Source organism: Melospiza georgiana, chromosome Z (genome assembly GCF_028018845.1).
Source record: "Melospiza georgiana isolate bMelGeo1 chromosome Z, bMelGeo1.pri, whole genome shotgun sequence".
NCBI classification, from domain to species: domain Eukaryota; kingdom Metazoa; phylum Chordata; class Aves; order Passeriformes; family Passerellidae; genus Melospiza; species Melospiza georgiana.
The window spans coordinates 45278317-45815908 of NC_080465.1; the positions used below are offsets into that span (position 1 = coordinate 45278317).

The following is a 537592-nucleotide window of genomic DNA, read 5'->3' on the forward strand; positions in this document are numbered from 1 at the left end:
CTGTGGAAAGAAATCCTTCTCAGCAAGTGTTATCAAGAACCTCTTTGAAAAACATGAAAATGGAAAGTGAATATGAGCTCCAGCGATTGTCCTGAATTGTCAAACTCTCCAAAGCTCCATGGCAACAGCTGAGGTAAAAGCAGGTTTGAGGCAGCCCACGAGGTTTCTGTAAGCTCTGCCTGCCCTCGTCCCAGGCCTCGCAGTTCCTAAATAGAGCAGCCACAGTGTTTGAGGAAAAGCTGTGATTTTCTCTGAGAAATGAGCTATTGTGTGGGAACACTAAAAATGGTGCCACAGTACTTAAATGGTATTGTTTGTGCAGACATTCTTATTCAGCGAATGAGCAAAAATAAGTTCTTGCTGTACATGTAAATAGGCTTAATATTCAGTTTTACTTTTTTCTCATCTCACTCCCAATAAAGTAGAACCATCTCCCAAACTCAAAATGTCATGACTCTTAAGCTAGGTAGACATCACATGCTTAACAAGATGGACACAATTTTTAGCATAAATACCTTGTGTAAAGTAAAATATTCCAAAGGCAATTTTTACATGCTCTGTCTACCACAATTAGGAAAAAAAGGGCTGTGGAGTTTCTTTTCAAAGTATTGCTTTGCCTTTTTTTTTTTTTAACTTGCAAGATTTTAATAGCAAAAATTACCTCTTTTGCAGCCTACCTTCTATTTTTGAAGTAAAATAATATGGCACTGGAATTCATCCTTTATTCTCTTATTCATACTTGGTCATTGACTAAATTTGTGTCCCACCATGTATCAAAACTGAGTACTGTGTTTCTGTGTGGAGTTGTAAGAGGGAAGAAGTTCACTGTTTTAACAACCATCACTGTGATGAAAGATTCACATGAGTGGAAGGCCTGCTAAAGGTGACTGAATTCTCTGTTTACTTTGCCTCTACAAGAAGCTTGCTCCTGTAAAGAGAGATGCATAGTCTTCAGATCTTGCATACTTTTGCTTAGGCTGTATGTATGGCATGAGATAAGGCATAGTACAAACTCAGTAAGTAGATTCTGCATCAAAATTTGGCCTTTACTTGATAGATCAGTTATACCAACAGTACCATTCTATGTCCATTGGCATACTTCGCTAAAATATTACCTCAACTATAGGTTTTTCAATTTTTAATCTATGTTGTATTTGTTTGATTGGTAATTTCATCCTAGTACAGCTAGGTCTAAAAATAAATACTTTACAGTAGTGTTTTGGGAGCTGAAGTTGACAAATCCATATTCTTAGATTAATTTACTGCCAAAATTTAAGTGCTGTTTATGCCAGTAACTGCCAGTTTAAAATTAAAACTCCACTGACAGGGATGTAGGAAACTCTCAACTTATCCAAAGCTTGCATGCTTAAAATTCCAACATTTCTTATGTTCCAGATTAGAAGTAGGGATCAACACTTAAAAAAGTAAATGCTTCAAGCCAGATTCCTAAATATGTACAAAGGATGCTTAAAAGCCACTTAAAAATCTGAAATGAGGTTAATTTTATGTAGGAAGCTAATTTGAAGAAGCTAGCTGTGAAAATAATAGACATTGTTGCTCAGCTGGCCTTGGCTTCCTCTCCAAGGGGATTCTTCTAGATTCTGCAAACCCACACAGACTGCCATATGTGTTAAGGGAAGTTTTCTCCTAGGAAAAAATGAGTAAGTCCTTCAAAATGTGGAAAAAAATGATGATGATGATTGATGATGATGGTGATGACAGTAATAATGATAATAAATATATTTTGAAAATTATAAGGTCTATTAAGGTAAGCCAAGATTTTTATGTATTAATGCAATTTCCACAGTTGATTTAATAATTCAGTAGTTTTGGTGTCAACAACACTGATCAAATTTGCACTTTCTCAATGTTATTCTCTGTGTTCAAAGCAACATTCTCTAAATATTTGGGTTTGTGTTAAAAAAATCTTTGTATATGCAACATTTCATTTTTCTAACCTGTATATGGTAATAATGTAATAAACTTGAAGTTCTTCAGCAAACTTGTCTTCATTTACTAAGTGCTGAAAGATTATGCTTCTCCAGTGACACTTTCCTCCTTTGTAACTAGTAAGTGTAATAGCAGAAAGACTGATTCACAGACTGCAAAGACATGATGAAAGTATTCAGATGAAAAAATCTAGTCATGTGCAGAAAAGCTTCCTGTCTGATTCCCTGTCCTGGCCTAAGCTTTGCCAACAAAAACATTTAAGAAATGTATCAAAATTAGGGATATGTATTGTGATGCACTTTTAGTAGTGGTCTTGCCCAATACCTTCATTATCACAAGAGTCTGCCTGGGCTGCTTACAACTTTGCAAAATCGCGCTCATTCAGACTAAAGATTTTATAATGAGAGTTTAGCTGAGGTTGTGATCAATCATCTGTGTGGGATTTTTGTTGCCATTGATTTTTGTTGCCAGGATATTTTATTTTGGGGGTGGGTATGTTTGCATTTAGTGAATTTTCAACCAAAACAATTCAGCCATTTCAAAAAATACATCAAATGAAATGCACTGTGTAATCACACTTAAAATTCTTACAGTGACTCAAAACAAAGCACCTGTCTTTTTATGCTTCAGAGTAAGAGACAGCATTTGGTGGGAGGAACACCTTTCTGTCAGGAATGTGATTTTACCATCCTTATGAGAATGCAGTCTAATTTCATCACAGATCTACCTTAGTTCATAGAGTAAAAACATTTTTGTGTATAACCAAAAAAAATCATATACAGTTTGTCTGAAATGAGCCTGGTATTCAACCAAGTATAAAAGAATCACAAAACTTGAGAGAGGCTTTTAAAGACACTGGTGAAAATTTTTAAATGCTGAAAATGTTGTAGGTTGTCTTTCCTGTGGTTTTATTGCCGTTGCTACTGAAAACATGTAGTATAGAGTGTGAAGATTCAAACTGAAGGGAAGTCAAAAAAGCAGGATTACAGGAAGAATGGAATATAAACACCAGAGACTTGAAGAGCTGAGGATGGTTTGGAGCAAGGATGTGGAAATGTAACAAGTGCAATGAGTATGTGCAGAAAATGTTGAACAGAGAAGAGTAGGATCTCAGCGGGGAGAGAGCCAGGACTGCTGCAGGCCATAGGAAACAGGGATTTGTGACCCCTTGGCCATAACCAGCCCAGGCACCTGCAGGTGACTCAAGTCTCTGTTCATGTTTCTGTCAAACAACTGCACTGAAACCCTACAGCAGGGTTGAGACCCAGCAGCTGTGGGGGTCAAACACTTTATGTAAGGAGTGGTGCGTCTGTTCCCTGTTGTTGGGTCACTCACATTAGCAGGTTCTTGTTTATGTGTGTTGGCCCTGTCTGGCTGCCCACCAGCCCTGTCTCACCGCCAGCCCCTGGCCACTCCCTCCCTACAGCAGGACGTGGGCAAAAATTGCAGGAACATGAGTGAGGAAGCTTGTGGGTGTAGATACAGGCAGGGAGATGGTTTGCCAATTGCTGTCACAGGCAAAAGAGACCCAACTTTGGGTAATTTAACAATTTATTGCCAATTAATGTTTTAAATTCCTGATTTGGGAACGTTGAAGCAGAGAAGGAAGAAGCAAGTGTTAGAAAAAATTTCCCCCTCCATCTGCCCTTTCTCACTCTTTTTCTCCCCATGCGCTCCTGCCCAGATGGTGTTCTCTCCCCTTCTGCTCCTTGAGGAGATGGGGATGGTGCCCTGGATCCAGCAGGGTAGAGCAATGTAGCTGCACAGGAAACCATCCCAGACTTCAGCAATACCCAGGCTGAGGTCTCCCTGGCAGCCTCAGTGTGCCCCTGGTTTGAGGCGACGCTCTTGCCCTGACTGGCCTGAGGAGGGAAGAGGGGATGGTGCAGGTGCCTCTTCAAATTGTGGAAGAAGCAGGAAGAGGTGCTGTGAAACACGGTGCTGGAGGAGCAGTGGGGGTTGAGCCTGGCCACAGCTGTGGTAGGATGGGGGGAACAGGACAGCATCCTCCTGCAGCAGCTAGAATACAAACACGCTCTGCTTTGTGTTCCTTTACTGCTTTGTGTTGCTTAATAAAAACCTGGCCTTTGCTTTATCACTCTGCTGTACTACATAAAGGTATCATAGAATCATTGCATCATAGAATGTATGGATTGGAAGGAACTTAAACTATCATCTAGTCCCAACCACCCCTGCCATAGGCAAGGACACCTCCTTGTGAGACCATGTTGCTCAAAGTTCCATCCAACCTGGCCTTGAACACTGCCAGTAATAGGATATTCACAAGGTCAGTGGGCATCCTGTTCCAGTATGTTACCACCCTCACAGTAAAAGACTTTTTCATAATATCTAGCCTAAATTTCCCCTATTTCAGTTTGTATTCAGGTATTTCAAAACCATTTAAGTACAAGTTTATAAAGATGTTTGGAAACAAAATAATTTCTAAATCAAAGGCCTGGAGATATGTAAATATATTTTCCTTTGCATTTCTTTCCCAGAGACCAAACTAAAATTTCAATCAATACTCTTTCAAGGAAATTCAGTCATAAAAATACACTGGCAACTTTTATATAGCTCTTCACCCTTTGGGAAACTGGTCTGTTGCATCTTCAGCCAAGCTCACCCACTCAGTGTGTCTCTAGCAGAAGAGAAACTTCTGTTTACCCTGAATAAAGATAAAATCTGCTGCAGTCATAGAACTGTTGCCATAAGAAAATAATTAATATACAAAAGACTCTTGTATTACAGTAAAAAGTCACAGAAACGAGCAGGCAAAAATTAATAATTCTATGTTCATCATAAGGAATAAGGTTATGAGTTATGTCAGCTCGGAAGTTACCCATGAAGCAAGGGAATTACAGAAATATTACCTCAAGGAGCACTGGACATGTAACTTATAACACAATACTGCTTTTTAGTGCAATAAGGCATCTGATTGTATACTGTTACCCAGGAAGCCTTGATTATGGCCCACTCAATAAAGTTTTTCCAATATTGCAGGTATACAACACAAAAAAGTCTGAAGTAAACTGGAGATGCTCAGGTGAGTAGTCATCCCTTAAAATTAAACAAAAACCCAATTATTTTCAATAATGGAATCAACAATTGAGCAAAAAGAGATTCAGTGACTTTAAAGGTTCCTTCAACAGCCGCACTTTGTTCATTCAAAAGGAATGTTTTCAAGTTTTCAAAACCATTTATAGCCATTTTGATATGTTACATTTTTTACTGTCATTGAAATGCATTTACTGTGATAATTAGAACTGATGGCAAATATAGAGGAACTTTATAAGGATATTCAATCACTCTAACACAGCTCTAGGTCCTGATGGATTTAGTAATGACTTTTAAAATGAAATTACAGACAAATCAAATGATTAAATACTTCATCCAGTAAAAAAAAAAAAATTAAAAATTTGTCAGTGACATAAAAGCTAAAGAAGTCTTAGAAAAGATAATATGTACATATATTTCCACCCTAGATCATGTTTATTTGTTGAATGAAAAATTTATCCAAAGCACATAAGCTATTTTTCAGTTCATCTCTTATGGTAGGATTTAGGGAGTTAAAGATAATAAGGTCTCTTATCCCTGCAGCATTTTATTCTGACTCCAAGAGGGTTGAAGTCATCATTCTTTTCCATGGGGAAATTATCCTGCTATTAACCCACCATTATATTTTACATAGCAGAGTTAATGCAAACACACTATAGTTGTGTATAACTAAAGCATAATTCATTAAATGAGTTCAAATTTTATGGTAAAACAAGCAATGTAAAGTAATCCTTGAACGTTTCTACAATGTAGAAAACAGAGGTTGGAAAGTTTATTGGAGACCAGAGGGCTGGGAGGAGTGGTGAGTGTTTGCCCTTTGCTGACTGTGTGATTTCACGAGGATCTCAGGCTGGCCAGCTGTGCTTGTGCGCCTCTGCCCCTCTGAGAAGTCTCCGTGCAATAATGAGGAAGTGAGTTACACGTGTAGGTGTGCCTGCTGTGACAGACCTTGTCACTCATGTAACATCACCTACTGAAGGCTCATAGAAATATTTGTGCATGTCTATAAAAAAAAGAAAACCACTCTTGATGCAACTTTGTGCATAATCAGTCTTTTTATATATAAAAGAATTGCTTTGAGTGTTAATTAATTTCTAAGATGTTAAGATGTTACATAATGTGGAGACTATTTTGCAAATGAATGAATTCCTTATTGCAACAGTTCTGTTGAACAAATTTTTTTTTAGTTTACCAATGTTCTTTTCACAGTCACAGTATTTATCCAGATCTGTAGTTCGATAGATATACTAAAATATGCACAATGACTACTTGTCCAACTTGAAATAATTGGTTTTTTGGTTTTGAAATAATTTTGATTTGCCAAACTGTTTTTGCCATGTGAATGAGCTAGTGTGTTATTTAAAACATGTAAATAGAATCAAGATATCTAAGCTTATAGATTGTCCTTTCTTTCTGTTTCATGGAGAATATGTACATTTGAATAGTAACAGGCATTTTGGGATAACATTCAGTTCTGAATACTGTAAAATGCATATAGTAGACCAGAGATTTTTATGTAATGTCATACCATATTAATATATAGGATGATTTGAAAACTCAAATCTCAAACAAATTATTACTTAGTCTTCCACAAAAGTTTCTTATTTTAAGATAATTATGTGGGGTTAAAACTCAAAAAACTTAACACCCCCTTAGGTTTAACAGCTTCATTTTCACCAGTAAGGAGAGACAACTGCAAGAAGATATAAGTGAAAAGAGTTTGCTAATAAGGAAAACAGCAACAACCGAAATAACAGGAATAACCACTAGATGCAAAGGAATCTTGAGGACTCCTCTGGAACAAAGGAAACACGGTGGTAGAGAAGCCCCTCCCTCCAAGATGGTGGCCAGTGTAGCAGCCTGCCTGGCTGGAATAAAAAGACAAGGTGGTGGCAAAGTGCCCTTCTCCAGACCATGCAGCAGAAAGAAAGAACACAGGAAAAGAAACAAAACAGCAACCAAACCTCCATGGCTCCAGGACTCCCTCACTTCAGTGAGGGATAGGGACAGAAGAACATCTGTAAAAACTATTTTTGTCCATAAGGCACCGATGCTGCCAAAAACACTGGAAGAAACTTCCCAGCAAGTTGCAGGTCCAATCCTTCCTCAGCACAGCCTTCTCTCTGGAACAAAAAAAGGAGCTTATGAAGCAATTCTGGTGGCGCATGGGGATGCTGGCGTGCCTGGGAAGCTCCAGGCCGGCGATGTCAGCCTCCCTGCTTGCTTTGGGCTGAATGGACACGGTTAGTGTCACTGCAGTTCCGAGCCACTGCTGCAGTGCAGGGGACAAGAGCTGCTCCTGCTGAGTGCCAAAAGGAAGCAGGCTCAGTCTGGCAGTTCAGAGTGGCAAAAAAGGTCTGGAACAGCTTTGGACAGCAAAATGCAGCTTCTCAGGTTGCACCCAGAGACCTGCCAGAGGCGATCCTCTCAGTAGCCCAGAGGGAACAAAAGAGAGCTCATACAAGTCTTTTTCCTATTTTTAAAGGGATCTCACCTTCCTGCCGTCTGTGAACCTGGTGTAAAACACCTAAGTGCTGTTTCCCAGGTTGCTAAGTCTTAAAATGACCTTAAAAACAGACTGCACAGTTTAGCATAGAGGAAATACAGAAGACACAGTTTTGGAGTCACTTGAGGCAAAGCCCCAAGTTGACAAAGGAGTTTTTTAAAAAGAAACAGAATTAAAAATGAAAAGTTAAAGTGTCCCTGAGCTTTAGGATAGCAAGCTTCCAGATCCTCAAGGAGATAGTCAACAGAATCCTTGTGAGATTGTCTCCAGAGGCAAGGGAGTGGAACACAGCTGGCAGGTCTTTAAGGAAGTCTTCCATTGAGTGCAAGAGCTTGTGATTCCCAGAGCAAGAAATTGAGCAAGGAAGGCAAGAGACTGGCATGGCTGAGTAGGAAACTGATGGTCAAACCAGGGGAAAAGAAGCAAATGTACGGTGTAGACTAGGATGGATAACCTGCCAAGGGTACAGAGAAGTTTGGTTGTGTAGGGTTAGGGTTAGGAAGGCTGTGCGAAGACTGGAACTGAACTTGGCAAGGGTCACAAAGGATGGAAGGGCTTCTACAGGTACATTAACTGACCAGAAAAGGAAGTCCAAAGAAGGCCTCTGACAAACAAAACTGTTAAATTGGTAACCATGCAGGAGAGGGTTGATGTAACTATTAATATTTTTGCTTCAGTCTTCAATGGTAAACTCTCCTCTCACACCTTCAAGTGGACAGACAGCCAGATGGGGGGGACTGGGAGAGCAAAGTCCCACCCACTGTAAGAAAAGATCTAGTGTCTGACAACCTGAGGAACCTGAACATATATAAACTTATGGGACCTGACAAGATGCATCCCAGAGTCCTGACAGAGGACTCTTGGCTGATGCAGTTCCCAAGCCACTCTCAATGACATTTGAAAAGTTACGACATTCAGGGCAAGTCCAGGTGACTGGAAAAGGGGAAATGTGATGCCCATCTTTAAATAGGCAAGAAATTAGGACCCTAGAAACCAATAACCAGTCAGCCTCACCTCTGGGCTCAGGAAGATTATTACATTTCTATTACATTTCACCAGATTTATTGTCATAAATGGGGCTTTTATTGTACTGTTACATAGCATCCTGTACAATGCAATGCTTCTAGGAGGCTTAGGGGAGAGCTTATGACTCCATACACCTACCTGAAAGGAGGCTGTAGCCAGGTGAGGGTTGGTATCTTCTCCCCAGCCACCAGTACAGGACAAGAGGAGCCAGTCTTAAGCTGTACCAGGGGAGGTTTAGGTTAGACATCAGAGAGTAGTTCTTCATAGAAAGAGAGACTGGGCATTGAATGGGCTTCCCAGGGAGTTGGTGGTGTCACCATCCCCGGAGGTGTTTAGAAAAAGACTGGATGTGGCACTTCAGTGCCATAGTCGAGTTGACAAGGTGGTGTTAGGTCATAGATTGGACTTTGTGATCTCAACATTCTTCTCCAACCTAGGTAATTCTGTGATACTGTGATACCACAGGAAATAAAATTCTTCTTTCATAAGGACCATTTAAGCTGTAAAAGATATGAAACAACAGTCAAAATTTTAAGTTATTAAGTCTCCTCAAAAAGATAAGCACAAAAAAATTTATAGAAACCACAGTCACTGGAATACCTACTGACTTTTGAGACATATTTAATCGTTTGTAGTTAACACCAAAGAAGTATAATAAACACAGATTTTTTTTGGCTTCTGTCATAATTTGACACTTATGCCAAACCATAACCAGAGCAAGCTGGTTCAATATTTCCAGAAAAAGGTGCTGAATTTTGCTCTATTTGAGACTGTAGTAATGCAAAGGTGGGTAAGCACTTTCCTACTGTAGCTGCCTGAGATGGAGAGATGGATGTAGCCCTGTGTTTTCCAGGTACGTTAGCTCTTCATGCAGTGCTTCATTTCTTCTGAAGTCAAAGCCCAGCTAGACAAAGTAATACACTGTGCAAAATGAAGTATTACCCACGAGATGCACATCTATAATACAAGCATACTTCTGTAATCAGAATTTGGGCCAGAAGCATTGATAGGTGGTGTTTATCTTGAAATATGCACTTAATGTTTTCTTGTTGAATCACAGAGCACTGGAAGTGCTGGTATACAGCTTTTAGTAAAAATAAAACATTGATGTATAGTTGTTACACTGTCTACTTGAATTCTTAAATTGTGATCATTAATTACTCACCTTGCTTGCTTTATGCATGGCAGGGTGAATTATACCTGCACTGGGTAGTACCTATTGTTCAAACTTACAAATTATCCGTGTTCCATAGCAGGTAAGAACAATCTTAGCTTTTGGCAAGACAAAATAACACATAGCAACTACTGACAATGAATTACAGTTTTTTAGAATTTGTTGCTTGAGTGAATTGCAGGCAGCTTTTGAATAGCAACTTTTAAGTTGGGGTGGGGTAGGGAGGGAGGAACTTTACACTAAGCTGTGTAGGGCAGTACATAAAGAACTTAGGTTAACAAAGCATCTTGCATTTTGGATGTACTCTTTCTACCCCAGCTGGTTCCTTCAACACTCTCAAATGAACCCTACTGGAATTTACAGCTTAGCTTATGTGTCCTGTAAAGCTGAATTTTATAGATGTTTTTTCTGTTTATTTAATGTGTAGGTAGCCCCAGGCTCCCATAGAATACAGTTATTTCAGATTGCTTTCCAAATGCAGCACCAGTACCTTTCCTCTCCCCTGATTCTTTGATAAAACAGCTGTAAGGCTAAAACATTCATTTAGGAATCAAGAAAGGAAGATTACCACCTCAATCAGATGGGAGAAAAATGCTCATGTCCCACCAGTGTATCCCCCTGCCTGCTGTCAATAGGGCACTATTCCCCTCCCTGGCTGAAGCTGTTCTGTTAACCAAGCCAAGAGTACAGTAAGGAAGAGTAGGAAACAGCCTACTTCCACAGCCATGTGGAAGCAGGTATTTAGAGCACCCTACCAACACAAAGCACAATTTTCAGACACTCCAATAGCTATTTTGCTTTAAATGTTCTTCATGCACAGACCAAAAGTTAACATACAATATTTTTTCTTCCATGGGGTGTCAGCTACACATTAGCTTTATTTTATAGAGACAGACTTTCAAGACGCTTCTCCAAAATGACAGAAGCTGATATGCTTCAGGAAAAACACGTTAGAAAGAGACAAGTCAGTCTTAGTTTCTTACGGACAGCTTTGGACTGTCGTTCTCAAATGGCAACAGTTTCCTGTTTATTACCTCAACAGCTGCAGAAGAGACAGGGTGAAAATATGACTGACTGTCTAGCAGTCGCTGGCTACTTTTACTGAGTTTCCTTTGCACCTAGGATGTGTTTGTGGGAGGTGCTATGCTTTACTATGCACCCTATGGGGAAGCTACACATCTAAATCAGCAGAGCACAGGTAAGTGCAGTTGGTGCACCACAGATTGCATGCGCTATTTCAGTGTGTATTTGCCTTTCACCCCCAGACTGGCCAGTGCTTTTTCATCCTCTCATTTTCAAATTACTGTGATACAGTGGAGAGTTTAATAAGACAAAGATTCAGGGCACTGTAACACCTAGCTCTCAAATGTTGACATCTTTGGTGCTAAACCAGGGTAAATATGCGATTCTTATCATTTGACAATATTTTTAAATATTGATTTAATGTTTTCTAGCTGCATTAGATTGACTCTGTCTAAAAAAGTACATAGCTATTATCCACATAGCCCAAGTGCAAGCTGATGGATGAAAGTTATTTAATTCTAACCTCCCAAAGTGTCATTTCCTTTCAGGTGTCTATTTCACTTCTGGAATAACAAACAGAAGTGCTGGTTCTGATTGATAGCTTTGGCCACAAAGAACTAACTGAGATCATGATTTTGTTTAACATAGACTTTACAATATACCTCTGTTATGATCTCAAATGCTGAAATAAAGAACACATGGCCCCCTCTTGTATTCAGAAGTTATCTCAGCACTCCTGCCTGGTCTGACATCACTCATCATAAAGTTGGACTGAAAGCTTCCTAGGTCATGTTATATTTACACAGTCCTTTGAAAAAACAGGCTGAAATCAGCAGATTGGCTCTATACATTTGTACATATGCACACATACACACACACCTGTTGTTGCTGTAAGGTGCCTCTAGCTTAACTACCAGCTTTGACCTATTCTAAGGGCACTTTGAGATCACCAGCAATTCCAGTCTACCTTTATGGCAAGGAAGTTCAGGAGCCACATGGCAAGAACTGGTTGAAATCTGTGATAGCACGTGCATGTATATTACTGCTCTGGTACATGCTAAGGTATAGTTGGGGTCTAAATTTTCTCCATGGCCTTCTCTGAAAGTCACCTCAAGAGGAAAATGAAAGGAAGGAACCTTTGGAAGCAGAATGAGATTAATGTAAGGCATCATCCTTGAACTTACAAAGCAGTTGATATGCTAAGGTTGTATGTCATGTTTAACACAAAAGGGGTATTTGCTTTTGTTGATACTTGAACCTAATATGTAATTGGTAATAAATCACTGTTCCCTGATACCAGTTCTTTTCTGGTAATGGGTAAGTAATGGTTTAGGAAAATGTTGATGCCAGAATCTTTAATTCTGTATAAAATATTTTGAATTATTTACATTTTTTTTCTCAGATATGAGGCAAACTGAATTTAGCCACATAAACAGCCACAACCACAATACCAGTTATATACATTCTTTCATATATAAATGTAATCCATACAACTCAGACTAGCTGGCATGACTGCAGTCATTATTTCTACACAGGTGGGGAACCCCTAAACAAGCCTTGCATAAGTTACCAGTTAGAGAGCAGTGTCACTACAGATACATGTTAAACACATCTGGGGGTCAAAAAGGAACAGACAAAGTAAAAGCAACGCCTCAAAAAGTTGTACTTCCTCCAAATTTGCAGTTTCTGTCATCTTCAGTATCGTGCTGAATAATTTTAAAAAAGAATTCAGCACAGCTGACTCTGCTCCATGTACACAAACAACCAGTGATACCCACTAATGACCCAACAATGTAGTAAAGTTGGTTCCAGCCCCTCACTGTGATTTCTTTTTCTGTGGGAATCAATTAAATGCATGCAGCAAAATTAACCATATCCTGTGCATTCCCTCTGGCAATATGTCTTGGGAAGTGACTGCATGTCTCCATAGAGGAGAGAGAGTTACCTGATCTGTAATAATTTATAACAATCAAATAATAGATACTCTTTCTTTCTCTTTACTAAGACTGTTTACTGTGACATTCAAATTAATACAGATGCTTATTCAACAAGAAATGAAGACAGAAAGGAACAATTCCAGAAGTGCAGCAAACATTCAGGACTATTGACTTTGATCTGCTATACGTTGATTCTGCTTAACTACCGGAACTGGTTTTACCCAGATTCAGAAACCACAACAGAGCAAGATTTCAGTGCCTTTAATAGATGGTGGCAAAAGATCAACTGAATAGACACGTAAAACAAATAAAATGCAAGACACACAGAGTTTACAGCTTGAGTTACATATCAATAGTGATTGAAAATAAGATAAAAAATTGTTAAATTAACTTACTGTAATAATTTAATTCCAACTCCATCAGTAGAATGCAGAGAGAACTGGAAGGATAGGAAAGCAAAAGAGGCACAAGCAAGCAAAGTAAAACAAGAAGTGTATTCTCTGCTTCCCATGCACAGGCAGGTGTTCACCATCTCCAGGAAAGTGGGGCCTCATCCCTCAGAGGAACATGAGGAAGATGAATCTCATCACTCTGAATACCTCCCCTTCCTTCTTCTTCCCCCCACTTTGTACACTGAGTGTGACATCACATGGTCTGGAACATCCCTTTGGTCTATTGGGGTCACCTGTCCTGAATGGCTGCTCCCAGCCTCCCACGCACCCTCAGTCTCCTCACCAGTGTGTAGGTACAAAAAGCAGAAAAAGCCTTGGCCAAAAATATCTCTGTATTATCAACCCTATGTTCAGCACAAATCTGAAACACAGCCCCATACCAGGCACTGTAAACAAAGTTAACCCTACTGCAGTCAAAATCAGCACATTCATCAAACCCATTTGCTTTAAGCCTCTTTTCTTATTATTATAACTATTTAGAACATAGAAAGTTGTGAGTTAAACAAGACTCTGAAAGAAATGCAAGTACTGGGATGAACTAGATCTGCTGGAGCATGTGTGGTTGATCCCCAGTGTTCTGAAACCTGGAGCAATCCAGAAGATTAGAAGAGGTTGCAAAAGATGGTGAGGGTGCAGGCCGCCTTACCCTGCAACAGAGCGCACCTACTTTCAGTTCACATTCAGGGGTACACCCTTGTAAGCACGAAATTTCAACAAGAGCTACACCAGACAGAGTTTCTTACACGCCACTCTATTGTAGTCTGGTCTTTTGAGAATTTTAGAAGGTATCTTCTGGCAACGCATTGACACCATGCTGTATTATTTTTGTTTAATGAGAATCAAACAACAAAATAACAGCTCTTCATCTGTACTAGCATGCTTTTAGTTACAAACAGCTTAACAGAAATTCCTCCTCATATTTGCTCCCCCGCTGCTGTGCCACATTTTTCCTCAAACAACTTTGTGAATAATATGCCACAAGTATTGACATATAATTTAATGGAAATTACTTGGGAAAACAAAAATATCAGAGTTTTTAAAAAATTAATGTTTTCAGTAGTATTCTTAGCCTATATTATTTAGTAAACTTGAATTTTTATTTTTTGATAATTTACTCTTTATTCCAAATTATAATATTTGCATTATGACACCACAGTTGATTGCTGAAGAAAAGTCCACTATGTCCAAGCATAATATTTTATGATTCCAGAGTAATGAGAATGGAAGCAAAAGAAGTTTAACGTCAACAATATTAATAGTAAAGATAAAAGCAGAAACTAGCAAGGGTAACAATAATTGTTGAAAGGAATTCCACTTATGAAATATTTAGGCTAGATATTTAGATATCAGTTGCAGGTAATGTCTTCAGTTGTGCAAGATTGTTTGCCTCAACATTTACTTCAGCTAAAAACAAGTGATGGAGGGAACTATATTGAATGACTGTTTTCTATTTTCTTTTCAGATTTTTATGCATACAATTAACTTGATAGTGGCAACTGAGGTCAGGAAATTCTAATCTATGTCACATAATTAGTGGGATTTTAGAAGCCTAATGTTTAGAATAGAACAAGCTTTCATCATAAAAACATCATTTCTTTCCCTTGCAAGTTAAATGAGAAAAATGAAACCTTGTGTAGAACTCTTAGACTAATATTCTTTGAATGAATTCTGGATTTCAACTCCTTGGCTAAGACTACAAAATCTGTTGTGAAACAAAGATTCTTGTTTATTTGCTGTCAGAAGATCCTCCACATTTTGAAGTATAATCAGCAGACTGATCAATTATTAACTGTAGTTTTGTCTTGTCAATCTCTTTTGCCTTTTATCTTAACTAATATTTATTTTTTAGTCTGACATCTATATTTAATTTTGGCTCAGTGATTGTCTTCAGCCTCTCTAGGCTCTTGTCTTCTTGCTAAGTGGGACATTTTTCTGGCTACTGGTGCAAAAGTATTGAAAATAATTTATATTTACATTTACTTTAATTTCCATGTATCCCCATCCCATATTTTATGAGTGTTCTGAGACAAATCTCTTTAACATTTTAAGAACACCAGCTATTCAATATCTTCTTTCCAGCTTGCTTAGCAATATAACCTTTATTTTCCTTTAACTGGAGTCCTGACAAAGACTTAATTTACAAAGGAAGACTCAGCTACAGCTGCCGTTCAATCCCACATTTTCCAGGGACATCTTCTTGTTATCAATGTGTTTAAAATAGTTACAGAATGATCATAGCAAAGCATTTGCTTTTGCTAGTTGCTGATTTCTACCCAAAAGCTTTTCTGGGAAACCTAGTAGCACAGGGTCTCATTTTTCTCTAGCACACTATAATGGATAACGTTCTAATGCATTTCTTCCCACTGCTTTTCCCTGCTGTATTATATTTTGCCTTTGTTGCATAGGCACAGCTGAGCCTGAGTTACTATTGGTTTAGCTTCAGCCTGCTTTGAGATTATTCTCACGTGGTTTAGTTTAATTATTTTCTGATTTTCCTTTTATGTATTTAAACCACAAACTGAATTTATCTAATTTTCCTGTGTGTTTTTACCTGAAAATCAGATAAAATAGCTTAAAGTTTTAGAAACTGTATATGGAAATATACATTTATATAATAAAAAAACCCTAGTCCTTCTGATAACTAAACAAAAACAGACAAACCAGGAAATAAAAAAAAAAGTTCCTTAAACACTTAAACAGAATTGTTCTTTCTCATATTCTTTTTATTGTTTGAAATGTACTATTTCATTGCTGGGGTTTTTTAATATTTTGGGGGGGGGTCCTAATTTAATTTTTTTAAATGGATTTTAAGCTTTCCTGCTCTATATAGAAATCTTTCTTTGTGTGTCATCTCGTTCAGTATCACATTACTTTGTTTACTTCATCTGTAAGTATGACCCTGTGTAACTTTCCTGTTAAGTAATTTTTTGTATTTCATCTCTGGCACTTCTTGAAGGATATCAGATGATTTCATTTTAAGAAATAGTCTACTAAGTGATAACATGGTCTAGCGTATTTTACCTGGCTAGAAATCAAGTTTTCTTTTCCTGATTCCTGCAGTGATTTATCACAGTCAGTAAGACTATATCTTTTATTTTCTTTTTTCTTTACCCTTTAAGTTAAAATTTTTTGAAGGAAAATTATTTACTTGTGTAATGTGACTTAGATCCTGGGTAGCCTCTAAAAACACACATATTATTCAAGATAATTTAGCAGGAGGAATAAGACGCATTCCAGTTGCTGGTCATAAATTTTCACATACAAACCATTTGATTTTCTGTTTCCTAAGAGAATGAGGAGGGCAAAGCAAAGAAAGGAAGCCATCTTACCTCCTCCTCCTCTTAAAAAGGACAGGAGACTAATGTTGATCCTTAAAACCCAGTTAAATAATCAACCACAAGAACGTTCCCATTTTTAGAAATAAGTTGCTATGATCTTTGCTTGTTCCTTAACTTCAAACCACCCATGCAAGTCTTAGAAGAAAAGCTTTTAGGATGGAGAACTTTGCCTAACTATATTACATTAATATAATGCTATACAATAGTAATGAAAAAATAAAAATAAAAAAACCTCCTTGAAACCTAACACAAATCACCATATCTTGCCAGAAACAGGATGAACCAGTCACAGTGTCTCATCCCCAGGATGCAGGATCTCCACCCCTGCTTTAAAGCCTTCGTTACAACATGCTCTTGTCCTGGTGACGAGCAATAGTATTTCAAAGGAGGCCTCTTGTCTGCCAGAGCATTCAAAGGCATAAAGAAGCCATGAAGCATAAACACATATCTGGACTGAATCTGAACGAGAGTCCATCAAACAAAACAAATAGATATGCTTAAAAATGGCACCTCATGCAGGGCTGCAAACAAAGCCATAACTTGTGAAAGCAGCAGGTAGGAAAACAGAGGTAACAGCAGGGAGGTGGGAGGAACCTTCTGGAGGTACCATGAAAAATCACCTGTCTATGAAAATTACAGTGAAACAGCATGCTTCTGAATGTCAGCAAGATTTTTATGCAGGTGGGGATTTACTTTTTCCGCACCTGCTGTCAGTATGCATTAGACCGTAAACATCAGCAAACATTGATTAAGCATGTTCCCCAAATGAAACATTAGGCAAAGAAGGAAGGAAAGTGTTGCAGAAACTTCAAATTATCAAAGGCAAATGACTCATCCTACAGCAATTTAGGGCAGGGCCATTGCTGCTTATCAGACTTGATTGTGTTGAAAGTTTTGTAGATTTTTTTTTTTCTAAAGTAACTATAACCTGACTATTTTATTTACCAAATCCACAGATCAGTAGTCATCAACCCCAACAAAACTATGGAAATCAGATTACTGGTCAGCTGCTGGAAGAGGTGGTTCTTACGCTGTATGTCTTTGGAGAAAACACAAAAAATACAGCAAAGAGCAGCAGAAGCCTCTTTTCACCCTGGAATCAACAGGGCAAAATGTGACTCCTCTGCTTCTTATCCAAATATTTGCTTCTTGGAACTGTTTTGGAACAACACAAACATCAAGAATCACACTCTGCCTTACGCTCTTGCCTCATTACAGAGCCTAAGCAGCCAGAATCTGGTCAGTAATATTTCTGGCAGCGTTGCAGTGAGAAAGGCATGAAAAGATTGGGAATGCAAAAGATTGGGAGGCTCTTTCTTCTGCTAGAACAAACTTACCCCAAACTGTAGTATTTAGTGACCATTTTCTCACCAGTATCACAAATGGTTCACAAATAATTGCATGGATAATTTTTGGCATGATTTAATCCACATCCCAGCTGTTATTTTCAACAGCATGAAACGCTATAGGTAAAGGTTGCCTCTAACATATTGGAAGGCTTATTTCTAATTGTTAGCAGCATATTGCAAGAGGGTTTGTATTACGGAGACATGCCTAGTTACAGATGAGCTTCACTAAATAATAGAAATGTTAACATATTGCTACAATAAATAAAATATGTGTCATATGGGGCTTGATTACTAAATGTCTGTGTGTCTCCAGACAATCTGGAATTTAAAGGCATTTGTAAGGATCAGACTTGCTCTTTTTCCCAAGGATGTAGGTTCTGTTGTCCCTGCGGTGATGCCCACCTTAGCTGTGTGTCAGAGCCAGGCAGTTTAGCTGAATTCACTCTTCTGTGCTAGGACTGGTGCTCCACGTGTCAAACCATAACTTGTTAACTCTCCACAAACATTGTGAGATTTAGTGATGCTGGGCAAATGAACTAGCCATCTACAGCTGTGTATCCCTGACTTAGCAGTGGTCACTGACTTCTCCTCAGGCCAAGATTTAGCCATCACCATGAGGAATTCTGACATAGTTTTCATCTGTCTCAACTGAGTCGTAACAAAGCAACAGCAAGCCTGAAAATTCTTTAAACTTCACAAAGAAGGTTCCTTCTAGCTCACATATAAATGTGGGAAAAATATTTAACCTTAAAGAAAATCAACTTGAAATTTTAGGAAGGAAAACTGTCCATGTAGGGAGTTCATAGTAAAATGGGAAGAAAGAAAGAATTTATATTTTGACTTTTAAACCGTATTATGTACTGATGACTTGTGTAACTTTTAAATCAAGTTTGTAATTGCCTGCAAAGCTGACTAATGTACTATGGTTCTTTGTAATGTGAAAGACAGAGTGTTAGGTAAGCATTTCAATTTGCAATATTTTAATGTCTTTTCACGTTACATACTGAACATGAAACCTACCTATCACCAATTTTTCAGCTCTGTCTTCTCCTATGCAGGCATCTTTTACACACCAATCATTTTGAACCAAGCTCTGTTTGCAGAGACCAGGAAGAATGGTAATATTTAGCATAGTAATTACCCTTTTAGCCAGGCTGTTTTTCTCCTGAAAGTAGGATCTTGAGCACCTGCTGCAATTTGGTTACTAGAGTATGTCACAGTCAAGCACATGGCCCTCCCTAGGCTTATTCAGGCTAAAAGTCATTGGATAAGCCTTTGGAAGGAAATTGATTATACAAATTAATGCACTGAAATTGATTTTATTTTAATTCACCCAAGTCATCACTAAGAATATATTCTGCTTTTCTTTTTGCATCATGAAAGCTTTTAGAGGAAATATTGCAAGGTTGCAGTAACTAGATATTATTAGGGAGATTACCTCTGTATTGAAATGAGAGACATTAATTTCAGTTTTCACAATAATATTAAGTGGTTTAATGGTTAAGAATTTGACCATCAATTTAGTTAGAAACAGAATAAATGCAGTTCCTTTTGTTTGCATTTTTTCAGTTCTGTTTTTCTGTTAACAGTGTATTGGTAGTTCTCCAAAGCAGGAATGATATAAATATTGAAATGCCATTACCCAGATGCAAAGAGATACAGTCCAGCTAAGTGTAACTTTTTTTAAACTGTATTTTGAAGTATAAAAATATGAAGAGTTTATAAGATCTATTGATCTTCTCCTTAAATAGCCAGAGGGAGGTTTGAGGGTATACACTAGGACACCAGCTATTCCAAGCAAAAAGATCCAATACTGAGGAACCTTACCAGCCCTGCAAGACCCTGCTAGTTTTGACCGTAGTTGTAAACTCATCGCTGCTCAAGATAGCTGATCAATTCTCATAGCAAGAGGCTTTTTAGATAAAGTCAGAACAGATTTTTCTAAGCACTGTTGCACACCCAGTTTTAAACAATAATAGCCCTTGTGACAAGTGTCATAACTTCTGTGTTCTGGAGATGACTGAGGATGCCTTAGGGCACAGCAGGGGGGGAATATATGGAGTCCTCAGGTCCAAGCACCTTACTGAGCATGCAGGGTACTCTCAGCACAGGTTCACACTGCCTTTATCCTCTGGTAGGAATCTACTCCTTCTGCTCATTAATGAGTAAACTTGTCAAATTCCTGCTGAGAAGCTGAGAAGGAGAAGCACAAGAAGATTGTAAAGCACCTTTGTCTCGCAGGTAGCCCTACATTTCACACATTCACAGTGCAATGCTCCCTGCTTCTCACTCTTGCTGCAAGATCCATGACCAGCAGCAAGGAAGGAAAGGTCTATCCTTCGAGGAGAGCTGGGAACCCCTTGTGCCTTCCTGCTCCCTAGCACTTGAAGAATGTAATGGAGGGAGCAATGATCTGGACAAATCATTTTGCAGCCTGTGCTGGTTTTCACTGAGGTAGAGTGAATTTTCTCCATAGTTGCATGAACTATGTTTTGAATTTTTACTGGAAGGTGTGTTGATAACACAGGGATGCTTTACCTATTGCTGAGCAGCATCAGGGCCTCTTCAGCTCTTACCCCACACACAAGTAAAGAGGCTGGGGGTGCACAAGAGATTTGAAGAGGACATAAGCTCATATTTCACTCTAATAACACATGAAAAGTAGAAGAGAAGAATTAACTGAAAGATGCAGTGTAAGAAGACTCAAAAGAAGATAATGGGAAAGGAAGAGAAATTTGATCTGCTTACAGACATTTTTACTTTTTAAATCCAGCTCTAGAAACTGGGAAGGGAAAGGAGGTTTAAATCCAAGTGAGATATCCAGAGAGATATAAATCCAAGTGAGTAGAGGAAGGAAGGTTTAATGAGGAGAGATAAGAGCAAGGAGGCAAACCTCATCAGCCATAAAAGGAGCCATGGCCAACAAAAGGACAGAGGAGAGGTATTCTGAAGTGAGGTCAGCCCTAAAAGCTGAGGACTAAGCTGATAGTTTCCTAAATGAAGTCACTTATGCATCTAGGAAGAATTTTGTTACCTGTACCTGTCTTTAAATGCATTTCTTTTGCACCTCAAATTTTTGCAAATCCAGACAAGACAATACAATACAGGCCTCAGTGCATCAAACTGTAATCCCAAGGAAGATTAAGGGCTCTCTGGCACTGTGTGCCAGATGGACTGTATTGTATTGGTTAAGTCACATTGTCAGTATCCCTTAGAGTTGCTACACATGACCATGAGTATACAATTATGATGTTTTATTCCTGGCCTAAGATTGCCCAGATTCATCCCTCTGATATACCCTGTCCCTGCTGTGGACTGGGACAGAGAGAGTGAAAATGCTGGGACCTGAGATTCTTCCTGATCTACCAAAACAGCAAAACCCAGCTTCCCCAAGGAACTCACTGCTGATTTCCTCACATGCTGAGGATGGTGAAATCATCATGGCAAGGTGCTGATCTCTGTTCTTCAGTCCTGAAAGTCCTTGGAAAACAGAAGGAATACAGCCAATTGGGTGTAACCACTGTGGCATAATATAATGCATTGCATGCAGAGAAAACAGACAGATGTTGTTATGTAAACAGATATTCTCTTAAATTTAGACTCATTTTCCTCACCACCACATTCCTCTGAGGTCTCATCTGCCTCAAATGAATCTAGAGAGACTCCCTGTATTGAGAGGTGCAAGACACATGCAAGAATGTCCAGCCATAGCTCCTTCCTGCACAGCAGCAGATCCAGTGGGTTGGGGAGGCTTTTGATGTTTCATGTGCAAAAACAGGCTAGTGCCATTCAAAAGCCAAACATTTCTATGTAGTTACAAGAGCAAGACTGATGCAAGCAGCAGCTGTGTACTTCTTTCTGCTGGACCAATAGCAAAATACATCCCTAGCCATGTATTCAATGCTCTAGAGTTCCTCCATTTTATGATGTTTGCTCAGTATTTGCAAATTTGTACATCCTAATTTGTACATTTGTGCATTTGTACTACTAGGAAAGAGATTTTTGTTGCCATTGAAGAAGTGATTTGGAGACATTTCCCATGACGTCAAGCATTTTATAAACCCTTGCTTGCTGTACTCTACATTAAAAATCCTGTACAGACACAAGAGCTTAAATAAAAAATCACCCATACAGGCAAACCATGACCTCTCCCTTGCAGCCCCTGCCCTCTGACAGGGGAAGGCTCTAGCACTGAGGTAGCTAAGGCCGTGCGCACGCACACATGTCACAGTGCATTTGGAGAGTTTGGAGCAGTGCTCCAAATGAGACTGGCTCCTTTACAAAGAGTTTTGTTTTGCACACCACTTGTCCTAAGGTGTGTACAGTCACTGACAGACCTTCCACAGCAGCTTTACATCCACTGCTCCACGTAACATCAATGAAAGCTTGTGAGGCTCATAGGGCAGCATGGCATAGCCCAGCAGGCTGTGCTGCCCTGCCCCCCAAATCATGACAAGCAACTTAAGGGGTTGTGCTGAGTATATCTCTAAATCAAGCATCTCACTTCACAGAAACCAGACGGCTTTCTCCACTAAGGCCTGCCATTTCCAAAGAATCAGAAAGAGCTGGCTGAAAAGCATAGTACGCAGTATTTGTATACAATATCAACACAGCTTACCCAGGAAACACATACTGTGCTTTCACCCAGCAGCTCCTTCAGTGCCACCTTTAAAATTTCAGTGAAAACCATGCTGAAAGTATGTGCTTCCCCTAATTGTAAAGTGTATTTATTGTTTTATGTCGGAAATAGATAAAAAATGGGTGCACGTCTGCTACTTCTCCAAAAATAAACTGGCATGAATTCTTCCTTTCCTGGAGAGACCAGAGAAAGCACGAAATCTCTCTTTTCCTTGCAGTGTAGATTACCCTAACATGACCCTCTGAGACCTCTTCTAAACATCCAGGGGCCAAACATGGTCCTTTACTTCAAGTAATCTTCTAAATAGTCGAAAATATGGGGATAAAACATTATCAAATCTGAATAACAGCATTTTACATACGCTTCACCTAGATGTAGTTAATTGCAGAAAGGACGAGTTGACTAATACAATTCTCAGTAATCCTAATCAGATGATATTACAGAGGCATTAACATGAATCAGCACTCTATGCCAATAACTTATTTGTTAGAGGCCAAATGTTTCTGCCTCTGCATAATATCTATTATAAGACATTTTAGCATTCTTTTTAAAATCTTTTGGGGCTCTTAGCAACCTGATGTGTGGCATCCCTGCTACACAGGGATGTTGGAGCTAAATGATCTTTAAGGCCCGTTCCAACCCAATCCACTCTTAGTGATTCTATGATCCTATGATTTTCACTTTCAGGAGGCTATAGGAGAGCTCTGCTTATAAGCTTAATTTTTTTCTTTCAACTAAGTTCATAACTGATAAAAGTTGGAACAAGTAATCCAAAGTCCTCTGATATAATTTTGGAAGTAGCAAAAGTGCAAAACAATCCTCTTGTTGAAGCTGTACATTTGCAGAAATTCTTGCAAAAGGTGGGACTGCAGGCTTTACTGCAAAAAGATTATAATAAAAGCCACCTATCTGCACAAACACCATTTGAGTTTAATTAAACTGAGAGTAAATACACAAGTAGAAAATTTTCTAGTCTGCAGGAGCTACTGATACCAACTGCTTTTTTAAACTAAAGTGATGCATGCACACATACAACTTCAGGTACTGAAGTGTCTCTGCTTGTGCCTCAACACATAAATTTATATGTAGACTCATTGTAGACTGAGTTCTGGGGTACTCAGAGATTCCCATTCAAACAAAAAATAAGCTAAAAATTTGATTTACTTATTTTGCATATTAGCCCTTTTTTTTACTTAGCAACTCAGAAATCAGAGACTTACACTTTTGATTCACACCTAGAAGACTGTGCAAAAACTTGGTTAAAACTCTCAGTGGTAATAAATTTCACCAGATTTTTCTTCTCATTGGCTGTTTGCATAAAGTAGTGGTGCCAGACATCCTCTCCATCTCACCTTCTTACTATTTAGCAAAAATATCATTCCCTTGATTCCTTTTCATCCAAAATCATGCCTTGCTCTTGTTCTTTGTACTCTTCTCTGATAATTTAACTAATCCTGTCAATTAAGGACATCTTGATAATCCATCCTACCCTTCTGTATTTTTATTTCTCCTTATTCTCTCATTTTGGACTGCAAACTCAGAGAGACACTGGTTGTTTTAAAAATACACTTGTATCTCTTTTTTTGCCCCTCAGAGGGATAAGTGTATTTTTAAAAATACACTTGTATTTTCACAGAAACCATCATTTTATCATTTGCTCCTACAAATGCCACAGACAACAATCTGGTTTTGCTGACACTAAGATCAAAGTTAGGCACTGTCTTCCTTAGATCTTGACTAGCAAAACACTTAAACATGCAGGAAGCCATTTAGGGTAGAATAGCACTCAGAGCAATTTAAGTACCTTAGACCTGACTATCCATGCCTAATTACCAGGATGGGATTTAAAGTGTGCAGATGTAAATCGAGTGTACAAAAACCCATCTGGAGTACACTGTTCACTGGTTTGAATAAATGCAACATTAAAAATCAAATAAATCCCTAAGTACAATAAATCAAAAGTGTCATGCCTAATGTGACAGATAAAAGGACTACAGCACTCTTTCCAGTATTTTTGTAAGATATATATATTTATAGTAGAAATCAAATTTTAGACTGTTTGGAGACATGTTTTTAAGGTTTTAGACTTTGTTCTTTGAAAAATTTTTGTCTGTTCCTCTACCCAGACTAATGTTGCTATGGACCAGGGAGGGATTCTTTCTAGGAAATTCAGTTTAACTTTAAGCACAGTAACTAATACCATAAACTCAAAGTATATAAGTAGTATCTGGTACTGACAACTGAGTACTTACTTCAGCTCAGCATTATCGCATATGGGAAGCAAAGCTAATATTTGAAATGTGCTAAGAAGAGAGCGGAATTGTAGGCTGAAGTTTGACTTTTGAGGAGTAAGTACTTTGCATCAGAAAACTCCACCACTCTTGCAGAAAAAGAAGAAATGAAGCCATGGTTGGCGACAGCAACTAGGTTCAAAGGCAGAGGCACAGGGAGGGCGCAGTTTGGGTGAACAACAGGGGACAGTAACCCTGCCACAGGTATTAAGATGTGCTTTTCTGAATTCTCTACTACTGCCTTCAGTCAAATTTGACATTAAATTTTATTTAAAGGCACGATCTGACTGATAAAAATATTTTTTATTAGGTCTTTTCATCATGATTTCAAAAGGCATTTGATGTATCTGTCATACATATGAACTAAATTGCGTGTTCTGTGCAGCACATTTACCACTAAAATAAGCATTCTAGGCCCAGTCAATCATCCTCAAGATAAAATGGTACATTTTGAGGAATTGCTGACAAAACCACAAAAAAACAAGTAAATATGGTTTAACGCAGACGTTATCTAGCAGGAAACCAAGGAAATTCCATCTTTATGATTGTTTGCCCAAAATTATTTTGTCCTGAGGCATATATTCTTTTTAATTATCCAATCACATACTATGTTTCCAGTAGAAATCTTAATTCTGTTTTTTTGATCTTTTGAGTATGGGTTGTCAACAGCAATAAGAGCCTATTAATAAGTTCGTGATGTAAATGTATAAAACACAGAAACAGGTTACGCAACATGAAAGAATGCAGGTACTGTCTGTTTATGTTTAAAGTCCCATGGGTGGGGAGCTTGAAAGTATTTATAGAGCTGGTTTATGCCTTTTCACCACTGTCCTTAGTCAAATAACTCCAGCTGCAGTATTGCTGAGGTAAATAATGAATGTAAATAACTATATAAACAGAAAAGGTCTTTCTTGATTTCCATTCTTTCTGTTTAAAAAAAAAACAGAAAAAAAATTGGTGCTATTAATCATTTAATCTGGTTACCCAAAATGAGGTTTCAGCCTTTTTAAAGCTTTGCTACCAGAAAAGATCCCTAAATACATGAAGAACAGTCTGATAGCCCTAAAATGTCAACATGTCTTTAGCTTCAAAGAACAGCTGGAATTTTTAGCTATTTTCTACTGAAATCTACTATCTAAAAATGCAAGCTTTCATATCATTATTTAATAAGAAATTCTTACGAAACCAAACATACTCTCTTCCACACTTATGCACACATCAGATGCTTGATCCCAAAAATATTTAATTTGGTTAACAGAAGTAGTCCCCTCACTTCATGAGGTGTCTTGCTCAGATGAATTACTATATTCATCGTACTTAATTTGCACTGTTTTTGGGATCAGTCCCAATATTTTACATTTCATCCATGGTTACTATAGCTCTGTTGTAAACCATGGAGTCATATCTCATTTTCCCACAATTTTCACAAGAATTTACCCTATCTCCATATCCTGAGGTTCAAAAATACCTCAAGGGGTATCAGTCAGAAGAAATATTGTTGTAGGCTTGACGTGTTCACCTTTTTTTCATTGCCATCACATGGGGAAACAAACACATTCCATGCTGAAATTAATCAAATTCAGCAATCTTTTGACAGTAGTGCTCTAGCATCTTCTTTCACTGCTTCATCAATCACAAATAAATCATGATAGCCGGTGAGGCACTAGAAGATTGACATGGCAGTGTGTCAATAGCTGTAACTGAAGTATTGTTGTTGCCTGGTAAATTATTAGCAGTGGGGATTGTTGACTGAGCATCAATTCCCCAGAAGTTTCTAGCCATTAGAGCACATCTTTCAAAACTTATTGGCCTCAGAAGACTAGAGCCACAGTTTAACTTCAGCAAGGGTCTAACATTTGGACTGGGCTATCCATATCTATGTCCAGATCCAGGCCACATTCGTTGATGGGCTGTCTCTCAGTGTGCAGCTGGGGAACCATCACCGAATAGACAAGTTACTAATGCAGTTCCCCAAGGAACCTATGGCCCTAGGACAGGTCACATTTTTTAATCAATGACTTGGAAAAAACCAAAGTCATTACAGATAGCATTTCCAATAGTCACAAAGACTGATGGAAGGCCAAATAAGAGAATATGTCCTTAACCCCATGTAATTTTAATGCCCGGAAGCTAGGCACAGACAGCACATTTAATAAAGCTAAATGTAAAATCACACAGTGTCCGAGTGATGATTGATGACTGATCTCCTCTGTTCCCATTAGCACCCCTATGTGATTACTCGCTGTCATTTGTGGCTTGCAAACAACAGCCAGTATTGAGCCATATGCACTCATGGAGTCATGCAAGGTATGACTGACAGAAGATAGGTTTTCTGAGTCCTGTAGATTCATCGAGTGAAAAGGCTTTATGCAGAACTGAAATACAAGGCTACTCAGCTAGAAAGAGTTCAAGGAGAGATTTATTTGGAGCTAGTCATTAGCAAGTCACATTAAGGTCATGCTGAAGCCATCAGTGCCGGGATGGTCAATTAAGATGTGAAATGATCAGTTACTCAAAGCAAGGCTGGTTATGTATAATTACCCCATAGTAGTTTCCTTAAACTGTTGGGAGTTTGCAAAATGGAAGAGCCTTGTCATGCAGCCAGGTCACACTGATTGCCAGAAATCAAGTAGAAGGGAAAAAAATTGGCCTTAGAATAAACAGGGATGTACAGCTGTTTTATTTCTGTAACTTAACGGTCTGCCAAGGATTTCACAGATAAATTCTTGAATTTTCTATCACCTTAGCATGGCTGAAGCAAAGGATATTTCCATGGTATGTGCTGAATAACCACTGGACACCCAGACATGCAGTTTTTTGGACTGTGACAATACACACTTTGCAGTACCTAACACCACAAAACATGGCTTCTGCATTTCCATCTGGGATTATGCAATAGTTAGGAATGCAAGCAAGTGCATTTTCACATTTTAGAAGGGATCTGTATGAGAATAAAAATCTTCTGGTGACATTCACCAGTTAATTGAGCCTTTACTTGCAGAGTAGTATTAGAAAACATTCCTGATTCTTGTCAGAAACATGTAGTAATACATCTAAGCCCAAAGAACATAGGTGTGCAATATCTAGAGAAATGCAGTTTGGGTAGCAATAACTGGGCAAGAGTTCAATACAACAACCAAAGAGAAGCATTAAATATTGAAAAACTTGGCCTGTTTTTATAGACTGCGATGGATCAACCCATTTTAACTAAGCACAGAGAAGGCTCACGGGCAACTTGATTGCGCTGTGTAACTACTCACATGCACCACAGCAACAGAATCATAGGGAGTCTATCAGCCCATCAGACGAATATATCACTAGATAAAATAGCTGGAAGCTGAAGGGAGGCATTACAAATCAATAATAAAATGTTATCTTTGCTTTAAATGAGGAATTATTAATTTAGGAATTATTGCAAGGATTGGGTTTTGATATGACCTATCTCTGATGACTTTAAATTAAAATTTTGGTTTTAATGGGAGAGGTACTGTAGTTAAACAACAGTTTGTTTATTTAGTAATGCAGCCTATGCTGTGGATCTCAAGCATACCTACAGATTTTTCCATTCTAAGCTTGAAAATTAAGCTTTTATATAGTCACCTTTTTGTTTTGTTTTGGTGGTTTTTTTGGTTTTTTGTTTTCAATAAACAGGAAAAAAGTGGGCCTTTTTCTGTGTGGGAAGCACAATTTCCAAATAATTTCTTAACACATCGCTAAAAAGTGATTGTATTTCTGCTGCTGAATCTTGACATATGTTGAGGAGTTTGATCCTCAAATGCTTTGAATTTACAGAGGAGTTTGTTTTTTTGTTTGTTTGTTTCCTTTTCCTGAGTGAAAATGTTTCTGTTTCTGCGAAGTAACTCAGGCTTCACTAAGAAAACTGTCATTTCTTCTTATCAGAAAACACAAGTCCATGTGGACAACCCGCTCTGTGTCCATTCCATCAGGCTTTGTTTCTCTGCTCCACTACCTTGATTTTAATGAAACCTGTCCTTGTGCTCCTGCTTGCTTTGAATTAGCTATTCTTCACCCAGTCAGATTGATTGACTTTTTTATCTCATGACTGCCCAAGTATGGAACAAGCTTCTCTCACAGCCATCTATACCACTTACAAATTGTTTTCTGGTTTATTTCCATTTATTCTTGTTAACACCAAAGCACAAGAGACTAAAGTCTTCAAACTTTACTGTTCTACTTTATTATTTTACTTAAGAAAACTCTGCTAATTTCCATGATTATTCCCTCAAAGTAAAGACCTCTCTTTTTCATTTTACTGCTTCAGCTGCTTATGCAAAGCGGGATCTTCTTTGAACTACGTTGATATTGAGGGATAAACTACATTGGTTTTTTTCACTGCATATTATTATTGGGGAAAAATAGACTGTAATCAGTCTATCACATAAAGTGTACTAGTAATTTTTGCTTAATTTAATCAAATTCACAATATGTGTTGTTTACAAATCTGTTAAAATATTGCTATATTTAAATATAGTATATTTAAATACTTGGCAACAAATGGCAGGACTTTGATTTCTAGTAATGTTATAACTGAAGGAGATTTTATGGTATTAAATACCATAAATGCCTTCACATTTTATATTTCATCTTATGAGAGGATCAGCTGGGATCCCTCAGAATTAATCAGCATTTAAGAAGACCAGTATTTTTAGTATTTTTAGTATTAATTTATCTCACACAATTACTACACTTGATTTTCTAGTTCTTGTGTCTTTGTAAACTTCCATTGCTATATCAGAACTGTAGCATTTTCCACACCGCCCCATTGTGATGTATTTTACATCCAATAATTCTCTGGAGACACAAGACTGAAGGGAAACCTTGAGATGTCATTAAGTCTATTATTGCCTTGCTCCAGAAAGAACAATTATACCAGTGTCATTTCTGACAGGTGTTCCACTGGTTGGTTCTTAAGGACTTTAAAAGATGGAGATTCCACCAATTCTCTTGGCAATTTATTGCAGCGCTGCACTTTCCTACCAATTAAGCTGTAGTTTATACCCATTACTTCCAGGCACAGAACATGGAAGAATGGATTATTCTCTCTCTTTGCCAACACCTTTTATGTATTTGAAGGTTGTTTGGTTGCAACCATCCTTTCCTTTCCAGGTTAAATAGCCCAATTTGTACGATCATTTTTCATAGGTCACATTTTTAGACTACTGAACCTTCTCATTTTTCTCTACTGAATTCTCTCCAGCTGGTCCACCTATAATTGGAAAATTGCTCTGAGTGAAGCCTTTAAATGCTGAATCAATAGGAAAAATTTCTTCATGTCTTGCAGGCTACACTTGAGATAATAAATTCCATTTGATCCCAAGGAGCTCTGGACCATTTTTCATCAGTGTGACATTCGTGAATCATGTTGAGCGTATCTACAGTTATGGCCAGTATTAACCCCTGTGTCCTTTCCTGTAGAACTGCTCTTTAAATTACTTTTATCCACCCTCTCTACAAAATAGACAATGACTGCTTAATGTGTGTGCACCCATTGAGTAGCATCTGATTATTTTCAGGTTATGCCTCCAATTTGTCAAGATCCATTTAAATTGTTGTACCATTCTCAGTATAATTATGGCTAGCTTGGATCCGTCTGCAAATTAGATAACCATACTCTGCACTTCATCATCCCATTTATTAACAAAATCATTGAACAGCAAATGGGTTAGCAATAAGTACTACTCTATGAATCCTTCTATTCTGACAGTGACCAATTGATAAACACTCTTTCAGTATTCTTTTCAAATTCAGTTTCTAGTTCTAGATCTAGATTCCTCTAGATAAAAAGACATTATGTTTCTTTAGCTAGTATAGGACATACTGACATGGAGAATCCCAGAAGTCTTTCCAAAATCAAAGTGCAGTGTGTCTGCCCTTGGTCCATATACTATTTTCCTGCCACTGAAGGAAACTCAGTAAATAGTTTATTGTAAATATCACATATAATTGGTGCAAAACAGAATGCAAAGCCTGACTTAGTGAAATTCTTTCAATGGATTGTGATCCCATACTGTGTTTTTCTTCCCACAGAGGAATTGCCTACTCCCAAAATTGATTGTTTTTTTCTGTAGTGCAGTGCAAAATGTCTTGGGAATCTGAAGCACTTTGCATGCCTTTATTAATAGTAGAGATGTTTGTGCTGCATTGACTTTAACTTCTCTAAAATGAAAATAAAAATATCACTAATTTGGAAAGAAAATAGGTAGCAAAGAGTACATAGCAGATGGTTTTAAAAAAACTGATAAGGGGAGCTAAAGGTGACAGAAGGCTTTTTGGATGGCAGGACTGAGACCAATAAAAAATCATGTCTGAAGTCCATTTTGAAAGACATTAAAGAAATTAAAATTGTATGAATGGCACAGGCTCATTGGTGAACAGAGATGGTAGATTTATTCACAATAGTACCAGAGCAGAAGTGTTTATGAAATAATTCCCTGCTGTATAGTGAGATCATAAAAGGATGATTCTTATATGATAAAATACTTTTTAGCCTATTTGTGACCAAAGACATTAAACAGCTACTGCATTTAATAATTTTTAAAATATCAGGCTGGGAAAATTTGCTTCTAATTCCTAAAATCACCATTTGAGGAACTCTCTGGCTCACTTATCTTAACACTTACTGAATTCTGGACTTTCTATGAAATTCCAGAAGACTGAAAAAATGACAAAGTCTTTCCAGTAGTTCAAAAGGGCAGGACAAATGAAGGACAGGAAGATCTACTAAAGAAGCAACATATGGTTTAAATAGATAAAGTTTTGCAGTGTAACACATTTCCAACATTTCCATTTATCAAAATTACTTAAAAAATATAGAGGTATCTGAATTTTTGCCCAGTTAAAACAGATGGCAGGCACTGCAGTGTTTCCAATCTCCAGCTTCAAGTTTTGAAGGAGGCTCAAAATGAGTTAAAACAAAAAAGTAATCGAGCTGTCTGACATATTCTCTTGTAAACAATTATTCATACCAAGCAACTTGTCACAGCTCCATCAGTTGTATGAGGTGTAAACCAGGATTAGTCAGTATGTATTTGGCAGCAGTTACTTTAGCAAATTGGAGACAATGCATATCCTCCTGCTGATCTATATTTGGTTATGTATTGCATTCTCATGTTTATACTTTTGCGAACATTACCATTCATCAGCTGCTTTCAAGATAATGTGTTCCACATAAGCAATCATTTTGTATTATCATCAGGTTTTGTGCTCCTACCTATACAGAGATATGTGAATTTAAATTTTCTCTACTCTTGTCAGAAAAGCCTTATTATATCATGGTTTTCCATGACAAAGCTGATGGACAAGGCCCTTGTCCTCAAGAAGTCAATTGAAATGCTTCAAACCAAGACCAGAGACATCAAAAATGACCATTCCTGAAACTTTGGTAGTCGACTTTGATAGATAGTCCTAAGATGCTCAGCTACCTAACCTTTGAGTTCAGCTGGAAATAGGGCAGGACAAGACATCAGGAGTTAAAGCAAAGTCCAACCCAAAATACTTTCAAAACCAAACATTAACAACTCATAAACTCAAATCCAACTATTGAACATTCAGCTCAAAGGTCTTAGATGAGAGATTTTGTGTGTTTAGTGTGTGGCAGATAGCTTTACTTGCCATCAATTTTAAATTTTTTTTAAATCCATACATTATGTCTTTTGTAACTAGCTGTTTCATCCCTCAAAGGCTGTGTCACAAGCATCTAGCTTCATATATCTTGACAAAAACACATCCTTGGAGGACTGGGCAAGAATACTGAGACTTCAATTCATCTCACCCCAGAGGCATTTCCACAGCATGATTCATCTAGTCTCAAATCTAAACTAGGTCTGATTAATCAAGCCTTAAACCCCCTATTTCTTTCCCTTTCCACTAAAAAATGGGCAGCCCACCAGATGTCAGAGTTCTCATTTTGGATATCCATAGGGAGGAGAGAAAATTCTAAAACCTATGCTTCATGAAGTAGAAATAGGCTGTGTGGTTCTGTTTTATCATCATCTCCTCATCTCTAACAATCTTAATATGTATGAGCAAAGCATTAGTTTTCTAGATCTGTTTGCCAGAACTTTCCTCGCAGTCACTTATTTTAAAGGTCAGAAATTTGGTTCAGTGTACTAGTGTGCATGTACCTTCCCCAAATCCTAAAGCTTTAAGCAGTTGTTTACTAACCACAAGAATCTATAGACACCTGCATAAATAGGTCTATTAATTGCAAAGATTGCAATTTTAAGTCAAAATGGATCAACTTTTATGCATTTTACAGGTTTCTCTACAAGATAAAATCTCATTTCTCTACATTGGCATCTAAACCATTTTAAACTCCATTCTGTACTCCCTTTTAAGTCTCACTGTCCTCATAGTCATAAATGAAGGACATAATACTTTGTTTCACTTGTAAATGTCAAGCAGTGTAGTGTTATCATCTATGTTACCAGTAACACTAATAACACTGCAGACTAGACTGCTCTGTCTTCATCAAAGGCTATGCATCAGTTGAGACACTGTGCTGATGATAACCTGAGTCAGCTATCAGGGAAAAGGGCTCTGTAATACGTAGGTCACTACCAGGGTTCATTTCAGCAAACACCTGCAAATTGCACTTCACCAGAAAAAAAAAATTCACATCGGCAAAAACAAAAGCAAAGTGCAGAGAAGATATTTGAATGTATTTATTTCCTCATGCCCTACCCATGCACACAAGAAGCTCTTGATGGCTTTTTGAATATCTGTATAATCCCTGTCTTCACACAATTTTAGATTATTTTTGCATTGATTTTTTTCAGATGGCTTCCAAGCCACATTTTCACTCTGCCTATTAAAACAGTATAAACATGTTGATGTCTATACTGTTTTACTGTCTATACTGTTGATGTCTATACTGCCAGCAATGAAGGACACTGCAAAACAAGTCCTGGAGTTGAGCTCCAAACATAGGTATACCGAAAAGAAATCCCTGAATATCAGCAGAGTAAAAAACTCTTCTATTGATTCTCATTTAACATCTGTCCTGCACACAGAGGTGGAGAGACAAGTCCTGTAAGTGACCAGTTAGATTCACTAGCCCTTCAAACAAAGGCTTACCTCATTGTCTGTGCAGTAATAAATTAATATAAAATATTCTGCTTTTTAAAAAATTTAAATTAACTTCAAGCCTAATTGCAATTATTTGGGGGTTTTTTCCCTCACTGTAGTTAGTGGAATGGGAAGTTCATGAAAAAGAGAAGTGTTGCTTAACACTGAAATCTAATTAGCTCACTGTGCAACACATACAACTAGTATGTTTAAATAATGCATCCCACTTCTGATTGTCTGCCTTGGCTGCTGCCTAGGTATTTTCCTTATCTATTGTTCTTATTCAAAGAGAATTAATTCAGGGCATCCACTTGTTTATACATACTGATATTACACACTTTAATATAAATTAATGCCTATTAAATTATTTTTTGCATATTAATTGAATTTTCCCCACTGGAATCCCCTTGCTCTATTTTTTTCATAAGCAGATAAATAAAAGAAATATCTTGAGCTACCATGCACCATCTGGATAAATGTCAGCGATATCCCTACCTAGAGGGTTTGGCGTTTATTTCTCAAGAGGGCAGGTGTTGGTTTAGCTTTCCTTGCCTACAGTTTGCACAGCTGAATAATTTAAAAAGGACTCAGTGCTGAAAGATAAAATGAAGATGGAGTATATTGTTTCTGGCTACAATCCCTGGTGCTGTAGGTGGCATTTTCTGCTAATACAGCTTGGAGTAGAATTACTAGCAAAACCAGAGATTTGGATCACCATAATTAAGGCTGTGTCAAATGGGATTTTTCTTTAAAAAAGAATACATACATAAATAATACTAAGTGCATAAGCCACCAGAATATATTTAATCTGTGTATCAGTTACATCCCTAAATGAATGGTCATTCAGTGAGTTCACTAAAATTCCTGCATCCTAAATATCAGCCCAAAGCAGCAACTGTAGAGAAATGTTCTATGAAAAATATTCTGTGTAAACATTTATTGCCTTTGAAAAATACTATATTTCCCCATAATTAGTATGCTGGCAAAAGGTGTAAAACTCCAAATTCTCTTCCATCATTACAATCAGAGTCATACATAGTTGATCTGACATTGTTGAGATTCCATTAAAATGGATGCAGTGTAAGCATATAATACAGGGCTTTGTTGAAATCAAAGGGTTTGCAGCATAAATAAGGGAAGCAGAAGTTTGGAAAGGTCAAAGTGAAGATAGAATTTGCCCAGGGCCACACATAATTAAGTGTTAAAGCTCCAAATTGATTCAGGATGCCTGGGCTAACTGAATGATGTGCTGCCTTCATGTTTGACAGTGTAGGGGAAGGTGTGTCTTTTGAAGAAATACCATGATTCTGCACCAGGTGCTAACCTCTGAATTTGTCTAACAGGGGTTTGGTCTCAATTTTGTGTGCAACTCAACCCTGGTTTTTTTTCTGTGCAAAATTCAATCTTGGGCTAAATAGGCTGCATGTGTGCAGCTGCACACTGCTGTTCTTCAGCCTGTGTCTTCCCAAAGTGTATGTAGTGCTTTATTAACAATGACAGTAGTTGGTAATTGAATATTCAGATAAATTCTGCATGAGGTCAAAATGGTTTATCTACAATCAATCTCCAATTGATTTGCCTGTACAGCCAAAGTATTTGCATATCTCCTCAAACCCTGAGCTGAGAACACACTGAACAGCATGGTGAAGCATCCCTCCAGAGCCAGTAGCCACAGGGAGGTCAAGGTGAGGGTCAATACAATACCCACTACAGCATCAGAGAAGTCATCAGTTTGAATTTATTCTCATCCGAGGGACAACTTCATTTGCTCTTGTATATTGAGGGAGGGGAGAAAAAGGGAAGAAGGAAGGAATAGGTGGAAATGATGAAAATGTCAAGGAAAATAGAGAAAGAGAGAAGATACAGAAGAAACTCCAACAGTAAGTAAAGCAGGAAAGAAATCCCTCCAAAAGCAATATAATGTTCAGCAATGTTAAGTACAAGCAGCCTAGTTGCCCTTCTCTCTGAGCACTTTTCCTGCTTTCATCTCCAAAATGCACAGCTCATGATGCAGCTTGAAGAGGCCTCATGACACAGTCCAAATACCTCTCTACCTGAACAAGTATCAGCTCTTTCTGTGTCTGTGACATTCCTAACAGGTATTTATCTAACCTGTCCTTAATGATGTCCCCAAATAGAGGCTGAACATCACGGTCTGACTTAGGACTTAACAAACAGTTTCCAATGTCTAACTCAGTGGTTTAAAATCTTTTTGTTGCAAAATGCCTTTAGACATTTTCTGTTGCAGCTGCAGGTCAAGTCAAATGAAACCACACATTACTTTTCTTAATTACCCATCACAAATTATTTTGAAACATCCACACAGCACTTTTTGCAATATCTGAACACTAAGCCCAGCTTATTTAACCAATTTATTCCTAAGTAATGTATTCTAGACCAGCCAGCATTTGAATCCTTTTGAATCATCTGAAGTCTCACTTCTGACATTTTACTAGACTGAGACAATACTCCAGTGGGATAGAGCAGTCCAGCTGTGTCATAGCTGGTCTCAAGGAAAGAAGAAGTATAATTTTGCACATCCTCACAACCTGGAGTTTACTTTATTCACTCCAGAATATCTGGGTTTGGGTTTCTTTGGCAGTCAGGGAAAGTATTGTTGACTGTCACTCATTTTGTAATCCATAAAGATGATATAAAGATCTGCTACTGAAATAGTTGTTCTCCTCTTATTTGTGCAACTGATTATTCCTGCCTAAATGCAGTTCCTTATATCTATCCCCAGTGAATAGCATCCTATTTATTTCAGACCATACCTTCAATTTGTCAAGATCACTTTAAATTCCAATCCTGTCTTCCAACATACTCACAGTCCCTCACAGATTAGTGTCATTAGCAAATCTAATAAGCATGTTCTCATTCCTTTCATTTTTGGCAATCCCCTGAGATTACAGCACAGTTATGACCTTGTTAAATTGTAGGGATAAGATACATACTTTTCTGCAACACTTTAAAGCAGCAACCATCAATCAAACAGACTTTGAGGATATTTGTTCTCAAGAATTCTGTACAGGTCTCCAGGAAGACAGGGTAAGTCTACACTGCCTTTGAAGGAAATCCCAAGGCCAAAGTCAAAGTGTTTTGTTTGGCTCCATTATTGAGCCTCCCTCACAGCCCCAAACATGCCCAGACACTGGTACTTTATTCTCATACCAGTGAAGTCCCATCATCATCATGTGAATGAGTATGTCCAGGGCTCATCCACTTCCGAATACACATCAGCTGCCTTTGAAGGGTTTTGCAAAGGCTTCCTTAGCAATGGGGAAGGTGCAACAATTGAGATGTGTCGGGGAGACAAATCTCTAACAGAGTAAAAGAATTTTCCCCACACCACAAAAAGTGATTGTGTGCTGGCTGTAGAAGTGACCAAAGACGCCAGAGGTGACCTGCTCGAGTCCCCATTTGGGCTAGTACTGGGAGAGGACTTGTCTACCTGCCAGGCAAACACAGAGCCTGAAGTTCAGGGAAGAACTTCTGCTTCAGCTCTGCTGAGGTTGAACCTCAAATCCTGTGTTTGGTTTTGGACTCCTCATTGCAAGAAAGATACTGAGATGCTGTAGTATGTCCGGAGAAGAGCAATGGAGCTGGTGGAAGGTCTAGAGAGTGACTCATATGGGGAGAAGCTGAGGGAGATTGGGCTGTTTAGCCTGGAGAGAAGGAGGCACATCAGGGGTGAACCTTATTGGTCTTCACAACTACCTGAAAGGAGGTTGTAGCCAGATGGGGATCAGTTCTTTTCTCCCAAGTAACAAGCAATAAGGTGAGAAGAAATGCGTCAAGTTATGCAGGGGGAGGGTTAGATTACACGTCAGGAAAAATTCCTCCACAGAAGAGCTGTCCAGCATTGGAACAGGCTGCCCAAGGAAATAGTTTAGTCCCAGTCCCTGGAAGTTTTTAAAAGATGTGCAGACTTGGCACCTGGAGAAATGGTCTAGTGGTGGGCTTGGCAGAACTGCATTAGTGGCTGGACGTGATTATCTTCAAGGTCTTTTCCAACCTAAATGACTCAATGATTCTACAATTAGGATTTAATCCAACTCTGACTCCAGCAGCAAGCTGGGTGTTGTCTGCCACCAGCTCTGACAGAATATTACTGGAACATGCCTGGCCAGTGGGCCCTTCTCCACTCCTCATAAGAGCAATGAAGAATCAGGGATATTTCAACAAAGAAATATCTGAAGATGGCATCTCTACACAGGAATGTCAGATTTTTAGGTAGTTAAAGGCTGATTAATATAAGTGCTCAGCGCTACAGGCAGTCTAGGTTTTGCTAAAATATTGCTCCCTCTATTTCTGTACATGAAAATATTTCACTTTTCCAAAAATCTAATCCCCAGTAATTTTTCTTCAGCTGCTAGAATTCCTAGATTTAGATAAATGTCATCACAGATGGACTTTAATTCATTGAAGCAAAGGAACACAGACATTTATTTACAAATTGCAAACTTAAAACACTGCCAAACACCTCCAGTTACTTCATCTACTTCTGTTTAACAAAAGGTCTGAGAAAAAGGAAAATAATGGAGGGGAATCAGCCCACAAAAAACTAAAGAGGTATTTATTTGTGAGATTTCTATAACTCTCAATGCCATAGTGGGAACCATGAAAATGCTGAAATATACTGGTAACATGAGGAAAAACTTCACAGAACAAGTGAATGGTGTAGTAAGTTGCTCATCACGTTCAAATAAACATCCTTGGGAACATCTGGTATAAGCTGAATGTGCTGCAAATAGACTTGCTCTAAATTGCTGAGGTTAAGCTAATTAGACATTTAGTTGTCCATCCCCTGCTTTTGTTTTGCAGTTAATCAACTGAGAAATGTCAAGGGTCAGAAAAACTCACTCGTACATATTCTGATGGGGGGAACAGACGGTTCTTGTTAGGCTCCTGATAGAGGAAATTAGCAGATGACTTTTTGATAGAAAGAGCTGGATTTCCTTTGCTGGAAATAGAATGAAAACTTCTCATGGAAAGACCCATCATAATTAGTGATCATCATTTATCATCATCAGAATTTCACCAACAGATCCTAATCACTCTTTTCCTCAATTACTCACAGAAACACAGATGTATGTTACAAGTGTTGAATGCAGGAGACTATTTATGCCTGGTAGAAGATATAGAGTGCCTGTGGCATATTTAGACAAATAATTTTACTTTTTGTCATATTTATAATAAGAAAAAAATTTTGCCTATTTTGCTTTTTAAATCATGACAGTGTAAAGGCATAGTTTTTGAAAGAAATTGAAGAACTACTCTTAAGGGTGCAGAAACTCTGGGAGAAAATTTCTTATATATTCCCTTAATTTGTGTTTTTCTTCTCTTCCTCCACATCTCCCATATTCCAAAATCTTTTCTGACACAGGATATATTTCTCATCATATATTTATTATGTGAGATTATCTGCTCTCTCCTCAATCTATTTCAGCTCTATCCAGCTGGCAAGAGATGTTGAAGAGGTGCAGATGAGAGGTACACAACTCCCAGGCCTGGGACGCTTCTGTACCAGCATCATCTGAGCTAAATCAGAGTTGGCACACCAGACAGGACACCCAGTAATGCCAGTTTCTCTTTCTGTTATCTCACTTTCTGAGACTCTAACACAATGATATGCCTCACTGCTAAGGAAAGCCAGACTCCCTGAACTGCTGGAGTTGAAGGGAACCTCTGGGTCATCTTGTCCAAAGTCTTAGACTAGATCCCAACTTCTCGATGCTTTAATCAAACAACCAGGAGAGTGAAAGAGATAATAAAAAAAAACTTATTGGGATGATAGATCTGTTTGTTACACATTCTTTAAAATTATGAAAGAGGAGATATTTATCCATCCCTCCTATCTGATGTAACTTTATTCTTTATCCTCTGTACAGTGGAGACAGCTGTGTGCAAAAGTCAGCTGGGTAAAGAAAACAAGGTCAGCTCCATAGATTATTCCTATTACCTGTTAAATCCTCACTTATCCCTTCAGTCACAAAGACACACTGGATGCAATAAAATAAGTAAGAAGGGTACAAAGTTCATAGATAGGTTTATACATGTTTTTATGGCCAATAAGAACTTCCTCATTAATGAGCTAGTTAATGATTATATTATCTTTAGATTAGGGTGCCTAACTGCCCACTAGACTAAACAGTGAGTTCTAAAAGGAGTTTATAATGTACTAAATGTGTCTATTATGAAAATCAGTAAGTAAAACCTTTTTTAAATTAAGAGACATGGGTGTCAGCAATTCGCAGGAGGCTTAGTTACCTCAGGTACTTTGACCTCCAACTCTTTTACTAAGGATTTTATACCAGATGGTTAGATAATGTGCTTTACATGCCCTGCCTCATGTATTCCTGTTCATTGTAGCAGCTTATTATGAGCTTGTAGTTCTTTTATTCCTAGTATTCTTTTTATGCATATACTGTCTTGGATTATCAATTTATGCCATTCAGTGCCAGTACTTTTATTTTCAACAAAATTGTTTTGATCCTTCACAGAAATGTGTACACAGAGATTTCCTGCTACATAGCACAGGCTAGGAAAAGCAAATGGACATACTTTATTTCAAAAAGTAATAAAGAACAGCATAATTCAGAGATCATTGCCTGACTATCTTTACATTTTCATGTGCTTGAATCTTGTCTGATTAGCAAAAACAAGATTAAACATGCTTCAAAATTGAAACAGGATGGAAGTCTGTATGTATGGTGTCACCACCTCATCTTACTCTATAGAGGAAAATTGTGTCAGAAATTATTTGGATGCAGTAACATTGAATACCCATGTGCTTGTTCTAATGAATTCATTATTTCCTTTGCTCTCAGTTTTAGCAGTGATATTGTGTTAGAGCACAAAGTCTGTATTTTCATTTAATTTCCTGCAGGCTTTTTTGTTTGGCTCATTTATCTTTTCTTATCCCTTGAAACCATCTATAGTAATTCAGTTCACTGCAGCTAGACCTTTTGACAGAGCCAGAAATAATCAGTTCCAGGCACTGCTGATTCCAAAGTCAGCTAACAACTAACTCATGATTCTTACCATTTTATGCTTTTTAGCTTAATGGAGACTTTGGGACAGCATTTCTTTCTCCTTTGTCTTGTCAAGGAGTTCATCCATTCTCTTTCCTTTCTACTGAATCACAGTTTGAATAGTGGTACAAAATCAAATCATGCAGAGATATAACAAAATAAAATTTTGGGTTGTTATTCCCAGTCCTAGTTAATGTCTCTCAAAATATTTCCCTCCATAATACAGTAGTGTCACTGAATATGTCAATATGGAAAATTTGTTATTTAAAATCTTTTAAATATAAGAAAAACTCATGTAAATACATTATCCTCAAGCTTATGCAAATGGGCAAATGGTTCTTAGAAGTTATTCTGTTGTTTACAGTTAAGTTAGGATACTTAATGTGATTTGAGTAATTAATTCTTTTCTACTGAAGACAATGTTCATTAAGATTTCCTAACTGACAGGGGACAACCATTTCTTGACATGGAAGGCAACCTCTCTGCCCCTCCTGCCTTCTGACCAGCCTGCCGCCATTGATAGCCACACTCCTGTCATCAGACTCATCCCACCAACTTTCAGTAATGGTAACTGTCTTCAAGGTGTACTTCCAAATTAAAATAGCATATTTTCAAACATTAAGTGCAAACAAAATGCTTTTTTCTGATTTTGACCATTCAAAATTTCTATGAAATCCATAGTATATTTTTGGCCTGATAATTGCTACCGATTATCAAGCAAAGAATGAAAGAAAGCCACAAGACCTCTTTTGTCTTTGGTCTGATAGTTGTGGACATCATTCTCTGCTCTGCATTTTTCCAATACTTCCTCTGTGCTTTAACAAGGATAAATTACTTGTCCTCATGTTCAAGAGCCCTCTTGGACAATCACAATCCTATTTCCATTCTGTGTTGAAAAGCTAACTTCTGTCACCAAAGGGCCGTATTGTCCTGCAAGTCATTAAATGTTTTATTCCTTCCTTTTTATTTCCTTGTACTTGATAGGAATTCACTAAATATGCTGCAGAAACGTCACTGCCATACTGATTCCTTCTTCCAACTTTAGCCTCTTCACCTGACTCTATCCACGCAGACCTGTGTTTATCTGCAGGCCACCTGGGATAGTCCTGTCTTTCTTTCTTTGCTTGGGCAATACAGAAGAGAATAAAGTGCAAATCCCTGTAGCGGACCCCATGTACAATTTGTAAAGTCAAAATGAAAGGAACTATAACTGTATACCAGCAGCCTGCACTTACTTTGTGGAGTATTTGAAGTCTCAGATATACTGCTTAATTACTCTGGTATGTCTATTAATTTTCTCTGGATTTCTAAAGGATTTTCCCTGATGCATTAGAAAGAAATGTGCTTGGATTGACAACAACTAACTGTTCATAATAATTTTTTTTATTCTTTATTTTTGCCTGGTGGACATTGTAAACAATTTGTATCATGAAGGTTAAAATTTTGTAACTAAACAATTTGAAAGAGATACCTGCTTAACTATGAGATTTTGCAGCCAGGGAAACAAATTATATTCTAGTCCACATCCTCTTGTAAAATAGATGTCATTTAGGAGAAGCCCTTAAAAAGAGATTTCTTAATTGGAAAAACATCATTTTCAGTCACAAGTGGCTGATCTGAAGTGTGTCCTCAGAATATCAATATGAGCTGAAGCTATTAAAATGACATGGTTAACCTTTTTTTAAAAACCTAATTTAATTAGAAAAATAACAATTAGAGTATTCTTGACAGTTAGAAACACCTGCCACAAATGAGCAACATGTAAACTCTCAATTTCAATGGCAACACTCTACTGGAAAAGCAGCACATGAACAATGAGATTGAGTTAGAAAATTCTGTGATTAACTTAGTGGTTTTGCTATTGGGAGGATTTGCTGGTCTGTGCTGGAGGGCAGACACAATTTATTTCCTCATCACACCTAGTAAATGTTATTGCACATGTCAGCAGCTCTTATGCATAATACAAAAAAAAAAAAAAAAACCAAAAAAACAGACTAATCAATGTTCCTACACAGTGTAAGTTTCCTTGCTTTTTCTCAAATCATGAGAGCAGAGACCCCACAAACTGAGGGAAAGCAGCAGCATGGCACCCTACAGGGTATTTTTTCATTAAACCTGCATGAGTTAGAGCCTCTACCTAGTATTTTGCAGGTACACTTTCACTCAGACAAAAATAATTATATCTCATGTCAGACGTGGAGACAAGTTTCCTTTCAGTGCAGGGGCTGCTGGAATAAAAGCAGTCCTATTAAATGGAACTGGATTAGCTGAGACAAACTGTGGCCCTAGGATAAAACTATGCAGGCATCCTAACATGAGAGATATGTGGAGGTCAGGGGATGAAATATCTTGGAAAGCTTGTTTGATGGCTTGTACTTGGAAATTAATATCCAAAATAATCTCCCACCAGATGTGGGACTGTAGAAGCACTGTTCTTCAGACAACAGAGGAGTCTTGCAGCAGAATCCTTAGGACCAACAATTTTAGGAAGACACTTTAATACTTTGGAAAACAATTCTGTTTACAGGCCAGTGGGATCGCCAAATTCAGTGTGCATGGGATGGTGCAGGCTACAGTAGCAGTTAATTTACTTGAAAAGTGTCCTTTGACATCATTCATGTTCTTTTAATTGGATTGATGTTACGTTTTGGAGTTCTCCTGGCTGGATGTCATACATCTGGTCATGGGGCCCTCTACAGTAATGACTTTTTGGCGCCCCGTATTCCTGACAGAAGACCAGGCCTTTGTTGTGTTCTTCATACTCAAGGGAAAATAAATCTCAACCCTTTTTCTCCACAATTACCATTTTCCAGTTCAAATGTTTAATGGGATTTAACCAGGAGGGGAATCACTGGAAGAACCAGCAAATTTACATGGAAGAGATTTGGATCCTTGTCTAAACCCTATGAAAACATCCACCCCAGCTCTGCTTGGGGGACAGTGTCACTCATTCAATTATAAAACAAGGAGGGGCATAGGCTGGGTTGGACTAATCTAGGTATAGCAGAGCTAAGAGTTTTTCTCAACCTCTGTGTCACTGACTTGCCTTCATACAACTCAGCTGGTGCAGGAATTTCTTCACTGTATTTCTGTGTACTGTAAAATCTCATAGGCATTGCCTGTTGCCTGTTCTTGTTGACCACCTCCTTCCTATTCTTTTTCACTTCAGCAGGCTCCAAACAATTACAAAATGCTGGCACCAGGTGAGTTAAAAAAATAAAATATAATGAGATTTTTATATCTCTGCACAGAGATATGTACTGTGCATTTTGTCTTCAGGTAGAGAAGGACTAATAAAAAGGACTAATAGAAAAGATATGCTAACCTACAGCTTTTAGAGTGCACTCAGCCTTCCCTGAAGTTGAGATTTCAAGGAATAAATTTGACTCAAATCAGGCTATGGACACATGTCGGGAAATCATAGGTCTTTCAAGGCATGATTGCATACTCACTTCTGTAACAATTGCTACAGATTGTGACTAATTTTTCAGCTATCTTTATACTGATTTATAAGTGTTATATGAAAGAAATTGGAGTAAAAGAGGCTTTTAATTCTAGCCTCCTGTTACATAGCAAAACAATATACTCAGGACTGCCAGCATTTCCTTCAATTCCAAGGCCTCTTTGGAAAAGCTTGAATAGCAGTGCAGCCGATTTCCCTGGTTCACACTGTGACTTTTTGAACAGGTCACTTTTGCAGGTCAGTGGCCATTTACAACCTGTCCAGGTGTGCAGGCACTACCCTGGCGTCTTCTGCTCTCTGCTGGCCTCCCAGCAGTGCCAGCAGGGCTCCCTCACCCAGCCAGCTTGTGGGAACGGTTGTTCCTCATTGGATCAAACTGGATGGAGCCAAGGGTTGACTAGTGAACCTGACTGGCACTTGTTTATGTTGTTGCACATCTGAAGTAGCCTACAGTAACTATAAGCTGCTCTGTGCTGTTAATTGCTCCATATTGTTCATAAAATCGTGGAATGGCTTGGGTTGGAAGGAAAATTGAAGATCATCTAGTTCCAAGGCCACCACCAACATCAGGAATGTCACCCACCAGACCATGTTGCTCTGTCCTGAAATTCATTTTATAGTGGCATTTTTAATATCCTGACTTTTAAAGCAGATTCTGATCACACTTACATATATCTTTAGTGTTTCATAATCTTAATTCTGTTGCCTTGACAGCCGTTGCTATATCTAGCCCTAGTCCAGGCTGGATCTCATCACTGAGTTGTATGAAATGGTTGTGTAAAACACAAGCACATTAGAATCTTCCGAAATCAGCCACCACTCAACAGTAAAAAGAAAATGCAATTTCAAAATACAGCCTTTGCTAGGGGACATCTGTGCTAGGGATGACTGAAGGCAAGGAGCAAGTTTGAAAAGGAGCAGAGAAGAGTGGAGCTGAAAGGTGGGGAGAGAACACGTGGAGGTGCAGCACACTTCTATCAGAATAACCCATGTAGCTGATCTTGCAGCCAAAAAATCGTGAGCAGCACTTGACTGCTCTAGGGCATCACATGTTCCCAAGGAGTAGCTGCAGCTAGAGAAGCGGAGCTCTCATATCAGTGATAATTGCCGTAGCTCAGTGAAGATTTTTAGAAGGATTTCCTCTGTCTTCTCTCAGCTGACCTGCCGTTTCCAGTTATCACGCTCCTCCTGCTGGTTGTGTGCTGGGATGTGTGGTCAGACTGCTAAATAGTTCTCTCAAACAAGGGCAAAGCATGACATTATTAACCATAAACTGGCATAGCAGAGTGATATGAACTACACATCAATTCAAGACAAATGAAGTGTGGCTCCTGGAGCAGATAAATGCGTCAATGCCTTCTCAGAATACAAACACAGCCTGAGAGGAGGAACAATTTCTCAGGTGCATCTGTTTAAAGGGATTCTCTAAGCAACACTATTTTGAATAACTCTACAGTTACTACCACATTGCTAGTTATATCTGAATCAGTTTTATATCAGGTAATTCAGGTTCTATAGCAGAGAGCTCAACGAAGGATTTAAAACCTATCCATGAAATCAGAGTACTTGTATGATTAACAATATTGCTAGCATTTCCCAAAGCCATTAATTTAAAGCTGTTTTGGTTATGTCTGTGTTGTATACAGTCACAGAAGCAATGATAGAACTTTCATCTGAATATTCAATGTCTGGTCCTGGTCTTGTGCAGATATGTAGTGGTTAAATCCTGCATCCTGTCCTTGCTACATTACAAACACTGAGGTTGTATTCCCTGAAACACCTGTGCAATTTTACACGTTTATGCCTCTGCTTAAGAAAAGAGAATTCTGTACAATATTGTTTAATGCGCTGCTTTAACTTACTGGGACAAAACAAGGCTTCCAAATTTAGGACCTGCGTCTGCCCTGCTCAATACTTGACAGCTGGGCACTAATTTAATAAATTTTCCCCATTGTCCTAGCACTTGACAATAACAGCCCTCAAAAGGTTTCTAGTTCTGTGGGAAATGCAATCCCAAAAACTTCATAACATTCAATGCTGAAATGGGGAGGTAGCAACTTGCTCTTCTGTCTATGGCCCTCTGCCTTGAGAATACGAAGGTCTTCTACCAAATTTATCTATGAAAACTTATTTTTCTTCCTTTGCATTCTGAAATTCACCTTCTCTCTGTATGCCTCTTTGGGCAAGTTGCAAAATGCAGCTGTGGAAAACAGAGTTCTTAGCTCTTCCTAAGTTTTTTCTGAGATTGTGGTACTACCATAATATTTCCATATTTCCAGACACCATGGACTCTCTGGGGATTGCAATACTTTAAAGTCTGTCTACATATTTTATTCAGTAAACAGGATAAAAGATATTCACTGTTGACTCAGTTATCAGTCTCAGAATCTCTTAGTCACCTCCAGATCTGGGTGCAGACGTTCCATGATATTAATGTTGCAGAAGACAGATTTAGTAGAAAATGTACTAAGCCCTCCCCACGCAATTAATTTCAGCAATAGCAGTTCTTGTTGTCCCAGTTATGCATATGCTTAAACTCCTTTGTTCACCTGATGCCTCTGTGCAGCAGATCCCTCTCCATCTGATGTTGCTTCCCTAATCCTCTCAAGACTATACTTTCATCTTTCTTTATTGCAAAGTGCAAGGCTTCAAAAGCCCTGTAGATCCCTTGAATACCTTGTGTCACTGACTGCATATGGATAAAGGATACTGACAAATTACCAGAGTAAGAAATGTAGTTGTGAGACTATGGTACACAGCCTAAAGCAAGATGCAACGTGGCATTGTTCATAAAGGAAAGATCTATTTTACTTGGAGATAATGTCTCTTGTGCTTCTGCCCTGGAGATAGCTTGCATTACTTGGCCAACATTTGCTTTGTTTAGTGGAGTTTACATTCCTTACTCCTGGGATTATGAAAATCTGTACATTGAAATCTGCTCTGAACAAAATGCTGCTCATAGAAGTTGTGATGCACAAACACAGTTCATGAGCACTTCATGCAGTTATTTACACTGTACACTGATTCAGATAGAGAACAGGTTTTTGAACAGGAATATCCTGAAACAGGATCTATTTTTTTTCTTAGAAGAGTGTTAGATAGAGTGTTAGATAGCTAATTGCCAGGTGAGCAATTTCTTTTCAATCAGATGGGGAGAACGCAGGTATCTTGTTATCCTTGCCTAGTCATGGAAATGTGGCTGTAGCAAGTCTTGGCAAGAGCACAAAGCTCCATTCCTTGGAAAGGAAATATAGAATTGGAGTCAGTGGATTTGAAGAAGCAGCATAGACCTACAAAACTCCTACAACTGCTGCTTTGGGGTCACATTGGAAATTACTAAAATGGCAGCAGCACAGTGGAGCCCAAGAAGAGGACTAGACCCTACCATCAGGAGGACCATGGAAATAGTGAACAAAAGCAGCTACTACTTTATTTCCACCCTTGTGAAAAGTAAAGATCACAGTAAAAACAGGGAATGCTGTGCAGAGAAATAACTTTTGCAGTGATAGGGTGTTTTTAAAATAGATCTGAGAGGCATGTGGATTCCTTTATTAAAAAGAACTAAATCCAAACAATTTTTTTTAATGTTTCGTTGAAAATATATGAACACCTGCTTGTTACAATGGGTTGGGTTTTTCCAAATTGTGAGTCATATACAAGATATTTTTTCTCCTTGTTACGTGATTTCCTACTTCAATCTACTTTTTAAATTAGCTAATATAACAAGCTGCAGGATAAGTACTTGAACACAAGGGGTTTTTTTTGCAGCTGAAGATTAATTCATAATAATACATATAGAATCTGCACCAGTTCACACTGCAGGGCCCTGGAAAATAGCATCTTCCAGAAATGTTAGCATAGTGCTGCTCTCAATATCTAGTAAATTTCATTGTGATTTTAAGTGGGAAATTCCCCATAGCTTTCTGAAAGAATATATATAATGAATACAACACATTATTTACATAAAAATTTATTCTGCTCCTAGACAACATGGGTTTCAAAATTAGATTTACCTATATAACTCCTTTCCTTCATTGATAATCAGAGAGTATCACAACCATTCCCTTCAATTTATTTAGCACAATGGTGGAGGAGGAAAGTTCTACTATGGAGTAATCTCTGCTCCACAGGATCAGTTAGGGAAATTCATTCAAAGGAAAGAAAGAAAGAAAAAGGGATTATGCCATATGCACATAAATTAGAGATAAGACAAATACTACTTACACTTGAGAATTTGCTAAACAGAATATGGAGCCTGCTGATTTTTTTTTTTTTTTTTTTTGAGATGTAAGCTAGGCATGACACTGAAAGAACCTTCTTTGTTCATTAAGTACAAGTACCCAAGAATTATAAAATATAATTTTATTTACTGCATTATTCATCTTGGGACCCATACAGTTTAATACCTTCATCAATGACATAATGCATCAAAAGAAACATGACCAGCAGGTAAAAGGGGGTGATTCTGTCCCCCTTTTCTTTTGTTCCCCTCTGCTCTGGTGAGACCACTCCTGGAGTTCTGAATCCAGCTCCGGGACTCCAGAACAGGAAACATGCGGAGCTGTTGTAGCAGGTCTGCTGAAGGGCCACAGAAATGATCAGAGGCCTGAAGCATCTTTCCTTTGACGAGAGGCTGAGAGAGCTGGGCTTGTTCAGCCAGACAAAGAAAAGACTCTGGCAACACCTTCTGTGGCCTTCTATATTTAGCAGGGTGCTTACAAGAAAAACGGGGACAGGTTTTTTAGTACAGCCTGTTGCAATAGGTCAAGGGGTAATGGTTTTAAATTTAAAGAGTACAGATTCAGACTAGATGTAAGAAAAAACATTTTTATGATGAGGACAATGAAACACTGGACCAGGTTGTCAGTAAGATGGTGGATGCTCCATTCCTGGAAACATCCTAGGTCACATTGGACACGGCTGTGAGCAATCTGACCTAGTTGAAGATACACCAGCTCCCTTCCAACCCAGCCCATTCTATGATTCTTTGGTTATGAATCTGGTTTTTTGCAGTCAAAGATGAGATTTTACTTCAGGTACCAAAAAGCAAAGATTTTGCTTCAGGTACTAAAATCAGCTGACCTGCGGTTCCATGGAGCTCAGCTGTAGTGTCATATGGAACATTAGCTGAGTCATCCCAATCCAAGTTATGCGGTCAAGGGTACCTCAGCTTCCACTTATGTAAATAATCTGCTTGCAGAAGCTCTTTTCAATAATTCAGTAATGAACTTCTATGTTCAGAACCAATTCCATGCCTCTTGTACAAAGCACTTTGGCATCATTGGTTCTCTACTAACTTCTGAAGGACCTGGGCACATGTGTTTATGTCTCCTGAGCTGTGTCCAGCCTTTCTGCTTTGATCACATGAAGTCACGAGAATGTGACTCAGGGTTGTTAGCAGTGTGAAACCTCCGAAGGCAGAGTATGGCACAACAATGATGGCAAGCCCAGCCAGTGTGGCCTGTTTCTCTGAGCAAGTCTCAGTTGTGAGGTACTGCAGTGAGGTCTGAGCCCACCAGACTATCAGTCCCTGGAGGAGTGCTCAGCAAGATAAATCTTTTCTAAGGTGGCAAGTGTGGTATGCTTCACTCTTCCTATAATAGGCAGTACACAGGAAGGATTTCAAATTATCAGCATTTCTGGTGCGCTCATTTGGTCATGCAACATATGTAATCAAAATTCATGTTTTAAAACTAGACTGCAGGTTTACTGAAATTTTACAGAAAATTGATTTCCCCCCCCCGCCCCAGGTAGCAATTAGGAATTACTGACTGAAGCCTACCTGTTACATACTTTATGATGTTTTTCTAGTGTGTGTCTCTGAACTAATATTGCAGTGGTTTCTTATTACAAATTTATTTACTCTCTCGCCAAGTATCCTATGAAAGGTACATGAATCAGCTACAGCAGATCAAAAATACATTTTTAAATTTCCAGAGCAGGTGTAGAAGTTTAACAGAGCAATGTATTGTATAGTAGACATGGGGGTTTTTTTAAAAGCAAAACCCTAATATTTTTTATCTATTTAGGTGGCACTGAAAATTTCGTTTAAGTTACATCAAAAGTGATGGAGAGAAAAGTGACCCTCTATGGATGTTTGCACTAAAAAATAATTATGATCTTCACAGAATGTAGAGCAAGTCATTCATCAGAGTCATCTGATTAATCTGATTCAAATTAAGACTGCTCTGGCTGGAGGAAAGTCAGGCAAAAATCTATGACCTCAGAGAATTAAGATGAAGACACTTGTTCATCTTCCACAAAAGAAGTCAAATTGTTCTGTACCGTGAGATTTGCATTAGCTTAAGCATCACTCAGGTAACCATCACTGCATGCACACAAGGGACTTACTCATTCCCTGTCTCAGCTATTATTTCTGAGCAAGCTGTTGATTTAATACTACATGAAGAAGGCAAGACTAATATTCAGTAACTGTGATGTAAATTAGCTGAATCTTTCTGAAAGTCTAATGATTGCAGAATCTCTTTTGTTTTATTCAAGCAATTGAGGATAACCTGGCTGCATCACAAAGCTTTGTTTTCAGTGCATTTGTGTGTGTTAGCTGGATGAGGCTGCAGGAACAAGCAGAACTGCAAATAATTGTGTCAGGGTGCTTCCTTGACAGTGTTTTTCTGAATTAGTAACTAAGTACACTGAATAAAACTGTATCAATAGCAGTAATACATGAAGTAATACATGAAGGCTCCTTTACTTGTTTGCATTACCTTGTTTTCAGCTGTATTTGTTAAGGTTCATGTGCCTCCTGGCATGCAAATATGCAAAATCTTACAGAAGACACTGGCCACATCCACAGCAGTAATCCACAGGCAGCAATATGCCTACACATGTTAAATATTCCCTCTATTTTGTACGAGTGAAAGAGTCATTGAGCACAGAAATGTGCATAGGCTTAGCGCTTTTTTGAGATCACATCACTCTGAGCTGTGTCCTTCTCTGTGCTGCTCTGCTGATGGCCTTTGAACTGCCACCCTCCTGAAGCAGGTCAGGATGCACAGCTGCAAATGTTGTTTAGGAAAAAAGCCCAAAGCACACACATTCTCATACAGTTAGCTGTTTTCAACTGTCTGCTGGTAAACAATAGGAAAAACCAATTCTCAAATTCTGTCAGTACCTCACCAAGATGCTTGCAATTAAAATAATGAAATCATTATGTTTGCAATTAAAATAACAAAATCATGATGTTCTTGCAAATAGCATCCTTCCACTTCCCTTTTTTTTGCCGTTACTTAACTCTTGCTTCTTTTTCTTCTACCAAATGCAACACAAGATAGTCTGTGAGGGCTGGGGTATTTACACAGAAAACATCTCCTTTTAGCACAACAAATCAAGGGCAGACATTCCACTCTTTCACTGGTACACAGAAATCACCCTGTCAGTCCTGCAATATGCTGTGTTGCTCAGGAAGGTAGGATGTGGGTAGCATGTATGCAGGAGAAAGAGGACAAACAGCATCTGAGGCATAAAGAGGTAGAGGGACTTAAAGCAGAAAGAACACAATAATTTGCATTTCTTAGAATAAATTAATATCTTGACACATATCTTACCTCGCCTTGGAATTTGCACGGTTCAGGCATACAGAAGTTTGATGGGCCAGGTCCTTTGTGCAGATGTGTCACCTGTCAGGAATGGAGTGCCACAGCAAAGACATCTTTGTTGAACAGCAGGAAGGTACCGTGTGATTCCCAAAAGGCATCAATACTGATGTTGGACTATTCCTCTGGATAAAGAAGGGATAAATCACACACAGAAGCAAAAACACGTGTCAGTCTGAGACAACTCCTCTGGTCACTGGGATGTGCTAACATCAATGGGAGAAGTTTCTCAGATGTTCTAACTGTGAAGCAGAAGGTCATATTTTGCTCTGAGGGCAACTTCAAAAGGAACAAAAATGCTGGTCTTTTTTTGTTCTTTCAGTAAAAGAAATGGGTTTAAACAGAAAAAAAAATGAGTTTTTCACTGGAGAAATAACAGTGACAGGCAAATGAATCTTAGAAAGACAAAGAATTCTCTTGGACCCCTGTGTTTCTCTGGGTTTACAAAATACAACTCTGTATGTGGGTCTGCAAGCAGGAGCAGAGGCTGCTCCCTTCAAACTAAGTGGGGCAGGTAGTGGTAGACAGAGGGGAGTTACTCCTTCTGAAATAAATTCCACAGCTAGCAACTCAGTTCAAGCTCTTTCTGTGACTGATTTTAGATTTAGCTTCAAAGTGTAAAACCAATTTTTAGCATAATCCAACAGACGTATGCATCATTTAAGTAAAACAAACAGGCAATTATTTTTTTCAGTATCACACCGTTCTGGCCCCTTGCAACCTGTAAGACAGGATTAATCAAGCTGTAATTGATGGATTGGCATAGCCTACAAAGCATCACAAAGTTTTTAAATGAAAAGCAAAAAACAAAGAAGAAACACATGTATTCCCATGTAGCAGGTATGTCTACATGCCTACTGCAAGTATAGTCAATGTTCAGCTCTCTCCCAGAATCTGAGGATTTCATTGTGGTTCACTCACCACTAAGTATTCAAAAGCAGTCTTCAATTTTCCCACCAAAATTTACAATTGACGCACAAAGGTATTTTCAAAGTTAATAATCTACAAAGCAAAAATATTGAGGACAACTAAAAGCTCACTTATCTTGCCTGAAAGGAAGGTGACATTTCAAGAGACCTATACAGTAACACAACAATCCTATTGGCTTGCACTTTTCACTGTAACACAGTTTGGTACCAACATGTGTGGACACATTACATTATATTTATGTTTGTTCTCTTACTCTCTCCGCAGACCACCTAGCCTTTGTTGCAAACCACAGAAGAATAAATAGCATTTTACTCAAATAAATGCAAGTAAATACTCAAATCCTTTTGTAACCAAATAGCAAAGATAATAAACCAATCATCTTGATTTACATAATGTTTCCCCTATTTTTTCATTCACAAGTATAAATGTAAAATTATTTTAAGTAACATAATTTAAAAATTCTCTTTTGTGTCTTTATCTTAGGTTCTGGGGAAAATATAAAATTGTGAATCTGTTTATTTCATATATTTTTATATATGAGAGATAAAAATTAGAATATATATTTGGATAAGGATAAAAATCTTCACAAACATATTTGCCAATTTCACCACAGTAGGTAAGGATGAGCTTCATATTAAAGATTTGCCTTTCATCTGAAAGTCATCATTTTGGTGAGGCTGACCTTGTTATTCTTTTCTTTGTGACATTTTGCTTCTTAAAACAATAGCTTTCCTTCTGAGATGATTGTGTATTATTACCCTGGTAATCTTGCTTTGAGATTTCACACTATGCATTTGAATACTAATTCCAATCCACCTTTTGATTTTCTTCTTTTCCACTATTCAAACAAGGTTTTGATTGCCCCAGCTCAACACTGAGGGGACTAATGCTGAAGAGAAAACCAGCTGATCTCCCACCATGTCATGCAGCAAACCACATACTCCTCTCTACCAGCAGCAGCTTCTACTGGGAAGGTTAGGAAATGGTCATAACACCTCGTTGTTAAAATCTTCTAGCCATTATCTACGTACTATTTTTAATCTGAACTTTGTGTCAAAGCACAGTTTTCACAGTCTTTAGAAAGGGAAGCTGCAAATCTGTTCCGATCTCAGCGCCCTGTGAACAAATACTGTTTGGAAACAGAAGATAACGCCTTTTGTTTCCCTATTTGTAGCTTCTGGTTGCTGCCTTTATAATGCAAAATGTTCTTCTCCAAGCATGATTAGTTTTTTTCTATTTTAACAGCTGATTATATATTTCATTTCTGTGTCTTTGATTTCACGAATTCTTTGTGATTTGGCTTAATAGGAGGTACTGTAGTTTCACAATAAACCTGTTGGAATGCTGCTCAAAAATGTATTTTCTATTTTGCTTCTTGCCTATTGTCAAAAACTTTGTTGATAACAACACATGCTCAGGAGCTCCTTTGTAGTTTTTAAGGAAATTTTGTTCTCTTTATAGAAGTGCTGCATACTGGGAACATGATATGCTTACTGTTTACTCCTTAAACCGTAGAAAGGGAAGAGGTAGAAAGTAATCTAGCAGAGATTTAAGCAGTATCAGCTTCCTTGTGCTGTTCTTTTGTTCCGGTTAGGATTCAGTCTCAGCAGGAGCTTATATACAAAGAGATGATGCACTTGACACAAAAAATTTCTGTACTAGTATTGCTGTGTAGGGGTGAACAGCTCCTTCACTCTCTCCTGTCCCACTGTAACTCCCTCTGCCATTAGAAATTCCTTCACAGACTTTCAACAGCATGTGAAAAGTCACTCACAATAAAAACAAGGAGGAAATTAATCTGCTTTCCACATTTCTTGATTACTTTCCCTTGCCAAAGGAGTGTCACGGCGAGAGCTTACTTTAGGCTGCACTATGCACAGGTTCTTGCTTCACACCTGTGAGCAGCTCTGCCACACAGCAGGATGGGCTGGCGTGGGCACGGCTGCTCACCACAACATCAAGTCCTCACCTTCTGTGCTGGAGGACATCGCGGACATGTTGCAGCAATCTGTCCGTAGCAGCCATTTATGACACCCCAACATGTTATTTGGGGTGTCCTTGTTTAAGTTAGCCTTCCCGAAAAAGAAAAATTGTTAGGCATCAGAACAAAGAGAAGAACCTGTTACAGAGCACTTGGTAATGAACCTGGTTGTAATGTAAGCTATTTATGGGGTTAGAATTTGCTTGTCTCTTTTTCTTTATGTAAAATGTTAAAATAATTTTCTTCCCCTTTTTAAAGATGCATTAAGGCACTACTTCTAGTCCATAGTGTAGGGCTCAAATCTGCAAGTGTTCCTTACCATAGAAGCCCATTCCAGGTGCAGGGGATCTCATTCTATCAGTCCTTATGTGCAGGACAGGCCCACAAAGCTAAAAACCACAGCATGTAACAAAAGTTAGGCAAAGGCAGTCAATCCAAAGAGCTATTTTGCTTTTGGCATATCTGCTGAGAAAATTCCACATCAATCCTTATACAGATATTTGATTTGTAGCATCAAATCAGCACCTCAACCCTCATCAGCAAAGGAATGTGAAGGGGGAAAAAAAGCCAACAGAAACAAGAAAAAGAAAAATAAACATGAACATCCACAGAAATATAGAGGATGTTTATATCCTTTACATGTAGGACCCAAGGAAGAAGAATTTCAGCACTTCCTTTCTATTACAGACTTTTGATTTAGAACACATTCCTGTGAATTTATCATTCAGAGTTGCTATGGAAAATCTTTGATGCTTATCCAGGGTAAGGAGCAGATGAAAATGAGAGTGTCACAACTCAAGTAATTTGATAGGAAGTTCACTGGGCCAGTGCTTTTTTCCCCCTGTCTACCTGAAGACTATCTGTAATGCTTATGAGCACTGTGCAAATATTAACAAATCAGCTGAGGATTTCTGAGCTGGCTGGAAAATGACGAACAATGCAAATAAGCAGCAGGAGAGGTGGAAAATGCATGCAAATCAACCTGTACTTTCTGGTCTATAGGTCCCAAGCCTCATTACCTTTGAAACTTCTGCTTGCACATAAGCAGCACTTTAGCTTCTTTCTCAAATATGGGAGCAGAATCTGCCACCCACAGTTTAATGAGCCTCAAGGAGATCAAAAGAATCCAGTGAGAGAGATTTCAATTGTCATCTTAAAATAATTTATTTCTGTATTTGTTTATTTATAAAGCTTTATCTTATAATTATTTTTCTTCCTCTCATATACATATATTTTTATGGATGTCTAGGAAGGAATAGAACTGCTGTTTATTTGGGGGATGAGGAAAAGCACTAATGCACCTCTTATAGTCAAAGTAGAATGTACTACTGCTTAAAATATCCTGCTATTCGTCTTCTGGACACTCTTCAAAACATGTGTGTATTAAACCTTAAAATATTAAGTACATGAGATAAAGTCATTTTCCTTTTCTATGTGGAAAAAACTGTGGAAAGAATTTTACTGCTCTGTGTAAGAGAAGGCTACATTGAAGTTCAAAATTAATATGTCCGAGTGGGGATACGAAGCACAGTCAAACTAAATGATCAGAGCAATGAGAGGCTTACTCTCATTACTCCCTGTCAGAGAAAACTGTAATTATAAAATATGGGATTCTAGAGGGAGACTTTCTTCCTAAGAGGAGAAGAGGGGGAACTATGGAATATATATTTTTTTTTAATTACTCTTGGCAAAAGAAAAACTCCAAAAATATTTCTATCATGTGACAAAGAACAAAAAAATGAGCAGGTAATCTCAGTACAATTTCCTAGAATGCATTAAGGATCAGTCATTACCAGTAGACACAAACACTACTTTTTCTTCTGCAGAGCTTTTGTTCCTTCAGTAGAAGGAATGGTTATTCACTTTTCATTTTTTTATTTCCTTTTCCAGCACACACTTTCATCCTGCCTTTGGCACCAAATATTTGATTGAAGAAACACAAAAAACCTCAGAGTTTTCCCAGGAGATCAGCAGCACTGCCAGTTTAAGGAAGCTCTGCCTTACAGAGCTCTGCCCTGGGCCATGTGTCAGAACTCAGCATCAGCAGCTCCAGCAGAGATCCCTGTTACTGAGACACTTCACAGATGCTAAAGGCAGAAGTAGTTACATACTGTGTGCTGGTTAATCCTCTTTTTGGTTGCTCACAATTACGTCCTGACTCCACATCCTTCCTTCCTGAAGGAAGACCAGACAATCACTGAGGTAGGGAGCTGAGCAGAGTTGGCAGTAGGATGTTGCTGGAAGACCTCTGGTACACCTCTCAAAATCAGTTAGGCCACTGTACTCAAAATCTGCTTTCTCTGTGTCCTCCCACACTGCTTAAGGAAATCACAACTCAATCTGAGAGGAAACTAGACTTTAAAAAATGTTGATTTCCCCCCTCATGTTTGCTGGTAAATTCACAGGATGGTAGGACAAAGCTGTGCTTGCAGCTTCATTGGCAGCCTTAGCTCTAACACTTCTGTATGTGTTGTATGTGCACATACAAAAGTATTCTAAAAGCAAATACTGCTGGGTTGGCTTTTCCTTTGACTGTGAGATGTTGATGAGAATTCCACTGAGTACAACTTCTCTGAGTACAGATGGCAGGAAAACCAGATAAAACACCATCATTATTTCAATCCTGAGGCTAAAGTAGCTCCTCTCAAGTGTAAACATGTAGAATTTAAAAGCTTATACAGACCAAGATTATTTCACCCATGCTGTACATAAAATAAAGTATATCCAATTAAAATTGGAAAATTGAAGGATTATTTGTTCAATTTGGAAGAGAGGTATTTCCCAAAACAAATGCAAATCTTGCTAAAAGCTAAAATGACCTCACACTTTGGTCGTTGCAAAAAGGCGTAGTAATAAAGCAGTGTATATATGAAATATGCACAGTGTTTTCCCTTTGATCTGAGTCTTGGGACCAGTACTGACAATCCCTGGCATTCAGTGACACCTAGTGGTGTTTTCTTGAGTGGGAGAAAGCCATTCATTCTTTATTTGTTTAGTGTTACACAGCTACAGAAAAATAGCTTCTCTGAATGCCCAGTGGCCGATTTCCTCCCTACCTTCCTTTTGCTTTCGGAATCTCTCGGGAAGCTGAGAGAGTACAGAAAGACTTCCAAGTGAGGATTATGCCTTTTATAAATGAAAGAACAATTTCCTAAAATATGGGAATGGGAAAAAAAAAGATGTTCCATACATTTATTAAACTCCACGACATGGAAGAGGGCTTCAGCATCCTCAGAAATCATTGTGCAAAGAAGCAGCACATTCCTCTGAAGTCTGCACTGGGAGTCAAATGGTGCAGGACCTTGGGTGAAAACTTCGGGTGGTCAGTTAGCACCTGTCTTCAGGAAATTGCAACAGGCTTCTTTAAAGATTCCAGTGTTCTCAGGAAGTTTTTTCACTTGTGCTAGTCTTTTCTGTGATCTTTGCCTCACATAATGTCCTGTTCCTGGCACCCAGGGAATGTTTAACTCACAGCAAAAATAAATCTTTCTTGCCTGAATGAAGCTCCTTTTCCAGCAGGTGTCACTGTGAGGTAATAAACACAAAATCCAGGCCTCTCACGGAGATGTGGGGAGCCGGATGGGACACAGGACACCCCTACCCGGGCTGGGTGGAGAATCCATGGCTCAGTGCCCTCAGAGCAAGGAACACTGGCACACAGTCCACAGTGTTTGAAGATGCAGCCACGGGCCTTTTCCAGTGCCTGGCTGGGGGATGCTTGTTGGATTTGCCACATCTGGGCCCTGCCCTCGGCCCCCAGCAGCTCCATGAGCATCGTGGGTGGAGGGGGCTACTCAAAACACATGGTTTCTTTTGGCATCGTTGTATATACCTGGAGTTGTACGCAGGACGAATCCTTGCAGGCTTCAGTAGCCAAGCCTAATTTTTCAATCTTGGGCTTTTGCTGTGTCATGAAATCCTTAATTTGACAGCTGTGGGACTGATTTTTCAGAGCCATAAAGACACTCAAGCCATGACTGTGTAGCTGTCCCTCTAAGGACTGTGTGCCAGGCATCAGGAAGCCAGATTTGAAAATGTCAGCATAATTTAATGTTTTGTTGCAGCCAAATTGAAAAATTCCATTGGCTGCACAATTCCAGTTCAGGTTTGATAGCTTTATTAATCTCCATAGTGGTTTTATGTTTTTATTGTTGAAGAAATTCAGTATATATATGTCTGAGAAATTCAGTCATAAAAGCCTTTTTGAGCAATTCAATTATGTAAATTATTACATTATTGTTATACAATACAAACCACAAGTAGACTTAGAGATAGAGACAGATGAGGAATTTTTGACAGCGCTCTTTCTCTGAATAATGCTAACACATAAGAACATTTTGTAGAAGTGTACCAGCCTTGCCTAACCTTCCTTAAAAGGGACATGAAGGAGGACAGGAGCACAAAAAACTAACAGTATCCAAAAGCTGAAGAGGAAGGCACCCTGCTGGCTCTCTATCACCTGCCCTCTACTTTGACTCTTGGCTGTCACTTTTCAGAGTGCCAGGACTGTCAGACTCCTCTGAGCTGGAGTGCTCTTTCATTTTAAGTTTTTCATAAGAACTTTCAAATATATCTCTTTTTTTTCTGTATTGGTTTTGAAAAAACAGAGGACATTTCTGTTGATATAAATAATATTCTATTTGTGTCTACTTAGAGAATGAATATAGTTTTATCTAAGGAAATATGTAGTAGAAAAGTACAGGAGTTTGTATTTTTCTACTTAAAAAAATTGTTTTCTAGTAGATGTTATGGGAGGAGAAGTTAATGAAATAGTTTTTCATCAAAAAAGGAACTACTGTCAAGCTCTTCAACCCATAGTATATGGACACAGGGTTACATCAAATAGGCTGCTGCAGATAAGAAATTTCAGGTCAGCCCAAAGTATTTAAACTATAATATGACTATAATATTCAAAACACTGCTGTTTCCTATAATTATAAGATAAGGAATCATAGCCTGCTACATGCAAACATAGTCAAGTGCATTTATTTACCAGCAGCTATTGGAATTCTACAGCTTCATTGTGCAGTGGTGTCTGAAAAGCCATTCTCAAACAAAAAAAGTTATGGCACTTGTAAGTAACTTAGAAATGTCTCATTATATTTTTCCCTTTTGAAATGGGTTAATAACAATCAGGAAAATGTTGTTGATTTGCACATTTGAACCTACAGCAAATATCAAATCTTCCGTCTTATACCTCTACTTTCACAAAGAAAACAATCCATCAAACTCCCTAGAGCCTCTGAAAGGATATTTCAACAAGAGTATGAGAATCTCCTTCAACTTTGAGATTTGCTCTTTAAAGCTTTGAAGGTGATGTGAGAGAAAATATTTCTGAGTCTTTCGATCTCTGAAGATAAACTTCCTTGAGGTAAACAGACTAACTAGTACAGGAGGCACATTAATTGCTTCTGGGCTTCACTAAAATTTTCATTTTTTAAATTACTTAAATTGAAAAACCCCTCTCCTTTAAACAAATTGTAAGAAAGCAATGTGAAGAAATGTGACCTTTCTTGGATTTTTTCCCTCTATTAACTGCTTCTTTTTTTGTGATAAGCTTATCCAGTACCATAAGTAAGAACTTGATGTACAAAGATCTACAAAGCCTACTCAACACTACTCAGAAGCTTATCAGAGTTTCAGATCTGTGATGTGTGTGTTATTTTTTTCTTACTCTTCATGATTCAGAAACTCAGTTAAGCAAAAAGGCATTGCTGGATTTGTGTCATCATGAGGCACAGCCAAGTTTAAGCAGCCTTCACAGAACTCAGGTTTTGAATGGAAAAATCAGTTAAGGGGAAGACAGAGGGACAAGATCTACTTTCCACCCAAAGCAGTATCACTAGAGAAGGGCTGATAACTGTAGAATTGCATGAACTTGGGCAACAACTGCCCCAGCTTCGCTGCTAACTGGTGTGCAGTGCCAGGACCGTGGCATTTTAGACCAAGCTGACAACACTCCCTTCCATTCACTGTGTCTTACCTGGGCCTTCAACATGGACAGAGTCAGTTTACATTGGGCACTAGGGAGAAACTCTTCACTGTGGGGATGGTGAGGCACTTGAATAGGTTGCCCAGAGAAGGTGTGGATGCTCCATCGCAGGAAGGATTTAAGGCTTTGAGAACCTGGACTAGTGGAAGGTGCCCATGGTAGAGGGGTTGGAACCAGATGGTCTTCAAGGTGCATTCGAATCCAAACCTCTCTATGATTCTATGACCATATGATTCTGATTCTATGACTATGGACATTGCTTAAGTCATGTTTGCTGTCAATACTGATGATTTCCTACTCAAGGAAAAATTCTAGATACCTCAATAACCACAGAATGGAAGGCACTGAGGAAAACAGTGGCAGAGAGCCATCAAGAGCTGTTACAAAACATTGGACATATGTTGGATTTTGCATTTCACTACCTATCCATGCTTATTAAAAGATAGCATTAAAGGCCATTACACCCAGCAAAAATCATTGAGTTGTGCTTAGCACTTCTTGTGCTAAGCACTTGTGATGTCACTTGTCATGCAGTATAATAAAAATAAGGAAATCCAAATTTTCTTTACTGAGCTGTGTGATGGAATGATTGCCTGAAAGGATGCTTCAAATTCTTTTTGTCATCTAGAGGGTCTGCTGTGTTTTAAGAGAACATTGCTGATCTCTGAACTGTCATTAAACATAGAGCAAGGGCCATTGCCACAATGACTCCAAAGACAAGAGATTAAACATAAAGATGTCTTGCAAAATTGTATCCCACTGTAATGAAAGGAACTTCCTTTTCTACTAGATAAAAAGAGCAAAAATTCCTTTGTGGGTATTCCTTTGAAATGCTGCCTCCAAATTATTACAAAATACAGACCAAACTAGACTCTCCAATACTTTCTCACAAATGGCTATCAGAGATGCACAGTTATGGAAAAAATATTTCCCTCAGGAGTACTGCCAATCAAAACCAGTACATTTTAAGTTGGAGCCTAACCAGTTTACAAACAGGCTGACTGCAAATCCCTTCAGCAGTTCTGGAACTGGCAACTCAGAATCTCTCTTCCTTCATTTAAGAGCCTGAGGCAGAAGGGGTAAATGAAATAAAATTGTTCTCTGTTTATTGCAATATTGTTTCTTCCTGTATGAAAAATTCCTTCACTTTGTTTCACTTCTAGAAAACTGAATTTACACCTAACAATGGAATTAATTCTCCTATTTCTTTTACCACCAAGGTGATGCTCACAGTAAATTGGGTCAAATAAAGCAGCTTTTCTCTTCTGCACAGCTTCTGCAAAACAAAGTCTTGTCAAAACAAGCCATCTCTATCTTTCCTCCATTCAGAGTCGGTGTGTCTCCTTCCCACGGCAGAGCAAGCTCCTGTGGTAGGTGGGGCATGACACCACAAGGCTGTTTACATGACACAACACTTACAGACCGCCAGCTGCAGCTTTTCCCAGATGTCAGGAGCACTCCCCTGTTCAAGGCCCTGCTTTGGTGAAAGACAGGGTGGGAGGTAGAGAGTGCAAACTGCATTCTCATTCCTCTAATAATCCCAAAGCCAAAGCAAACCTCTCAAATAAATGTATCTCGAATATGAATGGCCCTTGTCCTGAATCACTGCAAAGCATATGACCCAAGAGGCAGCATTTGCTTTGCCTTGCCTGTGTGTACAGCCATGTGTGAAGAGAATAAGATCCTTTAGGACTTGCATTATTTTACTGGGAAAAGGTGCCTCTTTTCTGTGCTTACTTTATGTTTTATATCAGTCTACCTCTAAGCATTCAGAGAGAATGAAAAGGTCAGACATGACATGCACAGACAGCCCAGCTCACTGCTTGCTCCTGCTTTACCAATAGCCCAAGTCTGAGAGTTCAAAACTACAATTAAATTTTTTCTCTTGACTGCAGTAGCGCACCATCTTGCAGCAATCCTTTCTGTAACCTGGAAGGTCTTTACATATTCTGTCCTTTACATATTCTGTCCTTTACATATTCTGTCCTTTACATATTTCTCAGATCCTCCTCAGCTGAGTGCTGAAGTCAACATAATTGATCAGCGACTGTTTCATTGCCAAGGGCCAGTGCCTGAGGAGGAAACTGAGCTCTAAGCCATTGATCTCTATTCATTTTGTAAATGAGGAAAAGACCACAAAGATTAGATACAAACTTCCCAAATTTCAGGGTTGCTTATATCCTCCTCAGTTCAGTGTATTCTTTGGCATGTCATTTCATTCTAAATGTGATTCCTGTTTTTCTGTCATGCTCCCTCCACAAACTTTCTCTGTCTTCATGAAAGAAGGGAACTTACATTATGGTAATTATGCAGACTTTTGCTTTCGTGCAGCCACTTTTACCATGTCCTCTACCACATTGTTTTAATTCTGTCATGTTGAGAACCCATTAAGTAAATCTGTCACCATTTGACAGATTTAAGTTCATTTCTTTTCCTCAGAAAACAGAAGAAAATGTTTTAATTAAACATTCTTAACTGGAGAGACCTAAGTAAGTTTCGCATTTTTCAAACCATGAGAGGAAAATTTGCAGAGATCATTTTGGCATTAGAGCATCATAAGGAATCGTCAGTAGCTTTGCTTGAAATGTTTCCTTTTTCTGTCAAAGACATCCCTTAGGATCTTTATATTTTTTAAATCACAACTCGTAGTGGTTAAACAGCAGGGCCAGGCCTGCACCTCCTTTTTAGGGTTCTGCATCTGCACCACAGAGATGCATCGTGCTGCTGCATGCTACAGAATCCCCCACGCCAGCCCTCCTTCCTCTCCGAGTCTCTGTGGCACACCAGCAAATTTAGAATTCTCAGTGCCTCTCTACTCCTCAGCATCCAATTCAGCCTCTATGACAGGAAGTCCTAAAACTGTTAAAATTGAAAACATCTGCCATTTTGGACTCAGGCTTTCACATTCCATGGCTAACCACTGAAACACACTTCAACAACTCAGAAATAAAAGCATGACTATTTGTGGTCAGTGGGAGGGCTTCACCTTGGCAGCACCCTTGGCCGAAGAGACACAAAATAGGGGCAACAGGAGCAACAGCCTAAGCAGGTGTTTCTCTTTCCATTAGCAGCAAAATCTCAGAGAATCAAACTGTACAGAGAAAGACTAATGAGATAAGAGGGGAAATGGAACCTTTCTTGTGTAGTAATAGACTGGAAAATAATGATTTGTTTAAATCTAGCAAAATGCAGGCTGATAATCACTATGGGAGATGAAAGAAAATACTTTAGAGTAAAGAAGGAACTCTCAATAGTGATTGCTAAATTCAAGAGCAGTCTCTTGTATAAGATATGAGGTTAAAAAAAACTACTCTTAAGATGGAACGTGTTCAGTTCACATAAGAAATTGCAAGAAGAATGCTAGCAGAGAAGAAACTTCAGGCAACCATTAAATTCCTGGCATTTCTGTGTTCCTAGCAGCAAACTTCAGCTGGGAGCTAAGAGTCAATGGGGATATTCACACTATATTATGAATAAACTAGGAAATCTACAAGTTGACAGAGTTTATGGAGAGACGGGCCACAGTTAAAAAAATCCATAATCACAGTTGTGCAAGTAATCCACAGGCAGGCAAATGAAAATTTGCAGCTGCAAAGATGTTTAGCTCAGATCTTATGCAGGCAAACCATCAATCAGAATTTCTCAGCTGTTGAAAGTGTGCCTTCACTACTAGGATAGTTACATGTTTTGCATAGGAGCACTCTTTGGAGGCTCTTGCTGTGATGTGATACTTCAGATTAATAGTTAAAAAAGCTTAAACGAGATGTGGCTCACCAGATACAAATCCTCATTCAAGGGACTTTTGTATATCAATTGTTGTTGATATAAAGCAAGAATAATCTTAATGGGGGGTTCAAAACAAGCCATGCCAGGATGTCCTAAAGAACAGTGGTCAGTCTCATGAGCAAGGTCCCCCTTGTCAAACCAAGGTCCTCCTAGTCAAACCAAGTTTAAGGCATCCCACATTCTGAGGAATCATTGGAATCACAGAACTCTAGGAGATACAGGGGTTAATGAGAATCATGACACTGTTATTTCAGCTTGGCAAATCTAGCCCCTCCCTGCCTTTCTATTCTACACATAAACAACTAATAGCTATTTGTGAATTATTTTAAGATGACTGAAACAATTTTTGATAGATAATGGAATGATGCCTCAAAAAAATTTTCCCCGGGGTTATCTAGTGCATAATAATAGCTGAAGAAAAAAATAAAATGGTCAAGAGCAGTAAAGTCACAAGTGGGTATACATGCAGACTCTCAGAACTCAGTTAACCATAATTACTATTTATAAATCACTTTTTTCTAAGCCAGGAAATATGCTTGAAAACATTTAAAATAAGACAAGCTAATGACTTGGCAGAACAGTTATGCTGGATAGAATTCTGAGACAAAATTTATAATGCAGAAAATCTGAAACTAGCAGTGCAAATACATTCATTGTTACTAAGGTGGAAAAGGTAAGATAAAATACCATGAACACAGAACACTACCCTTAAAAAAATCACATTTTGCCTTGTGCTAGGTGAGCTTCTCCATACTGCTTTCCTGGACTTTCTTCAAACATGCTTTTGACAATAGTTGTGTTTCACTGCCAAACATTCCTTTGTCCAGGAGTAATCCCAGGGGAAAAATGAAAAAGAAAGATAACAAAGATATATATCTCCTTGCCTCAGAGATTAAAACACAGGCATCTAAAAAAAAAAAAAAGCCAAACAAAACACATAAAAACAAACAATCCAGCCTTCCCTGTAGACTTCAAAAAGATAAAGACTGCTCCCAAAACTGTGTATAGGAAGAGCACAGAGAAGCTTTTATGAAATTCCCTTTGGTTCCACATCACATATACCAAAGTAACTCCCTGTAGCAGTTGCAAGCCCACTAGGTAAACCAAACAGGATAGTAGGAAAGACTAGGAAAGATATTCTTTGTCATCCACTTGTGCACTTAAAGTACTTATAAAGCATTTAATAAAGTCATAAATGTGATGGAGACAGTAAAGGATGATCCTTGTTTCTCCTCTTGGCTGCCCAGGAAGAGATAATGAATGTAAATTGAAGCAGACTCCCACACTGTATTCTCACAGCAGTCAGAGACTGACTAAAACTGATGAATAACATGTGCTCCAAGGTGGGCTAGCAGAAGCAAAGATCTTCCTTGCAAGTCAAACCCTTATACTTATGACTCTGGTTCCGCTCACAGCTCAGCCACCATGCAAGAGAACTCTGTTTTCAAAGCACTAGTCTGAGCTACCACAGTGATAGTTTTGTCCATCCCACAAGCAAGCCTGTAGCACTGACTGTGATGCTGTAGTAAGGAGAAGTTGCCAGTCTCATCCCAACACACCACCCTGACTCTCATAAATACTCTAGCTGATGCACTGGGCAAAACCCTGCACCACATCACTGTCAATGATGTGGTATTGGTGAGACTCCAGACCTAGTCTAGTACAAGCAGAATTTAGCTTACATTTGTCTTAATTATTTTTTTGTTTCTTCAAAGGAATCCTCACTCCAGTATATAATATATAATATCCCAAAGGAATCTTCACCCCAATATATATCTCTGTGATCTTTTTGCATTCTATGTTGGGTGTCTAGTCTATTCAGGCTATTTATGCTTCATCTGTAATTGGAAGTTTTGAAATTTCCAAGGCAGATCTCTCATTGGCACTTTTTTATGGCCTCTGCCTAGCTGATGTGTTAGGGTAAAAAAAATGTGGTTTTCATTAAGATAATACATAATTGTTTGAAAGGTAAACTGTTTCATACTGTAACTTGAACTCAGACAAGATGAAAATGTTCATGGTGGAGACTCTCCCTAATACAACAAATTTCCCCCAGGAGCTATAGCTGAGGGCTGAGTGGAATTTTTCTTTCCCCGAAGATATATGAGATTTGCTCACTGAATTCAGATATTTATGTATTTCTCTGGAAAACAAAGCTAATCTGTAAAAATCTGTCAGATATTTAGAGACATGAAGGTCTGCCTATTGGATGCAGGTATATGAGAAGTAACTTGTTAAAATTGTGTGACTCTAGATCCATTAAAGAAAGATACACAATCTCAGCATGTACTATTAAGCAGCAAAAACTGCATTTGAAATTGCTACAATATTGAATTTGCTACAACATGCCTGAAAGAGATCATCTCTAATCAATTGGAGCTGCTTATCGAAGAAACAGCAAGCTACCAAAACCACATTCTGATTCAACCAGGAGACCTCACCAGTTTGTACTTCAGGCAAGGTGAGAGTTCAAGTAGAAATGCAGTATGTCTTTCCTGGTGTGGTATCTCTGCAGTCTGCATTCTGCTTCGGCTGCCAGCCAGGACCTGAATGCACTTCAACGAGGTTGCGGCCTACACATAGCACAAACTGTCTTGGGACACGCTTAAAACTCCCAACAAACAAGATTTCAGACTCTTTCTGGTTCATTAGCATCCCTGGGCACATGGCTGACCTGCAAAACATGCACTCAGAAGTTCATGGCTTGACCAGTCCTGCCATGGTGTGCTACAGGAGCTGTAACTCCACGGGAGCAGAGCAGGAGGAAGGGGCCCGTGGCATTTTCCTGGCTGAGCCTACCTGTCTTCATAGATTGTTTTCCCTTTGAAGAGCAAGAGTTAACAGATCATGTTGAGGAAGGGAACAGAGAAGGACGTGGAGTTTGGATTAACTAACATGGTCTACTCCAGTCTAGATGGAAAGGTTCATTGATTTCAAGTCTAAATTCTGGGGAGAACAAGAGCCTGCCCTGTCTTCTACTGCAGAACTTATATAAGGAAATGACAAGGGAAGTGCTCATGGAGAACCTCATCTAGAATGATGCACACACCTAGGTCTGAAAAAACAGCGAGGTGAAAGTGATGTAAAGCTGGAAGTATCCTACAGTCATTCTGCACTTCAAAACATATCACAGACGATGGCGTAATTTATCCTCATCTGAATTAACAGGAAAACTTCAGGCATTTACCATTCTGACAGAATTTCATAGTAGCGAAAAAGCTGATATATTAAACATTTCTAAAAGTGGTTCTATGCAAATTTTACCTCAAATAATATAATTTATCTTTTGCTATTATTTAGACATATAGTAACTCAATAGCTAAGCTACAGCAAAAAATTTGGCCTCACCCAAATGTGAAATTCCAGTTTTCAAGATTATATCTCCTCTGCTATTTGGACTAATAATGTAATTTCTGTGCTTGTCAGAATTAACTTTTTTTCTTCAAATGAGAGTGGCATTTATACTGAGACCTATACCTCCAGCAAAGATGATATGGATTTGTTTCATTTGGTTTATTTCTCTCCAATATGCTCTGTCCTAATTCCACTCTTGCATTGAGCTACTTACATGGTTTTCGTTTAGGATAGGTTGTTTTGAATGTGATTATGCTGAGAACATCAAACCAATACAGATATCTGTTAAAGTTTTCTCAATCTCTTTACTTTTACACTATTCTGAGTCTCTAGATCTTCAATCCCACTGTCAAAATCTGTCACATATAACTTGCATTTTTACTTTATCAGTTTCTCCTTATGATCATCAATTGACGCTCAAATGATGATCACCAGTAGGAAGTACTGCTAAGGCCAATTTTTGGATCTCTCAGATAACAGGGGCTGTGATCCTGCAGACATACATTGTATCTGCTACCCCTCAGCATTTTGGAACTTACGCTCAAGACCAATGAATTCGTGACAGGAAGCCCCCTGTAGCACTCAGAATTCCTTGATCACTTGCCTCTCATGACTGTGCCCTTCATAAAATCTGATAAGACATGGTTGTTGCATTAGTCACCTGCTCCTACTGCAGACCATGCTGAGAAGCATGCCCCTCTCTTAGGAAAGTGATTAATTTTAAACTGCTATTTTTTTCTATTCAATACTCAACCTGAAATTTACCATGGTTGCCAAGATAAGTTAATAATTTGCCTATCTCCAGGTAAGTCTGGATCCAATCTCTGATAGCAGCTGTCTAAGCCCAGAAGGGAAATTTTCCACAGTAGAAAAATTTTCTGAGAATTTCCCTTTGCTGCTGTAAGAGTAACAGCTGTTGTGTCTCTGCTGGCTTCAGTGTTCTCAACATTCTCTGAATTAATGGTGTGGAGCAAACATCTGATTTACAGCTATGGTGACTTTTGTCTGTATTAGGGCCCTGGTGTAGGTACCAGCAATGTAGATACAGCATCTTTGAGGTAGGGAAATTACATTAAAAGATAAGAGAAGTCAGAAAGTGAAGACAAGCTGAGGTCTTCTGCTGCTATTATTTCTACAGTATGTAAGAATTCATATTCGACTCAGTCAAACACCTTGACTTCCTTTTTACTGATAGGAATATCTCTAATTTGCAGACAGTTGGTGTTTTCAAAGAGTTAGAAGTACCTAAGCTTAATTCAGTTTGCTTTGCTGATACTGCAGACACCATCAAGAATCTCGCTGTGAGTGCTTACAAAAACCAGGGTGGAGAGTTCCTGTCTCCCAGAAGGATTTTTAGGCTCTTGTAAGTATAATTAATAACACAGTACTCAAGTGTTCTTCCCATTGTCATCGATAAACTTGCTACTTGTATTTTGCCTGTAGCAGGATAGGTGTTAGAATGAATAGGAAGTTTGAAAAGGAAGTGTGAAAATAGACTAAAGACAGCGTAATGTTGATAGTAATCATTATGCTTCTTTACAGAGAAGATGAAGAACTCTCTGCTGGCAGCTATCTTTTTACTTGTTAGAGGTGAGTTTTCATATACCATACAGCTTACTGCCACTTATGAACCGTAAAAATCCTTAATGCTACTCAAGGATGAGGATATACGAACAAAATCATGACCAAATTAAATTCTGTGAGTGGGAGAAGCAACCACCTCCAACATTTTTCCTATTTCTTTTGCGGTTGTCTTGACCAACTGTTTTTTTTTTTTCTTTTTCTTTTTCTTTTTCTTTTTCTTTTTCTTTTTTCATTCTTCCCCCCGCCACCTGCTCCTTGCGCTCCCAGGCTCCTGCCGCTGCTCCGCCCGGGACTCTCCGTTCTGCCGGCAGCTGCCAGGTGGGTGGAACGCCGCGGGCGCTCGGGAGCGGCGCCGCTGGGAGCATTCCCGCCCGTGCCAGGGAAAGCCCGGGCGCAGCAGCGCGGGCAGACGCGTCTGTGAGCGCAGGGCCAGCCCGCAGGCTGTGGGCGAAAGCCCAGCCCGAGCATCGCAGATAGCCGCCGTTCCGAAGTACCACGGGTCCTCTAATGTTTGTGTGTGATGGATATCTCTGCTTTCCATTTAACTGGGGAATTACTGATGATGGCGGGAAGGAACAGTACAGCACATTTTGACAGAGAGTATTGCGGAGCAGTGGGTGGTCATCTGATGTACTTTGTGCTGGATTTATTGTGGGCAGGAACATCCTACTTGCTAACAGACCCAGCAGAGATGACAGGTTCCTGAGTACACAGTGACACTGGGCAAGACATCTGCAGGAGGACTATGTTCTTCTGAAATTAGCCTTGGATAATTTTCCAGTCCTTGCAATTAACTTGCCAGATTAAGCTGTACTAAATCATTAGGGAGAAAACCAGATGCTCAGGAAGAAAAAACAGAAAGTTCTAGAGTGAAAAAAATTAAAGGTAGGTGGTTTGGCATTTGTTTGTTGGTTTGAGGTTTTTTTAAGTGGAGAAACTAAACTGCATTTTCTTTAGAGCAAAGAAATTTTTTTCTTTCTTTGCATAGCTCTTGGAGCACAGTCATGATACATCTCTGGTACTATGCTGGATCTGGGAAGAATTAATAATATACCTATTAAGGTGGAGCATTACAGTGGAACAAAGAAAGCACTAGAATAAAAATTAATGTGCATGTGCATAATATTCACAAACAGGAAAAGTGAAAATAAAAGTGTACATTCATTATATCATCTGGACAAAGCAATGTAGAACTTCTGTATATTGGTAGTAGGAGGATGCTTTGGAGTGTTAGCCAAGCTAATACACTGTTTCCACACACGAAATCTACTGTTTTTCCTTTGTCTGCTTTAGTACCATAATCTCGTGGAGAAAGACATGGGCGATTTTGCAAAACTTAGAGCATGAGGAACAACCACTGCTCCTGCGTAAGCAGAGACAGGTCTGCAATGTGGTAGACACCATGATGTGGATCTGAGTTAATAGAACTCTTATTTCAAATAGCGTCAGGAGCAGAATGTTACCAATGTATTGACATGAAGTATTACAGCAATTCCAAAAAGATTTTGTTTTAGGAGTTTCTTCAAAACAACAATAAACGCCAAGTAATTTTAAGGTTTAATTCAGAGTACAACGGGAGAAGAATGTGAGAGCTGTTGCTGTTTCCCCTGCTGTTGACAGACACTATGTTCATGGGTGAGGAGGCCAAGATGTGCTTTGGTGGCCAGACTAGAAAAGCAAAGAATTCTGTAATGTTTCACATTGCTATGAAAATAAGGAAGATGTGATCTCCACCTTCCTGAAAGGCACCTCTAACACACCTGAGCTGATGCAGCAAAGTTTATTAGAAGAGCATTATTCATTTAGTATGAGAAGTGTCATAAGGTGAGGGTATTAAAGTCAGCACTATACTCATTTGACTCACTTCTTTTTCCAAAACACCTTTTAACTTCAATATGCATTTGTCATCTCAATGATTAAAAGAATGCCAAGAATACTTTGTAACTCAGGTTGCAGGAAGAAATGAGGAAAAGAGAACTGACCTTTTAACTCACAACCTAGGTTGTGAGATACCGTAACTATGCTACAACACCAGCTCCAGACATATTCATATTTACTTATCACATAGCAAAACAATTTTTATTCAAGATTGATAGGCCTATTGGCAACTTGTTAGACCTAACAGGTAGGAAGGACATGTGGCTCTACTCATCAGGAAAAAATTACCTTAAACATCCCATTCCTGTTGAGGTTACTTTTCTCAACAACAACAACAACAACAAAATCTGAGTCCTTTTCCAAGGACTTTGAGACACCATGACTGATTCTGCTGAATTAATAGTTCAGACAGTAAGACACAGAGCAAAAGAAGAACAGCAGTCATATTTTGTCATTAGCATTTTTGTTAAGAGATTTTTGAAATACTGACATAAATTTAATTGCTAAAGACAAAAATTTAGTTCCTTTAATAATGCCATCAGTGCTTATTTTCACATCAACTGAAAAAGGGGTATGTTCAGTTGCAAAAAAAATCCCCATATAAAAAATTTATAACAGGCAATTTTATACATAAACTTTTGCTCCTTCTGTTTTACAATGCTGGCAAGTAATATTGTTTTTATCCAGCAACAGTGTGTAGTTCTGAATGTCAGATAGAGATTGATGGTTTTGAAGCAATTCTGGGGTCTAGTCAACTAACTCTAGCCTGGTTTGTATTTGGTTTCATTACTCATAGTTCCTTTGAGTCAGTTAATGGTTGCCTGTGATGGATCTTTTCCAGTGCACATGTTTTCATCTTTCAGATTGGGACAATGAATTGGTGTGTTACAAAGAGTTAAGTGAGGATCTAACCTGCACCTGGCTGCCAGTACCTAGTGCTGCAAATACAGTTAATTATACTGTATACCTAAAATGGTAAGTCTGAAAAGTTATCTCAGAAAACCAAAAGCTCTTATTGTTGTTAGATGTGGTTCCCATTTGCCAGAGATTTGTTCCAGTGTATTTCATCACTTTAGAGGTTGTTACACAAGGCTAGTCAATACCATTCATCATTACTCATCAATACCTATTGATTTGTAAGGGCTTCGTAAAAGAGTGGTAGGTAGATTCTGGCTAGACCTCACAAAAACTGTTCTATTCCTCCCCTCCTCAGCCCAACAGGGCAGAGAAAATATGATAAAGGATCATGGGCTGAGATAAGAACAGGAAGAGATCTCAGCAATTACTGTCATGGGCAAAACAGACCTGACCTGGGAAAATGAATTAAATTTATTAACATTCAAATCAAAGTAGAGTAATGAGAAATATAGCTTATAGCTAGAACTTGGAACACCCTCCCCTTCTCTGCTTCCCCCCCCCCCCCCCCCCCCCACATTCTTTTCTTCTTACTGGACTTAATTGAATTTTCTGCCTCCTCCACTCCAGCATTGTGGGGGGATGGGAAATGGGACTGTGGACAGTCCATCACACGTTGTGTCCGTCACTTCTTTTCTCTTCTGACTCTTCCTCTGGAGCAGCATGGGAATCCTCCCTCAGGAGACATGAACTCCCACAGTCCATCATTAACTCCTCCAACACGAGTGCTTCCCATGGGGCTGCATTTCTGCATTAACTGCTCCAGTGAAGGTTCCTTCCATGGGGTGCCAGCCCTTCAAGAGCAGCCTGCTCCAAAGCAGCTCCCTCCCTCATGGGTTCACAAGCCCTGCAAACCTGCTGCAGTGTGGGCTGCTCTCTGCTGCTCCCACTTGCCCTCATTCCTCTCTGCCAGCTGCTGTTGTGCAGCTGTTTTTTCCCTCTTTTAAATGCGTTATCCCAGAGGCACTACCACCATGGATGATGGGCTCAGTCTTGGCCAGCAGCAGCTCTGTCCTGAAGTCAGCTAGAACTGGCTTAATTATTCATGGGAAAGGCTTATTGCAGCTACTCATGGAGGCCACCTCTGTAGCAATCTGCTCCCCTGCTCCCAAAACCTTGTCATGCAAACCCAATACAAAGTCATTATACATCTTACCATGCCTCCAACACACTCTTTAAATCATTATTGCCAAAGATCAGCTTACTTAATTACCTTTATTTGCAGCTATTGACTTTTACTGACTGTTCAACATAGTGGTATTTCAGGTAAAAAAAAATAAAACAAAATATTTAAACATAAACACACACTAAACTTTTATTTTATGTATTACATATTTTGATATACCATGTACCCAAGGAGATATCAGATGTAGCATACTTTCTGGTGATTCTGAATTATCAAGTAGTTGTTTAACAGATGGAATGAACTTGTAGGGTTAATTTTGAACTGATTATCTCAAATACAGTATCTTCAGTTGCAGCTGCATTACAAAACTGAATTTCCTCATTTTATATCTAGTTATTTGGAATCTCCCATGAGATTAGGGGCATGTTCAGAAGTAGAAATGTGAGATCAGAAGACATGATCTTTGCCATGAGACCATATCATGGGGTACATGGAGTACAACACTGTATGCCATAGGCAAATTCTGATATTCATTGCTGATTGTTTGGCCACATAACCACCCCTTGTCATTCAAAATGAGCTGTGGTTAGAAACATCTCCTAAAGCTAAGAAAATGTCACCACACTGGGAAATTCCCCAGAATGATCATCTTCACATTGCACAGGAGCAAAGCAGTCACCTCAAGGCTGAGATTACTCCCCCCATCACCTTCGATATTTTCTCACTGGAGGTAGCTGCAGGCACCAATTTGCAATAAGCCCCTAATTCTACTGCATGGCTGTCTTGCCTCTTGTAACTTCAAGGAATACCGAATGTTTGGAAGGACAGAAACATTTATGAAAAGCTCTTTTTCTGAAGAGATGTTATCAGTTGAAATATTTTTACGCTACTTGCTCTCAAAGTCATAAGCCAAAACCAGACTGTGCTGTTCCCAGACTGCAGGGTTGATGTCATGAACAGACAAGGCAGATAAAATAATGAAAGAATATGTCAGTGGGCGAAGAGGGAGACAATTCCCTGGCAGAGGTGGTGATGTTTCCAAGTCAGAGTCAGGACTTTAACCTCAGTCTCCTAAGTTTCCACCCGGTGGTATTGAAGACAAACTTACTATCTCCTCCTCTATTGGTTTAAAAGGAAAGAAAAAAACCCCACATGTAAAAGGCTTTTACTTTGCCCAGAAGAGGGTATCACCTCTTCCTGCATGTAACATCAGTTTGACGCTGCAATAGTTCCTTGTCCTTACTCCTTGTGATTAAGTTGTCAGGAAGAAAAAGATTAAAGATAAACACTCCCACAGAAAAGTTCCAACCAAGAATTCAAAATCATGCTTTGAAATTTTAATGGCTGATTCACAGCTAGCTTGAAGCAGAAGACAGGAAAACCTTCAAGTAGTTTTTCTCAGGTACTAAATATTGAATCATGATGTGTGTAATTTAATACTTGAAATGCATAGCTAGGCAATTAGTATGCTAGTCCCTCTCTTTAAGAACACTGAACTTGCACAATTTCAACCTTGGAAAAATCTTCCCTGTGTGTGGCAGAGACTAAATGAGAGAGACAAGAAAAATGTAGGCAGCAAAATTGTATGCAAGGCATTAAAACTCTTGGACTTCCTGTGCTGTGTATGTTAGGTGTACCAGGAGGAATCTACAGGGCTGAGGACTCAGCGGACATTTAGATACCTCCATCAAACTCTGACAATTTGCAGGAACAGAAGTCAGAAGACAGGCACATAACTCATAAGAAGCTTTTCATAACTTTATGGCAATTTATATTCATGTAACTGGGAAATTTTGCTGTTCAAAAGGAATTTGAGTTTCCCTTTTATGAGGTGAGGCTTTACGAAGTCATTTCTAACCTAATTTTATACCTTCAAAATGCTCTCTATAACCCACTGTAAGTACAAAAGAAGGTCATACAGATCTGGTTGTATCATGCTATGCCTTAAAAGATTAAGGAATTCAACGGTTCTCCACCACACAAGGATTTGCACATTTGAATTCGCTAGGGTTACTGAGGTGCATGAATTAATCTTGCTGTTTCAAGCTGCTCAATGTGAACCTTTGAGATTTCCAGATACATAGAAGTATCTGGAAAGCTATCAATCACTATAATTTTGCTTTCTTGGGCATGGAGGAAAAAATAACTGTAATCCAATAAAATGTTTTTCATTGTGCTTCCTTTTCTCTGAAGGAACAAAATACGAAAACTTTTTCAGCGAAACACATCATCACCTTCCATCACAATAGAACGAAAGAATCTCTACATTGAGAGATTTGCAACCATTTGGATAGCAGTGAATTATGACAATGACACCTGTGCCAAAGGAAAGAACATCTCAGTTTTACCAAGCAAAGCAGGTACAGTGTCTTCACAAGTTGTGTTACTGCAGTGCCCAGCTAAAGCTGTATTCTGTAAAGATTATTTCCAAAATTTCAGCTCCCAAAACACTCCTGTTATTTTTACTGACTCAGAGAGCTAAGATGCAGTTTGACTTCCTTGAATTAAGTTAGTAACAGAAGCCTATGATGTTTTAATGGAGAAGGGTTTTACTTTAAATATTTTGCTGGAATATTTAATATCCATATACAGAAAAATATATAGTAGTATTTGTGTACTATACTTAACCAACTTTCTATGTTCTCCTTGATGGTTTTCTGGATTTCTTTGTATTGGTTTACAAAGAGCAGATTGACTCAACACTGTGTACCTAAGGAATCCTTGATATAGGGCATTAGAATTTTGAGAAACCTTTTCAAAATTCAACTCTTTTCTAAGGCCTCTTATCTATTACACAATGTTAAAAGAAAGATATGATAAAAACCAGCCCTATTTATTAGGCCCTTTAAATGTTTATTTAAAGATTCCCTACCTATCTGGTCACTGAACTGATGTTAAGAGCTTCTCAAAACTTCGCATGCTCAGACTAATCATGGTCCAAGAAAAACCAGTGCTTCTCTGCTGGGAGTTACTACCAGTACAACCCAAATTATCAATAGTGTAACCTTTACTGAAGACTTTTGGACACATTGTGTTTATTTGCGCTTACTGAAATTTGAAGATATTCTGGATATTTTTTATACAACTCATGATTACAGGTACTCTTGACATTTTGATTTTGCCTTTCAGCCTCACTCAGAATAGTTACTCCTTAGAAAAAGAGTGTTCTTGAAATCAGTAGAAGCATTCACAAAAGAAAGGCAAGAGGAACAATTGCATTTTGTTGATGTCATAGAGATTTAGTAATTCATTTCCATGGTGTTTTGAAGTCTCACAGCATTCACTATTGTGTGCCAAGTCTTTTAACTTTTATAGACCACACTCAACAGATGTAATTACCAAAGCTTTCCTGCTTCTCTTGTGTTTTAAACAACTGTATCTCCCCCATTTTAGGAAAGTGCTTGTCACCATCTAACATAAATGCTTATCAGATCACAAACCAATTGATAATGAAGTGGGACCTGCCCACAGCTCATACACCATATGAGCTGAGATACAGAGAGGCACTCACAGAATCTGCTCCATGGACAGTGGTGAGTACTTCCAGATGACAATCTCATGAGAATGTAAGGTGCTCCAATATCAGGTCAGCTGCACATATTATATGCAGCACAAGGATTGCAAGGTGGCATAGCAAGGAGTCATTTTGTAGGCAGACCCCACTAAGGCACCTTCGTTTGATTCTAACAAATCATGAAATGTTTGGGAAAGAAGGAATAGTAGCTTTAACCAAAGTAAAATAGTATAGCATGTTATCTGGTTCATTAATCTACCAGTGAGACACTACAACTTCCAGTGATGCAAAAGCTGAATATCAGAAATGCCATGTAAACACAGACCCAAATCACACTTTCAGTGATTTACAATATTGCTCTTTTAGCTGGTATCATTACCTTTTCAAACAGATTAGAGATCAGGTTGCTTTGTTTTTTAAGGTAATAATTCATACTTTACATACTTTTAGTTAGTTTAAATATTCCAGATTTTCTTCTTTGAAAAGAAGTGAAATAATTTCCCTGTAATACGGCCATAGAATGGTTTGGGTTGGGAGGTTCCAACCAGCCCTGCCATGTGCACGGCCACACTCTAGTAGACCAGGATGCCCCTTGCAAACTGGCCTTGAACACTTCCAGAGACGGAACACCCACAACTTCCCTGTTCCAGTGCCTCACCACCCTCACAGTGAAGAACTTCGTCCTAATACCTAATCGAGACCTACTCTCTTTCTGTCTACACCCATTGCCCCTTGTCTTGTCACTACATGCTTTTGTGAATAGTCTTGTCCCATCTTTCCTGGAAGTTCTCTTGAGGTACTGGAAGGCAACAATAACATTGCCACAAAGTCTTCTCTTTTCTAGACTGAACAATCCCAATTCTCTCAGCCTTTCCTCACAGGAGAGGTACTCCATCCCACTGATTTGGTGGCCCTCCCCTGAATTCATTCCAACAGGTCCATGTCCTGCCTGTGCTGGGGACCCTGTCCCTGAAAATTGGGAAATAAACTCTCCATCATATCTGTTAGACTTGGAAGCCAACATTATTTCATTAGCAGTGCTGAATGCATGGCTAATTCTCTTCAAAGCATACATGCCCAGTAACCTCAGAGACCAGGTTATATTCCTAAAACTATTGTATTTTCATGTTTCCTGAAAACATGCATTTATGCTGATTATTTCCATTTGTTTGGATGTGGTTCCAGATCTTCTGACGCATCTTTTCTCCTTGGGATTATCTCAAATATGCCATCAGGTCATAATGTACTTCTCTTATGATTCTTTGCTCTGATAAACAATTCTTGTTATCAAAACTGAGATATTAGTTAGTACATATTAAATCACTGATAGAAGTAAACAAGAAAGAATTAACTGGAACAAGTTTATTAGTCACAGATGTAGGGAGCTAGCACAAGGCCACATTAATCTCTGGTATTTGTACTAAGCACTGTCTGTACAAAATTAAGCACTAACAATAAATATAGAGGTCATGCTCTATTGTGCTAAATTTAAAAGAATTTCCAGCACCGTCCTCCACTGCTGCATAGATGTCATCTTACAGGGCTGTTCAGTAACAGCCCCAGAGCTGATGCAGCCCTGCAGGTGGGGTCTCAGCAGAGCAGAGCAGAGGGGCAGAATCCCCTCCCTGCCCTGCTGCCCACCCTGCTCTGGATGCAGCCCAGGACACGTGTGGCTCTCTGGGCTGGCAGTGCCCGTGGCTGGGGCATGTCCAGCCTCTCAGCCACCAGCACCCCCAATTCCTTCTGGGCAGGGCTGCTGGGATCTGCCCATCCCCATGCTGACCCTGGGTTGCTCTGACCCTGGTTCAGAGGTTCAGGTTGAGGTTCCTGTGGTCCACCGCTGGAGCCTGTCCAGGTCTTTCAGCATGGCATTCCACCCTGCAGGCACTGCTCAGCCTGGGGTCATCTGCAAATTCACAGAGGATGCGCTTGACACCTCTAAGTCATTACTGAAGATGCTAAATAACATTGATCACACCCACTATGGACCCCTGATGGACACTTCTTGTCACTGATGTCCACTGGAGTTCTGAACCGCTGTCCACTACCCTCTGGATGCAACCATGCAACCACTTCCCAGTCCACATCATGGTTTACCCACCAAATCCATCACTATCCTATTTGGAGAAAAGGATGTTGTGGGATACAAGATCAATTGCAGTTGCATTTTAGGACATGCACTATGGTACACTAACAGGCAGAACAAAACGAAAGGGAATACGCAGGAGGTGGAAAATGAGTCATAATTTCAATAATGTCTGCGTGCAGCAGCAATGGCTGCTTATCCTGCCCCTTCCCATCAGACAGGCATGTATGCATGATATGTATCACTAAGTCCCTGAAATGGTCTGTTTTACAAGCTCTGTTACTTTTATATGTGTTAATCAGGTTATAAATATGCATTTATCAAGGAAAATAAGAAAACTGTTTAAATAGCAACAGTCTCCACTTCTTGGGAAATTCTGCTCACCCAGGAGCCTCTTTGCTTCCTTTTCACTACAAAAATCTCCCTTGTTCTTCCTTTTGTCTCAGAAGACCGCTCCCATTTCTCTTGTAGCTGACTGCTGGTTCATTTAGCCACTTCAGAAGAGGTACTTTGAGAGGCCCATGAAAGAAATGTTTCATCTCAGTACAAAGAACATTCAGGTCTTGGAAAGGTCCCCTCGTTCATTTGTGTACAAGTCCTAGACCATCCTAGGGCAGCCAGTTACCCATGCAGAGCCCACCCAGCAGCACAATAGGCAGACAACCAGGTGCAGACAGTCTGGCACATGGCACATGGAAGAGCAGAAGGTTCAGAGCAGTACAAATGCATGTCCTGCATTTTTGGAGACAGGGAAGATGGAAGATTCACAGGAGTACTGTGGGGGACTAGTACAGACATGCACACTGGGTGACACAAATGAGTCAAGACTACAGGTCATGAACACTCATGATGTCCCAGGTTCCAGCTGATGCTATGGATTTAGGCTGTAATCTCTTCCTAATAATATAAACATAGGCTAAGCTCGAAGATTAGTAAATGAGTATGACCGCATACTGTATTTACAGGGAATGCCCCAACTAAGGCAGGAATAATGCATCTGACTCCACGTTCTCAGAAGGCTAAGTTATTACTTTACAATACTATGTTATATTAAAGAGACTACACTAAACTATACTAAAGAATATAGAGACAACACTTACTGAATGCTAAAAAGATAATAATGAAAAACTCTAGACTCTTTCCAGAGTTCCAACACAGCTTGGCACCAATTGGCCGAAGAGCCAAAACAACTCACCCCAGAATCAAATGAAACAATCACCTGTGGGTAAACAAACTCCAAACACATTCCACCCAGGAGAAGCAAATGAGATAATTATTGTTTTTCTTTCCTCTGAGGCTTCTCAGCTTCCCAGGAGAAAAATCCTGGGCAAAGGGATTTTTTCAGAGAATGTGAATGTCACAGCCATGCATGCATAGAGGATGTAAAAAGCTAGTGCTTATCAACAGTAGGATAAATGTACATGTAATGTAATTTAACATTTGGGTTTTAAATCCATTCCTCTTCCCTCTTGTTTGGAGTCTTTCTGTAATATTGTGGGTAGTGGGATTCTTTTGCAATTAGCAAAAAATTATATCAAGTTGTCATGGATAACATCATTTAAAAGTAATATCCTTCACTCATAAGAAAGTAGTTATGTTTATTGACATAAAACAGAAATCTAGCAAAGTTTGATAATAAATGTGAAAGGGGTTTAACAGAAGTAGACGGCAATGAGCACTTGATTACTTCACAGAGAACAGAGTCAGACAGAACTGTGAGGAAGACATTTTAATTGGGTCATGATAGTTTAAAAAGTTGCATTCTAAAATTATTCTCAGAGCCCCTGCAAGTCTAATTGCTTCTGGATTCAGACTTAGTCCCAGACCTGGTCAACAGTTTTTATCTAAAGGATTGTATGTGCACAATCAATCCTTTGTATCATTTAATTGAGATTTAAAATTTTCAGTGAATAATTTCCAATTCACTTATCAAGTATCTGGTGAGATGAATACTCTCTCATCCTTGAGGAGTAATCTTCAGAAGTTAAGATTACTGTCCTTACTCGAGAGATTCCATTGAATAGCCCATTGCTGTGCAGGAGAGCTCAACAGGCTGTGGGCTATCCACTATTTAAAGGGAAAGATGTGACACTTAAAGACATAAATGCATGCTCTCTTCAAATATTAGCTTCAACCAATGTTGACTTGAGTTGAATCTTAACCAGCACTATGAGTAGGTAGATGAACTGTTAAAATCAGTCTTTCATATTATCTTGTGTTTCATGTTGTTATCTGTCTGCTCTGAATCGACCTTGAGTCAGATGCTGGTCAAGACACATCTAATATGACTGCTGATAGTGGTTATCACTTAATCAGGATTACAAGAAGTAAAGGTCAGGATGGAGGGGAAGTGGAGGAGAGGGAGGTGAGCACACTCCCACAGAAGTTAATTAATTAACTTATTAAAATATACAGTACTGCAGAAATTCAAAGAGAAGAGCTGCTCACCTTACAGCGGGGCTCTGTTGGTTTTGGGGAGCTTTAAGGAAGAGTTTAAGTGATAATAACAGTTTCCTATCATGTTTTCCCTTATTTTCTCTGTATTTTTCAGCTCAGGGTTTTCCTTAGACAGGGATGGTGTCTTTGTTTCAAGAAAAACTCAATTCCCTGAACAGTTACTGGGGCTCCAGTGCCATCATCAGTTGCAGAGGCAAATATTTTCTGCAGCACCAAGGCATACAGGCAGCCACACATTCACTCCAGTCATGCTGTTTAAGACAACAGCCATGTGGATCTATTCAGACACAATGACACTTTTAAAAATAAGGGCTTTTTTTTATTGTTTAGTTTTCCCTTGACTTCTTGTTCTTGAGGATGCTAACAAGGCTCGGAGTTAAATAAATTTTTATTTTTCAGTATATGTAATGTCTAATTGATTTTAAAAGTAATGTTTAGACCAGGTTACTTAGTGTCTTGAGTGAGCAGGAGAAGCTCATGAAAAAGAGGGTGTTGCCTTGAAAGAATGAAAATAGCTTGACTAAAATGTGCAATAATTCCTATTTGATGACAGGAACCTCTACTTTCAGTTGAATCAGAAGGCTGGTCTTAGGCTGAGAAGACAATTAATATAAGATAATGTTTTATTGTTGTTACATAAATGTTTTTTTTTTTTTAGGTACCTGTAGGAAGTAATGTTTCCAATGTCACCATTTCAAATTTAAATGCTATGTCTTCATACATAGTTCAGCTCAGATGCATAATCAAGGATGATCTCAACTGTGTTTGCATTTGGGGCAAGGAGATTTTGGTCCCTCACAGTAAGTGAAATATAGTTTCATCCTACTGGTTGTAAGTATGAATGTAAAGGCTTTTCCAAATTTCGTGTCATATGGAATAGGATATTCAGATACTCTTGAAAATATGAACATCAGAATTATTCATTTGAGTGCATATCTCCATCTTTTTCCATGTTTACCAGAACTCATGAACAAGCCAAGAATATCATATAATGTAACTACACAAGTCTCTCCAGGAAGAAGAAGTGTTCTCTTGAAGTGGGAGGTAAGATTCACTTCCAGTCTGAGTACTTTCTGTTATGTATATGCTATTCTTGCATTGCAGGGAAAAACAGACTTTCTCATTGTATCGAGTCTACACTTGATAGGCAAAAGGCATTGGATATTGTATACTTGCTGCAGAATCATTGCATCTGTATGCTGATGATTTACGAGCTAGAAACTAACAGGGAAAAATTATATCAATTTATATTCTTGAAAAATTACTAAAACTTCCCTTCTTTTCCAGGGAAAAAACCATGCTTTTATTTTAAGAGCTTCCATCTTCATCTGAAATTCCTCACAAGATACGTGTACCTGCCTTTTAAAATAGTAAATGTCTTCCTGTCTATCTTACTCCAAAAGTATCCAGTTATTTCATTCAGATAACCCAGCCTCACAGCTTCATGGTATCTACACACTATTAATTTTGTGCCAGAAATAACAAAATATTCACAGGCTTTCATGTATTAAGTTTCTGTCTATATTGCAGTAATTTCCATTTCTGTGCACACATTTTCCAGTCTCTTATTAAGATTTGTACAGTAAAATAATGAGTGAACCACCACCAAGAATTGCTACCAATGGATATTTAACACATTCCAAATTGGCAGCATAATTGCTAGCATTTGTCTTTAAAGATACTACATACCTAATCAAGCCCTAGAAGATGAGGATATTCAGAGGCATAAATCTAAATTAAACACCTCTCATTAACTTTCAAGTTCCTGAAAATGAGGGATATGTTCCACTGAAATGTAGAGAATGTTACAGCTGCTTCACTGCTGTTATTACTAATTGCATACACATAACTAGGGTCTCAATTAAGGAAAATTCTTAATCATGTACTTAACCCCTCTCAATTTAAGCATGCTCTTAATTTTAAGGAAAAGCTTTGCTTTATTGATTCCTAATGACTTAATTAAAACAGTATGATTTTATCCCCATCATTCAAGGCTACATTTTGTTTATAAAATTAAATTCCGCTTGATTTTCTGCACAGGACATAGCAGCATTTATAGAATAATAATGTTTTTCCTCTTGCTAGGTAGCACAAAGTGAGAATATCCTTGGATATTTTGTTAATGTGGAAAGAATACCCAACAGTTGCAGCCAACCACCAAATCACATCTCTCTCAAAGACAGAAAAATTCTTGTTAATGTCTCCATGGCTTACTACAGACTTAATATTTCTGCCTATAATGAAGCAGGAGAATCTCCACGAGCTATCTACATTGTCCCAGAATTCCCTGTAACAGGTATTTACGTTATTCACCATAGTGGTGGGGAAGTTTTATGACCAATCTCTAAGGATACGTTTTCAAGGACTTTGGGATAGGTGAAACTGTTCTCTTGAATATATATTAAGCTAATATTTTTACATACTAGGAGTCAGAATTGTTTCTTAAGATACTTCAGTAGAAGTTAACAGACTAGCAATTTAATATTCAATTTAGCACTTTTTTGTTGGTCAAGCTAGAGAAAATACCATGTGTTGGATCTACTTAGGAAAATGGTGGATTTTACTTGGAAAAATATATTATGGATTGTCCTCACTATCAAGTAGGTGCCAGTGGTTTAAAAAAGTTCACAGAACTATGTGCAAGTCTAAGTTCTTTAGCTAAATAACTATTAAGAGACCTGCTACTGTCCTTTATTTCAGTATTACTCTAACTGGCACATAGGAAAAGAATAGATAGAATGTACATGTCACATTGGGACGTACATGTCACATTCTAATGAAGATGTAAGCTTTTATGAGGCCTTAATAGACAGTCTTTTCATTTAAAGAATAAAACTTACTGTATAATGTCTTCCTTATAATATAAACTAATTTCATGTGTTACAGTCTTGAGGTGTATTTATTGCAGTATAAGAACCTCTCTTACAAAGTAAGATTTTTTTAAATTCAGCTATAGCATTCACAATAAAGAAGTGTGCAAGTACCCTTATTGATCTTCTGATAGCTGCAAATGATTGCTTATCCAGAATTTTCTAACACTCTCCTCATGCTGTTCTCCTTTTCCTTGCAAAGAGGTAACAACTTGATTTTGCCCTTACATTTCAGTCCCTTAGCTCTCTTCTGATAAAATATATCCTACCAGTTTGAGCCTGACAATTAGTTGTCTAGTGAACCTCTGAGCCTGTATTTCATGGCACTCTCCAGATGCCTGTTCTGTTTGCATGTTAGTGCAGCTTCTCTGTATCTATCACTAATTCCTGAGAGGATACTTGCATTAAGTGCATTCTTAAGACAAATTCCTTCTCAGCATACACAACTTTTTGTCAGCTAGTACAGTAACTTTCTTTACAGAATGACAGAATCAACTATTTTGGAAAAGACCTCTGAAATCACTGAGTCCAACTTGTAACATTACCCTGTTGACTCTGCTATGGCACTAAAGTGACACATCATCCACTCTTTCCTTAAACATCTCCAGGGACAGTGACTCTACCACGACCCTGCACAGCCCATTCCAGTGCCCAAACTCTCTTTCTGTGAAGAAATTCCTTCTAATGTTGAGCCTATACCTCCCCCGGCACAGCTTAAGACTATGTCTCTTGTCCCATGGCTCATTGCTTGGGAGAAGAGATTGACCCTGCTGGATCCTCCTTTCAGACAGTTGTAGAGAGTCATAAGGTCGCCCCTGAGCCCCCTTTTCTCCAAGATAGACAATCCCAGCCATCTCAGACAGCCCTATCTCCGTCAGACAACCACAGCTCCCTCACAATTAATGAATTTCGCCTTTCTTGTATTCGTTTCCAGACAGGAGACAGAATGGAGAATGTTTATGTCTCTCACAAGGCCCACTTCTTACCTCAAAATGGCAGGTTGCCCTTTTCCCTCCTTAGTGTCAGTCAGAAGGTCCTTCCTGGTTTCGTAGCCTGTCTTTAAAAATGTCAACATCTTCAAGACCCTTTCAGAAAATTCAAAACATATGAAATATGAAATCATTTAGCTATGATCTATCATTAGCCCCTTCTCCTCCACCCCTGCTAAGGCAAGCCCTATCTCTGAGTTACTCCATGTGTAGCAGCTGCTAGTGGCTCACCGGAGGTTATTTAGCAGCACCTGACATCTTTCTCCTGAGCCTTGGAACAACCACTTAATTTCAAGCAATCAGAAATCAGGAAAACTCTTGTACAGCAATCCACACTGTAATTCCCAGCTACCACTGTAAAGTAGTAAATGCTAAGTTTCTTCTGTTGAAATACTATTGTAAACCTTACTGTGATAAGTGAGTAATTTGCTATGTTGCTATATTTGCTTTGTGAATAATCTTTAAAAAACAGAAAAAAAGGGAGAAAGAAAAAACAATAGGGGAGAAAACTGCTTTCCTGTTTATTGACCTTTAATTGTGTATTTGTTCACAGACTTGCCTGGTCAAATCCATGTCAAAAGCCAGGGAACAAATGCAGTTGTCACATGGACTCCAGAATACAAACCAAAATGTTTTGTGGTTGACTGGGGCACTAGTAAAGAGAATATGCATATGAAAATAATAACTACGGCTACTGGAAATTTCACATTAGGTAACAGCAACCACCACATCTCCTATGGAAGCACCCTTTCATTTCTTGGTTATTTTTGGTTGGGCAGAGTAGAATTTTTGTTCTGTTTTTAAGGGCAAACTGAAGATTCATCCAGATAAGTACTGCTCTTAATAATTGTCCAGTACTAAGTCATCAGTTAATGCCTAGCAACATTAAGGCAGATAAAAAGAAGTATTAATTAGTGTTCTTCTGGATACTGTTAGGCAAGAAATGCAGCTAAGCTACTGGTACAATGTCTCTCCTTGCCCACATTCCAGACAGACCTATACATTACTGGCTTTAAAAAAACCTTTCATCTTGTACCTAGGTAAGCTTATCTTTCAATATAAACTGCTCTGTTACAGACTCCCTAAGGTTAATTTCTGGTTTTATACCAGTGTCTATACTTGTCAAAGCCTAAATTCTCAACTCCAGTATTCTGCTTACCATGCTACACACGATGGGCGTCAGTCAGGGATTTCTATATGGAACAAACATTGAAAATGTTGATTGAAATCACGTAGGTAACTCTTGCAAAGGCTATTCAGCACTGTTTTTATGTGCAATGGAGAACATTTAGCTTTAGAGTTCTACAAAGTCTTCTAGAGAGCACTGTTTACCTTTGTCCTTCTGCAATATCAGTAGTGCCACATTACATCTGGGTTTTTTCTTTGGGTTTATGTATTCTAGCTGAGTGGGAAATACGTATCCCTGAAATAAGATAACTACAGCCATTTTAGTTCCTAATCTCTCCTTCAGCAGCTAAAGTCTCCTGTAGGGAGTCTATAAACACAGCTGTGATCTTCTAAAAGAAAACCCAAGTTTTGTCTGTTCTGGCTTTGAAATAGTTTACATAAAGCATCTAGAGGCACTGAAGAAGGATGTACATATTTTGTACTCAGTGGAAAGCGCTATACTCTTATGCTATGCTATGAGTCTCAGAAAGCAAGAAATATACAGAAAATCTATGAAGCTGTTGATTTTCTTCTTATTCTTTGTAATTTATAACTTTTCAGTAGACCTTGACATATCTTTATTTGTTTTCCAGACAATTTTCAGCCATATAAGTTGTACAAAATAATGGTACATGCATCTGATGCGTGTCAGTGTGAAAGTTTCATAAAACATGAAAAGACTTTTGGAGTGACTCACTTTTACTTCATTGAAGGAGGTATTCTTCCCCTTTGTGTAACCCACCCCTCCATATTTCTTCTTGTTTCCTATTTGTAGCAGTAAAAAAAGGACTACACAAGATTTCTTTTCCAGATGACTGAACAACTTTCTCCAGATAGCATTGCCTTTATTCTTAGCAGTCATGTCCTAGCAGTGAGCAACCTGAATGCTATTCCTTACTGACACATCCACAGAAATATTTTTATTATATGTGACATTATCAAAAATAACAGAAAGATGGTCTCAGACCCATGTGGCTCAAATACAATTTCAATCAGATTTTCCAATCCCAATTTCATAGTGTCTCATATTGCAAGTTGAAATGAAAGTTGTTGCTATTGGAGTAAAATATTCATAATGAGAGAGTCACAATTTCTACCTACTTTGGTATTGTTTAAGGTGAGAGGTTTTTACTATCTGGCACTTTGCCTTTCTCGTGCACCCTTTACATTGCATTTATAGCATCTAGAATTTGACAAGAACTCTCTTGGAAACAGCTGGGATTCAGTCTTCTATGTCCATTGCACAGGTATTGATGCAGAACTCAAATATCTGTTTTTTTCAAGTTCCTAGGACTGGTCCTGCTAATGTGACAATTCTGAATATCACAAAGCATTCTGCACTTGTGAAGTGGACTGAAATACCTGCAGAAGACCGTCTGGGCTTTCTCCAGGGATACAGGATCAGTTACACAGATTCCTCAAGGAAGAAGTCTCCAGGTAAGTCACCACTGCCAGAACAAAGCAGCAGCTCAGGGTCATGAAAGAAGAGCTTCATTCAGACCATGTATTCTACTGAGTTATTTATGATTTCTGCGCAAATTGAGTGCTCTGCTCTCAAAGGTCAGCTCATGGTTAGACTCTTAATGCTCTAGATGCTCCCATGAACACTTAGAATTTTCTAATTTTTATCTCAAATTAAATATTGCTATTTCCATGAAAATTAAATTTCTGAGACTACAACAGAATTCTCTAGGAGCACTTAAAGAAAGACACACATTTTCACTATTACAATTTAAGTCACAAACGAATATTATGTTATGTAAGCAAATTACTTATGTTTCACAGCACCTCATCCAAGCTTGATTCAGAGCCTTTCTATGAGATGCAAGACATTCCGTATTTCATTTTTTAACTCACTTAGCAGTTTGCATTTCTTATGTTTCTAAATACACCATTATAAATTTAATTTTGGAAACATTTTATTAAATTGGTAGTTTTTATTACTAAGTTTGGATAACCTTAGAGATCTTTTCCAACCTTAACAAACTACAAATGACGAAACTTATACAAATAGGTATAAATTAATAGCTGTGAATTCAGACCACTTGAGTTTTCAATTTTAAAAAATCCCCATATTTTTTTGATAAACATTTTCTTTCTGGTCTAGAGTGGAAAGTCTCTTTGCCATAAGTAATTATACATTAACTTTGTACGTACTGGCTTTCAAATAAAATTGAAGACATTCTAGGGAAGACAAATATCAAGTAAGACCTGACAAAGGGAGATAATAAAAGTTCTCTAATGCATGTTGACCTATGCCTTTAGAGAATCATAAAAGGTCTTCTGGAGATTCTATTTCGCTTCAAATACCTATCTGAATTCACAAGAGCAGGCAGAATGGGAACATCCAGGGCTGAACTTAATTTTTTTTTCTCTATCTTAACCAGTTAAGACAGCAGTGACATGGCATCCAAGAGCCATTTTTTCCAGGCAGGAAGTATAATTTTACTGGAGAATCTGGGGGAAGGAAGTCCATAGGCTGCAGCATCACATCCTCTTCTGTGAAGATTTTAAATCCACAGTGGCAAACTTGAGGAGTAATTTCTGTCCCAAAGGCATCCTTACAACATGGCAGTTTGTACATTATTCTGGCCAAGGGAAAAGTCACTGCACTATCAGAAAAGGCAGGTTTAGCTGAAAGCCCCACAAAGCAGGTAAAGCAGAAAGCACAGCCCTGTTTCTGTACTGAATGATGAGTAATAGCACTGGCATAAATCAAGCTAAACCACTACTAACAACTGGATTGAGAGTAAAGTATGTGAAGAGGGCTAGTCCTAATGTTAACTCCTACATTCAGCATAAGAACAACTGTTCAGCATGTTAGATGTATTTTCCTCTCATGAAGTATAAGCAGCCTTCTGTGTTCATCACCGGTGATGGTTTGACCCTGGCTGGATGCCAGAGCCACTGGAAGCCAGAGCCACTCTGGCTCTGCAGGTGGACAGGAGAGAGAAAATGTAACAAAACATTCACGGGTTGAGATAATGACTAGGAGAGATCACACATTACCACATGAGCAAAACAAACTTGACTTGGGGAAATTGATGGAATTTATTGCTGACGAAATTCAGAGTAGGATAACAATAAGTAAAACAAATCTTTAAAACACCTTTCTCCACCACTCCCTCCTTCCCATCTCCAGCTCTTCCCCACCAGGGAGACACAGAGAGAGTTACAGTCAGTTCATCACAGATTGTTTCTGCCATTGCTCAGGGAGAAGAGCCCTTCTCCTGCTCTGGCATGGATTGCCTCCCATGGTAGACAGCTCTCCCATTAACTTCTCCAGCATGAGTACAGCCCATTGGTTACCATTCTTCACTAACTGCTCCAGCATCCACGCTATTTACTTCCTACAGGATTAAGTCCTTCAGGCACACTCTGCTCCAGTGTGGGTCCCCCACAAGATCACGAGTCCTACCAGGAAACCTGTTCCAGCATGGGCTCCTCTCTCCATGGGTCTGGAGGTCCCTGTCAGGACCCTGCTGCAGCCCAGGCCTCCCACAGGGTCACAGCCTTGTCTCAGACATCCACCTGCTCTGGCCTGGGTCCCCTCCAGGGGCTGCACATGGATCTCTGCATCCCCTGGGGCCTCCGTGGCTGCAGGGCCACAGCTGCCTCACCACGGTCCCACCACGGCTGCAGGGGAACCTCAGCTCTGGTGCCTGGAGCACCCCCTGCCCCTCCTTCACCAGCCTTGGTGTCTGCAGGGCTGTGCCTCTCACATATTGTCACTCTGCTCTTCTCTGGCTGCAATTACATTTGCAGAGTAACTTTTTTTTCCTTCTTAGATCTGTTATCCCAGAGCCATTTCTAATGGGCTCAGCCAGGGGCACCTCCATCCTGGGCCAGCTGGGATTGGCTCTGCTGGACATGGGAAGCTTCTGGCAACTTCTCACAGAAGCCACTCCTGCAGCACCCCTGCCACCAAAACTTGGCCATACAAACCCAATACAGCCTTGGAGTGTCAAAAGCTCATGCTTTTAACCGCTGGATTTAAAATGTACATAAATATTTTGGGGAAAAATGTATCCATCCAAAGAGCATCTGTACAGTCTGGTTTGCTCCAGATGAGGATCAGGGTACTGAAATTTTGCTGTTTGCCCAGTCAGCCGCACTGATACCTGCTCAGCCATGGGAGCTCATCTAATCATCTCCTCCTAAAACCTTTTGTGTTGCAGCTGTTACTCTCGACACTTCTATCACAAGTTACCATCTCACCGGACTGAAGGAAAAGACCACCTATCGTGTGCAGATTTCAGGATTCACTAGTGCTGGAGAAGGACCTCAGACTCTTTCACAGCCTTTCAGCACTCCAAAATATGGTACTGTGGAACCCCTATGCATCTTTATTATCCAGCATGAATCTTTGCTTTATGTCCTCTCAATAATAAACCTCACAAGGTTTTTATTAGTCAATCCTCAGTTACTGAGAACAAACACAAAAAATTGGTCCTCTGCAAGATGTAAACTTTGTATCACAGAACAAAGTATTTAATTATCTGTATATTACCTGTATTTTATTACCTAATATACAGGGAACTTAGCTAGGGTTCTTCATCTCTGAAACTTTTTCTGACCTTTTTGTCCTAACTATGTGCAATATATTTATTTATTGACAATTACTCTTTAGATTTCACCAGATGAAATTTCTGCCTGTGACTAGTAATGTTCAATCATCTGCTTTTGGCAAAATCCTGAGCAGTCATGTAAAATTGGCTTCCTGAGGCATTAACTGCAAAAATAAAAGATTAAGTACCTTTCAATTGCTCCTAGTGTGGGTGAACACTAACTAAAATACCTTTTGCTTTCTGATAATTTAAGTACATTCTAAGTAACAAGTCCTTTAGGTCACTGACAAAAGTTTACTTTTCTCAGAAGTGCCTGGATAGGCTAAGACCAATACAGTAACATTTAAAAAGTCTAAAAATCTTCAAATCATATAAGGTTGGCTAAACTTAGTCTTTCAAACATTTTTAACACCTTCTCAGTTAAACTAAAACTAATGCTGCAACAGACTTTTTTTGTTTGACCACAGCTTCCCTTAATGGAGATTTCTAAATAGAAAAATAAAAGAACATGCTAAGATGGTATCAGGAACCTGTGATATTCAGAAACAGAAGTATGCAAATGGTTTCTCCCCAGAGTAGACTTTTGTGTTAAGTGAAAGAGATATAAAACCATACAAATAAATAGTCAAAAATGTAAAGAGATAAAAAGAAAGAAATTTAAAATCTTCCTTGAAATCAACAGGATTTGCACCCCTCCTCCCCCACTGAAAACTTCCTCCTGTCAACACAAAACATTAAAGCCTCTCCCTAGAGCTTTCTTCAAGACTCTATTTCATTCATCCTACCAAGTATGTATTTGAAAAGTATTCAATTTTTCAGTGAAGTAACAAAAATGCAGAGTGAAATTAACACATTTTTTAAAAAATCAAGTAATTACACTGAATTTAAATATTACATTTACTATTTTTGCTCTTCCCAAACATTTCACAGGTTTAATCCATTAGAAGTATCTAAGGTTTCTTTGCTATAGAGAACAAATTTCAGCAACAGAGCAATTTGCAGTTTTCCAAATTAGTTTTGAATGTTAGGTAGCTGTTTGGTAAAAAAAAAACTACTATTGTTGGGGGATGGGTAGGAAAAGAAAGAGCAAGGGTTTTTTTTTTTTTTTGCAAGTATGGTTTGTCAATATCAGTAACACAATCATGAACTGGCCACACTATACAAGCACTATTTTTAAACTTTTGATGTCTCCTATAACGAAGGAGACATCAAAAATCTATGAGAAAGACATCTACACTGACTTCCTCTTAACATCACAGTCAGCTTTGGTTCTTGTGTTAGCCTGAGCATTTTATCAACATTCATTAACCTCTCAAACACTTTCTCCTCTGTAGGTAGGTGGGATCTTGATAGAAAATATCTCAAGCAAGTATTAAGAGGCAATAAGAGACATAGGTTTGCTTCAAGGCTTGACAAATGACTGATTACAGATAAAGTGGCCTTAATGATCTTAAAAGTTAAAGCACGGACACTATCTAAATACACAAGCTGTGTTATTGCTATCAGGACCAGGCATGATCTCTCAAAACAACCCTAAAACAAAATAAAGCCCAATCAAATAAAAAACCCACAAACAAACAAACAAACAAGCAAAATCCCCAGAAAACAAAAACGAAAACCAACCAACCAAAAAAAACCCCAAACTTTTTCGATTTCAGGATTTACTACCAGTAAATCCTGAAATCGATAAAAAGCTACTTTCATTTAAATAGTTTCTTATAATGTCAGATGTGCATGAGGGTCCTGACCTATTAAACAAGTTAGAGCTCACATAACAGCTTGGGGAGGAAATAAACCACTTGGCAGGATGGAGATGGACAAAGAACCATCTGAAATTCAGCAAGGGCAAGTGCAGGGTCCTGCAGCTGGGGAGGAACAACCCCAGCACAGCACAGGCTGGGGCTGCCCTGCTGGGGAGCAGCTCTGTGGAGAAGGACCTGGGGGTCCTGGTGGACAAGAAGCTCTCCATGAGCCAGCAGTGTGTCCTGGTGGCCAAGAAGGCCAATGGCATCCTGGGGGCATTGGGAAGAGCATTGCCAGCAGGTGGAGGGAGGTGATCCTGCCCCTCTACTCAGCCCTGCTGAGGCCTCATCTGGAGTGCTGTGTCCAGTTCTGGGCTCCTCAGGACAACAGAGACATGGAGCTCCTGGAGTGGGTCCAGTGGAGAGCTGCAAAGCTGTTTAGGGAGCTGGAGCACCTTACCAGCGAGGAAAGGCAGGGAGAGCTGGGCCTTTTTACCATGGAGAAGAGGCAACAGAGAAGGGATCTCAACAATATATACAAATACCCTAAGGTGAGTGTCAGGAAAATGGGGCCAGACCCTTTTCTGGGGTGCCCAATGACAGAAAAAGAGGCAATGAGCATAAACTGAGACACAGGAATTTCCACCTGAACATGATGAACTTCTTTACTGTGAGGGTGATATTGACCAGAGAGGCTGCAGACTCTTCTTCCATACAGATACTCAAAACCTGCCTGGATGCAATCCTGTCTCACCTGCTTTAGGTGAACCTGCTAGTAGGGGATTAGAATAGATGAGCTTCAGAGATCCCTTCCAATCCCAACCATTCTGTGATTCTATGATACCTATATAGCTTAAAAATACAAACCTGAAAAGCCCACACTCCCCTGAGAACACCAGCTTTAGTTTTAACTAAATTTTACTTAAATTCCAGAACAATGTGTAAAGTTGGCTTTGACTTCTCTTTGAAATATTTCTCTCATGAAGTTAATAAGGTCTTTCTGTACTTAACGCCATAAATCTGATTCAAGCTTTCTGTTTCCCATCAGATAAAGGAGAACTTGAAGGTTTTGTGATTGGTCTTTGTTTCAGCATGGTACTCATTCTGGTTTTTGCACCTCTCACTTGTTCTCTTGTGATTAAAAGGTAAGAACAGAATGTTGGCTGGAGTTGCTAGCAGCACTCTTGTTTTGCTTAGCTCTGAGTTTCATGACACCAGGCCTTTCTTGTCATTAAAGGCAACATAACTCAAAAAACGCACAACACCAAAAGCACCACAGTAATCTCACAGTGAGAGCAATAACAAGCCACTATAAGCTAATTTAAATGGTAAAACAAATTTGTAAAAAATCTGTACTCTTTAGATTTTGGTTCCTTTATGTGACTACCTCCTGTCACAAACACTCTCAGAAAGAGACGGGACCATTTCTCACACTGGGACATATGCTACATATATATAGATAAAGCATGCATTTGATAAATTTTATCTAAGATGTTTCTTGTAAACACATTTGGATATTAAATTTATAAAGTATGCATATAAGCACATAATGACAAGGAGCAATAAATGAGTAGGAACAAGAGAGAATAATAAGGGTGACTGTATGTTCTGGCAATGGTCCTTTTATTTTATGAAAAATTGGTTTCTGCAATAATAAAGTATTCACCCCCACATAATAATCTGAAGTACAATATCCGGAGCATACACTATGACTAGAAAGTTTGCATAGTAATGGGTTCCAATAATAATTTTCTGACAAACCTAATTGCATACAACCACTTATGTTACTATTTGGTGTCCTAGAACACTACCTTCCCTTTTACTCTTCTTCACAAAGCACCAGCCTCAGCAGCTGAAAGCACAACTGCTGAAGGACAGTTGGCACAACCTGTGGCTTGTGAGCCACACAGCATGACATAGCCTGCTTTAGCTTTTAACACTTGTCCTTGCCACTGGGAAACAGACTCTGCCTTTTCAGATTGTATTCTAAGTTGCACTGTGTCTGATACAAGAGTTTTGGCAGGAACTTCTGAGACTTACCTAGTTTTGACCTAGAATAAACTTTATTGTGTTCAGTATAAGACTACACCTCTTTGTCTGGACTCAATAGGAAAGAAGAAAGGGGGAAAAAAGTAAAACAAAACACAAAACAACCAGGCAGCACCCAGAAGCCCAGTGTAGCCATACAAAATAGTGCTTAAATTTGTACATTTCTAGTAATATTGAACATTTGAACTGAGATAAAGGGTCCCAGTGATACCCTCGTCTCAATTGCCTTCTTGATTTTTAAGAAAAGGGTCACCAGCCAGCCAAACACCCATCTTTACAGGATCAGCAGGAGATTCAGTAACTTTACAGCCACAGTTTTCACCTCCAACCACAGCCTAAGCAGAGGCAAAGTACCCTAAAGCTAATGAAGTCTAGCTTTACTTTCAAAACAGGAAAATACTGAAACCAACACTAAGGCAGAGTGTTGGACTACTTAAAGTCTCAGCCTCTCTTACAGCTTTGTTGAGGCTTTTTTTATGGAGGTGAGATACTGTATGTGATAGCTCCCAGAAAGAGCCAAACTCAAAACAATCAGGAAAGAGCAGGAGTTGTTTGTCTCCTTAGAGCTTCTTCCAGACTACCGGTGCCATTGCACAGGGGCTGAATGCAGAAGCATTTGTTTTCAGGGGAAAGGAAACTTTTAAATCAAAGCCCAGGAGCAAATACTTACTAAAACAAGCTTTGTTTTTTATATCCCAAAGACCTCAAGGAAGATGGAGGATTTGTGGAAATGACAACAAATTAGATGTATAGAAATATTAGATATATAGATTAAAAGTACAGAAAGAGACAACATTGCCAGTACTTTCACAGCTCCTTTGTCATTAAATAAGAATGTTAATCATCACTAACTCAGTATTTCAGTATAGACAACCAAGTTTGTTCTTCAGCTTTTAATTAGCATTATGCTTAAATGTCTCTGTAGAACACCTTTTTTATAGTTAAAAAAATGTCAATATGTTATGTATGAACAATAATTAATTTAGATGCATAGGAAATGTCAGTCATCTAACCTGATGTTAAATGTAAAGTACTTCTTTACAGGCTGAAAATATCATATTGGCACAGTGTGCCCACCCCAGGAAACAGCACTGCACTCCAGGATATGGTGAGTACTCTTCTGACAGCATGAAAAAAATACACAGGGAAGATCTTTGATTAAGCTATAGTGCTAGTTATCTGTCCTTTGACACTTTACTCAAGAGAATGTCTAACATCAACTGCTTGGAAGCCAGAGTAATATTCAAAATATAGGATGGGGATAGTTTCTATTTAGGCATAGGCTGTATACACTGTAAAATTTAATAAAGGTCTCAGACTGTTTTTGAGTACATTGTAAAGCATTTTTAAAGACATGATCCTTAAAAGAACAAATCAAAGCTGAATGGAGGTAGATGGAGTCTAAAGAGAGAAATTCAGAGGTTTTTTGTCCATCTGGACCAAATTTCATGGGACAAGCCAATTAAACCTGAAGCATCTTCATTATTTTCCTTACCATAAAATGAAGTGCCATGAAGTCTAACCATTAACCAGTCAGTTTTCACCAACTCAAACTGATTATTAAGTACAAGTTGTTCAAAATACAAAGTAGTGGATTGTGGCCTAATTCCAGAGAAGTCTAATGAGAGAGGCCATGTAACATGGTGTTTTCTGAAGTCTGCTTCTCAGCTTGCCTCCAAAGCAATCCAGGGGCTCTGTCTGGCAGCTGGTGGCTGTCTGAGGAGCACCTACCTACCTATAGGCCCCAAGGTTCAGCAGCATGCTCACATCTTGCCCACAGCTTTCCCCTTTATTTTGCTAAGTATACCAGAATTTCAGTACTAAATAAGCAGGAAAATCAGCTGCTAGGAAAAAATACAGCTATTAGAATCAACTGCTGGAGACCACATTATCCACTTTTGCCTATTAGTGGACTTATTTGTATCTTCACCTCCTTGCCTTCCCACTTTTAGCAAGATTTCTGCTGCAGTTTTTGTGACATCTGATACTAAAAGTCCTCCTTTTAGAACACATAAGTTCATCTCGTAAGTCTCAGACCACCTGTGATTGTGGTTTTGTATCAGGAATTCCTACTGCTTTCCTTTATAAATCTCTTTTTCTGGAAGACTTGAACTTAAGTTGGCCCTTGACAATCTAGCAGTTCCTCTCACAAGCTTTAACAAGCAGACTTCTATCTCATCAAATTTTGGGCATTGGCTAGGTAGGTATCTAGTGTCCAGAACTGGGATACAGAGTGAACTAATCAGAAACAGTATTTCAGAAGACCCTGATAGTCTGCTGATAATCAGAAGTTTTGCTGAACATCAACATTGCTTCCTGCAACAGAGCAAGTAGGAATTTTCATATTCCACATCAGGACTTTCTCACTTGCTTTCTTCCACCTAAATGCAGCTAAAGAAGTGATGAGTTCAGAGCTAGTCATCAGATAGCCATTTTGCAATGAAGAAATGCAAGTGAAACAAGCTGAGACTGCATGCTACAGAAAGGATAAGTAGGTTTTACGAACCACAGTGCCATTTTGACATAAAATGCATAAAAGCAAAATATATGAATTAAAAATGCCTTTAACTTTTCTTGCAGAAGCAAAGAAACTGTCAAAGAAAATGAAGTTTGTATTAACCATGCCTGGTAGATAATATTGCAATGTTCATAACATGTTAGACACAGAAATACCAGACACCAGATAATCGTTTGGAAGAAAGCAGAAAAAGCACTATGTCAGGAGACAGTACAGTAAACAGTTTAGCAGATACATTGTCTAGAATTAATTTGGTAATCTGAACAATTAATGAACTGTGGAGAAAGGTATTCCCCAAATAGGTAAGGCAAAACAGCGGCAGGGAGCAAATCTTGCTATATTCTGTACATTCATTTGATTTCTAGTTGTTCCAAGACTGAACCACATCAGTTTAGTTGAGCAACTTAGCAACTCATGACAAAAAATACAAAAATAATCCAAAAAAGACAGCAAGACGACTTGTTGTCCAGTAATCCAGGGGATTACTTAACAAAATATAAATCATACATCCCATGGTACAGAGCAGCAGGAGGAACTGAAGATATTCTCATTACAGAGATGAGGAAAATGAACTGTGGGCAACTAAAATGTCAGTCAGTCACCCAAACCAGTCTCCGGGTCTTCATATATAGCCAAAATTCTTCAAAGATGCTTCTTCTTCTTTGCCTATTGCCTCTTTCAGACAGAATCCTAGCATTGCTATGTTGTTTAGAAAAGACCTCCATGATCATCAAGTCTAATCATTAACCAGTGCACCAATGATCCATGTCTCCAACTGACACAGGAAGACCTTTTCCAAACACTTTCAGGGATGGTGAATCCACCACATCCCTGGACAGCCTGACCACCCTTTTTGAGAAGAAATTCTTCCTAATATCCAATCTAAACCTTTCCTAGTACAACCTGAGGCCATTTCCTCTCATCCTGTCACTTGTTACCTAGGCAAAGAGGCCAACCCCACCTGGCTACATCCTCCTTTCAGGCAATTGCAGGGAGTGATAAGGTCCCTTTTTTCCAGGCTGAACACCTCCAGCTCCCCATTAGACTTGTGCTCCAGACCCTTCCACCGCTCTGTTGCCCTTCTCTGGACACACTCTAGCACCTCAAAGTCCTTCCTAAACTGAGAGCTCAGCACTGGACAGGATTCCAGGTGTGGCCTCACCAGTGCCCAGCACAGGGGGACAATCCCTGCCCTGGCCCTGCTGGCCACAGCATTGCTGATCCAGGCCAGGATGCCATTGGCCTTCTTGGCCCCCTGGGCACAGCCTGGCTCATGTCCAGCTGCTGTCACCAGCACCCCCAGCTCCTTTCCAGCCACTCTGCCCCAGCCTGTGGAGCTGCCTGGGGTTGTTGTGACCCAAGGGCAGGACCCAGCACTGGGCCTTGTTGAACCTCTCACCATTGGCCTCAGCCATGATCCAGCCTGCCCAGATCCCTCTGCAGAGCCTCCCTGCCCTCCAGCAGATCAGCACTCCCACCCAGCTTGGTGTCACCTGTGAACTGACTGAGGGTGCCCTCCATGAGATCACTGGTGAAGATGTTAAACAGGACTGGCCCCAGTACTGAGCCCTGGGGAACAGCACTGGTGGCTGAACACCAGCTGGATGTAACTCCACTCACCACCCCTCTCTGGGCCTGGCCATCCAGGCAGTTTTTTACCCAGTGAACAGTGCACCTGCCCAAGCCAGGAGCAGCCCATTTATCCAGGAGAACTCCGTGGGAAATGGTACCATGTGCTTTACTAAAATCCAGGTAGACATAAAACCTATTTCAGATTTGGTAGCTTTGGAATTTGGACTGCTCTGCATAAAAAAAATACGATAATGAACATACATATCATACAGATCTTTATTAAAAAAAGGCAGAAGTTAACCATGTAGTGATGTCTACTTATCCCATTACAAGTGAAAAAGAGAGAGAAAAAAGAATTATTTGGTATTCCTGAGACTTTGAAGAACAACATTCTCATTTCTCAGTCAGATCACGACTTGTAAGAAGAAAGAAAATAAAAAACAATGCACACTTGCAAAAAAGCCCATTGTAAACAAGTTTAGAGCAGGTGGAGACAGGGAGGTAGGGGGGGAAGGAAAGAAGAATGTCTAATAGCTATACCAGCCTGCTCATAATTTAAAAACCATTATGGCAAACACAGAAAAATCTAGAAGGAAAATAAGGAAGCTTGGTTTTACCAACAGTTCTCCATTTAACCATCCAGAATTTGCAAAAAATTTATTATCCCAGGTATACCCAGATCACAGCATGGCATGAAGTTTAATAACAAATTGTTCATAGCAGCTGACAGCTTAATGTTTTCTGGCTGCTGTTCAAATTTCTGCCTTTTCACAGTTATATATTTGCTAAATTTTTTGAAAGCTGTGTTCTCAGAACAGCACATCATGAGGCTTACATTTTATCATCACTAATTTTGGTGTAAAGTAAACATAAAAGCAAGAAAAACTGATTAAATACTATGGGACCAGAGATGATGGTCCTTTAAATTAGGTACTTTCAGTTATATTTCTAAAACCAAAGATGTGCTAAAATGGATTAATTAGCATGTTATTCTTTTTTCTTGCTTTCTCCCACAGACTAATTGGAAACGCATTTCAGGATCACTGCTTCAGGCCCTGTCAGACAATGATACCACCAGCCTTTTTGTCATAGAGCATGAATCAAAGGTTCCTCTGACCCTAGATCTCTCCATAGATGGTGGAGAAGACAACAAGCATGACACCTGCCAGTCAGAAAAACCTAGCAATAGCATAGACATGAGTCCAAGGCATGAAGAAATCCCTGCAGAAGCAGTGACAAGTGAAGAAGACACCATTTCCACGGAAGTACCACTCTTGAGTGACTATGCCAGCATGGAGTTTAGTCAGAAAGCCCTGATGGGTCTGGCAATGGGCACACCTGAAAGAACTGCTCATCCTCGTCTGAAAATGGAACTAAGCAGTAAGCCAGCACAAACTGTGCAGAAGGTTTTGTTTGCTTCCCAGGACTACCTCAAACAAAGCCAGGTGGTACTTCTGCCATCTGGACCAAATTTCATGGGACAAGCCAATTAAACCTGAAGCATCTTCATTATTTTCCTTACCATAAAATGAAGTTCCAAATCTTGTTGTACTTCAGTGGAGCCACTAGGACCATATGGGACAGTGAGCTTGTGACAATAGCTATCTCCACTATAGTAACTTTCCTTGGTGAAATAGATTGATTGTATTATAAGATTAGCTATTTCAACACAGTCATCCAGTGGAAAAGTTCATCTTCACACAGCCAAAACCTTTAGGGACTTACATGAAAAATCTTTCAGTAAAGTACCTCTTGCTTGATATTTTGTTCCAGGGCATTCAGGAGCCATTCAAGGTTTCCACTCTAAGCACAATGTCATTGTAGACATCAGAAAAATTCTCTACTCACTTTGACCAGCTTCAGATCTGATTTCCAGATCCAGTAAGTTCTTCACCAAAAAAAAATTACAGCAAAAGTGTCCACCGCTTCAAAGAAGATCTCCAGTTGGTCAAAGCCGGTCACAGAAATTAGTGCAAATCTTTCAAATTAGGAATCTAAAGCTTGCTTATTGATCCATGAAAAACCCCATTAGTGCTTTACATTCCAGAACTTTACACCTTTAGTCATTGTAGATAAATAGTGCTGTGTAAGTGAAGATGATAATAAGTTTCATTAACAGTATTGGAGTTGTTACTTGTATGAAATTAAGGCTATTTCCTCCTACAATTGCCCACACATTCAGAAAAACCCATCCAAAATTTGTGATGAGGTGTAACTGCAGATATATTTTCACACTGCAATGACAATAACTGTTAAACAGACTTCAGGAGCTGAAACATGTATTTCAAGTACCCATACCTCCCAAGATTGCCTGGAAGAGGAGCCACTAGAATACAGGGGATAAAAGGGTCTTCCTCAATATGCTGTCTATGTAACTCCATCATGTATCTCCACAATGCAAGGAGTCTCGACCATTTTCAGGCTTACAAGAGTTTCTCAGTCATGAACTCTCCAAGCATTAACGGTCTGCACTTATTGTAGAAGACCCAGTTTATTGTTGTTGTCTCAAGTTTAAGGAGTATTTTATTAAAATTGCTTTGTGGAGAAAGAAATTGATCAACTGTATCATAAGCACCAGAGAATCCATAGATAGATATTTTAAAAAAATTTCTCATTAAAAGTGAAGGATGATTGGCATTCACACAAATATTTCCACTCATACCAGGCAGCATGAATGATAGAATTATAGAATAGCCATGGTCACAAAAACTCAGAGAAATTCCATATCCCCACTTCATTGATTCAGTGAGAATCCAAAACAAAACCTAGTTTATTCATTTTCCTTATTTATATTCACTGTCTCTTTACCTATATCTCTCTATGTCTGTTAAGACCGCCAGGAACAAACCTGTATTTCACTGTGGGTTATGCACTGTATTTTTTCTTAGCACTTAAAATTCCTTCTTGTCCCACAAAGCAATGTGCACTCATAGCTGTTAAATCTTGCAATTGAAACAAGGGGTAAGAGAAGCACACCCTAGAGACTGCACAACTTTGGACAGTCTTTTAAATATCTTTCTTCTTTTTCTGAACTTTCTGGTGACTTTGCCTAATTGAATTTAAGAGAATGCAAATGATCCTGCTGTTAGTGGAGCTATTTTTACCGATAATATCAAGTAGTGTTATTGAAATGCTGTTACAGACAATGAGGTCCTGATATATAATCTTTATCAAGTAGTCATTATTTGCCCTTTTCCAGAATAAAATAATTATCCATGCTCATTACTTACAGTATTTATTTCATTTCTGGCCAAAGAAACTTATTTTTCTGGTGCATACCTTCAATAGTTTTACTCATCCCTGTAAACACCAAATTCTTCTTTTTGTACTCTGAACCTAACAAACCAATACGTATTATTCTGTTATGGATAAAATATGTATAAAGTAAGCAAGTAGAACCAAACCAAAGCCTTGTAAGCAGTTCCAGTACATGAAACATGAAACTCAAGAGACAGATTGGGCTTTTAACCTGGTGATTATCAACTCCACTCTACTAGCCATTGTCTGACATCTTATTATAGACAATTCATATAGCAGAACAGGAGAGTTCCAGCCATGGACATTAAATAGAAGGCATAGATGCATTCTACTTTCAGTTATAAAGTTCAAAATATATGTAATTCTTAATTGATCTCATTAGAGCAATATTTGCACAATGGCCATAAATATTACATTTGGGAGAGTAAGAGATACATATAAAATCCTGGTGTGGAGATTGGAAACAAATTCAAACCCCATCCCATTATGATGTATACTTTGGGAGCAAAGAAAGAACCTTTTATGTGGAGAGAAATAGAAAAGCACATTTACTAAATAGTTTCATGGAGCCAAAAAAGGAGGTTTAGTTGGAATAATGTACCTACTCTGTGATACAAGAGACATACCATGTTCAGGTCTTCAGGTCAGGGAAATATAGATGTCTGTGGTATGTGTTTTTGGTTGGCTCTCCTGTGGAGATTTTTATTTCAGTTAGAATGGTCTACAACAATTATCTAGCTGTACTCTCTGACCTCTTCAAGCAGTTTAAAAAACAGTGACTGCAGAAGCCTTCTTACACAAATAAACATGTAAGATACTTGATTCCATGTGTTATAGTACTGTTCAAGTGGTTAGTGTAGTGTTCTTAGCATCAATATTCTTAGCTTCAATATAGGTTATGTGGAGTGAAATTGCAGATGTGAAAGCTCAGGACCACAAAAGACAAGGTATTTTATAATTAAATTTTTGCTGCTTTTCCACTGTCAGCATAGCTCTGGATGATCACTGTCAGCATTAGTGAGAATTTAGACATGGTGAAAGCTTAGACAACTGTAGACCTGGAAGCACGTCATCATCATGATTTATAGCATGGGATATTATACTGCAAGGTTACAGTACTTTATCATTCTATATTTACATAAAAAGGAAAGTAATACTCAGTCTCTAATATAGCACAAAGCTAGGTTAGTATACATGTATTTTTCTGGTATCCAGAGTAGATGTTTCTTCTTGCATGAGGAGTTTTTATTATTTTTAATTTTTCATATTTTTAATTTAGTGCTTAAAGTCAGACTACACTGCAGTAGTTAGCTCTGAAAATTAATACTGTATCAGACACAAAATAAACAAGGACTCACCCTGGAACAGGAGATTGCAGCAACAACAATACTGTAGAGGCTTATTCTGCATAAGTGAATAATAATGTCTACCAAATATCTACAAATTCCCCCAAAATCTAAGCCTTTAAGCTCAGAGCCTTAACCCTTTTAGCCACTTTTATGGCACAATAGTATCTGCATTTAAGCAGAGCTGTCTGGAAAGCAGAGAACACAGGGGCATCCTGTCAACTCAAGTCAACTACAGTTATTGCTACAAAGATTGTCAAATAATGAAGCCCTTCATGAAAGACCTCTGGTTACAGAAGATACTCTTGGCCGAATGCCACAGGTTCTTGGCTTGCCTGTTTCTCTCACTCAGTGGCACTATGTGTCTGCCGCCTGAATGAGGTTAAATGTGTTCTGGTACAATGTTGATGGAATTTGTATGAACCTGGAAAATGAAAATAGTGACACCTTACACCACTCACTTTGAGCACTGTTTGTAGAAGACTGCTAAGACAAATCACTCCATGCCAGTGGTGTTGGGATGGGAATAATCTTATCCTCATATCTATTTCAATTCTACAGCAGAAGCACCAGCTTGATAATAAAACTAAAAACAACCTGCTGTGCTAGAAATGGTCATTTCCATCACCCATCCTCAGAGACCCCTCCAGTGCTTCACAGAATCACAGATCAATGAGGTTGGAAACCTTTAGGATTGAGACCAACTGCAAACTTAATATGGCCAAGCCCACCGCCAAACCACATCCTTAAGTGCCTCCTGGGATGGTGGCTTAACCAGTTCCCTGGGTAGTGTGTTCCAAGGCTTGACCACCCTTCCTGTGAAGAAATGTTTCCAGATATTCAATCTAAACCTCCCTTGGTGCAACTTGGGGCCAATCCTCTCATCCTGTCACTTTTTACCTTGTTACCTGTGAGAATACGTAGCATCCCATGAACTCTCTCTCTTTAGTGAATCCCCAAGCCCTCAACCCTGGAAACATTAACTACTTACCATAGTCATCCCTCCCAAAGGGAAAAACAGACTCCCCCATGGTCTTGGCGTCACAACTTCCTCTGGTTTCTCATTCCCCTGCCACTGCCTGGGTACCCCTGGAGGCCAGGCCCCTCTGCCCAGCCCTCTGCTCTGCCCCCCACCCCTTCCCCTTTATAAAGTGACTGCTCCACGGGGTTCATCCTCTTTCCCTGCATTTGCCTTCAGATACTGTGTTATTCTGCTGGAATAAAACCTTGCAAAAGAGCCTTTCTTGCTTCTGTTGCTGAGCCAGCTGCAGTGAGTGTTGAGTGGAGGTTAGACTGCATTGCCTGAATGTTAACTCAGCTTGTCTTTTGACAGGAGAGGCTTGCTGGGGACAAGAGATAGGCAGCAGCGCCTACCACTTTAACACCCAAATTTTAAAGAATATACTGACCCTCATCTCACTGCAACATCCTCTCAGACAGCTGTAGAGAGTGACAAGATCCCTTCTCTGAGCCTCCTTCTCTCCAGCTAAACATCCTCAGCTCCCTAAGCCACCTCTTGTAAGATCTATGCTCTAACTTCCTTCCACAAAGCTTTCCCCAAGCAAATTGGTGGGCTTATTATTTTACCAGAATAAGCCCACTAAGGAACTACTCTGGACTTGTTGAAGCGCCAGACACAGGAAGGACAAAGAAAACTTCTGAAGAATGACGGGCAAAGCTACAACCATCACTGTCAGGAAAACAGATTAAATGGGTCCAGGTCCTTACTGGAGACACTGGAGTCTAGGTAAGCTGGAGAGTAGTAAATATGCTATTTTACCTGAAAATTTACAGGCTGCAGACAGTTTTTCATAGATTTATAGTTTTTCATAGATTGCTAGCACAGAAGTGGATAAGAGAACAATAAAAAAAAAAAAAAAAAAACAGAACAATATGTATTCTCTGGCCTTTCCCAAATAGCAATTTGGGGATGGGCCCAGAGAGTGGTGGCAAATGGTGCTGCATCCAGCTGGGAATCAGTCACCAGCGGTGTCCTCCAGGGATCTGTGTTGGGCTCAGTCTTGTTTACTTTCTTTTCTGATGATTCAAATGAGGGGATTGAGTCTACCACAGCAAATTAGCAAATGACACCAAGCTGGGTGTGAGTATTGATCTGTTGGAGGGTAGGAGGGCTCTGCAGGGAGACCTGGACAGGCTGGATAGATGGGCTGAGCCCAACAATCTGAGGTTTAACAAGACCAAGTGCCAGGTCCTGCACTTTGTCCACAGCAATTCCCTGCAGAGTTACAGGCTGGGAACAGAGTGACTGGACAGGGGCCAGGTAGAAAGGGACCTGGGGGTGCTGGTCACAGTGCCTGAACATGAGCCAGGCTGTGCCCAGGTGGCCAAGAAGGCCAATGGCATCCTGGCCTGGATCAGCAATGGTGTGGCCAGCAGGGCCAGGGCAGGGATTGTCCCCCTGTGCTGGGCACTGCTGAGGCCACACCTGGAATCCTGTGTCCAGTTCTGGGACCCTCAGTTTAGAGAGGATGTTGAGATACTCAGACATGTCCAGAGAAGGGCAACAGAGCTGTGGAAGGGTGTGGAGCACAAGTCTGAGGAGGAGCTGGGGGTGTTTGGCCTGGAAAAAAAGGAGGCTTAGGGGAGACCTCAGTGCTCCCAACAACTGCCTGCAACGAGGGTGCCGTCAGGTGGGGGTTGGTATCTTTCCCAGACAACCACAGCCAGGACACGGCCTCAAGCTCTGCCAGAGGAGTTTAGGCTAGACACTAGAAAAAATTTCTTCACAGAGTGATTGGGCCATGGAAATAGGCTGCTGAGGGAGGTGGTGGAGTCACTGTCCCTCAAGATGTTTAAAAAAAGGCTGGATGTGGCACTCAGTGCCATGGTTATTTCATAAGATGATGTTAGGTCATAGGTTGATCTCCAAGGTCCTCTTCAACTTCCTTGATTCTGTAATTGCTACCATTAAACTTTGCTGGTAGTGAGTGGTTCAAGCCAAGGTACTCAGCAATCAGCAATCATTGGCTTTCTTCCAAGTCCTAATTAAATAACCATTCTGGCATTCATTTCACAAGTGTGGCTACTGGGTACCATCAGAATTAGAATACATAGGATGCCTTTTGGCATTACAGCTGTGGTTGCATGTTTAGTATCCGGTGGTTTAGTGGGTTACAGAAGTCTTGAAATGAACTTGGCCACTGTGACTTCTGTGTATTATTTTCAAGTGCTACCTACTCACTTTTAGAACAGAAGCTACATGTGTTTCTGCAACTTTTAATTATCACAGCTGTGTCAAAGAAGGTATAATTTCCAATGCCCACACATACTAGGCAAAGACTGCATTGTAGCTTTTCAATACAACAAGGGTGAGAACCTCATTGTTTAAAAAGAAATAGCATTTAGTCACATTGACATTCTAACTACTTGTGCTGGGTCATATGAATGTTCTTCCAATGCTGCAAAGCATTTATTAAAAAATTAAAATGAAATTTACATTGAATGCACTGGCTCAATGAAAACTAACATTACTATTAAGGATCCCACTATGAAAAAGAATATAAATATTTCCACTAATAACTAAGAGATTTTGTGAATGTTGAGGAAGTCTCTAGCTCCAAAACCAGTGAAAATAATCCAGTAGCACGTGATTCTTAATAATCCAGTAGCATGTGAAAATTGTTTCAATGTTCATTCAACCTTTATCAGAAGATCCTCTGGATTTCACAAAACTAAGTAAGAAAAGCAAAGGTGTGATAGTACACTCAAATTCACCATATATAGGCTGTATCTCCATTGGAATGCTTGAGGAGTCTGCAGTTCCAAAAAAGGTTGTGTGTGTACTCATAAATCCATGATACAATTGCTTTGAAGCCATTTGCTCTAAGAATGTTTCTTACTCTAATATTTTTTAAGCATCAGGGTTTCTCCTCTCTGTTTCCATATTTGTCTATTTGCAGCTGCAGGGTTGCAGTGAACTTTTTAAAGTCCTCAATCCACCAAATCTTTTACTGACAAATAGTCAATGTGTTTTGTTTGTAATACTGTATGTGACTAATTTCCTATTCTCCAGTATGCTGATCCTAGGACACAGAGAAATAACATTGGAGACCCAGTCACAAACATAAAAGAATATATTTTCAACTTCTAAGGACAGTTGTTTTGGGTTTGTTTGTTGTTTGTTTTTTTGGGTGGGTTGTTTAGTTTGGTATTTTTTAAATAGTATTGGTTGGCTATTTGAAAGTTTCAAGGAGCAAAAAGCATGGATGCAGAGAACAAGAGATGAAAGACACACAGGTTGTATTTCTCCTTACACCCCTCCACTTGCATTGTCTTTCCTTCCAGCACCCAATGTGTCTTGAAAAGGCAACCAGCTGTGCTACCCAGGTGGCCCAGTTTTGCACACTGGCATGATGGTACTCTGCCAAATGCCAGGTTACAGAATCTAACCTTACAGGTCCCATTCCCTTTCTTTGCTGGCAAAACTCTCATTGCAGTCATAAACTGCATTGCAGCAAGGACTACAGAGTTCTGATTTACTTAATTTTCTCCTTGGATTAAATAAAAGCACCTTCCTGCTGTCAGGCATTCTAATTTACTTTCCCACCTCCAAAAGAAATAGTTGAAACAACACATTTTATCAATTAATTGTTAAAGGTAAACCTCCAACATGCATCAGCCTTAGTCCTCAAGTGTCGGTTCAAGGCACCAGGTAATGAACTGGACATAAAATCAAAGACAAAATAAACCTCTTTCAGATATGACTAAAAAGGCCCAGCTACTTGTACATGGAATATCTCTTATTAATGTGTAACTAGGTACATCACTTTCCAGTGCATTTTGGCAGATTACTATTGCATTAGACTACAAAGTTAGCAGTGGTAGAGCACTAAAAATAGTGGTGCTTTGCAGTAGACTGGCTGTAACAAAGCCTGTAGCACACTCAGTGTCCAAATATCCAGTGTTTCAAACACTACCTGAAATCTTACTGTGATAGCTCAGGAGGGGGTGTTCCAGCACTGAGTTTTACACTGCAGTGAAGTACAGCCCAACTCCCAGAAGATGCTCTTCCCACATCAGCTGTCACACTTGTACTTTCTGAAATTCCAGGACTAATTCTGGCTTAAATATTTTTGTTTCTACACTGTAATCCCCTCAACAATCCTTCAGGGGCTTGAAGCTTTCTTGGAGGTTTCTCTCTTGGGTCACACAACTAGCCTGTGTTCTCAGCAATAAAGATAATGCTTTCAAAATAATGTACTGCTACGGCAAACCCAAGACTGATCTGGCAATTCTTGGTAAATGATACACAGAACCATGTTTAAAAAGGAGGATTTCTGGCTTGACTCAAAATATTGTGCTGGAAAGGGTGTCTTTTAACAGCAGCAGAGTGATTCAAAAGCAAGAACACCATGAGCTTTCTGAAAAGCTTGTGTTAAAGATTACAAATTCAGAGTAGTAAAGCTAAGTTTCTGTACAAGCACTAAATCAGAATCCTGCCCAAGCACCCATCCAACAGCAGGGCCTCACTGGACATTACCTTCATTCCTCTAACATTGCAACCACTACAGTCATTAATTCTTCATGATTTACATATCTGGTCTTCTAATCTGTCTCTATGATACCTCAATTAATAGTTCATGGTATACAAATTCACACCCTTGTAATACATAAGGGAATGTGGAAACTGAACTGTAAAGAGTATTCATCCTGTGCCCAAACCCAAAACTCCTCCTCCTCCCAAACATTGTCACAGCTTCCAAGTAGCTAAGCACCAAGCAGCAGTAAGTTTACATGGTATAAATAGTGATCATATGTTTGATCACTAATGTCAGGCATTTTATATCTCTAAGGTCTGCCTACAAGTCAGAAGATGAATCAACAATGGTACCAGCAGGCTTGGACAGTTACTCCTCACCTCTTTATAACAGGAGACAGATCAGGAATGAGGCTTGACTGCTTTTATGTAGCTCTTGAAAATTATGATCTGGAAGGCTGACACAGCTTCTAATAATTCTTGCCTTTATGATCTTCATAGATCTCTAGTTGTCTTTCTTGATTACACTCTCCATTTGAAGTTATAAGCTGCTGTTGGAATAGTTACAGATCTGACAGAAGAAAACTATTTTAAAAAGTAGTAGGATTTATATGTTTTATTATCACCTACTGAATTACAACAGTTCTTACAACTATAAATAATTTCCCATGGTAAAAATGATCAAAGGAATCTGATTTACTAGAATGAATTAACTTACCCAATATTGGCTACATTTTTCATTCAGCCATAAAAGCACCACAAATGCCCATTTCTAACACACTCACTGCAATGCAATGACCCAGGTCTAACACTTTCCTCATCAAAAGATTCTGAAGTCCACTTCCAGCTAATTAATTCAGTATTGACACACTGACTGAACAGAGTAGAGTACTCCAAGTTCTGACATAAAATTAGTAAAGTGAATCTTAGGCATTGAGAAGTAAATTTTAGCAGGAAATCATCCAATAAACTGATAGGTAGTTAGTGTCAGAAGCTCTGCTTGAACTCCTGATTCCCACTTTGATATAGTCTTCTATAGATTTACATTTACTAACTTACTGTTTGCAAGTGAAACACTCTCTGGTGAAACTAGTAGTTTCTTGTTCAAAGAAAATCTCCTTTTTAAGAGACGGGATTCAGAAGGCTCTTCTGTAACTAAAGAGTGATGATATATTCAGTTATTTAACCCCTAATCACCTTTCCTGTAACACTCTTGTCAGTATCAGTACAACAGACTTAGTTTCAAAGCACTTGACTCTGGAGCAGATAAAGCCTATTACAGAAAAGAAAAAAAAATAGAGAAAAATTGTCCAGCCATGTGTTGTATCTCATCTAAATTTAGTGGAAGTGAGTTTATGACACCATTAGAACTTTGATTTATGAAAAGTACAATGTATTAGCATTTCACATTTCTTTATGTATACCACTTTCACAGTTGCTTCATTAATGCAAAAATATACTCTACCAACATAGCACAAGTTTGGTTACCTATCAATTAAACTTAGAATACCTACATTATTAACAGAAATATCAAGCTTCGAGAAGTGAAATAGTACCTTTTGCTGCTGCGGTGCTTAGGTTCCTCAGGTATACCTGAATCCAGATGGTGACGGGTGTGATACGTGTAACAAATTAGACACAGCTGCCGTGTCAGTCCGGAAAATACCAGAAAGGACCCACGGATAGGCTACATAAACTGTGAATGTTAAATTCCTCCCTTGGTCTTTCTGGGCCAAATCAATCATTCCTTTGATTGTTATGTAAATGACGGCTTTTCAAAGTAGCAATTTCTAAATGGCCCATGATTTACTCATCAGTGCAGCAGCGGTTCTAAATCGTTACACTAAGGAAAAAGAACAGAGTAATGATTTCCAAGAAAGCCCAGTTAACTGGAAGCCTCATTAAGGCTATCAAGAACTCCATGAAAGGGAGATGAAATTATTCTTTTACCATTGCTGACAAACGCTTCAGGCCAAAAAAGACATTTATAGCCTTTTCAATGGAAAAAGAATAATTCCATTAGCAACTACTACAGAATACACTTCATACACCAAAAATTTCTGATCTCACATCAAATTTGGCACTAGATGAACATAAAAAATGTAACAAAAATTTTAAAAAAGTTGTAAGCTAAAACTCTCCAGAATAGTACAAATAGCTAAAATCTAATTTTTGCTGTCCATGTTCTCCGGTATTAAGCCCGACAATCTTAAAATTGACTTGTCATAACAAAAAAAAAATTGCCCTCTTGGATAGTAAGAGTTCACATGTTCAGAAAACAAGCTTAAGGAGGGACATAGCTTCTCAACTGTAGTGTTTGAACAATACAGAATTGAAGTGTTAACAGCGGCATATCCTCAAACTAGAGGGAAAGTATCAGCCTCCACATATTGAGCAGTTTATTAACCTGCATTACACTGAAGACAATACAAAAGAAACCCTTGTGCTAACATGCTCATACCTTGCAATAGGACTTACCTACAAATGAGGCAGTCTTGAATTAAAAAGTTTGGTTCTCTTACATTAAAAAAAAATCCTTTTGTACAGTGCTTTTAGTTTTCAATATAATTTTAATTACACTTTTCAACATATAAAAATAAAGCTAAACTACAAGCAGAAAACTTGTTTATGTATTAGCAAACAAAATTAAATTTCAGATTCTCTTTAGGCTCTAGCACTTAATGATATCTACATATATTCAATTCTCCACACTCCAGTCTCTGGTGAGAAAACTACATCTCTCTGAACTGTCTACTGATTGACATGATTTTAGCCATTTATAAATTTCAGCATTTGACACTAAGTCCAATTTTCACTTTCAAAATTATGGTAACATCAAAAGTGACATTTGATTGCTATAAAATGGAAATTACCAAGCAGCATATGTCCCAGATAATGATTCAGATTTCACATCTTTAAGACTATTTTACCACTGCAATGCCATTATCACACTGACATTTACAAAATCCAAAATTATTGTGTCTGGATTTTTTTATCCCTCTAACAATACATGAACTCTGATCTTCTTTCACTAAAAGTGATTCAGAGATGCTTCAGACCTAGAAGTAGGCAATATACATACCATTATAGCATTACTGTTTGCAAGGGTCACACTCATCAATGAAAAATAAGAACTGGCAATACATATACAATAATTTATAACACACATAGCAGGATTTATTATCTTTTCCTTGGAACAACAACAAAACTTACTTACTTCCCTAAATTAATAACTATTACAAGATAGCAGTACAAGCTAAGAGCAAAAGAGAGAAGCTACTACGTAACACATCTGAAGAGTTTCAACATAATTTCAGGTTATTGCTTTAAACACTAGTACGCAATGCAAAGCATGCTACAGACTATGAATTTAACTTCCTCTAGGAGCAAACAGCACTGAAGTGTCCACAGCTCATTTCAGAATCCAAGCTGGACATAGGCTGCTGTCAGCCAGATAACATAAGGCTAGTTCAGATGTATCTATCTGAAACTCCCATAAAAAATTAGCAGGTGATAACCTATTAGTCAAAACCCACATCTCACGTATTTCCCAAGTATTCTTCAGATACTTCTAGTTTCTAACCGAGTGCTTTTATAATCCCTTATCCCCAATTTCCACATATGAAAACTAAAAATCCTTTACATACCATACTACTATTGGAGTTTGTAAACAAAATTCTATGCCTCATACCTCTAAATCCATTGACTTTGATGAAATCATCTAAACCACAAACCACCTCTATTTGGAGCTTGACATCCTGTTTGATCCACCAAATTCTCTTCTGCTACCTTCTTTTTTCAGAATGCAATCCAGAACCCTCTTGGAAAATAGCTATGGACACTAATGAATATTTATGCTTATGTGCTTTATGTGATCTTAGCAAAATGGCAATATATAATTACTCATTCTTCTGAGCAATTCACATTTTCAAGTAAGTGCTGATTCAGATTAAACTACATGTAAAACAATATAGCTACCATAAACCACACTTCTCAAAACCTCTACCCAAGTTAATCCCATTTACAAAGTGCAAAACAGATGATCTGACACAGCAGCTGAGCACACAAACTTCTTAAAATAATGAATGCAATGGACTTCCCATGGAAGATGAACACATTCAGTGGATGATGCACTCAGTCCTGCAGGAGCAAGCTGAAACTTTATTACTGTGCTATGTTACCAGTTTGTAAGTGAGCTACCCTCCACAGAGATAAGCATTATATAGACTAATAGTTCTCCAGGGGTGGCTTTTTAGGAACACCTGGTAAGATGGACAGATCATGGATAGATGAACTACCTCACAGATCTGCAGAGTATTTACAAAACAAAACCAGAAAATAAAAAGTATCTTGCAAAGTATTTGCAAAAAAAATATGACTTGAGGAGGGGAAGAAATGTGTGTTTGGTGGCTGGTTGCTTTGGTTATTTTTTTTCCTCAACAAAAAAACAAATCAACAAAACCAGGTGAACAAAAACCTTAAAAATCCCAAGATACCTTTTGTAAGGGAACCATAATTAATATACAAATAACAATGTGCTGCATACAGCCTCACACAGGTGATAAGCTACTAAGTAAGTTAAGGCTGCCATCCATAACTATTAACTTCCAAAGGCATGTTTCTTAGCTAAGCGTACACAATCCTTTAAATATTTTATAACTGATACATCATAGAATTATGCTATTTCAGGATTAAAAAACTCAAGAAACCAAACTAATACCAGCTAAAACATGATACACTTAAAGAATTCTAGTTCTTCCCAACAGAGAAATTTAGCTTTTCAAAGAAAACATAAATAATAAATATGTTTTCACTAATATCCACATTTAAAATGAAAGAAGCTCTATGAGTAAATCCAGATGGTCTAAAAATAATCCTTTAATAAATATGTACCAGCAGAAACATCCCTCTAAAATACTTACTTTATTAGTGAAATGGTACCAAAGATAACAAGTATACAAACAATCTCTTTGCTCTATGCTACTTACACATCATAAATAAGACAGCTGTTGTTGCAAGACACAATCTTTCACAGTCTTCCTGTAAGCATACGATTTTTTATTCTTTTATCAGAATTAGCTGTTTACCAGCCAACAGCATGTGGCTTAAACATCACAAAAATGGCTGTTCCATACTTTACATGGTAAAGCATTTTCTGTTGTCTTAAATGTACACAGTGGCAAGAACATTAAATCTTATAGAAAATGAGTGATTAAGCAGCTTCACAATCAAAATGGATTTCATTACCTTAGGAGTTGGGCAAAGTTTTCCTTCCTATAATACGCTTCCCTTCCACTGCAAAAACTAACTATGCGGAGCAAAAGTAAAACAAGTAGAAAGCAAATAGCCAATACACTTAGTTTTTTATTTTAACTGAATGAAATAACACTTCCTATGAGGTAAGGCAATTAATAATTTGATTGCATTAAGTTGTAGTAAAAATAATCTATGCAATTTTAGCTATAATTACATCTTTAAAGTGTAACTTATCAGAAATCTCATATAACCAATTAAATTACTTCAAAGAACAAAAGCTATGTTTTGCCAAGACAAAACCACTTCTTTTGTGATTTTCTTGCATGCTTTCTCCACAAAAAATGATAAAAGAATATCTACTATGTAAGCCCTGTGAAATTAGAACCTTCTTCCTCAAAGTATTTATCCCCCATTTCTTAGCAAGACATTCCTTTTACATTGCCCAACAGGTATCAGCGAAAATAACAGAGAGGTAACAATTAAGGCCATCCAAATGTATGTTATATGTCTTAAGAGCTTTCTTTGATGCAGGTGATCAGAGCACACTTTGTATTCAGCTACTACTTTTGTACAGTGGTGGTCCCCAAATTACATCTTTTCTCTTATTTATAAATCTCTTCTAAGAATAAAAAATAAAAGTAAAATGGAGCTTCACTATTTTAACAAGTGAATCAAACAACCATTCTGGCAAGTCACTTGCATTTTTGTCTACAGTATGGTGGTGGCAAAGTAGCAAGAGAGATCATATAAGATTTAACTAAAAATGTGTAACAGCACATATACATTTCTAGAAAATACCACATTTTAAGAAGGCACTAAAGCTTCTGCTTGTGCTCCCATATTTTTTCAACAAAAAGGAAAAATTTATTTTCTTAATGGCACCTGTACTATTTTCAGCTGAACAGACACACTGCAGTACATTGCAAAACAAAGCTATAAGTTCTGGTATAATCATAGAGATGTGCTCACTTCTCTACGGACAAAGAAAACAAGAAAACAACCCCAAAATAACCCTGTAAGCTAACCTAATATCTATAACATGGCAATGTTCCTTCTAGGAACAGAAAAAGCACATGCATTGCTCAAATACTTTAAAGAAATATTAATTTCAGGGATATTAGTAAGAAATTATTTCAAATAATAAACCCTAAGAATCTCAAGCAGTGAGCAAATGAAAAACATACTAATCTGTGAGTATTTAACATAAGAACAGTAAAACCATGTTTATGCTTAAACCCCCTTTCCCTACAGTTGTCATTTACAAGGAAAGGAAGTGCGTATATTTATGCACCATTTTCAAGCACATCAAACAGCACACATTGAAGTTTTTGTGGATTTTTTAACCTACAGGGCAAAACAATACAAAAGTCATCAACAAGCAGTATTTTAAACAACCTTCAATGCATATCTTCAGCTTTTTTTGGGAAGTACAGGTTTACACCTTTCAGTTTCTAGTTATTTGTAACAGCTTATAGCAAAACTTAACATAAATCATTTTACAAGTACAGCCATCATGGAAATGCATGGATTTTCAGAGATGAATAGTTCTGATGGCATCTGCCTTTTCATGGTATTAACTACTGGTCAGTGCCCTGTTGCTTTACAGCAAGAAGACAACAAAGCTATCACATGAACTGGAGGAGCTACTAGTACTATCAACACGTTCAGGTTGATTGCTTTGACATTTTCTTCCTCGTTCTGGGAAATAAAATGCTTTGGATTTCATTCCTTAGTTGAATTAGAAGTCCATTCTTTGCTTTAAACCTTTTCCATTTTAATTGAGAGATTTTCTTCGTTTGGTTGACAATTTCCGTTCTGTTGTAGCTTGACTTCATCTGTCCTTTGTGTATCTCTGTTGTCTACTTCCTTGTCAGTTTCTGAATTCTGATCTTCGTTACTGTTATCTTTGTCCTACCAAAGATAAAATTATTTGACAACAAAATAATATTCTTAGCATTACAGGCTAGGACTTCAAACCAACTCTCATTAATTTTATTGTTTAAATTTTTGCATGTGTATCTTGTGTCTGCAAATTTTAAAATAGAGGTGTGAGCTTCTTTGCCCCACCACCTTTTTTTAAAATACACTTTTTCATACGGCTGAAGTTCGGCACTTGTAACAACCCATCACCCAAGAAACTATGCCACAGAATGATCTGTCTTTCTTAACTAAAATTAACTCATATATAAAGTTACAGAACAAGCAGCATCATGGAAAGTATGAGAAGCAGTTCCAGAAATTTCACTAACATTTTTTCAGTAGAAAGGGACTGCATTTTTTCTTTCTCATTTTTTGTCAGGTGTCTGATGCATTTTTAGAGTTCTTGGGTAAGATACTTCCTCAAGCATTTGAACAGTCACCTAAACCAGCTGTGTTGTAATAGCTGAGTAATTCTGAGCACAACTAACTACTCTTTAAAGGTGTGCTGCTATTTAAATACTAAGAGTAAACAATCTGAAGATATTTCTATTTCTTTTCTTAATTGCAGTACTTTCTATTTTGTAGGGGAAATCCTATACCACTCTCTCAAAACTCTTCAAATTTACTGCTATAGAATCCAATGCACAGACCAGGACCAATTCAATGAGTTTATTTTAGAAGTAATCTTTTCAGTTTCACAGTCAAGCCACCCCTGAATACTGCCTGTTAGTCAATAATCTGCCTGCTCCTCAAAGTAGGAAGCCAAGCAAGTCCTAACATAGGGCACACAACACAAAAGAGAAACAAGGTGTTTCTGTAACCCAAGCAGATGAACTCCTACAGGTCAACTGAAGATCAGATATGTACACTTAAACTGGCCTATTAACGCCAACTAGCTAATACTGAACTCAAGCAGCACTAATTTGGTAAGGAACAGAAGAAATAGAAGAAATCAGTAAAATGAGAAAAAGCAGAGAGAGTATTTCAGTAATGGCTTCACTGCAGTACATTGCAATACCACTTCATTCTGTTGATCACTTGGTCACACAAACTTACCTTCAAAGTAGTGGTACTTTTGTCAGATTTCTCCTTTCCATCTTTTTCTTTACTACTTTTTTTCTTAGAAGTAGAGCGTTCTCTTTCTCTTCTTTCATTATTTGTATCTCTTTCTCTTTTTTTTTCTTTCTTGTTTCTGTTTCAGAAATTTTTTATTCAAATTAGGATTTGATCCAAGAAAAAGCATTTGACTGCAAACTAAACACCCAGCACGGACTTTCAAAAAACCTCCCAAAATTTAACCAAAAATCCCTTTGCAAAGAATACGGCATTTTTTTTGGCTGAAGAGAGTTAAACATTTGATATGACCACCACACACTGTATCTGCAAAGCAAAAAGCAATTTAATCTGTACCAGCTGAAAGAAATTTTATTGATTTGAAGAAATCTGCAATGCTGATTGATTTGAAATTATGCCACTGAAAGAACACAAGAGCTCAAATTGGTTAAAATTTTGACTTAGTTTTAAATTAAAACTGAATCATACTGACCAACTGAAATAATCTGAAATCATTACTGCAGAGGCAGTAAAACAGTGAAATTGCTACTAATTCTTCCATCTTTACTAATCATTAACTTCTGCGTTTACATCAAACTGACCTTCTTGGAGAAGGAGTTCGTGAAGACTTTCTTTTTGCTGTTTTTGATGTTTTAGGAGATTTGGAGGGACTTCTGCTCTTCCTCTTACGCCTTTCTCTATGGGACCAAGAAATTCAGTATCATCAAAACACAAAGATAATAAATTCAAAGGAGAAAAAAAGAGAAAGTTCTTACAATGATCTAAACATATCTACTGAATTTGTCAGTCTATATTACCAACAAAATATTAACTGTACAAACAAAAAAAAAAATTTTGTATGCTTCAGTTTAGTGGTAAAGGCAAGGCCAATGTAAGAAAAAAAGATTCACCCTTTAAATTTTTTTTTTTAAATTCTTATATGCTTGATAACAATGAAAACACAGTGAAGTCAGTAACACTGTATCAGTTAAGAGTTTCTTCAGTCAGGAAAGTAACTCAATTAAATGAGGAGCCTTATTAAGACAAAACGTATAACTTGAGCAATATGAAATTCAGAAGGTAACATTACAATCTGAAGATCATTGCAACTTCAGTAACTGTATAAGCTAGAATTAGTTGGTTTGGAAGAAAACAGTGCAAAGTGAAGCCCAAGCTGTTGTCAAAGTCAGAATAAATAAAATCTATTGTTTCTCTAGTGGTCCTTGCTTAGCAAACAGAATGTCATCATTCTGTAACACAGGGAAGAGCTTGAAGTGTTTTACAAAGCAACTGTTATACATAGATAAATGGAGTTTCTCAAGTTGCCATTATGGAGTCTGATCTTGAATACAGCAAACCATTAAATAACTGGCCATTTATACTGAGGGACATGTTAAATTAAAGCAAAAAACTGAATCAGTACAACTTCATTTAACATAAACACAGAGGCCATCTGTCAAAATAAGACTACTTTTTTCCTGTCAACTCTTTGTAAAGCGGGAAAAGCAGACTGGAAGAACAACTGAAGAAAAAAAGTAAAGTTTAAAACTTCTAGATACAGCACATTTATTTTTAAACAAAATAGCTTTTGCAATTTGTGAATATTTAAATCTTCAATATCTAGAAAAGGCAAGAAATCAACACTTATTAGATAAGTAACAAAAGGACACTTAAATTACAGTCAGTATCACAATATGGACTGATACTCTGACCTATCACAGTACCAATCCATACAGTGATACTCCATATAGCATCTACTGTGACTGTCCTGATTTCAGCCAGGATAACTTTCCTTCTAGTAACTGGAACAGTGCTGTGTTTTGGATTCAATATGAGAATTATGTTGATAATACACTGATGTTTTAGTTGCTACTTATCCTAAAATAAAGGACATTGTTTCCCATGCTCTGCGAGCAAATAGGTACGCAAGACACTGTGAGGAAGCATGGCCAGGAGAGCTAACCCCATGGCCAAAGGTCAGTGAGGGGTGAGTGGTTGTGTAGTGCATCACTTGCTTCTCTTGGACTTTCTCCCTCTCTGTCCTCTCCATTATAATTATTAGTTAGTATAATTATTTTATTTTTTTGCAATTACTAACATGTTCTTTCCTAAACTCTCAAAACAGAGCCTGGCAGAGCACGACAAAGTTGAACAAGGAAGAGACTGCTGAGGAAGCAAAAGAAGTCAAAAAAGAATTGTCATGGTTTAACCCCAGATGACAACTAAATCCTGAGTGGCATTTGCTCATTCTCTGCCTTCTTTTGCCCCCTTTGCCCATCAACCTCCTTAGCTCCACCCCACCAGGGGAGGAGAATAAGCAGGAGAAAAAGGAAAACTCCAGCACTGTACCAGCTGCTAGAAGAAATTTAACTCTCTTTTAATCAAAACCAATAGAGTGACCTCCTGAAGCTGCAGAGGACAAGATTTCCAAAGTATTTTGTTCAGCAAGCTTTTAATTTATCTTTAATAAACTAAAAATATAAAATAGCCTCAAATTAATGTAGTCAATCTCAGTCACTAATCAGCTGTTCACTAGTTAACATGCATTTTGAACATCTCCACATTGATCATCACCTTTATTTAATTGAGGACACGGAAAATTGATTATTCTCTCAGTGCTGTTACTTCAGCTATACTGAATACATTCTCACTTAATTTTGCTTTCTAGCATACATACCTGCAAATCAAGTTACTTCAGCAATTGTGTCAGAAGTAGAAACTGCTTATTCAATTAGTTTTATTTGCAGTTTCTGCTCTTCTTATTTCAAGCTGAAGAATCATAACCGTCTCTCACTGCATCTGATCCCATCTCTATTACATTTGCACATTAAAAGATTTTTGTGCACCCATTTAATTAAATGCCTTACACAATACCAACAGCAAAATTTAAGAAAACCAAGTTCTGAATACTTTTATAGTGATCCTGTGTCTCTTAATTATAAATGGAAATAAAATTCTGCATGTCATCTGGTGCTACTGGCTCTGCTAGCCTGTAAGACAGCTCCTTTTCCAATTGATTTCACTTCCCCGGGTCTGTTTCTTTTTTCAGCCAGGAATCACAAATAACCATCTTATTTCCAGTACCTGTGACCAAAGCAAGTCAGCAAAGCAAGGTCAGCTGCCATCTAGTTGTTGGAAGGTCCTGTAAGTCCTATTCCACCTTCACCTCTTCTCCAAAAAGTTGACTATTTGCCCAATATTTTATGTTTACACTTATATTTCACATTTTGCATGATCAGCAGTCAACTGCTGTACTGAAATTCAGGCAACTGAAATACCTATCTGTTAAATGATCTTCACTGGAAAGGTCTGCAATCATTTCAACTATGCAATGTCCACCACCAAAGACCCCTCATGTAACCCAACCTACTCAGAATTGCTTGTCAGAGAGCAATGACATTACTGAGGTTGGAAGAAGCATCTGAAGATCACTAAGTCCAAATGATCCCTTCCCCACCTTACAAGAGGGTCAATCAGAGTACATTATTCAGGGCCATATCCAGTCAGATTTTTGGTTGGAATAGACAATCCCTTAAGGTAACTGGTTCCAGTCTGCCAAGCAAAACCATAATTTCAACACTAGAAAAAAAAACCCCCTTTATTTCCCATAGCTCAATATGTGCCTGTCACCTCTTAATTGTCACAGGCCTCTGCTGGCTGTCTTTGTGCTCTTATCAGATATTCATATATATTGGTGAGATGCTCCTCAGCTTTCTCTTTTCCAGGCTAAATAATCCCAGATTGCTCAGTATTCCCCTGTATGAAGGAAGCTCCAAGTCCTTTATCAGCTTCATGGCCCTTCACGGGACTCACTCCAGTACATCAGAACGTGTCTTGTAATGGGAAGCCCAGAAAAAGATTCTAACTGTGTCCTTACCAGGAGAGGGAAAGAATTACCTCTCTTGACCTACTCACAACATTGCTGGTTTCCTTGACTGCAAGGACCTGGTAGCCAGCAAGTCCCCATGCCATATTCGTGCAACGGCATTATTCCTGCCTGGGTGTAGGACTTGTCCTTTCTCTTTGTTCAAGTCCATGAGATGACTATTAGTCCATTTCTCCCATCTGCTAAAGTTTCTCTAATGGCAGATCAGCCTCCCCCCACAGCTCGTTCTTTGTTGTTTGCAAAGCTACAGAGGATGCACTCTGTCCCACTGTCTAAGCTCCTGAGAACAACATTCACCAGTATTGGCCTCTGCACTGATGCTCCAAGGATAGTTATATCTGAAAAAAAAATTGTAAATCCATAATAAAAAGTGTCCAGCTTCAAAAGAACACTACCCTTGTTTAATATCCGTATTATATCAAAGAAAAGTTTTGTACTTTGACTGCACTAGAAGAAATGCATTAATTTTCTTAAGAATTCCTTACTCAAGTACATGACATTGGAGCCTTCCCACAGCACTTTCTTAACTAGTAAGATTCCTAAGGGGGAGCAAAATTATTGCAAACTAAAACATGAGGTTTTGGTAACACCCATCTAACTACACCTACTATTTGGCAGTGGAGCCTGGTTTTCCACCAAGGCTCCTATATAACATACATATTGTGAAACTCTTACATATTTTTATGCATTTATCCAATTCAAAACTCTGAGGCCTATGGATTGAAACAAATGGTTTCAAAGCTGACAGAAGTATCTCTATGTGGGTCTTCCACTCATTTAAATAGGAAGCTGCATATGCTTAATGAAGAAACAATATTTTGCCATAAACCTCATGACACAAACACAATGTTCAGAAACCATTACACCCTTTTTTTGCCTTCCATGAACCCTGAACTAATGAATTTCGAGGACTAGAGGAGCTCTGCTTTTGTCTAGTGAAACTATTACAATAGGTAGAACTTGTCCAATTTGTTCAGCATTTCATTATCTCAAGGCTACAGATATAGTTTGCTGTTTAAATCTGGTACAATACTACTGAACTCCCTAATTTCTGATGTAATACTGAGGACTTTATCCACCAATGCTTCTAAACTTAACTTAGCTGCTTTTAGAATATGCCTGAGCTTGCTTACAGAGATTGTTTATAATCTCACAGCCTTCTTCTGCTGTAACAAATTTATCCAGACTTCCCGCTAGTTAAGCTCCCCTCAGAGCCAAAACCAACAGCCACATCAACTTTGTTTTCCTGCTTATTGTCAGCAGTGTAAAGGAATGTTACTTTTAACTTACACCTGGCCATCAGATAAACAATGTATCTGTCTCTCCCAAGGCTAGCCAGCCAACCTACACGCTTGCTTCCTGCAGTTCAGCCATCCAGTCAGAGCGGCAGTATTAGAAAACAACTGTTTGCAAGATCTACAGACCAAAATGCTGCAGTAAGTAAGTAATGAAAGAACTATGTAACAGCGACTCAAACTTTCATCAGGGCAAAGATAATGCATGTGATGCTGGTCAGAACTATTGGCTGTCTGTAACATAAATATACATACAAAAATAATCTCATTACTGTCCACAAAGTTTATACAATATGGTTATGCAAAAGTCAAGAACCAGCAGCCCAACAAGAAACTCTGTTATATCAGGCATCATATAGAGCTTCTTATAACAGATGTTACTTGAAAGGAAAATCTACAAAACAGAAATAATACAAATTTATTTAGTAAGAGCTATGGTGACATCAATACATAAAAGTTAGGATGGTGTCTCACTGATCTGAAAAGTCAAAAAAAAAAAAAGTATGAAAAATTCTAAACAAACCTGCTGGAGCTACGAGATCTTCTTGAAGAGCTATAGCTTCTCGGGGGTGTTCTGGATCTCTTATCTTTCTTCTTTTTATCATCTCTCTCTTTTTCTCGCTCCTTCTCCTTATCCCCATCTTTCTCTTTGTCTCTGTCCTTTTCTTTGTCCCCTCCTTTGTCCTTATCTCCCTCCTTGTCCTTAATCTTCTCTCTGTCCTTCTCTCCTTCTTTCTCAGTATCTTCTTTTTCTTTGTTAGGATCTACCTCTTCCTTGTCTTTTTCCTTATCTTTATCTTTTTCCTTTTCCTTGTCCCTATCTTTATCCTTGTCCCTGTCTTTGTCTCGGGCTCTCTCTCTGTCTTTGCTTCGCTCTTTATCTCTCTCCTTGTCCTTCTCCCTATTTCTCTCTTTATCTCGCTCTCTTTCCCTATCTTTGTCTCGATCCCTATCCTTCTCCTTGTCTCGGTCTCTGTCTTTCTCTTTTTCTTTGGCCTTTTCTTTTTCTTTGATCTTTTCTTTGTCTCTTTTCTTGTCCCTGTGAAAAGCCAAACACAAACCCATTAATTCATCTTTGAACTTTCCAATTAAAATTATAACTAACTTTTAAATATACATCAAGATAAAGTGCACATCTCTGCTAAAAAATAGTAATTCTTCAATGTTTTAATTTTTCACCCCTGTTCACAATAAGAGAAAGCTATATATAGCTAGGAAATAAACAGCTATATACAGCTAGGAAAAATTTGGAAACCGAACTGGAGGAGGGGAAGCCACAACCAAACCAAACTACTATCTTCCAAGTGATGCTACTATCATCACTCTGGAGAGAATGTGTCCGTTCACCTCAGTTATGTAATTACACATACATATATTTTCTGTATTTTGTCAGGAGTGAGACAAACTCTACAATCTGTAAATCCACTCTTTACTAAAAATGTATCCACATAAAACGGCCTTCAGATTAATCATTGCCAAATGAATAATGACAGCTAACTGACAGAAGTCTTCATATTCTACAGTTTTCTCTCACACAGATATCCTTTAACTGCTTGGCAATTCCAACACCACTTAATACATAGGAATAAAAAGAAAACATGGACAAAATGTCACCAGATTACCTTACAAGGCAAATGTAAGATCAAAAATTAATCAAGACAATTCAACCATCTGTAATGTCACTAGGAATCTGAGAATTACTAAAAACCGCTAATACAGTAAAAACAGAAGAAAGGAAAATAGCTTCTTTGGGACAGGAAGTACGACAGATGTTCATTAAAAGGACAGTGAGGAAAATTCCATCTGATGTTCAAGTTATCAAGTCAAACAAAAACTAATTAGCTAACAACTTTGGTTGGTTAATAACAACATTTTAGTACAGGACTTTGAAAATGCAAGACTCCCTCTTTTCCCTCTAGTACAGAGACACATAATGAAAGAACAATTGTTCGGAGAGAGAAACAGGAGAAAGAGGTAGAGGAAAAATTGATTAGCATGCCTTATTGTGTCAAGAAGAACCAGACTGACAGAAGTTACCTGATATTGGTATCTATTCTAGATTTTTACAGATTCTAAAAGAGACTCCTTCACACATGAAAGATCCAAAGCACTCAAACTTTCCTCCAACTGAAGTGATGTTTTGCTGTATCTCCTCCTCAACTGCAAATTAACAGCAGATTGTTGTATGCTCTACAGACTGACAACTTTGATTCCCATCAGGTTCTGTCAAGTACTTCATTAGAAGTCTCAGAGATGGAATGTAACATCACAAAGATGAAACAGCACAGAGTCCTGATAATACCAGCATTACAGCCTCCCAAGAAATGTCTTCTAGCTAATTTATAAGAGATTTCACTGAACTTCACCCTTCCAGTGAGCAGACTCAAGAAGCTCCAGAAAGCAGAAACAGAGAATAAAAAGGATCCATAATAAAACTCAGTCAGCTATGCAATCTAGTTTTGTTTCCACACAGGTCCACACATTTGCAGCTCTCTTGCCCACAAAACTTACCTCCTACAACAAGAGGCAGCTGCACAACCTAAGTACAAATCTCCCTTTGAATAAATCAGGGGAATTACAGAAATGAAACCAAGAATGCACCAAGACTTCTATTCATGAAGCTATTTACACAGGCACTTTTGGTTTGAGCTTAATTCACTACTTCATCCCTAAAAAAATTACACTATGATCTTGTTTAAATGTCACAGTCTAATAATTAGATTATGAGACATAAAAACTAATAAACTAGATAAATATACACACATCCTGAAACATATATGTCATACAATCGACATATGCATTTGTTCCTGCTGTTAATATGAGAAAAGTCAAAGATGAAAATAAAAGGTTATGCACAAGAACTTTTTACACGTTCTCACAATACAGGATCAAGGTCAGACTGAATTCAACCTTCTCAACAGATACATATCAAACAAGCACTATCAATTTTTTAGTGGGTTCACAAGCTACACAGGATATTCCTTAATTATTGGTTGTAGTCTGACAAAATTTTCTTTTCAGTCAAATGTAGATGAGACTATCGAAGTTCAGGTGCCTCAGCGTGATCATTTAACCCCTGGAGGCCCCCTACAGGCTACAAGAAAGATAGTTAACTATCATAGTCAAGACCACTATACTCAGTATTAAAATTTACTTTCTGTCTTTTTGTCTCACAGATGAAATTCCACCCTTTATGGTAACCTAAAAGGTTTGTTAATTTTTATTTTTTTTCAAAAACTGTATTTTGAGCTGACAATACCATGCTGTGGAACAGAACTCACCGAGAACGAGAGCGGCTTCTTGATTTCCTTCTTTCTGTAGATCTAGACCGTTTTTTCAGAGGACTTCGGGATCTGCGCCTGTCCTTGTGTCTTGAGAGAGATCTATTGCCAGATCTACTTCTAAATGAAGAATACCAGAAGAAAAATAATTTAATATGAAAACTTCAAACAAATTAAGTCAACCAACAACACGACGGTATACATTTGTTGTGTCACCACAAATTCTTATCTGGCACCTTCAAGAATGACACCGTAATAACATACTGTCAGCAAATGTTTTTGTAAACATGGATACTTTATGCTTCATCATATGTAACATGCTGCGCTTTGAAGCCATTTAAGTTATACCAGTGTTTCGTAATAATCTCCATGAATCCAGAAAATAGAAGTTACTACAATTTACAACAGCTGTCTTTACAAAATGACACTGTATAAAATCTGATTGGCAATTTGCAGCAGATTGTAATAATAAATTACATTTAATTTCCTTTCCAGGCCCAGGCACTTTCTGAAGTCTGAGTCATCAAAGAAAGAGGACTTTGGCTGCAACAATCTCTTCTTGCTCTGTTATCCATCCTTGTAATTTAAATTCATAAAGTCAAGTTACCCTTCCACATAAAAGGATCTGTTAGCATGGATTTCAGTTGTAATTAAAGTGTAGATACTGTGATTTTTAAAAAAAGTCTTATGCAGATTTGATGAACAGCACTTGAAATTGTTTTTCCAAAATACTCCCTAATTTCTGGAAGACCCTTTTCCCCAGGGAAACAAAAATAAAAAGCTGTATTTGCATGTTAAGTTTCAGAAAACCACATCACTGGATACTTCGCTTCACAAGGCACCACAAAGTTTAAATTACCAGAGAGAGAAGGAGCACATATATTACTGAATAAAACCTGAAGAACTGTGAAGTACAAAAAGTAACAACCGCACCTACCTTCCACAGCTCAAGACACAGAGTTGAATGATGCCTCAGGATTTTAGCTGTTATATTTTTCACACATTTGTAATCCTGCAATTCCTTAGTTAAATAACTCCATATAGAGTGTTAGCTACTGTTCTCCCATTTTGATCAGACAAAGCAACTCCCCTCCAGGCCTGGGAGTCAAGGACACCTTACTTTCTCAGGCCCCGAGAAATGTAAACAAGAGTGAGTTAGGGGGAAAGCAAACTTGGGGTAAATTACTTCATTATTTGAAGCTGTAATTGAAAGATTAATCCCCAATATGCAAATAAACCAAACTTATAAAAGTGTGAAAACCAATGACCTGCTTTGGGTCCACTTTGGGTGTAGCCCCTGGGGAGGGCTTTGTCTGCCCTAAGTGTATGTCGAGGTCCTTCAATAAATGTAACTGCTTTTTATTCCCTTAAGTTTGTCTGGCCTCTGTTTTTAGGTAGTTCCAAATGGCATCAGTAAAATATACCAAGAAGAGAGAATGCCATTTTTTAGCTACAGCTTTGTTCTCCTTATCAGCAGAGAAATACAAATCAACTGCAAGTGCAATTTATTGCACTGCAAATTATGTGAATCAAAGCATAACCTTCAATAAATTTTATGTCACAGAGATGAAAATGATGTCATATAAAACAGTGAAACAGGGAAGCAGTAAGGATAGATTATTTTTATGGATAAAGCTGCTTCAACAAGTCAGATTGGCTTTTTTTCAGCATGTTCTCAAAAGTGGCAGTGGCAATATTACACAATTTAACATAACATAGTAAAATATAATAATTATCATTTGTTTAAGGAACAGGTTTTCCACATTTAAAGCAAGAAAAGCTTATCTTCTAGAATTTCACTTGGTTTGTGCCAATACAAGATAATACTGAAATGACTGCACTGTTGAACAAAAACCAGTTTGTTTTTCAGTTATGCCTTCAGTTATGGACATAGCAGTAAGCAATAAGGAAGTGACCAAAGGGTCCTTCCTGCATTAAAAAGGCACCTGACATTTTGAAGTCACTAGAGAACACTTGCTGTGGTTCCCTGCTGTTGCAAAATTGAAGACTGCACTTGTATCACATTTACTTGATAGTATAATTGATGATAACTCCCTCTCACCAGATTTTCTGAATTTAAAAGTATCCTAGCAGTCTTGTTTGAAGACATGAATGAAAGGATGTCTCAGAGGTGCTGCTGCAATATGGACAACATCCACCTTTTAAAAGTGTAAGCAATCACATAACAATCCAAATTTTGGTATTTTTTTTCATCCTCAACATAGCCAAATACCTTTAAATTATTTACCTAGGTTCTCAGAATATACTCCTGACATTGAAAGAATCTGGACCATTTTGGGAAGCCTTTATAATTCTCACAGAACAAGCCTGTTTCATTCACAGAAAAAAACCCTAATCTTCAAGAATTATCTGATAATTTTCTTTTTCAGAACTGAATAAATTTAGCAAAGCAAACAAAACTTGAAAAATGAGAAACTGCCCCTGAAGCCTTTGCCATATGCTTTTTAAAAACATTTAGAGGACGAAATTAACTCAATGCTTAGAAGTTGAGAACAATACCAAAACCAGTCAAAAAACCAGCCAACCCATCTGCTCAGGTGTTACCAGTAAGTTATATGCTTCATACACAAAATGCAGGTTTCTCTCTAAAATACAGGTCACAAAATGTTATTTGGCTACACAGTCTAATGCACAAAAACATAAAATGTACAAAAATCCACAGAACTCATTTTACATGACACAGGAAGTACCTTCTAGAATGTTTAAACTGAAAGTAATCCTATAAACATTCAGGGTTTAGAGGAAAACAGTATCTATTCAGAGAAAATTTCTGGTTATGCTGATCTTCTGGGTGCAAGTTAATTATCTTTACAGCAACACTTGTCTATAACTAAAAAATATCAGTAACCAGCACCTTGCAAAAAATCCCAATATGATCTTCCAAAAAATCCCAATATGTCTGAAACAAAAAGCATACCTACCTGTGTTTTGAGTGTGATCTTTTCCTTCTAGATCGGGATTTTGAGCTAGACCTGGATTCTGAACGAGAATGGGAACGAGATCGACCGCCTTTTCTTTCACTGCTCTTTCCAGACTCTGAGAGGAAAAAACCACTTTGCAGTGTAAGCTCAGAACATTTAAAGATCCCAGTTAACAATCTGGCACAAGTGGAATGTACCACATATATTGCAAGGGGCCTACTCTCTGCACATCTTCCTCCTTTGCAAATATCCTTCAGAAACATCCAAGAAAGTCATTGCATATACTCGTTGAGTGCAGCCATCCTGCAGCAGTACACATAAACCAGATAATTATAAACAGCTAGCTCTACTATGAGTGGGATTTATGTTGCTGCCACAATGCACAAGATCATAACACGTCCTCCTTTTGCTCTATTTATTTAATATAATTACCTTCTTATTTTTTTAATAACTTGAGAAGAATAGAGTAAATTTAGAGGGCATAATTTTGAAAACAAGCACAGAATATACGTATTACTGTCTGTATTTTTAGATATTCCAAACACTGTAACAATACTGATGTTTTATTCCACATTGTTTCATAGGAGGAAAGGAAGAACAGAACAGGCTGAAAAGTCTGACTGAAGGCCAGAAAGTCAATAGAAACCTTAACAGTGATATCACCACAGTTAAGAGCCTAATTGCTATTCTGTTGCTTTACAGTGATAAAGTGCTGGAGTTTTTATTTTTAAACAAAAAACGCAATAGAAAATATTCTCCCCCAAACAACCCTCAAGACTCCACACTATCATACCAACACAAGACAATATCTGGGTTTGTTAATAAGAATGGCAAAAAGTTGCTGATGGGAAGAAGCAGAAAGTTTACAAAGTTGAGATTTTTTTTATGCTGTGGTTTTGCAATCAGTTTAAGCCAACATAAATCACCACTGCAATGTCTGACCTCTCAACACAACACCACATTCCTCCCTGAATTGACATGTCAGTGTTAACAGGGAAACAATCCCCATGAAAAGAAATCCTTTACAATATGTTAATATTTATCCCAGATTTATTCTCTGATCTCATTTGCTTTAAGGATGCATACAGCCTTTAGGAATCATGAAAAAGAAACCAAATTCACTTGCTGCTTATAGATGAGGAAACCATAACATTACAGCTTTCAGAACCAAGCTAGCTCATGCTCATCATAAAACTATGGCACTAGTGACTGCTAAAAAGACAACAAAAAATAGAAAGCATATTCTTTTAAATGTTTTCAAGTGCTCTTAACTTAAAAAGTGCCATCATTAAGTATGGATTTAGTACTAAATTTGCAATGTTTGAAAACATTGACATAAAAAGCTTCCTGCCACTGCTTAGATGCATGAACAGAATTTTGATTATTTTGGTTTTTTCCCCAACATGTACTGACTGAATAGCTTTTGATCTCTTGTGTCTGAAAATGCTCTTGAAATGTGTACCAAGGTAAACACAGAATGCACCTGTTCAAGTAATTATTAATTAACACAATATACCTACCTGGCTCAATAGCAGCAGATATAAAAGACTGAGCTTCCCTTACTCTCTTCATCACTTCTTCTAGCTCCTTGGCAGCAGCTTGTGGTGTCATTTCAGGTGGCTTCACTATTGCATTATTGGAGTGATTTATCCTAAATTAAAGAAAAATAACAACCTTTCATTCTTAAATGTTTGAACAGGGCAAATGAAAAACAAGTAAGGAAACAACTTTGTATAAAATTAAAAACTTAAAAGTTTAGCAAAACACCCATTTGTTCCAAGTATCCAAAGCATCTTTTATTACTTTGAAATCTTACCACTTTTAAAGAAAGGCAGCAGAGCATTCTTATGTTACAATATTTTTAGAAGTCCAGGAAGTCTCTATTTCAGATCAAATCTTCACATTAATACCTACTAAGTACATACACATCATACTGACAACTTAATTAGTACTATGGACTTTAAAGATCTTTTTCACTATTATAGCTTACACTACCTCAAGATTAATATAAATGTGTTTTACTCAATGCTATACATATTCTATTGAGAGAAATTTATGCCAAACCGTGAAACTGGAATTGATAAAAATGTTTTGGTTTGTTAACAACAGGTTCATATACTGAAAAAAAATTAGCATTTTGCTACACATAATTTATAAATGTGTGTATAATGATAAAAAGAAATGTCTCATTCAACAGTAATATGGGTAATTAATTTCTTACTTCAGTGGCCGATCCCCAAACATAACTCCATTAAAGGCAAGAGCTCGAGGTACAGAATTTTGGTCTGCAAATTCCACGAAAGCAAATCGTGTTGGTTGTGTCTCATCACCTGCCATTCGCACAAATTTGACTTCTCCAACTTGCTTAAAGAATTCAAGCAGCTGATCTGCTGTCGTAGTCTGGGAAAGAGTTGAAGAGCTCAGCTGAAGTAAACTATACAATGAAAATTATGCAATATATTGGGTAGTCTAAGAGCCACAGAATTTTGGAATGATATCTCAGCATCATTACAAAGCATCATTGGGAATGTTACATTTTAAGTCTTAAAGAAGTGTATACTTTCTTCCATTAATCGAAAGAATATTCTACACTTTTAAATAGTAGAGTCACAAGCCCTTAGTCCTTCATCTAGGTGAAAAAAAAGAAAAGAAATTTACATGGGATTTTCCACTTTTTAGGTAACTAATCTGAAGTAACTGGTAAGAAATTTCCTTATACCCGTTTCAAAGGTACTAATTGTGACTTTTGATCAACTAAAGCAAAAAAATCCACACAATATTGAAGGATTTAGATTTTACTTTCTTCTAGCTACCAGTCTGTTTTATTTCATCACAATCAACAGTATTTTTACACTCAGTAGCTGTTTCAGAAGCCAAAAACTACGAAATGTAATGCTTAATAATTAATGTGACCATCGTTCAAAAAACCAAGCTTCTGATTGAAAGACATTTATGCTAATTGTGCAGCTTCCAGCAGGACACATCATTCCATCTTACTGTACTTAAGCAACTACACAGTGCTGTGGAGGACAGCTACCATCATCTCATGACTTCTGAGGACTGCACATCTAACACAAGCAAACTGTACATTTAATCAGCACGCAATTAGAAGTAGGTTTCTTTAAATGATCTACAGTGGATTCTCTGGTATTCTGACAACACCTGGTCTAATCTGACTGGCACATGAACCTTCAAAATTCAAAACATCATGAATAAAAAAATTTAGGGGGTTTTGTTTTAATTCATGTTGCCATTAACTAACAGAAACTCTTTTAATATGTAAGATTAGAATTCACAGATAACATTTTCACACCTTCTGTTAGTATTTCCACAACATAGAAACAATAAAAAGCTACCTGAGAATTCAAGTTTCCAACATAGACTGTTCTCCTGATTTCATCAATTTTGGATGGATCCACATTTCCCATAATTGGTGGTTGTGGTATTTCTCCCAGTGCCGTAATGTTAGGATCCAATGCTGCTGCTGGTATAGCCCCTAAAGTACCAAGTGAAACACCAAGCTGGAAAATACAAGCACAGAATACAGTTTGCAGCCAAGCACTGGTGAAAGATATTCCATTTCTTAATACTTGGCAAAAGATATTCCATTTATTAATACTTGTTTAATACTTCTACAAAAACAGATCTAATGAGTACAAGCAATAATTTAAAGACCACAGTGTAACAGGTTTTTTTAAAGAAAAACCTACCCAAAAAGAAGCTTCCATAGTTAAGATATTCTGTGGGTTATCAGTTAACATCTTACGAAAGAGATCTGGACAGGGATTCATATTAATCACAGAACATACAGGCTCTAATGCTTAGAGTCAAATAAATTGAGTAAGACTCAGACACTGCTAGTATACTTATTTTTTGGAAACCATTATTTGGACTAGATAAGGAATGGCTGAGATCTTGCTCAGCAAGGAAAGAAGGGAACTTCCAGTGCTCAGGATCAAAGGACACATAACCGTATTCTGGACAAATGAATCACCAAGACAAAATTAATTACAGTTGAAATGCAAAGAATGTTTTAAGCTCTTCCACTCATACTTAGAGGATGTGAAAAGTATACAGCTCTCATGTTTGTAACTGGAAGTGGAAAACTCTCCTGTGAAATGTTATAAAAAGTCACTTAAAAATCACTACAAAATCGGTCCATTGAGTTCCTGGCTTGAATTTTCTCTACCCAGAAAGCAACTGCCTTTTCAAGAAATTAATTTCTAAGAAGTGTGGGGAATTCTTAATAAGCCATCAGTACCTTCTTTTATGTAACAAAGGAAAATACTACTCTATTTTAACCTTAAATTTTCCTTCAATAAACCAGAGCAACTTGCTGATGTCAAGAAAGGCTTACAGAGGCAAAAGGAAATGGAGGAAACATAGCATAACCAACCTCCTCTACTTTTCATAGCGAAACCATTGTTAAGACAGTCTCACAGTCAAAAATCTTGCCACAGAGATATCAAGGAAAAGTCTCTACTGCAGCTTTTAATATTCTGAAGAACTGGTGTCAATGTGACTTAGGTTTTAATAATTTTTTTGTCAGTGGTAACTACCACTGAACCAAATTAATGACCCTACAGGGTAGGACAGCAATTAAAAATGAACAAAAATCAAAACCAGTATTTACCCACTATTTTGGAAAACAGTTATCTGAAAGAAAAACCCTGGGAAGGTAGTACATGGATATCTTCTGATCAATCCTCAGGAGAGTCAACACAGCTAAACCCTCAGTGCAACATCCACTGACTAGATAGTCCTCATTCCCTGTCCACAGAAAAGGCTACCAAGAACAAAGGAAACTGGAAAATATACAGACACTGAACTTCACTTACTGTAGTCAAGGGAGTTGGTGTAGGTATAGGAAGCAACCCTGCACCGGGCATCAGACTTGTCATAGTAGGAGCAGGCGCCAATAGAGACAGGGCTTTGGCTTCATCTGGGATTTTACCTGAAGAAGCAAATGAAAGCATTACACAGAGTTGGAACACTAGCCAGATGTTACTCTTTCTATGATTTTACAATTACCCTTGCATTTAAAAATGTAATAAATAACAATGAATCTATCTACCAGATCCTTACAAAGAAACAAATAACTTAAGTTTTTCCTTTTACCCTGCTCTACTAGGAAAAACAAAAGTGAGCAAAACTTCAAAGACTAGCAATCTCATTAATGGATTATTATTTTAAAAACTGAATAATGTATATAATTATTTAACACTTTGAGCTATGGGTCACCTGTACTGGAAACTTAACGTTCATGAACCAAACGATATCAAGCATGGACGCTTTCCCAGGGCGGTGTTTTCGCGGTGATCGAAAGTTGTTTTACACATGACAACCGTTCGTGTTGGCTGCATCACTAATAGCACACAGAACATCAGATACAGAAAAGAAGAACATTTTTTAAAGTTTAATCCCCAGAAATGGCAAATAACCAAATCAGCAAAAGAAAGAAAACAAAAAAAAAAGAAAAAAAAAGAAAAAAAAAAAAAGGAAAAAAGAAAAAATCAAAGTATGTGCTGACTGAAATTTGTGCTTTTCTTTATTCCTTTGGTGTTACCTGCTTAGAATGTCAAAATAAATAAAACATAAAATAATAAACTACTGAACTACTGTGACTGCACAGAATACACACCACAAGTGAAGTTGAAGGTGGAGGAAGGAAGAGTAGAAAAAATTTAAGATTTGTACTGTCATATTCTAGTCACCTCAGTTTATCTGAAACTGGTAAGTTAACTCTAAATTTACTGAGAATGAAGAAAACCATAATTTTAGCTTGACCAGGCTAAGCTAGCTCTCTTTTCCCAACCTAAGTACTTCCTGCTATTTTGACCTGATTATAGTCCTCCTGTAATACCAGAAGTAAGTAATAACGAATCTGAATTAAATGTCTCCCCTAAAATATCTCCAAAACAAAAAACATTAAATGTTAAACAATTGTGATTACAATTAAATGTACATTTTAAATTTGAAACGCAAAGGGACTAAAACTGGCACAAACATTAAACACAAAGCTAAAAAACTTGTGAAGGAAGTTCTAACTACACTGGTATTTACGATCTGTTCAAAATTAATGGCATAACTGTACATATGCTAACCAACTGAGTCCTCTGGTACTTCCCCATGGATCTTAATATAAGTAAATGCTCTTATTTCAACATTGTTTTAATAGTAAAGTAATACAGAAAAAGTGTGCCAGCGGTTTCCTGCCTTGATTAAAACTGCATGTTTTAACAAATATGTCAGATGGATGTTTCCTTTACAAAACATCTAAATCCAAGATTTGAAGATTAATATTCTTATTGAAAAGGAAAATTCAAGGTAGGTTTCAAAACACCATGCAGGTTTAGCAATATGAGTTCCAACTGACACCACAGAAAACATACTAATTTAAAAAATTAAAAGAAACAAGTGCTGCAAACCTGCTCTACAGATCTGTGGGAAAGTTTGGGTTACAGCTGGATATGACTGAATGACAAAACAAATCTAAAGGAAACTTAATTTTTATGTAGCATGAGTGGAACAGAACAGATAAAATAACAGTAGCCTTTTTTTTCATGCTTCCTATTTACATTTATTTTATTTATGTTAAATTTTGAGACACTTTGCAACTCAACAGGTAAGAAACCACTTAATTTTGCTAACTAAGAGAGAAAAACAGGAAAATTATTAGCACTTAGCAGTTAACTGTGCAATAATGACTTCCAGGACTTTTTTAAAAAACATGCATGAATCTAAGCCACCACATCACAATGTTCAGCACTCTTAATAGATCTCATTTTGAAGTCAGGCATGCAATGAGAGGTGTACCTGATTTGCCTGATTGCTCAAAAGTATCAGGTACTCTGTGTACCCTGCCTAATATGTAGGCCTACTAACAGGCTTTTGAATATAGAGTTATAGCAGATGTGCATGCAAATTAGGCACAGAATTATGTACCAGTTCTGAAAATCAAAGTATTAAAGTTTTTTCAAATGAGTAATGAACCAGAACTTATCCTTAACAGTTCACATCTTGCAATTAAACAGCTACCTACCCATGCATGCTTCATGTTCCATGTTTCTATGGATCAAGAGACATGGCACAATTAAATCCAAAGGTAGAAATGGTTCTGATAGTGGTGTGTCTGCATGCTAACGGAGATCCTTGGTCAGTACTGTACATAAGTATATGCCTAATTTAAGTATGCACTTACATACAGCCAATTCAATACACACTTAACCAAGTAAACTTAGGCATTTAGCCCTTTTAAACAGGAGCTCAGTTAGGCACATATAACTAAGACTGACAATGACTCAAGTTCAAAAAGTGACTTCAGTAGAAGCATAAACTTTAAGTATATGGATCATAGCACTGAAATGATTGAAATAATTAACTTGCTGAAACATTGTTCCACAAATCCACTAAACATTTCATTTAAGTTCACCACTCTAGCAGCTCCCAGAATGAACAGCATGCATATGTAAATTGTAAAGTTTGCAGCATTATTTCCAGAATACTTTGGTCTTTCAACAATGTGAAGTTCTATTTTAAATACAAAAATCAAATTGGTCGGTTCCACATCACAAAGAAAGATTCATTTGTTTTGTTTTCAAGAATGAGAAAGGGTCTATTTCTACAGACAGAACCCTGAAAATTTGCCTGTATATTCAACGACACTGTCTCTTCAGAAAAACTTTTCCAGTTTTTAAGTCCATGCCAAGTTTTAAAAGAATTCTAGAGAACACTATTGTGGAGGAACAAAAATAAATCTCCAGTATCTTGAGTATCTACCTCCATATTCTTTAAATAGTTTTGAAAAACAAATTAACATGCAAGTCCAAATAACTTCATGAGTTAAAAGCTTTAAACTTTGCAGTTTTACCTCTGTGGTTGTATTTGTAAAGGAAATACAAGCCCACTGAATACATCAAAACATGTAGGTTATGACACAACAGTTTAGGACAATTTAGTTTAAAAATAATACTTTCATTTTTAGAACATAGTATTTAAAATCTGAGTAAGAATGAGGTGAAGATATTTATTTTCTAATGAGGGAGCAGTCAAAATAATTATGCCACATCTATACCACATCCTTAGACAGATTTCTTAGAAGCTCTTCTGCTTAGTAAACTGCAGGTTCTATATCATTTATTGATTCTCCCCTTTGCAAAAGAATCTGGAAGCAAATGTACATTGTCCTGGCATGGCTTAAAGGCACGGTTGTGACTGCTACTTCTGTGTACCATTAGTCTAAAGAGCCCTAGACAACCTAGTCCATACTAGAACCCATTTTGTTGGAGGCTAAACAAAATCATCTGTATCCAACAAGTACTAGTGACAGTATTTTTATTCCTCAAGCACTCAAACGAAATTAATTTCCAATTCTTTGTAGTGTACCTACAGTTAACTCTCATATCCAAAAGTGCTCCTACAATGAGTTTGCTTGTTTTAAAAACAGTGAAGAGTTCATAGTCTACTTTCAACATTAAAAAGGTCATTATTTTCCTTCCATTTTACATCAATAGAACATGTATGATTAGAAATAAAATAATTTCTATTAGATCCAACTCATGAATCTTAGTGGATTTAGCAGAAGGGAATAAAGAGATTAGAGCTACTGGCAATTACAACTGTCACAGCCAAATCCAACAAAGATCACAAATCAAAGCTCTTCCCAGCTGCAGTGAAGAGTCGGGTGAAAGGAGTGAAACCAAGAGATCCCAGTGCAGCTGGCTGGCAAGAGCAGTGTCTGAGGACTAGACACACCACTTTATCCACCAAGACTTCTGTTTCACAAGAAGAACATCCTTTAGTGATTAGTCACTCCAGTATGAACTGCCAGGGCTTCTGGGACTCTGGGATGACTGCAAAAACCTTTTTTTTTTTTTCTGAATTTAATGTTTTTTTAAAAACATCTTCCTGAAATAATCACCACTAGAGCATGTCAAAAGTGCAACACACACACACACACACACACACACAAAGATAACTGATTCAATCTTCCCACAAGTAACAGTGTTAAAAGACAAGATGTCTCACATTACACACTCCAACCAAAACTTCAGGCTGCATTTGTACTTATGAGTGGTAAATAGTTTTTTCTGAGAGCTACAGAAAGAAAAAATTATGAAATCTTACTACCAACTGACCTCACTGGAGAAAGGTTTCATTAGAAGTAAACGAATATTTCATGACAGTCAATATTCATAAAAGTTCAATTTCAGAAATAATTATTTTAAACTCATCATGTTAGACATAAATAGTAAACCTTCTTTTAAATAGCTGGTGCAACATAAAATAGAACATTCTGCTGAGGGAAAGTAGCAGAAAAATATTATAACTTTACTTTCTAAAGTCGCTTTCTCCAGAAGTAAGAGTTTTATCTGTCCTTTTCCAAGATAAACTCATAAAGCACAACATATGGAAGACTGCATCTCAAAACACTATTCCTGTCTTCTGACACAATGTACTCATCTACACAATTTAGATACTTAAATTCCAAATCAAATTTATCCTTAATTCAGAGCACTAAAAACGAATCATATTCTAAATTCTCCGTATACCATCCACCATTCATAAGCAGCTTCAAGTCAACTTCAAAATCAAACACTGTGAATCCTTTACAAACATCATTTTACAGAACTGAAGTACCAGTTCACAAGTACAAGGGAAAGAGATTTAACAGAACAAAACAAAAAAGGGACAAAATAAAATAAAAATAAAAGAAACAAAGGAAAGAAAGCAAAATAAAACAAAAACAGAGACAGGGCGTCCATCTTCAGCAGGTCAGACTTCGATCTCATTTCCCCCATGAAGGTTTCACTTGGCGGCAGGTTTAGTGGCATGGCAAACAATGCCTAACTCAGGCAAGTGTAACAGGTCTGCCTTGGCCAGTCTAGTCATCTAATAATGCACAAATATCACACAGAGAAAACATACAAAACCAAATTAATAGTCAAAATCCATCTACCAGATAATGTGGACATAAAATTTAGATAGATTAGGGTGGCATCTTTGTTTAGCTTTCATCTTTGCATTTTCAAAGCATATTTAAAGAAAAACCTACCTATACACACACACAAAAAGTTGTATTTTCACAGCTTAATGGTCTTCATTTACAATAACATTTTTGTTAATTTGTTCATCAAATGTCACATACTTTACATTGAGTTCATTCTGTAGTGATTTCCTCCTTGATTTACCACTCTTTAAATACACTCCAAATGTCAGGTTTTTTTCTATTTTTTTGAATCATGTTTTTAGATTTCCATTTTACCTCTCCCCTATTTTTAACTTCACACATTACATGTTTATTACTGAGAATGTTGGTCAATGGTATAATTTTACCTCCTGGTAGGATAAAAAACCATCTTTTAAAACCCATGATCCAGTTCACTGACTCCATTAACAGTGCATCGTATGATACATAGTGAAAGAACCTTTATGCCATGGTCTCCAAAGCCATACTTATTCCACACAATAATAAATTCATCAGAAAGTTAAATTTTTATAAATTCACATCTTTTTATAAATGAGTGATTCTGATACAAAGTTACAGAGAACAGCATTCTGACATCAAAAAAGCAATCTCAAAACCTTGTTCACCTAATTATGCATACATTTTTGTGGAGTCCAGAATGATTCTGAACAGTGATCACATCTTCTCAGAAATGCCTGATCAGCCAGTTATCAATAGAGCTGGAACAAGATTTGTCAGAATTTTGACTTATTCTCCTTTCATTCACTGTCTACCACAAAAGACACAGGAAAATATAGCTTTACCTGCCTGTTGCCATATCATGTCAGGCAGTGAGCTCATCACAAGAAAAACACCAGGAAGTGTTGTTCCCTCATTAGGCAGCCATCTTCCCTCTCTGGTAATACTGAACCAGTGTTAAGATCTTACTGATGAAATATAAAACTAAGATTCAGAATAATCTTTAGCCTATTTATTATGGGGCAATTCTTCAATTGGAGACTCTGGTGTGCTTAGCCTCTACACACTTTCCAGTGCATACAGCAATATTCTCTTTGTGGTTTAAGAACAAGTTAAAAATATGGAAACAAAGAGTCCCCAAAACAAGACACAAAAGGAACTAAAAACCTAGGCTTTACAAAGATAAACGTATGTGCTGTATGACCTGCCTAAGAAAGCTACAAGAATAGGCAGTACACTTTAGGTCAATATAGCCTCTAGTGAAAGTACTTTTATAGTTTGTGAAATTTTTGAGACCTATCAGCTTGTTAAGAACGTCCCAAATGAGTATTATAGCAGCACTCATCTCACACTATCTAGATCATGATGCAGCAAACACGCCAAAACATGGTACTCTGGGACCATTGTTAACAAACTGCAAGAAGTCAATAGTATTTTTTTTTGAACCAAAACCTGATTCTTGCAGCTAGAGATGTTATTAAGAGGTATTTCTTGATCTGTTGCAATTTACAGTTCAATCACTCTACATATTGTTGTTCATGGCAAAACAGCAACTAAGTTGAAAGTAAAGTCAGGTTCACTCCAGTTGAAAGTAAAGTCAGGTTCACTCCATCAGCTGGAATGATTCCATTCCAAGGAGGCAAAAGGTCCAGCTATCAGTCAGAGGCTAAATTCCACAGTGATCCCAGTGAAGTCAATGGGGCTCTGCCTAAATCCATTGATATGCCTGCCACAGGACCCTGCTTCATGTAACTGTACTCAAATCTCGGATGCTTCTACTAAGAACACAAATCGTCGTGTACTCAACACATCTATAAAAGCATGGCCTCAGAGCTAGGGGAAGGAACATCTGTCAATGTATTGATCAAGTATTTTATCTCATGAAGACTTTTAATGTAATTACATTACATCAGTAATGTTCTTAAGAACATTTAATGATGGGAGCATTCTGGACAAATCACTGCATATTTAAAGAGATACCCAAAACAAAAAGGAGTACCAGTACCAGGAAATTGTTTTATGGCACATGAAGTAACATTTTCAACAGTAACAAGAAAGAAAAAAGTTTAAAAATTAAACTAGCAGATAAACATTTATATTCAAACAGTATTTTGAGTGCTAAGTATCTTGGATTAGATGACTCTAAAATGGCCAAATGAGTATACCATGTCTGCAAGACAAAACTGGGATTCACTCTAAAACTGCAGAAATAATCAGTATCTTTAAAAAAGCATAAATCTGCAAAAAAGTCTCTACAGCAAAGGCGATACATTAAGATTCAAACTGCAATGTTAAGTGTCAGGGAATTGCCTGATCTTCCCAGAGCTCCATTGACTTCAGTGAGAACTCTGTGTGCAAATACACCTGCCTACACAAACCATAGTAGAAGGAATTATTCTTCTCTCTTTTCCTTCAAAATACGCAATAACTACAGAAACCTGAGTGGTAACTTAAACCAACTGTCTTTTTGCCAATGCTGAATTTCAATTAAACATGTATAACTGGAGCTTTTTTCATTCAGTTTTCAATTTTGTTTCAAGGCCTTTTTTTTCCAAAAAGCAATCAAATAAAGTAAAACAACAACAGAGCATCACCTTACATAGAAAGCTTAAAACAATTAACAAATACAACAAAGACCAACATTACAGAAGAATTTCTAAAATACTAACCTTCTGCGCAGGGCACAACTATCAAAGCTCTGTCAATAAAAACCGTGTTAGTTAGATGCTGGGCCACACCAACACTTGATGCTTCACGAAACTTAATATAACATACTTTGGAGGAAAAAGCAAGAGGTGCGTTGCTGTAAGATAAAAGGAAAAAATAACAATTAGTCATAACTGTATGGATATATTTTTAACTATTACTCCTTAGGGATAAAAAGATATAAAAAGATTTTTTTCATAGAAAAGGAAGCCTAAAGTATAGAAATCTACTCACTTGCCACTTGCTGTATCAGTGAAAAAAGACAGAGCACCTTTTTAAAGAAAACTTACGTACGCCAAAATCACTAATTAACAAGACTAATTTTCTTATATTATCTGGCTACACAACACTGAATAGTACATTTCAAATTACTATTTGAAGGAGCATACTTACTTGACAATTACAATTGCCAGTAAATATTTTATAGTTTATCTTTTTTTCCTGAAAATATATATTTTTTTAGGAAAGACAACAAGCCACCACAGATATTAGTCTGTAATAATCAATATTCTCTCTCTGGCTTTCACCAAAGTAGTTTTATTAATTCTTACAAAGAAAAATAATTCTTGAGAGGGCTTTCAAATACTGGGTCTTAGCTGACTAAGGTAACAAAAACCATTTGCCCAAGTTCGGCACAATGTAGCATGGAGAAACATTGGAGGAAGAAGGAGCACCACACCATTTGGCTACAAAAGTGAAGAAAATCTGTAATTCACTTTTCCATTACACTGTATCCCAAAAGAAAACACGGAAACATTGCAATCTTGATCAAAACAACCTAAGTTTGCATTAAAAATGGATTCCCTAGTCAAGGTTTGTAACCTTTATATTAGCAGCTTACTTCTTCGCATGAAGGAAGTACAGGTAAATACTCAAAGAGAGAATACTGTATTCCTGGAATATCAGCAAGTTTCATTTGAAATCATGGAAAAAACGTTGCACAGACTGTTTCACCCTGGTCCTGTCTCAACCAAAATGGAAACATTTGCCAAATTTCTGGAATCACCAGCAGCAGTTCAAGTTTAACACAACCCAACCTGGAGTCCCCTCAAATTCCAAGGACGTCGTTTCCTCAGTTATTCTATGAAATTCTATTAGATTTCAGGATTTAAATACAAATCAGAAGTTTTAGACACATGATCTCATCATATTGATTATAAGAATAAACCAAAAATGTAAGTCTCAAGCAGGCAGAGTAGTATGTTTCTGGCTACCAGGACAGTAGCACAAATGTATAATATCTAGAGATGGCCAAATTCAGAATGGCATTCAGAAACATCTATGATGGAAAATTGTTTAAGAAAAGACAACATAGGGGAAGAAAAACTAAACAGAGAATGGGAGACAGAAACGTCATACAATATAGAGAAACATTTTAAGACTGACTGCACTTCTGCTCACTTTTACTTATTTGTGGTGGATAATGCTTTTACCATTTCAAGTTTCCACATTCAGGAAGGAACTAACTGAACAGAACAGCTTCGGAGCTAGCTGTAAGATCTCTGTTGAGACCAGTTTCTAGCATCAGAGGTGACAGCCAGCTGTGACTTCTTCAGTACTCTAGAGATACTTTGAGCACCACAAAATATTTTTTTTATTTGCTTTGGTTTGGTGGGGGAGAGGACTCTAAGGGAAGGGAGGAACTCGTGTCTTGGAGTTTCTTGTCATCACTGTATGGTGTTTGCTTGTCTCTTTTTAGATATATCCCTCAGTATTATAACCCAAATGGCTGAAGTCACCACTGAAGGTTCTATGATCCACACTGCTGAAGACTTCTAGTATCTCCTGACTTTTTTTTCCTTTTTTGCTTTCATTGCCAACTCAAAAATATAATTCTGCTCCACACAGTTTCAGATCTCCCCAGTAATCCCTATAAATTTTAACATCTATAGAGCCTGCACTATCAAGTGTGTTTTTGTAAGATTTACTCTCCTGTATTCCTTGATTTAGAACACAAAAGCTATGTGGACAATATGTCAAAAAATATAAGCTGTCTGAACACTGGTGCAAATGAGGCCATACAAAGACTTCTTGATACCAAGCGCTTTCCAGAGGTCAGAAAGGAGAAATTCTCTACAAGGTGCCGCTCTCTACTAAAAACACATAAAAGTTGCCTCAAGCGAAACCATTAAGATCTAAGAGATCTAAAATTTTAGAAGGTTGAACAGTGATTGAGTTCTCTCTTTTTATAAAGGGGGCCTCAAAAGTCTTCCCATCACCCTTTTTAAGAGGACTTTTTGCTAAAACATTCAAGTCCTATTCTAATTCCTTTTGTCACCTTTATTTTGCTAGCTTTTACTGAGGCTGAATTGAGGGAGACTCGTGATCTTTCTCCTAGGTAACACAGCCTTGACATCAAAAAGCAACACTTATATCTCTGATTCAAAAGTTACTAAAATTCAGTTAGTCTCTTTAGAAAAAAAAATAAAGAGGAAATAAATATCTAAATAGTATTGGGACATTTCTACCATTTTTGTTTCACTTTGTAGAAAGACAGCAACATTCATCTCCTAACAGAATAAAAATCAACCAAAGTATTTCCTAAGAAGGACTTTTTCAGAAATCTACGGTAATAAGAAAAAAAAGGCTGTCCAAATTTTGTCAAGTGGGGCAAGGAGGTGGGGTGGTGGGGCAGGGAGGTGGAGTGTGTGAGGTGTGGAAGACATGACAGAAATTAATAACTTAGTAAAATAGAATATTATGGATTAATTGTGCAGATCAGTTTAAATAAGGCTCTGTATGTTTTGCCTCAAAAGTCTCACCTACATTGCTGTCACTGCAGGATATAACAATTCTTTTTATTGGACTATACAGATGACAACCCTTTTTCTCAGAGGACATGTCCCTTAAGTGAAGGTGGCCCATCCACCTGTGTCAAAATGGATAAGGGATACAAGTGAGATTGACTTGGGTGGCAGCCCTCAATCCTAAACTAGGCTTTGTCCAAATACTCTGGTTCATGAAGAGAACACTTTTAGGCTCCAAACCAGAGGAGGCCCCAAACCCCACTGCTAAGGTCTGGTATGGCATGTGTCTCCATCTCTCAAGGCCTGCTGGGTTGCAACCAGAGCAGAACTTCCTGGCTGCAGAACACGGAGGCCAATCCAGTCTCGCCCTTGACTAGGGAAAGGTTATGACAAACCAGTCCATCACCCAACTTTTTATTAAATCAAAAGTTTTTTCTCCAACAGAGTTCTAGCTTTCAAGACCACTCCAGACTATTCAGTAGCAAGCAGTATTACAGAGCAGGTCTTTCCACACCTAATAGAGACAGTTTGCGATTCCCAGCTTTCAAACAACTCATTCTGCCAAAACCCAATTGTTGCTCAATAAGTTTTTCAACATTTAACTGTTCAAAAATCTTCCTAAGGTCACATTTGAATGCTCACTGCTACACATCTAATTTTGAGGCCTACTGTGAAAGGCAAACTTGAACTGCGTTACAAGTGTATGGGACTGTCTGTGCATGTCTGGGACTAAGAATCCAATTACAGGTGTCACTGGTCGCCTGCTAAACTGAAAACACCACTAGGCTGGGGCAGTGGCTAGCATACTGGAGTACACATCAAGGCAAAAAGACCTGTCACGTCCTGCAAACCAGCTTCAGTTTTTAACTGTATTGCAAACTGATAGTGATCTATGTTTTGTTTGGGATACCTTCGCTTCCCAGCTGCTTGTCAATCAAATACTATTTTATGAATTTATCACAATGTTATTTAAATACATTTTCAGAAAGTCAACAGGAGGCACTTTTTTTTTTGGTTCTAAGGAAAGGCATTAGAGGTTTTAGGCATACTTAGTTTTCTCCCAAGGTAGCAATTTGGATGTCAGTTCAAATGTCCAGAAGTATGCGGCAAGAGAAGTGCCTCACTTCTAACATATATGCATACATAACAGTAAATAAAAACAAGAGTAAAGCAGGTAATCACAATCCTGCATCCTATCTCTGAAAACTGAATTAATCAGCATCATGACCTTGACATTCCCAAGTTATTCCCTATTATGGTACTGGATTTTAGTATTTTATGTGTATAAATACCCTGGCAAAATTGTATATTGGCACAGACATTATCTGTATATGAATGTCAAGAACGTCCCCATTTCCCTTAAAACCTGTTATATAACCTAGTGAAAGACAAGAACAACAGCTGTAACAAAAAACCAGATTCAGTCACGAGAAAACTAAAAATATAAAGAACCAACTGTGGAACAAGTCCAGGACAAAGCCCTAGAAAACAGTATAAAAATCCACCATATAGATATCAGTAAGGCATATCTCATTTTAACCATATCTTTACACATTAAGTGGTTATTTTTTCTGAATGGTTGGTATTCAAATATAATCAGATGTTATGTAGCTATATAAAAACTAATAAACACCAACTTTTTTGGCTCTTCCCTTTTGCAAAACGAAGTTTTATTAGCCTGAGCATTTTTGTATCAGAGCTCACGTACTGGGATGCTAATAATGCCCTCTCCTTTCCACTAGTCCGATTCAATTTTTAAAGCGCATTTATTATTCGCTTCCCAGGACAACTGCTGCCTCGAGAGAAAAAAAAAAATTCATCTCCTGCCCTTTACTGCTGATCATCACCTTCTCGAGAGAGGCAACCTCTCGAGGTTGCCACTTGAGCGCACCCCTCGCACGCCGCTGACACCACGAACCGCTATAACTTAGCGAGCGATGTGACGCCCTGGGACTAATTTACTGCACAAGCCTTACTGGGGGCAACTCCGAGGCAGGGCAGGTTCCCTCCTCTGCCCGCTACAAAACCTCAGCCACTCTGGCTTCTGTTCGAACAGCCCCTTCTCGGAGCACAGCGCCCTTCCAACACAAGGGGAAAAAAGAAAAAGAATAAAGGCAGTCGGGCGAAGGCGGGCGTGGAACTCCCCGGTCTAGCTCGCCTGCAACCAGCGTGGGCGAGGAGACAGACAAGCTACAGAAAGCGGGTTTTAGGAAAGAGAGAAAAGGGCCGGCGCCGCCATCTTAAGTGCGGGCGCAGCTCCTTCTCCGCAGCTCCGACCATACAAAGGGGGGGAGCCACGTGACGCCCCCCTGGTGCCCGCACTCAAAATGGCGCCCCTGGCCTCCTGCCCCTGCCCTTCCCGCTACCCTCCGGCCCCTCCGCGCCTCTCCCTCATCCCTAGGCTCCGTCGCTGCGGAGAGCGGCAGGGGCCCCACTTACTCCGGGGGATAGAGACGCAGCTCCTCGATATCTCCCAGGAAGCCGAAGAGCGTCCGCATCTGCTCGCTGGTCACGGCCGAGGAGAGGTTGGTGACCTGGATGACGGACGTAGGGCCCAGGGGGAAGCCCAACGGGACCCCGATACCGCCGCTGTTCATCATGGCGGCGCCTGCCCAGCCTTACCGCGCGCACCCGAGGGCGCGGGCCCGCCCACCAAGAGGTCGATCGCTCCCAGAAGAGTTCTCGGAGGGACTGGCGGCCCCTGCCGGCGAGGCCTCCGGCCGCCCGCGGCGTGGAGATCGCTCGCTTCCCGGGGAGCCGCTTCCCCAGGAGCCGCCTCATATGGAGCCGGCTGGGCCGCCGTACGTAGGGCAGGACCGGCGCGGAGCCCGGGCCCCGCCCAGGAAGAGGCGTGGCCCGTGAGGGGCCGCCCCTGCCGCGCTCATTGCGCGCGCACGGCGGCCGCTGCTGACGCGCGCGCCGTGTGCGCGCCGGGGCAGGGGCTGCCGCGGCGACCCCGTGGGCAGCTCGGGCCCCTGAGGGGCGAGGCCCCGGAGGAAAGTGAGACTTGCCTTTTAATTGGGCGCTTGGTGGCCACGTTTAGTAAGAGACAGTTTAATCACCCTAGGGAATAAACCTCTGAATACACCCTCTGTCTAAACAGGAAGGGCCCGTAATAGAACAGATTGTAAATAGTTCTGTTATAAATTGACTGCTACGCTATCCCAATTAAATTTATCTTGCCTGCAGTTGTAATTCAAGTTCTCCTTAAAGACTACATTGGCTGGAGAAAATGAGGCTGAGCACTTCATGTGTGGGCTATCACTACTAAGGATCAAACTGCACTCTTTCCTAGTGGTACGGAGCTGTGCATCTTGGCACTTGAAAGGTTTAAGGCTTCCGGCAGTTTCTAAGACTTTCTATTCCCCGGCTGAGAAGAGATTGAAGTATGTTTGAAGCTGGGTTGAAAAATACTGCAAATTTGTGACAGTTCCCTGAACAAGTAGGTCAGTTTTTACAGAATCTCCATAGATAAGTCTGGGTAGTGCTTTCTTTATTGATGCTCATTACATTACAGAAATGTAATTCTAAGCAATTGTCAGAGATGCATTTCGTATAAGTACGTTTATGCATATGTTTCAGATAGGGTTTATTTCAAAATCATTATCAGTGCACTCATATTCTCTTTCTAAATGGAATCCATATTCCAAAAATACAAAAATGCTTTTTAAATCCCTTTTTTTCAGCCATTCTGGTAGCTTCTAGTTGAGAGAAGTTTAACTGGAACTTCCAGACATTTTTTTATATGTTGTGGAAAATGAAACAGATACTATTATTCTATGAATAGGAACCTTACATAGAATTTTGTTATGCTTTCACTAGTACATCTTATCCAAAGATGGTTAGCAGAGATGTATAAGGTATTTCTGCTATGAATATTCTGATCCAGTCTCCTTGCAACTCTCAGCGGAGGGTCCAAAATAAAAATGAACAAATTTAAAATTCACAAAGAAGAGCCTTCTCATGTCAGAACTGACTGCGGTACCCTCCTTCAGATAAAGCCTATAACACTACATAAAAAATTCTGAGCTACTGATCTGCTCTCTGAAAACAAAGCAAGAAAAACAGTGTTTAAATTTTGTAATTATCTGTCCCTGCCACAGTACAAAATTAGCTTGGAAAAATAAATGAATTTGTATTTCAAGAAGAATGGCAAAAAAAAAATCACACCAATCCCAGACCCCCAAAAATCTAATGCTGAAAGCATGCTTGGATCACACATGCTGCCACTAAAAGGTTGGGAGCAAATAATGACTATTTTAGTAAAACCATTCAAAATTTAAAAGTGTTAAGGAGCCACTCCCTCTCCTGTAATAAAAACCCTCCGAGCTGCTGAGAAAGAAATGTTAAATAAAAAGAAAAGACATGCAGAAAGGGAATCATTGTATAAGCAGTGCCCAAACATCATCTCTCTACTCAATGGCTAACAGACCTGGATCTTACAAGTTGCTGTAGGCCTAGAGAAAACTAGCTGTAATCAAAGCGAATTAATATGTGTACAAGTTACTATTCAATTTTGCTCAGCTGTTTTTACTTGTTCTTAACTGCTTTTGTGCATGTAAATAAAGCTTCGGTAAATAAATTCCTTCACTGCCACCTTGATTGTCAGGTTAATTAGCAAAACATGAGGCATTACACAGGCTCGCAGGCTCTTTGGAGGTAAACTTAAATTTCAGGTTGTAAAATGTAAAATGGTGAAGCCGTTAAACAAGAGTGACTATTAACCATTTGTCTGACTGTGTTTTGTGATCTTCCAATAAGGATTAAAAAGCATTTACTGGGTAATGTTAATTGCAAGTACCAGTAGAAAAATACTGGTAATTCAGAGGGAAGTTACAGTAAAAGCTGTTTTAGAGGATCAGGAGAAAAGTCTTTTCATTACAAGAAGTCACCTTTTAAGCAGACAGTAGTTGGTCTGATAGAGGTGGACATCTCTGGCATTTGCTGCGCTTTGCAGGGGGAGGGAATCAAAATCACATGAGGTAAAAGAAGGAAGCATTAGAAGGTTTCATCAGCTTCCCTTAAATGGAACCTTAAAGACTTCAAAAATAACGTTAGCCACAGAGCTAACAATTATTTGATAAAAACAAAATAGTTCTAAGTTTTAAGCCATTTATGAGAAGTGAAATTTAACTTCAGATTCAACAACTCCTGCAGCACTGGTAAAACTTGCCTCTGGAAATCTAAAGCCCTGGAAACTAATGAGAAAGCTTGAGCAAAGAAGATGTACCCATAGCTGAGGAGAACAGGTTCAAGGAATTGTTCACACGCAAGGTCACAGGACATGATGGGATGTTTCTGTGAGCATTGAGGAATCTAGCCAGTGAACTGTGTGGCCACTTCTAATTATCTTTCAAAGTCAAGTGTTTGGGGAGGAGAATGTCACCCCTAGATTGCAGATGGGCAGGAAAGAGCTTTGGTAAAATTAGAGGGATATCAGCCCCACCTCAGTCCCTGAGAAAGTCATGGAGCAAATTCCCCTGACAGCCGTTTTCAAGCTTGCTGATGACAAGAAGAAGACTGGGAGTTGTGAATATGGACTTATAAAGAGAAAACTGTGTCTGACCACCTGGTAGCCTCCTGCTGCTGTGAAATGACTGGCTCGTGAGTATGGGGAAAGCAGCAAATACTGTTTATCTTGACTTTTTTCAAGGCTTTTATAACTTTGTTCAATAATATCCCTTAAAGTATTTTCTTTGACTGCTCTTTGGAAAGCAGTACGAGAATGCCACTAATAGCCAATATATTTGTATAGCCTGTGCTACCTAAATTTGTTCTCATACACAGTAACTTTCCTTATTGTATAACCAAGATATCAGTGTTTTGTGTAGATTAGTGATACAGAACACAGGAAACCAATTTCTCTTCTACAGCATGAATGTTCCTTCTCTTGCAAATTAATCAAGAGGCATAATCTTCAAATGACAACTCCTACTACTCATGGTAGACTGCAGGTACAAACTACTGGTGATGATACTCCTATTTTCTGTTTGTGTTCAGACACATGTGTCAGTTTCACTGACATGTTTACATGTCAGATTAACTTGAACTAACTTTCAAATACAGACAAATCAGAAAATGTTAACTTCAGAACATTTCAAAGACAACAGACCTTATTCTAAACTCCAGCAGATCCACAGTGCTTCCCAAGTACAAGTGGCTTTTATCCCCTTTCCATTGTTATACCTTTAAGGTTTATCAGGTAACTGCTCTCATTTTTATGCATGCCTCAGTATAATTTATGTAGTTTTTTTAAAAAGACTCATGTAGAACAGAAAAACGTCTTACAGAAAACAAACTCTTGGTTCTGTGTAGTAATCTCCAATCCACCACAATCTAATCCCAAAAGTTGTATAAAATCATTTAAAGCGAAAGTATAAGACCAATTTATGGACCTACCCAGAAAAATTATGAAAATATTTTTCCCAGATAAAATTTCTAGTGTAGTAATTGTTTTCCCCAGGTTCAAGTTTACACATCTAGAAATCTTAGAATCCTGCCTATGATGAGACTAACAGATGAATGCTACATGGTCAGTGTAAGTCGCTGAAACCACTTTAAACTTGCTGCCTCTGGATGGCAGTCAGCTGTACAAGTTAACACTGGTAAACTGAAACAGCTGCGAGATTTCTGCATCTGCTTTTTATGTTTTACAGCAAACACATGAAAAAATTTAGGGTTGCTGTACTGAGCACAGCAGTTTCAATTAGAAGAGTCACGTTAGCAGCTCTAGAAATGTGTTTTACAATTACATTCTTCTCCCCATAAAATTGCTTGTATCAAAAATGGAGTAGCTCATCTTGACTTACAATTATTTTTAAACTTCCTTCAAAATATGATGAGGGGGTTAGCTGACAACCTGAGATAATGTTGCTGACTCTGAATCTCCAAACACATATTAACAAAGGAGGAGTATCTGCACCACTGAGAAACTGAGGGAAAATGCACAAAAGTTAAGATTTGAGAATCTTAATCTGAAAATAGAATCTCTATCCAGTTACCTTTCAGGGCAGCATTTCTACTTATGAAATTTAGTATCTGTTCTACAGAGAACACTTCTTGGATTACAGAATAATTTTTTCTTCAAAAGGGAATTTCAAGAAATCCTTTTTAAAAGCTATATAAAAGTCTAAATGTCAGTAGATAAATTAATAGTTTTATGATATACTTTTAATACCCATATGTGTGACTATGTTTGTGTCTAGGAAAATGTAAAAACTCATTTCCTTTTCTTTTTTTTTTTTTAATTTAATTAAACTGGGTGTCTGCTAGGAGATTTGCTACTTGCTGTTTTTGTGGCAGTACATGCAATTGGAACTGTTTGGGTAGGTGCCCAGTGGAGTGAAAAAAAGCATCTTTCTTCTTTGCTGTGAGGTTATCCTGCTGGGAATCACAGCATGTAATTCTACATAAGGGGATAATGTTTTTAAACCTCAAAAAACCATGTCTGAACAAGGTAATTCAAAGGTGTTAGATAGAAAATTCTGAATTCACTTGGATGAATTTCTTCTCCTTTTCAGTCACATTTTTTAGGAGTAGGGCAAGAAGTTTTCTTTGTGGCATAAGAATATAATAGAATCGTTATAAATGTGAAGTTTGAAAACTGGAGTTTAATTTTAAACTGGAATTTAAATTTTAAACAAAAGTTTAAAATTTGGTGCAGGTAAACATTAATGTTTTACTTCCATCTTTTTTTTTTTGAAAGTGGCATAAAATAGGCAGTATTACAAAACAAAGTGAGTTTGGTAAGTAGTAACTCTAATAAAAATTTTTTGTGTGTGTATTATTGTGTGTCTTCAAATGTCTTAAAATATAAGCACATAATGATTCAATCTATAATACATTAACTACATTTGCAATTAAATAACACCATACATTGTATACTGCAGAGTCAGGAAATCATCCAGTGTGTTTTCATAAAATTAAAATGCAGCAGAAAAAAAATTGGTTTAGATGTTTTATCTGTTTGGAGGTTTTCAGCATGATTTCTAACCCTTGCATGCATCAAGTCCCACCTCATCATTCATTGCTCATGCCAGATAGCAAATGAGACAATTTTACATAATTCTTTCATTTTTCCAGGACTTAGTATTATGTCAGCTAACCAGCTGTTACTATCTGTTTCAATATTTATTAGTAAACCTCAGTTTCTCTGTAGTGAAGCCATAGCTTTCAGCTGAAGTAGTTTTTGGCAGGAACATTCTCAGCAAAAAATACCTTCTCCATATTCAAAACCAGTTGTTGATTATTCTGTTGTAAGTGGAAGTTTTTGCAGATGAAAATAAATAAAATATGCTAAAACACTGATGTTAAGAGCCATAGCACAATACTTACAAATCCTGTATTTTGCCAGTGCATACTTAAAATTCAGTAGAAAGCTTTTACCCATTTTTTGCTTGTTTTCTTTTTTTTAATGTTGTTTTTTCTCCAAAGTTTCCTTCATAAATTACCAACATTAGCAGTTAAATGAGAATTCCTCTGTAGAGCATCTGATTCATCTGCTACCACTTTCTCTATTAAAAGACAGTCCATGAAAGGTTTGTCCCAGTCAATATTTCCACATGTGGCAAACAAAAGTGAATATTTTGCCAGGTTTTTTTTTTTCATTACTTTGAACAATACTTAAGTATAAACATTTCAGCCATTTGCAGCATCCAGCCATGCCTCATGAAATGGATGCAGTTCAGAGCCACACTGCCCCTTGTGTTACGCAGCTGCAAAAATAGATGTTGCAGACTACTGTTATAAGAAATTTAATTCCTGATGATCTAATGATTGGGCCATGCAGAATACTTTGTTACTTCAGCAACATGACTTTTCATGAGGAACTCTTCTTGGCCATCTCAGGAACCTTTACCAGCCTTGCCATATGTTTTCTTGCACATTCCAAGTGCACCTCTAAAGCTTTTAATCAGGTATTGATCTAAATATGAGGGGCTGAAGTGTCCTGACTCAAGTATTGCAAGCTATATGTTAACTGAATCTTTCACAGCTCAGTAATGCTTATCCACCCTTGCAAATTACTTTCCATAGGCACAACGTCCTGAGCACAGTATTTCTGATGCAGTTTAAAACACTAGATTTAGTGCTCATTTCATGTTTTCCTTTAAGCCAAACAGCTGCTACTTTTTCCATACCTAATGCTTATCCCTAATACAAAGCAATAGTTCAAATAGTTAGATTGCAGAACTGAAATACAAGTCACATTCTCACAGACAATATTCAGGTACAGAAAACAAAAGGGAGCAAAGAGCTGGAAATGAGGGAGTTCCCATAGAGAAGAGGGCCTGAACTGCAAGGAAGGGTGATGCTGTTAGTACTTGAAATGAGGCTTTCAGACAGCAGTAGAAGAGACCAGATGCTCATAGGAACCCTCTGAGAAACTTGAGGGAAAATGAGGGACCTGCTGCTGCCAGGTACAAGGCAAGGGAGCGACTGGGGCCTGGGACACTGGTGGCTTGTAGCAAGTGTGGTCAGTAGCCCTTGGTGCAGCATGCCTTGGTGCAGCATGCAGCCTTCATTGCAGCTGCCCTTGGTTGGAGAGGGTGATCCTCTCACCCTTCAGCTGGCGCTAGGAGGAGGCTTGTTGGATCAAAGGGAGCACCTAGGGCCCACCTGTGACCTTTCCTGCAAGACCTGTGCTGCTAAGCAGAGGAATTTTGGAACTCGGCAACCTGGGAGGCCCTGGGCAGGGGAGAAAGGACCTCTTCAGACCCAATAGCTTCAAGAGCCTTGGGCCCCACAGTGCAGACCTGGGCAGTCTGTCACTAGCAGAATTACAGGTGGAATAGCAGTGGAAGGTAATAGCTGGAAACTGGTGGCTTCCAGCACTGCATGTAAGGCTCCTACTTGTAGTGCAGTTTTAATGGTGTAGCAGAGCTCCAGTTTCAAGGCAATCTCATAGATATTGCAATAGAATCTTCCGTACACATTCCAAAATTGAATATAATGCATGGCAGTAGTGACAGCATACCAAAAAATACATTTTCTCTCTGAAAAAGTACCTTCAGGCAGAAAAACAGAAGTTTGACCTAGTATTCTCAGATGCTTGATGAAAAAATAAACTGTTATGAAATCATGTCCAAATAGAGAGCAGATATAGAAAACCTAAATAACAAGGGGCCCAACACTCCAGCGTCATCAGAGCCATAACCTGTTAATAGTGAGAATCAGTTTTCTGTAAGAGGAAGTAGAACACAGTGTTACTGGTATATCAGAGGACAAAAAGATGAAACAATTTGTGTTACCACATTGTTTTGTGATTTTCAAGAAAACTGAATGTAAAGCCAAATTTAGCTCTCCTGTGAAATGCTGTGCCTACCTCTTTAGTTTCTCTATCACATTACCCTTGTACACCTCTTCAGAGTGCTTTCTGCATACTCTTAATTTTAACCCTACTCACTGACCTAGGCATTTCTCTCTGCCTATCAAAAGTAGTAAACTTGCAACTAAAGTCCTCTCTTTGTGACAGTAGCCACTCACTGCCCTAATATGATTTTATTGCAAGACTGGGATGCATTGGGTCCAGCTGAGATGAAGTAAATTTTCCCTACAGGAGCCCTCACAGAGCTGTGCTTTGCACTGGTAGCTACAGTATTGCTGTACAGTACTGGCACAGCACCACCACAGTGTTCCTTACATTCATCAGTAGGCTGGGGGTGAGCAAGATCTTGGAAGGGGACACAAAGCTAACCCAAACACACCAAAGGTGGTCTGTTTCATGCCACATCATATCAGCTCAGATAAAAAAGCTAAGAAGAGGAGGATGAAGGTGTGGCATTTTTTTTTTTACAGTGTTTGCGTTCCGGAGCAACCTCTGCCTGTGTTGATGCTTTCCTAGAAGTGCTGGACATCACTTGCTGGTAAGAAGTAGAAAATAAAATTATTTATTTTCTCTTTGCTTGTATGTGAGTAAACTTTCTCTTTTGCTTTAGTAAACTGCCTCATTTAAAAATGCAAGCTGTTTTCCATCTTATTTTCTCTCCTGGGCAGCTAGGGAAGGGGGAGTGATAGAGCAGTTTGGTAAGCACCTGGCATCAAGGCAAGGTTTACCCACCACATGGGGTTATTCACAAAAACATTTCTTTGTTGTGAAGAATCCAGTCTTGCAAGGAAATCACTTAGAACAGACCTGTGGGCACTGAGATGTACAGAGGCACGAACACAAATAAGACTTTGCTAATGCACATTGAGTACTGAGGTCTACAAAAACTGTAGATAATTAAATAATGTTATGGAGAATTTTTCCTAAAATTTAAATAAGTCAATTTCACACAGCTTTAAAGAGCATTAGTTTATTATCTATTCTCCATGTGTTACCTCAGAAACAGTCTTCTTATATACAAAAATTTGGAATGTTGAATAAATGCTGATCAATAGAAATATTACATAGCTGTTGACAAGGGAATATTTCTAAATAAAACCAAAATAATAATGAATGTTTCATTCTGTGTGTTGCTTATTGCTATGTCTGTGTTCATAGAATGATTTCAAGTATTTACACTTTTTCTTAATTCATTAAAAAAAGAAACTAAAAAAGTATTTACATAATAAATACGTGGGAGACTTCATCTTTTCATTACATCAGTTGAACTGATTCTTTAATGAACTATTAAGAATAGAAAGAATTAACACAGTTTGCATCAATTCACTGCCATGCTGAGTAACTCAGGTTGCTGATGGATTTTATTCTATTCAAAATGTAGTTTACAATGCATTCAAACTGAAAAGTGCTGATATTGTCTCTGCTCCTTTGAATTCTGGCTGCACTAGTTAAGGAGTCCTCTTTCTCCCACTCCCCACAAAATCATTTAGTCTGACATGTTTACCTTCACATACTGACACTGACAAAACAAACACATTTCAATTCACTGAAAACTCAAACATTTAGTGAGTAAAATCAGCATAATCCATGTTTTATTAGACAATTAATTTGCTAACTGACGGAAGACAAGCTTTGGCCAAGTATTTCCACAAGAAGTACTAAACTTCTTGCTATAAATCTCTACTTATATAGTTCTACCAGCCGAACAGTTTTTGGTAGAATTTTTCTGTGATACATAAATCTGAAAATTAAGTGACACAGCAACATTTAAAACTTCTGTTACCATTAAAGCAAAATACAATACAGTATAATTTCTCAGTGATATATTTAAATGTACTGCAAAATGTATACAAAGTCAGTCCAAGATCAGTAAAGAATCAGTTCTGCTTTTTGGACTTTTCCCTTCTCAAAGATACAGGTTTTATAGAAGACCAAGGTAATTTAGGACTTGTCTGTATGTATCCCCATTAAAAGGCAGTGTGTGATAAAAATAACATGATTAAAAGTAATGAACACGTGATGTGAACATTTTGCATTTTCAATAAAAAAATAGAAACTAAATAACAACTAAACACTGAAGCCTGCCATTATATAGCTATGTTTCTCATTCTTTAAGATTAACAGCACACAGAAAATAAGTGAATTTTATCAAAATACAGCACATTTCTGCTAATATATCAAAAAAATCATTTTCTATGCAAATATTACTGAAAATCAACTAAAAAGAATTAAAATATACAAAGAGTTGTTAAAGGGTTTCAATTAAAATTATTAGAACTATACACAGTACAATAAGCAATAGTTAACATCTTTGAAAGAAGTGCAATAATATTGGAGTTCACTTATTAAAAAAGTACTGCCTGTTTATTACTGCTAGCTATGTATAATTCCTTTCTCTTCCAGCTCATTCTTCCAAAACTAAAGGAAGCTGGTGTTTTTGCTAGCTTTATTAAAAGCATTTACTTTTTGGGTTGAAAAAAAGCGCTTATACTTGTCCCAAACTACCAACTTGTACATAATTAAAAATGAACTGCAATAATTGAATATTGCTCCAATGACAGGCTAATTATTAGCCTTGATTAAAAACAGTTATCGGTCTTCTATGGCACTTTTCCCTGGTCCATAACAACCGTGTATGAATTATCACTGCAGACTATGCAGTCTCTATTCAATTACAAAGGAGAAATATAATGTTTCTGGTAAACAAAATTAATAGAAGCATAATTGAACCTTTTATACAGTAATAAGGAACAAAGGCAGCCTGTGGTAAATCACTATTACATCAATGTAATCAGAAACCCTTTAATGACTCTGAAGTGTCTAGTTCACATTTAATGTTACCTGTAGGAACAGCCCTTTAAGAAACCTCATTACGAACTGGTGGGTTTTAAGTACACCCTCCCTTTACTCTCCATCTCACCATAGCAATTCTCCATCACTGCTCAAAGTTTCACAAACTTGCTTTGGTTACCTAGCTCCATGTGTATGGTTTCCTTTTTGATTAACAAGGCAATGCAGAGGCCAAAAAAATTGAGATGTCTTTCATAACCTTTCCTGCATCATTTGTGTATGTTTAAATTTATATTACAGGCAACAATCTTAAAAACTGGCCATTTCAGTTTCATTTTTAATATCTGTCAGCTTTAAATGGAGTATTTTTTATAAAGATAAAATTATCACCATTTCCACAAAATTGGGGATTTCCATAGCAGAGAAAAATCTCTGGGCACAATTCCACAGTACAGCTGAAAAAATTATGTATGCAAGAAAACAACTAAACATGAATGACATGTGGCAAATGAATATTCAATGACTACATTAAGAACAAATCCTGTATAATATCACAAATTTATAGTTACAGTCTTCCTAAAAAAACACCGTAAGCTTTTATTGCATTTTCTATTGGTAGACGTACACTCCAGAACTAAACACTTTTTCTTCTCTCCTGATTCCAGATTTAGATAGCAGATAATTGTTTCACCTGACCTTTATTCTGTCCAACCAGCACCACCTTCCATCTACCCATTCATCTATACAATGTGCACATAGCAAAGCCAACACTTCATATCCCCGTTCGTATCTACAGAAGTGGTTCAGCGTAACACATTAATATCTGGTGAATAAAAATAAAGGCAATAAACAGCTACAGGACAGACAGCCCTGCCATCTGTCCATTGGCTACAACTGAGGCTTCACAAAGCCTTGCACAAAGTTTAGTAATGTGTATGAATTATCCAAAAATAAACCTACCATCTGTACAAAAAAACAACACAGGTTTGTTCTTGGAGGAGTGATCCTTAAATTGCTATAATGCTTAAAAAGAAGTTGATTCACCATACACATTTCCAAAATTATTTCCTGTATGTTCTCTACAGTGGTTTTTCCCCGTTTAACCACAAGTTCAGTATTTCCTGTACAAATTTTGATCATAATTCTGAGTTCTTTTAATGTATAAAAATATGCAAAATATTCAGTTTCCCCATAGTCCTTCAATGAATTCTGTTGGTTTATCCCCACAATCCACGGTACTTATGAAGAAACTTCTCGCACAATGATGAGTTCCACTGCATTCTGAAAAGTCTTTAGCAATGACACTGCTTGTCCATGATCAATGTTGATGAAGCTGTATCCATTAGCCTAAAAAGAAATATTTAAAATTGAAAATGACAGTCTTTATTCCATGTTAGTAAAAGATATTTCATTACTTCGTGTACGTTTATTTAAGCCTTAAGGTTTCTATATGAATGGAGACAATAAAACACTGCAGATTACTTGAATTTGTACCTGCATGCTACAAAAAAACTAAATTACCATATCAGCCTTGGAAGAATATTGCAAATAACCAAAAGAAAACTGCATATTAAGCTATTAACATCAGACATCTAATTCATCAGCTGTAATACAGCCACATGAAAAAATCCTAAATGGGCAACAAATGACACAAACCTATTTTAAGTATCAGAATATTAGAGATGGCATCTGTGATAAATTAAAACTATTGAGTCCTGTGACAAAAACATTAATGGCACTGGGAGCCACTTTTTGGTGTTAGACTCTGAGATAATCTCCAACTTGTATTTGTGTATGACTCTAAACAATATTGTCATTCTTGGACAAGTTTGTCTTGGCAAACACAGACAGGCCCAAGTGGCCTACAACAGACAGGGAAAACAAGGCTACAGCTCAACTTCTCTGAGCATACCAGAGCAAGATCATGCTCAACCTGGTCAGCAAAATGTTGCAAAAGGACAAATTTGTCCCTTTAAACTGTTACAGCTTCCAACTGTGCATCCCATCTTTTTCCCTGAGCTGCTTGTGTGGTGACAGGGAACAGAGAACTGGATGTGCTCTCTGTGCCTTAGCAGTGACATTTTGAATGTTACAGTTCTTATCCCATCACTGTTTTACCAGCTGAATCCTTGGTTAGAAAACCAGGGGTTTTCACATCTTTCTAGATTTGCAGAGGAAGATTTATGTAGACTGCTCAGAGAGCAAAAGTGGCAACAATCCTTTCAAATCATAATTTGTACAGAATGTCCTAGTCTAGTCTTAAGTCTTACTTTCATTTATCCAGTCATTCATCATATAGTGTACTTTTATTAAAAATATGTATTAGACATGCATTGTAATATGCATGCCTACTGAATGTTTTACAGAGAACATTGCAAAATCAAGCATAGCAAAGGCATTTTGGAAGAGATGGTATTCATTAAAAAAATGAAGTCTGAGTGGCTCAAGACTGAGTGGGACTGTCATTACATCATCACTAGGACTATCACAGCTAAAAAGAATGTGCTGTTACATTAAAAAATACTCTTTGTTATTAGAAATAAAGCGGCTTCTGATTGTCTAAGCATGGAAGTGCAACTTGTTCTTGAGCTCTTTTTCAAATTGAATCCCTTATTAAACAATAAGCAAAACCCAAGCAGTGGCAACATAAAAAAATCTTCATTAAGTAATTTGATTTGTCTGCATGGCATTTACAAAGACAGGAATAAACCACAAAACAGAAATTACCTTTCAGGTATGTTCCACTTTACAAATACATAACAAATGTGCTAATAGTTTTTTCAAAGTTTTAACATGCTTTCTGTTCATTTATGTGTTGGTAACTCTGGGTGTTAGGTTATCACCATCCCTGTATCAGTAAGAGAACTAGGACCTCTCTAATCCAGTGAGGAGAGACAAGCAGAAATTATTTATTGTGCTTAAGAACAATCCATCTTTTAGCTGGAATAACTTAGTCTCAGTTCAGGTTTCCTGTGTGCCTTTTGGCTTTATCTTTCATTTGAAGAACTAGGCTGAGTTTTCAATTTGGCTTTGTTTTAGAATATGGTTCACAGGATGTTGTGGCTTAATCGAGACACTAGTAGGGGTTGGGGTGTTTGGTTTTGGGCTTTTTGTTTGTTCTGTTTTTAGAAAATTGAAATGCAGCACAGTTGATTCCATCAACATTTTCATGGTACGATAAATAACTATTTTTAACAAGTTTTGGAATTTAAAGGTAGTTAGAACAATTTTCAAATGTCCCACTAGCTCATTTTGGTTAAGAAAGTAAGGCACTACAAACGTATTGTAATTTCTCTGACCCCTCCCCTAATAGCTTACGAGCTCATTTATAAAAGACAACTTCAAACAAATCTAATACAGAAAAGGTCTGATAGGTACAGACTTCCTAGAGAAGCAAGAACACAGCTTGCAGTCCAGAAGCCATGGCTCCTGAAATGCGTGACGTGGCTGGCCAGCAGCAGATGGGCAGCCAGGAGGTGCGTGCTGTGACCAGCCAGACCCCAGGCAGCAAAGGGGCAGCTCTGGCCAGGGCTCGTGCACGTCCGGCCTGCCAGTGGGGAAGAGCAGCAAAGGCTGGCAGGAGCTGCAGCACGGAGAGGGATGTAACAGGAGAGTGCAACTGTGGGGAGCAGCTGTCAGGGGCAGCTGTTGGTGTTCAGACAACCATTGTTCTCAACACTATGTGAACGAACACAAATGCAACAACTGAATGATAGTACAGCCTAATGAAATGTCTCAAATGACATCTTTTGTCACTTTTTTTTGTCTTCAGATGTGTGAAAAATGCTCAGACTTTGAAAAAATTATTCACTGTGCTTTAGTCTGAGTCACTTATTGGTGTGTTAGGTGGCAGAAAATGAAGTTTCATCCCAGAATGTATCAGGAATAGATACCAAAGAAAAAATCAAAATAGTTGCCAAAGAAAAAAGTAAACATTCTGCTCTTAGGTGTGAACTGAAACCAAACCAGTATATTACATAGGCTAGTTAATTAAGTCATTACTCTCATTAATTACATTAAGTACATTACCTGAATTATTTTATCCCCTGGCTGTAACAGCTTAGATGCTGGTCCATCTGGCTGCACTCTGGTTACAAATATGCCCTTGAAAAACAGATGTGGGAATGTTTTTGACAGCTTATTTATGAATAACAGGATAGCATCAAACAGATGTAATTCAAAATATTTTTTCAAATTTCCATCCTAAGTAGAAGAGAACGCAATGCTATTCTACAGGTCTCTGACTTTTACAACTGCCTCCCTTTCCTGATGTTAAAAATACAGAATTATCTTTAAAGATAATTGTGACCCACCTTGGTTTAAATTGGCAGATGTATATATCAACATGAATTATCTACTACTAGAAATAGAGCTGTAGGCTAAGTCACCATCTCTTTTATAAGAGGATTCCTAATTGTACACTCCACAATTCACTATCTCAAATCTGCTAACAGATAACTAGAACTGTTAACCACTGTAAAAACTACTCATCTGGAATAATCATATGTACTGTCATTCAACTGTGACCACCTACAACCTTGATTTTCCACATAATTTTCCAATTTTCTCCCTTCCAGTCCTGGAGTGTAGTGGTTTGAGAAATATATATACTTTCTTTTCTCCCATTGCTGAACACGACAAACATCACAGATCAGAAGGCTTTCAAGAAGCATTAGTATAGAATACTTACATCATCTTCTGGTCTGAATGGATTTCCTCTCCCTCCAACTCCTCCTGATATACTAAATCCAAGTTCTGGATCCTTGTCAACTCTCACTCGAATCTAAGTAATTACAATCAAAATAAGATTGATTGGCTGAAAAATCTATATTCAAAGCTACTGTAATGAAATTATTAGGAATTCAGGTGAATAAAACCTTTGAAATTAAAAAAAATTAAAAAGCAGGTCAGAGATTATTATACCTCATAATATTAATGCAGAACAAGATTGCAATATAGCATGATGCAGATTGTACCTAAGTTTTATTCCAATAACACTATTATTATAATAATAAGTCACATGAGCTTTAAATTCAGAAATATTTCAATATTAAGTGGGTTACTTTCATGCCCCCAGCAAATATACATGCTTATGTGAAAGAATCTCTTCCTCCTATTTCTTTGCTACCTCTAGGTAAATTTTGAAAATCAAGCCTCATTCCTTCTTTGACTGCAAGCGGTACATAGCCAAGACTGTCCTCTTTCTCTTGCTAGAAGAGATGAATAAAAAACTTATTTTACACAGGAAGTGGACATTCTCATTCTAGCACAGAATGAAAATGAAGTTATCAGGATTTAAAAAGAAAAAACTCAAACAATATAGAAAGAGGGCTGTCACAAGGAAAGGGTCATTAAATGGTATAAGAATTTCTTATATACATATCTATCATAAACAAAACATAATTATCAGGTATGCATCAGATTGCTCCAACATTTTAATGGATTTTTGCTTAGGGATACACATTTCTGCACTTGCAGGTTTAACCATTCCAGATGCAAAGTACTCTAAGTTGTACTGTGACTTTGTGTTTTCTTCAGTTACTAGCTAAATACTGAAGCAGAGATAAATAAATTTAGTTGAGAAATTAATTTTTAGCTCAGTAAAAAGATGCAAGGTAAAGTTCCTGTTGCATTCAGTTAAAATTCCACCACATTTCTCTCAAAACTGGAAGGAACGTGTGATCTGAGGGATAGAATTTATCTGAGATCTTTTGCTGGAGGTAAATCCCTATATTGCTTCTGTCACCATCTACAGAGAAATGATAATAAATGAAAAGAATGTAACAATGTCTCTGACTGACAGATGTTGTATCTGTCAGATAGATTTTATTCTTACCTCTTGCTTTGCCAGCTCATGGCTTTGTCTGGGAGAGCACTGGGACTGGGTATAGGGAGGCTGGTGGGCAACTTTCAACATCAGATAATCAATTAATTGCTCTCTAGATGGATGTCTTGCGACTGATGACTGAGGAGGGAGATGATGGACTTGGCTGTAGTTTGCTGGAAGCCTCTGAGGCTGGCACATTTGTCCATTTGTTAAAGGCATCTGAAAAAAAAATTATCAAGGTCATGCGTTTTATAAGCAGCAATCCTCAATTCTTGTTTCATTAATTCAATTCTTCTCATATGTCACTGCTCTTAATTTTCAGCAACATTATTAAAACTACTCTTCTGGGTCATGTACAATTACATCCATTTTGTTTACAGCTATCAGCTCTGACCTACTGAACAATTTGAAAAAACAAAATCTTTATTTGAGTGCTAATTTATCAGCACAAAATATACAGCCTTTGCTTTTAGCACTTGTCTTTTCACTGAGTTTCCCCAAATATTATTTTCCAGCAGTGCAATTGATGGTATTGACACTTGATTCATGCCATTATAGTCTGTGCTTTTCTTACAAAAAATTCAGAGATTTTGTAACAATTTCCAACAGATCATAGAAAAATAAAAATTCCCACTCCCTATCCCAGGCGTGGCAGACTACATGCTCACCAAGTATATTATGGTGATCACTTCACAAGAAAACTCCTTGAGCAAGTTCCCATCCAAGCTCAAGATCTTAATATCAAAATTGTAGTATTTCCAAAAAATGTTACTCTTTTCTTAATGGATATGTAACTGATTGATAGGAATAATGATGACAAGCAGCTGTGAGGTACACAGCTATCAAGACATACAGAACATTCCAATCATGTCACCAGGAATGATGCTGGAGCTGGCAATGTTTCCTCACTGAAGCTGTGTTGAGATGCGCTGCCTTTTTACCCCCTTGCCATTACATCTCGTGCTGTTATCCACCTTAATTAGTCACTGATTCATCTGTATAATTCCAAAATTGCTATACACTTGAGTAACAGATTGGCCTGCCACCCATATCATATTAGTTATGGGATACAAGGATGTTAAAATACTCACTCAGTATTACAAGTAACAAGTGTGCAAATTTCAACCTGTAACCTATGCTATGTGAATGGACACATATCAGAATCTGCTCTGTTGAGTTTATGTCAGACTATTCTGAGAAATGATAATGTGTGTCTATAATACATTTTCAGATTATTTACAGATCATATACATTTAATATACCTGCCTTTTCTGAAAACTTGAAGTATAACAGGAAAACTTTTTTGTTGCCAGAGGTAGAGTTTATATGGGTAAAATGTATCCACAGCTGTGCAAGTTCCCAATACCCATTGTCTGTAGAAATGCAACTGAAATTACTGAAGGTGTAAGAATAAAATCAGCTTCTGCTGATTAATTTACAAAAATCCATTTAGTTTCATGGTAGTAAGACCCACTTCCAGACATGGTGCTTAGAGATGAATACAAAGTGTTTCCTACTAATTCTGGTTTATCATCACAATTTCATCACAACACATTTCAAGTTTGTTCTTTAGAAGGTTTAATCAGCTTCGTATTACTTTTCAGAAATCATCTGCTATATTTCAATTTTCACTTGCAAGTACTTCTTTGGCTGCAGATTTCTTCTTCCAAATTACCTACTGAAGAAAAGTAAGAACTATCTTCCTTCATAGAGTTAACCATTTCATTGAGGATGCTGTTTCATTTTTGTCAGTTTTTGAAGCTTGTGTATTACATTTTAAAGAAGCCCTAGCTCCAACTGCTATCCCAACGTAAGTTTCTACTGCTAATAAAATACACAGACTTAAGAATAAAAGCAAATAATGTCCTATCCATGTTGTCATGCAGACAACTACCTGCACAGCTGGTTTTTTGATGCTGTCTGGAGGAACATCTTTGAGACTAAGCGTGGCAGATGAGTAATTCTGCTGTCCCGAAATGAATACTTCATCCTGGCATTGGTCTCCTGGAGCAGAAGCCTGGGGATGCTTTAAACAGAATGAAGTGGTAAAGACAAAGTCTTTATATAATAAAAACTAAAAATTCTCAATAGAAACACAGGATAAAATATTTTAAGGGCTTTATCTTTCTTTATCTTTTTTGATTAACTAGGACATTATTTGTGCAGAAAATCTCACTAACCAAGACATACACCCAATAAAATACTGATGGACATTTAAAAATCCCACAGCTGCAGAGGTGTCTTTTATAAGCAGTAAATTAATTAACAAATCCCAGCGATTAACTAGTCAAAGATTCAAGGAAGTCTCCTGATGACTTTATCCAGCTCACTAGGGATGCCATACACACCACTCAGAGCGCTTATTTAAAAGCTCATTTCCTCATATTTTCTGAATACACATTTTCTTGAATGCCTACAGTATCTTACAGTACAGTTTATATCATCAGAATTTCTTTTGGGGGAGGAAGAAGAATAGTCAGATTTTGTTAAAACCTTATTGGGCTAGGGTAAATTCAGAATGGTAATCTTTTGATCACAAATGTACAATGAAATCAGACAGTTCTACACATATTCAACCATCTACAAAGCCAGTTAGACTACTCAACTTCGTGACATTAAACTGAAAAGCCCTGCAATAAGTTTATAGCATATGAAGCGAAGGTAAAATATTTCATGCCTAAAAAATAATTTCACCATATAAATTATATTATTTTAATAAAGCATTGTGCATATGTAAAAGGATAACTGTATCAATTTAAGGACCCCCTTACAATTTATTCTTTCCCCCGCTATATATTGCAATAGCCTCCTGTAGGTACTCACTCGAACAATGTGCACACCAGAACCTCTTCCGTCTGCAACACTCAAGGCAACACTACCCTGGCTGCCATGCAGATCCCTAGAGCTGCCATAGTGAAAGCTGCTAACTGCAGCATAATTGGAATTAAAGGACCGAGACAGCATGCTCTGAATAAAGAGGGGACAGATTTAACACAGAGATTAGTGCAGCATGCATAAACCACAAGACATGTTATACATGTAATACAAACATATTCCATTGTCATGCAAGATAAAACCATGCAAGAACAGTACCACTGTGATGTATAAACACAACTCAGTGACCCTATTTACCTTTATTTACTGTAAATCAGCATGCAACCAGTTCACATGCAGAATTACATGTAAATAAAGTAATTGAAATATTCACGTGTCTGAAAAAACAACAAAGGCGCTTATCAAAATTTTCACGTTTTCATTATATTTGCAACATAACAAGTATGTTATAGGAAGATAAGCTGGCAGTCAAGTAAAATACCTGTGGAAATCTATCTAATTATTTTGTCTACTATTTTGCCTTATCCCCCCACACCACTACTAGTAAAGTACAAATAAAAATTTACACAGAGATTTGACTGACTGAATTTTCTTGCTATAACCACACTGATAATATCCAGTGCATTACAGTAATACTTCACTCAAGAATGTAAACAAGCCTCATTTAAAGGAAGAGGCATGAACGAAACTGAGACTACCCCTGTGCTACTGTAGGCAATCAGAGGTAACGTGACCGCAAGGACAGATGCGACAGTGGTTTTGGTTTGAGCTTCATTCGCTTACAAACCTGACCCCTGCAGTATTAGCAAGGATAACAAAATGAAAGCAAGAGACATTACCATCTTGCCACCATGGTCTTTTGTAGCTGTAATAACAAAACAAAATAAAAAGACAGTGCAAAGGAAGAAACAGAAAACCTTCCACGGGCTACCTGATAAATAAAACAAAGCTATCTTGAACATGTGACAATCCCATGAAAAAAATACTATTGTAGAAAAAAGATACATCACAAAGTATTAATAGCCAGCAAATTCAAAGCTGCTTTGTGTAAAGCTTTTAATTTTTCTGAGTTAAAGAAAGGAATTTTCAAAATAGTTATAATTTACTAAGATCCTGTAACAATTCCTACATGAATAAACACATTTTGGCATTTGCCTGTTGACTATGTATACTAATATGATTCTGAAAATAGTCACTAGTCTTTAGGCAAACATCTGGTCTTTTGTCCTAGCTTCATCTTGTGAAACTAAAACTAGTTTAATAATCAAAGCCATATGCTTCTACATACTCATATTCCCCAGATGATGCTCTGGTAGCACAGTCATTGGAAACTCCCTTGAAAAACAGTATTTACTGACAATACTGGTTTTATCTTGGCCGAAGTTCTTGGATAACCTCTGTCTCAGTGACATAGTAAGCATTCTTCATGTTTCTCTTTTACACCTTCCCTGTTCTCTAGCCAATGGATTTTTCAAGCTTCCAAAGAAGTCTGCAGATGTTTTCCTTTTCTTGGGAGAGGAAGATTGTTCTTAGCATTTAAATTTACATTCACTAAACATTAAATCTGAGCTTACTGCTCTTCTAAGCTTTAGGCTAAACACCCAGGCAAAAATGTTAAAACCAATTTTCCTCAGCTTCTTAGTGCCTCAAACCATCTTATTACTCTTTTCATAACAGTGTCTGTAATTAACAAGGTGATCTTCTTGCCCCACCACTAAAGGCAATTCCTTGAAGTATCCTCACAGAAAGCTCTCAAGAGGCTTCTATATCTCTCCATCCTCTGTAAGTGGCAAAAAGACTGATAAAAATAGAAGGAATGCATGGTGGGACTAAAAAATTCTCTCTTCAAGGTGTCTATAGCAGACTGCCGTACTCTAAAGTCCCCTAGATCCACTGGGTTCACCCTCAGACAGAGCCAAACAGATGGCAAATAAATAGCAATGATCTATGTGACAAAAGAGATATGTAACAATGCAAAATTTGATTTAAAATCTAAGATAGATGTGCAACAGAGGGGGAGAACTTTCCTAAAATTTACAGAGGTATGAACTCGTATATCAGAAATTGAGATTTCAGTTAAGTGACTTTCAAGGTAACTACTTAATATGAGAACTATGAACTCTCAAGGGTTTATAATATTTTTTTCTTGAAAGAGACTTCTTCCACAAGTACAAGAAATGATTGTGCAGTTGATGTAGGGAAGAGTTGAGAACACTGCAAACACTGTTACTCTCCTGTTCTACGTGAGCACAGCGCCTCAACACTAAGTTAGAAGAAACTCAGAAGCTGTACTAACAGTACAAAACAAATACTATTTAAAATGGTCATGTAAGAAAGTTTAAGTTTTACACAATAAGAGATTCCTAGGAACAAAACAAGAGTATTTGTCCTCCACCTATTTCTAGCTGGGAAGAGAGAAATTGATGCATTTGGAGTGTGAACAGCATTCCTGTTAATTTTGTTTCTCAATGTGAGAATGATGAAGGTGTACATTTCTGAGAAAAATTCCTGAAGACTGCTGCACCAGAGAATACACCTTCTGAAATCTAAATATCAAATGTCATTAACCACCCTGATTTTCACTATGAATTATTAAAAATTGAATATGGAATAAATACATGATCTAAACTTCACACTAAGTATGACTGTTAATTCTAAGTACCAGCTCCATTAGTCCTGGTTTGCTACCATGTCTTAAGGCATAATGGCCTGCAAAATAATAATTCAAATATTTGAGGCCTGAGAAGAATTACTTCAGTTACTCTGAACTGATACACACTAAGAAATATACATGTCATCTTTCAGTATATTTTTACTGTACATTTAATGATATATATTAGATATATATAATTTAATAGATTTAAATTACATTTATATTCATATTTCATTTAATATATTTTTATTAGAAATCAGTTATTTAGCCATCAATAGTCTATACTGGGAACTACAATACATCAAGAAAAAATGGCTATGTACAAAGTAAAAATCAGTGCGTTTATCATAATAATTCCAAATTGTAGTCAAATTTGTCTCCAATGGAATCAGTTTAGATGCAGGCAAGTAGCTAGTAGCACAATTCTGGGGTTTACTTGTAATTTTTTAGATGATACAAACTGGAATGTGTTCTGTCTTTTGCAGCTTACAAAAGAATTAACATTTCAGACTCCAAAAGGGTGTGATTTGGGAACTGAAATGCCTTAATGCATTTACTTAGGTGCAAGAAAATAAGTAGTGGAATTTATAGGAGAATAATATTGTAATTTTTGTAGGAGAATAATATTGTAATATTGTAATTATTAGGAGAATAATATTGTAATGTTTAGACTGTTTGGAGTCTGAAATGGCAAGCCATGAAATTTGGGCATAAAAGAGGAACTAATAATTTCAATATCTGCAGGGAACAGGACTCTACATTCTACTTATCTTGAAACAGCCTAAACTGGTAACTTAACTGCTAAGCCTAAGTATTAGTCTTTTTTATTTATTGATTTATTTAACATTACCTAGAATCAGCTGCAGGGTAAAGGTGGACATAAGTAATCCCTCGAGACAATATTGAGTGTCTAGAAATCCCTTCGGCTTTCATTCCCACTATCCACATAACAGACTCTTCCTATTGAACAGTTACATATGGAAAAACTACATATAATTTAAATTCCACTGACAGAAAATGTTTGCAGATTGAGAACTTTTGCTGTTTACATAACAAATGCACAAGAATTTTATTCCTTTTAAAGTATGTTGGTTTGACTTCTGAACTCCACAAATATATTATAATATTATATGGTTCAGATGTCCATTCAAAAAAGAAAAAAATAAATATAACTAAAATCAAAATGTAAAAATAACAAGTACTAAAGAGATAATACTTCTGGTAATTTATCAGGATATGAAACTATGTAAAAATATTCTTCAGGTTGCGAACTTGTGAACACTTAAGTGTTTTATTTTATGTACGCACAGAACGACTGAAGTCACTGTCCTTGACACACTGAAGCAAGTTTAACTAGGGAGAAGATCTGAGGTAATATAAACTAAAACATTTTTGCATATTAAGTATGTGGCATAGAAAAATGTGTTGAAGAAAAAGTTTCAAACTTTAATTAAAGCTGCAATTCCATATTGGTACTGAAACTATTAGACATTTTTCTTTTAATAAGGCACTGTAGACTGACAACTCTAAGAAAAAAAAAAGTAGGTATTAAACTATTATCATCTCCTCTGAATGCATTTTAGACAATCTGTATATTAGATAAGTAGTAGATAAAGTAGATAAAAAACAGAGGACTTAATTTCAGATTAAATTAGAATTGAAAGCAAACACACATCTAATGAACTCCCACGTGTTTTGCAACAGAAAAAGGAAAATATACTTATGCAAGGGAAGGACAATCAGACTCAGTAACTAATTTTGTATGCTCAGCAAAGTCATGTAACACATATTAGCAGGTAACTGTTGCAGATACTTCTTACTGCAATTTATGGATAAGAAATTTCTCCATCATAAATGTGTGACCCTAGTCTTTTTACACAGGTGGAATTTTAGTTTCAATTCCTAAATAAAAGCCAACAGAGTACTATAAGAGTCTAGTGTAACATACTAAGTAGTAAAATGGGTATGTCACACTCAAAAAGGAAAATATGCTGAAAAATATTACTGTTTCTAAAACTCTGCACTAAGTTTATGAAGTTGGAGGTAAAGCCAAATTGACTGCATGCTTTCCAACATCTTACGTATGCAACCACTAGAGAGCAGTTTGACATTTAAATAAGCTCCTGTCTCCCCCAATAAAATATGCTTTGCATCAGTTAAGCAAATTGTTTCTTCTAATATATGCAGAATTTCTATTTACAAATGGTCTCATGAACTATTTTCACCTTCATTCACTCTAATAATTTTAGTTATTCTCTACATTTCACAGGGACACACAATATTCTGAGTTTGAAGGGACCCATCATGATCATCAAGTCCAACTCCTAAATGAATGGCCCATACCATGACTCTTACAGCTTATTAAAGGTATTACAAATGCTAGGTATTTGGCTGGAACCCATTGTTAATCACTTTTGCTAGACTTAAAACTAGTTTGTATCTTTGCTTAAGCAAATTAAACTCCTAAAAGTTTTTCCCACAAATTTCAGGTAAAAAGAGCTAATAAATAAGGAACTAGTTTCTCCAATTTGTCCAATAAGCAGACACTGTTGGATAAATTTAAGTGGGTTCACTTCTCCCTCTCTTTTCAGATACTAAATGTTATAAAAACACAATTAACAAGTTTTTCAGGAGCTTAGGAAAAGAAAACAACCAAACAAAACAACAACCAACAAAACCAACCCCCAAAAGCCCACCACCACACCCTCCTTTCTAATAAGCATTTCTATCTGTAAGGACACAAATTATAAACATGATTAAAATCAATAACAGTAGAGTCACAGCATAAGTAATACTATTAATCCATACTGGTCAAGAAAAGAGGTATGAAATATTCATCACAATGCTTAATTTTGTATTTGTAATTTTTTTGTGTTGCATCTTATGTTTTAAAAAAAAAGTGCCATTTTAAATCCATGAAAGCTTTGTCAAAGTAGTTTCCAATAAACGTTCTTTAAACAAGCTCTGTAACTGAGCTTGTTCCTTAGATGAGTTAAAACTGGATTGTTAATTACTGGATTTTTTTTTCAGATTTCAAAACATTTCAGAAATCTGCTTTATAGATAAAGCACCCTCACCACTCGGCTAATTTTTAATTACAAACAGAAATACCAAAGCTGCTATTTAAAAAGAACTAAGAAATATTCAGTTGATTGCTAGAATTTCCACATTATCATATCTGCCAGCTGCCATACAGGATCATATCTACATTTTCCACAATTCAGATTTTTCTTTTTAAGTTGGTTATATCCTCAAGAATATAAAATAGACAATTCAATATATACATTTACTTTAAACCCATAAAAAAGTCTCAGATTGTTAAGACTGCTTTAAAAAACTTCAAGGCCAAAACAAAAGAACATAAAAAACAGACTTAAAAGTTCTGTTAAATTAAATGCACAGCTAAAATCTTAATAGCAGTTATTCCACATCAGTCTAGTAGAAAAAATTAAAGTTTACAAATAAAGCACAATGAAAAGTATTGTCAGAAATGAAGGGAATCAAGTCAGGCAGTCAATGGCATTTAAGTAAAGGTGATACACTGCTGCAGACCCAAACAGATATCATTGCTGCATTAAACGCTCTTCCTAACATGCCAATGAACAAGCTATAAACAACTGCAGTAGCAGGGCACTGAAGCTCTGCTTCCCTTTGTACTCAAAGATTGCTGGTATTTTTGTTTCTCTTGTCACTTCATGTAAGATTTGATACATCCATCCAGGAGAATGGAAAATGAGGGAATGCACATTTTATTAGAGTTGGAACATGGTGAGATTAGTGACCCTCGTGTGGGACAAGGGGTCCTCACATGACAGCACAGTACTACCCTAAGACACTTCCTGTTGTGGGTGACCAGCTGGATCAGAAGAATACGTACAGATTTTGTGCAGGTGTCTATAAAAAATGAAACCCATCCCCTTCTGTCACCAGAATTTATCCAATTTGAAACAAAAAATCCAACAAAAAAAAACCCCCAAAACACACAAAGCAAACCCTTCCCCCCAAATACTAGGATTTCTGAAGAAAAATCATAGTTAAAAGTAATTTCTCCAACCATCTCCAATTAAATTTCTCTAGCCATCACAGATATTCAAGTAGTTACCATAATAATTACAAAGCAAACTATGTTCCTAGAAAAGAAACTAAAAACAAAATCCATCTAACTGGCACAATCAAAATGCCATTTGGATACTTAATTCCCTTCCAAAGAAACATGATCTGGCTAAATGACATTCAAGCCATTTTTAGTGATGGTATTTTCAACTGGGTTAGCAGGACAGATTACACTCTTCCAGGCTCTACTCAAATTCTTTGAAGATACATAATTGTTCAGTTCTACTTATCAGCTCAAATTCTTGATGGCATTTACAGTACATAAAGAATCCTGTTCATCATCTCTACTTATATCAAAACCTACTGTGATTTTTCTGAAATGAACAAGATTTTTAAGTGTTCTCATCTCACAGCAAGCAATAAACATTCATTCAACAATCTGTCAGATACCCAACTTCAAAAGATAACTGGCTTGGAGGCAAATACATGATAATTATGGCTTTTGAATTCCTCAGCAACTAAAGCTGCAGACCTATACTTCTAAATAGATTTTACTGATTTTCTTTTTCCATGTTCTTAAAGAGAAGAAATAGGGTGAAAAAAAGGTGGAACAGAAAGATCAAGAAGTGTAAGGGAATATTTTAGTAAATTGTGAATATAAAGCTACAATAAAATTTACCTTAATTACCTTTTTTGAGCTGGCCTTGCAGTCCAGCAGGTCTGTATGACATTATTTAATGTATTCAAAAGTAGTCTGGCTAAGCTGGCAAGTATGATGTCAAAAAAAACAGCAACTTTATTTCTTTGGGGAAAAAGATCTTTTTTTCCTTTGGGGGTAAAGTTCATTTAGTTCAGTCTACCATCTGAGTGTGTTTCTCATATATTCATTACAAACACATTTATCCTTTTTAAAGCAGGATCAAAATTAGATTTTCACTAGTAATTAAAAGCTGTTCAAAAGAGAGTGTTTACCTTATTCCACATCTAGGTAACAGAAAAGTAGAAAAAAAATATAGAATGATTGTTTTTACCTTTTCTAGCTTTTTAGCCTCAATATGTCGCAGCACCTGCTCCCTCCAGTCATGAGGGACTTTAGTTTTTCCTGCAGGGTCTAATAGGGAGTGCTCGGAGTTAACCCTTGGGTTTGATCTCTTGGAGGGGCTAGTCCGCGAGTAGTTGAAGTCACTGACTGACATAGTTCTTTCTGGGATCTCGCTGACCGAGGGCCGTGCACTCTGCGGCCGGGCCGCGCTGGGACCATCGATGCTGTACGTGCGGGCAGAGAGAGGCCTCTGCTGCCCCGACATCACCGCTGCAGCTCTGCCCATCGAATGCAAATCTCTGTATGTTAAGTAGTCCCCTTCAGGAACCTGGGCTCGTCTTGAAGGTCCACTATCCCCAATATTTATGGAAGCTGTAGAAGATACACTGCTCTGCCTCTGAAGCGTGTGCCTGGTTGCTCCTGGGAGCAGTCTGTCACCGGGAGGAACAGCCCAGAGATCTGCGTGTCTCCCAGCCATCCGCTGGTGAGTGTTGTACACAGCGCTGGCCCGGACATTGTTATGATTGGAAAAATTCATGTTGCCAGAATGCTTTACATAACTGGGAGTTTCTGTACTATCAGACCTAAGCAGACGTGAAGGAGGTAAAGTGCCCTGTTCTACTTGGGTGTTTTGTTTCTGGGGCCATAAGGCATCTTTTGCTGCTGCACTGCTGCTGTACTGAATATTATACTGGGGAGCACAGAGCATCTGTGCACCGCCTGTCACTGATCCCCTCACTACATTAGCACCTTCAGGATTGTGATTCGAGTCAAACTTGAACACCGTTTTTGTAGAAGATACTAAATCAGATGATGATGATGACCCAGGAAAAACCTGTAAAGGCTGATCATAGAGAAGAGTAGCAGATTTACTTCGGACTATGTTTTTTCCATCTGCAGTATCTGATCCTGATTTTACTGCTGAGTTTGGTTGTTGAGATCCATTCTCATTTACAGTATCATAGATTTTCAGCCCACCACTGTCCATACTTGTGATGCTGTGAGATTTCATCACAGGACCGCTTCTCTGTGGGGACAAATCTTCAGTGCTTCTAGAAACAGATAGCTCAGCAGAATCCCCATCAACTGTAGTGCTTTTTGCTAGTTTTTCTTTACTAGGAGAATGTACTGTTTCCTCAGCAAGTCCGTTTACTTTATTTACACAGTATTTATTTCCATTTTCCAAGTGCTCACTTTCCTCTTTTGCATTGTTATTCAAAAAGCCCATTACTGAAACCATTTTCTGTGTTTCTAACTTTTCTACTGGAACTGGCACTGCCTCTTCACTAACAAGTTTATTGATATTCATGTTTATTTGGTCTAATTTCTGTGACTCCTCCATAGGAGTACTTAGATCAACACCTTTTCCTAGGAGGCCTAATCTTTCTTCAATGCTCAATTCATATTCAGACAAATTTGTAACCTTCTCTTGCACATTTAGTTTTTCTTCAACTGTAATACTCAATTCTCCTCCATTTTGCAAGAGATTGTTCAAATTTTCATCTTCTCGCCTGGAAGAAATAAAGATGGTTCTTAAAGAAATTCTCCTAAGAATGAATGTATTTCTTTAAGTATCATTTTAGAAAAAAATTACTATTAATATGTAACCATGCTGTGCATACAAAACAGGACAAAGAAACAGATTTATGATATGCTATCTTCTACTGAAGAAATGTGTTATATAAAGAGCTCATTTGGGCAATGTTTTTACGTCCCGTGGTTTCAGAAGTTTGTTTAAAGTCAACAAGAATAATTAAAAACAGTTCAAAAGTGTCAAGAAGTACAAAGTGATAATAACTTACTTTTTTATTAATTTATTTTAGTTTCCATTTTGGACAATTTTCCTGTTTGTATTAGCAGTTTTTATGAAAAATGGCACTTTTAAACTAAAACTCCTAGAAGAGTAACAGCCTGTAATTCCAATCTTTATAAGTTTTTAAGAACCTTTAATGGTCATGTTAGCAATCAAATTGATTTTCAAAATTAAGCAAATAAAAACATAGAGCTTTTAAAATGGGATACTGATGTATTTTGTAGGGATAAAAACTTCAAAAAGATAAAATTATTATACCCTATTATTAAGAGAAATGAGAACCCTGTATTGTATACTAAAGCTAGTCTCTGAAAGACTTCCTTTTTTTTTTTTTTTTTGAGAACTTTATTAACGTTAAGAGAATATTATTAACCCTATTATAAAACACTGAAATTTTAAATATTTAATTAATGATAAATGAATGAATTAAAGGAAGGAACACCATATAAAATATTAAGTAACATTTTTCTAATGTATCTTCTTATTGGTCTACAGTATCTTACAAACCTGATTTTGGACAGAACAGCACCATGTGTTTCTTTGTCAGGAGAACAGAGAGAAATATCTTGGCTACTGTCAGTATTTAAGGAAACAGAATCTGACATTCGAGAAGGAGAGGAACAGTTGCTGTTATTCTGATTACTATTGTGGGTAGCTTCATCTGATAAGGAATCAGTATCTTTTGAATCATCTGAAATAAAAATTTGCCAATTTAATTAGACACACAGATCTTATTAATAGCCATTTCATATGTGTATGTAAAGTATTTAGAAACTGTCTGTTGTTCTTCAGTAATCCTTACTACCAGAAACTAAAATGTAAGCTAACACCCTTGTAAAATTCATTTAAACTTACAAAATACTGTTGGAAATAGTTCCTATATTTTAAAATATTTTGCCGAATGTAAACAGCCCTTATCTGCTAATTAAAACTAAATTTTTGCTTCATTCCCATTTCCCTTGTCATACACAAGTGCTATATTACTGAATACTTCCTTAAAATATCTGTCAAATCATACTTCTGTTACTATAAGGATTTCAGTATTGCCCATTATATGAGTCTATGGGCCTCTAAGAAAATGAAGCACACTGCTTCACGTGCAGTATTTTGAAAGGGTACGCTGTTTCTGGTTTTGAATATTCTATCATTATTAAAGCTATTAACTAAACCAAGTACTCTGGAACTATCTAGATCACTGGATAAGCTCTATATAGCTTTCTAGTAAAGTAAAAAATTAGCAATGAAAAATGCTCTCCTGCAGATTTTGAATTCAATGCATCCCCATGCTTTGCAGATCCCTTAGGACAGCATTTTCAGAGTAATTTACCCTTGTGCACATTGATTCTTGCATAGTGTATGCATACTTACATACTACATCCGTATAAAAATAATTTCTCTGGGGGAATTCAAGGCAGCCGTGATTCTGACATGAGTGTAGAAACAAATACATTTAAATTTTTGCTTCAAGCCAGTTACATATGCCAAACGCATACATTTTGTGGAACTAATGTCTGTCTTCAGAGACAAGAAAGAAGTTTTGACCTAGTACTTTAGTCAGACAAGAAAGTACAAGGACAGCATTGCTAAACATCCACCTGTTCATCTGTATGTGATCCTCAGCAGACTTCCTGCTTCCACCATGGGGTTCTCCTCACCAAATCTCACCTTTTTACATCTAATGTCCAGAAAAGCTTTTTGTCCTTGAAGTACTGGACTTGGATATCATATGAAGCAAAATATTATTCGCTATCTTCTTTCTATATCATGTGTTCCCTAAATCCTAGGCCATTTCTTAGTCTTAAGGAAATGATTACTCAGAAGAAATTTATATTTCAGAGCATATAAAACTTAATTAATAAAAAAACAGATGCAGAATTTTGATGCTAGAGGAGCAAAGAAAAATAAGAGTAAAATATCTCTGGAGAAAGAGTTTTCACAAGAAAGGATTATTCTTAAACCTTAGGAAGAGAGCACAGCTTCTGTAGAGAAATTTTAAAAAGTGATATGCTGCCTATAGCAGCAGTTATAGCAGCTGCCTATCACAGCAAGAATTCAGAAAATCTGGGTGAAGGGGGAGTTACAGACAATTTCTAAAATAAATACCACTCTCTGCAATCCTTTTCTTAAGCGCATCAAGAGTGTGTTCAAGCTCCAAATGCCCCAAAACATATGCCACTTCTCTTCCTGTCTGATTTAAACTGACAAAAATCAAGAAAACTAAGATATTAACACAAATTTCTCTAGCATGGACTCCAGTATATGCAGTTTTTTCCCCACTTTCATTGCTTAACTAGGAAAATCTTTCTTTTAAAACTTACAAAACATACTTTTACTTAATTTAATTTGAAAAACTAGTCACTTTGAGTCAAGAAATTATCGAAATCACAAAACACTTCCAATGCTTTTTATGGTATCTTACCTTTTTTGCTGTTGCTTAGGGCTACCACTTTTGGTTGGTTTATGGAGGTTTCTATCAGCGGTGGTCTCATTTCTGCCATTTTCATCTCTTCATCAGAGGAGATTTCTTCTGACTCCTGCTAAAGGGAAAACAGCTTTATCCTGTCCATTTTGAAGAGGAGTTCAAATGTAAGTAAATGCTGTGTAAACTATCACCCACTAAACAATAAAGGGGTAAAAAGATAAATGAGCCACATGACATAGGCAAAGCAAAACAACTTTGTAGTGCATCTGCAGTGCAAGTCAAATGAATTATCTTTAAGAAGCATCACTTGCAGACTTGCATTGTCACTGCTGAACTCTGTGGGATGACACTCAGACAGGTAACTTTAAATGCAAAAACTTATTGGAGCAAGCAGATGAAGCCTTCATTCTACCACTGGAGAGAGCATCCAGTGGAGTCCAAGTCACAAAGTGATCACTGAAGCAGCAAGCAGCACAGTGTGACCAGCTGGGTACTGGTTTTGAAGAAAACAGCTCAAACTGAAACAGTTATAAAGTAGCCATGACCAAGACAATCCTAGGAATGGAGAGGTATGCTGTGAGAAAAAATGGAAGGAGCTTGGCCTGCCTAGTCTATCTAACAGAAACAGAGTAAAGGTGGCTTGCTAGGGGTAAATTCCAAAAGGAAGAGAAGCCATTTAACTTCAAGAGCAATGGCAGAGAAAAAGCAATACTGAATACATTTAAGCTAGTAATCACTAGTTCTGAACCAAAAGATGGAAGTCAATGCACTTATGACAGAGATTAATAGACAAAGCTGCTGCAAGAGCAGCCATGCAACTGATTCTGTTCCTACTGTAGCTCTCTTTCTGAAGATAAATATTCATTTATCTTCAAAACTCAATTGTTTTCAGTAATATTTTGACGAAACAAATCCACACCAAACCTTTCCTCAAAGCAGAAATTTTTTTCTAGTAAACATTTTCCTGCTACAAAATCCATGTTGCAAATTGCAAACAAAGCCTGCCAATATTCACTTTTTCTTATTGTTTTAAAATATTTAACACATGGAACCTATTGGAGCACCACCTTCCCATGATGCCAATTACCTGGCCAGTTGTTAGGTCTGCAGAAAGGACATACTTGACTGAGACGTAACAAACAAGCTATGACAGTCCTAATTAAAAATAAAAAGTAAGAATCCATCGGCTTTTCTCTACAATCCAAACAACCAACTTGTTCACTTCATCTACCACATGCCCTTCCTCTTGGATGTGACATATAAGTGTAATCGATGCTGAAATGAAAAGCTTACACACAGGCAAAGTTTAGCTATCTGGATTCTGCAACATTGTTACCGGTAGGAAATAAGGAAATACACTGAAACAAGGATGTCACTGTACCTGACTTGTGTACTTACTACAGCTACAAAGAATTATTGTCATGATCATTAGAAAACTATCATGATCTTCCAAAATCACATTTTTAAATTAAAAAAGTCAATACCAGTATTTTCAAAAAGAATATAGAAGCAGGAACATACTAGTGGGGAAGTAGCCAGTGACAGCCAAAACTGCTTGTCACTCAAGTCTTTTCACTGTATGATACAGGCACATTCCACAGCTTACACAATACAGGCAAAAAAAATGCACTGCTGAAATTATGAAAAAAGTATTTTACAGGCTGTAACTGGGAACTGATTGAATGTCAGCTTCCATTTGACAGCTTTCAATTTGTCATAAATCTCAAGCTTTCTAAATAAATAAATACATGGTGCTTGACAGAGAGATGCACAGTTCAGAAGTTTAAAATCCTTCACTGGAAGAGGTAAGTATATTCCAGGTAATATTCCCGACAGCTTACTAGTAAATACAGAGGAATAAATATTTTTTAAATCACTTTTCACTTGAAATGCATTTGTATAATCACTTGGATATAGAAACATTTTATTGCTACTACTGATCTGATATTTTCTCATTTCAGCAACAATTAAAAGTGATTATTTAATGAAGTAACGACAGTCAAACACCTGGAGAATTCCACAGAAGTATGTGTCTTTTCACAGGGTATATCAATCTTTAACTGAGTTCACATTATTTTTCTTTAAATGCCTGCATCTTTTATTATGAACTTTATTATCTGTTTCAACTTTTACTTAACAAAATCTGAAGCAAAAACTGTACTGTATTGAAAACCATCTGAATTTACAACAGTTATGGAGGGCAATTTTCTTCTATTGTCAACAGAAATTTTCATCTCTCAGAAGAACAAATTTAATACAACACCAGCACAATTTCTGACTGCTATAATGCTCATTGCAATGCCATACCTCAAGCATGTCCTCATGGTTGACAGTTGTTTTCGTGTTCTGCAAGGTTTTAACAAGTGCAGTCATCTGTGAATTTGCAGTGCTGTGCTCAGCTTCTGGTTCACTAGGCTTCTGCACAGAGCTTCCTGCTGAATATTGCTTTCTCTCATCGGCTTTGTTCTTTATTGAACCAATTTCTGAGGTCTACAAAATGAAGAGTATTAGCAGAGAAAGCATCCTGAAATGTTTTTAACGACATATAGATCCAGCATTATATATTCTGCATGGAATGGAAACATGGAATGGAAAAATCTGAGCTCTGAAATTATAAAGCACAGAATGCACCATGTACGAAATGCTAAGAAAACTAGATAACTAAGCTACAGTCTCTACCCTACGTCAATCAGTCTGACTTTCATCATTACTGGTGTCAATATGTACCATTATATTTCCAATCATATGAAAAAAAATCAAACAGGCCAGTACCTGCAATGATTCTATGTGAGCACCAAAAATTATTCCTATCTTCTATCACACTGCATCAAGCTCATAGAGACTTGGGACACTTTTGCCAGTCTGCTATTACTGCTTGTTACCACACAAAGCTTTCAGTCAGGAGCAGTAAAAACCTTTGAGATGATCCAAATTTCATTGTGAAGATTGGCAGATAAAAGAGGATCAGAGGATGACAAAGATGCCATCCTCCAGGAACCAAAGAAGGCAGCTCCTTAACACATCCACCGTTTGTATGTGCCTAAGAATTAGGTCACTTTTCTTGTTCCTAGTGCAGGAGGAAGACTGCTACTGCAAACCAGATATTTGTTACAGACCTCCTTAAGTGGGGAAGAGGTAAACTGGTTCTGTAATCTAACAATTTTTCTTGCTAAAGACTCAGTGGGGAGGGAAAAGAGAATCAAAAGGAATCAATGAGAAGTTAGTCTTTGGAATTTCTTGCAAAACCAGAAGATAATGTTATCTCTAACCTTTACCCCCACATCTTTTACAGAAACTGTCTGGACTTCTCGTTTTGACTCCTTGGCATTATCTTCAGTTGATTCTTCGTCCTTTAGTCTATGTACAATTGTCTGGACTGTTTTGACCATATTCTTCAGTTCATCAGGATATGGAGTTGGGTATCTCTTCAGATTGCCCTCCTGTGTAACAAAAGGCAGTAAGGTTCTACACTTATTTAAATGTCAGAACTAAAACATAAGCTTTAAAACAAATAATTAATTAGGCCACACCACTGAATACTCTAGAATCTCCACCTTAATACTCAAATCTGCTGGCAGTGAGGCAGACATAAGCTTATACAACCAGGCAAGATTACAAATCACTTTCACTCCTTTTCCCCCAACATGTCCAATGATTCCAAGCAAGGATTAAGCCAAGTGTAATTCACTCAAAATAAAATCAGGATTTATCATACTTTCCCTGCTTGTTATCCATTGGTGAGGTAGCATCCTAGGTAGGCCCTACACTGCCAAGTATAAGCCTGAGCTCTTCCCTTGCGCCATACTGAAAATGACTTGGCCAAATAACGCCCAAACTAAAAGGAAACACAACAAAAATATCCAAACCATAGTGCTAAATACTCTAAGCTGATGACTTGATTTATTCAGCAGAGTGAAACCCATTACCAAAGTAGGGAAAAGGCTGAGATTAAGGGTGAAAGTAAGAGGGAAGGAAGCACCATGTATGCAAAAATAAATTCAATACCAACCCGAGGTGGTGCCTCTCTCTCATCTTTGTCTTCATCACATTCAAATGCCACCTGAGCACGCTGTTTCCTCTGTTCTTCCCACAGAGATGGATTGAAACTTTCATTATCAGATATGAACATAACTGGAAAAAAACCCCAAAGAACCTTGTGTAAGAATGGGCTACACTACGTAAAACAAAATACACACTTTTTCTTTCTCTTGAGTGGGACTGATGTGCTTTTGTATTCGTTCTTTTTAAAAGATGAAAGACTAACAGTATCATTAATTGAAGATTAGATGCAATGCCACTGCTTTATGAATTTGGCTGTACTTTTATATTAGAAGAATCCCTATCTTTAAAAAGAAAATCATATGCTCAGTTGTACACTAGTCCTAACATTCACATTCAAAAATTTTCAGCAGATCTCTGCTGAATGGTTTTATTCTATACATAAATATGAAATAATGTATTTGTCTGTGTGTATATATATAAATAAAGACGAATTATACTTGCATAGATTTATATAGCCTATTATCAGTGCTTATCATCATTAAGCACAGGTAAGAACATTCATCTGATTTAATTTAATGCAAATTTAAAAATTAAAACTAAGAATGACTTAGTGAGAAAAACCTGCATTCTTACTAATCCTAAAGCAATGTAAGCATCTAAAACTGGAGGTTAAGTTAATCTGCATGACTTTGCAGCACTTATGCAGTTGACAGAGGCTTTAGATACAAGTATTTCTTGCTTAATTTTACAGAGATTAAAAAAATCTTGCAGGTACCCGATGTCTCTTATTTTAGCATGTCTTGGTGTTACATCAGCAGGCTCCACTTTTAACTTGACAAATAGTCTAATAAATTTGCCACTACCACCCAGAAAGTGTATATCCTTCACTAGCAATATGAAGACTGTTCATATTAACCACTTTTATACCTGACATAGAAAAATATTTAATTTTAGGGCTTAGTAAGTGCAATGAAATATTTGTTACTCTGCATTTAACAGATGAACTTAAAATTTTAACACATCTGAAGATATTACAATAAACTTCACTATCATTATGAGTTCCTGACCAAAAGCCAGGAACCTGACCTTTTATAAAACCAGTTCAAACTACATGTGAACAATATGCTTTTCCTGGACTGATTTTTTTTTTTAATTTCAAAATATACCAGAGAATACTATGTACTTTTCAAAAAATACATAATTGGTAATGAAGGAAATATTTTGCTAAAATAGTCAGTTTGAAGCTAATGCTTGCTTCAGAGAATTTCACCCCAAACCATTAGGCTCTTTTGGAAGGAATGAGGGTGTCCTGCTGGGAGTGGCAACCACCACAGAACATGCTCCTATCAGTCCATTTCTCGCCTTACTCACTGAAATAGTTTCATCTAAAATTTACCAACATCTAAATCTCATTAAGTTAGCGTTCTCATTCATCAGACTCAACTTATCCTCTCCTGCAAGCATACTCCAAACTTTAAGCATTTAGATATTTAAGCATTATTTAGTGAAAATCATAATTAGTGGGAAGCCTTCCCATTATTATTTTCAACAGTGACCACTGTGACAGGTAATTTCAGAAATTCCTTACCCTCCTCAGTCCTTGGTTGCTGAGGGAACATGTAATTAGTAAGTACTGTTTTCTGTGTGTCAGGGTCAGCTTCTTTTTGAAGAGGGATAAGTGGTTTAGACTAGAAAGTAAATGAAAGAAGGCTATGTTATGAGAATATATATATATATATATATATAAAGAGTAAATATGACCTACATATCACAGAGCATGCCTGTGCCATGACTTTGAAGACTACTTTCCCTTGAATTAAACCATTTCTCCTCTGAGTAATTTTCATCAAATGACGAAATTAATATGTCTGTACTTGATTGATGACAGTCTTTTTGACTGAGGACAAACTCAGCAAACTCATCACATAGAAATAGTGATTTCTATTTTGTGAATAGAAATCACTAGATAGTAAAAAAGTAACTCAGTTTCTTTTTAGTACTTACTACTATCCCAAAGCACACTGATCAGAAATGCATGGATATATTTAGCTATTTAAAACTGCAGACAATCATATAAAGAGAAAAACTCAGCGTCCTTGTTTTTTCATTCTGAGACTAGATTGAACATCCTCCACCCCTTATAGGGAAAGGCAGAAAATTCTTGAAATTACTGTTTCACTAAAAGTTTACATCTGAGGCTACTAGATTTCTGACAGCCCTGCACACTTTAATGCCCTTCAGAAAATCAGCATAACATCAAGGAATTTAATAAAAAGGAAAAGGAGTTATTGCTTAACAGCTTCAAATAGTTCAAAGGTGTGGCAAAAACGTAACTGAAAACCAGGCATGCTGAGTTTCCCCGCTGGTATAGCTGTGAAAACAACAGCGGGCTACATGTTCAAGTTCAAGCTTATCAAGCACTAAACTCACCTGAGTAAAATAGCCTGAACAAACCAAAACAGCAACAAAACCCCAAAAACTACAAAACCCACCAAAAACAAAACACCCCCCCCCCAAAATAACAATCAAAACCAAACAAAGAAAAAACAAAAAAGAAAAACAAAACCCCCAAACAAACAGACAAAACAAACAAACAAAACCTAAAAAAACCCCAACCAAACCCACAGAAAACACAACAAAACGAAAAAACTTCCCATTATCTGTTAAACTGCATTTCCTCACAGCACAGAATTTCTCCAGGATTATGAGCCTCCAGAGACAGGTAAACTCAGTATTGGTTACTTAAGGAGAACTGACATAGTAATGTCCAGAAAGTATTGATTTGCAGAGTACTAGGTCTCTTTATTTAACAGATGGCTCTGTTCTTGTCAACCTCATTAGGAATCAAGTCCACAAAAATTTATTTTCAATATTAAAAAATCTCACCTGATTGTCTGATAGCCACATAGCAGTGAGTTGTTGCAGTTTTGTAAAAGTAAATGGTAAATTCTTCAGTCTGTAAATTACAAGAATTTATATAAGTACATTTAGCCATACTGTTAAGACTTTACACAATCCTGTATTAGTCTGTAAAATATTTTAAAAGGATATTTTCATATGAAGTTCCCTTAATAAATAGTGAGAGCTGAAAGGCTACAACATGTAATTTAAATTCAATTAAAAAAAAAACAACCAAACAAGAAAAACTTGTCTGCCCAGTATAGCAAGTAGCTTAAAATAAAGAGGTGACATTGTGACCTGAATTTAACTCAACTGGAAACTGGGTGACTTGAATACAAAGACAATTAAGGTTAATTAATAAATCTGAATCCTCACCATTTTATCTGTCAATATACATGCCAATTAAGGGAAAATGTACTACACCTGAAAATCATTTTTTTTCTAAAATATACAGGTATGGGGAATACGCTGTCATGGATAATGGATGCTCTGGCACTAAGGGATAAATCAAGCTACAGACAGAGTACAGAGAAGCTGGATTGACAGAATAGGAGGGAGAGCTCTGCTAGTTCTCTCTCCCAGTACTTCAATTCTATAAACTAGTAATTCCCCAAAGATAAACATTTTGTCTATTTTTAATGACCATCTCTAATAAAAGGCAAATTTTTCCCCCTTGCACAGAACACCAAGGTCTTTTACACTATCCTATGATGCTGTTGGGCACTCCATATGCAATTCAAGAATATGTTAATTTTAACTAAGAATCAAAAAGCTTTATGGAAATAACCAAAGTAATTCCCTAGAAAAACAGATGGTAACAATCACAAATGTAGTGAAGCTGCACTTCAATGCACGTGCCAGGTCATTAAAAAAAAAGACAGCTTAATATAATGAAGCTGCAATATCCAGAATATGACAATAATACATTAAATACATCTCAGTCACCTTCTGAGCTATGTGTGAGATAAAGAAAGCCATAATGTACTTACAACAATCCCTCTACTTTATTGTTGCATTTTATACAACTTCTACTTGATTAAAAGCATTCACAAACCTATTGTCACTCAGATTGATGACTTTTAATTTCTGCATATCACCCATTTCTTCAGGGAGAAATTCAAGCTTATTAGAATGCAGAAACAACACTGTTACATGCTTCCAGTTTCCAATCTAAAAAAAAAATAACACACAAAGAATTCATCTTCACAACATAAATATGAAGGTTTTTAAAACAATTAGTACTGAGGCTATTTTGCCTTGAAAGTTTATTCTTACATATTAAACCTTTTACTTTCAATTCACATCAACGAATTCCTACTCGTTGCTTAAAAAAAAAAATCAAATTTTGTTACTTATCAACTTGTATATTTGTATGCATCCTCCTTTAAAAACATATACAAAGAAAATCCTCTCAAAAAATAGTAACTTGTTATTCACAAGTTGTAAAGACTATATAAACACATTAAAATACTCATTTTACAGACTTGGAATTAAATACATACCTCTGATGGCAGCTGATTTAAAAAGTTATGATCTGCAGCAAATGTTCTTATATTTGAGAGCTGCCCAACAGATGAAGGCAATGTTTCAATTTCATTGAAACTACAGTCCAGTTCTTCCACTGATATTAACCTGCAAAAAAATTATTACCTCCATACAGATTAATTAATCCAACATTAATTGGATACTTGCAGTTTTAATGAAGTTAACATTACTATTAATTATTAATCACAAATGTAGTTCAAAATAAACCCTAAGGAATTAAAATCCAAGAAGAATCCTTTACTGATGGCCTAAAATGTGTCTTAGGGTGGGTGTTTTTTCCTCTTACTTGATTGCAGGGTTTTTGATTCTGTTTAGAGCTTGCTTAATTTTTTAAAATCTCCATTACACTGTCCTCACAAAGAAAAAAAGTGAGGCCGGCAACATCGAATGCTTGTGTACTACATTACAACATGCCAGTGTAAGGCATTAAAAACATTCAGAATGACATAGATCACAGTCAAATTAGAGCTGAATGCAGCTTCTGAACAAGCAAAGAATTTCAGGAGTTACAGACCATGAACCTAAGAATCTGGCAGTGAAGAAGTACTTTGGAAACTCTGACAACAAAAGATAAGCTATAATAATTAAAACATATGAAATTAAATTGGAAATCATTGTACATTTGTACAGTGCATAACTGTGAGCAAATTATTTTTGCTATTATTTGCAAGTTTTAAATTAAATTGCTGAACACCAAAATATATGTTAAAAACTTGCTGATGGACAGCTGAAAGTTCTCCATATATATATATAAAAAAGATAAATACATGTTCATATTTACTTTTTACAATATTTTTGAGATTGGGCAATCATTTGCAATATTTACCACAGCAATGTTACTGTCAAAAAAATACAGTTTTAGAAAGCTAACTGACTCTATAAGTATCTTGTTTTCTGTCACACTCAATTTTTGTTTTATAGATTGGTGGTTGCATTAAGTGAGGAACATATGTCCTTTGGTATTAAGTGATAGGAACCTACATGCTGCAAAGCAGAACTAAGATGAAAACTCTTGCTTTAAATTGTATTAGAGCATTAAGATGTAGAAAAAATTACATCAAGTAGTTATAAAAAAACTCAGAGAGAGGAGCCACTGTTACAGAAGAGTGTTCAGAAAAGAAATTCAACTCCTTATTTTGGTGAAATACTTACCCTCCTATGGAGTCTGGCAAATAAATTAACTGGTTTTCATCAATTTTAAGTGTTGTCACCTTTTTCAGAGAACCTATAACAATAGGGACAAGTAAATCAAAAGGGACATTTGAGTTAATTAAGCTGAGTTTTAACTTCAAATTAAGAGGGGAAAACCCCCAACATTATGGGCCAGCCACCACATCTTCTCTATTAACTGGTGTGCCTATAGTGCTGTATTGCTAAGGAAACAAGGAGATGAGCTTACAGAATTTGTTTGCCAGTTTACAACGTAAACTGCGAGTAGGGCCAGGGAGAAAAAGAAATTGGTTTTGTTTTCTGATAGAGACAGCAGTTTGTCATACATTTACAAACTACTGTATAAAGTAAAAGTGCTCCAAACTAATTTTAAGTTATTATTCAGCCATGCATTACAGCTTTATCAAGAACTGGCACTTCTACTGAATTGAAACAGATCTAGAATATAATTTTTGTACTTTCAAGTTCTCTGTGTCTGAACTACAGGCTTCTAACAACATGAATTAACTTAAAATACAAACCAATAGACTCTGGCAGTTGCTGAAGTGAATTACTGGATAACAGTAGGTCTTGCAGGCTTTCACAACCTGAAATGCCTTCTTCGACTACTTCAATGTTGTTTTTAGAAACATCCAAGTAAGTCAGTTGTTTCAAAGTGCCTATGAACTAAAAGCAAGAGAAAATAATGCATTCTAGAAAAGTGCAAGTTCAAAACAAAAAATCCAGCAGATTTGACCTCTCAAGTGTAATGCCAGAGGAAAAGACTTGGAGTACTGAAACACAATTTTATGCAAAATATACAAACTTTCAAATTATGTATTTTGTGCAGATAAGGAAAGCTGGTATTTTTACACAAAGAGACACCCCACAGCAATTCTGCATGTCCCTAATGTCAGTCTTCTGCATTCAATGGTTTGATTAGTTACCATGAATCAAGTAATTGAAACTTTAGAACAGACTTCAGAAAGAGACACAATATGAGGACATCATTATGCTCCAGTAGACTTTTAATGCTCATTTTTGCCTTTTGTGTAAAACTGCATCCTCAAAAACAAAACTTAATCCCTAATTGTACTAAACTGAAAGAAACAAGCCAAAATATAAGCTTGCATTACCATTCCACATGAACCAAGCATAAGCCTGAAAATTTATGCACATTAGTCTACTGAAATCTTTACTCTCAGAAATACAGTTTTATTTTGCTGCAAAACACTGTTCAGCTCATATTTTACAATCCAAACACTCAACTGTCTTATAGTTAGCTGATGGAAAGACAGTAGAAAAGACTACTGATCAGACAGGAAGGCCACATTTCACATGACCGCTAGTGATTTTAAGGTTGAAAACAAGCCAGATGCTTCCCAAATTTCAAATACTCATCTATTAGTTTGCTAAAACTTAAGCACAGACTCTCAAGTACTCTAATAATAGGTCAACCTGGACCACATGTAATGAAAGATGTCAGGAACCCATACAAAGTAAACAGACTGTTTTCTCAGGAACTGTCTATGCTCCCTGTTTACACAGCACTGGAACTGGCGCTTCTCTTTCACAACTGTAACCAATAAAAAGCCACACAACATACTTATCCTACGTATTTCTGCTTGCTATCTAACATAGAATAATCCCTTTTTGGAAGGGCTATTCGAACCTAAATTTGATTTAAGACTTTTACTCATTTTCCTGAATTGCAACATAATTTTTAGATGAGAAATATATAACTTTCAATGAAAAAAAAGCACCAAAAAGCTATGAATGCAACTCTTGTGATCAGTCATAATTTCTAAGTGGGCTAGTTAAGCACTCATCTGCCATTTATCCTTTTGGCTTTAAGTAACACTAAAATTAGAACTTCAATGTACATGATCACTGACAAAGCAAGTGCCTGTGTAATTTAAAATACTGTATGTTTAATACAACAAAAGAACTTACCCCAGGAATAAGTGTTAGTCTATTACCATCCATCCAAAATTCCTTTAATCCACTCAGTTGTTCAAGTACTTCAGGCTGTAATAGGAAGCCATTTAAAAAAAATCTTATGAAACATCCCCAGTGAATGGCAAAACCAACTCCAGTGATTTGTCTACTGCAACTTTAGTAATATGTCACTGTAGCTGTTTTACCCACTTTTTTCACTGGGTCATCAAAGAAAACCCAGATAACTCACTTTTGAAATGAAAATATATTACCAGATATATAAAGACTTTGAAGAACTTGACCACAGCACTAAATAATTTTTAAAGAAAGACTTTCTGTCGGTTTGGTGTCTTTTACAGAAAGTATTCTTTTTCAACAGGCACACACTCTAAGTACATGTTACATGTACAGTTTTAAAGGAGGACATCTAAAAACCTTTAAATTTCATCAACTCAGAGGACTTGTTTTTCAAAAACCGCAGTGATTGTTTTGTTTGGGGGAAAATCAAAACAAACTTCATTTTTTCTATCAACAAAGGGTGCATCTCCATGATACAAGCTAACCACTCCATCCATAAAATGAAGTGCAGGATTATGTTTTCAATATAACTTCTTGTAAAAATTGTCTTGTTTATCAGGGAAAGACCTCTTCTTCGTAAACATTCATGTCACATATGCTTTCCCTATTTAAACTTCCCTCCAGAGAAAGCAATACAAAAGCTGCACCTTAATAAGTACAGCCAAGTTCAGTTAAATGCTAAGTAAATTTTGTTATACAGTGGACAGGATTTCCGCTGAAGTTGCGGTCCTGACTCCCAATACCTTTCTTTCCCAGTAACTAACTCACTTTCCAAGAAGATGTAATTTAAACATTAGCTTAAGGCTCCCACACAAATATATACCCTGTGATGAGAATATGGCAGTCCTAGATGTTTAACCATAATAATGAAAAATTCCTTAAACACACTCCCCCTATTTTCCAAACCATATCACTAAGCAAGTGTTCAGCTTTGCATGTTCTACTAGCGGCACACAAATGCTTGACTCTATTGTGTTGCAGGTCAGCAAGTTTCATTATACTTCTATTTAAATTCCTTTACCCCGGAAAGTATTTGTAAAAGCAGAGAAATGTTATGTGACCCTTAAATACAAAATATATTTGCCTGTGAGAATACAAACAGGAAACAAGTCAATGCATCCTGAAGGAAAAATCAGAGCACTTCAACTGTAAATACTGGTTTGAACAACATTCAAATTTAATATATTTTCCCTTGGATCTAATAGTGCACAATAATAAAAGCAGGTTAAGCAAAAAACTGTAATATTCAATACATGATAATCAATAAATGTTTAGAATTTATTCTAAGCCTAACAATTATGTTTATAATTCAAACATGTATTACTCTTAATTATTTACCAGTACAGTAACCACACTATATAACAGAGTGTTATTTTAAAATGGAGTAAAAACATACTCTCATTCGTAAGATCACACACATGATTTTTATAACAGGCTCCATAAAGTAGTGTAGGGTATAAATAATGCTTGGAAGCAGAACTCCTAAGATGATGTTCATGTTTTCAGATTTGTTAAAAACAGATCAAAGGATAAAAATATTTATAAAAGATGCTGAGCTCTTTAACTAAGGCTAAACTCACCACTTCTGTGAATTCATTACTTCCTAAGTCCAGTCTCTCCAGCTGAGTCAGTCTGGACATAGTTCTGCACAGGAAGGAGATTAATAAAAAATTAGGTCTAAGAAAATACTAGCAACATCAAATCTTCCAGATTTACAAAAATCTAGTAATCAGTATTAAGCAGGGATGCTATTCTATAACTGGAATGATATCTAATTAAGGATAAAGTATTCACACACTGATCAACCAGGTAGATATTACTGATCCTGCAGACTGCTGAGCATCATACACTGCAACACACTTGAGGCTGCACGATGGGTATGCAAAAACTAAAGACCAGTAAAGAAATCTTCATGATAACGAGTAATGCAGTGGTGCATCTCCTCTTTTGAGTGGTTCAGCTTTTCATCTCCAGTCACAATATGTCCCTTCAGCAGTCAAAGGCTGGTTAACTACATGTTTTCTTCTCAAAGGAAGACTAGTGACCAGGAGAAGAGCACTGTTGAATCATAGTATGCAACACCACCTTTGTAACTCTCCAGGCTGCTACGCTGCTTCCATGTGATCTGGTTTGGAACTCTATTTCTCTAGTCACACATTAAATGAGATTACTAAATTGGACTCTGTGACACATAAATACTCTTTAACCTAACTTATGGCAAATACTAAATCAATGTCTGAAATAAAAGTAAAATCCTTTACTTCAAGCTGTGTTTTGGAAAAATTTTTCCTCTATTTAAGTGCACTTTGGGGACTCCATAGAGATTATCTACCACTGCACATGTGGTCACAATGGGTACTTCACAGTCAACAGCAGTTCTACCTGGAAGTACTTTTTAAGAGAGTGTGAATCCCTCATATGAAAACATTCATATATTTATTTAATAAGAGATTTTCACAGAACAATTAGTAGTATATAAAAATCACAATTAGTAGTATATAAAAATGTCATATATAAACTGCAACTATGTTCATACTATAAAATTCTGGAAAAATTAAATGTAAGAGCTTCGAAATGGCAGAGTCTTGTATATTGTCAGAATATCACACACACACAATTTCTTCAAGAAACAATTCCATGAGCATAAGATGCTCTATGCAGCTATTCAAAGCTTCAGTTTTCCCTCAAGTACAGTACAATCTATGGTTGCTCTGAACATACGGTTCAAAAATAATATGCTGGAAAATGTCATACTTACTGAAAGTAATTTAATGTGATTATTAATATTATTCATGGAATAATCTCCAAGGAGGAGACTTAACATCTGTTTAGAAATTTGGTTTTCATGACATTGGAGTAATTAAGCTAGGGACAAACAAGGAATTTAGCATAAGCAGGTAAAGACAAAAGCAGCAGAAGCCTTTTTTGCACTCTACAAATAGTATACACAGGCTTTGAAGGAAAGCCTCTAGCTAACTGTGCTAGAGAAGGAAAAAAAACCCAATAAACCATGAAAATACTATTTTCAGAAGACGCTAAGAAACAAACTCCTTCATTTCTTGAAGGTAATTGGAATTGGATTACTATCAGAAAGCTAATATTATTTTTCAATTTCTGACAAAACTTATATGAGTCCCTCTGAAATCCTGCAGAAGATTGAGCTCTCAAAGCTTTGTGAGATTATGCCAATATCAATTTTAGTGCTGCATGTTCCTAATAAATTTGCCCCAAAGAGTCTCCCAGGAGCACTGCTGAAGAACTCCTTTCAAAGAATCTAACATAGTATTCTGTAGCTTTTGCAACTCCATAGACCACACTATGCAAACCAATGTTATGTAACAATGACAGGATGACAAGTTAACTTTATTGACTTGGGGCCCTTTTTTCCCTTGCCCAAATGACTCTGATCTAGCAATCAGATCTGCTCAATGACAAAACACACATAAATGTGTTTGCAAGATGAGGGTGTCCAAAATATTCCCTCCTTTCCCTGCTGTTTACATAATAGCACTATCATATATTCTAGGATTAGTATCTTCTTGCTTTTCTGTCAGACCAAATGCAAGCAAGCTTTCCAATAATGTTACTGTTAGCAAGAAAATTCAATGCCAAATGATGTTGAAACAAACATTAACTAGATCAGAGAGTAACACCTATTTTCATCTTTGACAAGGTGCTGCATAATCCCTCCCATAAACTGAAGGCCTCTTTCATAATTCATAATATTGAACTTGGCATCAATTCAACTCAATTGTAAGGGATCAGATAGCCTAAATTATGTCTCAAATTCTGTTGTTGTATACAGACGGCTTCACTAACGTTAACAGTAGAGCTTATATCAAGCGGCATACAATTCAAAGGCATGATGGCAAGATTGGGCCCTGCATCACTGTAATTATACTCTCAAATAACCTGCTTCTTTCTAAAATGCTAACTTTCTTTATTAAAAATTAGGCCACAGAAGCTTAAAAAAAAAAAAAACAAAAGAAGTACCATATTTTTACTGGACCATATTTCCAATTTACCCATCAGAAAAATGCCTCTAAAATAGTCCCTGTGTTTTTGCTTTCCTTTCAGTGGAAACAGTTTCATCCAGCTGTTTTGCATTATAATGCTGTCACTTGCAGTCTCTGTCTGTGGATAAGCTCCAAAAAAAGTGATACATATTTGGCATAAAGTTTGGCATAAAGTAAGGTTGATGTAGTGTGTTGGCATTGATTACTCATTTTGATTAACATTCTTTCAAGCACTTCATACTTCAGTGTCGAAAATTATGTACATGTTTTACTCAGAAAGAGGGCTAGTTTGATGCTGCACAATTTATCCAAATATATTTCCTATTACAAATAGGAATTTGCTGTAAGAACATCAGAAAGATGAGAATCACAGGAAAACCAGAAATATATTGGCATTCTATAGCAAAAATATTAGGACCTACTGCTGTATCTTATTAACTGCTTTGAATTTCCTACACTTTTTAAACCTGTATTACATCTTCTATAAGAGTATCAGAATAGAATAATAAAGTTGGCAGCTCAGCATGTACCATAGATTATTATGGGACAGAGGAGCTCTTCATGACAGTCACTGTTTAGTTTTCAATCAAGAACAGAACTCTGAAAACACTGAAGTCAACAAAAAGTTTGCCAGCACCTCCGACAGAGTTTGACTTAAACACATGAAAGCATATATTACTGTCTAATCACTGAAGAACAAACTACATTTTTAGAAATATTTCATGTAATTTATGCTCTTAGTGTTAATTATGGCAGGTAAGGTCAAATTGATCTTATAAACAAAATATCTATTAGCTATAAGTTTTAATTATAGCTACTGTTACTCAGTTGGGAGGAACTTAATTTAGAGAGAGCTACCACTCTAAATTATATGTCCTGTAATTTTTTCTGCTAAAAACTAATGATAGCAGAGAGAGCTGAATAGAATTGAGAGTATTTATACCACAGAATGCTTCACATTTTGAAGATGTAAATTCACACTTTCTGATGCTGTACATGTCATTCTAGATAGGAGTTCTGGCTTGTTTATACTGCAGACTCCACAGTACAGTATCTAGGCACTTACAAAGGGAATCCCAATAGAACATAACCCTTGATCATGTCTTACGCATATAATTAGCTACAGTCACTAAAAAACTGGCTGTTGTATTTGAAGAGCTGGCAGTTTCCACTTCAGCCTACAGCATTCAAGTGCTTCCTAGCATGAATTAGACAGAGCGACTACTCAGTTGTTAGCGCCTCCTGTTCTCCACCAAAACTAGTTACATCCACCAAAAACAGCAACTCTACCAATTTCTGTTGCCAGAGAAAGATCACTTTTACAGTACACCACAATGTATTCATGATTCTGTGGGTGGCTATTCACATCCCATCTTTGGGATCTGTTTCTTTCTTCATTGACCTCTTGTATATTTGTTAAGCTGCTTGGAGCTCCAGAGTCCTAGCTGGAAAATACTGAGCATTGCTCTTGCTCATAGAAACAGCAGGAACTGCATCACCATCAGCCTAGGCTTGTTTGATGAAGTAAGTGAGAATTGCAAGGCAGGGACTAGAAAAATGCTAGATTTTAGGAGAGAGGTAGAATGGATTAATGTTAAAACAAATGCTGTAGGAATTCCTAGAACTATATAATACTTACTTTGGCAATATTTTTAACTGGTTTTCTCTAAGTTCCAATATCTGGAGTTTAGTTAATCTGTAACAGAAAGACATAACAAATTACTACAATATTCTGTATTTAGTGACAAAAGCAATCTCTGACCTTACTTATATTATAGAATTAAAAGAAAAAAAATCTGTAAGTTTGAATTTTTTTTCCCTGTAACATTGAGGTGAAATTTTGTGCAAAATTTGCAGGTTATTTTAAATTCATTGGCTGGAGCTTGATTTTGACAAAGCAACAAACAAAATAGATTTTGTCTGCTTTTCTGCACCAGTTTGGACACAATTTTTTCCTTCATCCCAAAAATTTTGAAACACTACATTGGATTAATTATGGGTACATGTTACCATTATAATGAAAAGTACACAGGAAGTAAGAGAAAGGATCATTTTGCACAACTAAAGATGTTCAATTTCTACTACTGGCAAGGTATCAAAGAGTTTAATACAAAAAGTCTTATCAAAGGAATACCTGGAGTCTTCCACCTGATAGCTTTAAATTAATCTTGGATTTCCTTTCATATTCTCTTTCTAGTCAGCTTCTGAATCCATTTTGACATTTCTGTCAAAAAGGTCAAGGTAGTTTGACCTTTTTTTCAGTAAATCCTTGGTTGCAAGACAACCTCTAAATCCCAACTCAACTGCTTAGCCAAGTTAAGTTCCAAGCAGTCTTGACATACATGACTGTCATTCCCAGTAAAATTTTTTGTATTGGGACAGAAGTGACAAAGCTCTATTTGTTAAAAAAAATTAAGAAACTGATTTAGTTTAAATACAGATAGGATTGTAATGACAAGAGTTCTACATGTGACCCACTGACAGCCCTCACACAACACAGATTCAGGTCCCTGAATCAGAAAGGAGCTTGGTGAGTAGACCAGTCTTTTCTGAAGGTGCTTAACTTAGTGCATTGTAAGAACAGAGACAAAAACCTTAATTCTAATTAAGTGGTAAGAACTATATTTTGTGTAGAAAGCAGAAAACAGTATTTATTTTTCCTCTAGATATTCACTCATTTTGGATTGCTCACTTTGAAAGCAGCGATCTCCGTGCCCACAAATAACCTAAGAATGTAAGAGTCACCTTGAAAGAGAAGAGAGGTCAGTGCAGCCCAGCACTGCAAGCAGCCCTCACCATCTGGTAGCAACTGCTGGAGGGGAACCTCCTCCCTCCAGCTTTAAAAAAAAAACACAAAAACCCACTACCCTAACAGTGGTGAAAGAATACCCTAATAAAAACCCCATTCATGGTAATAGCCCTGCTGTTCACCTAGAACATAAGTGGGAAAGACCTCCTAAGCCTACCATACCAGCACCCTAAGATACCAATCTAGTGCAAAACAGAACTTTAAGAACCCTCAGACATGAATGAACAGTTTGGGCTTTGATTTCTAAACCAAGCACTGCACCAAGCTTCAGCTGGTGTTTTGCTTTGATGACAGGGAAGATAGCTACACATTTTGTAGTTTTTTCTTCACAGCTCATGTATGCAGTCAAATTTCCACGGAATGCAATGGCAGCAAATCTCCCTTCATATGCTAAACTATAAATATGTACACCCACACTTCACTGACTTTAGCCAGAATTGACTGTGTGACGCTTGCAATAAGCTAACTCTGTGAACTTAAAGACTGACTTTGGTGACAGAAATGTTTATAGCTTTGTCACCTTGTTCCTGTTCTAATCTTTCTTCAGCTATTCCTAAGAGACCAAAGATATAAATATGGAATTTCTTATGCATAGAGCTTCACAGAAGCTACTAGGAAAACATTCTCAACCCTTCCTAGGTGGGAGATACAGGCTGTGTCTAAACATGTAATTTTCTTCCAGTAATTGATGAGAAATACTTGACTGAAGCAGTTGTCACCTCTTCCACTATTGAATCTTGAAAAGCTAATTGGAGATTAAAATAATAACGAACATCAAATACTAGGTCTAGCTGTTTTTTCAGTTGCTGGTGCTAAGCATCCAGCATCCATCCAGGCTGAGCATCAAGAATTGCAATAAGGCACCTGAAGAAGTGGCATTTAATTTGGAAAAGCAATAAAGAACTAATTCACCTATACTAAAGGAAAAATGGAATTCATAGTAGCAGACAGTCTATTATCTGGGCCATTCTGAGGAAAAGATCTGTTCTACTTCTACAGAAATATTGAATTTTTGAACTTGAAAAACCCATCAACACAGACCTATCTGCACATCACCAATGCACAAAGCTGTAACAGGTATTATTCAACTGGAGTACTCATTCTAAGTATAATAGCCTAAAAATTGGGGTTTTTTTCAGTAACGTTCTTTAATCACAACCATCTTAGCCTGCATTTTAAATGCAACAAAACTTTTCAATAAAATAAAATCTCTACATGAACAATTTCCCAAGAGAAGATCAATATCCTTCTTAAATCTAATTTCATAAACTATACTACCTGTAAAAAATGTAAAAGAAACATACAGCAGGTACACTTGACACTTGCTGTGTGACAGGCAGTAATTCCTTGGAAATATAAATATATTGCATTGAGAGATGTTCCTTACTTTACACCTCCTCTGCAGTTTTCCTAAAGCAGAATCTTTTTATTTTAAATTGTTACTAAAATGCAAAGGAAACTATGCAGAATAAAAACTATGCATGTTAAAGGCTGCATTTATGAAAGTTTCTGCAAAACACATATATACATATGTATATATGTAACTAAATACACACACATATATATACATACATGTAACTAAATTTTATTATCACTGTACATTTACATAAAAAATATCCCGCAGTAGATACTACTAAAACTATCTACTACTACAGATACTACTGGCAAATTGTTGAGAAAGTAGAAATAAAGTAAATTAATTGCAACATCCAGTAAAGAAGCTCTGGAAACAATATCCCATAATAGACAATATCCCATTAATGCCAGATTTTTAGAATTACACTGAAGATAAATCCTTGTTTATCTTACACACCCATTAGTAAAAAATGTTTTAAAAAAATGTTTAAAACCCTGTCTCAAAATGAGCAATAAGTGAGTTTCAAGCATTTTCTGCTTATATATTTGCATATTTAAATGTAAATATACATTATGTATTCAGATACAACATTTACGATTTTCTTAGGCAAGGATAATAGTTCTCAAATATTTGTGCACTGGCATGAAGGCTAATGTCACGCTCTGTGCCAATATGAATGCATTCAAATTTCCATTTGGGAATGGAGGAAAAGGCCCCACTTCGTCACCTGAGAATTCCAAAGGAACGGGCACATCATATGAAAAGTCTGGTGACTTATTAAACCTAACAGGTTGGACAAAAATAACATCATTGAAAGACAGCCAATATACAATTCTTAAAAAAAAAAAGGGGAAAAGATGGCATAATCTTGACCTCACAATTATGAAAATCTTTAGCAAAAATTCTGAAGATGAGAATAAAGCACGGAGATGAATCCAACAAAATACTGCATGGATATACTAAAAGTGCTTCCATTATAAAAATTTTTTTCCTAACCAGGCTGAGTGTTACGTTAGTAGTAATAGAAGTGCTCAAAGACCTTTTCTAGGACTATCCTGTTCAATATTTTTTAATAGAAATCTTCTAAGATCAGAAAAATATTTAACTTGGCTTATGTCACAGACAATACAGTGATTTAGTAAGACACTGTAGGGGGGAAAAACCTGTACAGCCTTAAGGACTAAAAAAAATTTAAAAAAGGACATGATACCATTGCACCAAGCCAAGTACTTAGGATTTCCTTGTAGGCATCAGCCATTTCTAACTGAACTGTCCAACACATCATTTAATCATGTAGGAAATTACACTAGGCAGCTGCAAAAAGGATAATTGGAACACTGAAGCACAACCACAGACATTTCCAAGAGAAACAAGAAGATAATCATGACACTGTACAAGCCATGAAGAAACCTCAATTCAAATTCTAAATATAGCTATAGATGTCATGATCCTCTGTCAAAAAGAAGATGAATTAAAACTGAAACCTGTTCCAAGATATATTAATATACTCAGACACAAAGGAAAACCTACCACACCAGAAGAAAGCAGAATTTTATTTAGTCTAATAGACTGAGGGATGTGAGAACACTACAAATACAGCAGGTGAGAGAATGGGAGACAACATTTGTGAGAAATGGCAGCAATTAAACTGTAGAAATTATGAACACTCAGAGAGAAAGAGATATAAGAAACCAGGTTTCTAACTTGACACACAGAGCATAAAAACCTTGTTAGCTGTAATATGTGTTGGCTTAGCTTTTAGGAGACAATATTATTAACAATAGTTGCCAGTAACAGCAGGCAACAGAACTCAGTTACTTCACCTATTCCTAAACAATTAAAAGTACTAGCTATATGGTTGTATACAAAAAAATTAATGCACCAAACTGGAAGAAACTGAAGGCTTGTCATTTATGAGATTAAACATTTCAACAGCTTCTAGGAGAGTTTTTTTTTTTGTTTATAAAAGAAGTATTTCCATATTCTGAAACAGAAGTTAAAAGACTTTGCACTAGAATGTATTTTTACCTAGATGGAAAATAGTGGGATGGCAGAGCAGTCTTATTACTTATGGAAATAGTCAATGTCAGAGGGGTCTAAACCTTACTTTGAAATGGTATTTTAATGTTTCATTGCTTTCCATTTTATTTGATCCAAACATTGTCTTCCTGTAGAACGCTATGTTTTCTATGCAACACTATTTCAGCAGGTAAACTTACATATCATGAATACTTCAAAATCATTCTCCTAGGTGTACAAAAGGATGCTGCAAATCACTACATTTTGACAAACAAGGCAGAATTCTTCATAACTATGAAGAGAAACACTACAATGAAGAAATGGCTTTGAAGTTGTCTTCAGTAACTGACTTATTCTTATGATATTAGTAATTAATGACTTTACCATTTCACTAAACATTAAGCATTATAGAAGCTGACAGTGACAAAAAAATATGACAATTTTTGATGCATATTATGTGTAAGTTTTACTACTTAAACGATCAGCCGTGTCAACCTCAACCCTTCAAGTTTATCTGTAGTGCATGTTTTAATTATGAAAATCTTGCCATTTGGTCAGACTATTAAAAACAGAAGAGAAAAAAGCATACACAATCATTAGAATTCCAACAAGATTATGCATATTCCAGATATTCTTCAACCTTAATGAAGTCTTCTGAAAAGCAAACTGTGTGCTTCAGAAAAAAAAAGCATGACAGTAATGCATCTGCATCATAAGCAGATGTTTTGATAGCTGAATATGTAGCAGATCTGGTGCTCTTAGACATTCATTAACTAGTAACAGAGAAGAGCAAGCCAACAGCTCTGATCACAGATGACTAATAAATTAATGGTCACTAGTGGAGAGCACCTGTGCCTATGTTCCATTGCTCATCTCCTCATCTGCCCAACTGCTGCAGCACTATCTGGGGGCTGTGCTAATCTCTTGCAAACTGTGCTGGCACAAATAAAAGTATATGGCCTAAGGCAATTCTTTCACTCAGCAACACAATTGCTTAACTAATTGCTGGATTTTCTGAAAGAGATTCTTGCTGGACATGGGATGGGTCAGGAAAGTAATAATCTAGGAGAAAAGGGTATAAAATATAAATGGAGAGGGGAAAACCGCAGAGATGGCTAAAGTGGTGTGATAAGGACAGCTTAACCTATGCTCATCTAGAAGTTTTCCTTTTATGAGTATTACCCTTTCACTTTTGCTTGCAAGATTTAATCTATTTTACAGAGGTATTTATCTTGTACTAAAACTGTGACATGTAACAGTTTTGCATAGTCAGAATGCACCATAAATACGCCAGGTTTTTCAGAAATATTCCTAACAAAAAAGGACTTGAGAGTTATAGTTGTGCATGAAGTAATTTGTGCAGCCAGGACAGGCAGGACAAGTGGAATTACAGTAGTCGTTATTTGCTTCACTCCAATTACTACATGACAAGCAACATAAATTTCAAAAAGAATTCCTTACTTACCATACCAGTGTTGGAAAAGAAACAAGAATGTAAATGAGTTTTACACCCTTCATAAGCATTCTGTCTGTCCTTCAGAATTCAAAATTAAAAGCTGCTGATACAGATTCAAGGCTTTTTTTCCCTGTAACTATTGCAAATTCCTAATGTACACTTCCCTTTCTTCGGTACCCACTTTGCTTCAGAACCAGAAGAAACTGCTCTGCAGAAACTTAAAACTAATGTAGATATGAAGTTTCACGTTCAACTTACCTTCCAAAATTGGCTGGCAAAAACTCAAGAAAAGCATCATTCAGGTACAGCTGTGTTAGGTTTAACAGTTGAGAAAATCCATCTGGCAGCCTATATAGAAGTAAAATAACATGGTACCTTAGTTTCAAATATTTTCAGGGCATTAAGTCATATTTTCTTAAGCAGCAGTATAGTACTGACATCCTACATGATAAAATTAAAATTGAGGGGGTGATTTCTTTAAAGTCACACTAGACAGTTGCTCTCTATGAGTTTCAAAATTATTTTAAGTATTGAGAACAATATCTACAGGCAATAAGAACTACGAATAGACGCAGTCATGCAACAAACTGGTGACCTCCTGACATGTAATGAGAAGAAGGCATTAATTAGAAACAACAGGATAAATTTAAAAATACACAATCTCCTTTTCCCCCAGAAGAGATAAGTTTTATCTCTGGCAGTAGAGATTTCTGGTAAATTAATTTTGTCACTATAGCAGAAATGCATATTAAACCAGAATTCATTTTTGTTATTAAGAAAACTCTTCACACACTTCTCTACAGTCACAGAGAAGTGATGGATTTTAACAAGCTGGAAAGCTACATGGTATAATGAAGGATAGGTCCCACAGCCTATTAACTTTGGCAAAGTACTTTAATGAGATAGCTATACCGGATTGCTGTGCAACAAGGTTAATGAAGGTATTTCTCAGGGAACTTGCTCTCACCTCCAAGGGCTGGCACACATCTTGGGGCAAATTCAAGACTCAGTAGTATTTGCACAAAATATAAAACATCAAAATATGTACAAACTTACTTTGAAATTGGATTTACGCTTGCCTCAACAATTGTCAAGACTTTACAGTTTTTTATATTTTCTGGAAACTCCTGTATGCCTGCAAGATGCAGAAAGGGGTAGAAAAACAGCCTTTAATTACTAGATTCCAAGACATCCATAAAAATTATGCACATGAAACCACCAGCTGTAAAAACTTTGATTCATTTAGCAACTAGTGAACTGTTTTTCTGATGTCTCATTTTACATACAGTTTTCATTAAAGAAATACTCCTACACAATATAATTTTTTTACTATACTATTCCTAAAGCTTTTCATGTTTCAGGTTTGCAGGAAGCTCACAAACTACAAACACACAGTACACTAAATTCCCATTGCTTATTGTCAAATATTGAAGTATTTGTGCTTTAGAATGTACTTAAGAACCTCTGTCCCAATATAATTTATTTTTAAAAAGGCAATCACTTGTTAGCATGGATTTTCCAATGGAATCTGCTTATCAAATCAATGGCTTGTATAACATCCAGGTGAAATGGTAAGGATTCAAATCTTTAAGTATTCTTACAGCTTCACAGTTCTGAACAGATATCCATCCCAAAATGTGATGTATGCTTGCTGTTAACTTCTAGATCATTTGAGAGGAGGACAAAAAATGCTCCAGGCACACTTATGTTTGAAAATTAAAACAATAAGCAACCTCCTTTTTTTCCAAGATTGTCTGTGAAAATGCCAGAGTGGAGCAGCATTCCACATATCTGACACATCTCTATTTGTCAGAAAATAATAAAGCAGGCCTTGAATATGACGTGTATCCATCACATTCTACCAAACCATTCTACCATGCAAAACCTTCACCTCTATCTTTACTATATATGCCATTTAAAAAAAATTAAAGTAAACCCACTGCTATCACAACTGCAGTTGCTTTTGCAACATGTTCTTATACCCTGGGACAGGTGTCTTTATTTTAAATATATTTGTCCTAAATACAATAACCATTCATACTGGTATCATTCTACCTGGATTAAGTACACTGTTGTTTGCAGCAAAAAAAAACAAAAAAAAAAAAACAAAAAAAAACCCCAAAAACATATGCTAATAAATAAAGCTTGTTTAAAAATTACTTTTTTGTTCCCCCAGATACCAAACCATAGCTCTTTGTCTTTGAGTTAACACATGTAACCGTATTTGTGAATGCTTTATCAGGCATGTGGAAAGTGCAAACCAGGGAACAAGACTAAGAAGGAACTATACTCTGTGAATGCTTCTTTGTAGATTAGCAAAAGCATGAAATTTTGTGCTGCTTGACAAAACATTAACAGTCCAGCTGCAGAGAGAAAGAAAAGCGCAGCATCACTTCTCATTCAGGCTGGTAGGTGAAACTTCATGTATCTGTTCTGAGAACATGTGGTGAAGCATTAGCTGCTAAGTAGTATTTTTACTTACATAAGAAACGGCAGAATACTTGATGTTAGCTTAAAGCTTGATTCTATGTTTCTGCAGTAACAAGACTGACTTGGTACATCAGTGTTCTAGTGTGTTTTTATGTTTTATAATGGTTTTGTCTTTGTATCCCCTTATTTTTCCCAAATGGTTTACCCCAGATTGTACCCCCTCCCTCTACCTGTGTAATCTCTTTCCTTTGCTGAGATCACCCTCAGATCACCACCCCGGCTTTCTGTCAGTCACTCAGCATCCCATCCCCTCCACCTAGAACTTTCGGTCCAGGATGTCAAGTGACTAGCCAGAGGCTAGGAGACAACCCCCCAAGTGTTACCCCATACGGTCTCCTAAATGTCCATTTCCCAGTATCCATACCTTAATTTTTCTTATTGGTTAGTAAAATGTTATCTATTTTAGGTTTCCACCTCCCTTCAAATGTAACGTTGGAACGTCTCACGGGGCTCTCAGCAGGAGACCCCTGAGGTTGTAGTGGCTCCCCAGAGCTCCTGAAATAAACCTTGGATTAACCTCTGCTAAGAGTTGACCCCTTCATCTTCCACCCTTGTTCCAGTGTCTCCTCTGCTGCAGGTGGTCAGCCTAGCTGCCTTCCATACACCCGGGGCACGGGAGAGTGCCCCCCCCGCTGTTCACCGTCTCAGTGGCACTCAGAGATCAGAACACAGATTGGCGCCCAACGTGAGGCCTCCAGATTAGTCTGAGACCTCTTCTCCTGGAAAGGTCTGCACTAGACCACCCTGAGAATTTTCTTACCCCAGTGAGCTGAGTTTAAAATTTTGGCTCCTCCTTGTACTCTGGGATGTTGGGAAGAGACTGGGCTAAGATGGAGACAACACTCACTCATGCACAACAAGAAGTTTACCTCTACCTTAAAAAGTCTTTTCTTTAAGAAAATTATTGCTTTTCAGAGGAGGAGTTGAAGTATTTTGTACAGTGATTATTTAAGCATTTTCCTTATATTTCACAGAACTTAGTCCTAACCGATGAATTCTTGGGAAAGGCTAAAAACGAAGACAGAATTCCGTCCTTTATTTAATATGATGATGAAACGCGTTCTGAATCTTGAGGATGAAAACCAGCTGAAAATCTCTCCTCCGTGTTCCCCTCTTTGTGCCCCTGCACCCCCTCCCCTGTCACAAAGAAAGACCCCCACGTTCTCGCCTCTGTACTCCTGCTGCCCAAGATGGCGGAGACCGGAGGGCAGGGGCCATGGGGTCTCCCCTTCTGCCCTCTGCTCCCCACGCCTCCTCCAGCAGATGTGTTTACCTCTGTTGCCATAGTACAGCAAGATGTGGCAAGGGTGGCAAGAGCCGTATCCCTTGGCACAGGGCTGCCGGCGTGCTGGCGCTCCGTGCCCCGCAGCGGCTCTCCCCCCTGTGGAAAGCCCACGGCCACCCCGCTGGCGCTCAGCAAGGCCAGGGTGAGCCGGCCGATACTCGCTGTCCAGGCCGCACCACAGCAGCCTGCTGCACGGGGGCCAAGGGCGGGTGAGTGAGACCAGCAGAGCTGGGGCGCCGCTGTGGCGGGGCAGGCGGACAGCCCCGCTGGGGGATGGCTCAGAGCCGCAGTCCTGGCTGCAAAACCAGCGCCGCCTGCCCCCCGCCGCTGCTCTGAGAGCCCCGCACTGGCAGTGCCCGCAGACAGCAGCTGAGACAGACCCCTGGGAAGGGGCCAGGCCTCAGCATGGCCGCCAGCGCCAGGAGCGCAAAGCACTTTGCACGGCAGCGCACCAGAACCGTGTCCAAAAACACCAACACAAACCCACGGGCAAAGGTAAAAAAGTCCTTGCCATGAACATTTTGGGGACAGTGAAATGGTTCAATGTAAAAAACAAATACGGTTTCATAACCCGGAATGATAACACAGAACATATGTTTGTTCATCAGACTGCTATAAAAATGAATAATCCCCAGAAATACCTCCACAGTCTAGGAGATGGAGAAATTGTGGAATTTAATGTAATACAAGGAAGAAAAGGCCCCCAAGCAGCTGATGTGACAGGACGTGGTGGAGTTCCAGTGCAAGGTAGTAAACATGCACCAAACTGCAAACATGCAAAATATTATCCACATCACAGAAGTCCTCTGCACACCTACCAAGGACATAGAACACAAAACAAACAGCCACCAAGGCCCAGCAATAGCCTAAAAGCAAGAAGAGCACAGAACACTCGCAAGCTGCATCCAAAAGCCCATGTCAATAATGAAAGAACCTTCCAGTCCAGTAAGTTCCACTTCTTCTCATACCCCAATTCCTGTGGCCTTCCTGCCTCCCTCCCACTTTCCTCTTTTCCTTTCCATTGTCCTATTACCCCGTTTTTATGTTCCCACAAATTCCTACCACTCTTTCCCCTCTTCCATGGTCTCTCTCCACTAATCCGTTTCCCCAGAGTTCCTTCATAATACCACAGCAAGCGTGATTAGGAGGGAAAGAAAGGAAAGTTTCCCTAAAGTAACCATCTTTTTCTTAAAGTAATGATTTCTATTTGGAGTTTCTAACAGGCACACCATCAACTACACTATCTTGCACAGAGTCTATCACATCCAACCACTTTACCACAGGAGACAGAGAAACAGCCCCTGCTGAAGAAATCTTCTGACTCTGTTTCTTGATAAATTGTCCTGAGAAAACCCCGCATTCCTCCTGCCAGCTCTAAGACATTCCAGAAAATCTGTTTGAACATTGAGGACTCAGAATTGTTTGCATTTTGAAATTTGTCTTATGGGTGCTTTTGATTGTTTTGGTCATTTTGTGTTGATTCAGTTGATCCTTCAGAAAAGCTTTCTTAATAACGTAAAAAATGGGGAATTGTGGAGGCCCGGGGGGGGGGGGGGCATCTCCTAAGTTACACTCCATTGGCTCTTGATCCTGTTCCTATGTCTGAACATAGGTGCTTCTGAGCCACTCCCTCACTTTTCCCGGATTGGGCCTCACCTTTGCACTGCCTGAGACCAAGGTCAGCCCCGAGGGCCCCTGGGGGGAGAAAGCGGGACCCTCAGGGGGGTGTGTCTGTCTGGAACCTGAACATCTCACTGCAGGGCTGAATTAATCATCTATGGATATTATACAAAGGCCCTTTTCGCTTCTTTACCTGGGACTTTACTAGCGGCAATTCAGGCTGCAACACATCAGGACTTAAGAGATGGCAAAAGACAAGTAAAGCAGTGACAAAACACAAACTTTAACCAATTGGTGATAATGAGTGGCAAAGCTACTGTGCTGACTTCTCCATAAATTCAACTAAAGCAGTGACACCATTTCTTTAAAAATAGACTTTTAGGTCTTTATTGACAGGAATCTGTTTGTCATACTACCATTGAAATTATTACTTTTATTATTGTTATAATAAGTAATAATATTACTTATTATTACTATATTGTAATAATTATTATTATTATTACAAAGCAGAGCATTGTACTCTGTTACTCAAAGGTGAAAGGCAAGAAAAAACCCATGACATTCAGTTAATCCAGGAGTTCAAATACACCTAAGTATCACGGACACTTTTGGGAAATAACTTGCTAAACTCAGAAGCAGAAGAGACCAGGAAGAACAGAACCATCAGTGGTAAAACAGGCCAACATTTCTGACGTTTCCTGAGTAGCATGCATGTTTATGCACAGGTGTAAATAAAAATACAGCTTTATATATACACACACCTATACATACACATGTGTGAGTGCATGTCCATGTGTGTGAGTTCAGCCATGTGAAGTTTACTGGGTCTGAGGAGTCAAAGCAGAAGATGGCAATGGGATACTAATTTAATTAATTTCCATTAGTCAGTACAAAATCAGAATTAAAAAGGTAATATTTATGATGTTATAAAGTTCTGTTTCTGTAAAGCAATAGTGTTATTTTTGAGTCCAAGAAAGATCAGGAAATTACCATAGACAAAAGAGAACCATATCTTATTTACTGCTGTCATATACTCTTTAATAAAAAGAGAAACACACTTCCAAGAAACTTAAATATACATGATCTTAATTCCAGTTGTAGCAATAAATCTCATTCAGCAAAAGAAATATCCATATATGGAAAGCATCTAACATGACAATACCCTGCACCTGTAGAAATGAAGTTACAGATGATTTGTACGAAGTGGCCTTCTGGTGTCTGAAAAATAAATCAAAACCTCTTTATTGCTGAGGATACAAATTTACCTTCTTAAAATAAGCATTTACAGTAATCAAAGTAAACCACTGCTCAGCTCTTCCTTGGAGGCCAAGCTGTGTCTCAGACTCACTCTGTGCCCTTAGTTTTGCTGTTTGAATCATGCTGAGAGATTCTCTAAGCTTAGTTTTTCTGAGAGATGGTCTCACTACTGGCCTTGGCTTGGTCCTTGGATAAAAAATTGCTCTTGTCCAACACATTAAACCTTGTGTTTATAATATTAGTTTCCACTGTCTGTGTCATGAACTCATGGAAGCACAGAAAGCTTAAATTTGCGGTAACTACCTAAAAACCAAAACACATACCACATCTACTAGAGGGGAGAATGTCAATTTAAGCTTACTCTCAAAACAACAGCCAAATAAATTATTAGCTATCCAAATACAGACATGTTAAATCAGCATGCTTTTATACATAATCAGAGGACACTACAGTAGTCCCCTATTTTGACTATGCCTTGGGCAAGAGACAGCAACAGTTTTAACAACAAATTAATAACAGAAATTCAGCTGATATGAGAAACCTAACAATGAGGGAGCCTGGGAACTTAATTTTGCATTTTCTTCAAGCCAGAATCATCATGGTACATACTATCTGAAGCAACCTCACTGAGTACTTCAGTACAGATAAATGGCCATCATTCAATATTGAGAATGACAGCATGAAATATACCTAATATTTGTAATATACATTCAGAAACTAGGGGAAAAAAATCCAGAGACTGCTACTCTCTACAATGTGATAGGAAGTTGCATTTACTGACTGGCTATGCAACAATGTTCTGACCACTCCCTTTTCCTCAGCTATACTCCTCCTGCATGCTACAAACATGCAGTTATTGTTGGATTAGTATTGTTTCATTTCTCCCACCAAGAAAAATTCAAAAACCAAGTAGAAAGCAGAATAAATAAGAAGACAGAGAGACATGAGAAAAAGATATGAGGAAAATGGGGTTGTAAAGAGTGCTATTGTAAGAGGAATTGTTGCTTGCTTTTCTGCTTTACATCTGTCCTCAATATTCTGAATCTTTTTCCCCATTAAGGAAGCTCAGCAAATCTCAAGGGATTCTGTGACCACATACACCTTCACTCATTTTTAACATTGTGCTAATTAATCCACTTGATAGATAACTCAATCCTTCCATAAGCCTCTCATTAGTTGAGTACTGCAAATTGAGATCCACATTCCTTCTAAATCCTGTTTTTCTTTTGGGGTTTTTACTGCTTTCTCTGTACACTGATACCCAAGGATTACAGAAGACAGTGCAACAGTTCACCTGGTCAGTTGCAGCCTTATTCTACTTCCACTGAAAAGCATTATATGGACAGGTTCTTCAACATATCATTAATTTTGTATTTTACATGGTAACAATCACTATGCCCAACACATTTCAGTGCTCAATTTGTTTATAGATCACGCTCACTGTTTTTCAAAAAAATACAAACCATTGTGCCTGTAGACATGAACATTTGCAGAGCACAGTATACAACCAACAATTTGCTGATCATCTTTAACGACCAGATCCAAACTGATTTGGGAGCAAAGTTCTTTTTGTAGTGTAGTTTACCACAGAAGTTAGATTTATGTAATAGCTTTTAGCATTCACTTGACTGTTCTTTCCTCCCTGTTTTCCCAGATTTCAAGCCCTTTTAAACTCGCTGCCAGTTTTTATCAAAAACAACATTATGCCCCCTCAACAACAACACCCCACCCCTCCAAAACAATAAAAAAAAATCAACAAGGAAAAAACAAAGAAACAAAAAACCCCCCACCCACCCCCCAAAAAACCACACAACCCCCCCAGAAAATCCCAAAACAAAACACAAAAACAAACCCCAAAGCAACAAACAAAAAGACCAAACAAAAGTTTAAACAAACAAACAAATACAACAAACAAACCAAACCAAACAAAAAAAAAAATCTCTGAAAGAATGTTTAAGAACATTTGGCAATAAGGTAAGAAGGAGGAATTTAAAATTCTTGTCTGAATTAAGCCAAAAGCAGAAAGCATTCATCATTCAGAACTCTACTTGGCAAAACCTCACTATCTAACCTTGTGGTATTCAATTACGATCCAAGACCAGCTGTGGCACATGCCCAAAGGACATACCAAAAAGGTCATACAGGGATTTTGGGTCAACAAACACAAATCTGGAGGCAATCAACCTCAGTTCTTGATCACATAACATGACTGAAATACAGAATTTCACCTCATTCCTAACTCCTTGGAGAGCAATGATTTTTATTTTTTTTCCATAGCCTGTCACAGCAAGTGTGCACAAATGTCCTTCCTCTTGGATTAAGGACGGTAACTATAACAGGGGTCCCCCTCACCATCTGGAGTTACACTCATCTCCTCCCCTACATAGCACAATCTTCTCCTATCACTAGGATCAGTGTAACTTGCAGAGCAAGAGAAAAAACTGAGACAATTTTTTTCTCTCCATCAGGAAAGATTTTTTTCACTCAAATACTGGCAATTCCATCTCTATAGAAAACTGGGCAAGTCAGATCCACTGTTAGCAGAATCCTTTACTGCAATGGATCAGTACTGATAATCCTGTATGCTCCTGCTTCAGCCCTAATGCAGATGGGGGCTTCCTCTGCAGCTCATACTGTGGTCATACCTTAATTCAGAAACAAATGCTAAAGTTAGGCATGTCCATTATAGAAACTACCACGGCTATACAGAAGTGGCAGTATCTACTGATTTGTAGTATTCAGAGAGTTACACCTCTTAAACAGAAAAATTTAAAATAAGCTTAAATTGGACCAAGAAAAAAATTTTGGTTCAATACATAAAATGCACAGAGCAAGAAAATCACTAACACATGTAAGACCTCTAGAAGCTGTACAGGTGATGTTCCCAAAGGAGTCTGCAGTAGATCTCTCAGTTTGTAGAAAATGTGAGGGGAAAAATCTCTCTCCAAAAAACAGGGACACGAAAAAGCTCTCTTGGAGCAAAATACATTAAACCACAGCCTGCTGTGCACTTTCTCCACTCTGCATCTTTCCAAGTATAGAGAACACACAGGCAAACATATAGTTTCAGTTTGCATGAATACAAATTACCTACTTTCTTCCCTCACCTAGTCTGTTTATCCTGGTCTAACTTCTGGGCAAGCAGCTCCACCACAAAATGAGAAGCTATTGTTTTGTTCTTCCCCTCAGGCCCCTGCTACAACTGTCTTTCAAGCCCATATGGATGTAACACAGTAAAATATTTTTAAAAATATATGCCACAAATATCCCAAAGAATATGAAAGATCTGTTTGCAAAACCTGAAATTTTGAACTGAAAACTTAAAGTATAAGTCACAGCCTATATTCTTAGATAATTACGCATTTACATATTTATGTATTTTACTTTAATGCTGTATACCTTCTGAATGCAAATGAGTGCTTTTCATTATTTGAAGTAAGTAGTGTATTAGAACCCAAACAATTCAATGCACAGTACTGACCCACCTACGCTTACTTTTTGAACATTCATTCCCCTTTTCATACTCTTTCCTTGCTGCAGCTGGTTTCAGACCCAGCAGCATCTCAGGCTTACATGAGATGCAAGTCTCATCTGTAGGACAGCAGTAACACCTTTCCATTACAGTTTTGGGGTTTGTGGATTTGGATTTTTATTGCTTTTATACACACATCCTAGCACAGCTAAGACAGTGCAGCAAACATTTAAGGGTCTTCCAAGCATTCCTCCTCAAACCATTTGTAAGATCTTCAGTTTTTAGAGTAAGGTCTCTCTAGGCCTTTTCAAGCCGTGTCTCTTACATAATGTAAATGAGAAGGAATATGAGTAGCAAGACAGGTTTCTCAATACCTGCTCTGTGGAAAAAAAGAATAGCCAGTAATTCTTGAGTAATTCAGCCAGGCTTCTTAAGACATGCCTGACACACTAATTTACCTAAACTAAAACATGCCAGGGCAGGGTAAAATTGCAATATGTGGAACACTAGCAGAGCTGTTGACAATAGTTGTGGTGATAATGCTGGTTTGGACAATTTCCAAGGTTACATGGTTTTCAATCATGTTTAATTCATGGACGGAATGATGTCAAGTACCCAGAGAAGCACAAAACGTAACCATAGGAAGCTGTTTTGCTTTTCCCTGCCCTATCCTCTATTACCCTAGACTGCAAAATCAGTGCTGCATATCCAGTCACTTTTTGCTGTTACATGACAACTGTCACTCAAAGCATACCCTGTTACAAAAATAAAGATACAAGTTTCTCCTTTGCTGAACTGGCAAGGTGCATAGTGACAGTGGTGACACCACCAGTGGCTCCAGTAAATTCTGGGTGACTAAACACTAGGTTTGAGCTGGACAGGAGGTTCCTGGGGTCAGGGAAAACTGAGTAACAGCTGAGACACCTTTCAGGATTGCCAGGAAACAGCCAAGTCCCAGCAGTTCTTGCAAATGAGAGAGAGCAGTTCTGGAGTGGAGAAAGGAGTAGCTAGGGGCAAACAATCATGAGAGACTTAAATGGGTCCAGTGAGTGTGAGGAACAGGACATGTGGCTTTAGAAGGAAGTGGCACAGGGGTCTCCATAGCAGTCCACGACGAATTGCACAGAGGAGGAGCCACCTCATCCTATGGAGTCATCAACACGCACCTTTTTTGGCAACAAAATTGGTGTCTACCCATTGCAACTGCTGTACTGAGCATGAAACCCAAACAGAGACGCCACAGCTTCCACACTTGAACAGACCTCCTGAAGTCTCAGAGAGCCATCCAAGCCCTCAGCTGCAGGGAATGCCAGAATGTGGAAGCCCTGCTAGAACCCAAAGGCAGAGTTGAGTGCCATGGGTGCAAGTGCGCCCAGACAGACAAGCTTCACTGCATAAAGCGCTCACTAGCCAGGGTACCATCTGGGAATCTGAGCAGGCCATTGATGCTAGCAAGGTGATGACCCTCCCTTAAATCCTTGGAAGCTGAAGGTAAGTTAACATCCAACCCAAGCAACTAGGATCAGCTAATTCACAAGGCAAGGGAGAAGAGACTCTTGTCTCAACTCAGAGCAGGAGAAAGAATGTTTCCTGTGCTACCTATCCACCCCTAGAAACAGATATGATGTTCTGGAGTTAGAAGAAAAATCTAGGACAGGTCGTTAAGATCCAGAAGAAGATAATAAATTTTTATGGTCATGTTCAGGGCGACCTAATTACAGCATTCCAGTCCCTGAAGGGCTGTACAAGAAAGGTGGAGAGGATCTTTTACAAGAGCAAGTAGTGACAGGACATGGGATGGATGGGACTACGTTTAGATTTGATGATAGGAAGAAAGTCTTTACTGTGAGGTTGGAGAAAAATGGCTGCCCAGAAAAGCTGTGGATGCTTCCTCCCCGGAAGTATTCATGGTTGGGTTGGATGGGACTCTGAGCAACCTGGTCTAGCGAAAAATGTCCCTGCCTCTTTCAAGGGAGTTGAAATGAGACGATCCCCTAAGTCCCTTCCAACACAAATCACTCTAGTCTACAATGCTATTCTATGCTGTCTTTACATGTAAATCCATATCTACAAACCCTATAATTATTTTTACAATACCTTTTCTTGTTTTACAAACATTTCTTTTGAGTCCAAGAAGACATTTTAATGAACTTATTTCAGAATTTCAGATACATACACTCAAATTTCACATTCAAAACCTTATCTGCATTGAAATTTCATTCAATTCACATCCTCTCTTACACAGAGAAATAATTTTACTGTGAATAGACAGATTCTTTTCAGTACCTTCAATATGACAATATATTTAAGAAAGTACTACAAACACTTGAAAAAAGACTTTAAATAGAAGGACTGCCTACATTTAGTGCACATTTATAGGATCTACACAGTGATAACTATCACAGAGCTACAGACTCAGAACTCTGCAGGAAATCAATGATCTTCTATTTCACTACCATGAATGATTTAAAAAACCTGGTCCTGTCCTCCTCTCTGTCAGTATAAGCAGAGAAATAGCAAATTTACAGCAAGTTATTTTGTATTCAGGATCTTCCTGTCTTACTTCTTCTGCAGAAAATGAAACTTGGATCTATCTCCCTCTATTACTATGAACAATTCTCAATCCCTTGGAAAAGCCAAATTCTTAAAGGTACCAGATGGGCAACACAAAACTGGGTAATTTCTTGATTTCTCATTCTCCAATTCCAAAACTTCTGGCACAGAGTATATCAAAGACAGTTTGCCAAATCAACAGATTACTTTAGAACATTGAAGAAAACATATTTGATCTAAATTTGTAGCTGTTAAAATAATTCTTTAAAATTACTGGAATAACTTGATAGGCAGATATGCCTGGAGGCAGGGGGAGTGAGGGGAGGGGAGTGTTTTCTTAGGTTTAGGTTGTCTATTTTTCCATGAAGATTCCTTGTAATACAGATTAACAAATTGACATGAGTAAATTTGTTGTAACATCACTGTGAAAGAAATATCTAAGAGACTACTGAAGGGACAATTATTTCCAAAGCCCCAGGTTACTCTTGGTCTTGCTAGTAATTTTCTCATCTTGCTGTTTAATCCTTCAAAGGCCTGAATGATATGGAATTTAAGAAATCAATCTTTTTCTTTCACCATCTGCATGTAGGGAAAAGTAGATCATCTCACTATTTCCCTGTAGACTAACCCACAGACACAGGCAATTTCAAGTGCATTTCCCAAGCTTCCAGGAAAGCCTGATTTTCCTGGCAGTCACCTCATCCTATGCTTCAGCCTTTCAAACCACTTGATTTGAGTAACCTGTAAAGCTGATTCTTCTGTATGTACATTTAGATATGCCATCAGACGTTGCATATAAATTCCTTCCCCTTCTTCAAAGAAGAGCAAAAAATATTTTCTTGACAGCCTTCCACATTGCCCTAGATGCATGCTAAGGCTGGCATGCCAGAGTCACAAGGAAAGTATTGTTCCCTAAAGTTTAACGCCAAAAGACACCAATTTTGGGGGTGAAGAGTGGAGTTGTGGAGTTTTTTGGAAGTTGGAGTTCTTTTTTCTGTATAGCTGTCAATACATAAATAAATTTGCCATACAGGATTAAAAATGTTTTGATTTCCTTTAGCCTCATAAATAAAACATTAAAATTAATTTTTCTACACTGGCCTCACATTCTGTATGCTGCAACTTCTCTTTAAGATGTAACCTGTCAGGTGGGGTGGGAAAAAAGGCATCTCTCAATGCTTTGTATCGTGCAGGATGTAATTTCTGGTATAGAAATGCAGTTTATTTATTGAACCATTTATTCAAGTATGATTTCGTCCTTGTGACTAGGCCATCACAAGGCTTCAGGTTGAAATTTCAAAGCTGAGGTGTATCTGGAAAGAAGCAACAAAATACTTCTGATATTAAGGGTTCACAGTAGCCTTGGGAATCAAGTTAAAATGCCACAAAAGAACAGCAGACATCCTCATTACCAAAGACTACAGAATTTATTGACTACTACCAATAATTAAAGCAGAGTTAAGACTAACTCTAGTCTATGGTTGCTGCACATATAGCAGCAATTTGGTCTTTCTGGGCAACACTTGTGCCACAACCACTTCAGCAGCCAAGGATAATACATTCTTGTACAAAGACCACACTCTTGTACAAAGACTTCTCTATGCTCTTCGACTCACAACCCTTAAAGGCTTGCATTCTAACTCAGCACATCTCAAAACATACATCACTTCCAACAGTAGATAAACTGACAGAAGAGAAGTAGTCAAATGAAAATCTGTAAATCAAAAAAACACCCTGTCTGCCTCAAGGAGACCCAATAAGAGAAGGAGCTGCATGCTGAGAGCATACAGGGAAATATGCATGTCTCCTGGCTTCCTGTATTTTACTAAATTTTCCCTGTGCTTCTACTTTTGGTCACTGCTGGAGGATGCTAGCTTAGATGAATCCTTGTTCTGATAAAATGTTATTAAATATTCTTAAGTATCAGCATTTGCACATCTGCTGTGTCTCTGCTACAGAGTTTTATATATTGCGCCCATGAAACCAAACACATTTAAGCCAGAAATGGAAAGAGTAAGAGTTTTCCCATGCTATTGAAGCATTGCTATCTTGGACTAAAACCTTTCATGTAATGAATCTGCTAACTTGAAAAATTTCTGTGATTTTGACCCTTCATCTAAACATCAAATATTAAGCACACACATATATATGCATATAATTCTACTTGGACAACTGGATGGTCTCCCATATGACTGGTCTCACTCTAAGCCAGACTGCAATTCATTAAGTAACTTGGAAATATTTTAAATTTGAAGCTTAGGTTTCATTTTCCTATCAGCTCTTTAGAAAATTAAATACTCTGGTAAATCCATTTGATTATGTCTATGCCAGAAACAGCTCAAATATTTTATGTGAAAGTCCTATCATATGTCATGTATATTGGGTATTTGAGAACTAAAGTCTAACTATCCTTCTAAAAATACAACCTTTAAAAATAAATGCATATTTGATGTCAAGGCATCTGCACTTCATGATTTAGCCCAATCCATCTCAGAGGGAAACAATAGTACATCAATAATTCAAGAAAAATAGAGGAACTATCACCATTCACTTGCCACAACCACATGAATCTGAAAACCACTGAATTATTTTAGAATTAGGCATCTCTCATGATCCTGCACTTTTTGGGCCTATTCCAGTAGTTTTTTTCATAAACTAAAGGAAAGCAATTATTTCCACAGAAGTCCACTGCTTCCACATTCTATTATTTTGAGATATAACAGAAAAAGGAAGAATTGCTGATTTTGATAAATTTTGCTCTTCTTAGAAAAGTAATAAATTACCTCCTCCTATTTGGCTCTATTATAGACACCCATCAGAACAATGAGAAAGTGAGCAGTAAATTCTTACAAAAAGAAAAAACAGGGGAGGACAGTAGGCTTGCAGTTGTCAAGAGAAAAATTTTCCATGGTTGAAACAGTGGAGAGCTGAAGAGAAAGGGAACAGCACTTATGCCAACAAACGAGGTCTCAAATAATACCAAATTTATTACAGAATAAAGACCACTATTTCTTACTTCACCCAGCAGGAACAAACAGGGACTCTAATTTGGTTCTTTTAATTTTATAGAGGTTTTAGAACTATGGAAGACAAGATGATGCCAGCAAACAAGTTTGTGACCTCAAAACTATTTTTTATGTGCAACACTAGTCAGAGAAGCTATCCAAATTGTGATAAGTCTGACACCAGGCACATGATAATAGTTTAAATAAGCTTGTACTCCCATTGTACAATGTACTGCCATTTCTCTGAAGGATGTTAAAAAAAGCTCCAACCTCTAGAAAACAGAGATTGATAGTTTACTGGGACAGTGTATCTCATGCCTTAGAGGAACAAGTGTTCTTTCAGTACTGAACTCTGTAGGCTTAGTTCAGGGCCATGACATTTTAGACAGACAAGTAGGTCCCTGGCTTCAGCTGCCTATTTATGTACATGAGCTATGGAATTTGCCAACAGCAGCACTCAAATTCCCTTTTGCTCTTTTAAGTCTTCTGCATTGAGAACTTGTGTTGCAAACAGTTAATACTTTCAACTGTTCAGTGCAGGACAAAAAGATTATTCTTTCTCTTTTCTGTGCTACTGTGACAGTTTTAAGGCTAGCATTCTTTAAGAAAGACTATCAATCCACTTGTACCAGGAACAGATCAGTAACAACCAGGTCAATTTATTGCACTAAATGCTGTGTTCATTAAGCAGAGATAATAGAGTAAGAGTTTAAGTACAGAGTGGGCTAAAACAAATGACTGAGGAAAATACCAACACCTCAACAACTGGAATGCTTTCTTAATAAAGCAGAACTTCGTGGAGTCATAATTACTTAGCAGCCCACATAAAACAATAAAGTGAATGACAAAATCTTTGGAATATTTATGTAATTCTTATATTCAAGTATTATTTCAATGAGGTATCCTCTTACTTAACTTTAAATTAGTAAGACAAAACTATTCTATTCTGCTCAGTTAGCATGACTTAACTTCTCTCTCAAGTAAGTCACACAACTAAGTTTGATGACAATATTATTTCAATTTCCTCACAGTTGCACACATCTGCCAACTTATCAAAGCACCATCATCAGTAAAACCCCATAATACAATATTTGGCTGACAAAATTTCATAACTTATAGAAGTCTGACTCTCACAGAATGATAGATTTTTAACAAGTCAGGCAAGTGAATGAAGTCATGTCTATGGACATGTAAGTACACTCCTCCATGCAACAGAAGTTACCATCCCCAAAGCAGGACAGCAAAGCCAAGTCCTACTATACTACAAAATTCCAAGAGCTTATTAAAATAAACCAAAACAAATTTTCATATTAAATAAATAATACTAATAAAATCCAGCAAAATTTACAAACTCTCTTCAGTATAGTGACAGATGACAAAAGTTACTAAAACTAACATTTGAGCTCATGTATTTTGAGAGAATATAAAATGCCAGATAGTGTTGTCTACAAACCCATCAATGTAAGACATACAATAAAATATCACAACCAGATCATAAAAGAGCATCTTTTTATCGTAAGCAGGGATTTAGAGTAGTAATTTTAAAATTATTAGCTGTGCAGCTTCTAGAAATTATATTTTCGCCATTGTCTTTGTACAGTCAATGGTGATTTGCCTTTTAGTTACCTCAATACAATAAGCAAAGTGACTTACCATTCTTGCTGACATCCAGTTCCCTGAGATTAATGAGATTTGCAATGGATGCTGGCAATGTGGTTAGATCATTGTCTGGCAAACTCAGCTTGTGTAGGGACTGACAGTTAAAAAGTTGCTATTGAAACAAAGGAAAAAGTGAATGTGATTTTCTCTCAGTTTTCTCTATACAGCTTTTGTTTTTAACCCCTTGAAACTTCTGGCCTCATGGCCTGAAGCCCAAGCTATTTAGAGTTTTTGTCTATCAAAAATTTTTAAATAGTTTCATTGAAAATTTACTCATTACAACACATCAGAAAGCAAAAAACTGTAGATAGGTACAAGGCAGCAGTTATGCTTAATCCTTCCTACAAATGCCTTCCAGGATCTCAAAAACTGTAACCTGTAGTTACATATAGACCTGCAAAACATTGCAAAACATTTTCTATAATAGACTTGCCATGTGACAACCCAGAGGTAAATAGAGTTTATTCAAGAAGAAAAAAATTGACAGACGTCTTTTGAAGTAAAATCATTCTGAAACCCAGAATTTCAGTAGGTATTCACCTCCTCTAAAAGTATAAATTTCATTTTGTTTTGTCTCCCAATATTTTTCCTGTTCATGCTTCCTACCTTAAGTACAAAAAAAAAAAATCAAAAAAAAGTTTAAAAAAACCCTGAAAACTAGTGAAAAATATTGAACCAGTGAAAAAATTGAAACTAGTTAAAGTTCAAGCTAGGAGTACAGAAAACTGTCTAATCCCTTCTGTACACATGCATTACCATCTTTAACAAATAGCTCAGAGCCAGATCTCTTCTTAAATGCAGGGTACCTAGAGATTCTTCCTCAAAAGTTTAACAAATTGACAAAGCAGGGAAAATAATCTTTAGAAGAAGAAAAAAGAAAAAAACTCAGAAGATATGCAGAAAACTTACACATAACATAAAATAAATATCTCTGAGTAAGCAATTGAGAAGTTTAATCTGAAAAATTTATGATGAGTATTTCTTTCATTACAGCTTTGGATAAGATCATTCATTGACTTAGTGAATTTCTCTTTTGGAATTCTGAGAAAATATAATAAAATACCAGGAAGGGTTCATTGACTAAAAAAATTTATCCCAATCACTATCATACCACAAGCTCAGTTTGACCAAAATTTTTGTGTCTCTCTCAACTACAAGGCCACTATTTGAACCAGAGACTGAAAGTGCCCCATTCCTGTAAAATTTGTAAAATACTGCCCCAGAACAAAAGCAGACATGAATTAGCACAATGGACAGTTAAAGGAATGAGCTTTAAGCTGTCTACGGCTGTTTCCAACTCTCCAGAAATATGCCTGTTAGAAATTATTTATCATTCATTAAGGCTTTGAAGAGTTTCAAGTCACTTAGGATATGCTGATGAGCTCAGGTGTTTTGGAGCCATTCCCTTATTTCAAGAATATATACTTAGACTCTTTCCCTGGAAAGCAATAATCTAAACTCTTGGAATTATTAGAAATTTCTGTGATAACTCAGGTCAAGGCATACGCAGCAGGAATTGCAAGATCCCCTAAAGGAAAATGGAAGGGGAAGGGAGGATGATGTTGACTTTGCAGTTACTCCTTTTGTTGCTCTTTTTCAGTGTTTACATATTCATAATTACTAGTAGTAAATGCAGGAAGCCACATAATTAAAGGCTATTTTACTAAAGAATTCTTATTTCTTCCAAACATCAGAGTGAGAGAAAAGTAAAACTGTTACAGTTTGAGCTTTTCAGATCAAATGCACACTGTAGCTCCTGGAGTAAAAAAGCATACTTTTTCAGATGTGATTTAGCATATAGGATGAAGGAGGGTGAAACAATTTCAAGTGTTAAGTCAATTTTGAAGCTAAGACTACGTACCAATATTTCATGTAAAGTCAATTCCTTCCCTACCACAACCTTTCTCCTCTCCAGGTTGCTCATACTGTTGCTCATACTGTGTTGCTCATAATTTGCTCATACAGCTAAATTAAGGAGCTACACTGTAAGAACTGACTTTTGAAATAAGCTGGAATTCTGAAAAGATTCAAAGCAATTAAAAAAATCCAGCAGCCACACTGATGGGTCATAAGGTTGACAAGCAGCCTCAAAACAGTTGTGTTGTGGCATACAAAAGTGAGAGCACAAAACAGTACTGGGGCAAGGAGAAAAGGCAAGAGTGGGAATGTCTTAACAGAGTTTCTGAAAACTAGAGAGGGCGTGATAAGTATCACACCCTTCATATTTGAAATGTCTTAATAAAAAGCCTTTTACAGAGTTGGATAATAAAAAATAAAAAAATAAAATGGAAAAGGAACACACAGCTTGAAACTCTGGGTCATATTGGCTAGGATAATTTCAAATATTACAGGCTTTCCCCCTATAGTTCTGCTTGGAAGTTTAATTATAAAAATTTTGGTCAAATGAATAAAAATCACTTTGGCTACATCTTCACCACCTCTAATCTCTCTGCTTGTGTCCTTTGCCATATTTGAATTTATATGTGGGGGTGTTTTCTTCTGAAAATTGAAAGGGTAGCAAAAACTAATGAACAAAATTACTTAAAAGCTGGAAAAAAATCTTTAGTTTCTCAGAAATATGCCTTTAAGTATGACTTATCCGAACATAAAAACACATTAACTTGAAGAAAGTGTAGGCTATTACATGTCCCTGCAGTTAAGAAAATAAAACCAAAACCCAGAAAGGAACAAAAGACAAATGTGCAAGCAATCTTTCTACTCACAATCTTTCACATTAAACTGTAGACTAGACCAAGGCAAGTGGTAGCCTACCTACTTCACAATGCACAGAAACAGATTTATTAGCCAGTCTTTTCTGCTTTGTAACTCTCTTGAGCCAGATCTGTTGCTTGAGCAATTTCATTCCAATTCATGCAATAAAGTACTCCAGCTGGAATGCATAAACTTCCAGTCTACCAAGGCTGCTTCATGGCAAGCTATGGCCCAAAAGCTGAAGCTGGACACTATTAGCTTCTGCAATGCTGGTAAAGTAAAGACATAAGTGTACCTAAAAGCAAAATCATCCAACATACCTTTGGAAGCTCTTCAATCTGATTAGCATCTAAATATAGTTCTTCCAAGGTCTTTTCAAAAGTAAAAATCTCCTTAGGCACCTGTTCCAGGCTGCAGTGAGAATAATCAAGTGTAGTCACAGTTTCCTCCTCTCCACGCAGACAGCGGCATGGCACCAGCCGCAAAAACAAATTCCGCTTCGTTGTCATTTTCAGGCACTGTAAAAGGGAAATTGGTCAATTTAAAAACCAAGACAACCTCAGAAATACTCATGTGCAGTTTCTCAAACTTCCACTGACCACTAAATACTGAAAAGAAGTAGCATATATATGTTCCTGCATATTTATTTCTATACACGAGACACAGTGAGAAGCACGGACTTATTTTCTTTTAAATACAACAGAACTCTAATGACATTAAATGGGGTTAACACACCTGCAGATTCCAGATGATTAAGCCAAAGTTTAGCCTATGACTTGTCACCAACTAACACAATCCTACACTGCAGAGAATCAGAGAACTTTGAAATGGGCATTTCTGAACTGTCAATTGTGCCTTTATAATACAGCTTATCCCACCTCTGCAAAGATTAGTGGGATATTTTTGTTTAGCACAATAAAATTCACCCTCTGCAGAGAATTAAAGTGTAGCTACAGGAAATCTAATCAGGTTTTTTTTCTTCGGTACATGTAAATTCACATACCTTAATTTCAAATCCCTCATTTAATGACAGAATACAATAAAAACCCCCAGCTTCTACCAACTGTTCTATCTGCAGTTTAAATGGACATATTTTCAAGATAACAACACGACCTCTTCTTGCAGCTTCACTCCCTTTGGAAAACTTCAACACATCTTGCTGTGCACACTGGAACAAGGAAACTTCATGGGAATGTACCTTTCTTCTTTTGGGAACGTACCTTTCTTCCTTTAAACTCGCTGCTACAACAGTTTCCTCTATTCTCCATGACTACATTATTCTGCATTATCCCTATTCATCCTGAGAAGGCAAACCTAAATGGTGCTGATTCGCTAATCACTTACAGCATACACCAGCAAATGTTCCTGCCTCTTTTCTCCTCAGCAACAGCACACGTTTAGGTCTCTTGCTCTAATAAGCAATGGATTCTCACAAAATCTTCAGAATGTCACCTCAGGTTTTAAGTTTGGCTGAAATTAGATGACAGACTTAATTTTTCAAGAAGGACCAACATATGCAGACGAACAACATGATCATGTCAGCTTCATTTCCTCAGGAAATTAGCCTAAAAATACACACTTCTCCAAAACAGCACTGAGTATTTATTTTCTCAATCAAACTGCCAACACTTCAAATGAAAATATGCCTTTTTTATCTCCTTTTTTTTTGAACTGCTGAAATTATATTTCAACTTCTGGACTAGTGACAGGAAAGTTTCTCCTCCAAATGCCAAAAAAGTCTTTCAGACACATTTAGCAGACTGCAGTTCAGCTTTCAGACAGTATGTTAGTAATCCAGGGAGAACATAAAATACCATGCCCATGGCACTATGTAAAGTCACAAGCAAGACCCCTTTTCTAACTAAGACACAGAAACAAGTAATGCACTTGGATTTTCCTCTATGTGCAGCTTAGCTTTCCAAATACTTCACAGTATGTATAATTCATATGGCAACAGATCAAGGGACTGCTATATTTTAGTGTTTTCATTAACCAGTAGTAGAATTTATCACACAGGCTGTGAACAGTTAGATTCTACATACATCCATTTAAAAAATGGAAGAAAACTTTTCATTAGAATAATGGAATGTCAAAACCTCTTTTTTAAACAATGGTTCCACGTTGTTAGAATTTTGTTACAACGTTGATTATCAGAACACAGCATTTCATATAAAACTGCAGTCACATTTAAACAAAAATTGATCTAATAATTTTTTAAAAAATATTTAACTGTATTGCAATACAAAGACATTGGAGATTGCAGATTTCACACTGGGGATCATCACAAAATGGAAAAGTCAGCAAAAAAAAAAAAAAGATAGCATAACCTCCTCCTGCCTCTTTCACAGGAACAGACTCAAGAATGACATCCTCTAGACACCCACAGACAGATGCCAAGGATGCTATGGAAGCTGATGTGCTCACTAAATCAAAGTTACCCATGCCTGCTCCAAGCCTCTGATGCTGCACATGAAAGCACAAGTTGAATTCCCTGGCCAACATCTAAAAACAAAAAGCCTTTGACAAAAAAGAAATTTTGTCTCATTTTGCTAGTAGTTCAGAGAACGGCAAAGCTGTGGAAAAACACAATACTTCCAAAAGAAGCATCAACAGCAGTCTCTTTAACAGGAGTATAAACAGAAGAACATATGTCACGGAAACAAGCATTGGAAGCAGAGATTGTACATGTGAATTGATTACCAGAAGTCTGGCAGGGAAAGGCACACCTATATCCCACCAGCTGCAGCCGTCAATAAGTTCACTTTGTCCAGCCATTTCAACTTCTGAGAACTATATTTTGAAAGCAGAATATTAAGAAGTTTACTACATGCTTCATATGATGAACAAAAAAAGATACTACTCGCCATTCAAATCCCTTAGAAATACATTCATTACACTGCCCCCTCTTCTTCAGTGACTGCTCTCTTCACATGGAATCCTACTTGTCTCTACCAAAACTCATAAAGCCTAGCAATGCAAAACCCACACGCAACTAGTTTTCCTTACTAATTCCTTTATTTTGTAAGAGAGATTTTGAGCTTTTGGAAGGCATGGGGGAAGAAAGATCTGGTAAAAAATCACATGCATCCACAGCACCATAAACAGATTAGTAAACAAATGCCTGGACAATATCTCCTTCAGTTACCATGTCTTTTTAAGTATCTAAACTCACAGCACGTCTTAAGCCAAAACAGTCAAAACTCCTATATGAAATACCAAACAAACAACCAAAGCACTGGTTTGACCAACCTGGGTATATATTTAATATATATATTAACTGGTAACTCTTCAAAACCTAGAATGAACCAAGAAAGCTTCATTTAAATGAAGGCAGGAAACTACAATGTGATTTATTTCAAAATTATTTTATGTTTGTTCAAATTTTACTTATCTACACATACAGGAAGAACTGTTTAACACTCATGTTCTACAACAGAGATGGCTGCCAATACTAGGAAATGGGTGTGTCAGGATAGTGGCAGGAAGCATTCCCCACTGTCACTTCTCTACAATATATGTTTTATAAACCAATAGTCAGACATACACACTTCTTATCTGTCTCTGTCTACTCATCTTGTGGTCAGTTGCCCAAGCAGAAAAGTTGTAATGAATGAAAGGAATGAGAAAATACAGAAGAGAATCCACTGTTAGAACTATCAAAGACAGGGAAATGTAATTTCACACACATGTGCTTTTCTAATGTTGCTCAGATAGGAACTTCTCCATGTTTAGTTTGAGTAAATACAGAGAATGTAAAAAGGGACACAAAGGACAGTGATTTTTTCCTGCCCATAAAACAGGCAAGTTTAGCAGGCAGAAAAATCTTGATTTCCTAATATACCACAATATCAGACTACATAAAGCACCAAATCCAACAATGTAAAATTGTCTTGCAGACCTACAAGATTGTGATGGCTTATTTTACTCCACCACTTAACAACTCCAGTTCTTTATGAAGCACCTCGAAGGGAAAAAAAAAGGAAAAACACGAAACACAAATAAAACCCTCTTGTTCCCTAAATCATTAGAGGTTAGGTTAAACACAAGTTTACCTGAGGTTCAGTGTTCACAGCCAACAGGAAAGTTATGACCCTTATATAGTTCTTGGGTTGCTTTGCATTTTTTTTTTCACTTCTTGAAGGAAAAGGAAGGGAAAAACCACTCTGCAAAGGCTGCAGGTGATCTGCTCCACCTTGGACAATGGTCTGCAGGGGAATCTCTGTTCTAGTGCCTGAAGCACCTTTGTCCCATCCTTCACTGGCTCTGGTGTCTACAGGGTTATCTCACATATTCCCACTTTTCTTGCCTGGCTATTGTACAGTTGTTTTTAATGCTTCCTTAAACATGTTATCACAGAGGTGCTACCAAGATTGCTGACTGACTTAACTCTGGCCAGTAGTGGGTCCATCTTGGAAACAGCTGGAATTAGTTCCACCCAGCATGGGGGCAGCTTCTGCATGTGGTGAAGTCACACCTGCAGACGCTCTGTAGGATCCCACAAGATAAGGGGCTAAATGTGTTTGTCTCAGACACCAACAGCAGGGTGGCTGTGGTGCAAACCAAGGACTTCAGGTAACAACAGCCAAGGACTGCTGGCAATAACATGCTGTGAGAAAGAACAAGATGTGACTGGACAAGGGGCCACAGGGAGGTAGGACAGCACTCCTCTGGGACAAAGGTCTTTGGTCTATCTCCTGGAGATAAGCACAGCTCAGCACAGCACAAACAGAGAAATGGGGTGGAGAAGCAGGCACAGACTCTATGGGGAGAACAAGACCACCAAAGACCCAAAGCCCTCTGACTCATTTCCACAAGGACCTGGAAAAACAGACAGCACATGATAACTAATTAACATTCAAAATCCAAAACTTTTCTCTGGGTCAGGGAAAGCTTACCAATTAAAAAGGCATCCAAAACCAAGCCCAAGTGCATGGGTGTCCCCTGAACATCCTATTGGCTGGATCAATACTGGAGCCAGTACTGTCTGTCTCTCACTCCCTCTCTATCCATCTTTAATTTGTCTCTGTCTCCTTCTTTTCACCCTACCCCTTTATCCAAAATCTACTTCTATGTATTTACATTAGGAGGCATAGGACTAACATACCAGCTTGCACGCCATATTTAACTAACTAACAAAACTTCATAAGCTTTTGTGGATTCTCTAATTTTAGTTATTCTTTTTGAAAAGCATCTACAAATCTTGGGTTTTCCCTTCCCCTTTTAGGTGGGACATCATACACCAACTACTACATACTGCCACCTACACCCAATACAAACTATAAATAGTAAAACAGAATAGAATTCAATCATGTAAATTACTGTAAAATGAAGCTGAAAAGAAAAGCATTGGTTTGAAGACAATGGAAGAAAACAAGATAAACAGCAAGCTTGAGTATACACTAAATTCTAATTCAGAAGAAACTAGCATCACTCAGTGAACCATCACTCTTCCCTTTAACTCTGATGATTCCCTGCATACCGCCCTCATCTAAGTACCTGGCAGTCCAACAGTATATGGAGACCTGCCAGAATCCCATGGGACATTTGCAATTTAACCTCAAGTAGAGCTTAGGATCACAGTAATTTTGTCCTCAGTCTATGTTAATTTATTTTGAAATTAGTCCCTTAGATCTCCTATCTGATGCTAACAGGATGGGATCACTCATGGTCAAGAAAGCACTGCTTCCCCCTCCCAGGCCTTGTAAAAAGATGTTATATCAGCAGCAATTGAAAATGAAACCAGGTTTCAGATGTCTATACAGAAAGGCAAGTTAAACTAGGCACCCAAAATACACAGTGAAGTACTTTTTAGTCCACCTCACTGTCTACAAACTAGTGCAGAATTATGGAGGTGACCACATGTCAACACAGAAAAGGGCAAGATTGTGTTGGGGAGCACGTAACCTAACATGCTGCCTGACAGACACAGAGAGGTTTAACTGACCAACTGACAGAAGTCCCAACATTTTCATGTCAAAACAAAGAATTATGAAAAAGCTCACAAGGGTTTTCCTCTGCCTAAAGCAGCAACAAGCACCACAGAAGACATCAAAACACAGACTTTGCGGCTTCTCAATGAGAGCTGCTATACTGTGAAAAGTAACAGCACAATTTAATTAATGTCTTCCAGTTAAAAACAGCACTAATTCTCACGAATTTGGGGAAACTATAAACAACATAGCTGTTTCTAGAATGAAACAAAAACCATCCTACATTTTCACAGTAAACAGAGCACAGAATTATTCACTCTTTAAACCCTTGGCACCTCTTACTCATCAGGAAATCATGGGGATGGGAGGGGAAAAGTGTGTAGGGGTGGCATTAAGGCTTGGTACAGACTTCCCCTAAGATCAATCCAGTCCTCTTGGGCAGGAAAGGTGAAGCCTTAAAATAACAAACTGCAACCATTATTTTGCACACCCAAGCTTCAAAGTGTGTTTCTCTTCAATCCTTTTGCGTGTCATCTTCGGGAAACAAAAGGATAGCTCAGACCTGATGGCCACTGAAAAGGACCTGAAACATGCAAAGGCAGCGTGCATTGTGAAGAACCTTTCCCTTTTTAAGGATCACTGGCATTCTCTGGTTCAGGGGTGAAGCCTTGTTTGGTGACAATGCCAGCTTCAGGTATTTTCACTCCTTCATCCCTTTTCATCCCACCTATTTCTTTGTCTCTTCTAGAAAAAAAAAAAAGAATCCCCAAACTGCTCTGGTTATGTCATACATTTCACTGAATGAGACTGGCAAACATACCAGTACAAACAAATGAACCAAAGTACTGCACTCTGGAGAAAGAACAAGTGGGTGGAAATAAAATGGACACCATTTTAATATGAAGCTATAATCTGAGGCTGCCCGGTTCTGGCATAAAATCAACGCTCAACTGCATCCATGGCTGTGTGTTCTCATGCAGGCAAGGAACATCAAAAAACACACTGTGCTTGCTCATAGACAGCATTCAGAGAAAAAGAAATAAAAGCCACTACCCTTGAAACAACAATAGTGAATGGTAACAACAGGAGGAAGAACATGTTAGTAAATACAGTGAATGGCCAATTGTTAAAAACATATTAAGGACGCTTGTTAAATTTTTTTGAGAAAACTAAGGGAACAGAGAACACAGAAATCAGTTTTCTTTTTGATGATCCAGCATACCAGAATGCAACCAAACCCAGCCATTCTCCACTCCTAACTTAATAAATACCAAGTTGAAAATTTTTCTTGGGGTTAACTACTTTGCAAGTTCTCAGTGCCTCTATACATTAAAATAACCAAAACAAACCACCCAAAACCATTCACCCATCTCCAAGGGCCAGGGCAGCAAGACAATATTAGTTAATTGGCAAGAAAAGCAATGTCAGATATGAATTCTGGAGAAATTTGCTTAAATTATCTCTTTTTTCCATTCTATAAATAAATTCTAAACAAATTTCAATTTGCCATTTCTATTTTGCTTTGATTTAAAATAGTCAGAAATCCTTTACACAATTAGAATGTGAAGCTTCTCATCAAAACATAGTATAAAATCTTGTTACAGTTACAATGCTGTTACCTGTATCAGTAACATTTTCTTTATGCAACAATAGCATTTTCCTGTTTTACTGGAATAAAGAATATCTAAGTAAGTATGTGTTCTAGCAGATAGATACTTGTGACGGTGTTCACAGGGGTTTTCAGGTGAGGGAAGAGACAAGAATGTTGACTCCATGTTTCAGAAGGCATGATTTATTATTTTATGATATATATATATATTATATTGTAACTATACTCAAAAGAATAGAAGGAAAAGTTTCATCTCAGAAGGCTAGCTAAGCTAAGAATAGAATGGAATGAATAACAAGGGTCTGTGTCTCAGACAGAGTCCAAGCTAACTGGGCTGTGATTGGCCATTAATTGTAAACATCCAAGATGGGCCAATCACAGATGCACCTGTTGCATTCCACAGCAGCAGATAACCATTGTTTATAATTTGTTCCTGAAGCCTCTCAGCTTCTCAGGAAGAAAAATCTTAAGAAAGATTTTTAAAGAAAAGATGTCTGCGACAGATACTTTTTAGCTGAAAAGTTAATCTGAACTGCTTACACTAAAACAAACCTCATGAGTTAATTTTGACAAGTAAAATCCACCCTAAGCACATCAAAAGAACTCTTCAGAATAATTAGTTATATTTATTTTCTGCAATAAAGCAGTACTTAACAGCCTTATCATGGCAAAAGCTTAACAATGACAAAACCAGAATGACTCTGTCAAAATAGAACAAAAGTATTATTTTTAAACTGAGAAGAAGAAAATCTCTGGCAAATAACCTATGTAATAAAATATTCTATTTCAAGTGCAGCCTCTAACTGAAATGCAGTAATACTCAATATCCTTATGAGCCCAGACCAAGACATCAGTAAATCAGATGTATATGGGAGTACAGATCTGTAATTCAATAACCCTAGTATTTTTGGGGGAGAGACAACATGACTCAGCACACATGCAAGAAGTTCCTGCAGGTCATTGATGGTAACTTTTTGACCTAAGTCAAAAGAGAGCCAACAAGGAAAGGTGTGTTGTTGGACCTTGTAAAACAAACCAAGAAGGACTGAGAACGTGAAAGTTGGGGGCCGCCTTCTTGTAGCAACCATGAGATGGTGGAACGCAAGATCCTGTGTACAGGAGGTAAAACAGCAATCAGGACCAGAACCCTGAACATTCAGAAAGGTAACTTCAGCCTCTTCAAAGACCTGCTTAGCAGAATCTCATGGGTTAGGGCTCTAGAGAAGAAGGAGGTCCAAGAAAGCTGGTCAGTATTCAAGCATCATTTATTTCCTCCATGCTCAAGACCAGTGCATTCCCATGAACCAGAAATTAAGCAAAGGGGGCAGGAACCTCTTATGGATGAGCAGGGAGTTTCTGACAAATCTTGAATAGAAGAATGAAAGTTATGAAATGTGGAAAAAGGGACAGGCCACATGTTAGGATGACGGAATTGTCACAGAATGCAAGGAGGTGACAAGGAAGGCCAAAACCCACTTCCAGTTGAGTCTGTAAAAGAATATCCAGGACAACAAGCAAGGCTTCTACAAGTAGATCATCAGCAAAAGGAATACTAGGGAAACTGCTGAATCAGACAGTTGTCTCAGTGAGGGAAGACAGAGAGAAGGCAGAATTACTGAATGCCTTCTTTCCTTCAGTGTTAACTGCTGAGGCCAGCCCTCAGGAATCCCAGACCTTGGGGGAAGGAGAGGAAGGCTGGAGAAAGGAGGACCTACCCCTGGTAATTGAGGCTTTAACTAGATAAGCTTAACATTCATAAATCCATGGGCCTTGATGGGATGTACACACAGGTTCTGAGGGAACAAGTAGATGATGTTGCTAAGTCACTCTCCATCATCTTTGAGGTGCCCAATGATTAGACAAAGGACAAAGTTAGTCTCGTCTTCAGAAATAGCATGAAGGACCCTGGAAACTACTGGCCAGTCAGCCTCACCTCCAGCCCTGGAAAGGTGACGGAACAGAACATTCTGGAGGTCAGCACCAAGCGTGCAGCAGAAAAGAAGGTCATCAGGAGCAGTCAGCAGCAATTTCTAGGGCAAAATCATGCTTGACCAGTCTGACAGCCTCCTGTGATGGCAGGGCAGGATGGCTAGGTGAGGGGAGAGCAGTGGTAGTTGTCTGCCTCCACTTCAGCAAGGCTTTGGACACCATCTCCCATAACATCCTCATAGGTAAGCACAGGAATCATGGCTTAGATAAATGGCAGTGGGGTGGACCAAGGACTGGCTGAATGGCAGAGCTCACAGGGTCAGGATCAGGGCAGCAGAATCCAGCTGGAGGCCTGTAGTCAGTGGTGTTCCCCAGGCATCAATACTGGGCCCAGTCTCACTCAGCTTGTTTATCACGGGCCTGGATGAAGGGATCCAAGGTACTCTCAGCAGGTTTGCTGCTGATCCAAACTGGGGATGGCTGATACACCTGAAGGCTCTGCTGCCTTTGGGCTGGGCCTGGCTGGGCTGGAGAGTTGGACAGGGAGAACCTAACGAGGTTCAACAAGGGCAAGTGCAGGGTCCTGCAGCTGGGGAGGAATAACCCCAAGGAGCAGCACAGGCTGGGGCTGCCCCATTGAAGAGCAGCTCTGCAGAGAAGGACCTGGGAGTCTTGGTGGACCACAAGGTGACAATGAGCCAGCAGTGTGTCCCTGTGGCCAGGAGGCCCAGTGGGATCCTGGGCTGCACTGGGAAGAGCGTGGCCAGCAGGTCAAGGGAGCTGATCCTCCCCCTCTACTGGGCCCTGGTGAGGCCACATCTGGAGTGCTGTGTCCAGCTCTGGGCTCCTCAGTACCAGAGAGACAAGGAGCTCCTGGAGAGGGTCCATTGAAGGGGCACAAAGATGATGAGGGGTCTGGAGCACCTCTCTTAACGAGGAGAGACTGAGAGAGCTGGGCCTGTTTAGTCTAGAGAGGAGAAGACTGAGAGGGGATCTCATCAATGCATATAAATATCTCAGAGGTGAGTGCCAAGAGGATGGTGCCAGCCTTCTCAGTGGTGCCCAGATACTGGACAAGAAGTAATGGCAATAAACTAAAACATAATAAATTTCCGCTCAAGATGAGGAAGAAATTCTTTATGTTGAGGGTGGCAGAGCACTAGAACAGGCTGCCCAAGGAGGTCATGGAGTCTCCCTCTGTGAAGACATTCAAAACCCAGACAGACCTGGTCCTTTTTAAACTACTCTAGGTGACCCTGCCTTGGATGAGATGATCTCCAGGGGTTTCTTGTAACTGTAACCCTTCTGCAATTCTGTGAATTTAAGGCAAGATCTTTCATAGCTATATCCTCACAAAAAAAGGAGAGAGAAAAACTACAGATTAATTAAACTGGAAAAAATTAAATTTTAAAATGTTCAGATAACCAAGCAGCTGTACTTGTTACTTTTTTAAAAAAGTATTTATATTGACTTTTCATAATAACACTACTTAACAATACACAGCAATACACACACTGTCATAACACAATTGCAGCACAGTAGCTGCAAGTATGTTCTCACACATTTTCTTTTGCTATTTTTCTGAGACAGCCCTAGAAAATAACTTCCATCTGGACAGTAAATCTATCCAAATAAGTGCCAATGTAACACTTCCTCTAAAGAATGATTTCTAATTGGATACCATTAACAACACTGCTGAGATTAGCATTAGATCTGAGCTTCATTTCTGATGTTTCACTTGATTGCATATTCTTTGGGTGTGTATTTGTCGTGTTACTAAGAAAACCTTAAGAGGGAGGAATAAATTGATTTTTAAAACTTCTGCATTTGAATCTCATCCACTTCTCTTCCTTAGATAAAAAAAAAAAAAAAACCACCATATAAAAGCAGTGATTTTTACAACAGCAAACTGAAGTCTGAAGGAAACTGCAGCAGTTCCACAAATCTTCACGGAATATGCAACAAGCCAAGCTTCTTTAAAAGCATGACACTGATGTTTTCAGATGGCTAGAAAATTCCTTTATATTATTGAACTGACACAGTTTGGATTTAATTTCTCTCATTTTTAAGTTAATATATAGCCAGAAATATGAAATATTTATCCCAACAGGATATTGAAGTGCACTCCATCCCCCACCAGCCACGTCTTTTTTAAAAATATGCAGTTGAAATAATCATAGCTACCATGTAGCTAGTAATCACAGCTATTTGGTACAGCTAACTGGAACTAAGCTACTTCAGAACTGCTTTGCTTTCCGAACCCACTAATTTCTACATCAAATAACCTCATTTTCTTTCACTGCTATTATGAAAAAGATCCATGGAAACAAATTCCTGACTTTCTATACAAAGAAAACAATGAAAATTAAATAAACAAAGCAACCAGACTAAAGGATGGGAAGCTTCTGGCACAGCTAAAAAACCATAATAAACAGCTTATGCTTCAGGTTTAGTTTTTTGAGGGATTACTACTGTATGAGAAAATATTTTTTCGCATACAGGCAACATCTATTCCAGCAGAAAGGAAGAGATACTGTCTTAATTCCTCTAGTTATACCACCACAGTCAAAAGAGACAAACGAGCACAGTGGAAGTGAAGGCAGGAGGCAGTGCTAGTCATTTGCCCATAAGAAGCAGCAAACCTTAGGGTGCCGCAAGCACAGCTGAGGCACTGCAGCAACAGCACGGATTATTAGCTCAGCCGAGAATGCCAAAGCACACAAAGCTTACAGCATTGTAGGCTACACAAAAGGTTAGAAAACACAAGCATGTGCACATGCTTCTCTCTACTAAAGCATATGCTGTTTATAGAAATGCCAGATAAAATATGCAGAAGATTTTCTATCCTTTGAACCAGTATTTTATAGCCTCAAAACTAAAGTAATTGGGGAATCAATATTTATTAGCATTTCCACAATCTGAGCAATGCTATTAATAAAATCAGAGCAGATGGAAGCTGCTGTCATATGTTGTTGGGGTTTTTTTTCTGGGGCAGAAGGGGGACTAGTCAGTAACAGTTCCTCTACAGAAATTCATACAGACCTTCTGACAAATAAATACTCTACTGGGCACTCTTTTTATTCATAGAAAATACTTGCCTCTACAAACCCTTACACTATGAGGCAAAAGCAAGTTAGTGCCATCTGCACTGGCATCATTTAATAAAGAAAAAAGCTGATTCTGAACATGTGTTGCTTTTCCATAGAGCTTTGAAAGCAAATCAAACTTTGCCTTGTTAACACTTCTCCCATTTTTATATATGCTCTCTAGCTAAAAAATGTCAACACACCAGTAAGAGACAAAGTGTATGATGTGATGTATGTCTAGGCTTTAGAGCAGCAAACCAAAAATGATGGTAGGAGGCACAACAAAAATTTCTAGCATTTTTTCAAGTACCTTTTGTCCAAGTTTTCCAAATAAATATACTTATCATTTCTAAGAACTGAAAAAGAAAATTACAAAACTCAGTATTCTAAAGTTCTCAAGCCAAAGGCTTGTGTCCACTTAATGGACACTAAGCTTTAAAACAGAATTATTTTCCTTTTTCATATATTTCCCTTTCATGTAAATAAATATAATTTACTTGGGTCTTCAACAGATATTCAGAGTTTAAAAACCAGCTTTCAAAGTAACATGAGACATGATGCAGAATAAAACTCAAGTGCTTTGAAGGCATTTATAACAAAATATGAATAAATACGAGGATTTCTATTTTAACACATTAGGCAGTTGGTCCAGAGAAAAGAAAAATAATGTACTTACCACTGTGTTACTTTCTTCTCCCTGCTGCTTCTTCCCTGAGCTTCCAAAGTCAACATTCTGTTTAAGAGAAAAGGACAAATTTTAGTAAACCCTATCACTACTAGATAAGAACAAACTAGTATTTTATTGTATTGTATTAGATATATTTTTGGCTTTCAGAGTTTTGGTTTTGTTATAAGAAAAGCTTTACATGTATATGAACAACAGCTTGAATATTTCAGAGTACTTGAAAGACTTCCAAGACAGGAAAACTGCATGTATTCTTTTAAAGGGGATCATTCTTGTGTGTACAAAACATTGGTTTTTACCCTGTTTTTATTTTAACGCACTCGGTCTACAAAGTCGTTTCATTTTTACTCCTTTTATAGTTACTGTATTAAAATATTATGTTTCATACAGATTTCTCTTGCACACAGTTCTGAAGAATTCCATTAAAAAATACATCAAAAATTAAACAAAGATTAAGAGTACATTTTCGCATGTTAACTTCAGGAATTTTTTAGAAAGTTGCAACATAAGGCATAACAGATCTGAGGCTAACTTCACTGGCATAGAACAATTAAAAACAAATGAAAGCATGGAGTGTTTTTGACTGAACACACACAAAATTAGTTGGCTGGAGTGATGGGAAGGATTAATTTTGCTTCCAACAAAGGCAGAAGTGTAGAACGTATCTTCAGAGACATTAAATGTCAACTCTGGTCAGACAGATCATCTAACCAAACACAAAATCATGTAGAGCAGATAAGAAGCTAAGTCAAGCAGAGTATAATCTGTCAAATTCTCAGTATCTAGAAAAGAATTTAAGTTGTGAGGATCGCAGTTAGTAGCTTCAAATTCAAAGGATTTGCCTATAAATGGAACTATATTTTGTTTCTTTCCAGTAAAAGCAGAATAAGGCCACCATGAAATAAATAGATCCTGAAAGAGATTTAAAATTAACTTTTTCCAGGAGAAAAGCAAGTTCCTTGTTTTGGGGTAAGAAACAGATCAATGAACTCCCACAGAAGTCAGGACTTCCACAAAAAGACTGTACTACAGTCAAATTTTGCATATCACATGTCCTATTCCTCCTTTGGGAGTCACTGGTGTCAGCTTCTGCATTCATACCAAACGAACTCCAATACACTACACTGCACACATCTATACATTTATTTTCAATAGAAGGGCATCCAAGACATGCAAACAGCAAAGGATAAAAGTAATATTAAAGCCACAAGCCTTTCAAGCCTCCTACTGAAAAAAAATTTCTATTAATTTAACCAGTTTCAGAAATGCAAAGCAGAACCACACAAGACAATTAAAAAGATCAAGAAAGACGTCAATGATCAAACCAGATTCTGAAATTTGGGCTCTTAGAAGAGTCAGTTAAACTGCCATGGCTGCATGCTTCTTTCCTTTCCCACACCACTTTGCTCCTACTGTGATCTTTACAAAAGCTATTTCAGAGGCACTGTACACAAATTCCCGACCAGAAGAAATGCAGGTCTGCAATAGTTGTGCTAGAATAAGCAGAATTCATCCAGAGAACACAACAGTGCAGAGCTGGATCTGACAAAGAGACAGTCAGCTGATTACGCCTCTGACAGATAAAGACTTAAGGTCAAGAGTCTGCAGGCAAAGTATTCACAGTAGAATAATTATCAAAGAAATAGCAAGACCTATAATCATCACAAAAACAATAAACAAAAAGAGATTACTCTTGCATCATATCCTGACACCTGTTTGGCTGCATCTATTGAAATGTCTAAAAGAATAAAATCCAGTGGTAGGCAGTCATTACCATTTAAACTGTTTGCAGGCTTCCAACCCAAGCAGAAGGAACTCATCTGATCTCAAACATCCAGAGGCAATAATAGAGCAAGTGTGTGTGCGTGAGGGGAAGAATACATGAGGCTACCTGGATATTTCATGTCATGCTGCTTTGTAATGATTTAGAAGCTGCACAAGTTTCTGAACAAGAGACATCAGTAACAAAATCAAACAAAAGCAGTGAACTCAGTGCAAACGTAATGTCACTTGAAACTGTGACACTGAGTCACATAACCTTAAGCCTCAATCAAAAGATGACAGCTCAGGATGTGCTGTAGCTACAGCTGTAAGCATCAATGAGTTTCCAATAGCAGAAACGCTCCTATCACCACACAGTTTGCACTAAACAACTTCTCTAAGAAAATAAAGTGGGATATTAGGAGGAGCTCAAAGTAACCATGCACCAGAACCACAGAAATCTAGAGACAAGGGGCTATTGTGTTTGTCACAAACACCAATAGCAGAGTGGCGGTGGCACCAGCCAAGGACTGCTGGCAATAACATGCTGTGAGAAAGAACAAGATGTGACTGGACATGGAGGTAGGACAGCACTCCTCTGGGACAAAGGTCTCTGATCTACCTCCTGGAGATAAGCACAGCTCAGCACAGCACAAACAGAGAAATGGGGTGGAGAAGCAGGCATGAACTCTATGGGGGGAACAAGACCATCTCTGACCCAAAGCCCTCTGACCCATTTCCACAAGGATATGGAAGAATGGACTGTGAGTCGTAAGTAATTTGCATAGAAAGTGTGACATATCCCCAGGGCAGGGAAAGCTTATCTACTAATAGGTACTCTGATCTAAACCGAGGAAGTGGCCCTCATCAGCTGAATTGATGCTGCAGGCAGGACTGGTAATCTCTTTCCTTCTTTCCTTCCTTTCTCCCCCTCTTAAATTCATCTCTCTCTCTTCCCTTACACCCTACCCCTTTATCCAAAATCCAGGGTCATGTGTTTATATTAGAGGCCAGTGTACTAAAATACCAATTTCCAAGCCAAGTGTGTAATTTACTAATAAAACTTTATAAGCTTTTGTGGATCATCTGACTTCTCATTCCTTTCAACCAATGAGTATCTACAAATCTTGGGTGCTCCCTTCCCCCTAAGGGTGCAACATCACAAAGACCTCAGCTAGTTCAGTTCATCACTTTTTTAGTTGTTTTGCAGAAGTGGTAACAGGTGCTTCAGATGACTAGCAGTTACTTACTCTCAAGGTAAAAATATCTAATGAAATCTTATTTAACCATATTCCAGGAAACTATATCAATCACATCAGACTGAGTCTCAATACGTTTCCCTAACCAAAAAACTCTAGCACTCTGTTTTATGAAGAGAGTACTTGGGGGAACTATTTTATGTATATGCCCTGTTTGTACTCTTCCTTGATTAAAACCCAAATGCTACTAGAAATGCTTGCCAGCTGGACTGCTGGTCTGACCCAGAGCAGCCATTCCAATCACTGCACTCCAGGGGTTGCTCACAACTAAGTGGACAAGTATTTCATTTCCAACTTACCACTGGCTTTAGCCTACATAGGGTGTGAACAAGGCCAGATAGCCAAAATAAAATAGTGAAAGACTGTCTGAGCAGTCAGGGATCAGGTTAGGAAAACTAAAGCACTGGTAAAATTAAATCTCACCAGGGGCATCAAGGGCAACTAGAAAAGCTTCCACAAGATATCTTCTTTGCCATACAGAAGGAATCATACAAACTTCAGAGGCAGATCCATGAGAACCTCCAAGTTCAACAAGCCAAATGCAAGCTGCTGCACTTGGGTAGGGGCAATCCCAGACATAAACACAGACTGCGAGGCAAATTCAGTGAGAGCAGCCCTGTCAAGAAGGACTTTAGGGTTCTCCTGGATAAAAATCTGGACAACAGTGTGTGCTCACAGCCCAGAAAGCCAACTGTATCCTGGTCTGTATCAAAACAGCAGCGGAAGGAGGTGATTCCACCCCTATCCTCTGCCCTTGTAACACCCCACAGAAGTACTGTGTCCAGTACAAGAAATTCTTTACCATGAGGGTGAGGAAGCACTAGAATAGACTGCACAGAGAAGTTGTGGATGCCCCATACTTGGAAGTGTCCAGAGAAGGAGGGTGTGAACTCAATGATCTTTACAGTTCCTTCCTTAGAGAAGAAAGGTGATTTCTATTATTTCTATAGGCATGCTAGGATTTCTATTAATTTTATTTTTTCCTTCTATGGGTGATAGAAGGAAGACTATGAAAATGTGGCTCCCCTCCAAAGGAAATGGGAGAACTGGTTACCAATGACATGGAGAAGGCCAAAGCACTCAATTACTTTTTTTGTTTGTCTCAGCCTTCACCAGCAAGTTCTCCAGGCACTTCACCAGAGCTGCAGATAACAAAGGCAGGGACTGGAAGAATGAAGAACTAGCTATCTGCTATAGAAGAAGATCTGGTTTTTGACCATCTAAGTGAACATGACGGTTCACAAGTCCATGGGACCTGATGAGGTGCATCCACAGTTCCTGAAGGAATTGACAAAGGAAGTAGGTAAGCCACTAGCTATCCTACTTGAGAAGCTGTGGAAGTTCTAATGACTGGGAAAAGGACATAAAAACACAAGTTTTTAAAGGAAAATAAAACTCACTAGAATTTACAAGTCAGTCAGGTCTCACCTCACTGCTCATAAAGATCATTGAGCAGACCCTCCTGAAAACTCTGTTAAGGCACACTGAAAACAAAGAGGTGATTTGTGACATCCACCATGTCTTCACTAAGGGGAAGTCATGTCTGACAAATGTGGCTGCCTTCTACAATGGGGCTACAGTTCACTTCAGACCCTCAATTCTTTCAATTGGTTTTGGAGGTCGACTTGGAAAGAATACTGATGTACCCAGAACATGTAGCAAACTTTCATACAATAGATGAGGATATAGAGTTATACTTCAGTGCAATGAATGAGGCCCAAGCAGTTTTTACTTTCCCCAAACTGTTTAAGGAAACAAAAATAAAAACCAAACCAACAAACAAACGCCCAAAATAAAAACCAAACAACAACAATAACAACAAAAGAAAAAAAAAAGAAAAAAAAAAGAAACAAAAAAGAAAAAAAAGAAAAAAAAGAAAAAAAAGGAAAAAAGAAAAAAAGAAAAAAAAGAAAAAAAGAAAAAAGAAAAAAAAGAAAAAAGAAAAAAAGAAAAAAAGAAAAAAAGAAAAAAAGAAAAAAGAAAAAAAGAAAAAAAAGAAAAAAATAAAAATAAGAAAAAAAAGAAAAAAAAAGAAAAAAAGAAAAAAAGGAAAAAAGAAAAAAAAGAAAAAAGAAAAAAGAAAAAAGAAAAAAAGAAAAAAGAAAAAAAGAAAAAAAGAAAAAAGAAAAAAGAAAAAAGAAAAAAGAAAAAAAGGAAAAAAAGAAAAAAGAAAAAAAGAAAAAAGAAAAAAAAGAAAAAAAGAAGAAAAAATTTAAAAAAAGAAAAAAAAAAGAAAAAAAAAGAAAAAAGAGAGAGAGCGCAAGAGACAGAGAGAGTGGATAAACCACAACACCCTCCTCATTTCAGCAAGGATTGGAAATAAGTGTGCCAGCGAAGGCTTCCTGAAGATAAGGAAAGCCTCGTATCTCTCTCAAGGAAAGTACCAAGGCTATCACCATGACAACGTGAAGAAAGAGAGAAAGTCGAAAGATATGGACTTCAGTTGGCTCACAGAGTGACATGGCTCCTTTTCACCTATTGAGAGAGTTTTGTTTCTTTTTCATGACCAATGGGCAGTGTATGTGTTTGTTAAGCAAATGTAATTATCTTGTAAAATTATAAAGGCAGTATGTTGCTTTAATAAATAGATCTATACAGCCTTCTGATGGAGTCCTGGTGCTTTGCGTCATGTGACAAATAAGTATCTTAAAAACTGCTTGCTTCAGAGGCATTTCAGGCAGCCTTTACCCCTTAATAACCATCCTCTATTTTAAATACTGAAAACAGTAAAACCAGCAAAATATTTCTTTAAATAATTCCAGGAGAGTATTGCAGAATCCAGATTATCTGTGCTTGTCCTTAACCATCCATTCATATTCAGCAGGAAAGTATTTAGCTAAAGAGACTTTAGACTGATCAAAATCATCCATACTAGAGACTCATATTAAGCAGAAAGAGATCCCACAGTGATCCACTAAAATCAGTCTAGTAAACCAAGAACAATTTTAGGACAAAGAGATCAGTTGGTTTTTTGCTCTTTGAAATGGGGATGAGGAAGATGAAGCATTCCAAAGACTGAGAAAGAGCAACTGTATTCACCATTGGTATCACTGAAGACACCAAGATACCAGGTACAAGAAGACTTTGCCTGCCAAAGGATACCCATAACCAGATTTTTTTTTTAAGTGTCAGGGGAGTACATGAAGATGAGTATAATCATTTCATATGCAATGATAATAAATAAGTTTTACTGTCAGTGTTTACTCGCAAGATTCTAATTCACAACCTGCACATTGGAGGGAAATGTGTGCCTTACAGTGAGCTAGCTTGAACAAACAAAACAACATATGATTTTGATTGAGGAAACAAAAGATAAACACAGCTGAGAAAATATTGGTCTCTAGACAGTATATCTTTTGAAATTAAACATATTTTGCACAAAGTAGAAAGGCCTGTAGACCACAGACAGTGTAGTCCATCTCAGATTCCCAGACAGGGGAACAAGGATGGATAAGAGAGAAGGACCAAGGAGACACAAAGGACCCAGAGAACACTCTCAAAAAACAAATTCATCTTGCTTTTCCTGGAAGCAGATGCTGTCATCCTATCCCACTGTTTCTTGTTGTTTCAGTATCTGAAACAAAGACAGAGTGAAGCAAAGAAACATGGAACTGTCTCATTGACAGAGATCTAGCAAGCTTCAGGGAACAGAACTATCTATTGATTTGGGGTGGTCAAGTCTAAGACTTTAATAACAAAATATTACCTCAAGCAGCATGAGACTGACCTGCTTGAGGATTTGTTACCTCCTAGTACTAATGCTGTCAGAGCTGCTGACAACCAGAATCCTTTAATGCAGGAAGAGGACAGCTGGTAGCACATTCTAAGCAGGCACACAAAGGTTCACATTTGCTTCCAGAATGCCCCAAAATAACCTGCTGGTGTACTGCAGGGGACATGCAGTTCAAAAGTGTTCTGCCAAGGGCTAAGGGTATGCTTATCAACATATGGATAGCAAAAGCATAACAGGTTCCTGGACTGGCTAACTTGCTGTATTACTTATATCTTAATTTAAAGAGTTTCACTGATCTGCCAGATCATCTGCAGTTCTAATAGAGGTCTTTTTAATTATCTTAAAACTTAATGGACTGCCTAGAGTGCAATAAAGTGAAATTCTGTTATTTTCCATATCACAATGGCACTTTTGCACAAGACAGTTAAGGAAACACATTCATATCTGTGCACACACAAATAAATCAGAGCTGATAGATTTTGTGGTTGACTACTTTTCCTTGAGAAAGCTAGTCAAAAGAGAGTGTCCAAGTCATAAATGAAGACTACACCTGTGGCCTCAATTTTTTTAAAGGCAGCATTTCCACCTCTGTGGATATAGCTACAAAAACCTTGTCTAAGTATTCTGAGTGCAAATTGTGTTTTTGCAATAAAACGAACATACCTAGACCTGCGAAAATTGTCTGGTGTTCAAAACTCCCTTTTATAGCAGCGCAGATAGTGCAGAAATGACCAATATGTCAGCATTTGATCTCATCACTGGAAAAATGCTATAACGCATATGCACCAGATTGGAGGAGTTTTGGATCTCATCATACTGAAAGAAATCATTTATTAATCAAGACACCTGTTTCCCAAAGCATAAGCCTCAGCTCATATGCTCTGAAAAGTTATTCAATAATGTAAAGAACAAAATACCATGTTGTTATTAAACAGAAACAGTTAGATCTACAACACCCTTAGGAGGCATAGCTGTTACAGGTAAGAATTATATTGTGACTTGTAATTGCCTTTAAACCCCATTATTCTCCAGAGAAGCAGTAAGATATAGCACTATTTTACTTTGTTTCCCAAGCACTGAGGATTGCAGAATGATGGAGGTTCTTAGGCACCTCTCCAGATCACGTGGTCCAACCTACCACCCAGTCTACCACATCAGAGCAAGCCAACATTAGATGCTACAAAGTCAAACTACTTTTGAGTTAAGGTCAATATCAGTTTGTAAAAAAGGGAGCAGATCAGCTGGATTATTTGCAAGCATTTCCAAGGGAGAAAGCTGAGACTTAGTGGCTTTTGTTAACTGTGATGGTACATGTGTCTACGCCTCAACTCCAGCAAAATTGTCTAGTCAACGTAATTACTATCTTAGGTAGTCATTTTCCAAGTCTTATAAAAGCAACGGAATAATCACATAATGATTCAATCATATATGAATGCATAATATAAAATGTTCCAGCCTGCATTAAAAAAGATATGAAGTAAATCTCCTTCCAGAACCAATACAGCTAATACCAATATATTCTGCTTTACAGGAAAGTAGGGTTGGTTTTCAGACTTGCAATTTATTAAAATCTATAATGAAGGTTGCTTTCCAGAATGGTAAATGTGAGGGGGATTAAACTGTTACTGTATCCTGTTCCTAATCATTCTGCTTAAGGCATTACTAATGTCTACTGTTTCTGTTACTTGATGCCATCACATTAGCTCAAGTAACAAGAAACCAAGACAGAAATGAAAACACAGAAACAACACTGGTTTTCTACTCCCAATCTAATGCTAAAAAGTAAGAATTTTACGAAGGCTTTAAAACATTACTATTCACAGTGTCCTTAAACACTATACTCATTTAACATAGACCTGTCTTAACACAAAATAAACAAGTATAGTGATCTCTTCATAACAACTTGATTCTTCTCTTTGAAGTATACAATATAGCAGTAGCCGACCTTAATAAAAAACTAAGAAAAAAAAACCCCACGCACAACAGAAAACTACCAGAGATGGTTTTGTAGATCACTTATCTTGTCCTCACAGATTATTCTTAGGGACAAAACCAACATATTTCAGAATAGCAACAACCTGTACCCTGTGCAGCATCACAGTTCTTTACCAAACCATTTTTCTGACAGTGACAGTTGTGCTAGCTCAGTGACTAAAAGTGAGCAGGTGTGCCAAGCTACAGACTGAGGTCCAGTTAACCCTGAAGAAGCTTTGTTGTTAGTGGTAACAAAGAATCAAACTGGTTTAATATAGGAACTAAAAAGAAAAAACAATTTTTTTTTCAAGCTACAACTTTCACACAAGCTTCAGCCGTTTCAAAAATTTCCACTGCTACTATAGAATTGACAATAATTTTTGAGAGAACTGAACATATCTCTGTGACATCAGAAAGTCAATTAGCACCACAATGTGACACAAGCACTCAGTATAACAAGACAGACTGCAAATCCAAGAGGAAACTACTTAGATCTGGTGCCCTCACCCTATGTTCCTATGTGGCCCTGTTCCTTTTCACCCTGCACCCCTTCATTCTTTAGTTTTCCATCAGCACATGGATCCCAGATAGCAAGCACTCCAAAAGGTCAAAGTTTTTTCAGTCCTATTGTTGCTAACCACAGCAAATGTGGACAAAACTCAGCCTTTTTTCACTGTAGAACAAGAGAGACTGATGAGGGGAAAGATGTGGAATGTGGAAAATTTGTAAAACAAGTGACTAAGAGAATAAGAATACATAAAACAGAATATCCCAATTGAAACAGTAGTAATATTTATAACTAAAACCACAAAACTCAGTCATATACACACACTAAACAACACCCGAATGTATACCACTGTTTCTATAAAGACACACTTGATCAAAATTAAGTAGGTGGTTCACTTGTATTATGCTATTATCATGATCCTAATTTCTTTTTGCCTACTGCCATTCATAAGATAAACCCTTTTTCCTCCACTTCATCACACCCATATCTTTTATTAGATATTGAAATACTTTAGGAAGAGACATAGCTAATTTTATTGTGCAGTACTTCAGAAGGATGGCACCAAGTCTTATAGAGACCATGGGCATGTACAAAATGCTGGTGGCAGCCAACACCCACACGTCTGTGTGCAAACAGCACTTGTCTAAATATTGCCGCAAGTAGATGGCTCACTAACAGATAACACATTTGCTACTTAATACGAGGAAAAAAGAAGTGATCTAGATACTAAAGCAACTGTGTGCAAGCATGAGAGAAAGGGCAGGGAATAAAAACCTGTATAAACAATTCTCCAAAAACATGTCAAACTTAATCAAACAAATCCTAGGATAAGTCCTCCATCTGAATGAACCCAAGATTGTCCCAGACAGTGTATTCTTGTCCTGAACGACAATCAACCTAAGGTTCAAGTCCTCTTGGACAACACTTTGAGTACAGATTTCAGCCCTGCAGATGAACCACTACTGCTTATACCCCAAGAGTAAGACCAATGAAGATGGTATATTTCTCTCCATCTAAGACCTAGGCAGTCAGATAGACATTTGATACACAGGCAGATACTCCGCCAGTTATGACAACTTATGCACAAATAAGTGCTATCCCTAGAGCTGTTTCAAGCCAATAAAATATAGATGGTCATGACAGAATTCAGACTACAAATTTTACCAATTCTAAGAATGTTTGTGGCATCAAGTGTTTGAATTTATCTTGTGCCTGTAGCCTTTCATGGCTACTGGCTGGTCCAGGAGATAGTACAACACAGTTTAAATCATTAAACAGCTGAGGCTTTATACTAGAAATTATCAAATTGTGCATAAAATACTGAATTCTTAGAAGTAATAAAACCTAATTTGTCCTAATAGTTATGAAATTGATATTAGGAATTGGATGAATCTTTTACATTTCACATCCTTCAGAAACATAATTTTATATCATAATGGAGATTTCATATTTAAATTGTCTCAAAAAGAGAAGAAACTAACAGCAAACAGTTGCTGTTGTATATAAGTATATACTTAATTATAGATCTCACACTACCAGGCAAGTCATTATCAGGGTATGTTAATTCCTGAGTTCTCTTTCCTTTCAGGGCAGAGGTGAGCATGAGCAGGCTAGTCAAGCAATACTTAAAGCTATTTTTAGATGTCATTTCCCCCCACATGTGTAGAGGCATAACTTTCCAATTAACAATTGCTATTATGAACCTTTTACTTCCTTCTGTATTTATTTTGTTCCTCACTGCTTTACAAAATTGAATTAGGTGACATCACTGGCCAGTTGGATTACAAATACAATTAGCAATCCGACAATATGCTTGCAAAGCTGCTAAATATTCATAGCCACGAAGGAAATTAACTTCAGCTGTGCTCTTAACATGTGAAGTGAAACAAAAATATTTTTGTGTTATTGCTTGTCTGAGTGGGTTTAAATAGAAAAAAACCATCAGATACTTATTACAGCTTCAACTGTCAATTATTGCACATGCCAACTTGAAAGTCGGTGTTGTCTATAAACAATAACAAAGATACGAGGAGGAATAATACATTTCCATATTGAATACAACAATAAATAGTTGAGCAGCAACAATGAAGAATCAGAGATGAATTTTTAAAAACACACTGATCTGAAGTAGGGATATACCCTGAAGGCAAATGTCCAGTATCAAAACTTTTTTGTAAGCTCTGGACAATTGAACAGGTGTCTTCCGGGAAGCTGGTGTTTCCTGTTTGAATTGATTTTAAATTTTTAAGTAACTACAACAGCTACTGACTATGACTAAATATATAAAACATCAAATCAGTAAGTATTTTTACCCTACTACACTTCACATAGGCATGCATCATCTGTCACCGAGGTATGATCTGTAACTCTGTGACATTATCATATTACTCTCTAAAAGACTAATGCTACTGCCTAATCTCATGGTTTGAGCCAATTTCTAAACACTAAGCCCTGGCGTGCTGTCAGATCTCACTACCTGCCCGAGAACCAATGATGGTGCACAATTGTAACTTTTTATCATATAATTTAAAGCTGCCCAACCCCTTTGTTGCATCTAATTTATATTCTGAAATACTGTTACAGATGATTTGTTTCACAGATGAAAAGAAGCTACAGAATCCCCCTGGATTTTTGCTACGTAACAGGATAACAATCCTCCTCTAACACACAAAAAATCCAGGCCCATAAGCTACCTGAACTAAAAGGCAAACAGCTTATTAAGGTAATGAAAAAATTCTGTTATTTGAAATTGCAGAGCTGCAAGGTAATTAATCTCCAGCTCACAATATAATTTAAGGAAATTAATATGCTGAATTTAATTGATTGGAAAATAGTCCTAGTTGTTCCTGTCTAAAAAAAAAAAAAACAAACCATGAGGACTGAACTTGAAGTAACCAATGCAGACATAGCTTCTCAATCTGAAACAACAAATCCATAATTTTTACTTAAAAAAAAAAATCATGTGTGGATGGCAGTCTCTGGAAAGGAGCAGGATATGAGTTTGTTATATTTCCTCCAATAATAAGATTGCAGTGAGGATTATTTTGTCACAGTTCTTAGCCTTTTTTATTAAGTTTAATTTAAACCAACACAGCATCACAAACAGAAATGGCTGTTTGTGTTCAGTCTTCAGTATCATATACTGATAGAAGCACTAACAAAATGCATGCCCTAAAATGCATTTGAAGATTATATCCATACATCTTCCAAAATCCTTTTTGCTGTAGTTGCCCATTCCAGTTCAAAAGGTCTTCCAGTAATAAGTGAAATGCTTATTAGATCTGATAGCCAAACAATGGAGGTTCTTGGGGGTTTCTGGCTTCTAGATACCAGTCCATTCTCAGTGCTGAGTAAAGACAAAAACAATCAGATATGAGCTTTCAAAACAACCTAACATCTGTTTCATCTAAAATTAATATTTTTCTGGATCTGCCAGATCTTCGATGAGCTAGTACAAGATCTGGGCAAATGAATTAAGTCTGTATTTAAAGATTTCCTAGCAATAAAGCAAGTCACCTGTTTATGTACAGATTATTGGATTCTAATTTGTAGGAGAAAAACTGTATTAGATTACACCTCTATGCAATATTCTGTCTAGCAATAAGACACAGTAACTAAAAAAGAGAATAAAATCAACCCTTTCCAACAGGTTGATTCCTAACATGCCAGTCAGCTCCGTTAAAAGTTGAAAAAGCACTAGAATATTCTCTAGTACGGAAAAAAATCTCAGTACTGAGGATCAACAGTGAGATTAATGGACTTATTTCAATTTAGATACCAGCTTTCCTTTTAATACCATTAAGAGTTTACAACTTAGACTTAAAATGATGGACAAAATTACTCAACAGTTTTAATGTATATGCTCTATGACCATGCATATAGTCCAGCTTTCCCATAAAATCACAGAAATCCAAAAAATAATGCACATGAAATTTATCTTTTCTGGTGTTAACAATAGTAAGAGACTGGGCAGAGAATAAATATTAACAATATGGCACATAAAAACAGAGACCAGAATGAGCATCAGCAGTTAGATAGCAGTAGTGTTTTTAGCACCTAATTTAAAAAGAAACAAACACTTTCAACAGCTTTGATTAGACTAGCAGGCCAGCATCTAAGTCTGGAATAGGAAATACTGAGAGACAGAGCTTAACCAATTTATCTAACACCTACTCACTAGTTCAAGACTAATGAGCCTTAAACTTAAATCTTGCTGGATGTAAAAATGCCTGGGTCATCGCACCCTACAGATACCAAATCTTTATCTCCTATGGTTACTGTTTGCTTTCAATGCATGTGAAGAAAACTACAGTTCACATGCTTGAAAATAAGGAGCCTAAGTCAAAATTTGACTGTTTCAGAGGTATGGGAATAAAAAGGAAAATAAGGAAAAGAGAAATATCAAAATATAAAAAAGGGAAAAGAAAAGCTGGGTTGGATTGCTAATATCTATCAGTCCAAGACTTCTCAGAGACCTAGTACAGGTCTACAGGTGACCCTTCCAGTGACAAAGTCCTCAATAATGGTGAGAGCCCCTAAAGAGTCACCTCTCTTGCTTCCTTATCTTTCCATTGTGGTTACTTCTGCTGTAGGTCAGCACATTCCTCTCCACTCTTCTGCTGTTTCTTCTGTTTCAGTATCCTTTTTTTCATACCCCAAGTTGCTTCCCCTGCCTTTCTAATACTAGTGTCCCTGACATGATTCCATCTTAAAGAATTTTCCAGATGATAAGCACAGCTGGGGATTGTCTACTTACATTCAATGCATATAAAACCAAACATAAACTCAACCAACAGCAACAATGTTTTTATCACGTCCTTTGCTTACTTCTGGAAATCACCAGTACCATGTCCATTACTCTGACCCACAACTCTCCTTGCTTCTTCATCCTTTGAATCTCTGTAGTCACATCTGTCCCCAGCCCCAAACACCCACAACAAAACCTTAATCTCCCAAAAACTGTACTTACTACAAAAATAATTTCTAGGACACTGCTTAACTATATTTTGGTTTAAGTACTCCTACTTTGCCACTTTTCCTTTGAAGATATAAGCAGCTTATTTCTCTTATTTTTCAAAATATTTTCTCATTCAAAATCAAAAGGGAAACTCCTCAATCAATAAAATTAGCTTCTACTACCATCTATCTAGTCTCCTGTGTTGTAAAGTATGGTCTGAGGGTATTCTATTTCCCATCTGTTAGAGGTTGGGCAGTGATCCTCTGTTAATTTGGCACGGTTTTTTATCTCTCCCACAGCCAATCCTCCTTCTGGGGAGATACCTTCTGTTAATGAGCCCTTGAGTGTCACTGCATGACTGATAAAATTACATCATCCCATTGTGAGATGCTCCGCCCAGGGGAGGAGTCAGGCATTCCTACCTGGATACAATCTGAGATTTGGAACACCACAGTTAGCCTTTTCCCACTGGATTCCCAGAGGAGCAGCTTTCTTCTCCACTGCATTCCCAGAGGAAGACCAAACCCACCTACACCACCACAGCACCTTCAAAGGAAAATTCCACCCTTCTACAGGATCGCTGCTCCAACAGAACCGCACGTGGCACTGCAGGAGGACTGCAGCCACCATTGAATGGGAGTGCTACCAACACCCTGATCCACAGGGTGTCAGGCCATACTCTAGCTCTGTCAGTAGTTTTTTTTTTTTTGTTTGTACTATTACATTTGTATTTTTTAGTTTTCCTCATAAAGAACTGTTATTTCTATTCCCATATCTTTGTCTGAGAGCCCCTTAATTTCAAAATTATAATAATTTGGAGGGAGGGGGTTCACATTTTCCACTTCAAAGAAGACTCCTGCCTTCCTTAGCAGACACCTGTCTTTTCAAACAAGACACCTAGCTTCACCAATTTTTCAAAGCAACTCTTGACAACATTCCCACATAGATATATAAAATGTATTCACCGTGTATTCCTTCGTATTTTCATTTCTTGCCTTCACAACAATGCTTATAAATAAAATCCCAACACCTACCAGACTGCTGTTGTGCAAATACTACTGCTCATCAAATTAAATAGTGTTTACCATCACCATCCCCCATATCATGTGCTCCTCTATCAAGCTAAGTCACCCTAACCTGTTCTGAAGGACAACAACCTGTTGTCTATCCTACACTTGTGTTGAATCATGAGAGGCAATTCCAGTTTGTTTACTGAAACTCCTTTAGATTACATAAAGGGTAATCACAGTGCTTTGGGAAATAATTGATTTTACCCATTGTGAATGAAAATGCACTACATATGTTACACCTATAAAAATACATGCATAAAAACCAAATAGTACAGCTATGCTGGTACAAACATCTAGGCTTTCCAAAATGAAAATTTAAAGCAGACATATCTACCTGGTCTGTTTCTTTCCTGTTCCATAGTAAGCAAAAAAAACCAAATAAAATTTAATAAAAACATAAAATCAAGAAAAGAAACACTTTGAGTCCTGATTGTTTTATTCAGGGAGAAGAATAAGTCCACAATTCTACCATGAGAGGCAAGAGTCAACCGATTTTCTTGATATCTGCAAGAAGGTAGGTTTTTTCCCCTTGTGCTCCAGTTAAGTCAGCTACACAGTCATAGGACGGCTGGTGCTGGAAGGGACCTTAAAGATCATCAGTTCCAACCATTTTGCTACAGGAAAAGGCAATTTCCACTAGATCAGGTTGCTCAAAGCCTGATCTAGTCTGGGATGGGTCCTTCCCAGCTCCTCTGGGCAACCTGTTTCAGTGCCTCACAATCCTCACAGGAAAGAATTTCTTTCTAATATCCAATTTAAACCTACCCTCTTTCAGTTTAAAGCCACTCCCCCTTGTCCTATCACCACGCACTCTTGCAAAAAGTCCCTTTCCATCTTTCTTGTAGGCACCCTCCAGAACCTTACAGTCCTGTAAGGTTTCTCTGGAGCTTTCTCTTTTCCAGGATGAAGAACCCCAGCTCTCTCAGCCTGTCTTCACAGAAGAGGTACCTTAGCCCTCCCAACATTTTCATGGCCCTACATGAAACAGACCTACTACAAAAGGTCCAAACTTTCAGAAAGTTTTACCTCTGGATTCGAGGGGAGGTATTACTCCAAAATAAGTTACAATATTTGTAATTGTGAATAGAGATTCAGAATAACACTGGAATATTTTTTGCTTTTCAGCATAAAAAGTGAGGAAGGATTGAAGCAAAAGCCATATAAACATGTAAACTGAACAAGAACATTCTCTTGGTTGAATTTTACATGGCTTGGTATTAGCAAAAAAAGACCAGAGGAGCTTCTCCACCTAGCCTCAGAGAGTCAAATCAGGCAGATTTTTATCCTCAAACAGCAGCAGTTAAATGCAAAAGATAAGAAGTGCTCCTTTCTTACTTAGACAACTAGTTCAAGGGGTAGAGAAAGGGAAATACAAGAGTAAACAAGAGTTTGACATGATACTCTAGGGAAATAATAATCCTCTACCATAAAACCAGAATTAACCTACCTTATTACAGGATTACAGTCAAACTATTTCAAGGTGATCAAAAAATTTATAATGTGAACCATTTGTCTGTTGATCATCAAGTTCCTCTCAACTTTCATAATTACAGAAGTCTCCTACTCTGCCAAGCAAGTTAAACATACCTGTTAAATTTATTAAAAATAAGTATATTTTGGTATATTTTATCTTATTCTCATTCACTTTAGTGGTCCTAATATTAGCCTCCTAGACATCTTAGGTAGACCCCCTTCATCCTTTGCTTTCTGAAGCTTCTGACCATTCACTGGTATGGCTTTTTTCCCCCCTCCATTTAATTAACAGATGCACACTTCTCACTACCATATTAGCCTGTTTTAGATTCAATGTTTTCTAAGCATCTAGTAAAACATCCTTTAACTGATTTCCCTTCAAAACTGAGTAGAAAAGGAATTTCTATACAGATGATTTCACTGAATGGCTTCCAAGTGATCATTATAAAAAGGAACAAATAAATGCTGCTGATTAAACTTCATATTTATTATGTACAATCAAAGTCAATTCACAGTCATTTATACTTGATCAAAAACAAGGTTTTAAATACACTACTGGTTATTTGGCTCCTTTCAATAATAGGTGTGACTCCAAATCCTTTTATAATTACTTCTAAAAACACTGCATCCATCATCTTTTAAATGAATATTTAGTATTAGTAGTAGAAGACCACCTGCGCATAAAATTAAGCTTCCTGTACTTAGGGAGTTAGTCATCCTGTATGTGACTGCAATATTATAGTCCATAGCAAGCTATTTCTGCTATGGCCACGGAGAAAACCAATTGATAAATGTTATTTTTTTTTCAGTTCTCATCAAAATAGAATTGTCCTTTTTCTTCACTTTGCCCTTCCTAAATTGCCAGCAGCTATTTTAACTATCAAACACATCACTTTTTCTACCATGGGTCAGTGACACTATGCAGATCAACCATTAAGCATTTTCTTCTCTCCTTCAAACTGAGTACCAAACAACTTTTTTCTTAATAAATGTTCTTAGAATTATTCATCAGTCTTTCATGAGCAATATTTCCAGTCTCTTGCGTTTGTATTGGGTATTTTTACTTCTGCACATGCTTTAATAGATATTCTACTTGCCTCTTCTCTGTAACTGATGTTTACTTCAAGTCATTTTTATTTGAGAAAAATCTCTCATCTCTTTTCACCGTAAAATGAAGCTGCTGATTCATAACAGGAAAACCCACTCCTTTACATCACTTACCTAGTCAGCTAGCTCACTCTTATCATCTTTGTCCTCATTTACTTATCAACAGAAGTGTCAGAAGACCACATAGACCTGCAGAAACACTATGCTATTTATACAAAAATGACTGTCTGCCTGTCTTGGATGACTAGAAGTCTTCACAGATAGGTAATCTGTAGTATAATATCGTCATGGCAGTATAGCATTCCAAAACACATAGCATGTCCCATGCTACTCCTTCCCTATAATTTAAAGAAACTCATTCTTTTTGCTTTCTGTTACAAGGCTTCTTTGGACTCAACTTGATGCAGACTGGCTAGCTTCAAATTTACATGGTCTTATTTAGTGACATCCAGTATTTCTCATCCTGATGTGGAATTCTGTAAAACATCAATCTGTACAGCTCTCCACACCATTGTTGTATGATCCCTCTGACATAGCAATGATACAAGAAGAAAATTGTAATTTTTATATAAGCTTGTGCAATTAAATTTGTAAACTCATACCATTCTTCATATTAAGATAATTATTTTGGCAGAAAAACAAACTATGGCAGATCCATTACAAATACCCACAGCTGCTTATGACATCACTGAAACTAAGCTATTCTATCAGGCATTTCTGTTTCACCATCACTTCTTCCCACTAGGAGAACAATATACTTCCATATTATAATGTATTCAACTGGACCATTAAGAAAAAACATCCTGGGGTTAGTGGGGAAAAGAAGAAACAAAAGGAAAGGAGGAAATTGTCAGAGAGGTCTGTGAATGACACAAAAGCAACATCTTTTGAAGAAATAGGCACTGGGACTCAAAGCCAACTGTTGAAAGCAAGTTAACTTGCCTACATTAGCTAGCACTTGATTCTGTCTCCATGGAATAATGCAGATGGAAAAGCAGAAGAGAGAAGGAAAACAAAGTCAGATATGCTATTTAAATACTTCAGAAGAATTCTCCACACACTTGCCCTCTGATACCACCACACACTTATGACACTGTTTAAGAAGTTTTTTATTTGCTAGCTACTAAATGACAAACAAGATTCAAGAACTGCTTAGGTAATGCAGGCATTAGTACCCCAACATCTAGCCTTTGCATAGAATCAAACAAAGTTGCCTCTATGGAGACAGGATGTTTTCCTTACAATACCCAATTCTGACCATGTGACAGCCAGCAAGCTTGTTCACACACGTCAACCCAATGATAACCTAATCTTGTTTAGACTCTCTTAGCAGTGCACACATTTTAAGGGACAAACTAACTACTACTCTTTCGGTGTCCTAAATGAAAAAAACATTCAACAAAGCAGGCCAGAATATGTTAATAGAAGTGCCTATGGGTCTGAAAATCATTTCAGTTATTGAGACAGCTTGTCCATAACCTCACCTACACTACAGGGAACGCCAGGCTCACAGAACAATGAGTTCCCCTAGTGCATTGCCAAGATAAAATATATCTCATGCTGACTAGTTTAACCTTCACAGCTGGAACACCTGAGATATGTTTGAGCAGGCATTTCACGCCAGAACTTGTCAAATATAACTAGGAAGGGGGAGAATTAAGGCAGCATTTATTGCTACAAGGAGAAATGAATCAGCAAGTCAAGAGGACTCACAGATTAAATATGCAAACCAGAGCTTATGTAAGAATCTTGGAACACATCCAAAATAAAGAAGTCACAAGAATACTGAAGGGATAGGATACAGAGAATCCTTTTTAGTCAACGCGGCTTTCTTTATTCAGGTGGAAGTCTTGATAGCAAGACAATGAAATAGGAATTTCCTTAACTAACTGTAATTACATCGCTTCAAAATTGCATCCTTAAATGAAGCATTGTCAGAAAACAAAATACACTCCAAATACATCAATAAACAAGCTGCAATACACTGTAAGAGTGAAGATTTCAGAGCGTTGTCAAATTCACCTATCAGACAATTACAAATAGTTAAAAAGTAAAAAAACTCTGACAACTTTTAGGCTTATGTTTCTTTCATGTACTTTGACTATTCTCAAGTAAAAACCTGTCTATGGTTTCTATTTCCATCTCAAATTTCAGTACCTGTAAATACATGTTGATACATTATGTTCACATTTGACCTAAGCATTTAATATTGTGCTATGAATTCAGCAGCTTGACAAATACAGCAACTTTTCCAGAAACCTACTTGATACAAAAAGCTTTTGAGAAGCTGGAGAACACCTACCAAATTGGCATTAAGAGGCCTCTAGCCAAGATGATCACAAAACATGAAGAACACTTACTAGATCTTTTGTAATGCCTACAGCAAATTTTTCATTACAACATGCTTTACAATTCTATTAAAGATATGTATGCAGCCACAAGCTTATCAAAAAGCATTTGCTTCACAATCCTGTTCTTTTTAGCAGGTAGATATTCTCTTACCCCAGTAAAGACTCATTAATCAAAGCTGCTAATGAATCAACTGTTAGGAGTGAAAAGGGGACTAAACTTAAGAGCAAACTATTGCAAAGCAAGAAACAAACTTTACATTTAAGCATACCATTTGAATTACCCCAGTAATACTGAAGTGTTTCCAAGTTAAAACAAGCAGATTCACAATGAAACTAGGATTATAAAACAATGTTCTAATTTAACATAAAATTATTAGCAACATTTAAATATGTGTATTTGCCTATTATCTTACACATATTCAAAGTTACTGAACAATATTAGTAGCATAAAAAAAGGAAGAACCTCCTCTAAATCCAAGCTGTGCACTGCTGCCTGAACTCTTCCACTTTGGGGTTAGCTTGGCAGTAGCAGCTTATTAGAAGTCCCAGCCTATCCAAATGATGAAATTGTTTCTCTTTTGTGACAATTTTTTCCACAATATCATTCTCTAGTCAGAGAATTATGAAACAAATCTCCCAAGTTTAACAGAGAAAAATTGCACTTCTTAAAATTCTGTAAACAAGGATGTACAGAAACAATTTTGAAGCCATCACACAGAACATCATTATATATATATATATATATATATATATATATATATATATATATGGTTTTCCTCTCAAAAACAGAATATGCTCCTCAAAATCTAACTTTTTTTCATTAAAACCCACTCTATCCTCATGAACTCATTTTCAAGTAAAAAGTTCCTACACCTGGTAATGTCTTTTCACAATTTTACCTAATTAAAGTATCGTGACTTCTCTACTTTCAAGCACATAATTTCAGCAATTATTAAGCATTTAAAACATTATTTTTGCCATAAAAATATTTCCTCTCTCAAAAGTCAAACATTTTGTGCGGCTAGTTACACATATTTGTGGTGTGTTCTAACTATATTCTTGAATCAGAGCAAAAGATGGTGGGAGCAGAATAAAAAAAATGCATTTGCTCAATGCTCCTTATGAGGACTAAGACAGTATATTATCCTATTCCAGTACATACTGTAATCTATCAAAGACTTTTGTGGCACTTCAATTAGGGACAAAAATTGGAAAATAAAAAAAAAAACCATATCATTCTAGGCAGTTTTTCCCTATTGTGCTATGACCCCTTTCTGAGCATCTATATGCATCTGTTATTAAATAATGCAATGAAAATTAAGTTTAAAAAAAAATCCTTTCAGTCTTAGCCCATCCTAAACATACCGCAAACAAGTATATAGAACCAGAACAGTATATGCATGCAAATGAAAAAAAAAATAGCTGACTCCCCCAAAACAACACAAAAACCAAAACCAAAACAAAAAACCCCAAACAAACAAACAAAAAAACAACAAAAAAGCCAAGCCAACCCAAATCACTCTAACCTTTCTCTAGACAGAACAACAGCATCTCGTTAGCTTATGCAGGGCAGAAATACTTCTTTAAAATAATTTTATTTTTTGCACAAAGCTACCTGAATACATTACCATAAAATGGGTTATGAATTCAAAGTAAGCAAAAAATACAGAAAAATAGAGCAGATGCAATGGAAGTCAGTCTACAGAAGTGCTCACACAGAGCTGTACCGACTTTAAAGTACAGACCATGCTCTGTGACCCAAGTGCAAGAGACAGTACCAATACAGCGAATACCTCCAGCACCCCTTGAGAGAAAACAAACAATTCACATTTCTTATGCATCATTCCTACAAGCTACTGTAATACAAATTTAGAAGTTAAAAATTTGTCATTCTTACACGTGAGGGGGAGAAGATATTAATAAAACATTTAAGAGTGTAACTGAAACAAAAACTGTGTCAAAACATTCAGCTCCCCTTATCTCCTTTAAAGTACGTGGACAGTCACCTACCCAAATCACTCCACCACTGCCAATTTACACCCCAGGAGCCTGAATCAGCTTCTCAGCTAGGACCACAGATTCACCAGGACGCCGAACAGTTTATTAAACCATCCACATGGATCTGTGAAAGAGAATTAAGAAGTGTTTTCAAAATGATGGGTGTAAGTGGCCTTGCACAAAACTACGGCAGTAAATCCACACATTTACTTTGTTCTACACCAGAATCAAACATTGACAACACAGAAGCAGAAATATATAGCTTACCACAACAACCACCATTCTATCAACATTAATTTTTGTTCTTTGTCAAATCTGAACATAATGAAATCAGAAAAAGCAGTGCGTCAAAACACAGACAACGTAAAACTGATTATGGTCTCCTCCTTCTACGGCAGCCAAAACTGAAACATATACACTACTAGCAAGCTAGACTTCATAACAGCTCCCTGTTATTTGTATGAATGGAGTCAATTATCAGATTAATAAAATGTAACCAAAACCAACAAGCACTTATGTGCAGGACCTTGGCTGAATGACTTCCTCTTTAAGTTCTGGTGAATCTCCATCATGTTCTCTGAAAGAGAATCTATACCACCCACACAGACACAAAAGCTTCCACAGCCCTCATGGGGAAATAAAATTCACTGCAACAAATGAGTCTTTTAAAAAGCTTCAATTATTTTAACTGGACCTGCCAGCTGCCTTTCTTTTAGCTTAATGTCATGTTTTACTGAAGGTCTGCAGCCACAGCTATTGGCAAGAGTGGAGACAGTTGCTTACTAGTAGTTGGGTCTCTTTCTCAGAAGCTTACTCTGCCTGGTGAGCTTGTGTGGAATATTGCCATACACTCTGAATGTTGAGAATACCAAGTTTTAATATGTGGTCCTGGCTAGTAAGCCAGAATAAAGCAGTAAATCTAAGATGCACGTGTAACACACTCATGGTGTGTTACACATGCATCTTGGTCACATTTGTTGAAGATAGTTCAAATACAGCATCAAAATAGAGAAGAATGGTTTTTCATCTGTTTTATGAACAGCTAACACATCTCATCCAAAAGAAAAACTTCTAATAAATCTAGGTTTCTATGTTGATAAATGAAATCTTTCCCAAAAGAAGTTATTCTTCAGGAGATCAGATCCTGATTAGTTCTTAATACACAGTCACAAAACCGAGTTTTATGATTCCTCGAGTTTTGTGATTCCTAAAGCTTTTACGACAAACAGCAGCAACACAATTGCCAAGAAAATAAGAGTTTCTGCCACTGCCAGAACACTGTGAGATTTAACAAACATGAAGCATCCATAGAAATACAGCTGTTCAACATATCTTAGCTACCTTTTCCAAAACATAGGTTTTATCAGCTCCCCAGGACACCCCAACTAGAAATTGAAAAATGCCACGGTTCATGACTGCACTGCTACTTTCCCGGCCTTCTCAGGAATAAAAAAATTGGGCTGCTGTCCCTTAAAGCAGTGGCTCTGAATTTTCCTTCTAATTTTTTCCTACTGCATTCCTATCTATAATCTATAAAATTCTTGCATGGCTGAAAATACAAGCATAAGTATCACATTATATCAAGTTCATATCTAGCCACCAACTCCCTTCATACACACCCTGTTTAGGAACTGATGGTCTGTGATGTAAAGCCTGGAACAGCTTTCTTAGCTTCTAACTAAGGAGAGCTGACTAACTTCCCTCTGTCTTGTCTTGTGATCTTCCAGAGAAGATTCAGTTCAATTTGAGATGTAAATGGCACCTTTATAGATACAGAATGGATTGTTGAATATGCCATCTCTTCCAGTTTACCTATTCAAGCTTATGACTACCTGCAATCCATGATACAAGCGCTTGGTACTGATGTGGACTCCAAAAGTTAGTAGCTGAGGAGGAGTAAGAATTTCACATATCATTAGAAGAAAGACCTTTGACACTTCTCCTAATGCCAGTATTCCACACAACAGGGTAACTTAGAAAGTAGAACTAAGGCTACAGTCTACTTCTGGCTTTTTCATTACCAGAGACTTGTAATTTTTAATTAAAACACACTACCTAATTAGTATCAATTAGTATCAACAAGCCAATTCAACTCAATGCAGACAATATGTTGGAGTTTTTGTGGCTGCAAAGACAATTAGGAGAAGAATCAACTTGGATTTTATTCCACTATCACACTTGTGAAAAACATGCTGCATTTCAAAAAAAAAACACTTAATAAACAGAATAATTTTTTCCCGTTTTACTGTACCTAGTCGCCTGTTACTGTTATTCTATTTTTTTTCAATATATGACATGAATGATCAGGGTCTGCTTATCTACATGAAATTTCATTGCAGTCCTGTGAAAATGTAGATGTGGTTAGTACTGCTATCAAGTATGTCAGAGTTTGCAAGAACATATCCTAGAGTCTATGCTAAAATAACTGGTAATATTACATTATAAACCAAGGCTATCTATCACTTTGGCTAAGCTTATTGGAAAAAAGTTCCAGATGGAACACCACAATGGACACTACTTTCATTTTCAGACAGAGCAAAGAAGCATCATCACACCACTATATCTGGAATATAAGAGAAACTAATGATAGCAGTGAGCAATGGAAAAGATAGCTTAAAGCAGCCAAATTAATTTAGAAATATTCTACTAATAGATCTTTAATACTGTAAAAAAGATTAGTTGAGATATTTATTAAGTCACTTCTACTGCAGATCAGTAGATCTATGCATAAAATCTAACATTTTGATTTCACAATGATCAGGAAAAAAAAACATTTAGTATCACAAGATTCTTCCCCTACATCTTCTTCATCTACCATGACAAACTGAAAAATGATATTCAGATTTTTTTTCAAACTGAAAATAAGTTTAGCTGAATCCAAAGTGCCAAATAAGAAAAATAGGAACTTATGAATATATGGGCATAATTACTAGCAGTGCACATATAAAATCAATACTTTAGCAATTACATTAATGCAGTTGGTCATGAACTGAAAAAAAAGTCTCCTCAGTTGCCTTCTGAAAGGAAGCAAATAATTTGTATTTTTTTTTCCATTAAGTTGAACAAACAGAGGATGCATATAATTACAGGTAACATAAAAATTAGCCTATATTAGAAGAGTTGTTTTGAAAAAGTTGTAAGTAATAATTTGCTGTAAAAGAAATTGTTTTGATATGTATTTATTCTACTTTTAAAAAAACAGAAGTGCTTAAACACACTTGACTACTATTGTTAAAAGTGCTAAAAGATAATCTGGTTATTAGAAGTCGGGTGATTAGCAGGAGAGGGCATCAACTAACAGATACTTTGTGAGCTGAAGTACTTGATGTTGAGTAGCTGACTGATTTGTATGCAACCTTAACACTTAAATTCCACATTGGATCCTAAGGTCTTCTCTAGATCAATGACTCAAGGAGAAGTGTAGGAAGAAACCCATTCCAGCAGTACATAATAACCTCACTAAGCTCAGCTTCACTACTGGCTATTATTCCAGCATGCAAGGCTCACAGTTCAATATTCAAGTGTCAGGACTGATATCAGAAAACAGAGGATCACAGAGAGAGAATGAGTAATTTTTATGGATCTTTAAATATTCTCCCCCACAACCCTGTCTTATTCCAAGATAAAGAGATATAAATACAGGCACATACACCCAAAAAGCAGTGTTCAACTTGCTTTCTAACCACACAGCAGAACAAATGTAAAAATACATAGTTATCTTTCACAGACCTTTTCTGCCCAGCATTTTATCATATGCCAGATGCACTGAAACTAAATGCTGGTCCCTCAAAATCTGGTTCTCCCCCAAAAGCCCAAAACTGCAGCATCAAAAAAAGGAAAAAAAAGTCTCTGTGTTTCAAGTGGAAAAAATGCAGGAGAAAGGTAACTCTAAAACCAGTAAAAGTGAATGCAGTTGATAATATTTCAGTCACGCATTGACTTAGAGGGGGAGGGATTAATGCAAACATGAAACTGTACAAAAAAAAGAATTTACTTGCCTTCACATTCAATTTCAATTTACCACACTCTAGATTCTTATTGCAGATAGAGTCTCAAAAAGTAAACACGTGAAGGAAACACAAAAACAGGTGCAACTTTTTTCCATTTTAATTTGCAAGGTCAACAGACACTTCAGTATCTTAATAACTAACTAAACTATGAAAGCATTTAAAAAAAATCCTAGTACATTTTCAATCTGGGGGTGTGGGAAGGAAATTAAACTACCAACCTCTGCATCACATTTTCAAAATTCCAGTCCCAAAGAAATTAATATCATTATACTAGCAACTCTCAAGTATGCAGAAGATTATCATTCAGAAACTACCTTCAGGAAGAATTCAGTATCTCCAAATCCTGCACAGCTTAATCTTGTACTACATAATTTGAAAGAAAAAGCCTAATACATAAGTTATCTTCCCAATTATAAGGTTCAAGAAAATTTGGGACTTAATATAGTCTGAGCTTTTTTTCCACCTTTGAACCCCAGAAAAATAAATTATCTTATAGCAAACACTATTTCCCCTGAAATGCTACATCAAATACTTATCAATCAACCAGAAGATAAGGTGCTGTTTTACAGATTAAAGAGCAGGACAAACAAATAGACAAGTGCTGTCATGAGAAATAGCTTGACTGCTTAAGGATGTGTTGAGAACTATCCGTTGATGTTTGATGCCTTAGGATTCCAGTAAGCAGGCAGGGTACAGCCAAGATATCAGAAGTAATTGCTACGAACACTGGTGGGCCTGGAGAAGGAAAAAGTCCTCACAATTCAGTTTAAACATTTTTCATGTGATGACTCTAAGAAGTGCATTACTAAGGGAGCAATTTAAACTCAGATAACAAGAAATAAGTTTTAAACTCACTAGTGCTTTAACAAACCACTGCACTCTAGTCTCTCCAGAGAAGCAGACATAAGCAGAGTATCAGTCTTAAAAAGTGGGTAACAGCACAAATACCAGCTCTTTCTGTTCACTTCATGCCCATGAGTGCCACCTCCTCTCTAATATAGGGGCTTGGCCCTTCTAGAAACAGGAGGGAAGACAGAAGTCACCTGCATTTCATGAGTGCAGTACAGTCAAGTAAGGCCACTATACATCTATACATGGCTGCTCATTACAGACACGCAGCACCTCCACACCCAGCTAGCAATCTTCCTGGAAGATTTGAGAACGATGAAGCTAAATGTCCTCTCTTCTTCCATCCTCTGCCCTCTAAATTATCTTGCACTTTCAATTTTTCAATAAAGGTGTTTCTATCCTGCCCATCTGAAATTGAAAGAGTAAAACATCATAAAGGCATTACATACTCTAAGTGACAGACATTTCTAAGGCCATCATTTTGTCATAATATATAACATATGAACTTGTTTACTAATCATACCAACTGCCCATCACCTGTCCATTCTCCACTCACACTAGCCTTGAGGTCTAATCTGAAGGAATAGCATGCCACATTCAAATATAGTTGACCTATAAATTTCTATCAAGAGATTCCTCTAGATAATGAAAAACACAGTGCCACAGAAATCCCAACTAACTACAGAGGCGAGATACACAAGTCTCAAAAGCAAGTGCTCTGAAACATAGCTTTCAGGAGGAAAGGTCTTCACTATTTCTTCTCCTTTTCCATGGACCATTCCTGCAGCAATTAAAAACCATTTTACAGAGAAACATTTAATTTTCAGCCTACTGTCTCAAGTCTAGAAGTCAATCTGCCTATGGCAAGAAAAAGATGGGAGGTGGTAGACTATAAATCTGCTGAAAAGGTGTAACTGGGTGAGTATCTCAAGTTTTTAACTGCACTTTCGACTTTCATGTATTATCAAGGATCAAATCACTGATGATGAATAGCAACATTTATATTTATTGTGGGTAAGTGGAAAACGATTCCAAATTAGCAACTGGAACTCAAAAGGCAAGTCAATTTCATAATGCAAAATTCAAACTACAACCTGCTGAAGAGTAATCCCTGCTTTTCCCTCACACCTGCCTTTTATTAAAGCTAGGGTTTTCTCAATCATGCTGAAAGTCTAATCAGTAACTGATCCAAAAAGCCTAAATCTGCAAGACACTGAGAAGATTTTTTTTTCATTTAGATCAATTTGCTCAACAACTCACTGAACTTCGGTACTATGTCTCCACCTTCAATACCTTGTCTTCCTTCTGATGCAAAGAACTACACTGGAAACAAAGAGGAAGTGTGCAAAGCAGATGCAGCAGAATGCAAGACTAGACATTTAGCCACAGGCTTTTTAAATTAAAACTCCTTTAAAGTAAAGGTAATAACTTCATTATTACTGGTAATTTTTTTTAGTACAAAAAAGATGTACCAAAAATATATGCAAGCATATTTTAATGCTCACAATAGCATATGTTGATGGCAAAATTCATTCATGTGTGTGACATTTATAATTTAGTCCACCTTGGATTTATACTTTTAGTGGAGGGGGCAGGAGGGAAGAATTTAAAAAAAAAATTAACCATTATAAATATCTACAGGCAACCAAGAAGCACGGATACTCAGAGAATCCAGTGAACAGTTTGGTCCAGACACTGACTGTACCAGTACTTTTTTACTCTACAAAACTGAAAGAAATATTCACAGGATGTGGTCGGAACTTCAAGACACTTGCTCAGCAAGTGCTGTGCATGTTTTTGCAACAAAAAGTCAAATACTTGCCCACAAAGCAATGCTTTAAATTTAAAAGAGACTTGAGGGAATGAGAGTAAAGCACACAAAAGTATTTAGACCATCATCCCCAACATGGTAAGATCAAAATTTACATACACTTACTTTCTTTTAACCAAAACAAAAACTATTTATAAATTCCAAAGTGACCAGTACAAGGAGGTGTTTTGCAAAGAAGCACTATTGAGAGAAAGTATTGGTTGTTCACTTTGGCTGAATATTAAGGTTTAAAAAACATTTAGAAAAATCTTCAATTAATATCAACCTGCAACTCAAACAATAAATAGATACACTGAATAGATTTACAAAAATTGATATTTATATACACAACAGTGCCACTGATCTAGATGTATCTTTTATGTGTCTTACTGTTCTTAAAATGTAGTGAAGATACATAAAATGCAGTTCAAGCTTCCTAGAGCATCAGAAAGCTGCCATTTTCTAGCGGCATGATGGCATGGCCATGATGACCATCACTTAGAGCAGAATGAAACCTATTTCCAATCTTGGCGGTAAAGGTGATTTGTCCTAAATCATGTCCACAAAATAAGACATTTTCTAATAGCTTTCAGATGCTTGGATGTAAAGCAAGGCTAGTAATTGCTATGAATAAAACCAGTCTCTACACTGCGCCCAAGTTTCTCATTTAAATTCCTCTTCTACAGCCCCTCCTACCAACTGATTAACTCAGAGCCACCCATACCACCCACCTCAAAAACAGACTTAACAGTAAATCTTGATGAGAAGAAACAAACAAGTTTTTGTCATTAAACAGAATTCTTCCATGGTGCTGTCTACTGGCTTGCTCGCAAATCGACATTAACAAGGTCTTAGAGAGCCTCAGGAGAATGGACATATTCAGGAAGAAACCACAAGAAAGAATGAAACAAAAGTGTAACAGTCAATATGCTTTTAAAAGTTACAACAGTCATAAGTACCGGTTAATTAAATCACAGACTAAAATTAAGTTACAAAGTACCTCAAAAAGAAACAAAACAACCAAAGATAAAATAATTGTTTACCGGAGAGGTATAAACCAGGTATTTACAATGAACAGCGCAGGAAAATCTTGGAAAAAAATTGGAATAAATGCCAAGGAGGGGGAAAAAACCCTGTAGATTCCATAGCATTATTCATCAATTAAAACCAGAAATGGCAAGTGCTTTGATGACAGTTACAGTTGGTTAAAAAATATGAGAAAACACTATGATAGTAGCAAGTCCAACTTGAACCCAAGTCTGTGAATTAATTTCCAGGTCTGTTTGAAAATCAATTCCTGCTACTTGCACTCTAGTAAGATTCAGCTTGGTAGTTCACACTGAAAATGTCAGCAAACCAGGTCAGACTTAATAGAATTAACACATAGTTCTAAGGTGCAGGGCACGAGGAACACCCATAGATACTCACGATAAACCTGAAGTACATTTCAGATGCACTAAAGAACAAAAGGAAAACATACATGGGAAAACATTTCTTTGTGCTACTACTTCTGGTACTTCCTACACTTCAATAGCTAGACTACTCCTGTAGCCACTGATAGCTGGGAGACAAGCAGCAACACTGGAATTAACTGTGCTTGAACAGGTATGGCCTCTCTGTCGCTAACAGGACCACTACTCCTTCACGAAACACAAAATTTGGTGACTAGAATGAAGATAAGCACCAAACTTCAAAGAAGAACAAAGGCTGAGGAGGAGGAAAGCCCATGTGTGCCTGAAAACACATCTATAAACTTTCTCATACCTATCCCAAAGAAGGCTGAGACCAATCAGACTAACACACATCACAATCAGGGAAGGCAGCTAGACTGCCAGAATAAATGCAAAAGCAAACAATAACCCAGCTGGCTTGAACCAAGCAATAAACCCAGCTGGCTTGAACCAAGATACAAACAGGCAACTCCAGAATTTGTCTCATCTCTCAGTATACAAGCAAATCTTTAAATAGTGGCACCACTACCACTGGACAGCTAAAAATCTCAGAGACTAGAATTTAAACCAGAAAACAAACACAGCAGCACCTCCTTTTTCAACTCAAGAGACATGAATGTATCATGCTTCCAGCCCAACAGCAGTTATGGCCTCTGCTACAAACACTGCTTCATATTAAGCTACTTTATTATTAAATGCTTGTTTCAAATAAATCTGTGCCTTCCACAGCTATGGAAGTAAAATATTTGCCCTCTCTTCTCTTTCAAGGACCTCTCATTTCTTACACAAGACTGAACAGCAATTAGGATGTTATGTAAGTTAATTTACTGAAGTTAATTTTTAACTCCATTTCTAATCATAGGGATTGAACAAAAAACAGGGGGAAAATGACATTCAGAAAGAACAAGCAACATTACTTTAAAAATATACATACTTCATTCCTCTGACCTAAAGAGGCTTTTAAATTATTTCAGATCTGTAAAAATTGTGCAATGTACTAGCTAGAAACCAATCACATGAAATTACACCTTTTTGATATACATGTATTTTTCTGTCTATGCACTTTTTAATACTTTTGCCTTCTAACTAGGAGAAATAAAAATGAAATCCCACCTACTTTGCCAACACAGAATAAAAAGCAACAAAATGCTTGGCCTTGGGCTTGTGTCTTTATAATAATAAAACCCTGCAATATTTGGAGCTATTAGTTGTAAATGTTCTTACTCCTTGTCTTGAGAACTTGTTAGAATTAAGACACTGAACAGCAGCAAAATCCTTCACTGGTTATTTTTATCAACCATGGTTTTCTGCCTGCATTATCAAGCAATTACATACTTCTCTCAGTGCTGTAAAGAACACATACACCACTAGCCTTAGAAAAACCAACTAACCAAACAAACAAAAACCCCCAAAAAATAAAACCAAAACCTCAAATGAACCCAAAAAACAAATCACCCACCAAAAACCTGCATACAGTGCACAGACCTAGATATACAGGAGGAAAATATAATTATTGTTTTCCTATTCCTTCACTCTTATTGATAGACTCCTGGTTTCAAATTCCAGCTATGGCATATGCAAAACACAGAAAAAAAGGGGGATGGGGAAAACAAACAGTAGTGAAAATGCTAACAGTGTAAGTCAGCAATTGGTAGTTAATACCATCCCCGATACAAAAAGCTCTTTTTAAGCTCTTAACTCATGATATAAAATAGGTTTGAAAAACCTAATTACCACATTCTGTTTCACATGACTATGGTATTTTTATTCGTTTGACATATGCTGCTTCCTGAATGGATTTAATGTATTTTGGCATTCCAGAACAAAACTGCTCTCAATGTTTGGCACTTCATGTACAATGCAGCCAGGAAGCCACTCCTTAAGACTATGCAGCCATCTGCAGCAGACACCAAAGGTTTTTGACAAGCAAGCTGCACTGCTGTAAATATGCAGTATTTCAATATAAAAGAAAAGTTCTCATCTATTAATCAGACTCCGCACATAATTGCCTGCAGATACATTCAGGTGATCTGCAACATAAAACATGTCAGCACAGAAACCAAAAAGGGAAAAATAAATTTTAAAAAGATACTATTTCTTATCAGAAGGTTACTGATTATTTAAATGCTTACTAAATTGTAGAGTCTACACATAAAAAAAAATCCAGTCCCTGATGCCCTGCTTTACATGCACTCTCCCTCAAAAATGTAATTCCCAGAATTCCTACCAAAAGCTAGGAAGGATCAAACAACAGAGGTCAGAATAGCACAGCAGGCGCAGAACACTTGAGATACAAAGTAAGCAGATGTTGGGTACACAGGAGGGGAAGGAAGAACCACACTCAAAACCCTCTAGCTAGTAACTGCTCAGAAAAACAAATCCCGACATGTTACATAATTCAATCTATGGTAAAGGGAAGATAGATGGAAACACATTCATAGATCAGAGTTCAAAGGAAGTACATGGGAGTACGTATATTCATTTCCCATTTTTAATTTGGCAGATTTAAAAAAAAAAATCATACCAAAAACTACAAATAAAAATGCAACCCAACATCTATAAGACTATACAGTGCACTAATGCAAGTTACTATTTGAAGAGAAATTGTATATAGAACTGGACTTCGATTTTACTTTATAATTCCTCCTCCTTTAAAGAACACTTCTGTCTGTCTTCTAAGTGTTATCCACTTCATCAAGCCAGTTTGGTTTTTGTTCTTACATGTTTAGTATAAAATGGTAGTAAAAGCAGAAGTCTTTATTCATAATGCAGCTTTAAAAACAGTTTTACTTTATCACACCTTTTTCACTAAAATAAGGAGTGGCTAGAATAAGAAGTAGCCACTATTTTAAAAAAAGCAAAGGTTCAAAAACCAAAACAGAAAAAAGTTGTATTTTCCAGACTCTAAGCATCTTGTCCCTCTAGTTTATACAATAATTATGCTACATATTATGTCAATATTACACTCGGCAGTTTTACAACTTACTGTCCTGGACATACAAGGGAACCCCTGAAGGTACTTACCTCTGTCTGCTGTTTTTCTTTACATTAATTTTAACTGATACATAGATCCCAACACAGGCCACTCTGTTGTCACTGTCTTCTGCAGTGATGCAGAAGAACTACTCCTGTCTGCATTGGCTGGAGTTCTTTCTAACTACAACACTCTTCACATCTTCCATGTGGGTAAGCACCATTACTCTTGTCCTCTATTTACTCAGCTTTTCTCTCACAGTGCATGTTTGATTTTTGCCAATTCATAATCTTGCTTCACTCCCAACACAGTGATGAAACATTTAAGTCAGCATTTTTGTACTATTTTTTTTTCTTTAGTTAGTGTTGTGTTCCTCCAGGTGAATGGATGATGATTAAAGAAAAGAGAGCTGTTATGTTATTTTTATTTTACTCTATCAGACATTTTGCAGATCACATAAGCAACTGAAACAAAAAAAAAAGTAGCAGGCTATTCTTGAACAGCCTTCAAAGTATTTTGGCCTCTTTAGATAGAGAAGAACAAGAGTGCCTACAATAAAACTTTTACTAATAACTTAGAATTTAGACAATTAATATATAAAAGTACACTTTTTCTTAAAAGTGTTGTTTTCAATATGGATAATAAATTCACTATTGGAAGTCAAAAACAAGCCTTTCACCTCACAAGAGATTTAAGATATATAAAAAGAGCCTCCTTTCTCATCAAAATGCTAATTATAGCCTCAAAACTGAATTCAAAGTTGATTTAATAATAACCCAACTTACAGTGTTACTTAACTTCTGACACCCAGGGCTTTTTTCACCCAGGGAAAAAGTGACTAAAGAGTACAATGCAGAAATTTCAGAGAATTTCATAGCTGTGACTTCAATTAATTTGAACTGTCCAATGCGTCCTTCAGACTTCTCAAAGATTAAAACCAAATGAATACAAAACTGACGAAAATGAGTAACATTCTGATTTTGAGGGAAAGTTAGTCCTCAGCAAATATCTCATGCTCTGAAGCTGAAATTTAAAATCTGGAAATTTAACATCTGTGGAAGGATGTGTGAGCTACAAATCTAAACTGAGCAAACACATATTTAAATTCAGTGGAAATAGGCAGGGATTCGCTCCACAGACAAGAGAGTTTTTGTAAAAGGGTAAGGAACAATCTGTTGGTTCTTCACTGGTTAGTTTATGTAACAGGAGAAGCAAAGTAAGAAAAATAATGATTAACAACACATTTCTCTCCCACTCTGTAACACTTTGCTCTAACCTGCTCCATTGACAATGCCATAATCTTTCCCTTGACACACCACCACCCGCTGCTGCAAAACCAATTCAGTAACTGATATCATGAAAGACTACAGGATATTTGATATGTTGACAATACATCTCCAACAGATCCCACAACTTCCCACAGAAAAATCCCACAGAAATTTTTGCCTGCTTCACTGTCTTCTCGTAAGAACAGCACTGCAAAACCACAGAATAATGCCAGGATCCTCAGCATTTTTTCTGCTTTGCTTCAGTAAGGGAAAACAAAATAAATGCTCCCTGAAAAATTGATAAACTCACTAGATAAATAAAAAGGAAGAGTAAATTAACCTCAAGTCTATTAAAATCAATTTTAAGTATTTCTTGCTTTTCTAGTACTTTTATTACTTAAATTTTCATTTAGTTAGATGAAATACCTGGTACCAGACCAAAAGCCTTAACATATAAATCAACAGTAAATCACTGGAAGAACAGGATTGTCTAATAGCCACAGAAATCCCATGCTCAGGAAAACAAAACTCTCCTAAAAAACACAAGTAAGATGCACTATAGAGAAATAATATTATACTAAAATAGTAAAGCTCTGAAGATTTTTTTTCCCCTCATATCAATGTTTCCCATCTTATCCATCAGGATCAGAGACAGATGGATTGAGAAATTCTGAATTCCAACCGATTCTCCCTCCTTGTCACATTCTGAGAAGATGGTTAAAGAGTAATTTAATTACATCCTTTTTTGTCTCTTCTAACTTAGTGTCCTTAATATTTGTTACTTTGTTTTTAACAGTTTCCCAACACCCATATGTGAACCAACAACAGTGATCTGACAGAAGTCCTAAGTAAAATTGTAGGCTTGTTCCAAACACTGTTTTCTACAGCATTGCACACTCAATTCCCTTGGCCTATAACTCCTCCAAGATGTTTAAAGAACTCATTAATTACTCAGAATAAATCACCCTGTATGAGCTTACTACAGCAAAGCAGACATAGTAAAAAGACTGAATAGGTATGAACCAGGAAGAAGTGAACTTTTGAATTTTCCCCCTCAGTGATGAATTTTACTACCAATCCCCTAAAAATATAGAGCAGTTCAGAAATTAAATAACCAACAAAGCTCCAGGGTTAGCGCCACATATGATTTTGTGACCAGAAGTAGCCCAAAATGAGTATGTTCTCCTAAAAGGAGCTAACTACCAACCTCACATTCCAGGCCACCACAGACTAACATGCCACAGCAAGCTAACATACCAGCAACAGGAGACCAGTGAACATTATCTGCTGTCTGCACGTTCACTGATCCTCCTTCAAGTAGACCATCTCAAAGGCCAAAGTGGAACCTAAGTAAATTAAACATCTATCATACTCAGTAGCAAAAGCAGGGAAAGCAAGCATTTACAAAACATTTAAGTCACTAATGATTTAGACTGCTATGCTGACACACTTTTTCAGTCTAATTTTACTGAAAATACAGGCCTCAGTCTTGTAAATACCACTGCAGCCAAGCTTTTTTTTTGTTGTTTCATTGCACCATGAGAGCACATAAGCACATGCAGATTTTTTAGCAACATCTTCCCACAGACAAAAAAACCCTATAATTCCCAATAATAAATGTTCTCGGATACCCAGTTTCAAATACAAAAATTCATGTTATCTTCAGGGTTACCTGCAAGACAAAAGACCTGCAGAAACTTGATGTAATTGACAAATCGATTGATCTTCTAAATTATTACTTCTCCCCTCTGATAGAGTAATGGCGGGAAGACAACAGCCACATGGGGAAAAAGCAGCAGCTCTCAAACCTTAGCAGTCTATCAGAAGTCTTCTAGACAAGCCTGGAAACAGTTTCCACCATTCAAACACTTACAATGATTTCTGCAGTCATTCTAGATAACGAAGCCTGTGAATGACATTCAATCATCTGGCACTGTATTTCAGATGTTTCTGTAGGTGCACTGATATAGCTCAAAGCACCTATGCCCTCTCCTCTGCTTCTTAAAACTTGGAAGTTTTAGAAGGTATGTAGTGAAAAACGACAAGGAGGGCAAAGAATGCAGAAGAAATAATTTCTGCAAATGTACTAATCACATACCCCATATCACGGGACAAAGGAAGAACATGAAACTTCTCTTCCATAATTGTCTAAGGAGATGGAACCCCTTGTGCAGTTGCTACAGGAACTACTCATGCCAAGTGAAAGCTGAAAACTGGTGAGAAGACTCTAAATACAGCAGTAAAACTCAAAGCACATTACTTCAAACAAACAATACTGTCCTTCTGCATCTATCTTTAATGCAACACCAGAACTGCAAATATTTTCAATTTATTTATTTATTGGGATTGGAGCAAGGAGAATAGAACCCTGGCCACTTTGCAGGAAAATATCACCCACTCCAAATTAATACCTAAATTATAAATGTTTCACTTCAAGTATTTGTGACTTTTACTAATACTTCAAACCATCTCTGAGCTTTTTTTCATTTCTAAAGCTGGCTGCAGAAAACTGACACAAGAAGTAGCCCTTGAGCATTACAAGTTCACAGCAAGACAATTGCATTCCAACCTATACAAACCATCTTATCTAATAAAATTCAGCTTATGAGGCTCAGTTACCTTATAACATTATTACAACTGCCAGGATCTCCACAGCAGCCAAGATTGTTCAGATTGCCCTCAGACTGTGCTTAATCATCACTGTTTGTTCCTACGTGATCACTTAGTGTCAAGTATCTACAAATTCCTTCCAAGAACAGGAAAAAAAGGTAATCTACTTTTTAACTTAAACTTGCACTTTTAAACTTTTAACTTTAACTTTTTACCCTAGGCAGGACAGCAGCAATGCTGGTGTTCTCCAATATAAGTACACTTCAGTTTGATTTCATTTAGACCAAAGAAGAGGTTTGTTCAGTTTTATTTCTCAATTATGAGAAGTTACAATGTATTTTTGAAGGTGGAATTGCAGCCCAGTGTTGAAATATCATGCTTCTGAATCCCCTATACAGAAAGTACAAAGAGTAATAACTCAAACACTTGTACTGAAATTCAAGCATCAGAGAAACAAGTATCTTAAAAAAAGCTGACTTTGATGATGATGATGTTCCTTTGTATCCACTGAAATTCAAGACTAGGTTCCATCTGGGTCATCAAAACTATTACCAAAAATCAGTAAAAATAAGGAACTCCTTACCACCAAGGCAGTATTAAGAAGCAGGCATTCTTTATGTGGCTGGATGCACAAGAGGATATCTCCTCCAAAATACCATGCATGCTGAGAAAAACCTCCTGCTTATATACTATATTTTACATACATATTCATTGATTTCCTGGAATAAACATACATATGATAACCATTTCCCCAAAATCATTAACATATTTTCTCTCCCCTTTCCACATGTGTCTTTCTGTCCTGGGAGTCTCTTTGGTGGTCCCTGGTGGTCAGCAATGCCAAAGTCATAGCTGACTGCTTGAGAATTGGTAAAAGTTGGCACAACTGGGTTGGTTGCTTTCCAGTTCTTCCTAAAAAATATGTGTTGTGCAGTTCCATAGGCCAGTGGTTTTTGAAGAATAAGCATTGCATTAGCCCACCAGGTGCAAACAATTTTTCATCTGGCAACAATGAAGGCAAGCCTGCAGAAAAAGCCTAATTATCCTGAGATTACTATAAAAGAAAAAATCTATTGATTCCAGCATAACAATTCTTTCCATTTTAATTAGATAGGAGATACAATAAATCTCTCCTAATCAGCATCCTTATTTTGAAACCTTACATTTCTAAGATTTAACTCAACATCCAAACACTGTATTTTTAGTTTAATGTGAAAGCTGTATTTCAGTGAAGTAACCTTTCCACAGCTAAAAAAATCGTTTAAAAAGTCCCACTACCAATGGTTAAATACAGACTATTTACTACTCAAACTATCTTCAAATGTTTTCATTCTGATACGAAAAGTGTCTTTTGACAAATTGTTGAACTTACTCAAAAACTGACAAGGTAAAAGAGCAATGTTTAGAAATCTTCATTTTCTAGATAATCTTCTTAACTATTCTATTTCAAATGTCACCACAAACATTTGCATGCTCACATAGGAATACTGTCTACTATTCTGATGTCCGTATGAGTAACTCTTCCGCCAACTTCACTAGTAACTCATTTGGAAAAGGTTAGACTTCTAATTCCTCTACGTGGATTAAATGTCAGGCACTTCTTCAGTAGATCAGGTTATTCTATAGGGAGAATCTGCGGAAGGTATGACATACCAACTATTTGATCTTTACATAACATTTTCCCAAAAGGGTTTTCCTTTTTGCTTAGGAGCAGGAAGGACAAAAAGAAAACAAGAACGCAGAGCAGACAGACAGTGATTCATTACAGCCCTACCGGAAAGCCCAGCTGACGAATCTACTCCCATCCCCTTCTATTTCTAGGACCTACTGCTAACATGTGAGGTATAATGCATGTTACACATGTGCAAGCCTTTCCTTAGCTTTGATCTTCCAAGCATGGCTCTTAATGACTGGGACTAAAGACTCTCAACAAATTCCACCGAGAACAAATCATAACAGTTTTCTGAGACCACCAACTCAATACACTAAGAAACTATCCTTAGTATTTTCTCCACAGAGACCCTTTATCCATTCTATATGAACATGACGGGCAAATTGATACCCTACAGAGCTTTGTGTTTACACTAAGCATTGTCTACTATGCAGCTTATGCATAAGACAGATATATTCATATTTTACTAATATAATAATCATCTTAATGATAATCACATTCCATAGTATGCTATATACTGCAACTTCTCCCTCTTTGATTGCAAGCATACCTTCTTAAAATTAGCGATGTTTACTCAAGCTTAATTTAATTCATGAATAAGAACCAGTCAGGTAAAAAGAACGTTTCCCCAAGCCATCAACACACAGCTATAAAAGTGCTGTTTCAAGCACGTGAGCTACCATGTGTAATGTTAAATAATTTTGTTCATAATAAAAATACCTATGTCAGACTGATTTTTAGTTGTGACTGTTGATCTGAAGAAAAAACACATCCCTTCATGTTACTCCCAAACTATGTTAATGACATAATGGCATTCAATGATATAACCATGAGCTGTAAGCAGTACTGAATTACACTTTCATCATTAAAAAAGGGCCCTATCCATAGCTACCATGGTGACAAAACACTAGCGTAAAAAGTTGTGCCTCCACTACAAGGAACTATTCTTCTACATGGCATTGAAAAATATCAAGTGCATCATGAGAGACACAAAAGGCCTGAAAAGAAACAAAATTGCCTTGATTATGAACATACTGGTTTACAACTAAATTTGTCATGCACGGCTACAACTCCTCACCCTCCCCTCAAGAATCTCAAGTCATTATTGGGACTGAAACACTGCTCTGGAAAGGGATGGTTCTTTGTATAAGGATTACTCTATTCAGACTTTCTGCCAAGCATCAGCCACATAAGGAAAGCAAAGTTCACTGCCATTTATTTTGTCCAGATCTTTCTGATGCCTAAGAATAACCCTTACTGCTGCCTGGAAAGGTAAGTCTATGAATTGCAATTTATTTGTTATCAGCCACTGAACCTGCTTTAGGCATTTATATGTTAACATTTTTCCTTACAGTATATCAAACAGATCGAGTTGGATTATTTTGTCTTAAATCACTAAATTACTCCACGATGTTAAAGATCTACCTACGTAGGAGTGTTAAACATTTTGCACAGAAATTACTTTGTCCAAGACTCCCAAATACCTATACATGTCACACATTGGCAAGACTGAAGCATACACATCCTATACGACCAACATGTTGCTTGTGAGTTTCACAAACAGGAACAAACATTCCAGAGCTATGGTTTCTACCTCGTTCTAAACATTCACAACATGAGAAACTCCTTGCCTTCACAAAAGAACTAACCTATAATTGTCTCTTTGATGCATGAGAAGTAAACTTCCATCTAGTTAGTTGGTGTAACAAGCGCTAGAGGTACAAAATCCTACGCTAAAACTTCGCATTTAATTTGCCCTTCAGCAGCTTCGAAAAGGAGTTCTTCCAAAAATTAGAAAGGGGAAAGAGGTCACCAAAACCAAACAAGGCTACATTAACAGCTTCAATTGCATGCACTTTAAAAAGTCAAATAACTACCTATCTGCTTTGGTTTTGCTCTGTATTTTGTTTTAAATGAAGGTTCTTAAGATGAACTTTGCCAGGATCAAAATGCAGGACAGACTTCTGCTATACAAGCTGAAAAACAAGCAGTCCACTTCGTCGCTTTGAGAACAGAGAGGGTAAAGGGGAAGAAGACGGGTGACTGCAGCAATCGAAGGTGGAAAAACTGCGACATTTACAGATGACCAGGAGGACTTATTTTTATAAAGAAACTTAAGAGCAATCCTGAAGAAGTCCGGCCAGACACTAACTGATATTCCAGAAAACAAGGCAGACATAAGCACGAAGCCTCAAGAACTTGCGATTAAATAAAATATATTACCTCCTTTATGATATATTACCTCCTTTATGACTTTCTAATTTCTCGATAAGTTAATTGTACTTGCAGGGTTACCAAACGTTTTGGAAGGGAGGGAGCTGAAGAAGCAGTTACGCAGTCGAGCAGCTTCAGCTCAGTGCCTTCTCGGACCGAACAAAGAAACTTCTGTGTCCGATGAGATTAAAAACTTTCGGTCTCACAGACTCTTTCCCTGCCTCCATGAAACCAGCGCCTCGGTTCACAGGGGAGACGGGGAGAAATACAATGAGCAGTTAAACTGTGCAGGCCAAGGCGGAAAACAGAGACAAAATATAAAGGCCAAAAACAGGATATAAAACGAAGCCTGAACTCCTTGCTTTTTCTCCACCCCCTTCCCAGAGGAAGGATTTTTCTGTTGTTTTTGCTGCTGCTGATCCCAAGCCTTCCCTATTTACCTTAGCTGTCGGGGCGTCTAAACCAGATCCAGCAGGCAGGAGTTTCTTCCGACCCCAAGTTAAATCCAATCGAGTTTTCTTCTTCAGGGAGGGAGAGGCCAGAGAACGGGGAGAGGAGGAGAAGGAATGTTAGCAGCTTCAGCCGAGGACGAGGGAGTTCGTGTGCACGGGGAGAGGGCACCAGAGCAGCCGGGCTCCTCCCGGCCCCCGCCGAGCTCTGCCCCGCGGCCGGCCCCACGTCGCGCCGGCCCCGCCCGGCGGCAGCACCGCAGCGCCCCCCGACACCCAGCGCGGCCCGGCCTGGCCTGGGCCCGCCCGCCGCCGCCCCTCGCCCGCCTGCCCGCCCCCCCGGCGCGATGGGCACCGCCGATGCCCCCCGGCTGCGCAACCGGGGTCGCGCCGCCCGAGCGCGGCCGCCACCGCCGAGGGCTGAAGGGAAGCGGGATGGCCGCCTGCCTCACCTGCCCGCCGCCGCCGCCGCCCTCGCTCCCCGCCTCCTCTCGCACACTTCCCCCTTCTCCCGCGGCTTCAGCCTCCCGCCCCCCTCCCCGGCCTCGGCAGCGGGGGGCCGGGGGAGGCGGCGGAGCTGTGGGAAGGGGGAATGAACGTCGCGGGCAAACACGCGGCGGGGGGAAGGGGAGGTGGCCGCGGGCGAAGCCGCCGCGCCCCTGCTGCTGCTGGCGCCGCGCACCGCTGGCCAGACGGGGGAGGCACTGCAGCGGCACGGGGGGCGGAGCGGGAGCAGAGCCCGGGCCGAGACCTCGCGGAGGCGGAGGCAGGCGGGCGGGAGCGGGAGCAGCAGCGGCAGGAGCAGGCAGGCGCGGCGGGCGCGCCCACACTGGCTGTGCCGGGTGGGAGGAGGGACGGGCGGACAGCGCCGGGCGGGGGGCCGAGCTGGGGGAAAGCCGTGAGGGACGGGCGAGGCGGCCAATGGGGCCCGGCAGGGGCGGGCTGTGCAGGGGCAGGGCGAGGCGGGGCGGGGGGCGCCAGCGCGGGGCTGTGGCGGGCGCGGGCCGGCGGGAGGCGGGAGCGGCGCCGGGCGGGGGCTGTGTCTCGCCGCCACGGAATGGCTCCTCCCGCTGCTGCCCGGCGTGGGGCCTGTCCTAGTTTGTCTTCTGCAGGCAAGGTACGGGCAAATTCAGTCCTGAATGACAGAAGTTAACAGCTCAGCTTCGTTATTTAATGGTTGCGCACCCTCTGTGGAAAGCGCCGAGGCGCCGGCTCACGCCGTCAGGCGCTGCCTTTGCGCCTTCGTGGCCATCCCACCCCTGCTCCCGCACCTTGTGCTGCCTGACTCGGAGCTACCAAGGGTCTGAGGGAACGAGCACACCCAAGGGAAAAACTGACAGCCTCCACCCACGCTTTGGTGTTTGGGTGTGCTACGTTAAACTTGGATGCAAACAACAACCATTAAAATACTGCCGCACATATTGTCACAATGTTTCACGTAAACCCTGGAACACTGCTGTACTTTCCCTTCCAAGTATTTCAACACTGTCAGTACAATACAATGGTACTGAAAATGCGTGTTGACTGACAGAGTCATGTACAAATACATGCTTGAAAAACCGGCAGTGCATAGGTCACACGGCTTTGGTATCAGTTGGGTTTGGATTGCAGTAGTACAGTTGTGATCCAAACAGAAACAGTGGATTTCTGTTTAATTTCCTGGATTGTTTGAAATGGGTATTTGATAACCTGTTGTGTACGCAATATGCCATTTTAACAGTCCTGGAGCCTGGAGTTCTGCTCAGCCATAACACAGCACATGAAGCTGACAGCAGGGTGGAATTGTACATGCTGCTCACCTTATGCTCCTTAATTGTGCTCAGCAGAGACCATATCTAAGGACAGAGGTAGTTTTGCTTTCATGCTAATTTAATCCCTGGCTACTTTACTGGGACTGCCACCAACTAAGATGGAACAGTGTTTTATGATGATAATCTGTTTACTGAGAAATTGGCAAAATGCTAAGAAGTGCCATTGAACAGTAAGGTAAAATGGTGTCATGTTACTATTGACCTGTCCCTGATTTTAATGTACAACTAGATGGAAAAAGTCCTTGAAACCCCTACCAGTCCTTGACAGTAACTCACATTGATACTTCCTATTGAGGATCATTACTTGCTTTATCTATTTTCTTATAGGGTTTTGCATGAAGGGTTTAATCTTTCTCAACAAAACATAGAGATGATCAAATTTTTATAAAAGTCCACTGTGTTTAACAATAGTGTTATTAATTTTAAACCCCTTGCCTGTATATGGGAATTGTATGTTCAAATATCCAGCTTGTATCCAGATACAAAAAAGAAGCATGTGTTTCTACTAAGATAATAACATTCACTTACTGTTTCTTTACTTACTTTTCTCTGTCTTCGCAGAGCATTCAGCCCTACTTTGGGGACTACATCTCTGCCTAATTTTTAAATAATTAAACGACATCAAATGTAGCCATCAGAGTTTATAAAAAAGAGAATTGTATGTGTATATATAGATATTGCCCAAAACATTAAAACGCTTCTATTTCTTCTTGTTCAGAAAAGCCATTTTCTTCAAGTGAGTCAGCTTTGGACTAAGGCCAAGCAAGAGAACTTTACCCCCACTGACAACAGCTTTAGAATTTCTCACAAGAGTGCCCTGCATCGTTGCCCTACACTGTGTCTATAATAAAATTACTAATTTTTTTTTTAATCTCTTGCAAATGATTGATCATTCGTGTCATAAACCACATAACATATCATAATTAATGTGATTAGCTCTCTACAACTGATGCCCTCCATCATCAAATCTTCATGGCACTTTCCTATGTGAATTATCACAACTTTTTAATGTGAAAATATTTTTTGGAAATGTATACTGCAAATTTCCCAATGCATTTATTAATGCAGCAAAGTAATAGATGGGTGTGAGAAGTAGTATATAGTATATATATTATAGCAACTGTTGCTCAGATGGTGAATCTCCCATAGTTGTTAACATTAGTTGCAATGTAAGATGCTGTTTCAGTTACAATTTTAGCTATCACAGTAAAAGCCTATCCAAAGTCTGCTGAAACTACAGCTAGTTGGAGCATAATTACTGAAGACATTGTGCACAGACAAGATATAACTATCTGTACAAATTAAGAAAATACGAGGAGTTATCCTAGGGATCTAAATGTGCTATAAATATCAAGACAGTATTTAGATTACAGCTCCAACAGAGTCCCCAGCAATATTAATTCCCAGAGATGGTATCCCAGTTACCAAATAATTACAGATTAGGTGCACAAAGGACAAAATACAGAGTTACATAATGAGTCTTTCAAGTAAGACTATGCATCTGATCCCACTGAACATTTAAACAAATCCTTTATACACATTTTAATGCTGGACATCAAGCCAAAACTCCTCTCATTTTAATTTCTATTTTCATATTTGAACAGGAACACTAGTAAATACTGCAACAATATGCACCTAAATCAAAAGAACATTTGGTGAAACAGTCACCTGTGTGTTTGTCTTTCAGGAGTTAAGTGGTCTGGACAATTACTACATAGTTTATTCTGAGTGACAGGGTTTAATTGCTGCTTTTCCCTATTCTTACTGCTCTTGTTCATTATGATTGCATGTTTCCACTTTTCCAGGAAATAGATTGAAAGGCCTCTGGGGTAAGCACTTCTGTTTATTAAATGCTCAGGTAGAGACTTGAATGGTGGATTTCAAATTGATTTAAAGTGGAACTGCTGGGCGTGATTGCAATACAAATATTAAATAATAATTAGTGGAAGTAATAACCACCTGAAAGACACAAAGAGGCAATAATTAATTTTTTCTCTAACAAGTACATATTGAAGTTTATTTTAAGTATCCCATAATTTAAATTTGCCAAAATATCTTACTGTAGCATTTTCTGAATTTATGTGGTTGACATCTGGATGAATTTATACTGGTGAAATTAACACAAAACTGTCATAATTCAGTGGCAATTAAGTTTTAGAAGTGTGTTGCTATAACTTCTAAATGCATCATAAGTATCTACCATATTTGAAGATAAACTCAGTAAACAACTTCTATTCAGTACAATCCCAAATATACACTGGCTAAATACACCATACAAATAAATTTTCTCTGCATTTGGTTTCTTTGTTTCTCAAACAGTAAAATGAAAGTGATGAATTATTATGCAAGTACCAAGAGAAAACCTTGGTAACACCAGAACCTATTTTTTATATTCTGTGTTCTAGACATGGTTAGGAATGTTTTAGAGTTATTTTTAACCATTTTAACCAGTTATTTTTAACCATTATATTGTAACTTTTTGCTTGTGTTTATCTTCTTTGGTTATCATGGGAGAGCTGGTGAATTCTGAAGAACACTTGGGACATGGAGGAACATTTCATATGAAGGAGGAAAGACAAAAAGGTGGTGTCAAGGTTCTTTTACCCTTTCCTGATCTGGACTGCTTTGCTCCTGGACAGTCTCCTTAACACTGATTTTAAGCTATACTGCAGCGTCTTAGCCTAAGGGTCTGTTTTGACAGCTGATACCACCACATAAATCTTGTTCTGGTGAAAACAAAGAGAAAGGAATGAAAATGAAGCCAGACTATGTGAGGACACTGACATCTGTAGATCATAACCAAAAATCCTTTGCTGACTAGTTTAAGACAAAGAGTTACACACGAAGTTGGCAGAAAAAGCCAACTGCAAAGTTGCCTAAAATAAGCCATGTGCTCAGTACATTGCCTATGCCCCAATGGTAGTTTTGGACTGCCTTTGCCAAGTTCTTGTATCCTAGAAGGGTAGCAATTTATGCTGTTAAGATTGTTTGTGTCCAAATAGAAATCCTAAAAGAATGTTGTACCAACGTCTAATCAGATCTGGGAATACTCTTATATGGAAAATCAATTATGCTAGTTCTGTAGGACCCATCATCGCACAAACGTTAAATAAAACCAGATTTCTCTATTTGTAGGATGAATTGCATTCATTTTACATTTTATGGCTTACCTCTATTTTGACAATTAATTTTTCTTAGAAGGTGCTAATGCTGACAATACAAATCTCTTAGTCTTTAGCACAATGTTGTGTGTATGCACACATAAATTTTTTACGTTTCCCATGTGTTTTTCTGTGAATAGTGTCAGTAATGTAAAGGTAAATGCTAACAATGTGTGAATTCTTGGCTTCAGTGTTGGTTCAATGATATTTCAAACTGAATTTCTTATGGACTACCATATTTGGAATCACAAGGTAAATCCTTTTGAAAGAAGGACATGCAAACATTCCAGTGAGATGAACTATTCTATCTCTAAACTGACAGACTGTACTTTAGGAAAAGAGTTTTTGATTTCTAGAAAAGCCACCATGGACCATTTTTAGGAGAGTTTAAAAAATCCTTTTGTCTTCCATCTGCAAAATATGGTCCATGACAAAATATTTTTTACTTTGGGGAAAAGAATTACTTTTTTCAGAATCTGTTAGAGCAAATGCAGATTTCTTTCATTACATATGAAATTCAATTTTAAGTTCAATTAAAAAAGAATAATTTTGTCTTCCCCATTTTTCTTCTTTATGAAGTCTTCAGATCCCCTTTTCTACATTTGTTTTGCCTTTTTCCTCCTCACACAATCAATAGAAATTATATAGTTCTAAGTGCTAAAATGTTCTCCTTTTACAAATATTATATCCCTTTCCCTTTGAACAAACAAAATATTAAAAATTGCACTTTAATATCACTAGTATCACTGAAAACCTTATAGAAACCTTATAGATATTTTTTAATTTTCCTTTGACAAAAATGGTTTCAGAGTATTTTTTAAAATCTCAAATAGGTATTTTTTTCAGTTATATCTGTCCTATGTTCTAAGACTGGGTAGACGTAAACAATAAATTTTTTATGTTTTAACTCAGAGGTTTCATCTACTGTTTTCCTCCATCAAAGGATATTTTTATACATTTTTACATGGCAGGTATATTCTAGAGCATTATTCCCCATCAGTAAGGAAATAGTCACTTTCCAGGCCGCAAAATTGAAAACATTCTCTATTAACTCATTTCCATTCCTACAAGCAAGCAAATGTGCTCAACAGAGAGCTTGGCTTTACCAAGTACTTTGAGAAATGCACTTTAGTCTAGAGGTGTAATTATTTCTATTTTTAGAAAAAATATTTAAAATATTTTACTTTCTTAAACTAAAGTGAAAATGCATAGCTTCTGATTAACTATGCTATCAGCAATATGGCAGAATATACATCTGAGTATCATGACAGCATCGACTCAACCCATTTCCAAGAGCATATCTCCAACTGCAGTGATAAAACAGCACACATTCAGATTAAACCCACACTCAGCTCAGGTGAGACAGACCTTCAATGAATTTTGACACTGTGGGATCTAAATTTAGACAAAGTTTGTAGAAAAGGTGATACCTTTAATTAGATCAACTGTTAGGAATGGAGAAAAATGTTTTGACTTGAGTGACATTATTAATGAGAACTAAGAAGGAGAAAAACCCAAACTAAATACAAGTGGGATGAATTGGTTTTAGGATATAAAATTATTTTAATCAATTAAACCACTGGGGAGAAAACAGCTGCTAACACTAATGTACAGAGGATGAATCAGCAAGAACTGTCAGCTTTAAAAATAAGGTTGCTACTGTCTCCATGAAGAATGTAGTTCCCAGGATTATTTTTTAAACATGACTTGGAGGTCCCTTGTTGGTACCTGATCTGTGCAAGAGATGGATTATTTTTTTAATGAAATAATTATTCTTCTACCCTTTGCTGTGTTTTATCTGTGCCAGTTCAGTGTTATTCAGTGAATAACAATTGATGAGTTCTATGCATGTAATTCTCATGAGAATGTGTCATACTTGGTGTAATATATCCCATTTTAAAGAGTACGAAGAAAGCCCAAAAAAATTAATTTCCATTAATTCTTTTGATCACTGATATCAATCATGTTAAATTTGTCAGTATTCATGAAATTTATTTAGGCTGTGTCAGCAAGGTTTCATTCTAATGAGTGTTTGTTAGTACAGGGGAGGTCTGCTTTGGATTGTAAGTTTAACTCTGGACCTGTTGTTTAAAAACAGATATGGGAAAAAGTCTTCAAGGAAGTGTTAATGCTGTAATTATCTAAAGGATTTTTGTACATATATATCAGCATTGAGTATTATGCAATAGACAGGAGTATTTTATCAATGAGGTCTTCCATTTTGCATTATTAGATTGATAGGTGTTATTTGGGAGGTTAATTCAAATGCAAGGCCTACTCCTTGCAAGGCAGTTCTGAGACTTTTTTCCTAGTGCATCTCGTATAGTGGCTAATTTTCTGAAGTTTGTTGACTGCAAGGTACTTTATATTGTCACTTTTTGCCAGCCATTTAATATAGAAAGGTGATGGTCATTTCTACTACACAAAAGGCAATGAATTCTTAATTTAGCAATGAAAACCTGTGGAGAAGTTTAGGTAAGGTTTAGTGGCACAGTCTTTTAAAATACTTTCTCATGAGTAGTTAATGACATGATGCCATTACCTGTATGAGGGATACATTTTAAAATATTTCCAAGCTTTCGTTGCTCTCTCCTATGATTTCCACAGTTCTTTATGAGTAGTAGGCACCTTCATCTGAAAACCACCCATTTAGGTGTGTCAAAATTGTATTAAATGAGAAAAACAATTGTTCCGGTTTCAAGTTCTTTCTTTATCTTTGACAGAAACCATCTTGAATTAAGCCCCTGCACAACCAAGAGACCTTTGGGAGAGAAATCCTCTAAGATGTGAATATTCATAAACTGCTTTTTATGACATTCAAATGTTAATGGCACTGTTCTTGTCGGGCTGTACAGCATTTTAGAACTATGCAGATATCTTCTTGTCATACTTTGAAGAAATGGGAAATTGCCAGGGTATGGTTGTGTTCTTTTCCATCACATATCTATTTCTACTATATAAACTACTTTGCCTCTAGTTCAGCCATGTCTTTATGTGTTAATACAATCATTAAACAAGTAAGAGTTTTGTGTATACCCATACATACACACACACACAATTGACCCAGGAAAGCCTAAATCTGAAATATTATATGAGACATATATGTATATAAATCAATGTCTCATGTACATATATACACATATGTATATGCATACGTATGTGCACAAATATCAAAGTGCAATCATTCATCCTTACAGTGTGAAATGCTTATGACATAGATTTAATTCCTCTTTCATTTTAAGGTGATAAATGTCAATGAAAATATATAGACACAAAAGCTATGTGAATCACACATATGTCCAAGAAAAGTAAGTAATGTGCCAGAAAGTCAGGTAATTTAACATACATGCTACTGTCACAGAGATTTTAAATATAAGGATCTGCTTTTTCAAATGCAGAGATATTTTCATAGAAACAAGCTTATTGCCTTCACTAATATTGCTAATCGAAATAAGATCCTACATCTGTCTCCAGATCCATTACCTAAGGGCTTGTTTACACTGAATCAGAAAAGTACACTAACGCTGTGTACATTGAAACACCTTAATTCCATGTGATACAGTTTTAGTATGTACTCACTGTTGAGATAAGGTAAAGTCTACCTACCCATCCGGAGCTTATTAAATGAGGCATGCATAATGTTTTCCTGAGCTACTGCCTTCCTGCCTTTCCTAAGCTGAGAATATGCTGGAATGATTAGGAAACTTAAGAAAGGCCCTACTTGCCCCCGAACTTCACTCCCTCATTATGACCTTACAGGCTCATAATACAGCACAGCAAGCCATTTTCATCTCCTTGTTCAGCAGAAATCACATCAAGAGTTTCATAGGGCACTTACAGACCCTCACAATGAACAGCCTCCTCATACAGTGGAAGGACCTTAGACCTTGAAGACCACAATGTCTGGCTGCCATAGGCAGCTCACAGCACTTGCCCTGCTCTTCTATTGCCATGCCAAATAAAATCATAATCTACTTCCAAGAACAAAAATAGATTACCAGCAATCCTTCATTTAGCTGCATACATTAGGAGAAGCCTGGCTGGTTTTGTCATGGAAAGACGTACCAAAGTCAGTTTGCTGTAGGCAGTGCAGATGCCAGTGTACACAGTGAGGACTCCAAGGGTGATACGTGATGTGACATGTCAGATAAAATCCAGGACCATTTTGTCTGAGTGCCTAAATGTCTTGGCTGGATACATGCAAAGAGCAACAGAGCAAGTGTTCAATTTGCCCATTTTATGGACTACTTGTGCTGGCAATACTGAGAAGGGAACATCAGCCAGTAAATCTCCTTGTTTTGCCTGGTTAATATGCCATTAATGTGAAAAGCTACGGAAGAGGCAGCAGCTGAGGGAGTATGACTTGCAGGGTTACTTGTAGGCATTTAAAACTCCTCTGCTCCTAACAACCAGCTGCAGTCTGCAGATCTCCCAGCTGCAGTCTGCAGATCTCCTTTCCCTAACTGCTCAGTTTCCTTCATTTGTGCATTCCAAACAGTGACCATCCTAGAAGTTTCAAGAACTAGTTAAAAATAATGATGTCTCAGCAAATGCAATAGTTGCTCTCAGATGTTCAGTGGAAAACACTCCTTTCTTTCCCTTGCTCTCCTCCCCCACAATACACATTTTGTCCTTCCACCCCTCTTTCTCAACTGCTTGATTTTAGAAGGGAAAAGTCCTGAAAATCTCAGTAGTGCAGCAAACATCTCAGAGATCTCCGCCATCATTCCTCACCAATGAAAGAAGAGGCATGAGCCTCTTCTTCACTGTTAGCTACTGAAATCATAAATAACCAAGCTTCACTGCAAAAAGAGCATTTCTTAGGGGAATAAAAACTGAATTTAAGATGCCAAAATTATTATTGTATAGCTGTCTTGTCCCTTATTCCAACATTAAAAGCAGTGACTGTGCTTCTAGAGATTAGACTGCTTCTGTTCAACTACATATAGAAAATGTCCTATGAATCCTTTCTTTCCACAATGATTGCATGAAGAGGGAAATCACCCAGAGCCAGTGCTGCATCAGTGCTGCATTCTCTTTCCTATTTAGGGGACTGCAGTAAAAAGGAGATTGATTAGCTGCTAATGAATACTGAAGACCTTCCTGGAGCTGAATGAAGTAGTTTAGCTGTCATTCAGGGAACGACCAGCCTTTGAACGGTGAAAAGCAGAGTGATAAACAGAGGTGTTGTGGTCTCCCGTGAAGAAGAGTGCTATCTTGGGAACAGATCACTCAGTCCCAGCAGACCGCTGTGGAATGAGTGGAGAAGAGGCCAGTTTTACCACATCCAAATATCATGCAGGTGTCCCAATAGTTGTTTTATTTTCTTGTGTGTGAAGCAGATTAAAGTCCTGGCAAATTTCAGTTATGCTGCCTGTGCATATAGGCTTCTAGAGATGTAGATGTTAGGGGTTGTAATGGAAGAATCAGCACTCTGAAAACTGAGGGAGTGGTCCTTTAGGAAAGAAATGTAAGTACGGATTCTACCAAGAAGGCTACAGTGTAGGGAGAAGCTGCTGACATTGAGAAACATGAGGAATAATACTTAAAAAGTAATACCTGTTGGTCACTACAGAGGAAATGGATTTGAGCAGTTAGTATGTACTCTCAAGTAAATGTACAACTGTGAAGAAATGAAGGATATAAATGAAAATAAATATTATCAAGTAGAACAGAAGGATATTCAGTGCTCTTAGTCTTGGGAAAACAGGTAAGCTGAAAAAGGAAATGAAACAACATGAACTAATTTTCAAAACTAGTATAGTCATATAAAAGCATGGGCATTCTCATTCTGCAGAATAAGCAGGGATATGCAGTTGGGATGAACACCATGTTAAGCATAAGGCTGCCATGTCCATGCTTTCTCACCACAGTGCAATAGTCACACCACCCCTTCTGCAGCTGTTTCATCATCTGTCTCTCTCTTCAGGGTGACTTGCTTTTTTCTCCTAGGACTTTATTGAAGAGCAGAAATTATAGTCTGATGGAAAATGAGGTAAGGACAACCAAAGGAGTGGGAAAAGTTATTATGTCTGTGGTGAAGGTGACTATGAAGAAGAGGGAGACCAGTAAATGGAAGGACAAAGAGGAGGGAAGGATAAGGAGAGGACAGAAGAGGTAGGTAATAAAATAACCACTTTTGGCCCAGCACACCATTCCAAAAAGAAAACTGCAGACCTACAGAGATATCATACTCCACTTAATGAAATCAATAAATACATAACATCAGGTCTCTGGAACTTCTGGCAAAGGACTTCAATTTTATTTCAGTACTTTTCTGTTTTCGGCCTTACAATGCTCTTCTAGAGCATTGTGGTTGTTTACTGCCACTTGAGGATTAAAGGCTGAAATGAATTACAGACTTTTGAACAAAAAGCTAGAACCTAGAGCCAGTAAATGTATTTTGGCATTTAATTCCATTTATTTTAGGGGAAGTAAGATTCCTAAATGCTTCCTCTGGCATGAGCTGGATGTGTTACAGAAAGTACAGTTACTAAGGAGGCCCTAAGACTCTGCTAATTTATGCCACGTGACAATTCTCATCACAGAGGTAGGAAAAATCCACTGTGTCAGTACAACAGGACAGTAAATGCGGTTCATCTAAATAAAGGATATTTTGCTTGTACTTAATGAGATATACTCAGATATACTATTCACCCAATGGTCAGGTTAAAAAATTAAACTGGGTTATATTTTAGTTGTTTTCTAATGCTTGAAATTAATTAGTCAGGTGTTAAATATGTTGAGGCAGCCAGATGAATCATATTGCACACAAATTTTTTTCCATGTAATTGGCAGCCTTTTATATAACTGAAGTATTAGACATTTTGTAAGTATAATGTATATGTTTGTAGTTTTGAATGTTTTGTACAATTCTTTCATTTTCCTTTACTGACTTCTGAATCATAAAAGATTGAGTTTCAGTTCATGTGATCTTTGCTGACTAAATCACATAAATTTTAACAGAGAAAGTGTTTTATATATAGAGAGAGATCTATTCACTAGATGTTTTAAGAAAAAATACTGTGCAAATACAGTATTTTGTTGGGTTTTGTTTGTTTGTGGTTTCTTTTGTCTGTTTTGTTTTTAGGAAATGTTTTCATATATATTGAACCTGACAATTTTTAAAGAACAATATCTTTTTGAAGAAGGCTGCTATATAGAAAACATCACTGCAAAATCCATCTTCTATGAATTCTCTGCTTCAACATTCACCACTACTTGTTAAACTTTGCTGATAAAAATATTAAAAGAGTGGACAAGTCACATTGCAGTTAAAAATTACATGGAACAGTTTACAGTTGTCTTCTAAGCTTCCCATTTCCATTGATGGCAATTTATATAACAGAAACCTAGGTTAAAATTAATTCCTCATGCTGTTTGGGGAGTAATAACTCACAGAAATTCTTTGCTGTTTCTCTCTTCCACACCCAGATATTTTTGTGTAGATTTCAGTAACATAATATAACATAACATAAAATAACATAACATAACATAACATAGCATAGCATAGCATAACATAACATAACATAGCATAGCATAGCATAGCATAACAAAACATAACATAACAAAACATAACATAACATAACATAACATAACATAACATAACATAACATAACATAACATAACATAACATAACATAACATAACATAACCACAGCAGTGATAAAATGAGCTTGATTTAACCCCACTTAAAAATAACCTGTCCTCATCCTTTTATTTTCTGCAATACATACCATTATTTTCCAGATGGGATATCCCATAGCGAAGAACACAAGACACAAAAGATACTGATACAGAATGAAAACTAGTTTGAGTACAAATACAGCATTTCTAAAGACACTGTTTTGTGACGTCAATGCTTTGTTCATCTACAGTACAAGATGTTGCTTTACAAAAAGGGAAAGACAGTTTTACACATGTCAAGTGATCATAGAAAATTGTGAGTGCTCTGCAGCAGTTTGACAGTGCAGGGGAAGAGAGGCAAAGGCAGAAGTTTAAAAGCTACCAGTGCAGCAAATACAACAGAACAAAGATTGAAGGCAGACTTTAAATGTAAGTCTAGATTTCTTTCTCTTTAAAATGTTCTTGAAAGAAGTTCTAAAAATAGCAGATTCATTAAGAAATAACTAACTCTCTAATGTAGATAGCTTCATATGGGAAAAGTGATAGAGTAGCCCATTCTCTTGCCAATGTAAAATCATTAGAGGATGCTCATATTTTCCAAAATCTCAGTCAAAAATGTTTTCAGTTGCCAAATAAAAGCCCTGGTATGAACATCACATTAGTCTTCAACCAGAAATCTCAAAATCAACATGCCTTAAAATAACATTAACTTAAATTTTATACATGCACCGTGAAATTTAAATTATTTTATCTTGTATTTTCCAGAATAAAGATTTTTTTTTCAGAACAGGTATGTTGGGTTTTCTCATTTAAACAGTGCTTCTGAGGATCCTGGGACTCTGAGCAGCACCTGTTAGTGCTGGGAATTTTCTGCTGACTTGTACCTCAAACTAAGTTAAGAATTACTGTAATAGGTGTCTATGCAATAAAGAATAAGAATCTCTAAATTCTATTACCAGTTGAAAAAAGAGTCTTGCTTAGATCTCTTATTGAAAATTGATCAGATCACAAGACACTGCTATAGATCACAAGGCACTGATTTTGTTTAGACTGCAACAGTGAAGGAATGGGCTTTTTCAGTGTATTAAAGCTAAGCACAATATGGTGAAAGTATAATTACATTTGCTAAGAGATCTTCTGTGCCATGCATTTTGACTGTAAAATACAGGCTAATCATTCAGATGTTAGGGCCACTAATTGATACACAAAAGAAGTAGAGGGAATTAATTAATTGTGTTGATTTGGCATAGCCTCATTTTTTTTGGTAGTGACAAAGTGGGGCTACAGGGGTGGCTTCTGTGAGAAGCTGCCAGAACGTCCCACCATGTCCAGCGGAGCCAGTCTCTGATGGCTTTGAAGATAAATGTGCTATGGGCCCAGTTAGAGAGGCTGATAACACCTCTGTGATGACATTTAAGAAGAAAATCAAAGCAGCGCAGGTGCAGCTTTTGTCCAGCTGTGGCGAGGCGCCTCTGGTGGGGACCATCCCCAGTGCAGCACATGGCAATGCACTGCTGCAGCTGCTGCCATCTTGGTGCAGCCCATGGCTTCCCCTTGCTGGCCCCTGCCCCTGGCCAGCCGTGCTGCGGGCAGAGAGGGCAGGGGCAGCAGCAGCTTCCCCTTCCAGCACCCGCAGCAGGTGAGGCGTCAAACACCGCCTGCGGCAGCCACTGCTGCTCACGTGCTGCTGGCCCGGCCACACGGCTGAGGGCGCAAACACGGGGAACGGCACCCAACCTGGATGAGATCAACTTCCCAGCACTGGGGGATCCTGTGGGAATCTGAATTTGTGGAACTTGTTGGCAATGGTACCTATGAGCAGCAGTTTTTCTTCTAGACAGAGAAGAGGAGGTGAGAACATGTGAGGGAAAAGAACATGGCAGCACCAAGGTCAGTGGAGAAGGAGGGGGAGGAGGTGCTCCAGGTGCTGGAGCCAAGATTCCTCTGCAAGTGAGGACCATGGTGAAACAGGCTGTTGCCCTGTAATGCATGAAGTGCATGAGGGAAAAGTAGGACGAGTGCTCATGCTGAAGCAGGTGAATGCCGGAGGGGCGATGTGATCCAGTTGGAGACCTGAATGGAGGAAGAGGGCCCCTGCTTCCAGAGGTAGAGACAGAGAGCCCTTGCTTCCAAAGCAGAGCAGCCTATCCTTAGAGGACTGCACCACACCAGTGTGGGTCACCAGAGTGACCCACACCACGCCAGTTTTTGGGAAAACTGTTTGCCCATGGGAGGGATCCCACGGCATGGCAGAGGAAAGACTCCTCATCCTGAGTGAACAGAAGGTGATCTCCCGTGATGAACTAACCAAATCCCCATGTCCTGCCTCCCTCCACTGTCGTTGGGAAGAAGGGAGAGGCTGGGGGGAAAAGGGTGTTTTAAAGGCTTGCTTTACTTCTCATTATACTCCTCTTTCTCTGTTAATAATAAATATACTTTATACCTTTAAATTTGAACCTGTTTTGCCCTCAGAGTGTTTTTCTCCCAATCCTTATCTCAACTCATGAGCCGTTTTTTTATTTTTATTTCCCTATCCTCTGCCCAACTGTAGCCAGAGAAAGTAAACTAATAACTCTCATGGATGCCTGGTGTTTGGCCAGTGTCAAACCATGACATTACTTAATTCCCTTCAGTTTGTTTTTAAATTTTACCCAAGATCCAGTACTATTTTGTTCAGTAAAATATTTTTCTGAATGTATCTACCATTTAAGCAATATTTTACTTAAGAAATTCAAAGATAATTCTTTCACATTGGCTAAAATACAGTTCTACACCATCTATGCTAATACAGCTTAGGTAATATAGGAACAATAATTCATTTTTTGGTCAGCTGAAGAAAGCAAGCAGAACAAGTAAGGAGTTTTTTGTTTAGTTGGGACTTAGGGTTTTTGTTTGGTTGGGGTTTTTTTTTGTAACTATAAGTAACCTGATATCTTGGCTGATTTAAAAAAAACAACTTTAGAACACAGGAAAGCAGGTTTTATGATTACAATAAACAGCCTCAATTCTGTTCCAAATCTGATGCCTGTACAGTATTCATTCATGCACCACTTTTAGAAAATGCCTTAAGAAATAGCACTCTTATGCAGTGGCATTATTGCAGATTTAAAAAAGATACAATAGTGGTTTTGGTCCTTCAGCTTCATTAAAAAAGTGAAAGCTCACGATTTCATTAGAAATAATTTCTAATATTTATTTGCTGGAAAAATATGTATCAATGGTTTATTACTTCTCCTAGCTTCAGTTCAAGAAGGACTGCAGCACTAAGGTAGACAGATCACCATTACTTTCATTGCTCCGTCTTTCAACACTGATAAATGTTTTTCTTTCTAAACCATTCTTCTCCTTGATCAACAGCTAAATGGGATTAAATTGTTTCCACCACTGCCTCCACCAATGATACTACACTGAGCCGTGCAGAAAGAAATTGCAGAGGCCACAGAGATCCAGAAAAGGACAATGATGAACACTCAGGATCACCTACTGTAACCATATTACACATGTCACTAATGTATTTTGTAACTTTAGAGGAGAAAAAGACCTTATGGAAGGAATGCACAAAAAATTATCATTCAATAAGCAAACAGCAAATCAAATAAACAGAGCAGTTCAAATATTCAGTTAAAATGGTATGAAGTGGCTGTAAGATTCTTTGTTGAGTTCACGGAACTCTGAGCTCCACTGAAGTTCTGTTCTAAAATACACAGGAGGATGCAAGTCTTGCAAAATTAAGATGGTAAATATATGTTTTTAGGGTTCTCCTTATTTGTAATAATCCTACCCTGTTGCTTGTTAACTTCAGTTGCTAAACAATCTTTGTTGGAAAAACTGCTGGTATATCCATGTGCTAGTAGTTTCAAAAATGTATATTAACTAATTTCAATTTGATAGTTAAAAATAGTATCTTATTGAATTCTTGATGAAATTTGGTCCTGGCATAAGTGTTCAGCTCTAAAAATCTTCCACTTCAAATAACTTTTATTTTTTAAATAACTGAGGTGTTTCTCCCCAGTGTTCATGTGGCATTTTCCAGGCAAAAGAATTTAACAAGTGAAATGATAGTAAAAGAAGAAAGTGACATTAAGGCATGTTTAGGCCAAAACACAATACAGAATTGTCACAAGAGTATGTAGGGTAATTAAAGATTCAGTGTCAACTCCATATAGAACAGTAGTTTGTTAAAGAAAGAAAGAAATTTCATGACAACAGTTTATCCACTCATGCAGAATCAAAGCCTCCCCGTGCAAATAATTCTTTAATGAGCAAAATAAAGTGAGACTTTGAAGGTGTATATGCTATATCATAAAATTTGGCATGAAGACTTGGCTCCGGTAGCAGAATCTGTGTTCTCTTTTCTCTGCAGATTTAGTTTTCAAAACAAAAACACCCTGTAGGGAAAAAAAGAGAAGCTTTTCCAATCCTCAAGTGCAGACACACCTCAGACCCAGAGCACTGTGATGGCAAGAGGAGCCTCTTGACCCCGGATCTGGAGGAAGACAGCTGTGACAGGGCACCCTGTGCAAACACTGTGGTGCAGCAGTGGGAGCAGGGTCCCAGCAGGGCTGACCAGTGCCGCCGCAGTCAGGCCTCCCGCCTTGCAGGGCAGGGAAAGCAGCAGGAATATGCTGCCTGCTCTTGAGCCAGGCTGTAAGGCTTGCACTTTGGCCCTGACGAAGGCGTGGGCTGCAGCACAGCACCCAAGTGACATTTACCCTCCTTGCTGGCCAACAGGCAGTGGCAGAGGCATGAAACAGCTCGAGGGGAAGGCTGATGTCCCGCACCTGCTCTGCTGCAGCCAGACCATGCAATTTCTAAATTGCTGATTTCTAAATCTATAAAATCCGTTCCTGGAGCATGGACGTTCCTAACACGGTCTAGATACTGCATATTTCCGATTTATGGTGGATTTTGTACAAATCATAAACCTCAGAAAAAAATAATGGAATAATGCAATAAAAATGCATATTTAAACAACTAAAAATGGATTTCAGTGGAAAAGTGGAAATTCCTTGCCTTGGGAATATGGTAATACGGGAGTTGGCCTTTTGCCATTGGTACAGCTCTTCTTTCCCCCATTATCATGGCCTGCCTTAGTTTTGCTGGAAATGCAGATAATACTAATAAACTAAATGACAAAGCAATAAAGTCTCATAGAGTTGGGCTAAGATGTATTATTGTTATTTTTGCTGGTTTTGCTGTTGTTGTTGTTGTTATACTGGATAGTACAGATAGTATTTCTCATTGTGATAAATACAGATGGGAGAACAGATCCAGTTCTGCAAGCATGTTAATGGCAGTTTCTCCACTGCTCATATTCCTAACATACAAGCAAACACATCTTTTCTCCTCTCTCTCCTCAAGGCCATGCTAGGCAGTCCCACTAGCTCCTGGGCACAGCCCTCATTGTACTCAAAAATTGGTGTTTGGAGTTGAAATAAAGCACTCTGACACCAGCTTGGGACATTGGAGCCTTTTAAGGGGAACAGTGAAGGGAGACAGGGATAAAGCTCCTTCCATGGTATGTACTAAGTATAAAGCTGACATGGTGAAACTTCGCAACTCCCATCAAATGTTGAGTGCACATCCACCCATGTGACATGGCTGGACATAGCTTTTGTCTCCATATAGGGTACATAAGTAGTCTCTTGATGGGTATATACATCCCCCACACGCACAGCAGGCAACCAGGAGGGCACGATGCTGTGTGATGCTAACAGTGACTATCCACCACGTTCTGCCATGAGGAGAGGAGCAGTCTGGATGTCCTGACACATCTGTCATTGCACTGAAGTGCTGCCATGGTTTGACCAAAGTGTGTGGGAAGGAGGCCCATGGAGGCCAGGCCCTAATATAGTATGATCAAATGGCTTGTGTAGGGAAGGATCTTAAAGATTATCTACCTCCAACTCCCCTGCTGTGGGTAGAGATGCCACCCACTGGATCAGGTTGCTCAAGGCCCCATTCAGCCTGGCCTGTGGGCATCCTCATACCACTCACAGACATGCACAGGATTTATCTGCTTCAATGTTTTTACACCTGCAAGAAAATGGTCACAGAGGGGCACTCTGTTTCTTCATCCTCAGCAGACCTCAAAACACAGAGAGGCTGCAGGTAGCAATATTGTAAAGAGCAAAATTGGTCTATTGGAAAATATGTGAAGAGAGTGGAAGAGAAGAGGTCCACTTCTGCTGCAAGAGAAGCTAGGGAAAGTGTGAGAGATCAGCTGAAGGCACCTTTGGATTTAGAGATTTCTGTGCCAAAGGTATACTTTAAATTTAAGATTTGCCTGTGACTTTTTCCTTCCCTTAGACAATCCATTGCTTTGGTCAGGCTACAGCTATATTGCTTGGGCGTAACACAATTCTTCAAATAAACATATCATAAATGTCATAAAAGAATTTGTAGTAGAAAGGTGGAGAGAAGCCTAAGTACCCAATACCGGAAGTTGCTCTGCAGAACTGTATACACCCAGCACTTAGTACAAACCTAGCCCATAAAAACTCTTTCTTATGGGAGATCCACCTCTTCTGGCTCTCTGTGGCATCTAGAATGTTAGCAGAACTGTTGATCAGGACAAACTGCTGCTTCTAATGCCATTAAGCAGAAGACTTTGGCATGGCAGCAGCAAGTATTTAAGTACAAGGACAACTGCTCTTTCATGGAACAAGTTATTTTTGTTATGAAGGCATTCATAATAGGTCACAGGACCTATTAAAAATCAAAGACATGTCAGTAGCATAACTTTCAAACAGCTTTGTAACTGTATCTGTGTGATCAAGGTGGGACTTTTACACTCTACTAACAGAGTTGCGGGTAGGTTGGTTTTTTCCTTAAGCATAAAATCAAAATGTTTTACAGTTCCAGGAAATTTAATGTAAATAGTTTTGGGTGTTACCAAAATCTCTCTCTCAATCTTGTTTTCAGAGTGAAAGGATAATCTTGTTAATTCGCTAATCTAGGATTTAGAATCTCTGAATTCTATCCCGGTCTGCCATGGACCACGGGTAGCAGGAGTGCAGCAATCCCTCTAGCCTTGGATGGTACACTGCCTAGGAGAGGGAACCTCCCTTATTTAGAATTTGCAGCACTTGGTATGCCATTTTAATACAAATCATAGGTGCTGCAGTGTGGGAGGAACCCGTCACGGTCACTGAGCTGTTGTTGGCGTGTCAATATCTGCTAAGCTGCCGCAGGAAATGTGGCTGGCAGACGCCGCTGGGTCACCCAGCACAGGGCTGCAGCGGTGCTCGGTCTGCAGGGCTCTGGTGGCAGTGACCAGCGGAGCATGACTGGCAGCACAGGGACCAAAACAGCTGAACCTTCTGCTTCAGACATCTGAGCAGCGAGTCCTCCACACTACTGGCCAGCAGCAGAGCTGCCATGCTGCTCCTCTCCTCTCCTTGCTGCTGAAGGCCCCAGGCAAACCACAAACTGCTTAGACCTGGCAGGGGATCAAGAAGAGATAAATCAATTTAAAAGGTAGTTCAGCTTGATAAACCAGATAAGTTTCTACTCTTGCAGACTCGTGACATCTGAGCACTATGGTAACAGCTTACCTGAAGAACAGCATGCGTGTTTTCTTTAGGCATTCAAAACGCCCAGGGTCGGCACAGCTGCTGCGTGGACTTTGGCATGCCACCTGCCTCACAAAAGCTTCCGATGCTGCGCTTCATTGCTCAGGGGTGGTGAAGGGCAGAATATGCTTTATGTTCGGTTGTTTTCTTCCCTGTAAGTCAGCCTCAGGCCTTTGAGAAACATTTTGCCAATTTAGTCTGCCAATAAGAACAGGTGGTTACACAGCTTCCTCCAAAAAGTGCAAAAAGCCACATAGCCAAGGACAGGTGAAGGGAATAAATAAAAGTATATGGGGACAAACTCAAGGTCAGGAGCAGCCCGGGTGAATGGCTTTGTTGTCAGCACAGCACAGCCCAAGGCCTCATTACTGAAGGTACAAATGAAAACAAATCCAAACATGGAAAGCACGATTCAATGGGAAACAGCCTGCAGCATGACTGGAGCGTGATTCTCTCTAATAGAGAGAATTTATAATTTTGTTTCTGCAATGTGGACTTAAACATGAGTGCCAACACATAGAAATGATTCTCCAAAGTACCAGTCTAAGCCATTTGCAAATGGCACAGGTTTACCTTCTCCCACCCTCTCCAGGTTTTTCTCTCCAGTAAAGCACATCCGTATTTGCTGTTCACACAATCCTCTCTGTTCTCCCTCCTTTTTCCCTTCTGTCTCTTCTAGTTATGCTTCACGTGAGTTTTACTGTCAAAGACAAATAGCACTCGGAATGAAGTGGTCCTTATTAGATATTCTGCATGTAAATTTTAAGTATCCAAAAAACCAGATGAACTGTCCTTTTCTTTGACCCAGCCATCTGCGGACTTGCTGTGTTAGATTCTCCATCCTCTGATGCCAGTTGGTACCCTGCTCTGCAGAACACAATTGAAAATGAGCAGAGTATGCTATGGGACATTCAGAACAGCTTTTCTTTCAGTTTTGCAGTATCAGATTGGTTACTTCTGTGTAAACCAATTAGAGTAAACATGCTTTATTCTGCTATTTCATTTGTACACATTTATGGGTATTCTATCCCCAGTTCACCTACTAAATTTCTCTTCAAGGAAAATCAGGATGATAGCCATCTCTCTGCTAGGATGCAAAACAACGTCATATGATCTCATTTAGCCTGCTTGTTTTACAGCTGCAGAGGACTCTTGAGTTTTTTGGGACATGGGACATCAGGCTCCACAGCTGTCTGTTCAGAGGCAGAGGAGATTAGAAAGAATCTGTTTTCCCAGGTTTCTCTTCCTAGAAATTGTCTTTAAAGCACGATGATAGAGAGAAGTGAATGAGATACCTCTTCTGCTTTATTTCAACTCCTATGGAGCTGGAATATTTGTCAGACAGACACATTGCAAATGACAAGGCAATTTGTAGCTAATGTGCAACCACACAGAAAACACAAGAGAAACTTCATGGGCCTTTAACCCCAGGTATAAGGACATCTAAAATAATCATAAGCCAAATGAGGACAAGAGGATGGCACAAGATGTCTCACACTGTTGCCTTTGTGTAAACACTCTATCAGACTCTGATACTCAATAACATGGTTTGTTTGTGTAAGTAGAAGGATTGAAGGAAAACACAGAAACACTAAGGTTCATAGAGTCCAACTGTGAACCCAGCCTCACCATGTCTACCACCCCAATACAGGGACTCATTGTGATTTACTAACCATGACACTTTTCAGTAAAATAACAGCAGCACTATGAATGTCATTGTCAACAATTCTTTTTCCTCCCCCCACTCTCAAGTTTGCTAGCTATGAAAAACCTTTTTTCTAAAAAGCAGCTTTTCCTTTCCTTTTCTTTTCTCTTCCCTTTCCCTTCTTCAGGGAGACCCATTACTTGGAATTTTTTCTTTTGCTAGCACATTAAGGCCCTTGCCAAGTACAGAACAGTATAACTTACAAGTATATATGTCTATGAACTTAAATTAGTCTTTCCTTGCTTGAAATCAGGGAAGATAAAACATGCCCAAATATTAACTCTCATTTACTTCAGGTATGTAAAATTAGAAAACTGATCCTGTGTCATAAAAGCTATGTCAAGGATAAAAGGAAGTAACTAAAACAAATGCAAATATTTAAGGTACTATATTTGGACAAAAATAAATTAAGTGCCCTGATCTTCAAAATGTATGATCAGCCAGTTCCTCCTTAGATATTAAGGCACCATATATTAGTATCTCTGATGTCCCTATTGTTGTTATTTAAGTAAACAGAATAGGTATAATCTCTCTGTAAACAGCAGATTTGCTCAAAAGTGAAATTTAGTATGAATTAAAGAATTAAATAAACTTTATTTAGCTAAAATAAAAAGAAATTTATTAGGTGACATTTTATTTTAAAATTTACCAATACTATTACCAAGAAAAAAGATCTGGCTGTTAATACTTCCAGGATCACTGAAAAGGAATTTGTAGTTCAGAATCTTTAAGTTTCTTATTGAATTATGATGTAATTTAAAACACCTTGTGGAGGAACCTGTCTGTAAAACCAAACACTCTCTCTTGAAGTGAGTTGTTGAAGTGCACTGTTGAAGGTCTTTTGTTGGAGCTGATTTTGAGTTCTGAAGCTCACTGAGGCAAAAATTAAAACACCTTATGATTTTCTCTTGCTCACCGCTCCACTCAGATCAGTTCAGAACTTTCACTCCAGGGCACAGAAATGTCATGCTTGGCTTTGCTGAGCACAGTGAATTGCCAACTACCACAGCCTGGAATCTGTGCTACTTCATAAAGAAAATTTTAATAATTTGCATTTACAACATTCAGAGAAACATCACAATTACACAGTAAAAGCTTAAGTATCTAGGAAGTTCCTGTAGGTCATGGCAGCCTAAGTAAGTTTAATATTGAATGTTAAGTCAGTGATATAAACCATTCTAAATACAGTCCATTTACAATTTCAGACACGCTCAAAGCACTGGTGGGAATGTCGTTCTCAAAATTTGCCTAGTAGACAAGACCCAAGAGTCAGGAAGTGGCAAAGCTGTTGTTCTCAGCCCAGGAGGCTGCATGAAAAAAGACAATTGCTGAGCCAGACAGAATTTCCCCTGAGGACTCTGGCTGCAGACCAGCCTCTGGAAGACCTGCCAGCTCACCTAAGGGTAAAAGCAAAGATTTTAAAAAGCCAATATAGCTCATAAAGAGAGAAACTAAATTTTGGCATAGCTTTTTTTGGTATTTTAAGGTAGGTCTATGGCAAGGAAATATATGGAATCTTAGAACATCTGTATGCACAGTTTGTATAGTCTTTCCAGCCTCAGCCACTGGAGACATAGCCAAGAGCTCTGAGTGCTGCTCAGCTGAATGCTGCTGTACCTGCTACTGTTACCATGGGAATGGACACTGGCAAAAGTAGGATTAGAGCTTTAAAGTAATTACCAATATAATTAGCACTTTCACCTTTTTGGAGATTGCATCCCCAAAAGCTCCCAAATACTGAAATCATCCAATTCAGGCTCATCAATATAACAATTAGTGTCTAAAGAGGCGTCAGTTAACATGATCAGTGTGGGAACGACACACAAAAGGAAGGCATTCTTGGAGCCTGGAAGCAGTGGGTTCCTGTGGCCTTCTTTGCTTATTACTAATAAGGAACTCTGCTTCTTCGCTATGAGTCACTGTTCCAGTTTCATCCTTAATTAATTCAGTGTCAAAAGAAAGGGTACTAAAGTGAAGAGAAACTCCCAGAGATGGGTCAATGAAATTTGCAGAAGAGGGGGAGGGACAGAAATCATTATAGAAACAAAATTTGAGATCATAGGAAGAAAACTTGTGGAGAAATCTAAGCACACTGTTTCTTATTACACTGCAACTGCCTGAATGAAATACCTAGACAAAATAAAGCTCGTCAGAGCAGTGCTACCCAGTCCCTATGTATGAATCTTTTATCCAGACAGTGAGTGCATCAGTTAGTACACTGTGATCTGCAATGATTTCTACAAAATGGCAAAAGCCTTCAAAGGTCTCTCAGTGTTTCCAGAAACATTTTTAACTATGGAGGGTCAGAAGGGAATTTTGGAATTTGGTACAATTTTAGGCTTCTTCACTTCTTCCACAATAGCCTGCTTGTATTCAGGTTGAATACAGAACTCACCTTCAGTGACCAGTGAAGTGACTCCTTGCATAATTATCACTGCTTCTAAAAACATTAACATTTGGCTGGGTACAGCCTGAAAAGTTTTGGCTGTGGTTATTTAGCAGAAAAAGACACACTTTCAGAAGGAACTGATGAACACCCTGAAGAAAGCTAGGGAAAGATAGTAAGAACAATTATGTAGATTTACTGACTTACTAGTGCATATTGAAAATCTCAAAACACATATTTGTTATTTAAAAAAAAAAAAAGAAAAAAGTACTAATTACCTCTGTTCATCCCATACTGTTCTTCCAGGCTGCCTTTGGGTAGGGCTAGGCAGCAGAGCCAAGCTCCAGGCAGAACCTGTGAAATGAAGCTGTGTCCCTGGGGAGGTCTTTTGTGCAAGTCCTACTTGTTAGTGCGTTCATACCCCCCAGTCTGTTCCCTTTGAGTGTCTTGTTACTCAGACATTATCACACAGTCTGGTCACTACACAGCAGAGCAAATAAAGTGTCTTTGTCCCTCCTTTCCCCCATCAGTGATGTAAGGTAGCACAGTGAACTTTCACTTTGTTAATATAGGGGAGTACAGGGTGGCGGGGGGAGTGTGTTGCTTTAAGCTGTGCGTTGTACAGCTGTTTCTCAGGCATCTGGATTTTCAGGACCTTTTAACATGTCAAGTAATTTTCTTCTACTTATTCAGGGCAGGAATTTTTTGTAAAGACACTGAGATCCAAAGTTGCTGTTATTCTTCAACAAAATGCCACTGAGACAAAAGATTCTACCATCCAGATGCATTTGTCATAGTCCATCTCCCTGCCTACTGCTGTTAAATGCTTTCAAATGAGTGTGAAGTTGAGCCAAGTTCTTCCACTAAGGGCAAAACATTGCTGTGGGTGGAACCCTTCTCTGCTTTCCCCATAACTACATAGACCTAACTGGCTGGACAGCTTCCTTACAATAGAGCACCCTTGAGACATTTGTGCATGTGAAAGACACACATTTTATCATGGCTCATTTCAGAGAAGACTGAGGCTTTTTCCCAGAAAGAGAGGTAGGTAGAGGCAAGAGTGGTGAAGATCACCTATGTGGAGGGAACTGTCATGCCATGTGACTGTGTGTCAGGAGGTGCTGTGGCTTCTAGGCACTGAGTTTTGCTCCAACACACAGTTTGGAGATTTTCCAAAATCATGTTGTCTGCTCCAGACACTCCAAGATGCTTCCAAAATTCCTAGGCTCCCCAGCTGCTACCCAGAGCCCTCCCAAATAGCTCTCATTCCCCAGAAAAACAAAGCAGCCAAAGCCCTCAGTAACAGCTTTACTTTCTTCACAGTCTACTGCCAGATTTCTTCACTAACTAGCTTTAAAAAGTTAAATAGATAGAGAAAACCCACTGATACTTGCATTAGTCAAGTAACTGTCTTTAGCTGTAAGAGGGTCACAGCTGATACAACCATAGTGCATTTTGTCGGCCAGCACAGTTACACCAGACCGAGTTTCAAGGCAAATATGCAAAGTGAGGAGGTGCTATAATTAAGGTACATAAGGTTAGGAGGTGCATAATTATGTTCAACCATAATTACACCATTGGTGACTGTTCTTTATGATACAGTCTTCAATTACATGACCACCTCCTTTCTTTTCCCTATTGGATTTGTGCCTGTGTCAGGACTGTCAACATGGCACAGTGCTGCAGGACTGCCCAAACTGCTATTAAACATTCCATTTAACACACTGGGAAGTGCAGTAGTATTTGCATTGCATTCTGTTCAGGACACACTACCTTCTTTTGTGATAGAGATGTTTGAGGCATAGGAAGTCTGAGCTCACAGATTAAAATGTTCTCATCTGGATTTGAAAAAAATCCAGATTTGCATGTCTGTTGCATATTATTAAAGCCTGTATTTATACATAACTTCTGATATGCAGCATCTTTATGAGCTGTTTTCTTAACTATAGGATAAGAAGCTACTTAACAGGACTGAATTTTTTCACACAAAAGGCATTATCCAGCCTCAGTTTCTGTAGTAAAATTATTACTGACTAAAATGGGTGTGGGGTCATGCCTCTGGCACCTGCCTCACTCCGAACAAAGCATTCAGCCAAACCAACAGGAAAAACTGCAAGGGTAATTTCTCAAATCACAGCACCAATACATGCACATAGTGTGACAGACTGAAAGGGTATTACTATTGCTTACACTGAAAGAGTGAGCTGGCTCTTCAGATATATCTGGGACATCTTTGTGCATTCACTCTGAAAAGCAGAGCACAGCACTCATCTTTTACAGGCACTCACATGTCAGTATCATGAAGAAATATTTATACCGTGAACAGCTAACAGCAATCTTTCATAATTGCTTATTAGCATTTCCATATTTCTGAAGCATGGTAGAATCATAGTTTCAGTGATACTTTGTAATGCAATGGCAAAACAGAAGTATAACTATTCATAATTTTAGCATCTCTGTCTGAAATAAATTATCTATATAGCAACTATATTGGTGGTACTAAAACACAGTCCCAAGTGACAGGCTAACCATAGGTCTCCTTATAACATAAAACTAGACAACTAAGTCATGGAGCTTGCTCTAGAATAAAAGTGTGCTTGAAATTTAATGATTACATGCATCAAGTAAAGCATACAAAGACTTATTTTGCTTTAATTAACAGTGTAACTATCTATCCTATGAAATAGGAAGAACTCAGAAGGAATTAAAAATATGCATCTATCAAATAAATATGTAAAAGAGGAACAAACTTACTAAGGGAGTCCAAAAAAGAAAAAAAACCCCCATATTTCAGAATTATTTTATTTCTATTTGCTGTGATCAACCTGGAAAACCATTCTACAAAACAACTCAAGTGAGGCTACTTGCTTTCCTCCAGCTGAGCACTTGGCATGGCATTCTTGGCACCACAAATTCCATCAATAAATCTCAGTAAGATTTTTGGCAGCAGGAACAGAACTATTTCTACCTTTCTTTTATCACACTGGACAACCCAGAGCTGTTATAGCTCAGTGTCCCTGGAAAAACTGGAGAAGGTTTTTTGATGTATTACATTACACTAGGTTAAATAAGATTAAAGATCTTATTATATTATCTGGAAACAAAACAAGTGTTTCAATCAAGTTGTATTCCCTTCCCCCATCATCGCAGAGCAATAAATATTTTAAATTTCAATCTGTTCGTTACATCCTGTTTATAAACACACAGTTCTCTTACCAATATCTCATTTACTCTAGTTTATTCTCTTGGTGATATTTTTTCATGTTTCCCCTTTCAAAAGTTAAAATATCATGATGCCAGATTTCATTATCAAGGAAGAATTAATGCTGAAGTTGAAGATTACAGTCACCTTATTTACACCTACAATTACTACCCACACAAGTGTCATCTTGCTTTTAGTTTCAACACATCTTCCAATGAAGCATACACACGCTGTCATTTGGCAAGTTACTCTCCTGCCCTTTGCTCCTTTCTTAGTCAGTGACATCTACATTTGCATGTCAGCCTGACATCCTTTTATCCACATCTCCAAGTGTTAGGCACAGAGAAGCAGCCACATGGATATCTAGCCCATTCCACTTGCATCAGCAGCCTTGTCAGTAGTTCTCACCAGTAACTGACAATTCTGGCTTTGATGCCAATCTTTGAATACGCCATTGTTTAAATAACCACCTTGCTTTTCTCTTACAACTCTTCCCACAGTATGAGATTTCAGGTCTAAATGAGAACACAGAGTGGGCACAACACATATTGATTAAATAATAGGATGGCTGAAATAAATATATCCCTTATATGTGGATATTTTCTCTTTTTAAAGTTATACAAGAAGTTACTGTAGGAGACATTTAAATATTTGGTGAATGTCAGAGTTCACTTATTCTGTTAATGCAAGCTGACCAGACACTTAACAAAGCTCCACTGGCCTTTAACAGACCTGTATCAGCGGATCCCTGCTAAAAATTAATTTCCATCTAAAAGCCATCTGAAAACACATCTTAGGCATGATAGAGTAAAACTGAACTCTAAATCTGACAATTCTGTAAGAAAATACGTTCCTTTTATGTAAAGGAATATGTTTGTAAGAATATCAATTAAAAAAAATTCTACATTAATATTTCAGTCAAGTCTTAAGGAGAGACTGCAATGAAATTACATAGACATCTGATGAAATAAATGTTGAAGGAAAAAAACCCATGCTATTGAAGTCCAAAGCTCTAATTAAAAATATTAAAACATTTTAACACACATCAAGTTTTGATAAATGGTTCCAAGAACCTCTTATCTACTTTTATGAACTCTCATATTTAAAAGTTACTTTCTACATACAAACTATAGTTTCTGCAATTTAGGTTGTCCAAAAATTCCTATCATAATAACCTGTTGCAATTTCTTTTAAATTTGCCAAACTGTAACAGTTTAAGCTGAAGCTCTCCATGCTGTATATATTCCCCAAGCTGATTTTGGTGTGGAAAATTTCAGCTGAATTATTTTGCTTGGCTCTGAAAACAAAGCAAAGTATTATCAATATTATTTAAATTAATAAAGAATTCTGATATGCATGCATTAGAGTAAGACTGAAACACAGATGAGAAAAATTTTGTTTTGAAATGTCCTTTTAGCTGTTCTCATAAAGATTTATTTACCCTGATCATGGAGCTCTAAGAACATGCAGTTTGATGAAAAACTTGCTGCAGGTATATAGCTGAAAATCTCTGAAATCCCCCTGAAATGCTTGAACCTCCCACAGCTTAGGGTAGGCTCAATTGCAAAAAAGCATTTTATCCTAAGCAAGAGTTCCCTTCAGGCCACAACCACAGACCTGAAGTTGGGCAGCCTATAATAACAGTGGCTAACCTGCTCAGGCTACAGTAAAATAAACCAGAACTGTGGAAGTGCAGCTTGTCCCTCTTGTGCCTTCAGTGGTGAATTTCCTGGCAGCAATAATGAGGGAGCTCTCTGTAATTACTGCAGAAGGAACAATCTGCAAGGGAACCAACAGAATGATTCTTCTAGATCTTAAACCTAAACCACAAACTATAGATTGTGAGATACAGCAAGCTGATGCACATAAATCTATGCTGCAGAAAAGATTATCTAGATAAGATCCCATTATTTCCTTTAGTGGAAATAAAGTCCCAGTGGACTGTGCATATATAATTAAAACCAAAACGTACTTTGCACTCTTTGTTTCCTAGTGTAGGTTAATAATTGAGTCCTTTTGAAATATATTTAAAACAGATAATATTTCTCTCAGTGTCAGGGACTTCTTTCCTTTTTCCCCCAAGACTAGAGAGACAATCTAGTCCCTCACTGGCAACTACAACAGCACCAGCACCTAAGATCAGTGAAACTAATGGCATTACTGACTGAAATGCTCAGCACAGAGGGCCACAACTGTCTTCACCCAAATTCATCACCTCCTTTGTTATAAGAGAATTCAGTGCCAAAAGCAATGAATTAGAAAAGAATTATAATTTGTTTTCATTTTATCTTTAATCATCAGAGCATTTGCTCAAGCAGAGATGGACTTGAACACATTGGTGTGTGTGTTGAGAAAGCATGCAAAATAATTATTTTCACCGTAATTCCTTTTGTGCATTTTGTCATCGAAATTACACGGGTCAGCAAAAACCCCCTTGAATATTGTTGCTTTTTGCCATATGAAAATTGCTCTGGTATTTTATATGCCTCTTTGTATGACAGATATGAGATACTGACCCTTAATTTTACACTTTTGTACATATAAAAAAATGTATTCATATTAGTGGTTTTTGGTGAAGAGTTATAGCTATAAAGTTCTTCCAGGGAACAGAAATTTTATCATCATCTTACTGATCTCTCCCTATTCATATTCAAATCTTTTGTAATCATTTCAAGAATCTTCTGTTTCTCTGGCTGAACATTATTCCTTTTTCCCCCCCAAAATGAAATTATTTATGACACATAAATATTGGTTTCTAAACCAAGGGGAGATGATATAATCTGCAGTAACTCCAGCACAGGGAAATAGGAATCTATGTTTACATTTTCAATCTAAGACTGCTTAATAGTTGCCAAAATACTCACCTTCTCTAGGTCTCACTTTTTTATATGTAGAGGGAGATATTCTTATCCTTGTTAACCTGAAATTTTATATCTGTTATTCTGTAAAATGCTTTAAACAAAAAATGATCAGTGAGAGGAGGACAAAAATTTTTAGCTGTTAGGCAGGTTACCACAGTACCATAGAGTTTTCAGCTCGTTCAACAATGGCTCTCATTGAGCTCAATAGTTCCTGAAAAACTAACTTAAATAACTAAAGAATTAAAAATAACTAACCCTGAGCTCTGTATTTTAATATGTAAAGTTATAGCTATAAAATGCTCTTAATAAACACAGATTACACATATAGGAGTTATACTTCGTGCTTGGGGAAAAATCAAGTGGTTGTTTGGATTCACTCCTTCCTTTTCTGTCAGCGGAATAAAAGAAGCATTTACAAACATAAAACATTTCAAGGTGAAAGTAGCTGCAAGAAAGCACAGAGGGTTCACATAGTTGAAATTGCACAAGGCATAACCAGGACACAAGAGAAGAGGGGAGGGACTTGTAACCTTCATGCTGAACCCATATTTGCAATATAGGGTGGCTAAGTCTCTCTAATGACAATCTGATTAAAAGTGAGCAGAGAAATGTTATAATGCATTGAAGATATATCCAAAAGTAGGTATTATTCCAAGATGTGCTGCTGTTTATACAGAGTTACTGGTTTTTAAGTGACCTAAAGAAAGTTTTCAAACACTTTCAGACCTGCTTCAGAAATCACTAGCCTGAACTCACGTTATCATCCAATTATTGAATAAACTGTGTAACAGCCAAATCTAATTAAATATCAAAAAGAAAATTATATTCTCTTGTACTTTCTTTAAAACTAAGGTCATTCTTCTTCATTAAGTATGTGAAAGAAAATTAAGTATCTTATTTTCTAAGATAATGTTTTGTTTTTTAATTTTATGACATACAGCAATATTGCATAAATAATTTTTTGTTTTATAAAACAAATGGAATTACTTCCTTAGCCAAAATCTCTCCTCTGAGGACAGCTAGCACATATCAGAAGACAAAAAGCCAATATAAAATGCCTCAAAATTAGGTAACATCATACAAGTTAGCTGCTAAGCTATGGGATAAAATTCTTAGTGAGATTCAGCGGTGGGAATGATAGAGAGATTTATTCTCTTGCATCTGAAGTTTTGCTTCTGAAATTTCCAATGCTGCTGATGCCTGAATTAATCTTTTATTTTTATGTTGAATTCTATGTTCCTAATATAGTGCTTCTGCACAAACTAAAAGTTCTTTTTAATGAAGTCAGCAGTATTTTTATACTTCCGATGCCACTTTCTATTTTAACTAAAGTTGCACAGGGAAATCATATCAGCAACTGAAACAACTTTCTTATCCTGAGTAAGTAATCTAGAGAAGCATCATTTTTGTTACAGTTGTAACAACTGTACTAGCAACACTAGTATAGCAACAGTAATATAAATTTTTCAATAATAATTTTATTATTGCAGGAATTTTGTTGATAACTAAACACATCCTACTCTAACATACATATTGGGGATTTATTTGGAAAAGCATTCTACACTGGTCTAAGGAATCACACCTGTGCAACTTCCTAAGCAATGTGCTGAGTTTGAGAACGGAGCTCAAATAAATGAAATACATGAATCAGGCAAGCAGAATTTCTACTCTCTGAGGTTTCTCCAGCCCAGAAAGCAGTCAAAGCAGCTTGATTTGTCTCTTTTCTTCTTTTTGTTTTGAGACAGTTGCAGTCTCTGCTTCAGGTTTGGAATGTCAAAAGCAAAAAAACCTGAAAACACAAATCTACCCTGTCACCTACTCCAAATCAAGAAGAAATGGCACCTCTTCTGCTACAGAAACAATCCATGTCTTGGATCCTTATCAGTTATTTCAAGATATTCAAGAATCATAGAATACCAGACTGGAAGGGGGACACCGAGGATCACCTGGTCCAACATTTTTTTGCAAAAACGTGATCTAGACAAGACGACTCAGCACTGTGGCCAGCTGGATCTTAAAAGCATGCAAAGTTGCAGAATCCACACTTCCCTGAGGAGATATTCCAACTGCCAATTGTTATAATTGACAAAAATTTTCCTGTTTTGTCCAATTGGAATGTCTCCAGGAGTAACTTCTACCCATTCCCCCTCCTCCTTCCCATGTGATTCCTTATAAACCTCCATCTTCTCTGTAGCCACTGTTTAAACACTGGAATGTAGGATCCCTCAAGGCCCTCAAGGCTAAACAAACCCAGTTCCCTCAGCCATTCCTCACGTGCCAGGCTCCCCAGCCCTGTCATTGCTTTTGTGGGGCCTCTCCAACCTATCCACATCCACCAAGAGCCAATACTGGGCACAGAATTGCAGGTGTGGCCTGACAAGCACTGTGTGGGGTGGGATAAGGACTTCATCTCTGCTGGTGAGGCCCTTGTTGGAGCCACCCAGGATCTGCTCCCTTTCTGTGCTGCAGGAACACACCGGGCACTCAGATGGAGCTGAGGCCACCAGGAGCGCCAGGCTCCTTCCCACAGAGCTGCTCCCAAGCTGGGGAGATCCCTGTCTGTGCTGCACTCCTGGACTAAGGTTTTGCTTTTCCAGGTGCAAAACTTGTCCTCACTGGGCTTCACAATGTTCTCATCAGCCCACTCACTGTTCCAGCTAATCCAGGTCCTTCTGCAGATCTCTTCACAAGCATCTGCTTCCTCAACCAGTATATTATTACTGGAAAACTGCACCAGTGCACCATCACTACACTTGATCCCATCTTCTCGATCACTCTGAAAAATAAACAGTGCTGGGCCCTGTATCAATCCCTGGGAACACCCCTTGAGCCAGGCTGTCAGTTTGGAGAGAAGTGATTGACCACTGCCCTGGGTCAGCCAGGTCCCCACCCACCCTAGGGACCCCTTGTCCAGGCCATAACACAACAGCTTCTGCAGAAGGAGGCTGTGGGAAGCACTACTGAGAGCCTTGGAGAAATCCAGACAAGCAGTGTCCACCACTCACCCAACAGCAAATAAAGTTACTGTGTCATAGAAGGCAACCGGGGTTTTTAAGCACAATTTGCCTTTGGGGAATCCGTGCTGGCTCCCCCCAGTCATGTTCTTCACCTGACATGTGATAGACCCCAGAAGGATTCATTCCTTAACCTTCCCAGGGGCTGAAGTAAAAGGGATGTCTCCATATTTTCCTGGATCCTCCTTTAAGCTCTTCTTGCAGGTGGGGATGACATGAGCCTTCTCCCAGTCTCCTGCAACATTCCTTGATCTACACGACTTCCCAGAGATTATGGATAGTGGCCTCACAATGACATGATCCAGCTGCCTTGACCCCTTGTGGGGATATCATCACAGCCCCTCGAGTCATATGGGTCAAGCTCCAGCAACAGCTCACACAGCAACTCTGCCTTCACTGACAGCAGATCTGTGTTTGCATCAGCCTGGGTTTTTGTTCCCGACACCTGGGGCCCAGCAGTGCTGGTAAGCACAGAAGCAAAGAAACTGTTGAGAACCTCTACCTTTTCCGAGCTGTTAGTGACTGACTGGTCTTTTCTGTTAAATAGCAGACCAGTATTTTTTTCTGTTTCTGCTTGCTGTTTATGTTTTTTCTGTTTCTTCCTTGCTTAACTGAAGAAGGCTTGCTTCTGCCATTTAAACCAAACCACTGCACACCCTGACAATGCCCTTGTAGTTCTCAGTTCTCAGTTCTCTTAATTTACCCATTAAGAAGATAATATATGATTAGCAAACATAACTTCTACCATTCCAGCCAGGGCACTTGTTACAATTTGAGAATTTACAATGCTCAGGCTTTAGACATGCTTTTAAAAGAACTCAGGTAGGATCTTCCACTTGAAACTGAATTTTCTGCCTTGAAATCTATAATGGCTTCATAGGATATTTCCTTCTGTCCAGGAGAAAGTCCTTGAGAGACAGTTATGTGATTGAACTAACTGGGTTTTTCCCTGCAATGAAAACCTCTTTTCCTGCAAACCTAGATAAGCCTTGAAATGCATTAGCCAGTTCTCTGTATTTTCTCAGTGATGACCATTAGTTTTCTGTAAAAACTTAAGGTGGGGTTTGGTTGTTTTTTATCTTTTTTTCTTTACACATCATACCTCTCATAAGGGGTCCTGAATTTCCTTTTCACACATCTTTGGGGGAACAACCACTTTTCTAACATATAATTTTTTTACCACATCAAGCTTACCCTTGTACACTAAATTTATGTTACCTTAAATTTTCTCCGAAAAGACCTGATTAACTGCATTCCAACCCAGATATCATGTTATCTTTCTATTCAGACTAAACTGAATCTATCTATTTCTATCTAACTTCTCTTATCTTCAAGGCATACAGGTTTCTGGGTACAGCTCTACTGAGAGCTCACCACACTGGATCCCTGATGGCATGAGAGAAGGGCTAACTTGTGATGTAAGCAATTTGTATAAGAAGCAAACCCAATGTGATTCCTAAGGAATAAGAGAGAAAGGAAAAGCCAGCCATGTCAAACTTAATCCACGCTTTTACCAACGACTGAAGTGGTTAAGTTCTAAAAAGCCATTCTGGGCCAAAAGGTCCGTCTTCAGGTTAAGGGGTACTGCTGCATGTCTCCAGCAGAGCAAAGTGCATGGAGAAAACAAAAAGAAAAAAGATGCTGATTTGCCAGTAAGTGTGATTATCTTCAGAGGTGGCTTTTTTCTGTGCCAATTCACACCTCTTGAATCTTTCCCTTGTGCATTAAGTTCCATTAGAAATGGTGAACAGGCCTATGGTTGGGCTTATGCAGGTTTTATCATCCTTGTTGTAGAAACAGATAAGACATAAACATACTTTGGCAAAAACACATTCATAATGTGAACATGTATACAGACAGCTTACCTATAACATCCCTCAACTTCTGATGTTTTTTCTTATCTGTAGAGAATGTGAACATTTTTGTATAAAAATAAAATTTAAATATAAGAGAAAAATGCTATTAATGCTATTAAGTTTAATCACACTATATTAATTCATATTTTACACATAGCTGATTTAAGCCCTGTTGTCTCTATGGGTCTTAATACTGAATTTTCAATAGGATGAAAGTCTTACTTCTTGACTAAGCTTAAAATACAAACCCACACTTTAAAAAATTTACCAAGGAATACAAATGTATTCCTCTCAGTGCATGCTCTTAAAACACAGTATGTGCTTTGAGACATTTCTCATTAATGCTTTAGGCCAAATCTCTTTCATGTTTATTTAATAAAGTAGTTGCAAAAAACTTTTGTGACTAACAATACTTGTAACATGTTATACATTATGTGGCTGTAAAATCTGACTAGATTTCTAATCTTTGGTCAGATTTTGGTAATAATTTATCTTGAATATTGGACCATGAGTGGTTTTTAACAAATAAAGACTTTAATAAAGGGAGAAACAGAAATTGCTCTGTTATTTGTATTTCTTTGTATTTTTAAGTGCTTCTCCCAAACTTAAAGTATACATCTCAGATAATGTGTTGACTAAATTCCCAAGGACAGCGACACTTCAGTGGAGAGGTAAGAGAGAGGATATGTTTTGGGCCTGACAGCTGGAGCAATCAGAAGATATCAGCTCTGCAAAAAAGAAGTCATCTTAAAAGTCAGCCTAACTGAAATCTGGAAGTTCAAGGGGGACAACACAATGAAGAAATCTAACTTTGGCTACCCAAAAATCCTACTTGTAACAACAACTTTGGAGCACAACTCAGTTTCTGCCTTCTACAGAGAAAAATATGGCCTTCTTCAACATGAAATCAAAGGATGAGTTTATCTTCTGTCATGCAGAAAAGCATCTGTCTGCTAATTTTTCTTGTAAAAGTCTGGATAGCCCACAATCATGCAGCTAAAGAAAGCTATTTCAGGTTAAAATGTTTGCTTAATTTAAAAGTACTTTTTCCACTTGCTTTTACTTTCCACTAGTGGTTTGGAAGGCAGTTAAGTCTGACATTGAATTACCTTGGGTAGTTTTACACTTCTTCCCTGCAAAAGCATGCAACAATTGTTTTTGCTAATATATGGTTTATGGAATTGTAACATTTTAAAAGGAAAAATGAAATCAATCTGATATGTATATTACAAGCCATTCTGCTTCACCCAGTTATAGTGAATCTAAATCATTGTGTTTGGTGAACGTGTACCTCCTAGAAGAGGTTTGACTTGTCTTGATTTGACGACATTAAGAACGGACTAACTATCGGGACAAACTACTCACAAAGTTGGGACTTGTCTTCACTGTTAAAAACGTGGTTGTTTTCCCTTTGAAATGACTGGCCTCAGTTTCTGGTTGACATTCTCCTACTAAGGACTCTTTAGTATGTTATGATGACACCTAGATACTAAAAGTCACCTTTTGCTCCTTCTCCAGCCTTATTACTAGACCAAGCAGCAGGCTGCTTTGAAACAGTATCCTATCTCCAGCAGCAGCTAAAAGCAGATACCTAAAAGAAATGTGAATAGGGCTGCAATACATGTTAAAATCTTGGATATTCTTCTTGTTTCCACCCCCTACTTTGCAAGGTCTTTCCTAAGATGAAAAAGGTTTTATTTTTTTAAAGACCCTCCACTGCCTTTCTCTTCTAAGACTGGATTGTGTTGACTTTTATTTTGAACTCATTTTGAACCTCTACAACACCCTTGGCAAGGAGTTCCACAGCTTAACTTTATTCTACATCTAGAACCATCTGTGTTTATTTGGAATAACAAGGCATACTAGCCCCAGCTAAAAAGCAGGCCACCAAAATTTTGTGTAAATGCCGTGTCCATTTTACTGCTATGGTATACAGAAGTAACTTCCTTCTACACAGTATTTTCATGCTCATCCATCATGAGGTTGTCTAACCATTTCTTGCTAAAGTCTCCTAACAATTCTGATTGAACTGGCTACTAGATACTTTCAGAAGTAAAGAATTTACGGAATAGAGTCCCCCAAGCTTTAGTTTTAACCTACATTTCAGTTGCTACAGGCATGCTACACCTTCCTTTGCCCATGGTAGATAAGAATGCCAGAAGTTTTCAAATAATCTAAACAATTCATTGTGACTGCTTTTTTTGGTCAATTCCTTACAAATTCTATCACCGGTGATTTTATGTTATTGTTTTATATTTTTATAACTCTGTGTGACGCCTGAAGCACTTAGACCACTGTACTCTGTTCAGTGGTAATTCTATGCCAACAAGTACTCCCAACAGTTAGCTGTTCCTAATCCATTTTATAAATCCTCTATTCATATCATATTGTGTTATTTTAAATGAAAATATAAAGAACTTAATCAAATACATAAATCTCTACTATCGCCCTCAACAGGCTTGTAATGGTCATGAATGATTACATCAGGCTTGTCTGAAAAATTTTGTTTTCCATAAAATCATTTGCACTCTATAAGTTATATTCACTGTTAGCTCTTCAATGACAGGACAATATTTATGCTTCCTGCTGTTTCACTGAAGTTGGATTTCAAGCTATGTGATCAATAGTCACCAATTTGGTTTTTAAGACTAGAACTCATTAGCAGTGTTTTACGACAATGATATATGCCAAATTATCCCAAAATTCACAGCACTGGGAAAAATGTCCTCACCATTAATTCTTATTTGTTTGTAGGGGACAAATTATCCAACTCTACTCATGCCACAATGATTATTCTTAGCAGGTATTGCTTAATATGCTCTTCACTTAATAGACTGGAAAGTACCCTATTGTTCTCACATGACATGATTACATCACTCACTTCTTTGTAAATGCAGAAGAGGAACTGAATTTAAAACTGTCTTGGTTATCATTTGCCACATTAGCATTTCCATCCATTGAAGGGTCTGTAACACAACTGGTATTTATTTATTCTTAACACATTGAGTTATATATATTTTTGCTATAATGCTTTCATCCATTTTTCTTTGCCTTGACAGTCTTAGCTGTCTTTATAATTTTTAACACTTGACAATTCCTCATTTTATAACTATTTCCTACTTCTGACCACACACTTCTGTTTTGTTTATTTTCAAATGCTCTTTTTACTGGTGAGCAGATTGGTTCTTAGAATTTTTCACAAAGATTTTTAAGTTGTGAAATTGTGGGATTTTGGCCAATTGAATCTCAAAGACATACAACTTTTCATTCACTTTTTTTCCCCCAATAATTTTACTCCTTGGTTCTCTTAACTCTGAGATTTTAAACCTTTTCAATTCACCAGTAGAATAAAGCAAGCAAGTATTGGTTGAGTCCATTCTCTGTTAATCAATACCGAACAAAATTAGGTCATGATTCTTGGTTTCTAGGCAACCACTTACTTCCAATTCATTTACTTAATTTGTCTCTATCTATTCTAATGAGGTCTAAAATAGATCGACTGCTGTTTGGGACTGCATCTTTAGTATCATATAAACTTTTTACACAGGCCAGTGATGATTAGCTATACAGGATTTCTGGCACATGCCCCACAAATTGAACTTCCCCAAAAACTTCTTTCCTTCCACCATGAGAATCTAATATTTAAAATATATTAATGAAGAAAATAGTGGTGAAAAAAAAAATTAATCTCCAGATGTCAGGAAGAAGTCAAGTTCTCAAGTAACAAGCCAGTGCATAGTCTCATATTCTTTGGCTTGCAAGTAAGAACAGAAATTTATTCCTAGAAAAGCATGTCTTGTTTCTAATTCATAAAACAATGAAAAACATTTAAACAGCCTTTTACAAATCACTATACAACAAGTTAGTCTTCTTCTTGTTATCTGCCTCTTACATCCACTTCAACCCTTCTATGACTATTGTCAAAACATCATTCTCCAATCTCATCCTTCCATCTAACTGCTTTCCTTCCTTTTTCACTGACTTGGGTACTACATAACCAGCTGATATTTAGCCTCTCTAACCCCTATCAGTAGATCACTTATCATGCAAACAGCTCTTATGCTTCCAGAAAACTGCTCCAGGAATCTCCATTTAACTCAACTACCTTGTACTACCTCCAAAGGTATTTGGATATAATTTCATTTTTTCAGAGAGAAGTATAATAACTAATAGCCACCACATCTCACAGAGCAAAGTTTAAACCTCTTACTCAGACTGTTTTTGTAATTTATGTAAAAATTACCATGTGACTTGCAGGCAATCCAGAATGCTGGACCTCTGTCAGACAAGTAGGCAGTAGCAGCTGCTGAGGCCATCACTTAGCCATCTTGTAACCCAGCCACATGCTCAAACCATTCTTCTACAATGAAGCAACAGAAACTGAAAGCCATTGCCTGTTATCCACTTGCTCAGTGGGTAATAGGCACTTTCTCCTGAGTCTCTGATACTACCCTTTCCTGAGAAGCCTTTGTTGCGAAGCCAAAGTCCAATCTGAATTTCTAATACAAGTAAATAATAATCCTTAACACAGTGAAATTTTAAGAAGATACGATACTAACTTTAAAAGCCATCTGTTTGTTACAGACAAAAACTACAAATTACTTCCTCATTTATTATAGTGAATACTTAGAGTTGGGTTGGAATAAACTTGGACTTTCATGGTTTTGAAATTTAATTCAGGGGAAGCCTAGGAAGCTCTAGAATAGGCTAGGCTTTGTCAGATACCTATGACATGATTTGGCATGATTTCATATTTGTGATTGTTTCTGGCAATGTCAAGGTCATCAACTCATGTTTGCAAAGCAGAAGCATTCCCTGTTTTATTGGGGTTCCCCATTTCACAGTCTTAGAATAGTGTCAGAGAAAGTTTTTCCTATACAAAGTTTTCTACCTGCTATAGACAGGTGCAGAAACAGAAACCAGGTTACTTTTCCATTCCAACATCAGGTATTTAGAATAAAAACGTGAACATCAATTTTATAGAATCATAGAGCAAGTTTTAGTTGGAAGAAAAAAAGGCATTTAATCCAACCCCAATTTAATTCAGAGGGCTCCAGGAAGCCAATGTAAAACTTAGCAGACAAGTTTGATATGTTACCACATTAAGATTTTCATAAGCATATCAGAACATAGCCATTAGTCTTCTGTGTTGAGTGTAGTGTTAGCCATAGGTTGATCTGACTTAATTACTGCCTGATGAAGGAACTGGCTTCTACAAAAACAAATTACAGTAAATCTTACTCTTTGGGAACAGATATAGAACATAACACTTTCATTTGTGGTTACAATATGGTTTAGTTTTTTCCTCCCTACACACATGGATATCCATTTGCTGCTAACATAACTGTACAATCATGCAGGCATTTCCACACACGAGTAATAGCAGACATTCTCCTGCACTTCAGTATCTTGGCTATTCAACACTGTACAACACACAAGCACACATACTAAAGAGTAAGAAAATTAAAAAGTCAATTAAATTGTCATAATTACCATCAGTACTGTTCTAAATCTAACTTTCAAATCACATGACTTTTTATCACCATGTATTTTTGGCTGTAATTACTGTTACAATTATCTACCTTGATCCAAGACTGCTGATTTATGCAGAGAAAGGTCTCCCTCATGTGGAAATCTGCCTACCAACTGTAAAATGAAAACAGTGTCTTTTTCGTAATAAAGGTTCTATTGCTTAGATTTGCAGATTCATTTGGAGAAAGTATCACTTAGTATGTTTTTTACAATGTTTTCATTCTTTGGAGCTATCATTACAGAGTGAAAGAAAAAAAATATATTAATAAGACAGGATCACCAGAATTTTAAACATGTATAAAAAGATGGCAAAATACTGTAAGCAAAAGAATGTAAGCGAAATCAACCTAGGCAAAATTGATAAGTTTTGGGATAATCTTGTATCCACCAGTTTTCTCAGCTTTCCATTCTGGCCGTACTGATCACTGTTCAAGATGTTCTCATACATGTGATGGATGCATTGGCTTTTCATGGGCCAGCAGGACTGTGGCCTAAAATTGTAACTGACTATAACAGTTAGATTTGACTTAATTGTGTGGTCTGGTCAGACTATAGAGTTAATCTGTTTTGGCTAAAAATAGTTATGATTCCTCACATCTAACTGGTGCAGTTCGAAGGCAAGTCCATTCAGATTTTCTATTCCAGAAGCTAATTAAACTGATTTTTAACTCCCTAGTTTCAATGCTTTAAAAGAAAAAAGGGCAAAAATTAAAGTTTCTCACTTTGAGAAACACTCACAAATTCTGAGAACAATCCCAATTTTAGTTTTTTCCTCCTAAAACAAATTGACAGCTTTGACCCAAAGTGAATTACATGCTTTCTTTTGCTGAAACAAGTCTTTTGAGTTGACCAGGCACATCTTCTTGTCTCATTGTTGAACAATAACTATAGACTCCTACCATGTTTACAACTGTGGTTTAAATGTGTAAAATGTATTAGCTAGGAAATAAAAATTAGAAGCTGTTTATGTCATGCCGTAATAGTAAAACCACAGTAAGATATGATACCTAAGACAAGAAAAGTGCACTTGGATTAGCTGCTTTATTTGGAAGGTGTAGAGTTGGCTTGTAAGACTACTTTTTCCTGATTTTGCAGAAAAACTGCAGAATAATTCCTTGATTACTTTCACACTCTCCCAGCTGAAATAATGAAATCTATTGCACTTTTTTGTAGCATCTCTTGCATGCCACACTGGAAAGGAACAGGAAAACTTTGAATTGGCTTTTATCATTCCCATCAAGGATATCTTATTTCCTTCCTTCCTATTTGTATCTCAAAATACTTAAGAAGCCAACTGAAGCCATTATAATTGCTCAAGTACAATATTTCAATGCCTATGTTGATATAATTTGGAAAATAAAGACCTGATTTGTGGTTATCAACAGAAAGAGTGTTGGAATAACTGAAAAAGTCACTGATTTTGGCTGATTTTTTCCTTTTTAGTTATACTTTTAAGTATATAAATGGTACAAAAATTTAACCTGCATCAGAATTAGGTCAAAAAGTACCACACAAACATCTCTGCTGTAAAGGTATCTGGGGCAGGTTGTCAGTCTTGAAACTTGTCAGGCAGTTGGACTGAATCCAAACAATGACAAAATCAAATACACATCCTATCCATCAGAGACACTGGTGAACCATCAATACAAAAGAGAATAGAGAATAAGAATGAATCTGCTTCCTTTATTGCTGGTTATATTCTTTTTATCCCCTTCAGTTTTAAAATTAATTCACAAGGCATAATTTAAATGTGTCTCTTAAAAGAAAAACATAGCATTAACTCCTCATATTGATCAGTATTAATTAATATTATTTCATAAAAAAATTTAAAAATTACCATCCAATTTCCTCAGATTTTGCACATCTCAGATCTTCTTTCCCTGATGTTGAATTTTGTAGTCCCATGAAGTTTTGTTTTAAAAGTCACATTTTTATTTATACAATTTCAAAAATCATCAAAAAATGACTTAGTTTCCCTAGAGTGATACATAATTAAAATGTGAAATACACTGACATTTCCAGCTGATTCCATACTTTATGCCATTACCAAAGAATCATAGCTTCACTGAACACGTAATCCCTTACACAATAGGAAAGCTCTCTGGCTTGGTTTACGCTCCAAGAAATTTTGTAGCATATCCATTCCATCCAAAGATCCTCCAGGTTTCAAAATAAGGTTTCTGTATTTCATCCCGGCCTGACAGAAAGCAAAGCAGAATGTTAGTACTTCTTATCTTGCCCACTGCCCCCTTTTCTGTATTTGCTACATATTTAAAAATCTATTCATGATAAAACAACTTTCCTCCTTCCAGATTTTCCTAATACCAAATTAGGATATACCAGGACATGTCACAAGTATAATTTAGATCTAGTGGAAGAACTCAAGAGAGCAGAAATTTGACCAGTTCTAATGAAATTGTTTTTCTTGTGGCTTTACACTGGTTTTGAAGCTATAATCACAACTTGTCTGAAGACATTCTATAAAGCATAACAAAAACACAACATCCTTAAAATCTTCAGTGAAGGATTACCCCGTGACTGATAGGCAGGAAAAGGGAACCCAACATCCTTTCTCTAACTGATGATTTCTCTTTCTTTAATCTTTGTTTGGGTAACACAGAAGATACTTCAAAGATAAGACAACCCGTAGCATTGTGGAATGGCATGGCACTCACATTCTTGTAATATACACAGTTGTACACTAGTGCTGGCAGCTGAATCAAGAACACAGTTAAGAAGATCAGGAAACCCAAAATGACAGAACTCACCTATCTCATCTGCAGCACCTCCACTGAAGTCTAATACTATAATCTCTGAAAAACATTGCTAGAATTGGCAGGGCTACTAACCACATCACTAATTATCCTTTTCTCTGCCGGAGGCAGAAGAGGCTGGAGAATTACTCTAGGGAAAAAAGACCCAGTAAATCTAGAACCTGCAAATGATTTGGACTTCAAAATGGACCTGGGATTTAAAGTGAAGATGAAACAACTTTCACATTACTCTGTATTGTGACAGAGGAAGCTCGAAGCTCAAAATAAATTCAGTTTTCTAAATAGTAACCACATAAAAGGACCATATAGTTCAGGTACACAGAATGTAATGGAAATTTAAAAGAATCAGAGCACCACTATAATACAGGTTTCACAGCAGATGAATATGCATCTGCTCTTGCAATGGAGGAATGTTTTTTCATTCAGAGGAAGGCATTAGACAATATCTCAAAAGTATTACAGTATTAAATATATGGTGATGTAAGAATTGCATTAAAATTCAAGTTCTCTTGGAAATTTTAAGATGGTTTTCTTAGTTACTTTTACACATTTTTTTGTTCTTGATCTGAACTCAACAGGTACAGTATAGTACTTGAGACATTATACTTAGGGGTCGTGATGGCAATAAATGTGGTTTCAGAGACAAAGTGCAACAGAAGAGTTTATAAAAAAGTATTCACCACCTACTTTTGGATTCATTATTCCTTCTTGCTTAAAGCAGCTATGAAAGATATCCATAGAAAAAACTTCACTCCACAGGTATCCGTAGTATTGACCATCATAACCACCTGCCAAATGTCCAAAAGTAGCCGGCATGTTTGTTCCTTGAAAAGCAGATTAACATCAAGTTATTGAAATAAAATTCAGTTATTTCTCTGATGCATACAGTACTTCAACAATAAATTAATAAGGAATTTATGTCAACTACTTTGAAACTTTTAGCATAAAGGGTCTGAGTATGCCTCAAATTATTGAACACAGTCTGTTGATAACAAAGGAAACTCAATTTCCCCTTTTAGGCTACTTGTACATCCAATGGAGATGTGACAGAACCTCTAAAGTGGAATTCACGTCATGTCGCTCTAAAATACATCCTGCAAAAGGTTAAGTTACATATTTAACTTCAGAATCTTCCTTTAGAAGAGGTCATTAAGATCATCCTAAATTTAAAAATAATTTTTTCAGCTTTATAAAGTAGATTATTCCATGAACAGCCCTGTATTTTTTATTCTGAGCATTACTGAGAAAGAAAGGCATGTTAAATTGAACCATTTGGGCATGCTGCATAAAAGCTTCATACTTACATACCTGGGGTGGCAGGAATTCCTAGAGTCTCCATACAATATTTAGCATATTCATCTGCTGGGTCAACAGACAGCTTTGTATGCAGTGCCTGGTCAACTTTGCTCAAAACAATCTGACGGAGGGTTAGAAGGCCTAATCGGGTAAAAACATTTAATTAACCAGCATCAAAATAGACGGAGTTTGATTTTCATCTTTCCTTCAAAGATCTCAACATGCATACTAAATTATTAGAAATTTTGAGTTATATAATTTCCATCTGAATCACTCCCCTTACAAAGAGTTGGGAAGCATAGTTTTAATAAAGGATTATCATGCTAAGCCCCCTCTTTTGATTATTACTTTCCTCATAGATCTAAACTAAAATAAAGCAGATATTTTAAAAGCAAATTTTAATTTAAGCTGTTTTTAAGAAGCTACAAGATATGAACCTTTACTCAGACAAAATCCTTATGGAGCTAGAGTCTGTGCAAGCCACAAGGACAAAGACTTCTTGTTCGGGATAGGAAAGCAGTACGAAATAAACAGGAGTAGCTTAAGGACGAACTGGCAACATAAATGGGAAGATCTGATTACAAGAATAAAGAGGTGAGAGTGACAGAATAATAATGATGTGATAGGTAATGACGTGTGATTACAGTCTCAGTCTGGAGAGATGTATAAGGTCTACAACAATGCTGTCTGGGATATGTTATGTCTGTTCAGTAAATTTGCAAGTAACTTTCATATCTGTTAAGTGTTGCATGCAAATCAAATGTAGACAATACATGTAGCTATACTGTGTCTTGCACAGTGCCTGTTCTGGACCACATTTAAGATTAAAAAAACATAAAAGCCACACCTGACTACATGAGACTACCTGACTACACCAGACTACTCTCCTCCACCTACTACACACACCACCAGTTTTAAATAAAAAAACTTATAGGTTAAAATTTACATGGATAGGAAGGATATTTTAGTTCTGGAGGTGGACTGGAAAATCACAGCTGCTGTTGTCCTGTAAAGAATTCTACCTGTAATCATCATGGCCTTTTTTAGTGGGGTTCCCACACAAATAAACACAAAAAGACAGTGGTAAGTGTACACACAGAAGAAATTTAATAGGCTTCTCATGTTTGTCAGCTTTTTAAATTACATACTTTTATACATGTACTTTGGGGAGAAAACACAGATATACCTGTATTAGCAAGTCTAGAAGCAGCAAGTTTCTCCAGGAGAGTGTCTCCAACATGGGTTGCATCTTTATAATGTCTTGACATCTGTTGTAGTGGCTCTTTTTCCCACACCCAGTTTTCAAACATTTGTGAAGGTACCTCCACAAAGTCTGTTTCCACATTAGTTCCACTAAACCTTGCAAAATCAGTCTAGGAAAAACAAAAATGCATTTAATTAAATTAAAATAGAAGCCAAGATTTTTAGCAGAATATAATATTTCAGATGTCAAAATTTCAGTTTAAATCACAGGAAAAGGAATTATTTTAACACAACAACAACAACAACAACAACAATAATAATAATACTACAATTTAAAGAAAGGAGGTAAAAAAATCAGACATAAGACTATTATCAAGGGGTAAAGTACTCAGCAGTTATATAGTGAATTATCTACTAGTACAGAACAGTACTCCAATTTGTATTATTGATTTTTACCTTTAAGGTTGTGACAGCAATACAAATGTTTTCATGCTGTCCTGTGACAATGATATAATTTGTAAATTATCATAGATTTTTGTTGTATTACTCCAAAGTAAAATAATAAACTCCAACTATGCACTTTAAAACGTTTATTGTATTGTAGTCTACCCCACTGACTCACAGACTTTACTTAACTTATTCTATTAAGCTTTGCCCTATTTGTCATCATTTGCAATATATGTGGTTAACATACAGAACAACCTTTTTAGCCAGTAATTGATAGACTGACATAAATAAATCCTAGCAACCTTATCCATGAAATGTTTTCAAATCTGACACTTTGATAAAAGAATCTTTCTTCTGAAAGCAAAACAGACCAGAACTTTTTTTAATTTTAGTATCAGCAATAACTTCATGTTTAAGAAGCTCCTCCAATACCAATTTTGAAGAAAAGTTTGTACAGTTAAGAATCTTCACTAAAATCCAAATATTTCTAAGAAGACAGTTGTTCAAGTACACAGAAATTATTTAATTTCATAGAATCATAGCATCATAAAGGTTGGAAAATACTTCTAAGATTATCAAGTACAACCACCAAACCAGCATCACCACCCTGTTCAACATTAAGCTGTTAACCTATGTCCTCAGGTACCATATTCACACATTTTTTGAATCAATCCACCATTTCCCTGGGCAAACCATTTCAAAGATTTACAAGTCTTTCAGAGAAAAAAAAATTTACTAATATCCAATCTAAACCTTTCCAGGTGCAACTTCAGCCATTTCCTCTTGTCCTGTCCTTGATTGCCTGGGTGAAGAAGCTGGCCCCCACCTGGCTACAGACTCTTTTCAGGCAGCTGTAAAAAGCAATAAGGTCCCCGAGTCTCCTTTTCTCCAGGATAAACATGCAGAGCTACCTCAGCCACTCCTGACAAGACTTGTGCTCCAGACCCTTCCCCAGCTCTGTTGCCCTTCTCTGGACTCACTCCAGGACCTCAGTGTCCTTCCTTACCTGCAGGCCCAGAGCCTGGCACGGGATTTGGGGTGTGGCCTCAGCAGTGCCCAGCACAGGGGGACAATCCCTGCCCTGGCCCTGCTGGCCACAGCATTGCTGATCCAGGCCAGGATGCCATTGGCCTTCTTGGCCCCCTGGGCACAGCCTGGCTCATGTCCAGCTGCTGTCACCAGCACCCCCAGCTCCTTTCCAGCCACTCTGCCCCAGCCTGTGGAGCTGCCTGGGGCTGTTGTGACCCAAGGGCAGGACCCAGCACTGGGCCTTGTTGAACCTCTCACCATTGGCCTCAGCCATGATCCAGCCTGCCCAGATCCCTCTGCAGAGCCTTCCTATCATCACTCCACCCTTGTCTTGTAATAAGTCTATCTTCTCTTGCCAGCCCAATTCTATTTTCGTTCTCATCAACGTACTAACAAAACATTTTAAGCGCTAAAAGAAAAAGAATTCTCTGTTGTCCTCTCTAAGAGCGGTTGATATTCTTACAGTCCATCCTCTGCTGGGAAATAGATCCTGACAGGATTACGGGCTTTTAAACTTAGTTTCTCGCAGCATTACCAAAAAAAATATGTATAATACAGGACATAACCTTGAACTGACTTCTGTGTCACATGCATGCATCTTCCTCTTATGTCTTCAGAAGAACAATACAAAAGGAGTAAAACTTCCCTCTACTCTTGCAGGCAGCACAAATCCATAGTTGGAGGATGGCCCTTTTTACTGTCCTTGCTGAATAGCAGCTCTGAAGAAAAGCTAGGAAGCACCAGCTTCAGGGAAGAAATAATGATAGAAGTGGCTAGAGCAAAAAGCAAGTGGCCTTCAGATATCTTCATTTACCCATACCCAAGTGCACTACACTACCAAAACCATCAAGGCATTTGGTACAAGTTACTTCAAGAGCACTCCCTGAACACCAGCAAATTCCATCCCTGCCCTGATCTCACTCTCCAACAGTATAACTCAGTTTTCCAGTATATTACATAATCAGACCTTTACCAGTAGCTCACAATCCTTCCCAGTCTCCTCCTTGCGTAGCATTTAACTGCAAAATCCTAACATGCTTAAATAAATCATCATATGAAAGAAGACAGTGCTTTGTACACACGAATTCCAGAGGACAGGATGTTTTTCTGCAGGACTAGCAAGTTTGCACACATGCAAATAGCTATTCACATACAATACAAGAGAAGTGAGCATGGCAGCTGGGCACACAGAAGACACCAGAGCAGTGTGAGAGACAAATGGAAAGCAGGCCTCTGATCTGTGTGCAATTCCAGAGCAACTCAAGTACATATGCATTGGAATTGTTGGCTTTGGCTGTTGTGAAAGAGCTCCAAAACACTGAGGCACATCCTCAGTGGCAGTCAAAATGTTGTCAGTTTTTACTGTTTTATACCAATGCCAAATGTGTTACACTTCTATATTGCCTAGGTTTTATTACTCAGTTTTTGATATCAGAAACACCTATCAAAGGGTTGATAAAATAATAATTATATTTCTACCTTTAAGATGATTAAAAAATATCTAAGCAATTATTAACTCTGGATTTCTGTGATGACGTTATTCTTTATTCTGCAGTCCCAGTCTCTAGGATCATGATCAAGAATTAAAATCTAATATAGGTAAATTTTCCTTGACTTTATTATTTTGTATTTGTTTATACAGAAGATGAAGGAAATGCAACAGAAAATCTGATTTTGTAATTAACTATGTGAATTTTTTGGTGTGTGAATACTGATTCTCATATCTTTCTGAAATACAGAATTTTCATTAGGTGAATAATAAATGTATCATCTGGCAGTATCAATTTTCATTGTAAGTAAAATTGAAAACAGAAATTTTAAAACTTTATTGGTACCTTGATGGAAAATCTGAAACTACCTTCAGTTCTTTCTTGTCACTGCAATAAACCTAACCTGTCAGGTAGCAAAAAATAAAATAGCTTAGGTGAGACCTGTTTTATGCTTGTGATGTCAAGAGAGATAGGTCTCAACAGTACTAGATGCCAAAATGCTGCAGGTCAACTAGCTTCAGAAATTATTTTCATTCCTAGGTATAGCAGCATTGTTTTGTTTCTAATACCTGGTTTCTAATGTCATACATCTCACAAGACTAGAAGTAATAAAAAGACGTCTGAACAAAGCCATGACTGAACATCTTCATTGTACCTGTACCTGTGATGAATCGACTCCTGCATAATGCAAATGCAAAAGTACATGTTCCTACCAAAACGTTTTTCATAAAAAGGTGTATTTATTGCTTCAGTTTTAAATAAATATTAAAATTAAAACCAACCTGACCCTTCAAAAAAATAACCAGAACTCTACATAGGTGCTTTACTAAAACTAGAAACCATCAAAACAGAACTATACCTTGCTTTGAGGCAGTTGAGAAAGAAGTCTTACACTGGAGTAGAAACATCACTAACCTGTGCACATATCTGATGCATTACGTGACCAAATTCATGGAAGTAAGTCTTTACTTCATCGTGTCGCAGCAACGATGGTCGATCTGACACTGGCTTTGTGAAGTTGGTGACCAGAGCAGCTACAGACATCAATCTGCTGCCGTCAGAGAGAAGACAGCCGGGTTGTAGACCAAAGCAGGCTGCATGCCCATACTTTCCCTCTCTGCGTAAGAAAATACATCAGATACTATCTTCAAACCACAAGCCTGCTCACCAGAATGGTGAAGCCTGTTCAAGAACAGGGACAATCAGTCAGTTTCTCTACACAAAGTTTTACACAAAAATGTACATATTTTCATGACTTCTAAGACTCAACAACTTAAGAGCATAAGGGGAAAAAAGCCCCTTCTACTCTCACACTGAAATCACAACATTTCAAGATTTCCAGCAGCATTTAAAAGAACCTGTTTTTAACTGAAAAGCTGAAAGTATATATACTTCAGATGCCAGTTGTGTTTTAAACTGCTACTGCAACAGGAAGAACTAGGTTCTGTTCACTGATGCAATTTTTTTTATTACAGGAGGTAAAAGAATACAGTAAACAGCATTTTCACTGTGATGCAAGAGTTTAAAGAAAAATGATTTTGAAAATTTTGCCCTAAACTATTCAGTTAACTACTCAGATTAAGTCGGAGGAGTCTTATTGACACATTCCCTCAGCAATTCCCATGATATACATAAAGGTGGAAGCAGGTAAACAGGTGAAGGAGATAGGTATGTTACCCTAAAAAGAAAAATTTATTTACTACTATATGTATTGAGTAGCCTAATTTTCTTAGGCCAGAAAACATTAAATCAACTTACATTAAAAAGGACGTCAGCAAATTTATCACATGATAAATACTAATCTAAAAAACCCTACACCAAAGCAAAAAAAAAAAAGTAGTGACAGGTAGCCAAAAAGGACTAGTCCAGAATAAATCCTGTCAAACCAGTTGAGTCTCCTAATCTTTGACAAAACACAGATGATACTGTAAATAGCTACAAAGACAGCTGGAGAGCTACAGAGATCAACCTGGAAGTAAATCTGAATGTGTGCTCAACACCAACCTATTATCTATTTGATTCAGCAGTCTGGACAACAGGGTAGAAAATACACATAAAGTTTAAAGGGGAACTAGGAGAAACTAGGAACCTTAGCAGACAGAAATATAATTGATCTGAGCAACAAACTGCTGTGACACTTAAAAAGAAATTTTACCTCCAGTTTAGAAAACTAAAACCCAGTAGTAAGCTAGGAAGGAGAAAAGTTCATAAATGCAAAAAATTATGGACAACTGACTAGAGAGCAATACTACCAAAAATATGAATGAAGTAACAATGCTTCATAAAAATGAATTTAAGGAAGAAATATGGAAGTACTTTAAAAAAAAAGTGTAAAAAATCTGAATACAGTCCAGAGGACAACTTAATGAACACAATATTAGTCTTGTCAGTGGAACAAATATTTACTTCCAAATGCATTAAATTTTAATTAAACAAGCAGCAACCCATTAAGATATATTCCATTTTAAACACGCAAGCAAAACACTAAGTCATTACCTGGGGTAAAGATCCAAATAGAACTGCCCTAGCATTTCTCCTGTTGATTTATCCTTTACTGTATAAAGAGTAACAGTGTCGTGCCAAACGTGCGCACTTTCTATTTGCTCAAATTCAAGTCCCAGCAGCTTCTGGTAAATATTCAGTAAGCCTTCTGTAACAGCTTCAATTGGGAAGTATTCCTTCAGTTTCTCCTGATCTATGGAGTACTTCAGCTCTTCAGTTTTGCTCATATAATAATGAAGATCCCATGCATTGATTCTTCCATCATAATCAAAGTTTCTTTCTTTACACTCCTCCTTCTTCAGTTCTAGAATGAATTGTCTTTCTTCCTCAGCCAAAGGCTTTAGCTTTTTACTCAAATCATCTGAAAGAAATATTGGCTTAGAGTCAATTTCCATGTTCCATATTCCTATAAAATGCACTCGACACTTCAAGCACATACTTCAGAAGTGGGTGTTTCCCATTCATTCACCAACAACAAGCAACATCTGCATTCTTGTCCTAAATGCTATAAATGATACAGTAGATTCCATGTAGGCCAAAGAGTGGTGTGAAGGGTTTAGTTGAATTTAGACTTTTTTCAAGTCATCATAAATGAAAAGTAACACTAAATACTTATGTTTGAACACTTTGATTTTATGTCATGTAATCTCAGTATTCCTCATACATTTCTTCAGCAACAGCCAAAGACTAGAACTATTGATAGTTACTGGAAGGAAGTGCAACACAAAATGCAATACTTCTAGCTAAAATTCAATAAAAGATCCAAGAGACCCAAGAATTCTTGCCTATATGATGTCTGGATTCTACACTAGCAAAGTTTCTATTGATAGAAGTTTCTATAGATATTGAAGTCTATGGTTCAAATTATTTCCAATACACTTTCTTTTTTTTGGCAGCAAACATACTGAATATAAAATACTTAAGCTTACTGACACTTCCATACAGTACATTCTGAACTTATTCTCTTGTAAATATTTCTCGTTTATCAGAAAATTTTTCTTCATTAAGAATTCACAGTAATGTTAATTGTTGGTATCTACAGTGTAAAATTTGGGAATTGCCACTTCTGTCTCTAGGAAGGCTGTAACACACTAAATGCATTTGCATGATTGAAATATTGTTTGCAGCTTGTACTGTGCTAAATTCAGAATATGTCATAGGAGAGAATGCTCTTCTTCCTAGATGTAAGATCAGCTTATGAACATTTGATTTAAAACATGATTAGATAGGAACAAAGTAGAGCAAAACACAATATCATGCTGGTAGCTGAGGATATATCAAAAGAACCAAATAAAAAGTGACAATTAATTTGATGCATGTTCTCTCTCTGTGAGAATTACCATGACACATGGTATGCTAACTTATGTGTGTCAGCTTCAAAATAAATGAAAAAACACAGTATTACAATAATATAATGGACAAAGAAAGTCTAAAATACTTCAACTACACTTAAAACCCCTAACATGTAATAATAAATCAAAACAAAGTATTTGTTAATTGTCAAGTATACTGAAAACTGGTATTGCCAAATATGGATCTGATCTGATGGATGAGCATTTCAGGAGAAATGCAACAGAATTATGGGTTTAGAAAGAGGAGCATTAGAACCTCTTTACTGAAGCATAAACACCCCGATACCAGCAAACATACCTCATTTTTGTGCTAATTTCTTTGGGGGGGGGTTACTTGTATGATACATCAATATAAAGGAACACATATTCAATGGAGCTACCAGAGAGCAGAGGTTAACTCTACATCCAAGAGTCCACTGACAATGACAGGAGGACTCTGAGTTCATTCATAAACCACTGTGTTTAAAATTTTCAAGATACCTCTATTTTCAGATAAAATTCCATTACAGGGCTTTTGAATTCCAGATTTAATCCTTCACTCCAGATATAATTTTTAAATTCAGCTCATGGAAGTTGCAACATGTCATACAGTAAAGTTTTATACTTAATGCAGCTGTACCAGAAACAGACACCAAGGCTACTGATTCGCAAAAAATTGGGAATGAAAAGAAGCAGTTCTGATGCAGCCTCTTGAACTGATAAAATTGCTTAAGCTGCACATTTTACTCTGGTTCTAAATTAGGGTAACTGCATTTTGGGGCAGAGAAAGGTTTAATCACTTGTTTACACTGGCTGTCACAAAAAACTTGTGACAATCAATATAAGCAAGTGATTAAACCTTAATATTCTCACAATTTGCCTTGTGCTTCCTGATTTGGAACAACTTCATTTGTATAGCTATAATCTAAAAAATGCATATGCCAGAACAGAGGCAGCAGAGCTCCTTTTCTGGCTAAATGTCATGGGTGCTGTGACCCAATTATGTATTTAAATTCATCTTGGCTGAGGGGACATATTATTTTGAAATCAAAACTTACTACATTACTACATTAAATATATTACATTACTACATTAAATATGCAAGTACTACATTACTACATTAAATATACAAGTATTGCTTATAAATGTGAACAAACCTAAGAAGGTTGCTACGTTATCTGTGCTCTTGGCAGTGTTTACCTCCAGGACAAAGTTGGCATGTGTGTTATAACCAAGAAGCTCTGCTACTTTTGCCCTTAGTGGAAGTAACTGCTGCAGAATTTTTGTGTTCTCCTAAAAGAAAAAGTAGGCACATTTGTAAAATGAAATCAGAAAACACATGTTAACAAACAATTATCTCAATAATATCTGTAATCCTAAGAAATAGAAAATATTTCAAATTAAACACTTTCAGATTAAAATATAATATAACCTAAGATTCTTGGAATACTTCTTCTTGATGTTTGCAGGTAGCTGGTTTTCCTAGTCGACCTGATTCATTACTCTCCTTATTATTACAACTTATCTTTTTTATTTGATCAAAATATACACCATTTTCTTTCAGGTTGTGAAGAGCTTATTTCCTTTATCAACCATTTACATATGAAAGACAATAAGGAAATTGCTGGCAGCAGACTTAATTGCTTGTTAGTGATGAAGACAGATCGCTAATTATTGTGCCAACATCCAAAGCTGGTTTGCAAATTTTCCTCTTTTGCCACTCTAACAACAGTAGTCAGAGAAAGATCTGAAACAGAAAACCCCAGAACTTGACTTAAATGTCTTAAAGAATTCTCAAGAACCTGAAAACATAACTACGTAAACCTCCAGCTCTGGAAAAGTGAGATTTGTTGGGGGAAAAAAAATTAAACACCAGATTCAAAGACTGCCACATAGTTTTATCAAGAAATCTCTTTATGTGTGTTGACTTGCAAAGTGTTTAGTTCCTGATGCCATTTTATCTTGTACTCATCACATTTCCAAGCATTTCAAGCATAAAATCTCAACTCTGTTATTGCTCTCTAATGCATGGTTGGTACAATTGTCTGAATGACATATCCTCTATCTTTCAATGCTTTTAAAATTTTGTACCTGTCTAGTTGTGCACATATGCAATCTGTTGATTTCACATTTGATCATCTGTATTTATAACTAAAATCTGTGCTTAAATAACTCCTCTCTATTCTGAAAAATCTCAAAGGACTACAGAAGTCACAATCAGACATCCTTTACTGTGAGGATAGTGTCCATAGGCATCTACAGAACACTGCAGGGAAATTTCACAGAAGATCCCACTTCTTTTAACAGAACCACTTGAACATTAAGATATGCACACAGAGACAGGCTTCTAAGGTCGCAGAAGGATATCAGAATAAATTGGAGCAAGGCACTGGTAAAGAACATACTGGTAAGTTTTGATTTCAAAATACTCCACAATGTGCAAAGCTCAAACCTAACATTTGAATGTCTAGCTCAATTTTTCAACTCTGTCACTGCACTGTAGAACAGCCAGTACACAACATACCTCTTTGCATCTTGAGTTAAAGGCAGATTCCATTTTTCTCCTGGTTTCTGAAACACAGCACTTCTTCATAACAGGAAAATAGTGGGGATACTTTAAGGTAACTTTATATTTGTCTTTCTCAGGCTTCTCTAAACTGTTAATAAAGTCATCAGGAAGGCCATCTATAGAACACAATTAAATAAACAATATTTACCAAAATTATCTACTCCCCCATTTTTGTGAGACTGTTGCCATTTGTTTTGCTGCAATCCACCTTGAGATCAGAAATTTCCACAGAAATATGCCCCCTTTTCTACAATTTACTAAAACTTTTTCACATTCCACCACGCAAAGCAAAATTTGGAAACACTTGAGAGCAAACGAGAAAAACATGTAAGGCCACTAGATAAAAAATGAATACCATTAAAAAAAAAAATCTCTGTTATTAGAGCACATTTTATGTGATGCCTTTAGATAATGAATCCCCAAATTCTCTGTCACATGAAATCTCTAGCTTTGTTTAAATTACTGAATTAGTTAAACTTTATTACAGGACTAAAAAAGCTTTTCCAATAATTACACAAGTGATTGTTTGATGATAACTGAGAAAAGGAACAGAGTACAGTCATGCTAAATGAAATAGGACCTTGATGCAAGGCAAAGACCTCAGGAAGCACAAATGTATGAAGACACCAGGAACACCTGTAAAAGATAACTCTGAATTGATTCTGGAGAAAGACTAAAAAGGAAACAGAAAAGACTGAGAAACAGTCAGAATTTCACTTGATCTAACCATCATGCATGGGGCAAAAATCAATTACTCCAGTAAAACTGGAAGGTTGAAAAAACAGAAAAAGCAAACTCTACTCACCAAGTTCTTCCTTAGAAAATACAAGAAATGTGTTTTCCTCATTCAGGTTTTTGTTAAAGTCTATACATAGCTCATTCATTTTTTTCTTCATTGTCTTTATTTCCTGTATTGGGTATAAACTGAACTTAGTGGAAAAACAAAAATCAAAGCTGGCAATTTTTATCTTCCACACGAATAATATTTCATTTTTTTCAGATAGGCTCTCTACTAATCAACAGTAAATACCAGGACTGAGCAAATAACACATTGCAGGTAGCATCACACTTCACACTCTGTCAGTGTTCCCTTTATGTTTCTTTCAGTCCTGAGCAATATTGTGACCAAGGGCTATCCCTTCAACATTTTAAACTCAGCTTAGAGAGGACTAAAGAGATTAAACAGATTCACTAAACAGTTTCATGTGCCAAAATTAAATTTTTTTTTTATTTGAACAGCTAAATTACAATTTTATGTGTAAAAATATCCACTGAGATCAATGAGAATGAAGGGAGTTAAAAAGCATGCAACCTACTCAAAAACACTGTTTTGGAATTGTACAGGTATGGTATGACAGAAAGCATACTGCTCTCACAAGAAAAAGCCATTCTAAAACCTGTTGTAAAACCCTGATAGTCCTACTTCTGAAACATTTTCTAATATATCTCACAGCAAGTTTCTACATGTTATTGTCAAGTTCAAATAAACATAGTAGTTACAAGTAAGAGAATGCACACCAAATAAAAATCTAAATGTATTTCAACTATTGTTCCCTGAGGAATTTCAAAACACCTTTAGAGGCATCAGTTATATGAAAATACACATCAAACTACTCTCATTAGAAGAAGGATGTGGATGAAGATTGATTATTTTCTACAAAGGGTTAAGTCTATTCAACAGTCAGAAATAAAGGTCACAATATAGTCAGAAATATCACTCAGAATTTGAAGAGCACTATGCTGGCATCTGTAGAATCCCACAAGATAAGAGCTGGTGTGTTTGTCTCAGACACCAACAGCAGGGTGGCTGTGGTGCAAACCAAGGACTTCAGGTAACAACAGCCAAGGACTGCTGGCAATAACATGCTGTGAGAAAGAACAAGATGTGACTGGACAAGGGGCCACAGGGAGGTAGGACAGCACTCCTCTGGGACAAAGGTCTTTGGTCTATCTCCTGGAGATAAGCACAGCTCAGCACAGCACAAACAGAGAAATGGGGTGGAGAAGCAGGCACAGACTCTATGGGGAGAACAAGACCACCAAAGACCCAAAGCCCTCTGACTCATTTCCAGCACAGTGTAAAGAACAGACTGTGCATGACAACTAATTTACATAGAAAGTGCAAAACTTTTCTCCAGGGCAAGAAAAGCTTGTCTATAAAACAGCACCCCCATCCAGGCCCAGTCAGTGCCCCTAGGACTCTGGACACCTAGGCAGCTCTATTGATGCTGGAGGCATGAATCTCACTCCCTTTTTTCTTTCTCTCTTCCCCTCTTCAATTAATTTATATCACTGTCTTTTCCCCTTCACTCTATCCCTTTTATCCAAAACCCACTCCTATGTGCTTATGCTAGGTCAGGGACTAACATGCCAATTTCCATACCATGTATATAATTTACAAATCAAAGTTTGTAAGCTTTTGCAGACCCTTTGATTTTGTTGTTCCTTTCAACCACAAGCACCTGTATGAATGAAGTGCTCCCTTGCCATTAAGGGTGGGATGCCACAGCATTTCAGATACTGACAATTTTACTTCCTGATTGTCTGACAATTGCTTTCTAAGCCAGTTCTCCCTTAATGAAGAAAAATTCACAGAGCAGGTTGTTTTCTCCTCTAAGCTACTTTGATTTTTTTTCAGGTCTAAAATCTTAGACACATTTTACAATATCAGTTAACTGAAACTAGTGTAGCTGTGTGTTTGCAACAGTTATACATACTTTTGAATAGAAGCGCAGACTCACTAGTAGCCTTTTTGAGAGTTATCTTCCCTAGGAATCTATTCCTACAATCATAATATATAATACAATTTTTTCAGCTAGGCTTCATTTAGTCTCAAGACTATGAAGTCATGCAGACCACCTCTGTCTACTGTATATCATGGATGTTTATCAAATTAGTTTAAAAACCTTCAAGTGATTGAAATTTAAAGGATGCAAGTATCTGGAAGTAAGAAGAGTTAAGATTAGAGCAGTAATTCAGCAGATCCAAAAGCATGACCTTCAAATATATGCTTAGTACACCTAACTAACCATAAACTTATCCTTGCAACAGTTGGTAATGTTTGCTTTATAAAAAAATAGTCCATATTTACTTTCTGCACTTCTTTAGGAAGATGGAGTCCGTTTCTTCTCCCCATTTGCACAGATTTCTCTAGATATCGCTTTGTTTCAGGCTTTACATTTTCAAGATCACAGGTTTGCTGAAATGACAGTATAGGATAATTGAATTTATAATATTCAAGCATTAGAGGGGTTTCAACAGAGTTGTACTTGAGAACACAGTCATATTAAAAAAGGGAACATCCTGGATTTTAATGGGAAGAACTTCACCAAAACACAATAATATTCTTATATTAATATAGAATGTTTTAAAAATAATAGTCTTTCCAAGTGTCTCAGAACATTTCCATGCTGTCATAATCACAAGCCCTTTCAGTTTACAGTACAGTGCACTTAAGCTTCTCCTGTAGAGATAGCTTTCATTTACATAGTCGAGGAAAATCAGTGCTATAACACTGTACCCTAAAAGTCTGAGGGATTGAAAAAAAACCCCAAAAGATTAGACGTGTCACTTTGGGACATCAGAAGGCATAAAATTTGAGCACATTTGTTTTCTCCAAAACCAGGCTTCAGTGACAAAAATAAAACAGTGTCACAGAAAATTCTGAGTTGGAAGGGACCAACAAGGACCATCATCTTGTAAGTACTACACACATGAAATTTTGGAACTCTCAGAACTTTTAGAATTGTCATGGTTGAGGATTTTATATACCATTTCATAGATGTTTTGGAGAACCTTGCTAATTTATTCCAGGAAGAAACCTTCAGACAGAGCAAGAAACAAAACCTACTTAAAATTCCACAAACAAAACCTGAAGCAGCTCTTTACATCAGGCTCTCCTGAAGGCATGTGGGTGGAGCAGACTGGCAACATTCTTAAGCATGCCTCTACTAGTCAGCATGAGCACATGTTAGGCGTTACAAAATTTCAAATTATAGTTTCACTACCAAATTCACCTTCATTCCAAGTTTCAAAACTCAAATTACAAGTTTTTCAAAGAATAAAATACGGAGCATATTCAAAACCCTAATTTTATGAAGAAATTTTCCCCTCTAATGTGTGGGGGAAATAAAGTGACTATATTATTTTAACATTTTCTTGAATTAAATGTAAAAACCTCAATCATTTTCCTCCACCAACAGCTCTTAAATTAAGCATAATTTAGAAGGAGTACTGTTGTTAATTTAGAAAACTTTAGTTCCCATTAAGGGGAGCTAAAGCATTCTGCAAGTCACTGAGGTCAAGCAGATTTGCTCATCTCTTAGTATGCTGTGTTATAAATAACACAGGAGTGTGAGGGCCCTCATTCTCCTCACCCCAATATAATCTGGCCCCCTGAAAGATCATGAAAATAAATTAATCTACCTGAATTATTAAATCACCAGTGAGGCCATGAAAAGTCTGATTTAATCCAATTGTTTACTGCTTTTTTGAATTGGTGAAATAATTTCAGCCGAAATCTGAATTCTGTTTGTGGAAGTTCTTTATTCATGTTCTTGGAGCCTGACTTTTAAACAGAGAGTTTCTAACAGGAGAAGGTGTTAGAAATTTAGCAAAAATGTACAATAATTTTATGATTTGGAAATACAAATATTTGACTAGTCTGGCACTACTGGAAATTTCATGTTTACTTGAGAGCAAAACTCTTATTAGTTTAACAGTTATTAGAAGTGGATATATACTCAGAAGTTGCCTCTCTGGCAAACTAATGCTAAAACATGCTTGCATGCTGCAGTTAAGAAAAAATTCTAAAAAACTTAAACAGAGACTTAGGCAAAACTTCTAACTGTTACAAAGGTCAAAGACTGCTGCAAGGGAAAATGAAATAAGAAAACACCAAATGAGGAAAAAAAAATAAGAGAGTAATAGTAGTGAGTAACAGAAATCAGTTTTCACTACCTACTGTCAGATAGTCCTGTAAATTAAAAATAGATACATACACAGACATGTTAAGGTTAGTCCTCAGAGTATCTGTGCATTCTCTAGTGGAGGGTGGGGAAAATCACTGTAGACACCACATAAAAACCAAGCCATTTAATTACTAGCAACAGAGCAGGGGAAGAAGAAAAAACCAACATAAAATACAGAAGGGAAAAAATCAACACGAGGCACCATCTGCCAACACACAACAGAACATACTCAGAATGGGGTTATTATATACTTCCACGAATATGTAACAAGAATATCCAGCTTGAGGAGAACACTTGAAAGTTTCCCTGGAAAACACAGCAAAAGAAGGCAATGGTAATGGAAGGCAATTTAGTATGGTTCTGCAAGTATTATTCTAATTCCCACTCAAGCCTGAAAAAACCAAAATGGTGACTCCAAGAAACAGGGCTCCAGTATTTTATAAGCGTTAGAGGAAGATTAAAAATCAGTGGGGTTGAGAGGAAAAAATAACATATAAAACATAGCAAAACATATATTTTTTTGTTATCACATTAGATAGCTTCCTTGCATTATCCATTACACTTATAAGAAAATTATTACAAAACATCACCAGACATATTGGAACAAAATCAAGTATTCTTTCTGATATAACCAAATATTCTTTCTTTGAGCTACAAAATAAGCAGTACAAACGAACAATATGAGATACCTATAGGTGATCAATTAAAAGAGAAGCTAAATAGAAACACAAAAAGGACAGAAGCTGGTTCAACACTAAATGCATTTTTTAACATAGTTTTATTTTGAGGCTGAAGAAACAGATGAAGAAGAGGATAGAATGTAATTGTCTATAACTAGCTGATCAAAAGAGGTAATTTAAGAGGTCAATACCATTTATATATTCTCACTAACCTACATAACTTAAAACAACTTTTAAATTTAAAATTCTCAACTTTTTTAATAAAGCAGAATTTTGGACACAAATTCAAGAGCAATATAAGATAATGTAAGCGCTGTACTCCCTCTTTTCTTCCCTCCCTCTTGGAACAAGCTCAGCCAGTAGAAAACAAAAAAGTTTTTTCCTAACAGGTTTCCCTCTTTTAGTTTAGATTCCTTGTATCAGTTCTTTGGAAGATTAGACAAAAGTCAAAGCTTTGCACTGGAGAGCAAGCATTGTAACGGAGAGAGAAGGATACACAGATCTAGATATGAGAGGCAAAGAGCAGGAACAGCACAATACAGTGTTTTCTGATGTACAGCCATGTCCCACTGGAAAGATTTGAGTGGCACAGACACAGAGGAAACACAAAGTTATTTTGAAAAGCATTGTGTATGCCAAATAATTTTAGATAAATTTAGATACATGTCACAACTTATGCAGACATACTGTTATTTACCTGTAAATAAACAATCTTCTGAAACACGTCTTCTCTCATGCTCATCTCCACATCAAAATTTGACAGTTTTTTGTCAGCTTCTGTACTTGCTAAGCGTATCTCTTTGTCAGGGGAGACATGCTGGGGAAAATCCAACATGCTTCTTTCCACTGTTTAGATAAGAGGCAATGAACACAGAAGGATAGACATGCTTTAAGGATAAGGAGCTTTCCCTCTTCTGTCAATTATAAAAAACATAAGAAAAAAGTATCCAAAGCAACCTGACACATATAGCAAATAAAGTGATTACATGTAATATAAAACTGAACAGGTGGAAGGACAAAACCACACACCGTTGTAACACATAAATATTTTACAGAAGATTTATAAACCCCAAGCCTAATTATCTCATAATCTTCTACAAAATCAGCTGAATGGTATATAAATACATTAAAAATGCTTCATCTTCCAAAAGTCATGTAAGTGAAGACTGACGTTTCATAGCTGGCACAGATGCTTCCATGTTAGCATTTAAAGTCAGAAGCTCCAAATCTTTCAAATATGCCCATCTGTCCTGAAGTTATTTTTACATTGTTATGAGCACAGGGTAAAATCCCCATGTACTGCACTCTTCTGTGTTTAAGAAGAAACAACATGGCAAATAGGGAAGATGCTGTCTGTGCATTCTGAACTTCTAGATATTGGAAACTGAGTATTACCACTTTTTTAGAATATACTTTTAAGATTAAGTAAATCCTTGCTATTAAAGGAATATAACATCTTATAATGACATTGAATAGAAATCCTAAAATACAAATTAATCTGCTTAATTAAAAATCAAATTACAATGTTTCTACCATCTACCTTTCCAAAAGTAAATTTTAGAGTAACAACATATTAGGTTGATTTAAAGCTTGGTAATTTTATGTGATATGCAGTCATTTTATCAATCTCCGAGACAGAGTCAAAAATGCAACCATGGGCATGTGATTCTTCTTGACGTTCATAGGAAACTTGCCCCTTCGCCTCCTGCCCTTATGCAAAGATGTTTCAAAACTATAAACTGAGTTTTGGCAGCTTCCAAGTGTAATTTAAAGTTTACTGTCATCTCTGTCTTTTTGGATAACGAGCTGCAGTTACTGGGGTAGGTCTTTATGTGAAAGGGACACACAGACCTTAAATTCCAAGTTTCTTATGGAAGTCTTGCTGTGGTAATACATCCCTCTCAGATGCCATGGGCTGTTTCACAGCAGGTCATGATAATTTCACATACAGCTTTGAAGATTAGCATTAAAAGCTGAAATGTGACCCACTACTGCAATAGTACGTAGTGAAAAACTTTCATCTTCCATCAAGTCTTGGTGGCTGTGCTGAAAAGTTGATGACCAATGTTTTCTGAGTCAAACATAGATTTTCCTTCTGTAAATCTTTGCAGTAAAAAGATTTACAATAAGTACACCAAATTGGTATTTTGGTATAACTAACACTGAAGCTGGCAGCAGGCTTTTTTTTTTTTTGAAATTACTGTCTTTCTGAGTATGCCAGAATAAAATTCCAGCCAATTCACTGTATGTGCAACTTAAAGTAATGTGAAATCCAGACTAATATTACAGTATAATCATTTGAGATGCCAACTGTGCTTTTTTGCTAGTGAAAGATTTTGCTCCCAGCCAAGGTGGCTGTTTCTAGCACCTGTGTGGCTACTGTAGATTTTTTTAGAGTATTAAAAGAATTTGACATCTATTACACTCACTGTTTTATAAATAATGCAGCCAACACCTGAAAGGTCTTTCTCAAGATATGCAATATGCAGTTTGTGTTGTACTTGTTCCTCTGACAATTATTAACAAATTAACAGAATGACCTGTGTTTGACCATTAAAACCCATCCACATATTGGTATGGCTTGATAATTCATTCAGAATGATCTAGATGTGACTGCATGACCAATATCTTCCTGGATTCTTCAAGACCTCAGAGGCCACAATTTAAATGTGAGCAAGTAAAGAAGCCTTCTTTCAATAGCACACTCAAAATTCCCTCACCATCACATTTTCTCCCCTAGCAGTTTATCAACATTTCCATTACTCCATTCCGCAGTGTCTGAAAAAAGCACTGCTTACCACGTGCAAGGCACTACACATATCACAGACACTGCAGCCCACACTGCTGCAGTGTCCCCTGGCAGCTGCACAGGGCTGAAAATGTAACTGGGTGGAGCTTCACATGCAAAACCAAAACAGGTGACTAATGCAGGCCTCTGGGAGGTCCTGAAAGATTATGGACTCTTGAGAGGCCTCTACACATTCCACACAAGAACAGCAGGGATCAAAATTGGAAGCAACAACTATTTTTTCTCAGTGCTTCCTTATGTGCAGATGGAATGCCTTATGCAAAGAAATATAGAAAACACATGCTAACCTGCATATTCCACTTCTATATCTGCCAAAGCCCGTATGGTATTTTCATGTGTTACTTCTTCAATTTCAAGCATCCCAATGCTGTCATATACATGTTTTGTCTTCCTGATAAGTTCTTCTGTTCTTGTTCTAATTTCCTCTGGCGACAGGTCCCATCTCAAAAGGTTTCGTCCTGCTGCTATGTATGAAGAAGCCTTGAGCTGGCTAGTAATTTCTGCTCCTAATGTCATTCTCAACACAAGCCGTGGCCCAATGGACCTGAAAGTATAAAAATTATCTTTACATAGCAAGATTCCAGTTCAAGAGACAATTCACAGTAAACATTAAAAAACCAGCATCAGAATATTTTTAGAAGGAGGAACAAAGTCCTTTGTAGAGCTGTTATCTTTATCAATTAAGTCTAATTTTAAAATAAATCTGTCTTCTATCTTTTTCATTTAGAGTGTGACTAAGTGCAAACAGGGACGAAAAATTTGGTATTGACAAAACCATACAGATTAAACTATGACTCAACCTTCTAAGGAAAACAGCACTGCAGTTACTGGAACTCTGCAGAAATAGACAATACTAACATTTTTGAAATAAAGAATAAAACCCACATAGTAATTTGTAGATGACAAAGGATAACTGCAAAGTTGCACAAAATAAGACATAAAAAACATCACTTGATTGTATTCATAATAGCAAATAATTTTATATTTATACAGGATTTCTGTGAAATAATCAATATGGGAGGAAACCTAGTTGCTACTCATTTGCAAATCTATTCCTTCAATTGTGTTGGATTTTAAATAGGCTTTTTCACTCTTTTACCAGAAGAGTACAATCCTTTACTATGATTTATGTATTAATAATCTATCAACTATAGTTCTAATCAACTGTATTTCAGCTTCTTTAAAATTAAGCTTGCATTCAAGTAGTCAAACTTGCTACATTTTTTACTATCATACTACCAGTCTCTCGTAAGTCTCTGACAGTCAGAGACTTACTATCTGTCTTCCTATTTCAGCTACATAATTAAAAAAAACTAAATCACATGTTGTTATGGTAATAATGACAACTTAAAATTTTCAACAATAACTAAAAAAACACACAGAGATCTTGCTAATAAAGGGATGTTTTCTTCACACTGTTTTACATTAAGTAACCTTTTCTCTTAACACTAGCCATTGTACCTGTATTGATTTTATTGTAAAATCTGTGCAAAAGTGCACAGAGAGGTTTTGGCATACAATGCAGGGAACATGCCTAAAAGACAGTCAATTTTGGCCTGAAGGCATAGCAAAGCAGAAGAATGAAATGCCAACAAACTGAGAAGGGCTGCATACATGTCTTCTGTTTGAAGGAAGGCAAAACTTTTTTGTCAAAATCTAACAATTCTATAACAGAATTTCTCCAGAAATAGCCTAACTGAAATTATTTGATGCAAGACAAAAACAAAAGACAACATTTCTACCCATGCTTTATGCTGTAACTTTATTTTCCTTATTACTACAGATTGTTCATATCTTTCCATTCCAATGTAGGTAAGTTGTTTATTTTTCCCTTTAGTGGCATACAGGAAGATCTGTGTCCAGATTATTGACAATTTCACTTTGAAAATGATGTGTGAATAAAGAACATTTGTTCCACCTCTGTTCTTTTTCTCTGATACCAACTGAGTTCTGGCACTAGGGCATTAGTACCGTCTCCACTGGAGTACTGAAACTTTTACTTTCAGATAAAAGTTTAGGATAAATGAAGCTGCTGTCATGAAAGCAAAAGCTTAAGTAGTAAGATTCTCAGAATGCGTTCCTTTCCCATCCCCAAAATCTACTGAAATCTACCCTGAATCTACAAATCCATTAAAGAACAGTACTTCATTAAGTCACAAACAGATTCTCAGTGGACTGCCCTGTATCTAGTTTTTCACACATTGCTACAAAGGTCTGGTAAAACCTCTTGGGAGGTAAAGGGAAGCTCCTCAGAAAAAGGCTCATGGCTCTGAACTCTACCCCACACCACCCACACCCAAGAACATGAGGAAGACTACACCATGTTTCACACTGAAGTCAAAATAAAAGTAAGGTGGAGTCAAAGGAAAACAACAGCCTGAGCAACAAAAAGTATGCTAAAGTGAAGGATACTAAGCAGATATTTTTAAAGAGAACCTATTGCTTTCAGTCATTCAGTATCTTCACCTAGAAATTCAGACAATACAGCCCTGCCTCTGACCAACTGCGTATCTGCAAACACTAAAACAGTCACAGCACCAACATATTACATCAATTTCAGTGTGTGCAATAAGATTTTTTAATAATTAAAGTTGGACTGAACTGAAGTTCATGAACTGGAATACAGGTCTCAGATTACCAGAGAACAATATTTTTAAATACTAAAAAAAGATGCAAGGCGATTTTCTTAGTATATTGGCTAGCTTAATTAAGACATATAGCTATAAATTTGAGAGCTTTAAAAATTATTGGCATAAGTGCCAGCAAGGTGTTGACTACATGTTAGAAACAGGAAAACACAGAACTGCCCAGTTTTGAAATGGTGATATCTTGTTTGTTCTGTTGATAGGAAGATGCAGGCATTTATGTAGATCAAAAAATGAAATTGTATCACTGAGGAAACCTTTAACTTCCCAGATATATAACTGGAATATAAGTTCTATTAATAATTCTAAGAACCAGATGCAACAGCGAAGAGTTTTCTTCAAACACTGAACCAAGCAGGTACAAATATTATTTTAGACTTGCTTTAGGTAAACAGCACCAACATTACAGAACGCCCAACTACTGCTTGCACTGAGCAATCAGGAGTTGATTCAGTTTAATTAGATGGAAGGATGTTGCCTTGCATAGGCTGTTGCTAATGCCTGAACTGTTTGGTTCAAACTGCTTCAGCTATCACACTCAGTTTTCTCTGGTGTAGAGCAGAACACTAGAGGCATCTGAACAAGCCTGGGTTAAGGCTCATGTTCAGCAACAGCACTGCCTTAAGACATTTCTGTCAGTGTTCCTTCCTCTGATGCTCATTTCTGCCTCTGTACTTCACTCCATCAATGGCATCAGCACAACTGTTACTACAGTGATACTTAGAAAATATTCAGGACAGCATATAGGAAAAATGAAGTGGACCAAAAACATTCAGGGGTGACAGCTTTTTGCCAGGTAATTGCCCTTTTGATGAGTGACTTCAAAACAGCTGTGTTGGCCTAAACAAAATGTCAGTAAAGTAAAAAGTGTCAGCAGCAACCTAAATTTTCACTACTGCCAGAACTACATATGAAATCATGAATTTAGTCTAGCAAAGAGAGTCTCAAGATGATTGCTGTCATTAAGCATACCACTTAAATGTCCTAAAGTAAAAAGAACTATTGATGCAAACAGGCAATATAGGCATAAGAACAAATTAGAATAAATTGCTCAGGAATACATGAAAGCTGGAATTGCAACAGAGATATATAAGCATCAGAGCAGTGAGACTCTGAAAGAGACGTCCAGTAAGTCCCAGCAAGTCTATTTATAACATGGTGCTTGACTGGCTTATAAAATATATTAGGTTACTTGGTTACCTAAGGTGGCATGGGACTAGATTTGATCACCCCAAATGGCCTTCCAGTTCCTGCATTTCAGGTCCTTCAAAATTAACACAACTTTATTTATATTGCATTTTTATAGTAAATATCTAACTGGTCTCTATTGACAACTTGCACCGGCTTTTTTCTGGGGTGAGCCCCATGGCATCTAATAATGCTAATGGAATGACATACAAGGCTGACTGAAATATTTTATGCATTTGTGCAGTGCTTCATCCATTTAGGAGAACATCAAAACAAAGACTTCATTTGGACTTTCAGTTATAACACAGATTATTACAGACACAGCTGTTTTCACAAATTATGGTGAAAACATAATTTGTGAAACCAGCTAATCTGCCAATCCCAAAAGCAGTAAGAATGGTATTTTCTACCAAAAGCAGAGTAAGTTGAATAACACTTAAAACCTTAGTAGCTACTTCTAAAAAAGATTTTTAAAGAAGAAAGCAAAGCTTCTAAATTGCAGGCTGCAATAATTGCAGAATGCCAGGTAATTTCTTTCACCAAAAAATCTACAATTTGATTACTTGCTGCTTCTGGACAATAGAAATTTGATTTGATTTTACAAAGGAGAACCTTTATAATACTCCATTACAACAATACAGTGGCCACCATAACTGCTGCAAAGACAAACAATGCAATTGAATTTACAGACTTGATTTTTAACTTGCGCAATATCTTAAACATTTATGTAAGTCTGGTTTTGCTTAGAAACATTTTCTGTGATTGAAATGTGTGTCAAGCAGCCTTTTGTTGGCATGTTCCATTAACACTATTAAAATAAAACAAGAAAGCCACAATCTGTGAAGAAGCAGCAGGGAGGCATTGCACCAGCTTTAGAAAATACAGACAAAAGCCAAGATGCTCCTACTACTGAGAATCATTATATAATACAGTCAAAACTTAAGCCTGCTATCTCATTTAAGTCTGATTACAAAATGATAATTCTAATTCCATCAAAGACTTTTTAATGGCACTTTCAGTTTTCAAATTAATCTTCACCTGAACAGTATTAGTTAAAATGACAAGTATATTTTTACAGAGGGAAGTAAATGAGCTAATGTATTTCTGGGAAAAATACATACAGACCAATTTATTGTACTTGCAAATACATTTGGCAGTTCCATGTAGCCACACAAAAGTCAGGGTATATTGGATTCATACAGGATGGAAAACTGTTTTCTCTCCTGACAAAGGAGAATAACAGCTTCAGAAAGTGAAGTGAGAGCCAAGATTTCAAAAAGCGAGAAAGACAGAGGGCTCTGTGTGTGTGTGTGAGAGAGAGAGAACAAATTCAGATAATTTAGTCATCAAGTTCTTAAATATTCTAATACAAATAAACACAATTAAGTCTTTCTTGCTGGACCTTCAGAGGACATTCCTATGGATATGAGATCCATAGGAATCCGAGTAAGATCGGATTTGCAAATCACAACTAGTGCCATAAACAACTATTTCAATCAGTAACATTCAGTATGAAAAATGCTGGAGTTCAAATTCAAGAGAAACATTTTGGTCTTTCTACTTTTTGAAACAGCATATCTTAGCTAAACAACACTTGCTGGTCTTCCAGGCTGCGGGAGAAGCAGCGCTGCATGCTGGAAAGCAGCACGGTGTATCTGAAGACTGTACCCACTAGATACCTGCAAATCAACATCCACAGGGGCTCAAGGTTCTGACTCCACCTAGCGGCCTCACCAAAATGAAAAACAAAACAAAAAACTAGACACACCCTACTAAGGCAATAAAAAACCTGACAGCTTGCCTCAGGACAAGCTATTTGGTACTTGAGTACCATGCCATATATCAGTATTTCCCTGGAAGTCAGAGTCAAGTAGTACAAATATATAGAAATTACAGCAGACAGGCTGGTTTAAGTAAAGTTTTTAACAGTCAAGCCTCACATGCAATGGAATTTTAAAAAAATTAAATGAAATTAAAAAGGATTTCAAAACCAAATCTCAATTCAACAGCATCTAATAAAACGTACAGTACCATTGGTCTGTTTCACAGGATATGCTTTATAAAAAATTTAACGGGCTAAAATATTCATATTTTTTAGAGATCCTTAGTTTTTGCTTGAATTTAAAATATACTTTTATATTACTTTCAGTTTTGATGCACAACTTTAGACAAGAACTGACAGTGATGACTGCGTATCTAATAGAAAAGCAATGCCAAATCAACCAAAATAAGATAACTGGGTAGTACAGGGTAAAACAAGAACAGAAAAAAAAATCCAAGACAGAACCAGCAGAGTTAAATGGTTCAAAGTTAATCACAGGGCAACATTATTTCAGCTAAGCCAAAGGAATGAAAATAAAACCCTTCAATATATGGCTTCTTCCTGCCAGACAAACACATATGAAGTCCTTTTTCCATTTCACTTCTCAGTCCTCTCATCTATCTGACTCTTAACAGTATATGGAACAGTGAATACATGCCTTGAATTCCTGGGCCATTTTCCTTGGAAAAGTATTTGGCTCTGTTTCATAACTGTGTTTGGCATAGACATATCTTACTGTAGCAAAATATAGCATGTTTAGTACTTCCTAATTTAAAGTCCCATAATGGCCATTAGAAACTGATTTTTAAAGCTTCATTTGAAGAAACAGAAAACCTAGCAGCTTTTGACACTAAACCCTAATTTTGTCACTCCTTTCAGAAAAAAGAAATTCTCTGCACCTGAGTTCACTGTACAGTCAACATTAACTATACTTTTAGCCCTTCCAGTCTAAATGAGCAAGTCAAAAAAACCTACAAGTCATACAAACATTTAAAATCCTTCATTGATACATTCATTACCCTCAGTGCTCATGACTTTACTATCTGACAAATGTTTACTGGTTTTCCAACAGAATTAACATGAGAAAACTAACTGAAAAGGTGCTCTATGGCAGCTAACAAAAAGCCCAGACCTTCAGTAGGAACTAAACCAGTGTACTCTAACATGACACAACTTACTTATTTCTTCTCCCCTTTTCCTCCAACAGTCTTTAAACAAAATGAACTTGGAAACTGGTCTGATTGGCTTTCATATAAGGAGGTGATTTCCACACAGTAGTCTGCAGTAGAACACACAGAAATGCTAGGGTATGGTTTCTGCAGTGCCTGATCTCTAACATTATGGTACACAAGGTTTTAGGGAAAAAAACAGAACAAAACCCAACAACCAATGAACCAAATTAAAAAAAACCAACATACCCTAAAACCCAAACCACAAATTACTAGTACTACTAATTTAGGTTACACAGCATTCTGTGAACTGTATCCATTGCGTGTCACAGCAAACCTCCACCAAAATAACTCGCTTGCAGGATCTCAGGAATGAATATTCTTACCAACGCTTGCACACAGTAATTGTACTATACTGAGTCTGAGGCACAAGGCATTCACTGAGGTTGTCTTATTGTTTGGTTCTACTGTCAGGTCAACTGTGGAAACACAGTGGGAAAAACATTGTTTTTAAGGTCCTACAGCTCTCTTAGATGCTGCTGCATAAGCATGTATATTTCCATCATGAGAGCCATAAACAGCAAGTGCAGGCTGTTTATGCAAACAACACACTCCCACGATAGCTCAGTAGTGGAATGCAACCAGATAATGCATGAGAAACAGCTTGTTGACTCTATCTGAAAAAGAGCTGGTATGCAGGACAGAGAAAAATACTGGGAGTTTGTAAACGCTTTCTCTGATTGATAGCCAGTGCTAATTTGGCTTCTCACTAATCTTGTCTCATACAGTCAAAGCAATGAGAAATGTTCCCTTGCCATCACTAGTAAGACGAAAAACTCTGTGTCTTCCCAGCAGATAATGACCTACTCTGCCTTACTTGTTTACCACCTTAATTCAGTCTTCCTATCTCCTTGAGCAGGCTCCCAAGCAGCCTGCTCAACACCACAAATTAAGAAAGGAAATGAAGCCTGCTTTCTTTTCTGGCTTTTGAGTGAGAAGTGATTTAGTAACACTGTGCTTCGCAGGCTGGTTACAGGCCATGTGAAATATTGTTTCACCACAATCAATATGGCAAAGAACTTCGCTTATTTAACTTTCCACTGAAGAAATAAAAAGTGTCTGTTAGAGATGGTATGAAAAACACAAATGCCCAGTAATATTTTGCTCAGAAACAAGTAAAATCACCACCATCCCTACCTCACCTTCTCTAAACATAGACATTTACCAAAAAAGAGTCTCTGCTTCAGAGAAAAATTCAGACTCAAAAATCTATAGTTCAGTTAATATAATCTATTTTACTTCTACAAATTATTGACCAAAAGGTCCTAAAGAAACTATGTTGTTGTGGGATGAGAAGGTAGGTCCTCTTGCAGGTAAATGGTTATAAAAATTAGGCTGGTAAAAATGGCTGCTTATTTTTCTGAATGGAACTGTGTGACTTGCAGAAGCCTGGAAGGTTCCATGCAGGGTTCTGTATTCTTTCATGTCTTTATACATCATCTACAAAAAGCTGGGATTAATAAAGTCACAAAATTTACCAATGATTATTTACCCACGACAATGCAGTGTACTAAAGGCAGCCACAAAGAGATGAAAAAGAATGTCACAACACAAAAAAGTTTAAAACCACTAACACAAGGTGAATTTTAATCTTAATAAATGTCACACACTTCTGACTTTACATACACAGGAGGAGTTGTGAGACAACTAATCATTCTGGAGAAAAAACAGTTCAACAGAAACAACAACAAAGCAGCAGCTGCAAAGAAAGAAATGCTAGGATTTAGTAGAGATGGAGTAGAACAAAGCACAGAATTACATGCTACGTGCATAATACATGCATTTCTGATCATCTGAACAGTTAAACTCTCTCATCTTCTGTTCGCCGACTTGCCAAAACCTTTTTCTGTTCTACCAAGTCATGATGACTTAGAAATAATGAAGGCTTAGAAACAATCAGCTGCATTGAGCAATGGACTCCACTCAAAGTACAAATACTAACTAGAGTGGGATTCTTTGGAGTGGGAAAAAAAATCACAGAATAAAGCACAACTGAAGAAATACTCCAAAGATCTAAATGATCATAAAGAGGATGGATAGAAAGAACAAGGATCAATTTTTAACCTGTAAGTTTCAACATAACCAGCAAGAGTTTTAGGAGGCAGTTTCAATATAAAAAGGTATTCCTGGACATATTTTTATACAAGATCATATGAAAAAAACAGGTTTTTTGCTAGAAGTCCCTAATTCCTAGACTGTTCTGAAAAGATAATACTAGATGTACATATCATTTTACATGTTTTCTAAGGTACCTTATCCTGACTCCTGCTGAACAATGGTGACACTTTCAAACTATTCTAAAGAAATCTTTCCAAGCCAGGCATTTGTTGCTTTATAGTGAGAATGACAGAACAGGTATGTCCTCAAAATACATTAACAACATTTTTTAGCATGGACTAACTGGTGCTCCATGGGTCAAATAAAGTTCACAAATGCTTGCCAGCTCAACAGCTTTGTCTCACCCAGTCCAGGAAATAATTTTGTTCTGTAAATTCCATCTAATAGACAAACTGCTCCTCAGAAGCCTGCTGTGGTTAGAAAGGTGGCAGCTGTTGCTTTTGACCACAGGAAAAATTGCTGCTGCAATACACAGAAGAGTTTATGCAGCCCACAGATCACAGGGAAAGGCAAAAAATGTCCCAAATATCTTGTCTGGCCTTTGCCATTTCTGAGGTGTTGGACCTGATACTTCAATGAAAGAAACAGATATATTATTGTTGTAAGTATGAAATAAGAAAATTACAATGGAAGTTCTTCCCATTTCTTTGTCTTCTAGTGTCATTCCCCCTTTTGTCTTTTCCCAGCCTTAGTTTCTTGCTGGTTTTCTTCCTCAGTAAGAGAAAGGACAGTGTTCACAGTATCTTTCCACTTTCTTTCATTATATTGTGTATATAGTGCAGTGTGTTGGTACCTGTCTCACTCATGTACATGGATTTTCATACTCAAAACCTAATTTTGAAGATTTTCAAAGAAACACCCCAGAACTCATGAATTCAAGAATTTTTTTAGAACAATAAAATTACTTAAATCAGTGTGTTTTCTTTTATTTTTTTCATATAGAGGAGTATCCTCATAAACTAATCTGACTTCTATGCTTAATTATCTAGCCAGGTTTTTCCCCATGTATTTTATCACACTAAATGTACATCTTTAAATCTTTTGAATCTGAATGGGAAAAAAATTAATTGGAAAAGGCCTCCTTCTGCAAAGCTGCCTATTTTAACGAAAAGAATCAAACCCTAACATCATTTTATTTAATGTAAGGCACAGTACTTGACACTTGCTAAGAATGGTCATTTTTATCTCATGTTAAGATGCCCTCAGGAAAAATAGAAGTTGGGACAGAACCTATTCAAGATTTCTGTGATCAGCTCCTTAACTTTTGAAAGTTGGGAGGTCACTATGACACAGTCAAGAATACTGTCTTTCATGAAACAATTATTTGGGCACACTGAAATGATGACTTGAGAAAAAAAAAATCACAATTAATGAAGTGCAGCAACCATTCCCCATTTTACTGATTTTTACTTAAGAAGGAGGTATCCTCATTGTCCAAATGTAAAGTGCAACCAAAGATAAACCTTTTGTATAAAAAAAAATTAAAAAAACCTTATTGTATTCTTTTTGATGGAAAAATCTGTTAGACAAATATGGTCAAGGAGAGGAGTGAAAATGACTGTACAAAAAAAGGAATGTAAATGTAAATTAGGAAAAGAAAATAGAAGTGCACTTTATTTAGCACCAGAAAATAAATCACTTGATTTTCAACAGCAGCAGGAGCAGAAAAGAAAATATTCTGATTCTTATTTTCTATCTGCTAATACCCCTCAATCCTAATTTGAAATGAACAAAGGCTGCGAAATAGGACAAAAACTGTACAGTTTGTGCAGTAAGCACATGACTATAATTTCTCAAAAGACCATGTGAGGCAACCATCTTTTCCATTTCATGCTGAAATTCAGCTCCATTCTCCTTACCACAATGTACTCTCCTACTATTTCAGTGCTTCGTATTAAATGCAGTCCTTTAGAAAATCTGAGAGGCCAAAATAAAAGCAATTATGTTAATTTGTCTAGTCTGCCTAGAATTGACTACAAGCCTTCTTTCACACCGGTTTTCTGGGATTTAGAGCTAGTGTTCATTATAAAGAAAATAAGTAATCTCCTATTTTAAAGCCTTTTGACGGTACATCGCTACCTGATTCACCTGTCCTACAATGTGTAGTAGTGACACACCTTTTTATAAAGCTACTATGAGCACACTGTGAGCCGGTCTTGCTTCACGTACACCTTGCTGCAGAGCCCCGCTGCTACAGCAGTATCCCTCAATCCATTGTGCTCTGTCCAATTTCTCTTGCATTGATTCTTTCTGACTCTGTGCAAAGAGTACCAAGAGGAGAACTCGCCGCGCCCACCCTGCCCACCTGGGCATAACGGAGCCCACGGCAGGGAGGGCAGGCTGCGGGAATGGCTCCAGGAGCTGAGGCAATAAGCCCCACAGGCAATCAGGTTTCCTGCCCCACTGTCTGCCTGGCCCCTCGGAGCGCGCCCCGCACGCCCGCGGCAGCTCCGCCTCGGCCCGGGGCTCAGGCCTGGCTCCTCCAGCGAGGAGCGAGAACCTCCTGCGGGCGGCTCCGGGCTGACCGGGCTTCCAGCCGGGCCGGGCGGCCCCTGCTGCCGCCCCCCCGCCCTCCCCCACACCGCGGGCCCTCCCCCACCCACCCCGCACCCACCCCCGCGCCGGACACGGCCCCCGCCACCTGCCCTGCGCGCCTACCTGCGAGCCGCGCCCGCGCACAGCGACAGCATGGGGGGCGGCGCGGGGGGCGGCGGCGGAGCGGGAGGAGGAGAAAAGGAGGAGAAAAAACCGGAGGAGGAAGGACGGGCTGCAGAGAAGAGGAGGAGGCAGGACAGGAGGAAGAAGAAGCGGCTTTGCTCCCGCGCCCGCTGCCGCGCCGCCCTCTCACCGCCCTCCCGCCGCCCGCGGGCGCAGTGCTCAGCGCCGCTCCGCCGCGGTCCTGCGCATCCGCTTCCGCCGCCTCCTCACGCCCCCGCGTCCCTGGTGTCTCGCAGCCGGAGGCAGCGCGGACTCGCCTCATCTCGCACGGTAAGGGCGATGCCCGTCCCTTCGGCGAGCGCAGCTCCTCGGGGGTGGGAAGGCTGGGCGCCGGTTCCGCGCAGCCCCCGGTCCGTGGAGCTCGGGGCCGGTGGGGCGGGTCGGGCCCCGGGCGGTGCGGCCGCGGTCCGTGCGGTGTCGGGAGGGGCCCGCGCCGCGGGGGGTGCAGAGTTGTCCTTGGGGCCCGAGAGAGCGGACCCGAGCCTGGGAGGGACCGAGAGGTGGCCGTGGGGAGGGAGCGCGGCCCGGCCCGTGGGTCCTGCGCTGTCCCTCATGGGGGCGGATAGCGGACCCCAGCGCTCCCGTGTGTGCATTCCCGGCCGGTGGTCTTCCCGGCTTCCCCCGTCTCCACGACGGGATTTGCCTGGTGTGGGTTTGACCGCACACCGATTTGGTCGCGGGCTGTAGAAAAAATAAGGTAGGAAGAGCAGGTGCTGATCTTGCCATTCTTTTAATGCTGTATTTTAAACCCGCTTTGCTTGGACAACTGGATAAGATTGTGTCCTTTTAAATCAAAATGGTTTAAGGAAAAATAACTTGAAAAGTTGTGACTAAAAATTGTCCTCCTAGTTATATAACTCCCAAATGATGCTGAATGGAAATCAGACTGAGCCAGTAGTGTCACTAATCACAAGTATGCACTGAGGTCACCGTGTTCCATTTCTTTGTCCAAAGTGACAATAAACTGCTCAGAGCACCATGTCACACCAGAGAACACCTTTTATGAAAGGATAACACCATGTCACACCAGAGAACACCTTTTATGAAAGAATAATAGCGTGTCACACCATAGAACACCTTTTATGAAAGGATAATACCATGCCACACCATAGAACACCTTTTATTAAAGGATAATAGTGTGTCACACCGGAGAACACCTTTTATGAAAGGATAGCACCATGTCACATCATAGAACACCTTTTATTAAAGGATAATAGCACATCACACCAGAGAACACTTTTTATGAAAGGATAACACTGTTATAACACTGTCACACCATAGAACATCTTACATTGAAGGATAACACTGTGCATGTCACACTGCAGAACATCTTTTATCAAAGGGTAACACCAAGTCATATCATAAAACAACTTCTACTGGAGTGTGTTTCTTTATGTCATTACATTTATCACGGTGACTTTTTATTGGTTTTGACTTTAGCATGTGGTCCTACTTGCAAGTATATATGTAAATACAGTGCAAACCATTAAAAGAAACCTATAAATGAATAAATAAGTTGCTAAGTTATTTTAGCCTTGGTGAACTTTTCTTCCAGGAATGAACTGGAGGAAATATGTGCTGTTCTGCTGATAGCTAGACTACATGATTGTAGCAGTTTTTCCTAATCCATGCAAATTCACCACTTTTTTCAACACGTTGTGTTATTGGGCTTTCTGGTGAAGGATTAGGTTTTATGTATTGTGTGTACTTCTTACTGAGGTTACTAGGAGGTAGGGATTAATTTTCTAAAATAAGAGATTCTGTTGTTTTTAAGACATAACAGAAAGCAATTCCAACATGTCATCAGTCAAGCGCTTGGTTTATGCAGTCATCCATTTCTTGAGAGAACAGAGTCAGATGGATACTTTCACTCCAGATGAACAAGAAAGCTTGGAAGGTAAGCAACAAATGTACTTTCATTTGTTTTTTTATTTATATATGTGTGTTTTTATTTATATATGTGTGTATGTATATAATGCCTACACAGATGTTAAATTCCTTTATGTATAATAACAAAAAAAAATTGTTTTGTATGTATAAAAACCAAATATTATATGCAAATAAGATTGTGATCCTAATGTTTCTGAGATTATTAATTGTAAGACATCTCTCATTTATAAAGTATTATAAAGCTACAAATGTGTAGTGCCTTAATTTGGGCAACAGGTACTTTACAGTTGCAGAGGTCTTTCCTAATCTGAATAATTCTATGATTCTAGGTTAAGCAGTGCTATAATGCAGACTATGCTAATGACTTGTGTATGTGTACCACAAATTTCTGCTGCTTCTTTCTCTCTTTTATGTTTGCTTTCTTTCTTCATTTCATTTCTGTTAGTAGCTCTGCTGGTTGCAGAGGAAGTAAAACAATTACTATATTGGTTTTGGTTTATGAGAAGAACTGTTTCCTACTTTCAAGGATTCTATGTTATTTGTGAGGAAAAAGACATCCTAAGAAAATAAGATAAATGCTCTGCTTTTCTTTTTCACTTGAGTACTGGCTCCAAAGAGTATGTGGTAGTGGATATTTTCAGTATGATGTAGCTTCTACTCTACCCCCAAGTTCATTTATCTGTAGACATATTCTCTCTTTATTTCCATATTGACAGATGCTCATTAGGTCTTTGTAACCTTATAGTATTTGATGTTTTCCTTCACACTGCTCTTACTCCTTTTCCCTAATTACTGGAGACATCTTGTCAGGTGCTATCAGAATATGGAATTGAGAGAAGATTTAAGTCTTAATACTGCAGTAAGTTTTTCATAGCATCTTTTAAAAAGATCTCTCTACTGTTTCAAGAAGTTTTGGTTGTGTCTGTCAGCTAGAGGAGGAATTTGGAGAGAGAAGTCTACGAACAGCAGTGCAGTTGATCATTGATTTCTGTGAAATCCTAGGCATGGAGAGACTTTGCTGAGATGCAAAGCAAATCCTGCTTCTCAGAGGTGTAAATGAAAAGATAAACCTGGAGTGTGCTTCTTTCTATTATCCATTGGTTGTCCAGTGTAGTTGTTCACCAAAGTAAACAAGAAAGAAAGCTTTGTGTCATTGTATTCAAAGGATAGTCCCAAAGGAATAAAAGCCAAAAGATTTGGTTATATCAGAATCTGGAGCATTTTGTACATTTGAAAAGCAGAAGCCATCAAAAAATTTGACCTGTGTCAGATAATGATCATGTTCATTTGATAAAAGAAAAAAATGTTTCTGGAAGTCATATATAATAGAAATGAGGAGATATACTTTTGCTTTTATAATGAAACTGGTAAAAATTGGGTTATGGTTGAAAATTTACCTGATAACATGTCTTATAGCAGCCTTAGCCAATGTGTTTATGAAAGAATCAATTTTAAGATTCACTTTTCTAAATAAAAGATATTACAAAACCTCAGTTGTGCTTAAAAGCCAAGGCAAAAGTTACCATTTTAATATAGATGTGAAATCCTATTTTTAGATTTGTGCTCTGCCACAAGCATGGTACCATATGCTATGTGTTAGAGGATAAGAGGCAGGCATTTTGAAAAATAGACTCATTTTAGTTGTGCAAAATATCTTTAGTGCATGTACAGTAGCAATAGCCAAGTCTTACTCACTGAAGCATTTAATGTTATGTGGAGACATAAGGGATGAAAAGAATTGACTGATAATTTTTGTTGGTACCTTATGTACCTACTTGGTGTCTGTGAAAAGACAAAACACTATGATTAAGTGACTGTGCCAAGAAGTAATTCAAACAGCTCCCACTTTCCATAAAACAACAACAACAAAAAAAGAGAACATCACAAAAAAACCCTGAGCCTTTATAAAATACAAGTTTAGGATGTATTCATACTCAGTGATAACCTGCATATTGCATGTTTGAATTCTACAGACATGTCAACGAGAGTGTGAATTTCCTTTAGTAATTTTGTACTTGCTTGATGAGTAAAAATGCCTTATTTTGAGAAAGCAGAGTTACTGGAAGGTAGACCAGAGAAATATATTCCCCTAGCATCTAGAGCAGTGATACAGATCCCCCGTGCTTAGTGCTCAACTCTTTTGTATGAACTAGAAACTTCCCTTCTTCCAAGTTATATTTTAGACTCTGTTTAAATTGCAGCTATTTCTCTTTCCTCTTTACTGCCTGGGGGTTTTTATCTCGTTCTCCCTTTCTTCTTTTCTGTATTACCTATTTCTGTTCAATTAAAGCAAAATTCTCTACAAAATACCCAAGGCTGTGATTTTCTTCTTACTTCTGTGATTGATATACCACAACTATTTTCTGTAGGGTAGTGTTTCCAAAACAGGAAGGCAGTGGATGCATATAATGCTTGACACGGGTAAGGCTATGTGTAAGATGAAGCAAGATGACAGCAAGTACTAAGGGGGCCTTAGCAGCCCAATTAATGCTCATTATTCAGCCTGCAAGTTGGCTGTGATGCAGGCTGTCTTGGCCTTTGCGTGGCTTGGCGATGCAGACTTGTGTTTGGACAGCAGAAGTCCTGGAGCTCTGTGGCACTGGGTTCCAGCGTAGCCCGGTGCTGGTATTGTCAGATAGTGGGTGTTTGTGTGAGCCCCAGCTCTTCAGCAGGGAAGTGGTTTGCCAGGTGGCTGCTTCAAGCTTCAGCCACCTAGGTGGATTGATGGTAGAGCTAACTGGGAGAACAGATAAGTTTGGCCTTTGATATCAGACATAGGAAAAATCTCAGGTGAATAGCTCATGTGGTGCATCAAGTCCTTCCCTGAAATTATTGAGCTTGCGGAATTTGACAGTGTCTTACTTGGATAAATGGGATATCAAGGTGCTGGCAGTCTGGCCTCCTGAAAAACTTTTCAGGCAAAAACCAAGTTTCCACTCCTTTGACTTTACTGGAGTTGTGTTTTTGTATAGTGTTGAAACAGGGTGGTTACAGACATTGTCACAACCTATTTTATTTTCTGATTTGAAAATGTTTTTGTTTAGCAATGTTTCTTTCTATGTGGGTTTCTGTTGTTGGCTTGCATTTAGCTAGTGGTTATTCTAACCTATTGATTCATCCTGGAAGAGGTCCTAATTTTATTATATCTATATATATCACATGTACTATAAGTGATAGATAGAAGGATTATAAATTCCATTTTCCACTTGAAGGAGAAATATGGGAATTTACAGCACCAACTAATTATTTGATGAAAATGCTGAGTAGTAATAATACTTTAGTGAGAATAATTCTGTTTACACATAATGTGCACTGCTGCATTTTGTGAAACTCTTCTATATCATAGAGATTTGGTGTCATAGATTTAATGCTTTAAGGAAGATAAGGGATTGGGTTGTATTTTAAATTTATGCAAAATTACAAATGAGGAGAGGCATTAAAACAAGGGAGTGATTTCAGTAAAAAAAACTGGCAGGGAAAATTAGTAAGACACTATTGCAAGTGGCTTCCTATTAAGCCATATAAGGAAAAATTATATGTGTTTCACTGATTTTATAATCAGCCTGGTAATAAAGTACTATTAAAGGCTTATATATATTTCAAAATTCATAATCTTTACAAGAATTAAGTTTTTCACTTAGCATGAGACAAATGAGCTTAACCTGAATCCCTTAGTGCTCTTATTGGGTGATTTAGAACCTGGTGACTTGATTTATAGATTATAGGACCAATTTGTATAATGCATATTTAGCAGTGTATTCAATTGTTACATGCTATCAACTTTAACTTTGTGTCATGCCATACTATTTGTAAGAAATTTCTATTGTATAATTTTCTAGAAAAATTACATCTTCCAGGTTTTACTGCCTGTTTTATAAATCTCTTCCCCCTCTCCTCCGACCCCTTCCTGCTGGCTTTGATGAATAAGATAAAAATTTGCCTTATAGTTTTTAATGTTCAGTAATTTTACTTTTCTAATTTTGGATCAGGGTTCAGTTTCATCATAATGCAAAACATAATTCAAATTATATTTATTATGTTAACATTGGATTGCGGGTAAGTTTAAACACTAAGAATCTGCTTTTACTGATATTTAATTTGAATTCAGATACTCGTGATTATCCCTAATATGTACAAAACCACCCATTTTTCTGTTGAAGCTAGGCTTTACAAAGACCCTTCTTTGTTCCTCCTCAGTTTTCAGTCTAAAACATTTAGACAATGTATGTTAATAAAAACATTGTTCTTAATAAAAACTAGGTTCTTAAGATTATAAGGAAAATAATTACATCATTTGCAATAGTTTAACTGTGTGTAAGCACACACACACATATATATATATATATATATATATGTATATAGACAGAATTGTGTATAGTAATTGCCACTAATCTTCTTTTGTCTAAAACTATGAGCATATTTAAAACTTCAGCTAAGGATATGGTTCTACATTTTTAAGTTTTCATTTTTAGGTGAGTGTATTTATATTATTGCAGGCTAATCCTTACACACAGAACATGTGAAAGGATATTGCAGATATTTTTTTTACAGGACCAAGTTTTGTGATCAATGCAGCATTTGATTAATAAAGTATCTTCAAATAAATATACTTTTTTTCCAAAAAAAGATAAGACTAATAAGTATTTTGCCTTTATTCTGTACAGTAAAGATGTACCATTTTCTTCTAGCTGTCATGGCACACAAATATATGCTAGTTGTGTGCTTTGAGGTGGGGTGTGTGACACATGGACATTTCTAGTCGTGTTATGAGTTGTGGTGCTCTTCTTAAATCATTATATTTTACATATATATATTCTGTAGGATCTAGCTGGCCAAAAAAACCCCCAAAACTTTAAAAGAGTGAAAGAATTAAAATAAAATTTTAAATTGGTTTAAATATAACGGCCAAACTATGTGTAGATTGTGTATATCTTAGATCTTTTTCATTCTGTGGGTATCAGATGGCCTCTCTTTATTTTTTTTTATGTTCCAAGGAGCTGCTTTTACTAGCTGAATAAGGAAGTGAGTCACAACTTTATAAATAAATTAGTGAAATTATGCTTATATTGAGAAACTGGTGACCTATGTTATTAATTTTTTTTCCTGTAAGTTGCAATTCAGTGTCTGGAGACTGTGTTTAAGATTAGCCTGGAAGATACTCATCTTGCATCCTCACAGCATTTGATAGAAATGTTCACAAATTCTATTCAAAAGGTAAGAATTTAATTTAGATTCTAGAGTTACTCTTCTAGTATGCACTAAGGTTTCATATTGTATATGAATACAACAATATTAAAGTTCTGTATAGGTCAAAATGATGTGAAAATTTAAGGAAAATATGAAAAAACCTACATTTCCATAAAAGCTAGGATAATGTGAATCTTTGGGGGCAGTGGGAGGAATTAATTTCAGCTAGACATGGAAAATTCCATTTAGAGAATCACTAAAGAGTGGATGCCTCATTCTCACTTGAAGTTTTTTATTCTTCATTTAAGCATTTTGCAATTCCCAGAGATAAATGCCTGATGTGCCTAAGGTTATTCATAGTTTGCAGATGTTTCTCACTTCTTTCTGAAAGTTTTTTGATAAAATCAGGGCTTATATATTAAAGGAAAAAATCTTGGTTTTTTCCCATACAGAATGACATGCTGCCTCTCTCACGTTCTTTACCAGAAGGTGTTGTAAAGGCTGACCAACTGAAGGATGAAGGTTTGTAATAAAAACAGAAATAAATTTACTTATGCTCTTATTATGTTTTTGCATTATTGTGGGTAGTGATAGTATAGCAGCTAGGTACCACACACCCCACAAAAAAAACTTCAGCTTATAGATTCTCTGGTGACTGCTATGCCCTAAGAGGGCTAGGTAATTTGTTCCATCTGGGAGCAAAGGAAATAATGTTTATTCTCTTCCTGGCTCTACAGGTTGCTTAAAATCTGTGGGAGAACATGTAAAGTTGGAAATACTCCTAGGTAGCAGAAACTTTAAAGAATGAACAGCTATTGTTTGGCTGTTTGTGCATTGTAATACAAGTTTCTACTCTTATTGAAATAGGTATGTGATGTCGAACATTGGTTAAAAACTGACCCAACAGAAGCCAATGGAAAAGTTCTTGTCGACTTGCTAGGGTTAATATTTCACATATGTGAAATTATGTGTGCTTTATAAAAATTGCAGACAAGCCAGTTGTTTATTTTCCTTCTGGCAGCTCTTATTGCTGTTCTGTGAGGAAAAGCAGCTGTACCACAGAAGTCACTAATGCTGCCCAAGAAGGAATCCATATTATTTCCCCTCAGAAAGAAGGGGAGAGAAATTATAAAAAGCATGTAGCACGGGTAACAGTTATGAATTATTATGGATTGATTGCTTTATGAATCACATTTTTATGACCTGTTAGATTTTCAGGTAGCTGAGTTTTATAGGAAAAACAAGTAAACTTCTAATTGCAAGGCAGATATAATCCTCTCAAAATTTCTGTAATAATGTGGAAGAAGTCCTATTGTTTTTCCAAATGAATTCCATGTCTCTCTTACCTTAAAACCAGCCATATGTAATCATAAATGCAGTTCACTACTGCCTCTGAAATAATTTTCCTAACTGTTGGAGTTGCTCATTAGCTTTTTAATTCTGAGAATGAGAGCTCAAAACACGGTTAGGTCACAAGTGAAAATGTGTTAGTTAGTTGTAACCTACCTGCTGTGTGTGCTGGCTTTTTGTTTTGCTGTTACTACCAATTCATGGAAAGTGAAGACTACCTCTTGGTTTCAGTAAGGTTATTGAACCGTAGGAATAGTCAGCACTTTTCAGGTGTGGGTGTTGCAGCTCTTTTAAATCTGTGATTTCAGTCTTGCTATCTTTCAGTCCACAAGGATCTGTGAAATAGACTGAGGAAATGAAATTAGTGTGTACTATGTGTTAGTGTTTGTGTGGTTTTACCAAAGTAATACCACAGCTCTGCTGAAAAAAACTAGAAGGGCCTAAACTTGGTAACAAAGGACCGATTACAGTGTCATCTGTCAGGGGCATTAGTAAGCAGTTCCGAACTGCTTGAAATGCCTCTGGTAATTTCCCATAATAAAATTAAAACTTTGTGTCCTGCTTTCTCTGTTGTTTTGATCCTACGCATATTCACACACATATTATCTATCACCACTATCGTGCTTTTCAGTTATGAGTATTTTCTAGCCTGAGTTAGGAAATAAATTATATAACCTGGACAACTCTACTTGATGTGTATCTTATATAATATTATAATTCTATAACTGTGATTTTTTTTCTCATTTCTATCTGTATACCCTCAACAATGGAACGAACAACTTGCCTCAACCTTTGTGGCCACCAGCCTGCTCCTCTAGTTTCAAACCAGCCCTAATCTTTGGAGATTTTTACTAATGAATGGCAAAACAAAATCAGGGAGCTAAATTTTCTTTCTTGGTAACCAGGAAGTAATACACACTCCAGACTACTCAATACTTGAATTTAGATGCCTAACCTTGTATATCATTTGACACTTCAGCTTAGTGTAAGATGTGTAAGAGCACAGATTATGTGAAGGTTTGTATAGTGTAATGGAGGCTTGATTGTAAGAAGATCTGTGTTTTATTACCACAGCATAATTATAACAATAGGTAGTATTTACACTATAGAGGATACACACTCAGAAGTATAACCGTTTGTGTAATTTTTTTGTCCTAAGGATTTTGTATAACATTAAAATAGAATAATATAGTTGCTTTTCCTTATCTCAGCAGAATTAGTAGATCTAGCTATTTTTTCTGTTTTCCTGTAGCAAGGTTGCAGCTGGAGAGAGAGATAACAAGAAGCGTATGCACTGATACTATCTCCAACTTAGCCTTGTACACTGGGTCATATTCAGACCAGTATTGGAAATTCTAATGTTAATAGACATTTATGGCATTTTTGTTTTAAAGGAACACTAACTGCTGCAATCTTGCTGAGTGCAGCTGACTTGCAACACTTTTTTGTCTGACAACATAATTTAGTGTACAGATCTCTACCTTTGAACAAAGGAACACTGCATAAACAGTGGGCCTCTAGAAACAAGAAAGATGTTGTTACATTCTGCATGGATTTTGAAGGTATACATGCAAGTACAGTTTGTTTGAGTTCTCATGGAAGAGACCGCTTCCTATAATTACAGTCTAATATAGCAATATTAGAGGATGGGATTTTGTACTACTTTGATGATACTTTGTTTCTTAAATCTGGTTTTGTTCACAGAGCTCTTTGTGTTCATGAATAAATGCAAGTACAGTTGCTTCAGTTAGTGCAAGCACTGAGGACTTGCTCCGGTCTTGCTTTCTCTCAGAGATAAACTGTTGCACTGACTGAACTTTTCTAGCCTTTGCTTACGCAGTTACCTACATCAGTAGTAACTTATTGACCTATCCCTTGACTTGTTTATTTTAGGAGAAGGTTTAAATATTTGGCTGAAATACAAGAACTCAGTGGAAGTCTATATTTTTCCTGACCATTTCTTGACATTTCTAGGAAATCAAGGCTCCTGTAGGATCTAGCTGGCCAAAAATTGCTAACAGAACCACAGACAACTTTGGGCACTGAACTAGGGTTTTTTACTACTGTGTCATCAGGAAAGAGGAAAACTACCAGGATTGCCTTGTGTTGGGGACAAAAGAATGTTTAAGGTGTCTTTTGCTTTGAAAGACCTTAGTCCAGAATTTTCTGTCCATAAAGAAGTTACATAAATGTTTCTGGGTTTTTTTTCCACTGAACTTAAAATACATGAAATGTGAAACTGTGCTACAAAGTAGAAGTTCTAAGCTCCCTTGGTGAGAAATTTTACTTCTGAATCCTTTTGGATTGCTTACACTATACATACTTTTTATTATCTTAATGAGTTAATTATTTAGTGTCACAAAAATGGGGCTTATGTACTTAGTTTTACTTCAGTTTGATTTTTTTGGATTGTGTTACTTAGTTACTACTAAGTTGTTGGGACATATAAGAAAATGAGATTAAAAAATTAACATAGCATATTGGGCTTGCAAAGATAGTTTACTAGAGAGGAACTGCAATTATAATTACACTTCTCAGTGAAGTGATCTTTCCTTAACAGCAGAAACTAGCTGGAAAGTCTGAAATACCAAAATGAAAAGAGGAAGGTTTCCGTGTTGTACTGCAGTGTACACAGTAAACTTCACAGACATAGTAGATATTTTTATTTGCAGTATTCTGTGACTTTTCTGTTAAAAAGTATGTATCTCAAAGAAGTGCAGTCATAACTCACTTCTGTAGATGCTAAAAGGTAGCTGCTCTGTTTCTTTCATACACAGCTGTCTCCTCTAACTACATACTGTCTCATCTAATTACTTAACAAATTTTATAATCCATTTCAGGTAATAATCATATGAAGGAAGAAAATTATGGTGCTGCAGTGGATTGTTACACTAGGGCTATAGAACTGGATCCAAACAATGCAGTCTATTACTGCAACAGGTAAACCCAATATGATACACACCTTTCATTCCTGGACTTTGTTAACAGTACTGTAAAAATAAGTTGTGAAGGAGGTCAAAAGCTAGAAACCCCTATTTAGAAATTTATTGCTGGATTTGTAAAATTAGGGTAAAAATGGGCTCATTCAGCATGTCTGTATCAGTTAAAATGGACTTTAAAATTACTTACAACTCTTCAGATAAGGTATTGTGTGTGTCAGGTTGTCTACGTTAAATCATAACGTAGACTGTGATTTCTAGCCTGCTGAGAGTAGTAAAAGCCTTTTTCTCTAGTGTTCTAGTGACTCAGCTGCTCTCTCTGTCTCCTTGAATACTAACTACCACTGGCAAAAAAAAAAATCATCAATGCAGGAATACCATTTTGGAGATTTCAAGCATTTTGCAAATAGTATTTTCATGTGTGACCTGTTGAAAAATAACAATGCTGCTGTTACAGTTTTGTTATCTAATCTGTTCTTTACCGTCATGAATGAAGAAGACAGTGATTTGGCAGCAGGTAAGCTTGGAAGGGCATGGTAACCTAGTCACAGCTGTCTGCTCTTGTGGAACACTGCTTGGAAGAGCAGCCAAAGAGCAAAGGCAGCCCCGACTTTGGGGCCTACTGGAATGAGCCCACCTCTAGAGTGCCTCCTTTATTAATTTAAGGATATAGGATATATTAACTGAAGAGCTATAAATCTGGCCTTATGGCACTGTACCCACTGGATTGTGCTATTTTTGAAGCTCTGCATCCATTGCTCCAGAGTTTAGTTTGTGAAAAATAGAAATGAGAGATTCAGTGTTTAAAGGCAAGTTTGAAGAGAAAGGAAATTATGCAGTTTGCTAACATTTTACATATTTAGGATGGCAGTTCAAAAGTGTAAATAATCTATATTCCTTGTGAAAACTGATCACGAGTCACTTTATGTACAAAATTGAAATATCAGACCAGATTCAAAAGCTTCCTGAAATCACTGTAAGTTTCCTCAGTACAGGCTTAAATGTCAAAGTTTTAATTAGCAAAAGCAGAAATAATTTTTGTGTTGCATCATCACATACCACATTTGTGAGAACCAAAATGAATCTCACTGTCAGTCAGTACAGTATTGTATGTAATGACTTAAAAGAAAACAGGAGTTGTTTGGAGCTTTGTGGATGATAAGAATATTTCAATGAGTATATACCTTATTCTTATCTTAAGCTTGTTAGGGAGTCATGGGGACATGCTGCATTCAGTGGGATTGCTTTTTATCCGTAGCAGTGCAAAAAAGAGTGGACTGATATGCCCTCAAAATTTTAACTGGCCGTGTAAATCTTGTGAACATGGGAAAATGTTTTCTGTTCAAACATATGTGAGAACAAGCATTGCCCCCAGCTTTTATATATAAATCTTCACTGGCATCTGCGGAGTTGCACTACTGCTTAACAGCCCAAAACAGATAAGTAGTCCCATTCAGAAGACATTTTAATCAAAATCAGAAAACCCCAAGCAATTTGGAGCTAGTCACAGGACAAAGGATTCTTAATAACAAAGAGATATTCTTTATGCAATGAAAATATATTAATTTTTACTCTAATTTTTTAACCGAGGAAAAATAAATGAGAGTGGTTTGTAACCTTTCAAACTGGGGAAGTTTTGCTTATTAGTGTGTTTCATTTTAATTGTGTCACATTCATTTCATTTAATGTGTCCTTTTTAATTTGGTCAAGTCTTTAATCTTATTGTATCTGCAACATTTAGTATTTCTCCAATATAGAGATGTAACTGTAATTTAGTAAAGCAGAGGTTATTGAGATGAATTATAAAATCCTGAGCAGGGAAAAATCACAGTATTCCTTTGAATGGCTGTAAAACTATACTTCTGGAAAACACCCATTACATAAAGTATTTCTCCTTAACAGTGATCTTATATAAACTACTACTTGACAGTTTCACTTATTATAATAGGTTTTATGATTTATTCTGTGCGTAGTCATATACTAGATCTTAGACAGTTCCTTAGAATTGTTTGTCCTTTGTGTCCTCAGAGGTGAGTACATGTTCTCCAAAACCATAGTCTAGCAATGCACTTAGGCACATACTTAACTCATAACATTTGCTTGTCCTATTTCATTAAAGAAAGTTAAGCATAGCCAAAATAGTGAATGAAAAGTCAGTAAGATAAAATAAGTCAGAAATGTTGAATATCTAGGCTTGGGCTTTGGTTGTTTTGTTTTGGGTTTCTTTGGTTTGGTTTGGTTTTGGTTTTTTGTGTGTTTTTAATTGGTTGGTTTTTTTTGACAAAGCTTCATTTCCTTACCATCTTTCTCTTAGGGCTGCTGCTCAAAGTAAGCTCAACAACTTCAGGGAAGCAATAAAGGACTGTGAGAGTGCCATAGCAATAGATCCAAAGTACAGCAAAGCATATGGAAGAATGGGGTAAGCTAATAGAAGTCTGAGGTAAACACTGAAGACCCATGTGTACATTACCATAGATTTTCTGAAATATGTGGAGACACTTACAGAATTCACTGTAATTCACTTACAGAACGTTGTTGTTGTGTAAGTATAACAATTTTCTGAAGGTGACCCTATCAGACTGTCAGCTCTTTTTCTATGTGGTTGATACCAGCATTTTCATCAGATTTCATCAGTTTGCAGTTTTTATCTTTAAATTTCTCAACTTGCTGGATTTAGTTTAGGAAGTAATGATAGTTTTTTCCTACCTCCTAACTAGTTAAAAGGAATCAAATTTCTGCTGTTGGTACACTGAATCTGTTAATGATGCTGTTAGAGAACAGCATTGGGGCTTCACACTAGCAGGAATAAAGCCTCAATTTTTCTTTCAATAGTTCTTTGGAAGCAGATATTTTAGCAAGAATAAGCTGTGTCTCTTTGGCAGATTTTCTCAGCAATGTCTGAGAGATTAACTGTATAGCCTCTTGAGGGTGGATTTCAGTGTTAACTGAAAACAATGTCAGGAATGCTCTAACAGGCTGTTGGTTTGAGTGAAAAGCCATTCTTCCAAGATGTCTAGCTTTGCATTTTCAATAATCAAGCACATTGTAATAGTGGACTTAATGCTGCATTATGTCTTTTGAGGTTATATTTATACCAGTAAATTAAAAAATGCTTGGGATTGTTTGTTGAGTCAGTTGGCCCAAAATGGCTTATGTCCATGTTAATAAAATTTACTTTGCAGTATGGAGTGGCCAAACTGCATTCAAACAACCTACTGCTAAACTGCATTGGTCTGTATTAAATTCTGAACCATGCCCTGAAATTGTCTATGATAATTCTTGTTGGCTTGGGACAAAACCATGCAGGGGACATTTATTTTAAGATAAAATATGGTGGAATTGTATCACTAAAAAACTTTCCATAATACAGGTGATTTACTAATATGAACCTAGACTAAGGAGCTTTTGAAATGATGAATTGATTTCAAAATTTTAGGTTGAATTGGTTGTTGAATTGGTTTTGTTTCATTTAAATCTCCTTAGATTGTTTCTTCATATAGCACCATCCAAGCTCCCTTGATTTCACTGATAGGGAGAGATGCTACAGGCTGATTTAACTGGAGATTATTTTAGAGTTTTGGGTGTAAGACCAGTGTTTCTTTGATACACTTTTGAAAGTGGGACCATCCTCAGGCAATCAAGCCTCTCTTTATTTTATTGTCTGGTTGTTTTAATAGAGGACATATTTTGAGCTGCAAGCCATTGCTTAACCCAGCAGATGAGTAAACATTTGGCATAGGCTGATTGAGGAAACTGTGCTTGTTTAGTAATAAGTGAAAATCCCACCCCCATGCCCCCAGTAGAAAACACCTTCTCAACAAAAAGTCCTTATGAAAAAGATGTGCTCTCTGACGACATTATGGAGACATACCAGTTTTTCTCAGAATCTTACAGAAATTCTTTGTATGTCACAGAAGGATGCAGAAATGCCACAAATATTCAGAGACGGGAGACATTTTAAAGTGGGAATGTCAGTTAAAGGTGGTATTTCCAGCATGATCCTGAAAGACCACTTGTCTGGGTAGGAGTCATGAGGAAAGAAATTGTCTGCTGTTCTGACTTGTACTGTGCTCCAAGAAACTTTCTCTGTTAAATACTTTTTCTGTAAGAAGCACTATTGCATCACAGAAATAATGGATTGCATTTCTTGTCTGGGCAGAAACTATTTTGGCAAGTGAATGGGCCAAAAGGGAGAGACTGTGTTTTATGGGGGAAAATGAGTTAAGAGAGACAACACTAATACTGTGTGGATTCCTCCAGGAGCTATATGGGAAATTCCTAGAGTTTTATACTCTTACTGAGAGCCATGACAATGACGGATGTATCTAAAACACTGAACTTGTTTGCATGAGATGAAAGACCAAGGTCTGTTAGTGGACATAAGCACAGGCTTATCAAACCAGGGTGTGTAGTTCAGCATCAGAAGGTGAACTGAAGTACTAAATATCTGAATGTGGGTTACACGAATCTTCTACAAAATGTGGAAAAGATCAGATTAGTTTTTTGGTCAGTATAAATTGAAAATATAGTGCCAGATAGAATTGAAACTGCAGCCAGATGGACTTCTGGAATAGTTCAAAGGCAGATGATATTTTAAGCATAGTGGCTAACCAAATTTGAAGTAAAATACTGCTTAAAAGTAGTAAGTCTATCCTGTGCTCTCATTAGCTGCTGAAGCACAGTCTTTTTCAAAACATTAAATAGGGTTTCTTACAGCAATTTACATATATTACTACTATGCTGTATAACTCATTTGTCAAGATGTTGAAGTACAAGATCCAAAAGGAGAACCTTTACATTGATCCTGAGACAAAAATGCTGAAACTTGTAGGTCCAGTATTTTAAAATAATGAAAATGTTAATAATAAAAATCATTTTATATGAACATATAAAGACAACAATATAATCATGAAACATCTTCTCTATTCAAATATTTAATACAGTAATTATCATATTAAAAGTATGGGGTTTTAATATATATAAAAATAAACAATGCATTTGTAGGTCTAGTTTCTTAACATTGCATAACTCATATTAAGAGTATCTTTGCCCTACCTACCCATGTAAGTTTCTAAATAATCTCTTAGGTCAAAAGAACTGGAAAAAACACTTGGAGCTTATGCAAAAAGGCACAGATGCCAGATACAGCTCCTGGTTTTAAAGTGACTAAGTCACTTGATGATACCAAAGAGTTTTTAATGTAACTTGCATATATATGAAATAGACAATGCAAAATGTGTTCTTGAGGGATCCCCTTCTCTAAAAAAATGTGCTAACACTAAGCAGTAGTACCTGTTTTAATTAAATGGTCAAGCTAAAAATCACTTGAGATACTATTTTATTTAGAACAGAAAATATATCATTAGCTTTTGATGATCATTTATGTTCTAACCAGGATTTCTTTATTTCATATTAGGTTGGCTCTGACCTCTGTGAATAAATATGAAGAAGCAGTCACCAGTTATCAAAAAGCACTGGATCTTGATCCAGAGAATGACTCTTACAAGTCAAATTTGAAAATAGCAGAACAGAAACTAAGAGATGTGTCCAGTCCTGTAAGTTTGCTCTGTATCTATTTATTTGCAATAGTTTAAACTGGGATTTTGTAGGAAACTTAGCTTCAATTGCAATTTGTTTGTAGACTGGAACTGGACTGAGTTTTGACATGGCAAGTTTGATAAACAATCCTGCCTTCATTAGCATGGTGAGTATATCTCAAGGTTTGCATTATCCCGTTTTAAAAACTGAACTTTTAAGAACAACTGTTGTTCAATAATACAAGCAATTTTTATGAGTATTATTATAACAATGGTTTTATTACACTGAATTTAAACTTTTCTACACCATTTTAGACACAAAACAAGAAGTGAAGCAAGTATCTCAAATAAAGCCTTGTCTTATTTCCAGTTGATTCTATTACTTATAGAAAAAAACACATATAGGTTAGCTATTCTGGTTTTATGTATGCTATGACAGAAAGCTCTTGTCAACAACATGATAAAAATTTCTTCAATTCTCCACGGAACAGTTAACAATGATACAAGGACTAAAGTAACTCTCTTTTGGGAGAACTATTCAAGTGACCTTTCTGTTCTTACTCTTTCAAATTATCCCTAGTAACCTTAAGACTTAAAAAAATGAATATAAATAGCATATATTGCATTCTTCTTATGTTCAGTACAATAACAAATTGTGTACTTCTCCCTCAGCATTGTCTTTTTTATCCATATGGCTTTCTTAACAAAACAGAATTAATTAACTTTGTAGAATGGAATTTTGAGTAAAATAAACTAAAAAATCCCCCCAAAAACAACCCCCAAACTTACTTACTTCCTTTAAGAAAGCAACTAAAACTTTACAAGCACTCTGGTAGCTTCAATGGAACACCACATTTCAGCCAGTGCTTTTGTGTGGAAGTGCACTGCATTCAAAAGAGATCCATATCTGGTGTGGTAACATGGTCCAAATAATAGAGACAGTAGGCAAGGAAAGAGGGAGCAAGTTTTCTGATGGCATTCATGATTAAATAGCACTGCATCTATGTGTACTACTTCACTAGCCACATGATGTATTTAAACAACCTCTGTCTGTTTGAAATCAATGATGTATGGAGCTGGCTTTGGGGAAATGATCTTTTACATTGTTTCCAGAAGATGCCTGGTGAACTAGATAGGACACAGAGCATTTATTTAGGAATGAATGAGTTACTTTCCCAAGGTGTAGTTACTTGGAATTTTTTTGTTAAGGTGAAGAAATTGCCTCACTGTCTGACCTTGAGAAAATTGACATTAGCCTCAGTTTTTGGCTTCTAAACTAGAGAAGGGTTATTACTGATGGAAGAAACTAACCCTATATTGAGCACAGAATAGACCTGCATGTGACATTTTATCCATTTTATATCGAACTATTAACTAGAGAAAAAAGTTTATTTACTTTTGAGTTATCTATATATGTTGATCTCTTGATCAATAAAATGAATATTGGATATATCTGATTTTTGTAATATCTATAATAGGACAGTTAAAAGCACATACTGTGTTTTGTCTACTGGTGGTGCATTCATACAGACACTGATTTCTGTAGGAATTACATTACTAACATTGAAAAATCACATTTTTTTCTATAGTATCAGTCCACAGACACTCTTACACTATGGTAATAGCAATATAATTTTAGAGGTATCTAATGAATGAGAAATTTAAGTAGCCTCATGCTTACTACAAAATAAGAAGATACTCAGTTACCAGAGAAGATATATGTTATCACAAAACCATACTACAAAGTAAGTCCACACTCCAATTTGGTTTGAAATATTTTGTGGCCATAATCTTAACTGTTAATGCCTGGTACTAACAGTAGTTACAAAATTAATTTTTCCAGGCTGAGAAGCAATAAAATGCAGACTTTTGTCCAAAAAGTCCAGTTGAAAACATTTATCCTTGCAATTCTTCAATGTTTCATTTGTTTGTTTAGTTTTCTGTGGCGGGGATTTTTATGTTAAATGGCTTGTCATATTTTTCATGTCTGAATCTATAACCACTATTTTTTCTTTAACACATAACAAATTGTTTCAGCTTCATCCATGAAATATGTTGCTGTAGTGATTCTTTTTGCTCTGCATGTAAACTTAATTTTGTAATAGAACAGAGCATGTGGGTTTCTTCTGCATGATTTTCTCAGTGATAGCCAAGTAGTAAATGTTTTATAATTTCAGCTGTATGTTGTCTATTCTAGGCAGCAAGCTTAATGCAAAATCCTCAAATTCAACAACTGTAAGTATTAAATTGGGTTACCATTAAAACAAATGTGTTAAGACGTTTGAATTAATAAAAGATGCATAGTACTTACAGCTATATTTTTGAAATGTAGATATATTATTGAAAATGTAATTTTATTTTGCTTACTGTAGAAGCGTAGCTTCTTCTTGCAACTTAGTTCCTCTTAGCAATTCAAAAAATGAGTGGGGCTTATTGCTTACAGTAAAGGTCCCTGCACACCCCAATGCAAACACTGTGCTAACTGTTCCAGGATGTCAGGGATGATGTCAAATGCCATTGGTGGCCCTGCTGCTGGGGTTGGTGGCCTTTCGGATTTGTCCAGCCTGATCCATGCGTAAGTAAGAACTGCATGGTTTTAACTATCACATTTGTACCAGGGTAACTGTGCAACATCTGTTTAAAAAGAAGCACTGTCAAGGGAATTATACTGTGGTCTGTTCCCACTGTTTGTTATTAAAACCCGGAACTATAAGACTTATTTTCCAGGACTGCATTTGTTTGCTCCATACATTGCCATCAACTGGAATCACTGAATTGCTGTGTGCTCAGCTTCACTTTCTGGTTCTCATACGTTCTCATACTCTCACATTTAGTAAGTGGCATTTTCTAATGCCACTTACTAAATTCCTTTAAATCTTTTAAGTACTCCTACTTGTGCTTTCAAATTGTGTGAATAACTACGTAATATCTCAGATACTATTTAGGAAAGCTACAGATTTACTTAGCACAAGTCAAACCAATTTCTGCTCTGGCATCCCTTCATTTAGATGAGGAATGTTTCAGGGAACTCAGGATAATGAAGAATACCTTTACAAAACCCAGGACACAAGGTTTTTATACTATAATGATGATATCCATCTGGAAGGGTCTGCAAAAAAACATGCCATTTGCTTATATCCCAAGATCTCTAATAGGGCATACAATTTTACTTTATTCCAGCATTCTAGCCAATTCCAAACTATTTTTAAGTTTCACCTCTTCAGGGCAAAAGTAATTTATTATTTACATCACACATAGAAATGTCTTGCTGCAAAAATTTAGGGCTATTTTCATAAAAACTGTGTGCTTTGCAGACATCTATAAAAACGTTGCTTTCCTTCAACCTGCACTGTAGTTTTAAGGGGTCTTGATAGTTTGCTACTTGCACAAAATGTAGAAGTAACAAAGATGACAAGCTAGGCTTTTTGTGAAATCATATTTTTTACTTATTTTTTTTTACTAGTAAACAATTGTTATGCTTCTCTTATACATGGAATTGGTCTCTGCTATTAATTTAATTCTTAAGCTACAACTGTTATAGATAGATCTGTTATTACTTCAGTCATGAATGATACAAAAATTTGATAGTATGCTTGCTTTCAGTTAATGACATTGTGTTCACAAGTACAAGTCAGCAGCTGCATACTCTATTTCTGGAACCATTAACATAATGTTGCATGCCAACTCTAAGAGTAGTTACTTTAAACAGTTAAGAGTGGATCCTGTCAAAAGAAGGTAGTAATTCACTGTAGCAGATGTGTTATTTTACCATAAAAGGCAATATATTTTGTAAGGTGATACTTTTCTCCTCCATGTTATCAAGTAGAAATAATAGTACTAAAAAATGAAAATAAATCTATGACAGTGATCCTGTTTGGAGACACTTCAACCAGATAAATTCATAATACCTTAATTTCCAGTTTAAGGTATTTGCAGTATCTTTAATCTTAATTTTAATGTAATGCACCTTTCAGCTGTATTGTGATATCCTGTTTTCTTACGAATGCTGCTTTCACTTGCTGAGCTCACTTAAAACTGTTCAACACAGGGGGCAGCAGTTTGCACAGCAGATACAGCAGCAGAATCCTGAGCTCATAGAGCAACTGAGAAATCATATCCGGAGCCGATATTTGAGTGGCAGTACTGAAGAACATTCCTGACTTCAGCAAGTCATATGAATTGGAATGATGTGTAACCCTAAAATGCATACCATAGTTAGTAGCAAAAGCACCATTGTAACTCTTCTGCTTGAATAGAAGACAGAAAATTCTTTGTGTGTGTTTGCAAACAAGAATAAATCTGGTAAACAGATCTCTTGCACATAACTTGGAACATAGCGTTTATGTATAGTTACTCCTCTGAAAATCAATACACTGAATAGGTGGTTCATCAAAATCCCCAAGTCAAAGTCATTTCAGTATGTGCATCAGACTGACCTCCGGGGCTGCTGAGTGGGGAGGAGTTTTGTAGGGCACTGATCTTGCCTAATAACTACTTCTAAAATGATAGTGTAAAAGATGTGTTAGTCATATGCTGAGAATCACGATGGCTGTACTCCTTTAAACAGTATTGAAATACTGAAATATTGATACAATGGGCCCATCTGATGTGCCATTTTATAATGAGCATTAAGTAGTGTTGGTATAGAGAGTACTTAAAATTCATGCTTGAGAAGTCTGTTTCCTTAATCCTGTGGAGGGGGTTTCATGAGTAACAGGAAATACATTTCAACTTTTCATTGGGCAGAAGAGAGGAAGGTGACTGCATATGAAGGAGTAGCACACTTTGTGGAGAAAGAGAAGACAATAATTCTGGGCAGGATAATGCACAGAAATCAAAATGAAACTGCTTGGAAAAGGAAAGAAAAGTTGTAGTGTTTTCTACTGCCATGTACCCTCATCATGATGGTAGCCCTGGAGGTCACAATTACGGCACTATGTTCCTAGGCATGGCAAGCTGTATTACATTCCGTATGTATGCAGTATTTAATATAATCTTAAAATTCTTAACTGTAATAAGCTAAAACTGAGCCTGTGACTGTACAAATAACTATTACTGAAAATTTTAAAAAAGAACTGCCTTAGAAGGATTCTTTTTCTATTCTTGTGTGATAAATCACTCGCTTAAACAATTGGGGATTTTTTTTAATTACACATATCTATCTAAAATGATTATATAGTCAAGTTAAAGATTTTTCAACTCTATAGTATTTGTTCCTTGCTCAGTTAATATTACTCTTGCAAGACTGCTGCTCCTCTGTATGTCTAGTATGTTAACTTTTTTACTGTGTTTACTGTTCACACTGCTTTGTGACACAAAGTACACTTGTTCTTAGCCCAGGGACCTTCTCAACACGCCTTTCTCTTCCTATATCTAAACTAATTTGAGGAGCCTGCTTTGAATTTTTAGGCAAAGTGATCTCTCATGGCCAGTTAGTCTGGAGGAATAACAACAGATTCCCAAACGGAGAAATACACAGAAAGTCCTCAACCTTACACTTTATATCCAATTGATCTTGTGCTCATAAAAGAGCTCCTCCAGCAGAAGCAAATGCAAAATTTGGGGGTAAGTAATAAACTTGATTCTAACAAATTATCATTGTACATCTATGGTATGAATCTTACCCTAGTAAACCAGAGAGAAAAATGCTGATCCAAGGAGAAATTAAAGGAATTGAAGAAAACACAAATCTAGGATATCCATATTACCATCTGTTGAATAAAGGGGTAAAGCTTAATACATGAACAATTTTAAGACATTTCATACTTTATTGAATAGCTTGCCTATATACAGCATTAAAATGCTTTTGAAAATTCTCTCTTCAAGTTGGTGTAACTGTTTTCTCCAGGTTGTAGAGACCCTTAAGCTTTACATTAAATACATTTTCAAGTAACACCTTCTGACTCAACATCTGATGACAAGAAAGAGAATCCCTAAAGGGATCTTTTGTCAGAGGTAGCTCAGATCCTGGATATTATTCATTCAAGGAAACTTAAGTTTAATTACACTGAGTAGGACAGGAATACCATTTAGAAGGAAGCTTTATGGAGGCTTTGGGTGGGCTACAAGAAGTGTACAGGTATTACTTGGAATACTGTGTTGTGTCAGGAGAGAAGCGTTGTACCTAGTATGTTAAACTTCACAGTTCCTTTTAATTCTCTTTCATATCTTCAACTGCCCAAAGAGTTTCACTAACTCTGATAGGGGGAATATAAAATCCATGGTGGAGGGGGCAGCTCTGCCAATATCTCTGCAGAAACTCAAATTATTCTCACTTTGCAAGGGCAATCCTCATGCATTTACTTTTCTGCTTTGAGATACTGTCAAGAATGTCATGAGAGTTCCTTAAGAACTACAAAGTATGTTAAGATCCAAAGAGGGCAGAAGAAATTGTGTACTTTTACTGTTAAGTACAAGCTCCATAGCTAACTGGATTTATGGGAGAACAATCCCCAAGGTTAAATGGAATGAAGCATTGGTTAATTACCAGAAAGCTACTCTTGAAGTCATCTTCATGGAGTTGTAACTTTCGCTTCACGTGCTGTAATATTGTTGTGTTTAGGTTTTACTTCAGATAATACCAGAGTATATATTAAAATGTTAACAGCATTAGCTAAGCCTTCAGGAATGTGCTACAACTGACTGGCACAATACTTTACTAGTAAACACTCTCTGTTTGTTATGTATTAACAGAAAGGGCTTTATAGCCTGAACAAAAAACAGTGAAACCAGTAACAGGAGCTATCATTACATGCTTTTCCACTGAAACCATGAACAGAGAGATCATTTATGCTAAAGTCTGCTTTTCTTTGAATTGCCTAGACTGTTTCAATCATGCAACATGTCTTAATCACAGGGTGTGGAAGGAAGCTTTTCCTGTGTAGTAACTGCACTGTGTCTTGCGCTAAAATTTTTCATCCTACTAGATAAAGTGATAAACCACAATCCCTGTAAATATTGCTTTAAGATCAATTGCAGTTTATCATTCAAGTGAGCAAATCTGCATTTACACCTAATTGGTTTTGTATCATTACTGTTCCATCAGTGCATAAGTACAATAATTTGTTAGAGAAGAAAGTATTTTGCAATCAGTTGTGAACTCCTGTAACCTGCTTGCATGGGAGTATATTCTAACTATAATCATAATGACACTTAATGAAATATTCAGCTTAGAAATTGTTTCAGTTGCACTCTTGGTTTTGTAATAAGTGCAAAGTAAAATCACTCATGCATACTGAGATAGAACTAGCTCTGTAACTTTGAGTAGATTGTTTTATGGCAACAGAAAGTCATACTGGCATAATGCAACTTGTCTACTATTTCTGTATCTCTCCTACCTCTTACTGCCATATGGTTACATCTCCTTCAATTTGTGTAGTTTAACTCAAAGATATATTATAAATAAAGTTATATACTTTTTTGTCTGTATAGTTGTGGTTTTCTGTTTTAATTTTTTATGTATCTCAAGTAACAGGTAAATTGCATTCTTTATAGACCAGTTCATGTTGGTTGGATTTTATCACATAGTCAAGATACATTTCTAATTTATTCTTTCCTGTATGGACTTAGTCCCTAAATATAGAAAGCTGGTCCTCAATTTATCCAATATTTTAACACTGAATACTACTCTTAAGATTTTATACAAGGGAAGCCTCAAGTAAAATAGTGTCAAAACTACCTATAAAGTTGCTAAGTGCCAACATGGTAGCTGAGAAATACAAGCTGCTGATTAGAGTCTTTAACACTAGTTCTCCTAGTGTTAAACTAGGAAAGACAGTCACCATTTTATCTACTAAATGCCTACCTCTGGATAACCATAGATATTTCAGTCAAAAATATTTCCAGTTTTTGTCAAAACAAAGTTAGGGGAAAGGACATTATAGTGCTTGACCAGGCCCAAAACTTCTTCCTGTGTATGCTTTAGAGAACCTGATCTAAGAGAGCAATGCAGGGTGTTTTTTTCCTTTTTTTTCCTGAAAAATCTGTTTAATTGCCTCTGGGATGGAAAGAATAATTGTCACCACCTTATTTTAACAATAAAAAATACCTGAATTCTACTATTTTAGTTTTCAGTTCCCTACTAATTAGAAAATACCATGCCTGTTGATAGCATGTCCTGTATTGCACGGAGGCACAACTCTGCTCATGACAGCAGATAATTGGGACAGATTTGCTGTATTGCTTCCTCTTCAAAGAGTGAGCCACAACCAACACAGTCTTTGGCTTATACTCCAATTCCTAGCTCCAAGTGCCTCTAACAGTGCCAGCTGCATTCCCTCATCTCGTGCCTTTATCAGGATTTATTTCCTATGGCTATACATGTACCATGCAAACACATTGCCATGCCAGGTACCCCATATTACATTTTTTAGGATTTGGATTCCAGGAACCTGTCTGTAAAAGGTCAATTCTTTCGAACTGAAGTAGTCTTGTCAGAGCCATGATTTTAAAAGGATTTAAATACTTTAAAAAAAATAAAATAAGAAAAACAAGCACAAAATCCTAGTCTTTTTTATCAATCTCACCCCACCATCCTGCAATGATGTAAATGCAATATAATTTGCTAGAACTACACTTTTTTCAAAGGTTTTATTTTTAGTAGATAAAATGTATATGCATGTTTTAAAAGATTTGAAAACACTGAAGAAATGCTCAGAGAAATAAAATAATCATTATCACATTTACAGCTATATAGGGATTTGATTTTGTTTATACTCATTTTAGAACAGTTGACTGCAAAAACATCAAGAAGTTGGTCAAAAAAACCCCAGTAAAACTACAGATTTGTTTTCCCTCAGCTTTGCTTGATTTCTGAAGAAACTACACAGACTTGTGCAATATCATCATACTCGTATGTTCTCTTCAAAAATGTGTCTGTAAGTCTTAGGCCAGAGACACTCTGGAAGGGGAAAATATTTATAAGAGTTATTAGAAAGAGCTGTTAACATTATAAAACATATATTTTACAACAAAACTGTACTAATGACTTACCTGCAATCCTTGCACTGAAGACAACAATGTAAGTGCAAGATGGAGGGATGAACTTGGGTGCAGCTTTCCAAGTTGCCTTCCTGAAACTCCACACCAGTGGATGGAATTAGTGTTGCACATTTCTAAAACCAGATCCATAGTCCTTTCACTGCTAGAGGAAATAAAAAAACAAGAATAAACCTGTGGGCTTTTTTAAGCATTCAAAGACTGAAGACATCTAAAAGGTTGATTATTATTCATGTTACTACTAATCAAGATTCATAAATAATTATAAGGTGGCAAGCAGTATTTATTGTGATGCACAGTAATTCAGCTGCAGACAGGTCTCTTTGACACAAGCATCCTGTAATGGGTTTAGCAATACTGGATAACACAATACTTGGATGGACTACAAGCTTTTCATGAGAAGTAGCTGCAGGACAGATACATGCTTTAGTCTCTGGGCTCAACTTCTATTTAGAATTACTTCATTTAAATGTCATTCTTGCAACCCTAAAATGAGTTGTGATTTAAGTATGAGGTACAATCGTAAATAATATTGCAAACAGATGCATGGAATTTCTCTGCAGAATTTTGGCCTATCTCCCATTTCAGTACCGTATTAACAGATCATGATATAAGATTTTTAGTTGTAGTTGTTTACTTGAAATTTTTTTTAGTCTCTGTGTTTCAAGTTTTGTGTTGCCACAAATCATAGTAAAGACCAGGTTTAAGTAGTTTCAGGAGGAAGTATGGAAACATAAAACAAAACCAGCCACAACTCACCCACTCAGGAAAAAGTAAGGGATTCACATGACATTGTTACCTGCAATTTGTTATTTTACATGTAATGTCAAAAGGTTCTTCCAAATTTACAGTATCTGGTATTGTCTCCAATGAAAGCCTTACATCACCGTAACCAGGAGCCTGGGAAGGAACAAGAATGTGTATTCTCAGATATTGGATAGGGAAATTGAAGTTTTTACTGAAGTTTTCATTTCCTAGAAGACGCGTGGAGTAAGACAAACCTGCAGAAAGAAGATCAACTGTGCTTCTGATTAGTATGGAAATCACAACAGTTCCCCAACTGATGAACACCTTCTTCACAGGTTTAACAATTCATCAGATAAGGATGATCTTTATTATTACATTTTCAGGAGAGTTTAAATCCTTAAAATTTGGATGGCCATGTACAGTTCCTGAGAATGTCAGTTTTAATCTAAGGCCTCTGTTAGGTAGATAACAGATCTGTGCAGACACCACCAGTAAAACTTCCCTACATTCCATCCTAAGAAACATTCCCACTATTCCATCCTAAGAAAACCCACCATTATTCCATCCTAAGAAACAAGAGAAACTGCTATTTCGATCCTCTCTGCCTCTGCCAAAATAATTAATTGTCATCAGTTATAAAGTCACACAAAATGAACACTTGTCAATTATCTATGAGCTAAACACATCTCATATGGTCTACCAATAAACTTATAGTAAATAACTTAGTACCAACCAGGGCTGATTCAAATAGTCGCCTGCAGATCACAAAGCATGTTTAGATTTTCAGTCTCCACAAATGATAGATAATGAGGGAAAAACAGGGGGAAAATCTGTCCTGCCTTCCAAGGCTTAGTTACTGTATATGTTTCAATTCTGCTAATAAAGGAATGTTGTAGTGAAAGTTATATTTACAGTGTGATTGAAAGATATTTCCAAAGCAGTCCAGAAAGTCAGTGATTGACAGGCTAGGAACAGGTTTTAGTCACATCAAGTTTGCTACTGACTAATGATAGATGACATTTCAGAAAGAATATTAAACTGGACATTAGAGTAAGCAACGGGATGTCAAACCAATGGGGACTTAGACTAGTCAAGCAATATGCACTTGGAACCTTGCATGAAAGAGAAGTAATTATGCAGCACTGGAAAAATGCAGATATATTCAACTGTATTAGGTGAATGGAGGAATTGACTGGAACAATTATACGTATGATGCTAAACAACAGGTAGTTTTCCATTAACATTAGGCTCTTCTTTAACCAGATACACATTAAGAAAAAAAAACCAACAAACACAAACCTACAATAAAAACAGTAGTTTAGAGAATAAACTTAGCACCAACTGACCAAATCAAAACAGGATCAGAGTAGATGAGACCTATACCACACGATATCTGTTCAACTCAAAAATGAGACACCTCCAAGAACTCATAGTTGGAGGCGAAAGCATTGAAGTAACAATAAGAGGAGTAACAGGTTTTATCCAGAACTGAGGTAATTGCTCAGGTTATGGAATCAACTAGACAATTTCCCACTTATGCTACTCAAGAATGATGCTCTTTAACTTCAGACTGGTTCTAGTGTGGTCCTGTATTGAATGCCTGTGAGCATGTGGAGCACCTTTTGGCATGTTGTGGACACCTGCCTGGTTCATTGTCTCCAAAGAGACTGTAGTTGTGAATTCCAACACCAAGTCGCATTCAAACAAACAAACAAAAAACACTCTCAAAAAACCCAATGAAGAAAACAACCAAACGTACAAATTATGGTATGTGGATACTTGTTTCAAAGTATTTCTGTATTCCTGATCTGACCTGTAACTAGGTCAGTTCCCTAAATTTTCCTCCCATTCCAAACCATGACACTTAGGTAAATAGGTAATAGTAGAGGTTAAATTCTGGGCCTGGGTGGGATGCAATGGTTATAGTGCTGGCAAATGGATTAAGAGGAAAATGATTAAGGGTGAGGTCAAGAAATTAACTAATCTGATAGCACTTACAAAATGAGGGGAGAAAAGAGGGAGTTACACTGCAACTCAGAAGAGAAAAAAAGCAACTACCTGCTGCTTTTATAAAGACAGATGTTCAAAGTTCACAACATAGCATTTTTCTGTTAATCACAAGGTACAAAATTATGCATGACCAAAACTAATCCTGGAGTGTTGAAATGTGTGCTTCACATGCAGTTCTCAAAGGTTCAAATAAAAGAGAGGCAGAGTGTGGAGGGACGGAATGTAAGAGAATAATGCAGAAGGCAATCTCACCCTTGAGGAGTTGCAGCTGTATTAATCACCAAAGATTAGGAACAGGCCTGCCCTTAATAGGCCACAGCTGTGCCCAATAAATAAGAAGACGAGTGCTACAAGAGAGTGGGTTAGCTGGTTGAGGACAGAGTTGGAGTTTGTTGGCTGTACTGTGAAGAAGAAGGTGTCAGTGCGGCAGGTGTCAGTGCGGCAAGGAGATGCCCATGAGAAATCACTGAGAAGGTATAGAAGATTGCAATACAATGACAACAACAGAGTGAGACAATATTGATTTGGGGAGGGAAAAGCAATGAGAGAAAAGATCAATTGAAAATGAAACCATTTATTGTTAAAAATAAGCAACAAGTTTCAAAGTAACAAGAGGAACTAAGTTTAAGGAAAAGGGCAGTTTCTAATTTCACGGGTTTATACACACATTCAACACCTCAATTAAAAATCAAGACACATTTCAGTGACTTAGTTACTTTTCAGTCACTTTCTTGTGAATTTCCAGGATCTAAGTTTGCTTGCCTAGTTCCAAGTCAGTGTGACTTGCCCACAGAACTGCTCAATGTACTAGCAGCTGGGGACTGGGGCAAAGACTGTAAACTTAGACTGAGATTCAACTGTCAAAGTTTTTTTAACTACCCTTCTGTATCTCTCTCACCATCCTCAAGTGAGAAGATGCAAACCAGGTTTAAGCATTAGATGACTGTGGAGCTGACTTAAGCAAGATAGTAATTACAAGTCAAAATTCAAGAACAATTTATAAATCAACCAGAATAGGACAGACTCAATAAAAACTGTGAATGTGAAAGATACATAACATTATCCATAAAAAAATGTTACTCCAATCTAAAATATCTGTATGAACATGGGAGCAACTTCCATATCAAGAGTGGCACATTTAAAGAGGTTCTTTTGTCAGTCTGTTGCCAAATGGTATCCAAGCAGTTAATTTTACTCTAACAAATGTAATTTGCTACACTGGTTACTAGATTCTGACAAAGTTCTCACTCCATTAACTTATGCACACTTCACTGAAGAAATATATGAAATAACTCTCCAATACCTATAGAAAAGTGTGAATAAAAAATGAGGCTCAGAAAGTAAGCAGCTTGTCCTTTTCCAAGTCACTACTAAAACTGTTCATTGAGTTTCCTTAAAAATATCAAGTAAAATTAATACCTAAGTTAAACTTACCATTCTTTGGAGCTGGCTAGTTTGTAGCCTTCCTCGTTCACCCAGATTAGTTTTCCATACAATGTCTAATTTACCAATCACTGTTACACCTTTTATTACTCCAGCTTTCTCTGCAAATTCTTGCTTTGGTTTTAGACAGTATAAGTATTGGCGTGTATCCATAGGTTGCAAGTAAGTCCTTGCACCAAACGTGGACTCACTGAAATGAAAAAAAAATTAGGTCTTAATTTAAACAGATAGTCTGAAGATTGAGAACCCAACTTTTTTCCCCCATCCCCCACAAGTTTTATTGTGTATGCATAGTTTGATAATGGTAAAACACATAGAATATTTTTTGTTTTCACAACAGAAAAGATTTCTAGAAAATATGTAGCACCAAGGACCATGGAGAAATAAAATTACCTGTTCTTCTCAGCCAGAGAGAGGAATAGCATAGAACTTCTCTCTGCTACATTATAATTAATTATATGCCATCTTAGCATTTAAACAAAAATGCTGGTCATTTTTCTTCTGCAATTTGTTTTCCCTCACAGTAAATCTCAATGTCATGAAACTAAGATTCCTGTTCAGGAGAAAAACCATTACAGTGGATGCAAACACTGGGTAAAACAAAGCTTTATTATGCTGCAGGTGAATCCTTCAACAGGCAAGGAGAAGACAGAATTTTCACTTCAGCCCCTACTGCTGAAGCACTGAACCATCACCTCCAAAAACCCAAACAACTGCAAGGCACAAACAGCCAAAGTTAACTTCACAAGATCTTGTATCCACTGTAGTCAGTTATTATGGTGTTTAACGAAATTAAATTTATTTTATTCCAGCAGGAAAAATTTTTATACTCTATGACTACATGAGGGTGTACCACTGATCCACTCTGAGTGGTGTCTTGATATATCATGATTAGAACAACTGAAAACAATAAGCAGTTTACTGTTCAGGAGGCAAGGATTAGTCAGATGAGTCCTGTAAGGCTAAGTATGTACACAAAGGTCAGGTCAAAACCACATCTGAGTAAATTTGACATAGGAGATACTGAAATAATAGTATGTTTTCATGTTATGTCATCATTGTTACAATTTATTTGAGCATTACGCATGATACTTCTCTATTAAGTAGAATTATAGATTTTTAAGAATAGTTTCTATACAAAGAAAACAGTAACAAATTTTCCAGTTGAACACAGGATAGGATTTTGAACTTTTTATGCAAGCAGACATACAATCCTCCTATTATAGACAAATGACTAATACTTGTATCTCTTGAAATATTAATATGAAGCATTTCAAAATCAAATTTCCTGAATGTAAGCATACCTTTCCCCTGCTGTGTTAACTGTGTTCAGTTCTGCAACATTGTACATCATAGATGGCTCTAAAGAAACCTTCTCCATAAACATTGGAGAGGTAGTGATATTCTGAATTTGAGCTTCCAGAAAGACTTCATCTGTCTGAAAAAAATCAAAAGTTCCAGTTCATGAAAATATGATTAGTGTTACTAAAAAGAATAGGCAGTCCTATTGTTAAAAAAAGTCACACATGTTTAGTTCATGCCTGCAAATCAAATCAATTAATGCAAGAAAAAACCTTAATCCCAGTAATAATAGGAGCAAAAGTGTTAGTCAACAGATATCTTGCCAAACAATGGATGTGGGATAATTTTGCTGTGTTCTAGCTATTGCTTATTTGTAATGCATTAAATCACCATTTCCCAAGACTTTCATCAACTTAATAGCAACTCAAGCTTTTATCCAAATTATTTAAAAAATGGAATAAATAGTAAGGAATTGCAGTGCATAAGAACATGCCAAGCCAGATCACTAGTGCATCAAGCTGTATAAAAAAATTAAAGTAAATGTGTGTGTTTTTCTTTAACTGAAGTAAAACAGTTCAGGTACATGCTCTGAGCTTTTATTATTAAATACCAGCATTCTAGCTAAAATGCAAAATCCAGCCCCTTCTCTCACTCAGCTGCATCATGCCAAAGGTTACCAATATAGTATGCATCCAACAATTTAACTGGTGCTCTACCTTCAGAACATCTGAAGCTAATGCCTCAAGGTGGTATTGAAGGAAAAATTCTAGTACAAAAATGAAAGCTATAGACTGTTAAACTTCTGAAGATCAAGTTTAACAGTCTATTGCTGTTAAACTTCATCTTCAGAAGTTTAGAGAAGCTTTTGCCTCACTAGAGAAGCTTTTGCCTCACTTCTTTTGTGGAATTGCAGACTAGTGAAGTCACTTTCCATGTCTAAAAATCTCAGGATAGAATAATAATGGAAGACTCAGTCTATTAGAGATACAAGTCCCCAGAAAAGTGAAAACCATAATTAAAAAAGTGCCAGTTAAAAAAAGGGCAAATAAATTTGCATTTACAACAGTCACTGATTCAGGCCATTGGATTTAGTGATTCTTCTAGGTCCCTTCATTAAATTAGGGACCTAGAAGAATAAACTAAATAAACTAAAATAGTTCATTCTACAGATTCAGATTGAAGCAGTTTGAGTATTTCGTTATGATAAATTTTAAGAAAGCATTTTGTGGGGAAGGTGGAACAAAACTTAAGAGTTTCTTTTTGATCAGTGTAAATAAATTATTCTTTATACAAATGGAGTCCTGCTTGTAAATTACAAAATAAAAGTGTGACAAAATAGCCAAAATATGTTTAGTCTCAAAAAATTGTGTTAGAAGGAGAAATACAGAATGGTTGTGTAACTTTTTATATTGCCTTATAAACAAATTAAATACAAAGCAGCATCTATACAGTAATGAAAACTGTGCAACCTCAACAGGTTACAGAGACACTTCATGCTTGTAGGAACTGGAAATAACCCGAACTAAAACATGGCTCTTAGTAATCATTACTACTACTGCCTGACTGCCACTTGAATTGATACCATTTATATCCCATAAATCCATTGCTCAAAGTGTCCGTTTACCCAAATTTTAGTAGTTTTCAAAACAGCAACCATAGGCAGAAGTTTAAAAAAGCTAATTTGAAAGGGAAAAGAAAAAACAAGCAGCATAATGAAAAAGCAAGTTAGTTTTGTGTTATTCCTAATTTGGTTTAGTATTACATATTTAAAAAAAAACCAAACTTGTCAAAATATGCAGTTTATTTTAGTACAAGGCACGCCTTTAAGTAAAATCATACTGCAGAAGTAACTAAGTAACTCAATCAACTGTTACATGCAGTTAAAATTGTGAAGTGCAGTTCCAACTAGCCAAACCCACTGCTCTCTCCTCAAACCCACTGTCTCCAACCAGATGTGAAAAGTTTTCTCACAGCTTACACAAGCAGTGCTGTAGTGAAACCTACATTTCCAAGGGTCAAAACCAGAAACATTTTAGAAGGAAATAAATTCTTTTTTCAAATAATATATATATAATAAAATTTTCTTGAGGTATTTTATTGGAGGACCCCCACAAGAATCTGGAGGTATCAAGTTCTAGTTTCAACAATGGGTATTAAAGAAAGAGCTAACCATTTAAATGATTAGCTGCACATATAAAGACAAGAACACATCCCTTTATGACACGCAGAACAAACATTGCTTTTCCATTATGTTTGTAAAGAATGTCAATAACGAGCACAGAGATAGTTAAGCAATTAAAAAAGCATACATATTTATAAAAAAATAAATAAAAATTACCACAGAACTGAGGTCACTCTAATGGGAAAATAAAAAAAAGAACACATTAGAGAAATTAGGGTTAAATGTTAAAGAAAAAGGAGGCTAACTTCCAAACAAAATGCATTTCTGCATTTTTTTGCACCATTTAAACAAGATAGCATTAGTAAGACAGAAACAAATAAAAATGGATGCAAACAAAGATGACAACTACATTTCTAATAACTTATATGGTTACATGATTTACTAGCTTTGCTTCAGAACCAATCCAAAGTAGAGCTTAAGGCACACAAGTCACTGACAAGATATGGTAGAATAAACTGACTCAAAAAAAAGAGAGAGTTAGTTTTTTGAGTAAGTTTAAAGTTTGTCCTGAATTTCAATCCATGCAATGGGTTGTACATGAAATGGAAAAACAGTCCTTGTCACGTTATAGATAATTTTAAGTATCTTCATATATAATGTCTCAAAAATAATGTGGTAATTTCTCTTAGAAAAGCCACTATGTTGCAAGTTATAACAAAATCTGGCATAATATCAAGAAAAACTCTTTTTAGAATATTCATCAATCCAAAAACCCAACTTCAATTGCAAACTTTGTTGTCTACCTCCCTGTGCATGCCTGCAGGAACAGAACCTTTTATAGTGCCTTTTTTCAAGGCACATTAAAGTCAGTGAGAGAGTAATTCAGTCCCGGGATTGCAGCAGGTTAGGGCAACAGGGCATGTGTTCTGTGCATAAATTTCAGTGATCAACTTCATTTGGGTACTATTGCAATATAAGCAATAAGCAAAAAGATTAAGGTTCAGCATCATTCCAAGTCTTAGAAGAAATTAAATTATGGATTATCATTAATCTATTAATAGAAATAAATTTTAGTAACAGACATTATGAATAGACAGCATCACATCCGTAATTTTAATGATAAAATAAGTTTAACTGGTTAGTCAACCTTTAGAGATCTTTAGTTAACTAATAACTGACACGTACCGTTTTTTTCTCCCCTGGTCTCAAGGACAATAGTCAGGATAAATTTTGTGGTGCTTTCACAGCAATGCAGCATCACACACAACTGCTAACCATACTTATTTCTAGGTATTTCGAAGTTAATTGAATTCCATGGTCACAAGACATAGCGACACTTTATATACTTTCAGAAATTAGACAGGAGTGCTACTATACCAGTTTGCTAGGCAAATGGAAATTGCTCATTTAAGATCATCCAAAATAATTTTAGAATTTTTTTTTCAATAAATTGAATGGGTAAGATGGTAATGGGAGTTGCATAAATTCATAACCAAGAAGAACAAAAGGTATCAAAGAGCCTCTTAAAAATTCTATAGTGGAAAAGAAAAAAACGCAAAAAAACCTCCAAAACCCAAACCCACATGTACCAGCTTAAAGAGCAAAGCTTCTCATAGATTTTTACCATGAAGAATTGGTAGCTAATTAAGAGTTAAATAAGACCCTTATCAAGACTGGTCAGTATAACTACTATGAAAACCATAAAAAAAATTATCTATGTAAAAAGTTTGCCCAGAATTACCTTAGAGAAGTGCTTCATCACAAACTTTACACATGAAGTATAAAGAGACAGGACCATTTAAGGTATCAGTTCCCCTTTTCCCTACCACATACTTTACAGCTGAAACAATAATATAATCCACACACTAAATAAGAGATATATTTTGCTCCCAGAGAAATTACTTCATTTCTTAGAATTGTTTTTCTTCTTAAATCACAGCAGAAGAAATTTCCAGACATTCTCACTTACAGATAATAGTAGCTCTATAAAGGGCTCAGCCAGTGCTATGTGTTTATGCTCCAGTCCTGCTCAGGTACCTCACACCTGGTCAATGTACAGTTTGAAACCTGTGGCCTAAAGATATGTACCAAATTCTTCCCATAAAGAGACAAAGGCAGACATGTATGTATGTCCAAATAAATATACAAGACATATATAAGGTCATTTAGTTTAGAAGCACTTTGTGTAACTGTCACAAGCCACAACTTAAATTACTGAACTGAAGGGTCATAGTTACATAGGGAAGATCTAAATTTAAGTAATTTAAATTTAAATATTCCCCACTCTGATAAACTGTCATCTCCTTTATGAACAATTAATCTCTCTTACAGTAAGTAGTCTATTGGCCTAAACGTACAAGCAGTAACTGAAAGTATTTGAGTACAAGAGAAACTGGAATATATGCAAAATTGTTAGTCAATTACATTAAGATCCTGACATCTCTTTTACCCTTCATCAAAAGCCTATCTATTTTTAAACTATGCAATATATATCTAGGACTGTTTTTCCATTAGAACTGATCAATTTTCTCAGAAAGGTGTACTTACAAAGCTCTTTGAATTTAATCTAAGTAACAAACCCAGCATGCCTAAACAAACCTGAATATACACAGTTCTCACCTCTGCATTGTAGAATTTGGTTTTCACATCTAGTGGTTTAAGAACCTGAATGAAATGGAAAAAAAAGACAGATTGACAATTGGTTTTTCAGACATCTTTGGCACAGACTCTTTTGAAGTACCAGGTTCTCTTACTAAAAAGTGTTATTTTTCTTTTTGATCTTACACATAGCAGGTGCATATATGACAGAATCACTCAAGAGTAAACCTAGCTTCTTCTTATTTATGCACACTTGACTGCTTTCCTACTAAGCAGTCTCCTTATACTGAAAACAAGTAATTCTCCACCCAAGCACTGACCTCTTGTAAAACTGCCCAAATCCAGTGCTCTAAGTAGATCTGTGTGTTTAAAATAACACTATATCCATCCTTGGTCCTGCATTTGCTTTCAGCTGTGAGCAAGAACTATTTAATATTTACAAGTCCTTCAGAGTTTTGTAACAAAAGTTACTGAGGGCTTCTCTGAACATAAATGAAGCAGAGAACTATCCATTTGCTTAGCTTTCTTAGCCTTCACTTCCGCCTTGAAAATGGAATGGTTTCAAGAAATTAAAGAAAATAATAATATATAAATTAATAAATCATATTCATCTCATGAGATTCAATCAGTAAAAGACGAAAACTCAATGATATAAAATATGATTACAAAGTGTTGGTTCTTAATGCTTGAATTTTGTGCATAAAGCTACTGCAGTTCACACATTCAAATACAAAGCATATATAAAGTGATGTAACTGAAAGAAATAATCTTCTATCATACTTGCAAGAAACCAAATTCAAATTCTGTTTCTGGAGACACTTGTTTCTCATTACAAAGGGAAACTGTTTTTGTTTGCATATCACTGCATCCTGAGAGACCTCTAATGTTCCAAGCTGTCAACAAATTTTTTAGCACTGAAGAATTCAAGATCAAAAAGTTGTCTTCACAGATATTTCATCATTTTAAAATGCATAAATGCATAAAGTTCAAATCTTTAAAGTATTCATAATTATCTTTCTCTAGTCAAAAAAATTAATAAAAAAATTTAATTTAGGTCTTTGTTGAAAGATGATTTTTTCTGTCAAGTACATTTCTTCAGTGAGCTTATAAATTTCCCAACATGCTGAATTTTTTCTCTCTCTTCTGGTAAACAGTCCTTCCATTTATTGCAGTAAATTTCAACCGGCATTCCAGTAAAATACAAAAAATTATTGTGAGGTTCAAAACCACCCAATCCTAGAAGGAATCATTTCTTATCCATGAAAACATAATCCTGTTAATTACTTAGAGAAAGCTTTGGAACAGAACGGCACTATCAATCAGTATAAAACTACATATATTGGTTTAAAAAAGAAGCTGATTCAAACCAAGTAACACCAGTTCAGCTTAAAAGATGCTGGAAAATGTAACTGAAAAATGTGAGAATCTGTAAAAGAGTATTTTTTTATTATAAAATAGCTACTGACATCTCAATCACTAGCAGCCATGAATTTCTGTTGTAAAGACACAGTTCAGTTTTCTGTAAAACTCCTTTTTGTTCATTCTCAGGTTTCCTACTGGTGTCTCTATGTCAAATTTAAAAACTAACAGCCAAAATTCTCAGTGCAATGCTTTTCTCATAATGGATTAGAATATTTATAAGGAAGTGTATGTATACTTATGCTACAATCTTTGAAAGGAGGGCTTCACATTTGAAAGCTAGCTACAAATGTTCTGACAATTCAGTTGCCTGTGCTGAGTTCAGCTGAAAACCATGGCAATTAAACATGCATGCAGAACCCCCAAAAATCTGCACAAATAAGTTTGCATACAAAATCCAAAGGAAACAAATCTTGTATGAAGTTCTGACAAGAAGAACATTAGGGAACAGAGAAAAGATGAGATCTGAAGCTTGCACATGCATGTGTAGGCAATCATAGAAAGCCTAGCAGGGACAGAGAAACAGAACACTCAACAAAGGAAAAGAATGGAGAAATGGAAAGGGAAGTAATGTTATATGGAAAGCATGACAAAGCACACAAAGATGAAAATTAACCTCAATAAAGATGAAGAAACTCTAGCAATGCTAGTTTCAGAGAGAGGGCAACACAAAAATTTACATGGAACCTAGGATTGTCAGGATATACCTTTGATTAATCAATACCTGGCATTTCAAGGCCCATGACTACTAACAGCACTCAACTGTTCTTTCTAAAACATGGCAATTTAACCTTCTAAAGACTGAAATTATTTTTTTTCTGAAATTATTTTTTTTCTGAAATACTAGAAAATAGTGAAATGCAATTACCCCATAGTGTCATAGAATATCCTGAGTCAGAAGATAACCACAAGGACATCAAGTCCAACCTCCAGGAATATATGCCTGACAGCATTGTCCAAATGCTTCATGAAAACTGTCAGGCTTTGCACTGTGACCACTTCCCTAGGCAAACTGTTCTGGTGTCCAATAGCCCTCCAGGTGAAGAACCTTCTCCTAGTATCCAACCCAAACCTCCCCTGAAACAGATTTAGGATGAAACTATATGCTGCTCCTGCATTAGCAGATGCTCTGTCAGAGTATCTAAAAATGTATTCAGTCAAGCATGTCATGTAATCCTCCATCCCATGAAGATTAGTCCACCAATATCCAAGTCTCAATATATTTCTCTAAAAAATTAAACATCCATGAAATACACATTAGTCTCTTTCTTGCCAGAACCAGCCCACAGATTAGTTTCTTCCTTTCACTCTTACTGCAAGTCTTGATACTTGTCTGATGGAAGAACAGGTTTAAATTCTGTTGGTATCAGATATGACACAATAGACTTCTTTCCTTAAATTCCTCTAAAAACCAAACTATTTAATTCCAGTTTAATATGGTTACACACACCAAAAGAAAAAACAGAATTTTACAATACAAGCTCAATGACTGGATGTATCAAAGCCAGAATGACCAATACTTGTTCTGTTTAAAAATAGTCATGGAACTGTCTGCTGTAAAAAGGGACTATTTAAGAGCACATCCTTTTCTCAATAAATTAGTAAAAATTATTAGATGCAATATTTATTAGTTCTGAGATGTTTAACTGTGTGGTAATTGGAAAACACCAGTTTGTGTGAAGTTTGAAGCAGTGGCTCTTAATGGTTCACTTTGAAAAGGGAACAGATTTTTGGTACATAAAAGTGCTTATGAAGTATCAAATGTTTTAAAATGTGTCTTCTAGACTCACACGCTTATTAAAAGTAGAGTAAAATACTTCAGGAAATACCTGAAATTTGAAGAACTTTCTGAAGTACATCTTCTCTCCAGTCTGTGTAGTATAACTTACTGCACAAACTAAGCTGAAAAAAACAAATTTTAAAAAAAGCTGTTTTACTTTAAATCTTGTGCTGTTTCAAAAGCAGAATAGCATGCATACACTCCTGTTTCATTTAAGCTCATTTACTAATAGAAAAAGTTAAAATTTTACATGTGTGTTCCTATCTCCTTTACTTCATGATGGATCACGTCATCAATGCAACAGTCAGGTTTAAGTTCTGCCACTGCAGCACTAGAAGCTGAAAGATTCAAACGCTGAGAACTTGTCTGAAGATCAGCCTGGGAACGGAAAAACAAAGCATAAGTTAGAACTACATCTGTTTAACTTGTGTTAAAGAAAAGTAACTTATGTTATAAAGTACAAGGTCTTACTGTGCATTGTGTACCGTACATGCTTTCACAGATATTGTAAGAGCTCAGTTGGTCAGAACAACACCAAGGCTGTAGGTTCGATCCTTGTGTGGGCTACTGACTTAAGAGTTGGACTTACTCATCCTTGTGGGTACCTTCCAACTCAGAATATTCTGTGATATTCTTGACTCAGACACCTTCTGGGACATATATTATGAGATACTTACAAAGCTAAAGACAAGCTGTAAAAAAGCTATATATAAATAGTCCAGTCCTTTACCATACAGCTTAAAAATCGCTATTTCTACATTGAGTTACACAATGACTTCTGTAATTTTTACTCTGCTTTATTTTTCAGTAAACACAAAACCCCAACTCTCTAGAAAATAATTAATACAATATACAGATCAGTGTATGCTTCACAGGGAATTGAAGATCTCATTGAAAGTGAAGGCAAGTGAATGTAACTCCATTTTTTAGCTGTGGAAGTTTTGCTACACCAATTGTTCAGAGAAGTTTTAAATAGAAGGGTGTATGTCCAAAGAAGGTCAATGGAGGTAGGGGTGTTTAGTCAGGCAAGAAAGGCTCAGGAGAGGGACTTTACTGCTCTCTGCAACTACATGAAAGAAGACTATAGCCAGCTGTGAGCTGATCTCTTCTCAGAAGTAACAAACAATTGGAGCAAGAGGAAATGGCCTCAAGTTGCACCAGGGGAGGTTTAGATTGGATAGCAGAAACAATTTCTTCACAAAAAGGGTTGTCAAGCATTGAACAGGCTGCCTAGGGAAGTGGCTGAGCCACCATCTCTGCAGGGGACTGTGCAGATGTGGAACTTAGGGACACAGTTTAGCAGTGGACTTGGCAATGCTGGGTTAACACTTCCACTTGGTCACCTCAGAGGTTTTTTCCAACCTAAACACTATGATTCTGTAATAAATCCATTTTTTCACACAATCCTAGTTTTTCATTTTAATCTTTGAAGAATTCTATAATAATTGCTATTTTTATGCAATTATTAGAGAATTATAATTCTATTACAATAATTCTATTCTTACTCTTTCCAATTTCCAGATGTATTTTCTAGATTGGAAAAAGGGACATATATTTCCTAAAGTCTATGTATTAGCATTAAACATACAATGTATTGTCAGAGAATATATTAATTGTGTTTTATTTTTTTATAAATATTTTATAAGTGGATTTTTCTTCACTTACCTTCACAAGTATGTCCTTGACAACTTGATTGCTATCATTGTGCACACTAATGTAACTACTAAATGTCTCTCCCAGAAATATATTTCTGTATTTCAGGCAAAAAAAAAAAAAAAAAGAAAAAGATTTTTTTAGTAACAGTTATTAAAAACCAGAACATTTCACTGAAACATTTTTAAGTTCACACACATACACATTTGCCAGATCAAATTGCAGAAGACAACTGGCATTTGCATACCCATACTTCTGAAATCATCCTTCTAAGACAAACAGTTTTAAAAGAGAACAAATCAGAATTTTTTCTAGCTAAAAGCCCAGCAGGAATAAGAAGATGGATTTCAGTACCCACAAAAATCAACTACTACAGTAGTAAACTCTGTTAGTATAACACATGATTTATAGTAGTGCATTATCTTAGAAATTCACACACAGTTGCAAATTTCTTTCAACTTTCAATGCATATAAGGTTCAGTCAGGCTACAGACAAGAAACATCAGGCAGAATATACATATATATTTATAAATCGAGCCACATATTATTTTTTAAATGACTGAACATCTTGTTGCAAAACAATGGTACTCAAAGAGAAAGAGAAGTATGAATCCTAAACCAAATTAATCGTAAACCTTGCATATTAGAGTTAGAATCATTTATTCTTACCCAAAATTTTGAGGCAAAGTCAGCATTTCTCCTAACATCAAAGTTTCAGCCCCCTTTACAGTAGAAGGGTCATCTTTCATGAGCTGGTTAAATAGATTACCTGTAAAAATATCAAGTTCCTATTAATTAAACATTTGCTAAGTGCAAAGTTTTGTCTACATTTAAGTTAGGCACATAATCACTTACTCAGATGTAGTTTATTTTAGATACATTTCTTTTACAATAAACTTGTTTAGAGATGAAACATATATCCATAAGCCTGTTGGTAAGTTATAACTTAACTTCAAGACACTTGTGTCCAATAATTTACTCAGTATATATACACTGAAGTGCACAATCCATTGCTCAAATTAACACTGAATTTTGAGAGAAATTCCATCTAAACCACATCACATAACAAAAGTAATCAACCTCGCTTACTTTCTTCCCCTGTTTGCTTTTTTATTTCTACACAACCCTCCTTCTTGAATCTTTCCTTTGACTCTCTTATACTTGACTTCAAGACTTCAACTATTTCTGGGAGATAACCCAGGGATTTCCAATTCATGACAGCACACCAAGCATAATGCACCTAAAAACCGGTGATTATTGCAAGATTGTTTTTCCACAGAACATTCATATGTTGGTTCTAACCATCAGGGCCTTTTTGCCAAATTAAAAAAATATATATAGTAATGCCAAGCTTTCTCCACTTACACATTTCTCTCACAAAAATGCATTTCAGTGTGTATATCAATTGCTCAGACTTTGAGGTCACGTGTTGGTTTGAGTATCATCACCAATCTTTCAGAGATACAAGTCAAGAGCTATATGCACCTTGGTACTTTCCCTCAACTATTACCAAATCTTAAGTATATTGCTGTTTCAAGTAAGAGTCTATGGGAGGTCATGACTCCTCCAAGTGTTAGATGGTCACACTATATGTAAAACACACAGAATAATCAGTCAGTAGAAAAGACTTACCTGGCAAATCTCTTTCTTCACAAGTCACTGGAATATTAGTGAACAAGGTAGGTTTGGTTAGCCTCATCACTGCAAGAATAAAAAAAAAAAAAAAAAAAAAGAAAAATTGGTCAATTAAACAACTATTTTTAATTTTGTTTTTCAACTTCCACAAGAAAAACAAAAACCACCCAACAAATCACTACCACCAAATAAGTCCCAGATTCAAAAAGAATCACATGGCCTTTCGCAATACAAAAAAACCCTCCCTGCTATTCTAAGATCCAAGAATGTCATTGCTTCTTCTTGCTTTCTATCCTGGTGAACTAACCTACTCATCTATTGCTTTCAATTTCATATGCTAGAGGTCTTACACTTGCTACAGCATTAAGTGCTTTGTGGTCTTCAGAATGTGTCCGTTTCATTTGTTTGTAGACTTTTCCAGCTTAAGTGCCTATCCTGTGATCCTTGCTGCCCTAGAATGGGACATGACGACTCATACGGACCCTTTCAGTCAAACACCAGTCTATTAGAAATTGCATTTACATCTCAATCTATAGCACTTTCACAAGGTAGAGTAACAATACTAAAAGCCCTCATTATTTATACCACTGCTTTTTCTCTAAGTCACAAACTTTAACCTCGAACCAGTAAAACCAGCACAAAAACCTCATGAAAATATAACAAAGCTATTTTATTGATACTGACAAAATCAAAATCATTAATATTTTCCTATTAAAAACCTGCTACTTCCAGAAAGTGGTGTTTTAAAAGGCTATTTTAACTCACACTCAAAATTATATTATTTTCACTTAAATGACAGATTTAAGATGCTACTACTTAAAAAAAATTTCTCCCTCTTCAAATTTACCAAAGGCCTTAAACTTACATATAGCTTATCATGAAGGCATTCATATAAAACAAAATTGAGCATTTGTAATCTTGTGTTACTCTGAATATGTAAAAACCGTTAGGGCTTTTTTCTTTGAAACTTAACAAACATAACACCATCTAAAACTAAAAAATAAACCAAAAGGATTTCTCTTGATTGCAACAAGTTAATCAATACCTTTGCACTGACACAGTTATGGTGGGTTTATTTTTATTGTACTTTTGTACAGCTATTGTATCCAGACAGCATTCACTGTTCCCAGTGGTAGAAAGTATTCAATTACTTTGACAGACATTTGGGTACAGTGGCTCATCTTGGTTCACAAGAACTTATGCTACCATACAGCAGACCTATGCAAATTAGCACTGACAAAAAGAATTCTCACTTTTCACATGAAAAAAGAGAGAATACATTCTCTTTGCTATGGACCTTTGAAGACTTAGAACCACGAGGTATATTAAACAAAACCCAAGATATATAAAATAGAGTAAATAGTGAACCACATTCAACATTGAAAATGACAAAGAAAAGATACTGAATTACACATGCTTATGAATTAAGCATTCCTCAAAGCGAACAAAATGAGAGCCTGGATTTCAGCTTGTATCCTGGTGCTAACCAAGACTGCAGTAGTTCTGCAGAGCAATCAAACATGGTGTTCACTCTTACAAGACCTCAGTTACCAGCTGAGGTGCTCACAGGTAGCAGCGCATCTACCATTGTTCACACACGAGCCAACCCAAAGCAGCACAAAGCTGGCACCTACAGTGACAACAATCTCTCCTTCTGTTTAGTAAAATGTTTGTTTAGCACTTTTGTCAGTATATCAAATTAACCTAGTGAGACTGTATTACTGGCATTATCAAATTTTATTCAAATTCATACTATGCCTGTATAACTAGTATTTGCTGTTTCTAAAGGAAAAGTTAAGTCATATCACAGAATGAAGTCAAAACAAACTATGATAGATATATTATCATATTTATTAGAAGTACTAAATTATTGTTAGAAAATGTATCATCTCTTCCAAGATCCTAGATACAAAATACATAAAATAGAACTCAGACCACACTGCATTTTATTTCATTTTATCTTTAAAAATGCTGATGCACAAAGTTTAGTTACGATTAATGTTGAGCTCAGAAATATACTGTCAGCAAAAAAATTGACTATATAGGCTTTAAAGCTCATAACAACCCTCAGCTATACTGCAGTTAAAATGCAGTCTAGACAGCATTTTGCATCAGTTTTGCTAAGTAGTCATATTAAATGTCACAAACATCTCAAACATAAATATAAGACATCTACAAATGTCTTAAAATTCAGTCAAAGTTTGAAAATACATGTCAGTGACTCAAATGGAGAAATTTTTATCTTAAAAATTGTAATGCCTACAATAAAATATAATTATCCAACACAAGGATGTTATAAGAATGTTAAGTCCGAGGGGGATTCACTTTTTTTTTTACAGAGAGATCCCTGTTATGCTTATGCACACTTTGGTGTGAGTGGCAATAATGACAATCTAATAATCTACAAATGCTGTTTTCCCCCTTTTCCAGATGCTACAGACTTTGACCTCCAGCTACATCAAAACTATCTAGAAGTAGTAGAAGTGCAAATGCATAACCTTGCAGTCATATTGATCCCAGTTTAATTTCTCTACTGACCCTCCAAAGTTTCAAATGAGCAGGGACAGCATGACCTTGGAACACTTCATTCTTTTAGAAGACAAAAAGTCATCCTGAACTCTGCTTTTTATGACCATAAAAGGCATTCAAATTCTCAAAGAAAAAGAGGTTTCAGATAGATGTCTCATTTCTTAATTTCCTCACTTTTACCTGGAAGCTAGTGTTTTCTTGTTCCCAAATATAATTAGAGACAAAAGAACAGAAACAACAGGAAAAGAAATTATCAAAGGCATAAAGCAGCACTTACTAAGTTGTTCGTTATTTTTCAGCCCACAGCTTCCACTGAAGCTATCACTAATACTTCTGTGAAAATATAGCTAACATTACTAAGACAGTGCATATATCCCACATAAAGTAAGTTTGTATTTCATGGGAGGGATATGCCATCATTAAAAAAACTCACAGACTACTTTCAGGAGATAATCAGATCTTGAAAATCTTAATGTCAGTTACAGCTATTATAGCAATTATTACAACACACTTAAAAACATCTTTCCTTCTCCTAATTCCAATGAAGCAGAGAGGACATACTTTGTTTAATTGAAAGCATTAATTTTATTATCTGATATAGCTTGCCACAATAGTCTGGAATTTCTACTTCAGACCACCAAGGTAGAGAAAAGCTATAAAACAAAGTACTAAGCCAAAGAGAAACTTACTAATCTTAACAGAACTATAAGTCTTGAGGCAAAACAAAGTTAAAGAAATACATCATTACAGTTAGAAAACCATAGCAAAGTAACATAAGTATTCTTACTGTTAATTTATCAGTTATTCTAATGTCTATACATTCTAAAGTGTTTAAAAACTTTAGTATTTCTGACAGTAATGTTATTATTAAATTACATCTGAAGTTATAAACTAAATATAATTCCATATTTATGTACAAGTAAATTCATTTTATCTGTAAGGCTCAGCTTTTCCCTGAGAATATTTCTAACATATTCACAGTATAATATATCACAGAAAACCCATATCTGTCCCACAGATCTTTGGATAGTAGCATTGCAAGATGGCAATTCATTCTGTTTAATGAGTCTATTCAATTTTACCCATATGTCCTCCAAATTCTGGTTTTTACAAAGAGACTGTTCAATTGTCCACTTGGCTCTACAAAATGCATGCAGTTTTAGTCTTTCCAAATTATTCTGCAGTTCTTGAGATAAAGGATGAATCTTCTCTCTGAGTTTAGCTCTAGGGAGAGAGACACTCCAAGACCTTTTCAATTTCTGTTTTCCATTAGGTGGTGGTTCTCCTTGACAGTCCAAGTTAATTGCTCTGTGAACAGCCTGTGCTTGGATTAAAGTCGGACCATGTTTCATGCTAGAGTGAAACTCAAGGAGATTTTTTGTGCAGTCATAATCAGGAGATCCTGTAACATATTCTGAAGGTGTAGAAAGCTGTTTCAATTCTTCCACTTCCTCACAAGAAATAACAGGTGCCTGCTTTATTGGTTTGAGGGGAAGTCTGTGTAAATCATTTGGAAACCAGGGTGCAAATCTTGGTAACTGGCGAATGGGAAACTCCTTCACTGCTGCTTCTGCAAATTTCTGCAGTTTTATTACATCTCTCTGATGTGGTCGATAGTGCAAGACCACTTCCATGCTTGAACAGAAGGAATCCAGTGATTCTTAGGAAAACAGTCTCTTTGATTCTTGTATCTAGACTGAAACATCTTATTTACAAGAATTTCCTTGCCCCTTGATGCATAGATCAGTGGAAAACAGGACCTAAAGCAGAAGTATTATAAAACAATGAGATACTACCATATTAAGACAAACATTGCTAGGATATTTTTCAAGAAATAGGTAGTATAAATACATGAGATATATATCAGAACATTCCATTTTATCTAGGCTGAACATTAGTGGCTGTATTCCATCATTACCAGTGTAACTTCAGTACGCTAAACATTATCCACATGCTCACTGCTTACTCAAAACAGTCCTTTTCCAAGAGAACTATTTCACTGTCACCATCTCTCATACTTGCCATCCATCGCTATTCTGGTCATATTGTCGTGATGCATGCTAAAAGACACACCGTTACTTCTGCCTATTTTCTCAAACGTAGCAGACAATTTTCTAAAGTGTTTTACTCCTCTATATCAGCACTTTTAGCAGAGGCACATAAAGTAACTAGAAAACATATATGTTACAGAAACCCTTCCCAAAATAGTGCCAACTGATACAGTAATTTTTAAGGTGAAACGTTAAAAGGGAAGTGTTCTAGGCAAATTAAAGGTGCCTGCTTTCATTTTGTATCAGAACTACACATTTTTAGCCTCAAAGCTTCCAAGCATTACACGCAACTAAGCTTTAATTCTTAAGGAACTGATAATTTCTTAATTTATTAGACTTTTGCTTAATAAGCAACTTATTAAGTTGTCCAAGTCTTTATATTTCCATACAAAGATGATATTAAATTCAGAAGCATGGTGAAGGGAGAACTACACTATTATGAAACATACGTAAAACATGCACAGTGTTGCTCTCCTATTTCCTATCCTTCTCCCCCTTTCCCTGTGCACAAAAATTCTGCAATCATTTCACAATCCCGAATGGAGAGCAGTAACACAGATGGTATTAAAATAACAAAATCTAGGACTGCCACTGTCAAGATTTTATTTAATACAGTCACAATGCAAATAAATCCCCATATCTTCCCCACTTCTACAAAAACTACAACCTGGATTAAATTCAATACAAAACTAAGGATGGCACTGGTTTCTTATATAAGTGAAATGATCCATCATAAAGCTTTTTACTTTGAATTAATTACTTCCAAAACACATTTGAGAGCTGCTGATCTTTCACGTTCTCATGTTTTTTGCCCTTATTGCATGTGTGTATATGTACATGAAAAGAGCTCGTTGGGCTTTGATTTATGGTTAACAGATTTTACCAACACATGGAGACATCATTAAAAACTTTGTCCAGGAGAGTTTTAAAACGAGAAGATGGTCTCTGAAATCACTCATACCTGCACTACTTTATCCACCTGGGCAGTCTCACTGATCTAGAATGCTTGCAGAGGTGAGATTCTAACAGCTCTCCATTACATGTACATAACTAGCAGCATTTATGATTCAGAAATTATCAAATTCTTCACAGGGCTCTCTTGATAGCTACATAACTTTTGGAGGCATGCAAGTGACCTACACAATTGTATTTTCACTCTGTGATCCCTGAATCAAGGAGGTAAGCCTCGTAATTGCACACTAAGCATGAAGTGAAAAGGGCAATAGCCATCCTAAGAGAACCAACTGTGCTGGAAAAGACGTCTGAGATCATAGAATCAGCGTAAAACCGAACACCACCTTGTCAAATAGACCACGGCATCAAGTGCCACGTCCACGTTCCTTAAATACTTTCCAGGACGGTGACTCCACCACGTCCCTGGGTAGCCCATGCCAGTGTCTGATCACCCCTCCTGCAAAGGAAGCCCTCCTAACGCACAACCTAAACCTCCCCTGACCCGGTTTAACACTGTGTCCTCTCGTCCTGAAAAACAAACAAACAAGAGGCAGCAGGAGAACTGGAAAGGAAATTATAGCTGAACATTTTCTTTGAAGCCTTATGCAAAGCACTGACACAGCCGGGCAGCCGCGTTGAGCCCCTCACGCCAGGTGCACACCCTGCGGTGAGCGCAGCACGGTAGAGCGCTACCTTGTGCCCTCGGGCACGGCAGAGCAGCCCTCAGCGCTCCTTTATGCTTTCGGGCACGGCAGAGCAGCCCTCAGCGCTGCCTTGTACCCTCGGGCATCGAGCGCCGCGGCCCCTGAGCGCCGGGCCGCTCCCCGCTCCACCTCCTTCTAAACCGGGGGGAGAACCACCCTCGGCTGCGGATCAGACACGCAGTTTCACCACTGAATCGGGGCCGGGAGGGTGGCAACCGGTGGGGCCGCGCTGTTGGTACCTTTCAGAGCCAGCAAATGCTCCTGCTTGGGCTGGTTGACGTCCATGGCCTTCACCCCGCAGGATGGCCAGCGGAGCGGAAGGCGCCACGCACACTGCGGCGGTGGCAAGCACGGCCGTCCCAGGCTGCAGCGCGGCGGAAGGGACTACAACTCCCAGGGTTCCCTGGGAGGTCCGGGTGCGGCATGGCTGCCTCCTCCGCCGGCCAGTGCTCCTGTGGGGCACGCTGGGAGTCGTAGTTTTTTATATATCACTAGTTTTGCAGTTCTGCAGGGCGGCGCTTGCGCCCGCCAGGGTGGTGCCTGAGGTGTCGGCAGATCGCCGCTCCTTCCTGCGGGGCCGCTCCGCTCCGCCCCGCCCTCCCCGAGATGGCGGCCCTGGCTGTAAACAAGGCCGGGCCGGAGGGTGCCCGCGGGCCTGGCGGTGGCGGTCGCGGCCCGGCGGGCGCCGCAGTGAAGGTGAGGCGGCGGCTCGGCCCAGCTCCTGTGGCGGTGCGGACTGTGCCCGCCCAGGACACGAGGCGGGAGGCCTGTGGTACCCTGGTGTGCCGGGCTTATGGACTGGTTTTGGTGGTTTTTTTTCTTTCTCTGTGATCATCAGTTGTGCTTTTTGTTATAGCTTGAGATGTTCCGGCCCGCAACTGTTTGCTCGCACTAGCTCAGTGCTGCGTTTATAGCTTGCAAGTTGGCTTACTTGGTGTGACTGACCTCTTTATGAGCATCAGCAGCCAGGGGAAACTCCACCGGCCAACACTCTGCTCTGGCAGGGTCTTGCTGGCTGCTTCCTTTTCCTGCGAGGATGTTTCTTCTGGTTGTGCCTCTTGACCAGTAGGCTTGTCTTATGGCAGTGTATTAAATGAAGCTGGTAGGAACTAGTGGTGGTCAGGCAGGATGCTGACGAGTTAAAATGTTCTGTTTGTGTCTAATTATTTATTTACTTTTTAAAAGTCGGTAGTATGATCGTTATATGTGTGCATAGAAAGCAAAATCACTGACTCAGCTTATCTACTGTGATTGCATGAACATCTGTAACATAAATTGTTGTATAGCTTTCTGTGTGAAGTTCTGCTTTTTAATTAGCTTAAAACCAAAAATGGTCTTTTTTAACTTACAGGTTCTTGAGTGTGGGGTCTGTGAAGATGTATTTTCTCTGCAAGGGGACAAAGTTCCCCGGCTGCTTTTGTGTGGCCATACTGTCTGCCATGACTGTCTTACCCGGCTTCCCCTTCATGGCAGAGCAGTTCGTTGTCCTTTTGATCGACAAGTTACTGAACTAGGTAAGAAAATAGAAGTTTGACATTCTTGAAACTTGCAGTCATGGATATCTAGAAGATAGTGCTTGTCATAGATTCTTAGTGCTCCACTTAGTGATGGCATTTTCAAGTAATGAATGTGTAGTACGGAGACGAAAGAAAAGATTTTGCCTTTATGTTCTTGAACCTGGGCTCGCATGCTTTATACCTGGGTATCTTCTTGTACACCTATATTTACAAAGGCACTACTCTGTTTAATGGTTCTGTGTAAGGGTTCCTTAAGTATGAGTATTAGTTTCCTATTGTCCTAAACACTAAACCCATGTAAATGAATAGGTAAATTTTTGTCTAACATTTCCCTGAATTCATGATGAAGTGTTATAGAGGGAAGGATCAGTGATAACAAACCTGGTTTTTACAATGTTAATGACTTCTATACGTGCATTATTGGTAGTGGCAGGCTATCAACTGGAATTCCCCTACTCTAACAATGTCTGCACGTGGTATTTGAAAGGATAAGATAAAGATTTTTTTTCTTAGAGTGAAAGTTTATTTTAGGCAAAAGATGACATGTGCATATAATTTCTTCAGAATAATAATTACCTAGTCCATAGGGGGTTATAGAGAAGACAAGTTATCAGAGGAAGATGTAACAAAAAGAACTTGTTAATAGAACTGGCTCCAGCAGTTTTGAATAACATTAGAGGAAAAAGGAGCCTATTGAAAGGAGAATCTTTAGGAAAGGACATCTCTGATCTCGTAAACCGTGAAAGAATTGTTTAAGTATCAAATTCACTTGACTGTGAAGTTCAAGAATCTGCTAGCAATATTAAGGCACTCTGCAGGATGTTTTTGTGAAGGTAGAAATCAGGAAAATAATCAGTCTTGTATGAAGGAGGGGGCTTTTTTTTGGGCGAGGGAAATGGTAGTGTGAGAATCATGAATGACTGCCATTCTAGTAGAGTGGTTAAGAGTAATGGTTTGTTTGGCTTCTTATATTTGCCTATGCAGCTGTGCAAGATTTTTTAAACTATGGTTTTAGAGGGAGAATCTTAGAGCACAACATTTCCTCCTGTTGTTATGAAACATTCCTGTCCAAGACCACTGCTTTTTTTCTTGTGATGGGGAACTTGTTGCTTCTTAGTTTTTATTATACACTTTTTCCCAGGCATCTGAAAGGATCATATCATATTTTTCGGTGTGTTTCATGTTTGATGAAAATAAAGCTTTACAAAAGCATTTACGGATTTTTTTTTAATCTTTCTGATGAGTTTTTTATGAAATGCTGTGTTATTAAATCTCCAAGTCCCCTACAGTTAGGAAGAAGGATGAAAAGCTTCAGGATCCCTATATATTGAAGGGTTGATAAATAGAGTTGCATCCTGCTGTTTGACACTAGAAAGAAGAAGGATGCACTGTGATCAGCAGTTGCTCACAAAAGTAATGGGTAGAAAATCTTAGCCAAACTTTTATTTTATTGAAAATAAAAATACTTCTGTGAATAAAAGTTTTACCCGGTGATCTGAGGGAGAGGGAGTTCATAGACACTTGAGTCTTTCCATATGCAATGCCATTGAGACATATTACTGGTTACAGGATATAAAACCAGGAAGTTTTGTGGAGTGCAGCTCATGGACCCTCTTTGAGATATCTATGCATTTGCTACCTTTTTCTAATCACCTAGTAGTTGCTGGTATTGGTTAAATTTGCTGCGCTTGTAGTTCTGTTTTGTTCTAGAGCTTAGGAGCAGGGAGGGACAATTCAGGACCCAGAGGAACTTTTCATACTTCTCTGCCCTCTGTTTGAGGATATGAGAAAACAAACTCCATGTTCACCCTATAGCAATTCTACAATTTAATTAATTTAATGAAATAATGTTCTCTAGTCTCAGAGAGCTGTTTCGTGTCTAAGGACCCCGCCAAGAGAAAATTGTGTTGAAAGAAAAGCTGTAAAATTAGGACATAAAGCTATCTCTGCTGAACACAATTTCTTAATCAGTAACTATGGATATTATGGAGACTTTTAGTTGGTCTAAAGTAACCTCTGGTACTTTTTTTCTGTTGCTCTTATTACTAAAGGACTTAATACTATATTCATCCAAGTTTTCCTAGGTAATGTTGGGAGCTTTTTCAAATAAGTACTGGGGGATCTGTATATGGGTAGATACTTTTTTTGTATTTTTTTTGAACTGGACTCAGTTTAAATATACAGAGCTGTCTCTTTCTATATATAACTGTATGTGAAGGCAGGGTTAGAAGTACTTCATGAATCAGGATTTTTGGAAATATGTATTCTGCAACTGAAAATTGAAACGTTGTTTGCATGCTTAGCAAAATTTTCTAGTAGTTCACAGAATCCTGTTACAAGAGAAAACATTTTGTAATGAACAAATAGGACTAAAGCTTGCCCCAACCATTCTGCATTGCAGAATAGATAAAACATTGATTTTTGTTGGGTTTTTTAAGAATTCTTTAATGAAGTTCCATGTGATTTAATCTTTTAATGGAAAATTTTGAATGAGTATGTACATGCTGAAGGTATGTGAACTGTTGTCTTCAAGTGGATTAACATTTTTCTCAACCAAAAAGGTGCAGTGGAAAAGTTTTCAAACTTTTGAAATCGTATATGCTGGAGAGTATTGATTCAGATAGTTTATATGAGGGAAAATCCAATAAATGGTGTCTGTAGAAAAAGAGGCTCCTCTCAAAGATTTTCCTTAAAGTATGTTGATCTGGGAGAAAAGGCAAATAATTTCTTGCAAATTGTTTTCTCGCGTCCTGTCTCTCACTGGTTATTTTTGGCTGGTGGGTTTTTTGTTTGTTTGTTGGGCTTTTTTGTTTGTTTGTTTGTTTCTGTAGGGTTCTGGGTTTTTTTAAATTAATATACAGACCAAGGTATTTTTAGGAAAAATGCACTTTGGAGATTCTCTCTATCTACCATTACTGCAGAGCTGAAATTATTTTCTATCATTAAAACTTGTTCACAAAGATATGCAGGTGATGGCATCCTTCATGTAATCCATCTGATTGGTCTTGCTTAGATTTACACATGCCTTTGCTAGCGTTTGAGTGCCAAGCTGAAGCTTAAAAATGCTGTTCAAGAAAATGCATTTAAACATTTAGACAAAAGTTGTTCCTTTATCCCTTTCATTATTTATAATACTTTTGCAGTCAAGCTTCATGCTTCTGAAATTGACGTTTGTATTGTTAGCTGGAGTCAGTCTTAATATCTTTGGTCTGTCACTTTCTCATTCCTGGCTGACACATTTCCTGCTACTCATGTTTTCTTCTTCTTTTGAGATGACAGACTGTGTAATAATTTTTCTAATGGACGCAAACATTCTTTGTAGGCACAAGGATGAGATCACTAGACTCTCACATTTGTAATCAAAGCACAATTTGAGGTGAAGTCCAAGAGAGTAAATGGATGTATATACAGAACTCATTGTTTAATGATTTCAATTATGAAATAAACACTTGGTCAATTGTGTTGAGAATGTGTAGGTCAGGTACCTAAAAATTTTATAGGTAGATTTAAAGTAAAAAGGAGCAAAGTCCCATTTGTGCAAATATGTAAACTTTATGATAGATACCAGGAAAATGAGACATGACTTTTTAATGAGAATGCATGCTTGTGACAAGGTAATCCACCTAGTGGATTAGGGGAAGCCAGTTGTGGTCTTTTTGTATTTCAGTGAAGTTTTGGTACTGTCTCTCCCAGTGTCCTGCTGGACAAGGTGTCCAGCACACAGCTGGATAAGCAAGCACATCGTGTGTTGGGAGAGCAGCTGGTTCATGGGTCGGGCACAAGGGGTTGCAGTGAGTGGGGTGACATCAGAGTGGTGCCTTGTCACTACATGGGTTCCATGGGGCTCCACCTTAGGCTCTGTGCTCTTCAGCATCTTCAGAAATGATTGGGTGCAGGACTGGGAGGGATCCGAAGTTCACAGATGATACAAAACTGGGAGGAGCTGTTGGCTCTGGCTGGGAGGCCCTGCAGAGAGGGCTGGGCAGTCACCAACCACATGAAGTTCAGGAGTAAGGGGAAGGTGCCACGTTATGCACTGATGTGGGGCAACACTGAATGTACAGACAGATGGGAATGAGAGGCTGGAGAGCAGTGCCATGGAAAGGAGCCCTGGGCAAGCTGATGGCAAGCTGAACATGAGCCAGCAGTGCCCTGGCAGCCAGGAGGGCCACCCGTGTCCTGTGGGGCATCAGGGACAGCATCAGCAGCCGGGCAGGGAGGGATTGTCCTGCTCTGCTCTGCACCGGGGCAGCCTCACCTCCAGCGCTGGGGGCACTTTGGGTGCTGCAGTGTAAGAAGGACAGCACTGGAGAGTGTCCAGCGAGGGCATGGAGGGGTGAAGGGCACTGGGGGGAAGCAGGATGAGGAGTGGCTGAGGACACTCGGCCTGTTCAGCCTGGAGGAGACTGAGGGGAGACACCATTGCAGTCACAACTTCCTCCTGAGGGGAAGGCACTGATCTCTGCTGTGTGGTGAGCAGTGACAGGACTGAGGGAATGGCCTCAAGCTGTGTCAGGGGGGTTTAGGTTAGATATTAGAAAAAGGTTCCTCACCCAGATAGTGGCTGGGTGCTGGAATAGGCTCCCCAGTGAAGTGGTCACAGCACCAAGTCTGCCAGGGTTCAGGCAGTGTTCGGAGGATGCTCTCAGGCAAACAGTGTGGTCATTGGGAATGGCCTGTGCAGGGCCAGGAGTTGGACTCGGTGATCTTTGTGGGTCTCTTCCAACTCAAGATTATTCCATGGTTCTGTGTTTTATAGGATGCTAGCTGGTTATAAATTCTGTTTCAGTAAATTAAAAGTTAGCATGTAAGCTTCACTTGTTTTTTAGCTGTGCCAAGATGGACATGTTATACAATTGCTTGTACTTGTATTATCAAATCCCATGATACATAATAGAAAGAATGTAAGAGCAATGTATCTTTGTTTCTCATGACATCTTAGAGTTATGGCCAAAAAAACAACTACATAATAGCTACTCACTTATCTTTTCTGATCTTCTTGGTAACAATTCAGTAAATTAGTTTTGTTTTGACTTTCTCTTCACTGCTAGACATGGAACAAAACTAATATGATTAAATCACATACAGTGTTGTAAACTGAGAAGAGTACTTCTCAGTTTCCAGGGTTTTTGTAATAAACACTAAAACCTGTGAAAGAAAAGTTTTTGTAAGAAACTCTGTAATGATTGAGTAGCTTGTTCCTCTTGCAGCCTTACCCAGTGTTTGCCTAAAGGCTAAGACAATGTTTGCTTAAAGGCTAGGAACTATAATCTCTTGCTTAAGTAGGTTTATCCTTTTGGTACATGTACATCCATTTATACTGGGCTATTAATGGCTATCTGGATTAGTGGCTAATCTGAAAATAGAAGGTGTGTGTTAGTATTAGCCATTATATTGCTGTGTTGTTAATGTGACTATTTTGTGTGCTGTAGAAACTGAAGGTTGTGCACAGTTAGTTTGCTGTGGGAAAGTGCTAAACACCCTAGAAGGGAACCACATAGCCACTTTCCAGTGCTTTGTTTTCTGAGAGTTAGTCTGTCTAGATACCTATTTAGCAAATCCAAACTGTTTAGAAACTGTTTTGATGTAAATTAAATTCTAAAAGTATATATAGAGCGCTCTGTATTTCTTCAGCTGGTAATAAGAGGTGACTCGATCTTACTAGGAGTGCTCAACCTAAAAAATTACTAAGCTCTGAGGTCAGAATATATCAAAGCAGATGACTTTGCTGGTGCTTAGTGTAATTTTGGAGGGACAGAACATACCTTCTGTAAACTCCTTCAAGATCTGTGATAAATAAAAGTCAAAATATTTTGTTTGTTTGTTTGCAGCTTATTTTGTGGAGTGCACTGATCTTAGATTGGGTGTTGGCAATGTAGTGCCTCTCTGGAGCAGGGAAGGCTTCCACCATGGAACTGATAAATGCAGAGGTCCCTGACTTTAAAAGCACAGACTTTTTAAAGCATCTGGCTTTATATCTAACTTCAGTTAGATAGCACTAGTTACTGACTAGTGCTTCCATAGGCCCATTTCTGCAAGCAGCAAATGCATGGTCTTTATTGGTAAACATATTTTTTTAAAACAGGTTATCAGTGTTGTTTATACCAATTGAGAGTCTTGGAGCATAAAATAGTTAAAAATGCTCCCATTTATTGCTATAGGAAAATAGTATAATCCATTTATTGCCTTTAATCTGTGAGGCACATAAATTCTCAGTGACCAGATTTGGAACAGAGTATTACAGTCTATAGTCTGTGAGGAAGGTGGACTAGGGAAAAAAGGTTTCATGAAGTTGAAGCTACATAAAGCAGCGTGATTACCAGCTGGGTATTTCTCATAACTGTGTAGTTGTTGTCTGTCTGGTCATTGAGAACTGCACCCATTCTAATGATAAATCAGAGTCTATGGAGTGTTTGATAAATGTCCATATTGAAGAAATAAAACTTGATGTCTGTAAAAGATCAGTGAGATGACTCTGCATTCCAGAAGGATGAAGGGCACATACGAGATTGCCACCGGGCAGCATACTTTAGGAGTTAGGAAACAACATGAAACAACTGGACAATTCAAGTAGTCTGGGCTCTCTGGGAAAACACATGGGAATACTGTTTCCTTGAGTTCATGTAGATAGCTGATGTGTCATGTGCACAAGCTGAAACGCAGAAGTTTTGTCTGCATATAAGGAAACAGTTTTGACTGTAAGAGGAACCGGGCTCTGCTGCATGTTGCCCGGAGAGGCGATAGCATATCCCTCCTTGAAGATTTTCAGAAGATGCCTGAGTGTGGTGCTGGGCGCTCCGCTCTGGGTGACCTAGGCAAGATGATGAAGAGGACCCTCCCAACGTCAACAATTTTGTGGTTTTGTTATGGTTAAAAAGTAATGATCCAGTGCTCAAAGATGATGCTTGATCTCATGAGCCACCTTTTCCTTGAAATAGAGAAAATGTCATTAAATTTATGACAGTTACACTAGAAAAGAGTCAAGGGATGGCAATTCCTTGAAGAAGCAGCTGCTAGGATTCTCATATGCTATGTGGCCAATATGGTTACCATTTAGCAGCATTTATTGGGATCCCGTTCTGATTTTGCTTCTCATCTCATTGCTTCATGTTAACTTCTGTGAAATAAGGATCATGCAGGAGTAGACATGGGTTTCTGCTTTGCTCTAGGGAGTATAAGTCATCTTCCATTTTATCAAATAGTGTATCACCTTGCGTTTTGTTTCTGAATATTGTTTTAACTCTTAGATTTTGCTGGCATGGGATCTGCAATTGGTGTTGCATCTTGTGATACAGGGAATAAGGCTTCTCAGTAGGGAATTCTTCATGGCTTCCATTAGCAGGGTAGAAATGTTCACTATACCTCTGAAAACAATAATTTTTATAATACACAGTGTTTGTGTGTTCCTTGTATTCTTTAGTTGTTAGCTATTGCAGATTATTTTACTTTTTTAAAAAGTAAATTAAATTAGAATTTTTTAAAAAATTAATTAGAAAATTTTACTAAGTTTCTCTAAATTTTTAATAATCTTGACATCTTTTGATAGGGAAGATCTGCATAAATATTAAATAACTCAATGATCAAAGGAAGGAAGAAGATGGAGTGAGCTTGCAGAAAAACTGATAGCTGTATCTCACTTGGTTAATATTAGTGTACTTGATATGCTCTTAATATTTGTCCGAATCTCAGCTGTGGTTTGTGGAATTTCTCAAAATTATATATGCTTGAGCTTTTTCTTCCTCTTCTCTCCTTTGTTTACTCTTCATCAAAAATAGGAGATTCTGGTGTCTGGGGATTGAAAAAGAACTTTGCTTTGTTGGAACTCTTGGAACGGTTGCAGAATGGACCTGCTGGGCAGTATGGGACAGCTGAAGAAGGCATTGGTCTATCTGGAGAGGTACTGAGTTTTAAACAAAAAAACCCAAAAAACAAAACAAACAAAAAAAAAGTTTCATTTGCTAGAAGTTATCTCTAAATAGGAAAAAGATTGAAAATCAGTTCTTTGGCAAATTTCACCAATAATACTGTTCTTTTCTTCCAGTATCTAGTGTTAAGGCTTCAGTTAATTGTTCATAATTAAATGCTAGTTGTACTTGAATAAAGCAGAAAATAAACTGGTATTAATAAACATGCATACTATTTCACTGCCTTTTTGTGCCTTTAGGGCTTTTAGAAAAGGTTACTTATTTTGATATATTAGTTTTAGTCATATAAGCACAGTTTCCTGAAACTCCTCAGAAATTCTTCCTAAAGACTTCAGCTGTTGTCAGTAGTTGCCTTTTATAGTAATTTTGTTATGTCATGTGGTACTTCATTACCAAAAGTAGCTGCTTTTATCATTTCAGTATTAACAGCTGGTGTGCAACATATCTTGCAGTACTCTTCTAGATGTAGATAACTTTCCTAAGTGCTTATTTAACTGTTGGTGTTTTGTTTTCCTGTAAGTAATTTTCTGGTCTGTAATAACTGCTTTGGAGGAAGTTCCCAGAGTCAGATTTATTTTCTCCTCCAAACCTTTACAACTTGCACTGAAGCTTGGACTTATAAAATTACTGAACACTTTAAACTTACGTTTTCAAAAAGGTTATTGAAAACTTATTATCAAGTTTCAAAGTAGTCCAAGTATTTATTAGTGTATAACTTTTAAACAAAGACTGTATTGTTGACAAGTCTTCTAATTTTTCTTCCATTTTTGGGATTAAATGTTAACCACTTGAATTTTGCTTGGTTTTCGTTGTTAGAGTATCATTCGTTGTGATGAAGATGAAGCCCATGTTGCATCTGTGTATTGCACTGTTTGTGCCACTCACCTGTGTGCAGACTGCTCCCAGCTTACTCATTCTACTAAGACTCTGGCGAAGCACAGGCGTGTACCTCTAGCTGATAAGCCTCATGAGAAGACGATGTGCTCCCAACACCAAGTGCATGCCATTGAGTTTGTTTGTTTAGAAGAAGGTTGTCAGGCGAGTCCTCTCATGTGTTGTGTCTGCAAAGAATATGGGAAGCATCAAGGTCATAAGGTACTGCTAGTAGTTAATTTCTAGTCATGCCAGGGGGTAACTTGCATAATTGTTTATCCAAATAAAGTAAAAAAGGTTGTCAAGAAAGGAGGATAGATTCTTGATGTGTTCATCCCATTCTTTAGTTTTCCCTTTGTGTCAGACAGTTGCCATGGTAAAATAAAGGAAAAAAAATTCTAAGAACTCAATGAGTTACTAATTTGAATATGCATATGTGAAGAAGGACAGTCCCTTTATCTGCTGCTTTTCTGAAGTTTTCATGACATTGACATTGGGCCATAATTTAGAAAGCTGTTTTCATAATGTAGACACTACATACACAGCACATCACTGGTGCAGTCTAACTATTCTTCTTTTTTTATAATAAATTATGATAAACAGGCAAGTTTTTGTTTACTTCTGTAATTGCTAGATGTATAAGTTAGTTTCAGCATAATCTGTAAGTCCTGACTGCTTATTTAAATTGCAAGATGGTTTTCGGTTCTTACTTGGCTATACTATATGTATGTGTAAAATATATACTTGCACATGTATATTAAATATGTAGTAAAATATAAAAGATTATTAAGGAAGATAATTATGATTGATGTTTGATATGTTGCTTTTAATTAATAGCATTCTGTCTTGGAACCAGAAGCAAACCAGATTCGTGCATCCATTTTAGACATGGCTCACTGTATAAGAACTTTCACAGAAGAAATCTCGGATTATTCCAGAAAGTTAGTTGGAATTGTTCAGCATATAGAAGGAGGAGAACAAATTGTTGAAGATGGAGTTGGAATGGCCCATACTGAACATGTATGCTTTTAAAAAATATTTATTTCCCCCACATGCACAGATTATTGGCTTTTCTGTAATAACTGGATAAAGACTTTCTTTGGAAATTATGCGTAGGTTTTGAAGGGCAAGATTTTAGGGTCTTCTATCTAGCACGTCAGTACTGAGGCTTAGATCAGCAGATGGATGGGAACTTGGTGTTACCATGTTTTTAGGCTATATGGAAATGTGGAGGCAGTGGAAAAAGTTGTTTGACTCCTAGTGTACAGACTGTGTATGTTCTCAGGTGGTATAATACTACTGAGGCTTTTTTCCCTGGTCATTTTTAGTGAGGTGTTTATACATGCAAGTGAGCTATGTGATTATAGGAGTAACTTCTAAAAGTGTTTTGGTATTATTCAGGAAGTTTTATCAGCCCTAACTGGGACGTGAACTGTGATGTAGCCAGGCAGATGTGAAAATAAATTAGAATCTGGAATAAAATTTAAAATTTGCTCCTGGAATCAACTGGTGTCCTTAAACTGTCGGATCTCCTTTCTGCAACGCTCTAGGTACCAGGAACTGCAGAGAATGCTCGCTCATGTGTCAGAGCCTATTTTTCTGATCTTCATGAAACCCTTTGTCGTCAGGAAGAAATGGCTCTTAGCGTTGTTGATGCTCATGTGAGAGAGAAGTTGATTTGGCTTAGGCAACAGCAAGAAGATATGACCATTCTCCTGTCACAGGTTTCAACAGCTTGCCTTCACTGTGAAAAGACTTTGCAACAGGTAGGTTGGCAAGTGAGCTGTAGCATATGGCAAAACACATGGAAGTACAAGTTATTTTTAGACTATAAAAAAAGAGATGTATAGTATTCTGCATTATTTTCTTATAAGATTAAATCAGTCATGGTCTAACATGAGATATAAGTATTCATTACAAGGGAGTGTTAGCCAAAGATAGTCAGTCCAAAAGCGTGGAGTCCTCCAGTTACTGGAAACCCTGTGGCATGATTTTTCTGATATTTGTGAGGTTAGTGGGAAGGCAAGACAAGACTGAAGCAAAAAAACCCAAAACCTACAGAACGTATTGGAAGGATTTTACAGTTACACTTGTGACATTGGTAATTCTACATCTTAAATGTATGAAGAAAGTGGCTATGTGTGAATTTTTCATTGGTCTCTTATTAATTCAGTGTAATGATAGGAAAAAGTAAATAGTATGTGTAGCAAATAGTAAACTGAATGTGAGAAGCTACTTCATGAATGTGTTATTTGTACTTCTTTTTTCCAGATTTGTTTAGAGCTTTTGTTTGGTTGTGTAGTCAGGTTTAACTCTATGAATCCTGAGAGGGGGGATGCTAATATTCCTATTAAGTGTGTTGCCATATGTTGCAAAACAGTTGCTCTGTTCCATCTGTTTAAATGATACATGAAAAATATAAATGTTCTTTATATGTTACATTGATATTATTGTTTCTTATAATTTGTATTAATTGGCTCATAAAGAAAGTTTGTTAGTTTTTTTCATAAACCTGCAGAACAACTTAACATCTATTAGTGTTAAGGAAAACTGTTAAGATATTCATATTTGTGTTGCAATTTTAAATAAATCTATTTTGTAAATGTTATTTCTTGTAAATGTAATAAATGAATTTTTACAAAAATTATTTACAGAAATACATTTTTTGTAAATGTATTTCTTGTAATTTCTTGAAGTAGTGTATTTCTATTTAAAAAACCTTCATTCTAGCAATGATGTTTATATTATATTTGGGGTATTTTAAAGTAAATTACTAAAGGAAAGGCATGCTTTTGTTTTCTTTGTCTGTTTAGGACGACTGCAGAGTAGTGTTGGCCAAACAGGAAATTACAAGATTGCTAGAGACATTACAGAAACAGCAGCAGCAGTTTACAGAACTTGCAGATCATGTACAGCTGGATGCTAGCATACCTGTCACTTTCACAAAGGTATTCTTAATCTCATGGAAGTACAGTTACCCACTTTATGAAGTCCCAAATCTGATGTAAAATAAAGCAGGAATTATTGATGTACATTATTATGCTGTATTTGTTGCAACAAGTTGAGGCAATTCAGTATCAGTTAGAGCCACATTGTCTTATCACATGATGAATGCAATCTGGTATTTGAGCAACAAACCACGTGCTGCTGTAATAAGGGTGGGAAATGTTCTTTTGTCATTGACCATATCAGTAACTTTGTTTGAACATGAGCTGTTTTCTTTTAAAGAAGTTGGATAGCATTTCGGAGTTCTAGAAACATCTTTCTTTGATTATTTCCTGGAGATTGCTCACCTGTTTTAAATTGAATACTACTATTATAACTTTCAGTTTATAATATTAAAAAAATATATTTCTTTCAGTTTATTAAACAGTCATTTGTTTTACAGTTGCTTGGTATTCACTCACAGCTTAGCTAATACATTATTAATCTTCTAAGTAGTTTGGGGTTTTATTGCTTCAATATAATTTCACTACCACTTTCATTAAAAGGGATTAAATTATTCAAAGTTTGATAATGTTACTTCTATTTGGTGTATTTATATGGTATTTATTATATATAATAAATACCACATATATATAATATATAATAAATACTAACTTTCCTCGTAGGAAAGTTAGTAAGTTTGAAACTCAAGGAACAAGTACTTTGATGTATGGGGTTTTTTTGCATCTGAATGGGTGAAAGAGGAAGAGGATCTATTGTGGCTGAGACAAAAATGAGAATTTAACTGTAGCTGTTGAAACATTTACTGTAAGAAATGAATGCTTCCATAGAGATTCTATGTCAGTTCTTCCAGACGTAGGAAATTAGATTTCTTCAAAATCATTCATTTTGTAACCTCAGTATATTTGAATTTCCATGTTAATGCAGAATTTTCACATCTGCCTGTCTCTTTCCTATTTAGCAGAGACCAAAGCTCATAGGGCCAAGGAAACCTCTTCTGCAAACCCTCATTATTTCATGAATGAAGCAGTAATCACAATTCACAGATGAAGAATTGTGAGTCAGAGGGGCATTTTGAATGTTTGAAAGCTTTGGCTTTCAGAGCTCTTTGTCAGACTTGGAAAATTTTGGTTGTTAATTTCTGAGTGTTTTGGAATGAGAATGATAGGAGCTAGCTAAGGTGTTACAGGAGGCCTAAAATAGGCTTGGGGAACCCAGAAGACTTAGTTTTATCTTGTAACAATTTGTATTTTTTTGAAGTCTTCTGAAGGTTAATTTCTGAACTTCAGAGGTGCTAAAGCAAGTGTCATTTTTCAGAAAAACAGCAGCAGCCATGAAAAAATAAGTTGAAAGTAATTCCTGCAGCCTCTTACTTTTTGTTTCCTCACATCTGATAAAGCTTAATGTTCTCTTTCTTAACAATGTGTTTTTAGATTACTGTTATGCTGATGGCCACTATTGTGACTTGCAGTGAGGTTTGGTGTACATATCTGGCAACAGATATCAGGCAGAAATAAAATCTTCAGACAAAAGCTATAAAACTCTTACTATATTACTGGAAAGGTCTCCCTCCCAAGCTGCACTGATGGCTGCATCCATTATAAAATGTAAAAAAGCATTTCAGACAGTACCAGATCAGAGGAATATTTAATATCAAATGAAAGTTGTGGACGTTTGAGGAGGGGAGGGAGAAGTCCTTTTCATTCTTGAAAATGAGTAAATTTTACCTATATTTTGTTTCACTGATGACACAAGAAAACAGTCACAGTGCCATTTCCTCTTTCTAAACCAGCTAGGGAAATGCCAGATACAAAGCTCTGAAGGGAGGATTTGGAGAATTCTCCTTACCCAGGATCGTGATCCTTATTTAAAGATAGTTTTCTGTTAAATGAGTGCAGTGGCTGTAGAACTTTATACATAAGAAATGCATGTGGTCATCATGAATATGCATATGTGCATGCTGCACATATGTGCATGCTGCAGAGAGAGAAAACTATTAAGGAAGCAGTGCCTGAGATTGAGAGATAAATTCTCATTATGATGTTAAACTAACTCTGGGCAACTAACGCTTACCAACATCAAGACTATCTGAGAAGGAAGTGTTCTCTCAGAGAGAAAGCTCTTTAAGGAACCATTAAGGAAACCTGTACAGAGGGCTTTTGTTTCATCAAATTTCTTGAAAGAGGTCAAGGATAAAAAAGTGAAGAGCTCATAGTTGTGCATTTTTCTTCTGCACTGAGATTTAATAAAACAAGTTTTACTTAAACAGGAGTCTAAGGTTACCTGTTTTTAAGTATGCCATCAAGTTATCTGGCACCTGCCAGAAAAACAGACACAAAGGGTGTTTATTTGTCATTTTTAAGCAACGTTTTAGTTAAAGGTGCTGATACAATTGACAGTGAGAGACTTCTTTCATGTCAGTTTCTAGCTATGATCGTGAATAGTTCATTATTACTGACTCATATTGCAGATGCTACACACAGTTTTCTAAATAGCAACTTTGCTTGCAATGTTTTATGACGTGACGGAACTACTTGTGCAAAAAGTGGAAATTTGGCGTCCATCACATTTTGATTCCTTCTGAGAGAATACAAACATGGTGAGAACAGCCTGTTTTCATTCCAAACCTTGGAGAAGGCAAACTGCAGCAGGATGGCTAAATTTGACAGCCTCACTCATCTCCTTCATTTCCCTGATGATTTAAGTGGTACTGCCTCTGCCCTCCAGCCATGGGAGCTGTCAGGTGACCAGTACATCGGGTGGTGCTGTGGGAGGACTGGCTCACTGTTAGCAAGCTCTGCCCATAGCCAGGGTACTGCCTTCTGCAAGAAACCTGTGAACTGAGCAGCTCTATCCAGAGCTGCTCCTTCTTCCTTTCAGGTGCAGAGAAGAATTGGGGAGGTCCACTCCCAGAAACTCTGGATAAAATCAGAGCTAAAGTTTGAGTGTGAAAAGAGTGCTGGAGACATGGCATTTTTAGACTCTTCAGACCCTTCTGCATACTTCTTTTTGTTTTTTCTTTCTCTGCACCTTGTCAAAAATCTGCCCACAAGTTCTTCTTTTCCAGAGTGAGATAACCTATTTTGATAATCATGTTGTGTTGCAGTGTTGTCACTGAATTTCAGCTCTGACTCCAAATATCTATAAATTGGACAAAAATTTATTCAAAAGCAGTTAAGTCTCAATGTTTCATTTTTCAAATCTCAAATAGTCTTTTGGTTGTGGAGCATATGCCTTTTGTAATAGTAGTACTGAACCTGCTGAGCTTATCCAAGTTCATTTCAGAGATTCAAATAAAGTAATTAATTTATTTCATACTGAAAAGGTAGTCTGTGGAGTTCTATGATAAGGACCATCTGGGCCCATTTAGGTTTCAAGCAGCAAGCAGACAATTTCATAGGTGAATAATGCATCAAGATCTGCTGATTGAAGAAACCTCACAGTTGGCTTAGGAAATTCACATGAGCTGCAAGCTCTTAAGCACAGGGAAGTTATTTAGGACAGTTATCATCACTGTGTACCTTCCTTATTTCTTATTTCTTATTTTCTTATTTCATGTCCATCTTTGCCTAGTTTCAGAGAGCATATTTGATGAGATGAACCTTTGATCTGGCTTTTACACTTATAGTCATGATGTTGCTGACTTTTGCATTGTGGCAATTGCACAATTATATTTAATTTTTTTTTAGGAAGCAGTTTCTCAAGGTATTTTTATTCTCTTCCAGAATTGTGATAGCATGAGGTCATTGAATTGCATTGATTATTCTGAAAGTATGCTACTTCTCTGATGACAGAAGGGAGAAAACAGTTGCTTGTCATGATGACAATATATCCAGATATATAATGGATCCTCTGTGTGTATCTATGTGTATATGGAAAGATAAATAGTTAAATATATCACGTCATGTGATAGAGATGTTTAAATGTCCTGCAACACTGTCAACCTGTTGGTCTTTTACCAAGAGATGATGTAGCATTTTTGCACTCAGTAGTATTTCTTCTGTGAAAAGAAATAAGAGGCTGTGTGGAGTAGGCACAGTGCTGTCTGGATTTTGCAAGAAAACAAATATACTGCTACATAGTTCTGGTGATTGAAACCCCGGTGTTGCATCAAGATAGCAGTTCATCAGTACTTCAAAATGTGTTTCAGAAATATGTACTAATATCAGCCTATGTGTTTATTCTAGAATTTATGCTTTTCCATTTGATCATGTTGTCAGTATCATCTTCATCTCCTCAGCAATAGCTTGGTGTAAACTACAAATAGGGAAGTGGAATCTCATTTCTTGTCTCCAAGCAAGACCTGGGGGATTTTGTTTGCTTTTCTCTACTACTTCAGATTACTGCTTAGTGCTAGTAATGTTGTTGTTGTTGCGAAGGATTGGAAGAGGCTTAGGGTGAAGAGGTAAAGCTGTGGAACCTCCAGCAAGGAAGTAGTTCTCTAGGTAGAGGCATTAATAAAGTGGGGGAAAAAAAGAGTTTCCTGGTCAGTGAACTCTAATTAATTGCCGTAAAAAAAATTCTTCACGTGGTTTCAGTCAAGAATGATGAAAGAATTTGAAATTTTATCAAATACAGACATACTGTCACGAAACTGGCTTTCTAAAAGATACGTTGTAACTCAGATCAAGTAAAAATTACAGGTTCACTACAGACATTATTGGATATTTGTATTTCTATTATTGGATATTTTTGTTTCTATTTATTTCTGTTATTGCTGGGAGTGCTTATGCATTGTACTTTTAAAGACCATCCATTTAGTCACTTTAGAAATGGTGACAAAATACATGTTTTAGAAATAAGGATTTTCTAGATTGAATTTCCAAAATTTGCTGTTGTTATTAATACATAATATTTTGCTTCTTCCAGGACAACAGGGTACATATTGGACCAAAAATGGAAATTCGGGTTGTTACTTTAGGATTAGATGGAGCTGGCAAAACAACTATTTTGTTTAAGTTAAAGCAAGATGAATTCATGCAGCCAATTCCAACCATAGGTTAGTAGCTACGACTTAAATGTAATGACTTTTATCTACTAATTTTGATTATTTTATGTTCATACAGAGCAGGATTGTAAAACTTATATATTTTTATTCCAGGTTTTAATGTTGAAACAGTAGAATACAAGAATTTAAAGTTTACTATATGGGATGTAGGAGGAAAGCACAAGTTGAGGCCTTTGTGGAAACATTATTATCTCAATACGCAAGGTAATACTGATACAGCTCTTAAAATGTATTTTGTCTTCTAGTTTGTGTTTCAAAGGCAGACAGATTATTAGAAGAAATAATTTATGACAGTAGAAAGTTGTTCATCTAATGCAAAGTACAGCTGTTAGATTCATGAGCTAATAAATTTTAATCCTGTTGGTCAGAATGTCTACTGGATGATAAAGGTACATTCTCTATAAACCCATCAGACAGTTCATGGAGCCAAACAAAATTAGAACCTCTGTTAAATTGGTTCTAGCTGACAACAGACAAGGTACAGCGTCCCAAAGTCTGCATAGTGAGAAGCAGTACTTGCCAGGTATGGAATATAAATAGCACTTGAAAATACTCAGCTTTTAGGAGCCTTTAGATAGCAGCTTAAAAAATTCTACCAAGTTCTGTAACTTCTGACTTGCTATTGCAGTGTAGTATCTGATTATAGACTAGATTATTGAGTCTGAAAGCATTGATGAACTTAAAAATTTGTGTTGTTGTTTTGTAAATCCTCCATAGGTTTTTCCCAGTTCAGACAGAAGTTCCTCTTGATTGATTCATTCACAATTATCTAAAATACTTAGGAATTACAAACGCCAGCTTATGTGCTCTGCTTTGTGCCTTATTTCAGCCTTAAACACAAACTTTAACATTTTAAATTACTAATTTTTTCAAACTTTTAAAAGTTGTATTTTGGGATTGCTGTTGTCCTCTTAAAACATACTGTGTGAAATAGCATGGAATCATGCCTGCCTTGGAACTCCATGTCGGAAAAAAAGATAAGCAGTTACCCTGGTACATATCTGCAGTAGGTTATTTTTAGTTTTGGTGTTGGGGTTTTTCTCATCGCAAACCCCTTGATTTTAAATTCTGTCCTCTAGCTCTGCCCCCTTGACTCCCCAGTCTTTCTGCCATCTTAGTTACTCTCTAGTGAATAGTAAAATCTAATGCTGCTATGTCGGGTCCTTGGCCATCTTTTTTGGATTTTATAGTCTGTAGTTGAAGCAAGCTGTGCTGATTTGGCTGAACCTGTGAATATTACAGTCCATTAAGGGAAACTGAGACAGCCATATGGGAGTTAATGGAGTATAAATGGATCAAGAAATGGTTTAAACTGAGATACTTACTCCTTGCATAGTAAATCTGGTTTTAGACCTAAGTAGTTAAAATATCATGGCCTTTATATTAGACTAGGGAAAAAGAATTAGAGATTCTTTCACTGTTTTAGGATGAATGCTAGACTTCTGTTTAAAATACAGAAATATTTAAGGAATTTCTCGGTCGTCCTGGATTTAAAATTGAAGCTGTGTACTGAGGAACTTCACATAGAAAGCTTCTAGAAAAAGGAATTGTGTAAGTTAAAAGCTAATTTTGCAGTTTATATGTGAATGTGTGTAAAACATTTCTCTTCTTCTTTCATAGCGGTGGTGTTTGTTGTTGATAGCAGCCACAGAGACAGGGTCAGTGAAGCATACAGTGAACTTGCAAAATTATTAACAGAGAAGGAATTGCGGGATGCCTTGCTCTTGATCTTTGCTAATAAACAGGTACTTGTGATTTGGTTTTACTCTCTTTTCCTCAGCTTGTCTATCCAATTCCAACCTTCTGAACCCTCTGCTGTGGGTAGAGAGTGCTAATGTGGAAAGATAAAATGGAGATATTTTCCTTGTGTGTAATGTGTAATGCTGGTCGAGTAAGTGTTGGTGCTAAGCATACTTAGTAGATTGATCAATCAGGGGTTTTTTTATGGTAGCAAGTAGTAAATGCTTAACTGTTTGATTTGTCTTTTGTGTTTGAAGAGTTGTGATGTGATCTGTAGCTTCAGTCTAAGCCAATGAAATAGCTTCAAATATAATACAGATGAATAATTGAGTTTTTGATTCTCTCGCAGGATGTAGCAGGTGCTCTTCCAGTGGAAGAAATCACGGAACTGTTGAGTCTCCACAAACTCTGCTGTGGCCGTAGCTGGTATATTCAGGGTTGTGATGCCCGAAGTGGTACAGGACTTTATGAAGGTTTGGACTGGCTTTCAAGGCAGCTAGTGGCTGCTGGTGTCCTGGATGTGGCTTAACTTGACATCAGCTGCAATTTGATGTGGTAGTTCATGGTTTGGTTTTGTTTGCACGATTTAGGGTTTTGGCACCAGGTCTGGTCCCTGAAGAGAGGACTTCATTTAAGTCGGTGGTTACAAAAAAATATAACCTTTCATCCTAGATTGGATAATTGGTTCAGTAAACTTGTGTCATTATAGTGATTTTGAAAGTTGATACATCTACATTTAGTGGATAATGGAAGAGTGTTACAAGGATGCCTTGAAATTACTTTTGAAATATTGTTAAAATTTAATTTTTTTCCCTGATAAAATATGCATTGGATTTCATGTAATAGATATAATGCGGTTACAGTAGTTAATTAGTGTTATAAGAATTCTGAGTAGTTTAGAAATACTTTCCCATGAAGCTATTCCAACATCCATCTCAAGTTTATTAGAATAGCCAGCTCTATTAGTTAGAGATAAGTGGTGCTACTCTTTAATATCAAAAGAATCCATTAATACAAAGGTGGCATTGAAACTTACATGCAGCTACACCATGTAAAGAAAATGTTTCTCTTATTATTTATTAACCTCCTTGGTTGTTACAGGAAGGCAGCATAACTGCACAAAGGAAATTCAGAATTGGAGAAAAGTATTGCAGAACTAAGGGGCTTTGGCATTACTTAGCCACTTGTTTTATATCTTGGGGCAGGGGTTAGTTGGGTTTTTCACACTGAATTATTTATGGACATACTATGGTGATACTGAGGTGAAAGTGTTTTGTGCATACTTGGGGACATAATCTGCCTTTAGAGATTAAGTTTATTCCTGAAGAAGTCAAAATAAATTTTAAAAAAACAACTTCTTAAAGAAGTACAGTGGTGTAATGTCAGTCCAGCTATGTGCTTTTATGTAGAAGTCATGATTCCAGAATAAGGGAGTGGCCTTAAAATATTCAATAACACAATGTAAAACCAGTGAACACTAATTGTAAGTCTTTAGAAGGGTAGATGGTAAAATGTGATATAAAACTTCCATAATTAGATTTTCAGTTTTTACTGTATCTTCTACATGAAATTGTCACCAATGCCTCTATTTTTGAAGATTACTCATTCACAAACCCATGAAATATGGGTGTAGTGCTGTTTAAATTTAGAGAAGGTTGCAATGACCCAGTGATATCTTTTTTTTCTGCTGGACATGCAACTTTGTGAACAATTTTATCTGTCTGGTATGCACACCAGAATCTTCTTCCCTTTTCTCTAAGTCCATGGCCACTGCCAGTTGAAGCAGCTATGCCACAGACTCTCTTCCTGTTGGTAGAGAAGCTACAATGACTCTGAGCAGTAGATCAAAATTCTGTATCATAACTTTTCTTACTGGAGTAGAGGTGAGTCAGGAGAACTCGATAGTGCAAGTGAATAGTGTTTTTTTACAGACATGGAGATATTTTTGCCATGCTGAAAAGTGTTTACATGTGAGAGCTCTGAACCTCGCCTAGTAAAGAAAGTGTATTCCATTGTCTGTGGCTTTGCTTTCATTGTATTATTAGAAATTTTATGTTATTTTCCTGCTACATACCTTAGGTAAAGCCAAGAATGTGTAAACGAATAATTTAGTACATTTGCACTTTTCTTCTAGAGGAAGCAGTTAGTGTAACTACTTCCTTATTACGACACTTGTAGTATTCTTCTTACTTAAATTTCAGGTAAATTATGTTAAATGCAGCTTCAGATTCAGCAAGTCTAATGACATGAATAATACCTGAAGGAACACTAAGCTTTAAAGTAGTTTAATGTTTGTGAAGTGGTCTTCAATGCCTACACAGGTACAGGCACTGAGACAGAGTATTTAGTCTTTATTTAGACAAGCTGATAAAACTGGAAACAGTTTATAATGGAGTGAAAAGTGGGGTTTTTGCACATACCAAACTTAAAATTGTTCTTCCTTCCCAGCCTGTAACTTCTTGCACAGTACACAGTTGGTGGCTGTGATTTGAGCATCTGCTTAGCCTGTGCTGCAGAGCAACCCCTGACCTAGTTAGGGCTGACTGTCCCTTCACAGCTCTTTTTGAAATATGAGCAAGTTCTGCTAAGTATGGTAGATATCTTTTCCTGTAATATTTTTAACAGAAGACATGCATTCTTTAGAGGAATCTTGATTTAGTTTCATTTTAGCTGGCTTAGGCTTCAGTTACACATGCTGCTCAGTATAGTTCTAATTCAAAATGTTCAAGGTGACTAGTTGGTATTTTAAATAACATTAAATTTGAGAGGAGAGGAAAAATTCTCACTCATGCATATTGTCAAGTACAAGTGATTGCTTGTGACACATGGAATGCTACCATGAAAGTGTTTTTAAATTGAATTTATTTAAGATGACTTGAAGTAAATGTGAAAGTGTTGCATATGTCTGTGAACTCTTCAGTGTAGAGTACACTAAGAGGTTTATTCGTATTATACATTAATACAACATATAAATGGCTTTAGTTATAAATTTAAGCTTGTTTCATCAGTTTTACTGAACTTTAGTTTTTAGTGTACTGACTTATGGAATATGTAATTGGAATATTTCTTGAACTAGAACTCGCTAAAGCATTGCTGACTGTTTAGAAAGACTGAATTAACTTTTCAAAGGGTCTTGATGTAATTTCAAAATTGAGTAAATGCAACATCCAGTGACTGTGTTGTAGCTTTCTTTAAAGAACCTCATTTCAAAAATAGTATGTCTGTGCTAACTGAACAGTCATGTTTTATCACTGTTTCTGTATTCTATCTTCAAAGTTACCGTGGACTATGAGGGTCTGTTCTGAGAGTGTTGAGTAGATGTGGATCTTAGGTGAAGATTTCTTTAAAGAAAGAGCTCTTTTAGTAGAAGAAATTAGTGAACTGCTGCATTGCTCAGAAAATAATTTCTTTTCAATAAAATATGTAAAACCTTGAGAACTAATTTTAATAAACTTGCCTTTTTGTTTTGTTTTTTAAGGTCCTCTGAGAATAGAGGTGCACTACATTTAACTTCCTGTGGAATTTTTCTTACTGATTGTGTAGCTCACTAAAGATAAACTTCCTGATGGTAGCAGCAACTTTTGTGGAAATATATTTGGTTATTATGCATCATATCTCGATTCATAAATGAAGTTACCATAACTGTAAACTCCCAAGTCTTTTATGAGTGCAGTGGTGTTAGGTGAACATAAACTGCCATGATCAATGTTGCTGTTTATAGAGTACATTTAACTAAGCAGCAGAGTAACAGGGCCCTGTTGAACCACATTCACTGCAGCTTGAGAAGTTGTCTCAGCTTTCAGTGTGAGCCTATTGTTTGTGAACAGAGAAAAATGCATGAGTGATGTTTGGAGGCTGTCTTGGGCAAAGTGATCACAAAAGGAGGTTTCCATTCTTGGACAAGTAAGGATACGGGTCAGCAGCTCTGCCTCCTTGGACTTTCAGAGGGCAAACTAGGGCCTCTTCAGGAAACTAATTGAGAGAGTCCTGTTGGAGGTAGTCCTTAAGAGCAATGGAAGAGTCCAGGAAAGCAGAAGGAAATCCTAGCAAGAGGTGCAGGAGCAGGGTGTACCCAGGTGCTGAGAGATGAGTTGGTGAGAAAGGAGGTCAGCCTGGCTCACCAGAGAGCTCCAGTTGGAACAGGCAGAGAGAAATTTTATAACCTCTGGAAGAAAGGACAAGTAACTCATCAGGACTACAAGGGTGCTATGAGGTTATGCAGGGAGAAAATCAGAAGGGCCAAAGCCCAGCTAGAACTTGACCTGAATACTGGTGAAAAAGACAACAAAAAATGTTTTTGCAACTACATCAGCAACAAAATGTCCACTGAGAATCTCCATCCTTTAGTGTATGCAGAAGGAAACAGTAATGAAGGGTAAAGCAAAAGCTTAATGCTTTCTTTGTTTCAGTTTTTAACAGTAAGCCCAGTTATCCTCAGAGTATCAAGTCCCTTGAAGTAGAAGACAGTGATGAGGAGCAAAATGAAGTACTCATAATTCACAAAGCAATGGCTAGTAGTTGCTAAACCATTTAGCTGCAAGTCTGTGGGACCAGATGGGATCCACCAAGATTACTGATGAAACTGGTTGGAAGAGCTGTAAATAATTTTAAGGCACCAAGAAAACACCTCAAATCATTTACCACGGTCCCGGTTGATGGGGGAGGTGACTACAAATTGATAAATGTAATTTGCTATATGCCCTGGATGTTTTCGTATGGGAGTGCATGGAATCCATTTTCCAATTCGTTTTGGACCGTAGATTCGGACACCCAAGAGTTTACCTAACATTTAAGGCATTTTTTCCGGTCTTGGAACGGAGAGCAGCTGTTTTTCCCTGGATTGCTAACTGCACAGGGCAAGCCCCATTTCCCCCGTCTCCAGCAGGAGAAGACCCTTTGGGGGAGGATCTGCTGCTTCCCAGCCCCGCTGCATCCCTGCGGGGGGGCGAAGTTTCGCCGGGAGCCGAAGTTTTTTTCTCTGCATCTTCAGAGCATGCTCAGATGGAGCGGTCTCTCTCCCCTCCTCCTCTCTCTCCGGGGGATGAAGAATGGGTGGCGCCGCCCCGGCCAGTGCCGCGAGCACCGCCTCACCCCGCCCCGCGGGTGCGGGCGCTTTCCCGCACGGCGTCTCCCTTGGCCGTCCCTCCGGCAGAGCCTGCGAGCTCAGGAACGCCATTTCCCGGGGCTGAGCCGCTGTTGCTAGGCGACGAGGACGCGGCTGCTGCTTCTGGCTCGGCGGTGGAGGCATTCTCTCCGGCCGCGGCCCCCCCGCCGCCTCCACCGACCGCCCCGGCAGTTCTGTCGCCGTCGGGGACTTTGTCCTCCGTGTCTGCGTCAGAGGTTGCCCTGGAAGCGGCGGCTTCTTCGAACTTGGACCATCCTGGGCCAGTTGCCCTTGCAGCAGCGGCCCTGGCGGCCGGCCTTTCCTTCTGTGGAGGAGGCGGGGCTCGCCAGCTGGCTGTGGGTGCCGCCCGTTTGGCTGCGTTCAAAATCAGCGTTCTCGGCGGGTTGGGGGGTGTTTGGTCAGTTGCTGCCCCTTGCAGGTTGCCATCTCTGCCGCCCCTTGCGCGTCCCAGCGGCGAGGGGCAGGTGCTTCCCGAGAGTTCTGCCTTTGGTCCCCAGCCCAGAGGGGGGGTGCCGTGAGGCAGATGGGAGACACACCTGATGCATTTGCATTGCAGAGGCAGAGGGCAGAGCTGGAAGCAATCATGGCTTGCTTGCTCTGGGGAACAAACATTCCTAGACCCGATATGAGGATTCTTGGGGCTTCGTCTATTTCCCTGCTGCTGGCATGCCTTTTTTGGGAAAGGAAGCGTCTCACCACCCATTCTGCCATTGTACTGGCAGCAGGGTGCAGGCCTGTGGCAAGGCAGAGTCTGCCTCCTGAGTTTGGCCTGGGCTGTTGGGCTCAGGTTCCTGGGCCAGGGCCACCGCCCAGCCTCCTGATGGCTTTGGGGGTTTTGCTTCCCCCTTCCGGCCCTGGCCCGCCTTTTGTGGGCCATATCTGGGGTTCCTGGTCCCTCTCCATGAGCCAGGGCCCCCCAGGGCCTCTCTCTGGCTGCTCTGCTGCTCTTTTCGATGACACACCAAAAAAAAAAAAAATTTATTAAGAGAGTTGAAATAGCTGACAGCAGCTCTGAAGCATTGAAGTGCCAAAAATTACCTTCATCCCAAGTTGTTCAAAAAGGGCTGTGGCCAGGATATTCCAAAAGTTGTTTCAAAATTGTTTGAAATTGTTTTGTGACTGTCAATGGACTTTTGATAACTATTGATGGACTTTTCTGCAGCAAGCCTGTTTCAGGATCAAAAGAGACTTTCAGAGATGGCGAAGAGGAACATCTTCAGTCCATGGACTTTTTCCTGAAGCTCAGCTGCTTGGACTTGAACTTTCTTTGCATTGTTTTTGCATTTTCTTATATTGTAAGATTGTTTTCGTGATTTGATAGAATTGTATGTTCTACAGGTGAAGAAATTCCCTGTTCATTCCACACCAGCACTTGATTGAGATTTGGATTAGCAACAGATAACCTGTCAAGTGTTTGTTCTTTCCTCTGCATGTGCACAGCATAGAAAATTACAAACACTTTTCTTTCTAATTTAAATAAATAAAAGAAAGGTGACATGTCACAGACATTTTTTCATTAAAATCCTTTTGTTAGGATTTTTCCTGCTGAAGCGGAGAAGTTTCAGCAACAAAATGTAAACAATGGTTATCTGCTGCTGTGGAATGCAACAGGTGGATCCGTGATTTGTCTCGGGTGGATGTTTGGATTTACTGACCACTCACGGCAAAGCTGAGTCTCGCTTTCTGCTGAGACACAGCCCTTTGTTATTGATTCCTTTTCTATTCTTACCCTAGCTAGCCTTCTGAGAACTTTCCTTCTATTCTTTTTAGTATAGTTATAATGTAATATATATATCATAAAATAATAAATCAAGCCTTCTGAACATGAGGTGAACATTCTCGCCTTTCTCTTCATCCTGCAACCCTTGCAAGCGCTATAACAAGGAGGCTCAGGGGAGACCTTAGCAATCTCTACAACTGCTTAAAAGGAAGAGGTAGCCAGGTGGGTGTTGGCCTCTTTTCCCAGCTAACTAATGACAGGACAAGAAGAAATGGCCTCAGATTACCATTAAACATAAGGAAAAATTTCATCACTGCAATTCATCATTGAGTCAGGTATTGGAATAGAGCACCCACTGAAGTGGTGGAGTCACCATTCCTGGAAGTGTTCAAAAAACATGGGGACATGGTTTAATAGTAAAGTTGGTGATGTTGCTGGGTTAATGTTTGACTTACTGACCTTACCAGGTTTTTTCAGCCTTAATGATGCTTTGATTTTGTTCTATAACTCCATCAAAAACAGCTGATGCAAAGTTTAGTTCAGTTTAAAATAAATTAAGTATTTCAGTAGAAGCAGTAATGCTCTTAGGATGTTGGCTAAAAATGAAGCCAGAAAAAAAGACTGACTAGGCTAAAATAAAGAGAAAGCAAACATTAAAAGAAAAAAAATCACTGGAAAAAACAAACAAATTGCAAAGGACTTTAGACACTGGAATTTTAAGAGTTGATAATTGCTCTTGGGAGAGATGTGTACACAACTATTTTTAAAGAATAGAGGTAGGTTACATTGTTTGCTTTTTATACCCAACAGTACAGTAACTTAATCAAATTTTTGATACACGTACAAAGGATTGAGAAGTTTACTCAACTTAGTATCCTGGCCTTTCCCTTTGTCAAAGATTTCAGTACCATGATACAGATTAATTAAATATGAAAGATGCAAGTAAACATGAAAAAGTTACAAGCACTGTCCTGGGACATGGTGGGGGTTTTTATCTTTAATTTTGCATAGAAGAGATGCAAGAAAGACAGTAGGCTTTGTAAGAAACATGTAGATGTTTTTACTTCAAAATACAAATTTACCAGAAATGCAGAATTAGGGCACTTTAGGTACATTAAAAATAGTAGAACTGGTAATTGCTCTGTCCTGGTATTTGCCATATTTAGGAACTATGAAAAATATTTGTTCTTCCTAGGTCCCTCTCTGGGTCCCACATGCTCAGGTTTTTTCTGCTTAAGCTGGAAGCTTCAATGCCTGCCTTACTTCACTGTTATATTAATGATGCTGATATCCTCATAGGGTTTGTCAGTTTTGGGATTGACTTTGACATTTGAGATTCTCTGAACAACTTCCATTCCTTTAGTCACCCGTCCAAACACACTGTGCTTGTTGTCGAGCCAAGGCTGTTTGAAAGCACAGGAGGAAAAGAAAAGCATATTAAATAGAAAGCAGCATGTAGGTTAGGTACCAAACCAAAAATAAAGTGTACATGGATACATTTTGTGTGTCCAGATTATGGAAGCCAACACCCTGTAAACATTAGCATGCAAGGAAATACTAGAATGCAGCTAACACTGCTTTCCTAAAGTACTACAGAGGTCATGTTCTACCAGTGCAGTAGCACTGTATAGTTCATTTTAAAGTGCATTCTCAGTTCACAGAAATGTTTCAGTCTTTCTGTTTCATATTATTTTCACAAAGGAATTTTAAGTGTCAGTACAGAATACTACCCAATTCAATACTGAGATGGTATGCCCAATTTCAATATAGGCTCTCATACAACTTAATAAACCTCAGAACTATGGTAGTTAGTTTTTTTTAAATATATTACTTTGAAGTCCTATAAGAATGCAGTTTTTATAAGCGTTACTTTTAAGTTTCTATATCTTAGATTCACATATCAAAATTTTTATTGTCGTTTTTATTGGCTCTGAATCTATACACAGATCAAATGAAATTTTTAAACCTGAACACTGGCTTCCTGGTATAGCTACAATCAGACACATTTAGAGAGACATCCTGGCACCATATCCAAACCCCAAACAATCTAAGGAATACCTAGATTTCCATCAAGTTTAAACCACTATTATTAACATAAGATGCTCTAGTAATACATAATTGCAAACATGCCTAGGAATTTTATACCAACCTCACTCCATTTAAAGGCAAAAGGCCTCTTGATCACAGTGATGGAAAAGTATTTCTATCTTGTAAGGGACAGTTTTAGTGAAGCCTATACACTACACATCACGTGTATCATTTATTTGTAAAGTAAGCACTAATGTGTTCCTTTTTTCATGAGAAAAAAGTTGATTTTTTACTATCTAGGTAGCCTCTCAGGCCTTAAATTGAACTTTTAGCATTACTTACAGTTGGGACTACTGTTATAAAAAACTGGGATCCATTGGTATTTGGTCCTGCATTAGCCATGCTGAGTGTATATGGTCTGTCATGTCGTAAAGTTGAATGAAACTCATCTTCAAATTCTCCTCCCCAAATACTTTCACCTCCCATTCCTGTACCAGTTGGGTCACCAGTCTGAATCATGAAACCCTGCACAAAAATTGTAAGTGATCACATTACTGCATAGAATACATAATCATAAGTGTTATGTGCTAGGTGACATTTTTTCAAACTTACTTCAAACATATCCACAAAATGTGCTAAAATGTTGTGTGTAAGGGAGAAAGCATTTAAGACTTTTTTGTGTCTAACAAGTACTTGAGAAAAAGCAAGGTTACTCACTGTACCTGCCAATGAAGGAAACCTGACTGTCTCTACCTTTTGCAAATTCTTAGGCTCTGTCACTTGATTCTGGTGCGACAGAAATAAAAAGCCTTACAAGAAAGGTATTCTGACATGAAGCAAAGTTTTAGTTCAAGCAGGATAGCAGGACTCATCTTTCAATTTTCAGTTTTCTGCTACCTTATCAGTTGCAGAACAGCTCCTACGACTTTAGTAACTGCTAAAGCTATTTAGGACATCGGAGCTGTTCAGAATTATAAGGAACTCTAAATGTACTCCAACAATCCTGTGTGCAAAAGGGAAATGGAATTGTTAACAGAGGACTGACCAGCAGAGTACATTACGCAAATTAACAAAAAATTAACATGTTACAAGTTACCTTGATGATACGGTGAATTATGTGTCCATTGTAGTAACCATTCCTGCTGTGCACACAGAAGTTTTCCACCGTTTTGGGGCACCTAAAATCATTCAACCGAAAACACAATAATATTTGTCTGGTGACAGAGCCATAAAGATTTCAGCTGGGACTAAGACCCCCTTGTGCTGTGCAATGTTTCAGGACTCTGTAGGAAGGGATTTAGCCACCTAAGGGAAAAACACATCTCCAACTCCTCAAACCTAAGCTTAAAAAGAGCTGAAAGCAAAAAGCTTGAGAATTACAAAGCTGTGTGATTACCCAGAAAGGCAGCAGCCGTGTTGATAGCACAGGGATGTTTTAGCTGTTGCTGAGCAGGGCTTATGCACTGTTGAGGCCTTTTCTGCTCCTAATCCCACTCTGCCAGTGAGGAGGCTGGGGCTGTAGGAGTTGAGAGGGGACCTAGCTGAGACAGCTGAACCCAGCTGACCACAGGGATGCTCCATTGCACATATGGCATTATGTTCAGCACATAAAAGCTGAGGGAAAAAGCAGGGGACATGCAGAGTAATGGTGATTTGCCTTCTCAAGTACCCACTCCACGTGAGGGAAGACCTGTTTTCTTGGAGATAGTAGAACATCTGCCTGTCCAGGTTCCCTATTTTGCTTTGCTTGGGTGCATGCCTTTTGCTTTCCCTATTAAACTCTCTGTACCTCAACTCACAAGTGTTTTCACTATTACTCTTCAAGTGCTCTCCCATTCCACCAAGGGAGACATGAGCAAGTGGTTCTGGGGGTCTTAGTTGCTGGCTGGGGTTAAACCATGAGAGCCAGAAACCAAATCTGTCTCCTGAAGGCCTAGTTCAAGGCACCACTGACTATAGGTTCCCTAGTTTTCTATCTGCACTCCCGATACGGAGAAAATGGCCAAGCTGAGTCCACAGGTGTAGAGTTACTCTAGTCTAACTGTGAAATGGAGTATTAGCTTGGGTTTTAGTGACACTCCAAGCTATCTTGTGAAAAAGAGCACCAATGTCATAACTAATGGAACAGACTAGATTATAGTCCCAGTTCTTGCTGAGCAGTACAGAGTCATTTACAACTTTATTTCACAATGACATGACCGAAGAATTCAAAGATGTACAGAGCCATATCCTATATGCTCTTCTTTAAAGTTTTAATCACACTAAAGAGATTTTAATTTAAAGCTCAGCTGGGAGAAAATACTACAGTAAGAAAGGACAAACCTAACAATGGATGAACCAACCCTAGTAATGCTCTATTTAAAACTGCATACAGAACATTGCAGTGAAGCACCTTGCAATACTGTGCATGCATGACACATTAGCATGACAATTTAAAGAAAGAATTAATGTAGCTTGACCTGTAACTTGCTGGCAAGAGCTCTACCATTACTACAACCTATATGCTATAATTATGAATTCCAGAAACTAGAGCCAGATGCAAGGAAATACTGGTAAAGACTGCAGTAAAAGTCTGGTAGCCCTAGAGGGTAGAATTGAGGTTGACCTCCTGTGCTTAAGACCAAAGATGTATTTACTTTTGGAGACGCATGGAATACATCAACATAATTAAGGTTTCTATGTATAGCAATATATTATATAAATTTCCTGTTAAATAAAAGATTATTTGCAATTTTTGCATCACAAAAGAGAGAGAAGGACATAATGATTTTAGCAATTGTCATGCAAAAAAATTTTCAATTCTTTGCCTGGTTTTGCATATACACAACACTAGTATTATATGCTGGTATAAATGTTATATGGCTTTTAAAGGAGCTGCAATAACGAAGTGTAGTACACTGGCCACATTCAGAAGTTGCAACTACTATTCTTCTGGCTCGCACAGACCTGCTGCCAAATCTGCTGCTGCTGCCAACATCATCTTTCTTTTTCAAGATCTGTGCAAACAGCATTGCCTTATAAAACAGAGCTTACACAGAAGAGTATCATTATCTGTTCAAGAACAAAAGTTAAGAAAGGAAAACCCTCCCTGAATCAATAACTAAATAAACCCAAACACAATTCCAAAAACTCCTGTGCTCCAGACTATTTTTACCCTACTTTATTTTTGTTTGTTAAGAGTCACATTCCTCCCTTAGCATATTAAGAAACTGTCAGGAAACAAAAACAGTAGAAAAAAGGAAAGAAAATAATTATTTCTGGCATAAGTCTTGGACACTGCAACCACAAGGGGCAAAAGAAAGCAACAAAACCAAAAAACCCAGAAAAAACAGCAACTACATACTCAACAGGAAAAAGCTTGATATGAATATCTCCCATGCTTGTGTGGATGATGGCACTGTCTGACACTCTTTTGGGACCTTCTGCCTGAGTGGCTGCCATGACCTCTTCTTTAGAAGGTTTCTCATTAAATACATCTCTGTCAGAATCTGCACTCTTTGTGTCTTCTGGTTCACGTTTAGTAAACTGAAGCACAAAAGAAAAGAAGGTTAACTGTTTTTTTCTTTTTTCCTCTTAAAATACACAGTGCCCTGCACCCAACACATCAATGTCATTATTCAACCTGCTGAACACCCAATTCAATTTGAAATGTACAAAGACAATTCATAGACAGTCTATCCTTGGACTGCTGTGTTATGTTACCAGCATTTCCACAGTCACAAGTTCCAGTAAAACTACATGCAAATCCAAGTAACTTTTAATAATCTGTTATCTTTAAACTTTTCCCTTTACAACAAGAGTCTGCACTAGTTCAGCATCTTTTCTTTAAAATGAGGTGGAGAATACCAGGCTGTTTTGCTATACTAAAATGAAACTGGCAGGCTTTATGCCAAAAGGATTAGCTGTGCTTTGCAGTTGTGCTACAAAGTTAAAATAAATCCTCCTATTCCAATACTGCATTAATATAAAACTACAGAGACCCAGCAAATTTAAGGCATAATAGACAGTCCAAACTCTAATCTCTATGGCTATGACCTCTCAAATGAGCTACTAACCACTCTGAAATTGTTTGTTTGGTTCCACCTCACCTAAAAACCCAACTGTGAACAGGAAGATGACTCCTTTCTTTATTGCTTATATGTCCTTATTGTTACCAAGTCTTGATTCTTGTCTGAAATTTTTTTCTATTATATTTTTTTATGCATACAGTTGCTTATTGTTTCTTTATAAAATCTGGTTAGTTTTCAAAGTGCTCTTACTTAGGTTCTTTTTCAACAAGAACAAAAGGATATCTTCTTGGGGGAATAAAAATTTATGAAAAAATCACAGCTGTTTCTAGTTAACATACAGATAGTTCAAGATAAAAATTCTAAATATACTTGCAACATAAAGAGACTCCTTTGTAAAAGCTGCATTTACAACTACAAAAAGCACTAGAAAGGTGCAAAGAGAAAAACAAAAAAATAATGTAGAGTAATCAATACAAGAATGGAGCTATTTAAATAGAAACTCCACACACCATGTAAAACCTGTTTTTTTTAAAAGCTGTGCAGATTACTGTTGGATCTGCCTGAATATTCTGGAGAACAGGATTTTCAGATGCCTTCATCTCTATAGTGATCGCTGCACGATGTTTCTTTGCTACTCCTTGGAACAAAGCCAGTTGCATCATTCTGATGTTCTCTTGTTTTCCCAAGATACGAATACACCTGAAATTCAAGATGTAAAGAGGTGTAACGTTCAGCTGCTCAGTCAGAAAATATCTTCTTTCTGAATGTTAGATTCAGAGCAAAATTTCAAAATCCTCTCAAAATAATTATTTATTAATAATTTTTATGATGTTTCTCTATTTAAATTTGGTACCTTAATTTACCAGTCAGCCTCCTTGTGCAATAAAAATCCCAACTAAATGATCCATCTTTACTTGACATTTACATTATCCCATCCAGTTAGATAGAAATTAATTAATTACACATTTTTAATACATGTGCTTGCTATCTGTCTAAGCTGTAATCTCCAGTGACTCCTTACAAAGAATGGGAGCCTTACAGTGTAATGTAAGGCTCTCAAATAAGAAGACAAAAAAAAAGATTAGACACCTCCACAGTCATATCAACTTTTAAATACACTCTAAATTTGACTGAATAAAGACTTTAAAACAGAAGTTTATCTCTCTGTGTGTCACTGGAACTCACCTGTTAGTCTCTACATTTATGACCTTAATGCCCAACATAGTTCCATAGAGAACGAAGTGTCCAGTTTCATCAAAAATTATATTAATTAATCTTACTGCATCCACTTTCTCCAGCTCACGCTCAACTGCCATACGCCGCCCAAACTCCATGTCAGGCAGTTGTTGTCTCATCTGCTGAAGTTCAGTAAACATCTACAAAAAAAAACCCCAGCACTACTATAATAACATATTTTAAACTTTTTTTCCAGTAAAACAGTGATACACATGATTAGAAAATACTGAATTCAAGTGAGATTACTCCATTCAAACTTAACTGAAGGATTTAGATAAATACAAGGAATACTCTCTTTATTTTAATGATACAACAGGCATATTGTAGGACTAGGCTTAAGCATGAGAAAATGTGCAGTTGTCTATCAAATTTCTTAGAAGATGACAAATTTAATTCATTTTCATGGTGTCACTTGCAATGGGCTTTGTCCACCATCTTCCACAATTGCTTTCTAGTTAAGTGTAATCTAGCAGCATGAAAACAGAAATGAAAATCAACAACTCTGTTTCACTATGTAGGTAACATAACCAGTAAGAATTCATTTTGGGGCAAAGCAATCTAAGAGACAAGCAAGAGAACACCTCTTGGTGAGAGAAGGCCTTTTTTGCAAGGAAAATATGGGAAGGAAGCTTCCCTTTAGAAATAAACTATAGCTTAGGTGAATGCGCAGGCAAACAAATGCAAGTAAGTAGAGAAAACATTTCGAGAAGGAGAAACAAGACAAAACTCACACTCAGAGATTCATCAAAGACTCTCATGAGCTTTCCCGTCAGAAAACGAAAAATTCTAACTTTTCTGTCAGACCCAAGAGTGGCCATTTTCTTGCCATCGGGCGAAAAACTTATACTGGATGGGTAAGCCTTGCATTTAGCAAATTCGTAGAGATCGGTATCCGTTTTATACTCCCAGTTCACATTCTTGGGAAATTTATATTCATGAGGAGTACCGGTCCAGTACTCAATCATTCCGGACTTGTCCGAAGACACAACTGCTTTGTAGACAGGGTTCAGGCGTATCTGAGTAAGAGGAGACATATGGAGTTTATCGAAAACGTGAAGTGGCTGGTTATTTCCTCGTCCATCATATATGAATATTTTCCCTGTACTTTTCTCAGATGTTGCAACAGAAGATATAGCATCTCCAGGGCAATATACCCATTCACACTGGCCAGGGTGGTAGCTGCAACAAAGAGCAGAAAGGAAAAAAAATTAAAAATAAAGTAGGAATGGTTTTAATTAGGTAAGAGTCAAATTATGCTGTAAACTTGAAATCAAACACCAGAAGCAAATTTTAAAATTTATTTACTAGTTTTGCTAATACATATCTTGCTAATATTGAGCATATTATAGGCAAGTTTTACCAAGAAATACCATTCAGCAGAAGACTACCAATTTCTGTTCCTTCCATATTGTTTTGTAAAGAGGCTGTGATAGTCCAAGTAGAAAGTGGGTAAAAAGGACTAATTTGGATAGAAATTCAGATTAAAAGCCCAAGCGGCATTAATATATAATGTAAGTCAATACCATTCCTTGTCCATCTTTTAAGTGAGTAATGACTCAGTAGTATTGAAGACAACTGCACCTCTGCCATACACTTTTGCAAAAGTTCAACTAGATCTTGCCAGAAAAAAAACCACAAACCCACAAAATCTCCAAGAAGTGATACAAGCCAAATTAAGACAAGCCCTCTATATTCAATAAGGGTTGTGAGTGCATTTAAGAAGGAACTCATTTGCTACTTGCAAAAATCTACAAATAAGGTAAGTCAGAGATACAGTCAATAATATGTCTGTTTTAAAGTCTGTAAGCAAAGATTCTGAAAACTAGAACTCAAACTAAATTGCAAACGGCAAAAAAATTATACAATCTCCAGAGGAAACATGTTTAGTATCCTTTTACAAACTGAACTAACGAATGCTGATGGACTGATGATATTCTGACATTATGACAAGACACCAGTAATTTAGATTTTCAATTTCTGTCTGTAAAGAGAAACAAATACTTTGTCTCAAATTCATTAGGAAGAACAGGATCAAATAAATATGAAGTCTCTGCAGAAATAGGCAACGTTTTCCAGATGACAGATGGAAGCATAAAGCAGAGAGCTAAAGATTTGCAGAGAGCCATGGTCTATAGATTAGTTGTAGAACTGGAAAGCTCTGAAGATCAGGGGTGCTTTTTTGAATATAATTTTCTTTTTTCTATAATTTCACCAATTTTGTAATAACAGTACAGGGCTATGTCAAAAATGACAGCAAAATCAAAAAGCTTAAGCCTAACTGGAATTTTTCCAGAACAGACAGAGAGAATCAATTCCTACAGGTGAAGTACATTATCTGGAGGATGACACTAAAACTGCAACAAACAAAGCAGATAGCATATGCTTTTATTACATGTTCTTGTAAAGGCTTCTTTCCCTGGCTTTACGCTTCTATTCAGTTTCAAAACTAACCAATACACCATGGTGTGGTGTTTATTTTTCTCTGGTATTGTTATAATTCCAGTAGCATCCATTCCTGTTTCTCCCAGATCCTTCAGGTACATAATGTGTAACTATAAGACTAAAGAAAAAAACAATATTGCTTCTAGCAGAAAAAGGAAATTGTATCCCTATGACAACAAATGAGGCAATACAGGCAGGACAAATCCCTTCCCTACTGGAACTACTAACAGACTGTAATTTTTAAACTCAGTGCCAAAAAACAGAGAGAAATTATGCCTAGCTAAATATTTGGAGAAACCCCACATCTTTGTGCATAATATGTAACACTGAGGAAGCTCCTTTTCTACTCCTCTCTTCCAGTGCTGCAGTAGTAATTTTTTCTATTCAGTCAGGCATTCTCCAGCCATTGGATTAATTTCAGATGCAGGCTTACTCAACTTCATATGACTGAGGCATGGGCGAAAGGGAAGAACTCAAGAACCCCAAATTACTAACTAATCTCTTAGCAAAACAACCCCCACTGATAATCTCAAAAGAACACTTCTGAGAAATAAGTAACTTACCCAAGTTTCAGCATGTTGATCATGTCAAAGTTGACTACATCAAACACCTTCATCGCTTTGTCATCTCCAACAGAACAGAACAATGCCCCCTCTGAACTAACAGCAATACTCTCAATAACACCTGTGAATTAATTTAAGATACTATTAAGAAATAGGAAAGGACATCCTTCATTCCAGTATTACATACGGAAAACCTACAGAGGCTGAAACCTGTTTCCCAACTGTTTTGTCACCTTTTTCATTTAAAACTCCACTTGAATTCAATTAAATATTATTTAAAAAAATAAAATTCACAAAACAGCACTTGATGGCCTACCAGTATTTAGACTCAGGTATGTGATAATCAAAAATTTACGAAAAACATAGTAAAATATTATAATGGCAGTAAATTTAGTTTAAAATGTTGATTTTAGAAAATTGGGAACATTATGATGGGGTAAACATCATGTGCTCCTCAGCTGGCATCTCTCAACAGGGTAAAAGAAGCAGAACTCTACAGATTATTACACCCATGATACTCAAAACTCCTCTGCAACTGAGCCTTCCATAAAGTTCTCACAATGCTGATTTTTCACATGGTAGGTTTTGTTCACACCTTTTGCTTCTATATATAAATAAGAAGCCGATAGTTAACCAGACTTTAGTATTTCTTGTCACTCTAAAAGGAAACCATGCTTTTACTACCTATCATTAAATATTTTTCTTACTGTGTAAGATTCTGCCTATCAAACTGGATGTTTTTGCTTCAGGCATATCATAGTTTCTAATACTGTTGAGAATATAATTTTCTGTCCAGCCTATTTAATGCTTAGCATAGTGTTGAAAACCTTTGCGTACTTATTAGCTCAGAAAATTGGGTCAAAGTTTCTCTTAACTGCAATTCTTCTGATAATTACAACAATAAGGCAGAATTTACTCTACAATTACAGTACTCCAGATGAAAATAACTACTTTTTTTCCACACTGCAAGGGGGAAGAAAAAGACTGAGGTATCCTTATTTAAAGTAACATATTTTTAAACTTCTCTGGATTTTATGAACATTTTTGTATATCTTGTTCACTTATGTTCCAGATATTCTCCCACAATCAGGCACAAAGCAACGCAAAGGCCTCATTTTTCATTTTCATGTTTCATTTTCATCTTATCCCTGCTACAGCTTGGGAGCAAAATGTAACAGGACAGAGGAATAAAAGGAATATTGGTAGGTATCATTTAATCTCTGACTGCACTAAAGGAACCCCAGAAACTCTCTCTCTATTTGCACTCTCTCTTCAAACAACAAAGAGCAAGGGAGAGGAAAAAGTAAACCCCTTTAGATAAGAAAGAGCAACTTCTCACCCAAGTGACTTCGGAAGTGTTTAACAAACTCAATCCCTTCTTCTATTTTCTTCCAGAATTTTACATGTCCATCATGACTGGCTGTTATGATAAAATCTGTCCTACAATTAGAAAAGAAAAATAAAATAAAGAAAACAGATGCACACACTATGCACCTTCCCACTGGTCAGTAATTTGCACTAGAATTAACATTGTGCAGAGAATGAATCTCAAGAAATTACTGTGAAAGTCTGTTTGAATAGGTACTTTAACTCCTGGAAAAACACAACAGGTATTTTAGTGCATTCTGGATTAATCCATGAAAAGTCAAAATGAAGAAAAATATAACACTAACCTTTTTGAATATGTAAATATAACTCCTATTTTAAGTCTGGTTTCATGGTAGTTACAATGTCTGTGAGTGAGATCTCTGCAATTCTGGTGAACAGTATTTTTTCAGAGGGAGTAAGTTATTACTTACTCCTGTATTTCCTGCATATTTTAACAAGGATTTTAAGATTCTCTTTTAGCCTATAAAAACAACTTGAATCTTGCTTCTAGGTAAGCAAGATATAACTTTTTTTTTTTAAAAAACCCACCATCTTTAAAAAACCACCTCAGGACACTACAACTTTCTGTTATAAAGCTTCTACAGTGAAAACTTCTTAGCTAACACAAAAATACACCCCAGATGAAGAAATACAATGGAGAACAAAAATACTTACTTTGTACATGCCACGTGTGTAATAACATCCCTGTGCATGTAACTGCGCTCATACATTGAAGCTGATGGAAGATTTTCAAGATAAACGTGTTCGAATTCAAGAACTACACAGAATAGAAAGATAAGTCAGGATTTTTTTTTTCATTAAGTTACATCTACATTTTGTTTTCTTTTACTTATCCTTTTATTGCTTACTCATGTTTAGTCTACATTCTGTTTTCTTTTACTTATTCTTTTATTGCTTAGTCATGTTTAGTCAAAAATATGCATGATTTTGTGCAAACATAATTAAAGAGCTTTTAGGTCTGGCATTGCACTCACACTTAGACATTTTCTGTGGAATAAAGCCACTCAAATGCTGCTTTAACTCATATTGCTCCATCCTCTTAAGGCAACTGTTACAGTAACTGTCTCACTGTTTCAAAAAGAAACAATGTCAATCAGTTTTTAAGTTACTGCCAGAAAACAGAACTTCATCTGAACCTCATTTCATTCTAAAACCACATGTATGCCTTTTGTTTTTACAAGATTTGTGATCCCACACAGGTCCTGTAGTCTAAATTTTAAGCATATACACCTATTTCATTGTTTAACTAGCCAATCTAAAATAATCTGATTTTGAGTTTTGTTTCTGATCTTTAGATCCTACTTGTTAACACCCTTGCAACAGTACTTTTTACTGAACGTGCATGTTTACATCTGATGATCATTGTTTTTTATACTTAAAGAAAACTTTAAGTGATACCCAGAGAGCTGGAAGTTGCTGCCCACATCAACACCTCATGCCAAAACACAGCCCGGAGGCTTCTCCTGCTGCTGCAGCTTAGGGTGGTGATCTGAAAGATGGATTAACTCCACAACAATTAACAGCACAGCTTCAGCCGGCACAGCAGCAGGGCTCTTAGCCTTAAGGTGTTCTCAGAGGAAGCAAAGGTCTTAGAGTCACAGAATGTTAAGGGGCTAGAATAAGCCTTAAATACCATCTAGCCCCCTCCTACTAGATGAAGTTGCTCCAAGCCTTATTCAGCCTGGTTTTAAATACTACCAGGGTTGGAGTACCCAAAAAAATCACTGGGCAACCTGTGCCAGCACCTCACAGTAAAGAATTTTTTTCTAATAGCTAACCTGAATTTTCCTTTTTTCAGTTTGCACCAACTAGTCTTGATGCTACCACTGCAGTTCCTGTCGAAGAGTCCATCTCCAGCTTCCTTCTAAGTCCCTTTAGGTACTGGAGGGTTGCTATGAGGTCTCCACGTAACTTCCTCCTCTGCAGACTGAACGGCCACAAGTTTCTCAGCACCAGGCACCCCCGCTCTGTAATTCCGCATCTGAAGGTTTCCCCCCCGTGTGCTCATTTTACATACGAGACGCAGCTTCAGGAGCCGGGCTCCCGACAGCTGCCCTCACCCCGCGGCCGCTCCCGCACGGCGTGGCCTGGACGCGATCCCACCGCCCCGACCCCAGTCGGGGCAGAGCTTCACTCCTCCCCTTACCTCTCCTTTTCTTCGCCTGCGCGGCTTCCCCCGGGAGCGGCCCGACCCAGCGTTCCTCCTCATCGTCCTCGTCCGCTGCCGCCGAATCGCCGCCACCCGCCTCCACCTCCGGCGGCTTTCGCTTGCGCTCCGGCTCGGTGGACGCCATGGCGCTGACGTCAGTGCCCCGCGCCGGGCGCTCTGCGAGTGACGTACGCGCCGCGGCTCGGACGGCGGGAAGCGGCCATGGTAGTAACGGGCGGGAGGGGTGGCGGGCGAGCCCCGGGCGGCCCCCGGCGCTCAGGGCACCCCGGCGCTCCGACACCGCGGCGCCGGGAGGCGGTCTCGGCCGCTGGGGCCGCGGGGCTGCTTTGCGGGGAGGGCGCTGGCTTCCCGGCTGGGAAGGAGCGAGGTTCATGCCTGGGCTGTGAGCGGGAATGTCCCGCCTCACGTCCTGCCGCCGTTGTGCTGCGGGGGTTGGCGGTGGGGGCTCCCTGTCTCACCGCTTTTGAGAGTTGTTTGTACCTTGCCGATATTTTGGTGCTTTCGTGTCTCTTTCACAAACCTTCCGTCGCTTTCCTCTCCCCTCCCTCGCCGTCTGCCCGCAGCTGGTGTTTGTGTGCTGGGCCACAGGACGCATTTCGCCTTCCTCATGTGTGTGTACGGGTATGAAAGGGACAGTGCCAAGAGAATGGATGCAGGCTCTGCTCCGCTGTGCCCAGCAGTAGGACGAGGGGCAATGGGCAGAAACTGATGCCCAGGAAGTTCCGCCTCGACATGAGGAAGAGCTTTACGGTGCAGGTAACCATGCACTGGAGCAGATTGCTCAGAGAGTGTGTGGAGTCTCCCTCACTGGAGATACTCAAGCACCATCTGGACACAATCCTGTGCCATGTACTCTGGGATGACCCTGCTTCAAACGGGAGGTTGGACCAGATGACCTCCTGTGGTCCCTTCCAACCTGACCCATCCTGTGATTTTTTTTTTGTAAAGCCTTGGCTAGCATAGAGCCTACACTTGCACATGTGTGTATTTCTTACCTAATTATATAGTCCTAAAACAAAGTAAGAAGGAATAACTTGTTGAAAATGGAAGACATTAGTATTAATGCCAAAAAAACTTTAGGTTTTCAGGTATGGTGTGGAAATAAAAATGTAATTTAACCATACTGAAATGGGGAAAACTGCAAGCTACAAGAAAATAAGATCCGAAAGTGACATTTCATTGTGTGTACTGTGTAAGGTAGATAAGAGCACAGCATTAAGGACGGCAAGTCAGTTTGGCTTGTGAGAGCCCTGTCATGTCTTACAATATGTATATTTTGAAATGTTGTATGAAATTGACCCAGAAATTTAAAGTTATCAGCAGAATCATTTCATAATTTTTGTGCGATAGAGGTTTTCTGTCTTTCTCTTCAGAGAAAAGAAAGCATTATTATTCCACATAATGCTTTAATAGTGATGAATTATAGTATTGCAGGGCATATGGGCAGAATAGGTTTTTATCCCACCCCATGACCCCTTTAAATTTCCAAAGCATGAGGTTCTTTTTCTCCCTTTTATTCTTCTGTCTCCCCACTATCCCCCCAAACTCTCTTTGTCTCTTTTTTTTTTGTTTGTCTGAGAAAAAACTAAGACTGCTTAGTTTCTTTCTTAGTTTCTTCCTTCTGGGCAGTCTTTGCTGGAGGCATTTCAGAAGTCTTAATAAATTATGGGAACTGGTTCTGTTTTATATTATGGAGCCATTCCAAGACTCTTAAGAAGATAATGATCTTGCTTTCCAAAATCTATGCTCATTAGTTCTATAAGATCATGGTAACCTAGATTTTGTAGAGCTCTGTTTTAAGTGCAAGAAATTTGCCAGGAAGACTTAGTAGAAGTATTGGCTGTGTGAGTTCTCTAGTGTAATTCCAGCATTCAGTGAGATGTTCTGATTCTCTTTCCTCATCCACTTTGCTATGAGGTGCTTGAACTTCACAAGTACTAGTAGAATATTTCACTCCTTTTAAAGAATAATAATAATTTTCTCTGATGCTGTGTTTTTGTACTGAAAAAGAACAAAAGATTGAGTTAGTAATTTATGTTTCAATCAGAAGGTAGAAAAGTATAATTCTTCTCTAGATCATTATCTATTTTTAACATTTCTGTTTCTATGTGTTTGGTGGGTCTAGTGACCCATTAAGGCATTTTTAAAGGCCTCCTGCATCTGGTATATCTAGCCTGTTGATTGTTTTCCCTGGGAAAAAAATTTTACTCCTTCTTATTTTTCCCCTGTTAATTGCTGCTGTCATTCAGGTATCTCTTAAGTGAGAAGCATACAAATTCATAAATTAATTCCAGTTGTTTCTTTCTGACCCAACAATTTCTCAAAGTTTTTAATTTAACTTGGATTGATTTTTATTTAGGCTTCCCAGGTGCTCTCTTTCCTTGGTTGTCTGTATGTTCTTTCAGGTTCTTTTGTTTGTTTTTCTAGTAACTTTGAGGGTGCTTAATTTGTTAATCAAAAATATTCTGAATTCAAATGAAAGAGAAATATATTACCATGTTTATTGACAGAACAGAAGTTAGTGCCTGAAAAGAAACATATATATAAAATACATAATAAATATTGCACATAAATGGAGGTAGAGCGTGGCTTTGTAGATGTGAGACTCCCTTATTGTTTCTATAATAATGCTGTTGGAAAATAAAGAAGCCATGGCAAATAATCAAAGCGGTTATGAAAATTTAGGATTTTGTCATTCAATTTTAAAAGTAAATTATTAGTCTCTTCTTAGACACTGATTCTACTTAGTTATATAGTTAGCAGATTTTACTTAATGGCTGGGTGCTTTCTAAAACTATGGAGGAGTTAGCTAAAAGATTTGGATTAAGAGAGTTTTTTTCTGTTGCATAGTTGATCTGAAATGGCAAGGATGATTAAGTAATCAGTTATTGTAGATCTACATGATAACACGTTCTCTTTGCTTGTTAATAGGCTGAATGTGCATCAGAAATCAGTGACACAGCTCGTCCTGTCGAAGCCAAGGTAGAAGTCTTGGATGAATGTGAGAGTATTTGGAAGCAGATTGAAGAGGTATGCAAATATCAATGATAGACAAGGTTTATTATAGTGCTTTTTCAGAATTATTTTATTCACCACATGCTTGCTCCACCCTCTCCAAAGAAACCACTCTGATAAAACCAAACCAAGCAACCAATCAAAAAACCCACACAAGCAAAAAATCAGAAACAAACAAACAGAAAAAAAAAGGAAATAGTATCTTCAGTTAGGTCAAATGTAGAAGTGCTTGGAGGGGTGGAGAATGCTTTGTAAAGTCAATGTGCTGATGTTACTATTTATTTAGTGTGGGACTGTATATTAAAATTATGGAAAATGAAGGAATCTTATTTGTGTTGCGGTAGTACCAGCGTAAAGAGACCCTTCTCTCTTTAGCCTCACAAAAGGTGGGATTCCATTTCACACGTCCTTTGGATCTTAGAGGAGAGAGAGAATAGGATGAGAGAGAGGCAGAGGAGGACAGTGATGTCTCCCTATGCTTACTCCCTTGCAAACTCACAGTTACATTGTCATGGTTAGAACTTCTCTCGTACATAGCACAATATGTTAACAAATAACAGTTTAGGGGTGGTTATTTTTATTTTCTGGATTCCCAGAAAAGATAAACTTCTGTCAGTTCTTAGGGAATACTGTTCAGCCTTGTCCATGACTCTTTTCTCAGTTTCTTATGTTCTTCATCTGTTCAATGCCTTTCCCCATATGAACTTTTCCCTCATAACTTGCCTTTTTACTCAAAGAATACATCTTTCTTTAGGTGCTACTTCTCTCCTTCAGAGTTAATTAAGTGTTACTTTACTGTGCTGTGATTTCAAAACTTTTCTTAAGTTGCTCTTCTGGGTTAGGGTATAGGGGATGTGGAAGGATCCAAGTTAAAATTAATTTATTTCTATATTTAAAAAGTTGTGTTTAAATTTCTAAGAATTGCATTTTGTTCTTACAAAAGAGAAGAGTAAACAACTTTCTTTGTGTTTTATTTCTTTTTGTTTCTACCAAGTGTCAGAGCAAGCTAATGCTTCTAGGAAGAGAGACACTGCTACCATCAGATGCCAAGGTAAGACAGTGGGTTTTTTAAAATGCTCCATTTTCTGCTAAGACCATAGAATCAGAGAATGGCCTGCCTTAGAAAAGCCCTTAAAGATCATCCAGTTCTAATCCAGGCATAGGCAGAGACACCTTCAACTAAATTAGGTTGCTTTAAGCCCCTTTCCAGCCTGGCCTTGAACCCTTTTAGGGATGGGGCGTCTGCAGCTTTTCTGGGCAACCAGTTCCAGTGTCTCTGTGCTTATACAATAAAGAATTTCTTCCCAGTATCTAATCTAAACCTGCCCTCTATCATCTTAAGGCCATTTCCCCGTTCCCTATCACTACATGCACTTGTGAACAGTCTCTCTTCTTTCTTTTAGGCCCCATTCAGGTACTGGAAGGTCCTATAGTGTTTCCCTGGAGCCTTCTCCAGGCTGAACAAACTCAACTCCCCTCACCTGTCTTTATAGGAGTGGTATTCCAGCCCTCCAATCATCTTTGTGGTTCTCCTCCAGACATACTTGAGCAAGTTCACATCCTTCTTATATTGGGAACCCCAGAGCTGGAGGCAGCACTCAAGGTGGGGTCTCACCAGAGCAGAGTGGAGGGGCAGAATCCCCTTCCTTGACCTACCTGCTGGCCATGCTGTATTTGATGCAGGGTTATGATTGGCTTTCTGGACTGCAAGTGCATGTGTCCAACTTCTCATCCAGCAAGATTCCCAGATCTTTCTTCTCAGGGCTGCTCTCACTCGGCCTGTATTGATACTGGGGGTTGGTTGCCCCGACCCAGGCATGGAACGTTGTGCTTGGTCTTGTTAAACTTCATAAGTTTCATACTAGTGCAGCTCTCAAGCCTGTCCAGGTCCCTCTGGATGCCATCCCTTCCCGGCAGTGTGTCAGTTGTCCCACACAGCCTGCTGCTGTCAGTGACTCGCTGAGGGTGCCCTTGATCCCCCTGTCCATGTCCCTGACAAAGATGTTACATAGTGCCTGTCTCAGAAACATGGCCTATGCAATGCCCCCTCATCACGGATCTTCACCTGAATGCTGAACTGTACCTGAGTGTCACCATCCAGCCAATTCCTTACCCACTGAGCAGTCTGTTGTCACATCTGTGTCTCAAGAGTATAGTGACAAGCATGTTGTTCCAAACAGTGTCAAATGCTTTGCACAGCTCCCAAATAGATGACATCAGTCGCTCTTACCTTATGCACCAATGCCCTAATCCTGTTATAGGAAGCCACCCAATTTGTCAGGTGTGATTTGCCCTTAAATTCATGTTGCTTAACAACAATTGCCTCTTAATTTTCCACATGACTTAGCATAATTTCAAGGAGGATATGGTCCTTGGTCTTGCTGGGCACAGAGGCGAGACTGATCAATCTGTAGTTTACAGATATTTGTTTTTGTCTTCTTAATAATATGGGTTGTGTGTCTCCTTTTCCAGTTGGTGGGATCTTCACCAGACTGCCATGACTTTTCAGGTTTAATCCTATCTGGCCATCTTAGCTGTTCATCACTCCCCTCTTCATCTGGGCAGGGGAGAGGAAATATAACTGAAGCTTCAGGAATCAAGATCAGGACAGGTTTTCTCTTACTAAGTTTGAAAAATGCAACCAATAAATGACTAACATAGGCAGCAAAATGGGAGAAGAAGGGGGTGTAACTTAATACTTGTTTGGACTTTTTCCTAATCAGTGCATATGTAATTTCTTCTTGTTAAATGTCATTGTTGCGCTATCCCTTGCAGTATCCTTGGGGACTGCAGCTGTGGGATGAGCAGGTTCGCAGTGTGCTGAGTAAAGACCTGTCTGAAGCACGGAGCTCAGTGGGGTGCAGTGATGGGGCTGTATCTGGCTGGCCACCAGCCACCAGCGGTGCTCCTCAGGGTGCAGCTCAGCTCTGTTCCACGTGTTTATCAGTGACCTGGATGAAGGTTGGAATGCACCGTGAGCACGCTGGCTGATGACTCCAAACTGGACGATGGTTGGCACTCTGGAGGGACCAGAGGCCTTGCAGAGGGATGGAGCTAGCTTAGAACATTGGGCAGTCCTCAGTGGCATGACATCTAATACCAGCAAGCCAGCGGGAGAGGAGTGGCTGCTGGGCAGCCCTGCAGGAAGGGCTCTGAGGACATTAGAAAGTATTTTTTTACCTGTATGAACCTTCCTCTGAAGGGCCTTCACAACTCTGCCAATTCTGACTCCTTCTCATTTCCCCCTTTTGAAAAAATAAGACAAACGTTCCATGATCCCTGTGAATTACTGTAAAATATTTTGAAGAAACTAGTGTTCTATTGTAATAGATGCTCTTTTGTTTTCTGCTGTATTAAGTTAACAATTCGATTTCTATCCTGTTCCACCTCATTTTATGCCAATGCAACTCAGCACACTTCAAGAGATCCTTCTTTTCTTGTTACACAGCTTTCCTTGTTAATGCTGCAATGGAAAGCTTTAAAAGTAGATGTTCATCAGTGGCAAGCAAGAAGTCCTGAAGGTGAGTAACTGTTTCCTTGTAAAGAATGTTTGTATAACCTTCTGCAAAGTTTCTTTCATCTAGGCAATGAGTATATTGAATATCTGCTGATTGTATTTTCATTCCATAACTACTTAAAAATTAAAATAATGCTACTTTAAAAAGTAGCATGTATGTTTCATTTCTTCATTATTTTTGCACTTCAGTTCTAAGTCAACTTGAAATTAAAAGTGAATTCCACTAAAACTTAATCCTATAATTCTGGACAAATAAGTGCATGATTCATGTCACAATTCATCAGTCAGTTAAATGGAAAAACAACTATTAGCAGATCTCCTAACCAAATAAAAAAAGTTAATTATCCTCTTACCCTCCTTCATATTCTTTTCTGAGTGATTGTTTTTTCTCTATCTTTTATTTGTATTTAGTTTTTAGAACAGAAATATTTTGGCAAATAATTTTGTCTTTTAAGAAGCTGATACATTAACTATACATCTTCTGATTGTTTTTCTGATTAAAGGTGTGTGGTATTATGATGTGACAGTTGAAACTTTAAAATAGACCTTTAGTGCTAAGCCCTTTACACTGTAGTATTTTGAATTAACAGGGATTGGAGATTTCAAGTCAAGATAAAGTGGTAAGAGCAACTAGAGTTTTTTAAAAATGCAGGAATCCAGAACACTTACTGATTCTGAGAAGCACAAACCACTGAGACTAGGGGTAGTGCTTATATTTGTTAGGCATTATCAGTCAAAAGGTATCAATTCCTCAGTTCTTCAAAGTTCTCTTTGTACATAAGCACCACCCTCTTGCAAGGCTGATGTGGCCAGATACTGGAAATAAAAGCATTCAGGATCTAAGTGTGACTAAAGTAATCTTTGTTTCCAGATGTCCCATGTGGACATTCCTGAAACAGTTCACACTACACTATCATTAATATTCTGGTAGTACTCATGGTTATGTCTCCTGTCAAGGACCTGTTAGCACCTTTCAATCCAGTAAAACTTCTAGTTAATCTTTAAATTAATATATTGACTAAATTGAATATTTTTACGTCAGTAAAGGCTTGGTTTTATAATATTTACAAAATTATAGGAATGTCTTATAGACAGCATGTGGTGATTTCCAATGTTTTGTCATTTAGCCAAATGGAAATGCCTTTTCAGATCAACATCAGAAGCAGTTCTCCAACTTTTTTCAAAGTCTACGTATTTGCTGCATCTCATCACTAAATAAGAGAAGCTAGAGAAGCTAGGATTTTTTTTTTTTTATAAAGAGATACTGTTGCTGTATTAGAATAAATTCATAGTTCAGTGTTGTAAGCCTCACTCCAAGAACTGTCAGCCTCCAGTGCTACTGAGGTATGTAGACCAAAGGTATGTCATTGAATGAATTTGGAACATACTGGTTCCTGGCTGCTGTTCATGAATAAGTTGTGGGCTTAAAGCAAATTAATTGAAAGAACTTAGTTTTTATCTGGGTAAAATACCCGAGGCTGTTAGATTTCCATACTAAAATATGTATATTAAACTTCAAGCTATTGGCTTAAAAATGTCCTTGGCCTATTTTTTTGGCTTGCTGACTTGCTTTGTTCAACCATTCTTACTTCTTCCCAGATGATAATATTTCTTATTAGAAATCCTAATTTTTTAATAGAGAATTGTCTATAATTAGTACTGTACAACCAGATCTCTGCCTTTTTTGGCTCCCTTTCCAGTGGAAGAAAAAAATCCTGCTAAGAATTTGAATAGAGTTATGGTACTTTTATGGAAATGAGGAGTCCCCTTTGCTTACTTCTCTGTCTTGGCTCCTTTCTACCTATTATTTGTTTTAAAGGAGGAATTACTTAATTGAAAACATTATCTGATTATATCTAAATAAAAACAGCAGAAATACTTATTTAATACAATTAACTAATAGAGCATGAATGTCAGGCTGTCTTGTAACTTTTGTTTTAGCTTTTAGTAGTGGCCAGTTCATTTCCTGTAAATGAGGACCTGTCAGCATTTCAGTCTTAAACCTTATTTTCAGAGGTTATAGCTTGGCAGTTCTACATTTTTTTGAGCACAATATTGGCAAACAGACTTGAATTCACAATGCAAATTTTATTTTTGCAAAGCTTTTGCTTTAATGTCTTTTTCTTTCTCAATTTCTGGTATTATTTATGTAGCTCTAGATCTGCTAAATCAGCTGAATTAAAACTTCTAAAAAAGCTTTTGGCTTATAAAAATAAAATTTAACTTTTACCTTTGCAAAATCGGGAAGTGAAAGCAACCATATTTTAAACCATTTCAAACAGTTGTGGTCTCTGCATAAATTCTGTTTTTCTTTGCAAAATAGCAGTATTCTGCCAAATACCTTTTTGTTTTATTTTGAGTTTCTGTATAAACATGTGCATAGTAGTTGCTTTTACATTCCTAGCATCTGGTAGTATTTTTCTTAGTAATTGTACTGTGTATCACTAGGCAATTCTCTCTAACATTTGATTTTTTGCAAGTGCAGTGATTCAACAAAACTGAAAAAGATTTAATTGATTGTGGATTGAGCAAGCAGTGAATTTACAGCAGCAGCTGGCATAAGTGTGTTGTCCCAGTGTTTTAGATCTGCATTGTTCCTTCACTAAATTATGGCTAGTGATTTCTTTCCCAGGAACAAAGGGCCTTCTATTCTGATACTTGCACAATATGAACAGTGAATGGCAAGCATGAACTCAGGATTAGGTATCTTGAAATAAAGAAGCGTTATGAGGCAGTTGTAAAAAGTGGTAATATTTGGTAAGGGAAGGCTTATAAAGATCATGTCAGCAGGAAGTGGCAGGAGGAAGAATTGGATGGGTTTTTTTCAAATATACTAGTGAATGTGAATAAAAGCTCACCAATTAATTTTGTCACATGTAGGTAGTATATTCATATAAAGAAATAAAGAAAGTATATATATACTATATATATATATACTATATACTATAAAGAAATCTTACTCTGATGAAACACAGACTACTGTCTCCTGCAGCTCTTACGCTTAAGTGGGAGCAGAGTACTTAAACTTTGTGTCAAGATTTAGAAACAGCAATTTTCCAATTTTTTTGGAACTGAAAGGAGTTTTATTGAAGTTTTATGCATTTTTTGATGCTTCAGTAGTTTTTCTGATTTTCATCTCAGAACAAACAGTGCTTTAAAACTACTTATCTTAAGCTCTTTAAAATTTTTCAGGTAAGTACTATAACATTACCAAAGAAAGTACTTTTCTGAATTTATTAAATGGATTGTGTGTATTTAGGAGATGTTTAATGCTGTCATGAGAGGGTTAAGGATTTCCTTTTTGATTAAGGAATTTTTATTTAAGTAATTATTTGTAAGATTAGAGAGTTCAAGCCCAAACTTCCACCAAAAAATCTGCCTATAAAGAGTTTAGTCTGTTAGAATAGCTTTCATTTCTCCTGTTGAGAATGAAACATCATTCATTGTATTGAATGAATTGAAATAGTTCAAAATAGTCATATGTTTATGCACAAGCTGCAAGTGGACATGGATCTGAGAATTGACTGGAGTCTGTTGAGCACTGTAAAAAACAAGAATTTAACTTTTTATTCTGAAAATGCATGAGTCATAAATCACTGCATTTTGTAGAAGCATTCTGGAGAAAAATTTTCATCTTCTTGAATTGTACTTTGGTTTCACTTAGATATTGCTGTTGCTCAGTGTTTTGAGTTTGGGTATTGGCCTTGCTGGGTCATTCATCTCCCTACTGTTTTTGTGAACAGTAAGGATGGTGACATGCTTCTGAAGTTATTAAAACTAGGTTCTATAGTCCTGATCAAGCATCTAGGAGGCTATTTAACAAGGAATTGGAGGACTGGAAGAATTTGATTGCCCACATTGGTAATGTTGATGGAATGCCTTCAGCTGAAAAAATCAGGCTTGCTTGTCTTGAAATGTATAGACATACGCTATTTATTCATTATGCACCCTCACCAATGTATTTGCAGCCAGTTCAGGTATAAAAATAACACACAAGCATTAACACTGCACTTTTTTCAGTCTAATTTAATTTGCTTAATAGTGATAGTAGGTTAGCCCGGCAGGACACCACAGCATGTGGTTAAACTCCTACTGAGAGCCAAACTGTTTTTCAGAAGCTGCACAAATTTCTCTCTAGCCAAGCTGCTTTTCAGTATAAATAAATCTTTATCATCCAATGGAAAAAATAAACAATTCATTTTATTTTTCAGTAATTTCTACCAATCCAGATGTACTGTTAGAATTGGGAAAAGAAGAGGTAAGTCTAATTAAATTGTGTTGGGAAAAAAAACAATACATGCAATTGCTGTGTTTTCCTATGACTGTTCCTAGGGTGCTAAAATGCTGTGTATTTTCCTTCAGCCATTTATGTTGTTCTAATGCTTTTTTCCCCCTCTAGTATAACTAGTAAAATTTCCTGGTTGTAATGAGTGAGGTTTTAAACTGACTTACTGCACAAGTAACTGAGTAGTGCACAATAAACAGTATTTTGCCTCTGGACACACCATCTAATCACAGTAGCTCAGCAAACTTATCTGTGTGCAATGAAAATGATGTGACAATCGACATCCCTGCTACATTAATGCTCCAAGGCCTCACTTAGGATTGGAGTTCCATTGTGCTGGATGCTACCAGGAGACAGAAATCTTGACTGATGACCATGCCTTGCAAAGACTTAACTGTCATCTGTAACATTGTGCAGCAGCATCCATTTCTAGGCCTGAAGCCTTCACACTGTACTTTTCAAGATTACTTTCAGTTAACATGGCTCAAGGGCAAGAAGATCCACTCAGAATTGTGTCTGAATTTTAATTGCTAATCTGTCACAGAATGGCTGGAGTTAGAAGGGAGATAGAATCATAGGATAGTTTAGATTGGAAAAGGCCTCTAAGATGATCGAGTCCAACCATCCAAATCCATGACTAAACCCTGCCCCTAAGTGCCTCGCAGGATTGTGTCGAGGTGGCTTTTGAATATCTTCAAAGAAGGACACTCCACAGCAGCCTGTTCCAGTACTCAGTCACCCTCCAGTAAAGCAGTTTTTCCTAATTTTCAGATGGAAATTCCTATATTTGAGTTTGGGCCTCTTGCTCCTTGTACTATCACTTTGTACCATGGAAAAGACACCTGCCTTTAAGATATTTGTGTGTGTTTTTTTAAACAAAATGTTATAATACATTGCATTTCATACTTAATAGAAAATGATGTAATATTATGTGTTACATGGAAGAGTCAGTTACCTTAGACATTGAGTTCTGTGGCAATAATTTGCAAATATTTTGTTGAGTTCCTCCATTGGAAGAAAGAGCAAATCAATAATGTCTTGTGGGTAACATTATACTATATCGATGGCACATAGGAATGCTGTGTGACTTGAGAATATTCCTGGGTCTAATGCCTTCTAGTATCACTCACAACAGCAAATCTGACTGCTGTTAAGAGTCACTATCAAAAAGTTGTTAGGTTACACACTTTGATTGGCATGTTGATCTGATATTTGAGGATTACAGGGTTTTTTCCAGATGTTATATATATCGAGCATATTTGTTTCTGTAGCGTATTTTCAGAATGTATATTTCTTTGAGCTAAATTCCTAGGTGCTCTTATTTTGTATGGAAGCAGAAAAAATACATCCAAATCATAGGTTTATATAAGAAACATTATTTTGTAGAAGACCATAGTGCTGTAACAGGGGATCTCATAAATTTATACAAGTGTCTGAAGAGAATGGAGCCAGGCTCTTCTCATTGATGCCAAGCAGTAGGACAAGAGGCCATGGGATGCACAAGAACACAAGGAAGAGCTTCTTTACTGTGCACTGGAACAGATTGCCCAGAGAGATTGTGTAGTCTCCCTTGCTGGAGTTTGTCAAGAACTGTCTGCAACCTGTGCCATGTGCTCTTGGATGACCCCTGCCTGACCAGGGAGGTTGGTCCACATGACCCACTGTGGCCTGTCACAATGGTTAAGGAAACTTCCACATCCAACAGTCCAGGAGCAGTGGTGTCAGTTACTAAGCCCATTCACAGCTACCCACACTCACACAGATCAGGTGTCCTTACCAGCTCAATCGTAGGTTTCCTTCTTCCCCTAGGCTCACACATCCTGATCCTTAAAATAATTTAATCATGGCATAATAACAGAATAACAGCTTGAGCTGGGTGCCTCTGAGGAAGTACCCAGAAAAAAGGAATTTTATACCCTCAAAGCCAAAAGGCTTTATGCCCTCACAGTGTGAACACAGAAGAATCCAGATGTCATCAGCTTCTGCTGTGTCTCCATGTCCCTTCCCCTGGCAGGGCCACAGGCCCCCAGGTGCCCTGCTCTACAGAGCCAGCAGTTCATGGCCTCTTGCCTGGGGCTCTTGCCAGAGCTCAGCCCAGAGCTCAACCTGCAGCTCTGCTGCAGCTGCACCCTGAGCCACCTGCACTGAATGTGTTCCTCAACACAACCTTACCTATTCTGTGATTTCTATAATGGAAGACCCAGCCCACTGAGAGTCCACTGTTCACTAGATTCAGCAATGCTTATAACTTCTGACTGTAGTAGTTTTATTTCTCTGTATTTCCTGTCCCAGATATGTCATAGCACTGGGGATCATTTAATTAATGGATGCAGTTAGTCTTTCATTTTCTGTACATTTTATGTGGTGCAAGTAGCATGAATTCATTCTTGCCAGCAGCTGCAGTAGTTTAGACAATAGAGCCCTGGTGCTGTAGACATTTTCTCCTCAGCCATTCATTCGCTGAGCAGTTCATGTGTGTACTTCAGGTAAAATTAAGTATTTTGTTAAGCTCTGTGAGCTTCAAGAAGACACTAATGAGCAACTGGTCACAGTGACGTTTTCAATAGCTCCTGCATTTTAAACTGGATTTTAATGTTTTCTAAGGAATTGCAGATGATTTTCTTCCCTTTTATCAGATTTACAAATGTAGCCTTACATAGAACAAATACTACAGTCCGGGCTACCTGCAAATAGTTTAATTTCTATTCTTTTATAGTTGCAGAAAGTAAAAAATGATCTTGAAATGGTGCTGTCAACAATTCAGTCAAAGAATAAACGACTGGAAGAAGATCTGAAAAGGTAATACAGTAATTTGGACTTTGGAATGCTGTGAGCTTTTTTCTTTTTTTGACTACCCAGGGAAACTATTTATCTGTTGTGCCATTTCATACCTTTCATGTTTCAAAGAGAGAAGCAGTGGAATGAGGAACAGAAACAGATGCTAGAGACTCTTAATAAAATGGAAGAAGAGGCAAATACCGAAGCTGAACATCCTTCCAAGAAAAGGTATTTCTACATTTTTGAGTTACAAATTCAAGAATTTAAATATCAACAGGAGCAAATGAGCAAGCAAACTCTTAAAATTTATTCTTTGTTTTATTTAATGGATCAGATAATTGCTCAGTAATCCATATTTTAAACATGAAAGTAATGCTACTATATCCTTTGATTAAAGATGATTAATTTCTAACAACAGATAATAAGGGGGTTTTTTACTTAGGAGGGATTTTTTAGTTACTTTATTTGATCCCTTGTTTTGTTGCTGTGTTTTTACTGTTAGTTTGAAAACTAGAGAACTCAATGAGCTGAAAAATAAACTACTGAAATTAGAAACCTATAAGAAAGAACTCTTGAGTGCTTTGGGTGAATTTCTGGATGAACATTTTCCCCCTCCAGAGGAAGGTGAAAATATTAAAAAAAAGGTAAGACTTTTCTTTAACTATTAAATTTGAAATGTTGAGTTTATATTTAATTAGATGCAGTACCTGTTTGAAGTCTCTAGCATTGAACCTGCAGTTGTATTTGAAATAAGCATAATTTTTACAGCTGATCCTCTAGGTTTAATTTATATTTTTCAGGTTGTTTTATATTATTTAAGGCTGTTTCCAGCTGGGTATTTTCTTTTCTTAATGCATATAGCCCTTACCCAATGAGATACATAGCAACATATTGTATTTCTTACTGAACTGCAAGCCATGCCACATTTGGAAGTGGTGTGAGGTTCAGTCCAAATTTGCTCTTTTTTTTTTTTACTTGACTGGGCAAGTAGATTCCTATTTTCCTTGGCAAAGCAAATTTTAATTGTTTAACAATGTTTTTGGAACAAAAAGGAAAAGTGTTTATAATTACAGAGTAGTTTGGAATGTTAACCATCAGATTTTGTTCAGGCAAACTGGGTCAAAATTATCGTAAAACCTCAGGGAGAATAGGCAGCCAGGGAGTATTTTGCATAATAAATTCAAAGTGTGCAGTAAAAATAAAACTATTACCATTAGTATTTGATAGATTAAAAAAAGCTATGAAAAAAAGGCAGGGTTTGATTTTGATTTCAGGAACACTTAACATTACAGAAGCTGAAATTATTTCTTTAATCCAGTTCCCTATTATTTTGGGTAACTACATAATATAAAAATTTCTTCAATATTATCATTGAGCTCCATTTTAGAACAAATAATTTTTTTACTACTGTTTCTCCTGTGTTTTTTCTTCTAGCACCTCAGAATAGCTCTTTTTCTTTCTTGTGTTTATTTCTCCTGATATATTTACAGCAGCAATCTCATATCCTCTCTTTCTTTGTTTTGCTAATTGAACTAGGAACACCTTTATGTTCTCCTGCGAGATAATATTTTTCAATTCTTTAGCTTATCCTAATAATAACCATTGTCTGTTCGTTTTCACTTGGATTCATCTTTTTTACAACCTGCTAAGAAACAATATTATAAACAAAAGTACTAGCTCACACCCATCACCAAACCAAAGTCTTTTCTGTCTGTAATTTGCAGCTAACGAATCCTGATCTTTTAATTAAAAAAATGTTTTGCACATAAGTGCATATTTTGCATATAAAAATGCCAGTGGATTTGTCAAGACATGGTGTTCATTTTCAAAGTATTATTCAAATATCTTATTTTGTTGAATCTTAGTTTTCCTTCATACCAATGCTTTACTTTCCTGTTCTTAGTAAATGTGACATATTTTGGTCTAAGTCTCTCTGTTTTAGAAAGAGTTGAATGTGGGACAGTGTCAAATGATTTGCAAAAGTCCAGGTAGATGCCATCAGTTGTTCTTCCTTTTCTACAAATACTGTAACTCTTGTAGAAGGCCACTGAATTTGTTGGGTGTAAATGGTCTGTAGTGAAACCATGTTGGCTGTTACCTATCACTTTACTTAAACAAAAAAACTACTTTGATTAATTTCAACACAAGGTTTTATCTTTTCTTAGCTTAAATTTTATTTATACATTTCCTGAACTCTTAAACAGAGTCTGTTTTCTGACAGTCTTTTTCTTTCTTTTCACTCTTTGTGAATTCATAGCTTTTCTATACCTTTTGACTCACTTGGATCACTTGGCTTAACTACAGGTACCTCTTAATCTACATCTAAGTAATTGACTGGGAAGGCAGGACAGCATGCCATTTTGCCTACATTTATTGGGTGTAAGAAATACAAATTGTAATCACTGAAATGAATTAGCAATGAAATTAGCTGTTATGTTGATTCATGAGAACACATTATTCACTTCTCTTATCAGCTTGGTTCAGCAGTCTAGCAGCACCAAACTCTGCACATCAGCAATTTTGCTTCACTTTGTGGAAGGATGTTGTGTTCACAGTGGTTCTGTGTGAGGGCAAATGTGCAGGGTTGATGTCTGTAGGACATGGCTGCAATATAGTTTGAACTGCTCCAAGCCTCACTGGTCTGGTTCCACCCTCCTTTCACCTGGCGACATGCATGTGGGATTGAGAGTGGGAATGGGAGTGAAGACTGCATCATAACAGCTCATGTTGGCTTCCATTGCCATGGCCCAACACCTTTAATATAGGTAGTGACTGTAGTAACGATGATCTAGGATAAAAATCTACTTTTTTTTTTCAAGATAATAATACGAAAAATCAGAGGCTGAGGAATATTCTTTATGCAAATCTGTGTGATAGGAAGGGTGAAGAAGGTGCCTTTCAGGCTAAATAATGAAATGCTGAGCATCCTGCTTAACGACTTTATAAGCATTAAGTGATTAGTGGTCCTTAATTGTATTAGTTGTAATTTTGACCAGGGAAATATATCAGTAAAGGTTGTGAAGTTTCATGTTTGCTCTAAGGAACTTTTGCTGATAGGTAATGTCGATTCTATTTCCTCAGCTAAATATTGAGATAAGGGCATATAGATAGATGTTATTGGGTCATAGCACGAGGATTTGCAGAGCTTCCATGGAGCAGGCTCTCCCTGGAAACTGAAACTTCTGACTGTCTGCAGGTGAGACTATTACAAACTGTGACTGGGAAAAAGGATCCAGAATTTGCCTTTCAGAATATTCTTCTTTCTTGCTTGTTTTCTTCCTCTGTTCCAGAAGTGAAGTTTGTATAAGGTGCTGCACAGCTGGTAATATCTTGGGTCTTAAATTCATGCATTCAACAGCAATGCTGAGAAAGCCAGTGGAATATTATCTCCTTTATTTTGTTGAAACTGAAGTGCATGGGGGAAAAGAATAAAACTGGAAAATTAAAGAATCAGGTTTACCTTGCAACAGTACAAGCAGATCCATTGACATTGCTGCCAAAGGAATCTCTATAGACAAATGGCTTGATTTGATTGCTACAAAGGAAAAGAAGTAATCTTTTAGTGGTATTTTATCATTGCCTTTTATTCCACCAAAATTTTTGATTATTCTATTTCTCAGCCTTGATAAGATAAATGTTTTAGTTGAATTCAAAGCAAGTAAGTATTCATTGTCAAATTATGAAAAAAAATATTGAGGCACTATGAAATTAAGTCTTGAGTTGTGTCAAATTTCTATTATAAACATTTATTTAAAGCTCATGAAAAATATTTTTTCCTCCAACAAATTTCTTCACAGAACAAATTCTGCACTACATTATAAATTTGATGTATTTGGTTTTATTTAAATGTAAACACAGATGAAAACATTATGATCACTTTAGATAAATCTCTCTTGATAATTCAAAAAATGTTACATTTGAAGTGTAGGATTTTGAACTGGTAGATTTAAATCTAACTAAAAGTTTTCATCTTTTGTGTACTATGCAATCAAATAATTGTGTAATTATTTTGTCAATTAAAGTTTTTCTTAACTGGTTTGGGGTTTTGTTAATTTGGCTGGGGGATGTTTATCTTTCCAGAACTCTTCGGCAGAGACAGCTGTAGAACTGATAGCATTGCAAGAAATTTTAGAGGTAAGACGTTTTCACTATGTAGAGATTTGAGGAATTTTTAAATATTCAGATGTAGTGATGGTGATGATGATAAAGTGTTTATTACTAATATAAATAACAGTATGTGGTATTTAGTTAAGACAGTTAATCTAGAACGATTAAGAATGTTGTGTCTACAAGAAGAGTGCAGGGAGACCTCATTGTGGCCTTCTGGTTCTAAAAGGGGGCTTATAAAAAGATGCAGAGCAACTTTTTGCATGGGGGAATAGTTTTAAATTACAAGAAGAGATACTTAGATTAGCTTTCAGGAGTAAATTCTTTACTGTGAGGGTGGTGAGGCAGTGGAACAGGCTGTCCTGAGAAGCTGTGGATACTCCATCCCTGGCAGTGATCAAGCCCGGGTTGGATGGGGCTTGGAGCAATCTGATCTATTGCAAGGTGCACCTGCCCATGAGAGGTGCTTGGAATGAGATGATCTTAAAGTACGTTCCAACCCAAACCATTCTGTGAATCTAGGTCAGTTTTCTATTTTAATTCCTATCAAAGTAAACCCCACATTATTACAAGAGGTGTGGCAATAATTAACTGGTTCAGTTTAGGCTGGAGAATGGCTGTCTCTTATTTCTTGATTTTACAATATTTGATTCAAAGACATTTTTTATGTGCGTTAGTGGCTCATGTTGGGAGAGACAAATACTGTGTTTAAGAAAAAAAAATTTCATGATCTATTTTATACTGTTTCAAGAAAAATATTTCTGAAATACGCATTAACAGAAGGACTAAATATGTAGCCTCAGACCAATAGTCTTGTGCATTAACTGGATTATTAACTCATACAAGGAAATCAGTTAATCCGATTAATGCATTTCTGATTGATTTTATCAGTATAGAAGCATTGCTTAGTGCGAATTTTTAATTACAGTGCAGTTTATGAATGTGAATTGCAAAGCATAATTTTTCTTCTTGTCTTAAATGTAGCATATGAAGTGAAATTTTCTGTTCCCCCTCCTTAGACAGTTCTAAGTTCTATATGTAAGATGTCCCTGGGGAAAATTTTTTTCTTGATGCAAAATGTGATGTATAAAAATTTGCTGGTATTAAGATGCTATTATCTAATCACTATGTACTACAGTTTAAAGCCCAGGCTTTGGGCTTACATCATCAAAATCATTTTACATGCTTCAAATATCTCAGCATACCTTTTAATGCCAAATTAGGCAGAGCTTGAAAACAGATCAGAATTCAGAGTGGCCACAGTCCTTATGGAAAAAGAATTTTGAAGGTCTTCTAATGCTTTAAAATTGCCCTTCATATTTTTCTGATATTGTTAATCTCCTAAAAATGGGAACATATTCATGTAATATCTGACTTCTGTTTGGAAGAACACACTATTTGAAAAATTTAGACTCATTTTGAATTTCAACATCCTGACCTAAAGTGTCAATGTCCCTTATCTTTGTATTCTGGAAGGTTTTTCTTTGTTGAGTCATGTTGTTCTAGCTTCAAGTCCCTCTTTGTTGGAACTCAGTACATCCCTCTGGATGTCCAGAGTTGCTGAGGACCCCATCAAGGGGCTCGGAGACCCTGGCATGCTGCCCAGAACACCTGGGGATTTGATTTTAACCCCTGGAGCAAGTCACCAGCTTTGTATGAGGACATGAAAGTCACACAGGTTTGAATAGTGTAATAATAAAATATTCACAGGGTGAAAATGTAGATTTTAGGATTTTTGATATAGGGATTATGGGGACAAGATGGAGGAATCAGGGCGTGTCTCGTCCTTCTTCTTTCTTCTTCTTGTTCTCCGTTTTCTGCAGTGATGTTGGCACTTTGGGATTGGTTTAGAGTAGAAGTGCACTGTCTAACATAGGTGATAGGTATTGAGAATTAAGAGTAAATATGATATACGTAGTTTGTAGTATGGAAAGACAACACCGCCTCGGGGGTGGTCAGAGTGCCTTTGGCTGCCTTGCTGTTCAGATCTCGGCTGGGCAGAAAGAAAATTTTATAGATAAGAATTAATAAACAACTTCAAGACTGAAAAGTGAAGAGTCCAGTCTCATTCTTCAGTTGCACGGGCTGAAGCAGAGACAACCTACACATCTCGGGGCAGAGAATATCAACAGCTGACCCAAGACCCTAATGTTAAATGTGAAAAATGTTTTCTGAGGTACACATAAGTTACAGCCATGAAAGCTATTTTGGAGTATCAGATGTCAGAAAAAAAACAGTAAAAATTTGTCTAGAATAATGCATTTGGAGTAAATTCTCATAATTGGAAGTACAAAATATATTAACTGGAACAATTCTTCTTCAGAATTTTCTGAAAAATAAGAGTAGTCATTCATTTGGGTCTTTTATTAGCAGCACTGGATGCAAAAATATAAAATCTGGTAGCAAGTATTTTGAATTTGACTTTAGCACTAAAGGGCAAAAAATATTTTGTACTTACTGAAATTGGGACAGTATAACATTTAAAAGCTCTGAGAAGAAAGATTAAATATCTAGGTTAAATAGAAAGAGCACCATGGGATGGGTAAGATTATTTAATCTGTAATGTGTGCAGTACTCCCCATGAGCAATATCGTGAGGGCATGAATATGATCTCCATGAACTGAAACAAAATGACAAAACTAATTTTGTTTTTAACTCCATTAACTAATTCTGTATCAAGATACAGCGTTTAATCTACATTTATTCTGGAATAAAAGAGGATTCTGGTTCTAATTTTTACGTCAAAAAAGATGTTATGTAGCTAATTGGAAGTCCTTTGCTTTACTTCTACTTTGTATAGGTCTCATATTTCTTCTGTATAGTCCTTTATATCTTATATTGCCTACATCACAGTAATTTGTAAAAATTTGGTTAAAGGAGATAAAATCTAGCTGTTTTGTTAATTTCCTAAATCTTACCCTTTTCATCTTCCAGGTGCTGATAAACACAATAATGACCACTCCTCATGAACCTTATATAACAATTAATCAATCATTTTGGCCACCTTATGTTGAGCTGCTGCTGCGATATGGAGTGGCCCTGAGACATCCAGAGGATCCAAACAGAATACGCCTCCAAGCTTATCACAATTAGTGTGACCTACATGTGCACTTGAAAACAAAACAACACCAGTCTCTTAATTCAGGGCTAGGACATACTTAGGTTTCCTACTAGGCTTTCTTAGTATCAAGCATCACTTCTTGTTGAATGATCTTTTTCTTTTACATTAAAATGGATATTTAAGAGCATAAAACGTAGAAAAAGAAAAAATAATAATCTATTTTAAGTGCTTACAGTTGGCCTTCAGTGTTAGATCAAGATTTACATTATGGAAGCTTTTTATCACTGCTTCTGTAAGATGCCAATTCATGTAACAGACAAATATTTTTAACAGTCTTTTTTACTTTAAAAACCATACTTTATACATTACTTGTATAGATTAGACTTCTTAGATTGCCCGAAGTTGTCTCTATTTCCTTTACTATTTTCTTGTATTCTGTAGAGGCAAAATTCAGAATAACACCACTCCTGTACATGGCCTTACAAACATTTGGAACTAACAGGGAGGTATCCTGTCAAGAATGTGTTATGCCTTGTTTGTTTCTCAGAGCCTTTGCAAACAGTTTTACTGGCTCCATGATAAACACCTGGGAAAGCTGACACACCTTTCTGTGCAAGGTGCAGCAGAAGTTGAGTCTGTGCCTTTCACTGCACGCTTCCCAAATGGCCTACTTTGTGTTATGCTATATTGCCGTAGAGTATCTGTCTTCACTTTTTCAGACCTAGTTGATCAAGGCTTTTAATGGGTCTCTGTTCTGTTGATCTCTACAGCTTCTAAGTTATGTCAGTTGAGAGTTACCTTCTGATTCAATGCTGCCATTTTTTGCAATCTCAGTCTTTTCTGTAGCCATTTTTCTTGTATTTTATTGAGTACAAAAATTTTACTCTTGCTTATCTGTAGTGACTAAATTATCCTTTATTAACCAGATTGTTTTTTATTGAGGGAGGAGCTTGGGTGATTTTTTAATTGATGGAAAAATAAAGAGTTTTGTACTATCATATAATGTTTTTGTGTGATTGTTTTTAGAATGGTGTTCATGTGATTTGGTGTGATGACTTGTAAAGATGATGTCAGGATGCATGGGAGAGGTAAGGGGGACCAGTCTAAGTTCCAGTAGAATTGCTCTTTTTAGACCAATTAAAAGTTAAGCAAAAAACAATCATTCATCTTGTGTAGTTTTGAGTGAATGCTGTTCATTTTACCCTTCCAACTGGTGATTAAGCGTAAGTATATAATGTGGTGCGTGGTGTTGTGCATGAGCATTGACTTCTTTTTGGTTCATATTCCTTGTGTAACTACCCTTCTGTTGTGGTTTATCTTCTCTTATGAGCTCTAGAGTCTGACTAATCTATACACATTTACCTTACAGTATTTTTAATTAAGAATTTTAATAACTGCATTTTTTGGTTTACATTTATAGCATTGTCTCTTTAGGGTTTTTTCCTTGCTTTGTGTTTAAATGCTTTGTATTCTGCTATCCTTTCAGCTTGTTTATTAACACTGCTCAAATGCTTCATTGACACTGGATGACTGCTTCTGTCTTGACATTAATAAGTAGAAGAAGAAATGTTAAACACTCAGTAGCCTCTTGTGTTTAAAAAGAAGAATACTAACCCATACCACCCACTTCCCAAATCCAAACCCGAACCAAAGAATTGAGGAGATAGGACCGTCTATAAACAAGTGCTCTAAAGAAGATGCAATATTCATTATTCTTCATACCAAAATCAAATCTCATCCAAGTAAAATACCAGAACAGATTTAAATGAAAGTACTTCGCATAAAGCTTTACATTAAATTATTGAACTCACTCACTCACTCACTCACTCATAAAATATGTTGTAAGATTATATATGAACTTGCAAAAAAATATTACAGAATTCAGATTTGTGATTATGTAAGAAAATTGGCAGTCTGCAGGTTCAGAATTCTCTATCCTACTAATTGTTGGACCCTGAGGAGATACATAGATATTCCCTGAGATCCTCCTGCGGCTCCACAGCATCTTCAGCATTCTCTGAAGCCTTTCTGCTTAGGCCCTGGATATGCTCAGAACCCAAAGGTTCGGTGTAGAGCTTTTTCCTAAGGAGGGATTGAATCAGTGCAGCAGAAGAAAAGTTGTAGAAAGAGACAATCCATTTTCTCTCATGGCCTAAAATGCATTGCCAGTTTTTAAGAGAAGCTGGTTTAGACTGAAACAGAGCTAGCTGAAAGCTGTAGCTCCTAGAAAAATCCTGACAAGTAAATTGAAGCAAATCAAGGCAGTGATGAAGAACAGATCTTCCTTATGAAAAAAAACTAGGAGTAAGCTCTTTCATCAGTACTTTCAACAATCAGGAACGTTAGGGTGTATGTTGAAGGAGTAGGATAATTTCTCCATTTTTTGTCTCCTTGCATGTCTAAGTAACAGTCGTTTGTTTGGAATTAACACCTCTATTAAATGCTAATATTGTGACTCCATGTGCATTCTGTGAAATTGTTTAGCTTACTGTCAATTTTTAACTCTACAAAGGTAATGTAAAAAAAAAAAGCCAGGATGTTAAATGAACATTTGGAGCTACCAAGCCTGAGTAAGATGACAAACTGATCTGTGAGCAGGCAGTGTGTCCTTTTTGCCAAGAAGGCCAATGATATCCCAGGTGCAAATACGAAGATCAGTGCCTGTCTGCCTGTGCCTTTGCTTCTTTCCCTTTAGTTGACCAGCGGTTCCCTACTCAGCCATGCCTGTCTAGAGAGAATCAGGTAAACCTAAATCTGTGTGTTATAACCCATGCAGGTCAAGACAGATGTCAGGATAACAACCTGCAAAAGGACAGATGTCTGATTTCAGTCATTGCTCAGTATGGAAGTATTGAACTTGGCTGGGTCTGTTTGATTAGGCCCATATCTCTGGAATATTGGCACTGCCTCTCACAGCTCTGCCTCCTCACCAGATAAACAGGCAGCTTCTCCATCTACCACATGCCATATTCTCCCAGTATAGAGCTGGTGGTTTTAGTATGGTTAAGAGTAAGATGTTAGTCACAACTGTGTCACCAGCCAGGGCATAATTCATGGACCAGCAGTCACCTGCTGAATCAGAGGCCAAACCTTGGGGAGTGGTCCTTTCCTCTGTGACTGTTTCAGTAGAAAATCTCACCCCATGGGAGCATTACTTGCCACTCTGTGGTCTAGACATCAGATGTGCATTTACATGAAGAGGAAAAAAATTCATTATACAGTAACGATTCTTCTGGAATGTGCATGCTGTGCAGAGCCCCCATCTCTTATTGCTTTTTGGAATACATCAGTACAGCAAACTTCTTATTGTGAGGAAATTGATCTAGCAACAGGAAGACCTTCTTGTACATAGTATTAAGAGGTTAAGAGCAGACCACACCTGCCTTCACAAACTCTGCAATGGACTGTTGGGTCAAACTTACTGATGTGATTTTCTAGTGAAATAACTAAATTGTTCTGCAGATTTTCAACTTTTGATTGTGGCATTAAATGCAACTGCTGTATTTATCTGAATTTTGCTGTATTGAAAAAAATCTGATTTTGAGAGTTTGGCATAAAAGTTTCTGGATGTAAAGTTTTGGCAGAAATATACGTCAGATTTGTTTGGGGTTTGAGACAGTGTAGGTGATACTAATGAAGACTGCTGTAGCTAGTTACAGACAGATAACCTTGGAAAAGTAAGCCTATATTGAATTCCTGAATGTTCATTAGTATTTTGGTAAAAGGATGCTATATTTTCTGTATCTTAGATTGTATTTGAGGCTTTTTTTAAAAAACTCCAATGAAAGCATGTGATAGCAGTTTAGTAGCTGTTTAAGTCTTGAAGTCATCTTCTATAGTTACGTTTTCACAAGAGATAACCAGTCCATGTATTTTCTGAGAGAAAGTTATTTGTTTCAGTTTAGTTTACTGGATTTATTCTGGGTAGGGTTTTTGTGTTTTTTTGTTGGTTGGTTGGTTGGTTGATTGGTTGGTTGGTTGGTTTTTTTGTTGTTGGTTTGGTGTATGGTTTTTGAGGGAGAGGGTTGTGGGGATTTTCTGTTTGTGTTTGTTTTGGTTTTGGTTTTATTTGCTGTTTTGGGGGAGTTGGGTCTTTGGTTTTCTGGGGTTTTTAGTTTGGTTTTTTGTTTGTTTTTTGGGGTTTTTTTTGGAGGAGGGGATTTTGTTCTTGTTGCATTTTTACTTTATTGGCTTTTATTTTTTTTTTTTTGCTTCAAACTGTTTTAGCACAAAATAGTTTGATCACAATACTTCTATTTATTTCCAAGCAAGACATTCTAGTGATTAAGACAATGAGACTCTTTATTTTGTGCATATTGTCAGGTAATATGCCATGTTTTTGTAGATTGTTTCCAGGTTAAACAATGAGCATTCCAAGGTACCTCAGCAGTGCCGAACTACTCATAATCAGTCATGGTTACAAGAAGTTCTTTGTTCTGCAAACGTTTCAAATTCTGTACTTCAGAAAATTTATTGTGTCAAATGAAACATAATATTGCCTTCTCTGTTTGGCAACAGATGCTGCTTGCAGGTGCTTGCAAATGAGCTTTTGATTATAGCTAGCCAAGACAAATGTAATTTTGGTGGTATTCCTATTCTAGTTTTAATTTAGCTTGCATTAAATTAGTTGCTTGAGATAGTTTCAAGCAGAAAAACTTAAAATACAAACTAAACTAGATTAGTGTTGTTTACTTGATAAACAACTAGTCCATTCATTTCCTTGACAATTGTTTGGTCAAGTTTCCTTAAGATTATACAGTGGTTGTGTTTTATTTCTTTTAATAGAACACTGGACCATTTTGATTGGTGGTGAGGCAAGCAATTATTCTTGGTGACAAGATCTAGACACATCTTTACTAAAACACCAACTTAGCCACAGGAACAAATCAGTGCTCAAAGTCGACAACTGTCATAAAGGTTAATCTTTGCTACTTTTGTTGCTTTTATTTAACAGACTGATTAATTTTTTTACTATTTACACTAACTATAAAACTCTTACAGTTATCAGTTTAAATTAAATTTTGTAAAAGAACAAGCTTACAATGCTACTCTGTATGTGTAACCAATTGCAGTGATGTGTAAGTTTTTATTTGAATGGGCAGCATGCTTCTATTTCAGTATAATTTCTTTCTGAATTTGTGTCTATTGCACTCTTAAAAGGTTTTGTTTTGTCCAACTCATTGCAATGAAAGTTTTTTTAGATTTGGGAATGTGTTACTTCTAGTCCTGCAAAAGCGAACTGCAGCACTAGAAAACAAGATGAATGTTTTGTTGTATTTAAAAGAAGAATCCAAAGACTGGGGTTGATGTGAATTAAGCTGCTTAACAGAAATGGAGCAAATGTGTGTTTCATAATGGAGAGGTGAAACTCTTCAGCTGAGCTGAATTTAAAGTTAGTTAGTCTATTCAGAATAGTTCTCCTACCTGTTTTGCATATTAAAAATCCATCTAGACTTTATCGGGTAGTTGCCAGATGGCTCAAAATGCAGGAGAAGCCCTGATTGCAAACAGGAGCTTAGTTTTAATGCTCTTTGCTTATGAAGGCTAAGGTTGCACAGTCAATACATTCTTTGACTTAGAGCAAGCTTGACAAAAATTCTGTAATTGGATCAAAGTTCCTTGTATATGACAGGGTTCTGGCAACATTGCATGTAATCTATTATTTGGGAAGACAAAATATTGAAGAACTGGCAAAAGTATAAAAATAATACCATAATTGCATATGTGAAGGTCCCAGCAGAATTCTGCTAAGAACAACACAAATTTAAATGTAAATTTCCCTTTACAGCTAGAACTGATGTGGGCCGTAACAACAAAGCTGATTTTAAAAAACATTTTCAAGTCTCTGGACTGCTAATTTAAGAGATGATTAAGAAAGCAAGCTCTCATGTATGGGTTACAGTTCAAGAACACTGAAGCTGAGAATAACAACTGTGTCTTGACTGTTAGTCAAACAGTGTCTGCTCTACATCAAGAGGAGTGTAGCTGCAGCAGCATTCAAATTTTATAATGTAACACAGATATTAATTTCATGAAATATTACATCACTACATCAACTGTGAGTTACTGTGAGAGAAGCAGCACTTCTCAGAAAGCCAAGCCACATAAACCAAAATAAACTGGGGGAGGACAGACAGAGCCCCAGAATGATGTACAATAGGAATTGAGCTTAAAGAAGAAATCTATACTGTGCCAGGAACGTCCTAAACCAAATCAGTTAACTCCATGTAGAACTACCAGGAATTAGATGTATGCCTTCACCTTAAATCAAGTGAGAGTTATTTTACTCAAGACAAATTAATTCCTGCTGAAGTTCTTTTCCACTGGAGATAAGACTGTCTGTGGGGCTATACCAGGGATGAAACCATCCCCCTGTACTACTGCAGCATCAAAGAAGCATTATCATAACTGCTGAATAAAGTCATCTTTGCAACATTTTAGCAAGGTTGTTTTCAAGCTGCTTCTATTAAAAAAATAAAATCTGGATGATTGCCAACATGCACATAATTCCTCAAGAGAACACAAACCCACTGCCAATTCTAAAAAGCAAGAGTGCCTAGGAAAAAATAGACACTGAAATAATTGAACTCAAGTTGATGTGTTACCATCTCCAACAACTGACATGTGGTTGCAGTTCAGAACTCAAATTAAGAAGCAAAAATGAATAATATGAATGTGAGGCTTTCCAGTGAACATGCATATGTATGACAGGGATTAGGCTTATAGGAAAAAACATTTTCAGATATGGGTGTTTGGCAAATTATCAGCAAACTACACAGTTGCCTGTAAGACAAAACTCAGCTTATTCAGACCAAAGAGAATATTTTAATATATTAATGAGAGTGATATATTTTCCCACGAAATAATTTTGTTTCAAAGATCTATGTTTTCCATAGCTAAGGCAATCCTTTGATTTCCTGACAAGTAAAAGAGTTCAAAATTTTATTTTTTATAGAGGTTGTTTCAACTAAACTGAAGCAGTAAGTAATCATTGCAATTATTTATTAATGTTATATATGACAAGTAGATATTAAAGTAGATTGTTTTTTATTATGATCACTAATTTTTTAATAAAAATCAACAAAGGATAAGACATGATGTGATCATTTTTAGAAAGTTGTTTTCTCCTTTTTGGCATGGCGATGCACAATAAAATACAAAGAGCATGATACTGTTTTTATATGTTACTCAATACACAGAAGCACTTCCATATCTTTTAGTAGATTAATTTTTTTAAATTATATTTCTATGATGTTAAAATCTCAGTCTGTGTATTGCACACACAGTAATTAATAGAGAAAGAACTCATTGTGTACAATATCAGAGAAATATACTTCTGCTTCTATAACAGTTGCATTTTAGTATGGATTTCTTCAGCCAAAGTTATTGATATTTATTCACCTGCTATCCAGTTTCCATCAGGCTTGCAACATGCATGGCTAGTTAATAACATAATCTGAGATAAAGATACTAATCCTGCAACTAAATTTTATCTAGAGTGTGGATCTCAGAAAAATCTTAAATGTGTGGGTTAAATGAATGTCTACTGAATCACACAGACAATATTTCCTAATTTTAGTGGCACTTTAAAGAATCACAAGAGAAAGGTACAACAATCTTTCATAAGATATTGGATGGATCTTATGTAGTCCCAGAAATAGCTGAGACCCTCAATAAAATTGTTTTCATTTAATAAAAGTGACTAGTCAGACTACTTTCCTCTTCCAAACCTTTCTATAAAAATTGCGTTCAGTTCAGATTTGCTGGTTAAATATGCACACTGCTACAGACACCTGTAATTCATAAGAGAAATGAAGCAGTGCAATCAGATGTGGAGTGGTGCAGGTAACAGCCAAAATTTTTCTTGATGGCATGATGTTAGGTTGGTTGCATCTGCCACTTTTTCTATTTCACTGAAACTTCTTTTTAGTCCTATGAAGGAAAGAAAAGCAAAGAATCATTTTCGGTAAATTTATTTATGGCTAAGATCCCTTTCTGAATAAAAGCTGGCCAAATCATAGGAGTTTAGTGTTTAATCAGATAGAAAACTTAGTATATAGAGGCAGGAGGAATTTAAATTTAGCAGCTGCTCTGTGCCAAGTATATAGTCATTTTTCTTCAGGGAATTGGTTGAGTCCAGAAGCATTGGCAATGGGTAAGGGGAAACCTATTTTGCTTCCAGCTGGCTAGTCTATGACTTTATAGCTCAGAGGTTTAAAATATTATGCTGCCTGATGTGGGATGATTGCCTGATGACCAAGTGTGAAGTTGGGAAATAAAAATTACCTATTCTGACAAAGTAGTAATATTTGTACAGAGATTCTGACCTTGTTACCAGTATTATGAAAAAAAACAGTCAGACATGTTTAATTTAGTAAAATAACAGGAATAAAGATGGATAAGAAGTACATCACACACATCCTTCCTGTATTTTAAAAGGTAATTGCTTTTAATTACTTTTATATTTTCCAAAATGGGTAAAAAGCAGTATCCAACCATACAGTTAATTAGTTCAAGTTACATTTGACTGTGTTTAAAAAAAAAAAATTGGGTTAAAAAAATAATGTGGGTAATCTAGATCTCAAAGTCCTGTGCACCTGTCAGAAAAGTTGAATCTTAATGCATAAGCAGCAAGAGGAGAGCCCTTTCTCCATTCTCAGCTGTAAGAACTTCTTGATTGCAAATACACACTGCTTAGAAACTATCTGAATGTTTCGGAAAAAGCCTGTCCAAAAACAAAGATGAGAAAAGCGAGGAATCTGAATTTTAAGACAGTACTTTAGCCATAAGATAGGATCAGGTTTAGTAGATTTTTTAATATAGCAAAGCAGTATTTTATAGAAAATAAAGTAATTAAACAGTAGCCTTGCTTACCTTTCCAATACCAGTATCAGTACAGATTACATTTTTACCTATATATCATTTCACTAAAAAAAATCTATATTTAAATCTGTGTAAGTACACCTGACTAAAAGAGTTTAATTCTTTTAATATATGAGTTCATTATATTAAAGTCACTAAGCCCACAAGATCTTGCCAGCTCATCTACAGCAAACTGGTATTTTGTGTGTGCAAAGTTTTTTAACAAGCTGAGAGGTGGATTAGATACACATACCACTAGTAATGCACGTATTTACCATTGATATTCTTAATATGTCTCAGAGGTCAGGGGAAGAATTCACTTTCTCCTCAACCAGGTTCAGAGAGAGAGCCAGAATGAGAATAGCCATGATATAATGCTGATCCCACAGCTGATGGGTGTTTATTGTTGGTGTTGCTGAACAGTGTCACTGGCTCATCTGAGACTACTGCAAGATTTCATAAGTATAGTATTAATACTTTATAGCCAAGAAAACACAAACAAAATGGTATCCTTTTCTACAGCTTCTTCATATTGAGTCATACAAGATTAATTCCTCTCTTTCACGTAAAAGATGTAATGAAAAAACTGGAGGAGCTTCTGAAGCTTAGAGGCCTAAATGTCAGCATGGGGCAGAAGACGCTTCAGTAGCAATGCATGCATCCAGGCACATTTACTAGGACATATGTCATGTTTATAGCACAAGCACAAAGAGGATTTTTTTTTATTAAAACAATCATAGTATCTTATTATACTTAAAAGAATGTTCATTTAGTCATCCAGAGTCCTGTTCTCAAGACAAAAGTATTCTTTTCTGCACATCATAGTTCAGTCAATTCCCCAAATTCTTGATTTGAAAAAAACCCCAAAACCAACCAACCAACCAAACAAACAAGACTACAACAAAAACAAACCCAAAACAACAAAAAACCCCACCTGGTTCCATCCTTCTTAGAGAGCAGCAACCAACAGACAATTTTTAATCTTCAAAACTATAGTTGTATTTCAGAAGAATTACACTAAGGCACATTACATCCCATCTTTGGTAAGAAACCATGTAGCTAGTAAGCAATTTTCATTTGGAAATTATTTTCGTGATTTAATGTAGAGTACAGTATGACGAATGTTTGGCTGAAAAGCTGCTTGTTCAAAAAGTTTTACATGGGCGTTTCAAGCTTCTGAATTTCTCTTTTTCATGAAGTCGCAGAGCAAACCTTTAGCAAACCTTTGCAGAGACAGTGCACAAAGTGAAATCCCTGGTATTCTTTCTTTTGTTTCATCCCCCAAAAGAAAGACCCCAATAGAAAAGTATTCATTCATGTGCAAAGCCGAGATTCTGGGACAGAGCAAGAGCAAAGGTTACCCCTTTACCCTCCCCCAAGCCTATTCAGAGAGAATCCCAATTCTCACCTCTGAAAGTCAGATATACTGTCTGGGGACAGAGAAAGAGAATGGCCCAGGGACAGCTTTTGGAGGATAAGAAATAGAAACATCCTGTGTCTAGACTTTATATAGAAAGGACAGGCTATACCCACTAGTGATGCTTAAAAATAATACATCAGAAGTATGAGCCAATGTTAAGGGAATAAGCAGCCCTGCAGTGGAGAAAATAGCTGTAAAATATATTTTTACAAATTGTACAACATTTTTGTAAATTTATCAAAAGATACTTTGGCCTTAAAATTTGTACCACCTGTAGTGAATATGGGTTATTGCATGAATTTAAACTGAGTTATGCAGATCCTTGGATTATGAAAAAAAAGCTTAATTACACCTCCCTTAATCTGCTACGAAACACCAATGATATCTGGTAAAGCACAAAACTAAACTTTCATTTCTGCACTACTCAAACACTAGTTGGCATGGGAAATAGGCAAACTTGAAGATCTGCTTTTAAAGGCAGCAGGAAAAAAATCATCATAGATACACAGCTGCAGGTAGGATATCTCTGTATTTGTGCTCTTTATGTGTTTACCTGATTTTTTTTGTAAATACAATGTTAAGTTGGCAAAATAGCCAAACTTTACACAGAAGATCAGTCTGGGAAGAGTTGTGTAAAGTGTACAATTAAATCTATGCAGAAAACTGTTCTTGCAATAATTAACACAGAATTTATTGTCAGATAACTTAATCTGTGAGTGAAATTGTGTAGATGCAACTGTGGATGCAATGAGCTAAAAATAAATGTGCAGAATTTTCTCCACACTCGTAGATTTTTTTAGCTGTTACTCCATTTTCTTTGAGTACTTTTATGGCCAAGAAATCTCCTGATATAATATTAATTTTAAAGTTTACAAAAATAATACACAGAAGTTATTACCATTGATTAAGTTTCAGGCATAGTGGGAATACAGAGAAGGGGTGTTGGTAGATTTTTTTTTTGTTTGTTTGTTTGGTTTTGAATAAAAGTTTCTTTTATTCTTCTAACTGAAGTTGGAAGAAACTAATCTTCCAAGAACTCAGAAGGTTGATGCAAGAACCATGTGAATCCATTCCAGAGTTTGCAGTGATGACTACATAGAGGATGAGGCCTCTTTTGATCTGGATTAATCATGTAAGTATGTGTATGTACAAACACAGGATCAAGTTGCTCTTCCTTTGCCCCAAGCATCTTTGAACAGTCCCACACCATTATTTTCATATCTCTGAATGATTTTATGGTTATTTCATTTTAAAATACCAAACTGATAGCATAGACTCTACAAATCACTTTAATCACAATATTAGGCATCTTGAAAACTTTTGAGAAAACTTGAATATTATCCTTTTGCAGTATAATTTGCATATTGATGTTAATAGTCCCCTGATGGCTCTAGCAGGAACAGAAGTATGCCAAACCCAGTTCATATTTCAGTTCGTAGATTGTGCCCAGAATTTAAGCCCATAGCTAAGAAAGGTAATCTTTCCACTCCTTAGAAACAAAATTTTATTTGTGATTTTAATGTACAGCTGAGTTTTCAGTAAATGTGAAAGAGATATTTTTGATGCTGAAAAACTTACATTGTAACCTTTGATCTTTTATTTCAAGTCTTTTCATTTTATATTTAGACTGTAGCTGTGTCCTTTTACTAAATAGCAAAGAGAAATATATGTAACACTGAGTGTACTTCAAGAATACTTAGAGGAATAACAAAATATAGCAATAATTACTATGAAGATGTTAAATCTCAAGCATCATGGTATTTGCTCTTTCTCTCAAGCTTCGTATAAATGTCAGAGGTCTTTGAGAGGTTCATTTGACAAATAGCAGTGGTCATTACTGGACCAGTAGCTATCTTTTTCTACAGCTTCTTTTTATAGCTGTGCTCTCATGGGAGATCACTGGTCTCACAGCAGAGCAGCTAAATACAATATATGCACGCTCCTGAGCTGCTCCAGTATGAAAGTCAACAGCACAGTGGATTCTTTTCTCTGTGTGTGAATGCCTGTGGATTGCAGTGGGAACTAGTGGAAGTGGTAGGTGGTTTTATGCTATTGGTCTTACACTTGTACTGAAGGAGCTGAGGATTGCTTTTAACGTAACACCAACTACTGGGTCATACCAAAAGATTCATCTGGCCCTGGATTTTGACTCCAACAGCACCTACAAGGAGATAATTTGAGTTATCTGGACAAAAAATGGGACAAGCATATATGGCAGTTCTCCTTTCTATTCACCAATCTGCAGTGCCTAATCACTTCCAGGTTAGACACATAGATGAGGGTCAGAGCACTTACTACTGCACAGACCACCTTATGCAAAACCAGCCAATCCTAAATAAGTCACAAAAGGGAAATGTCAGACTTTTTGAAGAGGCTTTAATAAACTCCTTCAAAGCAGAACACTATTTTCCTTAAACACAAGATGTTAGTGCTGTGATAATCCTGTAAAATGAAAAATGAAATTACTTGAGAGGTAAGAGGGAAGAAACACATTTACTAACCACATTAACATAGTACCTTACAGTATTCAAAATAAGTTTTTGCATTTTAGAGTGACACAGAAAAGTTACAAGAGAAGCAGTGGGTACTGGGATTTTTTTCAATTCTTTTCTCAAGCCATTGTCTTAACATAATGTATGAAAGATATTTCCATTTATAAACTATTGCAAGACAGTGTGATAGAAAGAATGCCAGAAAACCACCTAAATTAGACAAAGTTGTAATCTGTGTCCAAAGCAGTATGCACAGTATGCTCCAGAATCTTTAATAAATCTTTTCCACCTATACAGTCCAGGAATATGGAAAGTCCAAAATTTTTCCATTCAAAATAAATCTGTGCTCATTTCATGATCCAGTTTTACCATCTCTGACATTGGTGTATGTGTCCACATTTTTATATGAAGCATATCAAGAAAAGGGGAATCACCACATGGTTCAGTAGATACTAAATGAGAAGTCTGTGATGCTCATCAGTGCTCTCCTTCAATTCAGAAACTAAACAAGTCACTCAGGCACCAGAGACCAAGATTCTGCACTAGGAGTGTCATTCCTGGAGCTGAGTGCCAGACTGCAAAATGTTGCACATTAATAGCCAGGTTTTCCTGTGAGTTAATTCCAGATTTTTCATTCTAAAACCAAAATAACTGAATTCTTATGTATTTCCTAAGATTTTCTGCACAGCTTTTATATGTTTCTGTGTACATGAATCTTTGAGGAATACCATTTGCCAATTTTTTTCATAGAGATTTTCCACATACACATTTTCCACATATTGTATAATTTGTCTCAGCTTTGCTCTCTCTAAGTCTCACAGATTGTTCAGATCTTATGAACAACTTTCTCTGGAAATAGAAAAATAGCAAAACGAGAATACACAGAAAAACTATAATACATATAGCTGAGAAATGCTCCCTTTAAACATGCCTACTGACCTAATCTTCCTGGTATCTCTCTCTTGACTTGGAAAGTTGGAAATAGACAAAGCAGGAAAAACTCAGAAAAACCCCTAACTCCCTCATCTGCTTTATCTATTTTTTTTCTGTTTACTATTGTTCCTGTTCTTGTGTGGAACTTTATTGGATTTGCGTTCTTTATTTTCTACGTTAATTTTAATGAGGATAGCATCTGTTTCATCTTATTTGCCTGCAAAATTTGAGGCGATCCATTCTGCTATAGCATTTCCCTAACCAATTTGATGAGTCTAAGATTTCTTATCTCAGGTTTAATAGATAATTAATCTTACCCTTCTCACTGTCCATCCCTCCCAAGTTTTGAGCAAATTTGGGGTGTTACTCTCACTGCATTCATATTCTCTGATCTCTCTGCTCTGTCTCATCTGTGTTCAACAGGGAGGAAACTGGTCTGGACATTATGGAGGATGTCAAGCTCACATTAAGTTTTCTGGTTTTATTTCTAAATCTAAAACTAAAATAATCGGGTAGTCAGTTTCACAGGGTCTTGGAGACATAAAGGGGCTTGTGTGACTATATAAGCCCACATCAATACAACACACAGAGCTGCTTGTGGGGGTGCTGTGTTTGGCACGGCTCTTCTTATTTAAATGAAGACATTCCTGGCAATATTGCTTTGCTGGGCAGAGGTAGCCTCAAAGCCCTACTTGAAACCAAATGCTTCACTGTGAATTTTGTTTTAGAGGGTCATCAAGAAGAGCTCAACTCAAAAGGGATGCATTTTCCAACTGAAAGTACACTTTGATATGCATTCTCCCTCTGAAATGCAATGTACCAGGCACAATTGAACATACATAGCCTCGGGTCGTTTCTAGAGATGCTGTTAGATCTCCTCCTGCAAGGGAAGGTGAGATTTGTAAGCAGTCTGAATTCGGACTGTTTACAAAGAAGAGTCAGTGAAAGACACTTGATCCCAATAGCACTATTACCTTTAAGTACCCCTAGAATCTTTTATTTCAGGGGACTAAAAATGAAGCCCTTATGCACATCAAAAACTTTTCTCCGTACAAGCACAGAAAGTATAGCACATACAAATGCAAGTTCATCATTACTACTTTTTCAACTCTATGGTCAATTGAAGTATTTTAATTATACAGCATTTAAATTTTGCAGTATTTATGTGATTTATAACACGATTATATATATAATTCTTAAACAGGTTTATTCTCTCCACTAACCCTGCTGGGATATTTCAAACTAAGATAGGTTACAGTCTTCAGATCTTAACTGATCAGGTAAAACTACTTGAAAAAAACCCACCAAACCAAAACAAACACACTTTCAGGCACATACGTCCAAATGTTCAGGTAATAAAATGCTCATATTACAGAAACACTGGTAACTTCTTTCTTTGTCTTCTATATGTATTTCAGTAAAAAGCAAGATTTCTGGAATTAACCCCAAATACCGCCAAATACATCTCACAATTCTAAATTCAAGTTCAATATGAATATTTCTTTAAACAAAAGAAAGTGCTTCCCAGTCTTAAAAGTTGTTGGCTAACAAGTTAAAGGATTCAAAGGCTTGAAGCCAAGACTGCTTTAGCTACTTACATCCATGGTCAGCAAACACTAAGAAACTGGTTAAGACATAGAGTAATATGCTTTGTGCTCAGTAAGTTTATAATCCTGCCAGAGCTCCTGAGAGTTGCCAGTTGTCCAAATTGTTTATACATAGTACTAGAATTCAGAGAAAAATTACTATCTCTTATAGAAACACTTCTAATTGCAGCAAAGAAAATTTTATACTAAGAATCTGTGTACGACTTCCTGTGTAAGTTTCTTTTCTAAAAAGTTGCAGTTCATAAAAATGTATATATATGGATAATATTTGGGGCGAGGACACTAAAAAAAGTCACCAAATGGGCTCACTATTTTTATCTGAATGAGGTTCACTCTGAAATATTGTTTTATACAATAAAGCAAAGCAGTTAAGTCAAACTGCAATGGTAGTTCTGTCAGAAATTCTAATCACAGACAGGAATTTCTAAAGATGAGCCAAAGCCCTTCCTGGTAATAGACCAGTTTTGACTGGTATATATACACCAGTGGGCTTAGGCAAGAAAATGTAGTTGTCTGGAACAGGGAATAAATAACTTGTTGGTCTGAGCAAGCAGCTGGGTTTTGTGAAGTCCATATATCTCTTCTTTGCTTTGCTGGATTTAGAGCAGGGAGCTGAATCCACGTGAGGACCCTAACCAGACAGTGATAAGCTGTCTTTCTTTTTAGCTTGATGAGTATTTATTCAGCTATACACAATGGAGCAGATCCAACCACGAAGAGGCCAGTCTTTAACACCAGAATAGTCCCCAGCTCAGCCGTCAGACAGCAACGTGAACATTCCTGAGTGTGATTCAGGCAGGGTCTGATTTGAAGGCAGGTCTCCTAAATCCCCCGAGGATACCATAGCCATGAGGCAATTGGCTGTGATGCGTGTCTGTCTGTTCAAAAGGTTATTTGGTTCTGATGAAGAATGTGTAAAAAAAAGTTTCTTCACGGTCTGTCCTTTCAATGGAGACTGTCCTAGTTCTCTGTACGAACCACTGAGTTCGCAGAAAAGGTTGAGCAGAACCTGTTACAATGCCTGCCCATGGACAGGTGATGTGACTCAGGTACAACTGGCTGCATCTGAGCAGGCCGTGCCCTGCGGCTTTTCCATGCGGACATCGCACACAATGATTTGCTAACAGGAGCAGGAACTGTGGAATGTTAACAAAAAATACTCTTCTCAATGTTAGAAATAGCTGTTTTAATGAAGTGGATGTACCCAGACGCACCCATGAAAGGGCAGCTTCTCCTGCACGTACAGGATGAGGAGGAAGTAGGGCGGAACTGCCTCCCCGGGCGCAGCCAGCATCCCTGCACGCCCCGGGCGCTCGCCCCGCTCGCCGACGCAGGATGGCGCTCTCCGTATGAGCAATTAACCCGGGGGGAGCAGGTTGGAGATGCATTTCCAGAATAAAGCGTTTCTTTCCGAATGCCCCTATTCCCAAAGAGCATTGATTTCATAGCTCCGGTTTTCAATGCAGGGATACATTCTACTACTCCCCTAACCATTGTTACATTAATTTGCCCGGCGACGGTAAAAGGATCTGTCAAGTAAGTGTTCACTGTGCTGTTTCAGAATGAATAGTGACAAAGACGACTAACTATTTAGGATGTTATGCTTATTTTGTTAGACCTGCAGTTGAAAACATTTTCACATACTTGTATGCGAAATGCAATTTACCTATAGTATTGCTTCATATTCAAATGTAATTGTGTAGAGTTTATTTGAAACGATGAATGCCAGCCACGGCTCTGATTTCACCATCTCTCAGGGGACAAAGCCAGCCCCTGCTGACCATCAGACTCCTGCTGACTGTTTGACTTTGCAGGCCGATCCTGCTGTTTCGATGCTCGGAGAAGTCCCGGAGTAGCTGTGCTCTTGGACTTTTCTCTGCAATCGTTTTACAGTCCAGCCAGTTATTTAAGATTCACCAGAAGTTGCAATTACACCTACTACCTCCGGCTGGGGAGGAAAACCCGCGCTCGCACCATTTGGGAAATACAGTTAGCAGAAGCTTGAAACCTTAGAACCTAGGTTTAGGAAGGATATATTTTTCCCCCCCTTTTTCTCTTTTTTCGGCAATCGGAAATTAACTTAGAGGGCGAGTGGGAGTTGCAGCCCACTCTCTCCGTGTGACCCTCTCTCCGGCAGCGCTGGCTTCCCGGAGCAGGGGCGGCTCGCAGGCCGCCAGCTGCCCGCGCCATGCGCACCCTCCTGCCCTGCCGGGCTGCCAGGCGACACCGACCCCCGCCGCAAATTAAACAGAAAGCGCTGTGCGAGCAGGCCCGGGACCCCCGGCCCCGGCTGCGCGGGCTTCAGACACCGCTCCGCTGGGGATGGCGTTTAAGAGCTTTCCTTTTATTAACGCCTCTAACGGGGAGCAGGACGAGCAGCGCGACGGCAGCAGGGCCATGGCAGCAGGGGGTCGCCCCAGCTCGCCGCCCATCGGCAGCGCCCGTGCCTGGCGCCTGCCGCCGGCACCCCGAGGCTGCGGCTGCGGCTCACCCGGCGGGCCGGGCCGCGCCGGGCCGGGCTCCCCTGGCTCCCCTCAGGCGGCTCCGCGCGAGGGTCCCGCCGCCCCTCCCGCGCCCGCGCCCCCGGCTGCGCCCCTACCCCCCCGCCGCCACGTGACGGGGGCGCATGCGCGGCGGTGCGGGGCACATCTGCAGGCTGACGTCAGCGGGCCCCGCGCCGTCCCCCGGGCGAGGCTGCCAAGGCTCCCCCGCTGCCGCCGCGCTCGGCTTGGCCCGGCGCCGGCAGCCAGAGGAGGTCTGGGGCTACTTCAACCAAACTTTCCTGAGTCCTTCCTGCTCTGCCTGCCTCCCCTCTGCTCCCCCTCTCTTTCCCCCCTTTCTGTCTCCCGGTCCCCCCTCCCCCCCCAACTCAGATGATATTCACATGGTATTTTGCACAGAGGAGGCTGCTCAAGAGGAGGGCACCCACCCCCACCCCAATATAAGCCTGTTTTTCCCTCCTTCCTCCTCTCCCCCCCTTTTTTGTTGGAAAGACAAAATGTGCAGGGTGATAGCTTCGGTGAATTGATGGCATCCTTCCTCCTGCCAAGCCAACCCGTTTTCTAAAAACCCCTTTAGGAAGGCTAGAGAATTTTATTCTGTTGGAGAATAGAACCCTGATGGTTGCTTGCACAGAGGGGAAAAGCAGAGAGGAATACGGGAATCGTCCTGTGCAATCTCTATTGTTTGAAACTTACTTTATATCAGAAATTGAAGATGAAAACGGTAAGGAAGATTTCACGCTATTCAATGAAACTTTTTGCTTTTCTTGTGTCCCGAATAATGGTGCGTGCAGGGCTTTGGGGAGCGGGGGGAGATTTATATTGCATTAGGCGAGGTGCATTTGAGTAATTTCAGAGAGGAACCTTGAGATGGGGGAAGGGGGTGCGAGGATTTTTCAACCGATAAGAGAAGTGATTGATGAAGTACCATCTCGAATAGTGCACTTTTAAAAAGATTTCTTATACTTTGAATACTCAGTCGTTGGTAGAAGCAGAAAAGGAAAAACAAAACCAAACCAAACAACAGATGAAAACCAAAGCAGCCCCCAAACCCCAGCGACAACCCAGGGCTATTCCGGATTGCTGCTGAGTCGAGGACGCCCCGCTCTCGGCCGTGCCGTGTCCGGCGGTGTCCGCTGCCGCGGTCAGACAAGTGCACACTTTGTACCGGGGCTTGGAGGGTCGGAGCGGCCGCCGTCCCGCAGCGATGCTGGCGGGGATGTCGGGCTCTCGCTGGGCTCATCAGGAAGATGGAAGCGTGTGGTTTTGATTTACTTCGAGCCGCTTGGGATTTGCCAGACTCTTAACCCCGCGGACTCGTGTTTGTCGGTGTATGTCTGTCTCCGCAGTCGCCCAGGGTTCAAAGGGACTTTGTTTGGTGGGAGGAGGTAAGTGGGCTCTCGCTCCCCGGCGATGTGTGTGCGGATTTTGTCTTCGCTACTTTCTTTCATTGTTGTACAAGAGAGAAGGGAGAGAGAGGGAGAGTCAGACTCTTGTTTTTATTTGGGCTGCCGGTGCAACGCGTTTGGGCCAAACGCCAAGTGTCTGGGTCACACGCGTTTTATCCAAATAGATTCAGCGCTGCTGTCTGGAAATGGGCTGCTGAAAGTTAACTTTAGGATCAGCTCCACCACAGCAACCAGACTCTCCCCTTCAGCCTCTCTAGGGAGGACGGATTTTTTTTTGTTTTTTCCTTCTGAATTTTTTTTGAGGGATGTGTGTCTGGCGACTTCCAATTTTCCGCAGTACCAGTGTTTTTAACTTTCTGTGTGTGCAGACGTGTACAGATAATGTGCATGTGTGTACGTGTTTAACTGTGTGTGTAGCCATGTATTTTCCTAGCCTGTTGACTTTTCGTTTTGGGGGGGCTGGGTGTTGCTTTTTCGGTAGGTGCAGTGACAGCTGCCCCCTCAGTACGGCCGGCGGGGAGCCTGGGGGCTGGCGGGGGGGGGTCATACGGTGGCGGCCCCGTCGTACCGGGGACCCGCACAGCAGTGATTTTACTCCTCACGCCTCGGCTTCTGGTTAATTCCCGGGGAGGAGGGTTCGATCTTTTCCCTTTGTACGTGTCCTTCTCCCCGCCACTCCCGGCCCCCCTTCTTTTTCACCGAGCTCTTCCCGGCGCGGTCTGCGCGTCGCAGCTCTCGCCCGGGGAAGCTCCCGGGGGCACGGCTAATCCCCGGCTTTTGAAGCCCTGCGAAGTTTTTCACGGCCAGCCGCGATACCTGTAATTGAATTTGTGTGATTGATGCCCGTCCCCCGCCCCGTCCCCTCCCGCCGCCCTCCCCATTTCCTTAGCAACCACTCGTAGTGCCGGGCGGGCGCACGGCCGCCCCTGCCCGCGCCTCACCGCGGGCTCCCGCCGCCCGCTCGGCCCGGCCCGGCCCGGCCGCTGAGGGCGGGAAGGCGGCGGGGGCCGAGCCGCCGGGGCGGGGGCCTGGAGGACAACCCCCTGTCCCGCCCGCCGCGCCGGCGGGTCCCTTTCCCGGTCGTCGCTCTCCTCGACCCCGCCCCGAGGCGTAGCTGCGGTGCGGGCACTGCGGTCCGGCGGCGCCGTGCCGTGCCGTGCCGTGCCGTGCCGTGCCGTGCCGTGGGTTTTCTGGCGCCGCGGCTGCTAACTGGAAAGCTCGGCGCTGCCGCCGCCGAACGCGCCGGAACCCCTCGGTTCTGCGGTGGGCGCCCCTGGTGTGCCGGTTGTCCCGGGACGTCGGTCTCACGTGCTGCCCTGCCGTAAATCTTGAGCTACCTTCAGGTTAAGTGATGCCTTAGTTGCCCAAGGCATTTGTTTAGATGGAGGCTTCCGTGGTGTCTGCTCTGAGCAGTTGGGCTAGTTGCCTCTTTGTAGTCCACTTTATCATGGAATCATATAGGTTGAAGAGGACTTCTAAAGTCATTGAGTCCAACCTATGACCGAACACTATGCTGTCAACTAGACCATGGCACTAAACCAGTGCCATCCAGGCCTTTCTTAAACACCTCTAGGGACTGTGACCACCACCTTTCTGAGCACCCCGTTCCAGTGTCTAATTACCCTTTCCATGAAGATACTCTTCCTTATGTCCAACCTAAACTACCCCTGCTGCAGCTTGAGGCTATGTTTTCTCGTGTCACTTGTTGCTTGTGAGGAGAGACCGACCCCCACCTGGCTACGCCTTCAGTTGTAAAGAGTGATAAGGTCATCCCTGAGCCACCTTTTCTCCAGGTTAAACACCCCCACCTCCCTCAGCCACCTCACACAGGACTTCCACCTCACGATAACTGTGACCTTTTTTCTCCTCACTGCGTGTCACTGGGTGGGAACCTCATGACACCACTGACAGGACTGCCTTGGTTATCTGTACTTTTACAGAAAGGCCAGTGCCATGCAGCTGTTTCATCATTGTCATCAGAAAACATCTTGTACTATTCCTTTCCTGTTTGGCAGAACTCTTAGAGTTAGATGGGATCTGTGGTTTTAGGTGGTGCTTGAGGACACAGAGCCACACCTATGTTAACCAGTGGGTGAATGTGTAGTTCACCACATGACACACTAGAAGTTTCTTGTTGTAAGCTTAGTATTGACCAAATCTTGCATCTTAATAACAGTCTACAGGCTGCCATGAAAATAGGCTGCCGAAGAAGGTGCAGATAAAACAAAAAGGGCATAGAGTCCAGACTTTGATGTTCCTACCAAACATCATACTTAGAGTATTTTATCTTGAAGTTACCTGAGTGCTTTATCATTCACACCCATTACCACTCTTTAATTGGAAACATTAATATAGCTTTATATGGTCTGCTTGTATCCATGGTCAAGCTGGCAATAAATGTTTACCAAGAAGAGGTAAAAAATTCTGCTGAAACTTTCAGAATGCTTGATATGAAAGGAGATTGGTCTTGTGTGAAGCTTGAAATGAGGGAGACCACTTCAGAGACCTCTGCAAGAACACTAGACATGAGTGACTGGTTGACACTTTGGCTAACATATGGTTATGGTCCATCATGTGGGCCATGGATGGGTAAATAATAAATAATGATACTAAATAATGGATACTGTTAATTTATGTCCAATATTCTGAGCCATCTAGGTCCTTAGGTACTGCAGTTTCAGGAGATCCTTATTTTAGAATAACTTTTTTATCAGCCTAATAGTCTGAACATGAGCTCCCTTTTAGGATATTTTGGCTAAGTAGAAGCTGTAAGGCAATATTACCTCTATATATGGTGGTAACAAGCCATTACTGGACTACAGTTCCCAGTTCCAGTGTCTGCAGATAAAAAGGGATGCTGGCAAACTGGAAGCGATTCAGAGAAAAACTGCAGAAGTATTCAGTCATCTGGAAACTGGATCATACAGAATGAGATAAACCAAATAGGTTGAGCTGCTTATCAGGAAGTGTCCAGAGATGCTTGTATCAGATTTTAACTGTGCACACAAGGAAAAGAAACCAGCTCATTAGCAAATAGGGATAAAGCAAGATTCAGTGACAAGAATTTGAAACTGTACATTCTCAGATTAGAAATAAGGCACATTACTTATTGTACTAATGTAGTTGAAAGAGTATGGGGTTAATATGTATCTTCAAAACTTGCAAAATTCTAAGAAATGTAACTAAATATTAGCTCAGAAATAAAGGTTTTACATAGCAATGCAAACAGAGAACTTTTTTAATAATGTGCTTTGAGGCCTTGCCACATGTAAATGGCATCACAAAGTCTTTATGCTTCCCTGGGAAAAAAATACTACTAAGCACAAAACATATTTGCAAAGTGTCTTTTAGTCTCTATACAAACCTGAATAAATCCTGCGTGCTGCCTTCAAATATTTTTAAAAGGTCAGATTAACCTCATTTGCCCATTAGATGGGTTTGAAACTGGCTAAGATGTTATCTAAATATTCTTTGCAGTGTTGGTAAATAGGATTTGGGTGATGATTTTTTCTTAATATTTTATGTTACAGCTCTTTATAAAACCTTCATAAATAGTCCATTAGCTCCAGCTCTATTACCTGTCTGAACGAATGTTGTAAATCATTCCCAGAGTTTTAGAAAGGCAGATTTATCTGGTGCATGTGTAAGTGACTCTGTATGCTTGTGGAAATTGGTTTTTAAACAAGTTTGCCTTCTTAGGTGTTCTGTTTCTCCATTGTCTGCTTCAGCAGAGTTTGTGCACAGGTGTGCTGAGAGTGTTTAAGTGGACTGATGAGTACCAGCTGACACAACACATAGTTTGGTATCCCATGGTACTGGATTGTTAGTTGACTGCACGGATCTTCCATTTAATCCCCAGCTGCACCTAGAGCTGTAGCACTAGTAAAATAAAGACTATTATTGCAATAGTGTTGTAAATGAAAAAAAACCCTGACAACAAATATTTGAAATATTAGAATGTGTATGATGAATAGCTTTAGATACTGAAATTTGTTCTTTAGTATTCTAACACACAGCATTCCTATCTAAGTGAATGGGAATTCTGCCTGCATAAGCAGAACCCTCGCCCTAGTAATAACAAAATACATGTTTCAGAAAGATCAGATAACTACTCTGGATTCCTTTCCAGGTTCTTCCTTTACCTACCAGTATATTGGGATGTGTTATTAGCAGTTGAAATAAATGCGTGTGTAGCATTGGTTATAGATGGAACAAGTCTGAACACAATATTTGAGCTATGAGAAACACTAAATAGATGTAAGAATTCATAAAAATAACATGAATAATAAGTGCATCATAGGCTGTATGGATCTGCTTTTCAAGGTTAATCGTAACTCTTTTTCTCTTTTTTTCTTTCTGTAAGATTGTGACCTTGGATGTGACCGTAAAACTGATACTGAATATTATTTCAAAATACTGCCCTATGTAATTCACTGTCATGGCCTAATATTTTGCAGCATAGATCTATTTTAATAGAAAGAATTTGCCTTGACTCATATTCTTCTGTTTTTCAGGAAAAGAAATGGAACAATTTCAGTAACTATCCAATCTAACATCTGTCTCATATCTTAAGGAATCTTACAAATACTTGCTTTGAATTGAGAAAATGACTGCAGCTATAGAAGAAAGTACCTGTCCAGAAAGTGGAACATCCTATAGTTAATTTGAAAGAGGCATAAAATAAATATACCTGTTATGGTGCGATTCTGGAGTGAAGTTAACTCTATAGCACACAGGTAGCTCTCCAAGGAGAAAGAAGAAAAGAACTTTTCTGTTTTTTCTAAATTATGGAAATTTTTTGGAAGACGTGGACATGGATTTTGAGCCTAGTCATGGTTTCATCGGAATTTCTCAGTAACAGCAGGCTTTCATACAGTTCTCAAGGTAGGGGTCTGATCTCTGTAGTTGGAAAGAAGCCTGTATTTTTGCATTGTATTTGTGTAATATTTTCTAAACTGTGTTTATATAATTCATGAGCTCCTCTGGGCTCTGCTCTTAGTTTTATCATGATTAATTGTCATACAGATAAAATTTCCTTGTTCTAATTTCTCTCTGTCTACTTTTAGCTGTAGGAAAGCCTTGCAAATGAAATCTCGTAAAATGTACTTGATAATATTTGAGAGACTTGCCATAATAAAATTAACATGCTTTTAGACTAGGAAGTAAGAATCTAATCTTGTTTTTACAATATAATCCTTTTCATTACTACTGTTTGTATTCTTGCAAGTGGATTTTACAGCTTTTGTCTTTGAATGGTAGCACTGGGAAAAATATGCCCTTCTTAAGTTAGCCCAAATTATTTACATATTTTTGGTCAAGAGGAAAAGGTATTAAATAGCTTTTCTCTTTCCAAAGTGATAAGCAAATTAATAGGAAATCAAACACATTTTCTTGACTTACAAAGAAAGAAAATAATGTTTTATTTTATTTAGTAAAATGCTGCATTTTGCACTTACCTGAAGGTGACTTTTACTCATGAGAGTGATGAAATTTACCCAAAAATGGTCTATGTTTATGCTACTTTTTGTTTCCTGTTATATTTTCTTCTCTTCTATGCCCACTCCCTGGACTGTCTTACCTTGTGATTGATTACAAAGAGGAATTCCTGTCTTACCTTGAACACTACCAACTAACAATCCCAATAAGGGTTGACCAAAATGGAGCCTTCCTCAGCTTTACTGTGAAAAATCCTAAACCCTCAAGAAGGAGGAGGAGCACAGACCCTTATGACCAAGAACTGGCAGCATCTAAATTATTTTTTAAACTTTCTGCCTATGGCAAGCACTTTCATTTAAACCTGACTCTCAACACAGATTTGGTGTCCAGACATTTTACAGTAGAGTACTGGGGGAAAGGTGGACCGCAATGGAAGCATGATTTCTTAGACCACTGTCATTACACAGGATATTTGCAAGACCAACACAGTACAACTAAAGTGGCCTTAAGCAACTGCAATGGTCTGGTAAGTCATTATTACATGTTATAGTATAATAGTGTGCTTGTCCCTTTTCAGTTACAGAAGAAGAGTTAAATTGGTGTATCTTGCAGTTTTTTGAGTCCCTGTGGGAAGCAAGTAGACGGGAAGGTGTAGAAACCCCCTAAAACCTGATCTAGGTCCTGGGGAAAAGTAGGTGTCAGTTTCTCAGGCTTAATTTAAGTACTGAGACTCAATTCTGCAGTCTTCTAGCAGGCAACCTCTGTAGTGTTCATAGTGTCCATGCTAGGGTTACAGGACTATGCCTATGATGAGATCTTTACAGTTATAAGAGCCTTCCAAGCTCAAGGGGCAGGGAGGAGGAAACACTGGATCCTCCGGGGTACTGAATTTCTGCAGGGAGATGTTGATTGCACTGAACGCCCACTTTGAGTATTTGGGTTTAAAAACTAAGTAAGTAAAAGAAGAGGAATTGCTTGGTGTAGACATCATCATTGCTGTGAATTCAAAATGTGAGAAGTCTTTAGCAAGTAACAGCATTAGAAAACAATTATATAATTATTTTACCAGAAAGATTTTGTTTACAGATCGTAAATTTTTGCATTTAGAAGTAGAATTAGAAGTTCTTACCTAATTTATTCTCATCTCTTCTCTTACTCATGATCTTGTGATCACATGACAATAGTACATGCATGGAAAAAGAAATTAGAAAATGAACACAAAAAAGTAAAAAAGCAGGCTATTGAGTAAAAACTACTAAAATAGAAAGGCATGACTCTGAAACATTAAATCAAGAACCAGTGTTTTCTGTAGTAAAAATACACATACATATTACAGTTTCTCATTCTGGTTTTTATTATGGTAGAATGCTGGTTGGCCTTGTTAGGGATAGGTGATCTAGCTAATTGCTGTTCAAAAAAGAAATTACACAGACTTGCTAGACTAATTCCCATTTGTCCTTGGAAGCACTATTGAACAATGCCTCTTGAAATGTTACTTTCAAAAAAAGCCAGCTGTTCCAGACCCAAATAGGTTACATTACACCCAACTACTTGTGATATGCCATTTCAGAGTGTTCCTGAAGAAAAGTATTTAATGGGGATTTCCAGCACTAAGTGAACACTTTCAAAGAAATGGAGTTAAAATGATGTTCCATTGAGTGTGGTAATACAGTTTGGTTGATGTAGACTTATAGCAGATAAGGTCTGAATTTAGTACAATTTTCTCTTTGATTGCAGTTTCCATCTAATGGCATTTTGTTTCTGGTCACAGTTCTGGTCACATTCAGGCTTCAAAGCTAAGTATACTCCATCTTTGCTTGAGTTCTTTTCAGCTCAAAATATGATGGAGACGAAGTCCCTTCTTTCAGGACTCATTTCTTTAAAAGAGGCTGCAAGCCTCTTTATGCTAATTGCTGCACAGACTGGTTGGTCCCCGTGGAGACTGCAATAAGTGCCATGGTATCCCATTTCAGTTTCTCTTTTACCTTGGCTTAGGGAGTGAGCCAAGAACTCCTGCCTTTGCCATAGCTGACTCTTGTTTTCCTTTCATGGTAGGAAAATAAAGGTGGGATGAAGCACAAAAAAGCCTGTATTTTCCCATCGTCTTTTCCCATCTGTTGCTCCTAATGGCACTTCTTTTCTTCTGAAAAGCAGGGAAGATGTCATGAGGGAGCAGAATCTTTGGGTTTTTTTTTTCTTTTGTGCCCAACACCCTGAGGTGACATTTTGCATGTTTTCCCTTTGCCCTCAGGCTGTCCATTTTGCTGGAGTGAGGCTGCCTGTGGTTCTAGGTGTCAGTATGTTTTAGCTTTGTCTTTGTAAGTTAACTTCTGTGTAGAGTGTTTCCCGCTTAAATCATTATCATCAGTGGCTGTGGTTGTTGTCAGTCCTTATGTGTGTCTTTCAGGTGTTAAGGCAGTCTTAATCTAGTCTTTGGGCACACAAATTCTTCATGGTCATGCCTCTTTACTCGGGACTTCACGTATCAGGTGTGCACAGCATCTCTTAGGAAGATTTGGTCACAAGCTTGTGAGGCTCCTGTGTTGCTCCAGAAACATCAGCAGGATGACGCATGGCTCTATCTCAGAGACATAAATCCAGCAGAGGGTGCAGCAGTAGTCTTGACTTGGTACCATGCTCTACTGTATGGAAACTCTGCAGTGTTGGCAGTGCCTTCCAGAGCACAGTGTATGGGAGTTACCACTCCATTCAGATAAATGCATCACAAAGTTATTTTTAAATGATGATTCTACTAATGAATGTTTTGTTATACAGCTGCTGGTTAGAACATGTTTAATAAGGCAATTGGCAGTGAATATTGAAGACAATATTACTTGTTTTAGAGTTAGCAATAGCTCAGAATGCATTGTACTTAAGGCATTTGTTGTATTTTCCAGTTTGATTGCAGGTCTGTTAATGACTGCCAATCATAGTCTAATAGTCCTTGATTAACATCTGTATTAAAGCCAGTCATTGTAAGTTTAACTCTTTGTCTGTTCTGCAGGTAGTAAGTAGTATTTAATAGCGAATGTTGCTCACAAACAAAATGTATGCAATATATTTACTCCAGTTGTCCTGTTAGGTTTCACTGTTGACAAATAGGTTAAATCTCTTCCCCTTAGTGAATGTCTTGAATTATTCTTATTAGTTTCAGAGTGGTTTTGTGAGAACATGATTTAAATAACATATGTTGTATGTCTTTGAAGAACACTTACATTTGAGATAAATGTGAGGAGGGCTTTCTCACAGTTTCATTATAATAAAAGTGACAAGCAGTCAGTTGATTTTCCTATCACTGTTTCTTGTTTCAGCCTCTCCCTCTATATTTCTCATTACCAAGTGCCCTAGAGTTACAGCCTGCTACTTACTGAAGTTTCAGTCCAGCAGCTTCCATCTGCTGGGTCCTGGATGTGGTATAAATTGAAGTTGTGAGTAAAGCTCTATAATCCAGGGAGCATTCATGTGAGGAAATTGAAGGTCTTGTCCACAAGCTTGCTGGCTTCCCAACTCATGTTTACTGTAGTGGATGCTACACTTGTGGGTGGATTGTAGGTTGGGTGCGTCATGAAAGAGCCTACAACGAACAGCATTTTAGAGAGTTTGGATGTTGGATACAAGGCAGCAGACTGAGGCATTTTCTAAGCTGACTATTTCATACTGAAGGAAAGAGGAAAAGAAATGGTGGTAGAATAGCTGGAGAGAGAAACTTCGCCTTGGGGGAATGGAGTTTGGGAGGACTCCATGGACTGATTTTGGGAGGAGCAAATCTCAGAGGAATTCTGGAGCCTTCAGTAATGGAATCAAGCAAAACCCAGACTTTGTATATTGACTCATCTTTGTCTTCTGCCATGTGTCAAAGCTCTTAACGGAGTGCTCAAACAACTTTTGCATGGTAGAAAATTTTGTAATTTTGGGCTGAAAAGGTCTGTAGTAGGAACTATTCTGAGGCTACTATGGTCCCAAGTAAATGGTTAATTTAAAACATGCAGTATTTCCATGTATGTGAAGTTCACGCATTCCAGTGTTTGTGCTGGACAGCACAGTTATCTCCATCCAAACAGAAATGATAAAGAAGAAGCAGGTAGGTGACTGTGGATTAAGAGCATGAGCTTACTTTTTCAATGGGGAATTATTTTGCTGGAAGACTTAATGTTTGCTCTGTTTATTCCTATATACATATATTTATAAATTACTAGTATTTTTCTTAAGAGTTAGTTCATTTGAAAGCCATTTTTACTCCAAAGAATGCATCTACTTTTGTGGATCATAGTTTACATATACTATGATATTTTTCACTGTATGTGAAATAATTCTGCATCAGGGTCTTTAAGGCTATCTTTGATACTCATATGTTTTTGCAGTACATCAGTATTTAGAAAATTATATACAAACTGTCCCTCTCCTAGTTTTAAGGTTTTAAGTTTTTGTTAGATTCCATGATGTGCTGTCTCGGGCCAGATCATTATTTTTTCCATCTTTGAGAGCGCAGTAAGTTAATGCAATCTTCCTCGGTAGTATAGCCGCTGTTGACATACTGAACAACACTGACTGGTTTTCAGACGTTTCCATTAATAGTACTTTATATTAGAGATGGATAAACATAAAGCCTAAAGAGATTCAAGGTATGGAAAAACTGTGAAACTATAGTGCTGTGTGGAAGGGGCACATGCTTACTTGTCCCCCATAATTCAGTTTGTTTTTGCAACTGAGGGATGTCCCCCATCTGAAGGAGGTTAAGGCCCTGGCTGGACAGCCTGACAGAGAAAGATTCTTTTTCACAAATTCAGGGGAACTCCATGTGGATTCACAGATTTGTCTGAGCATGTCAAACTGCTGGAACCAGACCTTGTATATGTTAGCATGAGTTGGCAATCTGTAGTGAGATTGGATAACACAGGACCTCAAACAATCTGTTTTAGATAATAATCTTGGGAATGTTCCTTGTAGTAACATACTTGGTGCATTCAGCTTGTTTCTTATATCCATGGTATTATGTCAAAACCTTTTGTGATCATTCTTATGTTTTAATGATATTTTTGATGCTTTGGAGCAGAAGTTTAATTTATGAACTCTTAAAATGCAATAGCAACACTTAAAAAGAAAATTAAAATTAATTAATTTTATTAATTCATATTATTTAATGCTTTAAATGGGCATTATTTCAAACTCCTTTTTCAAATGAAGTTTTGTTTTCCTCAGATAGTGGATTATAAATCAAAGCTGGTATTTAGAATGTTGATTTGGATATAATAGTATACTTCCCACTATGTATTAATCAGGCTTTCTGAATACATAAACAATGCCACTATCTCTAGCCAAATGAATTTTTGAAACTTAGAAGATATGCTGGCCATCACCAAGGTACTTTTTAGTTGCAGTATTTAGAGTGCTTCTTAAAAATCAGTCATTTCACTGTTGAATCACAGTGATTCATCAAGACTGGTTGCATTAATTTAGCACTGGAAGAATTTTGTTTGCAAGCAAAAATACTGTTAGGCTTAAAATGGTCTACCTAAGCAGGCTTTTGGGAAGGGCATATGCAGGGTCGTTGTATTTCCAGTGCTAATTGAATCACTTGTCTGACTGCAGCAACTGACCACAAATGTTTTCACTTCCTCCTTGTAGTTCTATGTTAAAATTTATTTGTATTTTCTCAACAAAGTGTTATTGAAATGTCTTTTCTTATGCACCCTAGCATTTGGGCAAATGACATCAGATATCAGCTAGGCATTGGAAAAAGTGGTGATGCTGTCATTACCATTGTCACAGCTGGTACCTGAAGGAACTGTGACCATAGTTTGCAGATATTCTTTAGTTATTTGCAGGAGCAAATATGCGATTTGTGTAGATAATTAGTGCCGCAATTAAGAGTTTATGCTATTTTAATTAACTTAGTTCTGTTGAGGTAGTCTTGCCACTTAGTTTCAGTATCTGATATAATAATCTCATTTATGCTTAGATTTGCAAACATGGTTGGACTTGAGTACAGACAGGAAGGATGTATGCTGTGGAGGAATTTAAGTTAGGACCCACTGTGTCTCAGAGACAGTGCCACTGATTGGATGGTATCTCTGTCTTCTCAGGCTTGGCATGAGGCAGACAGCCTGATAGTCTGAACCGCTCCACAGGACTCTCTTCCTGTGGGAACATAATACCAGAGCTTACAATGGCTCAGGATTCACTTGAACCCAGATGTCTGACATGCAGACTGGATGCAGTCCAAACTGTCAAGGTTCTTTCTGCACATCTGGCAAGCCCAGTTACAATTTGTTTTATATTTTCAATACTGTTTAAGCAGCAGTATACCAGTAAATGATTTATTTTCTAGTAAAATCCTAGACTTCAAGTTACAAGAAGGCATTGTAAGAGGAATTTGATACTGGCATCTTCCAGGTGAATTTAGACCCTGATGTTGCCTTCTGAGTTAATAATTGAGTTCATGATGAAAAATACCACTGAAGAGAAACACTTATTTTTGCATTCACAATGTAAGGAAGGAGTAATTGAAAGCTGCAGTCTGTTCATACATATATTTTCACCATTTATAATAGAGTTCTATTTGGAAAACCCTTGTTTCTGATGTATTGCATAGGATTTTTTATTTTGTAAGTTTTATATGTTGCTTCAGAAGTAAAGAACTGTAGGCATTTTATGTACAAAACAGTAACAGGACAAGAGCTTTGACCAAGAGTAAAAAGACAAACTCTGATATTTGAAAACAGCTTTAGGATTTTTAGAGCAGATACGGAGCAAGTGGTCTTAAGACTGATCATAGAGGTCTTAAAAAAAGATTCATGTGTAGTATTTGTTTCACAGATAAAAGGTGTGGTAGAAATTTGTGATTCATCAAGTCAGGATATGAATGTAGAAGTTCCTGCTTCCAGGCTTCTGCCTGATGGGTAGCTCTTCCCTGTGTAGAAAGTCTGTACATTCAGAATTTTCTACATATGGGTATCAGAATTTTTTATTTCGTGAACATTGGTGTAGAGTCTGTCAGGGCTTATTCCCCAATATTTCTATATCTGAAAGGATCCAAAACCTGGATTTTCTGCTAAAGTTCAGTTTTAATTGCTGAAGGTTCAGGAAATTGCATAGTTGGCCTGAAGTCTCCTCTTTCTTCCATAAACCATTTCCTGTTTGGAAGAAGCTAAGTTCACAAATGTGAAAGTTATGAGAATAGAATATCTACTATTCTGCACTGCAGTATGAGGAAAAACAATGTTCATTTGTTATGGAGAATGAGATCTAGTACAGTCTGCCATAGCTCTTGTTTGCTAGATTTATGGCAACAGTTTTTATGGAATAAATGCTATGTAGACAGTGTAACTTAAGTTAATATAAATAATTTGATTTCTGTTAACTAGCTCAGTTTTGGGGTTGTGTCTGGATGTAAAGTAAAAATTGGTTTCTTTGAAATATGTGTTCTAAAATTAATCCTTCCTCGTGTTTGTCTTTGATGAAGTATTTGGCTTTAAGCATCTAGCAGTGTGGCATCACAGAGGGATATTGGGCTTGCCATTTATACCATTTTGGGTTTGTTGAATTTTTAATGGATATCAATCACGTCATTTCAGAACATCTTGGTGAAGAGATTATTTGTAATATTCTGAGACTATCTCCTGTTTTTTTAACTGCATCTACCAAAAAAAGGTGAAAGTTCTCCACAAATAGGACAATGATAGTTTTATTTTTTCTCACTGTATTGTTTATAGGCACCTACTCTGCTCATACTAAATCAGCAGACAAGAGCTGGCTCATGCACTGTTTTATGTATTAGCTTCTAGCTGTGGATTTCTCCACAGAGAATGTTTTTTAAAGCTAAATTTTGTGATAGTAGTTCCATATTGTCTATTGTAAGCTTTTGTTTTCTTATTTGCTTCTTTAAGCATGGAGTCATTGCTACAGAAGATGATGAATATTTTATTGAGCCTTTAAGAAATATAACAGAAGATTCTAGTAACTATAATTATGAGAATGGTCATCCTCATGTTATATACAAAAAATCTACCATGCACCAGCAGCACCTCTATGATCACAGTCACTGTGGAGTCTCAGGTAAACAAGAATGAGTGTCATTCCTTTTAAAAAATGGTAATTTGAGATGTATTTTAAGATCTTGCTTGTTTCACATTTAAGACATAGTGAAGAGTGTAGCTATGAGAATATTCATTTTGGGTGATGTAATGTCTTGTTGAAAAGTAGTTTTGATTTTTTTTTCTTTTTTTTTCAGATTCCGATTGAGAATATAGTGTATTTCAAAAACTAAGACAGCAGGAATAAGTCTTGTTTAATGCCTATATTGTGTACAGTGGTAGAAATGAGCACAGGCTTCCGCAAAATGTGAATAAATGTACTTCACTTCCCAGCAGGAAAGCATGCTTGAATGACTGCATGTTACAGCTCTGTGTTTAGTATGTGTTCAATCTCATTTGAAGAAACTTGATATGCAATAAATAGGTCAGCATTATGATTATCAATACATTTGGAACTGAGTCCATATCTTTTCTGTTTACAGAGGTTTATAGTGTTTTGGTACTTGTTTTTGGTCCAGTTGGTTGACATTATTCCATTATAGTCAAGTATGTGATTTACCTGTGCCTTATAGGCAGGATTATATAGTTTTGATGGAGAGGTATTTTCTTTGTAAAGTAGTTTTAACCTCTATAGATACAGGTTTTGGGTACTCTGACATAACCCTTGATTAAACTGAAAACTAACTTCTTGAAGACAGCATGGAGTAAATCTGACAACTTTTTTTAAAACACAAAAGTAATTTTTTAACATGCTAGAAAAATGTTTTAACCTTGTCAATTGTTTATATTTCAGTAATAACTTATTCTTAAAAGTTCAGTCATTCTCAAAAGTTCAATCAAGCAGTTGTATTCCTTGAGATTCAGTGCATCGGGCAGACTGACAATAACTAATCTTAAAATAAAATAAGATAATTGTTCATTGATGTAATTTATTTTAGCTTCTTTTGGAGTTTATAATGTTTAGTGCCACCAGCTGTCTAAGCTTACAGTACAGATTGTCTGCAAGATCCATTCTTGGGAGACAGCTTTTTTTTGAGAGTTTCTGTTAATTGTGTTTATGGAATGTCAGACTTCATGTGTGTAACTTCTGTTTTAGTTTGAGAGCATTATTCAATATACATGCTTAGAGTATTGCAAAACAAATCTCTTAAATGTTACTGCCTGCTAACTGATTGTGAAATAAGGGTACTAGTATGTGTTCATTTTACTGGGAGAGCTCTCACTTAAGCCGCTTGAAATAAGTGGAAGGTTTTGAAATGTAGGGACATGTAATTTTTACTATTATTATATCCCTACAAAAAGAAAGGATCTTGGCTTCTGTTGGGTGTTATCTTCTAGAGTAATGCTTAGAAGTCATTCTCCTGCAAGCCATGAAGCAGAGGCAGCTGCTTTTGTCAGGTTGTGTTCAGTTATTCTGGTCGTATCTGTTACATGGATCACAGGTTGATCAGAGGTATACATCTTGCCTGCATTTTTTGTAAAACATGGTATAATATTTATCATTTATTACTTAGTATAACTGATGGTACCTTTTTTCTTGGAAGCTCCTGTGGATTGCCTCAGCTTTCATAGCCTGAAGTCCTTAATTATTGAAGTACTAAAGTATTGGTTTTTACAAGCCTGAGAATATTATGATGCTAATTCATCTCAGTTTCTCCTTTTCCTGTTGTTCTGTACACTATTTCCACTCCATTAAAATGTCCCAAAAAATTCACTCTCTGCCAAGATTACAAGGTCTTGCTTTTCCAGACGATGTTCTGTTTTGCCCTCATGGGTACCAAAGCCTTTTAAACTCATTTTCTGACCATTGTTGCAGCTTTATCTTAAAGGGAAATAGCATACAAAGCATCCTGAAATACCTAAAAAAAAAGGCTAAAAAATAAAGTCAAATATTAATTTTCAGTTTTGCAGCTTTCACACCCAAGGATTAAATCCAGGTGTTCAGTGATGTTTAGGGAATTTGACTGGTTTTGGAAGTTTTGAATAGTCCAGTTTTGTCTTTTAAAATGCAAACGTCACAAAGCTGTAAGTACCTTTTGGCAGTATATGATTTATTTTGTCTGGAGACTGATTTTAACTTTACCTTCAGAACAGTTTTCCTAGCACTCTATGCAAGGAGGAATCTGCTTGAGAAACTGTGCCACTATTCATTGTTTGTCAAGTTTCCCCTGCTGTAACCTAGTTTATTTTGTACCTCTTCTCCATCAGGGAAATAGTCAGGATTTTGAAGTGTTGATAGAGACAAGGGGAGTGTAGTTTCTGACCTTTCTGAGAAGAATGACAATAATAGAATAGAAGGTGGAGTACAGAATTTGGTGAAAGCATGATCAGAATTGATTTGGATCAGTAAGTAATGGGCCACTGTATAATCAATGGTAGAATTGTGGTAGGTAATACAAGAGGAGAATTGGAGAGGCATGAAGAATCAGATGAGAGCACAGGATACATTTTCATAATTTAAATTAGATTTCAAGCATTTAAACATAAAAATGTTCAAAATATAAAATGTTGAATTTGTGTTTCATGATATATTGTCACCAATTAATTATGTTTTATTAAATATAGCTGAAATCACTAAGGCCTTGGTAAGAGGTTTTCCACTGCCAAATTCCAATTGCTTCAGTGGGGTTTGAGATCGCTGTATTATCTTGCAATACGCTGTATTTGTATAGGATTGAGAAACAACAAAAATTGTCATATGAAAGCTGCAGAGTGACAGATTATTTCTGGATAGTTGTCCTATGTCCTATTTTTTTGATTTATGTAGTGATTTCACTCATGTCAGACTTTACAGTTGGTATATTCTAAAATATGGAATAAAAGCTTGTTAAAACCATGAAATAATGGTGCTAAAATATTTAGAAAAAACCCCAGCATAATATTTTGTTTCAAAATATTTTCATAGTTGCATTTAACATAAGTTTGCTATTACATTTTAGGATATTTTTCCATTTGTGCTTCTTTCTTTCTACCTTGACCACCACCTAATGTCTTAGATGACTGACTTAGGGAAACTTGTGTACAGTAGTTGTGAACTCCATGTTTACATGGGTTTGGATTTCTTTTCAGTTGCAGTGTAAAACTGAATTCCACATTTCTGCAATAATTATTTTGGGATCAATTGTAGTATTTTTCTGTGGTTTTTTTTCTTTATTTTTCCATTTATTTTTGCCTTTTTTTACTTCCTTATAATTATGTTCAATGTTAGTGGAGCTTAATTTTTTTCTTTTTTAACTTATGTGTTGAAAGAATGATGTAAGTTGCCACATAACTATTTTCACTAAATAAATAGTATATCTTTATTTATTGATATATTTTAGCAGTTATACAATTTTGAGATCAGCTGAAGCCTAAGCTTCTCATCTGATAAGAAAATGAGATATGGTTGTTCTTATGGAGCCCTCTGAGACCTTTGTTTAAAAGATAGTATGACGATGATTCCAAAATAATATTTTTTTTCCTCTGAAAGTTTTATGTTTGAAATCGGTAGGTTTTAAATCTTTGGAATAGTTTGCATGAATTTTGAGTGAAAACGTTGAATTAATGTGGAAGCAGTACTTTCTAAAATACTTCTAGCACTCCAAGAGCATCAGAAACTATCAGCACTTGTTATTTGAAAAAGAATGAATTTTAAAAAAATTTAGTACAGTAGCTGTCAGAGAGAATTCCAGACATTTCTAAGACAAATAAGTGTGATGAAAGTCTTTGAATAATTCAAGCAACTTTGAATTTTCTAGAATAGAGGTGAAAACCAGGAGAAAGCTTAGTAGTCATTATAGAATCCAAACCGGGCTTTTAATACTCTGTACAGGATTTTTTTAGAATGAATTATAACCATTGGAGAATGAGGACCATTTTGTTACTGGTGTTTTTATAAGTACAAGGTTTACTTAAATTTTTTGACTTTTCTAAAATATGCGCCTTTTAGAGCCAATACCATAGCCTCAAAAATTATGAAACAGTGCAACAGTAGGAATGCTGAAGGTTTGTATTCTTGGTTTTGACCTGAACATACATTCTTTGTGGTGTAGTTTTTCTCTTTGAAATCAGTGTGCTTAGCTGACTTGCATAAAGCATTGGTTTTTTATGGGAGGTACTGTTTCTATCTCTATTCATCCTTAGCTGACCCTGTTTTAGTAGAAGTAATGATGCAAGAAAATACTCATTTGAGCAGTCCTGTTCAGACAGCTATAAATGTATCTGTTAATGTTGTTGTGCTCATCTGTAAATACCAAGAATAACTTAGATATGTTGAGATCCTATTTGGATAAAACCAGACTAACAATATACTTTGTTAAATTTTAGCTTGAGATCTTTGCTGGCTCTTGTGGAAAAGGGATATATGATACACACTAAAAAAGCCAAAAAATTGAATCCATCCTTCCCTTCCTTTGTAGCGAAGGATGGATTCAATTTTTGTCTGAGGACAGGAATTAGAATTCAAAGTCATCTTGTAGTGTTTGTTTTGCTGATAATTACAGCTCTTTGGATTTTTAATAATTTATCTTTTGCACACAAGAAATATTTTTCTATATATTTACCTGAAAAAACCCAAAAAACAACATATTTAAACTGAAATTTGTGTTGAAATGACTATGGCAAGTATCCTATGTCAGACCATTTAAAATTTTCTATTACAGTTAATTCACAAGGTAGATAAAATATAAGTTTCTGAAGTGAAAATTTATTCATTTTAGGCATGTAAGCCTATTTGCCTAAAAATTACAGACTTTTGCAGGAGGGAAAAAGCTTTTTAGTGTGTTATGAGCATGTTTCGTCCTTAGTAATTAGATAACTTTTATAATTATTTTGAATTTTTGGTTTCTAGTATTTTTCTTCCACAGGTTACAGCTGTCTTGTTCTTATTTTTAAAATTCTGACGTGTTCCTGTGGTTAATTATAACTAATCTTTAATAATAACATGAACATGCAAAATCAGATATATTAAGAGAGGATTTTTGCTTTATCATGCTAATTCAAATTTAAGAGGAGTTGAGATTATTGGTGCTCAAATTTGCTTTTCCAATATATAAGTTAGTTAAAAATAATTTAGAAAAGAAAGAAATTTAATTTTTCTTTGCCTCAAGAAAGACTTATTTTCTAGAAACTTGGAGATGGCAATTTCAACATAAACCAGCTGCATTTGAATGAGTTTTACTAGTGACTCCCTCTTAAGCGTTTTAATTGTTTTGGTTCCTAGAAGACCTCACAAGAAGTGGCAAACCTTGGTGGATGAATGATGCATCTGCTTTTCCAGCTTCACGTCTCGTCAATGGCACAGGAAGCAGTCACAGTCGACAGAAGAGATCTGTGAGCCTTGAACGGTTTGTGGAAACGCTGGTAGTAGCAGACAAAATGATGGTGGGATACCATGGTCGCAAAGACATTGAACACTACATTTTGAGTGTAATGAATATTGTAAGTTTCATCCTTCTCTGTGTTCGTATCAATGCCTCTGTACTGAAATGATAATGGACCTGCCAAGTGTTTATTTATTGCCGTGAATGATGCTTTAATATAAGTACTAGCTTGCAGAAATGAATAGTTTAAATACTGGAAATCTTGGCATTTTGGGAAAATGTCAAGAAGTGTGTTGTGATCACTTTTAAATTGTTGTCTTTAATTTTGAATTCAAATAATTACATTCAGATTATACAGTTTTATTCTGCTTATATCGACACTAAATGCTCATTGTGCTGGATCAATTATGAAACAAGGTATAAACAGTTTCAATTGAAAAATGTGACTCAATAACAGAATGGTCATTTTTTTGGGTCTTCTATTTGGGTCTAATAACTTATATTTAGGTCATGTGCTTTATGGAACTACATGAGGAAATTGGGCTAATTTTTAACCATTTAGGAAGCAAGTAGTGTTTCTTGTCTGACTTTGTGCCTTTTCTTATTTTCTGGAGGTCAGGTTGCCAAACTTTATCGTGATTCCAGTCTAGGAAACGTTGTGAATATTATAGTGACACGTTTGATTGTCCTCACTGAAGATCAGGTAAGAGCTATTGTGCTAAGCTTTATACCTTGTGAAATACAAGTTATGTTATTATAGAATGTAAAGTTATTTAATTATAGATTGAAGTGGCTGCCTCTGAGTTCAAAACCTATCACGTAATTTTTCACTGCTTTAATCAAGATGAAGCAGTTCAAAGGAATATTCCTCGTGTATCATCTCAAAGATATGTATTCTTATTTCAGGTGACTATTATTACACCTTCGGGGATGTCAATTTTATTTTTAGATTTGTATTTTGATTTATTTTTTTTCTGTATTGACAAAATGATTATTAAAGTTGGAGCAGAAAGAATGATGGTTCAGTAATACACAGCTGAACTTGGGGGTCAGATTTTACAGAAATAAAATATGGCAAGAAGATTTTATTCCTAGAAACCACTGCTTCTAATTATAGTCCCATTTTAGTTTTCAAAAGGCTTAACAACTGACCTTAGTAATTTGTTTGGAACATTTCTGGTATGCATGTTGTATTGCAGCCAAACTTGGAGATAAACCACCATGCAGACAAGTCCCTCGATAGCTTCTGTAAGTGGCAGAAATCCATTCTCTCCCACCAAAGTGATGGAAACACCATTCCAGAAAATGGGATTGCCCACCATGATAATGCGGTTCTTATTACTAGGTATGGTCATTATAAGTATTGTGTTTATTTTATTTCTTGTAGCTTTCTTGTTCTTAGCATATATATGTCTAGAGGCTAGTTGCAAAATAATATATCTGGTAGGTAACTTTTAAAGGAGGAAAATTAATGGATGGGTTGTCTTAAATATATCAGATTATTAAAGTTTAGATTAAGAATTTGGAAAAGTAAGATCTGCAAATCACTTGCTTCTGCTGTTATTTTCACTTCATAATTGCCAATACGAAGTATTACAGTAGAAAAGATGATTCCTATTGAACATTTTATACTTTAATAATTGAAAAGAATTCATAAGATCGCAGAGAAAAAAAGAGAATGAAAAATGTATTGTTAACCATGTAAAGTGTTTTTGTAAGAATTTCAAGCCAGAACTTCAACTGGTGTAATAGTATTTCTCTGAAAACAGGTTCTTGCAGATTCCAGCAATATGAGACTCTGCTTTGTAGCTGGTTTGATTTATTATGTTTAATTAAGATGAGAAGTGACAATTTTAATAGGTAGTTTCAAAGCCTGCATATGTGCCTATTTGTTTGCTTCTATTTCCCTGTTACTCTGATAAATTCAACATAACCTGCACTGTAATCCTGTGATCCTGATAAAGGCATTTGTGTCTCTCCCTTTGCAGTTTGATGTAGGCAACTGTATTTTAATAGAAGATAATTCTCATTGTTATTTAAGGATACTATTTATTCTTTTTTGTTTTGTTTAAGCAGCAGCAGGTTCGTATGTTCTTATTTTGATTAGGATCTTTTAATTGTGATTTCTGCTTTCCAGGACAAATTCTGTACTGCTTTGTATGTAACCTGTTTTTTTTCTGCATTCACTGCAGAAAAATTGAAATAGTGATTAAAATAATGTATCTTTTGTATAATTTTGCATAGCATTTGTGGAAGTTGTTTTTTTTTCTAAGGGAGGTGGTGTTTTTTCTGGTTTTGTTTTGCATAATGCACAAATCTTTTTATTTTTGAGAGGAAGTAGAACCTAGTGAATCACTTGCATGTATTTTGTATTAATTGTGTATAATATAATACATATGATTACAATACAATTACTTATGATCCTAAATAGTACATAGTAAAAATCAGAGTGATTAAATGCTAGAGTAATTCAGAAAGCTTTTAGATTTCAAGAAGTGTAAAAAAAAGACTAAACTCTGATACAAATAAATCAAATGCAATGAAAAAGAAAATAGTTGCATTCTAAGGTCCTAATTTTTCACAGAGGCTTTTTTTTAATGATCAGTTTTGTGCCTATAAGTAATACCTTCACTAGGACTTTTGAACCAGAATATATGATCACAGTTCTGCTGCACGTGAGACTTTCACTGGTATAATTTAGACAAATGAAAAAGGGTAATCCTTGGGTGGTATTGTTGTGTCAGTTGAAGCTCTTTAATGTAGGTATGGATAAGTTGTATTGGCAACTCTGTATTTTTACTGCTACAGCTGACTAACCTGACACTTTGTTGGTGGTTTTCTGGCATTACAAATCACAGTTGTTGTCTTTTGCAGCTGTGCTTTAATGTGTTTGATTACTCTGTATTCTGTACTGGCTTCCCTGATGCGGTAGTGTGTTCCAGTGGGATGTTCCTAGTGTAGTTCCGAATAGATCTGTGTTTCCAGACAAAAACTTAAGCCATTGTTAACTTGCAAGCCTCTAAGTGTAAAAGGAGCAGGTTTTGAGAGAATGTGAGTAATAGCTATTCAAAATTACGTTTTTTCATCAAAAACCAATAAATATGGAGGACTTTTTATAGTTCATTATGGGGGCTATAATTATCTAAGTATGTAGCATGTGTATGCTGTCTTTTAAAAGGGGTGTAAGAATTTTATAACTTTCTAGTTTTCTTCTAAGAAGTTTACACCTCCAAGAATATACCTATATTTTAAATCAGTGAAGTGCCTCAGTGTTGTGTCTGCAGGCTAGCAATGCCTACCTTTATAAAGTTCAGTTATAAATGCTTTCACACCAAAATTCTTATAATAATTTATTTATATAATATAGTAAATAATATATAGTATATATTAGTATATAGTATATAATATAGTAAATAATATTTATTTATATTATATAGTAATATATAGTAATTATATAGTAATATATTATATAGTAATATAATAATTGTGATTCCCTAATATAATCACAAGGGCTGCACTAATAAATTTGAGTAGATAAATCCAGCTTTTACTGAAAACTAGCTATCCCAGCTGTTATTAATAAAATGAATCAGGTTATATGAAGAATCAATAGTTCTTTTTGGGGTTGGAATGAGTAAGGACAAATTTATATTCATATTAACATGTAATCCACTACTTTAATAATTCTAAATGAATTGCTGAAATGTTGATACACTTGTTTTCATTCTCTTGTCTATCTTTCACTTGATAAACCAGATTTAAGACATTATTTGAGAAAGAAATGGATATGGCTATGGTTCTTTAAAATCATAATATACTGGAAAGGTCTTTAATGACCATGTCTATCCAAAGGAATTTGAGCCTATACTACCACAAAAATTAGAATACTTATTAGCCACTCCACTAGTATTTTGAAAGCAGTTTCCTGAATTTGTCCAACTGATGATGCTCTGCTTTGCATGGAGTAATTACATTTTTATTGACTTTGACACTGGAATAAATTTTTTGCTCATTGTGTGCACTTCTACTTTATGGAAAGTAGGAAAGTTTCAATTCAACATTATGAATAGTTTTGTGTTGATTAAAACCAGATTTTTTAGTAAGTATTGATGCATTTGAAAATATTACTGAGTCCTATCTAAGTATTTAAGTTTGCAACTACAACAATCTTAATCTGAAATGTGGGGCAGAGGTTTTAAGAAAATGAGTCATTCTTTTCAACCATGTAAATTAAGACAGCACTTCACCTTTTCTTTGATGTCCCTTCATGTTGCTTTTAAAGATGTCATGATCTGATTTGGGAAAAACAGTATTAAGGCAGCACATTCTCTAGGAGTATCTGCTTGACCAATGCAGAAAGACTTTTGTATGCTAAATAAGCTGTGTGCTAAAACCAGGTAGCCTCACTAGAGTGGAGGTGTGTCAAACTGATCTCTTAAGTCCCACAGAGGCATTGCCATGCCTGCTAAGCCACCAGTCTTTGGACAAGAGCCTGCCTGTGTTTGGTGTGCCTGGTCTATGGGTTGTGGTGCTGCAGCCACCCTGCAGTCTGCTAAGTGGGTAGGGAATTTGCAGAAAACTTCTTGTTTGCTAATTAAAAATACACAGGCCAGAGGCTGGTCTAAGTAAGTCCTTATATTGTATATCACCTAGATTTTTCCTGTAAGAGAATATACTTAGGTGTCAGAATTCAATGTTTTCTGCTGAAATTGTCCAAGTTGGGTTCTTGGAGGCCGGTGGAAGTAAAATACTAAGCACACAGACTTGAACTATGAGGTTGATAATTGGTGTAATGCTGTTAAGGCAATGTCGCCTTTTTTTTTCATGAAGATTTTAGATAAACCTAGTGAATCCTTAAAATTATTTTGTACTACAAAATAATAAAAATAGGAGAAAAACTTGAATGGATGTCTAATGTCAAGTCCTTTGATAAAGATAGAGCTCTTGCATTTGGTTTCTGTGTTCTTGCATCTTGATAATGCATTCTTGCATTATGATAATCTTGCTTTTTAGCACAATGTCAGATAGTTAATTTTAAAAGCCAGTGTAAATTTTGAGGCTTGTGCATCCCACCCCAGTGTAGAGGTATCAATTTGCCTTTTTGAAGTTAGTTCTTGTTTGGTGATTTGTTTTTTGAGCCTTCCTTGGTAAGCTGCTTCCTCTTTTTGTTTCTTCAGAAACTCTTTAAGAAATAGGGTCTCCATAAATTGCAAACCCACAAAACTTAAAAGCTATAGTGTACAGCTATTATTTTATTTTTATTTATATTTTTGAACTAAGCTTCCTTCCATTTTGATTAGTTGCTTCCTTCTCTTGATCTTAAAGATCATGAAGTAGGAATTGTGGCATTCCTTAAGAATGCCTTTGTTAACCAAACATTGTGAACAGAACCATTCCTTTTCCTGTGTACCTGCATGGCCAGAAGGTTGGATTCTAGTTTACACTCTGGAACAGTATTGAGAAGGGGAAAAATTTTTTTAAATTTTGTTTTTCCTTTACCCTGGAAGTGTTCTCCAGTGCTACATTTCTCTATAGCTCAAGAGGGTTAGTTTGATTTGTCCAGGTACTAAGTAGTTGTTTATCCAAACGATGTGTGGCTGACTCTCTAAACATTGCAGCAATGGAGTGCTTTGCTGCTGAGATGGAAGATTACTTTGCCTCCTGGTGTGCTAGTAGATCAAGTAAAAACGTGTACCGGATGTACCATAGAAAGGAAGGTTTTGGGGGGAATTTGAGGTGTGTATCTCTAAAGGGACAGAATCTACTCTGTGAGATGCAATTGTTTTAAACAGAGAAACATTTGAAACCTCAGTCACTTAAGGAAACAATACTTCTCAGTAATTGCTGAATGAAATGTCACCTACTGTTATTAGTTCACACACCATGAGTTTGTTTTACCTTTTAAAAGGAAAACAAATTCACTATGCTTGACAAAAACATTGAGATCTCTTTGCAGCTAGGGCGCTTTTATGGAAACATTTCTTGCAGAAAACTTACTAGGCTTAATTTAAAGACTGTAAACCTTTGTGGTTTTATGTAGATACACCTTCTGAAATTCTTGACTTAAAATACCTTGAAATACAAAAATCTTTTACTTGGATTGAAATCCACTTGGCCTAAGTTCTCAAGTGGTTTACTGCTTTAGCAACAATTAATTCCACAGCTCCACTGAACTGATACGCTCTGTTGGAAGGATCCTTATTTGATTGAATAAAGAATGACAGCTGTAGATGTTTTTATTTTGATGTAAGCTAATAATTGATATAATATAAATTTTGATAATTGATTAAGTCAAATACACCTCGATTTGCAGGTTGTACTGATGAGAGTAAAAATGCTCAGTATCCCAGATGGTATATTTTTTCTATTTGTCTGGGTCCTAAGTGAGTTTGTATATGTTAATATTGTGAGACTGTAAATGAGCTCTCTCTTAACAGACAGTTGTATTTTTGCTGGGTACTTGTAACTAGTTAAGTAGGTGTATTGCTAAGCAGTGTGATATGGCTGCTATTGGCATTAACACCAGTATGAGTATGCAGCATTTCTCTGGCAACACTGTTGAGGCCCATATGGGAGGCATTAGCATTATTACATGGTGGATTTTTTGAGTGTTTCAAGGACAGAATTTTACAGAGCTGGTTTATGTTTATTGTATATGCATAAGATTAATTTCATGATGCTTCAATCAGTTGTTTGCTCATTCATGTGTCCTTATGGGTAAGGGGCACTTCCATTTGTCTGTGAGATGCAACCAATGTGCAGGCCAGTGCTGCCAGTTTTTCTTAGGATACAGAAAGTATATTTAAATGGCAGCAATCCTAAACCCTGGTAATTCTTGTGGTTCATAATCTAAGAACAGAAACGTTTCTGACATTGCTGTAGATACTCAAGAGGAACAAAATATTTCTTGTTTCATTTTGCATACCTGTATAGAGCTGACCACAATCACGCCTTTAATAACATTAGAGTTTTTAGGCAGCCAGGGATGGTTTTGTAGTTGCATTGGCCAGATAACAGTCCTAAAAGAAAATTTGTTTAATGGATACTCTTTTCCTTTTGCATGTCAGTTGCAAACCTATAGGTTAGTAGTATATTTTTGTTATGTAATAGTAAGTAGCATTGCCCCATCAGGTTCTGTACTACCTAAGGCATTTGGTAAGGCCAACCAGCTAGGACTCTGCACATTCCTTTAATCCTGCAGGTCCAAGATTGTTATGCTTCTTTTCTGAGGCATTTTCCACTTTTCTTCTGGGCTTCTTAAGTTGTTGCAAGATTCCTCTTTTATACAAGGTACTCTTATCAAGCTCCATGAGCACAATGTCCTAGCTTTGTCCAATAAATCTGCCGATCCAAAGCATTTCTGTTCTCATGTAGCCTTGTCTTGGATCCTCATCCTGTGGCTAGTTCCTCTGTTTGTAAGAAGAGCTCCAATTTCAAGCACTAATTCTGTGTCTTGTTTCTTACTTACTTGACTCTGAAGTCCATTAGGCACTTTTCATCCTTGTTTTTTGTGTAACCTTTTAGCTTTTTCTACTGGAGTTCATTGAGTTGAATTTAAGCCCCTGACAGGAGAATATGTTTCCTGATTTGATTTTTGTGCAAAAATCATAACAGTGTCCATTGACCTGGTTTTCTTGTGACCACGTGTAAGATTGAGGGAGAGGTTTGAAAAGCAGAGAGGCATATATTGCCCCTAGTGTCTGTCTCTGCAGATATATAAAATGTAAGGACCCAGCTTCCAAATAGTAGTACTAAATTCCCATGTATCTTTGTTTACAGGGAATTGAAGAGTTCTAAGAGGAAAAAATGTATTTGCATATTTAAAATGATGTATTTGGGGAAAAACCCCAAACAAAATTGAAGTCTTCTAGGGCTTTGCTCAGCAGACTGAGGAAAGTGAGACATTTTATGTTGTGTACAGTGCTTCATGTAGGAATGTTTATTCCAGGGTTTCTCTACAGGATGCATTCCTTACACTCCATTTTAGAGACCTGCTATTGACCACTTGAATCAGTCATGTTGCTAGATATGGCACCACTGTCATAGCTTTTGTATTCTTACTTCCGTGTCAAAAACATGTTGAGGGTCTTTGCTATCTCTGCTAAGGCATATTCTTTGGAATGATGAGAGATTGATAAAAGAGAAATTGCAACTGAGACATGTGGCATAACAACTGTGATCTAGTGTGTAGATGATTCACTTTAGGTAAACCTCGGTCTAGAGCCAGGTTCCACGATTGCAAGCATTGTGTATTCCGTGTGAGAGGGAAACCTACTCAAAGACCTCAGTGAAGAATTCTTTATTACCCATTTCTGTCTTTTTGTGAGGTGAGAGTCTGTAGGCTGTGACATGATAGAAATCCGTAGATAAAACAGGCAATAGAAGAAAATAGGAAGTAGTTGAAAATGGATGAAATCCCTTGGCATATTATGTAATTCCTCTTTCTGTGGCAGTTATAAACATGTTGGGTGGGTTTTTTTATTCCCCCATCTCATGTTTCTTAGGATAAATTTGGAAATATTGTTCAGGTGTCCACTCATGGCTGAGAATTTTTTTTATGAGTGCTTTTTTGTTTGGTTGGTTAATTGGTTGGATTTTTTTGAGGGGTAGATGGGGGTAAATTTGTATTTAAACTTTATTCCTAGATTTTGCAGCTGAAGGGAATCAAATAGACTCTCTGGGATTTGAGGGAGCTCATGTGGAACAATAAAGTAGCTAGAATGTGAATCTGAAAAACTGCTTATTGCATGGCAAATGTCAACCAGCAGGTTATTTGCAGCTAATTAACAAGCAAAACGTGTGAGTGGAATGTTTTCTAATTAATAAAAAGGCTGTTGTTTTTAATTTCTGATGCCATTAGTTGACTCTTTGTGTACAGCTGGTTAGTTACAAGATGTGTATTCTGATTTAGTTCATAAAATTTTAGTCTGTGAGGGTGAAAGGATGGAAAAGGTATAAGGTACACCCAGAGTTTGCCTAATCCATTCCAGATGGACAAAATGTGTTCAAACTGTGCTTTATTTAATACCAAGTCCAGAAAAGTGACCAATGTCATGGAGTTAAGCTCAGATTTTCATGCTCTGACTTGAAGTCTGAAAGCTCTTTTTTTTTTTTTTTTGGTTGTTGTTGTTAGATTGATTAAAATAAATGGTACCAAATAAAAATACTCAATAAAAATAATGTTCTCCTATCTCAACTGAAATAGGAGAGACAGAAATTTTGGGTGTAATCCCACAAATTTATCTTAAGATGTGCTCACTGAGGGGAGCTGGTTAGACACCTGGTGATTTTCTGAATTGGAAGATTTGAGAATATCTACCAGCACACATGATGAGCAATGCAACTCAAAACTGTCCCAGTTAAAATCTTCCTCTAAATGTGGCAGTGAAACTTTTGGCAATTAATAATGCATGAGGATAAACCTATAAAATACCAAACTACATGTGCTGTTGATAGTAATGGTATGTTAATGCTTTCTGTAGTTTATAAATAAATGTTTCCATTTAGACTAGACTTACTAGAGAAAGAAAAAAAACCAGTGAAAAATACCTTTTTATGCCTATTCCCCTCCCCCCCTTTTTTTTCATCCAGGCATTCACCTTCTGAGTTGCACAAAGGGTCATAAAACTATTCAAATTATAGTTTTTCCAGGAAATGTTTGGTGGTAATAGTTTGGGATATCTGCTAGAACACTCAGTTACTGCTTGGCCAGATATCTGACAAAGGCCTTTCTAGCAGTTTCAAATGTTGTATTTTGCTTTTTTTTTTTTTTTTTAATAAAGTACATACACTTGTTTAAAAACATCTAATTTTTAAGTTTTCTTAGTAGTCCAAGTAGAATACTTACCTTCTTCTATGTTTTTCCCTTCTCTTGGGGATGTTATTATTTTCATAACCTACAATGACTGGCAGAATAATACATTTGCCAGTATTTGAGTGGGGTTTTTTCTCATTCTTAACAATCCAGGAAAACATATTAGGCCAGTTTATTCCCTGGATTTTGACCAGTTTTGGATTTTGATCTGTTGCATAAATTCTGTCTCTTGCCGCACATGAATATCTATGTATTACAATTTCATGTTTTCTTCACATTTTAAACATGAGTCTGGATTGTTTAGCTCAACTTTACAGCTACCTTTGATTAGATTGGTTATGTATGAGTACATTAAAAATGTGGTTTTAATTAGGACATTGGTTGTAAATTCATTCTTCTAGTGGCAACATTATATCTATTTAATTTTAGTATTTACTATTCTCTAGTTTTTGATAATTTACTCCAATCTTTCTAATCGAGGGCATGATTCTTTATGCTTTGAGATCACTTGCAGCATGACCATTATTTTAGTAGGATCTGGATAAGATTTCAATTTGAGTTTATGGCTATTTCATTTTAATTATGCAAATAGTGAAGTAAAACCTAAACTGAGCACTGCCTGTTCCATGCTGCTTAAAACTTTCTGAAAAACATTGCAGTGGAATAATGAAGTAATGTGCATGAGTGTCTCAACCTTTTTTAAATTAGGTATGGTATTTTCTCTAAAGAGCTACCCATTTCTGTATTAAATTAATGGCTTTTATAAACTTCTCATCTAATTTTTAAGTATATTCAATGTGTTAAGTGTACTTTCCAAAGTGATTACCACTACTTACAGTGGGTTTTTTGGTGATTATTTTTCCCTTGCTTGCTTGCTCTCAGTGAATCTACAGCAAAGAAATGACACTTCAAGGGAAGCGTCTGGAGATTTTGTAGTTATTTTCAAAGAACAGGTGCGAATAGGCAGGAGCAGGATATTACAGAGTCATCTCAAATAAAGAAATAAATTGAATTTATTTGCAATTGTAACTCTTCTGTTTCACTTTCATAGTGTATGATGAAATGTAACTTTAATAGCTATTAAAATTCGGACAGATCTGAATGGTGGAAGTAAAGTAGAAATCTGCAGTTAAACGTATATATACTTGAATATTTTGTAATTGCTATGTTGGACTAACTACATGTGCAGGGCTAATTGGTACTGAAGTTGATTTTGAAATCAGATTTGCTAAACAAGAGATTTTTTTTTTCTCTAAACTCATATAAAATCAAAGTCTTTTGTTTTCAGCTCAAATACAAATATTTTAATGAATGAGAAATTTGATATAGAAAATAAGAAACCACATTTGTTTACATATGGTATATTCAGAATTAAATTACTGCCTATGTTAAAAATTCACAAATAACTGCATTCCCAGTTATTTGTGAATATGCATTCTCAGTTATTTCCTTGACTGGCATTTCTACTTTTCTAAAGATACATGTTTTATAGTCATTACTGTATGAACTAAGTGTAAGACACATGCTATACCATCTTTACTATATAAAGTTAACTCTGGAAAATATGGTTGCTGGAATATGAAGACTGGGATAATGCTGAGAACTAACTGAAATTCTGGTCAAAACAATTTATATTGTCACAGCCTGGGAAAAAGTAGTGGTCTGGCAAACTGTAAAGAATTACATGTGCAATTGTAATGACTAGGAAGTCTTGTGTAGATTTACTCTTTCATACACTATATTCTAGTTCCTCCTACCATTATTTTTTTCAGTTCACTTTTATTGCTGCCACATTGACCTATTATCAGCAAGTGAAATTGTGGCAGTGGGAGTATTCTAAGTGGGAATATGCTCCATTGTTGCAACAATTTTTGGGTTTTTTAATGCTGTAATTCTTACTGATTTCTAGACTTGTAAATCTTTGAACTTCTGATTTGCCCTTTCCTTGCTGTATGGCTTCTCATCAGTCTAATGGGGGCTCGCAATAACAATATTATCAATACTGTGAATTAAAAAATCTCTTGTAATACTGCATAATTGAGTGTCATTCTTAAATCACTAGTCACTCATTAAACACCCAAACATGCACTTATGCCAAATTCTAGATACTTCTAATTTAAACTATTAATATGCACTATATATAGTATTTCAAGTCTGTATTGAAGCAGTCCATGGCACGTGCTCTCATGTGGGCTGATGGGTTGATCTGTCAGAGAGGGAGAAGAGCATCTTCAGTCATAGACTTTCTAGGCTGGTGAAGAGGGCTTTAGGCAAAAGTTGCTGGAGGAAAGAAACATCAATTCATTCCACTCCTACCAGTTTGATCCCAGGGCCAGCAAGACATGCCTAGAGTTTGGAGAGAGACCAGAGGTCAGGAGGAGAACACATGAAGAGCAGCATGAAGGAATTCCAGCTGCTCAAGCTAGTAAATTAGGTTCATCCTTCACCAAGAACCCATTTTAAGTACCTCTGTGCTAACACAAGTAGCATGAAGAGTAAACAAAACCGAGTCCTGTGCATGCTTGCTGGGCTGTGGTCTTACCAGTGTCACAGAGATGTTGTGGGATGACTCCTTTGACTGAGTGCTGGAATGGAATGATGAAGCTGTTTCACAAAGACAGAGGAGACAAGCAGAGGGTGTTGCCTTCTGTGTCAGTGACCAGACACAGAATGCACAGAGCTCTGCCTGATCATCTGTGGAGAGCCAACTGTGAGTTTACAGATTAGGATTTAAGGGAGGGCAGGTGACATTATATTGGGGGGTCTGAACAGGAAGACCAGGTGGGTGAGGCCCTCTATAGACAGATAGGAGCAGCTTTATGTTCCTGAGCACTGGTCTTCATGGAGACTTCAGCCACTAAGAGAGCTGTTGAAGGGACAGCACAGTGGTAGAGTACTGCACAGGGAAGAGGGGTCCAAGAAATCTGGTTAATATTCAAGTGTCATCTCCTCTAGGTCAGAAGCAATGCATCCTAACAAAGAAGAAGTCAGACAGAAATGCCAGGAGGCCTTCAAAGATCAACAAGGAGTTTCTGGACAAATTCAGACACAAAAATGTAAGCTTGCAGAGGGTGGAAGCAGGCAAAACCAGCCGGCGAGGAATTCAGAGAGATTGTGTGAGCAGGCAGGGATCAGATTAGGAAAGCTAAAGCTCTGATAAAATGAAACTTGCTGAGGGCTGTCAAAGGCAACAAGGGAAGCTTCTCTCAGTATGTCAAAGATAAAAGGAAAACTTGGGAAAATGTGAGTTCTCTCCAGAAGGAAGCAGGAGACTTGGTTACCTGGGATATGGAGAAGGCCAAAGTACTCAATTACTTTTTTTCTGAGTCTTCAGTGTCAAGTCCTCCAGCCAACACTGCTTGAATTGCAGGAGGCCATATAGAATTGTATATTGCTGGCTATAAATATCAGTGACTATCATTATAGAATGTAGAATCACTGGCTGTAGGAGAAGATCAGGTTTGAGCCTATTTAAGGAACTTGAAGGTACATGAGTCCATGGCACCTGCTGGGATGTATCCAGCTGTCCTGCGGGAACTGGTAGAGAAAATGGTTAAGCCACTATTCATTGCATTTTTGAAACCATGATAGCTCAGTAAAGTTTCCTGTGACTGAGAAGGGGAAACATAACCCTCATTTTTAGAAAAGGAAAAAGAAAATATCTGGAGAAGTACAGGCTAGTGAGTCTCATCTCTGTGTTCAGCAAGATCATTGGTTGAATGCTCCTGGAAACTATACTGGGACACAAGGAAAATAAGGAGGTCATTGTTGACAGCCAACATAACTTCGTCAAGGGGAAATTGTGCCAGATCAATTTGGTGGCCTTCTGTGACTGAGTTATGGTTTTGATAGATAAGGGAAGAGTGAGTGATGTCATCTACCTGGACTTCTCCAAAGCATTTACTACTGTCCCCCACGACATCCTTATCTCTAAACTGGGGACACATGGATCTGATGGATGGCCTACCCAGTGGATGAGGAATGATCTTGGATGGCTTGCACTCAAAAAGATGACTAGTCAACTGCTTTGTGAACACATGGAGATCAGTGACAAATGGCATTCCTCAGGAGCTGATAGTGGGATTGGCACATTTTAACTTCTCTGGCGTGGGCAGTGGGATTGAGCACACCTCAGGAGGTCACTGACAGCACCAGGCTGTGTGGGGCAGTCGACACAGCCAGAGGGAAGGGATGGCATCCAGAGGGACCTGGACAGACTCGAGAACTGGGCCAGGGCAAACCTCATGGTGGTCAACAAAGCAAAGTATAAGATCTTACACATGGGTTAGGGCTGTCCCAGACTGTCCCAGACATGGACACAGGCTGAATGGAGAATGGATTGAGAGCAGCCCTACAAAAGGGATCTTGGGGGATCAGCAGATGAGATGCTGGACATGACCTATCAATGTGCATTGACAGCCCAGAAAGCCAATTTTTTCATGGGCTGCATCCAAAGAAATGTGGCCAGTGGGGCAAAGAGGTACTTCTCCTCTACTCTCATGAGACCCCACCTGCAGTCCTGCATCCAGCTCTGGAGCCTCTATCATATTTGAATTTGGTCCGGAGGAGGGCCACAAAGTAAGTCAGAGGGCTGGAGCACATTAGAGCTGTTTAGTTTGGAGAAGAGAGGCTCAGGTGAGACCTCATGGCTCTCTACAACTACATGAAAGGAGGTTGTATTGGGGTGGGGGCCAATCTCTTCTGCTAAGTGCCAAGTAAAAGGACAAGAGGAAATGGTCTCAAGTTGTGGCAAAGGAGGTTCAGATTAGATATTATCAAAAATATTGATATTTTTTCACTGCAAGTGTGGAATAAGCATTAGAATAAGTTGCTCAGGGAGGTAGTCCTTATTTCTGGAAATGTTCTCAATATGAACTTAGGGATATGGTTTAGAGGTGACAGTGGTTGTGCTGGGTTGGTGGTTGAACAGATGATCTTGAAGACCTCTTTCAGGCTTGATTATTCTGTGTTTCTCTAAACTGACAGGGGGTAGGTACAGGAATGAGCAGTGTGACCTGGCCTCCAGGAGGGCCATGTGTGTCCTGGGGCCTTCAGGGACAGCATCACCAGCCAGAAAAGGGAGGGATTGTCCTGCTCTGCTCTGCACTGGGGCAGCTTCACCTCGAGTGCGGGGGACACTTTTGGGTGCTACAGTATAAGAAAGATATTAAACTATTAGAAAGAGTCTAAATGAGTTCTACAAAGATGGTGAAGGATATAGAGGAAAAACCATATGAGGAGTGGCTGAGGTCACTTGGTCTGGAGGAGACTGAGGGACACTCATCGTGGTATACAGCTTCCTCCCAGGGGGAAACAGAAGGACTGGCACTGATTTCTTCTCTCTGATGACTAGTGATAGGACCCAAGGGAAAAATGGCATTAAAGAGAAGGCTTAGATTGGGTATTAGAAAAAGTTTCCTCAACCAGAGGATGGTTGGACACTTGCACAGGATCTCCAAGGAAGTGATCATAGTACCAAGTCTGTCAGAGCTCAGGAAGTATTTGGACAATGCTCTTAGGCACATGGTGTAATTTTTGGGGAGTTCTGTGCAGAGCCTGGAGCTGGTCTCAATGATCCTTATATATCCCATCCATTTTATGATTCTATGATTTAAATTAGTTACTAGAAAGAAATTCTTCACTGTGTGGGTGGTGAGGCACTGTTAGGTGTTCCTCATCAAAGCTGTGAATGCCTCATACCTGAAAGTGTTCAAGGCTAGGTTGGATGGAGCTTTGAGCATCTGGTCCAGTGGAAGGTCTTCCTGGTGATGACAGGGGTGTTGGAACTGGATGATCCATAGCATCTGAGGTTCTGTGAACACTGTGGAGACAGCCCAAAGTTGTTGTATGTGCATTGCCAAGGCTTGCCACCATTGACACATGTGGTAGTGATACCTCAAGCTAATACATGTAATCAATAATTTGAATTAATTAAAAAAAATTATATGCATGTATATTCTTTTGAGTAATGACTGGTCACTTCATGAATAGGCAACAGTTACATTCAAGCAATTTAGAATGGTTTATTGAATCAAAGTGTTAGTTTCTCAATAGTGATGGGTATTCTAATATTTGATAATATGGCACCACATTGTGCTTAGATCCTTTGTACTGAATGTTTCATGTACTTTTGCTCTGTTACATTTTGTGAATATTTTATATCCAGAGAGAATTTAAGTTATAAATGCTGTTGAACTAGACTTGGAACACTGGTCATGATCAGCATCAACTATCACAAATAGGAAAATGCTGCTTTGTGTGAAAAGTGCTTTTATGCTCAAGGAGGTTTTTATATTTAGGGTTTGCATAGTACCTATAAACTTAAGGTTTTATATAAGTGGAACAAATACTAAAATAAGTAGGAGCGTCCATGTTTTATTTTAACATTTATTTTTGTACACAGCTAGGATGGTAAATTCCAGCAATGTGGCAATTAACAATAGAAAACATTAGACTTAGGGCAGGGAACCCTTGGGTAAATAATGGAAAATATTCGATCTAGCACAGGGAACCCTTGTCAACTCAAACTTCCATGAAGGTGTTTCTGATTATTTGACTTGCAAAATTGACCCAACAATCACTAATTTTTCAGAACATATTGCAATAGTAATTTTCCCATTCTGGTTTTATGTGAGAATTGTTTCTCTTTCTCTCTGATTTGGACCCAAGCCTTAATCCACGATTAAAAATTATTTTAAATACCTTATTTGTATCTTCAGAGCAATTCCTAAAATGTGTTTCTTACTTTTGTATACAAAATAAGTAATCTGCAAAGACCAGTCTTAACCAGCTAAAAACCAAAGAACTTTTTCGTCACCTTTGCCTCTCTCTCTTCTCATCTACTTTCATCATGCATGGTTATGAAAGTATTCTTTAATTTTGACTAGAATTCCTTCTTCACCTTGTCTGTTTATTCTGTATTATTCTCTATTTTTACTCTACTTTGAACGGTCTTCTCACTGTACATCCTTGCAAACTGACATATGCTTTTCTTAATGGTTTATAGAAGCTTTTACTTGAAACTTACTCAGGCAAGCACTGAATATATGAAGTGTTTTAGTGTGGAAGGATGTAGTGGAGAACTTGCATTCTTTCAGAGAGAGGAGAGGTACTTATTTTCAATATGTATTTTCCTGCCTGAAGATTAGCATTTCCTTTAATTTCCTTTATACCACCATATGATTTTTTTTGTGGTAGCACAGTGCAGTGAAATATATTGTGTTCTAGTTGGATAAAAATCATTATTTGTTACATGCAGCAGTTTTATTTCAATAAATTTAATATATCTATTTATGTGTAATGGATAAATTGAAATTGTTTTGACCATTAAAAGAATCAAGAATATATTAAAACATTGAGCTGTTAGAGACACACAAATGCAGTGTGGCTGCTTTGGCTGTAAAAGAAGATTTTAATCTTTCTCAATCTCATCCAAAAGGCCTTTCTGCCATCAGAATAATATGTAATTATATAATTATAATGCATAATTTTATCATCCTTTGTGACCTCTATACATGTAACTTCTCTTTAAGTGTTCCTGCTTAGTGAGTTATCAGGAAGAGTGTTTACTGTGGCTGCAGTCCTGTATTTTGATCTCTAAGTCAAACTCTAATACTTATGCCAAGTGCCTTAAATATTAACTTGGCTCTGCACAACTATATATATCTAGAAACTAACTCTGCATGAGTATATCATATTGAAAGATTTAGGCCATTTAGAGGGCAGAGTGCTTTCTTCTTCCTTATAGGTGATAACAACTAGATTTAGTGTATGGAAGGGAGGGGGAGGAACAAAAGAACATTTTGTGTGTGTGCATGTGTGGGGAATGACACCAAACCCACTTTTTCCTTCCACACTTTAAACCCAACAAAACCATGCAGATTCCTCAGCCTGAATCACCAAAGTGTCACTCTAAAAACAAAATGTAATAATTAGGACTTCTTTTACAATGTATAGTGTTATTTTTAAAAAGCATTTCTCCCACCTTGACTGGCTTTTTCCCCTGCCATGCTTGAGTTCAAGTTATATGACTTCTGTAGAATGAGGAAAGCAAATAAAAATGTTAATGGTATTAAGCCTGCAAAATTATATCTGCTATTTCAGTGATGCTATTTCACTGTGCCTTCTTTTGTTAGAGGTCATTGTTACTGACCTTGTTGTATCTTGCAAATACTGTATGTCATAAGCTCTTCCGCCATCCTAGATATTCAGATGTATCCTTTGCTCTCTCATTGTGTGTTGAAGAGAGTCTTCTCCCATACAAATCTTAAATCACTTGTGTCCCAAGTGTCTGGTGCAGCTGTATGAAAGTATTTTCTGTGAGGTAGTCTGGAGCGATGTTTTGTGGGACTGGTAATACAGATGTGTTTGAGTGTCCTGTTTCTAAAATCACCTCATCTGTAGAAATAGAATTGCTCTATTGTTAAACAGTTATTTGGAGTCATACACCCATGGCAGTGTAAAATAAATGTGTACTTTGGAATTTTGTTTTTAAAGTCTAGAGACAATAGGTACATAATAAAAACTCACAAAACTGAAAGGTTCATCAAGGTCCTTTGGCTAAGGTTTTAGTTCCTGTGCTACTCTGTAGTCTTGTGGAAGATTTGGCAGTGAGAAGTCATGTTCAGCTGGGACAGATTTTTCTCATTTAAAATTCTTTCCATTCCCATAGGGTATTTCATTAAGGAATTTCGACCTCTCTGTTGTTATATCATTGTCTTCAACTTTGGAAATAGTGTTGTCCCTTGATTCTACATAGTAGAAGTATGCAGTCTGTATGTCTTCAACTTTGGAAATAGTGTTGTCCCTTGGTTCTACATAGTTAGAAGTATGCAGTCTGTAAAGTCTGTTCAGAGGCTCAGAGGAAAAATGTTTTCATACTAAGACAATGTACAGTCCTCAGTGTGTGAACTTCCTTCATATGAGTGCCTGAATTTTGGATTTCAGACACTCTGGTAAATGTATTTGATTTTTGTAAATGACAGGCATATGATGAAATTTATCAGTGTGTGTTTTCAGAGACTACTTTTTCACTTCATCACTTGACACTTAATCAGTTTAAGTGGACCTGTTTTCCCAAGTTATCTTTTACTTTTACTGTTTCAGTGTGTGTGGTTTCTTCTAGCTCGCAGTAAAACACTTTGGTTCTGGAATTGCTGTTTCCATGGTGTCATATACTGTTAGGTAAACTACTGTGTAAGATGCTAGATTAAAAACTAGAAATAGGTAAAAATTAAAGAAAAGGGTATAATAAAAACCCAAAGATTTTATGTCTGGTAACACAATATCAAAGATACATATATATGTATGTGGCAGTTTAGTGTAGTATTTTGAACAAAGGGGATTATAAAGACACAACAGAGAAAAGGTCATGACTATCTCATACATTTGAGGCGATTTCATACATTACCTCTTCTCCTATCACAACAAGCTCTTGTGAAAAGTCTCTCTCCAGCTTTCTTTTTGCGTACTAAAGGGCTGCAGTAAAGTGTTCACAAAGCCTTTTCTTTCCCAGGCTGAACAGTCCCAACTCTCAGCCTTTCCTCACAGGAGAGGTGCTCCATCCCTCTGATCTCTCTGTGCCCTCCTCTGGACTCCCTCCAGCAGGTCCCTGTCCTTGCTGTGCTGTGCCCCCAGAGCTGATGCAGCCCTGCAGGTGGGGTCTCAGCAGAGCAGAGCAGAGGGGCAGAATCCTCTCCCTGCCCTGCTGCCCACCCTGCTCTGGATGCAGCCCAGGACACGTGTGGCTCTCTGGGCTGGCAGTGCCCATGGCTGGGGCATGTCCAGCCTCTCAGCCACCACAGCCCCAAGTGCTTCTCAGGGCTACTCAATTCATTCTTCACCCAGCCATATTTGTGCTTGGTATTGCCCTAACCCACGTCTAAGACCTCCCCAATCATTAAGAGCAGTCTGTCTCCTTTCCTTTTAATTACCCTAGGCTGAGACAGGCCATTTTCTTCTTCTAAAAGGGCATGCCTACCCTCTCTTAGCTTGCTATATATTTGTTGTAATGTCTTTAATGTAATTGGTGTGAAGAGTTCCGCTTATATATGACTAAACTTACTAAAACCAAACAAATTTCTTTGTACTTGCCTTTACAACTGAAAGATCTGGAATAACAGTAATTTAGTTAAAATTACCAAATGGATAGTGGTCTGCTAAGGAAGACCTTGCCTTCCATTTCAGAACTAATTCTATCATGCATGTATGCTATGGTAGCTCTGTTGAAAAATATTTTCATGCCTGTCATGGACTGCAGAACAAGCACTGGGGTAGCAAAGTTCTACCCACTCTAAGTGAAATGCAAGTTTGTGACAATCTGGAGAACCTGAACATACATAAATCTATAGGATTTGATGAGATGCACCTCAGAGAATTCTAGTTTTTCAGTGCTATAGACTCCCTGAACACTATAGGAGACATAATTTTATTGTTGCTCTCAACCCAAATTCTTGATGATCTCCTACTCGATGCATCTATTTTTTTCCAAATAGTTACCAAGTAATTTCCTGTTACATTTGGTGAGGTTAAGTCCAAGAATGCCAGCTCATGATTGCTTCATATTTCAAATACAGCTTTTTTTAGGTAACTGTAGAAACATGGTCAGATTTCTGAAGTTTTGCTTTCCACAGATGAAATTTTTTTAAAATTTTTTTTTAAATAGCCATCATAAAGCTGTGGTTTATTGTACTTGAGTAAACTACCATGTGTATGCATTTGAATGTGTTTTCCCATTAAGATAATAAAACACAAGTGAGGCAAGCTATTTGAAAAATGAAACCAGGGAGGTGAAAAAAAGAAATTGAACATTTTACAAGTACTGTAATGGTCTTCATGCAGATTTTAAGTTTGGCAGGGGCTCCAGTAGGACAGTTTGCTATGCTATAGTTTTACTATGCTGTATGGGAGAACAAAATTTAACATATACCTATGACCTTTAAAGAAACATTGACTGCGCAATTTGTGATCCATTTCTAGTACTTTTCACTGACCAGATTTCAGATTGTATTGTATACTTAGCAAATATATAAAACACAGGAGGAATTGGTTCGCAACCATCCAGAACTAATCACTTGCTTTATACAATTTGAGTTAAAGAATTTGAAATCTGTACACAAATAATATTCTGCTATACTTGGCAAAGAGTGTCGAACGGAACACACTAAGAGGTTATGTACTATTCTTTGACTACTGCATGTTTCTAGAAGTAAATTTTGCTGAGAAGTATGCTTCAGATTGATTATCAACAAGTTTATTAACCCAAAGGTCAAATAAATTCAGAATATCTTCTGTAACTGGTTCTTTATGTTTTTATTTTTTATTTTTTTGTCCTCCAGCACAGTAATACTCAACACCAGACTCTTATATGAAGGAAAATAAAAAGGCATAAAGTCCTTTTTCAGTTGTCCCTTTGAGTATCTTCATGTTTCTGTATCCAAATATGAGGCTTTTTTAAGAGGCAGAATATTCAGAAAGTGACATCTTTTACTTGCAAACTAAAGCTCCTAGGTTGTTTAGAAATAGAGCCCTTAGAAGTTATTCAGGCATATTATAAGTATTAATTCAGCTAAAACACTAGCCTACTAAGAACACAGAAACACCATCATATAAATTGTAGTAATATTTCAAAATAAAAAGCTTGGATTTTCAATAGGATATAGAAGACACTTAAATATTGTCTTTAAAACTTCTTTTCTGTTTCACAACAAAAATAGGATTTGCTGGTTGTATTATAATTAAGTTATTGCCTCAGTAGATGGCACTCTTCCCTCTGAGTCACCAAGGTGCTGGGTCATCTGTATGTAAGGTTCCCTTTTTTTACATATGGAATTGATCCTGACTCCCACTGCTCATTAGAACATGAGTATCAGTTGTCATATTCTGATAAAATTTCTGTTTAACTCTTACATTCTTCCTTGTCTCAGACTTTGCTCTGGCTGCTTGATAACATTTTTCTTCTGTGAACTGCTGTGTGTGTTGGTATTAAAATACTTGTTAAGCCCCCTCATGCATACACTCCTCCACCCTTCACCCCTCAGCTTGCATCTAACAGGGCCTGATTGCCAAATCTTTAATCACCTAAGTCTTATGATTTTGATAGAGTTGTGTTCATGCCAAGGTGAAAATTATCTGCGTGAAACATACACATTCAGTTGTGTTGATACTCTCCACTTGCTGTATCCAAACAGGATCTCTTACTATGGGTTCTTATCTGCTAAAAGGTATACAGGCATAAATGCAAAAAAACTGTAAATCCTTTTAAATATGAAGTATAGTATTTAAATGCATGCTTTTCACATGCATGTTATTGAAATTCAATTGGAAATTGAATTTTACTGCAAGTATGCTTGGGTCATATAAAGTTACAGTCTTACAGTTTTGAATGTTAGTACCTTTGTCCATGCCATGCTGCAGATGTCTGCATTCTCTGAACCCATGGCAACAAGAAAAAGTCTTATTATCTCTTCATTATTCTTAGTACTTATGCCAAAGATACTGTACTTTTATACCATCCACAGACTTCTACACCACGCGCTTTTTCTTTTAGCACTTTATATAGCAGATTAGGGTAGTCTGGATTCTTCTGTTTTTGTGCAGCCTGGTCATTGAAAAACAGTATCCACACCTTTTTCATACTTTTTCTGTACTTTCCACAGTAAGAGAATTTAGCAAGTTACAGATGAAATAAGAACCAGGTTTAGAAATATGCCCATATTGTAATGCTGCTCATTCTGTTTTATGATACAGATTTGAAGTAGCATTATTGGACACATCCAAAGATTTTTGGTTTGTGGTGGTTTGGGTTTTTTTTGCTTGCTCATTTGTGTTTTTTGTTTGTTTGGTTTGATTTTGGTTTGGCTGGGTTTTTTGCGAGGGGGGGTTTGTTTGTTTTTTTTTTTTTGAGAGGACAGTTAAATTAGGAAAGACAAGCTTTTTATAGTATTCAGTGAGAGCTTCCACAAAGCAGAAAAGAATGATATATACTTACTGTTTATAATTGTGCTTTGATTTATCTTCTGGCGTTCCTCACGGATTTAGTTTTATTTTTTAATTGGAATTTTTCTTTCTCTTTGTAATCCAGTAAAATGAAAAGATAAATGCTCTTCAGCCTCCCAAACAGAAAAGACAACTACAGTGTGCTCCTCTGATGTTTGTGATGTTTTGTTCCTTACACCTGTGATATATTCTCAGCCAGCAATCTGTGGTTGCTTTACTATAAGCTATCAGCTCTCTGCCCCTGGGACTGGTGATCTGTTAGGTGGTGACAAGACCTGAGGAGTAGATTCTCCCAGAATCAAATTTCTTTCTGTGGTGACTTTGAAAGCAGAATTGTTATTTTGTGCCCTTTCCTCCTTTAATGCTCTTTTAATGCACTACCAGTTACACTTTGCATTTTTCTTCAGTTTGGATGGTGAACCATCTTTCTTTCTATAGAATTTTAGATTAGATTTAGACTTTTAGATGTGATTTCTAGATTCTAGGTTTCTAGATTACTGCCTGCCTGCCCCCTGCCAAAGAAATCTTCACATGACTTGAAATAGTTAATTACTTGTTTTTTCTGCCCAAGCCTTTCTTGGGCAAACAGACTATCCTGAATATGTCCCCACAGCTTAAGTCCACAGTCATTTTGAATCAGTACCTTCATGAGTTTTCAGAGTTTGACAGTTTACTATTAGTCTGCAGTCTGAGTTTTTGGGCGTGTGGTATTGCAATTTGCTGGCAAGGTACACTTGTGTCCTGGGTACTGCAGAAAAAGGATGTTTCTACTCATGTGCACTATATATATATATTTTTTTTTTTTTTTAATGAGAAATCATTGTAACTTTTATAATTTGGAATTGAAAGCTTTTTATTATCTCTCAGAACATAGTTGTTATTCAGGACAATTCTCTGTTTAGGTAATTAACATAATTAGTACTTCTCCAAGTAGAAGAAGAAATGTGTCCATGTTAGAGAAGTTGCTACAGGGACTGACATAATTTTTTAGCAATTGAACTGCATTAATCTATTAATGATCTTTGAGTTTTGTATCAGTTTTGGAGGGATGCTGCGAAAACACCTGTTCTTGTTCATAACAGGTACTAAAGCAAGTCTGTGAATAAATGGAGAGATGTTTTTCCCTTGTAAAAGCAAGTCCTTAGGAATAAGAGATTTCATTAAAAATACTTACATATCTAGAAACAAAAAAACCCCATGAAATATTCAATTGTTTCAAGTCAAATACTTCTTTAATTTTTACCTGTTGTTTTTTTTTTTTAATTCTGACCCCTGCTGCCTGCCTCCTCCCCCCACTTAACCTCCTCAAGTGTTTTTCAGAAGACCAACAAAATTTCTGATCTTTTGTTGTTTTAAAAAATTTAAAATGTATTCAGTAGCATATCTTAGCAGTGAGATTTTATTTGGTAGTCTGGAATTTGTGTAATCAGACTTGTTACTCATTCACAAGTGATGAAATTTTGGAACTCTTAGTAATGGCTTTAGATTTGGTATAAGACTAACTGGAGTGTCAAATCGTGGTCAGTCTAATGGAGAAGAAAAAATATTCAGATCATTTAACAAAAAATATTTTTTCATGTTTTTGTTTGGATTCTTTCTGAAGTTGAGACATAGTTCATAAATAACTTACAGTTTCGCATGTTTTGGTGTTTTAACTACATGTTGACCAACATGACTTTTCTGGGAAGACTCCTGCATAGAGTAAGGCTCATGCCAGAGAAATTTGAGTCTGTGTAATAGTTAGACATATAAGCAACAAGATAATACAAGTTAGCTTAGTCCATGAGGCTGACTGTTTCACTGTCAGTAAGCTGAGAGTTAATGCAGTTATGATCTTGGAGGACAAGATGCCTTGAGGTCAGGGCAGGAAGGATAGAAACTGCCAAAATTAATTTTTTCTTTTCCATATGGCAAGTAACAAAACCTTGTTTTAAAATTAGCTTTGTAGTGAGTTACAGAATGAATGACTATCCAATACTGCTGTTTGAATCAAATTGCTGCTGTAGGTATTTGTAACATTATGTTAGGACATCAGGTGTAAATTATTAAAGTTAATATTTTTGTTATTTCTGAACATTTTGTTCAGGTTGTGTTCTGAAAACTGTAGAACTTGTGTTTTTGGAGCTGATAAGATTCAGCTTCCAAATGTATGTGATTCTTTTTTAGACCTTTTAAGATGGCTCTTTGGATAGCACTGAGGTTGCATTTGGATTGCCTTCTCACTACTTCAGCCAGACCCATGTAAATCTCTCATTTATTACTCTCAGCAGCTTGAAAAAGGGAGTGCTGAGTTATTGGATAAATAGGCAGGAAGAGGTACAGGCAGTTCCTTAGCTTGCACATTAATTTAGCTGTAATGAAAGGTATTTGCTTATATTGTTATTTTAGGACAGTTAGTCCTGCTTAGAAATTGCAAGGTCATAAGTAATGCTGACAGATGCTCATTGTCCAGGTTCTTTCAGAAGAAATTTCTACCCTATGAGCTCTTTCAACCACCTGCCAAAGCAGAGTGATATGTTATGCAATTGTGAACAGTGTGTTTGAAATCAGTTAAGAACAAGAAATTGTACTTCAAAAACCAAGGAATTTTTCAGATGTGTGAAATGCAGTATATGAGGCCATGGAAGCATTTATGGGTCTTTGACCAAGACTGGTTTTGAAGCTATTCCATTTTAGTAATTTTGGTTATGATTGCTAATTATTTAGTGGTTAAAAAAAAACAAGCATAAAACAATAGCAATAGTATGAGATGCACTTGGTCAGGAGAATTGTGATGTTTTGCAATTCTATTTTTGGTTATGTCTTGAGTCAATTAAGCAGATTGTTTGGCAGTCCGAAAAACTTTGTTCCTGTATGTGTCCCTTCCTAAAAATGGCATTCTAAATAGTATGATGCAGTGCTAGAGGTAGTAACTTCACTGAAACATGCGGGTCTTCTTTATAGTCTGTGCACTGCTGAAATTACCATCTCTCCCCTCATTACTGGAAGGAAATTCTTTTCTTGCATATTCTCGTAAGTAGCTCAAGAACTTAAACAGATTCAGAACTCTTAATTATATAAAAATTTTAACTAATAAAAATAACATTTTAATTCAGATTTTTTTGCTTTAGGCTTTTACAAGTTAGAATCATAGAATAATAGAATCATTAAGGTTCAAAAGGCATTTAAGATTATCGAGTCCAACTGTCAACCCAGCATCACCACCAACAGACCATATTTTCAAGTGTCATATTCACATGTGTTTTGAACATTTCCAGAGATGGTGATTCCACCACTTCCTTGAGCAGCCAGTTCCAATGCTTTACAACCCTTTCTGTAAAAAAATGTTTCCTAATATGTAATCCAAACCTCCCCTGGCACAATTTAAGGCCATTTCCCTTCATCATGTCACTTGTTGCCTGGAAGAAGAGGCTGACCCTCACCGTTCTACAGCCTTTTTTCAGGCAGTTGTAGAGGGTGACAAGGTCTCCCCTGAGCCTCCTTTTTTCTGGGCTAGACACCCCCAGCTCCCTCAGCTGCTCCTCAGAGCACTTGTGCCCCAGAGCCTGCCCCAGCTCCATTGCCCTTCTCTGGGCTCTCTCCAGCCCCTCAGGGCCTTTCCTGCAGTGAGGGCCCAGCCCTGGACACAGCACTGGAGCTGTGGCCTCAGCAGGGCCCAGCACAGGGGGACAATCCCTGCCCTGGCCCTGCTGGCCACAGCATTGCTGATCCAGGCCAGGATGCCATTGGCCTTCTTGGCCCCCTGGGCACAGCCTGGCTCATGTCCAGCTGCTGTCACCAGCACCTACAGGTCCTTTCCAGCCACTCTGCCCCAGCCTGTGGAGCTGCCTGGGGTTGTTGTGACCCAAGAGTAAAACTTGGCATTTTGCCTTACTTGACCTCACACCATTGGCCTCAGCCATGATCCAGCCTGCCCAGATCCCTCTGCAGAGCCTCCCTGCCCTCCAGCAGATCAGCACTCCCACCCAGCTTGGTGTCACCTGTGAATTTGCAGAGGTTTATACACATAATTGATGAAGATGTTAATCAGGACTGGCCCCAACACAGTTCTGAGGAACACCACATGTTTTTTTACAGGTTCCAGGCAAAAGTGGGAATTTGATTAAAGTATTTACATTTGTAAATGACTTGTATTTGTTGAATAAAGCTATGCCTGACAATAATAGAAACATTAAAATAACTTAAGCTGAACAAATGAGAACCAGACTACTTTATAAAGCAGAAATTACAGTTAATATATTAAAAAGAAAATCAAATAGTGGTAGTTCCTACATGCTATCCAACCTCTTTTAAATCGTCCTTACTTTATTAAACTTCTAAATTGAGCCTTCCTTTTCTATAAATCTGAGAGAATTTAAGTGTTTTAGTTCAATAACTTTACATAAATGAAATTAATAATTAAAAAATAATAATTTTGTGACCTTAATACAGTGAAATTCTCCCCATTTCTTCAGCCACAATTGAAAGAAATATTTTCTTGGATGTGATCTTGTTTGTAGATCTTATGGTATTTACCTGGCATTATTTATTATGGTTTAGCTACATTAATTTCTAAAATTTAATGAGGCTAAAAGAAATAAGGCGTGCTGATTTTTCTTTCAGCTTCAACTTCCTGGATTTCTTACAGTTAGTGTTTTGGGTGATTGTGTTGGCATTGCAGAAGAGAATGTGCTTTACAGAACAATGTCAGATGATTAAAACTTCACAGTCAACTAATTGGGGAATGAAGTTCAAGAGCTTTCATGTGTGGTTGTTAGGAAGATATAGTATTATTCTAACTCAGAGTGGAAGGGAGAGGGAACCTCTTCCCCCAGTTTTCTGTACTGCTGAAAAAGTTATATCTATATTTATTATTAATATATTAATACTATATTGTACTATACTATACTGCAATAACTATGGTTTAATGCTGCTTCTATTTTGAGTAATGTAATTTACATGTAATTTACTTTCCAATGAATATTCTGAAGAGTTGTGTTAAAATGTAATATTTGTTTTTTCATAATTATTAATTAAATGATATGAAGATTTTTAGGTAACTCTTACTTAGAATCTATTGGATTCAGTTTGAAAGGAACCTCTGGAGGTCTTCAGTCCAATGTTATCCTCTGAGCAGAGCGAGCTATGAGATCAAACTAGGTTTCACAAGACTTTACCTAGTCAAATCTTGCAAAACCTTTTTGGGCAGACCACTTTAGTGCTTGACTGCCCACATGGGAATAAAGTCTCCTTGGAGCCAGCCAAAATTTCTGTTCAGCATTTAAAATTTTATAAAACTCATGGGAATAATTATTTTAATAGTCTCATGGTAATATGCAGTATGTGGTAAAAAATAAAACAGAAGTTCAGGTCAATTTTAATATGAAGGAGTGGATTGTCAATTAAAAAAAGTAATGGAACTTTTCTTTCATAACATCTGTAGGGGGAACCAAACTAATTTTGGAAATATAACTGTAAAAGTTTTCACAAAAGACAAAAGTGGCTAAACACTTGGTGGGCCTAATAAATGTAATAAAGAGGAATTTATTAATTTATTTTCCCACCTCAAGATAGGTTAGCTTTGAAAGACTAGTTTTCAAAGTGAAGGCTTGAATCATGTATGGAAGGTTTAAACCCAAGAAATCACTAATAAGTTCCTTTTGACAAATCATGTAGTTTTAATACGGATTTAATAGCTTAGGTTGAAGAATTCATCTACAGAGCACCCTGACACGTGCGTCCCTTTGCAGGATAGATCATGGTTTCTGAAGCCCATTTACTTTCCTATCTAGTTCTGTGATTGTTTTTCTTTTTGTCAGGAGTAATAAAATAAATTGCACCAGCTTAACTCTTACTTTCTTTAAGGTAAGAGGAAGCAAGGACAGATGCCTGCAGACAGTCTGGATAAATACAGTTGATTAATCCTAACCTGTATACAATAAGAATGGTGTGGTTTATGAGCAGTGACTGCTGTAAAGTCAGTTTATGTTCTCATGGTATGCAGCCCTTCATTCACAGCAGTTAGTTGCTGTTGACATTAAAATGATTTGTAAAAAATAAGTTATTTTTCCTGAAATGAAAATGATAATGATAAATGATAGTAGATACTACACAAACTGTTTTGTCTTCAATAGAGCTAATATTTCTTCCTGGCTTGTATTACATGGAAAAGAAGATTAAAGAAAGATTTGCAAGCAGTTCTGAATTGTATGGATTCTGCTTTTCATATAGACACACTTCAAAGATCCATGTGAAGTGCAAGTATTCCATTTGCCAGCCCCTTTTAAAAAACACAGAAAATCAAATTAAGTTCCTTCTGGTCTTAACATGACAGGTTGGTGTGCTCTAACAAACTCAGACAAGATCTCCGACATATTTCTTTTCTTGTAAACTTGTGTATTTCTTTTAAATGGATCCTCTTTGTTAGAGCAGTCTTTGCCTCTGCTGCCATTTAATTCTACGTATTTCTTTTCTTTTCCGTTCACAAGCAGACCAAAGAATATGCTACCTTCAGACTTTGTTAGCTGTATTTTGCATGTCATCTGGACAACTACCACTCAATTGTCCAGCACTCAATTGGCTTTGTATTGTTCTTTAAGCAATCAGATCAAATTGTTTGCTGACATTTTTTGAAGAGAAGAAATCCTTCATTGTAACTTATTGTAACTTATTGTAACACTGCTTATGGAAAAAACCACTAAACTTGTAAAATATATTGCTGTGAGTATGCTCTTAAGACAAAAAATTATTTTGATTCTACTCCGGGTTAAAAATCATTTGGGTGGAGTAACTGTCTTTGTTTTTGACCTTTAGAAGAAGTCCTCAAATAAACATTATTGCATTGACTGAAGAAGGTTTTAATTAATGCATTCAGGTACTGAAATTTAGCTCTTTGTGTAAATATAATTTTGTGATTCTTTAACTGAGTCCAAGAACAGGGTTCTCATTATTCTCAGGAAAAATAAGTTGTGACAGTGTATATGTAAGAGTTTCAATCTTTTTCTCAGAAATTTTGTACAAATATGAACCAGAAGTAGCAAAACACAACCACTGCTCCTATTATTAGATAATATTATTATTTTCCTGAGAACATTTGGACTACTTGTCAAGTATACATTGTTAATCCAGCAAAAGAAATCTATTAAAGATTATTGGGAAAAGAATAAAGAACCTTATTATGCAGTTGGTTAAACTGGGCATGGTATGCCTACTTCTTGCATAGTTTGTATCACTCTGGCCTGCTCCTCTCAAAAGGTTTTCAGAGAATTGGAGAAGGGGAGCAAGGATGACTGCAAAATCTGACTTTCTTTACAAGGAATGACTAAATTGAGGACTCTTACTTGAAGAAGTCAACTTTTGGAAAAGGCAAATCTGGGACAGTACTACAATGATCTAACCAGTTACATGATTGTGTGGGGGGCATTAAGTGAGGAAAAAATCGTTCATAGCATCTTTCACCACAAGAACTTGAGGCTGTCCAGAAAATATAGAAGACTCAAAACCAGGAGAAGGAGGCAGCCCTTCTTAATGCAAGGTTTAGCTAATGTTGAAACTTCTTGGCAAGTCACTTTATGGAAGCTGGACATATGTATAGGTTGAAAGGTTGGCTAGGCATGTTCACAGAAGAAAAATCCATTGAAAGTACTAAATACACAGAAGCACATCTGTCTCAAAATGTCTGGGCCAAAAATAGTTGGGAGAGTACTGGTATAATTGACGTTTTATGCTTGCAGTGGTGTTATTCTTTCTTGGGCCTTCTCTGAGTTCGTTGTGAAGGCAAGGTATTGGATAGTGGAATCTGTGGTCTGGCCCATGTTGCAATTCTTAGGTTCTTCTGTACCAGGTGTGGTCTGTCATCCTAATGAACTGATACTCTTTACAGCCAAGGCTTAGCCTTTTATGCCATATGCAATGTGAGTAAGGGTAAATAAAGCGAACATTTTGTGTGTAAAGATATGTGGTATTCTCAGAGATTGTAAACTAATTGTTTACAATGTTCAGAAATTTAGGAAAAAGGCATACGCACATTAAAATCACAGACATAATAGAAGAACCTAGAAATATATGTGCAATATGTTATTGCTCTAACTTACCTAATTTGTTTCCATACAACAGAGCTAAAACTTGGTTAGTAATCATAGTTGTTAGCTTTGTTTCCCTTCTGCCAGAGGTCTAGACTAGTTGCTTCCTATTTTCTGCTGTGTGGCAGGATGCCCCCAACCACACTTATGTAATTAGTTTTGCTAGCTTTCCTTTTCCCCAGACTTGGTTACATTAGCACACTCTAAAAAAACCGTTGCCCTAAAAGCTGCTTAAGCTGTTCAGTATCAATGTCCTTTGAAAAAAAGTTTTATGTGCTAGTTGCTGGACTTATCCTGAATGTACTGATAGAGAAATTACTAACAGTGTACTTAGAGCAGATATGTAGAAGTTTCTAGCTTATTCTCTAGTTCAGTTTGAGCTAGCTACATCTGTATAACTCCATCTAAATTTTGGCTCAATACTGAGAATGCAATAAAAGTTTAAAATGCTTCTGAGGTTCAGAATGCAACAAATCATCAAGTATTTCCTACACTCTGGCGATAGTGCAAATGCCTAATCTCTACGTTATCCCTGAATATTATTGAAATCAGCATTGTCACACAGGTAGGTGGCTCTATATTTCTGGTGCACTTTCATAGTATTTTTATGTGGATCAGGAGTTATTCTGAGTGTCCTAAGGGCACTAATAATACTACTGATTATGATAAACTTGCAACTGCTGTTCTATTATCATATTGCCGAAACTGATGAATACAAATGGCAGCTTAATTTTTTTTTCCACAACTGTGTTTATTTTTGCATTTTTGACTGCATTTGCAATTTGCCGTTTAGAAAAAGTAGTATGGAAGTGTTTCATTTACAGTGCAATTATTTGAAAGATTTATATAAATCAGGAGAACTAGAACTTATGGCAGCAATAGTTTTTCTGGCTGTAACTCAGAATTTATCCACCCAAGCTAAGTATCAGAATAAAGTCCAACAGAGACAGACTTTGGTTGTCTATGGCAGCATTAAAGACATGGAAAACTAATAATAGAAAAAGCTATTTTTGATGAGTGATGTGTAACATGTATGTTATTCTTTTCCTTCCTTGGTTTAAATAGCTCTTTTTGGTTTGAGGTTTTTGAGGAAGGAACCAAATAAGACATGTTCTTTATTTTAGGGCAGAATGCTGTTGTGGTGTACCACTTTCTGTAAGGCAAAGGATGTGCTGAAGTAAACCTTTAAAAAGACAGAAAAAAGCTACTCTCTGTGTAGTAGAGAGTATTACTATTGGTAACCTGTGCAAATCTAATGAATGACCAAATTCTCTTAGGACTTACTAATTCCATTGCAGTTCTCTAGTATTAGTAACATCCAGTTCTCTAGCATTAGTGACATTTTCTGCACTTGCAAAATGACCACTTTTTTAATATAGCCACGCCAAAAAACCAAAAAAGGTGAAAGTATATGACAGTCACTGCTTTTTTTTTCTTTTTTTAGATCTTCCATGCTTCAGAAATACGAGTTGGAGTTGTCAGATAGTCTGAAGGTTTTGATCCATTCAAGAGAAATCTGGGATTCAGTCTGATTCAGTCTGATCTGTTCAGTTTATAGTCATAGGTGTTGGAACCAGGTTAATTTAATTTTTTGTAAGAGGTACCTTTTTGCCTGGTCTTTTACCTTTGTTCAAAAATGGGACAACTATGATTGGGTGCATAGATAAATCATGTTGCACAGCATGAAGAATAAAAAGTAAAAAATATGCAACCTAATAAACTTGTTAGGTTTATTGTTGAGCATGAGTGTGTGAGAAGGATAGTCCTTATTTAAAGAGCTTGTTCTTAAAACCTATAATAATTAAAAAGTGAGTGTCAAAAAGTATAATTTGGTTTAAAAGTAAAAAATAGAACCTTGCTTTCAGAGATAACATTTGGAAGTATTCCCTAAAAATGAAATATTAATAATTGGTAGTATTTGGCTCTGTTTACTTTTAGTTGGGAGAGAATCAGTTATCTTTTTTTTAGTTAATTTCATTTTCTGACAACCCTTTCAAGCAGATTAACTGGCAAAGTGTCTAGTATTATATATATGAAGTATGTGTTCACCTATCTGAAACTTTTATAAAGAGCTGCATATCCAATCATACATATTTTTTGGTTTTGCCTAACCTGAATATTCTTACTTTTTTTTTTTTTTTACATTTGAATTCCATCCGTCTTGGTAGGTTTTCCATCATTCACTGTGACTGTATTTTGGTCTTGTAAAATATTTTCCATTAAGAAATATTCCTTCAAAAGTCTTGGTTATTTATGTCAATATGTATCTTAAATGTTATTCATACTTATTGGTGGCTCTCAGAGTAGTTTTGGAGTAGTTTGATGTATGTGTAAGTAAACAGCTGGTGTTTCATACTGATTTTGAACAGTTTGCCCTTCTAATAAGAGTTTTCATTCTTTACTCATTTACTGTACTTAAATCAAAGACATTGTGTGAGTTATTCTTGTTGATCAATGAAATTCTTTAAATTGTATCTAATACTAGAGACTGTAATACGCACACTTCAGAAAGTTGGAAAGTCCCGTGAGTGCACATGGTGGTGACAGAAGGGCCCCAGTGTAATGGCACAATTCTGAGAAATCCCACATATTAATCTGATTAAAAAAAAAAATAAATAGTGATTTCAAAGGGAAGAAGCTCTACTGAATCAGTGGGACTCAGCTTTGCTCATAAAGGAATGACCATATCCCCCAGACAGACACTGTAACAATTTTTTTTTTCAGAATAAAGAGGATTTGACAAAGGGCTGATGACAATAAAAGAAAAATCAATTAAATGATAAGATGCAATCTTTGTCTGTGAAGTACTCTAAGCCACAGAGCTGGGGACTCCTATCAGGGGAGGCATCAGTATGAGCTGTCCTGTTTCCTTTGCAAACACTCGCAAATGACTGCTGTGCAGGGAAGGGCAGATAACTGGAAAACCCCATTTATCCAGTTGCTCTCAAATTATGCTCTAAATAATTCGTAATGTGAGACTGAATAGCTTTTAAGGAGTATTTTTTAACTTCTCTATCTTCTAGAATAGATTATTTACATTTTTATGCTAAGGGTAGGTGGAGGTACAATTGAATCATTGTGATGCTTTCATATAATCAAATCTGTGAATTAAAAAAACCTTTTTTAAGGTTTATTTTTATTTTTTAATGTGGGAATACACTTGCAATCATGGAACTCTCTGTGAGGTACATAGTTGCACAACTGCAAGCATTAGGCCTGAAAATGGACACTTTGCAGGGATCAGGAAGAATCTTCTCTCCTTTCTCTGCAGGAGACAAATGGCTGTATTCCCCTAAGGTGCCTGAGATTGGCTGTAACTGCAGATAATTTACATGACAAGTTTGAGCAGTGCTTACAATATTCACAGAGGATTTGTCTTTCTTACCTGTTTGACTTAAGTGTCCTGCTCAAATAATCAGTGTCATGCCAGTCGTCAGATTTGCAAAGGAAATGGACTTTTTTTCAGGTTAGAGTTACAGATAAGAGAGACTTATTGAAAAGATAGTCTGTAGCTTACATCTGCACTAATACATTAAATAAACACATCAGTGGCTTTTTTATTGCACTGAGTACCACTGGCACAGATCTTGTGGACACACTAATAAGCTGGTGTCTCCAAAATGGATTAGTTTTCTGTGTTTTGCCTGTTAAGAATCATGACCATCTCCACAACTTCTCGTGGGAGTTCTTTGAGATCATTTGTTCTCATGAGTCAAATCTGCACAAGGAGTTTCTTAAAAACTTGTGATAGAGTTTTAAAACAGCTTGATAATGCAGATAGTAGAATTTCAGTCTCCAGTGTGATCCCTTTCACTTTTTAATACAGTGCGCAAGTATATTTTAGCATGGTGCCTGTATATCCTGCCAAAAAAGACCAGGATTTTTTCTTTTTATGGTCTCCCTGTATGGTGCACTAACTCTTGCTGTTTGATCCATGGCATGACAGGAGTGTACTGCTGCTCCAGTCCTTGACCAGCCTGTTGAAGAGATAAAGGTCTGTCTGTGCAGTTTCCTTCTGGCTGATGTGTCAGTCAGAGTTGTCAGTGACAGTTGTACATTCATCATGCATTTCCTGTCTGTCTGTGCAGCTCTTCATCAGCCCCACAGGAATGCCCAGCAGTCCCAGACCACTTCGCCATCTGCCTCATGAAACATCTTCTGATTTCTTCAGGACAGGCATGGCCATGTAATCAACCATCTTCCCTCCTACCTCTTTTCCATTCCACTTCCCCAGTGTGGTCACATTTCAGGGGCACTGCACCCACTTTATTAGGAGTTATATTATCTTCCTTTTTGGCTTGGGCACAGATTTTTCTTGGCTGTCTCAAAATGGTCTGGCTGCCATCTTATCCCAAGTTATTTACCTATGTAACTGTGTTCTTTCATTCAACTTTTGCGTGGTATCCCTTTTACACCATCTGTCAGTGAATTGAACCAACATTTTTGCAATTGTCACAATTGTGACTGTTTTCATAATCTTTAATGGTTGGTTGAGATAGTTGTTGCTTGAGACTCTACCTTTTGGGTCTCTTTAGCTCCTTTAGTATTTACTAGGCTCCTGGTGATTAAACTGCATCTTTGTGCTGCTTTTTTGAGTGTGAGCTTTTTGTTTGATTTTGTTTGTTTGTGGGTTGCCTTTTTATTTTTTTATTTCCAATAGCAACTAGACCTAGCTAATTTCATGAGCAGTCTTGATTATTTGTATTTTCAGGGGTTTCTTATCTTAAAATTACTAGCTGTCAAGTATTACATCTGTAGTCTTCTGCATTTGGAACCCAACATCTGAGAACTAAGTGGATTCCTTGAAGGTTCAAAATAAAGTTGGAAGAAGTGGTGTCAAAACAAAAAAAAAAAAAGATAAGTTAGTCTGTTTTTAAATCATATAGAGAAGCAAATGAGAGAGCAAGCAATTTGGTTCATAAGAATGCTGAGAGCTTTCAGACAAATCACAACCATTCATATGAAAGTAATATGATGAAGAAATGGAGATGGAAGATGATGCAGATAAAGTAAGTCGTTAGACTGAAATCTTTTTCAAAAGTTCAAAAAATTTGTTCTTGGTGAACTGGGGGCTAGGAGAGTGTATGAATACCCTTACAGGAAATTAATCATTGTCTATAAAATTTGAATATTTAGTGATGGTATATTTAGAACATGTTACTACCCAGGTATGTTCTTGCAGAAATAATTGGTGTGTTGGAAAATAAAGTTATCTTTTCCGTAGTTTTATTATCTAATTAAAGTTTCATTATCATCACATTTTCTTAAAAATGCTAGGTTATGCACAATGAAGAACACACAGTTCCCAGTAGAAACTGAAGAATACCGTGGTCTTTGTTTTTCAAAAATATAACAGAAGCAAGGGACTTAATTTATATAATTCTCTCCTGTCACAGTTCTTTGTGAAACTCAGCCTAAGGTGAGGAGTAACTTCAGGTTCTTTCCTGTAGGAAAATATATTGATTCAGACATCAGGAAAGTTTTGAGCTCTGCTGAAGTCAGGGACAACAATTTACTTGAGTTGAGTGGAATTGGCTTTATTCTCAAGCATCCATTTTATCTAAGGATGTATGTCTTCAATTGTTTTTCCTTACTGCCATTGGATATTAAAAAGAGAAAACTTGTGTATTTCAGAGACTTTTTTCCATTCAGTTCTCAACTATGTTCTAAAGAATTTAGTTAGGGTTTTTCTCACTAAACAAGACCGAGCCATCTGCTTTCTCTGAGGAACAGATTTTGCTTGAACTTCAATAGGATTAGGTTTGGACACTCTCCTGAGCACAGGAATAAGTTTGGTTCCTTAATTATGTAGAAGGCAGGAAATGTTCAGTAAAAATCCTTCTATTACTTGAATCCATGTCATCTTGGAGCTTAGGGACATTTCAAGAGAAATAAGAATGCTTTTTTATAAGAATGTTGTCTATAAGAATGCTGATTTGGTTACCTTCCCCTCCTCCAGGCAGCAAACAGGAAATCAGTGCACATTTGAACCACCTTGATGAAATTAATGCACATGAACATTTAAGTTCAAAATTATAGCTTAATCCCACAAACTGCTCCACACTCAGTACCCTTTAAAAATCAAAGGAATTCCATGTGGTCACAGCGGTCTGCATGCATAGAGAGTTTACTGGATTTGTTCCAAATTTTAAGCTTTGTTATTTTGTCCATGGATTTGGCTTGCAGACAGACCATAACTCTTTTAGCAGTGAAAGGTATATATCTTGTGATCAGACTCCTATGTGATAGCAGTCCTTATGGTATTTTTTACAGACAATGTCTGGTGGCCCAAAATTAGTAACTATTTGGGTTTAAAATTAAAGCATAAAGATGGTATCATTTTTTTTTTAATTTGGCTTTCTAAAGAGTAGAAATTATTCTGAAGCATAGTACACTTCAGAAATAAGGGAAGTCAGTTTAAAACCTTGAAAATAAATAGCATTGTGGGAGTGTACTTTTATCACTATCCATATTATTGGATTGCATATTTAAAATATGAAGGTGTAGTTAATGAATTGACTGTATGACCACTGCTATTTTAAAAACTATGCCACAGAAAACATTTTAATTTCATTGCTAGCTCCACATATTTACATATTAACTACACAAAAACTCATTAGCTTCTGTGTTTCAAAGATTGTATCTACAATGACAAAACTTTTCCTTTAAGGAAATATTTTAGCTTTTTGCAGCATTGGTTTTCATTTTATGTTGTTAGCAAATATTCTTAAGATACACTGTAATTATGGAAGGGTAATGAGAATGGCACTATAATGACAGTTCATAAGATGTTTTTTAAAAATGGTATAATAATTAAGGATTCAGTTTTTTAAATAGAACCAAAGACTAGGTAGTACAACTTACACTTAATATTGTTTCGTTGATAAGTGTGAGACCATAGGAGGCTTCCAATTATGCTAGATAAGTAAAACTTA

The 537592-nt window shown here is 37.4% G+C and overlaps 10 protein-coding genes across 23 annotated transcripts in view; 5 read left to right on the top strand and 5 right to left on the bottom strand.

Moving 5' to 3' along the window:
• Window positions 1-69526: 69526 nt before the first annotated feature.
• LOC131096172 (interleukin-6 receptor subunit beta-like) lies at window positions 69527-100507 on the top strand. Its single transcript, XM_058044454.1, has 15 exons — window positions 69527-69569; window positions 69831-69881; window positions 72305-72416; window positions 75676-75842; window positions 76876-77015; window positions 82198-82339; window positions 82501-82583; window positions 83625-83835; window positions 85952-86110; window positions 87159-87281; window positions 87850-88002; window positions 90744-90887; window positions 93924-94020; window positions 95969-96032; window positions 100031-100507. Exons 1-15 carry the CDS (start codon window positions 69527-69529, stop codon window positions 100505-100507), a joined length of 2166 nt encoding a protein of 721 aa, XP_057900437.1.
• Window positions 100508-113974: 13467 nt separating this feature from the next.
• SREK1 (splicing regulatory glutamic acid and lysine rich protein 1) lies at window positions 113975-146952 on the bottom strand. 3 transcript variants are annotated; one of them, XM_058044460.1, is made up of 12 exons: window positions 146566-146952; window positions 141343-141476; window positions 133587-133702; window positions 132105-132269; window positions 130970-131148; window positions 130269-130399; window positions 128749-128863; window positions 125807-125926; window positions 123049-123564; window positions 117947-118042; window positions 117348-117483; window positions 113975-116282 (listed from the first exon to the last, which is right to left on the bottom strand). In XM_058044460.1, exons 1-12 carry the CDS (start codon window positions 146724-146726, stop codon window positions 116130-116132), a joined length of 2022 nt encoding a protein of 673 aa, XP_057900443.1. In that variant the 5' UTR covers window positions 146727-146952; the 3' UTR covers window positions 113975-116129. The 3 variants fall into 3 exon arrangements, with proteins under 3 accessions (XP_057900443.1, XP_057900446.1, XP_057900444.1); XM_058044463.1 differs by lacking the exon at window positions 146566-146952 and adding an exon at window positions 133990-134113 and having other exon boundaries at window positions 141343-141432; XM_058044461.1 differs by lacking the exons at window positions 141343-141476; window positions 146566-146952 and adding an exon at window positions 133990-135982.
• An 8452-nt stretch (window positions 146953-155404) lies between these two features.
• Window positions 155405-276628, bottom strand: ERBIN (erbb2 interacting protein). Of its 3 annotated transcripts, none has more exons than XM_058044648.1 (28): window positions 276398-276628; window positions 275937-276017; window positions 234439-234495; window positions 221529-221726; window positions 218491-218608; window positions 202212-202290; window positions 201414-201503; window positions 195154-195210; window positions 191079-191142; window positions 189436-189510; window positions 188025-188169; window positions 187486-187558; window positions 186291-186420; window positions 185843-185958; window positions 184774-184843; window positions 183476-183575; window positions 181895-182016; window positions 181155-181325; window positions 180193-180375; window positions 177883-177997; window positions 175971-176154; window positions 173640-175161; window positions 165891-166034; window positions 164962-165093; window positions 163077-163286; window positions 161931-162023; window positions 161270-161344; window positions 155405-158587 (listed from the first exon to the last, which is right to left on the bottom strand). In XM_058044648.1, the coding sequence occupies exons 4-28, from the start codon at window positions 221715-221717 to the stop codon at window positions 158480-158482; spliced, it is 4365 nt and encodes a 1454-aa protein (XP_057900631.1). In that variant the 5' UTR covers window positions 221718-221726; window positions 234439-234495; window positions 275937-276017; window positions 276398-276628; the 3' UTR covers window positions 155405-158479. The 3 variants fall into 3 exon arrangements, with proteins under 3 accessions (XP_057900631.1, XP_057900629.1, XP_057900630.1); XM_058044646.1 differs by lacking the exon at window positions 276398-276628 and adding an exon at window positions 256651-256762 and having other exon boundaries at window positions 275937-276116; XM_058044647.1 differs by lacking the exons at window positions 165891-166034; window positions 276398-276628 and adding an exon at window positions 256651-256762 and having other exon boundaries at window positions 275937-276116.
• Window positions 276629-295317: 18689 nt separating this feature from the next.
• Window positions 295318-351515, bottom strand: NLN (neurolysin). Of its 3 annotated transcripts, XM_058043413.1 has the most exons (16): window positions 351433-351515; window positions 340060-340316; window positions 337661-337809; window positions 334405-334512; window positions 332119-332221; window positions 331269-331429; window positions 329902-330037; window positions 327408-327774; window positions 325827-326028; window positions 321929-322115; window positions 320755-320883; window positions 320134-320270; window positions 318758-318869; window positions 296690-296816; window positions 296099-296314; window positions 295318-295983 (listed from the first exon to the last, which is right to left on the bottom strand). In XM_058043413.1, the coding sequence occupies exons 1-14, from the start codon at window positions 351462-351464 to the stop codon at window positions 296803-296805; spliced, it is 2094 nt and encodes a 697-aa protein (XP_057899396.1). In that variant the 5' UTR covers window positions 351465-351515; the 3' UTR covers window positions 295318-295983; window positions 296099-296314; window positions 296690-296802. The 3 variants fall into 3 exon arrangements, with proteins under 3 accessions (XP_057899396.1, XP_057899395.1, XP_057899398.1); XM_058043412.1 differs by lacking the exons at window positions 295318-295983; window positions 296099-296314; window positions 296690-296816 and having other exon boundaries at window positions 316144-318869; XM_058043415.1 differs by lacking the exons at window positions 295318-295983; window positions 296099-296314; window positions 296690-296816; window positions 334405-334512 and having other exon boundaries at window positions 316144-318869.
• Window positions 351516-351627: 112 nt separating this feature from the next.
• SGTB (small glutamine rich tetratricopeptide repeat co-chaperone beta) lies at window positions 351628-375823 on the top strand. Of its 2 annotated transcripts, XM_058043422.1 has the most exons (11): window positions 351630-351762; window positions 353267-353389; window positions 358493-358596; window positions 359022-359091; window positions 362760-362859; window positions 365173-365277; window positions 368275-368413; window positions 368500-368562; window positions 370593-370630; window positions 370887-370970; window positions 372444-375823. In XM_058043422.1, exons 2-11 carry the CDS (start codon window positions 353290-353292, stop codon window positions 372553-372555), a joined length of 915 nt encoding a protein of 304 aa, XP_057899405.1. In that variant the 5' UTR covers window positions 351630-351762; window positions 353267-353289; the 3' UTR covers window positions 372556-375823. The 2 variants fall into 2 exon arrangements, with proteins under 2 accessions (XP_057899404.1, XP_057899405.1); XM_058043421.1 differs by lacking the exon at window positions 368500-368562 and having other exon boundaries at window positions 351628-351762.
• Window positions 375824-376965: 1142 nt separating this feature from the next.
• TRAPPC13 (trafficking protein particle complex subunit 13) lies at window positions 376966-400696 on the bottom strand. Of its 4 annotated transcripts, none has more exons than XM_058043417.1 (13): window positions 400579-400696; window positions 394099-394167; window positions 393136-393235; window positions 392479-392563; window positions 391064-391191; window positions 390863-390935; window positions 387636-387680; window positions 385233-385250; window positions 382897-383030; window positions 381584-381782; window positions 378192-378292; window positions 377387-377534; window positions 376966-377294 (listed from the first exon to the last, which is right to left on the bottom strand). In XM_058043417.1, exons 1-13 carry the CDS (start codon window positions 400622-400624, stop codon window positions 377190-377192), a joined length of 1251 nt encoding a protein of 416 aa, XP_057899400.1. In that variant the 5' UTR covers window positions 400625-400696; the 3' UTR covers window positions 376966-377189. The 4 variants fall into 4 exon arrangements, with proteins under 4 accessions (XP_057899400.1, XP_057899399.1, XP_057899403.1 ...); XM_058043416.1 differs by having other exon boundaries at window positions 377387-377537; XM_058043420.1 differs by lacking the exon at window positions 385233-385250.
• A 187-nt stretch (window positions 400697-400883) lies between these two features.
• Window positions 400884-423786, top strand: TRIM23 (tripartite motif containing 23). Of its 3 annotated transcripts, none has more exons than XM_058043741.1 (11): window positions 400884-401035; window positions 401691-401853; window positions 409632-409753; window positions 410598-410876; window positions 411492-411674; window positions 412205-412420; window positions 413468-413602; window positions 418470-418599; window positions 418702-418812; window positions 420229-420353; window positions 420698-423786. In XM_058043741.1, the coding sequence occupies exons 1-11, from the start codon at window positions 400946-400948 to the stop codon at window positions 420875-420877; spliced, it is 1734 nt and encodes a 577-aa protein (XP_057899724.1). In that variant the 5' UTR covers window positions 400884-400945; the 3' UTR covers window positions 420878-423786. The 3 variants fall into 3 exon arrangements, with proteins under 3 accessions (XP_057899724.1, XP_057899725.1, XP_057899726.1); XM_058043742.1 differs by having other exon boundaries at window positions 410598-410819; XM_058043743.1 differs by lacking the exon at window positions 410598-410876.
• Window positions 423787-428229: 4443 nt separating this feature from the next.
• On the bottom strand, window positions 428230-441166 carry PPWD1 (peptidylprolyl isomerase domain and WD repeat containing 1). Its single transcript, XM_058043466.1, has 11 exons — window positions 441008-441166; window positions 439516-439618; window positions 438812-438912; window positions 437473-437593; window positions 435199-435646; window positions 434417-434607; window positions 433741-433930; window positions 432565-432746; window positions 430318-430399; window positions 429564-429746; window positions 428230-428596 (listed from the first exon to the last, which is right to left on the bottom strand). Exons 1-11 carry the CDS (start codon window positions 441153-441155, stop codon window positions 428453-428455), a joined length of 1893 nt encoding a protein of 630 aa, XP_057899449.1. The 5' UTR covers window positions 441156-441166; the 3' UTR covers window positions 428230-428452.
• Window positions 441167-441170: 4 nt separating this feature from the next.
• On the top strand, window positions 441171-464249 carry CENPK (centromere protein K). Of its 2 annotated transcripts, XM_058043467.1 has the most exons (10): window positions 441171-441235; window positions 443963-444061; window positions 445041-445097; window positions 447495-447567; window positions 451775-451821; window positions 454565-454647; window positions 454756-454854; window positions 455129-455270; window positions 458707-458760; window positions 461668-464249. In XM_058043467.1, exons 1-10 carry the CDS (start codon window positions 441233-441235, stop codon window positions 461824-461826), a joined length of 816 nt encoding a protein of 271 aa, XP_057899450.1. In that variant the 5' UTR covers window positions 441171-441232; the 3' UTR covers window positions 461827-464249. The 2 variants fall into 2 exon arrangements, with proteins under 2 accessions (XP_057899450.1, XP_057899451.1); XM_058043468.1 differs by lacking the exon at window positions 454756-454854.
• Window positions 464250-485797: 21548 nt separating this feature from the next.
• The window catches only part of ADAMTS6 (ADAM metallopeptidase with thrombospondin type 1 motif 6), a 142060-nt gene continuing 90265 nt past the window's right edge, over window positions 485798-537592 (top strand). Inside the window, exons 1-6 of the mRNA XM_058043708.1 lie at window positions 485798-485902; window positions 486616-486980; window positions 494341-494509; window positions 499688-499905; window positions 500407-500490; window positions 500987-501132. Of these exons, the coding sequence (XP_057899691.1) occupies window positions 485806-485902; window positions 486616-486980; window positions 494341-494509; window positions 499688-499905; window positions 500407-500490; window positions 500987-501132 (1079 nt within the window). The 5' untranslated portion in view covers window positions 485798-485805. The remainder of the gene's footprint in view (window positions 485903-486615; window positions 486981-494340; window positions 494510-499687; window positions 499906-500406; window positions 500491-500986; window positions 501133-537592) is intronic.

Coding starts and splice junctions, on each gene's coding strand:
- LOC131096172 (XM_058044454.1), top strand. CDS start 69,527: ATGAAGAACTCTCTGCTGGCAGCTATCTTTTTACTTGTTAGAG. Junction 69,882..72,304: donor GTTCTGCCGGCAGCTGCCAG/GTGGGTGGAACG, acceptor TTCATCTTTCAG/ATTGGGACAATGAATTGGTG. Junction 96,033..100,030: donor GCACTGCACTCCAGGATATG/GTGAGTACTCTT, acceptor TTTCTCCCACAG/ACTAATTGGAAACGCATTTC.
- SREK1 (XM_058044460.1), bottom strand. CDS start 146,726: ATGATGAACAGCGGCGGTATCGGGGTCCCGTTGGGCTTCCCCCTGGGC. Junction 131,149..132,104: donor TTGGAAACTTGAATTCTCAG/GTAGCTTTTTAT, acceptor ACTCTTTCCCAG/ACTACGACAGCAGATCAGCT. Junction 117,484..117,946: donor CGAACTCCTTCTCCAAGAAG/GTCAGTTTGATG, acceptor TTTCTGAAACAG/AAACAAGAAAGAAAAAAAAA.
- ERBIN (XM_058044648.1), bottom strand. CDS start 221,717: ATGACAACGAAGCGGAATTTGTTTTTGCGGCTGGTGCCATGCCGCTGT. Junction 187,559..188,024: donor GCAACTGCCAGAGTCTATTG/GTTTGTATTTTA, acceptor CTATTGTTATAG/GTTCTCTGAAAAAGGTGACA. Junction 175,162..175,970: donor GCTGTTCTGTCCAAAATCAG/GTTTGTAAGATA, acceptor TATTTCTTCCAG/GCGAGAAGATGAAAATTTGA.
- NLN (XM_058043412.1), bottom strand. CDS start 351,464: ATGCTGTCGCTGTGCGCGGGCGCGGCTCGCAG. Junction 332,222..334,404: donor TTCCTAAAGAAGTGCAGAAA/GTAAATATGGAC, acceptor TACCCAATACAG/GAAATAAAGACAATGAAGAA. Junction 318,870..320,133: donor AAGGAATAATGAATCCAAAA/GTAGGTGGTGAA, acceptor GCTTTCTGTCAG/GCCGGGATGAAATACAGAAA.
- SGTB (XM_058043422.1), top strand. CDS start 353,290: ATGTCATCAGTCAAGCGCTTGGTTTATGCAGTCATCCATTTCTTGAGA. Junction 368,414..368,499: donor TAAGAGATGTGTCCAGTCCT/GTAAGTTTGCTC, acceptor ATTTGTTTGTAG/ACTGGAACTGGACTGAGTTT. Junction 368,563..370,592: donor ATCCTGCCTTCATTAGCATG/GTGAGTATATCT, acceptor TGTCTATTCTAG/GCAGCAAGCTTAATGCAAAA.
- TRAPPC13 (XM_058043416.1), bottom strand. CDS start 400,624: ATGGACGTCAACCAGCCCAAGCAGGAGCATTTGCTGGCTCTGAAAG. Junction 387,681..390,862: donor GAAAGTTCTTCAAATTTCAG/GTATTTCCTGAA, acceptor CATTTCATTCAG/GTTCTTAAACCACTAGATGT. Junction 378,293..381,583: donor CTAGCCAGCTCCAAAGAATG/GTAAGTTTAACT, acceptor GTTCCTTCCCAG/GCTCCTGGTTACGGTGATGT.
- TRIM23 (XM_058043741.1), top strand. CDS start 400,946: ATGGCGGCCCTGGCTGTAAACAAGGCCGGGCCGGAGGGTGCCCGCGGG. Junction 410,877..411,491: donor GGAAGCATCAAGGTCATAAG/GTACTGCTAGTA, acceptor TTTAATTAATAG/CATTCTGTCTTGGAACCAGA. Junction 413,603..418,469: donor TACCTGTCACTTTCACAAAG/GTATTCTTAATC, acceptor TGCTTCTTCCAG/GACAACAGGGTACATATTGG.
- PPWD1 (XM_058043466.1), bottom strand. CDS start 441,155: ATGGCGTCCACCGAGCCGGAGCGCAAGCGAAAGCCGCCGGAGGTGGAG. Junction 438,913..439,515: donor ACACACGTGGCATGTACAAA/GTAAGTATTTTT, acceptor TTCTAATTGTAG/GACAGATTTTATCATAACAG. Junction 430,400..432,564: donor ATCAAGCTTTTTCCTGTTGA/GTATGTAGTTGC, acceptor GAATGATTTTAG/GTGCCCCAAAACGGTGGAAA.
- CENPK (XM_058043467.1), top strand. Junction 444,062..445,040: donor TTTGGAAGCAGATTGAAGAG/GTATGCAAATAT, acceptor GTTTCTACCAAG/TGTCAGAGCAAGCTAATGCT. Junction 447,568..451,774: donor GCAAGCAAGAAGTCCTGAAG/GTGAGTAACTGT, acceptor TTTATTTTTCAG/TAATTTCTACCAATCCAGAT.